Source organism: Pelophylax lessonae, assembly GCF_965119305.1.
Source record: "Pelophylax lessonae genome assembly, chromosome: 8".
In the NCBI taxonomy this organism is placed as follows: domain Eukaryota; kingdom Metazoa; phylum Chordata; class Amphibia; order Anura; family Ranidae; genus Pelophylax; species Pelophylax lessonae.
The window spans coordinates 260,101,795-260,658,073 of NC_138775.1; the positions used below are offsets into that span (position 1 = coordinate 260,101,795).

The 556,279-nt window shown below is 43.1% G+C and overlaps 1 protein-coding gene across 1 annotated transcript; it reads left to right on the forward strand.

Annotated features, from left to right (window-relative positions):
• Nucleotides 1–189,372: 189,372 nt before the first annotated feature.
• ADGRL4 (adhesion G protein-coupled receptor L4) lies at nucleotides 189,373–483,792 on the forward strand. Its single transcript, XM_082265059.1, has 16 exons — nucleotides 189,373–189,511; nucleotides 204,923–205,063; nucleotides 321,518–321,667; nucleotides 337,317–337,463; nucleotides 350,686–350,756; nucleotides 360,655–360,834; nucleotides 370,227–370,410; nucleotides 395,812–395,928; nucleotides 409,470–409,672; nucleotides 412,235–412,414; nucleotides 420,768–420,971; nucleotides 451,068–451,288; nucleotides 451,379–451,445; nucleotides 462,139–462,230; nucleotides 473,848–474,016; nucleotides 483,497–483,792. The coding sequence occupies exons 1-16, from the start codon at nucleotides 189,490–189,492 to the stop codon at nucleotides 483,557–483,559; spliced, it is 2,211 nt and encodes a 736-aa protein (XP_082121185.1). The 5' UTR covers nucleotides 189,373–189,489; the 3' UTR covers nucleotides 483,560–483,792.
• Nucleotides 483,793–556,279: the final 72,487 nt, after the last annotated feature.

Here is a 556,279-nt window from a genome sequence, read left to right on the forward strand (position 1 = left end):
CAGCCAGCTGGATCTGGTCCTGAAGCACTCTGTATTATTTAAAGTGACTTTGTCACCAGGTGAAAATGGTCAAAAAGCAGAATAGGAACTAAACTCACCCATCCCTCGGCATGTTCTTCTGATCTTCATTCTCTTGCAGATCAATGAACTCTTCTTATCACTAGGGATGATCGAACGGTTCGGGTCCACCATCGGTTCGGCCCAAACATTGGGTGTTCGAGGTTCGGCCGAATTTAGAACTTTTTGCCCAAAAAGTTTGGAATTCGGCAACCAGAACCGCCCAAAATGCAATGCTTCAGGAAATGGGCTTTAAAAGCCCGTGATTGGACCAGAACCATTAGCAAAAGCCAATTGAGGGGGCAGGAGAATGCTAGGAATGTGATTGGAGTGACTAGGGGGTCCCTAGACCAATCATTAGTGAATACGCCCCCCAGTATATAAGATCGCCCCCGCCATATTCCTAGCATTGTTATACTGGACATGGAAGAGAGTGGAAGCAATTCTGTTAATTTTACTTTAAAAGTGTCATTTAGCATTTATTAGTGTGAGGAAAGGGATATCTAGTGTAGTTAGAGTGCTCCTTTACACTTTAGTTAGCTTCAAAAATATAGTTACGCTCCAATCACACCTATATATGTCTAGGTGTGTATATACATATAAGTATGTGTGTATATACACCACTATACACATGTTCAGATGTTTTGCCTGCCTCCAAAGAACCCAAAAAAATGCCCAAAAAAACGCTAGCGTCAAAAAAAAAACGCCCAGGTGTGTTGTTGCAGGCATTTTTTTGGTTTCTTTGGAGGCAGGCAAAACATCTGAACTTGTGTATACGGGTATATATACACACATACTTATATGTATATACATACCTAGACATATATAGGTGTGATAGTAGCAGAAATATATGCTTGCGCTAATGAAATCATTTACACTAATATGGTTATGCTCCTATAACACCTATATATGTCTAAGTGTAAAATACATATAAGTATGTGTGTGTACACAAGTTCAGATGTTTTGCCTGCCTCCAAAAACCCCCAAAAAATGCCTGCAACAACACACCTGGGCGTTTTTTTTTTTTTTTTTTTTTTTTTGACGCTAGCGTTTTTTTGGGATTTTTTTTGGGTTCTTTGGTGGCAGGCAAAACATCTGAACTTGTGTATAGTGGTGAATATTAATATTTCATTTTTCCAATAATTGTCTCTCTATCAAAAATGACAATTTTTAAGAACTTTTTTTTGTGTGATTAATAGTCCCTGGGGTATAACCCAGAACCCTAGTCACTTTTTAGGGGCATTTATTGGGTTTTAGGGCTTCAAAATGGTGTTTTTTGATTACCGAAGTTCGGGTTCCATTGATTCCAATGGGGTTCTGAAACCCGGGCCGAACTTTCGGGTAGTTCGGATGTTCTGGCCGAAATTTGAAAAGTTCAATCATCCCTACTTGCTACTTGCTACCCGCCCTGGCTTGTCTGACTACTCTCTTGGTTAACCCTTGTCTGCTTCTCCGCTTCTGGACCAGAACCTGCGCTCTGCCTGGCTGGGTGATCCTGGGGACCGCGACCTGGTGCTAGCTTGCAGCGTAGTCCATCCCCACCATTAGGGGCCCTGGTAAAAACCAGCTAACACTTAGACTCCGTACCTCAGGTGAACCTGTGTCCTTATCAGAGTACTTACCTTGGTGTCCATCCGGCATCCAGCTCTGCTACAACGGCCTTCTCATCAGGTGAGAGTTCTCTCTATTAGTCAGGCTCCACCTGCCATCCTGACATCACTAATCTTACAGGTGTCTCAAGAGTGGCCAACCGTATCGAACAATTTGAAAAAAGAGTAAAGGAATTGAATGCTAATCTATTGATGCAAATCTAGAATACATTTTGTGTGTTGCATTTAATAAAAACAGGGCTTGAATGCCATAAAGCTAATATATGAACTGAAATAGTTGCAAAAAGAATAATTTTGATCCAGGGCTAAAGACCATCTGTTCAATCTCCCAGTCCAGCCATCATTCAACACCCTATTTCTTAGTACAGCGCCATCTCAATAGAGGAGAGAAATTAAGGATAATCATATCAGGGAGCCTTTGCTCCTTCACTGTCCACCAACCAGCTGGATCTGGTCCTGAAGCACTCTGTATTATTTAAAGTGACTTTGTCACCAGGTGAAAATGGTCAAAAAGCAGAAGAGGATCAAAACTCACCCTTCCCTCGGCATGTTCCTCTAATCTTCAATCTCTTGCAGATCAATGAACTCTTCTTATCACTTCCAGATACAGTCAGGTCCATTAATATTGGGACATCAACACAATTCTAATCTTTTCTGGCTCTATACACTACCACAATGAAACAAATAAGATGTGCTTTAACTGCAGACTTTCAGATTTAATTTGAGGGTATTTACATCCAAATCAGGTGAAAGGTGTAGGAATTACAACAGTTTGTATGTGTGCCTCCCACTTTTTAAGGGACCAAAAGTAATGGGACAATTGGCTGCTCAGCTGTTCCATTGCCAGATGTGTGTTATTCCCTCATTATCCCATTTATAAAGAGCAGATAAAAGGTCCAGAGTTAATTTCAAGTGTGCTATTTGCATTTGGAATCTGTTGCTGTCAACTCTCAATATGAGATCCAAAGCGCTGTCACTATCAGTGAAGCAAGCCATCATTAGGCTGAAAAAACAAAAACAAACCCATCAGAGAGATAGCAAAAACATTAGGTGTGCCAAATTAACTGTTTGGAACATCCTTAAAAAGAAAGAACGCACCGGTGAGCTCAGCAACACCAAAAGACCCGGAAGACCACGGAAAACAACTGTCGTGGATGACCGAAGAATTCTTTCCTTGGTGAAGAAAACACCCTTCACAACAGTTGGCCAGATCAAGAACACTCTCCAGGAGGTAGGTGTGTGTGTGTCAAAGTCAACAATCAAGAGAAGACTTCACCAGAGTGAATACAGAGGGTTCACCACAAGATGTAAACCATTGGTGAGCCTCAAAAAAGGAAGGCCAGATTAGAGTTTGCCAAACAACATCTTAAAAAGCCTTCACAGTTCTGGAACAACATCCTATGGACAGATGAAACCAATATCAACTTGAACCAGAGTGATGGGAAGAGAAGAGTATGGAGAAGGAAAGGAACTGCTCATGATCCAAAGCATACCACCTTATCAGTGAAGCATGGTGGTGGTAGTGTCATGGCGTGGGCATGTATGGCTGCCAATTGAACTGGTTCTCTTGTATTTATTGGTGATGTGACTGCTGACAAAAGCAGTAGGATGAATTCTGAAGTGTTTTGGTCAATATTATCTGCTCATATTCAGCCAAATACTTCAGAACTCATTGGACGGCTCTTCACAGTGCAGATGGACAATGACCCAAAGCATACTGCAAAAGCAACCAAAGAGTTTTTTTTAAGGGAAAGAAGTGGAATGTTATGTAATGGCCAAGTCAATCACCTGACCTGAATCCGATTGAGCATGCATTTCACTTGCTGAAGGGAAAATGCCCCAAGAACAAGCAGGAACTGAGGACAGTTGCAGTAGAGGCCTGGCAGAGCATCACCAGGGATGAAACCCAGCGTCTGGTGATGTCTATGCGTTCCAGACTTCAGGCTGTAATTGAGTGCAAAAGATTTGCAACCAAGTTTTAAAAAGTGAAAGTTTGATTTATGATTGTTAATCTGTCCCATTACTTTTGGTCCCTTAAAAAGTGGGAGGCACATATACAAACTGTTGTAATTCCTACACCGTTCACCTGATTTGGATGTAAATACTCTCAAATTAAAGCTGAAAGTCTGCAGTTAAAGCACATCATTTGTTTCATTTAAAATCTATTGTGGTGGTGTATAGAGCCAAAAAGATTAGAATTGTGTCGATGTCCCAATATTTATGGTCCTGACTGTATGTCATATGCTTGGTTTCCCACTGCTTGCTGTGGGTAATCATGGTGGCCCCTATGTTATTACAATACACAATAGTGTTGTGGGCATCAACAGAAGGGACTGAAGTGTGCATTGGGTGATGTGGACATCTTACAGTCCCAAAAGGGTCAAATGAGAAAATTCCACAGACAGCCAAAGCTCCTGAAAAGAGCGAATACCTGAGGAGCAAGAATGAGAAAGGGTGAAGATAAGACATCATCTTTTACAGGTTTTTTTTTAACATAGAGGTTGAGTCACGTCAACATAGGTAGGGTAAAGAGAATTTCAAGACCTTACATAGTTACATAGTTACATAGTTAGTGAGGTTGAAAAAAGACATCAGTCCATCCAGTTCAACCTATGATGTGTGTGTGTGTGTTTGCTTTTAACCACACATTGTATACCCCTGTATGTTGTGGTCTTTAAGGTGTCCATCTAATAGTTTTTTGAAACTATCAATGCTCCCTGCTGATACGACTGCTTGTGGAAGAGAATTCCACATCCTTACCGCTCTTACAGTGAAGAACCCCTTACGCACTTTAAGGTTAAACCGCCTTTCCTCAAGTTTTAGTGAGTGGCCACGTGTCTTATTGTATCTCCTTTCTCTGAATAGTTTGTTCCTTATGCTCGGGTCACCAGTACAGTATTTGTACATTGATATCATATCCCCCCTCAATCGTCTCTTCTCCAGAGAGAATAGGTTCAGTGCTTGTAGTCTTTCCTCATAGCTGATGTCCTCCATTCCCCTAATTATTTTTGTTGCCCTTCTCTGGACTTTCTCCAGTTCCAGCACATCCTTCCTGAGGACCGGTGCCCAGAACTGGACAGCATACTCCAGATGTGGCCGGACCAGAGTCTTGTAGAGCGGGAGAATAATCTCTTTATTTCTGGAGTGAATCCCCTTTTTTATACAACCCAGTATTCTGTTGGCTTAGCTTGCGGCGGCTTGGCATTGCATGCCACTGCCAAGCCTGTTGTCTACCAGTACCCCCAAGTCCTTTTCCATCCTAGACTCACCCAGAGGTTCCCGCCCTAGTGAGTAGCTTGCTTTCTGGTTTCTGGCCCCCAAGTGCATTACTTTACATTTTTCAACATTAAATCTCATCTGCCATGTAGTTGCCCACCCCGTTATTTTGTTCAGGTCCGCTTGCAAGGTTTCCACATCCTGCATAGAAGATATTGGCATGCCTAATTTAGTATCATCTGCAAATACTGAGATTGTACTCAATATCCCCTCCTCCAGATCATTTATGAATAAATTAAACAGGATTGGTCCCAGGACAGAACCCTGGGGGACCCCACTTTCCACACCCGCCCAATCCGAGTACTCCCCATTAATCACCACCCTCTGTACTCTCCCCTGGAGCCAGTTCTCTATCCAGGTACTCACCTTATGGTCCATACCTACCTTCCTTATTTTGTACAGTAAGCGTTTGTGGGGAACGGTGTCAAAGGCCTTTGCAAAGTCCAGATACACCACATCCACAGGCTTTCCTTTATCTAGGTGGCAGCTCACTTCATCGTAGAAGGTTAATAGATTGGTTTGGCACGAACGATTTTTCATGAATCCATGCTGATTACTACTTATAATACCGTTTTCATTACTAAAGTCTTGTATGTGGTCCCTTAACATCCCCTCCAAAATTTTGCAGACTACTGATGTTAGGCTGACCGGCCTATAGTTACCCGGGATATATCTCGGCCCCTTTTTAAATATTGGTACCACGTTGGCTTTTTTCCAATCAGCTGGCACCATACCCGTCTGTAAACTATCATTAAAGATCAAGAATAATGGTCTGGCAATCACCTGGCTGAGCTCATTAAGAACCCTCGGGTGCAAGCCATCCGGTCCCGGGGATTTATTTATGTTAAGTTTCTCTAGTTTAGCTCTAAGTCTATCCTCTGTTAGCCATGGCGGCACTTCCTGAGGTGTATTATTTAGTTCGGCCTTACCTAGTCCTCTAGGGGTGCCTAAACCACATGGATGGCTGAATTGAATTACAAATTCGTTGGAATACATGAAAAATACACCCATAGGTATTTTTTTGGTCATTTAGCCATTTGCCTTGTGTTCAGTTCAAGATCCAGGTTCTTCAGTAAGCCCATTTCACTAACTTGGCCATTCTCTAGGACTTAGCAGTGCATTGTCAACAGGTTGTAGTAACTGAAAGCTCCAGCTAAAAAGATATCACCTATCAAATAATAAAATAATCAGCACAAACTAATTTTAATCTCTTGGTGTTCTTATTATCCAAAGAACAAAATAAAAAAAAAAACTCAAGGACTGAACATGGTGGTCCATCTAATGCAAATGCAATACAGTTAGACAGACCCATAGCATTTAGATCTTATGGAAGACTCTTAATTCCCATCTTATATGATATACATCATTTGACTTTATGATGAACAGTAGTTTACAAATGCAGTTGCCAGGGACCACTAATTCGGTTGTGGGGATGGGATGTGGTAACTTTAATTACACAGACACTAATTACTATTTTCTCAATTACTGTTTAATGTTGTGTGATGCGGGATGGTGTGGAGGAGGGGAACCAGCATCCTGTCGCCTAGGCTTCTCTTTTTCAGATGACGTATGTCTTCATATTCTGTATTTCTATAGCTATATACTTTTAATTGTAAACAGGGAGTAATAATGTCTGCATAAGTGATTAAAAGGCAGGTGCTATTTGAGGTCTGCTGAGCCGGCAGGGTAATTACTGCTTCTTGCTTTTGCTGCCTGGCACAATTTGCTTTGGTGCTGAACATTAGTGAAAATAGTGAAGTACCACTTTCCATACTATTTACTACACTATACTATTTACTATTTAATATACTGCAGCAAAAACTGTTGCTGCATTAGGCACCCTTTTTACACGTAACCCTCCACCCGCCAAGCTTTAGCATATAACCCCCAAACTATCACCTTAACTTATAGCCCCCCTTCTCATTCATTGAGGGACACAAGATTCTAATGGGTCATCCTGCCACCTACATGAGTATTCGAACACTGCTAATTAGAAAAATAAAATAATGGCCAGCCCTTTATAATCCCTCCCACTCCCAACATGCCTCAGCTTTTTCCTAGTGTCTTAGGAAGATGGCTGTCTCTTCTCTATAGAAATGTTTTTTTATTTCTACATTCAAGGCTATTTTTTCCAAGACTCTCCCTAAAACTGTTTGAGTTAGTCTAATTGCACAGCTTTCTGAATCATATCCTCAGTAATAGGTTTGGGGACTTACCCAGAAATGGACAGTTGCAATGCTACTCCAGAATGTCACTTTTGAGCACTGGGCTCCATGTTGTGGTACTTTCCAGACCTGAGTATATTGTGTATGTTGGAGCTTTCTGGGTCCAGAGCCATGCCGCAGCCTTTGGTGTGACTCTCGTAGGCCTAGAACATGTAGATACCGTGTAAATAGGACTGTTGGACCCTATTATTACTCCCATTTTTTCAGCTAACAATGAGGGATTGATCACTGGCATAATCCCTTAGGAGGAGTGTCACTCAAGCCTGCTCTGCACTCTCGCTTATGACAAAACCTTTTTTGGTTACGTCAGTGATAAAAGGGAAAAATACAATAGGATCACTTAAATGAAAAATTGACTTTTGTTGAGGGAGGCCTGGATGTATGAAACCTGTGACGGTACTAGCCATCACTATGTGTGATGGATCACCCTGTCCCTGGATTGTAAACCCCCTTGTGTCATTTTCTTATGAGTTTGGGACATTGCATTTTATTTTCCCTTTATTCATTCTCTGAACAACTGACTCATGGCATTGAGTTAATGTAATGTAATGTTACAACCCATCCCCCCCCCTCCTGTTTCTGTGTCTAATTGTGTGGACAATGGTCTGAGCTGGAGACATCTCTCCGCAGGGGGTGTGTATTAAGACTGCCTGTTCAATGTACAAATGTTCAGTTCTCATTGGTGGGTCCTTGTCTCATCCCCCCCTGCAAGGCTAAGGGGAGTGCCCCTTAGCTGTGTGTAAAACTGTATGTCTGGGAATGTAATAAAGAGTTCTTGGTTAGACTCACAGCATAGAGTGTCATCTCATGTTTGTGGGAGAAGGCTATACCAGCTCTATCTCCCTTCGGCTTGGATCGCTCAATCACTAGCTATGGTGAGAGCGATTCCTGCTCCACTCTACAGCATCCCTCACACTAGGGGGGAAGAGAACATCTCTGGCGGCGAAACCCCTCTTTCCATCGGGGCGGCCGCTACAAAACCATTTAAACAATTACTTCTGTTTAGTCTTCTCCGAAATAAATTTCACTAGACGTGTGCAATTTGTTTCAGTCTGAATGTAAATTCTGAGAAAATTTTTGGTTATCCAGAGATTCGGATGTATCCAAATCCAGTGGCGACTGGTGATCAAAATTTTTGGGGGGGCATGGCACAGGTGAGGGTACAGGCATGGCACAGGTGATGGTACAGGCATGGCACAGGTGATGGTATAGGCATGGTACAGGCATGGCACAGGTGAGCATATAGGCATGGCACATGTGATGGTACAGGCATGGCACAGGTGAGGGTATAGGCATGGCACAGATGATGGTACAGGCATGGTTCAGGTGAGGGTATAGGCATGGCACAGGTGATGGTACAGGCATGGCACAGGTGAGGGTATATGCATGGCACAGGTGATTGTACAGGCATGGCACAGGTGAGGGTATAGGCATGGCACGGGTGATGGTACAGGCATGGCACAGGTGAGGGTATAGGCATGGCACAGGTGATGGTATAGGCATGGTACAGGCATGGCACAGGTGAGGGTACAGGCATGGCACAGGTGATGGTACAGGCATGGCACAGGTGAGGGTATAGGCATGGCACAGGTGAGGGTATAGGCATGGCACAGGTGATGGTATAGGCATGGCACAGGTGATGGTATAGGCATGGTACAGGTGATGGTATAGGCATGGCACAGGTGATGTTTTAGGCATGGCACAGGTGATGGTACAGGCATGGCACAAGTCGGCTTCAATCACTTACCTGCTCTCCTATGCTGCCTGCGAGACGTCCACGGCGCTGCTCCTCTCCTCTCGTCCTCTTCTTACGACGGCGGCGCGATTCCGGGAACCGTCCACGGCGCTGCTCCTCTTCTGTCTTCTTTGACGGCGGCTCTCTCGGTCTTCCGAATGGTCCGGCGGGAAGGAGATCGGGCGGTGACGGTGCGTGACTGACGCACGCACCGGCACTGCCCCCATTGCGGGGTCAGCAATCGGATGTCCTGGATGATGATTGGTCCAGGCTGGAGACTGGACCAATCACAGCCAGGATATCACGAAAGTGGGGGTGTCCTAGCGCTACGACCTGCGCCCAGGTTACGCCCGCAGAAGGCAGCCAATCAGCGCCTCTTCTGTGTCGTAAACCCCCCCCCCCCCCCCCGGCCACCACATAGGCCGGCGAACACGATTTTTTTTTGAAAACTTAATTGTTCTTTTTGTAATTTTTTTTTCTTCCTTTTTTTTTAGGGGGGGCGGCGCCCTGGCGCCCCCTATGCACAGGCCGCCACTGTCCGAATCTCTGAATGAAATAGCTATATAGCTACAAATTTCTTTGAAATTCATTTAATTTTGTTTTGTTTATAGGTTTTCTATCAAACTCCAATTCTTTTGTAACTTGCTGAGAGTTGAAATGTAAACAAAAGAATGTCGGCATTAGAAAATTCAGAAAAAAAAAAAACAGCATGAGGTGCCCCCTCCCCAATCATTATCAGGCATTTAGGGTCTGGTATGGATTTTAAGGTGAACCCCATGCCAAAATTAAAAGAAAATGGCATGGGGCCCCCCAAAATTCATACCAGACCCTTATCCGTGCATGCAGCACAGCTGACAGGAAAGAGGGGGGGGGAGTGAAGGCCCCCTCTCCCAAACCATACCAGGCCACATGCCCTCAAATTGGGGGGGTACTTTTGGGTGGGGGGAGCTCTGTCTCCCCCACCCCAAACACCTTGCCCCCATATTAATTTGGACAAGGGCCTCTTCCCCACAACCCTGGACCATGGTTGCGAGGGTCTGCGGGCGGGGGGCTTATTGGAATCTGGAAGCTCCCAGATCCAGCCCCCCCCCCCATATGAATGAGTATAGGGTACATAGTACCTCTACCCATTCACCAAAGAAGTGTAAAAATTGAATAAAGACACAACACAAGTTTTTGACAATTCCTTTATTAAAATAAATAAAAAACAATGTCCCTGGTCTAGATCCATTGTCAATAACGAAGCCTGCTGCAACACTGGACCCAAACAAAGAAAACAAAAAAAACCTCCTGTCTCGTGGACTGCCTGCTCCGCCATCTGACATTCCTAAATAGCTAATAATTTAGTATCACTTTACTCTATCCACTGCTATATGTGCTCCTACTTGGAAGAATCTCAAATTATTAGTTAGGACCGCAGTACACTGGGGTGCCTTGACATGGCCACTGCGGCTTGCACATGTGTTTGCAAATGTATGCGACTAAACCCAGACTAAATATGACTTTGTTGCAGGATAGCTTGTAGGTGAGCTGGGATTTTTTGTTTGTTTTTGCTGATGGTCTGGTATGGATTTTAATGGGAACCCCATGCCAAAATGTAAAAAAACAACATGGGGCCCCCCAAAACCAATGCAGCCCAGCAGGCAGGAAAGAGGGGCAGAATGAGTGAGTGCCCCCTCTCCTGAACCATACCAGGCCCCATGCCCTCAACATGGGGGGTGCTTTTGCGCAGGGGGGCTCTGCCTCCCCCACCCCAAACACCTTGTCCCCATGTTAATGGGGACAAGAGGCCTCTTCCCCACAACCCTGGGATGGGTTTGTGGGGGTCTGCGGGCGGGGGGCTTATTGGAATCTGTAAGCCTCCAAATCTCGCCCCACCATATGTAGGTGAGCTGGGAATTTTTGTTTGTTTTTGCTGATCGTAGCCTCATTCATGGCAGTCCCATTTGCATGGTTCCCATCCAGAACACTACAATTCAACATTCTATTATCATGGGGCAAATTGGTTTAGTCTTTCTGTGTGTGTCTGTCTCTCAACCACTACTTTCGTTAGAAAAACAGTTTTTGAACCAGCTTCTTACTCTACCATTTCTAGGTGGCTCAGAGGGATCATTCTCAAGGCATAGGGTCTCAAGGATCACATTTGATTATTTTCTGTCAAGGCATACAGATATAAAGGACCCTCAATTATAAGATTACAGATCATTGAATATATTTTTTTATATGCAAGCAATGAAAGAACCCAGATTTGACCTGGTATCAGTCTGTTTCAGTCTACTGTACAACAGACTTGGGTTGGGAGAACACAAGAAGGCAGTCAGTTGTGCTGCAGTGCTCATTTGTTAACCACTTGCCGACCGCCGCAAGTACATATACTGCGGTGGTCAGCCCTGTGCAGGCAAAATGACGTAGATCTCCCACTCGCGATCTCCCACTGGAGAGGGAGAAAAGCAGGCGGCTAATATAAACAAAGCCACCTGTCATTCTCCCTGATGTAAAAGCAGAGAACATATGATCCTGCTATGTAGGATCATATGTCTCTGTGGTTACATCAAAAGCCACGCCCCTTTACAGTTAGAAGCACGCCCCTAGAGACACACTTAACCCCTTGCTTTCTAATAAGTTAACCCCTTCCCTGCCAGTGTCATTTTTACAGTAACAGTGCATATGTATAGCACTGATTACTGCAGTAATGTCACTGGTCCCCCCAAAAGTGTCAAAAATGTCAGTCAAGGGTCCGATCTGTCCGCCGCAAAGTCGCAGTCCCGCAAAAAAAATTTCAGATCGCCGCCATTACTAGTTAAAAAAAAACAATAAAAATGACATCAATCTTTCCCGTAGTTAGTAAACGCAATAACTTTTGCGCAAACCAATCAAAATATGCTTATTGCAATTTTTTTGACCAAAAATATGTAGCGGAAAACAAATTGGCCTAAAATGTTAAAAAATTTAGATTTTTACATTTTTTTGGGGAATTTCATATAAAAAATGTGAAAAATATGTTATTTTTTCAAAATTGTCGCTTTTTGTTTATAGCGCAACAAGTAAAAAATCACACAGGTGATCAAATACCACCAAAAGAAAGCTTTGTTTGTGGGAAAAAAAGTACGTCAATTTCATTTGGGTACAGCGTCGCACGACCGCGCAATTGTCCGTTAAAATCACGCAGTGCCAAATCGCAAAATAGGCCCTGGTCTTTGAGCAGCCAAATCCTCCAGGGCTTAAGTGGTTACCAGGGAACCTGCTGATAAGAGAAGGTTCACTTCCTAATCACAGGCTAGGGGTAGGACAAGGCTTTGATATACTGGATGTTTTAAATTGTACAAAAGTTTAGGAACCTCTGCTTTTAGCAATGCTTTTCCCCAGAACGCAACTTACATCTCAATAAAATGTCTTTTTAATGCATTGCTCTATTTTCACCTTGTGAGGCCCATTTAACGGTCATTGGAAATGTGCAACCACATTTTCCATAACATTAAAAAACATTAGTACTTTTTGCTAATAGTTTTACTACTAGCATCAGAGGGTGTCGGTTCCCATTAATGCTTGTGTATACATATGAAAGTCATGACTGGTTCATGCATGGCTGAGAATGGTTACCCTGTTACAGCAAGAGGGGTCTTTCACCCTACTGCTTATGGCTGTCTCTTTCCAACATTTTACAAATGCTATCTTTTTTTTTTTTTGCATAAAAATCTTTTCTTTTGTTAATTGAGATCTAATAATATGTCTACAGTATTGGTAATATTCTCCTAAGATATGTGTTTTAATAAGTGGTCTCATGAACTTCATGCTCTCCATGGTGAGGAAACAAAACTATCAATGCGAGGAAATGTTCAGAATAAAACAGTTATTTCTTTGCAATAAATGAAACTGCCTTCAGTTCGTTTAGTATTTTACTAATGAGCTTAATTTTACCATTATTATTAAAACTGTTTTAATTAAAAGAAGATAAATACTAAGCAAATGAAAGATGATCTTTTCAAAAGACTTCATTTTGTATGCAAATTTAATTAACACGTTCATGTTTTTTTTTTTTTTTGTAAGAATGGAACTTGAGAAAGCAAAATAAGTTATTTCTAATATCAGGGAACAAAATAATTTCTTTGGCAGATGGTAGTTTCACAGCTGATGAAAGCTTTACTTTAGCATTCTGCTATGGCAGACCGATATTGCTTTATCAGAAGGTAATCTGTAAGTTCTACTTAGCAATATGACCAATAGCCTCGGCTGGTTGAAATGAATCTGTCCTTTGAAAAAAACTAAAATTTGAGGCAAAACTAATTTTTTTTAATTCTTGTCCTTGTCCTTTAATGTCTTTGATGGGCAGATTTGTTCTCTCTATTGGTACTGGTGACTGTCATCAACAAGGCAGAAAATGAAGGGAGATTCACAACTATAGAGCTGTCACCAAACCATGAGGATTAAAGGTGAACTCCAGCCAAAAACAACAATATAAAAATAATTAGCCCATTAAAAGATAAAAAATACAACCAACTTTTGCAGCAATATCCACCTTTACTCCAGAGATTTCCCCACAATACTGGATGTTCCCAGTCTGATGGCCAACATTGCTCGGCCCACTTCCTCTAAACCCAGGTCATCCTGGGCCCACCCCTAGCCTGTCATTGGACAGTTAAAGGAAAAGCAGCACAGTGATGAGCTCATCTCGCTGTCACTCTGCATTCTCCTTATACCAGCATGCTTCTTGTCAGCATATAAACTGATTGACTCGTTGTGCTACTTCTTCCTTTGACACTCCAGCCCTGCTGTACAGGGAGGGACCCCCACATTAAAATACACAGATCAGCACTGCAGCAGAAGGTTTCCAGCAGGACAGTTTGACAGAAGCCAGTCCAATTACCAGCTGCTGTTGAACAGAGTGGGATACACACAGATCAAAATGTTTCTGGATCCTGCTGAACCAGCCGAATTTCAATATGTGTATATCCTGCTTTACTCCTCCGTCTACCTAATAACATCCTTGGGGTATGTATCTGTGCATATGTTAATGCTTAGGGGGTTCCTTTTAGTTATTTTGCATTCATATAGATGGTCTCTTTAACCAGAAGGACTCCACAGGCTCAGATGGCAACAGAAAGGCTCATAAATTTCAGGCATGGTATGGAGGAAAGACTAAAGTGTCCAGTATTGATGGGCCGAACACCCCCATGTTCAGTTTGCACCAGAACATCTCGAATAGGGGAAAAGTTCTAGTGAATATTCAAAATGTACTAAAATCTATGGGACATGAACATGACAAATCAAAATTCCTAATTTTAAAGGCTTATATGCAAGATATTGCCATAAAAAGTGTATGGGGACCTGGGTACTGCCCTGGGGGACATGCATCAATACAAGAAAATGTTTTTAAAACAAACGTTTTTACAGGAGCAGTGATTTTAATGATGCTTAAAGTGAAACAATAAAAATGAAAAATTCCTTTAAATATCGTGCTTGGGGGGTCCCCTTGGTTTGCCTGTAAGGTGGCGCATTTGTACAATGTATAGATCTTGCTGCAGCAATACTGGCATTTCTAAAGGAAACAATGTAATTTAAACTTGTTTGTGGCTGTAATGTATTGTCGGCTCCCGGCAATACAGATAAAAAAAAAATTAAAAAACAGCTTAGGGTCCCCCCCCCCCCCTGTCCATACCAGGCCCTTTGTGTCTTGTATGCCGCCTTTTTGCCCCCTTAATGACCGGGCCATTTTTTGTGATTCAGCACCATGTTACTTTCACAGAAAATTGCGCGGTTGTGTGACGCTGTACCCAACTAAAATTGATGTCCTTTTTTTCCCCACAAACAGAGCTTTCTTTTGATGGTATTTGATCACCTGTACTATTTTTATTTTTTGCGCTATAAACAAAAGAATAAAGTGAAAAATTCTGAAAAAAAAACAATATTTTTTACATTCTGCTATATATAACATTCCCAAAAAAGAATAAAAAATCAGATTTTTTCATCATTTTAGGCCAGTTTGTTTTCTGCTACATATTTTTGGTGAAAAAAAATTACAATAAGCGTATTTTGATTGGTTTGCACAAAAGTTATCGCATCTACAAACTAGGGGAAAGATTTATGGAATTTTTATTGTTTTTTTTTACTAGTAATGGCGGCGATCTGCGATTTTTAGCGGGACTGCAACATTGTGGCGGACAGATCGGACCCCTAACTGACATTCTTGACACTTTTGGAGGGACCACTGACATTACTACAGTAATCAGTGCTAAAAATATGCACTGTTACTGTAATAATGACATTAGCAGGGATGGAGTTAACACAGTGGGTGATCAAGGGGTTCAATGTAATCCTAGTGGGGTATTTTTAACTGGGAGTGATGAGCTTTTGAAATGATCATAGAGACCTGTGATCCTCTACAGAAGGATCACAGGTGCTCTGTGATCATACCAGAGAGAAGAAGAGTCTGCCTGTTTACAACAGCTGACCGTTCTTCTCTCTCAGTGGGGAGCGATCGCGGGTGGTAGCAGCAGGCGCACAACTGACGTAGTCCTACGTTTGTTCGTGCAGGAGGGGCTGCCTGCTGCAGTAAAACTGCGGCGGGCGGTCCTTAAGTGGTTAAGAGGAACCCCACAAAAGAAACGGCGTGGGGCCCCCAACCAAAATCTTTACCATGTATGGATTTTAAGTAAAACCCTACACCAAAATAAATTTTTTAAAAATTCCATACCGGACCCTTATTCGAGCATGCAGTCTGGCAGGTCAGGAAAGGTGGCAGGGAGGGGACGGGTGCCCTCAACATGGGGGGGTGGGTGCATTGGGGCTGGGGGCCCTGCCCATTCCCTTTATAAGAACTGTCAAAACTGGAATAGGCAGTCCGCGGGAAGCGTTCACCAAGAGTGGAGCTTTTTTTTTTTTTTTCCTTTTTACGGGTCAGCGGGTGCGGCGGGCAACGTGATTGATGATGGATTTACATCGGGAGGACACTATTTTTTTATTTTTAAATAAAGTATTTGTCAAAAACAGTCTTGTATGTTTATTTTTTTTTTGTATACTTCAGGTGACTCCTCCGTGCATGATGGTGAGGCTATGGAAGGAATAGCTGTGGACAAGAAGCCTGTGGAATAGGCCGCTTTTGCAGCTGCAGTGGAAGGCAAAATAGTATGGGCCTGGGTGACAGAGGATGAGGAGGATGAGGATGGCTTAGTTATCTACTCCACTAACTCTTCTGGGTGTTGTTACTCAACACGGCCAGCACCAAAAAAAAGGACAAGCATACCCTGCCTGCAGAGGGTACACCATGTCCGCGACCACCACTTTTCACTGTGGACACAGAGGCTATTTAAAAAACATTGGCCCTTACTGTTGAAAGACCGTACATCCCGTAATACCGACCAATCCTTCTTTTATATATCGCAAAGCACCTCATTTTGGGGATAGGGTGGTCAAGAAGGTTTTAGACCCCCCGAATGTGACCTTTTTTCCTGGGAGAAAGGGCTTCCATACGTGTGGACGGTGCCGGGCATGTTTCTTCACAAGGTCGAATTTAAAGAAGAGGGAGGAGTTTTTTGTACCTGCAATAGGCAAACACTTTAAAATTCTAAATTTGATTACTTGTGACACCACTCATGTGGTGTATGGCCTGATGTGCCCATGCAACCGAATTTAAAACGGACAGTCAAAAAACGAGTGGGAGAACATATCTCAAATATTTTGAAAGGTTATAAAGATCATAGTGTCTCAGAGCATTTTAGAAGGCACCATAATCGTGACCCTCGTAGTTTGCACTTTTGGGGTATAGAAAGGGTTACCCCCTCTTGGAGGGGGGCAAACTGGGTGAGGGAATTATCCAAATGCGAGACCAAGTGGATTTTCCTCACCCAGGCCCTTGACCCTAAAGGTTTGAATATTGACCTGGATTTAAATTGTTTTATTAGTGATTACTGAGCAATTTTATCTGAGGAATGAATTTTAGACTCTTTTAATCATTTTTTTTATAGTTTTAATATTTAAATCTATTATAGATCTATCTCTGTCTATTTATCCATACATTTTAATCTGAGGAATTTATCTGGAAACTTTATGCTGATTTTTATGCAAAATTAATTTTATGCAAAATTGGTCTTATTTATATATTTATTTATATTTGAAATATCTTTTATATATGTATGTAAGGTATTTCTATATGCTGTTTTATATATGCTGCTTTATTTTTCTTGATAATATGACTGGCAGTATTTATTGTATTTATTATACATTCTAGTGAAGCACGTTGATTAATTTATATATTAACATTTGCTGCCAGTGGATTGAATATAGGAATGCTGACACGTTGAGTAGATTAATAGTAAAGGGTTAATTCCTCCATTTACTTTCACTTTGCATAGTACGAGTGTTTACTATGTAAATTTTACAAGTTTGGGCTTCCCAGGTCGTATAGCGATCGGGACGTGGGTGGTGGGTTGAAGAGCCTGCAACCATTCATTGATTTAATGTGGGCGGAAGCGATCTTAGCCTGTTCATTAGCCGGGAATTAGCATAAGTGGGTGTGCCATTCATGCCACGTCATAAGTGTCAGCAGTCCGGTGTATATAATCTTGATGCCGTGCCGTGAGGTTCACGCCCTTCGAAGAAGTCGGAAATGACGAAACGCATCAGAGCGTGAACCTTACGGCGACCGGAAGTGATCGGGTGACACGCACGGAGGCTTTTGAGGTCCGGAGCATCAGCTTGGAGAGGGTGAGCCAGACCGATATTGCCAACCGGTGCATCCGTGAGACTACCTATTACAGATTATGAAGGCTTTTGAATTTTATGCGTTTGTGAGTCCATTTTAATTGGGTTTGTGATTAATAAAGTGTGGAGTGGTTAAAACAATATCACACTAGTGCGGTTTCCCTCTCTTTGTCTTCCTTACTTGGTTGATGGGAGCAATACTCTGAGGAAAAGGGACGCAAGACATGTTTTTAAGGAAAGACACATTCAGCAGCTGCGGCTGATCCAGGGAGGAGATGTGTGTTCTAGCCTGGTTGCCTATCCTATGAGAATAGGTGGGCCACCTTGTCTGGTGAGTTGCCATCCCCCTATTTATGTCACAAAGGTGGAGGATTTGCGGTTTGGTGACCCCATAAACACACTGGTGATCCCAATTGGTGGAGAGGATTGATTCAAGATTATGCATAGAGATGGACGTTTTTTATGCCATTGCAGTTTGAAACATTTAAAAGGACTTCACTTTATCTTGTGTGGTTAAGCTATCTGCGCTACTATTACTGATTTTGTAATCTCTTATGGGGATTCTTGGATCTAAGTATTTTTTTAACAGAGGCTGCTTGCCTTCTTTTAGTGGTCTGTGAGCATCTGCCTCTTCTTGTTGGCCTTTCGGACATGATGGGGATTTTTTTTTTGGGGGGGGGGTTTATAACTTTTTACTTTAGAATGTGGGATGGAAATATGATGCTTGGGTGCAATACCTTTGTACTTGGTGCACTATAAACCATTTTATTATAGTTTTTTTTTTTTTTTTAATAAAGAAAAACTTAATAAAGCCAAAAAAAGAAAACCCCTGCTGATGCAAAAGGAATAGCACCTACAACACAAAATGGGGGGACAGCAATTATGCCCTAAATAAAATTAGCGCTGCTGTACCACAAAAAAAAAACCCTGCTGATGCAGAAGAAATAGCACCTGCGATACAAAAGGTGGGACAGCAATTATGCCCTAAATATTATTCATGCTGTTCATCCATGAAAAACATTCAAAACAAAAAAACATTGCTGACGCAGAAGGAATAGCACCCACGACACAAAAGGGGGGACAGCAATTAAATAAAATTAGTGCTGCTGCACCACAAAAAAAATCACTGCTGATGCAGAAGTAATAGCACCTGCGACGCAGAAGGGGGGTACAGCAATTATGCCCTAAATATTATTAGTCCAGCTGTGCCAAAAAAAAAAACTGCTGACGCAGAACAAATAGCACCTATGACACAAAAGGGGGGACAGCAATTATGCCCTAAATAAAATTAGTACTGCTGCGCCACAAAAAAAATCACTGCTGACGCAGAAGTAATAGCACCTGCGACACAGAAGGGGAAGTACTAATATTGCAGCAACAGAACCTGATGCAGCAAAAATTACACAAGAATCACAGCACAGCACTACACTGACTGCACTACACTGTGTTACACAAGAATCAGCACAGTACTAAACTAAACTGACTGCATTACACTGTGTTACACAAGATGAATCAGCCCTACACTATACTGCACTAACTGCATTAAGCATCAAAACACAATCCACTAATTACCCTGCCTAATCTCCACTCCTAACACACTACACACGGCTGCCGTGTAAGCAGTCTTATATAGTGTAGGGCGTGGACTTAGCCCCTGAGCCATGATTGGCTAAACGCACTCTGCCTTTGGCCAATGATGGCTCTGACAGGACATTGTACTGTGATTGGCCGAAGCATACAGGTCAGGTGCATGCTTTGACCAATCACAAGTACTTAATGCACTGCAATTACGCAGTACATTAAGGGGCGCTCATCAGCGGTGAACTTTAGGCCGAGAGCCCCATTTGTTCACCCGATGTTCAACTCGAACCTTAAAGAGGAAGTAAAGTCAAAAAAACAATCCGAGAAAAAAAAAGCCCTGTAAAGAGAAAGGCATAATGAGCTAGTATGCATCGCATACTAGCTCATTATGTAGTACTTACCTTAAAACGAAGCCCCCGCCGTGCCGCCACCTCAGCGACAGGACGGCGACATGTCCTGCCGTCCCGCTTCCGGGTTCGCGTCCTCCGGCCATCTGATTGGCCGGAGGCGCGATTACATCACTCCCGCGCATGCGCGCGGGACCCGCCGTTCACGGCACTGAGTTCTGAAGGAACGGCACGGGTGGCCGTTCCCTCAGAGCGCCTGCGCCGATGACGTCATCGGCAGTTTGCGCTGTAAATATCTCCTAAACGGTGCAAGTTTGGGAGATATTTATAGCACCTATAGGTAAGCCTTAATATAGGCTTACCTATAGGTAAAAGTTATACAAGAGGGTTTACAACCTCTTTAAGCCCATCACTGGTGTCTAGTAAATAGGAGTTTCCACTCACTATGAATAAGCCTCTTAGAAAACAATAGCAGGTTTCAGACTGAAACACTAAGAGATGTAAAAAAATTGTTGAACAAATGTGACACACATTTCCTTACTTAGCTCCAATGACATTTGCCATAGTCTGTGTTATAGAACTATCTATTGCCATCTGGTGGCCAGAATTAATTTTTTTCCTGATTGTGGTATTTAAAGTAGGAGTAAACTCCCTTGTATGATGTGTACTTATAGGTAAGCCTATAATAAGGCTTACCTATAGGTACTGTAAATATCTTCTAAACGTGCACTGTTTAGGAGATATTTACTTTAGATGCAGCAGGTGACATTACCGGCGCATGCGCTGTGAAGGAATGGAATGCCTGTACTGTTTCTTTAGAGCTGTTCCACAAACAGTGACTCCGGCTCACAGGAGTGAAATCATCGCCGGCTCGACCATTCATATTGCTTAAGCCCGTGAACCCGAAAGGAAGACTGGGTGAAAGCTTCTTCAGCGGTGACAGCACACTGCTGGAGGGCTTCGTTCTCAGGTACATCAGTCATAATGTGCTAGTATGAGATGCATACTAGCACAATATGACTTAAACTGCCCGGTCCCTTTTTTTTTAATGTAGTTTACTACTGCTTTATCCTCTTCCCACCTGTTGTACGCATATATGCAGCTATGCTCTCAGCACAGAAATGTTTACATTTATACGGCCTTTCAGGGTTAAAGCCCTCCCGCTAAGAGGCCACATAAAAGAAAACATGTCTGTGCTGAGAGTACACCCATTGTGCACTCCCAATACAGTTGCTGGTGGGGATCACTAGGCTCACGATACATACTTGCAATCGGGAGCTTTCTGATCATGTGACCGCTGGTGGTGGCAGTGTCCTTCTGTGGGGCTGCATGAGTGCTGCTGGTGTCGGGAAGCTGCATTTCATTGATGGTATCATGAATTCACAGATGTACAGTATTGTTTTATATTGAAAGAGAAGATGCTACCATCACTCCGTGCCCTTGGTTATCATGCACTTTTCCAACATGACAATGATCCAAAACAAACGTCTATGGCCACTTTTGCATTTCTGAAGAAGAACAGGGTGAAAGTGATTCAGTGACCAAGTATGTCTCCTGATCTGAACCCAATGGAACACCTATGATGAATTCTGAAGAGACAAGTTGAACATAACTCTCCATCCGGCTCTATAAGAGGTCGTTCTTGAAGAATGGAAAAAGATAGATGTTGCAATATGTCGCCAACTTGTTCATTCCATGCCTAGAAGACTTGGTGCTGTCCTTACAAGTCATGGAGGTCATTCAAAATACTAGATGTAGTAGTTTTTGTGGTGGGGTGTATTCATTTTTGCATCAACTAATTTGAGTAAAACTGAAGACTTTTTAATCTAAGTTATATTATTAACCTAAGCTGTTTAGCTTGTAATGAGCTAAACAAATGTTATATAAAACTCAGTTTTGACCAAATGTTGGTAATTGTTCTTGTTTTCTTTGAGATATTGATTAAAATCTTACTTTAAAAAGGGGTGTACTCATTTATGCTGAACACTGTATATACAGTATATATATATATATATATATATATATATATATAATATACATAAACCGTATCTTGTTTCTTGGGTTTCACATGAAAATGGAGTTACCCTTTAAGTGGAAACCTTAAAATACAATAATTGTTTATATTGATGGTGAGTGCTGAGAGTTGTTTCTTTCCACTTTGTCTATTGATCATTCCTTAACACACTGTGCTTCCAACTTACATTGTGTTCTGACTAAAAACTTTCTACTGCCCTTGATCCACCTGTGCGGTATCTCCTACACGCAGAATGCCATGCTTTATGCTGGACATAGGTGTCACCCTCTGACCTAATTTTCAGGATCAAGTCTTTTAAAGCCTTCAGAACTGTTACATTGAAATCTAATTTTTCAGTTGCGTTTTAAATGATAAAAATAAAGCAGCTTCCTCTACAATCAAACTCCTATTCCGTTCAAATTGCATTGCGCCCTTTTATTATGTTTAAACTTCTTTATTGTAGTTGCCATTATGCTAGTCTGTAAATAGAATTTTCTGAACTTTTGCAGTTGCCGCGTAAGTGATTTTGTTATTATCGAACCGTCATTCAGTACAGAGCTATTTGTTTTGTGGATTACTTTTCATGTAATGACAATGGATGGCGGGATGATGAATAACAATGTAGCTGTATTCCTACTACATTGTAGTGACAGAGAATTTAGGCACAATAAAAATCCTGGATTTGTTACGCTGTTTCAGGGTCAATAGCTTTGTCATTTACTGACAATAACTAAATGCTCAGACTGTATTTATGGTACAGGAAGCAATGATTTCTGCATCAAGTAGGCAGACTATTGTTCTGTATATGCAGAGTTTGGCCTTATGGAAAAATTCCACTATGGTTGGAAAAAAAAAAGCTGACAAAGTGTACTGAGTTTACACTCAACCTATTCAGTAATCAAAGCTCTGCTGGAACTAGAGTCAGTCAGAAAAAAAATCTAAGTTAAAAGGCCAAAATACTTTTCTAAATCTGTAGTCATGATATGCATTTGGGTTTTAGATCTTCTATCATGTTCACTGCAAAGCGGGATGGTTCAGGAGAATGGGTATTGGAAGGTAAGGATGTGGAGGGGGGGGGGGGCGAGTAGAGTAAGGGTGGTGGATTGGCAGGATTATTGGAGCGAAGGATGAAAGGATAGTTGGAAAGTAGTAGAAGGGTGTTGGGAGGTAGGAATGGGGGGGGATGACAGGATAGTGGGAGGGAGGGAGGGAGGGATGGGAGGATGGGGGGAGGGTATTGGGATGAAGAAATGCAAGGGTGGTGCAGGATGCTATGGAGAAAGAGTGGTGGTAGGGTAGTGGGAGGGAGGGATGGGAGGGTGGATGCAAGTGGTGGTCCAAGGGAGGGATAGGAGGGTGGTTGCATGCTAGTGGGAGGTGGTGAGAGGGAGGATTGAGAGGGTGGCTGGAGGGTAGTGAAAGGCTGATGGGAGGTAGGGATGGATGGAACGTTGGTGGGAGGGATAAAAGGGTGGTGGGAGGATAGTGAGGGATAATATGATGTGGTGGATGGGAGGTTGGAAAAGTAGTGGTATGGAGAAATAGGGAGGGATGGGAGAGAGGTTGGAAGAAAGTAGCAGGGTGGCCGGAGGGAGGGAGGAATAAGAGGGTGGTGGCAGGGTGCTGGGAAGGAGGCTAGTGATCAGGTAATGGGTGGGAGGGAGGGATGAGTGGCTGATTGGAGATAGTGGGAGGATGGAAGGAAGGAGGAATGGGAGGTTGGTGGGAAGGTTTCAGGAGGTGATGAGAGGTAGGGATGGAAGGATGTTGGCAGGGTAGTGGGAGATGGTGAGAGGAAGGAACGAGAGGGTGGTTGAAGGGTAGTGGGAGCCTGGTGGGAGAAAGGAATGGGAGGGTGAAAGTGTAGTGGAAGGGAGAAATAAGGAGGGATGGAAGGGCTGTTAGAGGGTAGTGGGAGGGTGGTAGGAGGGAGAGTTGGGAGGACAGTAATAGAGAGGGATAGGGGGGTGGCGGGAGGGTAGTGACAAGGAGGAATGGTGGACTGGTTGAAGAGTAGTGGGAGGTTGGAAGGGTGGAGGGAGGGAGGGATGGAAGGACTGTTTGTGTATGCCTAGAGATTAACTTTAGAGTTATTAAATTAGCTTTCATATCAATTTCCATTTAGCAATGATATTCACAAACATGTAACAAATTCAAATTCCTGTTTCGCGTCTCCATGCCAACAGTACTCTGTGTAGATAATTTCCCAGAAATCTCTTCCCCTTTTTGCACGTGATTGGCTCATAAATGTACCCAGACATTTTCTTAGAGCTTAATGTTGAATCACAAACATTCCCTTGCATAATATGTCAGGTATTTTTTAAGACTGTCACAAGAATATTGCTAAGAAATTAGTATTTATGGACAGAGCTTAACGCATATGTGTGACAAGTGTTGCTTTTTTTTTTTTTACTATTTATTAAGGTAATACAGTCAATACACAAATAGTGTGAATTAACCTTTCCTCTTTACATAAAAAGCCTGGAATTAGAGCGCCAATAAGGAACATCTGCATTGTTTGGTTTAAAGGAGTGCCTGAGATTGCTGAGGCTATAGTGGATATTGTGCTCCATACCGAAGAAAGCTGCTCATATTCCCAAAAAGTATGTTTAACCACTTGCCGACCAGTCACGTTGACTGTACTACGGCAAAGTGGCTCGTTCCCGTCCAGCGACGTAGACCTACGCTGGACTCCTCCCCTTGTGGGCGGCGCGCGCGCCGCCGGAGGCCCGCTCCCGCTGTAACTGAATATTCAGTTACAGCGGGAGTCGGACCAGAGGAGGAGCGGCGGTGATCACCGCCGCTCTTCCCCGATCGTCGGGGAATCAAGTCTGGGGATCCGCCCGCTTGTGTAAACAAAGTGGGCGGATCTCCTAAGTGACAGACAGGGTCAGATTGCAGGGTAAACCTGCGATCTGTCCCTGTGTCACTCAGTCACCTCCCCCCACACACATCAGTAAGCACCAGGCATACATTAACCCCTCCCTCTCCAATAAAATTAACCCCTTCCCTGCCAGTGTCATTTTTACAGTAACAGTGCATATGTATAGCACTGATTACTGTAGTAATGTCACTGGTACCCCCAAAAGTGTCAAAAATGTCAGGCAAGGGTCCGATCTGTCCGCCGCAATATCGCAGTCCCGCAAAAAAAAAAAAATCGCAGATCGCCGCCATTACTCGTTACAAAAAAACCCACCAAAAATGACAGAAATCTTTCCCTTAGTTAGTAAACGCAATAACTTTTGCGCAATCCAATCAAAATACGCTTATTGCAATTTTTTTACCAAACATAGGTAGCAGAAAACAAATTGGCCAAAAATTTCAAAACATTTTGATTTTTAAATTTTTTTTTGGGGGGGGGGGGGTTTTATATAAAAAATGTGAAAAATATTGTTATTTTTTCAAAATTTACGCTCTTTTTTTGTTTATAGCGCAAAAAGTAAAAATGACACAGGTGATCAAATACCACCAAAAGAAAGCTATGTTTATGGGAAAAAAAGGATGTAAATTTCGTTTGGGTACAGAGTCGCACGACAGCGCAATTGTCAGTTAAAGTCGCACAGTGCCAAATAGCAAAAAGTGGCCTGGACGTAAGACAGCAAAATCCTCCGGCGGTAAAGTGGTTAAAGGAACCTAGGAGTGGACAACCGTGAAAACATATTCCTGAGGTTCCAACAAGTGTTGCTTTTGTTACATCACTTCCTAGCGTAAAATGCTAGTCACATTCAGTTTTTGGCTCCTTCTGTAGTCAAGGGGGCAGTGATTGATTTCTCTGGTCTGTACAGGATTGCAGAGGATGGGAGTTTGACTGCTTCCCCCGGCTTCTGGAAGAATGTTCCAGAATATGGGGTTGGGAATGTCAAATGATCAGGCTGAATATTTATCATGCCTTAGCCAGTGCAAATCTCACTTGCTTACATAGGAAACCTGATTGAAACCTAGAGCAGTGAATTCTGCAACAAAAGAGACATATAACAGCCCCTGTTTTTTTTTTTTGGACATCAAACTAATTACATGTGCTTAACAAGCATGAAACAAGGAGCTTGCTTGTTTGAGAGCTTCAGAAGCTCTCAAATTAGTGATTCCTGATTTCAAACCGCGTAGGCACTCAGCATCCTAGAGTTTCACAGCCAGAATGGCTTAAATTTAAATTGTATTTCCACGTTTGCAGCCAAATTGGGATAACACCAATTTTATATTTGTTACAAGTTCCAATTAACATAGCGTAATTATTCTAAATAATAATAAAAATTGCTGTCCACCTTCTTGCTGCTTTTTACTTGCTTAAAAATCCTACCTATGTTTGCCCTGCTTTGCAATGTGTATGAGGGGCCTGTGGAGTTAATGTTTAATATAATTAACCCTGTCTTTACTGTGCTGGCAGATCTTGTTATCAGTTATAACCTAGATTTGAACACTCTCTGTCCCAACAAAAGTTTAAAGATCTCAAGACTTGAGTTTTGCATTGTAATTTGTTTTACCATTTCCAAATGGTACAATGTCAAAGCAAATACTGTAAACAAACAATATCAATAACCTAAAGTGGTTGTATACCCTGCTTTCTTATTTTTACCTACAGGTAAGCCTATGATAAGGCTTACCTGTATGAGATGAATATCTCCTAAACCTGCCTGCGAACCCGGAAGAACAGACGGGAGAATATGTCAGCTCTCACAGCGGTGACCATATGCCATTGTCAGCGCTTAGTTCTAAGGTAAGTATTTTATAATGTGCTAGTATGTGATGCATACTAGCACACCATATGCCTTTCTCTTGAAGGGTTTTTTTTTTCTTTTTTTTTCAGCGGGTTTACAGCCGCTTTAAATCTTGATTGCATTATAATACTTGAAGGATAAGTTCACCTTTTGGAGCATATTACATGCTACACCCATATTGCTATGAAGAAGGAGCGCAGCTGCCTGTCCATCGGCAGCAAGCACTCTCAGAAACGCATTGCATTATTGTGACATCATCCATCTACGACGCCAGAGTTCACCACTCTCCAAGCCTCGGTTTCATCTGCCTGCCTTTCAAGCCTCGTTCCCACTCCTGCTCCATCCACCGCAATTACCGGCTACATTTATAGAGGGGACACTCTTCTTTCTGATGGCGGCGTTCACTAGATGATGTACACCCCCACTCTGGATACACCCAGGAGGGTGCCTACCTGTCACTTGTTACCCTGAACCAATGTGAGTGTTTTATTACACATTAATAAATGCAATGAAAGTCTTCACTTAGAGGCGCCTCTTCTTTCTGTTCACTCTTAACCCATACTCAGGGTGTAACATGTAACATTCTCCTTTACCCCCCCCCCCCCTTCACACTGCCAGTGATCTCTGCTCTTTAACAGTGGGCAGGGGATCTTCTCTTTTAAAAAACTGTGCAGCTCCGCCCACACAGCCATGCCATTCTTTTACGGTTTCCTGTGCATAAATAAACTACAAGTACCATTGGCCACTCTAGTTCTCAATGAACTGCAAGGGCGCTGGTAAACATTCTCATAGTTCATTGTTTCCTCCTGCAGTTCAGTAATTGCCTGCCCGTATAGGAGGTACAGGCAGACAGATGACTGAGAATCTGCAGGAAGCTGGAATTGCAGATTGTTGGTGCAATGCTTTACAGGCTGCAATGAAAATCTTTTATTGTTAATTTATTATTTTATTTTGAAAGGCAATCTTTCACTTTAACCAATCTTTTTAAAAGAAATTAGATAGAAAAATGTATTAATTAAGCATACACTAGGTTTATGACAAATACAAGATATAGATAGCCATTATCCACATCAGAGAGCAACCCTTAATAATCCCCATAGCCATACTCACATCACCTCCTAGCATCGTTTGCTAGGCAAATTTAGTTTTTGGCTCCTTCTATAGTCAAAGGAGAAGTGATTGATTGCTCTGGTCTGTACATGGTTGCAGAGGCTGGGAGTTTTACTGCTACGCTCTGCTTCTGAAAAAAGCTTACAGAACATGGGGTTGGGAGTGTCAAATGACCAGGCTTAATATCTATCATGAGCTAGCCAATATTTGGAGGGGAGTGTCAGGGGGGTGGCTGAGGAGGTTAAAAATGATCTGGAGCCCTGGAGAGATTGTTTTTTCCTCATCAGAGAGGGTTCCAGAGCCTCAGGGGCTGCTGCCCCTTGAGGCAGCCTGTGGACTGTATAGCATATTTTGAGGCCTCAGATGTGAGCTGAGAGCCTGAGGCATTCTTTTTGAGGAGCGTGTTGTGGGACTTCACAATTAAGAGTCTGATCTGGTGAAAGACTGTCTCCCTTACTGGGTCATGTCCAGAGGAAGCTGGAAATTGTGCAGCTGTCCTGGGGACTTGTGAGTATTGACCCTGAATTGTGACTCCTGGGGAGTGTGTCCTTTGGTTTGTAAGTGCCAGAGGTAGCTGTGGACTGAGATGGCTCTCATTGGGTCTCAGATTACTGGCCATTCCCATGTGTCCCCAGAAGAATCCATGTGTGTGAGCCTAGAGAAGAGTGTCCTCCTACCACTGTACAAGCATTATGGAGTATCCCTCTTTTCTGTTTAAAGTTCTTCAAGCAATAAACATCAAAAAGGTACCCCTAGAATGAGTTACTGGAGCCGATATGCATGAACTGGTGCTTGTGGGGACAGGCATCGTCTGTAATGTTTGGGAAGAACCAGTTGTTACATGTACCCCCATCAGGGGCTACACAACATAAGTACATACAAAAATAAGTAAAAAATAACTCCTCGGTATAATTTTTTTTACTACAAATTAAATTTAGGATTAACCAAGCTTGTAGTAATATCAGTTTTACAATACTATTCCCTAGATATTAATGTAAACATAAACTTTTGTATCTTCCTCAGATCTAATGTGAGGTCTATAAATTGTTTCCACTTTTTAAAAAAGTTTTAACCTGTGTATAATTTGACATTCCACACTTAATTTTTCAATATATGGTAGTTTTTTTTTCACAGCTAGTAAATTCTGCCACTGGAGGAAACGCACTAATAATCCTGTGCCTCATATTCATTTTCGGAGGTGTTAATAAGCGTAAATGAATCCACTGCAAATTTGATATCTGGCTTTTAGGCAGCTCATACATGGAGCAAATTTCTTTCCTGGAACCACAGGCTGCAGGAAAGAAACTTCCTCGAACCCTACCTCAACACAGACAGTGTAGACAGGGGAATCCCTCCCACCAAGCCAATGTATTCTATCAAAAGGGGGGCAGGGGAAGCCATCCCCATTGGTAGAAATCAGTGATTATTGCTAGCAGCTATACAAGCTGCTAGTATTAGTCACATGCAAAACCCAGCAGACTGGTTTTACTCGAGTTGATCAATCGATCAACTTGGGTCATTCAGCCTGCCCATGCATGGTTCGAATTTTGGCCGGTTTCTTGTGAACCGGCCAAGGTTCACACCGACTATGGCCGGCCTTAGTAGAGCGCTTAACCCAACTTGACCACAGCTCAACATTAGCATCAATGGATCCTTATCAATGATCATATCTGTAACCAAGTCTATCTATTTCAAGACCTTCTCCCAAAAAGATTTGATTTTTGGACAGAGCCACAAAAGATGTGCCAACGTACGTCTATATAATTTACAGTACATTTAAAGCAAATTCCTGTATGTAAAGAAAAGGGGTTTGTTATAAACTGAATATATGCTCTATGTATAATATTAAAGACTCTGTTCACCATTTAGCAGCTTTTAGGAAAAAACAATAAATGCACATATGTTTGCAGAAAAAAAAATGCGTTCATTCATTTTTTCAACAGGAGCCTGTAAAGCATTGTACCCGCAATAGATTGCCAGGCTCCTGCAGACATGTCCTCCAATTTTCTTGCCTATACCTTTCTAGGGCTTTGTGTTAGACAGTTGGAGGAAGTATCTAATAATTATGAAGGTGCTTATTAGCACCCTTGTAATCCACTGAGAACTAGAAGCTGTTTGCCATACTGAAAGATGGGACTTGTAGTTTCTTCATCCACAAATTCATATGAACAAATCACATTTTCAAATTGGAGCAGCTGTGCAGGGCTCCGCTTGCACAGCTGTGTCGATTTAAAAATGTGACAGTGGTGCAGGGAGATAATCCCCCGCCTTTTGTCATAGGGGAAGGGGTGAGTGGGGCGCGAGCTGGAAAATGTTACACGTTACATTCTAACTACAGGTGTAACATATAACATGTTCCAAAGGTGAACTTAGCCTTTAAATTGGGTTTCTCTCCAATTCTCATTTATAGTTTTTTTTTGGTCTTTCTTATATCCCTCCAATCATTTTTCTACCAAACTTTCTTAGGGAAGATCAACAGTTTTTTAAGTTTGTGTTTGCCACTGATTTGGAGCAAGTATCATTCAGGAGATGATATAAATCAGTAGTGTATTGACTACCTCTTCCTTACAGCCTATCCAAAAAAGTAGATAGAAGACTAATCCTATCATGGCAACAAGACCCTAAATAACTAAATATTTGTAAGCAGCAGAGATAGTGTTGCATTGGCATATTACCTTCCATAGAAATCCTTCCAAATGTCTTCAATGAATAGGAAGTACTGTGATACAGCTGAACTGCTGTGGTCAGTCAATTCTGCCTCCAAGTTTGTAAAGCTACATAATCTCTATTTTGTATGAATGATGGATTATCCTGAATTGACAAATACTTTGATACATAGGGAGTAGGGTTGAGTGAACCCGGACTGTATTGTTCGAGTTTGTACCGGACTTTTGGGTATTCGGTACCCGGACACGGACCCGAACATTTCACTGTATTTTCGGGTACTGTCCGTTGTTCGATAATGTTATTTGATGTTTTGGCACAGTTTTAATGGCGCGGTTTCAACAGGTGCAAGGCAGCCAATCAGCAAGCGTTTAACTAGTGTGCCCTTAGAAGCCATCACAGCCATATCTACTAATGGCATGGCTGTGATTGGCCAGTGCAGCATGTGACCCAGAGTCTATATAAGCTGGAGTCACATAGCGCCGCGCGTTACTCTGCTCAAACTATACTAGGGAGAGGTTCCTGATGCTGCTGAGGAAGAGATAGGAGATTATTGTAGGGTCAGACTGGAGATTGCTTTGAGGGAAAGCATAGGAAGAATCTTCTTTAATCAGACAGCGATCTACATTGATTTGATTGTGTGGGGGTGCAGTGCACAATCTTTTTGCCAGGAGGGAGAGATAGGAGATTATTGTAGGGTCAGGCTGGAGATTGCTTTGAGGGAAAGAATAGGAAGAATCTTCTTTAATCAGACAGCGATCTACATTGATTGTATTGTGTGGGGGTACAGTGCACGATCTCTATGCCCTGACCTGAGCCCAGTGAGGAGGAGAAAAAAAAACTTTTATTAGTCTGTTAGGTTGGCAGCGTGCGGTGCTGCACATTTAATGCAAGCTCAGTGCATATGTGTCTGATTTCATCATTCAAGATGATTATTTTTTATTTTTATTTTTTTTATGCTATTTCCCTATCCACATTTGTTTGCAGAGCACTTGCCATGCTCTTAAGATGATTTTGCTGCCATTTGCAGCCCTCTAGCCCTTTCCATGTTTGTTTTATAGCCATTTTAGTGCTCAAAAGTTTGGGTCTTCATTGACTTCAATGGGGTTCAGGATCGGGGTAAAGTTCGGGTTAAGTCCGGGTCACGAACCCGGACTTTTTTTTCTAGTTCGGTCGGACCCGCTGAACCCGGACATCCAGGTGTTCGCTCAACTCTAAGGCTCCTTTCATACTATCCGTCCGTCGGACGGATGCCGTTTATCTCAGCGGGGGATCGAGCCGCCGATCCCCTGCTGAGCAGGAGGATGACAGCTGTGTTTCCGTGCTGTGTGCGGAGACACAGCTGTCAGTTCCCCATGCATCTCTATGGGGGAAATCGGATGGGAACGGACCGTCGGTCCGCTCTCATCCGATCCCATCCGATCTGATCCGCTGGATGGATGGAAAATAGGGTTTCCATCCATCCAGATTTGACGGATCGGGTCGGATGTCAGCGGACATGTCTCCGCTGCCATCCGATGCCCCATAGGAATGCATGGAGGGACCAAAAAAACAAACAGGCGGATCTGAACGGTCCGCCTGTGTGAAAGGGGCCTTATAGGGAGACATCCCTTTCATTTTCCCCAACTCTCTCTATGCTATTAATGGGTCCCTACAAAGCAGATTTGTTTTTAAACTTGCAGGCAGATTTCTTATCTTAGTATGCATTAAAGTAGAACTATAGGCGAAACATTTTGTTTTTTCCATTATGGATAGAGTAGGGAGGATTATTACCCCTGTCAGTTTATTTTTTGCCCTCTGTGTCCTGTTGGGAAGAATTCCCTTTACTAGCAGTTTGTAATGCTATTATTTAACATTTTGGGAGAATGGAAACATTCCATGAAAGCTCTAAACAACTTTCATTTATCTATGCTTTCAACTTGAAACGTGTTTATGGGTCTCTTTAACCACCTCCTAGTGACTTGTCTATACGGCGGGTGGATGGCTCTCTTGTGTTGGGACTTTGCGCATCCCCAATCTCGGTAAAGACCTGATGACTTGGCTCTTTACCCGTGTGATCAGCTGTGTCCAATCACAGCTGATCACATGTAAAGAAGGAAATGCTGGTTATTAGCTTTCCTCTCCTCACGCTGACAGAGTGTGAGGAGAGCCAATCAGTGGCATTTCCCTGACAGGGGAGGCCTGCACAGATAATCGGGTCACTAATCATCGGTGCCCTGATTATCAGTGCAGCCCCACCAGTGATGCCAATCCGTGCTCAGTAGTGATGCCAGTCAGTGCCCATCAGTGCCCATCAGTGATGCCAATAAGTATCCATTAGTGATGCCCATCAGTGCTGCCTTTCAGTTCTCATCAGTGCTTGCTCATCAGTGCCCCCCATCAGTACCCATTAGTGACACCTATCCATGCCACCTATTAGTGCCCATAAGTGCCGCCTATCAGTGTCAATCAGTGCCACCTATCAGTGCTAATCAGTGCCTGCTCATCAGTGCTGCCCATCAGTGCCGCTCATCAGTGCCACTCATCAGTGCCCATCAGTGCTGCTTATCCATGCTGTCTATCAGTGCCCATAAGTGCCGCCTATCAGTGTACATCAGTGACACCTAACAGTGCCCATCAGTGCCATCTATCAGTGCCCATCAGTGCAGCCTATCAGTGCCCATAAGTGCCTCCTATCAGTGTCTATCAGTTAGGGCAGCCTTTCTCAACCTTTATAAGGAAAAAAAAACCTTAAATTACCTTTCTGGGCTCGGGAAACTTCTGCTAAAATGTATTATATCTACAGCTCATGATACATTATGGTCACTGGGTAAAATGCTTATTACATTTCTGGTCATTGAGAAGAATCCCTCCCTGCAGAAAGCTAAAAAGATCATTGCTGCCAGTGGCAGTGGTTATTCAAAATCTTTGAGGCAGATGTTGCTTATTGCTCAAGGAACCCCTATCCACCACTAGAGGAACAGCAGGGTTCAATAGAACCCTTTTTGAGAGAGGCTGTGTTATGGAGTCGATAAACTGTTAAAGGATTGTTTTCAGGCTTAGGGCAGTTGTCAAGGACAGGTAGGAATAGGCAATACAGCTAAAGTATAAATAATGGCAAAACATTGTTTTTTCTTTTTTAGATTTGGATAGAGTTGGAATGGGTTTGAACCATCATCGGGTTATTTTCTTTTGTTTTTTTATTTATTTTATCTTTTATATATTTTACTTTTTCTTATACAAAAGTTTTTATTAACAGATAACATAAGTACACAGAGCCGACTCACTAGGACACTAATCTGATGCCTGCAACATAAATTAAAGTTCAGTTCCAAAATACAATGGAATGAAAGAGAATTAAAATGAATAAATTATTGAAATAGGCAAACTGACTTCCATTTCCATTACCCAATCAAGTGAAAGCTCTTTTTTTTTTTTTTTTGTTCTTGTATGTGATTGGGTATTCTTTGCAAGTGATCTTAAAGTGGTTGGAAAGGCAGACATTTTTTAATCTTAATGCATTCTTTGCATTAAGATAAAAAGCCTTCTGTGTGTAGCAGCCCCCCCCCCCTTAATACTTACCTGAGGCCATCTAGATCCAGTGATGTGGATGAGAGACTTGGCTGTCTGGGACTCCCTTCCTCATTGGCTGAGAGAGCAGCACGGCACCATTGGCTCCCACTGTATCACTTTATCCTCATCTACTAAGAGGAGCAACTGCACTTTCAGAGTACCACTGCACCTGCAATGTACACAGTCTATTTGCTAGATGGCAATAAAAAAACTGACAGCAGCCTTAAAGGAGTTATAAAGGCAGAAGGTTTTCTATCTTAATGCTTTGTATGCATTAAGATAAAAAGCTTTCTGTGTGTGGCAGCCGCCCCAGCCCCCTCTAATACTTACCTGAGCCCCATCTCTCTATCCTGTGATGTCAACGAGTCCCTGGGCCATTCGGGATTCTCCCACCTGATTGGCTGAGACACAGCAGTGGCGCCATTGGCTACCACTGCTGTCCATCAAAGTCAGTTGGCCACTCAGGAGAGATAGAGGGCGGGGCAGAACAGCAGCTCCGTGTGAGAATGGACACACGGTGCTGCAGCTCGGCTCAGATGCCCCATAGCAAGTTTTTTGCTGTGGGGGCACTCAACAGGAGGGAGGGGCCAGGAGCAACGAAGAGGGACCTGAGAAGAGGAGGATCCGCGCTGCACGGAGCAGGTAAGCATAACATGCTTTCTTATTTAATTTAAAAAGAAACACAAGACTTTACAATCACTTAAACCTTTCCCTATTGTATGCAAAAATGGCTTTAACGCGTAACTCCACTTTTGTAGGGAAAAAAAAATATCAAATAAAGAGAAAACAATATAAAAATAATATAGCGTATACAATTGCAACACAAATCATATTGCAATTGAATGTTATTAAAAATGACCTTTCCTTTTCTATCTGCAGCTGTTGTATTTTCTAAAATTGCAATGCAATATGGCGACCTGGAGGTGTTCTGTACACAGAATGTATACTGACCACACCCCCAGAAACATAATTTCCTGCTTGTGTGATTGGCTCACCAATTTTCCCAGAAGTCTGCACTAAGATACAAGCCAGATTTCTAGTTTCCCCTGCAGCAAAAAATTCTGTTTTTGGTGAGATACTCCCAATAGGAACACGTCTAAAGGGATGCAGGCCCAGCAGCTTTCCTCATTAGAGCCCTGCAGCTGCCACAGCTGATAGATAATTATGAAATCCCTTCCATTAGGCCCACTCAGCACAGAGGCACAAAGGAACAAACAATGATTTCTTCAGAATAACAAAAGGTAGGAATCTGCAACAACGTTTGTTAAAACCCTTGTAATGTACAGAGATCACCCACAACGCTTTAAATAAACTTTAGTTACGTATTTTAAAGTTACGCTTTAAATATACTTTAAGGAGGTCTATTAATATTTTCACATAAGATCCATAAATTAAACTAATTGAGATCTATTTTTAAAAATTTGTGTGAAAATTGTGTGAAAATATTCATTAATAAACCCCTAAGCGTTAAGGTTAAAGTAACTGTTAGTGACAGGTTATAGGAAGAAGTGTAGGTTGTCAAGTATAATCTAACATTGAATATGCCGAAATCTGGCCCTGATTTTCATTAGTCGGTCACCACATTGTTCTCTATTGTTCCACTAATTGCTACTCAATCATTTGCCTGTTTTTTTTTTAATATAATTTTAGGTTAATTGTAGACAAAGACTGCTCTTCGGGTAGGCAGCCCCACTTTAATATTACAGTGTACACCGTGACAATACTCAAGTGGACTTACTTTCAATGGTTCTTGTCATGCAGAGTAGTCAGGAATTTCAGAAACTAAGTCAATTTTCTTGCCGTGTTTTTCATCTGCTGTCAGCTTCCGATCTTATCACAAGTTAGTCTTTTCATTTTTTTCCCCCCCTTTGCCATCTATGCTCAGTACCTTCCTTTCTAAACTTGTGTATTTCTAGAAAAGGAAATTAAAATGTGATTTCACTGAGATTCCTTTGTATCTGAAAGTGCAAAGGTTCACCGCTAAATTAAAATAACTATGAAGCTGAAGATTCAGAAAGGTTTGGGCACAAGTGCCTCAAGGACTTCTTATTTTCCTTAGACTAGCTAGCAGTTATTGTTACTTATATAGTTGATATAGTTTAACTGTTTATTTGTGAAGTATGTAGTCCTTTTACATTCTAGGTTATCTTATGGTAGAAAAGCTCAAAAGACGCGTATAGGCACGAATTAAAACAATTTATGGTGTTAAAATAAACTGCGCAATTCAAATCACACCATACAGTAATCAGCAGATAAATGCTATAGAAAAATCTTAACTACATAGCTTTTTCCTTGAATTTTTAAAATACATAGATTTCACCTTGAATGTTTCTGCTCTTCAGTGCCAGTCACATGGCAGAAAACATTTGAAGGATTTAACAAGTAAAATAAGTACTTCAGTTGTATCTGCAGAGTTTTTATTATAATTACTATGAGCATAATTTAAACCAATATAAATCAAGATAAAGTTGACAAAGTAATGGGAAAGCTGCTGGACGGGCATTTATTGAAGTGGTTATTGGTTAAAAAAAAAAAATGGTTTTTAACGACTTCAGCTCCAGGAAGGTTTTACCCCCTTCCTGACCAGAGCACTTTTTGCAATTTGGCACTGCACTGCTTTAGCTGGTGCAAAATTTGCATCCTTTTTTTCCCATAAATAGAGCTTTATTTTGGTAGTATTTGCTCACCACTGGGATTTTCATTTTTTGCGATATAAACGAAAAAAGACCAAACAATTTTTAAAACAAATGATATTTTTTACTTTTTTGTTATAAAAACCCCCCCAAAAAACGCAATTTTTGTCATACATTTAGGCCAAAATGTATTCAGCCACATGTCTTGGGTAAAAAAAAAAATTCAATAAGTGTATATTTATTGGTTTGCGCAAAAGTTATAGCATCTACAAACTATAGTACATTTACTTGAATTTACGCAGCTTTTAGTTTATGACTGCCTATCTCATTTCTTGAGGTGCTGATATGACAGGGCCGTACAAACACCCCCCCCCCCCCAATGACCCCTTTTTGGAAGGTAGACACCCCAAGGAATTTGCTAAGAGGCATGTTGAGTCCATTGAATATTTCATTTTTTTGTCAGAAGTGAATAAAAATGACAAAAAAAAAAATATACACAAAGTTATCACTGAAATTATATATTGCTCACACATGCCATGAGTATATGTGAAATTACACCCCAAAACACATTCTGCTGCTTCTCCTGAGTATGGGAATACCACATGTGTGAGACTTTTTGGGAGCTTAGCCGTGCACAGGACCCCAAAAACCAATCACCACCTTCAGAATTTCAAAGGGCGTAAATTGTTGACTTCACTCCTCACTACCTATCACAGTTCCAGAGGCCATGAAATGCCAAGAAAGAACAACCCCCCCCCCCCCCCAAATGACCCCAATTTGTATTTCATTTTTATTGTTATCACAGGGAATGTAAACATGCTCTATGATAGCAATTGATAGTGACAGGTACTATTTTTAAAATCTCTCCTCTGCCTTTAAAGTATCTGACCACTCTAAGATTGGTGTGATAAGATGCTTTCCCAATTTCCCACCGGCGCTGTTTATAGCCAGAGAAACCGAAGTCATGAAATGCTGGAAGCTTCCGGTTTCTCAGGCCATAGAGATGATTCTGGTCTCCAATCAGCTCTACTGGCTGAAGTCTCGGATTCCCCAGTGGGACAGGAGGGCCTGAGAAAACCATGGAAGGTGGGGGAAGGGGGAAGTCTCCTCCTATTGCTTGTAAAAGCAGTCTAGTGGTTAACTAGCCGCTAGGGTTGCTTTTGCATGAAAGCTAACTGGCGTCTGAAAAAACGATACCAAGACGATGTCTAAATCTGCAGGCATTATTCCGGTATTGTCACTCAAAGTGTAGCAACATACAAGTACGTTGCTGGTTCTTGTTGGGCATATATCGTAATGTTCTTTCTTTTTTTTTTTTGTGCAGCCTGTGGGCTGCACGAAAAAAAGAGGACCTAACAGATTCCTACATTCACATCGATCAATCGGCGGTATGCCCACTATTAGAATACCGCCCTACATCCACCCACTTTTAATGATGGGCATATATGCATTGATCTTTTCTTTTTTTTCAGCCCATAGATCGATGTGGATGAAGAAATCTCTGCCAAGAAAAGTGAATAAAAATATATGTCGAAGCCCAGGGAAAATCTGCTCCCTGTTTCCCACCCCATCCCCTATGCTTCAGCCTATATGATGGAGGCTCCACGCTGCTATCTTTTTCCTCGTAAACCTGGAAACGACATGTATAGCCTGTTGCCCTGTCATAGAGCTTATACTGTACATCTTGACCCCATATATGGCACGCTTGTTGGGGAGAAACTGTTTGAAAGAAGGAGGCCAGAAAACGTAATCAGGGACTCTGCAATGCAGACATCTTGTTGGGAGATAAACAGGGCTGCAAACTTTTGGTTGAAGTGGTTTTTCATTTAAATGCATGAACCGCAAGATTTGCTCCTATCTAGTAGGGTTGAGCGGACACCTAGATGTCCGTGTTCGACGGGTTCGGCCGAACTTTAAAAAAAAGTCCGGGTCCGTGTCCCGGACTTTTACCGAACTTTTCCCGGACACCGAACCCCATTGAAGTCAATGGGGACCCGAACTTTAAGGCACTAAAATGGCTCTAAAACACCAAAGGAAAGGGCTAGAGTGCTGCAAATGGCAGCAAAACGTAATTAAGAGCATGGCAAGTGCTCTGCAAACAAATGTGGATAGGGAAATAACTTAAAACAACAAAAAAACCCCAGAAAAATAAAACAATGTTCTTCTTCATCTCTGAAGGACGAGGCCCATATGGAGTAGGAGGGAGGTTGAGGTGGTGGTGGATGTGGCGGTGACATAGGCATGCGCACAGGGTGTGCCGGGTGTGCCTGGGCACACCCTAATCACCTAGGGCACATAGCATTGCCAGTGAGGAGATGGGAAAGATCTCCCTCGGACCTGCTCTGCTCTATTTCTCTTTGCCTACAGGTACATGGCCCCGATACATTACTCTCCCTGCTGGCAAACACATGCATGTGTATTTCAACTTTGGGGTGCACACCTTAATGCAATAGGCTGCGCACACCTATGGGCGGTGTAGGTGGAAGCGGCGGTGGAGGAGGACCAGGGCCGGATTAAGAGCATCATGGGCTTGGTGCTGAGGATTTTGAAGGGCCTTAAGGGCCGTGCCTTGCCATGCACCCAGAGGAGGAAGGGTGCAGTCATGCATGCCTAATTCAACATGGGATGCTGTCTCTGAAGCCCATAAACACATCCATGCATCGGCAACTGTCCCTCCTTGTCCGGCCTTCGCGCTGTGTGGGGAGGTTCTGAGGGTGCTGCCTGGGGAAGCGAGCATAGAAGCCAGACTTCTGTGTTTACAAGTGACAGAAGAGCGGTAACAGTGAATATGGCCAACCCGGGGCCTATATAAAAAGGTAGGGGCCTGGAGCTGCAGCTCCAATAGCCCCTACGTTAATCTGGCCCTGAGGAGGAGGACGAGGTAGCCAACACTGCTTCTTTTCACAAATTTTAAATGAGGGTACACCCCAAAAGAGTGAGAAAGAGCAAAAATGGAACAATGGGTGGGTAAGGTCGGTATCCATTGCTATTCTGCACAAGGTACGGAAAAGTCCCGTGGGATCCATGCCTGGTTCATTTTAATGAACGTGAGCTTGTCCACATTGTCTCTGGACAGGCGGCTGCGCTTGTCTGTTATAACGCCCCCAGCCGTGCTAAATACCCGTTCAGATAATACACTGGCTGCAGGGCACGCCAGCACCTCCAAGGCGTAAAGGGCAAGCTCAGGCCATGTGCCCAATTTGGAGACCCAGAAGTTGAAGGGGGCAGACCCCTCATTCACTACATGTAGGCGTGTGCACACATACTGCTCCACCATGTTGGTAAAATGCTGCCTCCTGCTAAGACGTTCCATCTGAGCTGCTGGTGCTGCTGTTTGTTGTGGCGTGCTGACAAAGCTTTTCCACATTTCAGCCATGCTAACCCTGCCTTCTGAGGTGCTGGCGGTGCCCTGGTTGCGTTGGCGACCTCCTCCTCCTCCTCCTCCTCCTCCTCTGCCTTGTGCTTCCACTGCGGCCCCGCTGTCAGATGGGAATGCCAGCAGCATGGCGTCTACCAGCGTGCGCTTGTACTCGCGCATCTTGCGATCGCGCTCCAGTGAGTGAATTAAGGACGGTACGTTGTCCTTGTAACGGGGATCCAGCAGCGTGGCCACCCAGTAATCAGCACAAGTTAGAATGTGGGCAACTCGGCGGTCGTTGTGGAGACACTGCAGCATGTAATCGCTCATGTGTGCCAGGCTGCCCAGAGGCAACGAAAGGCTGTCCTCTGTGGGAGGTGTATCGTCCGTGTCCTCTGTATCCCCCCAGCCACGCACCAGTGATGGCCATGAGCTGGCCTGGGTGCCACCCTGCTGTGAACATGGTTCCATCTCCTCCTCCAGCTCCTCCTCCTCCTCATCCTCCAGAACTGTGCCCCTGCTGGACAATTGTGTCCCTGGCGTTTGTGTGTGCAGGAACCCACCCTCGGAGCCCCTTGCGAATGACTGCCCTGAAAGCCTTGGAAATGTTACCTCTTCATCCTCCTCCTCCTCCTCATCCTGTGCCACATCCTCTTCCATCATCGCCCGAATTGTTTTTTCAAGGAGGCATAGAAGTGGGATAGTTAAGCTGAGAACGGCGTCATTGCCACTGGCCATGTTGGTGGAGTACTCAAAACAGCGCAACAAGGCACACAGGTCTCGCATGGAGGCCCAGTTATTGGTGGTGAAGTGGTGCTGTTCCGCAGAGCGACTCACGCGTGCGTGCTGCAGCTGAAACTCCACTATGGCCTGCTGCTGCTCGCACAGTCTTTCCAGCATGTGCAAGGTGGAGTTCCACCTTGTGGGCACGTCACATATGAGGCGGTGAGCGGGAAGGCCGAAGTTACGCTGCAGCGCTGCCAGGCGAGCAGCAGCAGGGTGAGAACGCCGAAAGTGCGCACAAACGGCCCGCACTTTCTGCAGCAGCTCTGACATATCGGGGTAGTTTTTAAGGAACCTCTGCACCACCAAATTCAGCACATGCGCCAGGCAAGGGATGTGCGTCAAACCGGCTAGGCCCAGAGCTGCTATGAGATTTCGCCCGTTATCGCACACCACCAGGCCGGGCTTGAGGCTCGCTGGCAGCAACCACTCATTTGTCTGCTGTTCCATGCTCCTCCACAACTCCTGCGGTGTGTGGTTTGTCCCCCAAACAGGCAAGTTGTAAAACTGCCTGCTGTCGTTTACCCCTGGCCGTGCTGAAGTTGGTGGTGAAGGTGTTACGCTGTCCGGATGAGGAGGCGGTAGAGGATGAGGAAGCGGAGTAGGAGGAGTTAGGAACAGGAGGCAAACTGAAGCGCCCTGCAATCCTCGGTGGTGGAAGGACATGCGCCAAATTGCTATCCGCCTCAGGCCCATCCGCCACTGCATTTACCCAGTGTGCCGTTAGGGAGATATAACGCCCCTGACCGTGCTTACTGGTCCACGTATCGGTAGTTAGGTGGACCTTGGCACAGATGGCGTTGCGCAGTGCACACCTGATTTTTTCCCCCACTTGGTTGTGCAGGGAAGGGATGGCTTGCCTGGAAAAGTAGTGGCGGCTGGGCACGACGTACTGTGGGACAGCCACCGACATAAGGTTTTTAAAACTGTGCGTCTCCACCAGACGGAATGACAGCATTTCAAAGGCCAATAATTTTGAAATGCTGGCATTCAGGGCCAGGGATCGCGGGTGGGTAGGGGGGTACTTCCTCTTCCTCTCAAGTGTTTGGGAGATGGAAAGCTGAACGCTTCCACGGGACATTGTGGAGATGGTTGTTGGTGACCCAGGTGGTGGTGTTGCTGACAGATCGTCTGTTTGCGGTGTGGCAGGTGCCGGTATCACTACAGATGTGGCTGGAGCGGCCGAGACTGCAGCAGAAGAGGAAGCAGGATGAGCCAGAGACGTTTCTTGGTTTTGAAGGTGTGTACTCCACTGCAGCTCGTGCTTTGCACTTAGATGCCTGATCATGCAGGTTGTGCTCAGGTTGAGAAGGTTTATGCCTCGCTTCAAGCTCTGATTGCACAGGGTGCAAACCACTCGTGTCCTGTCATCAGCACATTTTCTAAAGAACTTCCACGCTAGAGAACTCCTTTGAGCTGACTTTGGTGCGCTCGTTCCCTTGCTGCGTTGGGCAGTAGCGGGCGTAGTGTCTAGGGCACGGCCGCTCCGCTTCTGCACCCTGCTCCCTCTTCTGCTGTGCTGGTGGCTCTGTGCGACCACCGCCTCTTCCTCCAAACTACTCAGGTCACCTGCATGACGTTCATTCCATGTGGGGTCGAGGACCTCATCATCCTCCACATCATCTTCCACCCAGTCTTCACCCCTGCCCTCCTTGTCGGTCTCCACAATGCTGAACGCCGCAGCAGTTGGCACCTGCGTTTCGTCATCATCGGAGACGTGCTGCGATGATCCTTGCATGTACTCATCTTGAGAAATAAGTGGTTGGGCATCGCTGCACTCAATCTCTTCCACTTCTGGGGCAGGGCTAGGTGGATGGCCCTGGGAAACCCTGCTGACAGAGTCATCAAAAAGAAGAAGAGACTGCTGTATGGCTTGGGGCTCAGACTGCTTGCCTGATTTGCAAGGGGGTGAGGTGAAAGACGGTTGGACATCGGCTGCAGGTGCCAACTGTGACCTTTCTGCAGTAGACTGGGTGGGAGACAATGTGAAGGAACTGGAGGCACTGTCAGCAGCAAACCAATCTACTATCTCCTCCACTTGTTCTGGCCTCATCACTTCTAGGGGCGTATGATGCCCTACCAAATACTGATGCAGGTTCTGTCGCCTACTCACACTTGAGGAAGGTGTTTCACTTGTACGTGTAGCTGGCACAGATCGACCACGTCCTCTCCTTGCAACAGGAGCTCTACCAGCAGCACCACGACCCAGGCCACGGCCCTTATTTGACGGTCTCCTCATATTTCTGTAATTTAAGATCTTGCCCTAGAAAGGTTTTTATTGAATAGCGGAATAGGAAATATGATCCAAAAAAGTGTATGTATCTCGCACGTACAAAACCACACTAGGCCCCAATTACTATTGTTTCTACCCCTAAAAGGATGGATGAGGAGTAGGAGGAGTATGGAACAGACAGCACCCTCAAATCTTCAGAAGTATGAGATGAACCTCAAAAACTTGGAAAGGTGGATCTCACACGTACCGACACAGACTATCCCGCAATTCAATTGATCCTCAAAGGTTTTTATTGAATAGCGGAATAGGAAATATGATCAAAAAAAGTGTATGTATCTCGCACGTACACCACCACACTAGGCCCCAATTACTATTGTTTGTACCCCTAAAAGGATGGTTGAGCAGTAGGAGGAGGAGTATGGAACAGGCAGCACCCTCAAATCTTCAGAAGTATGAGATGAACCCCAAAAACTTGGAAAGGTGGATCTCACACGTACCGACACAGACTATCACGCAATTTAATTGATCCCCAAAGGTTTTAATTGAATAGCGGAATAGAAAATATGATCAAAAAGAAAGTGTATGTATCTCACACGTACACCACCACACTAGGCCCCAATTACTATTGTTTGTACCCCTAAAAGGATGGTTGAGGAGTAGGAGGAGGAGTATGGAACAGGCAGCACCCTCAAATCTTCAGAAGTATGAGATGAACCCCAAAAACTTGGAAAGGTGGATCTCACACGTACCGACACAGACTATCACGCAATTTAATTGATCCCCAAAGGTTTTAATTGAATAGCGGAATAGAAAATATGATCAAAAAGAAAGTGTATGTATCTCACACGTACACCACCACACTAGGCCCCAATTACTATTGTTTGTACCCCTAAAAGGATGGTTGAGCAGTAGGAGGAGGAGTATGGAACAGGCAGCACCCTCAAATCTTCAGAAGTATGAGATGAACCCCAAAAACTTGGAAAGGTGGATCTCACACGTACCGACACAGACTATCACGCAATTTAATTGATCCCCAAAGGTTTTAATTGAATAGCGGAATAGAAAATATGATCAAAAAGAAAGTGTATGTATCTCACACGTACACCACCACACTAGGCCCCAATTACTATTGTTTGTACCCCTAAAAGGATGGTTGAGCAGTAGGAGGAGGAGTATGGAACAGGCAGCACCCTCAAATCTTCAGAAGTATGAGATGAACCCCAAAAACTTGGAAAGGTGGATCTCACACGTACCGACACAGACTATCACGCAATTTAATTGATCCCCAAAGGTTTTAATTGAATAGCGGAATAGAAAATATGATCAAAAAGAAAGTGTATGTATCTCACACGTACACCACCACACTAGGCCCCAATTACTATTGTTTGTACCCCTAAAAGGATGGTTGAGGAGTAGGAGGAGGAGTATGGAACAGACAGCACCCTCAAATCTTCAGAAGTATGAGATGAACCCCAAAAACTTGGAAAGGTGGATCTCACACGTACCGACACAGACTATCACGCAATTTAATTGATCCCCAAAGGTTTTAATTGAATAGCGGAATAGAAAATATGATCAAAAAGAAAGTGTATGTATCTCACACGTACACCACCACACTAGGCCCCAATTACTATTGTTTGTACCCCTAAAAGGATGGTTGAGCAGTAGGAGGAGGAGTATGGAACAGGCAGCACCCTCAAATCTTCAGAAGTATGAGATTGTGTTCACTGTACCCCACAAAGATTGTGTTCACTGCACCCCACAAAGATTGTGTTCACTGCACCTCAAAAAGGATTTTGTTCACTGCACCCCACAAAGATTGTGTTCACTGCACCCTAAAAGGATTTTGTTCACTGCACCCCAAAAATATTGTGTTCACTGTACCCCCCAAAGATTGTGTTCACTGCACCCCACAAAGATTCTGTTCCCTGTACCCCACAAAGATTGTGTTCACTGCACCCCACAAAGGATTTTGTTCACTGCACCCCAAAAAGATTGTGTTCACTGCACCCCAAAAAGGATGTTGTTCACTGCACCCCAAAAAGGATTTTGTTCACTGCACCCCAAAAAGATTGTGTTCACTGCACCCCACAAAGATTGTGTTCACTGCACCCCACAAAGGATTTTGTTCACTGCACCCCAATAAGATTGTGTTCACTGTACCCCCCAAAGATTGTGTTCACTGCACCCCACAAAGGATTTTGTTCACTGCACTCCAAAAAGATTGTGTTCACTGTACCCCCCAAAGATTGTGTTCACTGCACCCCACAAAGATTCTGTTCACTGTACCCCACAAAGATTGTGTTCACTGCACCCCACAAAGGATTTTGTTCACTGCACCCCAAAAAGATTGTGTTCACTGCACCCCAAAAAGGATGTTGTTCACTGCACCCCAAAAAGATTTTGTTCACTGCACCCCAAAAAGATTTTGTTCACTGCACCCCAAAAAGGACGTTGTTCACTGCACCCCAAAAAGATTGTGTTCACTGCAGCCCAAAAAGATTGTGTTCACTGCAGCTCACACACAGAAAAATGGATGTGGATCACTGACACCTGCCTATCTCCTATCCCACACCACACAGCAATATCGATTGTAGTTTGTAGAACACAGTTTCCCTAAAATTCAGCAGCAGCCTCTCCCTAACAGGATTGAGAAGAGATCGTAGATCGGGACTAAGTGCAGACCCCACACAGCAATATCGATTGTAGTTTGTAGAACACTCTGACCCTAAAATTCAGCAGCAGCCTCTCCCTAACAGGATTGAGAAGAGATCGTAGATCAGGATTGAGTGCAGACCCCACCCCCCACACAGCAATATCGATTGTAGTTTGTAGAAGACACTGACCCTATAATTCAGCAGACTCTATCCCTAAAATGCCTACAACTCGCCCTGCCTAAACACTCCAACCTGTCCCTCAATTCTATCCGGACACAAATGGTTTTTTCCTGCCTGTCTTTCCCTAATCAGCAGCCAGCACGTTGATGTGTGCTCTGTCCCTGATCTAAGCAGCAGAATGAAGACGCTGCGGCTGCCTGGAACTTATAAAGACTTGGTCACATGCTTCAGACAGCCAATCACAGCTACTGAGACATTTGCAGGCATGGCTGGGATGGCTTAAGGCACACCAGTTAAACGATTGTTGATTGGCTGTTGAAAGCCCGCCATGAAAAGAGCGCCAAAGCATGCAAAACCCAGAAATAAAACGACCGAACACGGATTTTTACCCGAAGATACAGTAAAGTGTCCGTGTCCGTGTTCGGGTACAAAAAATCCAATTATTCGGTACGAACACGAATAATACAGTCCGTGTTCGCTCAACACTACTATCTAGCCCTGGCCATGGCAGCAGAGAACACGGGCATATGATGAAGTGGGTCAGTGGACCACAACTCACTCTTTTTAGTAATGCCCATGTTGAGGAATAGGCCCAGAAAGGTCTTAAATTAGGAAATTTTTATAGGTTTCCAGCCAAATTGTCTGGCAAGGGTCAAATTTGGGTTTGCAGCGATAGATTAATTAGCATAAAAATTGCTTTGGTCCACAATAAATCTGTACAGATCTTCAGTGAAAAACAGCTAAAAAATAAGGGGAGAAAAATTGGCTGTTTCCACCTGAATTTCGAGTTGGCCAGTCAATGGGTGAAGTACGGCTGTGGCTTCGGGCCACTACTTGTGCTAGCCACCGTGCCAGATTGAACTGCACTTATGGGGCTCGCCACGTCACCAAGTGATACTGCAGTGATGGTTTGTCTATGACCAGGGTGTACTAGGCCGCTTGTGCTCGCCAGTTCACCAGAAGGTTGAGCTAGTACTGACACTCTTCTGCATACAAGAATCATGCCACCGACAGCCATGCAAACCAATTTGATGCAGTGTGCGGCTGTCAGGGCTTACCTTTGTTGGGAGTCATTCAGGCAGAGATTTATCCTCACCCTTGCAAACAAACACAGACCAGGGTGACCAGGTAAGAAGCCACCTGGCCTGTGAGTTTGTGCACGGGGGCTGTGCAGGATAACCAGGTCCAAATACAGGCAAGGACTAGAGCAGGAGAACCGTCAGGTGAAGCCAGGGGTCAGATGCCGGAAACAAACAGGAATGCAGGAACTCAAACAACAGGAACCAAACCAGGAAACCAGAATCAATGAACTGACCCTGCCCTTAGGGAGGGGCAGTGTCTTATACCTTGTTAATTAGGTATCAAATACAGCTGGAGAGTTACTGACAGGTCTGAGCCTCTGGTGAAATCCAGCCCCCTAGTGCTGCAGGCAATACAGGAATAAACAGAAGTTCTCCAAAGTCCTGAAGTGGCTCAGAGGCTAGTTTGCAGACTGGGAAGCCAGAAGGACACAGGTTCAATACCTCTGAAAGGCACCAGTGGGGTGGCCACGCCTAGCCGTCTGGAGGGTACGACTAGAACCCTGACAGCGGAGTATGGTCTGAGCACTGACAGGCTGACCCCCCACCCCTTCAACCTCTGCAGCAATGCTGGCAGCACTCATACGTCTATTTCAAAAATACAACCTGTGGATTTGACGCTGAGCACGTACACTCAAATTCTTGGGTTGACCATTGTGAGGCCTGTTCTGAGTGGAACCTGTCCAGGTAGACGGCTGTATTGTCTTGGGTACCATGCTGCAGCTCAGTTTCAGGGTCTTGGCAATCTTCTTATAGCCTAGGCTATCTTTATGTAGAGCAACAATTCTTTTTTTCAGATTCTCACACACATTCAGACCTTGTAACACTAACAAGTCACATCACACCAGAGAGGGAAAAGTGGTTTAGACATTAATGGCTTTGTGTTGAGTTATTTTGAGGGGACAGCAAATTTGCACTGTTATACAAGCTGTACACTCACTACTTTACATTGTAGCAAAGTATAATTTCTTCAGTGTTGTCATATGAAAAGATATAATAAAATATTTGCAGAAATGTGAGGGGTGTACTCACTTTTGTGAGACACTGTATTTCATTATCATCTCTCTTCTTCTAATAGTCATAAATACCTCTGCGATTCTTTCTATATTTTTGTTCATTTATTTTTACACATTGACTTCTTGATGCATAGCAATTATGAAAAAATTATTAAATATAGTATATAAATGTTTTATGTGTGTATATAAATTATTTTTCCTAACAAATTAATTCAAGATCCCAATAAAAGTCATAGAAGCCAAGCTAATTAACAAGAATTCAACTATAGGTGAGTCTAATTATCCTTTAATAGGTGCTTATAAAAGAGCATTAGGGTCCTTTCACACAGGCTTTCCGCCTGGCGGACTCCGTTTTGCTCAGCGGGGATTGATCCACCGATCCCCGCTGAGCAGGCGGGTGACACTCTCTGTGCTGAGATGGACCTGTCAGAGCCCCACTCTCCTCTATGGGAGATCAGATGAAAACAGACCGCCTGTCCGTTTTCATCCAATCCTATCCAATCTGATCTGATCCTCCAGACGGATGGAAAATAGGGTTTCCATCCATCTGGATTTCACAGACAGAACTGGATCGGATAGCAGCGGTTGTCAGCGGACATGCCACCGCTGACATCCGCTGCTCCATAGGGGTGCATGGAGCAATCAATCAGGTCTAGGTGAAAAACTGACAGGCTGACCTGATCAGAAAGCCCGTGTGAAAGGACCCTAACTTAACAAAGAAAACCCCTTCCCATTTAATGCTGTCAGCAATTACACCACATGGAAGAAAAATGTCACAAGGTCTGAGAAAGTAATTTCTTTACACAAGAAAGGTGAATGCTACAAGAAGATCAGCAAAAGTGAGCCAAAAATTTAACAAAGATGAAACTACAACCATCTCACAGAGACGCCCAGGCCATCCAAGGAAGATAACACCTCGACAAGGAATCTTCTGATGAGAAGAGTTGAAGAAAATCGCCATGCAAGTTCACTGCAGTTAGCTAAAGAAGTAGAAAACCAAACTGGGGTGACTGTTTCCAGTGACACAAAATGGTTTACACTGCAGATGAATGGCATGCATGGGTGTTGTCCACAAAGGAAGTCTCTCCTAAAGCCCATGCACAAAAAAGCCCACCTATAATTTGCCAGGGCCCATGCTGACAAAGAAGACTTCTGGGACTCTGTACTCTGGAGTGATGAGACCAAGATATATGTTTTTGGAACTGATGGCTTCAAAACTGTATGGCATCGCAAAGGTGAGAAGTACAAAGAAAAATGCATGGTGCCTACAGTAAAACATGGTCATGGCAGTGTCCTTCCTTGGGGCTGCATGAGTGCTGCTGATGTCAGGGAGCTGCATTTCATTGATGGTATCATGAATTCACAGATGTACTGCTCTATATTGAAAGAGAAGATGCTACCATCACTTCGTGCCCTTGCTCTTTTCCAACATAACAATGATCCAAAACACACATCTAAGGCCACTATTGCATTTCTGAAGAACGGGGTGAAAGTGATTTATGTCTCCTGATCTGAACCCAATCGAACACCTATGGGGAATTCTGAAGAGACAAGTTGAGCATCACTCTCCATCCAGCATTCAGGCTCTAAAAGAGGTCGTTCCTGAAGAATGGAAAAAGCTAGATGTTGCAAAATGTCACCAACTTGTTTATTCCATACCTAGAAGAATTAGTGCTCTACTTTCAAATCATGGAGGTCATACAAAATACTAGATGTAGTAGTTTTGTCGTGGGGTGTATTTATTTTTGCTTCAAATAATTTGAAGAATTTTGCAATCTAAGTTAAATTATTAACCTTACAATATCTTGATAGATAGATAGATAGATAGATAGATAGATAGATAGATAGATAGATAGATAGATAGATAGATAGATAGATAGATAGATAGATAGATAGATAGATAGATAGATAGATAGATAGATAGATAGATAGATAGATAGATAGATAGATAGATAGATAGATAGATACCGTGTTTCCCCGAAAATAAGACCGGGTCTTATAATAATTTTAGTCACAAAAACACACTAGGGCTTATTTTCAGGGTAGGGCTTATTTATTTACAGTATGATTACCTACGGTAGAGAGAAAAGTTTGGATGTGGTGACGTCAGCCCGCTCCATGCACTAAAGAGGGAGGGGGGCGCAGATGTCAGCGGGAGGAGAGGAGGAAAAAGAAGAGCAGAGATTGCCGCTGAAGACGGCATCTGGAGGGAGGAGGGGAGGAAAGAGAATAGCCGCAATCCCCGGCTGACGTGCGCAGAAGAGGAAGCAGCAGCAGACATCAGCCGGGAGGAGAGAAGAGGACCTCCGGCGGGGCAGTGGTAGGTGTAAACATCTTTGTTTTAAATATAGCAGAAAACGGAGACACTAGCCAACATTTACAAAGTGTGTTTAAGGAGATTTACTAGGTCTTATTTTTGGGATAGGGCTTATATTGCAGCCTGCCCCGATAATCGAGATAAGGCTTATTTTCGGGGTAGGGCTTACTTTCGGGGAAACACAGGACAGGAACTAGGTGACATGGGATCTTTTTTGAGGCTCAGCATGACTTGTAAAAGATCTTTCTAAGCAGAGGCACGGCTCTGGATGTCTTGACTCTTGTTCCCTTTCAAGTCTCTCAAGTCCTTTTCTAGTGTGTTGAGATACTGCCTACTGGCATCTGATCTAGCCGCTGCAACGATCATGGATAAAAGTTTCCCATGCTTGTTTTTAACTTGTAAAATGTAAGTGCAATGATTGAAGAATTTTGAATAAATGTAATAAGTTTTGAGGCATACTGCACTAGTAGAGCTTTCCTCTTTCTTTCCATGTATGAGCAAGTTGATCCATATCTGCAGAGGTGGAGATCGTTTTGCTGGAATCATTCACCCTGTAGAGTTAAACTGCACAAAAGCCAAATACGAGAGCGTGAGGCAATTAGTTCTGGTGAATTTACACCTTATGGGGGAGAGGCGAATGGTGCACTAATGGTGTGGTGTGAAAAGCTCAACATTGCTGGAGGATTGCTTCTATACACTTTAGCATTTTTTGGCATTTAGTTGATGGACTTTTGTCACATTATATATACATTTTTGTCTATTTTTTTATTACTTGGGTGATTTCACTATTTGGTATCATTGCATGTGTGTTATAGCACATTGTATAGATTTATGCTGTATCACCAAAGATTGATGTATCATTAGTAGGCACTGTTATTCATTTAAGTGTGCATATTTAATTATGCACTTGAGCTCCGCTGTTTGCCTATAATTTTTGTTTTAGTTAAAAGGTTTAAAATCCTTTAGTTTCTAACACATTACCCAGTCCATATCTGTATAGATATCCAGCATAATATTTTTCTCTTTTGAGATTTGATGTGTCCACTATGTGCATGTAATGTTAGACATTTCATTTATATGTAGTTTTATATATATTTGACTTCCTTTTCTTCTTTAATTAAAATGTTTGAGTAAAGCATCCTTTTCCTCTTGTTCATAAAAGGGAAAACCATGCATTTTAAAGCACATTTTAAGAGTGTTTTATATACAGATAAGACAGATATGAAAGCACATAGGGCGTTATAAGAGCATATTCCGATTGAAAGTGTGGACATGGTACAGTAGGACATGTCAGAGGCTGCAGAAAGGTGCAGGAGGACATGTCAAAGGCTGCGGACATGGCACAGGAGGACATGTCAGAGGCTGCGGACACGGTACAGGAGGACATGTCAGAGGCTGCGGCACAGTACAGGAGGACATTTTAGAAGCTGCAGACATGGTACAGGAGATGCAGAGGCTGTGGACATTGTACAGGAGGAGATGTCAGAGGCTGTGGACATGGTACAGGAGATGCAGAGGCTGTGAACATGGTACAGGAGATGCAGAGGCTGCGAACATGGTATAGGAGATGCAGAGGCTGCGAACATGGTACAGGAGATGCAGAGGCTGCGAACATGATACAAGAGATACAGGGGCTGTGGACATGGTACAGGAGATGAAGAGGCTGCAGGCATGGTACAGGAGATGCAGGGTCTGTGGGCATGGTACAGGAGATGCAGAGGCTGCAGGCATGGTACAGGAGATGCAGAGGCTAAGGGCATGGTACAGAAGATGCAGGGACTGAGGGCATGGTACAGGAGATGCAGGGGCTGTGGGCATGGTACAGAAGGAGATGTAAGAGGCTGCAGGTATAGTATAGGAGATGCAGAGGCTGTGGACATGGTACAGGAGATGCAGAGGCTGTGAACATGGTACAGGAGATGCAGAGGCTGCGAACATGGTACAGGAGATGCAGAGGCTGCGAACATGGTACAGGAGATGCAGAGGCTGCGAACATGATACAAGAGATACAGGGGCTGTGGACATGGTACAGGAGATGAAGAGGCTGTGAACATGGTATGGTACAGGAGGAGGCTTCAGGCATGGTACAGGAGATGCAGAGGCTGTGAACATGGTACAGGAGATGCAGAGGCTAAGGGCATGGTACAGAAGATGCAGGGACTGAGGGCATGGCACAGGAGATGCAGGGGCTGTGGGCATGGTACAGAAGGAGATGTAAGAGGCTGCGGGTATAGTATAGGAGATGCAGAGGCTGTGGAGGGGTCATACTAGGCTGTTATGAGGCGTGCGCCACCACCGGACGGAACACCACTGCTGCCTTACATTTAAAAATGGCGCCACCCAGCCCAATCTGTGACTGCGCATGCGTTTGCCTGCTCGAAAATGGCCCATTATGTTCGGGCTTTCCCAAGCGTCAGCGGCACATGTGCAGTTGACATGTCAGCCCGGGCCCGGCCACAGCCATATTTTTTACGGGGGCTGCTGCCCTCTTGGTGGGCGGCCTTGCCGGCCTAGTGGGAATTTTTCCAGTATTCCGGTAGGCCAGTCTGGCTCCTTTGTTCCTTCAAGTTTTGTGCATTTGGGCAGTCTATGGGTTGTGATACATGATGGTTTCTGGTTTGCACCCATATTCTTTTCTTCTCCTAATTTCATGTTCCTTGTCAACAAAGGTGCATGCAGCCCACCTGATTGGCCTTTTGTTCTGCCCATCCCACTCATAGTGTAAAAAAGTCCCTGCAAGCCAGTGCTCCAGTCTCTTACCTTCTATCTGTTTCATTGCTGTAGCCTGCACCAGTCCCCAAAGCATTTAACATTTCCTCCATTCCAGCCTTTTATATCACTACAGGACTCAACACTAATGTGGGGGTTGATGGATGGAACTAAGCCATGCAGTGAGGGACATGGGCATCTGTCATTACTAGAATTATCAAATGTTGAAGAGACTTGCAAATGGAGGTAGAAGATATCTTTGGTGTATTTTTAGTGTAAGTTTTAAGTAGGAGGATATGTGAATGAGTTTAATATTGCTCAAAATACACTGAATCCTTAAAATGTTTAAAAATACCCCCCCCCTCCCCCAAGGAATAATAATAGTAATAATTGAATATATATATACTGTATATATATATATTTTTTTTTTTTTCATTTGGCAATCTTGTGAATTACACACTTTCTGTCCCTGGGTGGCTAACTTCTTTCCTCCACTGCATCTATGTGGGCATCTGTCAACCAGACAGGACTTCAACCATGTCTACCTTTATTCATTCCCATTAGTAGTTTACACAAAAAGAACATTGTTTGTGCTTCCTTTTCATTTCACAGGAAGTGACAGGGACACTTCATTTTGGCAACATCAATGTATTTCCTGTTCTTTCTAAAACATTCTTAGCCTTGTAAGCAGGTGCTTCAAAAATGAACCGAGTTTTGCATGTTATTTTTCTGTCTGGGTATATACTTTAAGTTTGCTCATTTCAACTGTTTTGGTGCGTAAAAGCCATGTGTGCAATCTAAGCTTATTGCACTGTGTCCTTGGCTGACCTGTGAGTTGGTGGTTCCTGAGAAGGAAGGGTTAACACTGTTGGCCGGTTTTACCGCTCTTTTTAGAAAGGTTACCACCTCCTACAGGTCATTTCATATAAATAGGCGCCCATTCATGCCCTGTAGAAGCCAGTTAGGGGAAAGTCTGCCAACTGTTACTCTGTCGGATTGTACCACCCCTTGGAGGGGAGCCCAGTTGGGGTTCCCAGTAGGGTAGGAAGCCTATGGATTTACATGGACATGGTGCTAACTGTTACTTTTGGAATACTGCTACCTCTTGTGGATTACTGCCAGTTATGGACTGTTGCATTGAGAAGGACTCTATGATGTACTTAAAAAGGATATGACTACCGCATGGGGGCTCTATTCAGAGACACTTAAATAACTTTGTTAGGAATATATGGATAAGGATCAAGTACTCAAATGTCTAATTTAACTACTTCAGTAAAAGATCTTTATTGTTCATCTACATTGCCTGACCCGAAGTTCTTAAAGGGATGCATATAAGGCATATCAAAAGGAGACAACAGGGGACTAAAAATAAATTAAAGAAGATACAGTACCTCAGTATAATGAGCAGAAAAGCTATCCTAAGGAGGCTAAATTGCTATTAGTAATGACTACTGTGTTTGTGTCACTTGCTAAAGTAACCAACCAACCAGGAAATGGGTGGCATGGCAAGGTTGTTAGATATTCTGTTAGTTATGGAGCGGTGTGCTTGACCCCTTCACTAGTGATCAGCTCCCCACATACTGGAACTGACTTTGTAGCACAGAGTACCTAGGGACCTAGCCAGAGTCACAGATAGAGAGATGTGATAAGGAGGCCCCTGGGAAGAGAACAAGCATGGAGTTATGAAGAAGTGTGTTTCCTGCATTCCTTAGTAACATATGGAACATTGTCACTGTGAGTGAGGTGAAAGGGACTACTGAGTTGGCGAAGACTGCTATAAGCTCCATGTTACCAGCTCGGAAATGCTGCAAAACTGGAGCAAGGTGATCTCTAACAAGAAGCTGTGTCCATAGTGCAGTCAATCGTATAAGACGTATGTTAACTGTGTAAGTTGCCTCGCTTGCTTCCAGATTGGTACCTTAATGCATTGATTAATTAATTAACATGACCACGGTCCCAGCCTTTGTTACAGGCATCAGCTAGTGCAGTTTCACATTGTCCCCACTAGGGCACCTTAAAGCAGAAATACACTGCATCTGCTATTAAATTCATTTTTATTGTTCAAAGTAAACTCACCCATCCATTCATGTCTTTATGCTTTATTTCAGAGAAATCACTTTGAAAAACACCTCCCAACATTTCTGGCAGTTTGCCATCTTGAGTAGAGTCAAATGGTTCATGTAGCATTTACTTCCTGGAGTCCATCTGCCCTTAGCTCAAGGATGCAGGCAAAAGGGTTTGCTTAGCTGAGAAAACCCCTCCTTCCCTCCTGAAGACTCCTAGGATGCATGACATCATTTGCATAGGCCTGGAAGACAGAAAGTAACCTAAGAAATGTAAAAAAAAAAAGATTGAAACAAGTAAATCTGATTGTCACAATGAGGGGTCAGGCTCGAAGTCCAGTTGCTATGGCAGTAGCGGAACTACCACTGACCAACAGTATCGGTATACAGGCAGTCACCCTGGTGAATGACGTGGGCTCACCTGTGGTGCGGAGTCTAAGCACTTACCGGTGTTCGCCAGAGCTCCTGATGGTGGAGATGGATTTAGCTGCATGTTAGTACCAGGTCGCAGTCCTCAGGATCTCCACACCAGGAGGTAAACAAGCCAGGATCTAGTAGCGGATAAACAGGTAGGGATCAAACAGAAGCATAGTCGAGGAAGCAAGAAAAAGGTCAGCAACGAGTAGTTGCAGGATGGAATCAAGCAGAAGCCTAGTTGAGGAACAAGCCAAGGGTTGATAACGGGTGGTAGCAAATATGAATGGCAGCAGTGAAGTTAGGAGTGATACTGGATGGAGAGAGCACAATAATCACAATAATCTGGCAAACAGGAAGTGCAGAGACATGGTTTAATCAGGAAGTTCATGGGAGGAGCAAAGAGCTCGGGGTTTAAGACAAACAGTTCAAGACGGGATTCAAGGAATTGTCCAGGGTGCTGTCCAGCATTCCAGGTAGCTCAGCCAGAAGAGACATTGCCTGACACAGCAGAGACCCTGACACTGATATACTTCCCCAACTGTCTACTATTGCCAGCAGTATAAGGAATACAAATAGCCAATGAAAGGAAGTGAGATCATTTATGCGCTACACACAATTCAATAAAGACAAAGATAATGTTATAATGAATATAGCTGCCAACACCTGTAGTGTCCCCACATACATAATGTAATGTTAAAACAAGTAAAGTAGTGTGGTGCTACATTCCAATATGATAAAGTGTCATAATAATAATCAAATGTGTAAATTAATATTATCAAAGTATCATCATGGTCAATACTGTGCTCAAATTAATAATTGAAAAGTGAAACGTACTAAACCAAATGGGTTCTTATTATCATTACATGTAATGATCAACTGAGAAAAACACCAGGGAGCCGCATATCTACAAATCTGGAATGAAGATTACACTAATTTACCAAAAGCGCTATAAATCGAATTTGCAGGTGAGCGGCCACTCTGCAGTGGTGGAGCATGGGATTTATGGAATGGTGTGATTCATGTGGAAGAGGTTTACTGCACTTAATATTTTGATATATATCAATGGGACTTTCGTAAAGTTAGACTTTAAAGTAGTGGGACATTTGGGCGTTTCTTTCACTTTAGTTATACTTTGTTATATTTTCGTAACACGCAACTTTTCAGTTATTCATTTGAGCACAGTATTGACCTTGATGATACTTTGATTATATTAATTTACACATTTTATTATTAATATGACACTTTATCATATTGGAAGGTACAGTGCCTTGAAAAAGTATTCATACACCTTGCAATTTTCCACATTTTGTCATGTTACAACCAAAAATGTAAATTTATTTTATTGGGATTTTTTTTATACAAAGTAGTACATAAATTATGAAGTGGAAGAAAAATGATAAATGGTTTTCAACATTTTTTACAAATAAATATTTGAAAAAAATGTGGGGTGCATTTGTATTCAGCCCCCTTTACTCTGATACCCCTAACTAAAATCTATTGATACCAATTGCCTTCAGAAGTTAATTAATTAGTAAATAGAGTCTACCTTTGTGTAATTTAATCTCAGTATAAATACAGTTGTTCTGTGAAGCGTTCAGAAGTTTGTTAGAGAACCTTAGTGAACAAACAGCATCATGGCCAAGGCCAAAAAACGCACCAAACAGGTCAGGGATAAAGTTGTGGAGAAGTTTAAAGCAGGGCTAGGTTATAAAAAGGTTTGAACATCTCATGGGGCACTGTTCAATCCATCATCCGAAAATGGAAAGAGTATGGCACAACTACAAACCTACCAAGACATGGCTGTCCACCTAAACTGACAGGCTGGGCAAGGAGAGCATTAATCAGAGAAGCAGCCAAGAGGCCCATGGTAACTCAGAGGAGCTGCAGAGATCCACAGCACAGGTGGGAGAATCTGTCCACAGGACAACTGTTAGCCATGCACTCCACAAATCTGGCCTTTATGGTGGAGTGGCAAGAAGGAAGCCATTGTTAAAAGGAAGCCATGAGAAGCCCCGTTTGCAGTTTGAGGAATGCTATGTGAAGGGGGGTCAGCAAACATGTGGAAAAGGGTGCTCTGGTCAGATGAGACCAAAATTGAGCTTTTTTTGGCCTAAAAGCACATCACCCTGAACACGCCATCATGTTGTGGAGATGCTTTTCTTCAGCAGGGACAGGGAAGATGGTCAGAGTTGATGGGAAGGTGGATGGAAACAAATACATGGCAATCTTAGAAGAAAACCTGTTAGAGTCTGCAAAAGACCTGAGACTGGGGTGGAGGTTCACCTTCCAGCAGGACAACGACCCTAAACATACAGCCAGAGCTAGAATGGAATGGTTTGTATCAAAGCATATTCATGTGTTAGAATGTGCCAGTCAAAGTTCAGAACTAAATCCAATTGAGAATCTGTGGCAAGACTTGAAAATTGCTGTTTACAGATGCTCTCCATCCAATCTGACAGAGCTTGAGCTATTTTGCAAAGAAGAATTGGCAAAAATGTCCCTCTCTAGATGTGCAAAGCTGGTATAGACATCCCCAAAAAGACTTGCAGCTGTAATTGCAGAGAAAGGTAACTCTACAAAGTATTTATATTTATTTGTAAAAAAATTTGAAAACCATTTACCATTTTCCTTTCACTTCCCAGTTATATGCCACTTTCGTGTTGGTCCATCACATAAAATCCCAATAAAATACATTTACGTTTTTAGTTGTAACATGACAAAATGTGCAAAATTTCAAGGGGTGTGAATACTTTTTCAAGGCACTGTAGCGCCACACTATTTTACTTGTTTTTCAAAAGTCAGTGTTGATTGGGAGAGTGAAGTTCTGCTTTAAGGCCCACCCCCAGCCTGAAAATAATAAGAATAAAGCAAGCAACATATCTATAAACTATTAGGCCCCAATATATCAACCTTTTGCTCTAGGTTTAGTTTTATTTCAGAAATACAGCATTGTCACTCTTCTCTGGACACCACACCTGGACCCCCTCTCATTTGCAGCATCCTCATTTACAAAGCTTTAACATAAGAGTAAGGATCTTTATTTTTGCCATGTGACTGTACTTTTCAAACTTTAAAACGGTCACTTTTGTTTGAAAATAATGATCCTTCTCCTGGTGTATTATCTTTGTGGCTTGAGCCTATTGCCTACTACAAAACAGCTGGTAGGAGATCTTTTCTACCTACTTGCTGTTCCGCTTTCTCCTTTCTATGTGTTGCGCAGAATGGAAAGTGTCGGCAAGATGTGTTATCTTGGCGGGTCTGAGCAATTTTTCCAAGGAGGAATTGAAGATCAAACAATGAAGACAGGAGGTTACTAATAAAGAATTCATTTCACAAACATGAGGAAATGGATGTGCGCAATGCTAGAGCAGGGAAAGAAAATCACCGCACGGTCATTTAAAAATATAACAATTTCTTCGATTTAAAGTAAATCACCTTTAAATGCTGTTTTCTGAGCCATTAGTGTGGCATTTCGGAGGTACTATGTGATTACATCGCTGCCTGTGTCATGCAAATTGACATTCTTCTTCCGAATCTTGACAGAACTGTGGAGGAACCCTCGCTATTTTCTCTCATACAACTTATTAGGATGCATCTAATGGGATTTTTTTCCTTTTGCACTTTAATAATATACCTTTGCTAAGTGACTATTTCTGTTTAAAGGGGTAGCTAAACCACAGGCCTTGAACTTTGGCCCCTTATTTGTCATATAGGAGGACTGTGGTAATAATGCCCCCCAACCTACACACACACACACACACACACACACACACCTACCTACTAACAAACAGCAGTATAGTCAAGTAATAATCACTATGATAATATTGCATTGCCTTTGTCTTAGACAATAATGCAAGCGTAGGGATGTATTATTTTTACTAAACACCTTTTTGTATTTTTGGGTGTTCTGAAGTCATCACCAGTGGGTTGTATTCAGCCAAACTGTACCTCAAAAGGAGTGTTATTGTAATCACGGTGTGTATTTTCTTTGCCTCGTGTTGTGTAAACTTGGTCATGCATGAGGTGCTACAGAGATATATTATGATCTTTGGATATCTGATAGCCTGGTGAATCAGTGGGCCTGGGAGATCTAATGAGGTATGCACTGGCCTTGAGGTGTGAGGCATGGACTGCACTGGCCACTGGCCTTTCTTCATTAAGCTCCAACTCATCTTGGTCCTAAGGCCTACCTGTCCTTCAGCCATCCAATGTCAGAAACCACAGCAGCTGGTAGAAATTCTGGTATTGCGTTGTTGAATCTCAGGGAGCAATGCTTATCATCAGCGTGGGGATTAGTGCAGACTTGAACAGAACTCCAATTGTAAAGCCAGGCATCTATACGGGAGTCCAACACTCCAGCAAATTAAGTTTAGCGGACCCCCCTCCCCTTGGAGCACCCTTCTAAATTTTATCAAATATTTTTTGCACTAAGTACCTTTTGTGGAACTGTCTTTAGTCCGGTGGTGTAACATCCTTTGTTTCTTTCCCTCTTCTACCTGTGGTGGAGATAAGTAGGTCCTCGATGATAAAAAAGGAATGATATTTGCGCTTAAAGCGGAGTTCCAGCCATTTACTCACCTGTCCAACGGTCCAGCGATGCGGCCGCCGGAAGCCTCGATCCTCTCCCTCGGCGCCGGCATCACTGCTGTGGGCACCCGGCTGTTACAGTTTGCGGCTTCACAGCCGGGTACCCACTGCGCATGCGCGAGTCGCGCTGCGCGCCGTGATTGGCCGGCAATCTTCTGGGACCTCTGACGTGTCCCAGAAGATTGCAGGGAGGGAGGGGGAGAGGAGAACTTCCGCTCAGGGCGCCGCGGCGCTCCGAGCGGAAGTGGGAGCGGGTACCTGTCAAAACTAGGTACCCGCTCCCCCCCCCCAAAAAATGACATGCCAAATGTGGCATGTCGGGGGGGGTCAGGACTCCCTAAAGCGGAAGTTCCACTTTTGGGTGGAACTCCGCTTTAAGACTAAAAAATACTAAGACAATATAAATATATGTACACAAGGCTGCTAGCTCAATAGGAAGATCACAGTCCATATAAAGTAGTAGATGTATATTAGGAGCTGCGCCAGACATATAATAAACAATCTATCACAGTAATACAGTCCATGAACAATCTAATGGAGTAGAACTGCAGGTAGAGAGAAAGGACCCGATCCAATCAGGCAATCACCAGTGAATAGTGAGAGAGATGAATTACACCCTGTGCTGACACCCATAGCCTCTTACCGGAACTTCTGACCCTCCTGTCACAGAGTGGTCAAACAGGCATGAGAGCAAATGGCGCTCGGCGTAAATGATGGTTCCTAGTCACATTCCTCACATTCCTTAGCAGGGAGAGAGAACTTCACAATTCACAGATGTACAATGCCTTCACAGGACCCCACAGAAGTGTCTTTCACATGCAGGCTCAGAAAAAAGACATAGGGGCAACCAATCGTGAAGTACATCAAGGCACATAAATTTATTAAAGAGTAATGCACTTACATAGTAGACATCATATAACAGCATCAATGGATAAAACCGCGGTATGTAGCGTGCTCAGCTCCGATACGTCCGCCTTACGCGTATCGTCAAACATCTTTGACATCTTCAGAGGCGTGAGGAGTTCCTTTCCCTCTTCTTCCTGTGGTGGAGATAAGTAGGTCCTCGATGATGCAGAGAACAGCTTTGCCTCTTCAGTAAACCCTCACTTATCCTGGGGCTAAGCCTCGTCTATCCTCCAGCTGTCCAATGTCCTATGTCCCTACCAACGGATAGAGGTTCTGGGCTTCTGGCATGTCATTGCTGAATGTCAGGAGGTGAGGCATATAATCAGTTTAAACATTACAGTCAACTTAAACAGAAGCCAAGCCCTATGTACAGCCTGCAATATCTACATGGGGTCTGTTGGCCTCTAAAGACTTGTCTATTTTAAAAAAATTGATTAATCTATACTGGGGTCTGGTGCCTTGTCAAAACTTTTTCATCAAGGCTTTCATCAACTGCCAACATCTTCTCCATCATGTACAGCTTGGGTTTAGGATCCAGGAATACCACATTGATACAAGCAGAGATGTATAGTAACTAAGTAGAACTACTTCACTACTGTACTTAAGTACCGAAAGGCGGTATCTGTACTTTCCTAGAGTAGAATTTTTTTCTCCTACTTCCACTTTTACTTCACTACAGATTTCAATACTTCTACTCCGATATATATTTTTTTGTGCTGCATAGTTACTCGTTACAATTATAAAAATTACCACTGCCAGAACAGTAGATGGCAGGTTTCATGAAGCTCAAAACATGTGTATTATCAGCGCATACTAAAATAAATGCTACTGTATGTATAAATAAAAGCTGCATTTGAAATAATAAAAAACAATATGATGTTCAAACTTTTGACTTCTTTCTTTAACCACTTACCGCCCGCCCGCCGTCATATGACGGCGGGACGGTGCGGCTATTATCCTGGGCGGACGTCATATGACGTGACCCAGTAAATGCACGGCAGGCGCGCGATCGCGGGCGCGCCGCCGTGCACTGCCGGTGTCGGCGTGTCCCCGGGACACAGCCGGTCACCGGCAGGGGGGAAACAGCCAATAGGCATGGCTGTTTCCCACGTGATCGGCTGTGTTCCAATGACACAGCCGATCACAATGGAGGCGGCCGGGAGATGACCGCGCATGCGCGATCGGGAGCGCGCAGCGCGGTCATGTCGGTGGCACTGTGTTCCGTAGGAACACAGCTGTCACCGGCGGTAGTAAACAGTCACTGACAGTGACTGTTTACTAAGTGATCGGCTGTGAATCCATTCACAGCCGATCACAAAATGTAAACACAGAGCAGTAACTGACTGTTACTAGCTCTTCTCCCCTCACACAGTTTCCAGTATGAGGGGAGCAGAGCTAGAAATAGTGAGTTACTGCTCTGTACACATGTAAAAAGTAAAATCACACTAAAATCACAGTAATAAAGGTCCCCACACAGTCCCCAGCCCCCCCCAATGTCACCTGTCACCCAACAGTCACCTCATCAGTGCCCAGAAATTGACACCCATAACGTTCACATGTGAGCGCAGCGATCGCGGGCAAAACCACCGCGATTCTGCCCGCGATCCGGAAATCATTGCAAATTGCGGGACGCCTGTGCGTTGCCCGTGATTTGCAATAGCACCCCAAACGCTGTGCGATGTTGCCGCCATTTCCGCCTGCCAAATCGCAGTAACATCGCGCAAACATCGCATGACGCCCAAAAAAGTACAAGAGTTTCTTTGGGGCGTCATGCATTGTTTGCGTGATGTTACCGCGATTCGGCAGGCGGAAATCGCAGCAACATCGCACAGCGGGCAACGCACAGGCGTCCCGCCATTTGCAATGATTTCTGGATCGCGGGCAGAATCGCAGTGATTCTGCCCGTGATCGCTACGCTCACATGTGAATGTAGCCTAAAGTTCACCGGTCACCAGAGACTGCCATCAGTACCGCCGTGCACCATCGCCCGTCACCTGTCACCCATCAGTGACCATCGCCCCGTCACCTGTCACCCCATCAATCACCGTCACCTGTCACCCCATCAGTCATCGTCATCTGTCACCCCATCAGTCATCGTAACCTGTCACCCCATCAGTCACCGTCACCTGTCACCCCATCAGTCATCGTCACCTGTCACCCCATCAGTCACCGTCATCTGTCACCCTATCAATCATCGTCACTTGACACCCCATCAGTGATCGTCACTTGTCACCCCATCAATCATCGTCACATGTCACCCGGTCAGTGATTGTCATCTGTCACCTCATCAATCATCGTCACCTGTCACCTCATCAATCATCATCACCTGTCACCCCATCAGTCATCGTCACCTGTCACCCCATCAGTCATCGTCACCTGTCACCCCATCAGTCATCGTCACCTGTTTGCCATATACATGCAATCACTTACTGACCGCCTAACGACTATATGCGTCGGCCATTAAAAGCTAAATACTGGGGTTATGGCAGCAGATAGCCCCCATAACCCCGGTATTTTTTGAAACGGCGGGCGGTCGGCTTTCAGATAAGGGTGGTCCCAGTGGCGGATTCGCCGCGGAATTACCCTTACGGTGCAGGGGAAGAGGTGCCCCCCCCCCCCTCCTGCCGCGTCCCAGACGTTTTCCCAGCTTACCGGACCCGCCGGCAGCGGGGAAAACTATCCGGTCCCGGATCCTCAGAGACAGGAAGTCGAGTGAGGGCAAGATGGCCCTCACTCAACTCTATGGTCTTGGAGGACCGGAGCTACGTCAAAAGATGTTGCCTAGCAACCGGTTTAAAGGGCCGCTTTTTTTTTTTGCTTTTTTTTTTTTCCTCTTTCAACAATTTTTTTTTTTTTTTTTCTTTTTTAGTGTAGTTGTGAGGTGTGAGGTCTTTTTGACCCCAGATCTCACAATAAAGAGGACCTGTCATGCCTATTTCTATTACAAGGGATGTTTACATTCCTTGTAATAGGAATAAAAATTATCAAAACATTTTTTTTTTTTAAACTGTGTAAAAATAAAAAAATAATAAATAAAATAAATAGGAAAAAAAAAAAAATTAAAGTGCCCTGTCCCCGTTAGCTCGCGCGCAGAAGCAAACGCATACGCAAGTCCCGCCCACATATGTAAACGGTGTTCAAACCATACATGTGAGGTATCGCCGCGATCGTTAGAGCGAGAGCAATAATTTAAGCCCTAGACCTCTTCTGTAACTCTAAGCTAGTAACCTGCAGAAATTTTTAAAATGTTGCCTATGGGGATTTTTAAGTACCAATGTTTGGCGCCATTCTGTGAGCATGCGCAATTTTGAAGCATGACATGTTGGGTATCTAATTACTCGGCGTAACATTATCGTTCACATTATGGAAAAAAAATTTGCTAAATTTACTGTTTTCTTATTTTTTAGATCAAAAAAGTGATTTTTTTTCAAAAAAATCGCATTTGGAAGACTGCTGCGCAAATATGGTGTGATAAAAAATATTGCAACGATCTCCATTTTATTCTCTAGGGTCTCTGCTAAAAAAAAATATATAATGTTTGGGGGTTCCAAGTAGTTTTCTAGCAAAAAAATGATTTTAGCTTGTAAACACCAAGTGTCAAAAATAGGCCCAGTCTTAAAGTGGATAAATGGACAACTTTGTGTAAAGCGCTACTTGGATGTTAAGCCTATGTATGTGGCCAGGCTGTGAAAAAGTGTTACACATGTGGTATCGCCATACTCAGGAGGAATAGCAGAATGTATTTTGGGGTGCAATTTTTGCTATGTACATGCTATGTGTTAGAAATATTGCATAAATGGACAGCTTTGTGTAAAAAAAAATGTGTTTTCATTTTCTTTCCACATTTTCCAAAAACTTGTGGAAAAAAATGACATATTCAAAAGACTCATTATGCCTCAAAAATTATACGTTGGGGTGTTTGCTTTCCAAAATGGGGTCATTTTATAGGGGTTTCCATTGTCCTGGTGCTCCAGGGCCTTCAAAAGTACGATAGGTTGTCAGGAAATTATATGTGAAATTTGTGCTCCTAGAATGCCGGACGGTGCTGGTTGGATGTTAGGCCTCTGTATGTGGCCAGGCTGTGAAAAAGTCTCACACATGTGGTATCGCCATACTCAGAAGGAGTAGTAGAATGTGTTTTGGGGTGTAGTTGCAAGTATACATGTGCTGTGTGAGAGAAATAACCTGTTAATACGGCAATTTGTAAAAAAAAAATAAAATAAAAAAAAAAATCTTCATTTTGCAAAGCATTGTGGGAAAAAATTACAACTTCAAAAAACTCACCATGCCCCTTATTAAATACCTTGGAATGTCTACTTTCCAAAAAGGGGTCATTTGGGGGGTATTTGTACTTTCCTGACTTTTTAGTGTCTCAAGAAATGAGATAGGCCTTCAGTACATCAGGTGTGATCAAGTGTGATCAATTTTCAATGATTCACACCATAGCTTGTGGACTCTATAACTTTCACAAAGACCAAATAATATACACTTACTTGGGTTATTTTTACCAAAGATAAGTAGCAGTATAAATTTTGGCCAAAATTTGTGAAGAAAAATTACTAATTTGCAAAATTTTATGACAGAAACAAAGAAAAATGCGTTTTTTCACAATATTTTCAGTCTTTTTTTATTTATAGCACAAAAAATAAAAAACCCAGTAGTGATTAAATACCATCAAAAGAAAGCTCTATTTGTGTGAAAAAAAGGACACAATTTTTGAATGGGTACAGTGTTGCATGACTGAGTAATTCTCAGTCAAAGTGTGAGAGCGCTGAAAGCTGAAAATCGGTCTGGGCAGGAAGGGGGTGAAAGTGCACTGTAGGTAAGTGGTTAATAACTACATAACACAGTACTTGTACTTTCAGTACTTGAGTAGCAATTTTTTTTCAAAACTACTGGTACTTTTACTTTCAGTACTTGAGTAGCAACATTTTTAAAAAAAACTACTTGCAATACTTAAGTACAAAAAATGTTGAATACTTTAGTACTTCTACTCAAGTCACTTTTTGATCGAGCACTTCCACTTCTACTCAAGTCACTTTTTGATCGAGCACTTGTACTTTTACTCAAGTATGGGTTTTCTAGTACTTTATACAACTCTGGATACAAGTATTGATCTGAAGAGTAAAGCCCAACTTTAAGTTGGGCAGACGTCCTCCCCTTGGAGCTTCCTCCTTATTTTTATTTATTTTTTTACATTTTTGTACATGGGAGATATTTTTTTTTTTTAAATCCTTAGTGTAAAACAGGTAATATAAGATATTACTACATCCCAACATCACTGTTCCCTTAGAAACAGTACTTTTAAAATCCATGACACATTCATTTTGAAGATGCTTGATATATTTCCCTGTAGCGGTTACTCAAAAATAAAACTATATATTACTAGAGATTTTTCAGTACAAGAAGTGATGTTTAAATACGAAGATCAATTTAGAGACTTAAAAACAAAATATAAAAATATAGAATAATAACAATAAAAAAAAAAAAATATTAAACTCATGGTTGAAATTTTAAAATAATAATAACATGAAACACAGTTCAGCAGCCGTTCCACCTGGAACAGGACTAGATTCTCCAACAGTGTCATCAAAGGAGAGATAAAAAACAATACTCCTGTCTGGTCTCTGATAAATATTAATATGTTTTGTATTAGAAAAACAAGATTTCATATGTGACTTTATTGAGACAATCTGCTGGAGCCGCCGTCGTATGCCAAACAAACGTGCCTCATATAACCTACAGTAAGTTTCCTCCATATGAAAGAACATCTTGTAGCAGACATAGTCCTGTGTGCCGAAAACGGCTTCTTTTTAAACAACAACATTGTAACAGATTGTGAAATTGGACATGCTGTTCCTGAGCTGAGGAAGCAACGGTCATTTTACTATTCACTTCCTGAATTCTTTAAGCAGGAGATGCTACAAAAAGAGGAAAGAAATAAGGCGAATAAAGAAAATATATTCTACAGAAGAATATAAAATCCATGAAAAGAAACTTTAATTTTTATAGACTAAAAGGAGCACACAAAAAAATATAAGTCAGCAGAGACATTTTCAACAACTAAAAATGGAGTGGAAAAATCTTTACAGCTTTTATTATATCCAAGTTTCAGGCAGATATAAGAAATACTTTAACCCAGCTATTCATTATTAATGTCCTATTAAAGCAGAACTAAACCCTCCTATCCTTTACAGCCAAGGAAGCTGCCATCTTAGGGCTCTTTCACACGGAGCGGACCGTATTGCGATCCGCTCCGGCACTTTTTTTTTTTTTCACGAACACGGATGACACTTGTGTCATCCGCTCCGTATGTCCGCATATCATCCCATCCGTTTGCGGATGATATACGTACATAATGTATGTCTATGGGGATTGTGGATGTCAGTGGATGACACCGCTGACATCCGATTTTGCATCCGTTCCGTTTTTTAAACTGAACAAAAATAGGGTTCTGTTCCGTTCCTAAAAATGGAACAGAACTGAATGGACGAAAATCAGATATCAGTGGATGGTCATCCACTGACATCCGCAATCCCATAGACATTCATTATGTCCGTATATCACCCGCAAACGGATGGGGTGATTTACGGACATACGGAACGTCCGTGTGAAAGAGCCCTTAGTCTATGTTTGATGTGCAGTTGCCATGTTGCTGCAAATGTGATCAGTTACTGTATGACAGCAGTTATTTGATGGCTTCACAGCTTGGCTGAAAGCAAAAGCTACTGTGACAGTTATCATTCAGGACATGCCTAGAATGTAATGGTTTTCGGAAACAGTTAAATCAATGGGTTTAGTTCCACTTGATATACTTATATAAATGAAAAATATACATAGGCAACTCACAAGACCATCCAAATGAATGCACAAGGTGCAAAGGCGAACAAGGTGTTCGCCTTAGAGAATGTCCTTAGTAGGACGAAACGTCAGGCACGCCCGCACGCTGACACGCTGAACCGGGCTCTCTTTTTCCATGTGCATTCATTTGGATGGTCTTGTGAGTTGCCTATGTATATTTTTCATTTATTAAAAGTTTGGGTTACTATGCCATTGGAGTTTTTCCTGTTTATTCAGAGGTATATGATATGCTAAGACGGTCATCACAGCACTGTTTCAATTATACTGGAGTTTTGCCTGCTTTCGGGGGTTTTCTATTAGATTGGTTCCATCCATCCCGGAGGACCCCTCTTTGGTATCCACACTAAAAGCCCATTTGACCCACCCTAACCGGGGGTCATGGGGTTCTGGTAAGCAGACATCCTCTTTTTTGTTTGGTGCATGAGGTGAACATCTTTCTAGCTACTTTGATCCATTCTTTGGTGTTGGATTTTCAAATTTTCAACCTTGGAGCTATATTATTTGTGTTTGCATTTGTTGGACTTTCCATCATATAGAACTTTTCAGCAATTGTATTAGTTGGTGCTGTACCTTTACTTATATTTTTGATTCTTATTTTTTGTACTGGCAGCCTATGTATATTCATTTATTGTTCATCATGGTTATATCCTGAGTGTGACCAAGCGCGGCTGGTTTATTTATTGTTAGTTCCACTTGGAATATGTTTACTATAAAGGCAGTGCATATGTCTTTATATTAGCCTCCTGGAAACTCCTGTACAGAACAGCTGTTTGATAGGGAGGGCAGCGTGGAAAGCCTTGTAGGCTCTTTTACATTGCACAGTATGACCTCATACATTTTGCTCCTTCACAGTCCAATCGGATTGCCTGTGATTAGGCTGTGTTGCCTTAACCTCTTTACGACCGCCCGCCGCAGATGTACTGTGGCAGGCAGCCGCTCTCAGGCGAATCGCTATAACTGTATGGCAGTCGCGAGCAGGAGGCTAGGGGAGGCTAGGCTCATCAGCGGGGAAGCCGATGTACGGGGCAGGCGGCTCCGATTGCCGTCTGACACCCGCGATCGTTCCCCGCTGAGAGAGTGTTTACAACAGCTGACCATTCTTCTTCCTGGAATGATCACAGAACACCTGTGATCCTTCTATATAGCATTACAGGTCCCTTTGGTCATTCAACAAGCTACGCCCCCCCCCCCCCCACAGTTAGAATTACTCCCCTAGGCTCACATTTAACCCCTTGATCACCCACAATGTTAACCCTTTCCCTTCCCGTGTCATTATTACAGTAACAGAGCATATTATTAGCACTGATTACTGTAGTAATGTCACTGGTCCACCCAAAAGTGTCAAAAATGTCAGTCAGGGGTCCGATCTGTCCACCGCAATGTCTCAGTCCCGCAAAAAAAACACAGATCGCCGCCATTACTAGTAAAAAAAAAAACAATAAAAGTGACATAAATCTTTCCCGTAGTTAGTAGGCGCAATAACTTTTGAGCAAACCAATCAAAATACGCTTATTGCGATTTTTTTTTTTTTTACCAAAAATATGTAGCAGAAAACAAATTGGCCTAAAATGTTAAAAAAAATTTGATTTTTTTAATTTTTGTTTGGGAATGTTATATAGCAGAAAATATTGATTTTTTTTTATCAGAATTGTCGCTCTTTTTTTGTGTATAGCACAAAAAATAAAAAATCACACAGGTGATCAAATACCACAAAAGAAAGCTGTATTTGTGGGAAAAAAAGGACGTAAATTTAGTTTGGGTACAGCGTCGCACGACCGTGCAATTGTCAGTTAAACTCACGCAGTGCCAAGTTGAAAAAAAGTGGTCTGGTCATTAAGGGGGCAAATCCTTCCGGTCTTAAAGTGGTTAATACAAATACTGTAGATAAGGGAGGTTACCAACACAGGCAAAATGCTGTAAATATTAACAGTACATGTATATATGTGTGTGTGTGTATATATATATATATATATATATATATATATATAAAAAAAAATATATATATATATACTGTATATACAGTATGTCACAAAAGTGAGTACACCTCTAACATTTTTGTAAATATTTTATTATATCATTTCATGTGACAACACTGAAGAAATTACACTTTGCTACAATGTAAAGTAGTGAGTGTACAGCTTGTATAACAGTGTCAATTTGCTGTCTCCTCAAAATAACTCAAAACACAGCCATTAATGTCTAAACCGCTGGCAACAAAAGTGAGTACACGCCTAAGTGAAAATGTCCAAATTGGGCCCAAAGTGTCAATATTTTGTGTGGCCACCATTATTTTCCAGCACAGCCTTAACCCTCTTGGGCATGGAGTTCACCAGAGCTTCACTGATTGCCACTGGAGTCCTCTTCCACTTCTCCATGACGACATTACGGAGCTGGTGAATGTTAGAGACCTTGCGCTCTTCCACCTTCTGTTTGAGGATGTCCTACAGATGCTCAATAGGGTTTAGGTCTGGAGACATGCTTGGCCAGTCCATTACCTTTACCCTGTTGTCATTTTTTTATATACTCTACATCCATTTTTCTTATAGGTTTGGGATATGGTGCCAGGTGATCACTCATCGATCCTTTTGATTCTAGGGATAAACAAGACACAATGACAGAAAAAAAAGTTATGCTATATATATATATTTTTTTTTTTATAAAAGAGTAGAAGCACCTTAATAAACGTTTTTTAAAGTGTTGGATAAACCTATTCCTACCATTGTCTCCTGTATGTCCTTACTGCCTAATCAGCCTTTCTTATTTTTCTATTTATTGTGTATGTTAAAGGGGACCTTGACTTAAAAATTAAAGTACTGCTCAAATACCTCTTCCCCCTTCCTCAAAAATATATATTTTTTTATTTTTTTTATTTTCTTTTTACCTTTTGCAGACAGGTACCCACTCCCACCTTTGCAATTCTTGCCTAGGCAAGAATTTGGTTAGCTTTGGACCACCACCATCGTAACCCTCCCCAAGTCACAACCTCCTGGTGCACATCACATGTCTGGCATGTCTGAGAAGTCTTGGGGGCTGGCTGTGAAAAGCCAAAGCAGTCTCCCATATTCAACATGGTAGCACGAGGGATCTGAAGCCTAGTGAATTGTGCTAATTGGGCTCAATTTGGACATTTTCACTTAGGGGTGTACTCACTTTTGTTGCCAGTGGTTTAAACATTAATGGCTGTGTGTTCTTTTGAGGGGACAGCAAATTTACACTGTTATACAAGCTGTACACTCACTACTTTACATTGTAGCAAAGTGTCATTTCTTCAGTGTTGTCACATGAAAAGATATAATAAAATATTTACAAAAATGTGAGGGGTGTACTCACTTTTGTGAGATACTGTGTGTGTATATATATATATATATATATACTTTTTATTTTATGTAGCTGTCCAAGCGCAAGGCTGTAGAAAAAATATGTTGTATCTATATAATTTACTTATGGGTTTCAGTATATTCTCAAAAGAAATTCACAGGCTGTACATTAAAGGTAGAAGCTACATAAAAATGTTTGATAGTTACATAATACCTTTTAAGGAGGAAAAAAAGAAAGAGGGATTTTGATCCAGTGGAGTGTCTGGCTTTGCAAAAATAAATAAGAAAAAAACTTTGTAGATCCTCAGACTTTCTGTTGGAAACTGTGCTTCTGCAAATCTAACTACATCCACTACTGGGTACAATTCTGTTAGTGGAATAAACTATGGATATCTTAAAGAGCATAGCTGATTTGTTGCAGTTACTTACATATATATACTCGTAAATATCTAGAGCCGGTGTGTCTCTTATTTCTGTCTCCCGTGATCCCCCATTGACCCCCACCATATTAGAGGCCAACTATAGCTTGCATTTGGTAACATCTCCTAGTTCTTTAGGGTGACTGACGCAACGTGTGAGTGCAATGGCAGCGATCAGCGACTTATAGCAGGACTTGGATATTGCAGCGGGCAAATTGGACACCTAACTGACACTTTTGACACTTTTTTGGGGAGCAGTGACGTTATTACAGTGATCTGTCCTAAAAAAATATGCACTGTTACTGTATTAATGACACTGGCAGGCAAGGGGTTAACATCAGGGGTGATCAAAGGGTTAAATGTGTTCCCTAGGAGTGCTTGCTAACTGTGTGGGGGTTTCTCTGACTGGTTGATCTAATTATTGCGGGTGGCTCTGATTGGCATCCCCTCTAGCCAATCAGCACGCGATCGGGCCTCCGGCGGCATGCACGTGCCCCCTGGAACCCCTGCACGAAATGACTTGCAGGTACGTGATTTCGCGCAGAGGAGCCAACTTGCCAAAGGCTCTGAGGAAGAGGCGCTGCCTCGAATCGCGTAAGCCTGCACAGCTTCAGGGGACGATTCAATCCCGATCTTGTTGCGTTGCTGAGGATTTTATTCTATTTGATGTGCTTTTTATCAAGAAACTCGTTTGTGAGTATTTTTAATCTATTATTTTAATAAACCTGTCTAAGAGATAATGCACTAGGCTGGTGCGCCCTTGTTTTGTTGCCGTTTACAAAGTAAATGAATGTTAAATGGTCAGCAAGTGGTTAATAAAGTACTTTTTAGCTTTAGATACCTTTTTTGTATTTGGCACCTTAAATATCCAATTTTTTTTATCTACTGTACATCCATTTATCTTATAGGATTGGGATTTGGTGCCTGGTCATCATTCTTTTATCCTTTTGATTCTAGGGATAAACAAGACACAATGACAGAAACAATGGTTACGCTACATTTTTTTTTTTTTTTTATTAAAAGAGTAGGAGCACTATTATAAAGGTTTTTTAAAATGTTGGATAAACCTATTCCTACCATTGTCTCCTGTATGTCCTTACTGCCTATTCAGCCTCTCTCCTTTTTCTATTTATTGTGTATGTTAAAGGGGACCTTCACTTAAAAATTAAAGTACTGCCCAAATACCTCTTCCTCCTCCCTCAAAAATGTATATTTTTTTATTTATTTGTTATTTTCTGAGAATTGGTACCTTTTTCAGTCAGGTACCCACTCCCACTTCTGCAATTCTTGCCTAGGAAAGAATTATGCTGGCCATACACTATATGAAAAATCGTTCAAACTCATTTTCGAAAAACAAACACTCGGCTGTGAGAGCACATAATCGTGCCATCATGTAATGACCGATAAATCGTTCAATGGACATAAATGAATCAGTTTCTTGTTTGTTTTTTCACATATCCCTAGTGCAAACAGTTTGGGTGAGAAACAACTTGGTCTTTCAATTTATCGTTCATTCGGCAGAAAATTTCCAAACTTGTCCTTCATTTTTTCGGCTCAAAAACATCACAACGATTACCGATTCCTGCCCATTAACTGGATGAAAAATGAAAGAACTGTCCAAATGATCGAATTTCAGCCGATTTTTCGTATATTGTATAGCCAACAATATGTTAGCTTTGGACCACCACCCTCGTAATAAGTCACACCCTCCTGGTACACATCACATGTCTAGCATATCTGAGAAGTCTTGGGGGCTGACTGTGAAAAGCCAAAGCAGGCTCCCATATCCAACACGGTGGCACCAGAGATCCGAAGCCTAGTGAATAATTAGCTCTGGTGAGGACATTGTTGGACTCTTGCTAGTAAAGGCCCGTACACACGTACCGATTGTCGGCCACACGATCGGCCGTCTTTTGTCCGAGGGCTGTCTTGTCTGTTGAAAAGTGCAAAAGACTGCACACGAATTTTGTCGGCCAACAACAGCCGTGTGTGATGTTAACTTTCCTGGTCTTTTTTCTTTTCTGAGCATGCCCAGTCTTGCAAATCTGCTGTCTGTCGGCCGAATTCTGTACTGACTGGCGAACAATCGGCCGTTCTGGTGTTGGCCAACAAAAATTTTAATGCTTACACGACAGATTATTTTCGGCTGAAAGTGCGCTGTCGGCTGTCGGAAGCATCATACTAACAAGCCGAAAATCGGCCGATCGTTCGGCGGCCGAATATTTTCGGCCGACAATCGGTACGTGTGTACGGGCCTTAAGTATCTGTTTCCTAAAAATCAACAGCTACAGCATTTGTAGTTGCTGACTTTTAATTATTTTAAAAATAAAAACCAGTCAAAGATCCTCTTTAGGGCTATTTGTCATTTTTCTGCCGTTGCATATGCTGGCTGTAGTAGTTTGTAGACCTTGTGGCCATTTATCTATTATTTTTACATTTCATTTGTATTAGGAACATTTAACTTAATATAATAATTTAAATTATAATATTTTAGTAACTCACATACTCCCCAACGTTTTTTGACAGTTATTATTTTTTTTTTTTTTTGCATACAAACTTTTATTCAGGGTGTAAAAAAGACAGTACAAAATATAAATAAGCATCAACATAGGTGCATTACATACCATATTAGCATAATGATACTGTAGCAGGGATGTAATGGAAGCAATGAATGGGGTTTCTTTAAAACAGTTGGTAAAAAGCCCAACCCAAGGAGACCATGTTCTAGACCTAGTACTGACAAATGGGGATGCGACTGCCTGAGAATTTGGGTTCTACTGATCACCATTGTCTTTGGCCTAATATTAAAACAAGAACTGAAAAATCTTTTTTTTTTTTTTTTTTTTTCTTTTTAAACGGTTTTTATTGAAGGCAAAAGAAACATGGTACAGTAACATGCAGTAGAAGCTTAGGTACATGCCGTGACATAACAAGTCACAGTAAATATAGAACTACAGCATATAACATTCAAGGAATAGGTAACAATGTGATACGCATAGGAGATCGACCTGGCATCCCGACTGAGAAGCATACAAATTCAAGGTGTGACCGAGGTCACAATGCGTAAATGGGCCCCCTCATAGAAGGGGCCTCAACCAAAGCAAAGGTATAACACTTAATGTGATATGCCAGGGGCCGAGTGGGGAGAGGGGGCTGGGAAGGCAGGGTTGGGATGAAATCAGGGTAGGTGGGAGAGGGTTATGGGGGTTTGGTAACAGCTGGTAACTGGAGGGAGCCTCGAACCCCCCAGGGGCCCAAGTGGGGAAAGAGGGTCGGCAAGGAGGACTTCCCAATCAGGTGAGTACAAGGCTGTCGTCAAGGCCTGGTGGTAGGCAATGGTCAATCCAAGGCCGCCAGAGCCGTTCATAGGGGGTCAGTTTATCCAATAAAATTGCTTCTGTTTTAGCATGTAGCATGGCTTGGGTAACTCTGTGTTGCACAGCCAGATGACAGAGCGTGGGGGTTTTCCATGCTTTCGCGATGGTTTGCTTTGCAGCCGTCGTGACGTATAGGTAAAGTTTGAATTGACGGTGTGTAAGGGTAGGTGGCTTGCGATTCAGGAGAGCTGATGCCGGGTCAGGGGCAAGAGAGGTGCCAAACATGGTAGACAGGGTATCGTGTACTTTGGACCAGAAGGCTCGCACCACAGGGCATTCCCACCAGATATGTGCGTGGGTACCTGGGGAGTCGCATCCCCGGAAGCAACGGGGGGAGTACTGAGGTACATATTTAGAGATCCTAGTGGGAACCAAATACCATCTGGTAAGGACCTTGTAATTGGTTTCGAGTGCTACAATATTCGGGGATGCCGATTTGGTAGCCTGCCAAATTTGCATCCAGTCTTCATCGTCAAGCGTAATATGTAGGTCTCGTTCCCATTTGGCTGTGTATGTGGGCGGGGTGGTCTCCTGAGTTATTATTTTTTTTTAATAACTTTTTGCTATGTTTTCTTCGGGACTTCCATTTCATGTTGCCACGGCAAGCTATGTCACTTTTGTGGTTTTATCGTGCCCTCCTCTCCCCCCCCCCCCCGTTGCCTTCTGGGACCTGTGTGCGTCCCAGAAGGTGTCGGGACCGTTCAGAAAGCACCGCGTGACTCGCGCATGCGCAGTAGGAAACCGGCTGTGAAGCCTGAAGGCTTCACAGCCGGTTTCCTTTACTTGCAATGTCGGCACCTGTATCGATGGATGGATCGGCATTGAGGTGCCAACATCATGGGCTCTCTGGACAGGTAGGTGTCCTTATATTTAAAGTCAGCAGCTACAGTATTTGTATTTGACTTTTATTTCCCCCCCCCCTAGGCTGGAACTCCGCTTTAAAGAGTATGCAGTTTTTTTTAATAGAGTAGGAAAGGGTTAGAACCTCTGTCAGGCATTTATTCATGTCTATGTCCCCAGTGGGAAATTATGTTTCACTATTGGACCTTGTAATCATTATTTCTGGTGCAAAGAGCACTAGAAAATCATATATTTTATGAGTTATTTCAGAAATAAATGATGAGGACAAATCTTGGGACATCTGCTCCAGTGACAAATGACAATTGACATGACAATGTCAATGACTGCGTCTCTAGGACAAAAAGTACACTGAAATTTGGAAACAGTCGGGGCAGGGACATAACCATCCATTTCTCTATCCAAAACTAGGAACAAGTTTTACCTTTAGTTATTTAGTTATGCTTTAAATAGATAAAGTAAAATTAAAAAACTTTTGAAGATATACGTATATATATAATTTTTTTTTTTTTTTTTTTTTTTTTACGCCAGAGTCTTTTAAAAACATATCTGAAACCAAAATTGTGTAAAGTAATATTTTGCAGCTTACCATTTCATGTGGTATGGTTCCATTCCAAATGTGTTTGCTGTGTTTGTTTTCTGGGGGAGGGGGTTCGTTTTTTGTTTTTTTTATTCTCACCTGTTGATCCGGCCAGTAAGTCCAATATTTTCTAACTTCCTTTAACAGATTAAACTGTCCAGCAGGGGTGCTTACAATGGTTAGCTTTTCAGCTTTTATTCATTTAGTTGAAACCTTTATCTCTAAGAAAAAAAAAAAAATTGTAACTGCTTAACCGGTTACCGACTGCGCAAAGTATATTTACTGCGGCAGTCAGCCCCGCCCAGGCAGAGTGACGTAGATCTACGTCACTCGCCTGTCACTGCTATTAGAGCCAATAGCGGGCGAGCGCGTGCCCGCTGAGGCGCGCGCCCTCCTCGGCTCGTTCAGGGAAGAGTGCGGGCGTGTGACCGGCGGACCCGATGTCCGCCGGTCACTCGACGATCATCGGTACAGCGGGAGAAAGGCAGAGCGGCTTATGTAAACAAGCCGCCTGTCATTCTCCCCTGTGTAAAAATGAAGATCAGACGGTTCTACTATGTAGAACCATTGATCTTTGTTTTTACACCAATAGCATTGTCCCACTACAGTTAGAATCACACCCCTAGGACACACTTAACCCCTCCCTGTCCAATACAGTTAACCCCTTCCCTGCCAGTGTCATTTTTGCAGTAACAGTGCATATATATATAGCACTGATTACTGCAGTAATGTCACTGGTACCCCTAAAAGTGTCAAAAATGTCAGTCAACGGTCCGATCTGTCCGCCGCAATGTCACAGTACCGCAAAAAAAAAATCACAGATCGCCGCCATTACTCGTTAAAAAAAAGAACACCAAAAATGTCAAAAATCTTTCCCTTTGTTAGTAAACGCGATAACTTTTGCGCAAACCAATCAAAATATGCTTTTTGCGATTTTTTTTACCAAACATAGGTAGCATAAAACAATTTGGCCGAAAATGTTAAAACATTTTGATTTTTACATTTTTTTGGGGGGGAATTTCATATAAAAAAAAAGTGAAAATATTGTTATTTTTGCAAAAATTACGCTCATTTTTTGTTGATAGCGCATGATCAAAAAATCGCACAGGTGATCAAATACCACCAAAAGAAAGCTCTGTTTGTGGGAAAAAAAGGACGTGAAATTCGTTTAGGTACAGCATCGCACAACCGCGCAATTGTCCGTTAAAATCACGCAGTAAAAAATCGCAAAAAACCCCCTGGTCAGGAAGGGGGTAAAATCTTCCGGGGCTTAAGTGGTTAAAAAGTGTTGGTTGGCACTGGGATTTACTTCGTTAGTCACCTATTTAACGTTCATTTTAATCACCTATATCATCTAACACTACCCCCTCCACAGATTAATAAAGCTGCTGTCCAAGGGTGGCTATGTTGCTATTCCAGTGAGTATAGCCATCAGTTTTTAAGTGGCAGGATCACCGGTTTAAAATAAAGGATAAAAGCCTGTAGCATAGCCCACATAGGAGCTGCAGATGGAAGGGATCCCTCACTCCTGCACAGCCAGGCACACTGAACCTTCACAAGCACCCCAGAGTCAGAGAACTGTCTGTTTTGTTTTATTACTGGGATTCAGCTTGGATAGGGATGGGAGATTACGGGATACCAACTTGACTTCAACAACTTCAGGGACAACTTCCTATATACAGTCTCAGTATACAGACTCCACTTCCTCCTGCACACCTGCACACACTCGGTTCCTTTTCCTCCTCTCAGTTCCTGCTGGCTCACTCCTTGAATGGAGCTGACAGGGCCTGACTTTCAGCTCAGCAATGGCCCTTACAGGCAGGAACTCTCAGTCACAGATCAAGGGCAAAGACTAAGCGGACGTTTTCCGTGAAACGCGTCAACCGCTGTGCACCCCCCCCCCTGTGTCTCTGGCTATTATGGATGTACTTTGAGATGTTTTTATAATTTTTTTTGATACAAATAAACAGATTTTTGTTCATCTTCATCTTCAACTCGGAGTGCAGCTTTTTCTCCTTACAGGAACTCTCAGTCCCTTAACAGTAGCACATTAGAGTGACACAGCCCACATTTTCTCCTTCAATTCCTCTGTGGTCATTAAGCCCAACACCACTTCTTCAGGCAAAGCCAACCCACCTTGCTGCATCTTCCCCTTTACATCAGTCCACCCAACTGACTTTTCCCCAGCCCACCTGGCTGATTCTTAGGAGATCTCTAGGGAAAGGTCTGGAGAGTTAGGCACACCACTGTCTTCAAGGGAGACTGACTGCATGTGCTAGTCTCCCCTCCTTTGTAGTCCCCACAGTGCTATTCACTCTGTCCTCTCTTGCTCCCATGCCTCCAGGAAGACTTCTTCCTCTGTGTTTTAGCAGGAATCCCCCAGAACCCAGCCCAAGGTCACCCCCTCCCCCCAGACTAGGGGGCACCCCTGAGGGCCATTAACAGTCTCCTTAGCACTGCATCTCCATATTTCACCCGACTGCCCCTGCTAGCATGGCCCATGTGTATTTATGAGGTAAGCTCTGTCCCCTGCCAGCCCACTACTGGGGATTGGCTAAGGCCTCAAAAATATGGATGGCAGCCCCTTCTTACTTCCACCATCCAGATCTGGAAGTTAAACTCCCAGACCACCAGGGGGAGGTGCCAGAGGGAACTGCCAGATGAGTCATCTAGCCCTGAGTCACTGAACCCTGACCCAGATTCCATAGCTCAGGCTTAGCCCTGAGCTAAACTAAAAGTGCCTACTCTAACACAACCTATGTTAACAAGCCTTTCACTACTTCTAGCACACACTATAGGGTGCTGCATTCACATCTAAGGAATTGTATGCTGCAATGTGTTGTTTTGTGGTTTGGATACACTTTTAGCCCCTGTTCATAAAGACTGCGGCTTTGAAATTGTGAAACTTCCTCTGGATGTCTCCATTTCAAAGCCGCATTTCAGTGCAACTTGGAAGACATCTGTGTGGCTTAATGCACAGATGTCTATGCAAGTCACATCCAAAATCGGCAAAAGTCGTTCAGGAACTACTTTTTCAAATTGGTGCAGCACTGCAAGGTCGGCATTGCTAGGATAACAGAGCGATTAGCAGCAATAGGCTGCGACTTGTCAAGCGATTTGACCTGTCAAATAGCACAGTGGTCCTCAACTCCGGTCCTCAGGGCCCACTAACAGGCCAGATTTTAAGTATTACCTTGGGGAGATGCAGACTAGAATACTGCAATCAATGAGCAGCAAATGATATCACCTGGAATGTATTTCAGTTATCTTGCAAACCTGGCCTGTTAGTGGGCCCTGAGGACCAGGGTTGAGGACCACAAAAAATTGCTCCCATGGGAATGGGGGCTAAGAAGGGGATATAGTCATATACAAATGTCCTGTTTGAATAATTTAGAGATTATATGATTTACAAACAGCAATATTTATGTGGGAGCTCAATTTCTGGGTTGCCAGCCACGTGACCTATTAGGTCCATCATGAATCCCAATCCTAATGTACATTGTGCATCTGTGCAAAATTCTGCCCCATGGGCAAAGCACCAGGAAAAGGTGTGTTACAATAACCCAGGTTCTTTTGGACAGCTCTCACATTTCCTATGGTCACCAATCACTTTCTATGGTTTATTCTTAAGCCTGCAGGAAATTGTCCCTACCATACAAAGGCCAGTTGGTTGGGCTTCAACAATATATAACCAACGCTATTAGGGATCACAGTCTCTAATAAAATTCTGTATAATATTTTATGCTGTTCTTATATTCTCACCAGATGGAAAGGAGAAATAAAGTGTGCTGTAATATGAATATGCATCTTGTCTTTATTCATTGCAATCAACCTCTTCAATATGTGTTTTTCTCATCCCATGCAATTAAATAAAAAATATGATAATATATAGTGTAGTAAGCTTTAGAAAATGATACCACACACTCAAAAGTTGTGCTCAGTACCAGGACAGGTTTGTTTAGTGCCCAGGGCAAGGATGCGGAACTGCGCCCCCTACAGTAAAATGGGAGTACCACTCTGTGCCCATCCTTAGCCCCCTTTGCACTGGCTGTCCATGGTTGCCCTGGAGTGGTAACGACACGCTTGGTCAATTTCTTGCTTTCTAGGTAGTTGCGTATGCCCAGTGTGCTTTCTGTGTCAGCAGTGGGCCGATGGGATTGGAGCATTGGTGACATCAGTAGCTGTCAGAGTAGATATGAATCTGCCCCTGTTGGTTGCCAGCCACTGATCTGAAGACTGGGTTTGGTGAAGAGGCGCCCTCCCAACCACTTGTCCCAGCCCTGATTGTGCTCACATTTAGACTAGTGCTAAGTGCTGCAAATAAGAACCATGCATCCCACCCTTGTGGTTAATCCTCACAAAATCGCTCTTTGCTTGATTATCAACTTTTACCCTCACTATGAGTGAATGTTGCATAAATCATATAATTGCCATCTAAACTCTTCCTCTTATCATCCTCAAGGATTAATGACCCAAAAAAAAATCACCAAAGCAGTGTGATATCACCCTAAAATATCAATATCAATGCAAATATTATACACTCACAAAACATCTAAGTGCAAAACTATCCATCCACCATATGAACCCCACTGCTCCCTTCAGACAATGCACCTTACCTTGACATATAAGGGTTTTTAATGCACAATTCATATGCTCCATTTTCTTTTCTTCTCTGTATTCTCTGTACCAACCAATAAATAAAATAGCAGTGGACTATGCAAAATATTAAAAAGGAAGTACCATAGTGCCACCACAGTTGGTTGTGCTTGATGCCATGCCAAAAAGTTCCTGAGAAAATGGAAGCAAAGACTGGCAAGGGGTTCAGATAGTACAATCAGTTGATCATTTTTTAGGTTAATGTATTTATCTTATGTTTTTGAAGCTCTTGTTAAGGTGCAACAATTCCAGTTTTAATCATGCCTCATATATAATTTATTTCAGTCACACATTTTGAGATTATAAGGCTGGGTGACTGGTGTGCTTTGAATACATTTTTGTTATATGTAAACTGTGATATGGGGTAATTGCTTAGCTCATGTATTTTAATGAGCTGTGCTTGTCCGAAAATTTTAAGTTTAAAGGCTTGCAGCTTACTTTTATTGGAAACAACTAAACTATAAGTTCATAACACAACGGTTGCTCAGGCAGGTATGTCAGCTTCACACAGAAAAACAATAAAAAATGCTAAGCCATCTGCCTCTTTTCAACTTCACTACTGGTCTTGTCTCAGGTCTCCCAGACCATGGGCTCTTCAGGCTCACTCAGCCTTTAGTTGTAGCAATTCGCTCCCACTCCTGACCTCTAGATAGGGTTCTCCTGACACCAAGGGCTTCCTAACTCCTCTAAGATTTACAGATTGCCTCGGTTCCCTGGACTCAAGTTTTCCCAGCTCCCTCTTAGTTTCCCTCACTCACTTAGGCACCCCAACTCTCTTAATCCAATAGGAACCGAATCCCTCCAACATGGAGTGCAGTCTCTCGGGTAGAGCACCTCTCTCTCCGGAAAGAATCACACACCTATCTTCAAACAAAAGCACGCCTCCAACCTGGCTTGAGCCCTGAGCTATCCCAAGCCTTCACTAAAAGGGCTGTGTGCATCTGGGCACACACCCTTGCTGCTCTTCATCAAGGCCTGGACACAGAGGTTTCTTCCTTCCCAAAGCACTTTGCAATATCCAAACTCTGGAGTTCAATTCAGCAATACCAAAATTTGGCGAAAACACTAAAACAGTATTCACTCATAAATGATAGTCCCCAACTTCCCCGACACCAGTGACAGGCCTCACAGATGTGGACCCTCCTGTGGACCAGGAGGGGGGTTGTCGGGGTTTGCAGCCTGTAGCCTCACCTGCCACCTACATCTTTATTTGTATCTGTATTTATTATTATTATTTTGAGAAAAAATATTATTGTTATTATTATTGAAAAATATTTTTTTAAATCTTTATTTGTATCTGTTTGGCTGATCACATGAGCCCTATTTAACAGTATAATAATAATGACTTGAGTTCATGTAATCAGCCAAACAGATACAATAAAATTGAAAAGATATATTTTTTTTTCAATAATAATAATACTTTTTTTCATAATTCTTATAATATTACATTTTTTCTTTATAAATCAAGTGTGAATAAAGGAACACCAACTGCGCACACCCCGTGTAAGAGGTGAGTGATTAATAATAAACTGGTGACTGAATAAATTAATATACCATCAATAAAAATGAATAAATCACTACATGTGCATAAACTGTGATCATAATCAAAAAGTCCGTATAACAATATGTGACATGGACTTTTTGATTATGATCACAGTTTATGCACATGTAGTGATTTATTGATTTAATAATTTTTATTGATGGTATATTGATTTATTCAGTCACCAGTTTATTATTAATCACTCACCTCTTACACGGGGTGTGCGCAGTTGGTGTTCCTTTATTCACACTTGATTTATATTTATTTATTTATACAACTGCAGCAAATGTTTTTAGGGAATATGTTTTTCACTTAAAATATGATTCACTTATTCTTATTTTTGAGTGAGCGAGAGAGCTTCTTTTTAATATTTTTTCTATAATAGTAATATTTTTTTCAAAATCATTAAAATAGTAATAGTAGATTGAGCATGTGGATAGCCAAAATATTTAAACAAAGATTCTAACATATATATATTTATATATATATATATATATATATATATATATATATATATACACACTGAGAGACATGACCACAGAGATGGGAGTGGAATTACTGGGAGAAGGGGAGCGGGCGCCCTCTTGTGGTTGGAGGGTGCCAGTGTTCTAGACCCACACAAGGATCCAGATCCCCTGCATGTGCAGCCCACAACAGGGCCCCCATTGCTGACCTGACAAGAGGCGGCAATATGAGTGGCCACCAATACAGATTGAGCCTTGCTCACTTGCAACCCACCCCCCACCTTGCGTCACTGCCCTCAACAGGCCATGGACTGGCAGTAGTCTGCAGCCTGGGAGTTGTAGACTTCAGCTCCAAAGAGCAGCACTCTGCATTCATGCAAACCCTGTGTCGTTAGTATAACCATTTACACAGTGGCGGGGCCTCGCACAGTCACAAACTGAATTAGGGTAATAAATCTGTGATAGGAATAGTTATTTACCCATGTCTGTTTTTTTTTTTCTTAAAACATAAATGTTTTATAATGTTTTGGACCTGGAATAGTTATTTACCCATTTTTTTTTTCTTAAAACATAAATGTTCTATAATGTTTTGGACCCTGGAACCGGAAACAAAGCCCAACTTGAACGATGTCCCTATTCTCCTTCGTTGCAGAGATGCCCGTCTCCAGCAATGTCTCACTTTCTCCTGTTGCATAGAAGCCCATCTTGAAAAATGCCTCACTTCCTAATGTTGCTGAAAAGAAGGTCCTTATTACACATCGCAGTTCCATCCATCAATGGCCCCTCCTACTGTCCAACCGATCCTCTAATTGCAGACCTGCACACCTGCTGGGAACTTATTAGTAAGAAGTAACCTTCAGGGCAGACAAGTCTGCAGCTGACAATTAAAAAAGTGTTGTTCCAAGTACACATATCTAATATTAGGTTATTGGCAACGTTTCATCCTAGATGGAGCTGTCCTTTAATTATAGTATCATTATTACCCCATATAGATCTCCGTCTACCCCACAAAGGGCCACATAGGAAGAAGCACTGCGAAAGCATGTTTATTTTTCTGCTGGCATATCATTTAATAAATCTTGTTTTTCCGTGTCCTGGAAGTATAAACGTCAGCTAACAACAAAGGAAGAAAATGCAAAGCTGTTTTAATGAACACGCAGCTTTGCTAATGAACAGGATTCCTATTGGAATATGGGGAAAATAAGCAATTGACTAAAATAAATTAAGAACTAATACAGAGGTCTCCAAACAGCTCTGCCGATGGGCCCGTGCCAAGATTGCCGCATGTCAAGCTGCTTGGCACTGGAGCGTTTATAATTTTTAAGGTGATTACAAAAAGAAATTACACCACGTTGGAAAGATTCTCTACCCTGGGAAAACGTGCTGATGTATAACTAATGGTTAATATCTGCATCTTTTATTCCCTAATACTACCTGCTGAAATAAAGACATAACATATGGCGGCTGTACAGTGAGCCATTCATAATTTGGTCTGCAAGACATAAAGACATTTTTGTGCTTGCCTTAATAGAGAGCGACTTGGACCGACATAGGAATAAAAAAAAAACAAAAAAAAACAGCCTAATTCTTCCCATGGAGATGAAAATGAGGCACAAATAACTGAGCAATGACTGCAAAAATCACAGCCGGTATTATTTCTCTTTGACCTTGAATTCATTACAGTTTGGGTAATGTGGGTAAGACTTTATATTACAATCTTTATTTAGCAAGATTTTGCGGATTGGACATACATGACCTATCCAAAACAGTCAGAGTGCATTACAGGTAGGCAAATTCAACATCTCAAGGATGGCCATAATGTCAAATGGAAATCTTATATGACGGATTGACAGCAAGCCAATGACTTCATCTTTGATAAACCACTCATTATGTCCTGTGAAGGGTATCTGTAAAGAGTTGAAATGTACTTTAGTGGTACTATTTTCAGCTGGTGATTGGCTTTCTTGTACAAGTGATCACTTTTACAATGCTCAAAGGCCCCCTCCTTTCCCATCATCACCTGCCAACTTGTTTGCCCCCTTGCGATAGCAATAAAGAAACATACACTATATTGGTGCGCAGACATGTAGGAACAGGAAAAGACCATCCCCAAGCAGTTCAAACAAAGTTGGGAGCATGAAATAGTCCCAAATGTCTTCAAACCCAAGACTGGAACCCAACCCCTGAAAAACAACTCCACACCATAATCCCCTGTTCACCAAATAATTTGGACCAGTGCACAAAGCTAGGTCCATAAAGACATGGATGAGCCAGTTTGGGGAGGAGGAACTTGACTGATATGCACAGTCAGTGACCTCATCGGTCCTGAGTTCACAGTCCTGACCTCAACCCCATAGAACACCTTTGGGATGAATTAGAGCGGAGACTGTGAGCCAGGCCTTCTTGTCCACATCAATGCCTGACCTCACAATGCGCTTCTGGAAGAATGGTCAAACATTCCCATAGACACACTCCTAAACCTTGTGGACAGCCTTCCCAGAAGAGTTGAAGCTGTTATAGCTGCAAATGGTGGGCCAACTTAATATTAAACTCTGCAGACTAAATAAGACTGGGATGCCATTAAAGTTCATGTGCGTGTAGGCAGGTGTCCCAATACTTTTGACAATATAGTGTATGTAAACAGTGATTGCGCCACACATTTCAGGTATCGCCATAAACGTCGGCCTGAGAGCAATAATTCTAGGCCCCTAATTCAAGATTAACTAACTGTAAACCTATTACCTGTAAAAACTTTTAAAGCGTCAGCTTTGGACAATTTAATGTAGCATAGTTTGTTGTCATTTCACAGGCGTGCACAATTTTAAATCTGTACCTGTGTGCACTATAATTATTTTAGGTGTATTTTGTACTGAAAATTTGCTGGGGCACTTTAGACCTCTTTTAAAATATCCGTATATACTGTATATCCATATATTCGTATTTAAATCTGAAAAAAAAAAAAAATGTAATAGGTTAAATCTGGAAGCACTTCAGAGTCCATTTTCCTATGTGATCTTTATTTTGCCATGACAGAATCCCAGTGTTTATGTTATTTGAACTTTTGTGAAAATTGACATTTGAAAATATCTCATTTGAAAGAAATTGTGTTTTATTCCTTAAGCGAGTGGATGAGCTCATGTATACCCAATGCCCTCCACTCTGCATTGATAAAGCTAAATGCCTATTTATCCTATCAGGTAAGAAAAGCTTATGAAATATTCTTCTGGCTAAATCAAATAAATTCATAGAATTTCCTGTAGAGAAAAAATAAATACTTGTATGTGTACTTTGTCAGTCTGAGTTTTTTCAAGTTAATCAGTTATAGTGTTAGGCTGGGTACACACTGATCAATATAAAGTAAATGACACCCCCAAATGGGTACGCAGCATGCAATGCGAACTGTGGAATCAGATGGAATTGGAACGCATGTGTCTGAACACCCATGCAATCTGATTCCAGTGCGGACAAAGAAAAGGGTCCTGCACAGGGGCGGATCCAGAGTCTAGTCTCGGAAGGGGCACTGCGGTTTTTCGCAGGCAATTTGTCAGGGCAATGGCTGGTGTTGGCGCTTCAATCATCATGGCACCATGGTTTATATGGATGATTGAAGCGCATTATTTCTATTATTACATTGGAATATAAAATTCCAATTTTAAGCATTATTTAAGCATTACAAAGAGTGTAATAAGAAATGTAAAGATGAAATCAGGGCGGCTAAAATAGAACACGAGAGACATATAGCGGAGGACAGTAAAAAGAACCCCAAGAAGTTCTTTAAGTATATAAACAATAAGAAAGCGAGGCCAGAACACATTGGCCCCATAAAAGATGATAAAGGAAATATGGCCACTGAGGACAGAGAAAAGGCGGAAGTGTTAAATAATTTCTTCTCTTCAGTCTTCACAAAAGAATCAGGGGGCTACACGAACCCAGCTTGTAAGGCCGATAATACACATCAGGAAGTGCCGCCATGGTAAACAGAAGATAGACTTAGAGCTAAACTAGAGAAACTTAACATAAATAAATCCCCGTGACCGGATGGCTTGCACCCGAGGGTTCTTAATGAGCTCAGCCAGGTGATTGCCAGACCATTATTCTTGATCTTTAAGGATAGTTTACAGACGGGTATGGTGCCAGCTGATTGGAAAAAAGCCAACGTGGTACCAATATTTAAGAAGGGGCCGAGATATATCCCGGGTAACTATAGGCCGGTCAGCCTAACATCTGTAGTCTGCAAAATTTTGGAGGGGATGTTAAGGGACCACATACAAGACTTTAGTAACAAAAACGGTATTATAAGTAGTAATCAGCATGGATTCATGAAAAATCGTTCTTGCCAAACCAATCTATTAACCTTCTACGATGAAGTGAGCAGCCACCTAGATAAAGGTAAGCCTGTGGATGTGGTGTATCTGGACTTTGCAAAGGCCTTTGACACCGTTCCCCACAAACGATTACTGTACAAACTAAGGAAGGTAGGTATGGACCATAAGGTGAGTACCTGGATAGAGAACTGGCTCCAGGGGAGAGTACAGAGGGTGGTGATTAATGGGGAGTACTCGGATTGGGCAGGTGTGGAAAGTGGGGTCCCCCAGGGTTCTGTCCTGGGACCAATCCTGTTTAATTTGTTCATAAACGATCTAGAGGAGGGGATATCGAGTACAATCTCAGTATTTGCAGATGATACTAAACTAGGCATGCCAATATCTTCTATGCAGGATGTGGAAACCTTGCAAGCAGACCTGGACAAAATAACGGGGTGGGCAATTACATGGCAGATGAGGTTTAATGTTGAAAAATGTAAAGTAATGCACTTGGGGGCCAGAAACCAGAAAGCAAGCTACTCACTAGGGCGGGAACCTCTGGGTGAGTCTAGGATGGAAAAGGACTTGGGGGTACTGGTAGACAACAAGCTTGGCAGTGGCATGCAATGCCAAGCCGCCGCAAGCAAAGCCAACAGAATACTGGGATGTATAAAAAAGGGGATTCACTCCAGAAATAAAGAGATTATTCTCCCACTCTACAAGACTCTGGTCCGGCCACATCTGGAGTATGCTGTCCAGTTCTGGGCACCGGTCCTCAGGAAGGATGTGCTGGAATTGGAGAAAGTCCAGAGAAGGGCAACAAAAATAATTAGGGGAATGGAGGACATCAGCTATGAGGAAAGACTACAAGCACTGAACCTTTTCTCTCTGGAGAAAAGACGATTGAGGGGGGATATGATATCAATGTACAAATACTGTACTGGTGACCCGAGCATAAGGAACAAACTATTCAGAGAAAGGAGATACAATAAGACACGTGGCCACTCACTAAAACTAGAGGAAAGGCGGTTTAACCTTAAAGTGCGTAAGGGGTTCTTCACTGTAAGAGCAGTAAGGATGTGGAATTCTCTTCCACAAGCAGTCGTATCAGCAGGGAGCATCGATAGTTTCAAAAAACTAGTAGATGGACACCTTAAAGACCACAACATACAGGGGTATACAATGTACGGTTAAAAGCAAACACACACACGCATCATAGGTTGAACTGGATGGACTGATGTCTTTTTTCAACCTTACTAACTATGTAACTGTGTAACTATGTAACTATGTAAAATGAAATAGTTCAACTCACCATAATGCAGAATCACTGGGAGCCCTGAGCGTGTAACTTGCCACGTCGCCTGCCACCAGATGCAGCTTGTCACTTGACACGTTACTTGTCAACAGATGCAGATTGTCACTTACCACGTCGCCTGTCACCAGATGCAGCTTGTCACTTGTCATGTCACTTGCCACGTTGCCTGCCGCCAGATGTAGATTGTCACTTGCCACGTCACCTGCCACCAGATGCAGCTTCACTTGCCATGTCGCCTGCCACCAGATGTGGATTGTCACTTGCCACGTCATCTGCCACCAGATGCAGCTTGTCACTTGCTACGTCGCCTGCCACCAGATGCAGCTTGTCACTTGCCATGTCGCCTGCCACCAGATGCAGCTTGTCACTTGCCACGTCGCCTGCCACCAGATGCAGATTGTCACTTGCCACGTCGCCTGCCACCAGATGCAGATTGTTACTTGCCACTTCACTTTCCACCAGATGCAGCTTGTCACTTGCCATGTCACTTCCGACTTCACTTTCCACCAGGTGCAGCTTGTCACTTGCCACGTCACTTGCCACCTAGAGCGGATTGTACATTGCCAGTGGCTTTGTCCCAGATTTAGGGCAGGCAGTGAGAGATAATGTAATCTCTCTGCTGCCTACGGCTATACAGTGAGACTGGTGCTCTCTCACAAGCTGAACAGCGATGATGCAGGGCGGGTAATGTAATCTCTCTGCTCGCTCACTCACCTGCCCACCCACTCACTGGCCTGCCCTCCCGCCCAGTGTGCTCACCTGCCTGTCCGCCCACCCGCCAGCCCACTCACCGGCCTGGCCGCTCACCTGCCGGTCGGCTCACTATTTTCTAGGGGTAGGGGGGCAATCCAGTGCAAATTGAGCCATACATAATGTGCAGCGCATTGAATTTGCATGTCAAATGACATGCTCTGTGGTAGGCCGCATTAGTGTGAACCCAGCCTTAGGGCACTTTCACCCTTCTGCGTGCTTCAGTTTGGCCACAGTGCGGGTGCAGATGGTGTTTTCGTGTGGGTTATCTGCGCTTTTTCAAAGACCAAAGATGCAGCATACAGAATTTTTGGTGCACCTTCAGAAAAGTGCTTGATCTAAAAGAATTCTTTGGGAAAGAATGGTTGACCCACACGAAAACTGTAGGTATACTGTGCTGCACCTACGCTGTGGCCAAAATGCAGGACGGCAGTGTGAAAGCACCTTTAAAGTGGATCCTTCCCTCCCCAAAGGGAAAAAATCAATTCATCAAACAGCAATGCATGCTCATCTTAATGGTATTGTACACTTTTAAAGGTTTTTGTTGTTTTAACTAGGTATTAGTGTAGTTATAGTCCCTGTGTTGTTACCTTGTAAAGATGTGCTTCCATATTTTGGCTGCAGTTTGTAATGTCATGGCTGATCAATCTTTCCATGCCCATGTATTCATTCACCTAGATTGTACCAATTCGCTAAAGGGAACTGGAGACTCCTTGTTCTGGAACACACCGTGTCCAATCCATGCCTCCTCAATTCCTCTGCATTGTATCACAAATGTGGGAATGCTAATGTGATTAAAGACTGCATGGTGATTTCTCTGTTAATGGCTCTGCCTGTTTGTGTCTGTGTCAGATGTAATTACCATGTAGCTCTCACCTGCAGAGCACTACACTGAGAGACCTGTGGATTCTGGGATGTGTATTATCTTCACAGGAAGTGTCAGTTCTTCATACATTACCCTGTGCAGTGTCATGCTCCATGTATGAATACAAACAGAAATTGCTGACACCAGAATGTGAAGATTTACTCTACTATAGGCTGTGTGTACAGGGCAACAAATGCCACTGTAAAACTATACAAACAATGCTTATCTTTTGCAGGTGAAAAACCCAAGGTGCAGGTAGGAAGGTTTCTTAATGCCTTTAAATCTCCCTAAAATCTTATAAAAAAGAAAATAATACAATAAAAATTACCTTCTTTGCCCCACGTGCCCACTAGGCCATTCCAGGAAAGTTGCCATTCCTAACTGCAAGATATCAGTCATAGGTAGGAGAAAAAAATATATTTTTTTAACAGAGACATGTTTGCTGCATTTGTGAGATGAGGCACATGATGTCATGTACTTCGCCTCAAACATTCATCAAACAGTAGCAGGGTTTTTTTTCCTAGCCATGCACCCCCTTTCACCAAAGATCTCTTAACCTTCCTAGCGGTATTCCCGAGCATGACTCAGGGTTAAATTTTAGAGCCAAAAGCGGTAACCCCGAGCCACACTCGGGTACCGCTAGGAAGATCGCCGGATCCTGGTAGAGGTTTTACTTACCTTGTCACCAGGATCCAGCGATGTATGCGGGCGGTATGCGGCGGCGGAGCTTCCTCCTGATCGTCTGTGAGCCCCGGCTTCCGTCTCCTGCGACGTGACATCCGCAGGGGGGTGGAACCGGCGGCAAATTCAAAAAACATAACACACAAACACACTGATACACTGTAATCCTATTGGATTACATTTCCTAAATAAAATAAATTGACCTTTGATTGCCCCCCAGTGTTTTTTCCATTGCACTTCCTGCATTTTTCCTATACATTGTGTCTGGACATTGCAGAGTGACCATGGCATCAAACAAGCGCGCCGCAACCTCAAAAGCGGTATATGACCTGCTGGGCGAGAGCGACAGCAATCCTAAATCGCTTGCAGAGTGGAGTGACAGCGATTCATGGGGAAGTTCGCCATCCGATGCAGAAAGTGAGTTCAGTGATGATGCTGTGACTGTGCCAAGCGATGTGCGTACTTGGTGCGTGATCGACTGCGGTACGGAGCACGTAGCACCCCCAAGGTTCCCGTTTACCGGAGCACCTGGTATCAAAGTGGATGTTGAGGAGGACAACCCCTTGGCATACCTGCAACTTTTTTTGACCGATGAGGTTATCGAAAAAATTGTTGTGGAAACCAATCGGTACCAGGAGCAACAAGCCGCAGCGCATCGGCGGTTTTCAAGGAGCAGGATGTGGGAACCCGTGACCAGTGCGGATGTCTGGAAATTCCTGGGCCTAATTATTCTGCAGGGAGTGGTGGGGAAACCCCTGCAGAAGTGGTATTGGACCACAAACAAATTATTGGCCACTCCTTTTTTTGGCACCGTTATGTCGGAGTACAAATTTTCGCTCATTATGAGGTATTTGCACTTTCCCAATAATGACGATTTTGATGAGACTTCTCATCCAGCTCAGAAGCTCAAAAAGATCTGGGACATTTACCAACTAATTTTGAAAAATTTCCAGGAGTCCTATGTCCCAGAAAGAGACATTTGTATAGACGAAAGTCTAATGGCCTATAAAGGGAGACTCATATTGCGTCCAAGCGAGCACGCTTTGGAATAAAATCATTTATGCTGTGTGAATCCAGCTCTGGATATATTTGGAATTTGGTCCTATATAGCAGGAGAGGAAAAAATTTCAACCAAAGGTTCAGCAGCTATGGGATGGCAACCGCTTCTGTTCTGACGCTGATTGAGCCTATGCTGAATCAGGGGTATTGTGTCACCACAGACAATTTCTATACATCCCCAGAACTGTTTGAGTTTCTCCTACAACATAAGACACATGCGTATGGGACCGTCAGAGCTAACCGGCGTGACATGCCCCCCAGCTTTGCCAACAAAAAGCTGAAGCCCAGAGAATTAGTTGACTGGCAGAAAGGAAAAATGTTGGCACTGAGATGGCGTGACAAAAAAGATGTCTGCCTGATGAGTACCATCCATAACACCGCCACTGTCATGGTACATACAAAAGAGGGAAAAGATTTTCTGAAACCGCAACTGGTCCTGGATTATAACAACACCATGGGAGGTGTGGACAGAGCTGAAGAGGCCATGACTTTCTATCCGGCAATGCGGAAACAGCAGAAAAAATATTATTAAAAAATATTCAGGCACCTCCTGGAGCAGTGACAGGCCTGTGGTTCATGCAGACTTTGTGTGGAAAATTGCTGAGCTCATATTTCTCAGGCACCAAACACCAACAGTAAGTAGATCCGGACGCTGTGCTGCTGGTGTTGTGAACCCTGAATGACTGACCGGTCGTCATTTTATGGACCACATTCCACCGACGGAGAAGAAGACTGCACCCACAAGGATGTTCGTGGTTTGCTGTTCAAAGCGCGATGACACCGGACGGAAAATCAGAAATGAAACGCGGTACTACTGTCCAGACTGTGATGTTGGACTTTGCGCTGTACCCTGTTTCAAAATATTCCACACCCGGGACGTTTATTGAAGCAATATGACAAGTAATATTGCATCCTTTTTGGGGAAAAAAAAAAAAATATTGCATCCTTGTTTGACAAAAAAAAAAATGTCAGTGTTTTTGATTGCGTTATTTACTATAATTTATTGAATAAAAAGTGTTATTTTTTGGAAAAAAAAAAGTGTTTATATTATATTATTATTTTATAGTTATTTATTATATTACAATTTAAGATTTTGTGTTTCAAACTTTATCATACCCGAGATGTTATAAAGAAGAACGCACAGTAAAAAGAAATCATATATAAATAGTTGGTTTGAGCTGCTCGTTCTCAAGAATTACATGGAAAATAATTGTACCGCTTTCAGCACCTAAAATCCGAAAGAATCATACCGCCAGGGAGGTTAATTACATTACACCCATCTCGTGAAAAAATACCCCCTCATAGATCTCACAAGGGGGGGCAACACATCAGTGTAATACAATGTATGGCCTTATTTGAAAGAAAATGTTTATTGCTTTGCCTTAAAGCAGTTGTATAGACTGCTTTGTTATTTTTACCTACAGGTAAGCGTACAATAAAGCTTACCTGTACGTAAAATGGATATCTCCTAAACGTGCACCGTTTAGGAGATATTCATCCTACATGCAGCCACTGACATCAGCGGTGCATGCATTCTAAAGGTTAGGCATATTGTGTCGGAACTTCAGAGCTTCTTGCCGGAACCGAGGGCATGAGTGTGTAGCCTGGTCGCAAGGCTAGTGTTGTTCAGACTGTTCTGTTGTTAAAGGACCATGGATTGCCTGTGTGATTGGACTCTTCTCCCAGGGAGCAGTGGGACTCGCGGAGCCCGTTGGGAGTGTCTTTAAAAAGGGGGCGGGGCCCAGTTTTACTCTCTTGCCTCGAGGACAGCACGCTGTGAGGAGGGATAGAGCTGCTGTGGAGCACAGAAGGATAGGCCAGAGGCCTAGCGGACAGACACCGGAGTCAGAGTGAGCGGTGTGTGGGAGGATCTCGGTGGTCGGCTGAGCGGAGAGATTCCCTGAGAGGCTGCGAGGAGAGCGGGACACTGTTGGAGTTGACTGTGGAACGCAGGGTTCATCACATTGGGTGAGAGAAATCCAATTTAAAGTATCTGCTGTACTTCCAGACTGAATAAGGGCGGGTCTGCGGAGCAGTTCTAGCGGAAGGCCATATTAGCTCTAATGGTCGCCACAGGACACTGTAGCTCAGATAGTGTGTGGTGGATACAGAAATCTATCTTCTCCCTTTCCTGTTTGGATTACAATTACTGGCTATTGTCATGGGGATTACCGTTGTTCAATCACCTTTACTGTGCATTAGAAATACTTTCTTTGGATTGGCTGAGGACACCCTTGCCGGTGAAGAATAGTGAGGCCTCGCTCATCCAGGAGACTCTTGCAATCTAGTGTAAAGGGGGTCCCCTATAGGATACAGAGTGCACTCTGATAGTTAGCTTAGTGCCAGTATATTAGGGCTGCTGAAAAGTTATTAACCACTTTACCACCGGAGGATTTTGCTGTCTTCCGTCCAGGCCACTTTTTGTGATTCGGCGCTGTGCGACTTTAACTGACAATTGCGCGGTCGTGCAACGCCGTACCCAAACAAAATTTACGTCCTTTTTTTCCCACAAACAGAGATTTCTTTTGGTGGTATTTGATCACCTGTGCGATTTTTACTTTTTGCGCTATAAACAAAAAAAGAGCGTTTATTTTGAAAAAATAACAATATTTTTAACATTTTTTTATATAAAATTCCCCCCAAAAAAGATGTAAAAACCAATTTTTAAAAAAAATTTTGGCCAATTAGGTTTCTGCTACCTATGTTTGGTAAAAAAAAATCGCAATAAGCGTATTTTGATTGGTTTGCGCAAAAGTTATTGCGTTTACTAACAAAGGGAAAGATTTCTGTCATTTTTGGTGTAATTGTGTAAATGTTTTACGCGTAATGGCGGCGATCTGCGATTTTTTTTGTGGGACTGCGACATTGCGGCGGACAGATCGGACCCTTGACTGACATTTTTGACACTTTTGGGGGTACCAGTGACATTACTGCAGTAATCAGTGCTATATATATGCACTGTTACTGTAAAAATGACACTGGCAGGGAAGGGGTTAATTTTATTGGAGAGGGAGGGGTTAATGTATGCCTGGTGCTTACTGACGTGTAGGGGGGGAGGTGACTGTGTGAGTCATGGACAGATCGGATGTCCAGCTATGCTGAACAGTCCGATCTGTCACTCCCTGTCACTATGGAGATCCGCCCGCTTGTGTTTACACAGGCGGGCGGATCTCCACACTAGATCCCCGGCGATCGGGGCACAGCAGCGGCGATCGCCGCTGCTCCTCCCCTGGCCCGACTCCCGCTGTGAATGAAAACAGCGGGAGCGAGCCTCCGGCGGCGCGCAAGCGCCGCCCAGAAGGGGGAGTGTCTGACGACGTTAATACTACGTCGTCAGACGATAACGAACCACTTTGCCGCAGTAGTACTACCGTACTCGGTCGGCAAGTGGTTAATAGTTGGAGTTACTCCATAATACTGTCAAGCATTGGTTTGTGGTCACTCTCGCATTATACTAAAGAAGTAGTGTAATCATAAGTTTCCAGAATATTGATTCTCCATTATATATCAATATATATATGCTAGAATTGTTCACAGTCACAGGTTGGGAATTCAGGATCCATTTTGTTATTAAGTGCCGGTTCACACTGATGCGCTTGCGATTGTAATGCGAATTTGCGGTGCGAGTTTACCTTGCGTTTTTCCATAGTACAGCGCGATTGCAATGCGAATCGCATTGCGTATAATCATGTTAATTAGCTCAAGTGCGATTTTTGCTCCAGCCAATCCAAATGAAATGGGTGTTAACTTCCGGTGGACTTCCTGGTCTTTATGAGGAGAGTACACCGTGGAGTGTGAGCTGTGTTTTTGTTTGGAGATTACATTGTGGAGAGTGTGCTGTATTTTGGTGTATTGCCACTATGTTTCATTTGCCTTTGGTCATGGCAGCAGTTGCTACTGCCACTGCTGCAGTCTTGATCAATAAGGACAGGAGGAGGAGAAGGATGAGGATGATGATGATGAGAAGACGAAGGTATTGGGTGCATCCCATAATTTCAAACAGGGAACAGAGAGGTCAGTTCAATGTCCTCTATCATGATCTCCGGCAACATGAAGAGAAGTTTTTCAACTATACTCGGATGTCTGTTAATAGGTTAGTATGTGAGAGGGAGTCTCTCCTTCTTCTTCTCTCTTTTTGCTGCTTCCCTCTATATCTCTTTTTTCCCCATCTCTCTTTTTCCTCTCTCTCTGTTTTCACCTATATCTACCCCCGAATCATTCCTGAAGCTCCCCACGCCCCCCTTTTGCTTGCCACTTACGTGTGTTGTGTTTTTTTTTTAGTTTTGACGAATTACTTGGGCTGCTCTTTTCACGTTTGGAGCGTCAGAACACCACCTTCCGGAACAGTGTTGTGCCTGCTGAAAGATTGCTTGTTACATTACGGTAAGTGTGATATATTTTGTGAAAAGTCATGTATTTTTTTTCTCCATAGTTAGCAATACAGTGAATGCAGACAGATATGATGGCAAAGTTGACTTCAAAAAAAGTTTTTATTTTTTTTTTATTTTGTTGCATGTAACAAGAACAAAGGAACAAAATCCAGAAAAATTAGGTAAAAAAAGACAACTTAGGTCAACGTGGCAATACAGTGGCAAGTTTACTATAGATCCAAAAAATTTGGTGAACTCTCCAGATCAAGTGGTGTTGAAGAGCCTGAGGGTGTATGATCCACGGTGTTGGGATATAGCCATGGCACAAGCGGGGATGGAGTTCTATGTGACGGTCCACTTGGGGGCCTATATTGTGGATAGGGTGGAGGTATTTTTGGGGAAAATGCACTAGATTGTGATTGTGGTGGTGGTGGTCTGCTGGAGGGGGGGAAATGGGAAGAAGTGGAGACATCTGGTGTTCTAGTGTGGGGGGGGATTACAGAGGGAATTGGGGAAGGAATAGGATATGGGATTTGGGATCTAGGGGTCTCATGGATGCTCCGATATTGGTCAAAACTTGACGGATAAGGGTTTGTTGGAATGGCAGAATGACTGGGTGTGAAATGAGGGGACCATGGAGTGTCTTGCGGTAACTGTCGTGGTACAGAGAACGAATGTATACAGTTTTGTACCGCCATTCTCATGTCGAAATACCTTTCAGACGGGACCTCTTTGAGAAGAGGCACCAAGCTATGAGCAAATAATGTGTGAGGACATTTATGTGCATCTAGTTGCTGGCTGATGCCTGACATAATGTCCACTAAGTGCTTTGTCTGCTCGTCTTCCGCCTCAGCAGTTGCCCTGCTGACTCTCCTCCTGTGGGATGTAGAGCCTCGACTTTGAGGCCTGGTGGAAGGCGTGGAAACGTCAGTTTCCTCAAACTCCTGTTCTGGTTCTTGAGCGGATCCTGACTCATCCAAACTCTGTGACTCAATGTTAGGAATATTTGAACTACTATTCGAACATGCAAATGCGACGCCTTCTTCCTCATCAACTTGAGCTGCATGCTCCTCCTCCTCCCCTTCCTCCTGCACATTCTCCACCTCCTCCCAACTTGCTTGTGTGCTGCAATGACAAACATGAAACAACTTTTCATCATCCGCTCCAATATATAATTTGAATGATAGGTGGGGATTGGAAGGTGAGGGGGTTGGGGGTGGGGTGAAGAGGGAGGGGGAAGGAAGGATGGGTTAATAGTGAAAGAGAATTTGACAATAAACTTACTTCCGCATTTCTAGAACCGGTAGCAGAAAATCCAGACATCTGGCAAAGGCATAGGGACGCTTAGGGGGGGCACCGGATCCACTTCTCGCCTCACGTTCTAGTCTCTTGTACCTTTGCAGGGTATCCTTGAGGCTACGCCATCTTGTTCGTATTAGTAATTCTGTAAGAGAAAAACATGACTAATAATAACTTTCTGTTTTTTTATTTCAGGTACCTTGGAACTGGTAATTCTTTTGCAAGCCTGCATTACGAGTTCAAATTGGGGAAATCCACTGTGAGCACAATTGTTCGTGATACCTGTATTGCCATCTGGGAGGTCCTAAGAGATGTGGTGATGAGAAAACCAACCAAAGAGGAGTGGATCTCTGTAGCTGATCTTTTTTGGCAACGCTGCAACTTCCCTAACTGTGTCGGTGCTATAGATGGCAAGCACATTAGGATTGTGAGACCAGTTGGTAGCGGCACCAAATATTTCAATTACAAAAAATATTTTTCTTTGGTTTTGCTGGCAGTGGCGGATGCAAACTACTCATTCACCTACATAGATGTTGGTTCATATGGGAGCAGTTCCGACTCCAGTATTTTTTCCCACTCCAGTTTTGGAAAAATGCTGCGTGAAAAAAGCCTGGACCTCCCACATGAACGACCACTGCCTGGAACATCTCAGCAAAGCCTCCCATTTGTTTTTGTTGGTGATGAGGCTTTTGCACTTTCGGAACACCTGCTTCGCCCGTATGCTAATCGCTCACTGACTGTTGAAAAGAGAGTGTTTAACTACAAGCTCACAAGAGCGCGCAGAGTTGTGGAGTGCAATTTTGGTATTCTGGCAAATAAGTGGCGCTTTCTACACACGCCACTGACTCTAACCACGGATAACGCCATAATTGCCGTCAAAGCTGCCTGTGTACTCCACAACTTTGTTAGATCGCGAGATGGATACCTCTTCGAGGACTCCCTGATGGATGATATGGAAGGCGCAGAGTGGATCCACACCAGGGGAAACTACAGAGGGGCCAACATCAGGGAGAATTTCACTGACTACTTTATGAGTCCTGCTGGTCAAGTGCCATGGCAGCTTGATTCCATACAATAAAGAGTATTAATTAATTTTTACTGTACTTTGTTTCAATAAATAAACTATTGTTCAAATGTTCAACATTGCGTAATGCATTTCTTTTCGTCTGTGGTTACATACTGAGCATGCATTGTCTTCCACAGGGCCCCCCATAGATCCCCATTTAAAACTTGGCCCCCCCATAGATCCCCATTTAAAACTTGGCCCCCCCACATAGATCCCCTTAAAACATGGCCCCCCCACATAGATCCCCATTTAAAACTTGCCCCCCCACATAGATCCCCTTAAAACATGGCCCCCCCACATAGATCCCCTTAAAACATGGCCCCCCCACATAGATCCCCATTTAAAACTTGGCCCCCCCACATAGATCCCCATTTAAAACTTGGCCCCCCCACATAGATCCCCTTAAAACATGGCCCCCCCACATAGATCCCCATTTAAAACTTGCCCCCCCCACATAGATCCCCTTAAAACATGGCCCCCCCCACATAGATCCCCTTAAAACATGGCCCCCCCATAGGAGAATATATACACATACCTTTCTTTTTGCGCTCTTGAGTTGTGAATCCACTCCAGTCCTCATACAGGCTTGCACAAATTTCTTCCCACCCTCTTTTCTTCATAGCGTTGTTTTTGTACTCTGCAGTACGGCTGTCCCATATATATGGCCTGGAACGGACAAGCCTGATCAGCTCCTCATTGTCGATCCCAACACGTTTGGGTGCCATGTTGTTTGTTGATGAAGATGTTTGTGGATGTCACATGCAGGCTCGGGACAGGAAATAGGGGGGTGTAGCTGTCGGGACAAACTATACACATATTCGCACATATCTGAACTGTACATGCGAGTTCAGAGCGATTTACATTGATGTCTATGGAGACTAAATTCGCAACGCAGCACTGTAAACTCGCACAAGACCCTTTTTTTCATCGCATCACATTCGCATCTAGATCGCAACGCATAGATGTGAACGACCGTCACGAATGCAATGTATTTTTTAAGTGCATGCGATTGGAGACTTTTTAGAACGCAACGCATTCGCAGTACAAACGCATCAGTGTGAACCGGCACTAATATTTCTGTGTTGGGTATTGCATTGCAACTGTTTGTGCATTTTACTAAACGCAGGTTAAAGATTAGTAAAACCTGATTCTTTACTGCAAACTCTGGTAGTTTCTAATCATTTACCATGACAGAACCTATAGTGTCAAGTGGGCTGGACAACACTCAGGGCAATATAAGTGAGGAGGATGTGTGTGCACTTAGCCACTCCCCAGGGGGCAGGGCTACAAGTGACATCATCGCAACCCCCCGGCGCCCGAAGAAACAAGGACGGGGGGGAACATGTCAGCTCCCTCAGCGGTGACCAGGTGCCACTGTGGGACTTTGTTCTAAGGTAAGTATTTCATAATGTGCTAGTATGCGATATATACTAGCACAATATGCCATTGTCTTGCAGCTTTTTTGTTATTTTTTTTTCAGAGTATACAACCTCTTTAATGTCTTTTATTAGGCATATTTTATCACTTAAACTTTATCAAATGCTGGGTTAAATTTATGAAGTACAACAGAGCGTTTAAGGCTATTGACAAAAATAAAATAAAAAAATTTCCTTTGAAAAGTTCCATTATGTAAGAACGATTACTAGCATCTTGTGTCTGTAAGTCTTTTTTTTTCTCACTGATATGGCATGCGGTTTACCTTGTTAGATACGTAATGTTTCACTTAGGCCTGTCATTTAATAATTCCACATTGTACTGATCTCCAAGAGGGCCGCTGCTAAAACACTATTACCAGCTCGTAAAAATATGGTGCGTCTAGCACGGTCATAACTCAGGATAAGTAGAAGGGCTGCATTAGACGGCAATCATGCCATTAAACATTGGAACAGACAAGGAACCCTAGCCTTTTAGCATGCTGAGCAAAGAAACGTGAATACCCTTTTTATCAGCTTTCTTATTAGACTTGTGTCTGTCCCTTTATATCTTTTTTTTATCCATAAAATGTAATTTTTCCAACCCAAATTGACAAGATTGTTGTAGATGAGACAATAACTTTACCACTAGAAAAGTGAGTATTTATGATGCTGTAATCAGGAAGGATCCAAGGTAGGGTGTTTGTTGTCTCAAAGTGTACTTCAACACTTTGCTTATATGGACCATCTATGAATGTGTGAATATAACTATCTTTAATCTATTCTTTTTTAGCTTTGGAGTAGGAAAGGGGTAAACCCACTATCAATTTTCTTTGCTCTCTGTGTACCATTGACTGTCCCCATTGGAAAAATTTCACCTCACCTCTTGTTGTAGGGACAGCTCTAAAATGTTGGTTTTCCTCTTACATTGTTTCTCAGTGGCAGTGGTCACTAGTCTAAATAGAGGGGACACAGCCAGCAATAAAAAGTTGACACAAGGTCTAACATCTCCCCATTTTTATTTTTTCCTAGAGACACACTTTCAGTGTGCCTAAGCAATACTCTTAAAATGAACCTATAGCCTTGAATTCTTCCTAAAAGCTGATCCCAACCGCCCCTTTTTTTTTAATCCCTGGTCATCTGGTTGTGTGTCCTGCTGAGATCCATTTCTTCCCCCCACACACACTCAGTCCCATGCTGCCATCTTCTTCAGTGACATAATTGGAAAGCTGCCTGCTTTTCTGGGTGCAGCCGGCGGCTTCCCAATAATTACATAGTTGAAGAAGAATGAGACACAAATCCATCCAGTTCAACCAACATAGAAAAAAACAAACACACAAATAGACAACCTCTATATATTTAATTCTATACCCACAGTAGATCTAGAGGAAGGCAAAAAAACAAAAAAACAAAATAAGAAAGCATGATCCAATTTGACCAGCCAGGGAAAGGTTTCCTTCCAGATCCCCCAAGAGGAAACCGGATATTCCCTGGATCAACTTTACCTGCAAATATTAGTATCCAGTTATATTATGTGCATTTAGGAAAGAATCCAGGCCTTTTTTTTTAAAACAATCTCCTTAGCTGGCTAGAACTAACTCTTGAGGGAGTCTTTTTTTTATGTTTATATTACTATTCTTTTCTGGTCTATTTCCCTCTAAGTTTTTTATTAATTCTGGGTAATGTATATTGTGTATTCTGTCCTGTATCCCATCGTGGATTCCTGTATTGTGGAGTCTATTCCACATTTTCACAGCTCTTACTGTGAAGAAGCAATTTTGCATTTGAAAATTAAATCTCTTTTTCTTCAGATGTAAAAAGTGCTCCCCTTGTCCTCTGTGATGACTTTAAAGAGGAAGTAAACCCTCCTTTGCAACATGTACCTATAGGTAAGCCTATGATAAGGGTTACCTATAGGTACTGTAAATATCTCCTAAACATGTACCGTTTAGGAGATATTTACTTCACACTGACATCACTTGCGCATGCGCTCTGAAGGAACAGCCGCTCGTGCCGTTCCTTTAGAACCCCGTACCTTGACCGTCGGTTCCTGCACACAGAGAATAAATTAAGTCCCTCTAATCGTTCCTCATAGCTGAGCTCCTCCATGCCTCTTATCAGTTTGGCTGCCCTTCTCTGCACTTTCTCCAGTTACCCGATATTCTTTTTGTGAACTGGTGCCCCAAAAACGAAAATGCATATTCTAGATGAGGTCTTACTAATCATTTGTACAGGGGCACAATTATATCTCTCTCTGGAGTCTATAGCTCTCTTCATACAAGAAAGGATTTTGCTTGCTTTGGAAACTGCAGGTTGGCATTGCATGCTATTATTAAGCTTATGATCTACCATAACTTCCAGATCCTTCTCTACCATTGATTCCCCCATTTGTACTCCCCTAGTATGTATGATGCATGCATATTCTTAGCTCCCAAGTGTATGACTTTACATTTTTCAATAAAAATAAAGTTACGTTTTTTTTTTTTGTTTTTGTTTTTTAAAGAAATCATACTTTTTCAGGTGGATGCAGCATCAATCTGGTGCTGCATCTTCCCCCTGCTGGCTCTATGGCTGAGAACTGAGCAATCAAAGAAAGCTGAGGTATATAGACGCTGCTACTGGTTAATTATCACAACAGGTAAGTATGGCTATAGAAGATATAAAATTAATTCAATCTTAAAATGAGTGACTTCAAAATCCCATAATGGGCTATTGGGAAATGATGTTCATTTGGCAGAACAACCCCTTTGCCAAACATCTGGCGTTTTTCGGGCGATACATCGATGACATTATCATCATACGGGATGGTTCTATCCCATTAATTGACAAATTTGTCAGATATTGTAATGTAAATCCACTTTTGTTGAGAAAAAAACATTCCCCTCTGGGTGATCTCTGTACATTGTGAAAAATAAATATAAATCAGCGCAACTAGTAATAAAACAATATCAATCAAATAACCGTAGTGTTACCAACTAAGCTTATCACTGCAAAGGGAAAAAATTCAAAATATATCAAAGGTACAGCACTACTAAGTGCCAAACATCAATATCACTGTGCAAATAAGCCAAATAAAGTGCATTCAAATAATCAAAGTGCCAATGTGCAAATGAATCACAAAGTGCAAAATATAAATAGTTAATTCTCATAAAGTGCAATTGAATGTCCAAAGTGTGTCAGTCTATTGTATAGCTTCCTCCGCCTTTTGCAAAATTTAGCTGGAAAAAGGTGCTTAAAAAGGTGCTTGAAAGTGCTTGTGCTTCCACCACTAAAGATGGCCTCTCACCTTAAACTTAGACCCGTGTTTTACCACCAGGTCTAAGTGAGCAGTTCCCCAAAAGGATAAAGATCTCTCCTCTACAGGCAATACTCCTTGGGGTCACTTAATGGGATGGACTTAATAGTCACCTCGGATCACTCCCAGCATCATCCGATGTACTTATAAGAAAAGAGGAGGAAATCTAGTGCTCTCTGCTTATATCAGCTTTATTCAAGTAAAAAACAGATTAGACTCACATGGGGTTGCACATTCAAGCTGTACGGACTATCACTTGTCTCTCAAACATAAGGGGAGCTGGCTGCCGAGTTCCTGTTTGTCCAGAACTCTCCGCCCCCTATATGCATTGCGTCATACATCCAAGGCGCCCGACTTCTTCAGTAGGGGTGGAGTTACATGGACGAGTCGGTCTCTCTATATCGGGATCCCCCTTGATAGGCAGGATTGCTGCATGTCCCCAGGCAGTAAAACTACTAGCCTCCGCAGCAGTCCATATATATACAGAGCTACATAGAGCTTTGGATTTGAATAATAAATATATGCAATCGGAGCTTCCACCCAAACAAAACTCTGCAGCCAACCTCTTGCAAGAAAATATTGTATGACAGTCAGAAATGTACATGTGTACCCCATCTCACAATATTAACAATACAAACATATAAAATCAATTAAAATATCTAAAAAGAGTGCCAGCAATGGAGACATATTAACCAATAAAAATAAACATTAAAAATAATAATAATAATATAAAAGGCCAAACCACCACCATCTATCACTGATAAAACAATTAACATCTACCTCTATATTAAATCCCCGTGGAGTAAGAACCTTAGTTTCATATATCCATGCAGATTCTCTTTTGCTCAAGGCTCTAGTAGTTACCCTCTTTCCAATGATTGACCACTTTCTCTATGCCCCAAAATTTAAGGGAACTAGGGACCCTCTGATGAACTAAAATGTTTGGAAACGTTGTGTGACACTTCTCCCTTTTTAATATTGTTCACATGCTCCTTTAGGCGGACCTGCAATGCTCTGGATGTCTGCCCTACATACTGCAGGCCGCACCCACATTCGAGCATATACAGGACCCCCACTGTGGAGCACATGCTAAGATCTTTAATAGGATAACTCATTCCAGTGCTGGTTGTAGTAAACTCCTTCATTTTTTTTGAATTTACTTTACTATGTCTGCAAGCAGAACATTTCCCACAAGCATAGAGTCCCTTCAAAAACTGAAAGAGGGAGCTATTGATTGGAACTGGGGCATCTATTGCTCCTGGGGCCTGTCTGTCTTTCAACGTCTGTGCTTTTTTATATACAAATTTCTGAGCCATGAGTCAAGTGTGGGCCCAAAATTCTATCTTTCTGCAATACGTTCCAATGTTTTTTGAAGATTCTTTCCACTTGCCTATATTGGATGTTGTAGTCAAGTAGCACCCTACAATCACGCACTAATGCTCCCCTATCCATCTTAAGCATCTTATACCCTTTTTCTCTAAATCTTTGGATCAGAGTCTCTGACTGTTGGAGGTATTCAGAGGTGGTAGAGCAATTTCTCCCAATTCTGATAAACTGTCCCTTGGGGATGTTTTTCAACCATGAACAATGGTAATAGCTATTAGTTGGTGAATACGTGTTGCGATCTGTTGGTTTAAGCTGCTGACTAGGAACCATTTTAAGAATTAGAAGATTTAAGAGAACCTACTCTGAATACTTCCAACAGTCAGAGACTCTGATCCAAAGATTTAGAGAAAAAGGGTCTAAGACTGATGAGATTACTCATGAGCGGGATGAGGTGTTTAAGATGGATACGTTTTTTTTGAATGGATGAAAGCCCTATTTTTCTTCCGTTAAAAAAAGGGGATCTGATCGGACGAAAAACGGATGTAAACTGACAAACGGTCTGTTTTACATCTGTTTTTGCATTGGTAGTAGATGTAAAAAAAAAAAAAAAAATGGATGAAAACAGATCAAAAGGATGAAAAATGGACGGAAAACTGATAAAAAATGGATGAAAAACAGATGAAAAAACGGATGAAAAATGGATGATAAACAGATGAAAAAATTGATGAAAAACTGATGAATACTTCGTCCATTTTGACGTGACTGAACTGATGAAATGAACGGTCCGTATGTGTGAAAGGGGCCTTTTTCTCCCATTAAAAAAATGGATACGTTTTTTTTGAACGGATGAAAGCCCTATTTTTCTTCCGTTAAAAAAAGGGGATCTGATCGGACGAAAAACGGATGTAAACTGACAAACGGTCCGTTTTACATCTGTTTTTGCATTGGTAGTAGATGTAAAAAAAAAAAAAAAAAAAAATGGATGAAAACAGATCAAAAGGATGAAAAATGGACGGAAAACTGATAAAAAATGGATGAAAAACAGATGAAAAAACGGATGAAAAATGGATGATAAACAGATGAAAAAATTGATGAAAAACTGATGAATACTTCGTCCATTTTGACGTGACTGAACTGATGAAATGAACGGTCCGTATGTGTGAAAGGGGCCTTTTTCTCCCATTAAAAAAATGGATCGGACGAAAAACGGATGTAAATGGACAAGCGGTCCATTTTTCATCCATTTTTGCATTGGTAGTGGATGTAAAAAAAATAAAATAAAAGGACGAAAAATGGATGAAAAGCTGACGAAAAACGGATGACAAATGGATGAGAAACGGATAAACGGATAAAAAAATTGATAAAAAATGGATGAAAAACTGATGAATACTTCGTCCATTTTGACGTGACGTGACTGAACTGATGAAATGAACGGTTCGTATGTGTGAAAGGACCCTTAGGCACACCTGTGCAATAATTATGTTGTCTAATCAGCATCTTGATATGCCACACCTGTGATGTGGATGGATTATCTCGGCAAAGGAGAAGTGCTCACTAACACAGATTTAGACAGATTTGTGAACAATATCTGAGAGAAATAGGCCTTTTGTGTACATAGAAAAAGCCTTAGATCTTTGAGTTCAGCTCATAAAAAATGGGGGCAAAAACAAACGTATTGCATTTATAATTTTGTTCGGTGTAGGTGTTCTCAATGGGGATACATTACTGACCATTTTACAATGTAAAAACGCTTGTAGCACTACTCCCATGGGAGCTGCTGGCTATGGATTCCCCTAGGTTACCCATAGCAACAACTTGACAATATAGCATATTCAAAGTGCTTGGCTCAGTCAGAAAACAGTCCAGGGGTTTTGTTTTTTTTGTTGATTTATTTGAGAACTGGGATAGGAGAAGGGATGAGTGGGATACTCCAACTGAATAACTATGCACAATTTGCTGAGACTTCTGGTTAACCCTGGATGCGGCAAGGCCGCTGCTTCACCATGCCACTTTAGAGAAGAAGATTTACATGAACTGTACTGCACTGTGAATCACTCTTCAGGGTCCTACTTGGCACCTCCTTCGTCCCTTCTCTTCCGGGTTCTATACGGCAACCCCTTTACTCTGACACTCTGTGTGAGCTAGCCCCTTGATCCTCTGACTTCATTGGAGTGGTCCCCCTTCCTGGGCCGACCCTTTGGCAAGTCCCTTAGTACTCACGGACACTGTTTGTCCCGGAATACTCTGCCAGCAGCTTCACGGTCAGCTTCACTGGATCTTCTGCAGCTCAGCTCCACACCTGGTTCACTAGGCCGACCGCCTAAGACCACCTTCCTCATACAGCAGGAGGAGAGACAGCCGTCTGCCTCCTCCTGGGACTCTGCTTCCCGCCAAAGACACCCTGTCACATGTTACGTCAGTTCCGCCTGAGTGAGACGCAGATCCGGTCGCTGGAACGCACAGCGTTCCGGAAGTTACCGCTAGACGAGGGGTTTGCGGTCCCTATTACCTATGTCCAAAGTTCATTGATTTTAAATGTGAGTACTTTGTTTTTTTATCAATAAATTCAAATGTTTTACTCAGTGATTCACTATATGGAGTTCTTCTTCCTTATATTGTCTGGAACCTGCCTATACTATTGATTGATGGATGAAATGTTTATATGAGGAGATACCGTTCATAATACATACTTCTATGGGAGAGTGAAATCGTGATTAACCCTTAAAGAGAGCGGAGCACGGGACCTGCCTGACTAAGGGGTCTATCCCAAATCCTACACGCTGGTTACCCCTCTGGTGAGTGCGGGAATTATCGAGAGGGGAGCATTGGTTTCCTCACCCAGCACCCGTGTTTTTGGACCACCTTGGAATTCACTTTCTTCAATTTTCCCTGAATTTTTTCCACCAATATACCACTTATGAACTTTTTTTGAACAATATGTGTCTTTTATATTTACCATTTTGTATGGACTTTTTTTTACTGGATTCTTTATATCCAATTCATATTTATTTTTACGGGTGTTCATATATTTTTTTAGTTCACCTTTTCACCAATTCACTTGTCCTATTGAATTAGCATATCTGAGATTTTTTCTTTTTCTCGGATCACTTTATATTGTTTTAATATTTTTGCCAATCAAATTGGTTACACCTAGCATTGGCTAGTTTTTTCACTCCCTCTTTTTTGATAATAATATTTTACCTTCACGAAATATTTTTTCACTTAATACTTATATATTTCTTTATGATATTCACCTATTTTTTCATATAAGTAAACTATTTTTATATCTATTATATATAAGTTAATAAGTTATATATATATATATATATATATATATATATATATTTATTTATTTATTTATTTTCCAACACGGTCACTATTACTTTATTTGCAGTTATTCACTTTATTTATTACTGTGCATATTTATTACTGTGTATTTCTATATTGCATCATTCATTGCTTTTATTTATTGGTTTATTGCATTTATCTATATTTATCTTGTTATTCTCAATGACATATCACACCTGATTCACAAATTTTACAGATTTAGACACTATACCTGGCAGCGCCAATTTACCTCACCACCCATCACCCTGTCACATGTCCCCTCAGCTTTTATGAGCTATCCCAGGATGCACTGCAAGAATGCCCTCCCACTGGGACTCCCATAAAAGCCAATGTGTCACTGGCTAGGTTTCCTCCACTGTCCAACAAGCTCCCTTATTGGATACAGTGGGGACATTCCCTCAGACCCAGTTAATCACACCTGGGAACATGCAACAGGGAACCTAATAGATCAGGCTCCCCTGATAAGCAGAAGGAGCAATAGATGATTTTACCTAGCACCTACCTAGGAGGGTGCTACACGCTTCTAAACGCAAACGCCGCTAAACGCGCATAAACATGGCAAAATTGATGTTTTTAACCGTCGGTTACTAGCTGTCAAGTTCCAGCGCTCAGGAGAGGTTTTCACATATCCCGTGTACATGAAGCCTTAACCACTTCCCCACTGCTCACTGTGCTGCTACTGCGGCACAGTGGCTTGTTATCGTCTGGCGACGTAGGTCTACGTCACCAGACATTCCCCTCTCTCGGCAGCGCGTGCCCGCCGCCGGAGGCTCGCTCCCGCTGTTTTCAGTCACAGCTGGAGTCGGGCCAGGGGAGGAGCGGCGGCGATCACCGCCGCTCTTCCCTGATCGTCGGTTAATCTAGTTTGGAGATCCGCCCGCTTGTGTAAACAGAGCGGGCGTATCTCCTAAGTGACAAGGAGTGACAGATTGCAGTGTTCAGCATAGCTGAACATGCGATCTGTCCTTGTGTCACTCAGTCACCTCCCCCCCCCCCCCCACACACGTTAGTAAGCACCAGGCATACATTAACCCCTCCCTCTCCAATAAAATTAACCCCTTCCCTGCCAGTGTAATTTTTACAGTAACAGTGCATATATATAGCACTGATTACTGCAGTAATGTCACTGGTACCCCCAAAAGTGTCAAAAATGTCAGTCAAGGGTCCGATCTGTCCACTGCAATGTCGCAGTCCCACAAAAAAAATCGCAGATTGCCGCCATTACGCGTTAATAAAAAAACACCAAAAATGACAGAAATCTTTCCCTTTGTTAGTAAACGCAATAACTTTTGCGCAAACCAATCAAAATACGCTTATTGTGATTTTTTTTTACCAAACATAGGTAGCAAAAAACAAATTGGCCAAAAATTTAAAAAAAAATTAGATTTTTACATTATTTTGGGGGGGAATTTCATATAAAAAATGTTAAAAATATTGTTATTTTTTCAAAATAAAAGCTCTTTTTTTGTTTATAGCACAAAAAGGGAAAATCGCACAGGTGATCAAATACCACCAAAAGAAAGCTCTGTTAGTGGGAAAAAAAGGACGTAAATTTTGTTTGGGTACGGCGTCACACGACCGTGCAATTGTCAGTTAAATTCGCACAGCGCCGAGTCGCAAAAAGTGGCCCAGACGTAAGACGGCAAAATCCTCCAGTGGTAAAGTGGTTAAATGAAAGCGCTTGGATTTTGGTCCTGCTGCTCTCAGCAGTGGATAATAACTGCGGCCTTCAGTCATGTATCCTGTGGAATTTAGGCAGAGCAGATAGACACCTTGTACAGGCGGTTTAGCTTTCTACAAAAACAATGACCTGTTCTCTGCTAATTATAGTTGTTTCCTTTACAAGCAGCAGCGCGGCCCAACATCTGCTATAAAATGCTGAGATTTCTTAGCCTCCCTCCTGTAATATTTTGTTGTTTTGGAGGGAGAAACATAATCAGATCCTACTGAGCTAAAGTTCCATGACTAATCCATTTCCTGATAGCCTCCCTGTAAGTTTTCACATCACACATGGAAATCTGTCATGGCAAAAACACGGGGGGGGGGGGGGGGGACTGCCATTGCTTACCTCATCCTGAAAATGCTATTTGCCTGGCTGTTATGCTGGCCTTTGAGTTTTCCTACTTTGTGAATCACAGACCCATAGCAAATAGAATTTTGGAAACATGGAAATAAAGAAGAGTGGTGGCGGTAAAAGATCAATCGGTCCCTCTACTCTGTTTAACATTTGGGGTATTTTTTCATTTGTTTAGGGGGGTTTTTAACCACTTTGTATAAACCTATATTTATTTAACCCCTTCCCATCTAGGCCTGGCACACTTTTAACTGGGTTTTTATGCCTAGATTGGGCAGGAAAAACTGCCATTTATATAAACACTGTGATTGGCTGTCTCCTACCTTGTCTGAGTGCCGGTTCACACTAGTACGAGTTGTCAGGCGACTTGGTCAGCCTGACAAGTCGTTCACCATCGCAGTCCATTGTGTGGTACAGGAACGGTTCTAATAGGAGCGACACAAGTCGCTCCGACTTAGAAAAAGAGTCCTGTACTACTTCAGGGTGACCTGGAGCGACATGCGTAGACATTCATTTTATGAAGTCCGCGCAAGACGCGCACGAAGTCGCGGTGCACGCGACTTCACAGGTCGCCCCCTAATGCCCAGTACACACGATCCAAAAATCGGGCGACGTTCCATCCGTTATTTTTCGTATCCTAGCAGCTCTCAATAATATTCGCTTAACGGGAGAGGTTACTCACGATACGAATTTTCTCGGACGATAATTCTTAGCTTCCGGCATGCGTAACCACGCTGTAGCGTGTGAGGGGAAAATGATGTCTACTGCTCATGCGCTGTCATACTGATAATACGATTATCGTACGATGTGTTATAATACGATCAAAATTTTTATGCTTGCACGACCGGATAATATCGGGTGAACTGTCGTGATCACCTCTCGTAAGCTGTGTACTAACGATCCGATTATCGTCCGATCCTTTCACAAGCGTCAATTTTCGTCCGATTTTCGGATCGTGTGTACGGGCCATAAGTCGGATCGCCATAGTGTGAACCGACACTGAAAGGAAAACACACAAAAAAGTGCAGTGACAAATCACATGGAGATTCTTTGCATAAAAATGAAAAAGGTGCCAAAGTGATTAAAAACTGCTAGGCCTTGCAGCCTGGGAAGAATAATTGTCCCTGTCTCAGCCAAAAGTCCTAGCCCATTAGGCAAGGTGCAGAAAAAAATGGGTGAGGCTATTGCACCTACACTATATTGTCAAAAGTATTGGGACGCCTGCCTTAAGCCTTTACATGCAAATGAACTTTAATGGCATCCCAGTCTTAGTCTGAAGGGTTCAATGTTGAGTTGGCCCACCCTTTGTAGCTATAACAGCTTCAACTCTTCTGGGAAGGCTGTCCACAAGGTTTAGGAGTGTGTCTATGGGAATGTTTGACCATTCTTCCAGAAGCACATTTGTGAGGTCAGGCACTGATGTTGTACGAGAATGCCTGACTCACAGTCTCCTCTCTAATTCATCCCAAAGGTGTTCTATCGGGTTGAGGTCAGGACTCTGTGCAGGCCATTCAAGTTACTCCACTCCAAACTTGCTCATCCATGTCTTTATGGACCTTGCTTTGGGCACTGATGCACAGTCATGTTGGAACAGGAAGGGGCCATCGCCAAACTGTTCCCACAAAATTGGGAGCATGAAATTGTCCAAAATGTCTTGGTATGCTGACGCCTTAAGAGTTCCCTTCACTGGAACTAAGGGGTCAAGCCCAACCCCTGAAAAACAACCTCACACCATAATCCCCCCTCCACCAAATAACTTGGACCAGTGCACAAAGCAATGTCCATAAAGACATGGATGAGCGAGTCCTGACCTTAACCTGATAGAACACCTTTAGTATGAATTAGAGCAGACACTGTGAGCCAGGCCTTCTCTCCAACATCAGTGCCTGACCTCACAAATGCGCTTCTGGAAGAATTGTCAAAAATTCCCATAGACACACTCCTAAACCTTGTGGACAGCCTTCCCAGAAGAGTTGAAGCGGTTATAGCTGCAAAGGGTGGGACAACTCAATGTTGAACCCTACAGAGTAAGACTGGGATGTCATTAAACAGAGGCGTAACTAGAACCTTCAGGGCCATGGTGCAAGAAACAATAAATGGTTCCCCAGACCCCTGGCTGGGCCCCTTCCCTTAAAGCCTTGGGCTCTTCCCACTGATCCTGGGGCCCTTTAATCTCATTGCGGGCCCTTTATTACAGTCCCACAGCAGGACCCTTTCACAAGTTTTGCAGGGGGCCTCCCTACGATGGTGGAATACTAGGGCCCCGGTCGCAATTGTGACCTTTGCGATCCTGGAAGTTCACCTACTGGTGTCAGTAGTTTTTATTTTTTGGTATTTTAATTGTATTCATTTTTATAATTTTATTTTATTTTTTTACAATGTGACTTTGTCCATTCAGAAAAGGAAGGAACTGGTAAATTACATATTTACTGACCCCTTCCTGGTTCTCTATTGTGACACATCCCCTGCAGCAGCCGGCAGGAGAGGGGAGAAACCACAGGGGGGGGGGGGGCAGGGGAGCACACAGGGGCCCAGAGACAGCAGAACACAAGTGAACTGGATAGGAGGAGTGGCGGGGGCAGCATACAGAGGAACCAATCTCCTCCATTTTCCTCCTGCAGCTACAGGAGGAAAAAGGAGGACAGTGATTTCTCTACATGCTACCTGCCCCTCCTATCCAGGTGTACAGGGGAGCCACACAGGCCCACTGGAGCATGGGACCTGGTTGCAATTGCAACCCCTGTAGGTACGCCCTTGCCATTAAAGTTTATGTGCGTGTAAAGGCAGGCGTCCCAATACTTTTGAAAATATAGTGTACTTTCAGAAGGCACCCTGTTGGCATCTGCCACCAGCCATGATCTACCTGCATTGCATGGATAAGCACAGAGGCCTCTTGATCAAATAATGTTAGTAATGAAAATGTAAATGTTTTGTTTACATTTTTTTAACTTTTTCAACCACTTTACCGCTGCTCACTGAGCCTCTACTGCGGCAAAGTGGCTCGATAACATCTGGCGACGTAGACCTAGACACTCCCCTCTCTCGGCGGTGCGCGCGCGCCGCCGGAGGCTCGCTCCCGCTGTATTCAGTCACAGCGGGAGTCGGCCAGGAGAGGAGCGGCGGTGATCACCGCTGCTCTTCCCCGATCGTCGGGGAATCGAGTGTGGAGATCCGCCCGCTTGTGTAAACAAAGCGGGCGGATCTCCTAAGTGACAGGCAGGGTCAGATTGCAAGGTTCAGCATAGCTGAACATCCGATCTGTCCCTGTGTCACTCAGTCCCCTCCCCCCACACACGTTAGTAAGCACCAGGCATACATTAACCCCTTGATCACCAATAAAAATTAACCCCTTCCCTGCCGGTGTCATTTTTACAGTAACAGTGCATATATATAGCACTGATTACTGTAGTAATGTCACTGGTATCCCCAAAAGTGTCAAAAATGTCAGTTGGGGGTCCTATCTGTCCGCCGCAATGTCGCAGTCCCGCAAAAAAAAAATCGCAGATCGCCGCCATTACTCGTTAAAAAAAAAAAACACCAAAAGCGACAGAAATCTTTCCCTTAGTTAGTAAACACAATAACTTTTGCGCAAACCAATCAAAATACGCTTATTGCGGTTTTTTTACCAAAAATATGTAGCAGAAAACAAATTGGCCAAAAAATTTTAAAAAAATTAGATTTTTTTGGGGGGGGAATTTCATATAAAAAAATGTGTTTTTTTTACCAAAAATATGTAGCAGAAAACAAATTGGCCTAAAATGATAAAAAATTTTGCTTTTTAATTTTTTTTTTTTGGGGGGGGGGGGGGGATTTCATATAAAAAAAATTTGACAAATATTGTAATTTTTTCAAAATTGTCGCTCTTTTTTTGTTTATAGCGCAAAAAGTAAAAATCGCACAGGTGATCAAATACCACCAAGAGAAAGCTCTAGGATGTAAATTTCCTTTGGGTACGGCGTTGCATGACCGCGCAATTGTCAGTTAAAGTTGCACAGTGCCGAATCGCAAAAAGTGGCCCAGACGTAAGACAGCAAAATCCTCCGGTGGTAAAGTGGTTAAAAATGTACTTAGCATTAGAGGGAGAAAAAATGCAGATTAACCACTTTAGGACTGCTCACTGTGCTGCTACTGCGGCACAGTGGCAGCCCTGTGTCCAGTGTCGTAGACCTACGTCGCTGGTCTCCTAGCTGTCTCAGAGGTGTGCGCGCGCTGCCGGAGGCTCCCTCCCGCTGTGTTTAGACACAGCGGGAGTCGGGCCGGAGGAGGAGAGGCGGTGATCACCGTCTCTCTTCCCCGATCGTCGTGATCGTTGTAAACAAAGCGAGCGGATCTTCTCTGTAACAGACAGGGAGAGATCACAGGATTCAACATAGCATTCAGCATGGCCTAAATATATGACAAAAATTTAATATATTGGATATTTTTTAACAGTCAAAGTAGAAAATATAAATTTTTCGCAAAATCTTTGCTCTTTTTTATTAATATCGCAAAAAATTAAAAAAGTGCAGAGGTGAAAAAATTCCACCAAAAGAAAGCTCTGTTTGTGGGGAAAAAAGGACGTAAATGGGTACAGCATTGCATGACCACGCAATTATCAGTTAAAGTCGCGCAGTGCCAAGTTGAAAAAAAGTGGCCTGGTCATTGAGCAGCCAAATCTTCCGGGGCTTAAGTGGTTAAACTTCAATTTTAGGATAAAAAAATATACATATATACGGTATATAACGATATATTTTTTTTATGACCTTAAAAAAATACCCTTTATTTCACTATCAGGCTTGCAATTTTGTAGATAGGACCTAAAAATAACACGTCTGCATCACTGTCTGAATCACGCTCCTAACATCCTGTTGTGTGGGAAACAAGCGTTGGTGTTTCTTTGGCAAACAGACTCAAATGAATCCACGAATACTGGCACAAAATAAAACAGCTGCTTCCATGGCAAGGAGCGATAGGAGGGACATTATAACTCGTGCATTATGAAAATATTAGCTTAACTTTTTCCGCGGAGGTCCCTTTTCTTCTCTCTTTCCCTCTGCCCAGATTGAAAGTGCATTGTGATGGGAACAATCCACTGAAACTATATTGCATTGAAATCCAACCTTCATTGTTAGCAGATTCTGCTTTGGAGGAATCAGCAGGTAGGGATGAACAGATGGGGAGCAGTTGGGTTTCCAGATGCCTTTGCATTGTCAGTGATCGCCATGGCGATAGTCAATGCTTTTCCAGCTGCGAGGATTTTACTTGCAAAATATTAATATAAAGTCCACTCTCTGTTATATAGAACAAACACATTAAGCATCAGAAAATGTTATCTCTACAGATAGAAGATAAGGGAGTATATTTAAACATATATCGGTATGTATTTATCAATACAGATGTAGTCAGGGTTAGCACGCATGGTTCTTTTTTTTACTGTGAACAGATTTATATCATTTTTTTAAGATAGTACATATTCCCGCTGATACTTATTAGAGAAATACATCAACAATGAGGTTATTACTCTATATATTAGGAATGAAAGGGAAATGGGCAAATCAAAAGTGATAAATATAATGCAGTCTATTAGGAGCAGTTTATTCCCCCCCCCCCCCCCCCCTTACGTAATTTTATTACCTGTTGATCCTGTTAGTAGAATTTTAACTTTTTCATTTATTTAACCACTTCAGCCCTGAAAGGTTTTACCCCCCTTCATGACCAGGTCATTTTTTGCGATACAGCACTGCGTTACCTTAACTCAGTGTTTTTCAACCTTTTTTGTGCAAAGGCACACTTTTTTCATGAAAAAAATCACGAGGCACACCACCATTAGAAAATGTTAAAAAAATTTAACTCTGTACATATATTGACTATATATAAAGTAATTCTCTTGAATAGGAATCAAATAAACACAAAGAAATTATTTTATAATTACTTTATTATGAATGCGTGGTGATGGGGACAAGGTGCCTCCCAAGGGGGAGGCTGCGCAGAGAGCATGGGGTGGCAGCATACCCCCTCCTTCTGAATCATACCAGGCCACATCCCTTTTAACACTGTGAGGGTACCTTTCAAAATGAAGCCCCCCCCCCTCCTCTTTGTAAGGCAACTTGTTCCCAGGTTGAGGAGACAAAGATGTAATTTCTACATCTTGCTCCCAGAAGGGATCATGTGACTCACGGGCATGTGCCAGGGGCCTATTAGAGTGGAAGCCCCTTTATAGTAAAGGTGCCCCCAAATATCTGATCCCCAATAACATCCAAAATTGAATAAACACACACAAATCATGAAAAAGTATTTTGCTAAAAATTCCATAAATAAAAAACAATGTCACCTGCTGTACAGTAAATTCATCATCAATTTCCAACATCAGGCCAGGCAACAATGTAGAGCCAGCCTCAATCCCGAAGACCCAGCACCACACCACAATGTCCTCCTACCTGATAATGTTGCCCAGGCTGCCTGTCACCACCACAACGTGCTGTCTGACACAGTCTTCTTCTTCTCCAGGTTCTGTGAGTCCCACTGTATGGTGAAATAGTAAAGGATCCGAATAATGTCCAGAATATGGAAACAAAAACGGGTAACTTGTGCAGGTACCGCTTACCGGAAATAAGATAAACAAAGGCCCATCAGTATGTTCAAAATACGTCCTAGGGATGAGGTCCAGGTGGACTACCAGGTTCCAACGCGGATCCCTCAATGGAGTGGTAACATGTGTGATACAAAAAAATATACCGCCATAGCGTAAAACCAAAAAATATGTGTAAAGAAAGGACACCCAAAGTGCATTGAGAACACCACTGCTCCCGTAGTGAAATAAACGTGATAAAGGATGCCACAGAACCCCAATAGGTACTGCTTACCGAAATATAGATGAAAAATAGCAGATACACCAAAAAGGGGGGAAGGGGATCACCCCAATAGGACAGCAGCTTACCACAAGGATGAGTATGGAGAGCTTATATAAGACTGGATAGGTGTGACTTGAACATGCAAGCAAGTGGGGGGACACCTCTGATGGATAAAACACCCTTACCGACTCCCGATGATATGGAGGCAGGAGGGATATGTATGGAACCGATCCGTTGTGTCTCCTCACTCAGATAGGGAACTCAGATAGACGGTATTGGATCAACATCAACACTGCAAGCTCTGGTGGTCGACATGTTTGGCTGAGATTCACCATCATAAGATGGTGAATGGTGAATGATGGTGAATCTCAGCCAAACATGTCGACCACCAGAGCTTGCAGTGTTGATGTTGATCCAATACCGTCTATCTGAGTTCCCTATCTGAGTGAGGAGACACAACGGATCGGTTCCATACATATCCCTCCTGCCTCCATATCATCGGGAGTCGGTAAGGGTGTTTTATCCATCAGAGGTGTCCCCCCACTTGCTTGCATGTTCAAGTCACACCTATCCAGTCTTATATAAGCTCTCCATACTCATCCTTGTGGTAAGCTGCTGTCCTATTGGGGTGATCCCCCTTCCCCCCTTTTTGGTGTATCTGCTATTTTTCATCTATATTTCGGTAAGGAGTACCTATTGGGGTTCTGTGGCATCCTTTATCACGTTTATTTCACTACGGGAGCAATGGTGTTCTCAATGCACTTTGGGTGTCCTTTCTTTACACATATTTTTTGGTTTTACGCTATGGCGGTATATTTTTCTGTATCACACATGTTACCACTCCATTGAGGGATCCGCGTTGGAACCTGGTAGTCCACCTGGACCTCATCCCTAGGACGTATTTTGAACATACTGATGGGCCTTTGTTTATCTTATTTCCGGTAAGCGGTACCTGCACAAGTTACCCGTTTTTGTTTCCATATTCTGGACATTATTCGGATCCTTTACTATTTCACCATACAATCAACTTGTATACATCATCCACAGCGCAACTTATTTTATATTGGACATTTTTTGGGTGCTAGTCTCACTTGAGGTTGCTGCTTTTATTTTATTTTTGGATTAGCGCAATTGTTTACCCTTTTTTCTGTGAGTCCCACGCTGCGCACCTGCAGACAGTGCAGTGCGCGCTGAAAGTGGGTGGAGGCGGGGCCAAATTGTAAAAGGCGGGGACTGGGAGCCGGCGGGGCGGCAGCCTGGAAGAGAAGAGGCTCAGAAGGGGTGACGTCACTGATTGCTAGATGCTAAGCGGCCTCTAGCCTAGCAACCAGTGCTCCCCGTAGAGAGAGAGCGCCGCCGCCGCAGCCACAGGACACAGGACAGAGGCAGAGAGAGCAGCGCTGCCGCCGCAGCCACAGGGCACGAGCGGATGATAGATGGTCAGTAAGGCGGTCTGAATCCCACCACTGCTTAAAATGCGCTTCGGATGAAATTGGAATTTTTCCCACGGCACACCAGGCAATATCTCAAGGCACACTAGTGTGCCGCGGCACAGTGGTTGAAAAACACTGCTTTAACTGACAATTGCACGGTCGTGCGACGCTGTACCCAAATAAAATTGATGTCTTTTTTTCCCCACGAACAGAGCTTTTTTTGGTGGTATTTTTTTCCCCTCTGCGGTTTTTATAAACAAAAATGATCGGTCGGATGCGGATCGTACAGCGAGAGCTTTAATTGCCAATGAGAAGGATATACTTTCACAGACGTGATGCCATATCTGCTTGATTTGACGATTACAAGCACAAGGGACAGTCAGCTAAACATAGATGGATGTTTCTTAAGGTGTTGGAGAATGGCCACTTAGGATTGTTCAGATTAAACACTAGGAAGTACAACTCATTCACTGCTGGTGGAATAAAGAGTAAGAAATTTCCTTTGATCTCTCCTGCTCCCTCCTCTTGTTACAGAATTTAGGCCAAACTCAGGGCCTATCACCCCTGCCTTTTCCGTTTCCCTCCTCCACTACTTCACCTACCCCTCTCCCCTCTATCTTCCCTATTTTCTCCCCTTTTTCCTCTACCTTTCTATGGATTGGAATTGTCTGTTGGCTGTGACCTAAACATGAATTAACAGATTGACATTCACATCTTGAACAGTTTATAAGTGCATATAATTCTTTGCAAATAGTCTTGAGGAAGCCCCGGCATAGGGCGAAACTCGTAGATCCATAGGCACTTATACGTTGTCTTCTGGATTTCATCAATGTCGGGCTAATTATATGTATAACGGATCAGAATATTGTTGTACTGATCAAGTTTAATTTATTTTTATTATTCTATGTACCAATAAATTGTTGAGGTTGTACATTTAGGTATCTTATACAGTATACAAGTTTGTACATATACGGTATATTTATAGCTAGGCACCTTAAATCCCTGCATTGTCCCGGCAAGTCTCTCCAGTTGGGGAACTGATGGGGGTCCTCTATATTTAGGTTATTTGGGGTTAGTGCCGTTAATTTTCTGCACAGCACTCCCACCTTACACTATTAACTAAAAAGGCAGCCTTCATCCACAAACCAGCTTGTATACAATTTTTTGGCAATTTTTAGGCATTTTGCCAAGGCACTCCTGAAGAAACCTTAAGGCACACCAGGGTGCCTGGTTGAAAAAGGCTGGTTGAGGCCGATATGTATTCTGCTACATATTTGTGGTTAAAAAAATCCCAACAAGCGTATATTAAATGGTTTTCGCAAAAGTTATTGTGGCAACAAACTATAGGATATTTTTATGGAATTGGTTTTGATTTTTTACTTGTAATGGCGGCGATCAGCAACAATTTAGTTTGGGTGTTGCATGACAGCGCCATTGTCATCCAAAGGTCAACAAGGCTGAAAGCTGATATTTGCCCGGGGCAGGAAGAGGGTAAAAGTGCCTTGTATTGAAGCATTTAATACTGCTTGTCTCCATTATGTTTTACTTTTTTATCTATTTCACTTTTCATTTACCGTATATACTCGAGTATAAGCCGAGTTTTTCAGCACATTTTTTTGTGCTGAAAACGTCCCCCTCGGCTTATACTCGAGTCAAGGAAAAAAATGTCCTCTCCGACGGGTTTAAGGTTTAAAAATGGTGCCGCCCGTCGCATACATGTTACCGCGCACGCGCCGCCGCCGCTCGTGTAATTTCGGCTATTCCCGGCGCCGCTCGGGAGAGGCCGGGAATAGCCGAAAGTATACGAGCGGCGGCGGCGCGTGCGCAATGACGTGTCGGCCCCGGGCGGCGCCATTTTTAAAATGAAGGCGCCTCTGGAACAGGTAAGTGAAACAGCTTCACTACCTGCCATGGGCTGCGGGCACACTACGAGGGATGCAGTGCTGCGGGCATGGTCCACATGTACCATGCCCACAGCACTGCATCTCCTGTAGTATGCCCACAACCCCGGATCCTCTAGTACCATGCCAGTACCCTGCAATCTCCTGCACCATGCCAGTACCCTGCAATCTCCTGCACCATGCCAGTACCCTGCAATCTCCTGCACCATGCCAGTACCCTGCATTCTCCTGCACCATGCCAGTACCCTGCATTCTCCTGCACCATGCCAGTACCCTGCAATCTCCTGCACCATGCCAGTACCCTGCATTCTCCTGCACCATGCCAGTACCCTGCATTCTCCTGCACCATGCCAGTACCCTGCATTCTCCTGCACCATGCCAGTACCCTGCATTCTCCTGTACCATGCCAGTACCCTGCATTCTCCTGCACCATGCCAGTACCCTGCATTCTCCTGTACCATGCCAGTACCCTGCATTCTCCTGCACCATGCCAGTACCCTGCAATCTCCTGCACCATGCCAGTACCCTGCATTCTCCTGCACCATGCCAGTACCCTGCATTCTCCTGCACCATGCCAGTACCCTGCATTCTCCTGCACCATGCCAGTACCCTGCATTCTCCTGTACCATGCCAGTACCCTGCATTCTCCTGCACCATGCCAGTACCCTGCATTCTCCTGTACCATGCCAGTACCCTGCATTCTCCTGTACCATGCCAGTACCCTGCATTCTCCTGCACCATGCCAGTCACCCTGCATTCTCCTGCACCATGCCCGCCGCCCTGCATTCTCACCCTAGGCTTATACTCGAGTCAATGATTTTTCCCATCTTTTTGTGGTAAAAGTAGGGGTCTCGGCTTATACTCGGGTCGGCTTATACTCGAGTATATACGGTATGTATTTATTTATTTATTGCAGTAAATGTACGTTCAGAGCTGGGCAGACCTATGGCTCCCTGATGTTTGAATACAGTCAGTAAAAGCTGATGATATCACTTACACCCCCACTCCGGTGTGCAAAACAAAGATGAGAAGGTGAAAAAACCTAGCAACAGAAAAATACCTCCCGTTGCATTGCAGGAGGGATTAAAAACTCATGTAGTCTAAGGAGATTGGCATTAGCAGTAGTACTTACCATTTCCCTCCCAGCTTTACAACTGGTCTCCCAAAACTGGTCCAGCATTGTACTTGAAGATGGTAAAGGTCTTCTCACATCTCAGGATTGTCAGAAAATGGAGAAGAGTGCCAACTGGAAAGCGAGAAAAATGTATGTAGTGTAAGGTAGAGCACGTAGGTGGCCCACTGGTATTCACACTTAGGTAATTCAAGGTACATATATCTATGTCAGCTGAGGCTTTGGAGACATTGGGGTTAAACACCAGCCCTTGCCTGCCAGTAGAGGGACATTATGGGAAGTAGAAAATATATAAATGTTTTTTCCAGGAAGCTGAGAGTGGTTTTGCCACTGAGTGTTTGTCACCAAGAGAGTTTCTCGGCAAATAGACCAACATTAAGTTAGCTGGGCCTTAACATTTGGCTTTCCCTTTGCCTGATTTTCCTGAAGCAGTGTACCACTTATTCATTTTTGGGACTACTTGCATTCCCGTCATGGCATGCTGGACTCTGGGACACCCCTCCTGTACATGAAGATGGTAAAGGTCTTCTCACATCTGAGGATTGTCAGAGAATGGAGAAGAGTGCTGGAACTGGAAAGCAAGAAAAATGAATGTAGTGTAGGGTAGAGGTGGCCCACTGGTATTCATACTTAGGTAATTCGAGGAACACATATCTGTAAGTCAGATGAGGCTTAGGAGTCATTGGGGTTAAACACCAGCCTTTGTCTGCCAGTAGAGGGGCACCATGGGAAGTAGAACATAGATAAATGTTTTTTCCGGGAAGCTGAGAGGGATTTTGTCACTGAGAGAGATATGGCCACAAGAGAGATTCTTGGCAGATAGACCAACATTAGGTTACCTTGGACTTAACATTTGGCTTCCCCTGTTCCTGATTTTCCTGAAGCAGTGTAGTACTTATTCATTTTTGGGACTACTTGCATTCCCGTCATGGGATGCTGGACTCTGGGACACCCCTCCTGTAGTTAACGGGTCTCTTATCTCTACTTTTATTCCACATCTCTCTAAACAAATTCAAACAATTTGTACCTTCAATCTGTGCCCTGCACTTTCTAGGGATGTTTGAAGTGTATAAATTTCCTTGCTTTTATTGATTTAGTAAATAGTTTAAAAGGTGTTCTATGTGTGGACCCCTCCACCCTTCAAGGGTCCAAATCTTACAGTGGGCTGGTGTGCAATCTCATAGGACTTTTAGCCTACAGCTCTACTAGAAGGCACAGTGATGTTATCCATGCTTCTCAGATGCATTGGAAGTTAGGTCAAGGTAAGTATTTTTCTTTTGTTTGGGTGAACAGTTTGTGTACAAATTGCCTTTTAAAGCCATTCAGGTTGAGTGGCCGGCAAACAAGTGGACATTCCCTTTGCCATAGGTCTGCTTTAATTTGTATTTAATAGTGCTTGGTGTTTTTGGTAAGGTATTGTAAAGCCAGAAGCTCATTGAAATAAACCTTTCCGCAGAGAAACATACAAACTACTGGTCTCATATACCTAGATAGTGCAAAATCTGGTGCATAGAATGCATTAGGATAAAAAAAACCTTCTGACTTTACAACCCCTTTTAAGGGTAATTACACTTTCATGGGGAAAAAAATAGCAAATAAAAAAAAAAAAATAATAAAACGTATACAATTTAGACAAAAGTCATATTGTTATTGAATGTTATTAAAAACTACCTTTCTTTTTCAATCTGCAGCCGCTGTAATTTTCTGAAAATGTAATGCAATATGGCTACCTAGAAGTGTTCTGTACACAGAATGCGTACAGAATGCCCCCCAAAAACATAATTTCCTGCTTCTGTGATTGGCTCACTGATTTTCCCAGAAGTCTGCATAAGATACAAGTCAGATTTCAGGCATCCCCTGCAACAAAAATGTCATTTTTGGTCAGATGCTCCTAATAGGAACACGTCTAAAGGGATAAAGGCCCAGCAGCTTTCCTCATTAGTGCTCTGCAGCTGCACAGCTGATTGATAATTATGAAACCACTCCCATTAGACCCAGTACAGAGGAACAAGCAGTGATTTCTTCAGAATAACAAAAGGGGAAGGGCAAAGGGAAAGCCAAATTTTAAGGCCCAGCTAACTTAATGTTGGTCCATCTGTCGAGAAACTCTCTCAGTGTTAAATTCCCTCTCAGCTTCCTTTAAAAAAAAAATCTGCAACAAAGGTTGTTATAAGAATAGAGAAAAGCGTGGGTCATGGGACTTTTTATGAAGTCGGCCAGTATATTTTTATAATTTTTATAAACAGGATATATGAAATCACAGGATAGTAATTAATAATTTATTTGATATTTCACACTTGACAGTTATATAAAAAACACAGACAAAATATATTATAGACATACACAATCAGAGGACATGACATCACATAAATAAAGTCCATATATAAAAGTACATTCCATATTGTATAAACAAATAAATATCAAAAGAATTATACATCCTGAACAACACTTGCCAGTCTCTGAGAGGTATGTCTTCATAACTGTAAGCTCTACGCGTTTCGTGGCTCTCTGTCCACTCATCAGGAGCATAATTTAGAAATTCTATCTGTAATTATAAACTAATATTAAAATACAGAAATCTAATCTTTATAGAAAGGAATAGAGACAGATCAGCCATCAGTGTTTACTTCAGATCATTTTTCCTTTCCAAAGTTTGTCATAATCCTTGCAATGTACACAGATCATCCAGAAGGGAATGTTTTTTTCTCAACAAAAGTGGAGTTAGGCTTTAAACTTTGACAAAAACCTGAAAGCTGATGCAGAGCTGCACCAGATGTTGCAGTCTCCAATTTAAGTAAATCTACCCCACTCTCTTGGCTATAATGTGGTCCCACTTGGTTCAAAACATTGAACTGTTGACCCAGAACAAAAAGGATTTGTGACATTTCTAATCTGAATATTAATTTCAGGTGGATGGCACAAGCATTGAATCCAGGGGATCATCATAACAGCCTGGCAACAAGAATTTTCAGAAGGTCAACCATGACACCCCCTTCATTTTTCTGATGAAATGTCTATTTTATTAAATGTTTATCATTTCTGTTTATTTAGAATGACATGCAGGGCTTTATTTCTCAGAAAATAGGTGCAGGAACTCAACCACGACCCCCCCAAAACCCCCTCCCTCCGACACATACACCTTCCAAACTGCATCAAATAGTGGGTATGGTCAAATTTCAGTAACAGTGGGAGGGTCTTAAAGTGGCATTAAATACCAGGAGTGCATCATGTATAGAGTGCAGAGTTTGGTGGGGTTATACACAGAGTGCAGATTTTAGGGGTGCTCCTTGTGCAGAGTTCGGGAGTGTGCTACACACAGAATGCAGAGTTCAGGGGTGCGCTACACACAGAGTGCAGAGTTCGGGAGTGCACTACACACAGAGTGCAGAGTTCAGGAGTGCGCTACACACAGAGTGCAGAGTTTGGGAGTGCGCTACACACAGAATGCAGAGTTTGGGAGTGCGCTACACACAGAATGCAGAGTTTGGGAGTGCGCTACACACAGAGTGCAGAGTTTGGGAGTGCGCTACACACATAGTGCAGAGTTCAGGGGTGCACTACACATAGAGTTCAGAGTTTGGGAGTGCGCCACACATAGAGTGCAGATTTCAGCCTTCTTCCACAGCTGCTTACCTCTGCATCCCCCATCCACATCTCAATTTTGCCCCTCTTCTTCTCTTGTACCTCCCCACACACTGTGGGTGGCTCCGCCTCTCTCACTTGCAGGGAGATCATCCAGTAGGAGTGTCCGCATCCCCACTGCACCCCGGGTACCTGCATCTCCCTTGTCTTCAGTTGGAGGCACTCAGGAGATCAGATCTGTGGAAGCCATTGCGAGACAAGCTGTCACTTGTAAATACAGAAGCCAGACCCCTGTGATAGTGGTGAGCAGGGAGCAAGGGCCTGAGCCAAAGGTGGTGGAACTGAGTTCCACCAAGTTCCAGCTGAAAAAAAGCCCTGATTACACTTAAGTTTTCGGTTTTGTTTGGAGTGTATTTTTAAAGATGAACTGATTCAACATCCCCAGTGCTGTGCTAGAGGGTTAACATTTCCTGAAGTGTGGGAGGCTTGCTCAAGTCTAGCTCATGCTTTGAATATAATAATAATGGGAACTGCTTAGATATCAGCACAACGCCAGGAAAACATACAGAAAACAGCTCACTGAAAAATAAAAACCATACAAAAGATACTATTTTTTGTTTTTGTTTTAAATACATACTTTTCCTCCAGTGTTTTATGTAGGGTAAAGTGGATGAATAAGTCATTTCCTCTAGGCTGAACTACTCTTCGCGTCCCGCTTATGAGAAACTGTAAACTTATCTGAACAAAAGACGAGGCATTCCGCTACTGATACAATGTATTCTTTGTATTTCAGTTTATTTTTAACACGGGCGAAAATTACATAATGGAAACACCCTCGTCTTGGAAAATTCAGAGCTGTGATGCTTAGATGGGTCCTGTGGGGCCATATAAAGTCCTTTTCTGAACTCTCCTCTGTTATTCAACCATGGATGCATTTTACCTCTGAAGTTATATTTTGTCTTCCCTGGTTCTTTTTTTTTTTTTCCTCATCCACATGCTACTAAAACCTAAAAAAATAAAAACTTTCTATTTTCATAAAATACCTTTTTTTGGACCCACTGACATTATCCCTGGGTCTCTGTGCATCTGTAAGCCAGTGTTTCTCAAACTTTTTCCAGTCGGAGCGCCCTTGAAAAATATTTTCAGTCTTGAGGCACCCCTGTCCAAGGCTTGGTTCACGTTACTGTGTATCACAGGACACGTGCAAAATCGCACTCGTTCCTAACACATAGACAAATGCTCTACTCTTTAGGTGGGGGGGGGGTCAAGATTTAAAGTAACATTCATACAAACATACATACACACACACTCGCACGTCGTACACACACATACAAACACATGTACAAACACACACACACACAAATGCATACACATGTATACATGCACACATACAGACACATACACACACATACAAATGCATGTACAAACACACACACGTACACACATACATACATACATATAAGAAAGAAAGAAAGGAGGCGCAAACACCTGGTGCATTACCCTTGGACACCTTTTAAAACTTTTATTAAAAAGCCAAAAACATACTCACAGACATGAAGAGCATAAATCGCATTGAATGAGTCCACCACATATGGAGGTATTCATCCCTGTTGTTGGACCGCTGACGTGTTTCGGGAGACATGCTCCCTTCCTCAGAGCTAGTCCATCTTTCAGCATGGTCATTTTTATACTGAATGTGCCATGTATGCCAACACCCATCTCTCTTCCCAACACGGTCCAACAAAAGGGAAGAATACCTCCACATGCAGTGGACTCATTCAATGCGATTTATGCTCTTCATGTCTGTGAGTATGTTTTTGGCTTTTTAATAAAAGTTTTAAAAGGTGTCCAAGGGTAATACACCAGGTGTTTGTGCCTCCCTTCTTTCTTTCTTATGCACTTCTGATTGGAGTCCCCCGCCTAAGGAGAGCAGCACGCCTGTTATTCCCATTGGAGTGAGCGCTTGGGTGTGAAATCTTCCAATGGGGACACTAGTTCTGGTGACCTGAGGGTCCCTAAGGAATTCCCTTAATTTGCAGATATTTCTGCTCATTTCCTGTTTGGCTATGGAACAGGAAGTGAAGGAAAATCTCCGCAATGGGACACAGATGGCAAAAAAAAAAACTGACAGGGGCTATAACCCTTCCTTAATCTATCCAAAATAAAAAAAAAAGGTTTGCCTATAGTTCTAGTTTAACCTTCCTAGAGGTATTCCCGAGTGTGGCTCGGGGTAATATTCAGTGCCAAAAGCGGTAACCCCGAGCTACACTCGGGATTACCCCAGAATGATACTCACTTCCCCTGCGATCCCCCGCTGTCCTCCCCAGCATTCCTGCAGCCATCCTCCCGCTGTCCTCCTATTGTGTGTTCGGCCGATGCCGCCACCTTCTTCCGGTTCCCTTCCCTGCGAGCGCAGCGTCACCGGGGGGAGGAACCGGCGGGAGATTTAAAAAAAAAAAAATGACATGATACAGTGTAATCTGTTAGAATTAGATTTTGTATCATGCCATTTCACCTAGAGGCTTTTCCAGTGCCCTGCCTGTACTTTTTGCGGTACTTTGTGCCTGGAAAATTGATAACGTCAATGGCGTTCAAAAAGCGTTCTTTTAGCTCAACTGGGCGAACTGGAAAACAGTGATGGTGAATCGGAAATATTTGAGGAACTGAGCGATAGCGATTTGTGGGAAAATTTGTCATCAGGTACTAACAGTGACAACAGCGAAGATTCTGCGACTGAGCTCAGCGATGTGCGGACTTGGTGCTCTATTGACTGCGGTACGGATCAGGCAGCGCCTCCAAGATTCCCATTTACTGGAGCACCTGGTATGAAAGTTTTCGATGACCATGAAATCCCCTTGGCATACCTATAATTATTTCTGACCGATGAGGATATAAAAAAAATAGTTTGCCAAGACAAACCGGTACAAAGAGCAACAATTGGCTACGCATCGGAAGTTTGCAAGATGCAGAAAGAGGGAACAATTGACCAAAGATGACATTTGGAAATTTCTGGGCCGGCCTAATAATTCTTCAGGGAGTGGTGGGGAAACTTCTGCAGAAGTGGTATTGGACAACCAATACATTACTTACCACTCCATTCTTTGGCACGGTCATGTCATGATTCTCCCTCATAATGAAATATCTCCACTTCGAAAACAATGAAGAATTTGATTAAATTTGTTATTATTACATTATAATTTATGATTTCGTGTTTCAAACTTTTTCATACCTTAAATGTCTACTAGACTCGTGTTTGGACAGATTTAAGTGAGTTATTCCTAAGAATTAAAGGCCAAAAATATAAAACAACAGATTTCCATGCAAAACAATGTACCGCTGTTAGCACAAAAAATTTGACATAATCAGACCGCCAGGGAGGTTAACTTACATTGGTCATTCAAATTTCACATGCTGGTAAAGTAACTCTTCCTCTATAGTAACTCTTCTTTATCTTTGCAGGTAAATAATGGATTTCAAGCAGAAACAATGTGCCCTCATTGAGTTATTTATGAAAGAGAGGCGCAAGCTGGCTGACATGATACACGTATTAGCTAATGAACAGTAATGAGTATACCACTCAAGAGAAAATAGTGCAGAAACTCAGGAGAGCAAAAGACGTGCAGCTCTGAAGGGATGTTGTAAATTAGAATGTAAACAAACAATTCAGAAATCACGCTATTGCTATTACTTTGTTAAAAAAAAAAAAAAAGTGATGTGTGCAAATCTGCGACTCAACCATGTGACATTGCCATAATAAGAATACAGTAAAACCTTGGTTTGAGAGTAACTTGGTTTGAGAGCGCTTTGCAAGACAAGCAAACTTTAAAAAAATTTTTGACTTGATATACAAGCGATGTCTTGATATACAAGTAGCGTCATGTCACAACTGGGTATAAAAGAGAAGAGAGGCGCCTCTAAGTGTAGCAATATGGTTACATTTAATGAAGGTTCATTATTTAGCAGCTCACATGGTTGATGATTAAAACAGGCACATCTAAGTATGCAGGCATCCGGGGTAAAGCTATTCACATAGACCATCCTCCGCACTGTAATCTTCATCACACCCTTCCACGCTGCGCTCCAAAGTCTCGCTTTCAGATCACTCTACTGCAGGGTAGTCTTCCCAATCACAATTGCAGACTGACATCGGTGAGAGCCAGTGGTTAAGCAGACGGTCTATGTGGACAGCTTTACCCCGGATGCCTGCATACTTAGATGTGCCTCTTTAATCATCAACCATGTGAGTTGCTAAATGTTGAACCTTCATTAAATGTCCCCATACTGCTACACTTAGGCGACTCTCTTCTCTTTTATACTCTGTAGCTCCTGCTGGATTTTGCTTCTAATCCCCTTGTGGAGGCTGTCATTTGTGGATGGACATTTTATGATGACACAACCTATCACATTGCTATAATCTTTGTATATAGACTATAAACTGAAAGACTTATGAATAAATAGTTGTGGAACGGATCATCTGAGTTTCCATTATTTCTTATGGGAAAATTTGCTTTGTTATAAGAGTGCTTTGAAATACAAGCATGTTTCCAGAACGAATTATGCTCGCAATCCAAGGTTTTACTGTAATTGCAGAAAAAACAAAGCCACGCTTATACAAAAAAAATCATTCAAACAAGTGAAAATAACCAAAAAAATCCACGTGAAAACATCAAACCAATATAGGAAAACAAATAAAGTCCACGTGATTCAGGGAGTGGAGAAATATCCTTATAGTGTCATCTATATGGTGTTGGACCCTTTGATGACACTATAAGGAGATTTCTTCACGTACTGATTCACGTGGACTTTATTTTTTATTTTACATTTGTTTGATGTTTTCACGTGGAATTTATTGGTTGTTTGGGCATTCTATTCTTGGTAACGTCAACTTTAGAGTGTGCTTAGCACAACAAAAAATAAAAAAACTGTGGAGTGTGGAAGGGGTAACATGAGTGCTACCACTCCTCCACTGATGTGTGGTCTTGAAAGAGAATGAATGGTATCCAACCTCAAGAATGCACTGTCCTGGCGTAGACCAGGATGTAGGAGGGCAGTCCATAGTTAAGTCAAAGCACTTAACTTAGTTCCAGGGGTTGGAGATCCTGGAGGATGGCTTCACATTGGGGGTGGGTGGGGGTGCTGAGGAGGTGATACCCCAGTTGTTGAGTTGCTTGATGCTTTCCTTAGGTGTTAAGATAGTAATTTGTTGGTTACGATATGTTACCATAAGCTTTGGGGGATAGCCCCAACTATCTTTTTTTCACTCAGTACCGAAGTGAGCTGTTTACGTGCTTGAGATGTAGCTGCAGAAATGTCATTGTAAAGATCTACCTTATTAAAGGGTTTTGGTAGGGAACGCATGGACCTCGCTGCATGCATGATATCTTCTTTAACATGGAAGAAGTACACCCTTGCTAAAATATCTCTGGGGACAGAGGCAGGAAGGTGTTGAGGTTTGTGAATCCTATGTGCGCGGTCAATGAGCATGTCATTTGTAGTTAATGACGGAACAAGTTTGCAGAAGAGTTGGTGCAAGTATGGTATTATTTCGGGGGGGCTAGGGATTCAGATACCCCCCTAATCTTGATGTTGTTCCGCCACAATCTATCTTTAAAATCTGCAACCTTTAAGAGAAGCATATGGATAGTAATGGCTTGTTCATCTTGTGTATCCCCAATGGCATTATGAGCCTTAGTGGCATTAGATAGGTGCTGCTCAATATGGTCTGTGTGTTGCTCTAAGGAGTTTACTTTGTCTTGTATCTGAGTGATAGAGAATTTTAATTATCGGTGGAGATCAGCTTGCAGGGTAAGCAGCAAGGCTTTAGGTGAGTGTTCAGAGGCAGGGTTATCAGTTGTAGAATACGCTGCTAGGGATGCAGAAGCTGGTTGGTCTGCCGTGGAACTACAGGTCCCAACACCATGTTGCTTTTTAATAGGAGGCTTCTTTCAAGGGATTATACAGGTGAGTGTGCAAGTCTCTTACCTCTGTCTCCTGGAGGTGTGGTCTGTTCAGGGAGGTGATCCATGTTGTCCTCCTGGTCTGGGGGAGCAGAGAGAGTTGCAGAATGCTGTTCTGGTGGCCACTCCAGGTCTCCATGCTCCCCGCCTGCGCCATGTTGGTGACCCTGCTGAGTGGGCTTCATGTAGAAATCTAGGAGCCTGCGGAGTCCCCTGGGCAAGTTTTTTTTTTCCTGGACATAGTCCGGGGGGGTGCCCTGAGTATAACCCTTCATTCAGCGGGTGTTTACCGGGTTTGTTGGTTGGCTGGATGTGCTCTTCTGTGTGGTGAAGGAGCAGGGCAGCAGAGTTAAGCACCCATCTTCAGCAGCGGCCTGCCCCCCCCCCCCAAAAGCTAGATATTTAATGAAAATGGAAAGGTTTTATTTGAAAATGTCATTAGTGTGTTGATAAGAAGAAAAAGAGGAACCTAAGCAAGGCAAAATATAGGCAAATACAACTTCAGCTTTAAGTCCTAAATTTATTTTGTACTCATAAAAATGTCCCAAAACTTTATAATTAACTAAAGATGTCTGTGGCTAAAGGGCAGCTAGAGTGAGAAGTTAATTTGCAGTGTTTTTGGACTGATTGATGTCTAAACAGAAACTATATTAGATAAGGTTATAAAATATCCAAACCAAATACAATCTAGGACAGAAAGAGCGAGATAAGCCAAGTTGCGGAGGCAATAAATAGACTGAAATAAATGGAAGGGGATAATTTAATTTAAGGAAAGGGAAGCTAATGATTTTACAAGAGAAATTATAAAACTGTCATTCCATTTATCATCCAACTCAATAGAGAGGCAGCCTGGATTAATACGGTTTTACATGAACATTGAGGTGTTCAGGGGAACAGGAAAATGACTGGTTCATCATATAAATGTACAATTTAATTCAGAGTGAAAAATGAATTTAGGAGAACAAACATATGGTACAGGAAAGGTCTGCATAAAGAAACTTATGATATTTTTCTCTTGTAAAATGCAAAACAAGAAAAAGTTATGGCCATGTCCTAGGTTAGAATGTAGTGAGTTCCTTAGCTCTAATGGCTCCCGTGATTGGCTCATTGTTTGCCAAGAAGGTCTTTTTAGACCTTTTCTGTTATTGATCTGCCTGTGTATGTGAAGACCAAGGCATCTGTTAGCAGAAAATACAGTGCACTGGAAAGTATTCACAGGCCTTCACTTTTTCCACATTTTGTTATGTTACTGCCTTATTCCAAAACTAATTAAATTCATTATTTTACTCAAAATTCTACAAACAATACCCCATAATGAGAAAAAGAAAGAAGTTTGTTTGAAATCTTTGCAAATGTAGTAAAAATAAAAAAAAAATAAAATCACATGTACATAAGTATTCGCAGCCTTTGCCATGACACTCAAATTTGACCTCCGGTTTATCCTGTTTCCACTGATCATCCTTGAGATGTTTCTACAACTAAATTGGAGTCCACCTGTGGTAAATTAAGTTGATTGGACATGAATTGGAAAGGCACGCACCTGTGTTTTCTAAGGTCCCACTGCTAACAGTGCATGTCAGAGCACAAACCAAGCTATGAAGTCCAATGAATTGTCTGTAGACCTCTAAGACAGGATTGTATCGAGGCACAGATCTGGGGAAGGGTACAGAATATTTCTGCAGCATTGAAGGGCCCAATGAGCACAGTGGCCTCCATCATACATAAATGGAAGAAGTTTGGAACCGCCAGGATTCTTCCTAGAGTGAGCCACCCAACCAAACTGAACGATCAGGGGAGAAGGACCTCAGTCAGGGAGGTGACTAAGAACCCAATGGTCACTCTGACAGAGCTTCAGCGTTTATCTGTGGAGAGAGAAGAACCTTCCAGAAGAAAAACCATCTCTGCAGTACTCCACCAATCAGGTCTGTATGGTAGAGTGGCCAGACGGAAGCCAATCCTCAGTAAAAGGCACATGATAGCACACATGGAGTTAGCCAAAAGGCACCAGAAGGACTCTCAGACCATGAGAAACAAAATTCTCTGGTCTGATGAAACAAAGATTTAATTCTTTGGCCTGAATGGCAAGCGTCATGTCTGGAGGAAACCAGGCACCACTCAGCACCTGGCCAATTCCATCACTACAGCGAAGCATGGTGGTGGCAGCTTAATACTGTGGGGATGTTTTTCAATGGCAGGAACTGGGAGACTAGTCAGGATTGAGGGAAAGATGAACGCAGCAATGTTCAGAGACACCCTTGATGAAAACCTGCTTCAGAAAGCTTTGGACCTTAGACTGGGGTGAAGGTTCATCATCCCACAGGACAACGACCCTAAGCACACAGCCAAGATAACAAAGGAGTGGCTACAGGACAACTCTGTGAATGTCCTTAAGTGGCCCAGCCAGAGCCCAGACTTGAACCTAATTGAACATCTCTGGAGAGCTCTGAAAATGGCTGTGCACCGACGCTCCCCATCCAACCTGATAGAGCTTGAGAAGTCCTGCAAAGAAGAATGGGGGAAAACTGCCCAAAAATAGGTGTGCCAAGCTTGTAGCATTATACTCAAAAAGACTTGAGGCTGTAATTTGTGCGAAAGGTGCTTCAAAATAGTATTGAGCAAAGGCTATGAATACTTAGGGTTTTTTTTTTTTTTTTTTCGTTTTTTTTTTTTTAATAAATTTGAAAAGATTTCAAACAAACTTCTTTCACGTTGTCATTATAGAGTATTGTTTGTAGAATTGTGAGGAAAATAATGAATTGAATCAATTTTGGAATAAGGCTGTAACATAACAAAATGTGGAAAAAGTGAAGTGCTGTGAATACTTTCCGTATGCACTGTGTATCAATCTGGATATAGAAAAGCTGAAAATGGAAGATGTAGTCCTTCTAGAGCCCCATTAAGATGACATTGTCACTGGTCTGAAAAACAATAAAATGTAGCTGATCAAACACTGTAAAACATGCTAAACCGTGTGGATGGAGGGATCTCTCCTGATAGCTACTGTTTTCTGACAGCTAGCACCCACAGCTATCAGACTATATGAATAGTGGCTGCATCTGATCAGATGCAGCTGCTGTTTGGCCAACAATTTTCTGTCCACTTCCTTTAATTTTCAGATTGAAGGATGTCAGGCAAGATGATATTGAAAGGGCAACCAATGACTTGACTTTTATCTGGTTCATCAGACCCCACCCAAAATTGGCTCTGCATGGTAAGCTTTACTTAAAAAAAAATTGTGCTGCTTTTTTTTTTTTTTTAACAAAGTCATGTGATGTCAACACTGAACTGGCTGGCATTGTAAAGTATCTCACAAAAGTGAGTACACCCCTCACATTTTTGTAAATATTTTATTATATCTTTTCATGTGACAACACTGAAGAAATTACACTTTGCTACAATGCAAAATAGTGAGTGTACAGCTTGTATAACAGTGTAAGTTTGCTGTATCCTCAAAATAACTCAACTCACAGCCATTAATGTCTAAACCGCTGGCAACAAAAGTGAGTACACCCCTAGGTAAGAAGGTCCAAATCGGGCCCAACTGGCCATTTCCCTCCCCGGTGTCATGTGACTCTTTAGTGTTACAAGGTCTCAGGTGTGAATGGGGAGAAGGTGTGTTAAATTTGGTGTTATCGCTCTCACTCTCTCATACTGGTCAGTGGAAGTTCAAAATGGCACCTCATGGCAAAAAACTGAGGATCTGAAAAAAAGAATTGTTGCTCTATATAAAGATAGCCTAGGCTATAAGAAGATTGCCAAGACCCTGAAACTGAGTGGACTCCAGTGGCAACCTGTGAAGATCTGGTGAACTCCATGCCAAAGAGGCTTAAGGCAGTGCTGGAAAATAATGGTAGCCACACAAAATATTGACACTTTGGGCCTAATTTGGACATTTTCACTTAGGGGTACACTCACTTTTTCTTGCCAGTGGTTTAGCCATTATTGACTTTGTGTTGCGTTATTTTGAGGGGACAGCAAATTTACACTGTTATACAAGCTGTACACTCACTAATTTACATTGTAGTAAAGTGTCATTTCTTCAGTGTTGTCACATGAAAAGATATAATAAAATATTTATAAAAATGTGAGGAGTGTACTCACTTTTGTGAAATACTGTATATCACTGATAGTAGTGTACTCACTATGTCATTGCTGAAATGGATGTTTGTGAATCACTGTCACTGCCAAGCTGGCTATCACATGACTTTGCTGATATGAAAACACCAGCTGCTGTAAGCTCTGAGAACTGAGCAATCAGCTGTGTTTGATCACTCGGCTCTCAGTGTTAGGGGCATGGGACAATGCTGCATCCACCTAGGTAAGTATAATTCTTTAAAAAAAAGCCAGACTTCTCTTTTAACTTCACTTTCCTCACTAACTCCAAAATATTTCTCCAAAATGGCAAATTTCACTCAAAAGTCCAGATCTTTCACCAAAACTTTGGCAAAGCAAAAACTATAAATTTAACTCATCCCTACTCCAAGCGCTTAAAGCGGAGTTTCGGCCATCCGCTTGCTTTTCCTCACCTGAAACAGAAATGGATAGTTAGGATTTTTTTAATTTTTTTTACTTACCTTGTAATTGTAGAAATAAATACTCACCTGTCTTCCACTTTCTCCCTCGGCAGTCGCGGCCCGCGCCGTCATTTCCGGTTTGCAATGATTCCTGGGAGCTGAACGTCATCGCTCCCAGGAATCAATGCGACGGCACCGGCCCCGCTCGTCACTTCCGGTGCGACGCCGCATTCCTTGCTAAACAGCTTCTGGGCATGCCCAGAAGCTGTGGAGGAATGCGGCGCCGCACCGGAAGTGACAAGAGGGGCCGGTGAAGGCGCATTCTGGGAGAAGAGGACACGGAAGAGGACGCAGAAGAGGATCGCGCTGGCTTCAGCTGCCCACAACAGAGATGGCAACGCTGGAGTAGAAATTTTAAAAGTGAGTATTTCTTCTTGCAGGTAAGTGCGAACCGGGTCAGATCAGAGGCTAGCCATTGTGGAATGTACTAGCCCTGACTGTCCCGGGGGTATGTTTATTGAAATTTTTTTTGTAGCCGGAACTCCGCTTTAACCCACAAGTTGTTCCAAGGGAAAGCATGAGGCCCTTAGAAATCTTGGCGAAATAATCATTTAACTGACATCATTTTCTTTGTGCTACACAGAGGCAACTGGATAACTCTCTGGAACAACTTTCTATGAAGTGATTTATTTTCTGGATCAGCTTTCTATGAAGTGATTTCTTAGTAGCTGCACATTTTGTGTGAAGTGTATTTGTGCTTTATGTAGTTCTCATAAAACTTCTAGGTCTTCCCAATGACTAAGGTCAATAAAAAGGAAGGGGATGTTGCCAATTTTATTGAAAATTTTCTAAAAACCCAGAGCTCAAGTCCATGGCGGCCCCTCAGATTTATTTTATTATTTTATTATCTAAGAAAGTGTTATTTAGCTATGGGGGGGGAGGCATGCAAGTGATTTGGGTAAAATGATTTTGCTGCAAAATTACCCATTTTGAAGACGGTTAAATTTCACAAACGCGGGAACTCTCAGTTTTGCTCCTTGAGGTATTTTCGTGAAATTGTCTTAAAAGAGAAAATGTAATTTTTTTTCTTTATTTAGAAAGGTTTGATTATTATTATTTTTTATTTGTGCTTGTGTGTGTTTAGGGTGGCTTACTTTTTTTCATTTAATGTTTTTTTTTTTTTTTTTTTTGGTATTTCTGTTTACCTTTTCACAGTTTTTTTTTTAATAAAAAGAAAAAGTAAAATAAAGTAAAATATAGAGGCTAGCGAAGAGTCATAATTGGAAGAATACATCTGACAATAACTGAGATTTTGTAGTCATCAGTAGCCATTTAAAGCTAAATGCATCCTTAAAACCGCCCTCTTTATGTACTTTAATACATTTTACCAAAATAATAACATTTTGCCAAAGTCTCCAGATTTTTGCCAACATTTTAGAGAAATGAAACCTCTTATTTTGACATATCCTTATTCCTTATTAGTGCAGCACATTTATTGTATTTTACTGATGGGTCATCTTACTGATGCACCTAGGGAAACCTAGTCAAAATTCTATTTACTTGTGACTAGTCTCTAGGTTGCCTATCTTGTTGTGATTTTCCCACAGCTGAGTCTCAGTGGGCATCAGATTACTGTACACGGATTTGCAACTTTTTACATTGCCTGATATACAAATGGCCAGTAGACAGAGCAACAGAGCAAGCAGGAATGTGTGAATGAAATGTAAACTTTTAAAGGATGCAAGGGTAAATTTTACAATATTAGTTCAAAATGGAAATATAATACATAAAGGGAGGGAAGGCGAGAAAATACAGAAAATACATTTAAAGCAGGACTTTACCAAAAAAAAGCCAAAAAAAAGCCCTCAGCCTGTTGAAAGGTACAAAGGAAAAAAAAAAACAAAAAAAAATCCTTAAATCCTGGGCTATCTTCCACAGTACTTCTATTCCACCACACAGAGTTTGGACCTCTGCATTCTGTGTGTTAGTCACTTCTGAGCCCTGCACCTTCTGTATTACACACTCCTGAGCCCTGCTCTGTCTGCAATACCCACTTCTGAGCCCCGAACCCTGTGTCTTATGCACTCTTGAGCCCTGCACTCCCTGCATTGCACACTCCCGAGCCCTGTACTCTCTACCTTGCACACTCCTGAGCGCTGCACTCCCTGCATTGCACAATCCTGTGCCCTGCACTGCACACTCCTGAGCCCTGCACTCCCTGCATTACACCCTCTTGAGTCCCCCCTCCTAATCCCTGTATCTTGTGACTTTTGCACTTCTGAGCCCTGTCCCCTTTGCATTAAACATTCTTAAGCCTTGTACACTCTGCATTACACACTCCTGAGCCCTGCACTCCCTGCATTACACACTCTTAAGTCCTGCTCCCTGCATTACCCACTCCTCACCACTGCATCATGTGTCTTATGAACTTCTAAGCCCTGCACCCTCTTCATTATTTACTTCTGAGCCATGCATCCTGTGTCTCATACACTTCTGAGCCCTGCACAACCTGCATTGCACACTCCTAAACCCTGCACTCCCTGCATTACACACTCTTGGGTCCTGCTTTCTCTGCATTACCCACTCCTAATCCCTGTACATTGTGAATTTTGCACTTCTGAGCTCTGTGCCCTTTGCATTAAACATTCTTGAGCCTTGTACAGTCTGCATTACACACTACTGAGCCCTGGACTCTCTGCAATACACACTCTTGAGCCCTGCTCTCTTCGCATTACTCACTCCTCGCCTCTGCATCCTGTGTCTTATGTACTTCTGAGCCCCGCACCCTCTTCATTATACTCTGCCCTGCTCAGTTTTCATTATCCATTCCTGATCCCTGTACCTTATCTTTTATGCACCTCTGTGCCCTGCGCCCTCTACATTATATACTTCTGAGCCTTGTTCTCTCTGTATTACCCACTCCTGAACCCTGCACTCTGTGTCTTATGCACCTTTGAGCCATGCACCCTCTACATTACACACTCCTAAACCCTGCACTTTCTATATTACACACTCTTGAGCCATGCACTCTCTACATTAAACACCGTTCAACCCTGCTCTCTTTACATTACCCAATACTGATTTTTGCACCCTCTGTCTAATGTTCTTTGAGCCCTGCGCTCTCTGTTGTTCTAAATTCCATACCCCTGACTACTGCACTCTGTGTACTGGGCTCTACATGACATATTACTGACCAATGCACTCAGAGTACATTATATACTCCTGAAGTTCTTTGAGAGGTTGACTGTATGCAGAAAAGAATACATAATGGAAGAGTTTAATCTAGTGTGCTGAGGTTTGTATGTGTCTAATAGACTCTTGCTTGTGACACAATAATTAAAGCATCTTTTGTGCGTACCGTATATACTCGAGTATAAGCCGAGTTTTTCAGCATGTTTTTTCATGCTGAAAATGCACTCCTCGGCTTATACTCGAGTCCCTGGCTAGAGTGTCTTTTTAAAAATGGCGCCACTCGGTGCCGACGTGTCACTGCGCATGTGCCGCATGACCAGGAATAGCCGAACGTGTTTGGTCTTTCCGAGCATCGACGGCGTGGGTGGCGCGATTTTTAAATCGAAGACGGCGCCTCACCGACAGGTAAGTGAGACTCCTCCGCAGCCCCTGCATTTCCTCATGCAGTGCTGCGGGCATGGTACAGGACATTCCCCTGTACCATGCCAGCAGCACTGCATCTCCTGTGCCATGCCTGTACATACTGTGCCATGCCTGTACTTACTGTCCCATGCCTATACCTACTGTGCTATGCCTATACCATGACCTGTGCCATGCCTATACCATGCCTGTACCATGACCTGTGACATGCCTGTACCATGACCTGTGATATGCCTGTACCATCACCTGTGCCCTGACTTGTGCCATGCCCTTACCATGACCTGTGCAATGCCTGTACTATGACCTGTGCCATCTCCTGTACCATGCCCGCAGCCCCTGTTTTGTGTCTCGTGGTGGTCCAGTTGGGTCCAGTAGCTGCTGCATTTCTCACCCTAGGCTTATACTCGAGTCAATAAGTTTTCCCACTTTTTTGTGGTAAAAGTAGGGGTCTCGGCTTATATTCGGGTCGGCTTATACTCGAGTATATACGGTATAAGGACTGTGGTGTATGTGTGCTGTGTATACAGTGAGTAAGTTCAGGTTTTATTTAACTATGCCGCTTTAAGTCACTTCCATTGTTAGCACAATTTGGTCACATCCCCAATTCTGCTTCATTACTTCAAAAAAATGTTTTTTGTTTGGGGGTGAAGGATAGTGTTAAAAAATGAACAGCCACGGGTATTACATATGTTAGTTACGTAATAGGAATAAAAAAGGAGAGAGGAAGTAAGGAAGATAGGAAAGAAAAGTATTTGTTAATATCGAATGCATGAAAAAACTTTCTGTGTTAATGCTTCCAAAGTACATAATTAGCACACATATTCTTAGATAATTAGCATGTATGGGGCACATCATACATTGGTAAGTAACATAAATTGCCATTTCACAGAAACACATTTATTACATTTAAGCCCTCGACAGGTGAAAGCCAGAGTTTACATATGTGGGTTAGAAGAGAATAAATTACATTACAATTGTTAATTGGCCATATGCAGATCAGGAGTTACAGTTAAGAGAAAATGGCATATAATTAGAATATGAACTACATCTGCAGAACCTTCTGTGATACCCCACCACCTCCAATGGAGAGCTTTTTTCTTTTTTTCCATTTCTGTCTAATGGAAAATTCATACTTTCTTTGTTTACAGTCTGATTTTATGGCTTGATGATCCACACCTGCAAAACCAGAGGGAAAATTGCAGCACTGAAATGATCAACAGCTAATGCATAAAATACGATTCAGTTATTGATTTCTTGTTGCTAAGATCTCAGGAAGTTTCCATGAAGTCACAATTGATTTTGATTTTTTTTTTAAAGGAATTAAAGGAAAACTCCAATTTTATTCCCTTATTCATAATTAGGTTTCACCTTACTGAAAAGGTACCTATAGGCATGAGATGATGGATCTATGATCTACACCAGGGATAGGCAACCTCGACACTCTAATTGGTGGTGAAACTACAAATTCCATGAGACTTTGTAAGACTTTGATAGTCACAGACATGGCTGCCAGAGGCATGATGGGATTAGAAGTTTCACAGCAGCTGGGGTGCTTGGGTTTCCTACCCTGACCTAGATAGTTTGTGGTAATTCAGGTAACAACTCCCCTTGTATATGAGCACCAGTTGTGTCTGGTCTACTGATCTGTGGGGGAATAATGTTTAGTCAGGCTAGATAATTTAGGTTAATTGGCAGTGTTTTCCCCAAGAATCCCATCTATTCATATATCACTCATGATGAAAGTTACCTTGATAAAATTTAATTTTCTTTCTTTTTTATCCACTTCCTGCGTACATGCACTCCCTCCAGCATAAACTACTCATCATGGTTCTGGACTGGCTTTCTGATGATAGCAGTGAACTATGTCTATGTAATGTATGTTGGCTTAGCTTCTTTCCAACTGTTCACAGCATATGTGAGTCTTAGCCCTGACCAGCTGCTTGAAAGACATGCAAATCTCCTACTTCTTGTGTATATGAAGAGATGTAGCACCCTTCTAGGATAGGATGCTAGGCAAATGTAATTGTTGGTTTTCTCTATAATCGGAGGAGCTCAGATTGATTGGTCAGGTCTGTTCATAGCTCCGCAGCCTGGGGATTTGATAATTTTCCCTACCTTTGTGAAAAACCTTCCATTGCTTTAGCCGCATAATTCTAATGCCTAGGCAGGATATTTGCCATGCTCTAGCCAATCCCTGGGAGGTGTACTCAGTAGGTGGTCAGAGAGGTAGTAAATTGCCTGAAGCCCTGGTCAGATGGTCTTTTGCCAGGAGTGAATTGATCTGTGAACTTCATGGGGCCTTTTGCCCCTGGAGCACTCCTGGACTGGCTGTTGGACTGCTCTTCAATGGATGGGGGCTATGGCCTTGTCCTGCTCTAGGATCTGTGGGTAGAGTCTTATCCCTATGCCACAGATTATGCATGGTCCTCAGCTGTGGCTGTGTGGACTGTTCCAGTTTGTATACTTGTACTACAAATTTACCATAAGATCTTAAGCTGTAAAAACTTGGACTGTTCCAGTCTACCTATTTGTGCTACCGATTTAGCTTGTGGCCCCCCAGCTGTAAGCACCCACACTTATATTCTCCGTGTTGTGAGAGACACAGGACTCTGGTCTGGAACAACGGTTGTTTATTCAGGACTCACTGTACAGCATTACAGGACAGCTCTGCATATCAATACATCTCTACATGTGTCTAAAGATGGCCACTCTGCCCCTTGACCCTTGTCATCACTCCTGGGTGGAGCCAGCCTTAAAGTGACAGTACATGTGAAACCCTTCAGGTATAACACCTTCCATCCACACCTAAAAAAAAAACAAAAAACAAAAAAAAAAAAACAACAAAACGAGAACAGGCATAAAACAGTAACTCATAATTGTCCAATACAGTCCTCCAACTCAGGAGATTTACATGGTTTCTTCCATGTCCGGATGTGAGAACAAGTTCCAGGGAAGCTCCGGGGAGAAAATGGCAGCGGATCACTTTCGGCGGGCCCGTCGAAAGTCTCGTAACCGGTCTTGCATTTGAAACCGGTCAGGAGGGCGACAGTGTCGTTGAGGACGGGCACCCAGCGACTCGGGGCTGGAGGAAGCAGGGCTGGCCGGAATGGACATCGGCGGGGCCAAGAGGGGATTCCCTAGCTCAGAGGGTGAGCAGACCTCTGGACCAGGGCTGGAGGGCTCTGTTGGAGCTGAGTTCAAAAGTTCAGAGTCTCCCCAAGCATCAGTCTCAATGCCTCCTGATCCGGTAGGAGCAGATCCTTGAGACACTGGAGGTGCAGCCGATGTCAGGGATTCGGGCAGCTGAGAACGAGGACGCAATTGGTCCACATGCCTTCTGCAAATGGAACCATCTTCCAGGCAGACCCTATACATTTTGGGTTCCAAAGTCTCTGCGACGATAGCAGGAAGCCAACGAGTGTTGGAAGCGCCATAAGATCGGGCCCATACCTTTTGCTGGGCTGTAAACCGGGGAATCTCGTCGTGTTCGACCTTCTTGTCTTGGGACTGCCGTACATGTTCCTGGACCGTTTGAGGGCGGAGCATATCCAAAACAGTCCATGGCTGCTGACCCAAAAGAAGTTCAGCTGGAGTTTTCCCAGTGGTTGCATGTGGTGTGGTTCTGTAAGCAGAAAGGAAGGAGTCCAGCTGCTGGGGTGACAGGGACTGTTGTTTACTTGTAGCCACAGTAGCTTTGAAATAGCGTTTGAAGGTCTGTACAAACCTTTCTGCTTGACCATTTGTAGCCGGGTGGTAAGGTGCGGTCAACTTGTGTTTGATGTTGTGGGCAGTCAGGAAACCCTGAAACTCCTGGCTTGTGAATTGTGCACCGTTGTCTGTGACAATTTCTCTGGGGTATCCAAACGTAGCAGCGAGATGTAACAGTATGGAAATCGTCGCCTTAGTCGTTGGCTGAGTAACAAGAACGACCTCAGGCCACTTTGAATGGGCATCAATAATGATCAAAAAGGTGTGTCCTCTGATCGGGCCTGCAAAGTCCAAGTGTAGACGAAACCAGGGAACCGTGGGCCAAGTCCAGGGCTGGACGCACCCTCGAGGAGGGTCTCTCGCAGTTTGTGCACATCCAGCACACGCATTCACATATGTCGTGATATCGGAGTCGAGGTTCGGCCACCACACATAGCCTCGGGCCTTTTGTGTGTCCCCGGGATGACCAGTATGTAGCAATTCCAGAATGTATCTCCGGAGGGTCTGTGGAACGATCACTCGGTCTCCCCATAAAACACAGTTGCCAGACACAGTTAATTCCAGACGCCTACGGAAGTAAGGCTCATAATCCTGTGTGACAGTTGCAGGCCAACCGTACCGTACCCAGGAGAGTATTGTCTTAAGGAAGGTATCCTTGGCTGTATGGGCTGCTACTTCCCCGGAAGACAGAAAGGACAGGCTGGTGTAACGACAACTCTTGACAGGTGGAGAAGAGTCTGTTAATGTCCTTGTCAGACGGGACATGGCGTCTGCATTAGCGTTGGCATCATGGCTGCGATACTGGATTTTGTAGCTATATGCTCCCAAGAATAGGGCATAGCGTTGAAGACGGGCTGCAGTCGTCTGGGAGATGCCTTTGTCAGGGCTAAAGATCTGAAGGAGTGGTTTATGATCAGTCAGTATGGTGAATTCCCTACCATACAGGTAAAGATGAAACTTCTTAATTGCCCATATGAGCGCCAGAGCCTCTTTGTCAATGTGAGAGTAATTGCTTTCTGCTTTTGTCAAGGACCTGGAGGCGAATGCCACAGGTTTCTCTGACCCATCTGGTAAAACGTGAGATAGTACAGCCCCTAGACCATAGGGTGAGGCATCACAAGCCAAGGTGAGAGGCCTTTGGAGGTCATAGTGCACGAGCATGCGTGACGCCAACAGCTTTCGCTTAGAAACTTCAAAAGCACGTTGGCATGCAGCCGACCAGTTCCATCTGGAGTGTGTCTCCAAAAGCTTGTTTAATGGAAACAAAGTGTGTGCTAGATCCGGCAGGAATTTGTGGTAATAGTTCAGCAAGCCCAGGTATGATCGCAGCTGCTGGACGTTGGTCGGGGCTGGAGCTTTTACTAAAGCATCAACTTTGGCTTCCGTGGTGTGTATACCCTCTGCATCCACAAGGTGGCCACAAAACTCCAATTTAGGTACCATGAATTGGCATTTCGCCAAGTTCACTTTTAGACCCTGTTCTTGCAGTCTCGCCAACACAAGCTCCACGTTATGCTTGTGTTCCTGGTCCGTCAGGCCCGTGATGAGCATGTCATCTAACAGGCACTGTGTGAAAGGAATGTCTGCCAAAATCTCATCCATTTTGCGTTGCCAAATGGCTGGGGCGGAGGCTACCCCAAACACCATCCGATTGTATTCATACAGTCCCTTGTGAGTGTTGATTGTTAGAAACTTGCGGGACGAAGGGTGGACCTCAAACTGTAAATAAGCTTGCCTGAGATCAAGCTTGGTGAACTTTTGACCTCCTGCAAGAGAGGCAAAAATGTCATCTACTCTGGGTAGGGGATACTGGTCTATCTCCAGTTGAGAATTTAGTGCCATGCGGAAATCGCCACAAATGCGTAAGTCCCCATTCGCTTTCTTTACTGGTACAACTGGTGATGCCCACTCGCTGTGCTCTACCTTTGAGATGACACCTTGTTCCTCCAGCCGGCTTAGTTCAGCTTCCACACCTGCTCGGATTGCGAAAGGTACCGTCCGAGCTTTGAAGAACCTAGGCTGGGCATTGGGTTTCAGCCTGAGTCTCACACAGTCATGCTTTATTTTTCCCAAATGGTTATCAAAGACTTGCGGGAATCGCTGTTTCAGGGACTTCACCCATCCCTCTTCATCCCCTGATGGGATGGTCACGCTGTTGCAGGGGTTAATGGCGATGTCTGGCATGCCAAAGTGAGCAATCCAGTCTCTCCCAAAAAGAGGGGGTCCCCCATGTTCTAGGATATATAATGGCATTCTCTTTGTCTGACCCTTGTAGGATACCTGTACTTTCACGTACCCCAGTGGGTGGAGTATCTGCTTTGAATATGTCTGCAGTTTGATTGGTGTTGGACGGACAGTTGTTCGGATCAGAAGTTTTCTCCATTGTTTCTGGGTGATAACTGAAACTGCTGCTCCTGTGTCTACATCCATCTTGAGTTTCTTTCCTTCCACGGTTACCTCTACAGTCATTGCTGAGGGTGCTGAATGCATATGATGTATGTCCAATCTGTGGAGCACTTCCTCATCCTCTGATTCAGATGATGATGTATATCTTCCCACCATATATGCCTTTGTCCTGGGGTTCAGAGGTTGTTTATTTCGCACCTTCTTACTACGGCAGACTCGTTTCAGATGGCCTGCCTTTCCACAATTATGACAGAGCTGATCCTTAAACCGGCAGACTTTGTGATCATGGTCTGTATTCCCACAACGGTAGCAAGCTGACGTCCTGGTTGGTGAGGTTCTATATTTACAGTTAGCTGCAGTTTGCTTGACTGCTGTTCTGAAAACTTCCTCTTTAACCTCTCCCCTTCTGCTCTGGGGGTTCAAAGCTTCTGTATCTTTCACAGCCATTTCCATCACTGAAGCTATCTCAATTGCCTTTGTAAGGGTAAGGTCTTTCTCTGTTAACAGTCTCTTTTGGCTAGACTTACTATTCAGTCCCATGACAAACTTATCCCTCAGTGCAGTTGGTAAATACTCCCCAAAAGAACAGGTTGAGGCTAGTCTGCGAAGGGCGAGCACATAAGCCTTAATATCTTCACCCGGCTGCTGCTGCCGCTGATAGAACCTGAATCTTTCTGCAATCTCTAGTGGTTTAGGCTGGAAGTGATTCCCTAACAGTGTCAGGAGCTCTGCCAAAGTCTTAGTTGCTGTTTTTTCAGGGAAAAGGAGATCCCTAAGAGTGTCATATGTCCTAGCACCAACCAGTGTCAGAAAAACTGCTACTTGCCTGTCGCCTGGGATGGCATTTGCACAGAAATATTGTTCTAATCTTTCAATCCAAGAAATCCACGTTGTCTGTTCGCCATCAAATTCACTTAATGTCCTGATCAATGACATTTTCCTGCTGGGCTCTGTGGGTTTTGTATTCCTGACAATCCAGAGTTTTTTCTTCCTTTCCTTTCTCACACGGATAGTAACCTTGTAAATCCCATCCTCGTCGCCACTGTTATATTCTCCGTGTTGTGAGAGACACAGGACTCTGGTCTGGAACAACGGTTGTTTATTCAGGACTCACTGTACAGCATTACAGGACAGCTCTGCATATCAATACATCTCTACATGTGTCTAAAGATGGCCACTCTGCCCCTTGACCCTTGTCATCACTCCTGGGTGGAGCCAGCCTTAAAGTGACAGTACATGTGAAACCCTTCAGGTATAACAGTTTCAGTCCATCATTTTCTGTGCAGAACTTTCTCTCATGGTCCTCAGCTAAGAGTGAAAGTGTCACGGAACCATGAACCAGACGTACAACAACAGATAAGTGAAAATAAGAAGGCTTTATTGAAAATCAAGCTGTAAAGCAAAAGTCCAAACGGATGGCGAAACCGAGGCAGAGTCCTTGCGAAGCCAGAGGTCAGGAACCAACAGGGTAGTCAGACGAAGCCAGGATCAGGAACCAGCAGGGTAGTCAGACGAAGCCAGGATCAGGGACCAGAAGCAGCAGCAGTCTTAGAAGCATGTGAACACAGGAGGACCAAGCAAGGAACTGAAGCCACAGACCACAGATATATATGAGCTAGGCATCCAGCTCCTCCCAGTGGGAAGGAGGAGCCGCAGGGTGGGAGGCTACAAGAAACCCAGAAACCAAGATGGCCGCCAGCACATGTCAAACGAAGGAGAACAGCAAGAAGGTAAGACCATGACAGTACCTCCCCCTCAAGGGCCCCTCCTCCGTGGAGAAAAGAACGGTTTCTGAGGGAAGCGTGCGTGGAAGGCTCGGAGCAAGGCAGGAGCATGGACATCTGCGGAGGGAACCCAGGAACGCTCCTCTGGACCATAACCACGCCAATGAACCAAAAACTGCACCCGACCGCGGACCAGGCGTGAGTCCAGGATATTGCTCACCTCATACTCCTCACGATTGCCCACTTGGACCGGACGGGGCCGAGGAACCGAGGAAGTGAAACGATTACACAATAGTGGCTTCAACAGGGAGACATGAAACACGTTGGAGATCCGCATGCCAGGAGGAAGCGCAAGGGCATAGGCTACCGGGTTTACCCTGCGAAGCACTCGGAAGGGACCAACAAAGCGAGGCGCCAGCTTGGGAGTGGGCACTCGAAGGTTGAGGTTGCGGGTGGACAACCATACACGGTCTCCGGCCTGGTAGGAAGGAGCAGGCGCTCGTCTGCGATCAGCCTGGAGTCTCTGGCGCTGCGCAGAGACCTCAAGGGACTTCTGGATCTGTACCCAAGAAGCACGTAGGACGGAAAGGTGATCCTCCACAGCCGGAATATCCTGGGGAGATAATACCTCCGGTAACACGGCAGGTTGGAACCCATAATTGGCCATGAAGGGAGACGTCCCAGAGGAAGAGTTCACCGCCGTGTTCCTGGCAAACTCAGCCCAAGGCAGGAGGTCAACCCAATTGTCTTGGTGATCGGAGACATAGCAACGAAGGAATTGCTCCAAGGCCTAATTGGATCGTTCTGCGGCCCCATTGGACTGAGGGTGGTAGGCCGAGGAGAAGGAGAGATGAATCCCCAACTGGGAGCAAAAGGCGCGCCAGAACCTGGACACAAACTGACTCCCCCGATCCGACACAATCTCCTTGGGCAAACCGTGCAACCGGAAGACCTCCCTGGCAAAAATCGTAGCCAACTCCTGTGCAGAGGGTAACTTCTTGAGAGGAACACAGTGGCACATTTTGGAAAATCGATCCACAATCATGAGAATGACCGTATGGCCTCGGGATGCAGGAAGGTCCACAATGAAATCCATCCCCAGGTGTGACCATGGGCGCTCCCCGGTGGCTATGGGTTGCAGAAGGCCCAACGGAAGGTGCCGAGGGGACTTACTCTGGGCACAAACGGAGCATGCCGCTACATATGCGGCGATGTCGGAACGTAGGGAAGGCCACCAGAACAGACGTGAAACAGCCCAGGACAGCTGATTCTTTCCAGGATGCCCCGCGGTCTTGGAGTTATGGTAGGTTCGCAACAACCGAGTGCGCAACTCCTCAGGCACAAAACATCTGCCGTTGGGTCTCCCAGAGGGAGCACCAGATTGAGCCGCCAAAATCTGCTCACCCAGGGGAGAGGTCAGGCTGGTGCGAATGGCGGCCAGGATCTGATTCGGAGGTATGACCGAAGTCGGAATCGACTCCTCCCTGGACAGGTCGGAGTACTGCCGTGATAAGGCATCCGCCCTGATGTTCTTGGAACCGGGTAGGTAGGAGACCACGTAATTAAAACGTGACAAGAACAGAGCCCATCTGGCCTGACGTGGTGTCAATCTCTTGGCCTCAGAAAGGTAGGTCAGATTCTTGTGGTCCGTCAGGATGAGGACCGGAACCACCGAACCCTCGAGCAAGTGCCTCCATTCTTTAAGGGCCTGCACGATGGCCAATAACTCCCTGTCACCAATCTGATAGTTGCACTCCGCGGAAGACAGTTTCCGGGAGTAAAACCCACAAGGAAGCAGAGGACCCTCTGGTGTTCTACGCTGAGACAGAAGGGCGCCTACTCCCGTCTCAGACGCGTCCACCTCGAGGACAAAGGGCAACCCAGGGTTGGGATGCGACAGAATCGGAGCCGACACAAAGGCGGACTTTAGAGCCTCAAAAGCTCGGATGGCCTCGAGTGGCCAGACCTGGGAATTACTGCCCTTCCTGGTCAGATCCGTGGGAGGCTTGGCTAGCATGGAAAAGTCCCTGATGAACTTCCGATAATAATTGGCGAAGCCCAAAAAGCGCTGCAGGGAGCGAAGACCACTGGGCTGGGGCCACTGTAAGACAGCCGAAACCTTCTCAGGACCCATGGAGAATCCCTCAGCGGAAATGATGTAACCTAAGAAGGTTACCTGGGATCGGTGAAATTCGCATTTCTCAAGCTTACCGAACAGCTTGTTCTCTCGTAACCGTTGCAACACTCGTCTGACATCCAGAATGTGGGTCTCCATGGATTCAGAATATACCAAGATGTCATCCAAATAGACCACCACACACTGCTGCAACAGGTCACGGAAAACATCTTTAATGAATTCCTGAAAGACTGCGGGCGCATTGCACAACCCAAAGGGCATAACCAAGGATTCATAATGACCGGTCCTGGTGTTAAACGCGGTCTTCCACTCATCGCCCGCCTTGATCCTTACGAGGTTATATGCCGCCCTCAGGTCGAGTTTGGTAAAGACCGTGGCCCCTTTAAGGCGATCGAACAGCTCGGAAATCAAGGGTATCGGGTAAGCGTTCTTGATCGTGATGCGATTGAGACCCCTGTAATTGATGCAAGGCCTCAACTCACCGCCCCTCTTTTTCACAAAGAAAAATCCAGCCCCTGCCGGGGACGAGGATTTGTGAATGTGTCCGCGTGAAAGCGCCTCCTTCACGTACTCCTCCATGGCCTCATTCTCCGCTACCGACAGTGGATAGACCTTGCCACGAGGAGGAACGGCACCAGGTTGTAACTCGATGGCACAATCGTATGGGCGGTGCGGAGGTAGGGCAACCGCGCGCACCTTATCGAATACATCCCGGTACTCCTCGTATTCAGGAGGCAACAGAGAGTCCGAGGAAGTACACAGCAACTTGACAGGCCCATGGATGCAACTAGCCCCACACTGCGGTGACCACGAGAGGATCTCGGCCGATCTCCAATCGAAAGTCGGATTATGCTTCTGGAGCCAGGGGTACCCCAAGACCACCGAGTAGTGTGGAGACGAAATAACCTGGAAGCAGACCGACTCTCTGTGAACGGCACCAATGGCTATCCCCACTGGAAGGGTCTCATGAGTCACGTGTGGCGGCAGAAGGGGTCTGCCGTCTATCGCCTCAAGAGCCAGTGGAGAACCTCGGGCCTGCAGAGGAATGGAATTGGCGGCAGCGAACACACTATCAATGAACAAACCACCAGCACCAGAGTCCACCAACGCCTGGGTCGTCACTGAGCCCCCGACCCAGGAGAGGACAACAGTGATCAGTGGTTTGTCAACACGGGAAACCGGGGACGAGGAGACTCCACCCAAGATCTGCCCCCGACAGGATCTCAGGTGCGAGCGTTTCCCGGACGGTTCGGACATGCCAACCGAAAATGCCCACCGAGACCACAGTACATGCATCGACCCTCGCGTCTTCGGAGTACCCTCTCCCCCTCGGACAGGCGAGCAAAGCCCAGCTGCATGGGTTCACCCCCAGCCAAGTCATCCCCAGGAGGCGTGGGAGGAGAGGGAGGCACGGGTGGGACAGCAAAGGTAGGCGCCAATCTGTTAGGAGGCCTCCGCAGACTCTCCTTAAAGGAAGGTCTCTCCCTGAGTCTGGTGTCAATCAAAATCAAGAAAGAAATAAGAGACTCGAGCTCCACTGGTAGGTCCTTAGCTGCAACCTCATCCTTCAAGGCATCCGAGAGACCATGAGAGAAAGCAGCGATCAGAGCCTCATTATTCCAGCCCACCTCTGCTGCCAGGGTACGAAACTCAATGGCGTATTCAGCTACGGATCGTGAACCCTGTCTGATGGACATAAGGAGCTTCGCAGCAGAGGCAGCACGAGCCGGCACATCGAATACCCTCCGAAGAGAAGCAACAAAACCGGAAAACTCGGCAACCACCGGATTGTTGTTCTCCCATAAAGGGCTGGCCCAGGCCAAGGCCTTGTCCGAGAGCAGCGAAATTAAGAAGCCCACCTTTGATCTCTCAGTAGGAAAGGCATGTGGCAGCAACTCGAAATAAATGCCCACCTGGTTAAGGAAACCTCGGCACTGAGTTGGCTCTCCCCCAAAGCGCTGTGGAAGGGGGGCAGAACCGGTCATACCCCGAAACACCGCAGGCGCAACAACAGGTGTCGGGGTAGACTCTGGCGCAACAACCGGAGCGGCAGTAGGAGCGGGCCCAGGAGCGACAACCGACCCATCGGCAACGGGAGCGAAATGAGCCGTGCGTTCAAGCAGGGTTTGCAACGCCACGGCGAACCGACCCAACAGGTGATCCTGCTGATCAAGTCTGGCAACCAGCGTGGGTAGCGAGGATGGCCCTGTACCGTCAGAATTCATGGCTTGGTCCTAATGTCACGGAACCATGAACCAGACGTACAACAACAGATAAGTGAAAATAAGAAGGCTTTATTGAAAATCAAGCTGTAAAGCAAAAGTCCAAACGGATGGCGAAACCGAGGCAGAGTCCTTGCGAAGCCAGAGGTCAGGAACCAGCAGGGTAGTCAGACGAAGCCAGGATCAGGAACCAGCAGGGTAGTCAGACGAAGCCAGGATCAGGGACCAGAAGCAGCAGCAGTCTTAGAAGCATGTGAACACAGGAGGACCAAGCAAGGAACTGAAGCCACAGACCTCCTATATATATGAGCTAGGCATCCAGCTCCTCTCAGTGGGAAGGAGGAGCCGCAGGGTGGGAGGCTACAAGAAACCCAGAGACCAAGATGGCCGCCAGCACATGTCAAACGAAGGAGAACAGCAAGAAGGTAAGACCATGACAGAAAGACTGTGTAACTCCTTTGAGAGAGAAGTGTCCTCAGCGGATGTGTGCTCAAGTGTTTTGGAGTATCCCATTCCCCATTATCCTCTTTTTATAACGTTGCTTTCACAATAAATGCTAAAAAGACATCCCCTTAAACTGTTTACTGAGCTGGAGTGAATGGACTGTTGCTGTGTGCTTGTCTGCATCTGACCTGTTTTGGGAAAGAACCTCTTAAATATACAGTGACCCATTTGGGTGTAACGCTACAAAGAAATTGTAACTTTTCCTTTCTACATTGGAAGATTGTAACTCTAGAAATAAATGCAGCAGAAAATCACATGCACCACCTCTTAAGCTGATTGTACATGTATAGCTTAGAATCCATTCCATCCATCCACTGTAATTCTTTGCAGCGTCATTGTGGCATGGCCCCTTTCACTTGAATAGGTCAGGTTAGGTGGCTGCACTGCCTGCTGTGACCTATTGTATAAATTTGCGGCAAGATGTACAAGCATGACTACTAGACATGTTAACTTATGGCACAGCTCCATTTCCACCATTTCCTGCATGTAGCTACAATGACATGCTGGAGACCTGGCATAGCCACCATTATATGAGTGCTCCTAGCTGAAATTTAAGCTGATGCTCTATGGAAGGAAACTCCCAAGTCCTGAATATGAAGTAACTCCATTGCCCCTCCTATATGCTTTGATTGTAACCAACTGCTATCATGTCCTTCATACAAAGCTACATGCCAATTTGCTATTGTTATGTGTTCCCAACCACACAGCATATCTAAGTTTTTTAAAAAAAATGTATTTCTCTGTTTGGTAGCTACCTGTGAGGTTCCTTTCATCCCCCTGCCTCTTCCCACATGATACGGTAGACTCGGGTACTGTTCCCTTTTAGTCTAACAATTGGTTGGTTTTGCCTCCCCACCTAGGCACAGTGTGCTCCCTATATGGGGTGCCGGTGGGTTGGTGATGCCAATCACTACTCTCTCGTAACTACCCATTTTACCGCCCCTAGTCTACTAACCCTCACAATTTGCTGTAGTTGTAGTTATTGGTCATGCTCTGTTACCAAGCTTTGTTTACATTACCTTGCATTATTCTGTATGTCAAACGTTGTTACTCACTTGCATTATTCAATAAAAATACTTGAAACAGAAAAGTAACCCACAAAAAAAAATGTATTTCTTACCTTTTAGATCTCTTTGAGGAGAAGGTGCCTTGGCTAACTGCAAACATTTCTCAACTAGCTCAGCATGATCTTTCTGGTCTGGGTGACTAGCTTAAGCAGGGTCAACATAGATCCAAATTTGGATGGTGCAGTAGGGTCTGCCCAAAATTGTGGCCCCCAAATTTTGACAGAAACAAATCGCTAAATTGGCTTTCGTTGAACTGTCCTGCTGGAAAACCTTCATTGGTCAGCAGCTGCAGCCAATCGTCAGCAGCACTAATCAGTGTATTCTGAAATGGGAGGAGTCCCCGCTGTCAGAATAAAATAACATAGTGAGAGAAATTTTGTTAATCTGTTAAAACTAATGGTGTGTACTTTGTGTGTTTTAAGCTGGGTATACACAGTTTTTTTTTTTTTTGTTTGTTCAGCCAGATGGTTAAAAAAAAAGACAGATCCCTTTCATCCACCCAAACAATATGGATGCAGAGATCTCCCCTGCTGTGCTATTACATGCTTAATTTAATTTATTCATAAATGATCTAGAGGAGGGATATCGAGTAAAATTTCAGTATTTGCGAATGATACTAAACTAAGCATGCCAATATCTTCTGGGCAGGATGTGGAAACCTTACAAGCGGACCTGAACAAAATTATGGGGTGGGCAACTACATGGCAGATGAGGTTTAATGTTGAAAAATGTAAAGTAATGCACCTGGGTGCCAGAAACCAGAAAGCAAGCTACTCACTGGGGGGGGGGGGGGGGCTCTGGGTGAGTCTAGGATGGAAAAGGACCTGGGAGTACTGGTAGACAACAGGCTTGGCAGTGGCATGCAATGCCATACCGCTGCAAACAAAGCCAACAGAATATTGGGATTTATAAAAAAGGGGATTCACTCCAGAAATAAAGAGATTATTCTTCCACTCTACAAGACTCTGGTCCGGCCACATCTGGAGTATGCTGTCCAGTTCTGGGCACCGGTCCTCAGGAAGGATGTGCTGGAACTGGAGAAAGTCCAGAGAAGGGCAACAAAAATAATTAGGGGAATGGAGGGCATCAGCTATGAGGAAAGACTACAAGCACTGAACTCATTCTCTCTGGAGAAGAGACGATTGAGGTGGGAAGTGATATTGTAGTGGTGTGCCCCTTTATCCAGATGCAGGTGCAAGTCCCTTTAACTCAATTTCCCACAATCCTCTGGGCCCCCAGCATCCCCTGAGTTCCAGGACACGCCCAGGGAGTATAAATGCCAGCTCCGCCCAGCTTCCTGTGCTCAGAGAGATTCTGCCTGATGAGACAGCAGTGACTGGGCAAGTGAGCTGTCCCCAGGTGCTGGGTCCTCATTCGATCAGTCTGGTGTGTGGGCCGCCAGCAGGGAGCACAAGAGCACGCAGCATTTATCCAAGCCCCAGTCACTGGAGAGGACTCTGTTACAGCCCATGTGGAGAAGTTGTCCAAGCAGTCGGTTGGTCCTATCTACGGCCCCCAGAGCCTCCTGACTGAAGTCAGCATCAGCAGTGCCAGTGTGAAGTCTGTGCCAGCAGGAAATCCCCTCAGCTCACAGTCTGCTGAATGAACGATTAATCTATGGAACACGTGAGAATCTTCTGCTCTTTATCCCATCAGTAAACTGAGCTCAGAGCACTCTGCTGCCATCTAGGGGCCATTAGTAGAACTGTAATAGAATTGTTTTCATGTGTGTTATGCCAGTTTCTCCCTTCCTCATATTGCTGTTTTGTACTGCAAACCCCTGTCCACATGATCTCCTGTGTAATCTATGTTCTACATTGTTAAGTAAAGTAGAAATTGCACATCACCACTGGTCTGATCATTTGGCTGATACCATTGCATAACAATATCAATGTACAAATATTGTACTGGCAACCCTAGCATATGGAAAAACCTATTCAGAGAAAGGAAATACAATAAGACACATGGCCACTCACTAAAACTAGAGGAAAGGTGGTTTAACCTTAAAATACGCAGGGGTTCTTCACTGTAAGAGCAGTAAGGATGTGGAATTCTCTTCCGCAAACAGTGGTATTAGCAGGGAGCATTGATAGTTTCAAAAAACTATTAGATGGGCACCTTAAAGACCACAACATACAGGGGTATACAATGTACGGTTAACAGCAAAGACACACATACATCATAGGTTGAACTGGATGGACTGGTGTCTTTTTTCAACATCACTAACTATGTAACTATGTAGCTGACAGTGGGGGCTCCCGCCGTCAGAATACACAGATCAGCACTGCAGCCATTGGCTGCAAGCACTGATCGAATACTGCTTTTCCAAAATGACCGTTTGACAGAAGCAGGTCATTAGACTGGCTTCTGTTGATTAGAGAGTACCTGTTGAACAGAGATGCATAGAGGAGTCCTGCTGAATTTGTCAAATTTTGGTATGTGGGTATCTGGCTTTAGTCTAGTTCTCATTAACATACGATGGAGAAAACTAGCTCTTAAACCTTTAAATTTTTCTTAAGAGAGACAGTGAGCAGATTTAATACAAATGATGAGGTATCTGCCTGCACAGTACAGACAGGATTAATTATGGCAAACACAGCTTCCAAGCCCCATCCATCCCCCATAAACAAAGATAACTAAGTAGGATTTTTTCTTGCTGGAGCCCCCAGAAAATAACATCTAAGAAGGTAAGCTGCAATTTTTTTTTGTTATGCTTTGTGAATGTAGACATGTAACAAATATAAAAATAATGTTATCCCAATTTTGTTGCAAAAGTGGAAATACACTTTAAATCAGCACTTACGGTATTCTCCTCCAGACTTTGATAGTGTCAGAAACATAACCCTGGGCTTTCTGTGGTGCAAACAGCGTATACTCTCAAGCAGAGGTTTGGGGCAGCTTTCCTTAGCGGGGCTTGTTGGCCGGTAGAGGTAAAGGCTGCTCCTCCGACTGGTAGAACAACATGTGGGCGTCCCTATGTATGGTGGGTTGAGCTTAGACTTCCCGAGTGAGGAAAGAAGCTGACAAGTGTGAACATGCTCTCCTCTGGGGCTGGAGAGGGTTTGTCTCTCTCTACCAAACTAGAAAAAGGAGAATGAAGTAAAAGGACTGAAAAAAGAGAGAGAGGATGGGATAGAGATATTCTCAGAGGGTTGGGATAGAGGGTTGGCGTTTCTCCTTATTCTCATCTCCAGGGATAGGAGGTCAGCATTATGTGTAAATCTAACAAAAAGGGAATGGCATAAAGCGCAAACTATTCAATCTGAATGTCAGATACTGATGTTGATACAGTTACTGATTACTAACTCTTTCATGCCATGATTTGGAAATTATTGTCGCCATCATCTGGACTGTTCTGTTTTAATTACTGACTTACGCAAGTAAAGGAGTTTCATTGTAATGACAATCCTCTGTGTAAGGATCTAATGGAGCGAAGTGTTCTATACATCCAATGCCTGGGAAGTGGAGTAAGTTAAAGTATGTGCTTAATTGGTGAAAACCTGGTAGGCAGTGGTTGGAGCAACAAAGTCAACCTCCTGGCAGTGAGAGATGACCCCTTCATGCTGCATATGCCAGGTGATTCAGGACCCCATATAACATGGGCCCTGAGTGTTCAAATGGACTTCGGGAGCTCTAATCAAAACCATGAGTAAGACATAGGCCCAGGGCTTTTTGTCAGCGAGAACGCGGGGGGAACGCAGTTCCAGCACCTCCAGAACTGAATGTATGTAATGGCAAGGGGTGCTGGGGTGTGCTGGAGGGTCTATTGATGCTGGCTAATAGGGAATCTGTTGCTGCAGAGGATGGGGGTCTATTGTTGCTGGGGAGGTCTTCTGTTGCTCATAGGGATTTATTGTTGCTGGGGTGGGTCTTTTGCTGCTGGTGGGTCAGTTGTTGCTGGGAGGGATTTATTGTTGAGGGAGGGGTCTTTGTTGCTGGCCGCTGGAGGGTCTATTGATGCTGGCTACTGGGGAATCTAGTGTTGCTGGAGGGGATCTATTTGCTACTGGAGGGGATCTATTTGCGCAGAGGGTCTATTGTTTCTGGGGAAGTCTGTTGCTGCTGGTGGGGTATCATGTTGCAGGGAATCAATCATTGCTGGGAGGGATCTACTGTTGAGGGAGGGGCCTAATGCTGCTAGAGAGTCTATTAATGCTGGATGTTGGAAGTCCATTGTTGCAGGGGTGGATCTATTGTCGCTGGGGTGTCCATTGTTTCTAGATCTATTATATTGCCTTTCTTGTTATCGTTAATTCTCTAAAAGGGGTGGTGCTGGGAGGTGGGTAGGAGGTGAAACCAAGGAATGGTGCTCGGGGGTGGGTAGGGGACAGAGTTAAGGGGTGACTCAGAAGGGAGGAGTTCCTGCACCTATTCTCTGAGAAAAAAAGCCCTGCATAGGCCTATGCAAGAGAGAGCTCTGGGTGATATAGAGTTAACCAAGAGGTGACCAGGAGGACTGGTAGAAGAAGTCTAGCACCAACATCTGTGCACATTAGAGTATGGAATACAGGCTGGGCAATCTGTGATGCCCTATAACTGGTAAAATGAGGTGAGCACCCAGCTGCATGTGATGGCTACATGGAAAAAAAGCTGGGTCCAGCCCATAGGCTGAACAATAAGCTTTCGGAAAATCTAAAAGTAAGTGTTTTGGAGTAAGTTGAGGCAAAATACTTTAATTTCCTTGGTTGAACCTAATAGGTAAACTGCATACAGCACAGAGGGTTTAATACGACTTTTTTTTTTTTATTGAATTCATAAGCTTCTAAACAATAGCCCTCTTTTACTTACTTTGACAGGGAGTCAGCAGACAAGGATGTTAAGGATAAGGTGGACTGATTATTATTATTTTTATAAATGTAATCTTTTTTCTTTTCTTATGATAGTTTTAAAAAAGTTGTTATTGAAGTCAGCGGGCAGATATTGAATTTGTCGAATAAAGGCATGAAGCATCTGAAAACATCAGCAAATTAAAGTTTAAATAATAGTTCTAAAAGACATTAAGACATTAAGAAGTAGCGAGGCAAGTTACTTTAGCATTAAACAGCATTAAAGAGGGGATTAGGAATATTTAAATTATCCTGGTCTAATTTAAATGACAATAAGCTTAAAGAATGAAAAATAAATGTATTATGTGTATGCTTACAGCCTAAGGTTCTCCTAGGGTTCTTAAAAATAAATAAATAAATGGCAGAAACATAGCAAATGCTAGATAATGAAATCAGCCTAAACTAGCAAAGTAGTGTAGCACCCTCATAGTTACATAGTTAGCTGTAGTGTAGGTAAACTTGATTTGGCTGAGAGCCAGGCCTGGGTTGAATCTGGGTCAGGGATGACCCAGATTCAGGGATGAATGACTCAGGGAGACTGGATGACTCAGCAAGCAGCATCTCTGGTGACTCCCTCTGCTTTCTGGAACATTGGAGAAGCTTCCAGAAGTAGAGGGTGAAGTCTAGAGGGGGCTGTTTGGAATATTTATGCCAAAGCCTATCAGCACATGGATAACCTTCTCTGTTGATTATGCACAAATGTTTCTTATTTTATGATTAGCCACCATTAGTCTTGTCTCCTGCAGCAGCATATTAGAGATACAGTATGTGAATGTGTGTCCTTGTTATGATTTTTTATCTATTACACAGCCCCTCTCCATTGTTTAACTTTGTATTTTCATTTTTTTAAGTGCATTATTGCTCCCAAGGAAGTGCTGGCTCTTGTTGTCCCACAGCCAGCTCCTCTAGTTATAAAGGTCTGCACAGACAGTCCACCTTAGGCCAGAAAAAGAAGCTGAAGCCTCAAGAGCATAGCCTGCCCCTTCAGTACAGTGTTCCCAGCCATCTTCCTACTTTCTGTGACATAATTTATGTGTGTTCCACACTGATTCCCGTCAACTTCCTGGTGGCCACTGGATATGCTACAGACTCCTTTCCACCCCAGCAGCTTGTGAATGCAGTTTGAAAGATGCCAGGAGAGACCAGAGTGACACTACTTTACCAGATGAGCTGTTTTTAATTTCTATCCTGTGAGTGTTATGTAATTTGCTACCAAATCATTTACACTAATACTACGCTTAGGTGGCACTTCCTGCTTTGTCCTTTCTTGGGTCAGTCTGGGAGGACTGTGGAGTAGTAGCCAGGAGGGCTAGAAAAAGGGGCAGCTGCAGCCAGGTGGGCTGGCGGTGCCTGAAGAGGTGGTGCTGGGATAAGTAGCCACAGGGTTGTAAGCTGGACACTGGACTTTGCTACACAACCAAAGGGCCTGGGGGGTGCCTTCTCAGATCCGCTAAAGTGTATTGTTTTTCTACAAGCAAGTGAGCTGGAGGAGCAGAAGAGTGTATATAGACTGTACATAGGAGAAGTTGTGTCTGAAGTGTGTTTAAAGTCAAGTGGGCATCCCAAAATACCCCTATCCCAAGTTTATCACCCTCAATAAAAAAAATAAAAAAAACTAAGTACTGGACAATTTCTGACTCTGTGACTGTGAAAATCTGGGGTGCATAGCTGTGCTGGGTGGGGAATCCCAGTTGACTGTGGCTCCTTAGGGGATACGCTACAGTAGAATCACATGAGATTGAATAATAAAATGGTTAATAGGGAGTTTATCTGACCATGCCGTTGGTGGGGCATAGTCAGGCAACAGATGATCAGCTGTTGGTGGGTCCTTGGAAACTTACAGGGGGGTTTTGCTTTTTTTTTTTCCAGTGCTGCATCTTCTGTTTTTTTTTCCCTGGTTCTCCTCCCCCTGTCCACACAAGGACCAGCATTCCATTTATGCCATCAGATATGCTTGTTCACCATTAGGGGCATGGTCCACGCACTTGTGTGCCAGGTTAATTTCATGATTGATCGAGTTAACTTTGCAAAGGCAACTTTTTCCACTTTAGGATAGCTTGTTGTAGAGTTTGCAAGCTCATGGGCGCTATTCTTTACTTGGATTGACCTTTGTTGATGACTTCAGTCATCAAAGACTATAGAAAGACAATGGAAGACCTTGGTATATCTAAGAAATAAAGAATGAATGAGAGGGATAGATAGATAGATAGATAGATAGATAGATAGATAGATAGATAGATAGATAGATAGATAGATAGATAGATAGATAGATAGATAGATAGATAGATAGATAGATAGATAGATAGATAGATAGATAGATAGATAGATAGATAGATAGATAGATAGATAGATGCACATATTCAGTGCAGACACAGATGATAATTAAAATAGAGTAAAGGAAAAGAAAGTGCACATGTTTCCAGACAGTATTAAGTTAGCATACTGGCCTATTTTATTTAAAATAGAGTTTTCCTTTAACTCTGCCAAAAACACAGGTTCTTTAAAATTATTGAAGTTCCCTGGCTGTATTCTTGCAATACTCTCTGTATAACACAACAAATATCAGAAAGAGAGCCTATCTCTCTCTGAAATGCCTCGCTAATAGATGACAGAACAGCAGTGTCTGTGGGAGTTTTTTCTCCCTGAATGAAGCAGACATCCGCCATTGTGTCTGACGCATTTCATGAAATTCTCTCTAGTCCTTTACAGGCTAGATGTTTTTCAAAGATGGTGATATTTTTGAAATGCCTTGAAATAAAGCTAAGTGCATTCATATGGATCCCTCGGAGTGAATCAGCAGTGTACCCTGCCTTGATACTTTCATTATATCACTTGCGGTAGCCATCGTCCTTTCATGGTCTCCACGCCTTTCACAGCCAACACTATTGGGAAAATTTAACAAGAAGATCTCAGGCACATTTCAGGCATTCAGATAATAAAATAGAAAGGGAGAAAATAACTTTATTAATACAGCCAGTAAAAAAAATAAAAAAAAAGCGAGACTAAAGGAAAAAGTTGCTGTACAAGTTAGAAAAACGTGTGTCTTGTCAATTCCTTTACTTACTTTTATTCCATTTGGTTTCAGAGAAACAACAACCCTTCCTATGGGAAAAAAAACACGGTGCCTCTATCAGTTTGGAAGGATTAAAGAATTTAAAGCTGCGTGACTGTCATCACTTCCCCCCTCACTTCCCACAATGCCCTAACTTGATCTTTCCTTTTTTTTTTTAAGCTTTGGAAAATCATAAAAAATCATACATTTTGTAGGGGAAACATGAATTACTATTTAGGGTATATCAATTTTATATAGAAATAAAAGAGGAGTGACTCTTTACTTGTATGTAAACCTTCTTGATGGGATGGCCTTATAGAGAGTATTAAGACCACTTGTGTATCAAAAAACTCATTGCACCATGACACAATTAAAAAATGCAAATGCAAACTACATTATGTGTGCCTGGGTTTAGGTCCCCTTAACAGGGGTTGGGGGGGGGGGGGTGGTCGGAGGGGGTGAAGAGGTTCCGCAGAACTCATTATCTGTTGTTTACATCTAGATATTTTGGGTCCGAAGGTTGTTGCAGTTGGCAGTAGAGCTGAGGAGGGGCTCAACATTGAAAGAGAATGAAATATTGTGCCATAATGTGAGCTGGGACGTTCGGTAGCTCCCTGAGGGAGAGTGAATGGCTACCCCCTTGTGAAGATGTGGGGAAAGGCAGATAAGTTCTAATTTATTGGAGGTAAAATAAAGGTGTGGGTACAAAGGCTCTACCAACTGAGTTTTTGTTGTTGCTGCTTCCAAGAAAGGCACCTGTGAAAGAACAAACCCTATTGTAATAGAGACTTTGTCAAATCTTTGTTTCATCACATAAAGACCAATTGTTTTAAGTAGTGATCCACTTGTTTGGACTTTCCCTTTCTTAGTAAATTGTCCCTGATGAAAGATCCTTCTTAACGAGGAATGGGGTCGGCACCTATGTAGTTTTCGACGGTGGTGTAGATTTATCTGGTTCTGCCATGCTGGTGGCTGCCTAATGCTCCTGAGGGGTGAGGGTGTTGGTGCCGATCGTTGTACCCACTGGTATCTCCTCGGGAGAGTTTATGCCCCTGTCTCAAGAACATGGGGAGCTCCAGCAAGACTAATATGGAGACCACTGGGTGGTCCTGGGGTTTGGACTCCCCACTGTGACAAGAAGAAATAGAGACCGGTCAAGATGACTTCAGGAGAATATATACGCATGTGCCTACATGCAGAACAAGACTCTTTGCTAGTCAGTTACGTGGACATGATTGTTTGTGAAAGAATGCCCACACATTGCGTGAGCATTTGCACATGCAGGGCGCACAGGCATGTGTGCCTGATTCCAGACTTGATTCCAGAACACCAAATCCCTGGTATTAACATTTCAGTCCTCTGCATTGGTTGGGAAGCTGGCCTCACCCCTCCCATCTCCAGATCTCTATTGATCAGCAAGGCATCTAATTGAACTGAGGTCTAGACATATAGAGGTGTTTGCAATGCAGTACCAGCAGTGCTATGGAACGTTGTGCAGGACTTTAGGTTTACTAAAACAAAAACCTGGAAAAAAAAATCTTCAGTCTGTATCAGGCAACCATATGCTGCAATTCAAACCATAAACAAGTTATTTGTTACCACAGCAACAGTATCATTGCACTGCACAGTTTGCCGCTGTCTTGACTGCCTCCCACACCGCTGATTCTTTTACAAATGGTCAGCTGGGTTCTCAAACTGCAGACAAGTGGGCGACGTTTGCCTCAGATGGTCATCGTTCTCTATGACTCAGTGTAAATCAGACCTCGCCCTATTCACTTGCAGTTTATGAATGTAGCGTTTACCCCCGAAGGAGCCGCTAACTCCTGTTTCCTTTGCCCATGACTCTGCAAGCAGCACCATGCACTGTGACACACCTAGGCTGAAGGAGGGATATTTATTGCAAATATATTTATATTTATTTTTATGTAAATGTATTGCAATCATATACAGTTTAAAGAAAAAGAAACAACAGTAATTGCTGAAAAAATATGTAAAACAATGGCAAGTTAGATATATGTAGTCCTTAAACTCTATACTAGGGGTAATCCTGCCTAAAAATAGTAGTACCACACTAAAAGTAGCCTATATTAAGCCCTTTTCCCCCCTAGCCAGCACGTTGGGGCCCAAATCCATTGCTAGAGTGCTCTAGATAACGTTTTTCCAAAAACTGGTAAACTCGTGACCCACACTGGCAATGCTGTTCCTTTTAACAGGGTGTAGTGAGGCTGGGCAGTGGCCTCTCACCAACTTCTGTGGCTACAGATAACCTCTCTCTGTCCCCCTTTAGGGGCACAACACAGTCAGCATCAACAGCATACGCTTTGATAATCTGGCTTAGTCAGCTATGGTGTCCCTCTCAGGTACCAAGGAGCATCCTCTGCTGTGCTCTCTGTCTCAAATGCAGTGGTGAGCATCTTGCCAGCAACCAGATGCAAACAGTCTCTGCTTTAATGTCCTCCTTGCATCTCCCTCAAGCCAGGAAATACCTTCCCCTGTTCCTGTTCCCAGAGCTACAACTACTCTGGAATTTGTAGTTCCTCTGCTCAGTCCAAAAAGCAAGCTTAATTATCTGTAACTAGCTTTCACACAATCCTCTGTTCCTCCCAGTGTTCACAGCACTTTAAATAGTCCTCTTTCTCTTTGTGGTGGGACGACTTAACAGGCTAATCAAGCTCTGCCATAATTGTCTCCAATTACAGCTGTACCTATCTCTCTGAAGACATGAGCATGGACAGCAGCAGAAACATTGAAACTGACAGCCAGATACATGCAGCCACTTTTTCTCTGCCAATGCTGTGGACTGGGACTACACGAATATTGCCTGGCTTGTTCACAAACCTTGTCCTGACATGACCATGCCACCGCTAGAGACTTCAGATTCACGTGAAGACCCTGCTGATGGACTTAATGCAGTATGGTCCATAAAGAAGACCTGTGTATTTGTATGATAAAGTATACTGATCTCTTTGTATTGCTTTCTTTTTTTTTTTTTTTTTATAATTTTTATTGGATTTTCAAAAAAAGTAACAAACAGAGGCACACATTCAGTATTTCAGTGCAATACATTACGTTCAAACAAATGCCAACAAATTGTTGAAAATGACAATGTGGGTTAGAACAGAGTAAGCGGAGAAGGGGGGGGTCCGTCATCCCCAGACAGTAGGCAACGTGGTTTTGGAAGGTGACTTAGCCTAAGAAGAAGGCGCAAGAGAAGGCACAGGAGATCACCAGAAAATAATGACTGTCATATGAACCATATCAAACAACAATGGCAATATCTGCTAAACCTTTATTATTATTAACATCGTGGAATTTGAGTCGAGGAGAAAATAGGTTAAGCTCCTCGGAGGCGTTCTCACACAGGCATCAGGGTACACAGGAAGCGTGTTACGTACACGTAAAGGAAGATATATGTTTATCTCGTTTATAAGATTGTACACATTATGTGAATGAGTGAATAAATGGGTTTGCGTGGAAGTATGCTAATTCGAGCAAAGGTGGAGAGAGGAGGGATCAAACATGGAAGGGGGGGGTCCGAGGGAGGGGTGTGGGGGGGAGGGAATAGGGGTAAACAGACATACGTGAGCTGCCCTTTAGGTCTCCAGCTCGCGTATGTGGTGGGGGGGGGGAGAAGGTAGAGGGAAGGGCACAGGAAGGAGGATAGGGAGGAGATAGATGGGGGGGGGGTGAAAGGGAGAAGGGGTCCCATTCAGTTACGCATATGATACATTAAGCAGATGACCAGAAATCCCATTGGTAGTCAAATTTTTTTAGAGTCATATTATTTATGGCCAAGGATCGTTCATACCTGTGGTTGGTTTGTAACAGTAAAATCATTTCTTGCATGGTGGGTGGAGTGGTTGTTTTCCATTTGCGTAGGATTAATAGTCTAGTAGCTATCAGAATGTGTGTGATCCACGCGTGGAAGCGACAAGGGACATTGTCGATTCCCAGGTGTAGAAGAGCTAAGGCCGGGTTTGGGGTTATGATACAGCCGGTGTGTGTGGAGATATATTTAAAAATGTTATTCCATAGGCTCTTTAAGGAAGGACATTCCCACAGGACATGTAGTAGTGTTCCCGTATGCCCACAGTCTCTCCAGCAGAGGGGGGAATATGACAGAGAAAAACCTGCTAAGCGATAAGGGGTATAGTACCACCTGTTAGTAATTTTCATGGCCATTTCCCAGTGAGTGGCGCAGTGGGTGTGTTTTTGAACTGTCTGCAGGGCCATTTTCCATTGTTTAATTGTGAACACGGTACCTAGATCATTATCCCATTTGAACATGGGTGGGGTTTTCAAGAATGAGGTGTTATCTAAGAATACGTTGTAATAGTATGACAGCCGCTTGGGTTTGTCCGAACAGTCAGTAAGGGCTTCCCAAATTCGTCTGTCTATCATTACATCTTTTAATGGGTGTCGGGTCAGAAAGTGGTGAATACGCGTGACATGGAAATGTAACGATGTGGGAAGGTTGTATGTTTCCTGCAAGGTGGTGCAGTTTATAACATTACCACCTTTGAGAAATTGGGAAATATGAGAAATTCCATATTTGTGGAAGGATTTCAAGGGTATATCCGGGACATGTGAAACCATAAGCGTCAAGGGCAGATTAGTTTGGGGTAGAATATCCATGTTGTAATGTGGAAGGGTGGGTTTCCTCCACGCTCGTAGAGAAGCTTGAATGGGGAGAGGAAAGGCCCTAGGGTCCCAGTGGAGCCACCTGTCTCCAAGTAGGAACGAGCGGAGGTCCTTGGTGGGAGTCAGGGCCGATTCTAAGTCCACCCAAAGGGGGGGGGGGGATTTGTCTAGCCATCATTTAATTTGGGATAAGGCAGTTGTCCAGTAATACGAGGGTATATCAGGTAGTCCTGCCCCGCCAGATTGTTTGCTTTTTTGCAGGGTAGAGGCTGCGCATCTTGCACGCTTGCCTTCCTGTAAGAAGTGATGTAGCTGTTTAGTGAAAGGGATAAATTAGTGTATGAGAAGGGAACAGGTAGATTTCTAAAAAGGTAAAGAATTTGGGGGAGAATTATCATTTTATAAGCCGCCAGGCGTCCGCACCAGGCCAGTTCCGATTTCTGTATGTACTTCAAAGTGCCGTTCGTTTTTTTGAGTAGCTGTGTTTTATTTGCGGACAATAGCACGTGGGGATTGGGGGTGATGTCTATCCCCAGATATCTGATACTGTCCTTAGTCCAGGGGATTGGGACAATTTTTTGCAGGTAACGGTTCTCTATGGCAGTCACACCCAGATCAAGGATCGAGGACTTCGTTGCATTAAGTTTATAGTAGGAGACAGCGCCGAAGGATAGCAAAGTTTCGTACGCCACTGGTAGTGAATGCCGTGGGTCCGTCAACATAAGGATGACATCATCCGCAGACAAATTAATTTTGTGGGTTGTGCCTGCCACAGAGAAACCCGAAATAGCGGGATTAGACCTTACTGATTCTGCCAGGGGTTCTATAACAAGATTAAACAGGGAAGGGGATAGAGGGCATCCCTGTCTGGTCCCGTTGGTTATAGAGAATGGCTTTGAAAGGACACCTGAGGTGTTCACTTGTGCTGAAGGGTTTGAGTATAGAGCGGAGATGGCCAATAGAATAGGTCCAGAGAATCCAAACTTTTGAAGGGTGGCTTGCATATACCCCCAATGTACCCTATCAAAAGCCTTCTCCGCGTCTATAGTCAGAAGGATTGAAGGTATGTTGTGAATGTTCGCATGGGAAATAATGTCTATGATTCTCCTGGTAGCATCAGCGGTGTGACGGCCAGGCATAAACCCCATTTGATCACGCTTAATTAGTGTCGGCAATACATTCTGGATTCTCTTGGCAATAATTTTTGCAAAGAGTTTTGTGTCCGAATTGAGGAGGGAGATCGGTCTAAAATTTGCAGGGGTGACTGGGTCTTTTCCCGGTTTTGGGAGTGTGGAGATGTAAGCCTTAAGCATGTCCTGTGGGAGAGAGCCTGTGGAGACAGCTTTTGCAAAAACTGATTCTAAATGGGGAGCTAGTACATGCGCAAATTTTTGATAGTATTCATTGATAAGCCCGTCCGGGCCGGGAGATTTCCCTTTGGGTAGTGATTTGATAGCAGTTCCTATTTCTACTATTGTAATGGGGGCATTTAGGGCTTCCAGCTGCGTTGGCGAGAGAGTGGGAAGTTTAAGCGAATCTAAGAAATGTTTGATATTTTGTGCTGAGGGTTGTTGTTCGCCGTGGCAATCCTTTAGGTTGTACAACGCAGCGTAGAAGTCGGCAAATGCGTCTGCGATGGCTTGCGGGTGTGTGACCTTTTGTGAGTTGGACGCGTTTATCAAGAAAGGGATGCGTGATTTGGCCTGTTTTTGTTTTACCCTGGAAGCTAAATGTTTACCTGTCCTATTGGCTTGTGTATAGTAAGATTGCCTGAGCCTGTTGAGAAGCCTGTCAGATTGTTCAATAAACAAGAGTCTGAGGTCATGACGTAAGCGATACAGTTGAGATGAGTTCGCATCCGAGGGGGACCTTTTGTTCTCCAATTCAAGCAGGTGAATTTGGGACAAGAGGTTCTTCATTTTGGAGTTGCGTTGTCTTCGCTCCCTGGCTTGCTGCTGTATACACAATCCTCTAATGAAAGCTTTGTGGGCAGACCACAGCATCCAGGGGTCTGAGACCGAACCCGTATTAATTTCAAAGAATTTGTGGAGTTGTTTGGTGATGTGGGTGGCTGATGTTTTGTCTTGTATTGTACCGCTATCACAGCGCCATATGAAGGTCGAGCGGACCGGCGTCCCCTCCTCGATGATCAATTCAACCGCAGCATGATCTGACCAAGTAATATCTTTGATCACCGAGGAGGAGGACCTCTCCAAGAGGAATAGATCAGTGATGAAGAGGTCTATGCGAGAGTAGGAACGGTGTCTGTTGGAAAAAAAGGTGTAGTCCCTCTCGGATGCGTGTAGACATCTCCATACATCAAATAACCGTGATACATTAAGCAAGGAAGACAAGGATACAGGTCGGCCCCCGGATGGGCCCGTTGAGTCCAGCCCAGGGTCGACCACCAAATTGAAGTCACCACATAACATTAAATGCCCATATTTGACACGATCAATCTGCTTGAGCAATCTCCTCAAGAAACGCAGTTGGTGAGTGTTTGGAGCGTATAGCGCCACGATCGTCAATGGGAGACCATTAATATCACAGGATAGAAGAATGTAACGGCCAGCAGGGTCAAGTATGGAGGATTTATGGGAAAAAGTCAAAGTGTCTTTCAGAGCTAGCATCACTCCTGCTTTCTTGCTTGGGCCATTCGCAAAGAAAACATGGGGAAAGTTCTTGTTTAGACATTTCGGGTGGTTATTGGATTGAAAGTGCGTTTCCTGCACTGCTACTATATCAGCTTTACTATCATGAATTTCCCGCCATAGGGAGTGTCTTTTGGCCGGGTGGTTTAGGCCGTTGGCGTTTATCGTCAGGCATTTAATGGTCATTTTTGGTTAAGGAAACAGTTCTCAGTTGAGCATTTGAAGGGGAGTCCATTATGTGGGAGATCGGTCGTGTCCGCTGGGATGACAGAAAGTCAGTTGGAGGATGACGGAGGAAAATAGGGGAGATGAACCAGGGGTTGAACTTTAAGAAAAGGACTGTCTCAGCAGTCCGAGGACAGTAAGAAATGTCATGCGAATAAGAGAGGGCCATATAAGGATAACTTCCTTAGGCCGGGAACACCATAGGATCTAAAAGTTGAGTAAGGTGGGTGCCCCATAGAAGGTGTCATTTGGATTTCCCGGAACGCTTGCGGGAGACCACCTGCCACGGTTCTTCCTGATATTCTAGTTGTGGCGGTCTGGAGGGAACAGCAACAAACGGTCAAGAGGGAAAAGAACCGCTCAAGTGAGGGGATAGTTCCAAACACATCCAACCCAGGTGCAGGCACGGATCCGCAGTCCTGATAGCAGCAAATGGAAGAGCACAAAAAGCCGCACAACTGGTTGAAGATGCAAAAAGTTAAAATCCAAATTTATTTTGCAGGCAAAAAGATAAAATCATCCAAGATGAAACCAAAACAGTCGGAGACATGGGGGGGAAAAGGGGAGCACGGCGGTTGACGCGTTTCACGGAGTCTTCCGCTTAGTCGTAAGACGCGTTTCACGGAGTCTTCCGCTTAGTCGTAACCATGCTGTACAATACAAGACACTGCTATATATAGAGGAAAAGGCATTTCAAATAACATGTACCTCCCAGAATGTGCTTGATTGAGCCCACACAGCTGCAGATACTAAATCCCAATTAAGGGCACACAAACAGCCCAGCAGGAATTGTATGTTTGCTTTTGCTTCACCTTTTGTCCAAAAACGCATAGCAAAAAAGTTCTATAAATGCATATGCGAAAAAGCTTTCAATAAAACTAAGGAAAAAACAGTAGTGATAATATAAAAAGACAGCTGGTAGAAGCCAAAAAACTAACAAAAACAAAGTAAAGGGAGAAAAGAAAAAAGAAAAACGAAGAGAAAAAAACGAAGGGAAAAAAAAAAAAAAAAAAAGGGGGAAAAAAAAAAAAAACAAGAAAAAGAAAAAAGACAAAGAAAAAGTAAACAGTAAAACGGAAGCATATAGATGTGTTCATACCCAGATGGAACTATGGTATAAAAAGAAATGGTGTATAATATAGTCATGAAGAGCATATATGTGTAAATATATAAGTGGTACACATAAAAATAATAAATGTGTAACCACAAACACATACATCACGTCCATATAGCATATGAAACAAATAGATAAATGGGGGGGGAAATTGTACACATATGTAATAGGTATGAGCACAACCCCCAAAAACGTATAACCCCATCCATTGAGTGGTATATCTGCAACTGTGTTCACATACATAGGGCAATCCACCCAATCGAAAGAATATAAAAATAACCAATGAGATATGTAAGAACACTAAACATTACCATAAAAATAATAATAAATACATAAATGCATAAACATAGAAGTCCTGTGTGTCTTTATCAGCATAATGGTATTATTATCCCCTATAAAGATATAAAAATAGGGACATTTAAATGGATATATACCCAAGACATTGGTAACATCTCAGGCATATCCCACATCGATCTAAAAAAAAAAAAATTTATATATATATATATATGCTTACGTGTACATGTCGACTTAGATTATACTGAACACAGAGTATAGCATGCACATGTGTGAACCACCGTGCATATAGCACAATCAATATCCATAAAGGAATCAGCCACACATTGCATAAATATATAGCCATGGAGGCAAGCCGAACGGAACAACATGCATATATATCGATGAACACATGCATTCCAAAAAAAAAAAAAAGATGCAGAGACCGAAATGGGACATTTCGGTCTCTGCATCTTTTTTTTTTTTTTGGAATGCATGTGTTCATCGATATATATGCATGTTGTTCCGTTCGGCTTGCCTCCATGGCTATATATTTATGCAATGTGTGGCTGATTCCTTTATGGATATTGATTGTGCTATATGCACGGTGGTTCACACATGTGCATGCTATACTCTGTGTTCAGTATGATCTAAGTCGACATGTACACGTAAGCATATATATATATATATATATAAATTTTTTTTTTTTAGATCGATGTGGGATATGCCTGAGATGTTACCAATGTCTTGGGTATATATCCATTTAAATGTCCCTATTTTTATATCTTTATAGGGGATAATAATACCATTATGCTGATAAAGACACACAGGACTTCTATGTTTATGCATTTATGTATTTATTATTATTTTTATGGTAATGTTTAGTGTTCTTACATATCTCATTGGTTATTTTTATATTCTTTCGATTGGGTGGATTGCCCTATGTATGTGAACACAGTTGCAGATATACCACTCAATGGATGGGGTTATACGTTTTTGGGGGTTGTGCTCATACCTATTACATATGTGTACAATTTCCCCCCCCATTTATCTATTTGTTTCATATGCTATATGGACGTGATGTATGTGTTTGTGGTTACACATTTATTATTTTTATGTGTACCACTTATATATTTACACATATATGCTCTTCATGACTATATTATACACCATTTCTTTTTATACCATAGTTCCATCTGGGTATGAACACATCTATATGCTTCCGTTTTACTGTTTACTTTTTCTTTGTCTTTTTTCTTTTTCTTGTTTTTTTTTTTTTTCCCCCTTTTTTTTTTTTTTTCCCTTCGTTTTTTTCTCTTCGTTTTTCTTTTTTCTTTTCTCCCTTTACTTTGTTTTTGTTAGTTTTTTGGCTTCTACCAGCTGTCTTTTTATATTATCACTACTGTTTTTTCCTTAGTTTTATTGAAAGCTTTTTCGCATATGCATTTATAGAACTTTTTTGCTATGCGTTTTTGGACAAAAGGTGAAGCAAAAGCAAACATACAATTCCTGCTGGGCTGTTTGTGTGCCCTTAATTGGGATTTAGTATCTGCAGCTGTGTGGGCTCAATCAAGCACATTCTGGGAGGTACATGTTATTTGAAATGCCTTTTCCTCTATATATAGCAGTGTCTTGTATTGTACAGCATGGTTACGACTAAGCGGAAGACTCCGTGAAACGCGTCTTACGACTAAGCGGAAGACTCCGTGAAACGCGTCAACCGCCGTGCTCCCCTTTTCCCCCCCATGTCTCCGACTGTTTTGGTTTCATCTTGGATGATTTTATCTTTTTGCCTGCAAAATAAATTTGGATTTTAACTTTTTGCATCTTCAACCAGTTGTGCGGCTTTTTGTGCTCTTCCATTTGCGGTCTGGAGGGACCTGGCTCCGAGGGAGGGATAATGTTCCATGAGCGTAGAGCAGACAATCCTTCTTCCAGGGTATGTATAGTGACTGTGGATCCACCATGTGTGACGATGAGGGTAGCAGGGTAACGCCATTTGTGGGGTACGCTATGATTGCGTAGAGCCTTGGTAACTGTAGCCAAGTTACGTCTGCTCTGCAAGGTGTGCCTAGACAGATCCGGTAGCAGCTGGAGACTGCCAAATTCCACAGGTAGTGAGGGGACGTTGCGAGAGGCACGCATAATTTGGTCCTTAATATGGAAAAAATGGACTCTTAGCAATGTGTCTCTTGGCAGATCGCCCGCTATGAAGGACAGCTTAGGTAGCCTGTGGATCCGGTCTATTAGGAGATCTGACGCTGTTGCCGTGGGTAACAGCAGGCAGAAGAGGTTTGTAACATGAGGAAGCAGCTGATCTGGAGGAACCGTCTCTGGGATGCCCCTGATTTTAATGTTGTCTGGAACGGTCCTCCAGATCAGCCACTTTGTCCTTTAACCATTGAATTTCCTCCCTTTGGGCATTAACAGCGTCCACCATAGTGTTGTGAGAGGAAGCCTGGGCAGTCACTACTTGTTCAACACTAACCACCCTGTGGCCTAGGGACTTGACTTCAGATTTATATTGTTGCATGCATGCCATCATGTCTGCATGCATGGAAGTTTTCAATGTAAATAGCATGTCCTTAATAAGAGACACAGATACAGGTTGATCTCCTGAGGGAAAGGAGCCAAAGGGATCAGAGAGAGGGTGGGATACAGTTGCCACAGCGTGGGGGGACAGTGGAACAGTCATACTTGCGGTTGATGGATGTCTGGGAGGAGAGACCGTTCTGGGCCTGTTCTTCGCCGGACTTCTTGATGATGGGGAAAGCGGAGGCGATGGGGGTGAGGCAGATCCAGAGGATGTCCCGCTGTCCGGATTCGCTATGATCCTGCCTGGATGGGCTGAGGATTGTACTGGATTCTGGATGTTAGATGCCGAGCTGTGATGGCGCGGTCCGCCGCCACCATCTTGCCGTGGTCCGGGGCCTTGTGGAAGGAAGAACCCGGACAGCTTGTTTAGCTGACCGGGGTCCTTTTTGCGGCGGGTCATCGCTAGACCGGGGTCGGGTGAAGGTTAGCGGTGTGCTGGCTCGTCGTTAGCGGCGTTTCTGGGGTCGATGTAGAGGCGGTGTTCCCTGTGGTCAGCGGAGCGGGACTCTCACACGTCCATTCACTCTGCCGGAAGCCACGCCTCCTCTTTGTATTGCTTTCTTAATGTGAAATTGTAGGTGTTCCTGTCAGTCCCCTTGCTTTCCTATTAAAAACTGACCACACTAACCAAGAGAACACACCATGGTCAGTTCTCTAGCTATGCTGGGATTTAAGCCTGCTCCCCCCTCCAATGATCTTACTTGTCCTGTCATGTCCTCCGCTGCACAGCCATTCACTGGGAAGCTCAGTGTAATGCTGCTTCTCCCCCCCCCCCCAGCTCTTATGCAGCTGAGAACAGAGAGAATGTAATAACTTATAAAAAAGGGAAAAAAGGCATTTATAATGGGGTTTGTTATATATCTATACAGAAATGTTTGCCTTCCATTTCTATTTTAAACTGAATGGGTTATTTTACAAGGTGATCGTTTACAACCACTTTAACTTCCCTGTTCTTTACAAGAGCTATATTTTAGAAACTACAGAAAAAGGTAAGTGCAGTTAAAGTGTATACCCAGACAAAAATTTGATTGTTTTTAGTTCAGATGCTTAGTTTGAGATTTTGGTTCTCTTCCTGTCCTGTTGACAACGGTTTCTCCAGAGAAGCAAAATTTCTGCTAGCAACATAGACAGAAGTAAAATGTTTACTTAGTAGAGTTTGGAAAGGCTAGAACCCAGTCCTGAAACTAAGTTTGGCTAAACCCGGAAGGAAGCTTGTTACTGGGACAATCGGCTGTGGCCAGGAAATTCCCTGTCCTGAAACTGCATGTGTAGGGGATGCTTGTGACATCCATGACCTAACATGGCCATATTAGGTCAACTCACCTCATTTGGCCACGTGGTAAAATTAATTCAATTGACCTAATATGGACATGTGGTCATATTAGGCCAATGGTTTCATGAGATTTACCACCCCTTTTGTGTACGTACAGCTGTGGGGCAGAGAAAGTCTATGCCACAACTGATTGGCCCAAAAATGAAAGGATAACTTTGAGTTTGGTCCAACTTGCTCATCACTAGTTCACTTCTCAATAGTCATTAGAGTTAAGGAAGCTGTTTGGGTGAGCAGCGCAACAAGTTCAACATTACAGAACAATTACAGAAAAATGTGACAACTACTTCTAGCTATACCATAAACTGGATGAATGAGGATATTTTATATTTACCTTTCTTTACAGTTTGGTTTTGTATTTACCCTTCCCTTTCTAGTTATAATGCTTGGAGCTCTCCTTTAACTCGACTCGGGGTGGTTTTTTCATGCTAGGATCGGTATCCCTGAGGCTCGGTTCACACTATTGCGATGCGGGAAGGCTGCGAATTCGCAGCCTGTTCCCGCATCGCACACGCACCCCCGGCAGTTCACACTGCCATATGCGATCCGCTGGGGGTGTCAATGTAATCTTAACGACACCCCCAGTTTGATCGCATATCGCAGTGCAATCGTGCAGTTCGCACAGGATCGGATCGCACAAGTGTGAACCGCTGTGCGATCCGATCCTGATGCGGCAGCAAAAATGCCTCCTGTGCGTCTTTGCTGCGGGTGCGGTGCGAATTTAGCCATACAAACTGTATGGCTAAACTCGCACCGCACAGCTGATCGCATGTCATGTCGGAGCAGTGCGCTCCGACATGACATGCGAACCCGGCACACGCAGTAGTGTGAACCGGGTCTGAGTCACGCTCGGGGTAGATGTGCAGAGCCTGCAGCGGGGTTCCTTACCTTCTCCTGGCGATCCAGCGATGATCTCCCATTGCTGTGATCGCCGCCGAGAAAACCCCCGCCGCGCCGTCCTTCGCTCTGATGACTTCATGGTTCCGTTCCCTGCAGCAGCAATGGTGCATGGGAGCGGAACTGGGAGGGAAATTCAAATGTTGAACAAAACACAAACACATAAAAAGGAGGTGATACAATGTAATCTGAGAGGATTACACTGTATCACCTTAGTATCAGAACAATATCAAATATTATAAATTGTAAATTATAAATTATATTATTAATACATATTATATATATTATATATATATATATTATAATATTTATATTTTATAATATATTTTATATTTTATAATATATTTATTATTAATTTAATATTTATATTTTATAATATATTAATATATTTATATTTTATATATATATATATATATATATATATATATATATATATATATATATATATATATTATAAATTATAAATATCAAAAAATTTTACCGCTTTTGGTACATAATTCCTGACATAATCATACCGCCAGGGATTTTAAAAGTCGTATTTTAGAAGCACATATGTAAAAACATCTTCAACGTGAGAGGAACTGGCTTCATTTACTTGACGTTTCCAAATCACATTCATGTACACATGACAGCAAATATATGAGATGGGTTCTATAAGAATACCACTAAAGGTCATCAAAGTGGAAATGAATGAAGAATTGCAGAGAAAAGGGAGCACGAAGATATGTGCTGGCAATGAGACGTCACCTACCTGATTATTAATATCATTTATGGCAAAGACTCATAGGTGTATCTACAGGACTATATGTCAGAAAACCAATTACAACTTATAAACAGCCTCACTTCTTCTGTCAGCCACAGTCCTGGGAATCACTGCTAATATTCAAGAGCAATCAATAACAGTTTAGGACTATTATTTGCTTGTCAAATATCCAGCAGAATTTCAGAGGATTACCATAAACCTACTGTGAGCAGCGATTACCGGCCTGGGTTATTCTTACCAGGATAGCCAGCAACCATACAATACATCTATTACAATTTAAAGTCATGTATAGAAGATAGATTTAAAGGAAACCCGTTGTATGTCAAGTACAGAGGTTGCCATTTTTTACCTCTTGATCCTCTCAGTAGATCTATGTTTTTTCTAATTCCTGTTAGTAGAAGTTGTCCAGCAAAAGGGACAGTTACAGGGGTTGGGACAATCCAATAACACTTTCAGGGGGGTTACTAACAATGGTCAGCATTCATTCCTATACCTTAACCACAGGTGTGGGCAGACTATTGCATTAGGATTTACACCCCAAAGCTCAAACACACGTGTGTGTTCTGTGCAGGGGCAGACTGGCAACTTTCAGCCCAGGGGGCAAGTACAAACCAGAGGCCCATGGTGCAGCGACTCGGCCCCCCTCCCACTCTCCCTCTTTCAGTCCTCCTTCTGACCCCCATTCCAAGCTGAAGCCCTGCTCCAGATACTCTCCCCTTACCGCCAGAATCTGGGTTCCCTTCCTGGCCAGCAGGGGGCGGTTGGGGGGGAGCTAGGACAGCTCGGTCGGGGCTGGCAGGGGCAGAAGAGTCAGTGGGGCATGGAATCGGCCTCTGCTCATGCACAGTTTACACCATCAATGCTGGGGAGGGAGGCCTGCGCTCTGTCCTTGTCTTCAACCCGCACTCAGTAGGTCAGTGGCAGGGACTTTTTACTTCTCTTCACCAGGAATCCTTCAGGCACGTCTGTGGCAGAAGCAGTGCAGCCTTTTTATGGGGCATCAGAGTGGCCCAGGGGGAAAATGCCCCCCTGGCCCAGTCCTCCCCTGGTTCTGTGTGTGTGTATATATATATATATATATACTGGGATACTGTGTATATATATATATACACAGTATCCCAGTTGTGAATGGGAAGCAGGTATGTTAAATTTGGTTTTATCACTCTCACTCTCTCATACTGGTCACTGGAAGATCAACATGGCACCAAATGGCAAAGAACTCTCTGAGGATCTAAAAAAAAGAACTGTTGCTCTACATAAAGATGGCCTAGGCTATAGGAAATTTGCCAAGACCCTAAAACTGGGCTGCAGCATGGTGGCCTAGACCATACAGCAGTTTAACAGGACAGGTTCCAATCAGAACAGGCCATGTCATGGTCGACCAAAGAAATTGAGTACACGTGCTCTGCGTCATATCCAGAGGTTGTCTTCGGGAATTAGGCGAATGAGTGGTGCCAGCATTGCTGCAGAGGTTGAAGGGGTCAGCCTGTCAGTGCTCAGACCATACGCCATACACTGCATCAAATTGATCTGCATGGCTCATCCCAGGAGGAAGCCTTTTCTAAAGATGATCACAAGAAAGCCCACAAACAGTTTGCTGAAGACAAGCAGGCTAAGGACATGGATTACTGGAATCATGTCCTGTGGTCTGATGAGACCAACAAAAAAAAAACGTATTTGGTTCAGATGGTGTCAAGCATGTGTGGCAGCAACCAGGTGAGGAGTACAAAGACAAGTGTGTCTTGCCTACAGTCAAGCATGGTGGTGGGAGTGTCATGGTCTGGGGCTGCATGAGTGCTGCCGACACTGGGGAGCTACAGTTCATTGAGAGAACCATGAATGCCAACATGTACTGTGACATAATGAAGCAGAGCATGATCCCCTACCTTCGGAGACTGGGCTGCAGGGCAGTATTCCAACATGATAACGACCCCAAACACACCTCCAAAACGACCACTGCCTTGCTAAAGAAGCTGAAGGTAAAGGTGATGGACTGGCCAAGCACGTCTCCAGACCTAAACCCTATTAAGGATCTGTGGGGCATCCTCAAATAGAGACCTTGCACTCCTCCACCTTCCATTTGAGGATGCCCCACAGATGCTTCATGAGATGACATCAGAGAGCAACCCACAGAGCGCCGAAGAGAAGCAGCTACGAGGTAACATAACAAATTCACAGTGTGAACAATGATAAACTGATACAAAGATTCAAATGAACCCTATTCACATCTAAAAAATAAACTTGGTGTAAATATGCTAATACATGTAAATTATTGTGACAAAAGACAAAACATTAAGATTTTATATAAAAAAATCACATAGGAGCAGTGATGGTAAACATATCAGTCTCTATATGGGAAATCAGCTGAAACAGGTGCCTGTGGTGATCTCTTCCAAATGCTGCATGCATCCCCAGGGTGCGCAAAAACAGGAAAGGATGGCCACTTACTAGAAACAGGCAATCACAAAGCTTTTTCAAGAGATCCATTCCTATTCTTTCTCATTATTGAGTCAGGATCTCCCGAATGCCAGAGTAAGTGATACCTACCTAGACCCCTCTGTGGAGCAATTCCAAAGGTCTTCCAAGTTGGGCGACCTCTACCGAGTCCTCACTGTGGAGCTCTTTTAAAGGCTATGTGATTGCCTGTTTCTGGTAAGCGGCCATCCTTTCCCTTTTTTGAGTACCCTGGGGATGCATGCTGTTTCAGCTGATTTCCCATATAGAAACTGCTTTATTTACCATCACTGCTCCTATGGGATTTATTTATATGAAATCTTAATGTTTTGTCTTTTGTCACAGTCATTTACATTTATTAGCATTTGTGCACGCTGATAATATTTACGTTTATTTACACCAAGTGTATTTTTTAGCTGTGAATAGGGTTCGTTTGGATCTTTGTATCAGTTCACCATTGTACACACAGTAAATTTCTTATGTTACACATATGTCACACTCACAGCTCATTTTGTTTCAGATAGCGTACCAGTTTTTCTTTATCACAATATGTCTCTCCCAGTGTTCAGGGAGTTCTAGGTACTTAAATCTAATCAGTTAGGCTGGCGCCTCCTTTACTATTAATTTATTAAGCAGCTACAGGGAACTGGGTGCATGAAGAGCAAGGGCCTACTGGAGGGAGGGATAAGGTAAGTAAGATGTTGGTGTGCAGTAGGATGACAGCCGTGCCGATGTGCAAATTGCGGAGCATCATACTGTTTACTTTTTAATTTTAAACAAACTTTATTGAAATGTCACACAGTGGCTTTTTAAAGAAAAGTTCCACTGGATTTTGTCTTTATTAAAAGTCAGCAGCTACAAAAAGTGTAGCTGCTGACTTTTAATAAACACACACTTACCTGTCTCACGGTCCAGCGATGCTCCAGCAGGAGCCTCAGATCTCTCTGTCTTCTCCCTGTGGCACCGGCATCTCTAGTGTGGGCACCTGGCTGTGACAGCTTGCGGCTTCACAGCCAGGTGTGCACTGCGCATGCGTGAGTCATGCTGCGCGTCCTGAGTGGACGGGCAGGGAGAGAGAAGGAGAGGAGAACTTCCGCCCAAGCCACCTAGGCGGCCCGAGCAGAAGTGGGAGCGGGTACCGGTCAAAACTAGGTACCCACCCCCCCAAAAAATGTGGCATGTCATGGGGTCAGGAGGCCTTAAAACAGAAGTTCCATTTTATGTTTTGTTGGCCATAGTGTGGTGGGTCGTGTCACGCTGCCCAGTTATGAATCAAAACAATGCAGTCTGTACTTTTTACCGTGCACACCACCACAACATGATGATGTGGACTGGTCAGGTATGAGACAAAGCACTTTGCCTTGTCTTGTGGTGGAACTCACTGGAATAGCTGCCCAACACAGTCATACTGAACCTGGTGTGAGAAGACCCTAAAGCCTCGTACACACGCAACGATTGTTGGCCGACCGATCGGCCGTCTTTTGTCCAGTGTTGTTGTGTTGGTTGAAATGTGCTCTAGACTGCACACAAATTTTCTCGGCCAACAACAACCAACTTCAGAAGTGATGTCATGTGCTGGTTAACTTTCCGTGTGTTTTTTGTTCTCTGAGCATGCCCAGTCTTGCTCATCTGATGTTTGTCTGCCGAAATCTGTACTGACTGACGAAAAATCGGCCGTTGTGGTGACGGCCAACAAAAATTTTATAGCATGCACACCAGATTTTTTTCGGCCGAAAAGTCGGTTGTTGGAATCATCATACTAACAAGCCGACAATCGGCCGATCGGACGTTGGCCGAAAATTCACAGCCAACAATCGTTGCGTGTGTACGGGGCTTTTAAGACTCTCCATTCTTCATGAGTTATGCCCTGTACACACTATCAGATTATCTGAAGACTTTTGTCTGCAGACTTACCAAAACCATATAATATGAGGTCAAACCTAAACACTTTCAATTTGTATGCAATCCGGCAGGCCCTTGCACTACATAGAAAAGGTAAATCTGAAGACAAAAGTCTTCAGATAATCTGATAGTGTGTACGGGGCATTAACCTCCTTGGCGGTAATCCCGAGCGTGACTCGGGGTTGGTTTTTCATATCAGGAGCGGTAACCCCGAGTCACGCTCGGGGTGGATTGCAGAGAGCGCAGCGGTGTTCTCTTACCTTATCCTGGCTATCCAGCGATGATCTCTCATTGCTGTGACCGCCAGCCGAGAGTCCCGCCGCTCCTCCGTCGGTCTCCGTCGCTCTGATCACTTCCTAGTTCTGTTCCCTGCAGCAGCAATGCTGCATGGGAGCGGAACTAGGGAGGGAAATTCAAAAAAAAAAAAAAAAACGTTGCACAAAACACAAAACACATTTTATATTATATATATATATATATATATATATATATATATATATATATATATATATATATATATATATGCATATATATATATATGTATATATATATATATGCATGCATATATATATATATATATATATATATATATATATATATATATATATATATGCGCATATATATATATATATATATACATATACACACCGGTATATATATATATATATGCATATATATATATATAAATATATATATATATATATATGTATGCATATATATATATATATATATATATATATATATATATATATATGCACACACACATATATCTATATATAATATATAATGCATGAATTATAATCTAATCAATAATATAATTTTATTATATATATTATATATTAAATAATAAAATAATATTATTAAAAAAGAATAGCGCGCAAATGCAAAAGAAATTACTACCAAATCTGAAGAGAGTCCATAAATAAAAATGGGGGTTTGGTCCCACCATATGGCCATATCGTGCTCAAGCCCACTACTGCGTCAAAGTACCCCATTATCAGTGGGTCCTACACTATCCATGAAAAAGAGATGAATCCAGCCCTTCTAACCCTTGGAGATAACACTCCTTGCTGGGGAAGATGTGCAAATGCACTACAGGGGACTCCTCCTATATCCACTTGATGGTGGACACTGATTGAGTACAGGTGTGTGTGGGGGGTGGGGAGGGCTGCTCAACCTCGATAGTCTGGTCAGACCGAATACATAATAAACAGGCAAAAAATTTGGGGGAGCATACCCATGTATTTCCAAAGCTGCTGCAGCTATGAACCAAAAGACATGTATATTAAAAAAGAATAGCGCGCAAATGCAAAAGAAATTACTACCAAATCTGAAGAGAGTCCATAAATAAAAATGGGGGTTTGGTCCCACCATATGGCCATATCGTGCTCAAGCCCACTACTGCGTTTAAATGTCTTTTGGTTCATAGCTGCAGCAGCTTTGGAAATACATGGGTATGCTCCCCCAAATTTTTTGCCAATAAAATAATATTATTGATTCGATTATAATTCACGTGTTTTTGTTTCAAATTTATCACATCTGGGATATCTACTAGACTCTTGTTTTGGTCAGGTTTAAGTCAGTAATTACTAAGAATTGTAGGCCTATAATACATAACGCCAAATTTCCATGAAAAGAATTGTACCGCTTTTGGTATGTAATTCCTGACATAATCATACCGCCAGGGAGGTTAAACTGGCCATAGATGGATCAAAATATAGTTAGTTCAGCAGAATTTCAATCCATGTGTGGCCACTTCCACTTAAAAGAAGATGATCTAACGATCAACCCCTGTCAAATAAACCTTGATCTACTGATCAGTGCATTCTGACCCCACTGTCAGAATACAACATCTCAGCAGGAGGACTCCTCTATCCGCCTTGTTTGTATGGATGGAGGAATCTGTTTGTTTTTTGTCCTTCAGCCTGGTGCAAAAAAATTATCCATTTATGGCCAACCTTACAAATTCCCATTGGTGACTGGGTAGCTTCTACATTAATTCAGGATTCATTAACAAGTCAAGAAATCCCAGCGCCTGCAAACTATTTCCAGACCCCAGTGCACTTTGATGCACATTACATAAGCATTGAATTGCCACTAATTCTGAATGGCACCCACCCCAATGCAGTAAGGCAATGCAGCTTCAACGCACATACATTGAAGTGCACAATAAGCTATGGTAATGCACTACTGTGTATTGTGGTGCACTGCATTTATCAAAAAATATGCATGTCTGTTTTTGGGACATTTTGGTGCATTGCCAGCCTATGGACTACCTTAACACAATGTACATTAACGTGGAAATGAAGTCCTGCTAGATCACTTTATGCTGACTCCTTTTCCAGAAGTAGCTATGTAAAACAACAATGGGGCACCACAGTAGCTAAGTGGTTAGCACTTCCACCTAGCAGCACTAGAGTCATTGGTTTGAATCCCAACCGCCACAGAATCTGCCTGGAGTGTGCATGTTTTCCCTGTGCCTGTATGGCTTTCCTCCCACACTCCAAAGACATGCTGGTAGGATTAATTGGCTCCTGTCTAAATTGGCCCTAGTGTGTGTATTATGAATGTGAGTTAGGGACCTTAGATTGTAAGCTCCTTGAGGGCAGGGACTGATGTGAATGTACAATATATATGTAAAGTACCTGTAATATATAAATAAGTGCCAATCCAGGAATACATTGGGGCATATTTACTAAAACTGGAGAGTACAAATCTGCTACAGCTTCCAGTCATTGCCAAAGCTTATTGAAAAAGTTAGAAGCTGATTGGCTATCATCACAGTGCTCCCGTTTTAGTAAATCTCCCCCATTGTCTCTCCCTGCTCAGTTGTGCTCTATTTTTGGCCACTAGAGGCCGATATGCTGACTGCTTTTTAAGATTTACTGTTGCTCAGGGGCTCTGGGCTTCAGCAAAATGGCAGCCTCCAGTGAGAAGAAACAGGAGCGATGCTGGAGGCAGTTTACAGCACACACTAATTTTGGTATCATAAACGTGGAATGTATGCTCTTTGCTAAGAACGTTAGTTTTATCTGTACAATAAAAATAATCAAGTTGTTATGGGTAAAGTTCCACTTTAATGTGCCAAAAAAATTGTGCCTTAACATAAGTATGTTAAAAGAATGCACCAGATAACCAGGGGGAGGGTTCAAATGGGCTCTAAATCTCTGGTTTTTCAGAATTCATTACATTTTATTTATTTTTATACTTATTTAGTTATTTATTTATTGTCAGTTAAGTGATAAATTACAGGCAAAGACTTTTATGGTTCCTGTGCTGAGGGAGGAGGCAGGATCTGTGATGTCACTCCTTTGTCTTACTGATCCCCATTAAGATTTACTTAGAACACTGGCACTGTTGTGTCTATAATCTTCTGGAAAACATCGCTGACAATCATTAACACTTCCTGAAGCCGGAATGAGGCAAACAGAATGTACTCAAGAATGTCAGGGAATCTCCTGATGGCCTAATCACTGCTGATTCATTCCCATACAGAAGCTTCCCACATTGGGAGAAAAAAAAAAATCCCCTATGTTAAAAATTTGCATAAATATAATTATATATACACCAAATAATATATAAATAAAATATATAAATATATACATATTAAACATAAAAAGTTTCCTTACTGCTGAAATGAAAAAAAAAAAAAAGTAATTATCATAATGAACATGTATGAATGAATAAATAATTTAAAGTAGTTTAACCACTTCTGACCGGAAGGATTTGCCCCCTTAACCACTTAAGCCCCGGAGGATTTGGCTGCTCAAAGACCAGGGCCTATTTTGCGATGCGGCACTGCGTGATTTTAACGGACAATTGCGCAGTTGTGCAACGCTGTACCCAAATAAAATTGACGTTCTTTTTTCCCACAAACAGAGCTTTCTTTTGGTGGTATTTGATCACCTGTGCGTTTTTTACTTTTTGCGTTTTAAACAAAAAAAGAGCGACAATTTTGAAAAAATAACAATATTTTTCACATTTTTTTATGAAATTCTCAAAAAAAATATTGTAAAAAATCATATTTTTTTAACATTTTAGGCCAATTTGTTTTCTGCTACATATTTTTGGTAAAAAAAATCGCAATAAGCGGATTTTGATTGGTTTGCGCAAAAGTTATTGCGTTTACTAACTAAGGAAACGATTTATGTAATTTTTATTGTTTTTTTTTAACTAGTAATGGCGGCGATCTGCGATTTATTTTGCAGGACTGTGACATTGCGGTGGACAGATCGGACCCTTAACTGACATTTTTGACACTTTTGGGGGTACCAGTGACATTATTGCAGTAATCAGTGCTATACATATGCACTGTTACTGTAAAAATGAAACTGGCAGGGAAGGGGTTAACTTTATTAGTGATCAAGGGGTTAAGTGTGTCCCTAGGGGCGTGATTCTAACTGTCAAGGGGTGTGGCTTGTGATGTAACCACAGAGACATACGATCCTACATAGCAGGATCGTATGATCTCTGCAGTTAACACCAGGGAGAATGACAGGCGGCTTTGTTTAGCCGCCTGCCTTACTCCCTCTCCTGAGGGAGATCGCGAGTGACCGGTGGACATCAGAGCCACCGGTCACTGGTGCGGGGATGTTACTGAACGAGCGGGGGCGGGAGCGCGCGCACTCGTCCCCTAGAGGCTCGTGGGCGAGCGATGTAGCGATACGTCGCTTTGCCCAGGAGGGGCTGACCGCCGCAGTATATGTACTTGCGGCGGTCGGCAAGTGGTTAATGAGCAGGCCATATTTTGCGATTTGGAACTGTGTTACTTTAATGGACAATTGCGCGGTCGTGCGATGCTGTACCCAAATAAAATTGATGTTCTTTTTTTCCCACAAATAGAGCTTTCTTTTGGTGGTATTTGATCACCTGTGCAATTTTTATTTTTTGCGCTATAAACAAAAAAAGAGCGACAATTCTGAAATACATATATATATTTTTCACATTCTAGTATGTAACACCCCCCCCCCCCCACCCCCCCAAAAAAAAATTAAAAATCAAAATTGTCACAGCTTTTTTGTCCTAATTGGGGTCACAATGCTTATTTAAACACAATGACAATGACAGTCCTACACCCCAGATGATGTCTAAGTGGACGAAATGCATCGGGTCGAGTTCAGTCTGTGTCATTGCGTACCCATGTTGTATACGTATATGTTTGAAAGCGCTTTTTATCGACTGAATTGGACTGTTGGAGAAGAATATATCTGTGCTTGACGGTGATGCTACCAATTCCCTACTGAATCCTTCTATTGAGGGTGGATGAGGATTATCCAAGTGCAAGGAGAGCCGTACGGAGAGTGGTGGGAGATACTACAATATCGTTCTCTCCTCCCCTACTAGGTGTGCATACACCATCGCTTGAGTGGACCCAATAAACGTACGCCAAACAGGGGCCACTTATTCCGGTAAACCTTCTTTCACGTTGGTGGTGCATTTCTTCACAACAAAACATTTTGGTCATGGGTTTTCATCCAGTATTCACTTGGAGCACATTTTGAAGATTTGTTTCACATACACTTATTTGGATTCAATCTATGGACTATGCTTTTTGAATTTTTTAGAATTTGAATGTTATGTCACTTATATTGTGATTTGTCGTGTCACTGTACAGTTTACTATATATCACCTTTATTGATGTCACTTATGTTTTAACCACTTCTGGACTAGAATATTTTCCCCCTTAATGACCAGGCCAATTTTTGCGATTCTGCACTGCGTTACTTTAACAGACAATTGCGCGGTCTTGTGACACTGTACCCAAATATAATTGATTTCCTTTTTTCCCCACAAATAGCGCTTTCTTTTAGTGGTGTTTGATCATCTGTGCGATTTTTTTTTTTTTTTTGGCGCTAAAAAAAAAACAAGAAAAACAATTCTGAAAAAAAAAACAATATTTTTCATTTTCTGCTAAATAACTTTCCCAATAAAAAAAATGTTAAAATCCAAGTAATTTTTTATCATTTTAGGCCAATTTGTATTCTGCTACATATTTTTGGTAAAAAAAAAAAAACGCAAATAGGGGAATTTTGATTGGTTTGCGCAAAAGTTATTGCGTCTAAAAACTAGGGGAAAGATGTATGTCATTTTTATTTATTTATTTATTTTACTAGTAATGGCGGCGAGCTGCGATTTTTAGCTGGACTGCGACATTGCAGTAGACAGATCGGACCCCTAATTGGCATGTTTTACACTTATGAGGGGACCAGTGACATTACTACAGTAATCAGTGCTAAAAATTTGCACTGTTACTGTAATAATGACACTGGCAGGGAAGGAGTTTAACCCAGGGGGGATCAAACTGTTAAGTGAGAGCCTAGGGGAGTGTTTTCTAACTGTATGGGGGAGAGACTTCTGGTATCAACACGGAGACCTGTGATCCTAAATAGGAGGATCACAGGCTCTCTGTGTTCATTCCAGAGAGAACAACAGATGGCTGTGTTTACAACAGCAGACCGTCATTCTCTCTCAGCGGGGCGCAATCGCGGGTGCCCGGTGGCAATCTCGGCTGCTGGTCCCATGGATCGGCATCTGCGCTTCCTAATGGTGGCGCAGGAGCGCTCCCGTGAACCGACATACTCGTTTGCGCAGCCGAGCCAGCCTGCCACAGAATCTCTGCATTACGCGGTCGCAAGTGGTTAATGCCCATACGGGTATTCCTAATATATCTGTATTTCTGTGGTGATATTAATCTCTTTATATTCACACTAGATCTTTATTATTTTCATTTTGTATATGAAATTTCACACATGTTTTAATTATCACGATTAAATTTGTGTGTTGATGGTTACATTATGGGCAGTCATTCATAATTTATTAGCGCTGCACGCATTGTTATAAAAAAAATATATAGTCCATAACACATCTACAATCCATGATTAGAAACCAAAGATGCAAATTAAACTCTTCCTGCCACCTTGGTGCTGATAAAGTGAAAATCAAAAACGCCTAGTAATTACTCCCATAGGAGAGCAGCTCACTGTCACAATCGACCCCTAAGATTAATGGAAGGTCTGAATATGCTTTTGGATAATCCACTCCAGATAGTCATCCTCATATACAAAACCGGATCACAGATGGATACATCAGGATATTTCCATATGCATGGCAAAAAAAGAGGCTAACAATACCGAAGCATCATCTAAAAACGTTTTAAGAAAAAGTAAAATGTTACACGTTATGCAGACAGAAAAAGTGTTAGAGTTTCACAAATCCCACAAAACTCAATGGACTAACCCTGGTGCAACAAAAAAGGCACTCCCATAGCTCAAAAACATCCAAGCATGATGGCAGCATGGCAACACACTGGGAACCCACCCTACAAGTACGAGTTTTATCTGAATGACTTCCACCGGGCCTTCCAAGGGCCATCTTACCAAATGGGCACGCTGGGCAGTTGCTGGGAACCCACCCTACAAGTACGAGTTTTATCTGATTGACTTCCACCGGGCCTTCCAAGGGCCATCTTACCGAATGGGCACGCTGGGCAGTTGCTGGGAACCCACCCTACAAGTACGAGATTTATCTGATTGACTTCCACCGGGCCTTCCAAGGGCCATTTTACCAAATGGGCATGCTGGGCAGTTGCCCGGGGGCCCTACCTACCCAGCAACTCAGCCCCATCCAAGCATTAACCCAAATCCTGCGTGCATCACGCCGCCAAACTTAGCAGGTGGCAAGCACCTGTCGGCCCTGCACTGTTGTCAGGCCACTTAGGCCATGGAGGGGGAGCCCACAACTGCAGGAATGTCTGTCCGCCTCCACGGGAACAGGCACACACACGACAGTTGAGTCTGACTCCCATCCGTGTGCGTGTTCACTGGACCCAGCTGCCGAACTTGGAAGCTGTCATTAGCCTGGCACTGCTGTACCAATAAATATCGCCTTATTGATAATTTGCATTTTTATTCTCGTGGGTGATTGTGTAGGCGGGGCTCCAGTGCACTGCATTGCCGGGGGACCTTTAATGCTCTTAAGATGGCACTGCACCGGGAGCTCCTGAAGATGTTGCGTTGGAGTATACATTTATAGCGTTTTGTGGGATTTATGACACGCTGACACTATTTATGTCTATTTTTGTGAGTGTGACTTTTTATTTAAAAAAAAAAAAAAGGTTTTTAAACTACTTAGCATCCGCCTGCCCACATGGTACTGCGGGCGAGCAGCCACTATAGGCAAAGTGACATTTTAATACATCGCTGCTGCCTACTTTTTAGGTTTAGGTCATGTGCATGCGCACCCCCTGTCCGACACCCCCTGTGATTGTACACAGCAGGAGCCTGTCAGCAAGTCCTAGCCAATGATTCATGGCCTGCTGATTGGCTGTGTGCAAACAACACAGAGCTCAGTACGGAGGGAGCGATCTGTCAGTTTCTCATCCCTGCAAAGCAGGAATGAGAAACTGAGAGATCTAGTATTAAAATCAGCACATTTTCACATAGCTATGCACACATTTAACCCCTTGGTTGCCCTAGATGTTAACCCCTTCCCAGCCAGTGTCATTAGTACAGTGACAGTGTATAATATTATTACTGATCACTATTCAAGTCCCAACCTTCTTTTTATTTCTACTTGAATAGGGATGGAGGCGCACAACACTCCTATCGTGCGCCTCACTCAAAGTCCCACACCTCCCCCCATTTGTTATTACTGATCACTGTATTTATGTCACTGGTGATCTCAGTGGCAGTTAGTCTGTTCCCCCCTCCCCCCCCGTGCCAGTTAGTGTCAGATTGTCCGCCGCACTATCGCAGTCCCATTATAAGTCATTGATTGCCACCATTAATACAAAGCCATCCACAGCTTAGCCCCCAACTACATCACTAGCCTAGTCTCAAAATACCAACCCAATCACTCTCTTTGTTCCTCTCAAAACCTCCTGCTCTCTAGCTCCCTTGTCACCTCCTCCCATGCGCGCCTCCAGGACTTTGCCAGAGCCTCTCCAATCCTGTGGAACTCCTTACCCTTGTCTGTCCGATTATCTCCTACTCTATTAGCTTTTAGGCGATCTCTGAAAACCCTCCTCTTCAGGAAGCCTATCCTACCCACACCTAACAACTATACCTCCATTTTATCCATCTGCCCATCCCCCTCGGTTATTGCCTTTTGTTTCACTTGACCCTCCCTTCTAGATTGTAAGCTCTAACGAGCAGGGCCCTCTAATTCCTCCTGTTTTGAATTGTACTGTAACTGTATTGTCTTCCCCCACACCGTTGAGCGCTGCGCAAACTGTTGGCGCTATATAAATCCTGTATAATAATAATAAATGATATAAAAAAATGGAAAAATAAAAGTTCCGATGTATACAGTACTTATACCATAGTTTCTAGGTGCTATAACTTTCATGCAAACCAATCAATATACACATATTGGGATTTTTTTTTTTTTTTAAATCAAAAACATGTAGCAGAATACATTTTGACCAAAATTTTAAAGAAATTTTATATTTTTGTTGTGTTTTATGGCAGAAAGTAAAAATATTGTTTTTTGTTTTTTTTTTTGTTTTTTTTTCAGAATTTTCGTGCTTTTTTCATTTAGATCACAAAACATTAAAAAACCCAGAGGTGATCAAATACCACTAAAAGAAATCTCTATTTGTATGAAAAACAAATGACATAAATAATTGCATATGGGGGCCCGCCTGAAATCATCTAGCAGGACTTTGTTTTCTGACTAAAGTTCCACTTTAAGCGGATCTATTAATAGTGAATAAAATCCTGATGTGTCACAATGTACAGCAATAGTTTCGTTGTTTTATACCTTTAATAAATGAAAATCCACCTTTGAACCTCAAGCCAGTGACTTTGCCTAGACTAGATGTCATCAGTCTGCTGCAGGCAAAGTAAAGATGGCGTCCCTGGATGATAGCAGATGAAGGCATTGCCAGGGGAACAAGTATGAACCTGCATGGCATGCTGATAGAGGAGGACACCCAGACACACCTTTTTGGGGACCACGTTCACAGTAATGGCTGCTTTCCTTGAAGCGGATTAATGTTTTATATGACAGTTTAGAATGCAGATTTTTTTTAAAATTAAACATCAAAGGTTAAAATTTGGTAAGGAAAATGGCAGTGGCGTACTTTACAGGGAGCTCGGCACACTGACCACAGCTAGAAGTGAACTCCTTGTTGGAATTGATGAAAGTGTAGGAAGTAGAAGCCCTGAGCAAACAAAGAAACAGGAAAATCTCCAAAGGAAGCTGCCTACGTCACAGGGCAGCGATTCCCAAGCCTCTTGGATCTACAACTTCGGCTGTGGAGTTCTGATCGTCCACTTCAAATGAAAATATTCTATTTATTAGGTAAGAAATTCAACAAAGGGTATTTTTCTTATTTAGTGATGGGTACTAGGAAGTACCAAACCTGCTTTCTTGTTTGATTTCTATCTGTTTTTATGTGATAGACGATATGAGGAATTGGAAGACTTGACAGCAGACTTTGCATGTTGCATTTTGTAGCATTACCCCTGTGCCCCTAGGGGGAACTTCTGCCAGGTTCAGGAGGTAGTTCAGATTGTTCATCCATAGAGCTGCCAACATTAATAAAAGAATGACTGGGGGCCTTTTGATGCTGAGCTGGAATATCGACCATGCATGCATGATATTGGCACTACAGACCGATGTAAAACATAGAAACATACTAGAGTTACAGCAGAAAAAAAACAAACAAATCAATTGAGTCTCCCCTTTTTGTTTTTTGTTTTTTTTTTTTTGTTAATTTTGTGATTTATTTCTGTATTTATTTATTTTATTTTTTTCATTTGTTTATTTATTTATTTATGTTTTACATTTGTTTATTATATTTTTTTTTTACATGTATTATTATATTTTTAAATGTATATATATATTTTTGTTTCTACATTTGTGACTTATTTAATTTTTTACATGTATGTATTTATTTTTCATGAATTATTTATTATTTTATTTTACAAATAATTGTTTTTTTACCATTTGTATTTTTTTTTTGCATGTAATTTTTTTTTTTTGTTTATTATTTATTATTTTATTTTTTATTTGTACATTTTTTACATTTAGTCCCCGTTCACATTAGGTCGCTCTGACTTCGGGGGCGACCTGTGAAGTCGCGTGCACCGCGACTTCGGTGCCCAGGTCGCCCCGAAGTAGTACAGGACCCTTTTTCTAAGTCGGAGCGACTTGTGTCGCTCCTATTAGAACGGGTCCGCAGCTTCCCTATGGGAGGCGACCTACGGTCCTGTACTACTCAATGGACCCGACGGTGCGCGACTTGCCAGGCTGACCAAGTCGCCTGGCAAGTCGTAATAGTGTAAACCGGCTCTTAGTAATTATTATTATTATTATTATTATCATTTTAACCTAAGTATAGATGTATGTTTATTCCATGTACCTTTGAATTGCTACCTCCTCTGTAAGTCTGTTGCAATCACCCACAACTCTTTCAGCAAAACACTTTCCAAGGTTAGTTTTGAACTAGTCTGATGGTTTGAGGTCATGCATCTGTATTTTTTATCTTAGTTTTATACTGAAAAATACCCTCTTTAAACATAATCACAATCTTAATGTGTTAAAAGGTTTCAATCATGTCCTTTCCTCTTCTTTTCTAATGACGGTACATTTAAAGTTCCTGCAGTCTCTCCTAATGTGTTTTATTCCTCTGACCTTTTACTGTCTTATCAATATCCTTTTGTAAGTGGGGGGCTCCAGAAATGGACACGCTATTTTGAATGACGTCTAAATAAGATCTAAATAGAAGAAGCAGAACCTCCCTTCGCCTGATGGTGATCCGTCTATATAAAGATCCATACAGGATATATAAAGAACCATACAGGGAAATCAGGATCTCCTTCCTCCCGTTGGTTCCCCCTCTATGTATCCAAATAAAGGAATTCGAACATTAATCCTCCTACTGGGGATTACTCTATGTAGAGTTCTATGTAAAGGAACCAAGACCCCATTCCTCCTGTTGGGAATCCGTCTATAAAAAAAATCTATATAGGGGAATCAGGACCTCCTTCCTCCTGCTGTGGTTCCTTCTCGTGATAACTAAAGATCTATATAGGGGAATCAGAACCTCCTCCCTCCCTTTTGGGATTTCTCTATGTAAAGGTTCATATAAAGGAATCAGAACAGGAGGTTATTCCTCCTGCTGGGGTTCCTTCTATATAAAGATCTACAGTATATAGGGGAATCAGGACCTAATTTACTTCCTCCTACTGGTGATCCCTCTAGTGATAACTACTGTAAAGATCTATGAAGGGGAATCAGGATGTCCTTCCTCATCATGGGTTTCCCTCAATCTAAATTTCTGTATCGAACAGTGTTTCTCAACGTTGTTACCTTGGAGGAACCCTTGGCAAAAAGTTTGAGATCTTGGGGAACCCCTGAAATAATGTTCAGAGCAGTAAAACATTGGTGTGATCAATGATCTGTGATATCACAACAATTGTTTTTACAAATAGCTTTAAATAATAGAATAAATAATACAATGTACTATTTTGTGTGAAACTAGTCTTGCTTTTTTTTCTGCACAGATGTTTAATTCTGGGTCGAATTTGAGATAAGCAGTGTACAGGGACTCTGCATGGCAAAGTATAGGGATCAGGAGGGCACAGCATGGGGGATCAGGAGGGCATATTACATGGAACCAGTAGGGCACATTACATGGTGGGGGGGGGGGGTGGCAGCAGGGCACACTACATAGGGGAGAAGGCGAGGGCATCAGCAGGGCACATTACATGGAGGGGGGGGGCAGCAGCAGAACACATTACATGGGTGGGAGGCGAGGGCATCAGCAGAGCACATTGAATGGGGACAGCAGCAGGGCACATTAGATAGTGGCACAGCAGGACACAATAACATGGGGGCACAGAAGGACTCATTAACATGGGGGCACAGCGGGACACATTAACATGGAGGGCAGTTGGACACATTAGCATCGAGGGAAGTGGGACACATTGACATGGAGGGCAGTTGGACACATTAGCATCGAGGGAAGTGGGACACATTGACATGGAGGGCTGCAGGACACATTAACATGGGGGAAGCAGGGCACATTAACATGGAGGGCAGAATGACATATTACCATGAAGGCAGTAGGACACAGCAGGACATATTAACATGGGGGGGGGGGAGACAGCAGGACATATTAGCATAGGACAGAAGGACAAATTCCATGGGGGCACAGAAGGACACATTACCATGGCAAGGCAGCAGGCAGCAGGTCACACTGACATAGGGCACAGCGGGACACATTAACATGGAGGCATAGCAGGACACATTAACATGGAGGGCAGTAGGACACATGAACATGAGGGGCAGTAGTACACATTAACATGGAGGGCAGCAGGACATGTTGACATGGAGCGCAGTAGGACACATGAACATGGGGGGGCAGTAGGACACATTAACATCAGGGAAGCGGGGGGGTAGACAGCAGGACACATTAGCAGAGAACAGAAGGACACATTTCATGGAGGGCACAGCAGCACACATTAACATGGCCAGGCAGCAGGTCACAGTGACATAGGGCACACCAGGACACGTTAACATGGGGCAGCATGACACATTACATTGGTTGAGCGGTTTCGTCACATGCAGAAGTCTCTTAGTACCCCACTGTTAGCCCTGCTCTCACGCCCATCCCATGTGATGTTACATACAAGCATACCTGGGATTGACATGAGTGGAGGCTTCCCTGCGCTGCTCTGCATAGGAACCCCCGGGGACTTCTAACCCCAGTTGAGAAACTCTGATATAGAGAAATCACTCCTTCATCCTGCTTTGATTTCTCTAGTGATAAGTGAAGATCTACTGTGGATAGGGGAATCAGGACCTACTTCCTCCTGCTGGGGATCAGCTTTAGGCATTGTGAGCAATGACAGTTTGAGGCTTAAAGTGATACTAACCATTGGAGCTTTGGAAGGTTTTACCCCTTTCTGACCAGGCCATTTTTTACGATACAGCACTGCGTTACTTTAATTGACAATTGCAAGGTCATGTTGTGCGACACTGTACCTAAATCCTTTTTTTTCCCACAAATAGAGCTTTCTTTTGGTGGTATGTGATCACCTCTGCGTTTTTTAATTTTTGAGCTATAAATAAAAAAGCCCGACAATAAAAGAAAAACAATATTTTTTACTTTCTGCTATAAAACATGCCAAATAAAAAAAATATATAAAATATAATTTCTTCATCAATTTAGGCCAATATGTATTTTGCTACATATTTTTGGTAAAGAAAAATCCCAATAAGCGTATACTGATTGGTTTGTGCAAAAGTTATAGTGTCTACAAACGATGGGATATTTTTATTTATTCATTTATTTTTTACTAGTAATGGCAGCGATCAGCGACCTATAGTGGGACTGCGATATTGCGGGGGACAAATTGGACACCTAACTGACACTTTTTGGGGACCAGTGACACTAATACAGTGATCAGTGCTAAAAATGATGCCATGTCACTGTACTAATGACACTGGCTGGGAAGGGGGCAGAGTTGTATAAAGTACGCGAAACCCATACTTGAGTAAAAGTACAAGTGCTCGATCAAAAAGTGACTTGAGTAGAAGTACTAAAGTAGTCAACATTTTTTGTACTTAAGTACTGCAAGTAGTTTTTTAAAAAAATTTGCTACTCAAGTACTGAAAGTAAAAGTACAAGTAGTTTTGAAAAAAAAAATTGCTATTCAAGTACTGAAAATAAAAGTACAAGTACTGTGTTCTGTAGTTATTAAAGAAAGATGTCAAAAGTTTGAACATCATATTGTCTTTTATTATTTCAAATGCAGCTTTTATTTATACATACAGTAGCATTTATTTTTGTATGCGCTGATAATACAAATGTTTTGAGCTTCATGAAACCTGCCATCTAGTGTTCTGGCAGTGGTAATTTTTATAATAGTAACGAGTAACTATGCAGCACAAAAAAAAAAATATCGGAGTAGAAGTATTGAAATCATTGAAAAAATGTAGTGAAGTAAAAGTGGAAGTAGGAGAAAAAAATTCTACTCTAGGAAAGTACAGATACCGCCTTTCAGTACTTAAGTACAGTAGTGAAGTAGTTCTACTTAGTTACTATACATCTCTGGAAGGGGGTTAACATCAGAAGCAATCAAAGAGTTAACTGTGTGCCTAGGTTGTGCTTACTCACTGTGGGGAGGTGCTTTGACTAGGGGAAGGCAAAAATCTGTGTTTCTGCTTAGCAGGAGCACAATATCAATACCTTCCCTTCTAACAGAAGGGCAATCTGCAATGTTTACATAGGCAGATTTTTGTTCTGCCTGTACAATTGGGCTCCCTGCTGGACTCCCGCTGTGTATAATTACAGCGGAAGTGGGTTGCCAGCGGCGTACGCTCCCCCCAGTCCTGGAAGTGTCTGACCTAGGTACGTAATCTGGCGCAGAGCGGCTGCCCTGCGGCAATAAATATGGTGTGCAGTCTGCAAGTGGCTAAAGGCAATTTTTCTGTTTTAAATGTGTTTTTTGACATTTTTTTTCTGGAAATAGTACAAAATAGACCGGCAAATAATCCTTGTCCCGCTCAAATCAGCTAAAGGCAATTTTAAAAATAAAAAAGAGGTCATACTTACATGCTCTGTGCAATAATATTGCACAGAAAAGTTGCTTTCCTCCTTGTTTGTTAAGGAGGCACCCGCACGTGTGTGATCCCATTAAATCCCGAGCCAGATTGTGTGTATTCATAGACACACACAGCATTAGTAAGCCACGCCCCTGATCCCTCCTCAACAGGAGTTTGGTTGACAGCAACAGGAGCCTATGGCTTTGCTGCCTCAGTTTCTCTCCTGAAAGCAGGAAGTGAAGGGAGCAGTGGTGGAGTCGGAGACAGTGCTGGAGCAGTGCAATGGAGTCAAGTAAGTACTTGGGGATGAGGGGGGGGGGGGGTAGGAATGCTAGTGGGCTTTTTTTACCTTAACCACTTGCCGACCACTCGCCACAGTTTAATTGCGGCAGGCTGGCTCGGCTGTGCGAACCGACATAGTACTATGTCGTTCATGCGCGTGGTGCTGGGGGGCAAGCGCACACTACCGGCGGCACGCTCCCGCTCCCCTATAGGCAGCAGGGAAGCGGATGCACGGGGCTGGCAGCACCAATTGCCGCTGGCCACCCGCAATCGCTCCCCGCTAAGAGAGAAGAGCGGTCAGCTGTTGTAAACACAGCTGACCGTTCTTCTCTCTGGAATGAACACAGAGCCCCTGTGATCCTTCTATATAGGAACTCAGGTCTCTGTGGTCATTTCACAAGCCCCTGCCCCCACAGTTAGAAAACACTCCCCTAGGCTTATATTTAACCCTTTGATCACCCACCAGGTTGACCCCTTCCCTGCCGGTGTCATTAATACAGTAACAGTGCATATTTTTAGCACTGATTACTGTAGTAATGCCACTGCCCCCCCCCCCCCAAAAGTGTCAAAAAGGTCAGTCAGGTGTCCGATCTGTCCACCGCAATGTCACAGTCCCCGCTAAAAATCGCAGATCGCCGCCATTACTAGTAAAAAATAAATAAATAAATAAAAATGACAAAAATCTTTCCCCTAGTTTGTAGACACGATAACTTTTGCGTTATTGGGATTTTTTTTTATCAAAAATATGTAGCAGAATACAAATTGGCCTAAACGGATGAAAAAATTTGATTTTGAAAACTTTTTTTTTTTTTTGGGGGGGAGGGGGGGGGGGGAATGTTATATAGCAGAAAGTGAAAAATATTGTTTTTTTTTTTGTTTTTTTTCAGAATTGTCGCTATTTTTTGTTTATAGCAAAAAAAATAAAAATTGCAGAGGTGATCAAATACCACCAAAAGAAAGCTCTATTTGTGGGGGAAAAGTACATCAATTTTATTTAGGTACACAGCATTCCACAACCGCGCAATTGTCCATTAAAGTAACGCAGTGCTGAATCGCAAAAAATGGCCTGGTTATTAACGGGGCAAATCCTTCCGGTCTTAAAGTGGTTAAGGGGGAAAATCTTCCGGTCCAGAAGTGGTTAAAGTATAACTAAAGGCAAAACTTTTTTTTTAGTTTTGGGTAGAGTGTAGAGGGATTAGAACCCCTGTAAGTTTTTATTGCAGTCTGTGTCTCCATTAGTGAGACTCCCCCTCTCTCTATTTGTCCTGTTTACCATTATCATTGAAAGTGAAAGTAAAAGAAAACCTCCAGAAAAGTAATAAAGGGGAAATCTTCCAATGGGGATACTAGTTCTGGTAAGCTGGGGGTCCCCAGGGAATTCCCTTAATTTACAGGGATTTCCTCTCCCTTCCTTTTTGGCTTTGGGACAGGAAGTGAAGGGAAATCTCAACAATGGGGCACAGATGGTGGAAAAAAAATAATATGACGTATGCATGCCTGTAGAAATTCAGCATTTGTTAATACATCATATATGCATGTGCATGTTTATGCTACTATATGCAAGCATTGGCATATACCCAAGAAAAGCTGGGTACACATGAGTTTTTTTTTTGATGCAATCAGTGGGTTGCACAAAAAGACACTCACAGTTCCCCGCATCAACACAAGTGATGTGGATGCAGGGATCTCCCTTGCTGTGTTGTTATATACTGACAGCAGGGACTCCCCCCTAGATCAGCACTGAATGTTGGTTTTCCAGTAGGATCGTTCAACAGAAGCCAGATGGTTGAACAGAGAGGGGAATACACACATCGAAATTGGAACAATCCCTGCTGAAGCCATACCTCCCAACTTTTTAAGATGGAAACGAGGGACACAAAAAAAAATGATTACCGTATATACTCGAGTATAAGCCGACCCGAGTATAAGCCGAGACCCCTACTTTTACCACAAAAAGATGGGAAAAATCATTGACTCGAGTATAAGCCTAGGGTGAGAATGCAGGGCGGCGGGCATGGTACAGAAGAATGCAGGGTGACTGGCACGGTGCAGGAGAATGCAGGGCGGCGGGCATGGTACAGGAGAATGCAGGGTGACTGGCATGATGCAGGAGAATGCAGTGTGACTGGCATGGTGCAGGAGAATGCAGGGTGACTGGCATGGTGCAAGAGAATGCAGGGCGGCGGGCATGGTACAGGAGAATGCAGGGTGACTGGCATGGTGCAGGAGAATGCAGGGTGACTGGCATGGTGCAGGAGAATGCCGGGCGGCGGGCATGGTACAGGAGAATGCAGGGTGACTGGCATGGTGCAGGAGAATGCAGGGTGACTGGCATGGTGCAGGAGAATGCAGGGTACTGGCATGGTACAAGAGAATGCAGGGTGACTGGCATGGTGCAGGAGAATGCAGGGTGACTGGCATGGTGCAGGAGAATGCAGGGTACTGGCATGGTGCAGGAGAATGCAGGGTGACTGGCATGGTGCAGGAGAATGCAGGGTACTGGCATGGTACAAGAGGATCCGGGGTTGTGGGCATACTACAGGAGATGCAGTGCTGTGGGCATGGTACATGTGGACCATGCCCCGCAGCACTGCATCCCTTGTAGTGTGCCCGCAGCCCTGCATAATGGCAGGTAGTGAAGCTGTTTCACTTACCTGTTCCAGAGGCGCCTTCATTTTAAAAATGGCGCCGCCCGGCGCCGACACGTCATTGCGCACGCGCCGCCGCCGCTCGTATACCTTCGGCTATTCCCGGCCTCTCCCGAGCGGCGCGTGTGCGGTGACATGTATGCGACGGGCGGCGCCATTTTTAAACCTTAAACCCGTCGGTGCGGACAGGAATTTTTTTTTTTTTCCTTGACTCGAGTATAAGCCGAGGGGGACGTTTTCAGCACAAAAAAATGTGCTGAAAAACTCGGCTTATACTCGAGTATATACGGTAGTTAAACTCACAAGTACTTTTTTTTACCACTACTATTCCTTTATACTGGCTTTTGGAATTTTCAAATGCAGCAATTTAGAAATTGGATGAAAGGTTTAGCACTGGGAAACACTTTTTGAAAGGTAAAAAGGGCATTTTTTTTACACTTCTATAAAGATCAGACCAAAATGAGGGACAAATGAGAAGAAAAGAGGGACAGAGGGACTTTGTTCCAAATCAGGGACAGTTCCTCAAAATCAGAGACAATTGAGAGCTTTGCTAAATCGGCCAAATTTTGCTATGCATATAACCTACTTAAGACCATGTACAGGCATTCACTTCATTTGCCGAATGGCTCCCCAAGTGGGTAAAAAATGGTGGCATTTTTTACGCTTGAGCAGATTTCAAGCCTCAAAACAAGCATTGGGCCTTAAAGTTATCACCCTTAAAGTTGTCACCCTTCCACAGATAATGTCTTGAAAAAATGAAAAATGATTAGACATTCATCTTGGAGTCCTGGATGGTGACACTTCACTCCACCATCCTCTATGACAAGATTGGATTGTGATAAGGTTAAAAACATCAGCTGAACATCAAAGTGGCCTGGAGATAATTTTATAAGTAGTGACACCTGTGCTAAATAGGCTTATGAAACACTATTTTGCATGTAAATGTTTTGTACAGTAAATAACATCTCAAAAGCCGACAAAACAAGAAAGGATGAGCAAACTGAACCTGGAACAGGAGATTTTACTGGGCTTTGAGTCATTTTGAGTCTTAAAGTGGAACTAAACCCACCAGTTACATTCAAAGCATGCCATGAATGATAAATGGCTGGTGTCATGAGTGATCAGATGTGCAGCAATATGGCAACTGCAGATCAGATCAGAGGCTAAGATGGCAGCTTCCTTGGCTGTAATAAATGGGTTTAGTTCCACTTTAAGTGCAGTAACCCATAGCAACTGATCAAAAAATGATCTGCTTAATTTAAATTAGTAAATGGTAGATGCTAATTGATTGCCATGGATAACTGTACTTAAAAACTGTATTAAACCCACAAATTCACTTGTTTCCCAAATGTAGCACCCTCCTAGGTAGGTGCTAAAGAGAGAGTATAGTTTTGGATCTTTTCTGCTTACAAGAAAGATTGCCAGGTAAATATATATTCTCCGCCTACCAGAGAGCAGGATCTGCTAGTGAGGTCTGCTCATGGTGCTCAGGTGCCGTTCAGCTTGTCTAAAGTGTTTCACACTGGTCCAATAGGGAGGCATATTGGACAGTGGGAGGAAACCTGCCAAATGATTGCACAGGCATTTAGTACAGCCCTGGTGATTGGCAGAGGAAAGTGCCTCTGTAGATGCTGGGATACTGAATAAATGCCAAGGGCACATGTGCCCAGGGTCTTTCATCTGGAGAGTGGGGTCCCGGAGGGAGGGGGCAGCCTCCTTTTCCTCTGTAGAAATTGCCATGCGGCCTCAGGTGGTCAACCTGAGGGCCTGAGAATTAGAGAGGAACTGAACCCAGAGGTCCTGTAGAGCTGACTGAAAGAGAGACACTCGAAAGGATTTGATTCTGAATACAGTGAGTACAGATCTGTGTCAAGGGGCCTGTCCTGAGGGGGGCCATCCCTTCAGCTGAAAGAGTCAGTGGACGGGTGTCAGTAAAGGGGATGCTAGAGAGTGTCCTGAAGATAATGTAGTTCACCAAGTCTGTTGCTGGAGAGAGAGCAAGAAGACCTAACCCTTTCCATACACGTGGCAGTATGGTTAAAGCAGTGTGACTGCTTCCACAAGAAACCTGGTGAGGCCAAATGAGAGTTATCCTTATCAACTGTAAATAGTTCAAGTTGCATTATCCCTCTATTCCCTTCTCCCATCGAAGTTCCACAATAAATATCAAAAACCAAAACCACTGGGCTCTTTATTGAGTATGAGTAACGATCCACTGGGAGTAAGGATGAATGTGTGAACTGTCCCTAAATGACTGTCTGCAGGTAATCGGAGGAGGCCGAACAAGTCATCACACAGCAGCTCCCACGGGGACAGTGCTACGCAAACATGCTTTGAATTATAACAGTTTTAGTTACTAGTGTGTCTATGTCAGCTCATCGACCGGCTGGTGTCATCACTTATCACATGTGAAGCACCATGGTATCTGCAGATCAAACATAGGCTAACAGGGTGACTTTCTTGGCTGTAAAGGATAGGAGAGTATTGTTCTGATTTAAAGCACAATTAAGCCCTTCTATCCTTTTCTGCCAAGAAAGTTGCCATCGTATGCCCCTGTTTAGATCTGCATGGTGCTGCACTATGACACTAGGTTTTGGAGGGCATTAAACTTCGGTTGGGAGCTGACAGAAGCCCACTGGTACGTGTGACAGTTATCACCAGAGACTTGCTTTGAATGTTAATGTTTTGGGAAACCATTACATTGGTGGGTTTAGTTCCACTTTCAAGTGGAACTAAGAGCCGGTTCACACTACCACGACCAGAAAGTCGCCCCGTGACTTGAAGAGACTTGTTTAGAGACTTGGAAGAGACTTGAAAGAGACTCGGAAGAGACTCGGAAGAGACTTATGCACTACTTTGAAGAGACAGGCGACTTTGTCTGTGAGGAATGCCTGGCTAATCTCTTTCTTCTTCCTGGAAAGTCTGATAACAAGTCGTGTCAATTAAGATAAGGAGGCGACTCCCATTGAAGTCTATGGGACAGTCGGATCACAGGTCGCCTCAAAGTAGTACAGGACCCTTTTCTGAAGTCAGAGCGACTTCAGTAGTGCCAATTAAGACGGCACTGATTGATTAACATTGCTTTTGTTATGTCACGCGACCTGGGGCAACACAAGTCGCCTCACAAGTCGTGCTAGTGTGAATGGGCTCTTAAGCCATCAAATTAAAGTGATTGTAAACAATCACCTTGTAAACAACCCATTACATTTAAAATAAAAATGAAGGGTAAAACATGTTTGTATAGATATAAAAACAAAACAAAAAAACCCATTATAAATACCCTTTTTCCTCTTTTTTAGAAATGATCACATTCCCTCTGTTCTCAGCTGCATAAGACCTGGGGGGAGGAGAAGTAGCAGTGCACTGAGCTTGCCAGTGAATCGCTGTGCAGCGGAGGTGTATCCGGACAAATCTGATCATTGGAGGAGAATACACTGAGTTCCCAGCATAGCTAGAGGACTGATCACGGTGTGCTATCCTGCTTAGTGTGATCAGTTTAATAGGAAAGAAGAGGGACTAGCAGGAACACCAGGGATTTCACATAAAGGAAGCAATACTTAGAGAACAGGATATTTCTCATACAAGTACATGGTACAGCAGCCACATATCAGGAATATGACGTGTTGGGGTATTAAACACTTTAATGGTTTTTTAAAAAAACAAAACAGTTAATTACCTGGTAGGCCGGGAATGTAACTGTCACATTGGTTGTACTCTCAACCAAATTGTCAAACCATCAAACAGCTAGAGTCATAACTGATCACATGTATGTCATGGCATTTGTAGATCAAACATCGCTAAAGATGGCAGCTTCTATGGTTGAAAAGGATAGGAGGGTTTAGTTCCTCTTTCAGAAATAGAATTTAAAGTGGAAATAAACTCATTGCTTTTTCCCAAAACAGTTACATTTAAGGCATGCCGTGACTAATAACTGTCACAGCTGTTTGTCATAACTGACCACATGTAACACATCATGGTAACCGCAGATCAACCCGCAGGAAGCTAAAATGACAGCTTTTTTGGCTTTAAAGGATAGGAGGGATTAGTTCCACTTTAAACATAGGAACCCTTTACTGTATAACGGCATAGATGTTAAAGTATGTGTCTAGCTTTTTTTTTAGCTTAGGATAGAGTGTCATAGACTTCAGGGCTTCAATTCAAAGTTCTCATTTCCTTCCCTGGTGGAAATGGTGTTACCAGACTGCGAGGTGAAATTTGCAACAAGGACACATAGAGAAATCATAGCTCCCAACTGTCCCTGATTTCGAGGGATTGTCCCTGATTTGGAACAAAGTCCCTCTGTCCCTCTTTCCTCCTCATTTGTCCCTCATTTTGGCCTGATCTATAGAATTGTATATAGAATGTACTATTTATCCTACAAAAAGTGTTTCCCAGTGCTAAACCTTTCATCCAACTTCTAAATTGTTGTATTTGTAATTTCAAAAGCCACTATATAGGAATAGTAGTGGTAAAAAAAAAAAAAAAAAAAAAAAAAAAAAAAGCACTTGTGGGCTTAACTAATCATTTTTTTTTTTTTTTTTTTTGTAAAATTTAAGGGGGGCGTGGCAAGGGATGTGTCCTATACCTACATACTTTTGCTAATAGGTGTCCCTGATTCCCATCTCAAAAAGTTAAGAGGTGTGCAGAAATATAAAGTTATATATCTGACTAGCCCTTCCGCACTCTACTAAAAAAAAAAAAAAAAAACGTCCTATTTGGTAAAAATCTAACCGTCAGGAAGGGAAATGAAAGAAAATCTGTCCATCGGAGCTCTAGATAGCAGAAAAGGGTAAATAAAGGTTCTAACGTATTCCCATTCCAAGTAAAACAAATAGGAAAAACACATTTGGCTAAATGTACACTTTAAATGAGCTTATGTAGTACGTTTTTTGCTGTAAAGCTGATCTATTTGAATTCAGCCACTTTGTACAATGTTCTGGTTTACTAGGGGTCATGTCCAATGAGGTGCATGCTTCCTCTGACCAGAGTCATGCGCAGCTGCAGTGGCCGCCCATCTCCGCCCCTTGCCCAATCACAGAGTGCTTTGTGTTATGCGATATCATTCACAAAATACAAAGGCTCCTGTGAATAAATACCGGAGGGGAGGGGGACCATAGGTCACTATTCTATGTCAGAAGCGAGCAAGAGAGCATGGCTATGTTTTTATATACAGTTGTACCATGGGTAATGTGACCAGATTTTTAAAATGAAATCAGCGTCAGTGCTGCGATATTGCGGGGGACAAATCGGACACTAAGTGACTCTTTTGACACTTTGTGGGGACCAGTGACACTAATACAGTGATCAGTGCTAAAAAATATGCACTGTCACTGTATTAATGACACTGGCTGGGAAGGGGTTAACATATAGGGCAATCAAAGGGTTAAATGTGTGCCTAGCCAGTTTTTTTTCTCACTGTGGGGGAGGTGCTTTTACTAAGGGAAGGCATAGATCCCTGTCCTTGCTTTGCAGGAACACAGGATCAATGTCTTCCATACTGACAGAACAGTGATCTGCCTTGTTTACATAGGCACACCGCCGTTCTGCCTGTGTACAGAGGGATCAGAGGGTGTCGGCAGACATTGAGTCCGCTGGAACCGCTGATAGGCTCCAATATCCAGAAATGCAGGGTCACATATATATATATACATGATCATGTGCAGCGTGAATGCCCTGGAGCAGCAAATCTGCTATGGGGGGGGGGGGGGGGGGGCGGTCGGCAACTGGTTAAGATCATCAGCATTATCATAACTCACAGGCAGGGGGCACTCTATCATGGCTCTGGCTGGCTCTGTCACAGTGTGTCACTTGACCCAGCAGCCATGTTATGTGACACACTGTGACGGAGCACTGCCTGCCAGAGCCATGATAGAGCGCCCCCTGCCTGTGAATTATGATACCATCCATGATGTCAGAGAGGCAGACACAGTGCAATGTAGTCTTTTCACAGACACCCCAAAACACACCGGTGTTGAAGCCTTGAAGGCACTGGCAGCCCACGATAGAATCCACTTCCCCTCTGTTCCTGCTGCTAGAAACGATAAGCTAAGGTCAGCTGTCTTTTTCTGCCTGTCACCGCCGCCGCCTGCCTCACAGCCTCTCAAGTCTCACTCTCCGGGCCCTGGCTACTACTGGGTGGGGAGCAGAGGAAGATCACTCTGGCGGGGAAGGCAAGGAGATAGGCAGGCAGCTGGCCGGGACTTGAGCCGAGGCAGAAGAACATGCGAGCAGGAACATGCGCCTGAAACTGAGGAAATAGTCCCTCCGCTCCGACCAGCACATGATCATCAGAACGGGGCACAGATAATGAAAAAAATACACCCCCTAAGCTAGTAGGAGGGCAGAGCAGGGATAATTCAGATTTTTTTTTTTCAATTCTGCACTGTCTTTGAAATTGAAAATTGAAATTGCCTGGGCCCCTGTTCAAATCCAATCCGGGGACAAAACCGGGCACAGATTTGGTCAGGGTACAGTGTCCTCAGTCCAGGGACATCTGGTCGCCCTAACCATGGGGAAAGAATGTAGCCATCCTTTAAAAGAAGGTCAGTTTACATCAGCAAAAGAAAAGTCATTTGGAGATTTGGAGGAGGCTGAGAGCAATAAAAGGTACATTTTTAACTTAAAGAGGTTGTAAACCCCTTATGTTTACATTTACCTATAGGTAAGCCTACATTAAGGCTTACTGTAGTTATAGGTGCTATAAATATCTCCTAAACATGCACCGTTTAGGAGATATTTACAGTGCATGCAGCCGATGACGTCATCGGCGCATGCGCTCTGAAGGAACCACCCGTGCCGTTCCTTCAGATCCCAGTGCCGTGAACGGCGGCTACCGTGCGCATGCGTGGGAGTGATGTAATCGCGCCCCCAGCCAATCAGATGGCCGGAGGACGAGATCCAGGAAGCAGGATGGCTGGACATGTCGGCCGTCCTGTCGGCACTGAGGGGGCTTCATTTTTAGGTAAGTACTTCATAATGAGCTAGTATGCGATGCATACTAGCTCATTATGCCTTTGTCTTTACAGGTTTTTTTTTCACATTTTTTAAACCGGTCTACTTCCTCTTTAAGAATGAAATCTTGAATACATTTTTTTTTTGTTTACTGTAAACCTGAGTTTAGTATCACTTTACCTAAATCTGTGTTGCATGCTATTATTCGTTTTTTAATTTTTTTGTTTTTTACTCTTGGTTATATGTTGTTTGAACCGCCTGTCACTTTGTTTTGTAGAGTGTTTATTCCTGTTGCTGCACCATGGCCAGCAGTGTTCAGTCCCGTGCCATACAAATGCGGAGTGTAAAATAGAGAAAGGAATTCGAGGATGCTTCTGCCATACAGGATACACAGGAGATGGTATTAAATTCTGTGAAGGTAGGGAAAAAAATGTTTTTACTTTTATGTATTAAATGTATTTTTATACATTAAATGTAAATGTATTAAATGTATTTTTTTTTTTTTTTTTTTGCTCTCTTGCGCACATTGGTCTACCTAAACAATATTGCCACACCTTTGGGAACACATGGCTATCACACTTATATAGGTTTGTTGGATTGAAACCATGGGGGGATGGATATGGAGTTCACCTTTTCCCCATCTTTGCAGCTTTAACAACCTCCACTCTTATGAGAAGGCTTTCTATAAGATTCTAGATTGTGTCTTTGGAAATTTGTATCCATTCAGCCCTAAGGTTATGTGTGAGGTCAGGTACTGATGTTGGTCAAGAAAGTCAAGTTCTCATTTGGCATTCTATTTCCTCCCAATAGTGTTTGGGGGGAGGTGCAGCATGGTGTGGCAACCATTTAGTGTCCAGTTACATAGAACAGCAATACACAATAAGCACAGTGGGAAGATGCCCAACAGAATGCAACAGTGATGTGTAGTAAAGCAGGTCTCAAGTGTGCCGACAGCATCTGTCTTGAGGGGCTGAATGTGGCCTGGCCAGTCTGTGCCCAAATGGGGAGGTGTCCAGGAAAGATGGCACGTCTATTTCCTTTCCCTACTCATCTGCAACCCCTCCCTGCTGCTAACCACTGTTCCTGTCAGACGGATGACCTGTCCCTACACTACATACGCATGAATTGTGCACCAAGTTTGGGAGCCAGGGCCTTAAATAGGCTCTATCTGAGCAAAGATGGCTGCCAGTGTCACATGGGGTGGCAGTTTGATAGCTTCCCCAGTGACCAAGGAAACCATAGAGGAACTAAGTTCCTCTTGACTTACCCTACAATTACAATGCTGCAGTGGTTGAGCGCTACCTACAGTGGAGAAAATAGACTGCGCCAGCCCACATGTTTAGTAGGTTTGTGGTACATGCAATTCAAATTGTTTCACCCCAAACTCATCAAACTGTGTCTTTATAGAGAAAAGTAGGAATGACAGCACTCTGTAAAAAAATCCAAATGCTGACAATCTATTCATCTTGGCAAAGCGAACAGAGAGTCTCTGCATGAAATTTCAGGCATGAGCTGACTTTCTGATTGTTTGTCTGGATCAATGAAGATTGTCAGAATTTAATTCTTCAATGGAGCACAGCCGGCTTCCTTCTTTCCTGGATTATTGTGTTCCCATGGGGTACAACATGAGCCCCTGCTAGCGTCCAGCACAGGAATATGAGCCCCTGCTAGCGCCCAGCACAGGAATATGAGCCCCTGCTAGCGCCCAGCACAGGAATATGAGCCCCTGCTAGCGTCCAGCGACCATTCTTTGGGAAAGTAACCCTTTTTTCGGGTTTTTAGAAGCTCTTCCTTTGTTTGTACACAGGGGCATAATCATGGTGGAATAGAACATTACCTCCTCCAAACTGCTGCCATAATGCTGGCATTACACAACTTTCTAAAATGTCTTTGGAGGGGTTTCCACATTCCTTTTAGAAATATAGTATATGAAATTAAAACTTGTGTGTCCTTCAGGACAGGAGGCAATGGGAAATCTCTCCAATGGAGACACATAAATGCATTTTAGTAGCATTTTGGAGGCTTGGAATTTTTGGCAATGTTTTCCACAGCTGTTTGTATCTTCCTTCTCTGGTGACAACTGCTCCTTCCTTGTCTTGACAGGAACAGTAAGTACGGAAAAATCTCCCCAATTTCCACAAATAAGTCACCAACAAAAAAGTTTGCCTCTTTCCCAGGCCTCTTGTTTAGGCTCCAAGTCACCCTGGTCAAAGACACAAGACTAAAGACTCTCTCCTTGCTCTGCTGTAACAATGATGGGACCTGGTGATTGGCCACTAAGGTGTCCATGACAGTATTGTGGAATGCATGGGAGCAAAATCCTTGTATCACAGGTACAAATCATTGTTGCTTGTTTGGAAGCAGAGTGAGGAGAGGAAGATATGTATGGGCCAAACTCAACCTGATCAACGTTTACACAAGGTTAAGGATTCTCTCTCCACCACAAGTAACAGTAATGGGACCTGTCGATTGGCCACTAAGGCGTCTGAAGTAATATCATTAATATTGTCAATGTCCACCAAAGTAATTTAAAATGCTTCAATGTCGTTTTAGGGTCTATTACAGTCTCTTTACTATAGGGGCAGGTATCCTGTGGTTGCTGTAGGGGCAGTTAGAGATCGCTTTGTCAATGAATGGGAGCAAAACCCTTGCACCCCAGGTACAAATCATTTTTGCTTGTTTGGAAGTGGAGTGAGGAGCAGATGATATATGTGAGTACCAAGTCACCCTGGTCAAAGTTCTCACAAGGCTAAAGATTCTCTCCCTGCCCCCAAGTAACAGTGATGGGACCAGGAGATTGACCATTATGGTATCCATAACAGTATGGTGAAGTGAATGGGTGCAAGACCCTTGCACCCCAGGTACAAATCATTGTTGCTTGTTTGGAAGTGGAGTGAGGAGAGGAAGATGTGTAGGGGCTCAGAGTCACCCTGGTCAAGTTTACACAGGGTAAAGATTATTTCTCCACCCCCAAGTAACAGTAATGGGACCTGACGATTAGTCACTAAGGCATCCATAACAATATTGTGGGATAAATGGGAGCAAAACCCCTGAGTACCAAGTCACCCTGGTCAAAGTTCTCACAAGGCTAAGGATTCTCTCCCTGTCCCCAAGTAACAGTGATGGGACCAGGAGATTGACCATTATGGTATCCATAACAGTATGGTGGAGTGAATGGGTACAAGACCCTTGCACCCCAGGTACAAATCATCGCTGTTTGCTTGGAAGTGGAGTAAGTAGAGGAAGATATGTATGGGCTCAAAGTCACCCTAATCAAAGTTTATACAAAGCTTAGGATTCTCCCCCCCCCCCCCCCCATGGGGCATTGGCCACTAAGCACCCAGCTCTGCATTGTCTGGAGCACAAGAACCATTTTTTTTTTTTTTTTTTTTAATGACTAATGTACAGCAAATTTGAAAAAAACGAAACAGTGTTCTATATTGTGACATGTCAGGAATGTAATAATGCAGATTTAGCTAGTGAAAGGTCCCCTTTAACGATCTGAAGGTGCCAATCCTTCTACCTTGATCCAAATCTTAATCTGACCTGCCACACCAGGACAGCACTTACCACAAGAGTAAGCAGTAGAGTAGAGTAGGTGTAGGACCAACAGCCTGCTGTGAGGGACCGAGGGAAGGTGAATAGAACACATTAGTATATACGCATGTCTCACAGCACAGTATAACCCACAATTCTGCCATTGAAGCAGCTTGTTATGAAGCAAAACTCCTACGTCTCGCTTTCTTTCTTAGGAAGCGTGCCTGTTCATTGTAAGCAATTATTCTGAGATATAACAATAAAGAGAAATACAAAGTGAGGGTTAGATCGACTACCAACTAAGCTTTGCAGCAGGATCTGCCAAATGTTGTAAACATTTACTTTTCGACAGCAGAAAAAAATAAAATATTTGCGTGTTTGTTGTACCAAATGGGAACAAGCGAAATTAAAAATGTATTTCAAAAAGGAATGCTGTTCTTGTGGATAGTCTGTGTATGGGCACAAGGAAATGGGAGTTTTAAAATGTGGATTTTTTTTTTTTTTGATGGGTGTTGTCCACTCTTTGATGCATCGAGCATTATAAAATTTATTGATGACAACCACAGAGCATGATTGCTGCAGCATGTAATAAACGCATAAAAATGCACTCGTAACAATGTGAAGGCAACCTTGAGGTTCCCAACAGCAGCGGTTTATAGGTCAATTCTTGCACCAGGGGGTAGCTACTGTAGATTGTGAGGCAAGAGAATTCTGGCTATCTGCTTCTCATATACATCTGGAGAACTCAGAGAAGCTATCTGCTCTGTGAAGCTGTCTGCTTCTCATATACAACTGGGCAACCTTGTAGCTCCCCCAAGTAGTGGTTGATAAGCCAGTTCCTGCACCAGGGGGGTCTGATGTTGATTGTGAGGCAAGTGAATTCGGGCCATCTGCTTCTCATGTACAACTGGGAAACTCAGAGAAGCTATCTGCTCTGAGAAGCTGTCTGCTTCTCATATACAACTGGGCAACCTTGTAGCTCCCCCAAGTAGTGGTTAATAAGCCAGGTCCTGCACCAGGGGGTCTAATGTTGATTGTGAGGCAAGATAATTCAGGGTATCTGCTTCTCATATACAACTGGGGAACTCAGAAAAGCTATCTGCTCTGAAAAGCTGTCTGCTGCTCATATACAACTGGGCAAACTTGTAGCTTTCCCAAGTAGTGGTTGATAAGCCAGGTCTGGCACCAGGGGGTCTAATGTTGATTGCGAGGCAAGATAATTCTGGCTATCTGCTTCTCATATACAATTGGGAAACTCGGAGAAGCTATCTGCTCTGAGAAGCTGTCTGCTTCTCATATACAACTGTGCAATCTTGTAGCTCCCCCAAGTAGTGGTTGATAAGCCAGTTCCTGCACCAGGGGGTCTAATGTTGATTGTGAGGCAAGATAATTCAGGCTATCTGCTTCTCATATACAACTGGGGAACTCAGAGAAGCTATCTGCTCTGAGAAGCTGTCTGCTTCTCATATACAACTGTGCAACCTTGTAACTTTCCCAAGTAGTGGTTGATAAGCAAGGTCCTGCACCAGGGAGTCTAATGTTCATTGTGAGGCAAAATAATTCTGGCTATCTGCTTCTCATATACAACTGGGGAACTCAGAGAAGTTATTTGCTCTGAGAAGCTGTCTGCTTCTCGTATACAAATGGGCAACCTTGTAGCTCCCCCAAGTAGTGGTTGATAAGCCAGGTCCTGCACCAGGGGGTCTAATGTTGATTGTGAGGCAAGAGAATTCAGGCTATCTGCTTCTCATATACAACTGGGAATCTCGGAGAAGCTATCTGCTCTGAGAAGCTGTCTGCTTCTCATATACAACTGGGCAACTTTGTAGCTCCCCCAAGTAGTGCTTGATAAGCCAGGTCCTGTTCCAGGGGGTCTACTATAGATTGTGAGATTGGATAATTCAAGCTTTCTGCTTCTCATATACAACTTGGCAACCTTGCAGCTTCCCCTAGCAGTGGCTGACATGCCAAAAAATATGAGGACCGTAGGGCACTTCTGTGGAAGCAATCTGTCTTACAATACTCAATGTAGGCCTCCTGGGTGGTGAGCGGTTTCTTAGCTGTCCCTAGGGCCAGTCTTCCAAAGAGCAGAAGCATACTCCAAAGGTAAACATGGAAGGAGAAAAGGAAGGCGTCACTAAGTGCAGTGTAAATCCGTTTAATGAAACACAATATGAAAAAACACGAAAATTTGTGAAGAGCAGGCATATGGGGACATCACAGAAGTACATTCCATAGGCTCCCTGTCTGCTCCTTTTCCCTAGAAGCCATCCAGCAGTGTGGGGAGATGGAAGGAGAGGTGTGGAGCACTGTGATGGAGGAGCCAAAGTCGCGGTTGAACGCATGCCTTGCTCATGGACCGCAGGAACATGGTGACATCATTGTTCTGACGAAGGAGCGTTACTGTGCATGCTCCGAAAAATGCATTACCGCCCGGTGACATCACCACCACATTCCTGCTGTCCACGACCGAGGCGTGCGTTCCACCGATACCACGGCTAGGGACCTTCCTCCTTCACAGTGCTCCATGCCTCTCCTTCAATCTCCCCTCACTGCTGGGTGGCTTCTAAAGAAAGGGAGCCTACAGGGAGCCTACAGGGAGCCTATGGAACGTACTTCTGTGATGTCCCTATATGCCTGCTCTTCACAAATTTTCCTGTAAGTGTTTTAGTATTGTGTGTCATTAAACAGTTTTACACTGCACTTAGAGGCACCTTCCTTTTCTCCTTCCGTGGTTGACATGCCAGTTCCTGCTCCATGGGGATCTACTGTAGATTGTGAGACAAGCAAATTCAGGCTATCTGCTTCTTATATATGCCAGGGGAATTTGTCACCATTTTGTAACCACAGGGCCTACCAGGTTGCATATGGTCATATGGCCCACAGCGTGCACAACCTCACAGTCCACTGATGGCAAAGTTGGTTCATCTGTAATAATACCTGAAGAGGGCAAGTACAGTGAAGCGCGTTGAGGAAGAGAATTGAGACACCTACGTCACGTCCTGTGATGTCACTTCCGGCCAACGGAACACTGCTTCTGAAGGATCCGGCGAGTCTCAACATGCACAGGGTGAGGTGTCACAAGTAAACACAAAGCTCTTCCTTTTGCATTTAAAGAGACATGGACCTGGTGGAGCACTTTTTTGGTTATATATGATGGACACTAGTTATGAACGCTAATGGTGGAATATAATACATAAGTTGGATATAAGTATGTAAATAGTTCTCTGGGCATTAGTCTATTATATCATATTTGATTTTTTGTAAGACCTAGCGCCATTCACTTTGGTATAATATATACATTTTGATGCGCTGCAGTGTGGGAGCCTTGTCTGTAACTGTAGTTGTGCATTAGGGTGCAATTCTTAATTAATGTAAAATACCTGTTTTATCACACGCGACACATAGGTATGAAGGGAGCCTAAAGTTAGACTATTTGGACTTTGTAGGTTTAGCCCATTTGGATTGTTTCTTGGATAGAATTAGAAGGTGACTGAACAGTTTACTTGTTGCCTGAAGTTATTCTTCGACTTACAATTTGCTAGTAAATAAGAAATACACATTTTAAAAGCCATTATGTTCCCATGAGCTTTGGTTTCTTTTGTCTCTAGTGATTTCATGCTCCCCTGTCAAACCCTCTAGTACTTTTTTTTTTTACTTTTTTTTTTTTTTTTGCTTCTGGTGGAAAAAGAGATTCGGATAATTATAGCCACTAAAAAAAGGAATACAAGTCTCCTCCGTGAAAAGGAAAGAAGAAGTGAGATGGCAATGCATGTTGACACCAGCAATAGCAGACATGTCAGGCTAGCCAGTGCGACAGCGCTGACAGAATCAACCGCGATAACAGCTATGATCAAAAAAGACTATTACACAATAGAATCTTGCAGACCAAAAGTGAGCGGGATAGGTGGAAACAAAAGGCAAACAAATAATTTGACTCTCTAGGGAGAGAAATGTCAGTTTGTTCCTTCACACTCTTATCAGAGTTTTTTATGTTACTCAGTGAGACGAAAGGCAAATGCCTTTGAAATGGCAGACCGTGTCCTCTAACCAAAGTAGCGCCTACGCACTTTTCTGCACAAATCAAATACTTATTGGAGGTTGCGAGTGACACTGATTCACCAATTAAAGCACACCTCTAATTTATTGGTAAACATGATGCAGGGAAGGCAGAGTGGAGGGGAGGTAAGCGATGGACTTGACACTGCATGGACATAGGTTTTGGTGTATTTGGGGGCAAGCTTGCTGCTTAAAGCGGCACTCCAAGCATGCAGCTTAATTTGCAAATAAAATACACAAATGTAAACCGTCTGATTGGACAAAAGATTTGTGGTTTTGTACAGCTTCTTTGTGTGATTCCTACCCCTCAGCCAGACAGCACAGCCAAGAGCCTTGACACCATTTTCTCATTTTGAGCTAAGGAATCCAGTGAGGTCAACTCCCTGCCCCAAGCCTGCTGATTGGGCAGTGAAGGAGTAAAATAAGTCATTAACTCTACTACACTTCATCAGGTTTGCTGTCAGTACATAGGGTGCCATTCCCCTCCCTTCCACCCTTTTATAGTGCCCATATATGCTTAGATATTTTTTATATGCTCAATATGTGATTTTATCCAAATGGACTGGGTTGGAACAGCTTCTTAGTGTGATTCATACCCATCTGCCAGACAGCGCAGCCAAGAAAGAGCCTTGACACCATTTTCTCATTTTGAGCCAAGGAATCCAGTGAGGTCACCTCCCTGCCCCAAGCCTGCCGATTGGGCATTGAACGAGTAAAACAAGTCATTAACTCTACTACACCTTATCATGTTTGCTGTCAGTACATAGGGTGCCATTCCCCTCCCTTCCCCCTTTTATAGTGTCCATAGATGCTTAGATGCTTAGATATTTTTATATGATCAATATGTGATTTGATTCAAATGGGTTTGGTTGGATCCTTGGAGTGTGTTCTTTTTAAAGAGCCCCCTATTTCTCCTGAAGAAGCAGATTTGACCACAGAATGTGTTGAGGCATGCAGCCTGTGATGGAAGCCTCCCCTGCCAGCATAAAAGTGTTCTAAAATACTGTTTGTGATTGTGGTGGTTTCAGTCTATGAATGGGGATTTTGACCCTTATGGGCAATATTTTAAAGGGAAGCATTGCATTGAGTTTTAAATTGATACAGTTTTTATATGGCTTTGTAAATAAAATATTTTGAAATATATTTTAGGTTTGGTCCACCTGTGTCCTGGCCCCATAAAAATCCATCTTTTTATTTTTCCTTGTAATTTAGGATGTGGTGCCTTAAGTAACCCACCAATTGATTATAGTTTTTCCTGTAAAAAAAAACAGAAATACTTACCTCTCCACTGCTCCTCTTGCCATATGTGGCTTTAATTCAAAGGAATTGTCCCCTAAAGTCTCTTTCAAACCGACACTGCTAGGAGTGTCAATCTCCAGTAACAGCTATCCTGTTCTAGGGTGACAATGCCCACTCACTGTACCATATCTATATAGAAGCAGCAAGGTCAACCCAGGAAAAGACATTTATTAGGACTACAGAACATCTCTCCTTCTTCTCAACTCCATAACATATGATGGAGATTCTGCAGGTAACAGGTGAACTGGGCAAGGCTGCTAACACTGCTTGTTATAACACTGCAGAGAGCACTGAAAGCTATCAGTTTACTGGATTTCTGGCAGGGCCAACTGGTATCTTTTTGCACAAAGTGAACAGATATAGAAATGTTTTTAAATGTAAATTTTACAGACTAAAAGGAAACCAATAGGAGAATAGCATTGTTAGGGTTCACATTTAAACAAACCGTATCCATGCAGGACATAGGGACAATGCTTCTGCAAATGGCACCTATACATGCAAAGTATGTGCACAGGTATTTTCATAGAAATATAGAAAAGTGATGGCAGAAAAAGGCTCAGCAGTACATCGAGTCTGCCCATTTTTTTTTTTTTTTGTCTAAGTATAGATAGATAGATATACCCCACCTGGTAGTTTATTCCAAGCATCAACTACTATTTCAGTAAAATAATACTTTCTAAGGTTAGTTTTGAACTTTACTCCAGTTAGTTTGAGGTCCCCATGTTCTTGATTTTGGTTAATGGTTTCATATTAAAATAAACTGCCCTCTTGAACTTTATTATTGATGGGCTCAGACATGTATGGATCGTACCCACCAGGAAACCGTCACTGCACAAAACCAATCATAGGCAGCGTGTGTATGTGCAGCTGCGGGCCAGGAAATGCCTCACTGCCTATGATTGGCGGTGTGCAGTGTCGGGTATGATCCGAACATGCCTGAGCCCATCTCTAAACACTATTCACCCCCTTGATGTTGCTCTCAACATTTTTTATCCCCCAAAACTTTCACCATTTTTGTTACCTGTCTCTGGACTCGTACTATTTTATCAAGTGAGGTCTCCAGAACTGGATACAGTATTCTAAAGGAGGTCTTACTAAAGTTCTACAGTATATGGAGGAATCAAAACCTCCTTCCTCCTGCTGGTGATGCCTCTAGTGATGCATTCTAGAATTCTATTTACTTTTCCTACTGCCTGGTCTGATTTGCTCATTTATGCAGTCATATGAAATAGGTACCCCGAATATTTTTCTTTTGTAGTGCTGGCCAACACTGTACCCCCAATGTTGTACCCTCTCAAGGAATTATTTTTCCCTAGATGCATTATTTTACATTTAGAAACATTGAGCTGCAGTCTCCATACCTCCCAATCTTTTGAGATGGGAATGAGGAACACCTATCAGAAAATGTATGTAGGCATAGGACACACCCCTGGCACACCCCCTAAAGGAGAATTATTAAAAAAAAAAAAGATTAGTTAATCCCACAAGGTTTATTTTTACCACTACTATTTCTTTATACTGGCTTTTGAAGTTTACTTATGCAGCAATTTAGAAATTGCCTACTCACTTACCCTCTCTCTAACTTAATCCCTACTGGGAAACACTTTTTAAAGATATATGTGCATTGTATATACTGTACAACTATATAGATCAGACCAAAACGAGGGACACATGAGGAGGAAAGAGGGACAGAGGCACATTGTTCCAAATCAGGGACAGTTCCTTAAGATCAGGGACAGTTGGGAGCTATGCAGTCAATGTTACAGACACCTCCAGGGATATCCACACAATTACACAGCTTTGTGTCATCAGCAAAAAGGCATAGCATGCCCAACAAACCTTTAGTTATATCACTTATATATAGAATAAATAGAACAGGACCCAGTACAGATCCTTGTGGTAGACCACTAGTAACTGCTCTCTGTTCTGAGTGAACCCAATTTACAACCACACTCTGGTATCTATCCTTTAGCCAACTGCATATCTATTTTCATTTTTGCTCCTCAAAATAATAAATATGCAGTGCTTAATACAGTGAAAAAATAAATATATGCAACAATGAATTCAATACAACAGTCCAAGTGATGGTGAAATTGGGGTATACTGTATGCAATTGTAAGAAAAGTCTATAAATGTGAAAAGTTCATCCAGTATATAATCTATAATTGAGGGGAGGGAGAGAGAGACGCCAGGCGATCTCCCCTCTTCTGTTTCATTGTCAAAGAGTTCACCGAAAGGAAATGTACACCGCTCCAGGTGAGGACAATCCAACCCCAATAAACTAGGTGCAAGGCCAGTCCGTGGTCTGAATCCACTCAATGAAAACTACACTCCAGAGGATGAAGATAAAAATGATCCTTTATTAAAGTGGAGTTCTGGCCTATTTTCCAACTTTAGTGATTCCTGGAGTGCTCGCTATGCTGATCAACAATTGGGCATTTTCAATCTTTTTTCGGGAGTCCCTTACCTTATTTTCAGGGCATTTTTGATTGTACTTCCTCCTTCTCCCTCCTCTGTGGCCATGGCCACTGACATCACTTCCACCTCTGCATTGCATCCTGGGAGCTGTTTGTCATCACTCCCAGGAGGCTGGAATCAGGAAGAACTCCTAGAACACTCCCTGGAATCAGGAAGAAGGACACAGCAGATTACACTGCGGCTTCAGATGCCCACATCCAAGATGGCCACGCCCAGACAGCGTTTTTAAAAGTAAAATTTTGACTAAAATCCAATACCGTACACCTTGTAAGTATGGGAATAGCGGTTCTGTAAAGGGCGATGGATAGTATTATAGGGGTATTTTTAATTTAAAAAAGGTATTTGAGACCGGAACTCTGCTTTAAGTTTGAAAATCCAACAAAACAAGACAATCGAGCCGTCTGTGGCTAGATTGTCTTGTTTTGTTGGATTTACAGCCACTGGAGTGTGGTCAAACCTCTTTTTGTTTCCAAAAGAGACCATAGATATTTCTTATTAACTTTTTGATATTCCTATTTTTATTGTCATCCAGACAAAGTAATCAGGAGACACTTTTGCACCCTGGTGCAAACTTCATCTTCACTTTTTGGACATTTTATTTTTCAGCTTTTAGACATTTTACACCAGACAAGCTAGGGCAGTACTGTGAATTTTCTCTGTTTGTTTTTATAATCTATAAATGCGATATGAGCTCACCAAAGGTCAAAAAGTATCAAGCAGAAAATAATATGCACTAGATAACACCAAAGAACATAATGCATGTCTGCACAAGTGAACCTTCACCCAAACTATAAATTTACCAGGGATGAGGAATATACAGGCCTCAATGACCGATCATTAGTCAGCCATCTTCAGTTTATCACTTGAGCAGCATGGATTTTTGCTTCTAAAAAGCAGCGAACTAGTTATAAAAAAGCTCAACAGCCAGGAGCCCAGAGAAAGCTTAGATGTGTTCACCCTGTCCAAACAAGGGAAGTATAAAGCCTCGTACACACGCAACGATTGTTGGCCGTGAATTTTCGGCCACCGTCCGATCGGCCGATTATCGGCTTGTTAGTATGATGCTTCCGACAACCGACTGCGACTTTTCGGCCGAACAAAATCTGGTGGACATGCTATAAAATTTTTGTTGGCCGTCACCAGAACAGCCGATTGTTCCATCAGTCAGTACAGATTTCGGCAGACAAAAATCAGATGAGCAAGACTGGGCATGCTCAGAGAAGAAAAAACACACGGAAAGTAAACCAGCACATGACATCACTTCTGAAGTTGGTTTTTGTTGGCCGATAAAATTTGTGTGCAGTCTAGAGCACATTTCAACCAACACAACAACACCGGACAAAAGACGGCCGATCGGTCGGCCAACAATCGTTGCGTGTGTACGAGGCTTAAGATAAATCCTGGTGCAATTCGTATGGATTTTGCAGAGTTCACGGCTCCTCCCAAAGATTTGCACAACTTTTTTTAACCAATTGGTTTTTTAACCAATTTCCTGCTTTTTATCTAATTTTGTGGGTGATTGTGATAATGAGAAGGGATATGAACATGTTGCAATACATGACGGGCACTAATGATATAAGCAAATAATATAATAACATATAGGGGACTTAAAAAGAAAACACTGGGATCTGTTAATGCACCGAGACCGAAGGGGTCCTCAGTATAAATATATTAACATATTTATCAACCTCTGGCTTGAGAAATAAAGCTAAGCTTTTAGATTAGTCTAGGAACGCATGTCGTTGGTTTCTCACATATGTGCAGGTCTCTTGGTGTCGCTGAAACCTCTTTTGGGGCTTGATGTCAGTGGCTCATATCGGAGATGGATGGACTCATATCATCTCACACTTAGACACTCGGTGCCAGAAATTACAGCTGAATTTAGCAGTGTCGATGCGGTTTAATTTGCATTATTAAACATGGTAAACTAATATACAGCATTCTCCAAGGTTCAGTCCCCACTCAGCTAGGCAATGTAGGAAACTCACAACCTAGAAGAACTCTATGCTCATTTCTTCCTATGCTATGAGGATACACAAACCGGACAGCAGGGAGGATGACTGAAAGAAAACCCATCAAACGTTTAGGGTCCATTCACAAATAAAGGTATATATAGAATGCAGTGAATCTAACATTCAACAAAAATTCACTGCAGGTGAATCTTCCTGTGCATGTATTTTCTATGATAGTGATTGGCTCACCCCCAGTAAATGTTTAATAAAGTCACATTCACTGCTTTATAAATGTGCTCCTAAGTGTTGCATTAAAAAACAATTATATTGGGATTCTCAGCAATATTGAACCGGAAATTAAAGGAGGGAAATTCACTTGATGTGTCAGATGAGATTTGAGTAGCATTGTCTATGAGTGGACCTCCATTCCATGTTTTGATTGCACAAAAACAACTGAAAAACTCTAATAAGCTTTAGCTAGCTTGTGTATTGGGGGATTTTTTTTAATATAAATAATTATATAAAAAAAAAATCATGACAGGTCTTTTAACCACTTAAGCCCCGGAAGATTTTACCCCCTTCCTGACCAGGGCCTATTTATGCGATTCGGCACTGCGTGATTTTAACGGACGATTGCGCGGTCGTGCGATGCTGTACCCAAATGAAATTGACGTCTTTTTTTTTCCCACAAACAGAGCTTTCTTTTGGTGGTATTTGATCACCTGTGCGATTTTTTGATCATGCGCTATAAACAAAAAAAGAGCGACAATTTTGCAAAAATACCAATATTTTTCACATTTTTTATATGAAATTCCCCCCCAAAAAATGTAAAAATCTAAATTTTTTAACATTTTAGGCCAATTTGTTTTCTGCTACATATGTTTGGTAAAAAAAATCACAAAAAGCGTATTTTGATTGGTTTGCGCAAAAGTTTTTGCGTTTACTAAGGGAAAGATTTTTGTCATTTTTATTGTTTTTTTTTCAACGAGTAATGGCAGCAATCTGCAATTTTCTTTGCGGGACTGCGACATTGCGGCGGACAGATCGGACCCTTGACTGACATTTTTTACACTTTTGGGTTACCAGTGACATTACTACAGTAATCAGTGCTATACATATGCACTGTTGCTGTAAAAATGACACTGGGAGGGAAGGGGTTAACTTTATTGGAGAGGGAGGGGTTAAGTGTTTCTAACTGTGATTGGCTGTGGCTACTAGTGTAAGAACAGAAATCAACGGTCCTACATAGCAGGACGGTATGATCTGTGCTGTTACACAGGGGAGAAAGACAGGCGGCTTTGTTTACATTAGCCGCCTGCCTTTCTCCCGCTGTAACAGACGATCGCGAGTGACCGGCGGACATCGGGTCCACCGGTCACACGCACGGGCTGCTTAGGGAACGAGCGGGGGCGGAAGCGTGCCTCTGGCGGCGCGCGACTGCCCCCTATTGGCTCACAGGCTAGTGACATACCGGTACGTCACTTTGCCTGTGAGGGGCTGACCGCCGCCGTATATAGTCATGCAGAGGTCGGCAAGTGGCTAAAGGAAATGGTTAGAATATCTCAGGATTTTTTTCATGTCCGTGTCTCCAATGGAGAGATTTCTCTTCACTCCCTGCCTCACTGACCACATGGAAGTGACATTTTTTATATATATTGTTTTTTTGCCCAAGTATAGAAGAGCGATACACATGAAGGGTTGATATGCAAAAATGATTAGTTAAACCTAAAGGTTATTTTTTCTGCTGCTTTTTCACCTTTATTCTGGCTTTTCAAAATCACAGATGCCTATATATACAGGGAGGTTGGATGAAAGATATAGCATAGTATAACACGTGTGGTAAGGAAAAAGTACATTTTCTGTAAAGATCTATACAAAGGAGGACAACTGAGGAGGTGAGATTTGATCCCAAGAGGGGGACAGCCCCTCTAAATGCGGAAAAGTTGGGAACTTTGATAACAAAATGGTTGTTTTGTCTAGAGGAATCTAACAGAGAGTAATACTCATGTTAATTCACTAGCCTGCAAAATTCCTCCCCATCACTTCCATTTGTGACAATTGGTCCCCTGAAGCCATTCTTCTTCTCCTGTTGTCCGGCTGCTCCTGCATCGTATGTGAAATAATATTATAGGTGCAATCAATGCATTTTAGGCGTGTTGACCTTTATAATCCTTCCTTAGGTAGACATCTAAAATTTCAGAGACTGTTGTTGTGCGCTACCATCCTGGATGTGAGGTCAGCAGCCCCAGCAGTCTTCAGAGCTGTCATTGAGGTGGCACTCTATGGATGTGGTCTCTGAACTGCAGCCTGTGGGCCAGCTGCTTGCTGTAGACCAGTCCCTGCAATGAGAAGGCCCTGCATGCAGTAAAGGAAAGGAGCTGTGCTGAGGGGGACATTTACCACCTACACAGGGGTACCATCCCTCCCTCTGACACAGGGGTACCATCCCTCCCTCTGACACAGGGGTACCATCCTTCCCTCTGATACAGGGGTACCATCCTTCCCCCTGACACAGGGGTACCGTACATTCCTCGCTCTGACACAGGGGTACCATCCCTCCCTCTGACACAGGGGTACCATCCCTCCCTCTGACACAGGGGTACCATCCCTCCCTCTGACACAGGGGTACCATCCCTCCCTCTGACACAGGGGTAACATTCCTCCCTCTGACATAGGGGCACCATCCCTCCCTCTGACACAGGGGTACCATTCCTCCCTCTGACACAGGGGTACAATCCCTCCCTCTGACACAGGGGTATCCTCCCTCCCTCTGACACAGGGGTACAATCCCTCCCTCTGACACAGGGGTATCCTCCCTCCCTCTGACACAGGGGTACAATCCCTCCCTCTGACACAGGGGTACCATTCCTCCCTCTGACATAGGGGCACCTTTCCTGACACTGATGCAAGGGCATGTTTTACCTTTACGGATACTGGGAATGTTTTATCCCACTGGCCACTGACACCAATAAATGCTATTCTCCAATCGTCCACTGAAGCAGAGGTGTTTTTACTCCTAATGACCTTCTATGCTGGAGCATTCTTTTACTCATACTGACCGTACTGGCCCTTTCTTTAAACACGTTGGGGACCCTTGCGTAAAAAAACCCAGTTGCCACAACATTCATTTCAGCAACAATCTATCCTTCGGATTATAAGTATATTTAATGATTTTTTGGCATTTTCTTTACCTGTAAAAGGCTCTCTTGTGTAGACATCACATTGCCCTGGGACTTTTGCTAGGAGCTACCATTTTGGATTTGTTGTCAGACTCAGAGCTGGCACTCAAGTCAAATTCTATAATATCCCTCTTCACTCCTCCCCTAACAGCTACATTAAAAATAATGTAGGAGGTGAGATCAAGGCTGGAGGAGCTAGGCCACCACAAGGAGTACCTAGACAAAAGAGGCAAAGGCTGTGATGTGAAGTAGGGAGAGGGCTAAGCTAGGGAATGGACTCTTCCTGGAGTAGTCAAAATTGCTGAAATACACATTGCCTGTAAAGCATTTGTTACCCCGACACTTCATAATACTGATATGTGCCTGCTGCACGGTGTACTTGTATGAGAAAGTATCCAGTTTGTATTGCTTCCTTTAGGTGAAATCTCTGGTGTTCCTGCTAGTCCCTTTGCTTTCCTTTTAAAAACTGACCATACTAAGCAGGAGAGCACACCATGGTCAGTTCTCTAGCTATGCTGGGAACTCAGTGTACTCTCCTCCAATGATCAGACTTGTCCTGACACGCCCCCGCTGCACAGCCATTCACTGGCAAGCTCAGTGTGCTGCTGCGTCTCCTCCCTCCAGCTATTATGCAGCTGAGAACAGAGGGAATGTGATCATTTATTAAAGCGGAGTTCCGGGCACAGAAACATTTTTTCAATGAACATACCACCGGGACAGTCAGGGCTAGTACATTCCACAATGGCTAGCCTCTGATCTGTCCCGGGTCGCACTTACCTGCAAGAAGAAATACTCACTTATAAAATTTCTTCTACAGCGTTGCCATCTCTGTTGTGGGCAGCTGAAGCCAGCGCGATCCTCTTCTGCGTCCTCTTCCGTGTCCTCTTCTCCCAGAATGCGCCATCACCGGCCCCTCTCGTCACTTCCGGTGCGGCGCCGCATTCCTCCACAGATTCTGGGCATGCCCAGAAGCTGTTTAGCAGGGAATGCGGCGTCGCACCGGAAGCGACGAGCGGGGCCGGTGCCGTCGCATTAATTCATGGGAGCGATGACGTTCAGCTCCCAGGAATCATTGCAAACCGGAAGTGACGGCGCGGGCCGCGGCCACAGAGGGAGGAAGTGGAAAATAGGTGAGTATTTCTTTCTACAATTACAAGGTAAGTAAAAAAAAATAATCCTAACTATCCAGTTCCTTTTCAGGTGAAGCAAAGCAAGCGGATGGCCACAAAATCGATTAGGTCGATTTTGTGCCCGGAACTCCGTTTTAAGGAAAGGAATTTTTAATGCTTTTTTATATCTATACAAACATGTTTTGCCTTTCATTTCTATTTTAAATCGATTGGGTTGTTTTACAAGGTGATTGATTACAATCACTATAAAGCATTTAAAATACTTTAATTTGTATGTGCTTTTGCTCTAATTTTTATGTTGGAGACATAATAGGATTCTGTCTTATGATAGGTTTCCTTTTGAGGAAAGAAAGATAGAAGCTCTTTCACTTTACACTATATACAGAACAAGATCTGTTGACTGAAGGCATTCTTTAGGCTGCCAAAGCTGTCTTAGCCACATCCTTGCTCACAGGATGGATAGTCTGATGTGTGACACGAAAACTTCACTTAACATCCTCACGCTGCCACTTTAGATCTCGGAAACTCTGCAGCTTTTAGGCGGTCAGTCATTTAATTAAACTAATTAAAGTCCCTCGCAGACTGGAGAGGGTGACAGCATTTGCGGTGCTCTTACAAGCTGGCAGGAAATAATATTAATTTAATCAATAGATTTTAGAGAACGCCTGACTTAGCCACACAAAGCTGTATGTAATTTAGATTTCATATTGCTGGCTTTGTAAATTAAATATTATTCGGGATTTACATTAAAAGTGACCCCTCTTGAATAAGTCTATGAAAAATACATGCTAATACTGAAACCTTGTTATATCTTCAGAAAAATAAAGACAGAAAGGATTGACATAGTTCTACCAAAAAATACAAAGTTTTTATTAAGTTTAAAAAAATATTACTAAAGTTAATAAGTTTTAGAAGGAGTCCTTTATAGCAAAAAAAAAAAAAGTACCAACTTAACCACTTCAGCTCCGGAAGGTTTTACCCCCTTAACCACTTAAGCCCCGGAAGATTTTACCCCCTTCCGGGCCTATTTTGCGATTCGGCACTACGTGACTTTAACGGACAATTGCACGGTCGTGCAATGCTGTACCTAAACAAATTTGGCGTCCTTTTTTTCCCACAATCAGAGCTTTCTTGTGGTGGTATTTGATCACCTGTGTGATTTTTTGATCATGCGCTATAAACAAAAAAAAGAGCGTCAATTTTGCAAAAATAACAATATTTTTCACATTTTTTATATGAAATTCCCCCCCAAAAAAATGTAAAAATCTAAATTTTTTAACATTTTCGGCCAATTTGTTTTATGCTATCTATGTTTGGTAAAAAAAAATTGCAAAAAGCGTATTTTGATTGGTTTGCACAAAAGTTATCGCGTTTACTAACAAAGGGAAAGATTTTTGTCATTTTTGTTGTTTTTTTTTTTAACGCGTAATGGCGGCGATCTGCGATTTTTTTTGCGGTACTGCAACATTGCAGCGGACAGATCGGACCCTTGACTGACATTTTTGACACTTTTCGGGTTACCAGTGACATTTCTACAGTAATCAGTGCTATAAATATGCACTGTTACTGTAAAATTACACTGGCAGTGAAGGGGTTAACTTTTTTGAGAGGGAGGGGCTATGTGTGTCCCTAGGGGCATGATTCTAACTGTGATTGGCTGTGGCTTGAGGTGTAGGAACAGTGATCAACAGTTCTACATAGTAGAACCGTATGATCACTATTCATACACAGGGGTGTAGGCGGCTTGTTTACATTAGCCGCTTGCCTTTCTCCCTCTCCACCGACGATCACGAGTGACCGGCGGATGATCGGGTCCGCCGGTCACATGCGCGGGGGGGGGTCCGTGGCCTCCAGCGGTGCGCGCTCGCTCCTGAGACCCTCACAGGCTAGCGACGTAGATCTACGTCGCTCTGCCTGTGAGGGGCTGACTGCCGCAGTAAATATACTGTCGGCAAGTTGTTAATGACCAGGCCATTTTTTGCGATTCGGCACTGTGTTACTTTAAGGAAAAATTGTGTGGTCGCGTGACGCTGTACCCAAATACAATTGATGTTCTTTTTTCCCACAAATAGAGCTTTCTTTTGGTGGTGTTTGATCACCTGTGCGATTTTTAGATTTTGCGCTATAAACAAAAAAAGATCGAACTTTTTGAAAAAACACAATACTTTTTACCGTCTGCTATTAAACATTCACAATGAAAACAAAATTAAAAAATCAAATTTTTTATCAGTTTAGGCCAATTTGTATTCTGCTACATATTTTTAGTTAAAAAAAAATCCCAAAAAGCGTATATTAATTGGTTTGCGCAAAAGTTATAGCGTTTACAAACTACGGGATAGATCTTTGGACTTTTTGTTTTATTAGTAATGGCGGCATCAGCGACCGCGTGCACATAATCACGTAGATCTATGTGATTATGCGCAGCCGAGCCACACTGCTGCAGTAAATCTGCGTTGGGGCGGTCGGCAAGTGGTTAAACTACCACTAATAACCAAAAAAAACCTCAATGTTGCCCCAACCACACATCCAAACTACACACATACACAGCAATTCCAGCTGTTAGAAGCTGGCAGCACCAAGCACAACTTAGCGGGCATCATTTTTTTTAATAACTTACACAGGTCTGGAAATTTTGACATGTTGGTAAAGTTAGTTGAGTAACTGTCCCTTTATGTAGGGATCTCCAAACTATGGCCCTCCAGCTGTTGGTGAACTACACATCCCATGAGGCATTGTAAAACTCTGTCATGCACAGACATGACTAGGCATGATGGGAATTGTAATTCTTGAACAACTGGAGGGCCATAGTTTGGAAACCCCTGCTCTATAGTAACCCATCTTCTTTTTCACTGCAGGTAAATAATGGATTCCAAGCAGAAGCAACATGCCATCAACGAATTCTTGACAAAGTTGTGGTGCAGGCTGTCCGACATCCACAGAAGGATACAGAATGTTTCCATAGATGACCATTGACAAGAGTCACCAGAGAAAAAACATTGCTCTTGTCAATGGTGTCATCTCCATAAACATTCTGTAGCTCTCTATGGATGTCGGCCAGCGTGCATTGCTCCTTTATCAAGAACTCAGTGACGATGCATTGCTTCTGCTTTCAATCCTTTTTTACCTGTAATGAAAAAACAGAAAATTGTATACTCACCTTTCCTTAATTTTCCTTTCCTGGTGTATCTTCATGGCAGCATACAATGGGTTGTGGCACCGCCCCTACAACCTGATAGAACTGGTTAACTGTATATCAAAGACAGATCCGGCTCGCAGCATTCTCTGTAAAGCCCTGTACACACGTAGCGATTGTCAGCCGTAAATATTCAGCCGCCGACCGATCGGCCGATTGCCGGCTTGTTAGTATGATGCTTCCGACAACCGACTGCGACTTTTCGGCCGAACAGAATCTGGTGTGCAGGCATTAAAATTTTTGTTGGCCAACACCAGAACGGCCGATTGTTCGCCAGTCAGTACAGAATTCAGCCGACAAACAGCCGATTAGCAAGACTGGGCATGCTCAGAGAAGAAAAAACACACGGAAAGTTAACCATCACATGACTTCACTGCAGTCGGCTGTTGTTGGCCGACAAAATTCATGTGCAGTCTTTTGCAGTTTTCAGCCGACAGGACAGCACCGGACAAAAGACGGCCGATCGTTCGGCCGACAATAGCTACGTGTGTACGGGGCTTAACTCTCACCACTTGGGTGGGAATCTGTATGCTGCCATGAAGATGCACCAGGATAGGAAAATTACGAAAAGGTGAGTATACAATTTTCCATTTTTCTGGCGCATCATGGCAGCATACAATGGGAACCAATTCGCCATACGGGAAGGTGCAAGAAAAATGTTGTAATGCTGCGAGCCGGGTCTGTCGTTGATTTATAGTTAACCAGTCCTATCAGCATTGTATGCTGCCATGATGCGCCAGGAAAGAAGAGTTACTCTATTAACATGTAAAATTTGAATAACTTTTGTTGCATAACTTTCAGTATAGCCCTTGTAGTTTATTTTGAAGTAGCAATTTAGGAGACTACTACAAATAATCCACGTAGTTTCTTCAATAACTATAGTCTTAAATTCTAATTTACGACAACATGCCTTCAGAGCTGAACATCTTTTGATCCACGCACACAAGGTTTATAACAATATTTGAAATTATTCCAATTTAAGTGGCACACAATCCTGCACTGTTTCCTCTTGAGTAATATGCTCATTAGTGTTAATTAGCATATGCATGTAGCACAAAAGGCCATCATAGGCATCATTTAAAGTGATGTTAAACACACAATGTTTAATTTACAATATCCCTCTCTTTCTGGCACTGTAATTGTTTAATAAAATAAAAACATCTAAGTACCTTTTTTCTAATCAATAGAAAGCTGTCACATGACCCAGATCTTTCCCAGCCTTTCTGCAGGGAAACAGTGGCAGGAGAAGCTACCAGTCCATTGCTAATGGTCACATGTTAAAAATGAAAAAAAATATATAAAAAATAGCCTTTGGGGTACAGGGTAAATATAAATAATTAATCAATAAACTGTTTTAAATTGTCATACAAATAAATATAGCATTTGAGATCATATATTTATTATTTTTTGGCAATACCAGGATGTGGGTGGACATCTGCTAGTCAAAGGCTGTGTCATAAAAGTGCAGAAGAAGTTGATACGGCGCTACCTATAAATAGGAAATAGGAAAAAAGAAATATTTGACCAAGACACAACTTATAGGTAGCGCCGTATCAACTTCTTTTGCACTTTTATTCAACTTTTAACCCCTCAGGGTTTGGTTGTTGGCTGCTTACACCTAGTACCCATTTCACTTTCACCGTACACTCCATAGCGCTGGTCACCTCTTTTCCTATAAAGGCTGTGTCATGCCCCTCCAGGTAAAACCTCCATCAATCAAGATGTAATATCCCACCCCCATTGTGTTTGGCTGGTTAATGGTCTATAAAGACATGGATGAGCGGGTTTGGGGTGGAGAAACTTGATTGGCCTGCACAGAGTCCTGACCTCAACCCGATAGAACGCCTTTGGGATGAATTAGAGCAAGGACTGGGAGCCAGGCCTTCTCTTGCACAGGTGCCTGACCTCACAAATGCGCTGTTGGAAGAATGGTCAAACATTCCTATAAACAGACTTCTAAATCTTGTGGACAGCCTTCCCAGAAGAGTTGAAGCTGTTATAGCTGCAAAGGTTGGGCCAACCCAATATTGAACCCTACGGACTAAGACTGGGCTGCCATTAAAGTTAATGTGAGTGCAAAGGCAGGTGTCCCAATACTTTTGGTAATATAGTCTGTATGTATATGTGTATATATATATATTTTTTTATATATGTGTGTGTGACTGGGCTGCCATTAAAGTTAATGTGAGTGCAAAGGCAGGTGTCCCAATACTTTTGGTAATATAGTCTGTATGTATATGTATATATATATATATATATATATATATATATATATATATATATATATATATATATATATATATATATATTTTATATATGTGTGTGTGTATATATATGTTAAAAAATAAAATAAGTAGAAATTTAAAAAATCTAAAGCACATCTGTTCACATGCGCAAACACATAAATGCAAATGCCTAGTAAGTCCAGCATGCATATGTAAACAGTGATTGCACGCCATCAATGCTGATTATAAAGCAAGTAGTTAATTGGATGTCACTGAGTAAATACAGAAGTAAAAAAAGCAGCTGTAATAATAATAAACTAGCTTGTACACTAAAGATTTTCCACTCTGCTATAATTTATTAGCATGTTAGATCAAGAAATGCTCGCTGAGCACTCTCTATGCATATGCGTTTAACATATATATATATATATATATATATTTTTTTTTTACACTTAATTTGCATCTATGCAATATGACAAGCTTCGACTGATAAAAGGACCGGGTGAGACGGTCCCGGCTTCACATATTTATTGATTTAGTTTGCATTAATAGGTAATTCTGCATGACAAATTTGCTTTGGCGCAGAGGTTGTCACAGCTTCCCCTTAATTAGAAGTTGTTGAGTGTTTGTTAGAGGGAGACAATGAAATTTCGCTGTGGATCCAGGTTGAGTTTTATAAGCAGAGGTCTTGTTCTTCCAGTCACATGTGATTTATCTCTGCGCGCTGCTACCATTTATCACTGACACATCTACATCGCAGAGGCCGCACTTATACTTTATTCATGTCCTTACGCTCCCGTGCAAATATGTTATGATGAAATGTAAAACATGCATGGCTATCAGTGCAGTTACTTGCGTTACTTGAAAAAAAAAAACTCCTGCAAAGCTTACATTTTTTTACAGACCAATAGGCTGTGACCAGTACTCTGTCATTTTGAGGGAACGCATAGATGTGATTGGCCTTTCTACTCTATAATATACTCCCTAATTTATTGTGCAAAAACAATAATAATAAATAACTAGCTTTTTGCCTACATTATTTTCTACCTCCTCTTTAATATATTAACATGTTAGATCAATAAACATTTGCTGAGCTCTCTCGATGCTAGTGTGTTATGTATTTATATATTTGCACTTTAAAATATTCTATGCAACACAGCAGCCCTTGTTTAATCAAATTTATGGCTGCATTCACATGTCAGCGTTTGGATCGCGGGCAGAACCGCCGCGGTTCCGCCCGCGATCCGGAGATTATTGCAAATCGCGGGACGCCTAGCGTTGCCCGTTGATTTGCAATAGCCCCCCAAACGCCTAGCGATGTTGCCGCGATTTCTGCCTGCCAAATCGCGGCAACATTGCGCAAACAAAATCGCGGGACGCAATACGCTCCAAAGAAGCTCTTGGAGCGTATTGCGTCCCGCGATTTTGTTTGCGCGATGTTGCCGCGATTCGGCAGGCGGAAATCGCGGCAACATCGCTCGGCGTTTGGGGGGGCTATTGCAAATCAACGGGCAACGCTAGGCGTCCCGCGATTTGCAATAATCTCTGGATCGCGGGCGGAACTGCGGCGGTTCTGCCCGCGATCCAAACGCTGACATGTGAATGCAGCCTAAAGGATAACTTCACTTTTGTGGGAAAAAAAAAACAGCAAATAAAAATAAATAAATAATATACATTATAAATAGATATTTTGTAATTTAAAGTGGTTTTACAAGTGGAACTTCCCCTTTTGCATGTTCTTCCTGTGCCTGCCTAGGTTTCCTCCGGTACTCCCGTTTCCTCCCACACTCCAAAGACATGCTGGTAGGTTAATTATATGGATCCTGTCTAAATTGGCCCTTGTATGTACAATAGGCCACGGAGGGCTCCTGCACAACACTATTCAATCAAGCATTCCATTTCCTACTTGGCTTTAGCACTACCGATTCCACCCTTCTCCTTTCATACTTTAAGGATGGGGGGACTTCTCTGTACCAGCCCTTCTCCTTTATGGCGCGCTTCCTTTTAGTGCTGTGGTTTCTTTGAACCACTGCATTTTTTCACACATGCGGTCCTAAACTCCTGGAAAACTGACACGTGAAGTGAACCCCAATTGACCTTTCAGATAAAGGGTTGTACCCGAAACGCGTCAAATCTTTGTTTTTGGGAGATCCTTCACGCCTTCGTGGTCTAGTCTTTTCCATTATGATGTACCATCACTGCATGTACTTGCACTGTTTTTAATCTCATACTGCTTGTAATTTAATATGAATTTTCTATACTTGAATACATTTATATAATTCGTTTTTTACATTGTTGTATATACTTTCATTTTTTTGATGGTTCTTTGCCTTAAAAGTCCCACCTCTAGGGGAACCTTTGCTTCTTACATTATATTAGGGATGTTGGCAAACTTTCATCTAGATACCACCGCCCAAGCATAATCCATATTTACTAAACTAAATAAAAGTTTCCTATTTACCGTAGATATATTTTAATAGTAGGATTGCTTGAGGCCTTACTTGTTTTTTTATGTGTTCACACATGAGTAAAAAAACTTCTTTGGAATAGGGAATAGTGGGGTAATTAAAAAGTGAAAATAAAATTCACACATAACACTTTTTCTGTCATTTTTGAGTGAATAATAATATTTTCCAAATAGTGTGAGATTTTTATTTTTCACAAAAAAAAGAAAGTTCTGGTGTAGGTATCAGCCACGCTTAAGTCAACTCAGGAGGTCCAAAGATGCCACGTATAACGTTGATACCTGCTCAGTATTGGGAAAAGGAAAAGGTGTTGTAGAATCACAGCAGGATATAAAATATTTAGCTCCCGTCTATTATTAATGTGTTTTAATACCAAAATAACCCAAGAACAGTACTTCGGACATTTCTGCAGGGTCAATACAACACTAACAAGAATATTTGAGATAAAGTCTCGGAAGAGGAAGCAACAGGAGTCACCTTTCCGAAAAGCCGCATAAAACAAAACTTCAACAGTCTACTAAAACTTTCCTGTCTCTAAAAATGAAAAATATTTAATGGAGAGTCTGATCGAGAAAAATGAGTCCATTATATTCAGATCATGACATTATATTTTATTAAAGAGTAAAGGAAATAGCAAACTTTATAAACACTATATGACCAAAAGTTTCTGGGCAATTGACACATACAATATAATAGTATAATAATGTAGCCGCGCTAAATAGAAAATAATCAAAATGATACATATTAGTAAATGTACTAAAGTGAAGACAAAATAATACAAACATAGAATAAATGTTAAACAAAAGTGTCCACAATAGAAAGTGTTGCAACAAGTCCAGTGCAAAAACCGTGAATCAACACAAATATAAAGTTCTTGGTGAAATGCCAAAAAGGTGTTTCCAGTAACAGGCCAGGAGCCGAGGCGCAGCCTGGACAAAAGGCCTACATGACTGGGGTTTGGGCATACAGGCTAGAAGGAACTAAGGGGTTAAGTGGGTGATGGGTTAGATCAATATAGGACTTTCCCTATTGGTGGAGGCCAGGGTGGGGCAGGGTGCGGTCACTGGGGTCTTCTGGTGGACGTGCTGCTTGGGACATCATTCCAGCAAGGGGACAGCACAAGGAAAGATTCTCCCGCCCTCCCGCCCTTGTTTTTCGTTTGGTTTGGGATTGGAGTTTTTTAATTGGTAGGGGTATGCAATTGAGGGTAATGTCATGGCAGCGGGCAGAGGTCGCTGGGTTTTTGAAGGCGGGGGATGGTTGCGCTCTTTGGAGAGCGAGGGTCTGGGCCCATCTTCGGTATGGGTGTACCTGCCCAAATAAGTGTCGGATTTAATATGGAAGTGTTGTAAGCTGGCTGTATCGAATGGAGGATGTATAAACGTTTGTCCCCGAGTCGGTGTAATTGCGGCTGGGGGCCTCTGGTGACACAAATGGGGTGCCAGATACAGCTGGTTGGTCATTTAAGGGTGCCTTCAAAAATCTTATGACCTATTGGAAGAGCAGGTAGATATATCAGGCTGGTTATGTATGTTATGTTGCAAAAGAATGTGATATGGTGTAATGAAGAGAGTTGTGAATTACGTTTTGTTTAATAAAGAGGCTGCTTTGGACATTTTAAACCCAAAATAAAAAGGTATTAGTGTGAATTCATTTATTGGGGAAAAAGGGTTATGTTAAATGGTGGTGGTTGGGTAGGCCTTGGTAGCCGTAATATTGGATAATACCCCCAGTCAAGATAAACTCGGTGTCACCACCATGTGTAATGGTCGCTCACCTTCAATCAAAAGGTAACACACATCAACTGCAGACCCGATCTCCGTATAGTATATGTTATTCAGAAGTTGGTTGCAGTCAATCAGCTCACACATGTAATAAGAATGATAATCCTCATAGTATAGTATTATCAGCAAATTTATTATTTCATTTTACCAAGAACTTTATTATCGCGTTTATTCACGTTTTTTGCACTGGACTTTTTGCAACACTATCTATTGTGGACACTTTTGTTTGACATTTATTCTATGTTTGTATTGTTTTATCTTCACTTTAATACATTTACTAATATACTGTATATGATTTAGTTCCTTTGCTATTTAGCTACGCTCCATTACTATACTATTATACTGTTTATGTATGTGGTCACACTATAGGAGATGGCAGCTTTATTTATTTTAATATTGCACACTTTTTGGTTTACTATATATATTTTAATCATATTCACATATTTAATCATACACTGAGTAGCTCATAAGTTCGCCTATTTACATAACACATACAATACATGAGCTTGTTGAACATCCCATTCCAAAGCTATAGGCATGATTATGGAGTCCCCACATGGTGGCTATAACAGCCTCCACTCCATATGTTTTTAAGATATGTCTGTGTGTTGCATTCATTCAGCCAGCATTTGTGAGGTCAGGTGCTGATGTTGGAAGAGAACATCTAGCTTACACTCAGCATTACAAATCATCTCAAAGTTGATCAGTAGAGTTGAGGTCAGGGCTTTGTGTAGGCCACTTGTCTTCCTTCACATCAAACTTGTTAAACCATGTCTTTGTGGTGCTGGCCTTGTGTACAGGGGCACAGTATTGCAGGAACAGGCCTTGTGTACAGGGGCACAGCCATGCTGGAACAGGCCTTGTGTACAGGGGCACAGTCATGCAAGAACAGACCTTGTTACAGGGGCACAGTCATGCAAGAACAGACCTTGTGTACAGGGGCACAGTCATGCAGGAACAGACCTTGTGTACAGGGGCACAGTCATGCAAGAACAGACCTTGTGTACAGGGGCACAGTCATGCAAGAACAGACCTTGTGTACAGGGGCACAGTCATGCAGGAACAGGCCTTGTGTACATGGGCACAGTCATGCAGGAACAGGCCTTGAGTACAGGGGCACAGCCATGCTGGAACAGGCCTTGTTTACAGGGGCATAGTCATGCAGGAACAGGCCTTGTGTACAGGGGCACAGCCATGCTGGAACAGGCCTTGTTTACAGGGGCATAGTCATGCAGGAACAGGCCTTGTGTACAGGGGCACAGTCATGCAGGAACAGGCCTTGTGTACAGGGGCACAGTCATGCAGGAACAGGCCTTGTGTACAGGGGCACAGTCATGCTGGAACAGACCTTGTGTACAGGGGCACAGTCATGCTGGAACAGGCCTTGTGTACAGGGGCACAGTCATGGTGGAACAGGCCTTGTGTACAGGGGCACAGTCATGCTGGAACAGGCCTTGTGTACAGGGGCACAGTCATGGTGGAACAGGCCTTCTGTACAGGGACACAGTCATGCTGGAACAGGCATTGTGTACAGGGGCACAGTCATGCTGGAACAGGCCTTCTGTACAGGGACACAGTCATGCTGGAACAGGCATTGTGTACAGGGGCACAGTCATGCTGCAACAGACCTTGTGTACAGGGGCACAGTCATGCTGGAACAGGCCTTGTGTACAGGGGCACAGTCATGGTGGAACAGGCCTTCTGTACAGGGACACAGTCATGCTGGAACAGGCATTGTGTACAGGGGCACAGTCATGCTGCAACAGACCTTGTGTACAGGGGCACAGTCATGCAGGTACAGAAAAGTCTTTCCCCAAATTCGTACCACAAGACTGGAAATACACAATTATCTAAAATGTCTTTCTATGTTTAACCTACAGTTGTTTTTTTTTTAATGACATCCCTTCTGTGTACTAATTTTTATCAGGGCCGGCCTTTGGGGTGTGCGAGCTGTGCGGCCGCACAGGGCGCAATGGGCAACAGGGGCGCCGTGCGGCCATCACAGCTCGCAGATGATCAGGCTGCACAGCGGGAGATCAGGCTGCACAGCGGGAGGTAAGCGGCTACCGCGGCCTGGAGGTTCAGTGTGGGGTCTCTGATATAAGGGGGGCTCTGTGTGGGGGGGTCTCTAATGTAAGGGGAGCTCTGTGTGGGGGTCTCTGTAAGGGGGGCTCTTTGTGGGAAGTCTCTGATGTAAGGGGGGGCTCTGTGTGGGGAGTCTCTAATGTAAGGCGGTCTTTGATGTAAGGGGGGGGCTCTGTGGGGATCTCTAATGTAAAGGGGTATTTGATGTAAGGGGGGCTCTGTGAGGGGTCTCTAATGTAAGGGGGGCTAAGTTATTAGTGATCTTAAAAAAGAAAAGTCAAAGTGCAAGAAAATGTGTGGGGGGCGGGGCGGGGGTTCATGCGCGTGGTGGGGGGGCGCCACAGGATTAGCTCCCACAGGGCGCCTGAACACCTAAGGCCGGCCCTGATTTTTATTGTACTTATTTGACATTGAAGTAGTACAAAAATTTCTATAAAACTGCCCTGTGCATATACAATAATGTTTTCTGTAAAATGCCTCAAAATATGCCGGAAATGAAAAACAAATACAATCAATGGTAATAAACACATGAGGGGTGTTAAAGTCAAACCGGGACTTTTGAGTTTATATAATAAAATAACAAATTCCAAGGAGAGGAAACTGCATTTTTTTTTTTTCGACATACTCCTCTACTACATTTATACACTTATCCCGGTGTTTAACTAATGCCTGGAAAGCATCGACATTGAATGATTTGTCAGTACGCCTGAACCATCCTAGGACACCCAGCTTCACTTTGTCATCAGTGCTGAAATGAATGATTCAACTCTTTCACGAAATGTTAAGTTTCGATTATCCAGAATCAGGCATTCCATGCGCTGAACGTTTACAGGAATGACTGCTGTGAGCTGGGAACCATCACAGCCAGGATCGTCACTGACGGACGCCCGGCCATCTTTGAAACGTTTACACCATTTAAATGTCTTACTGCAGCTGAGCGTCTCATCACCATAATGTGCTTGAAGTCTTCTGTAGATATTTGTGGGTTTTACGTCTTCGTTCAAAAAGAAAATTCATCGCCACACACTGTTCCATGTACGCACTAACACTGTTTTCTGCAATCTTGATTAACGGTCTTTGGACTGGCCCGCGACATGTGCGCCACCTTTCAGTAATAGGACACACTTGCCACTTACTACTGTGTGTACCACCTTCATGCTAGCATCCCTTTATACCTGTAAAATTAAAAGTGCCAAATTTAACGCCCCTCAAATATACATATGTCCCAATCTAAAGAAAGTTACATCAGATAACTTACTCTAATGAGAGCTAGAACAATTATATAAGTCCCTTTATAGTGTTGTGTAGTAATTAGTGTATCACTTACCCAAAAGGGCCACTGATTTGGCCTGGGTTCTTTTTCCAGTTCAGGACAGTAGAGCCAGGCACATGGCAATAGTCACTCTTAAGGCTCCAAAAAAAGTCTAGAGTTTGCTTTTCTTTAAATTTACTGTTTAACCTCCCTGGCGGTATGATTATGTCAGGAATTACATACCAAAAGCGGTACAATTCTTTTCATGGAAATTTGGCGTTATGTATTATAGGCCTACAATTCTTAGTAATTACTGACTTAAACCTGACCAAAACAAGAGTCTATTAGACATCCCAGATGTGATAAATTTGAAACACAAACACATGAATTATAATCGAATCAATAATATTATTTTATTATTTAATATATAATATATATAATAAAATTATATTATTGATTAGATTATAATTCATGCATTATATATTATATATAGATATATGTGTGTGTGCATATATATATATATATATATATATATATATATATATACATATATATATGCATATATATATATATATATATATATAATATATAATATAAAATGTGTTTTGTGCGACGTTTTTTTTTTTTTTTTTTTTAATTTCCCTCCCTAGTTCCGCTCCCATGCAGCATTGCTGCTGCAGGGAACGGAACTAGGAAGTGATCAGAGCGACGGAGACCGACGGAGGAGCGACGGGACTCTCGGCTGGCGGTCACAGCAATGAGAGATCATCGCTGGATCGCCAGGATAAGGTAAGAGACACCGCTGCGCTCTCTGCAATCCACCCTGAGCGTGACTCGGGGTTACCGCTCCTGATATGAAAAACCAACCCCGAGTCACGCTCGGGATTACCGCTAAGGAGGTTAATAACGGGAAACTGGGATATGTTTTAGCGAGCTGCAGGATACTCCAGAACCCTGAGCAATAGCAAAAAGAACACTCCTTAATCTGTAGTTACTTCTTGGAACAGTCTCTTCAGTGGTAGCCCTAGCTATGGACAGCATTGACACACCACACCATATGCAATGTCCCAGGCCATACAAACTTTAGTTGTAGTACACAAGGGGTTGCACCAGCAGCACACACTAGGATCCTGCATACAGATCTGTTCTCACAGTGTTTCCAGATACTTGGATGCCACCTTCCAATATCCAAAGACTTTTCTTAGTGAACCTTCTATACTTGATGCTCAGAAGAAAAGGTCATTGTATAGCTGCAGCCATTCCCAACAAGTAGGCCCCCCAGCTTAGCAGAAGCGGGTACCTTGGTGAACACAGACAGATTTTCAGAAAGGCTGCCTGGAAGGACAGCAGACCTTCAGGCTGGGAACTTTTACTCTTGGACAAGAACAGGGCTGCCTTAGACCTGAGACTGTTTATACACTCTTCAGCCACCCACTGGGCACCCTACCCCAGGTGTTGGCTGAGACAGAATAAATATTCAGACTGCTGATTTGCATCCTCCAAAAACCCACTAAATTCTGGAATCCTCCAAAACATAGAGAGAAGCAATCAAGACTGTAGCCTGCAGAGCCCATAACAGCCCAAAGCAATCACAAATTGCTCCACTGATTACAGTGGGGCCAAACAAAACTAAATTTACCTAAAGTGGAACTTCACTATCTTAATCAACATTGGCTATCTTCAAAGTGATATTAACCTCCCTGGCGGTATGATTCTTTTGGATTTTAGGTGCTGAAAGCGGTACCATTATTTTGCATGTAATTCTTGTGAATGAGCAGCCCAAACCAACTGTATACATTTATTATATATATATATATATATATATATATATATATATATATATATATATATATATATATATATGTATACATATATTATGTATACATATATTATATATATATATATACGTATATATATATATATATACAGTTGGTTTGGGCTGCTCATTCACAAGAATTCCGTGTATATATATATATATATATATATATATATATATATATATGTATATACGTATATATATATATATATATATATATATATATATATATATATATATATATATATATATATATATATATATATATATATATATATATATGTATATGTGTATATATATATATATATATATATATATATATATATATATATATATATACTGTATATATATATATATATATATATATACATATATTTACATAAAAAGTACAGTAAAACTGCAGGAAAGGGCACTGGGGGGCAATGTAATGTGATTTTATTTTGAATGGTATCAGTGTGTTTGGTGCATTTTACATTTGAATTTGCCGCCGGTTCCACCCCCCGGCGGACGTCACGTCGCCGGAGACGGAAGCCGGGGCTCACAGACGATCGGGAGGAAGCTCCACCGCCGCACACCGCTCGCAGTCTTCGCTGGATCCCGGAGAAAAGGTAAGTAAAACCTCTTCCAGCATCCAGCGATCTTCTTAGCGCTACCCCGAGTGTGACTCGGGGTTACCGCTTTTGGCACTAAAATCTTACCCGAGTCACACTCGGGAATACCGCTAGGAAGGTTAAGATTCAGTTTTTTTTTTTTTAATACCAAACATGTTATACTTACCTACTCTGTGCAATGATTTTATACAGAGAAGCCCCGATCCTCCTTTTCTTGGGTGCCCCTCCGGTGCTCCTGGTCCATCCCTCCTGCTGAGTGCCCCCAATGCAAGCAGATTGCTATGGGGGCACCTGAGCAGGCTCGCTCCTAAGCCACTGCTCTGTGTATCCATTCATGCCCTGCCCCCTCTCTTTCCTTATTGGTACACTGGCCAATGGCACCTGCTGCTGTCTCAGCCAATGAGGGGTGAGAGTGCCCAGAGAGATGAGATTCTCGTGCACATAGATGGATCGCAATGGTGCTCGGGTGATTATTCGAGGGGCTGGGGGGGCTGCTGCACAAAGAAGGTTTTTTTATTTTAATGCACAGAATGTATTAAGGTAAAAAAACTCCTGCCTTTAGAATTACTTTAATCCACATGCTTATAGCATTAGTAAATAGATAGGAATGTATATTATGTTTACTTGTTTTACACTTTTTCACATTTCTTCAGTTACTTCCTGGTTTCTTGCCTAGCCAAATTATGTCATACATCCCAGGAGTCTTCAGGAGGGGAGGGGGGACTTTCTGAGCTAAGCACACCCTTCTGCCTGCATGCCTGAGCTAATGGCAGATGGATTTTAGGGAGTAAATGCTACATGAATCATCTGCCCTTACTCAAGATGGCTTTTTAGGGGAGCTTAGGGTTTGCAATAAAGTTAGGGCTGTTACCCTATCAGTAATCACCATGTACTGTTAGGGTAATCACATAGTGGTGGCCAAGGCTGGGACAAGTTCATCCAGCACCCAAGGCAAAGATTCATGATGTGCAGGCTTTGGGGATCCCACACCCAGCAGTCACTTTCTTGTCAAAACCATTGCTGCTGTCACTGCTCCTGTCAGCCTTGCAACAGAAGGAAGATGCCCCCAGTAAACCATTGTGCCCAGGGCAACAGCCCCTCCCTACCTACCCCTTGTCCCGGCCCTGGTAGTAGCAGATGTAGTGATGAGGGACAGTACTGAGATGTCAGTGCTGGTGGAGAGGGAAAAACTGGGGAGTGAGTCACCCGTTATGTGCACATATGCTGTACACAATTGCACATTATGGCAAGAGTAGAAGACCTGCAGTTTTGTTAACTAATATAATATATTTTACAGAAAATTTCTAATAATGACAGCTTATGGGAACTTTCATGACATGTTATCGTTACTTTACTAGATTGTACTGCTAGAATGATGATTAGTTTTGCTAGATTAATAAATATAAATTTATTATCGTAAATTACATTAAATCCAGGAATAAAATTCACAGAAAAACCATCTTGCATATTACAGAGAAATGAAATTAGCAGCTAGCTTTACACCCTACCGGGCTTAGAGGGCTGTGAGACCATTGAAAGTCAGCGGCCTGCAGTGATGTATGTCGGTTTGGCCCTCTCACTGAGATGGACAGAACCTGAGATTAAGACCTGAGATTGCTATTTTTGTAGCCCGCCATCTGTTCTCAGTTAAAGTAAATGGTGTTGTTCATTCTTTTTTCTTTTTCATATGTGTAATTGTACTGCTACTATGTTAAAAGACTTAAAACACATACTGTATATAATTACTTTCCTTGAAGTCCTTGCAAATTAATTTTGGATGAACGGTGACAAGCGAGTGTAGACCTTGTCAAAAATCTGATCACGAAATTCTGAGATCAAGCGCCATACCATTATATAGATTCAGTGATTAAATACTAGTTATGGAATGTATGGACACTGAGAGTGGGTAAACATATTGGGCTCTTTTGAATGTAATGAAAACAATAGCACATAGATTTAAAGACACCAAGGATTTCAAAACTGCAGAGTGCAAAATCTGGTGCAGCTGTGCATGGTAGCCAATCAGCAAGCACAGACTGGCAACTTTTAGCCCAGGGGGCAAGTACAAACCAGAGGCCCATGGTGCAGCGACTCAGCCCCTCTCCCACTCTCCTTCTTCCTATCCTCCTCCTGACCCTCATTCCAGGTTGAAGCCCTGATCCAGGTTCTCTCTACTCACTGGCTGAATTCGGGTTCCCAACCTGGCCAGCAGGGGGCGGTTAGGGAAGCTGGGACAGCTCGGTTGGGGCTGACCAGGGGAGGAGAGTTTCAAGTGTGTCATGGAACCGGCCTCTGCTCAGACACAGTTTACACCATCCATGCCAGGGAGGCCTGTGCTCTGTCCTTGTCTTCATCCCGCACTCAGTAGGTCAGTGGTAGAGACTATTTACTTCTCTTGACCAGGAATCCTTTAGGCATGTCTGTGGCAGAAGCAGTGCAGCCTTCTTACAGGACATCAGAGCAGCCCAGGGTTAATTGATCCCTACCCCCTGGCCCAGTCCTCCCCTGCCAATCAGCTTCTAATTTCAGCTTGTTCAATTAAAGTGATTGTAAAGGAAAAAGTATTATGAAAAAAATAACAAACATGTTATACTAACCTGCTCTGTGCAGTAGTTTTGCACAGAGCAGTCCCACTTCTCCTCTTCTCAGGTCCCCCACTGGCGCTCTGGGCCCCTCCTCCTAGGCGAGTGCCCCCATAGCAAGCTGCTTGCTGTGGGGGCACTTGTGCATGCTTGCTCCTGAGCTGGCTCTTTGCGTCCATAAGACACAGAGAGCATGGCTCAGAGCCGCCCCCCGCTTCTGCCTCACTGGCTGTGATTGACAGCCGCAAGAGCCAATGGCTCCTGCTGCTGCATCTCAGCCAATCAGGAGAGAGAGACTAGGGAGAGCCTCGAGTCTTATGCACTTCGCTGGATTGAGATCGGGCTTAGGTAAGTATGTGGGGGGGGGGGTCAGAGGAGGGAGCTACACACTGAAGGTTTTTTACCTTCATGCATAGAATGTATCCTTCAACCACTTTAAGCTTTAACAAAAACCTGAAGCTGATTGGTTTCTGTGCAGATCTGCACTAGATTTTGCACAGTTTTAGTAAATCTCCCCCCCCCCCCCAAATGTCTGCTATGTGTTGGAGGGGGGAATCATTGCAGGCTCTAGCCATAATATGCAAGTATGAATAGCATACCTGAACATTATGGCACACTTAGATATTAGAGTGCCCTTCTCCCTTGCTGTCCAATCCAGGCCATTAGGTACTATTGTATACCCACTGCCTCCATTTCCCGTATTTTTCAGGTCGAGTTGGGTCATTGGGTCTCCTGCACATGACAGGGCTCAAAATTTCAAGTCCTGAGCTACTAGCCAGGCCTTAAGAGTTACTTGCCACCAGTTGCCCCTCCCAACCCCTACCCTGCCCCACCTCTAATTCTGCTTCTAAACACGCCCTCATAAATTGTCTCATGAAATTACATTGTTAAATGTTTTATGAAGAATTAAGTTACAAAAATAAATATTAACAAAAACAACTTTACCACTATTAACATAAAGCATATTTTATTGATCTGACTGTGATAAATTAAGGATAAAATATGATTAGCTACTATAGGCACTATAAACATCATTACATAGTTACATAGTTACATAGTTAGTGAGGCTGAAAAAAGACACAAGTCCATCCAGTTCAACCTATGATGTGTGTGTGTGTTTGCTAACCGTACATTGTATACCCCTGTATGTTGTGGTCTTTAAGGTGTCCATCCAATAGTTTTTTGAAACTATCAAGGCTCCCCGCTGATACGACTGCTTGCGGAAGAGAATTCCACATCCTTACTACTCTTACAGTGAAGAACCCCTTACGCACTTTAAGGTTAAACCGCCTTTCCTCAAGTTTTAGTGAGTGGCCACGTGTCTTATTGTATTCCCTTACTCTGAATAGTTTGTTCCTTATGCTAGGGTCGCCAGTACAGTATTTGTACATTGATATCATATCCCCCCTCAATCGTCTCTTCTCCAGAGAGAATAAGTTCAGTGCTTGTAGTCTTTCCTCATAGCTGATGTCCTCCATTCCCCTAATTATTTTTGTTGCCCTTCTCTGGACTTTCTCCAGTTCCAGCACATCCTTCCTGAGGACCGGTGCCCAGAACTGGACAGCATACTCCAGATGTGGCCGGACCAGAGTTTTGTAGAGTGGAAGAATAATCTCTTTATTTCTGGAGTGAATCCCCTTTTTTATACAACCCAGTATTCTGTTGGCTTTGCTTGCAGCGGCTTGGCATTGCATGCCACTTCCAAGCCTGTTGTCTACCAGTACCCCCAGGTCCCTTTCCATCCTAGACTCACCCAGAGGTTCCCCCCCTAGTGAGTAGCTTGCTTTCTGGTTACTGGCCCCCAAGTGCATTACTTTACATTTTTCTACATTAAACCTCATCTGCCATGTAGTTGCCCACCCCGTTATTTTGTTCAGGTCTGCTTGCAAGATTTCCACATCCTGCATAGAAGATATTGGCATGCCTAATTTAGTATCATCTGCAAATACTGAGATTGTACTAGATATCCCCTCCTCTAGATCATTTATGAATAAATTAAACAGGATTGGTCCCAGGACAGAACCCTGGGGGACCCCACTTTCCACACCCGCCCACTCAGAGTACTCCCCATTAATCACCACCCTCTGGACTCTCCCCTGGAGCCAGTTCTCTATCCAGGTACTCACCTTATGGTCCATACCTACCTTCCTTAGCTTGTACAGTAAGCGTTTGTGGGGAACGGTGTCAAAGGCCTTTGCAAAGTCCAGATACACCACATCCACAGGCTTACCTTTATCTAAGTGGCAGCTCACTTCATCGTAGAAGGTTAATAGATTGGTTTGGCATGAACGATTTTTCATGAATCCATGCTGATTACTACTTATAATACCGTTTTCATTACTAAAGTCTTGTATGTGGTCCCTTATCATCCCCTCCAAAATTTTGCAGACTACTGATGTTAGGCTGACCGGCCTATAGTTACCCGGGATATATCTCGGCCCCTTTTTAAATATTGGTACCACGTTGGCTTTTTTCCAATCAGCTGGCACCATACCTGTCTGTAAACTATCCTTAAAGATCAAGAATAATGGTCTGGCAATCACCTGGCTGAGCTCATTAAGAACCCTTGGGTGCAAGCCATCCGGTCCCGGGGATTTATTTATGTTAAGTTTCTCTAGTTTAGCTCTAAGTCTATCCTCTGTTAGCCATGGCGGCACTTCCTGAGGTGTATTATTTAGTTCGGCCTTACAAGCTGGGTTCGTGTAGCCCCCCGATTCCTTTGTGAAGACTGAAGAAAAGAAATTATTTAACACTTCCGCCTTTTCTCTGTCCTCTGTGGCCATTTTTCCTTTATCATCTTTTATGGGGCCAATGTGTTCTGGCCTCGCTTTCTTACTGTTTATATACTTAAAGAACTTCTTGGGGTTCTTTTTACTCTCCTCCGCTATATGTCTCTCGTGTTCTATTTTAGCCGCCCTGATTTCATCTTTACATTTCTTATTACACTCTTTGTAGTGCTTAAATGCTGCCAATGACCCCTCAGTCTTGTATTTTTTGAAGGCCTTTTCTTTAGCTCTAATATACATTTTTATGTTGGAGTTTAGCCACCCAGGGTTTAGTTTTGCTCTTTTAAATTTATTTCCCTGTGGAATGCACTGGCCCACCCCCTTGTTAAGTATGCTCTTGAAGCACTCCCATTTTTCCTCCGTGTTCTTTGTTCCCAGGGTTCTATCCCATTTGATATTTTCTAGCAGCGAGCGCAGTTTAGGGAAATTGGCTCTTTTGAAATTCAGTGTCCTTATATTACCCTTGTGTTTCCTATTACTGTAATTAATACTGAAACCAATTGACCTATGGTCACTGTTCCCTAAGTTGTCCCGTATTTCTATATCCGTGAGCAGGTCTGTATTGTTGGTAATCAGTAGGTCAAGTACCGCATTGTTTCTTGTCGGTGCATTCACCATCTGACCCATGAAATTGTCCTGCAAAACATTTAGGAACTGCCTAGCCTTGGCTGAATGCGCGGTTCCTTCTGCCCAGTCTATATCAGGATAATTAAAGTCCCCCATTATAATGACATTTCCCATCCTTGCTGCCAATCCTATCTGTAACATGAGGTCCACCTCCCCCTCCTCCCTCTGGTTGGGGGGCCTATAGCATACGCCCAATATTACCTTCCCCACCGTGCCTTCCCTTTGAAGCTCTACCCATAGGGATTCTGCTTCGTCCATAGCTCCATTATTAATATCATCCCTCATATTTACCTGTATACTGTTCTTAATATACAAACATACCCCTCCCCCTTTTTTACCCTCTCTATCTCTGCGATAAAGGGAATACCCCTGAATGGTCGCCATCCAGTCATGAGAGCTGTCAAACCAAGTCTCAGTTATCCCCACAAAATCTAAGTCCTCCTCAAACATCAGCAGCTCCAGCTCTCCCATCTTGTTGGCCAGGCTTCTGGCATTGGTATACAAGCCTCGTAATTTTGATGTTTTTAGGCTGCTCTCTTGATTTTTCCCCGTACCCACCCTGGGTATAGGAGCTCTGAACATCATTACTGCCTTGTTAAGTAAATATGTGCTATGTACAGACTACAGAGTTGAGAGGTGCGCTATTTACTGAGTGCAGGGTTGAGAGGTGCGCTATGTACTGAGTGCAGGGTTGAGAGGTGCGCTATGTACTGAGTGCAGGGTTGAGAGGTGCGCTATGTACTGAGTGCAGGGTTGAGAGTTGCGCTATGTACTGAGTGCAGGGTTGAGAGGTGCACTATGTACTGAGTGCAGGGTTGAGAGGTGCACTATGTACTGAGTGCAGGGTTCAGAGGTGTGCTATGTACTGAGTGCAGGGTTGAGAGGTGCGCTATGTACTGAGTGCAGGGTTGAGAGGTGCGCTATGTACTGAGTGCAGGGTTGAGAGTTGCGCTATGTACTGAGTGCAGGGTTGAGAGGTGCGCTATGTACTGAATGCAGGGTTGAGAGTTGCACTAGGTACTGAGTGCAGGGTTGAGAGGTGCACTATGTACTGAGTGCGCAGGGTTCAGAGGTGCACTATGTACTGAGTGCAGGGTTGAGAGGTGCGCTATGTACTGAGTGCAGGGTTGAGAGGTGCACTATGTACTGGGTGCAGGGTTGAGAGGTGCACTATGTACTGGGTGCAGGGTTTAGAGGTGCACTATGTACTGAGTGCAGGGTTGAGAGGTGCACTATGTACTGGGTGCAGGGTTTAGAGGTGCGCTATGTACTGAGTGCAGGGTTGAGAGGTGCACTATGTACTGAGTGCAGGGTTGAGAGGTGCGCTATGTACTGAATGCAGGGTTGAGAGTTGCACTAGGTACTGAGTGCGGGGTTGAGAGGTGCACTATGTACTGAGTGTGCAGGGTTGAGAGGTGCGCTATGTACTGAGTGCAGGGTTGAGAGGTGCGCTATGTACTGAGTGCAGGGTTGAGAGTTGCGCTATGTACTGAGTGCAGGGTTGAGAGGTGCGCTATGTACTGAATGCAGGGTTGAGAGGTGCACTAGGTACTGAGTGCAGGGTTGAGAGGTGCACTATGTACTGAGTGCGCAGGGTTCAGAGGTGCACTATGTACTGAGTGCAGGGTTGAGAGGTGCGCTATGTACTGAGTGCAGGGTTGAGAGGTGCACTATGTACTGGGTGCAGGGTTGAGAGGTGCACTATGTACTGGGTGCAGGGTTTAGAGGTGCACTATGTACTGAGTGCAGGGTTGAGAGGTGCACTATGTACTGGGTGCAGGTTTTAGAGATGCACTATGTACTGAGTGCAGGGTTGAGAGGTGCACTATGTACTGGGTGCAGGGTTTAGAGGTGCGCTATGTACTGAGTGCAGGGTTGAGAGGTGTGCTATGTACTGAGTGCAGGGTTGAGAGGTGCACTATGTACTAAGTGCAGGGTTGAGAGGTGCACTATGTACTGAGTGCAGGGTTGAGAGGTGCGCTAAGTACCCGCATGTGTAAGAAGCCAGATCCAGGAATGTTTGCAATGGGAATATTTTACAGGATTCCTGCTGGTTACAATCATCTTCTCCTTCTATTGGTGTTGAGGGGTGGCATTGTTCCAGAACTGAGTGGTGCTTATGTATTGACATGTGAGCAGCGCTCAGTCTTGGAGTACTGTGCTCCCAGGCTGCATGATGACACACCTTTAGGGCGCGTGTATACAACTTGCTGGTCTCATGGGAAATTAGAACAATAACAGATTATTATTCCGCCTACAAGGGGACCTTTGGCACTGGACTACGAAGGAAATTAGGGACAGCGCTGGAATGTGCAGAGAGTATTTAAATAGTACCTCTATTTTTATTTTTTTGTATACAGGATGGGGACCTAATGTTTAAAAAAAAAAAAAAAAAAAAAACTTTGATTAATTCACAAAGCCAAAGAATGTTCAGTTCACAACACTAAATATCACAATGATATGGAAAGTTTGATTTTGTTCATGAAATTAACATTTATCAATTTAACAGCTATTTTTCGTGAATTTGTATTTTATTTTATCACTTGTTATTTTATCTCTATCTGTAATTTTTTATTTTTTCGCACTTCTCACAATACATCTCAGAAACTTACTGGTTATGCTAGTGTAGCAGTACTCCCATGGGAGCTTCTGAGTGTGGGTTCCCCTGGGTTACCATTAGCAACAGTAGGACATTTAAGCATGTTTCCAAGTGTGATTACCTCAGACAAGGACCAGTCCAGTTTCTTTGTTTTTATAGGGTTTATTGAGAACTTGGATAGGAGAAGGGATGAGGGGGATACTCACAAAACTGAACTATGCACAAAATAGGCAGGGACTATACAGAACTACTGAGTGACGCTGGATAACGCTGACTGATGCTGATTAACGCTGACTGACGCTGATCATGGCTAGGCAGCTTACTTTAGCTTCACTTTTCACTGTGAAAAGTCCTTTAAGCTCCCTAAGGTACTCCTTCCTGAGGTAGCTGACTTTTAGTGTAGACTGTACTGCTGAGACACTTCAGGGCCCTTCCCGTCGCCCTCTTTATTCCCTATTCTTCAGGGCTTGACAGCTTGGCACCCCCTTTACTGTAACATCCCGGGTTAGCTGACTATCTGATCCCTTTTACCTCTCCATAGTGGTCCCCTCTCTTAGGCAGACCCCTGGGCAGATCTTGAGTACTCACAACACTGGTTTTCCAGAAGAATCCTGCCCCATAGCTCCCCTAGGTCAGCACACACTGGATCCTTTACAGCACAGCTTATCCCTTGGTCCCTAGGCTGACTGCCTGGACCACCTTCCTCAGCAACAGGAGGAGAGACAGCTGTTACCCTCCTCCTGGGACCTGGCTTCTCGCACAAAAATCCCCTGTCACATACTCCCTATCACGTACCTGATCAGAGGCCGAGGTGCTGAGAGGGCTTCCCTTGTGGCTAAGTGCAAGGCACCCCTGGAGGTGGAGACAGGGAATGCTGTGCCCAAAGGAACAGGGGTCGCCAGCTTTGGCAAGCTCCGGTGAAGAGGTGACTGCCGTTGTTGTAGACACGTAGTGCGTGCTGAGATGCAGGATGCCTTGAAGGTGACTGGAGGAGGTAGCCAGGCGTGCGACAAGAGCGAGGTCAAGATCAAGCCAAGGGGTCAAACACAGTTCATCAAGCAGTAGAGAAGTCTGTAAGAGCAAGCCGGGGGTCATACACGGGAACAGCAGACTGAAGTAGAGTAGGTAAACAAGCCGATGGTCGGAGCCAGGAGGAGAGACAAGACAGGTGAGACAAGCCGGGTCGGTAACAGGTAATCCAAGTAAACAGGAACAGGAACTCAGGAAACAGGAAACAGGAAGCTGAAGATCATCCAGCAACTAATGGCTGGAGCAGGCTGGTTTAAATAGGCCACTGGGCGTCGCTGCATTAGTGTGGGCGGAAGATCCAGCTCTCTTGTGGGAAGTTCCCTGACACTCCCCTTCTATTTATGTGCAATCCCAGGATGCATTGCAGGAATGTCCTCTCACTGGCACTGACATAAAACAGAGTGTGCCACTGGCTAGGTTTCTTCCACTGTCCAATAAGGTCCCTCATTTGCTGCAGTGGGGACACTCCCTCAGACCCAGTGAATCACACTTAGAAACATGTGACAGGCTAAACTAGTAGATCAGACCCTCCTGATAAGCAGATATGTCTTACCTAGCACCTACCTGGAAGGGTGCTACATCAGTCACAAGAAAGCAACATTTTCAGGACCAAAAATGTTTCAACCTCTTTGTGAATGTACTTTACTTACAAAAGAAACAGATAAATGTGCCGGGCTATGGTGTCTGTATTCAGTTTGCACCAGGATAAGCAAAAGTGGCTACATTCTTATCCTTGAACCCCTTTCTGCTTCATTGCCCGTGTGCAGCTTCCCCTACACCAGCTGGCATCTATGTCTGCCAGCCCGCCTTCTCACACAGGCCTAGCGAAACCTGCCCCCTGCCCGAGTGGAGCTGAGCTGGCCCAGCCCAAGCTGGCCTGCCTCTCTGCCCAAGCCAAGTGGACCCACCCCCGTCTGAGCCTTGCCGAGCCGACCTGCATCCACTCGCCCTCAGCTTATTTCCACTCATCTAAAGCGAGCAGGCGAGTGGAAATTTTAAGCGCTGCACATAAGTTACATCATCCCAGCTTCAAACTCAATTCTTAGAATGTTACGGATGGAGGGAATCTACCCCATATGGGTTATACAGAAAAATAAAAAAATTGCTAGGAAAGAGAAGAAGAAGCTTTGCATGCCTCTTCTACCAAAAAAACCTCTACCTCTAGCAATCTTTTGTTTTCACCTTAGTTCAATATTAAAGCTGTATTAAACCCCAAAATAAAATGTTATATATTGCAGCTTACTCATCCTCAGACATGGTGGCATTATTTTCTTTTTTTGTTTAGATTTTTTCCTCTGTATTTTCAGCTGATGATCCAGCAAGTAACACATTTCCTGTTATACTGTGTCTCCACTTGACAGCATTGTCAATTTGGGGAGAGGGTAGTGTTAGATGCACTAGCAGATTTAGTTGGACTTGACTAACATATTGAAGCTGAACTTCAGCTAACACTTTTAAACAGTTTGCACATTGCAGTTTTAAATAGTTGCAGCAACAGTTATTTTTTTTTCTTTTGGGATAAAGGTTTTTCATAAATAAAAGCTGATCATTTTAAGTCCCACAGTCAGTCTGAAATGGTTTGTCCCAACCCCCTAACTGACACTTTTGGTGGACAGCTTGGTTTGATAACCACTTTAGCCGTGGAAGGTTTTACCCCCTTAATGGCCAGGCCATTTTTTTGGGATATGGCACTGCGTTTTTTTTTAACTGACAATTGCGCAGTCATACGACGCTTTACTTAAATAAACTTGATGTCCTTTTTTTCCCCAGAGTGCAGACCCTTGGGGGATGCCACTTGAGCCACCAGGGATTGCCCACCCCTGGCCAACAGGGATGCCCACCCATGGTCACCAGAGATGCCCACCCATGCCACCAGGGATGCCAATCAGTGCTCAGGAAGCCTGCCAGTGCCCTCCTCATCAGTGCTGCCCATCATTGCCATCTATTAGTGCTCCCCACCAGTGCCCATCATTGCCATCTATCAGTGCCGCCCACCTATGCCCATCATTGCTGCCTATCAGTGCCCATCAGTGCCGCTTATCAGTGCCCATTAGTGATGCCTATCAGTGCCCATCAGTGCCGCCTATTAGTGCCCATCAGTGCCGCCTATCAGTGCCCATCAGTGCTACCTATCAGTGCCCATCAGTGCCGCCTATCAGTGCCCATCAGTGCCACCTGTCAGTGCCCACCAATGCTGCATATCAGTGCTACCTATCAGTGCCACATATCAGTGACCAAAAGTGCTGCATATCAGTGCCCATCAGTGCTGCATATTAGTGCCTCATCATCAGTGCCACCCCATCAGTGCCACCCCATCAGTGCCTCCTCATCAGTGCCTGTCACTGCGGCCTCATCAGTGCTCATCAGTGCAGGAAAAAACATATTTATTTACAAAATCTTATAACATAAACAAAAACATTTTTTTTTCAAATGTTCTGGTCTTTTTTTATTTGTTTAGCAAAAAAGAAAAATCTTGCGGTGATCAAATATCACCAAAAGAAAGCTCTATTTGTGGGGGGAAAATGACATAAATTTGGTTTAGGTACAGTGTTGTATGACTGCGCAATTGTCATTCGAATTGCAACAGCGCTAAAAGCTGAAAATTGGCCTGGGCAGGAAGGGGGTGAATGAACCCTGTATTGAAGTGGTTAAGAGGCTTCAATATTACAATTTAGCGAGACTTCCATTTGCTCTAAAACATCATAAACCAAATTATGATTATTTTAACCAATCTTCTAGCTTATTAAGTTCTGAAAAATGGTATTGTGATTTTTTTTTTATATTTCATATAGTCACTTCTTAATAAGCTGGAGTTTTGATAAATTAATCACAATGCAATATTTGCGCTTTTCAGAAACAGACATTTCATTGAGATTAGTAACAATTCGGCTCATGAAAGTTGTCATTATCGGCTATTTTCTGCACAAAAAAAAACACATATATTGTATTATGACTGTTATCAACATTCCAGCTTATTAAAATCTGAACTGATTGATATATGTATATGAAAGGCTTTACAAATAAGGAGGTTCAGATTTTAATAAGCTGAAAGTTCTTAAATCAAAATCGATCACAATGTATTATGTGTATCTCCAAATACTGCATGATTATTATTTTAACAAGCGCCCAGCTTATTAAAAATCTGATCTGCCTTAAAACATATTTGCAAAGCTTCGAAAGTTATAATAATGCTGCTAAGATTTTAATAAGATGGAAGGTTGTTAAAAAAAAGGTTGTTTAAAAAAATAAAAAATAAGGACTAATTCTACTTTTTTTACATGGTTTTATATTACAGCATATATAGGGTATAGCATAAAATGTGGTGCCATTGGGCAGCCTGCCAATCTAAACCCCAAACATCGTGGGGTGCTTTTCCTGATAGGCATCTGTTCATTTTTTGAAAACTCTGTTTATTAATTTCACGGTTAGAGTACAACACAGAGCCTTGTGGGCATTCCCAGGCTCAAGTCAATTACAACAATACAATTATGAAGGTAAAATTATTTCAACAATATCCGAATATACAAAAATACAAGTCACAATACATTGAGTTCTCATTTCATATAGTGCCAAAGCAGGAAAGGCATTTTCCATGTTATACACCACTAGAAGGATCATCAACAACTCAAGCAATAATCATTGAGCTCATATCTAGCCTTCCCCATAGCTAACAAAGGGGTAAATTAGAGGTGTTAGCAGTGCTTTAAGTGGGCTGGTATGCACTGGTACTCAGTACCGCCACTTCCAAATATAGCTCTTGAGCATACCGCCACCTCTCCGTGCACCTTAGCGTACCAGTACGCTCATTTTGGACATCTGCGCCCTCAATTGCCCCCCCCCCACAAGAATATTTCCCACTCCAGAGCCAGACCTGTCACCACCAGTGACTCCCCCTGCTCAGGAGTCCCAGCCCAGGCCAGGGGGGGGGGGGTGCTTTGTGGGGACCCTGATGTGGGGTGTGGGAATTTATAGGCTATAATAGAGTACCGGCACCTCTTTTGGGTCACTTAAAGCATTGGGTGTCAGGATCAGCATTGGTGGATGGAGAGTCCACCTATTTATCCCACACCTTATGGAATTTTTTTGGGGCAACCTCTCGACAAATAGGGCGCTTTATACAGTGGGAGGGCCGAGTTATTCAGCCTTTTCGAAACATTTAGGAAAGTAGGCAAGGGGGATTTCCATTTAAGTACAATAGTTTTTCTGGTGTAAATGTAAAACAATATTATGCCCAGGAGGGTTCTAGATGCTTCATGAAAAGCCAAGGGGTCCACCAGACGCAGGAGACATACATGAGCAGAATCTGTATAGTAGTTATGGAGGTAATAAAAAAGATATGGCCTCCCAGAATACCTGGATGAGAGGGCGATGCCAAAAAATGTGGATGTAGTCGGCTGAGTCCACCACAGATCTCCAAATGTCAGAAAGGATAGTAGAGTATATCCTGTGCAACCTCATAGCGTAAGATAGATCCTGTGTAGTATTTTAAATTCTATCGGCCTTTCTCTGGTAGACACTAATTGAAGAAAGGAACACTCCGACATCTCTTCCTAGTCTTCTCCATCCAGCTCTTTGAAATCCTGTTTATTTTTATCTTTTAAATTTGGGACAGCTGTTTGTGGTGCTATCTGTACGGACAAGTCATCAGGGATTCCCCCATGGTGTAGTGGTTAGCACTTTCACCTAGCAGCAAGAGGGTCACTGGTTCAAATCCCAACCATGACACTACCTGCCTGGAGTTTGCATGTTCTCCCTGTGCCTGCGTGGGTTTCCTCCCACACTCCAAAGACATGCTGGTAGGTTAATTGGATCCTGTATAAAAATAAATGAACAAAATTGTCCCTACTGTGTACGTAGGTGAGTTAGGAACCTTAGATTGTAAGCTCCTTGAGGGCAGGGACTGATGTGAATGTACAATGTATATGTAAAGCGCTGCGTAAATTGACAGCGCTATATAAGTACCTGAAATAAATAAATAAATACTTACACAGATCTCTGAATGACTACAAGTTCCATCTGCCACTGTGGCAGAAGGACTCATATTTTACAATGGAGCACAAATGCAGTAAGGTCACTACACTTGTAGCCCATCATTTACTTGCTTCAGCAGCATAATTGAAGGTCCGTACTTCCCTATGGACCTGGGTCTGAAGGAAGAGTCTGCAGGTGCCTGTGCATTGCACTCTCGATATACTAATTACAGTTGCAAATGCACTTTTTTTGCAAATTCTTTACTTTGTCATACTTTATAGTTACAATACATAGCAGAGAGCTATATTTTATTGTACAATCTTTCAATAATAATGAAATACACATATTGTGCAGTTTTAAATATATACTGTAGGTTGTTAGGCAACAGGCTGTCTCTCTCTGCTTAGCCATCTCTAGCACTGATTGTTCTATGGTCACACATTTCTACCTCTGATTCCACCCCCCTGGTTGGCTGTGTGCTTCCTGCCACTTTATTTATTTATTTATTTTTTTACCATAAAGTTTTTTATTGAAAAGTAATTGTGCATACAGCAGAAACAATAAACATCCAACAAGTGTTTAACATAAACGGTAATATATCCAGAGGATAAAAATCTCTGCATTACAATCAACAGTATAATAGTACATACTTAGCAATAATAGTGCATATTCAAATATTAGAGGGAGGGGAGATAGAGAAGAAGAAAGGGGGAAGTTTTGGGATGGAGACGTAATTCCTTTATCTGGTCTATCATAAGTATGCCAAGTTATCAATGTAAAGGTACTCTAGTAGATCCTCATTCTTGGTTATATACCTTTTAATGAGGGTTATGTGAGAGTGCTCCTTATATTTGGGTGAAGAAAACCTGAGAGCGTTAAAATAAAGATATAGACAACACTGAAATTGACCCATGTTGTAAACCCAATCTCAAGACTTGCGTTTAGAGTAGGATTATCAGTAGTCTAGGCAACCCCTCACAACCCTGTGTTAGGGGGGTGCCTCTTGACTAATACAAGAACTAACAGAGGAAAGAATTAAACAGCTAATCTTTTACCTCGGAGGATAATTGTTCTCAACCCTTATTTCATAAGATCAGAATATGTTTTTGTTGTTTGGAAGTGGGACCAACACGCCCATGTGTTTGAAAACTTCTTCGGGGTATCTCTAGCTATATGAATGAGCTCCTCCATCTCTGAAATGTTGTTGACTCTAATGATCCATTCTTTTATGGATGGCGCCTCCGTGGAGTTCCAGTGTACTGGTATACACAATTTGGCTGCATTAAGAAGATGCATGGGTAACATTTTACGGTAGAAGGTGACTGAGGTGACTGACATGCTCTAAATTCAAACTCTCTTCTTCTCCCGGTCCTCTAACGCCAATCAACAACAACCCGGCATTTGTCCGAGGCACACATATACCCCATATCTGTGATATTTGACCTCATTCCAATCTACTAGCCCGACACTTCTTCCAAAATGGTGATATCCTCACATTTACCGACGTCTCGGCCATGTCTAGAAATAATTCTTTCCCCTTCTGGCTATACCTACAGATTAGACACTTCTTGAGAGATATCAACCGTGATAAACAAATCTCACGCTCATTCACACAGTTTGAAACTCTATGCATGCAAAACACCCCCCAAAGACATGTGATTTCAGCGATACATAATCTATTTTTTGAGAATGTCTCCCCGAAAGCGGGAAAGGCCTGCCTTTCATGGGAGCGTGATCTACACATGGATCTGTCAGAAGGGGATTGGGAGCGTATTTTTAGGATAACCCACAAGGGTTCTGTTAACGTGGTCACCCAAGCAGGGCCGCTGATAGGCCAGTACAACCAGCCCTGTTGTACCGGGCCCGGCGTCCACGGCTCAGCAGGGGGGGCCCGGGCAGCTTTGCAGACGATCAGTGCAAACAGTGCAAAAAAAAAAAAAGAAGGTCTTTCTAAATTACACCCCGCTCAGATGCTCCTTCTAGCTTATGGGGGTGTTTTATTACTATCTACTGAGCCTCTCTTTGTTTATGCATGTAATGTTGGTGGGAGTGGAGGAACTTTTTTTTCATTTTCGGGCGCATGCCCAGTGTATTCAGCTCCTGCTCTGCATAGATCGGCTGCTTAAAGTCCGGCTGCCTGCTGCTGTCTGTTTCCTTCACTGGCAGAGTGATATCCCTCCGCTCATCTCTTCACTCAGAAGCCGGCTTGAGAGAGATCAGGACAGTGAGAGGCTGTGAGGTGGGCGGCAGCAACAGTCATGTGACCGTGTCCAGGAGGAGAGGGAAGCTAGAATTCATAGTGGCTGCTTCAGCACAGGGGTGCCTGGGGGTGGGTAATATATTTATATCTTTATATACAGCAGTGATTGTAATGTACTATGTCACTATCTATAACACACAGGCAGGTGCAGGTGCTCTATTATGGCTGGCTCTGTCACAGTGATTTACATGACATGGCTGTTGGGTGCTGATTTTGTTAACTTATTGGTCATAAGTTAACAAGGTCAGCCACCAACAGCCATGTCATGTAAAACACTTTGACAGAGCCAGCCATAATAGAGCACCTGCACCTGCCTGTGTGTTATCATAATCCTGATGATTTTAAAATGCCTGTGTTGCTGTAATTAAGGCTTCTTAGGGCGGAATCTGCTTGTTCAGTGGGGGATCTGTCCACTGATCCCCCTGCTGAGCTGAGTCTGTTTACATCTGACTTCCCTCTGTTTCCATCTAATCCACTAAACCATGGGTGGGGAACCTCCGGCCCATGCGGCCCGCACGATTGTTCTGTCCGCCCCCCCCCCCCCCCCGTGCCACTGTGTCAGAAGGAGCCGGTGGCTCCGTTCTGACACTGTGAATCGCCAAAAAGGGTGAGCCCGCCCATTTGTGTGACAATAGCGAATGAAAATTCGCTACTGTCTCACGGATCCTCCAATTGGCCGAGGAGGAGGCGGGACGTGGGAGGACTCGAAGAGACGCGGGGACTGAAGAGGAAGCTGCCGCTAAAACAGGTAAGTGAAGTGCACTGGGGCTTGGTACGCTGTTCACACTGCATTGTGGGCACTCCGCATTGAAAGGGGGCACGCTGTGGGCACTCCGCATTGAAAGGGGGCACGCTCTGGGCACTCCAGATTGAAAGGGGGCACGCTCTGGGCACTCCGCATTGAAAGGGGGCACACTGGGCACTCCACATTGAAAGGGGGCACACTGTGGGCACTCCACATTGAAAGGGGTCAGGCTCTGGGCACTCCACATTGAAAGGGGGCAGGCTCTGGGCACTCCACATTGAAAGGGGGCAGGCTCTGGGCACTCCACATTGAAAGGGGGCAGGCTCTGGGCACTCCACATTGAAAGGGGGCACACTGTGGTCACTCCGCATTGAAAGGGGGCACGCTCTGGGCACTCCGCATTGAAAGGGGGCATGCTCTGGGCACTCCGCATTGAAAGGGGGCACGCTGTGGGCACTCCGCATTGAAAGGGGGCACGCTGTGAGCACTCCGCATTGAAAGGGGGCATGCTCTGGGCACTCCACATTGAAAGGGGGCACGCTGTGGGCACTCCACATTGAAAGGGGGCAGGCTCTGGGCACTCCACATTGAAAGGGGGCACGCTGTGGTCACTCCGCACTGAAAGGGGGCACGCTGTGATCACTCACTCCACATTGAAAGGGGGCACGCTGTGGTCACTCTGCATTGAAATGGGGCATGCTGTGGTCACTCCGCACTGAAAGGGGGCACGCTGTGGTCACTCTGCACTGAAAGGGGGCACGCTGTGGTCACTCTGCACTGAAAGGGGGCACGCTGTGGTCACTCCGCACTGAAAGGGGGCACGCTGTGGTCAGTCTGCATTGAAAGGGGGCACACTATACCTTGATTTCCGAAGGCCCCTTTCACACTTTTGTGACCTCAAAGTCACGCAATTTTTTTACAGCGTTTTTTGCCGCAAAGCAATGCCTATTACATTTATGCATACATTTTGTACGGCCCCCGAATGATGTTACAAAAATCCAAATGGCCCTTGGTAGAAAAAAGGTTCCCCACCCCTGCACTAAACAGAGGGGAATAGATCCCTTTCTGTTTTGCTTAGCAGATCGGATTGGAGGTAGGCAGGTGTAAAAAGTCAGTTTAGATCCATCGCTCTTTTGTAGTGAATGGGGGGTCAGATCAGGTCTGCCTGGAAAATGGCTGATTGTACTCAAGTGATAGATCGACTCGGGTACAACCAGCCTGTCTGATTTTTACATCAGGGCGGGGTCTGGGGAGGGGCCAGGGGCGGGGGTTGAGGGTTGGGCTAAAGGGGGCCCCGTCAGGTAGGCTGTAGGGGGCCCCATGATTTCTATCAGCGGCCCTGCACCCAAGAGAACAACTTCAATCTTATTACAAGATGGTATAGAACTCCAGAGCTCCTCCATCGCTTTAACTCGACCTTACCCAACAAATGCTGGCGTTGCTCTCAAGACACAGGCTCTTTGATACACATCTGGTGGGAATGTCCACAAATAAAACCCTTTTGGTCACAAATCCACCAACTAATAACAAAAGTTTCCACGTACACTTTAGACTTCAACCCTGCCCAATTTCTCCTTCATCATTATGTAACCACTTTAAGACCAGAAGATTTTTCCCCTTAATGACAAGGCCCTATTTTGTGATTCGGCACTTCGTTATTTTAATGGACAATTGCGCAGTCATGCAACACTGTACCCAAATAAAATTGATGTCCTTTTTTTCCCACAAATAGAGCTTTCTTTTGGAGGTATTTGATCACCTGTGCGATTTTTATTTTTTGCGCTATGAACAAAAAAAGCGACAATTTTGAAAAAAAAAAAAAAACAATATTTTTCACATTCTGCTATATGACATTCTCAAAAAAAAAAAAAAAATCAAAATGTTTTAACATTTTAGGCCAATTTGTTTTCTACTACATATTTTTGGTAAAAAAAAAAATCGCAATAAGCGTAGTTTTGCGCAAAAGTTATTGCGCCTACTAACTACAGGAAAGATGTATGTCATTTTTATTGTTTTTTTTTTACTAGTAATGGCGGCGATCTGCGATTTTTAGCAAGACTGCGACATTGCGGCGGACAGATCGGACCCCTAACTGACATTTTTGACACTTTTGGAGGTACCAGTGACATACTACAGTAATCAGTGCTAAAAATATTCACTGTTACTGTAATAATGCCATTGGCAGGGAAGGGGTTAACAGTATAGGTGATCAAGGGGTTAAATGTGACCCTAGGGGAGTTATTCTAACTGTATGGGGGCGTGGCTTCTGAGATTACCATAGAGACATGTGATCCTATATAGCAGAGCTCTGTGATCATCCCAGGGAGAAGGACGGTCAGCTGGGAATGGAGCCGTCTGACACACGCATCGGCTTCTCGCTGATGAGCTACTCTCTACTTTTTTTTTGTCTCATATCCCTTCAGGGGTTTTCCCGTATCCGAATGGGTGGACTTTCTCCCTGGTGGGGTTGACAGGAAATAAGGGGGGGGGGGGTTCTTCTTACTTGTGTTTTTTGTAGTTCATTTTTTTGAGCCCTGCGTGGCTGAAAGTGTTACTTGTATTATTTCTATGCAAAACCAATACATTTTCAAAAAAAAAAAAAGAATGCAGTGGCTGGTTTACCTCTCCAGCTTCCATTTCTACCTAAACTATCACCAAAACTAACTAACGTTGGACATTGGCTTGCCCCTCTTGTTAGAGTGGAACACACAAGACCTTTACTTTCACTTACATGTAAGAATCCTGTGGCTGGCTTAGATCTCCAGGCTCTAATTATAAATAAACTATAACCAAAACTAACTCGTTTAAATATGGGCTTGATCCCCTTTTAGAGTGGAGCATTCATGACCTTGTGCTTTCACTCAAATATAAGAATACCATGGCTGGCTTAGCTCTCCAGGTTTCACTTATACCTAAACTCTCCCCCAAAATAACACCTTTGTGTATGGGCTTGCCCCTCTTGTTAGAGTGGGAAGGTCATGACCTTGCACTTTCACTCACATATAAGAATCTCATGGCTGGCTTAGCTCTCCAGGTTCCACTTATACCTAAACTCTCCCCCAAAATAACACCTTTGAATATGAGCTTGCCCCTCTTGTTAGCATGGGGTGGTCACAGTGTTGGGGTAGTTACTCAAATAAATGTAATTAGTTACTAGTTACTAGTTACTTCTGTAAATTGTAATGAGATTACTTTACTAGTTACTGCATTTGAAAAGTAACTTCACTACTTATTACTTTACTTTCCTCTTTCTTAATTGACTGTGTAGAAGAAGATACATGACACTCTTTCTGCATAGAGTTTATTGTATAAACACAGGCTTTGGGAAAGATGAGAACAAAACCTGAAAAAACAGAATAAAACATAAAGTGCAACAAAAAGTCATAAACTTCATCCCTCTCTATTCTTCGAAATAACGATTGTATCGCACGGCTTCGGTAACGCAGGAAAGTGCGTTCCTATAGCCTAGTAAAGTAGTGTAGTTACTTCCTATAGCCTAGTAAAGTAGTGTAGTTACCTCCTATAGCCTAGTAAAGTAGTGTAGTTACCAATATTAGTATTGTAACTAGTTACATTACTTAGTAATGTAGTTACTGTAATCAGTTACTTTGTAACTAGTTACCCCCAACACTGGGTGGTCATGACCTTTTACTTCCACTCACATATAAGAGAATCCACTGGTTGTCTTACCTCTACAGGTTCCACTTGTACCTAACTTTTACTAAATCCTTTAGGTATGGGCTTCCCACTCTTTTTAGAGCAGAGCGCTCATGAGCTAATACTTTCGCTCACATACTGTATAAGAATCCAGCGGCTGGCTTACCTCTTCAGGGTTCCATTTATAACGAAACTATCACCTTTTGGCAGACGAACCTTTAAATAAAATTACTCTTGTACTGAGAGCAGCATTAGAAGTGGGACCTAAAGTCCCCAAATTCCCAAAGTCCCATTTAACTTGATTCCAATCTCGAAAAAAGCAATGGCTTGTATTCCTACCTGCCCGAGTTTTTCATTTTGATATGTGGCTGAAGGATTTGCAGAACGAATCGAGAAAGTTGTAAACAAATTAGATGCTTTCTCTGTGCATTTCAGAGATATATGTATTCACTTAATTCCTGTTCCCAGATCAGATGTGAACTTAATGCTCATTCTGAGTCCAAACGGAATAATTAGGAGACAAGAATATTTTATAATGTGACAAGAACTTAACAGAAACATATCTCGGCGGCTTTATTTACTTTCCCGCTACATAACTTCTCTTATTCGCTCTACGTACAAAGATTTTCATTGCACCTGTAAGTAAATTGGATTTTTTTCTTTCATTTACTTACAAAAAAAAAAGATTCCAGGCTGGACTCCAGTATGGCTAAATGACAGAATCACTCAGCAAAGCTCATTTTGGCCAATTAGTGTAAAAGAAGTAAAACTGAAAACAACTTTGCTAAGCTACATGATAGTGTGTGCTGTATATGTAATGGGGTACCAAAACAGAACGGGGTTTAAATGATGACCTACAGACCTTATACTAATCTCTAACTACTAACGTTTGTGCCATGCTTTATCTATTCTTGCTTTCTGCAACTTCTCTTAGTTTTTATGTTTCTTTAAACACATATTTTCACACACTTTAGAAGACATATACTGTACATAAATTATCATCTAATTCTACCTGTTATCAGAAAGAAAATGTATGCTGAAAGCAATCATTGGGGTGTGATAAATGACCTCTATGAAAATGCTGGTTATTTGGCTTCAATTTCTTCAAAATAATGGACTAGGACAATCAATTAAGAGAAAATTGCAACTTCTTATCTGAACATTTTTCAGTAATGTACAGCAGAATTTACATTAACCGCTTGCCGACCGCCGCAAGTAGATATACTGCGGCGGTCAGCCCCCTCACAGGCAAAGTGACGTATATATACGTCACTAGCCTGTGAGGCTCTGGGGAGCGAGCGCGGGCCGCCGGTGGCGCGCTCCCGCGCGGTCACGGACCCCTCCGCGCGTGTGACCGGCGGACCCGATGTCCGCCGGTCACTCTGCGATCGTCGGGGGAGAGGGAGAAAGGCAGGCAGCTTGTGTAAACAAGCTGCCTGTCATTCTCCCCTGTGTAGAAACACTGATCATACGGTTCTACTATGTAGGACCGTTGATCAGTGTAACTACAGCTCAAGCCACAGCCAATCACAGTTAGAATCACGCCCCTAGGGACACACACAGCCCCTCCCTCTCGAATAAAGTTAACCCCTTCACTGCCAGTGTATTTTTACAGTAACAGTGCATATGTATAGCACTGATTACTGTAGAAATGTCACTGGTAACCCCAAAAGTGTCAAAAATGTCAGTCAAGGGTCCGATCTGTCCGCCCCAATGTCGCAGTACCGCAAAAAAAAAAACGCAGATCGCCGCCATTACGCGTTTTAAAAAAAACAACAAAAATGACAAAAATCTTTCCCTTTGTTAGTAAACGCAATAACTTTTGCGCAAACCAATCAAAATACGCTTTTTGCAATTTTTTTTACCAAACATATGTAGCATAAAACAAATTGGCCGAAAATGCTAAAAAATTTTGATTTTTACTTTTTTTTGGGGGAATTTCATATACAAAATGTGAAAAATATTGTTATTTTTGCAAAATTGGCGCTCTTTTTTTGTTTATAGTGCGTGATCAAAAAATCGCACAGGTGATCAAATACCACCAAAAGAAAGCTCTGTTTGTGGGAAAAAAAGGACGTCAAATTCGTTTAGGTACAGCGTCGCACGACCGTGCAATTGTCCGTTAAAGTCACGCAGTGCCGAATCGCAAAATACCCACTGGTCTTTTAGCAGCCAAATCCTCCGGGGCTTAAGTGGTTAAAAAAGAGCACAGCCCACATTTGTGCTGGGGGGGGTGCTAAGAGGGTTAATTTGGGGGGTATTTGAGGGGATTGTGCTGAGAGAGGGGATGGGGGGCTGGAGTGGTGTTAGTGGTAGGGGTGGGGATTTGGGATCAAGGGGGTTTGTAATGGGAGGGGGGATGGAGGGTTGCTAGGAGGAGGGATTTGGGCGGGTTTGTGCTAGGAAGAGGAATTTGGAGGGGGTTGTGCTAGGAGGGGGATTTGTGCTAGGAGGGGGGATTTCAGGGGGTTGTGCTAGGAAATGGGATTATATTGGAGCAGGGTTTGTGCTAGAAGTGGGGATCTAGGAGCAGGGGTGGTTTATGCTAGGAGGGGGGATTTGGTGGGGTTGTGCTAGGAGGAGTAGTTTGTGGGGGGTTTTTGCTAGGAGGTGGGGATTGGAGGGGGAGTGCTAGGAGGAGGAATTTGTAGAGGGTTTTGCTAGGAGGGGGGATTTCTGCTAGGAGGGGGAATTTGGAATGAGAGGAGCTACTACCTAAGATCGCTAAATTCATCCTCACAGACTACATTTGAGGGCTTGTTCACACCTGATGCAGTGAAGTAACATGTGGGAATAATTGCAAGTTTTCCTGTACCCCATAAAAATGTAGTGCCTTTTGCAGTCATACATGGGTGCTATTATTTCTTAATAACACTCCCTCACATCTAGCAAATGCGTGTACGTTTGTGCCCATTAAAAAATGTGATGTACGTGAACATGCAAAAAACTCCTTGCTCACATGCACCACCTGGTGTGAACAAGCCTCGAGACTGGTGTACCACGGGATTGTGCACTGTTCTAAAGGGTCTTTGCTGAAAAAATGTTGAAAAACATTGCATTAACCTGAAAACGAATGCAGCCACTACAATTTTAACTGTAGCAGAAAAAACATGTCTTCTACCTACCAGACAGGGATGTTTGGACTCTGACACTCAGCTGGCCAAAGGTGGTAAAAGCAGGCAGCTGAGCAGTGTTTTTACCACCCCCTGACCGCCCACCTGAATTTTAACATTACAGCCTGACACGAATGCAGCATTTTTAACTCTGCAGAGGCCAACACGTGGCACCGTCTGTATGTAGGTGGGCCCAGGACCCAAGGTACCCAGTCAGGGAGAGACCATAAACAAAGTCTTTGATTGTGAAATTGTCTGGTAATGTACTGTAGGCAAACATTAATAAATCATGACAGTTCATGTAGGCTTTGATATAAGGCAATGTAACAATTGGTGCAACAATTGGTGCTTTCACAGAAGTACCAGGCTTAAGGCCTGTATTACTGGAGGACAGCTTTCTGTTAATGTCCCATACCAAGATGGGACTCAAGAGATTACAACGTCCAATCAGACAATTGGCTTCTCTGAGAGACTGACTGAGTCCCTAGTGCAGTAGTTGTCAACTAGAGCTAAAGCTAGAGCTAAAGGGAGCTTAAAATGCATCTCACATTACCAAAGGACTGCAACATAGGCATACCTGCAAGGGTCGTAGGGATCCCAAATGAGACCAGGTCCCCGCCCATGCTCCAGGGGGGGTCCGTGTGGCCCAATTGCTAAACTGGCAGCCTTGGCTCGGGTGCTGTAGCAGTTCCTGGATGGTGATGTCATCTGTCATGTGACGGAAAAGCACACCTGATCTGATGTGCCTCTTCCTGGACCTGCCAGCTGCCAAGCTAGCAGCAGAGGAAGTAGCGGCTCTACCTACAGTACTCTTACTAGTGCATAAAAGATGGTGTGAACAAATTGGGCAGATGATTTTATGGGAAAAGTAGGTAGACTGTGGTGTGGACAGAATGTAAAGAAGATAAAATGCACAAAGTGGAAGGAATATTTGATGTAAAAAGTGTGTAGACGATGGTATTAGCAAAGTGTGTAGAGGTTGGTGTGGAAAAACTGGGCAAATGATTGTATTAACAAAGTGGGCAGGAGGTGGCATGGACCTACCAGGGTGAAACTACCAGGGTTACAAAGGTTGCACTTGTGACCGGACCCTGGCATTCTGCCACCGTAGGGGGCCCCAAGATGGCAAGAAGTGAGCCTACTGCAGAACATGTGAAAGGATCCTTTGTGGGACCTAAAAAAAGAGCCCTGTAATAGGAATAAACTGCCCCGGGATCAGTGGGAAGGGCCCTGGGACCAGAGGTCAGCGGGGCCCTTCATAGTTTCTTGCACTGGGGCCCTAAAGGTGATAGTTACGTCTCTGGGATTCACATCACGTTCAATATATGTAATGCTTGAGTGGACTGTCAGAAACTGTAGACCTAATAGAGGAAATGAGGGTCGCAGAGTGTGGACATGCTACATTTTTGGCTGGAGACATGCTGTAGAAGACAATATGAAACCGGGGACATGTTACTTGAGGCTAGTAGAGATCAATGCCTATTCCCACTACAGACTTCTGAGGCCCAAGAGCCACATATCATATTTCAAAAGGCTGCATGAGACCCATAGGCCACAAGTTTGGCACCAGGGCCCTAGGGGGACGATTCCCCTAAAAGACTCCCTTCTATCTGTAATAATGGCACAGTGCCACCTAACAGTAGGAGGGGAAACTTGCACCTGCCTACATGTCAAACTTGCCTTTTGAGACCAAACGCTTGGCTTGCAGTTGCCACATGATCCAGGAATTTAAAATTTCTGTTTGGCAGTTAAAAATAAATTATTTCAAAAACACCTGTCTAATAGAAGCCTTAGGCTGCTGCAGTTCAGCTATAAAGACTCAGTTTAAAAACTTACAAACACTTGAAAAAAAAGGTAAAATAAAATTGTCCACAAGTAATCAGAGTTTTCCTTGAACCCTACCTGGGTGCCAGGGGTCAGATTCTGATCATCCTTTCATGACTCACTTTACTGGCTCACCAATCTTATTACCTGGAATTTCAATGCCATCAATGCACACAGCTGAATCAGAACAGAAAGTCCTGACAAGTTCCAGTGAGGAGTTTGAATTGGCTACAGAATTCTCTGAGAACATCTGGTATTGTTTGTAGTTTCCCCGGAGAATGTGACATCTTCAAACTAAACTTAGAGAACGTGTTATCAGGGACTGTACCATCAGCCCAGCATTTGATGTCACTTTCGATATGCATTTTTGCTGACACACACTATTCCTAAAGTTCAAAATCTTTTTATTAAGTTGTGGAGATACTGCAGCTTACACATATTCTACCTCGGTACCCAGCTACTAATTAAAATATCACCAACCATAAGTTTTAGTAAAAGAGAACCCTTAGAAGGGCCACTCTCTGACATCATCAAACAGTAGAGATAATTTTATCACATTTTAAGGTCCACAGTACTGACAACGAAAGAAAAAAAAAAAAAACTTCCAATGAATTTATTATGTAAAGGAGCTACTAATGATGTACTCAGCTGTGGGAGAAATTCATCAACTTTGTTGCACAGCGTGGAGGTGCAAACATAAGCAGTGAGGCAATATAATCACAGCTTGATTTATGACTCCCCCCTACTGCTGCTTAAAGTGACACTAAAATAATAAAATTCTATTCAAATATGTATTTTTAAAGTGAAACTAGACCCATAGATTGAACAGTTTCATTCCCGAATCCCGGCACATGCTGGGAATGTAACAGTCATATTGGTTGTGCTCTTAAAGCGGAGTTCCACCCAAAAGTGGAACTTCCGCTTTAAATAGTCCTAACCCCCTGACATGCCACATTTGGCATGTCATTTTTTGGGGGGGGGGGGGGAGCGGGTACCTAGTTTTGACAGGTACCCGCTCCCACTTCCACTCGGAGCGTCGCGGCGCCCTAAGCGGAAGTTCTCCTCTCTCCCTCCCTCCCTGCAATATTCTGGGACATGTCAGAGGTCCCAGAAGATTGCCGGCCAATCACGACGCATAGCGCAACTCGCGCATGCGCAGTGCGTATCCGGCTGTGAAGCCGCAAACTGTCACAGCCGGGTGCCCACATCATTGATGCCGGTGCCGCAGAGCAGAGAGGGAGAAGACGGCGCATCGCTGGACCGTGGGACAGGTGAGTGTGTGGTAAGGCTGGAACTCCGCTTTAACTAAACTGTCAAACCATCAAATGGCTGGCGTCATAACTGATCACATGTGAAGCACCATGGCAGTTGAAGAACGAACAGAAGCCAAGATGGCAGCTTTCTTGGCTAAAAATGATAGAAGGGTTTAGTTCCCCTTTAAAGTTGTTGTAAACCTTAGACATGAAATGCAAACAAAGCATATCCCTCTATAGTGTGTACTTGTCTCAATCCAGAGCACTTAGTGTCATTTCTCTCTGCTGCTTTGTTCCTCTGCTACCAGTGCACAAAGCAAGGTCCATAAAGACATGACTGATCGAGTTTGGGGTGGAGGAAATTTACTGTTCTGACCTCAACCTGATAAAACACCTTTGGGATGAATTAGTGAGTGAAGACTGTGAGCCAGGCCTTCCCTCTTTAAGCATGGAGACGTATGACTATGGCTGATATATATATAAAATTTGTTTTTATGTTCAGTTGATAGATATTTTTTATTGCTATCACTGATGGCTAACCTCAATTTTTGTGGTCTGCGTCTATACAACAAAATATGTGAGGTAATACTGTTCCTATTTATATTGCGCATATCAACAGGTTGTTTTTCCATGTCTATGGGTGCTCCTTCTGTTGTGTTGGCCAGCTGTTCCTGACCCCTGGAGCTGCAATGCGCACCTGGAGCTCTCCTCTTCCCCCTGTCCCTCAGTTTGAGGGACAGGGTGGACGTTTCCCGCTGCACATCTGCACCACACCCTGCACCCCATGTGTGACGTCATCTATTTGACACCGCAGGACTGGCTGCGTTTTCGATCAACAGCGTGTTTGAGGTATTCCCTTGGGTGCTGTCTGCCGTTCGGTGTCCACTGACCAGGAGGATGCTTCCCTCACTAAGCACGCTAGTGTGATGCTTGGGATATCTTATGTGCTAGCCATGGCTGTATATAGCACTCTCGGTGGAGAAGACGGTCTCATGTTTTTTTCTGGGTACTCATTTGATCACACTTGGCATTCATGACCACAACTATGGGGACTACAAGGTATTCTCTCTTAATTTGGTTATTTTTCACATTGTTTTTCTGGTTCTGCTTTTCTCTGATCTTTGTAACTAGAGTGGGTCAATTTTTGAAGGGTTTTGTCCAATAATATCTACAATTCTCCACTTTTCCACTTGTATTTCCCTTTGGGTTGTGGTATTGTGGCATATCCTCACCATACACCTGTTTATTTTTCTTCTATCAAAATCACAGGCTCTATGCCATTACGTAAGCAGCACTTTGCAACAATATGCACAATTTTTATTTTTCATAGACAAGCCTCCAAGCTGCTGTATACACCACCATTTTTTACAACATGGGCACTGGTTCCCCCCCCCCCCCCAATGTGGTGTATATGTACCTTGGCTGTCTTCAGGCTATGTCCCCACAACTCTCGGGAGGAATGCATTTTTGGCCTTCTTTAACTCTCAGCACCACATGTTCGAGCTCTGAGTTGACTTGGAAGTAATCTAGGGGTGTCTTCTTCCCATTTTTTACCCGTCTTTATCAAAATTTATTGGTATGCTTGTATATTATTTTTTGCCGATACACAACCTGCACCTGCTCCTGAGGAACTGGAGTTCGATCCACAAAATGCATCAAGCTTTTTGGATGCAGCCTCTATACAATCATACGTTTATACCTAGATCCTATATATGAATTTTATGGAATTTAGTGCAATTATGGATTTTACAATTTGATGTCAATGTATACATACCAGCTCATATCAATTTTCTTTATTTTTGCAATGGGCCATGTTTTTTTATGTGTACCCGCATGAATTAATAAATGTGCCATTGTGCACCATTTTACTAGTTGTGTATTACACGCTTCATTTAAAATTCCAACGTTTTCCTTCTTTCAATTACACAATAGGGATGGAGGTGCATGGTCTGGTTCATCATGTACTTCATATAAAGTCCCCCCCCCCCCCCCAAAAAAAAAACCCTTTTCTACTTATACTGGGATGCCATTAAAGTTCATGTGTGTGTAAAGGCAATATAGTGTATATATATATATATATATATATATATATATATATATATATATGTTGTTTTTTTTTTGCTATCTTTTTCCACACAAGTGGGGTTACCCTTTAATGCAAAAAAAAAAAAAAAAGAAAAAAAAAACCAGAAGAAATTTGGATTTATTTGTTAAAGGCAAATAGGCTGTTCACTGTGCAAGAGAATTTCCTCTTAGTTTAGTGAACAAGGTGAAGCACTACTGACTTCCATCCGTGTGCAAGCAGAAATATATATATATATTATTATTTTTCTTCCCTGTGATTGGGTATTCCTAACTGGTGAATAAGCCTATTTTCCTTTGGTAAATCAACCCAATGAGTTTGTGTCCAGCAAAGGTTCCTTTTTTTCAGAAATCTTCTTCTCTTCAATTTCAAACATTTCCATCTTTGATAACTGGTATTGCAGCCTACATTGTCATCCTGTGATAATTTTCCTTATATTTCTTAATTATTGGCTAAACTTGCCAAGTTCGAACCTCTGGTTCATGATCCATAACTAAATCTATTTAAACTGTATTTTTCCTTGGATGCATTAAAAGGAAATAGATATTTGAGACCTATGCCTTCAAATAGATCTAATTTCTGGCATGATTAGGATCTAGCCACACATTACCCATCCAATATAGAAAATAAGGCCGAGGAAGAAAAGAAGGAAAAAAAGGAATTGGTTTCTTACCTGACTTTTTTTTATTTTATTTTCAAGTCAGGCTTCCTGATTTAATTTAAAGATTGCAATTTGAAAATGAAATTTACAGTTTGTGTGTTGACAGCGATAAGAAATGGATTCAGCGGACATTAATTGAAATATCGGGCCATGTATCTAGTTGAGTTTAAATGGCAACAAAGTCATTTAAAGTAATGTTTTTCTTTCCCTGCAAATCATTGCTATAATCAATTGCTCCTGAGCAAACGAACAACAATGTTCCCTTCTACAGTACAGGAAGTTTAAATAATCACTGTTCCTTGTGTCATGATGGAATGTGTTCTTGTGTGGCAATTAAAAACTCATTATGACTGTAAAGGTTTCAAAACGCGCTTTCCTAATGTACTAGTTAAGGAAACCTGTCAGGGTTTTTTTTAAACCTTCAATACAGCCCTTGTTTTGAAGAATGGTTAATTTCCCCATGTTGATGACGACGATTACTCATACAACTCCATATTAAGGAGCAATAAGCACAAAGGAACAACAGGCTTTTCAGTTGATACATTGATCATTTCTTTGTATGTTATTAAAACATTTTTCTTTCATTTGTCTATGTGAAGACTAAATATGATTTTTTTTTGGTTGGGGTAACAGTTCACAATACAATGCCCAATACTAACTGTTACCATTTTCTTCTCTTCATTCACTTCCCTTCTCTACTCTTCCCTTTCTTCTTCTCAACACTTCTCTTCTCTTCATTCACTTCCCTTCTCCACCCTTCCCTTTCTTCTTCTCAGCACTTCTCTTCTCTTCATTCACTTCCCTTCTCCACCCTTCCCTTTCTTCTTCTCAACACTTATCTTCTCTTCATTCACTTCCCTTCTCCACCCTACCCTTTATTCTTCTCAACACTTCTCTTCTCTTCATTCACTTCCCTTCTCCACCCTTCCCTTTCTTCTTCTCAACACTTCTCTTCTCTTCATTCACTTCCCTTCTCCACCCTTCCCTTTCTTCTTCTCAACACTTCTCTTCATTCACTTCCCTTCTCCACCCTTCCCTTTCTTCTTCTCAACACTTCTCTTCACTTCATTCACTTCCCTTCTCCACCCTTCCCTTTCTTCTTCTCAACACTTCTCTTCTCTTGATTCACTTCCCTTCTCCACCCTACCCTTTCTTCTTCTCAAGACTTCTCTTCTCTTCATTCACTTCCCTTCTCCACCCTTCCCTTTTTTCTTCTCTTCCCTTCTCCATCATTCCTTCTCTCCTCTCCTCTCCCCTCCCCTTCCCTGAGAACTCACCTTATCATGGTAGGTAGCAAGTTTCACTTCGGTCAGTCTAGTGGTATCATACACACATGGGATGTCTCTTTCTTTAGCATTCACCTTCCTTTTAGGGTACCCATCAAACCCAGCTCCTCAAACAAGCCTATAACCCAGCCTAGTTGATTCTCTTCAATTGCTGTTGGAAACCTATTTTCACGTCCATTCTTTGAGAAGGAACGCCTTGTCCCCATGTCTAGTCTACGTGTACATATCTTACCTTTTTCCTTTCTTTTAATTTCTACCCCTTATTCCTCTGTATAATAAAGGCACCCCTAGAAATCAGAGAATAGTCAATAACGCAAGCTCAATTTGACCATCTCACAATTTATTCTGGCACAGCTTCAGACTAAAACATCAACTCTTGAGTAACATCAGAGTTCCTATTTAGGCTGTGGGAGAAAGAAGAAGGAGGCACAAAATGCTGCAGATTGCCTATGGCTGGCTTATATAGGGAGGGGGGTTAATAGTTATAATCTGATGGTGTTCCAAGATCTGTGAGTTGGCAGATAAATGTAATATACTGTTTACCAGGGATGATGGCAACCAATACCCACAATTGAAGTGGCATTAACTTTTGGACAACCTTTAAGTTATCATTCTCTGCAGCAGCCTCATGGGCTATAGCAGCATTTCTCTAAAAAGGGGGTTTGGTTCCTCAGGCCAAAGGGGGAAGAAAGTGGGAAAATAGCAAAAAATTAGTGACTGAACAATTATATTACTATATAATAATCACATCGTTTTTTTCTGGTTGTGTACCTAAAATGCAGAGATGATTGTCCCCATTAAAAATTCAATAATTTTTTGCAAATTTTTTGCTATTTTCATCACTTTTTCACTTCATAGTTTGGTGATTTTTTCCTTGATAAAGGCTATTACATTAATGCCGAAACGCGTCGGAACCCCAGTTCTACAACCAGGAATCACCACTCCGAGTCTTAAGTAAAATGGCTCATAATGTTGATTGTACAGTACCTACATGCTTATGTATCATATTCATTTTCTTTCTCAATTTTTACTTTTTGTTTGATGTATACAATTTTTCAATAAATTTACATATATTTTACAATTTGCCTACAAAATCCCACTTTCTTCCCCATTTGGCCTGGGGAACCAAACCCCCTTTTTAGGTACCATTAATAGGGATGATGGCAATCAAATATACCTTATTACATTATATCTCTAAAACTCTACCATGAAATAGCAGCATTTCTCAACACAGAGGATCCCTTGAAATAACTTTCCGGTCTCATGGAACCAATGCAAAACATTATACTTATAACTCATGATGCATTAGTCTGATGGTCAATGGGAAGAATGCTCCTTACACTTGTGGTCATTGGGAAGAATTTCCCCCCTTACAGATAGCTAAAAAGATCAATGGTGTCAGTGGGAACTCATCTGAAAGGCAGATATTGCTCATTCGTTCAAAGAAACCCTAGCAACCTCTGAAGGAACCCTAGGGTTTCATAAAACCCTGGACTAGAGACCCGATGGATGTGAAAATTGCACCTGATCAACTGTCAACTCCTATCTATGGGCACCCTTAACTCATGTTGGCATTGGCGTCATATGAGTTGGATTATGGGCGGCACAGTGGCGTAGTGGTTAGCACTTTCACCTAGCAGCAAGAGGGTCAATGGTTAGAATCCATAACCACGACACTACCTGCCTGGAGTTTGCATGTTCTCCCTGTGCCTGTGTGGGTTTCCTCCGGGTACTCCGGTTTCCTCCCACACTCCAAAGACATGCTGGTAGGTTGATTGGATCCTGTATAAAAAAAAAATTGGCCCTACTATGTATGTATGAATGTGCGATGGGGACCTTAGATTGTACGCTCCTTGAGGGCAGGGACTGATGTGAATTTGCAATGTATATGTAAAGCGCTGCGTAAATTGACAGCACTATATAAGTACCTGAAATAAATAATAAAAATAAATTATAGGGTTTACATAAAGATGGTTAGGCTCTTACAGTTAGGTCTTGAGAAGAACATTCTGGTAAGGTTTGGGGTCAAAGTTAGAGGCAGTTAGAGAAGAGTGTTATGGCTACTTTTAACTTCATGGTTAAGCTTAGTCCATCCCTCTAATTTAGAACAATTGACCAGACTCTTGCATGCATTCCGTTTAACTCCTTTTTAAAACAATCCACAAAAAATACTTCTTTTAACTGGTATGTGTAATGGTATTTCTTGAATTTTAAAACCAAATTGAACGCTCAACAAAAATATTTATTTCAATTATTTCTGCATAAAAACTATTACTTATATATGTCTTGATCTTTCTAATAGAACCCCAGTGCCTGCCGTAATGACTCTACCACAGGCTACAGGCTTCAGTGAAGCACCACTGCTCTCTTTTGGCAGAGGTCCAACAGGCCATCTGCTAAGTGACGGCTAGAGTTCAGCAGTCAGCAGGACCGTAAACTTTTCTGGCAAGGGTGCACCTGCCCACTACCTAGATATTGCTGCTCTCACACAGAGAGCAACAGTCCTTTTCTGAAGCTTGCAGCATGGAGAAGAGAAGTTTCAGCTGGCAATAGGGTTTTATTGTAAAGAACTAGACATTTATAAAGTCAACTTTTTATGTAGTATCTTTTCCTCCAATTCCTTGAATGCCTGGTCTACAAATAAAATGAGTGACATCTTTATTAAGAATAACCTCCTTGATCCCCTTCAGTCTTGATTTCACCCTCAACACTCCACAGAAACTGCTCTCCTAAAACTCACAAACGACTTACTAACAGCAAAAACCAATAGACCCTATTTTGTACTCCTACTCCTGGACCACTCTGCTGCTTTTGATAAGGTTGGCCACCCCCTCCTCCTCAAAAAAACGTTACTCCTTTGGTCTCCGTGACTGTGCTTACAAAGCCTTCCACAACTTTGCCCCCATCTACAGTACATTAACCTACTCTCAGAATGCCAACCAAATTGTTCTCTTTGGTCTTTCCAAGACCTCCTGCTCTCATCTCCCTTGTCACCTCTTCCCATGCTTTCCTCCAGGACTTCTCCCGAGCCTCTCTCATCCTTTGGAGCTCCCTACCATAATTTTTTCAATGTCCATAGAGTTGGATTGTATCTCCAACTCTATCCACTGTCAGCCGATCCCTGTCCAATGTATCTCCAACTCTATCCACTTTTAGGCGATCCCAGAAACTTTTCTCTTCAGAGAAGCCTTTCCTGCCTCCACCTAACAATTGTACTTTAATTTTCTTCATCAACTTATCCCCATCTGTTTTTACCTTTTGCATCACTTGACCCTCACTTTCAGATTGTATGCTCTAACAAGCAGGGCCCTCTGATTCCTCCTATACTGAATTGTATTGGAACTGTACTGTTTACCCTTAAGTTGTAAAGTGTTGCGCAAACTGTTTGCGCTATATAAATCCTGTATCATAATAATGTAGCCTCCATTGAAAAAATGATTTCTGCTAAAAGCCGGTCCACACTAGCGTGACTTGTCAGGCGACTTGTCAGCTTGACAAGTCGCGCTCCCTCGCGGTCCATTGACCGCTACAGGACCCGTTCTAATAGGAGCGACACAAGTTGCTCTGACTTAGAAAAAGGGTCCTGTACTACTTCGGGGCGACCTCGGAGCGACTTGCATAGACTTCCATTATGTGAAGTCCCTGCAAGTCGCTCCGAAGTCGTGGTGCATGGTAATGCACAAGTCGCCCCCGGAGTAGTAAGGAGTCGTGTCGCCTTAGTGTGAACCGACTCTAAGAGTTCAGTTGGGTTTTGAGTCATTATTTCTAAACAGCATACATCCTCTGTAAACAAAAGGAAATGTGCTGAGAACTGGGAGAGGAAAGACTGGAAATGAAGGGGCCAACCTTTTGCGTCATTTCAAATGTATACATTTCTTGCTAATACCTGTAATCTAATGGAAAGCAAGAATAGGTGGCACGAATATCTAAAGGATGCCAAGATGCTTTCTTTATATTACACCACATTTACCGTAGCCCAGTGTCTCCTGACCAGTTTTTCAGGAAGCAGAAGAAAATCTGAACCAACAGGATCATTGATAATTCCGGTACAGCTTTTGCAGTGTGGCAGAAGTAAGAAATAAAAAAAATGGTTATTTTTCAAATTTGCTTAAGTATAGTTAATGATTTAAGGCATAGAAAATGTGCATTTATGTTTTTAAGGTTGAAGTTTTGGTATGTCCTTTTTGGATCAATGTAAGTATGTATGTGCCATACCTGTTGGATCCGAGTAGAAGCTGTAAATCACTGTAGTAGATACCTCCCCTATAGTGAATGTCGCTAACTTCTGGATCCCATGCTCAGCAACTGCCCTACTGCCTACTAAACACAAGAGGTTGTTCACTCTGCACTAATGCCATACGGAGACAACTTTGCATTTTCTCAATAAATGCAAAGTGCTTTTTGTTTGAACGAGGTGGAAACCTTTATTTTACTGCACAGCCTCTCCACTTTGTCCAATCAGAGAATGCTTTTTATTCACTGAGTACTGTAAATGCAACAAGTTTCCTGACTGGTGCCTATGCCAAGGGGTTGCCCTGCTCTGCTGCATTGTGAACACAGAAAATCTCTTGCTCAGCATGGGTGCCATACTGAGAACACTTTGCATCATTCAGTGAATGCAAACCGTTCTCTGATTGTACAAGGTGCAATCACAATCTCCACGTTGTTTGGCATGGGACCCAGAAGCCAATGACAATCACTGGAGTACTGGTGCCTTCTACAGAGATTTCCAGCTTCCACCGGTACCCCACAGGTATGGCACATACATGCTTACACTGGACCAAGCTGGACTAATGTAACTTTATATACATTGTCTGCTTTAAAGTATATTGAAAGCCAAAACTTGTTTTTTGTTTGTTTTTTTTGGATAGAGGAAGATGGGTGTGAACCCCTGTAATTTTTCAGGAGATTTCTCTTCACTTCTGGTCCTGTGAACAGGTAGTGAGAGGATATCCCCTCTTAGAGACTTACCAGAAAAAAAGTGTCCTGATTGGAATATTTCTCCTCTATTCCTGCACTGGTGGCAAATTTTGAATGTACAGGGCAGTTCGAAAGAGTGAGTTTCCATAATAGGGACGCAGACAGCAATACAAACCAGATGGTGATTCTAACCCCTCACCAATCTATCCATATCTAAAAAAAAGTTTGCCTTTTGTTATACTTTAGGTAACAGATTTTGACACAAAGTAATTGTAATGAACAAAGATTTATCAGATAATACGCTCTTTTTGGCATATAGCAAACTTCTGAAATGAAATCTTACCTCCCAATAGAAAAGTGAGGATATCCCTTTTAACACTGTATGTTCTACTAAAACTCCAGGGAGGAAGTTGGAAGCTCAACTTCAAAACTTTTATTTTTTTTGGTACAGCAAAATAGTTTCCATGGCTTTTTCTTCTTGATTTGAACTCTGAAACCTTGACTAAAGTTCAAACTTCATATTCATATTTATTTTTAAACCAATCAAATACAGCATAGACCTAAAATGAACAGTCTACAGTATTTGCTTTCAGTAAATCAGCCCCAAACTCTGCCTCTTTCCACATGGTAAATCTCTAAACAGTACATTAACCACTTCAGCTCCTGAAGATTCACCCCCTTCATGAGCAGGCCATTTTTTTTTCGATACAGCACTGCGTTACTTTAACTGAAAATTACGTGGTCATGCAACACTGAACCCAAATACATTTTTTTTTCCTTTTTTTCTAACAAATAGAGCTTTCTTTTGGATGTATTTGATCATCTCTGCAGTTTTGTTTTGTGTGCTTCAAACAAAAAAAAGACACTTTTTAAGAAAAAAAATTGAATTTCTTCATAAATGTAGGCATTTATGTATTCTGCTACATATTTTTTGTAACAAAAAGTCCCAATAAGGGTATATTTATTGGTTTGCGCAAAATTTATAGCATCTACAAAGTATGGGATATATTTTTTTTAATTAATTTTTTTTACTAGTAATGGCAGTGATCAGTGACTAATAGCGGGACTGCGGTATTGCGGCGGACAAATTGACACTGGCAGGGAAGGGAGGATCAGGGGGTTAAATGTATGCCTAAATTGTTCTTACTAACTGTGGGGGAGGTGCTTTGACTAGGGAAAGGCAAAGATACGTGTTCCTGCGAAGCAGAAACACAGGATCAGTACCTTCCCCTCTGACAGAATGGGGATCTGCCTTGTTTAGAAAGCCAGACTGCGGTCATGCTTATGTCCTGAATGATTGGCGGGTCCTGGCGGACATCGGGACTGCTGGACCCGCTGATTGGCTGTGATTGGACACAGCAGGAGCAGGGCACCCCAGACCTGGAAGTGTCAGATCACATACTAGGTAAATGTACGTGGCGCAGTCTGTAAATGGTTAAATGAAAGTCCAGCTGAATTTATTCCTTGTTTCTAAGTAGCTGTAAACCCTAACTGAATGACATTGTCTGTACCATAGCAAACCTGCAATTTGTGTTTATAGCATAGGTGTGTGCAGCCTATTGCATTAGGGTGTGCACTCCAAAGCTCTATGAACACACATGCGTGCCCGTGTGTGTGTGTATATATATGTGTATAATATACATATATATATTATATACTATATATAACAGTAGGGCAATGGACAGTGTCAGTAGAGCAGTGGACGAGGTCAGTAGGGAAGAGGTTGGTGTCAGTAGTTTTTTTATTAATTTTAAAATTTTATTTTTTACAATAATTTTTTCACAATTCTTATTTTCACAATCATTATTAAGGATGATCGAACTTTTGAAAAGTTCGGTTCGACCAGAACACCCGAATTTTCCAAAAGTTCGGCCCGGATTTCAGAACCCCATTGAAATCAATGGGACCCGAACTTCGGTAATCAAAAAACACCATTTTGAAGCCCTAAAACCCAATAAATGCCCCTAAAAAGTGCCTAGGGTTCTGGGCCATGCCCCATTAACTATTAATCACACAAAAAAAAGTTCTTAAAAAAAAAAAAAAGAGAGATTTTTTGATTTAGTATCTGGGGGGTCTAAAAGGTGTGCAAGTTTCAGCTCTGTAGCATGTCCAGAACCATGAAAAAAAAAAAAGATAATTTTTCAGTAGAACAGGGATGTGGGTCGGGACCCTCCTTTAACTTTAACACCTATATGATCTTTTTTTCTGGTTCTGGACATGCTACAGAGCTGAAACTTCACATGTACACCTTTTAGACCCCCAGACACAAAATCACACAAAAAAAAGTTCTTAAAAATTGTCATTTTTGATAAAAAAGCCAATTATTGAAAAATTTAAAAAAAAAAAAAAGAGATTCTTTGATTCTTTGGATTTCAGATTTTTAGACCCCCCAGATCTGAAATCCAAAGTAAAAATCAAAAAATCTCTCTTTTTATAAATTTTTTCAATAATTGGCTTTTTTATCAAAAATGACAATTTTTAAGAACTTTTTTGTGTGTGATTTTGTGTCTGGGGGGGTCTAAAAGGTGTACCTGTGAAGTTTCAGCTCTGTAGCATGTCCAGAACCAGAAAAAAAAAGGATTGTTTGTATTAGAAAACTTTCTGACAGGGGGTTGGCTCCGCTCCTGTAACACCTTGCCGGTTTAATAGAAGGCATTTTTTTGGGATCTTTGCAGTCAGGAAAACATCTGAACTTGTGTATAGTGGTACTGTGCACAAGTTCAGATGTTTTGCCTGCCTCCAAAACCCCCCAAAAAATGCCAGCAAAAACACACCTGGGCATTTTTTTTTTTTTTTTTGACGCTAGCGTTTTTTGGCATTTTTTTGGGTTCTTTTGAGGCAGGCAAAACATCTGAACATGTGTATAGGGGGTATATATACACATATGTCTATATATACCCCATATACACATGTTCAGATGTCATGTCTGACATCAAACATGTCCTCAAAAAAGCACTGGCAGTGGCAGCCCCTGCAGCATAAAAAATGCTTGGCTGGTGAGAAGCCATATGGGTGTGCCGAAGCAATTCAGAGAAATGATCATTTCTCTATAGCGGTCACCCTGCTATGGAAGGGTTTTGTCACCCTGCCATAGCAGTCACTGCCAGTTAACCCTACACTACACTACGGTCCCTTTACACTTAACACTTTCCCTACAGAAACTCAATTTTTGAAGCTAACTAAAGTGTAAAGGAGCACTCTAACTACACTAGATATCCCTTTCCTCACACTAATAAATGCTAAATGACACTTTTAAAGTAAAATTAACAGAACTGCTTCCACTCTCTTCCATGTCCAGTATAACAATGCTAGGAATATGGCGGGGGCGATCTTATATACTGGGGGGCGTATTCACTAATGATTGGTCTAGGGACCCCCTAGTCACTCCAATCACATTCCTAGCATTCTCCTGCCCCCTCAATTGGCTTTTGCTAATGGTTCTGGTCCAATCACAGGCTTTTAAAGCCCATTTCCTGAAGCATTGCATTTTGGGCGGTTCTGGTTGCCGAATTCCGAACTTTTTGGGTAAAAAGTTCTAAATTCGGCCGAACCTCGAACACCCAATGTTCGGGCCGAACCGATGGTGGACCCAAACCGTTCGATCATCCCTAATCATTATTATTTTTTACATTTTTTTTTAGGAACCCCATTAGGGGGCTTTAATAAAAACAGTCCCCTGATGTCTCACTTTTGACAGAGATTCCCCAGTCCCTTTCTCTGCAGCCAAGCAGCAGGGGGAATCTGCAAAGCACAGGGTGATTAGGGTGTGCCCAGGCACAGGTTGAGTATTTTCCAGATCTCGCTTTATGTCACAGAGTTTTGAAAATTGAAAAAAGAAAATAAATAATAAAAATTACCTTTTCTTTCTTTATTTTCCAAAACAAATGAGAGCTGCAAAACACTCACCATGCCTCTTAGCAAATACCTTGAGGTGTCTACTTTCCGAAAAGGAGTCATTTGGGGGGGGGGGGGGGGGTTGTGCTATTCTGGCATTTCATGGCCACCGAAACTGTGATAGATAGTGAGGAGTGAAATCAACAATTTACGCCCTTAGAAAGCCTGAAGGCGGTGATTGGATTTCGGGGTCCTGTATGCCGCTAGACTGCCAAAAAGTCTCACATATTGGGTATCCCCATACTCAGGAGAAGCAGCAGAATGTATTTTTTGGTGTAATTTCACATATAGCCACAGCATGTTTGAGCAATATATTATTCAAGTGACAACTTTGTGTAAAAAATAAAAAAAAGAAACATTTTTGTAATTTTCCCGAAACTTGTGGCAAAAAATAAAATATTCCATGAACTCACCATGCCTCTCACCAAATAGCTTGGAGTGTCTTCTTTCCAAAATTAGGTTATTTGGGGGGGGGGGGGGGGTTGTGCTATCATGACATTTCAAGGCCTCCGATACTGTGATAGCGAGTGAGGAAGTATAATAAATAATTTGTACCCTTAGATAGCCTGAAGGCGGTGATTGGATTTTGGGGTCCTGTATGCCACTAGACTGCCAAAAAGTCTCAAAGGCCAGCCACATTCCAGTACATTGCTGGTCCTTGCTGGGCATATATTGTAAGGTTCTTTTTATTTCATGCAGCCTGTGGGCTGAACGAAAAAAGAGAACTTAACAGATTCCTCCATTCACATTGATCAATGTGGAAGACGAAATCTCTGCCAGAAAGTCTGTGGTATGCCCACCATTAGACCTCCCAGCATCCACCCACCTCTAGTGATGGACATACATGCAATGTTCTTTTATTTCCTTCAGCCCATGGAGAGAAGATTGCATCATTTCCTGTACCTATGTTTACATTACACAGGCACAGGAGGTTCTTCTATTGAACAGAACTGATTACCAGATCCAGGCCATAAACCATTGGCCTGGACCTGATGACTGATCAGTTCTGAACCGAATCAGCACATCGTGGGGATGGCAGGCGCACACCACGTGCCCGACTGACGCACAGTTACGTCGGTTCGTGCAGCTGAACCACTTTGCCACATTAAAACTGTTACGGGTGGTCAGTAACTGGTTAAAGGATCAGGATATTTTTATTTTTTTATTTGCAGATTTACAATCACTTACAAATCGTCATCATGACATAACTATATTTGAATAAATGGAGAATATTGTACATAAATAAGACATCCCTGAAAATAAGCCCTAGTGTGTTTTTTTGAAGCAAATTAATATAAGACCCGGTCTTATTTTCAGAGAAACATGGTAGAAAAAGATATGAGAATCACACGACACCACCTTTATGTTTTTGTTTTATTTTTAACTCGAAATTTATTAGTGATAGATAGTACAATAAATGTGGTGATATAAACATGAGAAACAGCTCTGTGTAAGAACATTGAGCAAATAATAACATAGAGTTAGAGATAGTAGGTAATACTGTGAAATTTGAACAAAGGGTTCGGTTAGGATGTCCAGGTGTTGTAGCAGGTTTCCTCTATGTAGACTGGGGCAAGGGCATTGCTGTTTGGACGGGGTTATGTGCGGAAAGTACGAACTGTATGGGTTAGCCAGGCATTCCATTGTTTCCAAAAGATTGCGTTTGCTCCATTCTTTTTTGCAAACATAATCTCATACTGGGTGTGTGTATTGAGAATGTTGAAGAAAGTAGATCTGTCAGGGGTGTCTGGTTGTTTCCAGGCCATGGCGATGGCTTTCCGGGCAGCAATCATGCTGTGGACAATAAATGGTCTATGGATAGGGTCCCAGGCAGTGTTGGTTATCTTACTTTAAAAAAGTAATTAGTTACAGTTACAAATTACTTCTCCCAAAAAGTAATTGAGTTACTGACTCAGTTAACACATTGAAAAAGAAATTAGTTACTCAGCAAAGTAACTGACTTTTTTTTTTTTACTATTTTATAATGCAATTATGTTCTATAAGATCTTTAATAGTGGTGGCGGTGTGGCACACTGTGGGGGTCTGAGTCCTCCTGACTGTGTGAGTAACTGTATTTTTTTTTTTGGTACCTGCTGCCTGGAGTGGCTGGCTGGTGGTGGTGGTGTGGTACACGGGTGGTGGCAGTGTGGCACACTGGTGGTGGTGGCTGTGTGGCACACTGGTGGTGGTGATGGCGGTGTGGCACGGTGGTGATGGCAGTGTGGCACACTGGTGGTGGTGGTGGCGGTGTGGCACACTGATGGTGGTGGTGGTAGTGGGGCACACTGGTGGTGGTGGTGGCAGTGAGGCACACTGGTGGTGGTGCCGGTGTGGCACACTGGTGGTGGTGGTGGCGGTGTGGCACACTGGTGGTGGTCGGGATCTGAGTCCTGACTGTGACTGATCCTGTGACTGTGAGGTTTTTGTTTTTTGATACCTGCTGTGGTGGTGTGGCATGCCCAGGCACTGGCACACTGTGGTCCGGGTCCGTCTAGCTCCGTCTTCTTCCAGGCCTGTCTGTCTGCGCCTCTCTCTTCTCTTCTAGGCTGGCTGTGTGCGGTGGTGGATTGGTGGTGGACTTCCTGCTGCCCTGGTGGAGTCCTGGTTCTTGAATATATTTTTTTATACTTATTTTCTCTATCTATATGGCCGGCCAGGCTGGCAAAATGGCAGAGGGTCGCTGCATGCTCTGGCATGCCCTCCTCCTGGGCCTGGCGCGCTGTGCTCTCTCTGCCTTCTGCCTCTCCTCTCTCACAGTCAGAGTCTCCTCCTGCTCTCTCCAGTACTGCAGACAGGGCAGCCATCAGAAAGTTTGGGGCCCCTTACACAGCTTTAGGTCTGGGTCCCTCAGGCCTGACCATGAACATTCCCTAGGGCCTGCTCACTGACCGTCCTACCGAATCCGCTCACTGACAATCCCACCGAGTTCCATACCATTTCCCCCTCATTCTTCCCATGCCCCCCTCCTCCTTGAGTCCCATCTCCCGATCTCATCTCCTCCTCTCACAATCTCATCTCCCCCATCCCATGTTCTCCTCCTCCTTCATCACATGTCCTCTTCCTTCACCAGTCCCATCTCCTCCACCCCATGTCCTCTTCCTCCTCTTCCTTCAGTCCCATCTCCCCATCCCATGTCCTCTTCTTACAATCTCATCCCCCGATCCAATGTCATCCTCCTCTTCCATCCCATGCCCTCCTCCATCCCGTGTCCCCTCATCCACCCCATGCCCCCTCCTCCTTCATCCCATGTCACCTCCTCCTTCATCCCAATGCCCCCTCCTCCTCCTCACCATGTCCTCCTCCTCTTCCATCCCATGTCCTCCTCCTCTTCCATCCAATGCCCCCCTCCTCTGCCATCCCATGTCCTCTGTCCTCCTCCTCTTCCATCCCATGCCCCCCTCCTCTGCAATCCCATGTTCTCCATCCCATGTCCTCCTCCATCCCATGTTCCCTCCTCCTCCATCCCATGTCCTACTGCTCCTTCATCCCATGTTCCCTCCTCCTCCATCCCATGTCAATAGGCAGTGAACAGTGTCATTTATTTTATTATTATTTTTTGGGCCCCAACAGCAGAAAGAAGTGATAAATCAGCAGAAAGTGATAGTAGCAAAATCTGATATCCAGAGTGACAGAACTGCATGGAAAATTGGTAAAATGCAGCAATCTATAAGAGCCACAGTCCCTTTACTAGGCATGAGGCAATCACAGTGATGTCACCCAGAGCTGATATTAGGGATTCTTGCTGGAATATTTGTGCAGCACTCTGTAGTGATGATGAGAAGACTGGATAGGGCTCACAAACATTATAGGCATAGAAGCAAGCATAGTGAAGGGAGATTAGATGGGAACATGAAGATCTCAGATACAAAGCAATGACTGGACAGATTCTATAATTAGCAGACACATATGAAAAGTGACTTGGGGGGGGGGATACATTAATTGTGAGATATCAAAGTACTATAATCCAGTCACTACCTGTAACACAAAGTTTCACTTAGTACATGTGAGTAAACACAGCCACTCACCAGCAACTGCAGGGGGGGAGGAGACAGTAGATCGATGCAGAAAAGGGGTAGATGGGAGCCCTGTCATTGCATGCTGATGACTGGAGGGGCGTGTCCGGAACAGAGGAGAGCTCTTCCTGCCAATCACCTCTGATCCCTCCCCAGCACTTTGCTCCCCATCTCCTCCATGGGCTGCTGGGATGAGCTCCATGGCATGTGAAAAACTGATCCCTGTCCCACTCCTTCTTCTTTCCCTGCTGCTCCCCGGCGCCCGATCTCCTCAATGTCTGCAGCTCTGACCGCAGACAGCGGTCATAGAGTAGAGGGGGAATACAATTACATCTACTGCCATCTAGTGGCGGTAGATGTAATTGCGGTAACGCAGCCGAAAGTAGCGGCAACGGCGTTACAGGGAGAGGTTGGGTAATCAATTAGATTACTCGTTGCCCTCAAAAGTAACTGCGTTAAGTAACGCCGTTTACTTAAACGCAGTTACTACCATCACTGGTCCCAGGTTCATAGTGTAGGAGGAAGAGGGCTGAGGCTGGGTCATATGGTATTAGGAACTGGAGCGTTGCAGATAGGAAGGGAAGACAAACTTCCAAAAAGGTATTAGCTTGGGGCAAGACCACCAGATGTGTATCAAGGAGCCTTTAGAGCCGCAGTTTCTCCAGCAATCTGGGGAAGTGGTTGTATTGAATTTGGATAGTTGTACTGGGGAGTAGTACCAATAATGCATAATTTTTAAAGAGGCTTCCCAGTGGGATACACATTTGGAGGATGTGATAAGCAGTTGCATTGCTTTATGCCCTTGTGCTAATTGGAAGGTCTGTGAAAGTTCTATTTGCCATACGGCCAAAGAGGATGTTTTTTCTGAGGAGAAATTAAGAGTAAGACCGTGGTATAGGAAGGCGATTCCTTTGCGAGACCAACTGTGTTTTTAAAGGCAGACCTTTCATTCATCCACCCATCATCCATTTATGAATGATGGAAACTATAGTATGGCTTCTATGTGTAGCAACCTCCTGGGTAGGTGCTAGAGAGAGAGTATAATTTTTGATCTTTTCTTCTTACCAAAAAGATTGTCAGATGAATCTATATTGTTCTCTGCCTACCAGAGAGCAGGATCTGCAAGTGAGGTCTGCTCAATGTGCTCAGGTGTACCTCAGTTTCTCTAAAGTGTTTCACACTGGTCCAATAGGGAGGAACATTGGACAGTGGGATAAAACCGGACAAATGAGTGCACAGGCCTGGTGATTGGCAGAGGAAAGTGCCTCAGTGCATGCTAGGATACTGCATAAATGCCAAGGGCACATGGGTCTTTCAGTTGGAGAGTGGGGTCCCAGGGGGAGGGGATGGCTGCCTCAACTCTGTAGAAGTATATGGCCTCAGGTGGTCAATTGGAGGGCTTGAGAGTTAGAGAGGAACTGAACCCTGCAGAGCTGACTGAAAGGAAGACACTGGAAAGGATGTGATTCTGCATACAGTGAGTACAGATCTGTGTCAAGGGGCCTGTCCTGAGAGGGGCCATCCCTACAGCTAGAAGAGTCAGTGAACGGGTGTCAGTAAAGGGGATGCTAGAGAATGTCCTGAAAATAATGCAGTGCATTAAGTCTGTTGCTGGAGAGAGAGCAAGAAGATTTAACACCTTCCATCATGTGGCAGTATGGTTAAAGCAGTGTGACTGCTTCCACAAGTAACCTGATGAGGCCAAGTGAGAGTTGTCCTTATCTACTGTAAATAGTTTGAGTTTGAGTATCCCACTATTCGCTTCTCCCATCCAAGTTCCACAATAAATACCAAAAACCAACACCCCTGAACTGTTTATTGAGTAACGAGCAACTGGGAGTAAGAATGGATGTGTGAACCGTCCCTAAGTGACTGTCTGCAGGTAATCAGAGGAGACCCAAGAAGTCATCACACAGCAAGCCCTACGGGGACAGTGCTACATATGAATTAAAGGGGAGGGTGGAAAGATCTGCATAGTCTCTCCACAAGTGCCAGATCCAACATCTGTAATAACCCCCACAGTGATCTTCCAGTGCTGCGGGGGTTATAACAGATGTTGGGGGGAGGGGAAGAGGATGGATCATTTTAACTAGGAAAGCAGCCATTAGCACAAGGGACACTTCTCATTAGCATAGCTCCCAACCGTCCCTGAATTGGAGGGACTGTCCTTGATTTGGAACAATGTCCCTCTGTTCCTCTTTCCTCCTCATTTGTCCCTCATTTTGGTATGATCTATATAGTTGTATAAAAATGCACTATTTTTTTTTTTTCAAAAAGTGTTTCCCAGTGCTAAATCTTTCATTCAACTTATCAATTGCTGCATTTGTGAATTTCAAAAGCCAGTATAAAGGAATAAAAAAAGGTGGTAACAAAAAGCACTTGTGGGTTTACCTAATCTAATTCTCCTTTAAGGGGGGGGGGGGGGGGGCAGGGTGTGTGTCCTATGCCTACATACTTTTGCTAATAGGTGTCCCTTGTTCCCATCTCAAAAAGTTGGGAGGTATGCATTAGGTGTAAGTACTGTCCCTTTTTTTTTTTACTGTCCCTGATTTTTTTTATTTTTTATGTTAAGTGTAACTAGACTTAGGCTTTAGATGCACTGGTGTAGATGAAGCCTATATGAAGGCTAACATCTTTGTTTTTTAGAATCCTTGGGGTGTGAGTTTTCAGATCTTTATATAAAACATGGAGGAAGAGTATTATACTTGTCTAGGAAAGTTCATAGCGAGCTGTTACATTCCTTGCTTTGATCAGAAGGAAATGCCTTTTCCGCACATGTTGTTCTCTTGAATTGAATAACAGCCAGCTACGTATTACCTTATACACTTATCATTTAAAAAGAAACTGGACTCTGGAAGCTGTGCCAAAAAAAATGAGGGCAGAGGGAAGAAGGAGCAAGGAGTAATCACCGGCATTGCCTGTGGTTTCCATGCAACCGAACCTTCTCCATTACTGACTTCCCATGCCTCGTCCTGCACTGTTTCTATATAGAGGCAGCCATCTTGGTAGAGGCAGGGCTTTGATTCCAAATGTCAGAGCCTCCAGCAAGGAGAACAGTGAGCAGCACAGTAGTAGTGTCACCAAATCTATAGAAGATACAAAAATAACAGAGCCAGATCAAAGGTTGAGATACCAAGAAGAGTTATTTTTATCATTAAACATCAGAGCTGTTGCACTTCGAATGACAATTGCACTGTCATGCAACACTGCATATGAAATTTTTATAATTTTTTTGGGACAGAGAGAGCTTTCTTTTGGTAGTATTTAATCACCACTGTATGTTTTTTTGTGTAAGAGCCGGTTCACACTGGGGCGACTTGTCAGGCGACTTGGTCGCCTGACGAGTCGCCGTGGGTCGCCTGCCATAGATTAGCACAGGACCCGTTCTAATAGGAGCGACACAAGTCGCTCCGACTTAGAAAAAGGGTCCTGTACTACTTTGGGGCGACCTGAAGCGACCTGAGTTCAATGATATGAAGTCCGTGCATGCCGGTCCGAAGTCGCGGTGCGCGCTGTGCACCGTGACTTCACAGGTCACCCGGCAAGTCGGATCGCCTCAGTGTGAACCGGCTCTTAAACAAGAAACCTTTTTCTTAGTTTCTGTTATAAAGTTTTGCAAATAAGTAACTTTTCTTCTTCACTGATGTGTGCTGATGAGGCTGCACTGATGGGCGCTGACAGGCTGCACTGATGGGCACTGATAGGCTGCACCAATGGGCACTGATGAGGAGGCACTGATGAGGCTACGAGGGGTGTGGTTCTGGGAGGATGTCCATGGACACCCTCCCGGAACTAGACAGCCGCACCGTTGTCGTCTTTTGGCTATGGCACGGCTAAGAAGTGGTTAAAGGGCCCTTTCATTAGGGCCTAAAATTACAGGTAAGTATCTGGATGGTCTCCAGTCTTTCATGCTAACTGTATTTAAAAATACATTCAGTGATTATTTTGAAAAATAAATGACTGGAGTTAAGACTGAAGCAGTATAAAAACAAAAAATAAATGTCTCATTTTGCAACTTACCAGTTTATTTTTAGCCGGTAATGCAGCCAGGAAGTCTATCATTTTTCAACTTCTTTAGCAGACCTAGCTGCCAGCAAAAGTGTCAGTTAGAAGTTTCAGGCAAACTTTTTACCACTGACGGGGGGTGCTTACAATGGTCAGCTTTTAATAAATTATGTAAAATTTTTACCTCAAAAGTAAAAAAAAAATAAAAAATCAGTTTGCTGGAACTGCTTAAAAAGTATTAAGGGCCATACACACTATAAGATTTTCTGAAGACTTTTTCAGATTTACATTTTCTATGTAGTGCAAGGGCCTGCCAGATTGCATACAAATTGAAAGTGTTTAGGTTTGACCTCATATTATATGGTTTTGGTAAATCTAAAGGAAAAAGTCTTCAGAAAATCTTATAGTGTGTATGGCCCATTAGGCTGGAGTACAACCTTAATTTGTTAGCCAAGTTCATCTAAGGGCTTATGCACACTGTAGCTCAAAAAAAAAAAAAAAAAAGTGATTTTACTGTACAGGTGTTTGGGCTTTTATTTCTCTGCCTAAAAGCTTGAATAAGCTTGCGCTTGTTTGTGCTCTTTTGCATGTTTTATTGTGTTTTTTTTAGCTTTTTGTAAGCATACGCATATTTTTTTCACAAACCTTCCACTCGGCTAATTTTTACTTTTTTTTCTGCTTTTTTGAGCTTTTTCACATTTTTTTGTGCTTTTTTACACATTTTTTGGGCACTTTAAAAAATGTGAGTTTGGTGGGGGGGTTCTGCTTGTAAAAGCACATGCCTGTAAACTCCTGAAAATACCATAATGCGCATGGACACATTGGCTAACATGGAGGGGAGTTTCCAGGCAGAAAAAAATGAGAGCTTAAAAAAGCTCAAAAGCTTGTAGGAGCAGCTTCTTTGAACTTCTTTGAGATGCAGTGTGCATGAGCCCTAGATCTGCTAGTCTATTTAACACTACCCTCTCCCAGGGCCGGTGCTAGACTATTTTGCACCCTAGGCATGACCAGCTACTTGCGACAGGGGGTGGGATGGTAGGAAGATGATAGTGGGGTACAGGGGGGATGAAGATGACAGGGGGTGGGATGGTAGGAAGATGACAGGGGGGATGAAGATGACAGGGGGATGAAGATGACAGGGGGTGGGATGGTAGGAAGATGATGGGGGGGTGAAGATGACAGGGGGTGGGATGGTAGGAAGATGACGGGGGGATGAAGATGACAGGGGGTGGGATGGTAGGAAGATGATAGGGGGGATGAAGATGACGGGGGGGATGAAGATGACAGGGGTGGGGTGGTAGGAAGCTGACAGGGGGGATGAAGATGTCAGGATGTGGGATGGTAGGAAGATGACAGGGGGGATGAAGATGACGGGGGGATGAAGATGACAGGGGGTGGGATAGTAGGAAGATGACGGGGGGGTGAAGATGACAGGGGGTGGGATGGTAGGAAGATGACGGGGGATGAAGATGACAAGGGGTGGGATGGTAGGAAGATGACAGGGGGTGGGATGGTAGGAAGATGACAGGGGGTGAAGATGACAGGGGTGGGATGGTAGGAAGTTGACAGGGGGTGGAATGGTGGGAAGATGACGGGTGGGGTGAAGATGATAGGGGGTGGGATGGTAGGAAAATGACAGGGGGGATGAAGATGACAGGGGGTAGGATGGTAGGAAGCTGACAGGGGGTGGGATGGTAGGAAGATGACAGGGGGGATGAAGATGACAGGGGTGGAATGGTAGGAAGATGACGGAGGGATGAAGATGACAGGGGGTGGGATGGTAGGAAGATAACAGGGGGTGAGTTTTTAGGAAGATGACAGGGGGTGGGATGGTAGGAAGATGACAGGGGGTGGGATGGTAGGAAGATGACAGGGGGGATGAAGATGACAGGGGGTGGGATGGTAGGAAGATGACAGAGGGTGGGATGGTAGGAAGATGACAGGGGGGATGAAGATGACAGGGGGTGGGATGGTTCAGAAGAAGGGGTTTGGTTCCTCAAGCCAAAAAAAGGAAAGTGGGATTTTGTAGGCAATTTTATAATATAAAATATAGGTTTGTTGATAAAATACATCAAACAAAAAGCAGAAGGTAAATATAATGCATGATCATACAGGTACTATGCATGAATAACACAGTCAACGTTGTGAACTATTATACTTATAACTCGGAGTGGTGATTCCCGGTTGTAGAAACTGGGGTTCCGACGCGTTTCGGCATTTATATAATAGCCTTTATCAAGGAAAAAATCACCATAATCTATAAAGTGAGAAAGTGAAGAAAATTGCAGAAAATTAGTGACAATTGTGCTGAAAAAAACATTCAATGTAATCACATCGTTTTTTCTAGTTGTATACCTAAGATGCAGAAGTGATTGCCCCCATGGGTCAGTGGGAGGGGTATGTAGTCCGCAGTCCCCTAGGTTGCTACTGGATCCTGGACGGGTCTGTCTGGAGGTAGTTAATGAGGTATTAGGCAGGCGAATTATCACATATAATAGTAGTGTAATGATTTGAGGTCATATATTGTAACCTACGGATAGTATTTCCAGATGGGTAAGATCCGGTGCTGGGCAGTATATGTGTATATATATCATACCCCAGGTTTCCAGTCCTCTGAAAAATAAAAGAGGAAGTACATATGTAACCGAAGTGGAAAATGTGGGACCATAAGGGTCATGGCTCTGCCTGATTTTTAAGAGAAAAAGAAACTTACATAAGGTTTGCTTCTAGTTGGACCGGAGCAAAAGGCTCATGTGTCCCATTTGTTGGATGCCAAGCAACCTGCGTTTTAAAACATGAATTTGTATTAAAGAGTGCCTTCCTGTCTGTAACATTGCTATAGGTTTTCCCATTGGTTCTTACTTACTAGTAAGGTTCCAAGTTTATGGGAACAGGGTTCTTTTAAACATTGATTGTTGGGAGGCAGTGGGTAGATCTGTAATGAGATATAGCTTAAGTAAGAATGAACATTGTCAGCAATACCAGCCTTGTGCAGAGGGTGGCGCTGTAAAGATTCTTACTTTTTAAGCAGGAGCAGTTCTTATATGCTGCGATCGTGGTCCAAATAGCATCTGAGTCCTTGAAGGGGGCGAGAGGGGGAAGAATATCTGGGTCCTTGGAGAAGAGTCCAGGCAGACCACGAGGATGTGCGCTCCTCGCCGGCTTGGTAAGGAGTGACATCCTCTGGATCCCCCGCGTGGGGGTGGGATGGTAGGAAGATGACGGGGGGGAGGAAGATGACAGGGGGTGGGATGGTAGGAAGATGACAGGGGGTGGGATGGTAGGAAGATGACAAAGGGGTACAGGGGAGGTGAAGATGACAGGGGGGATAAAGATGACAGGGGGTGGGGTGGTAGGAAGATGACATACATCACCCCCATCTCCATACCCCCCCAGCTTCCTACACCCCTCCATCTCCATACACCCCCTCATCTCCACTCCCCTAGCAACATACAAACCCCAGCTCCATGCAACCCCCCCATATCTCCACCCCCCTAGCACCATACACGCCCCCATCTCCACCCCCCTAGCACCAAACACCCCCCCATCTCCACCCCCCCATCACCATACACCCCCCCATCTCCACCCCCCTAGCACCATACCCCCCTCCCTCGCAAGTTAGCATTAGTTATAAAAATCACAGACCTCAGATCAGAGTGGCGCTGTTGCAGAGTGGTGAGCTGCTCCCCGCCTCCTCCTCTGTGTACAGGAAACACAGGAAGGGGGAGGGGTGGGTTCAGTACTCTCCGCTCTCTGCATTGACACAGGCAGCTGGGGAGAGAGAGACTGGCTGCCATGTGTGTGTAACTCGCGGCGTGCAGGAACCAAGGCGCCCGCACCGATGCGAGCATTCCGGGACTCAGTCCTAAATCGCCGGGGACGATCCCGGCGAATCAGGGACGCTTGGGAGCAGGAGGTATGGCTGTGCCCTAGGCGGCAGTGCGCCCTAGGCGGCTGCCTTGTTCGGCTAGCGGGAGCACTGGCCCTGCCGTCTCCACTGACTGACAACGCTGCTGTCTAAGGGTGGCTACACTGCTCCTCCATAGTTACAGTTGAGGAGTGAATGTAGCCACCCTAATACAGCAGGTGTGTTATTGGCCAGTTATCACATGAAGGTACAGGAATAAAAGCCTGGAAAAAAGAAAATAAATGCAGCCACCACACTCAATGAATGGTAAGCTACAGTATACTAGATTTTAGTTTTTTTTTTTGGTTTAATTACGCTTTGAGGATTGGTAAACTGCAATGTATTACATTTTTGTTTTTAGGTAAAATATTGTTTTAATTGTTATACTAACCTGGAGTTTAGGCTCAGTTGCCATGTTTGTTGGAAAACAATAAGGAATTTCTGATGGATTTTAATTATTACCTGGAGAAGATTAGAGTATTGTTTTAAGATTTCCAAAGTCACAATTAACATTTCTATTTTTTTTTTCCTATAGTTAATATTCTGATTGCATTCTATATATTGAAGCACAGGAGCTCGGCACTCCTTGTCTTTTTAATTCTTCTGTAGAATAACAGTAGGAAGATTTACCCTCCTGCCTAAGAACTAACACACGTTTTCTGTAAATATCTCATTAATTATTCATACCTTCCTCCCATTGTGATTTTTAAGCTAACTCGTTCGGCTGAGACAAAATCCCATAAAACTGTGCGTTCGATAATAAATACTCTGGCAGACAGACCTGCCATTCAATAAATCACGGCAACACCAGATATTAAAACTCCATATCTATTTTAAAAATAATTGATGATCCTTTTTAAGGCAAATTAATTTTTATGTTTGAGGAAGTGGCGGTCTTTGTTCAAAGTTTCTCTGGTGACGCACTGTGGCGATATTAAAGGGCTGAGTGATTGTGGATCTTCCAAAAGCTTCCAAAGCAAACTATACTAATTAAGCTGTAATGGGAACAGGGGACCCTAATAAATATACTCCATATGACTAGTTCCTAAAGGATAAGCGCACTGTAAAACAAAGTGCACATATCCTTTTTGCCCGTTCCACTGACCTAACCAAACCAACCCACCCCATCCAATAGATGAATACTTATCTTGATCCCAAGCCTGCAGTTCTGCTGTTTGTTTACATCCAGCACTGCAAGTCCTCACTGTCCTGGATGCACCTGCACATTACAGCCCCATAGAAGACTATGGAATCATCTCTGATTATCTCTAGCCTTGGGACACATCCCATAGTAGTGTATGGGGCACTAATACAAAGGCAGGGATAGGGAAAGGAAGACTTGTACTGTTGGATGTAAAAAATAGCAGAACCACGGAGGTCAGGTCAAGGTAAATACATGACTATGGCACAACCATCATCCCAACATGATAATAACCACTATGCTATTCCTGGCTACAATAAACACCAGGACACCATTTTGGAGTAAATTTGGCCATAGCGGCCATTTAATAACAAATAACCAAATATAACAAAAACATTCCTTATACCGATTTTTGTGACTTTTACCTACAGGTAAGTCTATAATAAGGCTTACCAGTAGGTACAATTAATATCTCCTAAAACTGCACAGTTTAGGAGATATTTGCCCTGCATGCAGCCGCTGACGTCTGCAGCGCATGCGCTCCGAAGGTCCGGCGGACCTTCAGAGCTGCTTGCCGGAACTTGCCGGAAAGTGAAACTCCCGCGCACATGCGTGACGTCATCGCGGCTCCGGACACTCACAGCGCCGAAGCCGCCGAACCCGGAAGAGACGCAGAGGGAGCATGACAGCTCCCACAGCGGTGTCCGGGGGTCCGTGTCGGGGCTTCGTTTTAAGGTGAGTATTTTATAATGAGCTATGCATACTAGCTCATTATGCCTTTGTCTTGCAGGGTTTTTTTTTTTTTTTTTCAGTATATATCCACATTAAAACAGAAACAATATTATTAATACAGTAATCATAAATATAATATTGCCAATATTTAGAGGCACACAGTATGAAACATCCACATTGTATCTGCGTAACTACTTACTTGGTCCCCAGTCGTACCATACCGGCTCAGAGACAACCCCGACTCTCTACAGATACCTCACAGTTCAACCTAACAGTTAAGCCGCCATTAACTGGTATTCCACATAGGAATCCATACCTTAGATGGGTCCCAAATATGATAATCACAGCAGATTTTACAATGCCTCCAAAGACCCCAACCGCCATGCCGCTATAACCATAAAAAGGGGATTGATCCAGTAAAGGGGTGGGAGGGCGGGAACTTTCTTCTTCAATGCTCTTCCAATGCCTAAACTTTGCAATCCCACCTTGTAGACCCTTTGGATTCCCTCCTTCAACTGTCCTATTACTGTACGTGCACCTTCCTACCTTCATCCTATAAAATTAACCCTCTCTATCCCTGATTCCCCTGTTTACGCAGTCTTGTTAGCCCTTCCCTATTTTTATTTTTTTTTTGCTTCGGGGGTTCTCTGTATGCATCTATGGAGGAGGAGGATGGGTTGTTTTAGTGACCCATTTAAGCACCTATGGCTCTAGTGCCCAACCTATGGCCCTTTGAAATTATATGTGTGGCCCTTGGACCTCAGCAGTCTGTAGTGGGAGCATTGATTAGGTTAATAGCATTTAGCTCTACTAGCTTTATGATGTATGTTCCCATTTTCATATTGTCTTCTGCAGCATATCCTCAGGCAAAAATGTAGGATGTTCACACTCTCTGACCCTCATTTCCTCTATTAGGTCTGCTGTTTATGTGCCACCCTTGGGTCATGCCAGGGGCCCAATTTGAGGCCCATTTTAGCTCATGCATTGAAAACACTGACCAAGCTGTCAGCAATAGCTCCTGGTCACCTTTTATGATCAGGAGCCAGTGAAACAAGCGCCCAATCATGTGATTAATGTAATAGCAAGTCACAGTGGTCATGCAGTCAGGAACTCCGGCTCCTTCAATCAAGGTGCACTTAAAGGGCCATGAGGTGGTGTCAGAAAAAGGGTTACAGTGTATGCAAAGGCAAAACATCAGATAGGACAGTGTGAGGTAGGGTTGGACTCTGTGAAGAATTTGTATAGCTGCCTGTGTCCTCAGTAGGTAAATATGCCTTCTTTGGTTGTCCTAGTGACCGTTATCACTTAGGGTAGATTTTGACATGCTTCTAAATCTCCCTTGGCTCTGAAGCTCAATCCGCTCTTGAAACACGATCCACGGGCTACTGACATTTGTGGCTGGCAGGGTCTCGGGAGACCCAGGCATCGGACGTGGGGACTGACCATATTCAATTCTGATTAAACCCATGAGCCATACCTATTAATGGGAGAACTTCTCTGAATAAGTGCACACAGACACTTTATGTGTTGAACGTGGAATGACCTATGATTTTATCTTAGAATCTCATCTTGATGTCGGGAAAGTGGCGATTTTTGGTGGTTCCGTGGTCTTTGATGCAACTGGAATGCATCCTTTTTAGAGTTGATATGTCCGTTAACAGATATCTGTGAAATTAATGTGGTCAAACAAATTAGTCCAGAAGAAGCGGGTCAGATGTGCCGCAAAACATGTCGACAGCAGTTTTGTTCTGATTTCTATTAATAACACAATATTATGTGTGTTCAATCTTCCTAATAGGGCATTATTTGGCCCTTTGGTGTAATGGATGTTTGTATATTGTATAGATCTTTGTAATAATAAAAATTACTGTGTATATATTTTTTTAATATACTTTGTAGTTTTCATTTATTTGGGAATCATCATTTAAAAACCCATTTCTTGCCCAAGCCTCTTTCTTGCCCCTCTCTCCTGGTGGTGAGATTTGGGTTAATATTGTTTTTTTCTTTTTATATATTTTTCTGCCTATTACCTTGCATATGTAGCGTTCGGCGGGGTTGCCACTCGCCAATCACCACAAGTCGGGTCAACTTTGCCACGGAAGTGAAGCATCACAGCTGTGACATATAAACATTCCCGTCCATTGCTAATTGCAGTAAAGGGGGGGGGGGGGCAGTTGGCAGGGAGCAAATATGCAGCTCAACCTCACATTTTGGCCACACTCCAACCACAAGTCTAAATGAAGCTTAAGACAGAAATAAATAAGTCTAAAATTCTAAATGTTTGCATTGTCAAGAGAGCAAGAGGTGATTGGAAATCTTCCAATGAAGACAATTGTTTTGTCAACTGTCTAAGATGAGATCTCCCTTCACTTTTGGGAAATTTCTTGCCTCTCCAACTCGTCTAATCAGAATGGTTTCTATTCATTATGCAAATGCAAGGCATTCTCTGAATAGCTTTGCTGCGCAATGGCCAACCTCAGAATGCAGCAGGGCAGCCACTCGCCACGGGACCAGGAAGCAAGTGGAGATCACTGGAGTAGCAGTGCACCTACTAAAGTGAGTTCCAGCATCTAGACCACCAGTTGTCAACTTATAAAATCACAAGGGGGCCTCAAATGCATCCCCTGACATTACTGAAGAGCCATACACAATGTTCAATATATGTAATGCTTGAGAAGACTGTCAAAAACTTTAGACCTAATTGAGGAAATGAGGGTCAGAGAATATGGATACTTTACACTTTTGGTTGGGGTTATGCTGCAGAAGACAATATGAAACTGGGAACATGTTACATGAGGCTAGTAGAAATAGATGATATTACCTTAATTAATCTTCCCACTATATGAGGTCCAAGCGCAGCACATGATATACCAAATGGCTGCAGGTTGGGCACGTCTAGATTCTAGAGGGATCACACAGGCATGGTATATAGATAGTTACATGGATCCAATCTGGTCCAATGTAACTATGTAAAAATATTCATAATTGGAATTTTGCTTGAAATTTGTGTTGCATTTCCATATTTTGCAGTTTTCAGCAGTCATGGTTGTTGCCCAATCCGACCATTCCATGTTTTACCTGTGTATTAAACAATTAAGCACGAGTTGCTCTTTAAATATCTCCCTCTTGCTGGTTAGCGTGCCAATATCCCCCTCCCTCCTCTCTGTGGTTATTCTACAAATCAGTCTGTAAACAGTTTTAACTCAGAGGATGTCAATTAGATTTGACTTCTTCTCACACTTTATAAATCACTGCCAAAATTGTGTTTGCTTGTATAATCAGATTGTAGTTTATGAGGTGTCAGATTTGTGGTAATTAATTTACTTGTGGAGTTGTTGGAATGACAAAGGGAAACCTTCCTTAAAGGAGTATGATGGTTTATGTGTTCATTATGGGAGATCAAGAGAACATGGGAAACTGGTTGTTGAGCCAGCGACTTGGTTTCCAGTAATTTATTGGCATGCTTATCAACCCGTGCTGGGGAATAGCTTCATACACCTTGATCAACAAGTTTAATCAGGAGAGCACAGAAAGTTCCTTATCAAAGGTCTTAATTTGTGAGGGTGATATTCAGGTGCTGGCCAACCCCCAATTTTAATCTCCCACCCCTGTACGTCAACCCTGTTCACAGCTTCACTATTAAAGTAGATGCAAACCCTAACTGAATGACAATGAGTTTGATAAAGCGCTGTGCTTTCACCTTTTTTCATCCCCTGTTGGCTGATCTCCTGTAGCCTCTATACTTCCACTTTCTGCCTACATGTACACCGGCGATGGTTGCATGACATTTTCAGGGTGAGTTTCCTTATGATGACAACAGTGGGCTATGCCTGCATAGTAATTGAATGGTTTGTTGTTTCCATTGGAAAGCCATGTGAGAAGAGTCCAAATGGGAGAGAAAGGGACAGAGCATTGTCAAGGTATAACAGGAAGTGCCTCAACAAAGACCTTCATGGCAGGATCACCAAGTATTACTTTAATGAAAACTGCACATGTAAAAATATTGAACAATATTCACATGTAAGAGTTTACTGGTTAGGTTTGCATACACTTTTAAGTGGACCTTGCATGTAGAATGCAAGGTCGGCATTTTAGATGCCCCCTCCCCTTTCTTAAAACTAATATAAACAATTTAAAAAAATGTGGGTGGGGGGAGGGGTTAGAGAGTACACTTACCTTTTGGAGTGCTCACCATTCCCCTGGATCTTATTGGCAGTAGGATAACATCCCTCACAGGGGGTGACCTTTGTATTCCCATCTCACTCCCTTATCTAGCTAACCTGGTGATCTGAGAACCCCTGCTCAAGATACAAGAATCACATTCATTATCACAGGCAGTACAGGCAGGAGAAGGATGTTACACCGGCTGTCATGCTGATCCAGTAGCTTCAGAACTTTAGGATCTACTGATCTAGAACACATACAGTCAGGTCCATAAATATTGGGACATTGACACAATTCTAATCTTTTTGGCTCTATACACCACCACAATGGATCTGAAATTAAACAAACAATATGTGCTTTAACTGCAGACTTTCAGCTTTACTTTGAGGGTATTTACATCCAAATCAGGTAAAAGGTGTAGGAATTACAACAGTTTGTATATGTGCCTCCCACTTTTTAAGGGACCAAAAGTAATGGGACAATTGGCTGCTCAGCTGTTCCATGGCCAGGTGTGTGTTATTCCCTCATGATCCCATTTACAAGGAGCAGATAAAAGGTCCAGAATTCGTTTCAAGTGTGCTATTTGCATTTGGAATCTGTTGCTGTCAACTCTCAATATGAGATCCAAAGAGCTGTCACTATCAGTGAAGCAAGCCATCATTAGGCTGAAAAAAAAAAACAAAAAAAAAAACAAACCCATCAGAGAGATAGCAAAAACATTAGGTTTGGCCAAATCAACTGTTTGGAACATCCTTAAAAAGAAAGAACGCACCGGTGAGCTCAGCAACACCAAAAGACCCACAAGACCACAGAAAACAACTGTGGTGGATGACTGAAGAATTCTTTCCCTGGTGAAGAATACACCCTTCACAATAGTTGGCAAGATCAAGAACACTCTCCAGGAGGTAGGTGTATGTGTGTCAAAGTCAACAATCAAGAGAAGACTTCACCAGAGTGAATACAGAGGGTTCACCACAAGATGTAAACCATTGGTGAGCCTCAAAAACAGGAAGGCCAGATTAGAGTTTGCCAAACAACATCTAAAAAAGCCTTCACAGTTCTGGAACAACATCCTATGGACAGATGAGACCAAGATCAACTTGTACCAGAGTGATGGGAAGAGAAGAGTATGGAGAAGGAAAGGAACTGCTTATGATCCAAAGCACACCACCTCATCAGTGAAGCATGGTGGTGGTAGTGTCATGGCGTGGGCATGTATGGCTGCCAATGGAACTGGTTCTCTTGTATTTATTGATGATGTGACTGCTGACAAAAGCAGCCGGATGAATTCTGAAGTGTTTCGGGCAATACTGATCTTCATATATGTTCTACGTCTGTGCTTCAGAATTATTAAAGCCAGAGGCAGCACGATAAATTTCATTGTCAGAAGTTTAGCAATAAGAGAGAAGATCGGGCGCCGATCTAAGTGTAGCAATAAAACATTTTATTAGCAATAGCAGGAGTTCTACTCACAGGAGTACGGTAAAAACAGGCATCTCAATAATGGTGGGTATGCAGAGTTCGTCCAGGGGGTCCTCCCAAGGTCCTGTTGGAGCTGGTTCTGCGAGGGATAAGCTGCGGTCTCCTGGTGCGGGACGCGCTGATCGCTCTGTGATGATCGGACAGCATGAGTACGTAGGATGGAGGGCCGTGGTGTCACTTCCTGGTCGACTCTGTGTGCTTGAATGGCGACTGCGCTCCTTCTTCAGGCCGTGCAGGGGCCATATTGGATGTGGGCTTATATGCCAGTAGTGTGGGGAGCTGGGGTACGGTGGCTCAGTACGGGCAAAAAGATACTAGCACTGCAGCAAAGCGCCTCGAGGATGTGTGACAGGCAGGGAACAGTGTGGAAAGCCGGGATGAAGAAGAGAGCAGATGAGGGGGGGGGGGGCGGATGAAGAGTGTATGTAGCTGAATGGGATGTTGTGGAAGTGGATCCTTAATTGGCGACATATATTGTGGTTGGTCCCAAGAGTAAATGGCATAAGTGTGGGTCTGTAATAGATTTAGGAAAGGGGATGCCGATTACCGATGGGACTGGGGATAATGGTGATGGCCGGGATCACTAATGGAAGGTTGGAAATTCAAATTAAAAATAAAAAATTAAAAATTAAAAATTAAAAAATGAAAATAAAAAATTAAAAAGGAATGTCACAGGTGTAAGGAAATACGGACCCGTATAGCCACATACACATGCACTATCTGCATATATATGCATGCTCACGTGTCCACGCATAAAAGATGTATATATAAAAAAAAATGTATATATAAAAAATCCTGTGCGGAATGTATATAAGGATATAAAAAATTGTGTATATAAAGAGTATATATAAAAAATATATAATATAATATGTATATATATATATATATATATATATATATATATTATGAATATATATAGGTGTAAAGAGAGGGGGGGTATACGGTAGATGTGGGAAAATGGTATATGAAATTGTAATGCATTGTATATGGGACAATCAAAAGTAGTGATAATTGTTGTCAGATGTAGTGGCAATTATTGTCGGAAACCATGACAATAAATGAGGAGAGTGGCGAATTGGCATTGGGAAAGTATGGCCAGCAAGGGGTGGGATGTTAAGGTATGGAATGTGGTCATGTTCAAGGGATAAACACTTGGGACATCTCTGGTGGTATATAGATATATATTTTTTATTCTAAAGACCTATATATGGGTACTTACTTTGGAGGTTGCACTGGAAAGGGAGTTGTTGTCGGTGGAGATGATTGGATGATGGGATGAGAGGAACCGCTGGAAGAAGAGATGATGAACCTGGGCAGAAAATATTCACGTTAATATGAGAAGACCAATTAGGGGTAAATACACTGTAGGGGAAGGGAGATGGGCTACAGCAGCACATTGATCTCTATCTCCTCATTGAGACCCCCAGGAGAGAGCGTTTCAAGGGAATAGATCCAGAAAGTCTCTCTCTGGCAGAGACGCCTGAAACGCTCGGTCCTGGGCAATGTGCTGGGGATGGACTCGATCACCCATACCTTAAGTCCTGTGGGGGACTTGTCATGGGTTTCTGCGAAGTGTCTGGGGACACTGTGTTTGTCCTTCCCTTTTTCAACCAGGCGACGATGTTCGCCAAACCTTTTCCTTAGTGGTCTGATTGTGCGTCCCGCCCCTGTGGGCTACTGTACGTGGGACACACAATCAGACCACTAAGGAAAAGGTTTGGCGAACATCGTCGCCTGGTTGAAAAAGGGAATTTCAAACACAGTGTCAATAATTGCCACTACATCTGACAACAATGGTCACTACTTTTGATTGTCCCATATACAATGCATTACAATTTCATATACCACTTTCCCACATCTACCGTATACCCCCCCTCTCTTTACACCTATATATATTCATAATATATATATATATATACATATTATATTATATATTTTTTATATATACTCTTTATATACACAATTTTTTATATCCTTATATACATTCCGCACAGGATTTTTTATATATACATTTTTTTTTTTATATATACATTTTTTTTATATATACATCTTTTATGCGTGGACACGTGAGCATGCATATATATGCAAATAGTGCATGTGTATGTGGCTATACGGGTCCGTATTTCCTTACACCTGTGACATTCCTTTTTAATTTTTTATTTTCATTTTTTAATTTTTAATTTTTTATTTTTTATTTTTAATTTGAATTTCCAACCTTCCATTAGTGATCCCGGCCATCACCATTATCCCCAGTCCCGTCGGTAATCGGCATCCCCTTTCCCAAATCTATTACAGACCCACACTTATGCCATTTACTCTTGGGACCAACCACAATATATGTCGCCAATTAAGGATCCACTTCCACAACATCCCATTCAGCTACATACACTCTTCATCCGCCCCCCCCCCCCCCCCTCATCTGCTCTCTTCTTCATCCCGGCTTTCCACACTGTTCCCTGCCTGTCACACATCCTCGAGGCGCTTTGCTGCAGTGCTAGTATCTTTTTGCCCGTACTGAGCCACCGTACCCCAGCTCCCCACACTACTGGCATATAAGCCCACATCCAATATGGCCCCTGCACGGCCTGAAGAAGGAGCGCATGCTCCGCAACGCGTCGCCGTTCAAGCACACATAGTCGACCAGGAAGTGACACCACGGCCCTCCATCCTACGGACTCACGCTGCCGGATCATCACAGAGCGATCAGCGCGTCCCGCACCAGGAGACCGCAGCTTATCCCTCGCAGCACCAGCTCCAACAGGACCTTGGGAGGACCCCCTGGACGAACTCTGCATACCCACCATTATTGAGATGCCTGTTTTTACCGTACTCCTGTGAGTAGTACTCCTGCTATTGCTAATAAAATGTTTTATTGCTACACTTAGATCGGCGCCCGGTCTTCTCTCTTCTTGTTTTGGGTCATACAGGGTTACTTCACCCTTCACTGGAGGCAGCCATCGAAGTGTTTAGCAAGCCACACCGGAGCCCACCTTGCCATACCTTGCTCTATGCATAGATACTGTATACAGTTCTGACCATCTGTTTGCGCCAATCTCTCCTCTCCTCCTTGCAAACTTTCAGAAGTTTAGCAATGGCAGCCTTCATGCTTCTCGCAGTACATATTTTCTTTAACCTCCCTGGCGGTATGATTCTTTCAGATTTTAGTTGCTGAAAGCGGTACCATTATTTTGCATGTAACTCTTGTGAATGAGCAGCCCAAACCAACTGTATACATTTATTATATATATATACATAAAAAGTACAGTAAAACTGCAGAAAAGGGCACTGGGGGGCAAACTGTGATTCTTTTTTATTTTGAACTGTATCAGTGTGTTTGGTGTGTTTCACTATTTGAATTTGCCGCCGGTTCCACCCCCCTTTGAACGTCACGTCGCAGGAGACGGAAGCCGGGGCACGGAGATGATCGGGAGGAAGAACCGCCGCTAGACACCGCCGAGACACATCGCTGGATCCCGGTGACAAGGTAAGTAACCCTGCTTATAGGATCCAGCGATGCTTCTGGCGGTACCCCGAGTGTGGCTCGGGGTTACCGATTTTGGCTCTGAAATTTAACCCCGAGCCACGCTCGGGAATACCGCTAAGAAGGTTAAAGAGAAGTATGGTTAGTTTTTTTTTTTTGGTCATACCTCTTGTGGGTAACAGGAATGCACTTCTGTGACCCAGAATCAGCCAACAGCAGGCTAAATCCCACTGTTGGCTACCATCATAGAGCCAATCCAGGCTCTGAAAGGATCCCAACCACATTGTCCAGCTCTGCCCAGATGCCTGATTGATGCCTGATTGACAGCTGACTCTGTCTCTTAGCCCGCGGTTCAAAGCCAATCAGGCATCTGACAATGTGTCGGGATCCTTCCAGAGCCTCCTGGAATGACTCTGTAATGGTAGCCAACAGTGGGCTTTAGACCCCTTACATCTGACCACTGTTGGCTGATTTTTGGGTACTCCTGTGACCCACAAGAAATGTATGACCAAACAAGCCAGCTGCTCCCACCCACTCCCAAGCCTGGCGCTTCATTGAGCACTCATGGGGCAGAGAACACTGACTGACACTTACTGCTCTTTGCTAAGAGCATATTAAGAACTGGGCTTAGAGCCGTCAGGGACAGATGCAGCAAATAGGAAAGTATGCAGTATCTCGCAAAAATGAGTACACCCCTCACATTTTTGTAAACATTTTATTATATCTTTTCATGTGACAACACTGAAGAAATGACACTTTGCTACAATGTAATGTAGTGAGTGTACAGCTTGTATAAAAGTGTAAATTTGCTGTCCCCTCAAAATAACTCAACACACAGCCATTAATGTCTAAACCACTGACAACAAAAGTGAGTACACTATTGCTCGCTTCTTCCTTTTCCCATATGGGGACCGCTGTGTCTGTGCTAATCTGAGAGGCTATCTCCGGTGAGACCCAACATTGACACAGTGAGGGGTTCAAGCAGGAGATAGTGGAACATGGAGAGTAATATATCTGCACTACCGGGGTCCTGGAGTTTGCGATTCTCTTATGAATATCCAGCATTTAGCGCATGACATTTAATCATCTGGTAAGAGTCCAATCCCCATTTATTCCACATTGTGAGTCACCCCCCCCCCCCCCCGTTATTAGGAAGGGATTCCCACACTGCCCTCGCTCCTCCCCTTCAATAAAGTCTCAAAAAACGGCCCGAGAAGGGAAGGCAGACTGGGTACGGAGTGGAGCGCCCAGGAACACGCAGCTCTCTGTGTGTGTGAGCGGAGCTGAGGCAGCCAGCAGTGGTAGTGTGCTGTATGTGCCCTCCAGGCTACAGAGAACAAGGCACTGACAAGCTCCTGGAGGAGAGTATGGAAACCAGCTGTCCTGGCTGCACCCAAGGTGGCAGTGCACCCCAGGAGGCTGCCTAGTTCGCCTAGTGGTAGCGCCGGCCTTGCCCCTAGGGTTGGGTGAATGGTTTAGGCCAAGCAGAAGTTTGGCCTGAACATCACCCATTCAGGTACTCACCTAACACCTGAACTTTCTGGGCACTTAGCGGGATGTTCGCCCACTGAACGCACAGTCGATATAGGTTGTTAAGTCTTCCCTTCTGAGAGCTAAATTAAAAAAAAAAATAATTGTAAAAAAAAAATGTAAATTAAAAAAAAAAAAAATTGGGGTAAAAACAGCTTTGGGGGGCCATTTGGGTCTGGTATGGCTTTTAAGTGGAACCTCATGACAGAATTAAGATAAAAATGGTGTGCCCCCCCCCCCCTCCCCTGAAATCCACACTAAGCCCTATTGGGTCTGGTATAGATTTTAAGGGAAACTGCACGCCCATATTTTTTTAAAAAATGGCATGCCGCCCCCCCCAAATTCATACCAGACACTTATCCGAGCATGCAGCCTGGCAGGCCAGTAAAGAGGGGGGGCGAGCGAGTGCCACCCCCTTTCTGAACCATACCAGGCTGCTTGCCCTTAACATGCAGAGGGTGCTTTGGGGTGCCCCCCAAAGCACCTTGTTCCCGTGTTGATGGGGACAAGGGCCTCCTTCCGGCAATGCTGAGCCGTGGTTGTCTGGGTCTGCGGGTGGGGTGCTTATCAGAATCTGGAAGCCCTTTTTAACAAAGGGGCCACCAGATCCTGCCCCTCCCCCATGTGAATGGATATCGAGTACAATGTACCTCTATCCGTTCACCAAAAAAGTGTCAAAAAGTAATAACCACAGGAAACAGTTTTTGACAAGTCCTTTATTAAAAAATAAAAAAAATGGTGTCCCTCAATGTAAATACATCATCAATCACGACACCCGAAAAATAGAAAAAGTAAAAAACGCTCCGCCTCCTGGGAGGCCTCCTGCTGTCTGCCTTTTCTCCGCTTTGACAGTTCTTATATAGGCAAGGGGCCGGGCCACCTGGCTACATCACCAGGTTGCATTGCCCCCCGTAAAAACCTCACGTGACGTCATGTGAAGGGGGAGGTGCCACCAGTTTAAATTCATTATTTATTTTTAGAAATGTCAGTATTGCTGCAGCAGGCTCTATACATCATACAGATGTGCCACTTTACAGGCACACCTAGAGGACCCCCCAGGCACGATATTTAAAGGATTTTTTTTTTTTTTTTTCATTTTTATTGTTTCACTTTAAGCATCATTAAAATCCCTGCTCCTTTAAAAACTTTTACTGCTCCTTTAAAAACTTTTAAAAATTTTTTTGCATTGATACATGTCGCCCAGGGCAGTACCCAGGTCCCCATACACTTTTTATGGCAATAGCATGCATATAAGCCTTTAAACTGACTTTAATAGAGTTAGCATGTTCGCTAGAACTTTTTCCCTGTTCAAGGTGTTCTGGTGCGAGCCGAACACGGGGGTGTTCGGCCCATCACTATACTAAAGTTACCACAAACAAGGCTATCATCCAGTTCCACTGTGCCTGTGGGTAAATCATCTCTGCTCAGTAGCTTTTGTACAGCCCCCATAATCAGGAGAGAACCAGGCTGGGGGGCATTTGCCCTCATGGGCTAGTCTTAATATGTTTGCCTTTTTCCCCTAAGTTTAGATTCTTTACCAGTCTGACATCAATCAGCCAGGTCCACAGTTAATGATATACGATTGGTATTATCCATGTCTTCATACCTGCAAATAGAACATGTGGCAAAATAAAAGTCTTCCTGCTTCCCATCCAATTCTAGGATGACATGTCACTAAATACCAAGAGGTGCAAAGGAAGCCAACTCTAACAGATGTGAATCTGTACCAGTCATGAAATGGCCACCTTTTTGTATTTGCCTTTCAAAGCCAAATCATTGCAGTCCTCTTATATCCATAATTGACTGGCAGTGATAACTCTACCATTACCATGGAGTGAGCTCTTTAGTAATAAAATCATAGGTAACATGTTCATTTTTCTACCAGGCAACAGTAGAAAATAATAACCTGCAAACCATGTCATTAGCATTTGGAATTTGCCTTTTTCTTTACGTGAGTTTTTAATTAAACCGTAATTAGTTACTGTTAATTAATAATGTCACTTCAGCAATCAGGAATAAATGAGAAAGTTGCCAGAATGCATACATTACTTCTTTCTTTGTCGTAGTATGAGAAGGCACCTTGTTCTTTTGCACCCAGTGACAATACAACCCGGTGACAAACCAGATATATCACATGCCGTGCATCTGTGTGAAACACGTCTGCGTGTTCATTATTGATGTAATACTTGTTCCCATTATATGTTTGTTGTTTGGCTCACAATTTAAACTTAATTAAAGCAAATAATGCATCTCATTAAAAGTTGCCATTAAAAAAAAAACAAATTAACTAGGTTAAACCGTATCTAAACACAAAAAACAAATATTGAATATATTGTACCTTCAGGGCCGGTGCTAGACTATTTTACGCCCTAGGCAAGACCAGCTACTTGCGCCCCATCTCCCCCCCCCCCCCCCCCCAAAAAAAAAAATAAAAAGGGAAGGGGCTAAAAACTTCTCTATGTCGTACCCAGTGACCCTGATCTGATGGTTCCTCAATGTTATGCTGTCATACCCAGTAACCCCCATATTCCTCCATGTCATACCTGGGGACCCTGATGTCCCTCTATGTCACGACCAGGGACCCTGATGTTTTTCCATGTCACATTCTGGGACCCCAATATTTCTCCATGTCTTGCTGTCATACCCACTGACCCCGATGTTCCTCCATGTGGCACCCAGGGACCCCCATGGTCCTCCATGTCATGCTGTCATACCCAGTGACCCCAATGTTCCTATATGTCACCCCAGGGGCCCCTGATGTTCCTCAATGTCATACCTGGAGAGACCCTGATGTTTTTCCATGTCACGCCTGGGGACCCTGATGTTCCTCCATGTCACACCTGGGGACCTCAATCCCCCATGGCACACCCAGGGACCCCAATTCCTCATGGCACACCTGGTGACCCCGAACCCCTGTTACACTCGGTGACCCCTATCACACCTGGGGACTCTGATTCTCCATGGCACACCTGGTGACCCCAATTCCCTTTCACACCAGGGATCCTCCATGTCACACCCAGGGACATGGATCCCCTCTTCTGGGGACACTCACTGGGCAGAATGAAGAGAGTGGCCTGCACTCTCCCCTTCTTCGCTGTAATTCCTTTTCCCAGGATACTCCTCTTCTGGACCACAGTGCTCACCACAGCTCCAACAGGCTCCTGGTGGAGGAAGAAGCAGCAGTCAGAGAGCTCCGCACATCCTTCATCACCAACCTCCTCAGACCATTCCGGTGCCTCGTCGGCCGTCGCTTCTGCTCCAGTAAAGGTGTCGCCCTCCAGTGCCGAGCTCCGGCTCAGGATAAGCTCTCCTCCACTCCCTGCTTAGTACCGACCCAGGGAAATGACAGCTGACCACCAGCTCAGTGCAGAGAATCACTTCCTGCCCGGGGTTTAGGCCGCTCAGCTCCAGCCAAAGAGGATCATCATGCAGGCAGCACTCTGGTGGGCTCCCTTCCTGCCTTCTGGGGCCCCCCCAAAGCCAAGGCTTGGTAGTTCCGCCACTGCCCCAGACACCTGGCATCTTCCTCTGTCCCTTCTTCTTCCCCCACTGCCGCCCCTCCCCTCAGCTCACAAGGATCATTAATAAAGGAGAGAGAGTGCCAACTCCTGGCTGCGCCCCTAGGTGGCAATTCGCCCTAGGTGGCTGCCTAGTTTGCCTAGTGGAAGCACCGGCCCTGTGTACCTTAGAAATCCTTAGGTCTGGTGGCTGTATTCATTTTCTTCTTCTCTTCTTTTCTTTCTTTTTCTTCAGTTTCAGCAAGTATAGGAAATACCTGTTGATCTTGTCAGAAATGTTTTATACTTGTGTCCTCAGAGTCCAGAGGTGGCCCCTATTAAGTCAATAGATGTACCCATAGTCATAGGTCAGGGGAGACTCAGGAGTTGTAAAGGTTTTGTGAAAGCCTAACCCTCCTGGAAGAGGGGTACCCTGGGTAAGGGTGAATTAGGAAGGCAAAAAGCTTCCTAGGGTTAATTGCCACGAGGGAAGTGTTTACTGGTTGTCTCTGTGGGTAGATGGATAAGATCAACATGTAGGCAGTTGAGCCTTATTCATTTGGCTTCCCCTTAGGGGAAAAAACAGGAATGGTGGAAGAACCTTATGCATTCATGGCACTACTTGAATCCCCCCGCTTTGGGATGCAGGAACTCTGAGACATCCCTCCTGTGAGTGGTGGGCATCTTATCTCTCCTCTCTCTGAAATATGGGGGACCGTTTGTAAATTAAGCTGAGTGCTACCTCCTTCAACAACGATTGAAGTATAGTAATATCTTTGATAATTGATTTATTAATATGTTAAAAAGCATTCCAGGTGTGGACTTCTTCTTCAAACCTCTATATGGGATTGTCTTCTGCAAAAGAATCTTGTGCCCAAGGGGCCGAGTGGGGTTTGTTGGTATAAGGCTTGAAACAGGTGTACAAAGGACCGTCAACAAGTACTTGCTAAGCTAGGATGGGTTGCCCTTCAGGGGGACTTTCAGTCATCACCATAATGAAGAGTAGTACTCCGGGTATACTGTTAGGGCAAGGGCCCTACTCATGGTTCGAGATAGATAGATAGATAGATAGATAGATAGATAGATAGATAGATAGATAGATAGATAGATAGATAGATAGATAGATAGATAGATAGATAGATAGATAGATAGATAGATAGATAGATAGATAGATAGATAGATAGATAGATAGATAGATTTTTAAACTATACAGGATTTTTATTTGTCAATTAATGTCCTCATTAGCATTATTATTTTATATGTTTTCACAAAATAATACAGTGTATATATTGGGACGCCTGCATTTACACACACATGAACTTTAATGGCATCCCAGTCTTAGTCCGTAGGGTTAAAAATTTAGTTAACCCACCCTTTGCATCTATAACAGCTTTAACTCTTCTGGGAAGGCTGTCCACAAGGTTTAGGAGTGTGTCTATGGGAAAATTTGACCATTCTTCCAGAAGCGCATTTGAGAGACCAGGCATTGATGTTGGAGGAGAAGGCCTGGCTCGCAATCTCCGCTCAAATACAGTCAGGTCCATAAATATCGGGACATCGACACAATTCTAATATTATTGGCTCTATACACCACCACAATGGATTTGAAATGCAACAAACAAGATGTGCTTTAACTGAAGACTGTCAGCTTTAATTTGAGGGTATTTACATCCAAATCAGGTGAACGGTGTAGGAATTATAACAGTTTGTATATGTGCCGCCCACTTTTTAAGGGATCAAAAGTAATGGGACAGATTAACAATCATAAATCAAACTTTCACTTTTTAATACTTGGTTGCAAATCCTTTGCACTCAATTACAGCCTGAAGTCTGGAATGCATAGACATCACCAGACGCTGGGTTTCATCCCTGGTGATGCTCTGCCTGGCCTCTACTGCAACTGTCTTCAGTTCCTGCTTGTTCTTGGGGCATTTTCCCTTCAGTTTTGTCTTCAGCAAGTGAAATGCATTCTCAATCGGATTCAGGTCAGGGGATTGACTTGGCCATTGCATAACATTCAACTTCTTTCCCTTAAAAAACTCTTTGGTTGCTTTCGCAGTATGCTTTGGGTCATTGTCCATCTGCCCTGTGAAGGGCCGTCCAATGAGTTCTGAAGCATTTGGCTGAATATGAGCAGATAATATTGCCCGAAACACTTCAGAATTCATCCTGCTGCTTTTGTCAGCAGTCACATCATCAATAAATACAAGAGAACCAGTTCCATTGGCAGCCATACATGCCAACGCCATGACACTACCACCACCATGCTTCACTGATGAGGTGGTATGCTTTGGATCATAAGCAGTTCCTTTCCTTCTCCATACTCTTCTCTTCCCATCACTCTGGTACAAGTTGATCTTGGTCTCATCTGTCCATAGGATGTTGTTCCAGAACTGTGAAGGCTTTTTTAGATGTTGTTTGGCAAACTCTAATCTGGCCTTCCTGTTTTTGAGGCTCACCAATGGTTTACATCTTGTGGTGAACCCTCTGTATTCACTCTGGTGAAGTCTTCTCTTGATTGTTGACTTTGACACACATACACCTACCTCCTGAAGAGTGTTCTTGATCTTGCCAACTATTTTGAAGGGTGTTTTCTTCACCACGGAAAGAATTCTTCGGTCATCTACCACAGTTGTTTTCTGTGGTCTTGCGGGTCTTTTGGTGTTGCTGAGCTCACCGGTGCGTTCTTTCTTTTTAAGGATGTTCCAAACAGTTGATTTGGCCACACCTAATGTTTTTGCTATCTCTCTGATGGGTTTGTTTTTTGTTTTTTTTTCAGCCTAATGATGGCTTGCTTCACTGATAGTGACAGCTCTTTGGATCTCATATTGAGAGTTGACAGCAACAGATTCCAAATGCAAATAGCACACTTGAAACGAATTCTGGACTTTTTATCTGCTCCTTGTAAATGGGATAATGAGGGAATAACACACAACTGGCCATTGAACAACTGAGCAGCCAATTGTCCCATTACTTTTGGTCCCTTAAAAAGTGGGAGGCACATATACAAAGTGTTGTAATTCCTACACCTTTTACCTGATTTGGATGTAAATACCCTTAGAGCTGAAAGTCTGCAGTTAAAGCACATCTTGTTTGTTTAATTTCAAATCCATTGTGGTGGTGTATAGAGCCAAAAAGATTAGAATTGTGTCAATGTCCCAATATTTATGGACCTGACTGTATATCCCAAAGGTATTCTATCAGGTTTAGGTCAGGAATCAGGATTCTTTGCAGGCCAGCCAAGCTCCTCCACCCCAAACTCACTCATTCATGTATTTATGGACCTAGCTTTGTGCACTGGTCCGAAACATTTGGTAGAGGTGGGATTATGGTGTGGGGTTGTTTTTCAGGGATTGGGCTTGGCCTCTTAGTTCAAGTGAAGGGAACTCTTAAGGCGTCGCCATACCAAGACATTTCAGACAATTTCATGCTCCCAACTTTGTGGGAACAGTTTGGGGATGGCCCCTCCCTCCTGTTGAGTGCCCCCATTCAGACACAAAGGTGCCGTTCGGCCCCCTCTCTCTATTGATTGGCTAACTGAGTTTGATTGACAGCAACAGGAGCCAATGGCACGGCTGCTGTGTCTAATTAGGAGAGAGAGTCCCAGATGGCTGAAGCACTCATGGACATCGCTGGATAGAGAGGGGCTCGGGTAAGTATTAGGGGGGGCTGAGGGGGGCTGCTTCACACAGAAAGCTTTTTATCTTAATGCATAGAATGCATTAAGATAAAAAACCTTGTGACTTTTCAACCCCTGTAAAGTTCATGTGCTTGTAAAGGCAGGCGTCCAAATACTTTTGGTAATATAGTATGCATATATATATATATATATATATATATATATATATATTTTTTTTTTTATTTATTTATTTATTTATATATATATATATATATATATATATATATATATATATATATATATATATATATTTATATTTATACAGTATCTCACATAAGTGAGTGCACCCCTATAATTTTTTTAAACATTTTATTATATCTTTTCATGTGACAACACTGAAGAAATGAAACTTTGCTACAATGTAAAGTAGTGAGTGTACAGCTTGTATAACAGTGTAAATTTGCTGCCCCCTCAAAATAACTCAACACACAGCAATTAATGTCTAAACAACTGGCAACAAAAGCGAGTACACCTCTAAGAGAAAATGTCCAAATTGGGCTCAATTAGCCATTTTCCCTCCCCGATGTCATGTGACTCGTTTGTGTTACAAGGTCTCAGGTGAATGGGGAGCAGGTGTGTTAAATTTTGTGTTATCGCTCTCACTCTCTCATACTGGTCAATGGAAGTTCAACATGGTACCTCATAGCAAAGAACTCTCTGAGGATCTGAAAATAAGAATTATTGCTCTACATAAAGATGGCCTAGGCTATAAGAAGATTACCAAGACCCTGAAACTGAGCTGCAGCACGGTGGCCATGACCAAACTGTGGTTTAACAGGACAGGTTCTATTTAATACAGGCATCGCCATGGTCGATCATAGAAGTTGAGTGCACATGCTCAGCATTATAACCAGAGGGTGTCTTTGGGAAATAGAGGTAGGAGTGCTGCCAGCATTGCTGCAGAGGTTGAAGGGGTATGGGGGTCAGCCTGTCAGTGCTCAAACCATAAGTCGCACACTGCATCACATTGGTCTGCATGGCTGTCATCCCAGAAGGAAGCCTCTTCCAAAGATGATGCACAAGAAAGCCTGCAAACAGTTTGCTGAATACAAGCAGACTAAGGACATGGATTACTGGAACCATGTCCTGTGGTCTGATGAGACCAAGACAAACTTATTTAGTTCAGATGGCGTCAAGTGTGTGTGGCGGCAACCAGGTGAGGAGTACAAAGACAGGTGTGTCTTGCCTACAGTCAAGCATGGTGGTTGGAGTGTCATGGTCTGGGACTGCATGACTGCTGCCGGCACTGGGGAGCTACAGTTCATTGAGGGAACCATGAATGCCAACATGTACTGTGACATACTGAAGCAGAGCATGATCAACTTCCTTTCGGAGACTGGGCCACAGGGCAGTATCCCAACATTATAACGACCCAAACACACCTCCAAGATGACCACTGTCTTGCTAAAGAAGCTGAGGGTAAAGGTGATGGACTGGCCAAGCATGTCTCCAGACCCAAACCCTATTGAGCATCTGTGGGTCATCCGCAAAGGAAAGGTGGAGGAGCGCAAGGTCTCTAACATCCACCAGCTCCGTGATGACGTCTTGGAGGTTTGGAAGAGGATTCCAGTGGCAACTTGTGAAGCTCTGGTGAACTCCATGCCCAAGAGAGTTAAGGTAGTGCTAGAAAATAATGGTGGCCACACAAAATATTGACACTTTGGGACCAATTTGGATATTGTCACTTAGGGGTATACTCACTTTTATTGCCAGCGGTTTGTTGGCTGTGTGTTGAGTTATTTTGAGGGGACAGTAAATTTACACTGTTATACAAGCTGTACACTCACTACTTTACATTGTAGCAAAATGTAATTTCTTCAGTGTTGTCACATGAAAAGATATAATAAAATATTTACAAAAATGTGAGGGGTGATTTTTTTTCTTTTTCCAACCAAATTCTATAAGACAGCTCAATATGCAAAATGCTAGTTCTTTGTTCAACGAAATGTCACTGATACCAAAATTAGCAATTTTGGTGCAAAATCAATTTTAAAGAAATCAATGGGCTCATTACTAAACATGATGGCTCCTCCATGAGCAGCGGGTCCAAAAGTCCAGTGAGCATCCCATGTGGATTCAGGCAGATGTTTATGAATGGAAATAGCATATTGCTGCTTAACAATGCCAACAAAGACTAAATAATATTCTTTTTTCAGTTTTTGAACAATTAAAAACAAGCAGCGAATGCAGAAAAAAACACTTGTATGTATAGAAATTGTGTTTGCTTTGCACACTTTGAGGAGTAATTGATAAACTCAGCTTTGTCTGGTTCATTTGAAAAATGGTGCTGCCCAACCAAATGTAATACAGAAAAGAAAATAGTTGACTGGGCAATTGTTTCGGTGACTGCGTCCAGCCTAGCAAAGGTGACTGACCAGAAAGTTATAATGCGTGCAATAAAATAGACATTTTCTGCTGCTTCAGCTTTTCCTTTAATGTATCTTGATGGTTGTTTTATCATAAGGAAAGCTGAATTTTTTCAGTGTTGTACAGAAGGATATCAACACCCTCTATCGCTGTCAAATAAAGGCACCCTGCCACCAGTGCCTTTCTCCATTATCAACTGCTAACCTGGACAGTGCAGAGGGCAAGAAATTAAATGGGTCATGTGATTATCTCCTTCCCTTTAGGCCCCAATAAATTCAGACAGGGCTTTAAATTAGGCAACAAATGTAGGCTTGGTTCACACTTGGTTCAAACTATAGATCATGGGGCCCAGGGGCGCTGATAAGGGGGGACCACCAGCCCTCTTGTAGGGGGCCCGAGTACACAGGGGGGCCCACACAGAGAGGGGGATTAGTGATGGACAACAAATACAGAAATCTTCCTTCAGCACCTGAATCTGATCTGTCCCTCTCCCTACTATCAGCTTTATCTGTTGAGAAAGACTGTTGTTCCTCACTAATCCCCCTCCCTGTGTGGGCCCCCTCCCAGCACTGGCTCTAATATTATCTCTGCTCAGGAGTTTATTTGTAACTTTGTTTCTCTCCCTCTGTCTCTCTGATCACTGAGCTCCAACTGCCCAGCCTGTATATTTTTTTCATCTCATCTTCATTTTTATTTATTAACATGGTTTTTTTTTTTTTTTTTAGATTTAGCAGGAATTATGTAAGTTATGTTATATTTGTGTCTGCTAATAGTGATTTTGTTGTAATTTCAGCTAAATATATCTTTAATATTTTCTTGGGGGGGCCCTGCCAAGTAGTCTGTATTGGGCCCCGCGATTTCTAACAGCAGCCCTGATGGGGCCCATAATGAAATTTTGATACCCCCCTATTGTTACTACACAGTCTGCAAAGGGCATTCTGCAGCACCCTCCGTACATCAGACATCAGCTGTTTTTGATTGGGAATGTCATAAATTAGTACCAAAAGCATCCTCTGCAATCCTTATTGATACCGTGATAGATTTTTCACAATAGCTCCCTATTGGGGTCCCCTTGCAGTCGCAGGCCCCACAGCAGCTGCATGGGCTGCCATGGCTATTGTTATACCACTGGTTCTCACTGTTGTTTTTGCAGTAATGCATGCAATGGGCAAAAATGGGTGTGGTTTCATCCATTCCTAATGGCACGTCAATGTAATTTACTAACAAACCTATGTCACAGTGCATCACAGCGCTAAATAGAGTAATATTGTGCTTGTAGTGCACTGCATTGAAAAACATAGTACATCCTTTTTGGTATATTTTTGGGGCATTAGGAAGCATATTCAACTAAATAAACCATCTTAATGCAATACATGCTAACACGCAGCTTAATGCATTTTTACATGCATGCATTAACACACTGTAACAGTGTGAATCCAGCTTTCAAGGAATAATTTTGTAATTTAATGTTAAAAACTCCCTTTCTCCTCCATTCGGCAGATGTAGGCATTTTAGTTTTGGTGTAATATGCTCTAAGGCAGAAGTCTCCAAACTTTCTAAACAAAAGGCCAGTTTACTGTCCTTCAGACTTTAGGAGGGCTGGACTGTGGTCATTGGGAATGTCCCATCATTGTTGTCATTGGGCAGTGGTGTCAATGGGAGGAATTGTGCCCAATAATTTGTGTCATTGGGAGGAATTGTGCCCCATTATCAGAGATGTATAGTAACGAAGTAGAACTACTTAAGTACTGTACTTAAGTACCGAAATGCGGTATCTGTACTTTCCTAGAGTAGAATTTTTTTCTCCTACTTCTACTTTTACTTCACTACATTTTTTCGATGATTTCAATACTTCTACTCAAGTATTTTTTTTTTGTGCTGCATAGTTACTAGTTACTTTTAAAAAAATTACCGCTGCCAGAACAGTAGATGGCAGGTTGCATAAAGCTCAAAAAAATGTGTATAATGTCATTTGTAAATCAGCGCATACGAAAATAAAGGCTGTGTATAATAAAAGCTGCTATACCAAATCTTTCCAATAAAGAGAAAATATGAAACAAACAAATGGTGCTACAGCGCTTAAAGTGCATCAAGAAACTGATAAAAAACACAGGTTAATCATTTGAATAAATCATTTGAAATAATAAAAAACAATATGATGTTCAAACTTTTGACTTCTTTCTTTAATAACTACATAACACAGTACTTCTACTTCTACTTTCAGTACTTGAGTAGAATTTTTTTTTCAAAACTACTGGTACTTTTTACTTTTAGTACTTAAGTAACAAATTTTTTGAAAAAACTACTTGCAATACTTAAGTAAAAAAAATGTTGAATACTTTAGTACTTCTATTTAAGTAACTTTTTCTGCGAGCACTTCCACTTCTACTCAAGTCACTTTTTGATCGAGCACTTGTACTTTTACTCAAGTAGAAATTTCGAGTACTTTATACAAGTCTGCCCATTATTGGTGTCATTGGGAGGAATTGTGCCTCATCCATTGTGTCATTGGGAGGAATTGTGCCCCATCGTTGGTGCCATTGGGAGGAATTGTGCCCCATCCATTGTGTCATTGGGAGGAATTGTGCCCCATCCATTGTGTTATTGTGAGGAATTGTGCCCCATCCATTGTGTTATTGGGAGCAATCTTGCCCCATCATTGGTGTCATTGGGAGGAATTGTGCCCATCCATTGTGTCATTGGGAGTAATCGTGCCCCATCATTTGTGTCATTGGGAGGAATTGTGCCCCATCATTGGTGTCATTGGGAGGAATTGTGCCCCATCATTGGTGTCATTGGGAGGAATTGTGCCCCATCATTGGTGTCATTGGGAGAAATTGTGCCCTTCATTGGTGTCGGTGAATGAAATATTAAAAGATAAAAACAAGCAAAGGGCAGCATCTGGCCCTCAGGCTGCAGTTTGAAGACCACTGCTCTAAGGTGTATAAATAAACAGAAACAGTAAGATATGCCTTAAATGGTTTTCCTGATTTTTAGTTACAATGGTAAGTGATATATTACCATTACCAACTGATACTGTATGTGTACCAACTAACATGCTAACCAATCACCAGGCTTCGCATCGTCAACCAACGCATCCTTTTCACTATTTACATGTTACCAACTGAGGGTGAAAGTAAACTGGGAGAGAAGAACCCTCGCTCACTGACAAAACAGGTGATCAGGGGGTGCGGGGCCTAGTGCATCTGTAACATGTTACATGTTACACCCTGAGCATCCTGAATATAGGTGTAATATGTAAAAAGTTACAAAAGGTAACTTATCCTTAAAATTTCCTAAAAAAAAAAAAAGAAAAGAAAATAGCAAATAGTTGGGCTTTAAAAGAGCTCTTGTGGAATACAATTACCCACTATTAACTACTGCCTACTATCAGCTGAGGAAGCAGAGCCCCTCCAGGCTCAGGAAGCATCCCAACAATATTGTTGGGATCCATCCTGCTACCTGATCGTCAGCTGGCTCTGCCTCTCAGCTCGTAGCTGAGAGGTGGAGCCAGCTGCACCCACCCCCTCCCAAGGTCCACACTCCAGTGAGCACTGGAGGGGAAGCACAGAGCGGTGATTGACAGTCACAGCCCTCCACTTGGAGCAGACTGAGAACTGAGTGATCAGCGGTCATTTGATTGCTCTGTTCTCAGTCCTTGTGGGACAGCTGCAGAATCACACAGATGCTGCAACATGGAGACGAGAATATATGTTTATTTTTTATTAAATCCCATGCTTCTCCTTTACGGAAGTATGGAAGCTGCTGTACCTTTGTTCACCTTCCTGGCTGGAAATATGATCCAATGGCTTTAGTACTTTAAACATTGAGGCATTATGGCATCACCGTTACCTAAGAACCAAGATAGTGTGAGCCACTCAGGCTGTATGTGAATGAAGTCCTGTGCCCACCGCTGTGAGTGCTGGTCGGAAAGGGCGCTCATCTGTAGAACTGCCCCTGTGGGAGTTGCTGAATGTAGTCTTTTCTGGTCCTCTCTCTGATTATCCTGCAGCTAGACACTTGGGTATTTTCACACGACCATCTGCACACGACCATCCGCTCATTATCCAATGACCAGTCTAGGGTGTTTGGTTTTTTGTATTTATTGGTTGAACTTGGATAGGAGGGATTAGTGGGATACTCCAACTTGAACTATGCACAGAATAGGACAGCTCTCACTTGACCTCACTGGATTGAACTGAATAGCAGACCCTCTGCTGAACCATACTGCATTTGTATGGAAGGAAAATAATCCTTTGCTCGCTCTGGCAGCAGAGTCAGTGATCACGGACTCTTCAGGATGCTAACCAGTATCCTCTTCAGCTTGCACCCGTCCACTGACTTCACTAGCTTGAAGAGATGGCCCTCACCGTCTAGGCCCCTAGACTTTGATCTGTACTTACAGCAACCAGAACAGATCCTTCCAGGTATATCCCACTCTCAGTCAGCTCTGAAGGACATCTGGATTGCAGATTCTGTAACTCCGGCCCTCAGGTCGTCCAACTGAGTCTGCATGGCAGTCTGTACCGAGGAGGGGAAGAAGCGCCCTCCCTCCTGGGACCCCACTCTCCAGCCGAAAACCGCTTGCACACATCCTCTCTTGGTATAAATACAGTCACCCAGCATGCCTTGAGGAACTTTCCTCTGCCAATGGTCAGGTCTGTATTCAAACCCATGCTCCCATTTGTCAGGTTTCCTCCCACTGTCCAATAAGTCCCGTCCTATTGGACCGGTGTGAAACAGGCAGACAACATAAGCAGCATCTTATCACACTGAGCAGACACTATCAATGAATCACTGCTCCCTGTTAGGCAGAGAGTACTTAAATATGCCTGACAGTTCCCCTGGTAAGCAGGGAAACCCAAAAACGATGCACTCTCTAGCACCTTCCTAAGAGGGGGCTACATGTCTATGCTCCAGGTAATGGTAGAGATTGATAGGTGTCCCAGAAACCGCACATGGCATGTCTCAGCCTGGACCCCCACCAGGCCACGCTCAAACACATTTTACTCCGCCCACTGGACCGTACTCATGGGTAAGCTCCAGTGGGCAGAGTTGAACGTGTTGGGGGATGTGGCCTGGTGGGGTCTAGGCTGAGACTGCCATTCACTATTTTACAGCAGACTCAGGTCCCCTATCACTATCTACCATCACCCTTACCTAATCATTGTAGTTTTGGATCAGTGAATCAGAAAGTTTTAAATCCATAGACAGCCAGGCAACTAGCATTTTTAGTGGAATGTCAGCTGCTAAGTGAAAAAACAGGGGTGAAATATATCTACAGGCAAAGTAGAAAAACCTTTTTGAATTATTTTATCCAACTTTTCTACGGTTACTTTATTTATGCTCTTGGATCCAGCACAGTCTATTTTAATTTACCGTTCCGTCATTGTAATTATTGTTTTGTTAGAAATAGCGGTATGAAATGATGACTCCTCTCTGACTGCAAAGAAATGTACATTAAAGTCGCCAAAGCTATAAAATTCTATTTTATGTCAAGAATTAATTTACAGATATTCCCATGTACGGAAATTAGTGAGCATATGGTGACAGCAAAACTGACATATGGTCATTGTTATTTAGTTTTATTGCATTAAAATAATATAATTTAAAAGTTATTGGTGCATGTGAGCAAAACATATGTGCCACAATTAGCGACAGCGCTCATTAAAGGACTTTTTATGTGTTTGTCATGACTTTCTTATGTCTGTAGAGAGCTTGACTTCCTGCGAGTTCTGTTTTGGCTCAATTGGATCTGATTGCCCCTTTCATGAGGAAATGATTATCGTTATATGTTTCGTGTCTTCTTCATGGCTTGTTTTATTTATTTCAACCACTTTCCAATCTCCATGGAAAGTTCAGATAAAGAATAATTGCAGGCATCGGCCAGCTTGGATCGATGTAACTGTGTATGTAACATACCTGGCCAAGGCCATTGGAAGCTGGAAATCACTGAAATAGACACCGTTACTCCAGTAATCTCCACTTGCTTCTGGGTCCCATGGCTGCTCTTCTGCATTGTGAACACAGGAAGTTGTCTACTCGGTATGGACGCCATTCAGAGAATGCTTTGCATTTTCAAAATTAATGCAAAGTATTCTCTGATTGGAGGATGAGAGTTGGAAAAGGGACATCCTGCTCTCCATCGCATCCAATCAAAGAACACTTCGCATTCTTTTATTTTTCATCCAAAAAAAAACTTTTATTGGTTACATACAGCCCAAACCAACGAAGCTAACCACATATGCTGTATATTTTACACAAATATATCAGATTCGTGCCGAGAGTGACCACAAAATGTAGGTATCAGAAAGCAAACAACCCAAATACAATGCAGCTTACATAAAAAGAAAAAGGACATGCCCTTGTCAACACTATTCCCATACTAAATTAAAATTGAATAATCAGCCAGCACCGAAGTCAGGAAGCCGGTCCATGGTGAGATCCGCCAGGGCAAGCCCAAGTACATCTAACCATGGATCCCAGAGTGTTCCCAGAGTGTTTCATATTTACGTGGACACCCCCTATGCTGGTAAATAAGCCTTTCCATTTGAGTGGTGTTTCCCACAGCAGCCACCCACTCTTTAACCTATCCATCTTTAATCTATCCAATTTCCAATGTATCATTATCATTTTACAAATAAGGTTCTAGTTGTAGCCTCTCTAGTATGATTCTCCAATTCAAAATAGATAAGGCAAACAAGATTTGGAGCCAAAAGAAAGGGACACTTGAAATACCTTGTTCATGCTGTCCACCACCCCCCTTCATTATGGGTGCAATTTGGGGCACCTCCATAATAAGTGGATCAAATCACAATGGTCCCGTCTACACCTAGTGCACATTGATGTAGACAGCAGTCCCATAGTATATAATCTGTGAGGGGTATAGTACACTCTCAAAAGAATATACACTTTGCATTCTTTGAATGGCACCCATGCTGAGCAGCTGACTTCCATGTATCAGGCTGGCTTCTCAATGTGGGAACCATGATTTCCAGCTTTCAGGGGCTTTTTCGGGTGTGTAGTATAGATAGTTACATTTGTCCAAGATGGCCAATGTAATTATGTATAATTTGGAGATGCCTGCCTTTGAATTGTATGATACCATTGCTGACATGGTATACAGTAAATGACCAAGAGGTGGAAGGCAGATAAAATAGCTTTTCCATGTAAGTGTCACAGCTCTAATATCTATAGTTGCCGGACATACAGTGTTAGCTGTAGCATCTGGTGTAAAGAAATGCACCCTCCTAGAGGCAGGTAGAGTATAGTTTGCTCTGTCTGCTTATCAGGGGAGCCTGATCATTAGTTGCATGTATCCATGTGTGATTCATCTTGTCTGAGAGAGTGTCCCCACTGTATCCAATGGGGAGGCCTGTTGGACAGTGGAGAAAACCCAGCCAGTGACACACAGGCTTTTGTAGCTGTCCCAGTGGGTTGGCACAGACAGTGATGCATCCTGGGATAGGCTATAAAAGTCAAGGGCACATGTGGCAAGAGATCTTTGGGTGGGAAGCCAAGTCCCAAAAGGAGGGTACGGCTGCCTCTCCTTTTGCAGCTGGGAAAGGTGGTCACAGGCAGTCAGCTTGGTAAACCTGAAGGTGTGGCTGAACACAGAGGTCCAGTGGATGCTGGCAAGTGGAGTTAGGAGGCAATGGTGACTCTGGAAAAACAGTGTCCGTGAGTACAGAGGAACTTGCCCAGGGGTCTGCCAGGAAGGGTCAGCGGACGGGTGTCAGCACACAAGCATTGAGAGAAAGGGGGTGCCAGTTTCAGAACCCTGAAAAGAATATTCACACAGGGACATTTAAAGTACCTTCATTTAGTGGCAAAGTGAAGCAGTGGCCTTGCTGCATTCTACAGTGAGCTGTCCCTCAGATTGTGAAATTAATAGTTAATAGTTGGAGTATCCCACTCATCCCTTCTCCTATCCAAGTTCTCAATAAAACCACAAAAACCAACATAACCTGGATTGATTATTGACTGAGCCAAGAACTTTTAATGTTGTTATCTGCTGTCCGTTGCTAAGGGTAACCCAGGGGAATCCAGAAGGTTTAATTCTCAGCAGTCCTCTAGGGGCAGTGCTACACTTCAAAGGACAGCGAAGTGATCCTGACACAACATACACCTCATCAGAGCCAACTTTGGTTGACGCACCAAAAATGTAAAAAAAACTCTCTGCCTGGAGATCTGTAGTGCCCAGTGATCTGTGGTGGGTTGCTTTTCAGAGGGTTTTTTACAGGCAATGTGGAGGCATTATGTTGCCTACTCATTGCCTTTTTTAACCCCTATAAACCCACATCACCGTTCTGCAACTTCATGCATTGCATGTGATTGCATTGCAACCCCTGCAGTTGCATGTTGTGAATGGGGGATCATTTTTGTTGTGCTCCAATGTAAAGCATCATGGCTGTGGCATGTGTACTCCCCCGTCCACTGCCTTTGCAGCTTAAGGGAAAGCAGTTGGATTGCAGTAAAAACAAGGAAAATGAATGGCACAGGAAGGACGGATGGAATGATAAAAAAAAGTCTATTGGGTGACAAGTCTGTGTACATTGAGTCCATTTAGTCCATATACTAAAATTTCATCAGGAAATCTGAATAACATTAGCAGCAGCTCCCTATCGAGCCAAGCAGACTCTTTAGGACATAAAAAGGAATGCAAGGGGGCTCCAGACTAAGTATAGCAATTAAAACGGTAGTAAACCACAGCTTTTTTTTATTTTAATACCCTGCAAGACATCCTAGCACAATATGAAATACTTACCTTAGAATGAAGCCTTCCAGCTTCATCCGGTCTTCTTTCTGGGTTTGTCTGATTGGCCGGGCCGCGATGACGTCACTCCTGCGCATGCGCACAGAAGTCACGGACCGCGGCACAGAGCTCTGAAGGGATGGCACGGTATCCCGTCCCTTCGGAGTGCAGGCGCCGGTGACATCACTGGATGCATGCTGTGTGAAAATCTCCTAAGCAGTGCAAGTTTAGGAGATGTTCACTGTATCTACAGGTAAGCCTTAATATAGACTTACCTGTAGGTACAAGTTAAAAAAAAAAGAGTTTATTTCCACTTTAAAGTTAAGGAATTTATTAAAAAGGCCAAATGGCAACTCATATTTAAAAAAGAGCAAACAAGTATATGTCTAAACGGCTTTAGTAGCTTGCATTCCCATGGTCATCTTCTTGGTCAAGGTGTATGCGGTTCCTGTGACTGGTGTGTCCAGTAGATGATGGAGGAGAGCTCCTCCATCCATCCAGGCTTTAAAACAAATGTATTTGTCTTTCATTGCTACACTTAGTCTAGTGTGCCCTTGTGTTCCTTTTTTTGTCCTGCAAGGTGGTAAAAATGCAGCTCAACCACATATTTTTTTGCCGCCTCCCAACTGTAAGTATAAACCTAGTCAACCAGATTTGTAGAAAGATTTCCTGATATTTCATTGGTTTATCTTCCATGGCCATTGTAGATACAGATACGGCTTAATGGTCTGTTTCTAACACTCATATAAAATATTATTTTGCAGATGACAACGAATGCCAAAACGCCACCTACATCTGCGGAGATCATGCCAACTGCACAAACACCAATGGAAGCTATTACTGCATGTGCGCCCCTGGGTATATTTCAAGCGGCCTGGAGAGATTTATGACCAATGACGGGACATACTGCCAGGGTAAGTGGCTATGCATGACTCATAATTTACCCGTGCGTTTGTCCTTTCTAATCTATATTCCAGCTAATCAATTATTCATCTGAATTAATATGATTATTAATATTGTCCATTCCAGTTTTATGTTTGCACTCCGGCAACAAATGGGCACAGGGGATCTATTACTCAAACACTGCAATCCCTGTTAAGGCGTTTGATTAAAGCTACTCTCCCGGGAGATGCAAAAATACTAACCTTGCTCCCTCTGATTATTCATTCTATAGAAAAAAATAAAATGTACCTATAGAATAGGAAGGGAGGGGGTTATTTTTTTGCTGGTGATGGACTCTAAAGCTGAACTCTGGACATAAATCATATACATAGAAAATTGGTGTTTTATTTGCTGAGCCTTCACAATCACACTCCCAAGACCCACAGCTGCCACATACAGCTGTCCATTGATGAATTAAGGAATTAGAAGATGTGGCGGTACACAATTGACTGTTGGGATTTCGTAAAGCACACACATGTGCATGGACATGTGCTCCTAATGTACATGGTTCAAACCAGAAACTGCTCACACCAGGTGCAGTTGGAATGCGTTGGGCAGACTTGCCCAGTGCAGTCCCACCATAAGACAAGAAAAGTTAGTGTCTTCTATCAGGCCAGTTCTCTTCACTTCACTGTGGTTGTGTGCAATGAAAAATAGGGCACAGCGCAATGCAATTAATTGCTACAACTTAAAATGGGTCTCCACCCCCCCCTTTTTTTTTTTAATCCTTGCTTACCTGGTTGTGGGTCCTGCACATGTAATATACTCACCCACCCAGTGGATTCAGCACTGTCCTGCTGAGATCCACTTCATTTTTGTCCCCCTGCTTGGTCCCATGTCACCATCCTCTTTGGTGACATCATCGGAAAGCTGCCAGCTCTTCTGGGTCAAGCCAGTGGCTTTTTAGGGTTGGAGATCATGCTGGACTGACTCGATTAGTCACTGATTGTAGGGAAGTGATAATGTGGTTGTATAGGAAGAATTCCCTTCCAAGATGTGTGTCCAACTTGAAAAAAGGTGGTAGTGAGCCCTATGGGAGCTTGGGTTGCTGCCTCAGGGTACAGCCTTACCACCGATTCCGTATGTAACCTTTGAAGAAGATAGAAAGGAGCACCCGGTCTCCAGTAAATGTAGGTTTGAAATTTGGTTTAAAGACATTCATTGAAGGTAGCAACAAGTGATATTAAGCCAATGAATTTTGGGGGAACAGAGACTCCCCCTTCTCCACGTCTGTTGCTGTATGGTTAAAGATAGGGAAAGATGCCAAAAAAGGTGTGCCTACTGCCTATAGCACAAGGATCAGACGGATAGAGTTCCAGCTGTGAATACAGAGGCAGCATTGAGGGTTCAGCCGGTGGTTTCCTAATGATGTGTTGCCTGGGCCGCTCCCCATTCTCCTTTCTCAATGAAGGCTGATGCCTCCTGGGATATGTGACAGACATATTCCAGGGGGCAGAGCAAGCAATGTGCACAGGGGGCGGGCCAGAGCATTTTCATGAAAAAAGAAAACAAAAAAAGAAAAAGATAAGAATGCCCAATTTGGCGAGAAGAAGGGGTGGAGAGGAGGGAACATCCTGTTAAGGGTGAAGACCCACTTTAATAAAATTTCACCAACTGTTGCCAATTGAACCTACTGTAACTTAAAACAACTTTGTTGCTTTAAATAAAAAAGCAAAAGAAATGTAAAAAGATTCCATGCAAAGTAGAATTATAATTTTCTCTTTATATGGCTGTTTTCCTAACACTTTTTTTCATTCTTAATGTGGTGGCAGTCACTTTCATGACTTGAATGACTTTTGAGATAATCTTAGTGTTATGGCAGGTCAGATCTATCCCATAGATTGCAGTGAGAGAGGGGAACAGTGTAGCCCAGTCACTGCACAATATAATATTTACATATATATCTATATATATATATATATATATATATATATATAAATATATAGATATATGAAATCATCCAAAATGTCTTGGTATGCTGATGCCTTAAGAGTGCCCTGCACTGGAACTAAGGGGCCAAGCCCAACCCTTAAAAAAACCACTCCACACCATAATCCCCCCTTTACCAAGAGATTTCGACCAGTGCACAAAGCAAGGTCCATAAAGACATGGATGAGTGTGTTTGGGATGGAGGGACTTGACTGGCCTGCACAGAGTCCTGACCTCAACCCGATAGAACATCTTTGGGATGAATTAGAGCGGAGACTGCGAGCCAAGCCTTCTCGTCCACATCACTGCCTGACCTCACAAATGTGCTTATGGAAGAATGGTAAAACATTTCCATAGACACACTACTAAACCTTGTGGACAGCCTTCCCAAAAGAGTTGAAGCTGTTAGAACTGCAAAGGGTGGGCCAATTCAATATTGAACCTGACGGACTAAGACTGGGATGCCATTAAAGTTTATGTGCGTGTAAAGGCAGGCGTCCCATTACTTTTGACTATATATATATATATATATATATATATATATATATATATTGTACTGGTATGTACTTTGGATATTTTTCCAATAAAGAAAGAATTGTGCAGCAATCCCTGTGGACTTTTTCTCTTATATATATATATATACCGTAAATAGGCACAGTGGCTTAGAGGTTAGCACTTCTGCCTTGCAGCACTGGGGGTCCTTGATTTGAGTTCCTGTTAAGACACCGTCTGCATGGAGTTTGCATGTTCTCTCTGTGCAGGGACAGCCCTACCATTGGTCCCGATGGGTCCATTGGACCCAGGCGGCACTTGGAGAGGGGCGGAAAATTCCCCATCTCATACTGCAAACTGATGAGTATGAGGAGGCAGAGTGTTTCCTCCAGGGAACGACCCTTACATGATCGTGGTGTGCGCGATGACGTCAGACATCAGCACACTCCATCTCACGCAGGGCAGGCTGGATCTTCTAGGGTTGGTGAGCGTGGCAGACACAGGAGTGACAGGAGGACTGAGGACAGACAGTAGGTGTTTGGTGGACTGGTCCAGCGATGAGTTATGGAAGAAAATAACAGTATATATAATATTTTCTACATTTTATACTTACTGTATATAAAATAATGGATGTGGGGGCCGTTTGGTAGGTTTTATTTTTTTTTTGGGGGGGGGGGTTGGGGGGGGTTGGGGGGGGGCAGCATTTCATTCTCAGACCCAGGCAGCACAACCTCTTGGGCCAGCCCTGTCTCTGTGTATGCTTGGGTTTCTTACCACAATTTTAAGGATAGGTTAACCACTTGCCGACCGCCGCACGACTATCTACGTCGGCGGTCAACCCCTCACAGGCAAAGCGACGTAGGTCTACGTCGGTAGCCTGTGAGGGTCTAGGGAGCGAGCGCGCGCCGCCGGAGGCACGCTCCCGCTCCCGAGTGGTCACGGACCCCCCCGCGCGTGTGACCGGCGGACCCGATGTCCGCCGGTCACTCTGCAATCGTCGGGGGAGAGGGAGAAAGTCAGGCGGCTAATGTAAACAAGCTGCCTGTCATTCTCCCCTGTGTATGAAGGATGATCATACGGTTTTACTATGTAGAACCGTTGATCACTGTTTATACATCTGAAGCCACAGCCAATCACAGTAGAAAGCACGCCCCTAGGGACACACATAGCCCCTCCCTTTCAAAAAAAGTTAACTGCCAGTGTATTTTTACAGTAACAGTGCATATGTATAGCACTGATTACTGTAGAAATGTCACTGGTAACCCCAAAAGTGTCAAAAATGTCAGTCAAGGGTCCGATCTGTCCGCCGCAATGTCGCAGTACCGCAAAAAAATCGCAGATCGCCGCCATTACGCGTTAAAAAAAAAACAACAAAAATGACAAAAATCTTTCCCTTTGTTAGTAAACGCGATAACTTTTGCGCAAACCAATCAAAATACGCTTTTTGCGATTTTTTTTACCAAACATATGTAGCATAAAACAAATTGGCCGAAAATGTTAAAAAATTTTGATTTTTACATTTTTTGGGGGGGGAATTTCATATAAAAAATGTGAAAAATATTGTTATTTTTGCAAAATTTACGCTCTTTTTTTGTTTATAGCGCATGATCAAAAAATCGCACAGGTGATCAAATACCACCAAAAGAAAACTCTGTTTGTGGGAAAAAAAGGACGCCAAATTCGCTTAGATACAGCGTCGCACGACCGCGCAATTGTCCGTTAAAGTCACGCAGTGCCGAATCGCAAAATACCCCCTTGTCAGGAAGGGGGTAAAATCTTCCGGGGCTTAAGTGGTTAATTGGCTCTTGTCTACATTCTCTGTATGTATGTGAGATAGGGACCATAGTTTGTAAGCTCCTTGAGGACAGGGACTGATGTGAATGTGTAATATATAAAATGTTGTGTAAATTGTTGATGCCATAAATATACCTGAACAAAAGAATAAATGCTTAGATTCATTTCCTTAATTAAATTATTGATCAAATCATTTTAAGAAAGCAGATGTCATTCAACTATATATCATATGAACTCTTAAATCTATTTTTAAAAATACCTTTAATTTACCTTTAAGTATTCTTTCATACAAACCGAGTTGTAATTCAGATTTATTAGCCTTTTTATATAATCCAGGCAAGCTCTCTATTGTGGTGCTCGTGGTGTCTTTATTAAACCCCTCTGCCTTTTGCATCAATGCCGGCGCAGAGTTACATGTGAAAAGTGTTAGCAACTGACACCATCATATATTGCCAGTTTTTTTTTTTTATACTATTTTACAGTTGATGCCTTTGAAGTGTGAATTATCAGGGCCATCTGGAATGCATATGTTATCCTTATTACATGATATGTTATATTTTGCTAATGTGCTAAGACTGCTGTCTGGAAGTGTTGGCATGTTGATCTCAAGCTAACGCATTTCACATCAAAAGAAGACCAAGCTACATATTTTATAAAAACCGAGACTTTATTCAATAATTCAGGCATTAATAATACCTACGGATAGCCCCATGGTTAGATTACTGTTATTTGAACATTTTATTTAATAGGCATGCAAAAAAAAGATAACATTGAAAAAAAAACAAAAAAAAAAAAACCTTTAATATAGAAATTCATGGCTGGAGACTGAAAAAGTTGGCTTACTTGGCAGTAAGAAAATAAAAAAATAGAAAAAAAAAAAAAGAAACGATGACATATAGGAGAATGGTTCCTGTAATTGTGTAGGATGTCTTTATAGATGCTGTTTGATGTGATTTTATGTCACATGGGTCCAGGTCCAAGTTTAATCAAAATCCAATATGTTGCTGGAAGGCTAGGCTACAATTCCAGGACAGCGAATATAGAGGTATTTTAAACATCTAGGACGACAATAAAGCTTTTCAATATATAGTAATTGCAGGATATTGTCTCAGCTAAGCTTAGCACGCCCGCAATTATCCTCAGTGCTTTCTACATTGTATGGCGCATTGTTTTCTATGCTTTGTGTACTTCCCTTCTGAAAAATAAGTCAGGGTTTTACTTCACATATTATTTTGAATGGACAATAACGGAATAATATTTTACCTTTCCCATCCTTGGCTTTTTCATAACTGCTGGAGAAAAGTAAGATTAACACTTTCTTGGCCAAAAGATAGCAATCACTAAATGATTAGGCCAACATTTTGCAGTGTAAACTATTTTGCATACCAAAATAAAGTAAATACAATAAGGGTTTTCTTTGGCACAATATTTTATTGCAACATATTTTATTGAGATTTTAGTAAGCTTTACAACTTCACCATTTCTTGAGTACCCTGGCGAATCCGACAGAGTACTCAAGGAGCCTGTCTAAATTCGAAGGATACTGTCAAGAAGAAGGAGTGCTACTACATACCCTTTCCTTATTATACAACTTACTAATGTCACCACCAGATAACTCTGCTCTGATCTGGATGACTAAATGGGCAATAGATCTAAACTGTACCTTCACAGCAGCACAAATACAGAACATGATCTCGCTGGTTTTTAAAACATCTATCTGTACTAAAACACAGGAGACTAACTTTAAAGTGATGACCAGGTGGTATTATACACCTAATAAACTTCATAGGATGTTTCCAGACACTCCAGCAAACTGTTGGAGATGTGGAGGAGAGGATGCAGGGATACTTCACATTTTCTGGTCCTGTCCGAAATCCGTTATCCAAATATTTACGGAATATACTATTTACGAAGACCCGGCTTTTTTCCTGCTCCATTTGTCAGATATTCCCATGCAGAGATATGAGAAGTCAGTGGTGCGACATTTGGTCAACGGGGCAAAGGCCTGTATCCCTGCGTTATGGAAAAGTCCACACCCCCCAACGATAAAGGACTGGCTACGTAGAGTAGAGACTATTAATAAAATGGAAGACTTGATATTGACATCACAGTGTAAACGCGGACAGTATACTGAGACCTGGGAGACCTGGAATATCTTTATTTTGTCAGAGGAGGGAGCTAAGTTGATGTAGACATGAATGGAGAGGGGAGAGGGATCCATAGGATGACTACTGTGCAGGGGAAGAGAGGGAGAGAGGAAGAGAGGAAGGGGAAATGATTTAGGAATTTCCTCCCCCCCCTTTTTTTTTTTTTGGCGTTTGGTAGTTTATCTTTGTACGCAAGCGGGGTAATATAGTTGAGATTAGGAATTACTAGACCGCATTAATGTTAGAGGTGTTTATAGATAGTGGGGAGATATATAATTCTAATAATTTAAGATACCCCCCTGAAGAGACATATAGTTGATGATGCGGGTATGGAATGATCTCTAAATATGTAGGAGTGTTAATCTTGTATGATTTGACAGTGTGATATTACTTGCTCCACTCTTGAACTGTTGTAATTTCTTTTTTTTTTTTGTTATTTGTGTTGGAAAAAATAAAAGACATATTTGAAAAAAAAAAGAGATTTTAGTAAGCATATAATCCATATCAAATTAGAACATTGAACGATAACAATAAGAAGGTTACATAGGATTATCAGAATTAACAAGTATACTTTTTATTGATACAATGACAAAGGTTAGTGAGTCTTTGGCACAATATTTTAATAAAATCCCTGTTTTTTTATTAAAGAACAACAAAAGCTCAAACATGTAAAAAAAAAAAAAATGTATGTATTATAATTTTAACACTATAATTGTATGATTTTATTACCTACAATCAGAGCTAGGACAAGGGGTGGGTAGGTGGGGAGGCTGCCCTGGGCACTGTGGTATCATGTGAGGTGGGGGGGGGGGTGCCAAAAGGAGATGCGGAGGGGATTTGTGTTAGGAGGGGGAATTTGGGGAGCAAGAGGCAATGGGGGGTAAGTATTGTACTAGAGTGGTGATTTAGGGGGATTTGTGCTAGGAGAGGGGGATTTGAAGTGGGTGGGAGAAGACATGTACTAGAAGAGGAAATTTTAGGGGTACAGGATTTGTGTGAGCAGGGTTGATTTTTTTTTTCTAGGGTTGGGGGGATTTGGGGGATGGGGGAGAAAAGATTTTAGCAGGGGGGCAAATTTGTACTGTGAGAAGGGGGGGATTTAAGCTTTGGGGGTAAGCATGCAGATTAATGCTCTGTGTTTTTGTGGGGGGATTTTTACTGACGCTTAATGCTCATAATGTTTGGGGGGGAGCAGTTTGGCATGTTCGCTCCAGGCTCGAGATGACCTTGTCCCGGCACTGGTTACAATATTAAACAGATGAACACTGCCACCATTAGGCTGCAGTGGCAGGTTGAATGCTTCAACTTTATCAATGAAGCCTCCAGCCTGTATGTGAACACTGTCCTAGCTGACATGATGGTTACATGATCAGAAACCACTCAGCAAGGGCGAGAGCTGTCAGTTTGCTTGTGCTGCTTCTCCCATTCCAAGTCCGGGCTCTGCTGTACAGTGAATTGCAAGAGGCTGAAACCAAGTCAACAATTTTGAGTCATTTGGGGATCTGCTAAGCTACACTTTGCTTGATGCATTACAAAAAATAACAGTTCCTGTTATTTTAACCCCCCCCCCCATAGATTTGCATTGTGCTTTAAAATCCCACTTTAGCAACAATAGACAACCCTGCAACAATTAATCCCCCCAGCACACCCCACCACCCCTTGGCATCCCATGCGTTCAGTGCTGGAGGTGCCAGAACTGCATCCCAAAACCCCCCCATTCCCGCTAAGAAAGGCCCTGACTTTAACAGTTAAATAGTACATTTATTTATGTATTACTCACCAAAGGTAAAGGAGGAATATTTGAGGGGGGATAAGAGACAGCAGGGGGATTTGGTTCCAAAAGAGAGCCAGACACTTCAAATATTGGATAGTTGGAAGCTATGAAAGTGCCCTGTCTCTGTGTTCCAATGGTTTTCCTGTGTTGTCACCATGACACACCTGCCCCCAATGAAGACTACAAGAGACCTTTTCAACATACATTATGCAGGCATGGTCCACTGTGGTCACCATCAGGGAATCCACCCAACCCACCCACCCAATTCAGAATATGAACTTGTTGTGAAACGATTTGTGGTTAGAACAGCCGCCACACTTTTTGAAAAGTGTGTGTCTGCGGGAATTTGTGCCTATTCAGCCAAAAGAGCATTTGTAAGGTCAGGTGCTGATGATGGATAAGGAGACCTGGTTTTACAATCAGTTTCCAACTCATCCCAAAAGTGTTCAGTAAGGTTGAGGTCAGGGCTTTGTGGAGGCCACTTGAGATGCTACAAAAAATGGTCAAACCATGTCTTGGATTTGTTTGTACATAGGGAATAGCCATACTGGAACAGAAAAAGATCTTCCCCAAGCTGTTGTCACAAGATTGGACGTCCACCATAGTCAGAAACAGCCTTTACCACTTGCCGACCGCCGCAAGTACATATACTGCGGCGGTCAGCCCCGGCCAGGCAAAGTGACGTACCGGTATGTCACTAGCCTGTCACTGGCTTGTGAGCCAATAGCGGGCGAGCACATGCCCGCTGAGGCGCGCGCCCGCCCCAGCTCGCTCCCTAACAAGTCAGTGCGTGTGACCGGCGGACCCGATGTCCGCCGGTCACTCGCGATCGTTCGCCGGGAAGGGAGAAAGGCAGGTGGATAATGTAAACAAAGCCGCCTGTCATTCTCCCCTGTGTAAAAATGGAGATCACACGGTTCTACTATGTAGGACTGTTGATCTCTGTTTTTACACTAGTAGCCATGTCCAATCACAGTTAGAAACACGCCCCTAGGACACACTTAACCCCTCCCTCTCCAATACAATTAACCCCTTCCCTGCCAGTGTCATTTTTACAGTAACAGTGCATATGTATAGCACTGATTACTGCAGTAATGTCACTGGTAACCCCAAAAGTGTAAAAAATGTAAGTCAAGGGTCTGATCTGTCCGCCGCAATGTCACAGTCCCGCTAAAAAAAATCGCAGATCACCGCCATTACGCGTTTAAAAAAAGAAAACACAAAAATGACAAAAATCTTTCCCTTAGTTAAGCAAACCAATCAAAATATGCTTTTTGCGATTTTTTTTTACCAAACATATGTAGCATAAAACAAATTGGCCGAAAATGTTAAAAAATTTTGATTTTTAAATTTTTTTGGGGGGAATTTCATTAAAAAAAAATGTGAAAAATGTTGTTATTTTTGCAAAATTGACGCTCTTTTTTTGTTTATAGCGCATGATCAAAAAATTGCACAGGTGATCAAATACCACCAAAAGAAAGCTCTGTTTGTGGGAAAAAAAGGACGTCAAGTTTGTTTAGGTACAGCGTTGCACGACCGCGCAATTGTCCGTTAAAGTCACGCATTAAAAAATCACAAAAAGAACCCTGGTAAGGAAGGGGGTAAAATCTTCCGGGGCTTAAGTGGTTAACAGAAGTATCCTTCTCTGTATCTACTGTAATAGATGATATATATTTAAATTTGCCCCAATCAGAAAACCAGAGACTTTTCAGCGACCAATCTTAAACACTTAACATTCTCCAAACAATTTAACGATCGCTCACCTTTCTGCTTATCAATTTCTCAGCTTACACTCTTGGCTTGGGAGATCTTTTCACGTTTTGTGAGAACTGCTCCTGATATCTCAGTGCTTTATTTTATGCGTCCCTCTCCATTATATCATTTGCAGAATTGCCAAGAAAATAAGTTAGTTCTATCCCCATACTTAACTCATAGAAAAATAAAAATTAAATTACCCAGACTGTTATTTTCGTTCCTTGGCTGTTTTAATGCAGTATGGCTGGAAAATTTGAATAAATAGCTTGTGTTAATGGCGTTTTCCAGTAAAGCTGAGCTTATTGTAATTCTATGTGACTCACTGTATACACAACTTCCTGACAGAGGAAGTCCCCAAATTACTGACATTCCTTCAGCTAAACCTAAAAATATTCCTGTCTTAATTTCACCGTTGGTATAGTCTCCAAATAATAACATGAAGACTAAATCTGTAATGATATTTGGGGAATTTTTAAAAATATAATATTTTATAATAATATGACTGTATACAGTCTCTCATACCATCAGATCATTGGTTGGGTTAATCGGCAGGCACGTGTTTCTATATGTTTGACAGAGTTGCTTCTATGCTTCATAAATTAAATGACATGGAATCTGTTTGTGCACTGTTCCACTTATATTAATATATGAGCTGTAGCTATATTCATTTAAAGCTGAACGTGAGGCAGAAATAAAAGTGCACATATATATTTTATATTTTTTTTATATACTTTAACCACTTAAACCCCTGAAGATTTTACCCCCTTCCTGACCAGGGCCTATTTTGCGATTCGGCATTGCGTGACTTTAACGGACGATTGCGCTGTCGTGCGACGCTGTACCCAAATGAAATTGAGGTCTTTTTTTTTCCCACAAACAGAGCTTTCTTTTGGTGGTATTTGATCACCTGTGCGATTTTTTGATCATGCGCTATAAACAAAAAAGAGCGACAATTTTGCAAAAATAACAATATTTTTCACATTTTTTTATATGAAATTCCTGAAAAAAAAATGTAAAAATCAAAATTTTTTTAACATTTTCGGCCAATTTGTTTTTTGCTACATATTTTGGTAAAAAAAATTGCAAAAAGCATATTTTGATTGGTTTGCGCAAACGTTATTGCGTTTACTAACTAAGGGAAAGATTTTTGTAATTTTGGCGGCGGCGATCTGCAATTTTTTTTTGCGGGACTGCGACATTGCGGCAGACAGATCGGACCCTTGACTGGCATTTTTGCCACTTTTGGGGGTACCAGTGACATTACTACAATAATCAGTGCTATACATATGCACTGTTACTGTAAAAATGACACTGGCAGGGAAGGGGTTAACTTTATTTGAGAAGGAGGGGTTAAGTCTGTCCCTAGGGGCGTGCTTCTAACTGTGATTGGATGTGGCTTTTTATGTAACAGCAGAGATCTACGGTCCTACATAGCAGGACCGTATGATCTCTGCTGTTACACAGGGGAGAATGACAGGCGGCTTTGTTTACATTAGCCGCCTGCCTTTCTCCCGGTGTAACCGTCGATCGCGAGTGAGCGGTGGACATTGGGTCCGCCGCTCACACGCACGGGGGGGTCCGTGAGCGAGCGGGAGCGTGCGCTAGCGACGTAGTACTAAGTCACTTTGCCTGTGAGGACGTAAAACGTTGTTAGGCAGTATGCAAGTGGTTAAATAATTAATTAATTTATTATTATTATTTTTTTTTTTTTTTTAATAAAAGCAGTATAAGTACTCTTGTAGTCCCTGTACAGCAGAGCTCAGCCTTGGAGAGAAAGAAACTGCGCAAGGAGCAATTCATTTTCAGTGTTCGTGTGCTAACAAGGGATATGTTCATAAGAGGAGAGGGCAGAGTGACAGAGAGATAAACTCATCATTCTGCTGCTTCTCTTTTCACTGACCAGTCACAGTCTGGGGAAGTGAACAAGACCTGTAAGTGTCACTTAGCTTTTAAACTAAGCCTAGCCTGTAGAAGGAGAGCATTGATATGCAGCGCTGCCCCCTAAAGAGCCACTGGATTAATTGGTCCTCCTATTTATGCACAGCCAAGCAACACGCATTTCCCAACTTCCACACAAAGCCAGTAACCAGTCCATGGACTTGTTTTTGTTGTTTTATTGAGGGAAAACAACTTGGACGGGGATAAGGGATTATAGGATGGCCAATTTGACTTGGTAGAACAACTCGAGGACAACTTCATTTTAAACACAGAAAGTTTCAGATTCGGCACCTTATTCCCTCCAGAATGATATCAGTCTTTCTTGAATTACCAAAAATAATTTCTCTTGTAGGAGCTCTATGTCCCCTTAGTGGACCTTAGCAAAGTCCCACAATTACAGGAGCTCTATGTCCCCTTTCTTGAAAATATTAGCCCATCTGACTGCCTTGTCCCTGAGCAAAGGATTTAGGTTTAGCTATGACACTGTCCCCATAAAAGCATGCTGCATATTGCATCTGGCAGTTCTCTCCCTTTGACCTGGATAAGACTGCTGTTCAAGCCTCCTGCTTTCCAGGTCTTCCCATGCTATCCAGGTTGTCTCCTAGAAAAGATTTAAGGGTAGTGGAGAGCCCTCTTTTCAGCTTTTCTCTTTCAGCTCCAGCCTAGAACCGCTTTTCCCTGCAATTACAGCTGCAAGTCTTTTTGGGGATGTCTCTACCAGATTTAGAGAGTTACTTTGTTGCCCACTTTTCTTTGCGAAATATCTCAAGCTCTGTCAGAATGGATGGAGAACGTCTGTGAACAGCAATTTTAAAGTCTTGCCACAGATTCTCAATTGGATTTAGGTCTGGACTGTGACTGGGCCATTCTAACACACGAATATGCTTTGAGCTAAACCATTCCATTGTAGCTCTGGCTGTATGTATAGGGTCGTTGTCCTGCTGGAAGGTGAACCTCCACCCCAGTCTCAAGTCTTTTGCAGACTCTAACAGGTTTTCTTCTGAGATTGCCCTGTATTTGGCTCCATCCATCTTCCCATTAACTCTGGCCATCTTCCCTGTCCCTGCTGAAGAAAAGCATCCACACAACATGATGCTCCCACCACCATGTTTCACAGTTGGGATGGTGTGTTCAGGGTGATGTGCAGTGTTAGGTTTACGCCACACATAGCATTTTGCTTTTAGGCCAAAAAGTTAAATTTTAGTCTCATCTGACCAGAGCACCTTCTTCTACATGTTTGCTGTTTCCCCCACATGGCTTCTCGCAAACTGCACATGGGACTTCTAACGTCTTTCTTTTACCAATGGCTTTCCTCTTGCCACTCTTCCATGAAGGCCAGATTTGTGGAGTGCACAACTAATAATTGTCCTGTGGACAGATTCTCCCACCTGAGCTGTGGATTTCTTCAGCTCCTTCAGAGGTACCATGGACCTCTTGGCTGCTTCTCTGATTAATGCTCTACTTGTCCGGCCTGTCAATTCCTTGGCCTTCATGATGCTGTTTGTTCACTAAGGCTGGCCATACACTATACAATTTTCTTATTCAATTTCCTTTAGATTTACCTTAAACTATGTAGTGCAAGGGCCTGCCTGATTGCATACAAATTGAAAGTGTTTAGGTTTGACCCTATATTACATGGTTTTGGTAAATCTAAAGGAAAGTTGAACAAGAAAATTGTATAGTGTATGGCCAGCCTAAGACTCTATTACAAACCTCTGAGGTCTTCACAGTACCGCTGTATTTATACTGAGATTAAATTACACACAGGTGGACTCTGTTTACTAACTAGGTGACTTCTAAAGGCAATTGGTTCCACTAGATTTTAGTTAGGGAATCAGAGTAAAGGGGGCTGAATACAAATGCACAGAACACTTTTCAGATATTTATTTGTAAAATTTTGTAAAAAAGAATTTGAAAACCAGTTATCATTTTCCTTATACTTCACAATTATGTGCCACTTTGTGTTGGTCTATCACATAAAATCCCAATAAAATACATTTACAATTTTGGTTGTCACCCGTCCTTGGGGACACAGAGGCACCGCCCCCCTATCCATGCATCCGGCCCTCTAATCTACATGCAGGGCGCCGGATGCATGGATTCCAATGTTTTTTTTTGTTTTTTTTTAAGCACGTGAATAGAGCCAGAGGCTCTAAGGCTAAGTTCACACGTAGGCGTTTTGGGGCGTTTTTGGGGCGTTTTTCTGCTCTAGGATCAGCTCAAAAAACGCCCAACAAGACAAATCCTATTCATTTCAATGGCCCCTGTTCACATCTGAACGCTCAAAAAGTACATGAGCTTCTTTTTGGGCAGATTACAGGCGTTTTTATTTTTTTCCATTGGTTACTAGTCAACCTAAAAACGCCAGCACAAAAACGCCAGCACAAAAACGCCAGCACAAAAACCCCAAAAAAACCGCTCATAAAAACGCCTGAAAAAACGCCTAAAAAACGCCTGTAAATAGCAATGCCAAGATGTGAACGTAGCCTAATAGGCTTCAAAAAAGGGTGGGCTCGGGGCGCAGAGCACTGCGCCCCGAGCCCACCCTGTTGTGTGACAATAGCGAATGAATATTCGCTATTGTCACATGGATTCTTCTCCTGGCTAATCAGGAAGCGGGTCTCTGAGACCTGTTTCCCGATTGGCTGAAAGGTGAAGCTATGCCATTGGCCGAGGAAAAGGAGGGAGGAGACGCAGGAGACTGATGGGGAAGCCGCCGCCACTGCTGATGACTGCCGACTGCCCTCCACATGTCCAGGTTGAGAGGGTGAGTGAATCGGTGACCTGGGGGGGTATGGTGTGCAGGCTGGTGTGGTCCGGTGGGGGGGGGGCCCCGCCTATGGAGCACCAGCCGCCACTGATTGTAACATGACAAAATGTGGAAAATTTCAAGAGGTATGAATACTTTTTCAAGGCACTGTAAGCTAAAGTTAGAAGCTAATTGACTACCATATACAGCTGCACCAGATTCTGAGTGCACCAGTTTTAATAAACCTACCCCTGGCCAGGGAACAGAAAAGTACCTGGGTGGGCTATGCTGTGTAATTTTCAGGAATGGCTGGACAAAAATACAAATTCTTTGGCAGTATATGAATTTTATCTGTGTACCACTTAGCAGTTTGCCTGGAGTTCAGCTTTAAGTGTAAAAAAGTATATTTTTTAGCATCCCACAAAACATGATACCTGCTATAAACTTAGCAAAACAAGTGCCATTTTTGTCAGCTAGCTTCACGTAAATAAATCTTTGGTATGTATTAAACTCATAAATACGATCTATCTTCTTAATTCCTCTGCCTCCTTGTTTATGACTGATCTGCCAGCCAAATATACAACTAAACGGCGTTAACAGTATGTGGCAGTTCATTTGAAAAACTCCCTACTTAGCCTAAGTTATGGATTTTCATAATTCTAATTACAAACATGACTAAGTAGGGACATTTTCAGGTAATTTATGAGAGCAGAATATTAGTTTTTCTGCAGCTGAATACAGAGATATCTAAATATGTTTCACTATGTTCCTTATCCAAATGAAACAGGAATTTCTGATGTGGGAAATAATTATACTTTTCCCTTTTTTTTTTTTTTACTTTTTTTTTTTCTTTTTTTTTTTAATATTCTATATCTCATTGATACAAAATTATTGTGCGAATACCGTTTCTTTTTTTTTTTTTTTTTGTATTCCTCATTAAATTGCAATTTTGGGTCTTTACCACTGGAAGCTTAGTAACAAGGGGAAAAAGTTTACATTCTGTAAGTATGTCATTAAACTCCAATTTGACATGGTGTTTGCAGATATAGATGAATGCCGTGAAAACAAATGTGGAGACCACGCGCGATGTGAAAATACTGCCGGAGGGTTCAACTGCTCGTGTCTTGAAGGTTATCAGTCGTCCTCAGGAAGCCTGTACTTTCAGCCAGACGACGGGACTTACTGTCAAGGTAAGTTGCGCTGCCATGAATACGCAACTTTTTGTGTTCTTTAATTACAATAGCTTTACAAAGGAGAGATTCTTCCTCCAGGTAATATTCAGTATAATTACATTTATTAAAAATAAAATGGATGACAAAAAGGTATTATTGCAGTTTTCGATATTGCTTTAATTACTTTCAACATTTTATTTTTCTGGAAAGAAGTAGTGAATGTACTTTTTTTTAATTTTGGAATAAGTAAGGAAGAATGAGAACTCTAATCTAATCTAATCAGGTGTTTATTGCTGTCTGTGGCCCCCTTGGCTACACTCACTTTCTTTATTTGCCCCAGAGACTACCATCACCAAGACAGAAAGTGATGGGAAATATAACATTTTAGACTTTACTTCAGAACAGGAATCCTCAAACTACGGCCCTCCAGCTGTTGAGGATTTACACATCCCATGATACATTGTAAAACTCTGACATTCACAGACATGGCTATGCATGATGGGAATTGTAGTTCCTGAACATCTGGAGGGCCATAGTTTGAAGACCCCTGCTTCAGAACAACATACTAGCACTTTTCCACTGCAAGTACCGGCTCGGCTCTACTCGGCTCTACTCGGCCCTGCTTGGCCCTGCTTGGCCCGGTTTGCTTTTCCACTGCTGGTACCGCAGCAACCCGGTTAAGAAACGCTGCTCTAGACTTATAAGTCAAAATTTGAAATATTTGGCTGTAGCAAAAAGCAATTTGTGCGCAAAGGGCTAGAAAGTGGTACACTAATAAGTGTCCGCATTTACCTTATTCTAATTTGAGCTGGATACTGTAATGGACAGATTTAAATGGTTACTGGTAGCTATTTGATGGTTCTGCAGGTAAATGATGGTGCTGGTCTACAGTTTTTCGGAGGTCTGCAACAGCGCCATCGCTTCAGCAGAAACTATACTTGAATGGGAAGGTAGGAACACCCATTGTCCGAAATAATGGCTGGGTAAGAGACTCCTCTCCTAATATCGCTGCTCAGCTTAGGGGGTTGGGCAACTTGTTGTATCTAATTACACTGTGATTTACTAAAACTGGAGAGTGCAAAATCTGATGCAGACGTGCATTGTAGCCAATCAGCTTTTAACCTCAGCTTGTTCAATTAAGCTTTGACAAAAAAAAAATGGAAGCTGATTGGTTTCTTTTAAACGGTTTTTACTAAAGGCAAAAGAAACATGGTACAGCATTATACAGTGAAAATATTAGGTACATGCCTTGATAAAACAAGGCGCTTTAAAATACAAAACTGCAGCATATAACATTCAAATAACAGGTAACAATGTGATACGTAAATGGGATCGACCCGGCGTCCTGTCTGAGAAGCAATGAGGGTACGCTCAAACTGTAGGTGTGGCCGAGGCCACACTGCGTGGATGGACCCCCACACAGAGGGGTCTCAACCAAAACCAAGGTATAGCTCTTAATTGGGTACGCCGAGGGCCGAGTAGGGGGGGGGGCTGGGTTGGCAGGGTTGGAAAGAAAGTAGGGTAAGTAGGAGAGGGTCGTGGGGGGGAGGTAACAGCAGGTGCCCGGGGGGAATCTCGAACCCCCCTAGGGGCCCAGGTGGAAAGAGAGACGGTAATGAGGACGCCCAATCAGGTGAGTACAAGGCTGTCGTCAAGGCCTGGTGGGAGGCAATGGTCAATCCAGGGTCGCCATAGCCGTTCATAGGGGGTCAGTTTGCCCAACAAAATTGCTTCCGTTTTAGCATGTAGCATGGCTTGGGTAACCCTGTGTAGCATAGCCAGATGACAGAGCGTGGGGGTTTTCCATGCTTTCGCGATGGTTTGCTTTGCAGCAGTCGTAACATATAGGTAGAGTTTGAATTGACAGTGGGTAAGGTTAGGTGGATTGCGATTCAGGAGAGCAGATGTCGGGTCGGGGGCAAGTGAGGTGCCAAACATGGTGGACAGGGTATCGCGTACTTTGGACCAGAAGGCTCGCACCACAGGGCATTCCCACCAGATATGTGCGTGGGTACCTGGCTGATTGGTTTCAATGCAGAACTGCATCTGATTTTGCACTTCCCAGTGTTAGTAAATGAACCCTAGTATGTGACATTGCATTTATTTTCTCTACAGAAATTTTGGTATAACCACAGAGCCCATCCATTTCTGTTAGCGTGCACCAACAGGTTAATCCACCATTATTACCTCCTCATCCACCACCACAGAGAGACAGTTCCCTTGAAACGCGTTGGCTCGATCTGTACATTTTTAATACTTTCAATAAACAACTCTATTCTCCCATTAATTGCATTGTTCCAGACACTGGAAGCTCCTCCCTCCCCATTTAAGTGATCCTAAAGAGACATTCCATAATTTACAGAACTATTGGTATGTCTCCTAGACACTGCTCTCTCATTAGCCATTGAGCTTCAGTAGCATTGCAGGCAACAACCAAATTAATTCTAGCAATGACAAAGAAAGTTTCATTTCAGTGATTCTGCCGCTAACAAAGTGTCAACAGCATCAGCATTGCCCATGTGACATGGCCCTAAGGACTTTTTGCCTGTTCACGAAACAAAATCTAAATAAAAAATATAAATCCTGCTCTATAATAATAATGCTAATAATTACATTCTCCAAGTAGCTAGAATAATTATCTTAGTGGTTTACCCAGCGTACATATATATATGAAATAAACAGTATGTAACAAGCAAATAGAATAATGCGCAGTTAGCTGCCCCATACAATTTCCCAACATAGGCCCCGTGTGACTATAATTCTTATTATTTAAATTATAATAGCATTGCTAAAATAATACAAGTAAATAACAGGATTCTACCAGATGGAACAAATCCACAGATAAAAAGTTCTGAGTACAGCTATGCGTCGCTACCAATCAGAAGATTTCAGTTATCCTTCTTTTTAAAGCTGAACTCCAAGCAAACAGCTAAACACAGAGATGAAATGCATATATGAGAGCTGTTTTACCTGCCAAAGGATGTCTATATCTGTCCATCCATTCCTGGGATTGACACAGCTCTGCAAAACTCTACAGGCATCCTGGAGACCTAACTTACCTCTACTGCAGTTAAAATAGAATTATGGGCAAAACCTAATTCCTCCTTCACCCCTAACACCTGTTATGTTCTAACCCAGGGGTCGGGAACCTTTTTGGCTGAGAGAGCCATGAACACCACTATATTTCAGGGGTCGGGAACCTTTACTTAACCGCCTTAGCGGTATCCCCGAGCGTGACTCGGGGTGGATTTTTCAGGCTAGGATCGGTATCCCCGAGTCACGCTCGGGGTAGATGTGCAGAGCGCGCAGCGCTGTCTCTTACCTTCTCCTGGTGATCCAGCGATGATCTCCCATTGCTGTGATCGCCAGCCGAGATCCCCGCCGCTCCTCCATCGGTCTGATGACTTCCTAGTTCTGTTCCCTGCAGCAACAATGCTATATATATATATATATATATATATATATATATATATATATATATATATGTATATGTATGTATATATATATATATATATATATATATATATATATATATATATATGTATATATATATATATATATATATATATATATGTATATATATATATATATATATATATATATATGTATGTATGTGTATGTATGTGTATATATATATATATATATATATATATATATATATATATATATATGTATGTATGTGTATGTATGTGTATATATATATATATATATATATATATATATATATATATATATATATATATATATATATATATATATATATATATATATATATATATATATATATATATACTTATACATATATATACACGCATGAATTATAATCTAATCAATAATATAATTTTATTATATAATAAAATTATATTATTGATTAGAATATAATTCATGCGTTTGTGTTTCAAATTTATCACATCTGGGATGTCTACTAGAGTCTTGTTTTGGTCAGGTTTAAGTCAGTAATTACTAAGAATTGTAGGCCTATAATACATAACGCCAAATTTCCGTGAAAAAAATTGTACCGCTTTTGGTACATAATTCCTGACATAATCATACCGCCAGGGAGGTTATTATTCATATTCATGGGCTGCAGCTATACAGTGAGTAGATGGAGCCGTGTGAAAGTGCCTGGATTCCGGTCGGGAAGAGAGTAGAGCAGGCAGGTATGCAATGAGGCCGAAGTGGTGACGCGCCTGCAGGCCTGCGAGTGATGGAGGTGAGTATAGGCCCTGAGAAAATGGTGGCCGGCCGCTGAAGGCTTCAGAAGTGGATGTGAGAGGCAGCTCCTATGGGTCCCCGGGTGTCAGAGGAGAAGGAGATCGTGTCTGTCAGGGCACAGGGAGCGGATGGCAGGTCTCCTTACCGGATTGCCAAGCCCCTCAGATGCACAGCACACGAGCTGGCGGCGGTACCGCGAGTAGGCCCTCGTCCGTATCGCGGCAATCCGGTCACCCAGAGACGAACTGAGTGTAGCGGTGGGTAGCCCACAAAGTGTACCGTCGATGGATGCAGAAATCTCCTTGGCACCGGGCACAGGCACAGCTACGCGGATGGCACTGGATTGAGTGGTAGACGCGGCTGAGCTCTGGGACTACACGTCCAGCGCGGCTCATGTCCGGACACGCCACCCTTTATTAAAGATTTGTCTACGAGCCAGATGCAGCCATCAAAAGAGCCACGTCTGGCTCGCGAGCCATAGGTTCCCTACCCCTGAGCTAACCTGTGTAACAACAAACTGTATACTTACCTATGTTCAGGCCACTCCAGTCTGGTCACGTGATCTCCTCTGTGTCAGCCAGTGTTGGCTGCAGGGAAAAGGAGAGAACGCTCAAACAATGGCTAGTAATGCCTGAGAGCAATGCCATTACTCCTAGACTTCAATGGCCCATCCATTGTCGGTTCTCCTTCCCGACCCCTGCAGCCGCACTGGCTGACACAGGGGAGTTGAATCATGTTAAATTTAAACTAGAAAAAATCAGCACAAGTAAATACTAATAATTGCAGCTCAACACTCAAGGCCAATTACACATCACCTTCAAATTTCAAATGAGCTAATAAAAAAATAGGGCTGCAAGAAATATTCATATTTAACCACTTTAAGACCGGAAGATTTGACCCCCTTCCTGACCAGGCCCTATTTTGCGATTCGGCACTGCGTTATTTTAACGGACAATTGCGCGGTCGTGCAACGCTGTACCCAAATAAAATTGACGTCCTTTTTTTCCCACAAATAGACCTTTCTTTTGGTGGTATTTGATCGCCTGTGCGATTTTAATTATTGTGCTATAAACAAAAAAAGACAGACAATTTAAAAAAAAAAAAAAATATATTTTTCACATTCTGCTAAATAACATTCCCAAAAAAAAAAAAATTAAAAATCAATTTTTTTTTAACATTTTAGGCCAATTTGTTTTCTGCTACATATTTTTAGTAAAAAAAACACAATAAGCGTATTTTGATTGGTTTGCGCAAAAGTTATCGCATTTACTAACTACGGGAAAGATTTATGTCATTTTTATTGTTTTTTTTCTTTTTACTAGTAATGGCAGCGATCTGCAATTTTTTGCGGGACTGCGACATTGTGGCGGACAGATCGGACCCCTAACTGACATTTTTTACACTTTCTGACGTGTGTGGGGGGGGGGGTTCTGTGACACAGACAGAGATCACAGGTTCAGCTATGCTGAGTCCTGTGATCTCTCCCTGTCTGTCACTGAGAAGATCCGCCTGCTTTGTTTACATAAGCAGGCAGGTCTTCTCACACTTTCCCCGATGATCGGGGAAGAGAGGCGGTAATCACCACCTCTTCTTCTCTGGCCCGACTCCCGATGTGTCTAAACACAGCGGGAGCGAGCCTCCGGGAGCGTGCACGCACCGCTGAGACCACTGGGAGTCCAGTGACATAGGTCTACATTGCTGGACCCAGGGGAGCCGCACTGCCGCAGTAGGATTACTGTCGGCAGTCGGCAAGAGGTTAAAAAACATAAATCTAATAAAATATATAAGAGAAAGTCAAAAGAAATTTCCATAAAAAGTTCATAAAAAAGATCCCAGATGGTGCAAAGTGGTGTCTCTAGATTGAACATGCAGGCATCATATAATGTGCAGCACCTCCACCATACACACAGATGGCCGCTCACCTTAGGACCATGACCTCCTGAACCAATAGGATGGTCAAACAAGCATTCCCATGAAGGGATCTAATAGTCTCCCAATGGCCCGAGTGGACCTGAGACAGCCAATTCCTCCATAGGAACGTGGATATCGATATAAAAGCAAATAGAAAGAATCAAATTATTTCTGTTATATAATCATTTATTCAATAAATGTAGAACTACCTGCAATTCTGGCACTTGTCACGAGTGCACAAACAAGCGCTCTGTGTATATACATATAATCCAATTAAATGACTGCGGGTGACGTCATGCGTGGCTCCTTTCCCCATACACGTTACGTCCTGGGCAGGACTTCGTCAGTGGGGTCCAGGATGTAACACGTATGGGGGAAGAAGCCACGCATGATGTCACTCGCTGTCATTTTATTGGATTATATAGGTATACACAGAGTTCTCATTTGTGCACTTGTGACAAGTGCCAGTATTGTAGGTAGTTCTACATTTATTGAACTTATTGAATTGACTCATCAGCTGTCAGCTGGCTTCCCCCCGCTAAGAGCTGAAATGTAAAAAAAAGAATGCGGGCAATAGAAAACTCTGAAGAAAAAAAAAAAAACAGCATAGCTTTCCCATCCCCCCAATTCTCCTTTGGGTCTGGTATGGATGATAGGGGAAACCCATGTAAAAAAAACGGCGTGGGGTTCCCCCAAAATCTATACTAGACCCTTATTCAAGCATGCAGCCCAGCAGGCCAGGAAAGGGGGGGAGCAAACAACCTCCCTCCTGAACTATAACAAGCCACATGCCCTCAATATGGGGGGGTGCTTTGGGGCAGGGGGAGCTCTTCCCCACAACCCTGGGCGGGGGGTTGTGGAGGTCTGCAGGTGGACCAAAAAAGTTAATAAAGACACCACACGAGTTTCTGACAATACCTTTATTAAAAAATAAAAAACAATGCCTCCCGGTGTAGATCTATCATCAATCATGTTGCCCCGCCGCACCACTGGACCCAAAAAAATAAAAATAAAAAACTTCCAGGCTCATCGAAGGCTCCCTGCAGACTGCCTACTCCGCCATCTGACATTTCTTAAAGTGATGTTAAAGGTTTCTTTTTTTAAAATAACAAATATGTTATATTCACCTCCTCCGTGCAAGGATTTTGAACAGAGCAGCCCAGATCCTCCTTTTCTGGGGTGCCCTGGTGCCGCCCCTGGCTCTTCCTCTTCTTTGGGTGCCCCCATGGAGAGCCGATTTCCATGGGGACACCCATGCGGGCGGGCATGCTCCCGAGTCCTGCTGTTGCGTTCATTGACACAGGCAGCAGAAATCGGCCCTGCCCCCGTGTCAATGGATTTGATTTACAGCAGCGGGAGCCAATTGTTCCTGCTGCTATGAATCTATCCAATGAGGACCCGAGACAGAGGCTGGAGCTGCTGGGCTCATGCTCAAGGCTGGAACAATCAGGTTCAGGTAAGAAAAGGGGGGGGGGGTCTGAGGGGGCCAGGTGGAAGCAGAAAAGACTTTACAACTCCTTTAAATAGAGGGGCAGAGTCACCCAACAATGTTAGTGGGTGACCCCACCCCCTTGTGACGTCATTGACCCAGCATGCCCTGGTCGGTAGTGTCACAAGGGGCGGGGTCACCCACTGACGGTCAATGAGGAACGCTCAACGAGGCTGGAGGATTTTATAGTTCTTCTTTTTTCAGGTCCAGTGGTGCGGCAGGCGTCATGATTGACAATGGATTTACACCAGAGGACATTTTTTTTTTTAATTGTCAAGAACTTGTGTTGTGTCTTTATTCCCTTTTTACACTTTTTTGGTGAATGGGTTAGGGTACTATGTACCCCATACTCATTCACGTAAGGGGTGGGCGGGATCTGGGGGCCACCTTGTTAAAGTGAAGTTAAAATGAATAAACAAAACAAAATTAAACTAAACTAATTCTGAAACGAGCCAATGAAACAAAATTAGTAACATTACGAATCAATACGAAACTAAACAAATTTGTTCGTTCTGCACATGTCCACTTTTTACCTTACTGCATACAATGCAGTAAGGTAAAAAAAACTTTCCTTTACAACCATTTAATGGCTCATTCAAACAGATGATTAATCCCATCCTCCATGCAAAGCCACTGGCAGATGCGCGTGAGTCCACTTGGAGCTGCATGCTGGCAACCAATAGCAGTGGATGCAAATGCAGTGGTGGCACAGACAACAATCACACGTGAAAGTTTGGCTTGCTGGCATAATCAAGTGCATGGATCCGAATGAAGACACTGTGCATTTGGATTTGTGCACCTGCTTCTGTCCATATGTCAAACTTTAACATGCAATTACGTCTGTGCCACCGCTGCATGTGCATCCACTTCGATAGGTTGACAGCATGCAGCTCCGAGGCGGACGCACACGCATCTGCCAGCAGCTCTGAAGAGGATGAGATTAATTGTCCATCTGAATTAGCCCCAAACGTATGAAGTGAAAGCCAAACCATCTCTTTTTTCCTTTGCTCTAGTGTTTAAATAAAGGCTCTTAAGAGCCTTGTAAATTATATCATACCAACGAAGGCTTCCAAAGCACAAAATGGCACCCAGGGCCTCACTTAGCTAAACATGGTTGAGCATATCTGCAGGCATGTCTGTGACTTGGAAAGCGGCCAGCGTATCTCCTCCGAGATTGTCTTGACATTATTCCGGAAGGCCCTCTTCAGTGTAAACATGATTTGGACAGCGTAGAGCGAAAAGGATGACAGCAGAGCTCACATGGACTCTGGAGAATGGCCCAGGGAAGGAGGAATCAAAAAGACGCTGGCGGTATGCCAACTAAGGCTCAGTTCAGAGCCGAGCTGACTGCCTGGTGCTCTACAGAGAGAACAATGGAGCTGATCTATAAAAACCAGAGGAAGCAAAAGATAGAGGTGTTTCCTTCAGTAACCAATCAGATGTTGGCCTTCTAAGTTTATTGACCACCTTTGCTAAGCAACGTTGGCAAACCCTTCAAAATGTTTACATGTTATTTATTCATTTACTTTAAAGTTGAGCTCCAGGCAAAAAAACAAAAAGCTAATTAGTGCAGCCCTGTAATAATTAATATATCATTTGTTTTTTGTTTCATTTCATTTGGTGTCAGCCTCTTTCAACCCACTATATAGCAGAGCACAGACAAGAAAGGGGACCATATGGCTCCATACATTTTTTTTTTTTTTTTGGGAGCGGGGGGGGGGATTGTGCTGATGCTGGCAGTATAGGTGGGCAAACTAAGTCCTTGACCCTGATTCTCGAGTTATAGTAAAAGCAAACATAACTTTGTGACTTATTCATAAAATGAAATATGTAATGTTATGTTCTATAAACCATCCACAGTGTAAAAATAAAAAATAATGGACTCTTGCCCCCTTTTAAACACATTGGAGTGTACAGAGTGCAGTATTTAGAAGTACATTGCTGGTCAGCAATGGCAAAAATCAGTTCCATAATTGGTGTCAATTGGGGAAAAAAAAACATAGCTGCCAACATTCAAGACAATTTAGGAATGACACCTTAAAGGGATTGAGAAGAAAAATGTAGTGTGATTTGTTTTGGCCTGCCAGTCACACACCTTGAAGGGCTTGAAAAAAATGATTTGTGGTTACAAAATAAACATGGTCTATAAAGTAGTTATTACTTCATGGTGTATGATTTGCACTGTGCCACCTTTCCCAAAAAATAGGAAAAATAGAGGCCTGGGGGTACCTGGGGGGAAATAAACCCCATGAAAAATACCCCTTTTCTGGGTGAAACATATCACATGAAATATACCCAATTGTAGAGTGAAATATACCCTATTGTTGGTGTCAGTGGCTTGTGTCAGGGCCGGCAATAACCTTAAGCAAGTGAAGGGGCCAGCAATAAAATCTTCCAGCAATGAAAAACCCCAGTACAACAATAGTCACCAAAACAATAGCCACCTCCAGCATCATAGGAGACAGGGTGATGGGAGGGAGAGCGAACAGGAAGGACAGAAAAATGGGCAGAGAGAGCAGAAGAGAGAGAACAAGTTGAGAGAGAGCTAAGGAGGGAGAGAGAGTAGAGGGGAGAGAGGAGAAAGCAGAGGAAGGGAGAGAAGGGAGAGAGAAAGAAGGGGGAGAAAGAGAGCAAAGGGGGGGGGGAAGAATAAGAGTAAGGGAGGAGAGAAATAAGAGAGGGGAGGGAAAGAGGAAAGGAAACAGATGGGGAGAGAGCAGGATGGAGAAAGAGAGGAGAGAGCCATGGGAGAGAAGGGATAAAGATAGAGCAGAGGGGGAGAAAGAGCAGGGAGAGAGCAGTGGAAATAGAGAGCAGGGGAAAGAGAGAGAACAGAGGGAGGAGAAGCAAAAAGCATAGTGGGAAGAGACAAAGCAGGGAGAAAGAGAGAGAGAAGAAAGCAGGGGATGGGAAAAAACAGAGGGGAGGGAGGACAGTGGGTGGAGGGGGCAGAAGTGGTGGTGAGAAGAGTATAGAGTGCAGATTGTGGGAGAGGGAGCAGATGGGGGGAAGAAATAGAGAGAGAGCAGCAGAGTGGAGAGAGTGCAGAAAGGTGGGAGAGGAAAAGAACAGAGAGGGGACACAGATAGAGAGCAGAGAGAAAGAGAGAGAGGGAACAGGGGGGGGGGGCAGAGGGATAGAACAGAGGGAAGAGAGAGAGAATGGGGAGGAGGGATAGAACAGAGGGGAGAGTGGGGTGGGGGGGTAAAGAGAATGGGTGGGAAAGAGAGGACATAGGTGGGAGAGAGAGGGCATAGGTGGGAGAGAGAGAACTGGGGGGGGGGGGGGTTGGAGGGAGGGAATGAAAAAGAGAGGGAGAGAGTACAGAGAGAGGGGTGAGTGAAAAAGAATGGGGGGGGGGAGAAAGAAAGAAGAGAAAGTTGAAGAGATCAAGAAGAATTAGCCAGGGCCACCCACATAAAAACAAGCTGACAATGGCAGTAGGAATCTGAAAGAAAGAAAGAAAGAAAGAAAGAAAGAAAGAAAGAAAGAAAGAAAGAAAGAAAGAAAGAAAGAAAGAAAGAAAGAAAGAAAGAAAGAAAGAAAGAAAGAAAGAAAGAAAAAGAGGGAGAGAGAAAGATGTAGGGAGAGAGAGAGGAATCATATATATAAAGTGCAAGTGTCTCTGCGTCCAGTCCCTGTGTCCATGGGATTGCGCTACTGCGCATGTGCCCCACGGACAGCCGTTGGGACTTGGAGCACAGAGACTATGGGTTCTGCAAGCCGTGACTGCGCTGCCGTGCCCGCGCTTTACCCTGCTTTCTTGCCGGAGTGCGCACCCTGCTCGCCTCGCGCGTGTGGATGGCTCAACTGCAGCAAGAGGTTTGAGGGGAAGCGCGTGCCCGGCACGAGGGAAACATCAAATGCCGGGAGCGGAGAGTGCTGGGAGATGTAGTCTGGGCGAGGAGAAGGAGGGGGCCTTACCTGCGATACAAGGGGGGGTCGGAGAGCGCTGAGCGGTTCGAGGATTGGCGCTCCTGGTGGACACAAGTGGTACTACACAGCACTGGTAGAGCCTACTGATGCCGATCACATTACTGTACACTTATACTGTATAATTCTCCTAATGTACGCTTATATAATTCTACTGCTACTAATATTAATCATCATCATTAGCAATAAAATCATAATAATCAACAACATCATCTATACATATAAAGTACAAGTGTCTCTGCGTCCAGTCCCTGTGTCCGTGGGATTGCGCTACTGTGCATGTGCCCCACAGACAGCCGTTGGGACTTGGAGCGCAGAGACTTCGGGCGGCCGGGCAAAACTGATGAAGCGGCGGGTGTGCGCGGGCACGCGGCGGGTGCGCGATCGCGTGGACTTACTGCTAAGCGGCAGCGGCCGTTACAAGTGCCGGCGGGCGAGCGATGTCACGTGAGAGCCGCTCGGTCAGCTCTGCGCATAGCATCCCTGTTGCCCCAGCAGCATGGGGGACACACGCAGAGCTGGCTACATAATGCGGCTCTCGCGTTGTTAGAAAAAAAGAATGAGATATGTGAGAGCCGCTCAGTCAGCTCTGCGCATGTTCCCAACTGCTTGGTTGTCCACTTTTTTTGTACTGAAACAAGTCTGTTTTTACTAATGTTTGACCACATATGTTCTAGCGCCCGTTAATTTAACGGGCTTAATGTCTAGTAAATAAAGAAAGAAAGATGAAGGGGAGGAGGGGGAGAGAAAGAAAGAAAGAGGGAGGGAGGGATGGAGAGAGAGAGAGAAAAGAAAGAAAGAATCTGGGGCAGACACAGGAGGAGAGGACACGAGGAGGAGGGGGCAGAAGCAGCTCTCTCTCCTGTCCATGTGGGAGGGGAAAACTATCAGCGCTTATTCTGCTGACTGAGAGGCTCTACCTTCTCCTGGCAACTCGGTTTTACAGACTGGCCGGGACTAGGCACTGTGCTGATGGTGGGGGGATCACCGGTGTCAGCCTCAGAGGTGCATCTTTCCCTTGGCAAAGTAGGCGCCCACCAGGCCCCTGGGAGCGCAAGGCCTTGGGCAATTTTCTAATTTGCCTAATTAAAGAGCTGCCTCTGCTGTTAGGGAACAGACAGCAACAAAAATATTACCTGATTACCCTGGGGTTTTAATTGTTCTGTACTTTATCCAAATATAAGAAATACATTTTGACCATACTTTCACTTTAATGGTAGCTTGTCTTTGTTCTTCTGTTCACTTTCAATTGTATTAGAAATGAAAAGTTAGCTTAAATTGCCTGAAAATTTCTATTTATATGCCCAGCTTTTCAGCCAACCCGGTCACCATTCCCATTGTGAGCGGACAGCTTACTGCACTTGTCTGGGACTACTGTTTGCCCCATCAACAATGTCAATTGTTATGTTTGTCAAGATAACCCCAGCGAAACGATACAAATGTTCTATTATCACATGGCAACTCAGAGTAATGTTGATGTTACCGTCATGTTTTGTAAATCAGCTAAAAGAACCGCGCATTGTTCTTCTGAGGAAATTGCATTCATTTGCTTATCGCCTGTGCACCCATAGATGCACATTTATTTCAGCTATTATTTTCTGTAAGCCACTATGACAAGTGAACCTCTTGAAAGCAACGGTAATGACAATCACAGATGTGCATTGTGAATGCTTCTTTTTTTTTTTTTTTCAGAAAACATAAAGATTAAATGCCATTTGGATTATAGCTGTGTATCAGCAAACATTAATCAGACAATTATCAAGGTAAGTGGTTTTGGAGAGTCTTGTGTTTCCTGTGGTCTATGTGTTATCACTGTTTAAAAATAAGAACCCATATGCTGGGAGATGACTTAATGGTTACATTATTTCATCATTTAAATTACGAGGAAAACAAAACAGGATATTTGACTTCGTTTACGTCATGGGCTTGTTCTTATTATTGTATTTGAAAGATCAGGTTCAGATTTTCCTTTTTTTTTTTTTTTAACTTGTAAGTCATCTGTTTATTTTTTTCTTCAACCCAGCTTTATGTAAAGTGGAAGTTCACCCAAGAAACAGCACTATGTTTGACTTCCATCTGTGCTCCAATTGTCGAGAAATCAGCTTTGGAAACTGGCGGCCATTTACCTGGAACATCAGTTTTACCTGTTTTTTTTTTATTTGTTGAGACAGATGGACTTGTGTCTTTTTTCAACCTGACTAACTATGTAACTATGTAACACCATGTATCTCATGGTGTCACGTAGCTCCTCTCATGCCATCTACAACCCCAATTCCAAAAAAACTTGGGACGCTGTGTATAAACCTACATAAAATCAGAAAGCAATGATTTGCAAATCTCATTAACCCATATTTTATCTACAATAGAAAATAGAAAACATGAAACATACAAATTGTTTAAAGTGAGAAAATTTACAATTTTAGGACAAAAATAAGTAAATTTATAAACTGATGGTGGCAACACGTCTCAAAAAAGTTAGGATAGAGCAACAAAAAGCATGCAAAGTAAGTAGTACTAACAAGAAAGATCTGAAAGAACATTTTGATACTAATTAGGTTAACTGGCAACATGTCAGTATCATGATTGGGTATAAAAAGAGCATCTCAGAGAGTCAAAAGAGTCTCAGAAGTAAAGATGGGCAGAGGTTCACCATTCTGTGAAAAGCTGCATCAAAAAAAACTGTTAAACAATCTCAGAATAATGTTTCTAAAAGTAAAACTGCAAAGACTTTAAATATATTATCATCTACAGTACATAATAAATTTGAATAACATGCAGCAATTTTTATATTAAAGTCCACAAAAGATCAAGTGGATAGAAAGGTTCATATAAAGTCCACACACATATATGAATGGGGAATCCAGTATAAACGTGGTTCGGACAGAATAACAATAGATTGTGAATCCAGAAGCCACCACCAGCAAACACCAGGTGTCCAAGCCTCTTACCGGATCTGACAGACCCCCATTACAGAGATCAGTCAAGCGTGCCCAATTAACCTTCTCTCATGTGGAGCCAATCCCAGATCCCAAAGTCCTCTATGTCAAGCAGCCCAGTAGAAGTGCTCAGCAGACCTCAGATCAGAGATAAAAATGGAGACTCCTCATGGTATAGTATATCACAACTAAAGGTTTATTTAAAAGACTATTGGCCACTTACACAATATCCAGTAGGTAACAGCATGTACAGCATGTAAAACCGCTGTGACAGTAGCTCTGGACTCCCAAAAGATGGCTGCCGAATCCTCCACAGCAACAAGCTTCACGCCAGCCAAGCTCCGCCTACATGTTTCGTCGTACACAGACGTCATCAAAAGATTCTGAGAATCTGGAGAGATCTCTGTGTACAAGGGACAAGGCCGAAACACAATATTGGATGCCTGTGATCTTCAGGCCCTCAGACAACACTGCATTATAAACAGGCATTATTCTGTGATGGACATCACTGCTAGGGCTCAGGAATATGTCCAAAAACACTGTCTGTGAACACAGTTTGCTGTGCCATCCAAAAATGCAAGGTAGAACTCTATCACGTAATATCTGAACATGTTCCAGAAATTCCAAGGTCTCTGGGCTAAAGGTCATTTGAATGGTCTGTTGCAAAGTGGAAAACTGTTCTGTGGTCAGACAAATCGAAACTTGACATTTTCTTAGGCAACGATGGGCACCTCGTTCTTCAGATTAAAGAGGAGAGGGACCTTCTGGCTTGTTATCAGCACTCAGTTCCGAAGCCTGCATCTCTGATGGTATGGGGTTGCTTTAATTTGTATGGAACAGACAGTTTGCACATCTGGAAAGGCACCATCACAGGTGAAAGATTTATCCAGGTTTTAGAGCAGTGTATGCTCCCATCCAGATCATGTTTTTTTTCAGGGAAGGGCTTGCAAATTGCGGCAGGAGAATGCTAAACTGCATACTGCATCTATGACAACAGCATGGCTTCCTAGTAGAAGAGTCCAGGTGCATAACTGGCCTGCCTGCAGTCCAGGCCTTTTACCAATTGAAAATATTTGGTGCATCTTGAAACAAAAAATACAACAAAGAAGACCCAGGACTGTTGAGCAGTTAGAATTCTTTATCACGAAAGAATGGGACAACATTCTTCTCCCAAAACTTCAACAACTCTCGCCTCAGTTCCCAAATGTTTAGAGAGTGTCGTTAAAAGAAGAGAGGATGCTACATGGCCCTGTCCCAACATTATTGAGACGTATTGCTGCCATCAATTTCAAAATTACCTTTTATTTTTCTTAAAATATTACATTTTCTACTTTAAACATTTGATATGTTTTTTTTTTTTTGTAGTAAATAAAATAAGGGATTATGAGATTTACTAATTATTTATTTTTTTATGTAGATTGTACATGTGTGTATATGTACGTATGTGTGTAGATTTTGCAAGGCGTCCCAACTTTAAGGAAAAATCTGTAATGCTGCATGGCCACGAAATCCTATGATACACTATATTGTCAAAAGTATTGGGACGTTTGCCTTTACACGCACATGAACTTTAGTGGCATCCCAGTCTTAGTCCGTAGGGTTCAATATTGAGTTGGCCCACCTTTTGCAGCTATAACAGCTTCAACTCTTCTGGGAAGGCTGTCCACAAGGTTTAGGAGTGTGTCTATAGGAATATTTGAACATTCTTCCAGAAGCGCATTTGTGAGCTCAGGCAATGATGGGGACAAGAAGGCCTGGCTTGCAGTTTGAGCTCTAATTCATCCCAAAGGTGTTCTATCGGGTTGAGGCCAGGATTCTGTGCAGGCCAGTCAAGTTCCTCCACCCCAAACTTGCTCATCCATGTTTTTATGGACCTTGCTTTGTGCACTAGTGTTGGAGTCATGTCATGTCGCAGTCATGTTGGAACAGGTAGGGGCCATCCCCAAACTGTTTCCACAAAGTTGGGAGCATGAAAATGTCCAAACAGTCTTGGTATGTTGACACTTTAGAAGTTCCCTTCACTGGATCTAAGGGGCCAAGCCCAACCCCTTAAAAACAACCTAACACCATAATCTTGGTTCCACCAAATAATTTGAACCAGTGCACAAAGCAAGGTCTATAAAGACATTGATGAGTAAGTTTGGGGTGGAGGAACTTGACTGGCCTGCACAGAGTCCTAACCTCAACCCAATAGAACGCCTTTGGGATAAATTAGAGCACAGACTGTGAGTCAGGCCTTCTCATCCAACATCAGTGCATGACCTCACAAATGTGCTTCTGGAGGAATGGTCAAACATTCCCATAGACACACTCCTTAACCTTGTGGACAGCCTTCCCAGAAGAGTTGAAGCTGTTATAGCTGCAAAGGGTGGGCCAACCTAATATTGAACCCTACAGACTAAAGCCTCGTACACACGCATCGATTATTGGCCGGGAATTTTCGGCCAACGTCCGATCGGCCGATTGTCGGCTTGTTAGTATGATGCTTCCGACAACCGACTCCGACTTTTTGGCCGAAAAAAATCTGGTGCGCAGGCTATAAAATTTTTGTTGGCCGTCAACACAACGGCTGATTTTCCGTCAGTCAGTACAGATTTCGGCAGACAAAAATCTGATGAGCAAGACTGGGCATGCTCAGAGAAGAAAAAACACACAGAAAGTAAACCAGCACATGACATCACTTCTGAAGTAGAATTTTGTTGGGCGAGAAAATTCGTGTGCAGTTCCAACCAACACAACAACACTCTGGACAAAAGACGGACGATCAGTCGGCCAATAATCGTTGCGTGTGTACGAGGCATTAGACTGGGATAACATTAAAGTTCATGAGCGTATAAAGACAGACATCCCAATACTTTTGGTAATATAGTGTAAAAGGCAATCCTTGGGACTTGTACTGTGTATCAAGCTGGGATTAAGGATTAAAAAAAAAGGGTAGTTCATACATTTATGTTATTTCTGTATTCAGGACATATAGTAAAATACGTTCAAAGTTGTATTTGAAGCAAAAGTGGCTGCCAAATTATACCGGAAAAATTGAAAGAAATAGTTTATTTTTTCACAGTTTCTTGGTTTTGTGCATGCAAAATAAAATTTAAAATGGACCTTCCATCAAAAAATGAAAGGTTTACTTTACTGGCAATTTTTACTGGCATATTACTTTAAGAGCCGGTTCACATACAGGCGACCCGTCTTGCCGGGGCGACCTGTGAAGTCGCGGTGCACAGCGCGCACCGCGACCTCGGAGCGGCATGCACGGACTTCATATCATTGAAGTCAATGCAGGTCGCTCCAGGTTGCCCCAAAGTAGTACAGGACCTTTTTTCTAAGTCGGCGCGACTTGTGTCGCTCCTATTAGAACGGGTCCTGTGCTAATCTATGGCAGACGACCCACGGCGACTTGTCAGGCGACCAAGTCGCCTGACAAGTCGCCCCAGTGTGAACCGGCTCTAAAAAGTAATGTTTAAATAAAAGAGAAATAATAAATAAATAAATAAATGCAATACAATTTAAATGAAGTTTAAACAAATAAATAAATAAATGCAAAATTCTTTAAATAAAGTTTTTTTAAAACAATACTATATACATTAAAGGGGTAAATTAGTACTGCGCTCCTGGGTTTTAACAGGTAAAAAAGCTCTTCAAATGTAAAGTCGAGCACATAAATAAGAATATCGTCTTTACATTTGAAGAGGTTTTTTACCTGTTAAACCCCAGGAGCGCAGTAGTAATACACCCCTTTAATTTACTATCTACTGTTCAGGTGCCAGTTCAGTACTTGCAGCACCCGGGGATTTATTTTATTACCCTGATAGTGCGAGAGTCACTATACATTTTACTCAATACTATATACATATCGCTTTAAAAAGCAATGAAGTTTAAATACAATTTTACAAAATAGGACTGACCTTGGCCTCAACTACCAGTGCCTACTTTGGACATGGATGATGTCATCACCGTGTCTCTCTACAACATCCTCGGAAAAAGCTAGACGCTCAAAATTCTGCAAGGACATTACAAGAGCACATTCGCATGGGATTTCAAGCGTCTACCTATCTTTTTTTGTAAGGCAGCAGTGAGGCACGGGGATGTGGTCCATGTTTTCGGGAAGTGTCGGGGCTGAGTTTTTTCATCGCAAAAGCTTTATTTTTGACAGGGTTTTCCTATTTGTTGAGTGGGGGGCTGTCAATAAAACCAATTTTCTATTTTCACGGAAGGCTCACTGTATATGAAAATGCTTTTATCCTTGTTAGGAAAGCCAAAATGATCGCAATAAAATTTGTATTTTTCCTAAAAATACAAAAAGCACATCAAAAAGTTATTGGTATTTAAGTCTGCTGCCCATGAAAGGGTTAAAGTCGAACATTACAGACAGCTGTACTGCATGTGCAATGCTTAAAAAACAACCCCTACATGTTGCCGTTTCAGCACAATGTCCATAATGTGTTTGAAGGACACCTTTCTCTGTGCTAAGAACGCTTTTAAAAACAGAGGCTGAACTCTGATCCGCAATTTTCAAGAGCAGAGGTGTGAGTTTTTCTGCCAACTATACGAAAATATTCCCTTGTCAAGAGAACAGCTTTTCTCCTCTATGTGTAATAGAAATTAGATCCCTACAAGAAGTTAATAATGGAATAAATAAATAAATAGATACATATACACACATATATATATAGTATATTTTATATATATACAGTGGGTACGGAAAGTATTCAGACCCCCTTAAATTTTTCACTCTTTGTTATATTGCAGCCATTTGCTAAAATCATTTAGGTTCATTCTTCTTCCTCATGAATGTACACATAGCACCCCATACTGACAGAAAAACACAGAATTGTTGACATTGTTGCAGATTTATCAAAAAAGAAAAACTGAAATATCACATGGTCCTAAGTATTCAGACCCTTTGCTCAGTATTTAGTAGAAGCCCCCTTTTGATCTAATACAGCCAGGAGTCTTTTTGGGAAAGATGCAACAAGTCTTTCACACCTGGATTTGGGGATCCTCTGCCATTCCTCCTTGCAGATCCTCTCCAGTTCTGTCAGGTTGGATGGTAAACGTTGGTGGACAGCCATTTTTAGGTCTCTTCAGAGATGCTCAATTGGGTTTAAGTCAGGGCTCTGGCTGGGCCATTCAAGAACAGTCACGGAGTTGTTGTGAAGCCACTCCTTCGTTATTTTAGCTGTGTGCTTAGGGTCATTGTCTTGTTGGAAGGTAAACCTTCGGCCCAGTCTGAGGTCCAGAGCACTCTGGAGAAGGTTTTTGTCCAGGATATCCCTGTACTTGGCCGCATTCATCTTTCCCTCAATTGCAACCAGTCGTCCTGTCCCTGCAGCTGAAAAACACCCCCACAGCATGATGCTGCCACCACCATGCTTCACTGTTGGGACTGTATTAGACAGGTGATGAGCAGTGCCTGTTTTTCTCCACACATACCGCTTAGAATTAAGGCCAAAAAGTTCTATTTTGGTCTCATCAGACCAGAGAATCTTATTTCCCACCATCTTGGGAGTCCTTCAGGCGTTTTTTAGCAAACTCCATGCGGGCTTTCATGTGTCTTACACTGAGGAGAGGCTTCCGTTGGGCCACTCTGCCATAAAGCCCCGACTGGTGGAGGGCTGCAGTGATGGTTGACTTTCTACAACTTTCTCCCATCTCCTGACTGCATCTCTGGAGCTCAGCCACAGTGATCTTTGGGTTCTTCTTTACCTCTCTCACCAAGGCTCTTCTCCCCCGATAGCTCAGTTTGGCCGGACGGCCAGCTCTAGGAAGGGTTCTGGTCGTCCCAAACGTCTTCCATTTGAGGATTATGGAGGCCACTGTGCTCTTAGGAACCTTAAGTGCAGCAGAAATCTTTTTGTAACCTTGGCCAGATCTGTGCCTTGCCACAATTCTGTGTCTGAGCTCTTCAGGCAGTTCTTTTGACCTCATGATTCTCATTTGCTCTGACATGCATTGTGATTTGGAAGGTCTTATATAGACAGGTGTGTGGCTTTCCTAATCAAGTCCAATCAGTATAATCAAACACAGCTGGACTCAAATGAAGGTGTAGAACCATCTCAAGGATGATCAGAAGAAAGGGAAAGCACCTGAGTTAAATATGAGTGTCACAGCAAAGGGTCTGAATACTTAGGACCATGTGATATTTCAGTTTTTCTTTTTTAATAAATCTGCAACAATGTCACCAATTCTATGTTTTTCTGTCAGTATGGGGTGCTATGTGTACATTCATGAGGAAGAAGAATGAACCTAAATGATTTTAGCAAATGGCTGCAATATAACAAAGAGTGAAAAATTTAAGGGGGTCTGAATACTTTCCGTACCCACTGTATATATATATATATATATATATATATATATATATATATATATATATATATATATATATAGTATATACTGTGTATATATAATACACTATATTACCAAAAGTATTGGGACCGCTGCCTTTACACGCAGATGAACCTTAATGGTATCCCAGTCCAGTGAAGCATCAGAAGCTAGATGTTGTGGGCCTGAGATTTTGAGCACAGGTGCTGGACAGAATTAGAAAAAAAATAGCACCTCAAGTTTTGGTACTCCCAGGGTACACTATATTGTAAAAAATATTGGGATGCCTGCCTTTACACGCACACGAACTTAAATGGCATCTCAGCCTTAGTCCGTAGGGTTCAATATGACCCACCCTATAACAGCTCCAACTCTTCTGGGAAGGCTGTCCACAAGGTTTAGGAGTGTGTCTATGGGAATGTTTGACAATTTTTCCAGAAGCGCATTTGTGAGGTCAGGCACTGATGTTGGAGAGAAGGCCTGTCTCGCTGTCTCCGCTCTAATTCATTCCAAAGGTGTTCTATAGGGTTGAGGTCAAGACTCTGTGAAGGCCAGTCAAGTTCCTCCACCCCAAACTCGCTCATCCAGGTGTTTATGGACCTTGCTTTGTGCACTGGTGCACAGTCATTTTGGAACAGAAAATGGCTCCAAACTTTTCCCACAAAGTTGGGAGTGTGAAATTGTTCAAAATGTCTTGCTATGCTGACGCCCTAAGAGTTCCCTTCACTGGAACAACCCTACACCATAATCCCCCCTCCACCAGTGCAAAAGCAAGCATAAAGACATGGATGAGCGAGTTTGGGGTGGAGAAACTTGACTGGCCTGCACAGAGTCCTGACCTCAACCACATAGAACACCTTTTGGATGAATTACAGCAATTGGAGACTGTGAACCAGGCCTTCAGATACTGTACAGTATCTCATAAAAGTGAGTACACCCCTCAAATTTTTGTAGTTATTTTATTATATCTTTTCATGTGAGAAACACTGAAGAAATTATACTTTGTTACCATGTAAAGTAGTGAGTTTACAGCTTGTATAACGGTGTAAATTTGCTGTCCCCTCAAAATAACTCAACATACAGCCATTAATGTCTAAACCACTGGCAACAACAGTGAGTTCACCCCTGAGTGAAAATGTCCAAAATGGGCCCAATTAGCCATTTTCCTTCCGTGATACCCTGAAACTGAGCTGCAGCATGGTGGCCAAGACCATACAGCGGTTTTACAGGACAGGTTCCACTCAGAACAGACCTTGCCATGATCAACACGTGCTCAGCGTCATATCCACAGGTTGTCTATGGGAAATAGACGTATGAGTGCTGCCAGCATTACTGCAGAGGTTGAAGGGGTGGGGGGTCAGCCTGTCAGTGCTCAGACCATACACCACACACTGCATCAAATTGGTCTGCATGCTGTCGTCCCAAAAAGAAAGCCTCTTCTAAAGATGATGCACAAGAAAGCCCGCAAACAGTTTGCTAAAGACAAGTAGACTAAGGACATGGATTACTGGAACCATGTCCTCTGGTCTGATGAGACCAAGATAAACCTATTTGGTTCAGATGATGTCAAGCGCGTGTGGCGGCAACCACGTGAGGAGTACAAAGACAAATGTGTCTTGCCTACAGTCAAGCATGGTGGTGGGAGTGTCATGGTCTGGGGCTGCATGAGTGCTGCCGACACTGAGGAGCTACAGTTCATTGAGGGAACAATGAGTGCCAACATGTACTGTGAAACACTGAAGCAGAGCAGGATCGTCTCCCTTCGGAGACTAGGCTTCAGGGCAGTATTTCAACATAACAACGACCCCAAACACACCTCCAAGATGACCACTGCCTTGCTAAAGAAGCTGAGGGTAAAGGTGATGGACTGGCCAAGCATGTCTCCAGACCTAAACCCTATTGATCATCTGTGGGGCATCCTCAAACGGAAGGTGGAAGAGCGCAAGGTCTCTAACATCCACCAGCTCTGTGATGTCGTCATGGAGGAGTGGAAGAGGACTCCAGTAGCAACCTGTGAAGCTCTGGTGAACTCCATGCCCAAGAGGGTTTAAGGCAGTGCTGGAAAATAATGATGGCCACACAAAATATTGACATTTTGGGCCCAATTTGGACATGTACACTTAAGGGTGGGCTCACTTTTGTTGCCAGCCGTTTAGACATTAATGGCTGTGTGTTGAGTTATTTTGAGGGGACAGCAAATTTACACTGTTATACAAGCTGTACACTCACTACTTTACATTGTAGCAAAGTGACATTTCTTCAAAAAGTTTGTGTGAAGTTTGGATTTCTGGATTAGTTATAATGATATACATTGGTATGCCATGTCTCTAACAAGCGCAGTAGCAATTGTTAATTTGCGCCAAATGTTATATCACTTTCCCTTATCTTTGTCATTTAGGTAAACACTATCAAAGAGCCAATTGCTATACTTGAAGAAATTCAGAAGAGCACGACGAAAGATATTCTACCTGTGGACCTAATCACCTATGTTGAAGTACTTGCAGCCTCCTCTCTACAACTAAGCACATTAAATAAGACAGCGCTGAACGCGGAAAGCTTGACAAATGCCACCTTTACGGTACATGATTTAGGTTTCATATAATCTTGTCATCACGGAAAAAGTACTTCAAGCTGTTGTTCATGAATAAGATAGTTTGTATGAAGTCTATATATATAATAATATATTTGCATAACATAAGCCCAACTCCAATGCTGTCCCCCCATGAAATATATATGTAACTAAGCCAAAAAGTATTTTTGTTCTTTTGTAAGCTACACCATTCTGTATGTCACCAAGAACTCTCAGCTTAGACATGAGAAGAACCCTGTAGATCCATTCAGGATAGATCTCCAAGGGCTCTATAATATTTTAAACAATTTATCTGTTTGACACTTAAATTGAGAAACAACGACAAAAAGAAAAGGGGCGCACCGACCTAGTGCATTACCACTAAAAGTATTTATTAAAATATTAAAAAGTATACAATATATATATATATATATATATATATATATATATATATATATATATATATATATATTTTTTTTTTTTTTTATATTATTCCTCTGGTTTCTAAACAAAGTGTTTCAAAAGCTGCTCTTTCCGTGTGGCTGCTGACACAGTCTGGTCTGGCTTTGGGAGGCGGGTGTCTGATCCTGGCTTAGGTGGGTGTACCTCCCACCTCCTTGCCGGTTGACCCCTTCCCCCCTCCCCCTTTTGGGGTGGAACAGGAAGAGGTGTGGCCAGCTCCCATTTAATCCCTGGCCTTTCCAGAGTGTGGTTCAGCAGCAACTTTTTTGGCTCTGAGGAAGGGGGTTCGCCCCTGAAACGCGTCAGCCTAGACACAGCAGCCTCATGCGGCACACTGCATACCATTCAGCACAGTGCGGTTCCTTGGCTACCTTGGAGACTTTATGTGTACTATGTTGATGTGTGTTTATTCACCTACTTTGTGAGTATAATGTATACTTTTTAATATTTTAATAAATACTTTTAGTGGTAATGCACTAGTTCGGCGCGCCCCTTTTCTTTTTTTTTTGTTTCCCAGTTTGTTCTGGATACCCTTGATCCTGAAGGGGCAGCAAGACCACAAGCTTTGTCCACTCAAGTCTGAAGTATCCCTCTTCCCTCTGTCATATTTTTACTCGAGCGCAGGGGAATTGTTCTATTACTCGACACTCAAGCCTAGTACACACGCAGCGATTCGATCGTCTGTCTTTTGTCCAGAGTGGTGTTTTGTTGGTTGGAATGTGCCTAGACTGCACACGAATTTTCTCGCCCGACAAAATTCTACTTCAGAATTGATGTCATGTGTTGGTTTGCTTTCTTTGTGTTCTTTCTTCACTGAGCATGCCCAGACTTGCTCATTAGATTTTTCCCTGTCGAAATATGTACTGACTGCACGAAAATCGGCCGTGTTTTGACGGCAGACAGAAATTTTATAGCCTGCACACCAGATTATTTTCGGCCGAAAAGTCGGAGTCGGTTGTCGGAAGCATCATACTAACAAGCCGAAAATCGGCAGATCGGTCGTCGGACGAAAATCCCCTGCCGATTTTCGACGCGTGTGTACGAGGCTTAAAATTGAACCTGTGCCCAGATCATGCACCGGTCTACAAGCCTGTCATCTAGTGGCCGTAGGTACTGGAATATAAACAGCACCGGGAATTCCGAGTGACACCATTGACCAAAATGGTGTCACTCGGAATATATAATATGTAAAAATATAATAATATGTAAACTTTTGGAGGGGATGATAAGGGACTATATCGTAGAGTATGCTAAAGACAACAACATCATCAGTAGTAACCAGCACGGGTTTACAAATGGGCGATCTTGTCAAACCAATCTCTTAGCATTCTACGAGGAAGTGAGCTGTGAGCTAGATAGGGGGAGACCAGTGGATGTGGTGTACTTGGATTTCGCTAAGGCGTTTGATACAGTTCCCCACAAGCGCTTAATTTATAAAATAAGGTCTGCAGGTATCGACAGCAGGGTTTGCTCTTGGATACGGAATTGGCTAAAAGGCCGTGTCCAAAGGGTAGTAATAAACAGCGCATACTCAGACTGGTCTTAGGTAGTAAGTGGGGTGCCCCAGGGCTCAGTCCTGGGACCAACCTTGTTCAATTTATTCATAAACAGCATTGAGGAAGGGATCAGTAGTTCGTTATCAGTTTTTGCAGATGACACAAAATTGGCCAGGGCAATAACTGCACAGCATGAAGCAGATATCCTACAGAATGACCTGGACAAAATTACGGAGTGGGCAACGACATGGCAAATGAGGTTTAATGTGGAGAAGTGTAAGGTTTTGCACTTGGGGGCCAAAAACATAAAAACACAATACACGTTAGGAGGGGAACCCTTGGGGGAATCAAAAATGGAGAAAGATCTGGGAGTCTTAGTTGATGATAGATTAGGCAATAGCATGCAATGCCAAGCGGCAGCTTCCAAAGCCAACAGAATATTAGCATGCATAAAGAAAGGGATGTATTCCAGAGATAAGACTATAATCCTTCCACTTTATAAAACTCTGGTCCGACCGCATCTGGAGTATTCTGTCCAGTTCTGGTCGCCAGTCCTCAGGAGGGATGTGTTGGAGCTGGAGAAAGTCCAGAGAAGGGCAACTAAACTGATTAGGGGGTTGGAGGACCTTACCTATGAAGAGCGGCTGCAATCGCTCGATTTATTTTCCCTGGAGAAAAGACGTCTGAGAGGGGACATGATAGCAATTTATAAATATCTTAATGGGGATCTCAGCTTAGAAGAAAAGCTGTTCATTCGAAGGAATTGCATGAGGACTCGAGGACATACAATGCGATTAGAGGAGAAGCGTTTTAACCTCAGGCAACGTGGGGGGTTCTTTACTGTTAGGGCTACAAGATTGTGGAATTGTCTACCACAAGAGGTGGTTTCTGCGGGTAGTATGGTGACTTTCAAAAGACTCTTAGACTTACATCTCAAGGATCAGGAGATTGAGGGCTATGTTAGATGATTACAGTCACACACACCTACACAGGTTGAACTGGATGGACTATTGTCTTTATTCAACCTCACCTACTATGTAACTATGTAAAAACACTTATAATGCCCTTTCTACTGATTCACCTAAAAAACTTCAAAAAGTTAAATAAAAACAACCAAGCCATGAAAAAGTCCTTTATTGAAAATAATATAAATATGGTGCCTTGAAAAGGATTCATACCTCTTAAACTTTTCCACATTTTGTCATGTTACAACCAAAAAAGTAAATGTATTTTATTGGGATTTTATGTGATAGACCAACACAAAGTAGCACATAATTGTGAAGTGGAAGGAAAATGATAAATGGTATTCAACATTCTCTACAAATAAATATCTGAAAAGTGTGGCGTGCATTTGGATCTAGCTCCCTTTACTCTGATACCCCTAACTAAAATCTAGTGGAGCCAATAGCCTTCAAAAGTCAACTAATTAGTAAATAGAGTCCACCTGTGTGTAATTTAACCACTTCCGCACTGCTCACTAGAGCACTACTGCGGCAAAGTGACTCGATAACGTCTGGCGACGTAGACCTACGTCGCCAGACATTCCCCTTACTCGGCGACGCACGCGCGCCGCCGGAGGCTCGCTCCTGCTGTATTCAGTCACAGCGGGAGTCGGGCCAGGGGAGGAGCAGCGGCGATCGCCGCTGCTCTTCCCCGATCGTTGGGAAATCGAGTGTGGAGATCCGCCCGCTTGTGTAAACAAAGCGGGCGGATCTCCTAAGTGACAGGCAGGGTCAGAGTGCAGGGTTCAGCATAGCTGAACATGCGATCTGTCCCTGTGTCACTCAGTCACCTCCCCCCACACACGTCAGTTAGCACCAGGCATACATTAACCCCTTCCTCTACAATAAAGTTAACCCCTTCCCTGCCATTGTCATTTTTACAGTAACAGTGCATATGTATAGCACTGATTACTGTAGTAATGTCACTGGTACCCCCAAAAGTGTCAAAAATGTCAGTCAAGGGTCCGATCTGTCCGCCGCAATGTCGCAGTCCCGCAAAAAAAATCGCAGATCGCCGCCACTACTCGTTAAAAAAAAAACACCAAAAATGACAGAAATCTTTCCCTTAGTTAGTAAATACAATAACTTTTGCGCAAACCAATCAAAATACTCTTATTGTGATTTTTTTACCAAACATAGGTAGCAGAAAACAAATTGGCCAAAAATTTAAAAAAATTTTGATTTTTACATTTTTTTTGGGAGGAATTTCATATAAAAATGTGAAACATATTGATATTTTTGCAAAATTGTCGCTCTTTTTTTTATTATAATGCATGATAAAAAAATCGCACAGGTGATCAAATACCACCAAAAGAAAGCTCTGTTTGTGGGAAAAAAAGGACGTAAATTTCGTTTGGGTACGGCGTTGCATGACTGCGCAATTGTCAGTTAAAGTTGCACAGTGCCGAATCGCAAAAAGTGGCCCAGACTTAAGACAGCAAAATCCTCCGGTGGTAAAGTGGTTAATCTCAGTATAAATAAAGCTGTTCTGTGAAGCCCTCAGAGGTTTTTTTTTTTAGAGAACCTTAGTGAACAAACAGCATCATAAAGCGCAAGGAACACGCCAGACAGGTCGGGGAAAAAGTTGTGGAGAAGTTTAAAGCAGGGTTAGGTTATAAAAAAATATCCCAAGCTTTGAACATCTCACAGAGCACTGTTTAATCCATCATTCAAAAATGGAAAGAGCATGGCACAACTGCAAACCCACCAAGACATGGCCGTCCACCTAAACTGACAGGTCGGGCAAGGAGAGCAATAATCAGAGAAGCAGCCAAGAGGACCATGGTAACTCTGGAAAAGCTGCAGAAATCCACAGCTCAGGTGGGAGAATCTGTCCACAGGACAACTTTTAGTCATGGATTCCACAGATCTGGCCTTTATTGAAGAATGGCAAGAAGAAAGACATTTTTGAAAGAAAGCCATAAGAAGTCCTGTTTGAAGTTTGCGAGAAGCCATGTGGGGGACCCAACAAACATGTGGAAGAAGGTGCTCTGGTCAGAAGAGATTAAAACTAAACTTTTTGCCCTAAAAGCAAAATGATATGTGTGGTGGAAAACTAACGCTGCACATTACCCTGAACTCACCATCCCTTCCGTCAAACATGGTGGTGGCAGCATCATGTTGTGGGGATGCTTTTCTTCAGCAGGGATAGGGAAGCTGGTCAGAGTTGATAAGAAATTGGATGGAGCCAAATACAGGGAAATCTTAGAAGAAAATCTGTTGGAGTCTGCAAAAGACTTGAGACTGGGGTGGAGGTTCACCTTCCAGCAGGACAACGACCCTAAACATACAGCCAGAGCTAAAATGGAATGGTTTAGATCAAAGCATATTCATGTGTTAGAATGACCCAGTCAAAGTCCAGACTTAAATCTAATTGAGAATCTGTGGCAAGACTTGAAATTTGCTGTTCACAGATACTCTCCATCCAATCTGACAGAGCTTGATCTATTTTGCAAAGAAGAATGGGCAAAAGTGTCACTCTCTAGATGTGCAAAGCTGGTAGAGACATCCCCAAAAAGACTTGCAGCTGTAATTGCAGGAAAAGGCGGTTCTACAAAGTATTGACTCAGGGGGGTAACTACAAATGCATGCCACACTTTTTAACATATTTAATAAATATTAAAGTAAAACATTTTGAAAACCATTTATCATTTTCCTTCCACTTCACAATTATGTGCCACTTTGTGTTGGTCTATCACATAAATCTCAATAAAATACATTTACATTTTTGGTTATAAAATGACAAAGTGTGGGAAATTCCAAGGGATATGAATACTTTTTCAAGGCAATACTGTCATATCACTACTATTTCCCTGGTGAAACTGTAAAAACACAGCAGCAAGGATCCCAGGTGATGTCATCAACCCAATGGTCAATGACATCACCCAGGATAGGCGACCCATTTGTTTAAAAGCAAGCTGGCAGAGATCTGTCATTTACAGGCAGTAGTGCTGTCTTTTGATCTTTTGATTGCTTGATCATCCACACATGACTGATCAATTCTGAACCAAATCAGCGCATCGTGGGGATGGAGGGCGGGTGCGCACGCCCCCTACCCCTGCGTGCGACCAACGTAAAGGTACGTCGGTTCACGCAGCCAAGCCACCTTACTGCAGTAAAACTGCAGCAGGTGGTCGGCAAAAGGTTAAAGCTTTTTTAATACTTGTTAAAAAATATCAGGTACTTGAATGTTTCATTTTGTAAAAGTGTTTATTGTCAAAAATCTGTGCACATATGTACTCTGATCTAGAATTTACTTTTTTTTTAATAGAGGACAGGGTTATGGCATCAACCAGGCTTTAATTGCTGTTTATGGCCTTGCTGTGGAAATTTCTACTTACTTCCTATTCACAGAGTCTCAACAGGAAGTATTCTCCCTAAAATGAGGGGATGTCCTAACTTTGACTGTTGTATCTGAAACAGGTGTGCCCATTGGAAAATTTCCCATCTATTCCTGCATCAGTCACAGCCATACCATTTTGCATGTCTGTCCCAGTGACAATGGTCACCAGCACAAATTGTAAGGGCAGATCTCCTCAGCAGGGGACATACACTATGTAAAAAAAACACTTGAATGAATTTCTAATCAGACCCAGCTGGCTGCCTTTAGTGCCTTCAGGAAATATTAGTATTCATCAAGCCTTAACACAGGTTTCCTAGTGCATTTTGTCATGATTTTATTAACGTTGAATGCTCAGGCCCTGAAGAAGGGGAAGGCTTTTTTTTTCTCCCGAAATGTGTCGGCTGTACTATTTGATGCTCCTAATCATTAAATATTTTAAAAAGTCCTTCAAGTGAAATTAAATTTTGTACCAGGCTTTCCTCAATACACATTGAAGAACAGGGTCCACCTATAACAGCGATTTTCAACTGCTGCCCTCAGGGCACACTAACAGGCCAGATTTTAAGTATTACCTTGGGGAGAAGCAGATTAGAATACTGCAATCACTGAGCAGCAAATCATATCACTTGTGATGTATTTCAGTTATCTTGCAAACCTGGCCTGTTAGTGGGTCCTGAGGACAGGAGTTAACCAGGCTAGCGGTATCCCCGAGCGTGACTCGGGGTGGATTTTCTATGCTGTTATCGGTATCCCCGAGTCACGCTCGGGGTGGATGTGCAGAGCGCGCAGCGGTCTCTTACCTTCTCCTGGCGATCCAGCGATGATCTCCCATTGCTGTGATCGCCAGCCGTCTGAGATCCCCGCCGCTCGTCCGTCCTCCGTCGGTGTGATGACTTCCTAGTTCTGTTCCTTGCAGCAGCAATGCTGCATGGGAGTGGAACTAGGGAAGGAAATTCAAACATTGAGCGTTGCACAAAACACAAACACACACATAACATTTATATTATATATATATATATATATATATATATATATATATATATATATATATATACATATACATATATATATATATATATATATATATATATATATATATATATATATATATTTATATATATATATATAATATAACGCATGAATTATAATCTAATCAATAATATAATTTCATTATATAATATATATATATATATATATATATATATATATATATAGATATATATATATTATATTATATATTATATAATAAAATTATATTATTGATTAGATTATAATTAATGTGTTTGTGTTTCAAATTTATCACATCTGGGATGTCTACTAGAGTCTTATTTTGGTCAGGTTTAAGTCAGTAATTACTAAGAATTGTAGGCCTATAATACATAACGCCAAATTTCCATGAAAAAAATTGTACCGCTTTTGGTACAGAATTCCTGACATAATCATACCGCCAGGGAGGTTAAGAACCACTGACCTATAATATATTTCAACCATGGATCTTCTTCTTTGAAGGAAAAATTATATTTATAACCCTGGCTGCTGCCTTAGCAGCTTAGCCACTTGCAAACCGCCCTCCCGCAATGTACAGCAAACAGATAACCCACACAGTTAAAGAGACGTACCTGTACGCTGCTGCCTGCTTCCTGGAGCATGCATATGCGCCCCCTGCCAGCACCCACTGTGCCGGAACCTGCGTATTGGCTATGTACAAGTCAGTTAGTGTCAGATTGCTCATCGCAGTCCCATTAGTTGCTGATCATCACCATTTGTAGTAAAAAAAAAAAAAAAATCCAGTATATATTCCATAGTTTGTAGGCATCATAACTTTTATGCAAACCAACCAGTATATACTTATTGAGATTATCAAAGACATGCAGAATACATTTTGTCCAAAATTTATGAAGACATTTTTTTTTTTTTTTTTTTTGGATATATTTTGTAGCAGAAAGTAAAATATATTGTTTTTTTTTTTTTCAAAATGTTTGTTGTTTTTTAGTTTATATTGCATAAAAAAAAGACCCAGTGATGATCAAATACCACCAAAAGAAAGCTCTGTTTGTGTAAAAAAAAATATTATAAATGTTGTTTGGGTACAGCATTGCATGATCGTGCAATTACCAGTTTAATTTGCTTAAAAGCAAAAAAATGGCCTGTTTATGAATGGAGTAAAATCTTCCAGAGCTCAAGTGGGTAAAGCGGAGTTCCGGCCTGAAAAAAAAAATTTAGATAAAAATACCCCCGGGAAAGTCAGGGCTAGTGCATTTCAAAATGGATAGCCTCTGAACTGTCCCAGGTTGCACTTACCTTTTAGAAGAAATACTTACCTTGAAAATGTCTTGTCCAGCGCTGCCATCTCAGGTGTGGGCAGCTGAAGCCAGGGCATCCTCTTCTGTGTCCTCTTCGGTCCCAGAATGCCCTGCACCGGCCCCACTCGGCTTGCCCAGAAGCTGTTTAGCAGGGAATGACGCGCCTGCGCCGGAACTGACGAGCGGGGCTGGTGCAGGCGCATTGACTCCTGGGAGCGATGACGTTCAGCTCACAGGAGTCAATGCAAGCAGGAAGTGACAGTGGGCTGTGGCCGCAGAGGGAGGAAGAGGAAGTAAGGTAAGTATATTTTCTTTAAAAACAAGGTAAGTGAATAAAAAAAAAAATATTATCCAATTATTTTAAAGGTAATTTAGTCTAAGCGGACAGTGAAAAAAAAATTCAGAGTGGAACTCCGCTTTAAGGGAGAGTGGTTGGGGGTATTTAAAAATATGGATCAGCTGCATGCTTTTACCCCCCAACCCAAAAATGTAAACGAGCCCCTACTGCACATTGCGGTGACACACTGGTAAATGGGCCCTAAATAAACTTTGGAAATAATGACTAATAGCCAATAAAAATATATATATTTTTTCCTTTAAGTAGAAAGTTTATAAACCGGGATTATCCACTTCAGGTCACCCACTGAGCTTTAAAAAGTAAAACACATTTCTTTTATTCCTTCAATCAGCTCACTGACGCTGTAATCTTTCTTCCAATGTGACAAATTCACTTTAAAGTGAGAACAGCAAAAGGGCAAAGTATACCACCATAACATCTTTCCCTATGTATCGGCAGACTTTTGTTAACACAGTGAACAACTTTGTTGAAAAGGATAAAATTACAGTTTGGAAAAAGCTGACAGACGAGAGCCGGAGAAAAAGTATCACGAAACTCCTGCACACCACGGAACAATTGGCTCTGGATATGTCACAGAATTTCAAGAAAACAACCCAACTGGATGTTGATGCCAGCGATATGGGTGAGGATATGATTGTGTGAAATTGCTCTTTCTTTTCAAAAAAAAGTTTTTCCTTTCTTTGATGGATGTAACTTGTAACCTGTAAATTGGTAATGGAAGTTCAGAGACACTACAGTTGTGGAAATAAAATATTAGTTTCAGGATTAGATTTGTGGAAAGTTTATATGATAAGCCCTTGGTTCAGAACATGCGCCCCTTTGGTACCCATTGTGCAGCCCTCCGATACCAGCGGCCGGCAGGCAGTGTTTTTCTTAGCTAAGGTTGAAATTATGGCCAATGAAATTAATATTAACTCATGGCCAATGAAATTAATATTAACTCATGGCCAATTCAATTAATATTAACCTCCCTGGCGGTCTAAATATGTCCATATTTCTGTGCTAAAAGCAGTACATTGTTTTGCATAGAAATCTGTTGTTTTATATTTTAAAACTCACCTTCCCCTGCGATCCCCCGCTGTCCTTCCCCGCCATCCTCCCGATGTGTGCTTGGCCGATGCCGGCACTTGCCTTCCGGTTCTCTTCCCTGTGAGCATTGCAACGCAGGGGGGGTGGAACCAGCGGCAAATTCAAAAATGTAAATACACAAAATATGATACAAAGCTGTGATCCTAACGGATTACACTGTATAATGCCATTTCAGCACAGGATTGCACCTGGATACTTTTCCAGTGCCCTGCCTGTGCTTTTCCAGTGCTTTGTGCCTGGAAAATTGAGAGCGACCATAGCGTCCAAAAAGCATTCTTTTTGCGCAAAAGCGCTTTTGGACGAACTGGAAAACAGCGACAGCAAAACGGAGTTACTGGAAGAACTGAGCGATAGTGAATCGTGGGAAAATTCGTCATCTGGTATGGAAAGTTACGACAGCGACAATTCTGATGTCTCTTTCTGGCACATTGCTCCTTTGGAAATTGTGAAGAATCATTTGATATACTTCCCAAATTCCACAAGCGATGTGCCAGAAAGAGACATTAGAATTGTCGCTGTCGTTACTTTCTGTACCTCATGACAAATTTTCCTACGAATTGCTATCGCTTAGTTCTTAAAGTGACTCTGTTTCGCTGTCGCCGCTTTCCAGTTCATCCAAAAGCGCTTTTGCGCAAAAAAAAAACGCTTTTTGGACGCCATGGTCTTTCAAAAATTTCCAGGCACAAAGCACTGGAAAAGCACAGGCAGGGCACTGGAACAGTCACCAGGTTATATCCTGTGGTGAAATGGCATGATACAGTGTAATCCGTTAAGATCACAGCTTTGTATCATGACATTTAGTGTATTTTTTACACTTTTGAATTTACCACCGGTTCCACCCCCCTGCGTCGCAACGCTCGCAGGGAAGGGAACCGGAAGGCAGGTGTTGGCTATTGGCTGTGCACAGAGCGGGTAGAGAGTGTTAGTAGGACGGGGAGGACGGCTAGGGAGGACGGCGGGGGATCGCAGGGAAGGTGAGTAACGTTCTGGGGTAATCCCGAGTGTGACTCGGGGTTACTGCTTTTGGTACTGAAAGTTAACCCCGAGCCACACTCGGGAATACCGCCAGGGAGGTTAAAGTGTTTGTTAGCCCAACATTTCATATTCCTAATATGTGCCTGCTATACAATGTATTTGTGGGAAAAATAATCCTGTTCTTTGTATTGCTTCCTTTGTTTTAAAAAAACCTGGTAAACCTGCCAGTTCCCCTGCCTATTTCAAACTGACCATACTAGGTATGTGAGCATATCCTTCCCAGCATGGCCAGTTTTCTGGCTGTGCTTGGTGCACAGCCTGCCTGTCCTCCAATGACCAAGACTTGACCTGGCACATCTCCTGCACAGCTCTTCACTGGGGAGATCAGTGTGCTGCTTTCTCCTTGCCACCTGCTGACACACCTTACCTGCAGTCTCCACCCATACCTCGAATGCACTTATGCCTCTTAGAACAGAGGGTATGTGATCACTTATAAAAAAATAAATTGATATATACTCTATATTAACAAAAGTATTGGGACGCCTGTCTGTACACACATGAACTTTAATGGCAACCCAGTCTTAGTCTGTAGGGTTTAATATTGAGTTGACCCACCCTTTGCAGCTATAACAGCTTCAACTCTTCTGGGAAGACTGTCCACAAGGTTTAGGAGTGTCTATGGGAATGTTTTACCATTCTTTCAGAAGCGCATTTGTGAGGTCTGGCTCTGGACCTTGCTCTGTGCACTGGTGCGCAGTCATGTTGGAACAGGAAGGGGCCATCCCCAAACTGTTTCCACAAGGTTGGGAGCATGAAATTGTCCAAATAGTCTTGGTATACTGACACCTTAAGAGTTCCCTTCACTTGAACTAAGGGGCCAAGCCCAACCCCTGAAAAACAACCCCACACCATAATCCCTCCTCCACCAAATGATTTGGACCAGTGCACAAAGCAAGGTCCAATAAAAAACATAGAAAACAAGTTTGGGGTGGAGGAACTTGACTGGCCTGAACAGAGTCCTGACCTCAACCCGACAGAACACCTTTGAGATGAATCAGAGTAGAGACTGCGAGCCAGGTCTTCTCATCCAAACTGGGATGCCGTTAACAACTTCCTGCCCGCCATAGAGCAGAATGACAGCTGCAAAGTGGTTAAGTTATCCTGACTGGGCATCATATGATGTCCAGCAGGATAAGCCGCTCGTGCGCACCCTCGAAGATGCGCAGTGCGGCGGACGGTGGTGCGGTGTGTCACTCTGACACACCGAATCTCTAATCCTGGTAAAGAGCTTATGACGTAGGCTCTTTACCATGTGGTCAGCTGTGTCCAATCTCATCTTAACCAGGAAGTGCCATTTATCTGCTTTCCTCAGTTCGCACTGACAAGGTGCGAGTAGAGGAGAGCCGATCAGCAGTTCTCCTGACAGCGAGGGTCTGCACTGATAATCAGCGCATTGATTATCAGTGCAGACCCATTAGGAAGGCCCACTAGAGCCCACCAGGGATGCCAACCCGTGCCCACCAGGGATGCCAATCAGTGCTGATCAAAGATGCCAATCAGTGCCTATTAGGGATGCCAATCAGTACCCATTATTAATGCCTGTCAGTGCCTCCTCAGTGCCATCTATCAGTGCCTATTAGTGCCACCCATCAGTGCCCAACATTGCCCATCAGTTCAACCCATCAGTGCCCATCAATGCCACCTATAAGTGCATATCAGTGCCACCTATCAGTGCCACCTATAAGTGCCCATCAATGCTGCATATCAGTGCCACCTATTAGTGCCCATCAGTGCTGCATATCAGTGTCCATCAGTGCTTCATATTAGTGCCTCAACATCAGTGCCACCCCATCAGTGCCACCCCACAAGTTCCCATCAGTGCAGCCTCATCATTGCTTGTCAGTGCATGAAAAAACATACTTATTTACAAAATGTTATAACAGAATCAAAGAAAAACTTTTTAGTTTTTTTTAATTTTTGGTCTTTTTTTTTTTTTATTTGTTTAGCAAAAAATAAAAAAACCCAGTGGTGCTCAAATACCACCAAAAGAACGCTCTATTTGTGGGGAAAAAATTAGAAAAATATTGTTTGGGTACATCGTTGCATGACCAAGCAATTGTCATTCAAAATGTGACAGCGCTAAAAGCTGAAAAATGGCCTGAACAGGAAGAGGGTGAAAGTGTCCTGTATTGATGTGGTTAAAGTTCATGTGCGATTAAAGGAAAGCATACCAATACTTTTGATAGAGTGTGTGTATTTATATATATATATATATATATATATATATATATATACACAGTATATATGCATATTGCCTTGCCTTTTTATATTAAACGCAATAGGTTGTTTTACAACGTAAGGGTTCACATAAACTAGACTTCTCTTTAAATGATTTGTTTTATTTCTTTAACACTTTCTTCCTTTTTGCGTGCTGCCCATTCCCTTTTCTCTAATCATGTACTTTTTCTCCAGTATTTTATAATGGATGTTGCTAAAAGGAACAATAAATGTGCTAACAATATTTATTTAGAGACCGTAGGGAGCACAAATGGGAGAACCCTGATTTATAAAAGGACTGTAATAGTAGTGTAGCAGGTTTTCCAGGCATTGAGCCTGATGTGGGTCTGCCATCGTTACCGGTTACCTCTCCAGCCCATGTGAGCTGCGGCCCTGGATGTGAGAACTTACACATTAACAACTCCGGCATCTTTGGTTTGTTGTTTTATTGTATTTAAAGGGATGGGAGAAGGGAATGAGTGGGATATTCCTTTAGGCTCAACTAAGTACAATTTGGGACTTTATCCAGAAAAATGTCTGTTAACGCTGCCTTGACGCCAGCCGATGCTAGCCAGCGCTCACTGATGCTTAGAACACACTGTAACTCGAAAGAAGTGCTGAATCCTCGACTTTAAGTCCAGAAGACTCAGGACTGTGGAGTATTGAACTACTGACACTGCAAAGTCACTGACTACTCTCTCCAGCCTGGCACTGGCTTGAGTTAGCTTGTTGTGAATTCCCGTATGGCTGCAACTCTCAACTAGTACTCTGTACAATTCAGGGACCAAACTGCAGGCACCCCCTTTACACTTTTAGCTCTTCAGGGTCCACTGACTATGTACCCCCTCTGTCACTTCAGGGTCCTCAACCTGGGTACCCCTTTACACCTAGCTGACACTGGATCCCAGAACCTCTTCGGGAGTGGCGCCCTCTAACACTTCAGGCGAACCCCCAGGGGCAATCCTCAGTACTCACGACCTGTGTAGGCTTTCCTGGGACTGGACTCCTCTCGCTCTCCACTGGTTCTCGGCACACCGGATCCCCCTCAGCTCAACTCAGCACTCTCTGGATTCTCAGGCGACACCCCAAGATATCCGCTTCCTCAGACAGGAAGAGAGACAGCCGTTCTCTCCCTCCTGGGACTCTGCTCCCACCAAAGACACCCAGTCAGGCACTTCCCACAAACTTATACCCACTCCCAGAATCCCTTGTGGCATAATCTGTCTTCTGGGGTAGTTACAAGCCTGAATGTGTCCCCTGATTGGGTTTCCTCCACCACCCTATGAGAAGCCTCTCACAGGGACCAGTGGGGAGGCTCCCCTCTCAGCAGGCACATCTGGAAGCCATGACACCCTAGCAAAAATAAATCATGGCCCTGCTGTTAGGCAGACAAGGCCCACTATACATTTGCCTAGCACCTACCTGTAGGGTGCTACAGTAGTAATTCTCTAGCAGTCTCCTGTTACATGTTCTGAGTTTTTAACAGCAGCAAATCTCCAACCACTACTATATGATGTCTTCAGTCTCTGACCCTCTCCTGTAGAATAGCTGCAGACTCTGACCATCTCCTGTAGCATGGTTATAGCCTTTCATTTGCTCCTGTATCATGGTTTTAGTCTCTAACCACCGCCTGTAGCATGGCTGCAGTCGCAGACGATATCCTAAAGCATGGCTGTAATTTCTGTCCATCCCCTGTAACATGGTTGTAGCCTCTGACCATCCCTCCAACATGTCTGCAGTCTCTAATCATCTCCTGTACCATGGTAGCAGTCTGTGACCATCTCCTGTAGCATGTCTGCAGTCTCTGACCATCTCCTGAAGTATGTCTGCAGTCTCTGACCATCTCCTGTAGCACTTCTGCAGTCTCTGACCATCTCCCGTAGCATGTTTGCAGTCTCTGACCATCTCCTATAGCATGTCTGCAGTCTCTGACCATCTCCTGTAGCACATCTGCAGTCTCTGACCATCTCCCGTAGCATGTTTGCAGTCTCTGACCATCTCCTGTAGCATGTCTGCAGTCTCTTACCATCTCCTGTAGCATGTCTGCAGTCTCTGACCATCTCCTCTAGCACATCTGCAGTCTCTCACCATCTCACGTAGCATGTCTGCAGTCTTTGACCATCTCCTGTCGCATGCCTGCAGTCTCTGACCATCTCCTGTAGCATGTCTTCAGTCTCTGACCATCTCCTGCAGTATGTCTGCAGTCTCTGACCATCTCCTCTAGCACATCTGCAGTCTCTGACCATCTCACGTAGCATGTCTGCAGTCTTTGACCATCTCCTGTAGCATGTCTGCAGTCTCTGACCACCCCCTGTAATATGTCTGCATATATATATATATAGATATAAAAAATGATGTGTTGATGTGTTGGAAAGCCATCTGGCACACATGAAGAGGATAAACATGCTTGTGGCCTACGAGAAATATTTTTAAATGAACATTTTTTAAAACACAAAGTGCTTAGCCCTTTACTTGCTGCAGGAAACCAAAGAACCATACATTTCAAAGAATGTTTGAAGAAAATTATCCCATTCATCCATTAATCCATTCATCCATTAATCCATCCATCCATTCACAAAACCATCTTTCCATCCATCCCCTGTGCCTAAGCTCATTTATCTTACTACTTGTTGGGCATTATAACTCTTTAGACTTTATTTGAAGATGCAAAGAATTTAAATGACCAATGATAAACTGGCAGGACCCTGCCCGGTATCCCCGATTCCATCAAGCTCTTTTCTCTAATGAGACCTCATCGCCAGCCAAATTGCAATAGTATTGAGTCTGTCAGAATTTAATAACTGTGCTGATGCAATCAATTTAATTCCTTGGGGACACACCTTCTGATTAAATCATTGCAGTGCACTGATTGGTTGACGTCATAAAATGGCAAAATAAATTTAATTAAATTTCTTGCAGTTCACTCTCATTACTTTGAAGAACTCCAGGCGACTCTCTATCCAACGTGAAATAAAATTATATTGTTTTAAAACTGACAGATGGTATTGCCATGGAATACAGTAGATGGTGTATGCTTTTTCTTGCAATGGGAGAGAAGAGATCCAGGATCTGACACCCTGGAAGATGTTGTACCCTCAGGGGAGTTCCTATAGCATCATGGGAAGAGATCATATGTGCAGGTTTATGATTGGATGCCAATGTACGCTGATCACAAGCTGGAATTGAAACTCTACTAAACAAGGATTGTAACCCTTAAAGCAAAACGTCACTCATTTTTTTTTTCGTTTTTTTTTTTTCTTTCAATGTTTTTATTAGGCTACATTCACACCTGAGCGTAGCGTTTTCGTGCATTTTTACCGCGATTTTACAGCGATTTTTACCACGATTTACAGGCGTTTTTACAGGTGTTTTTAGATTGAATAGAGACCAATGGAAAACGCCTGTAATCTGCCCAAAAAGAAGCTCATGTACTTTTTTGAGCGTTGGGCGTTTTGCTCACAGCGTCAAAATACTCAGATGTGAACAGGAGCCATTGAAATGAATAGGATTTGTCTTGTTGGGCGTTTTGAGAGCTGATCCTAGAGCAGAAAAACTCCCCAAAAACGCCCCAAAACTCCTACATTTGAACGGAGCCTTAGAGTTTATCATACAGAACAGAAAAGTAAACATTATCTGTTATACAGTGGTACATAGTAAAGAAGATCACTTGAGTGGATATACGGTACTTGACAGAACATATGTAACATACATAAACGTTTCTCATTTTTTTTACCCCAGTTTTTGCAATTAGCCAATTTTTATTTTTTTATTTTTATTAGAAGGGATACTTTTATTTTTGTAAAACACATGTAAGCAGGTTGTAATAGTTAGTTAGGTGCAATCCTGGTCAGGAGGGTAGGAGTTAATGCCTTTCCTAGTTCTTTGGTTTTGATTGGTATTTTTCTGGGTCCGACCCACTGGTCCTGTGTGATATAAAAGGTACCGTGGTCCAGAGTTGTGAGCACTGGTCTGTGCCTTACAAGGGCTTGTACCTACATGAAGATACCTATAAAGGACGTATCTTTGCTTGGACTACACCTTAGCAGGCATACTGGGGCAGCACTGTGGCCTGTAGGTAGAGTTAGGGAATAGGAAATAATAAAGTCTTTATCTGTTGGACTGTGCCTCTTTTGGGTAAAGTGTTTGAAACTTTGTCTTTGCCTGGTCTGAAGTTCCTGAAAGGGGGCATGTAAGTAACCGGCGGGCCCATAGTTCATTAAGTGGGTCTTAAACACATTGGGGTATGAAAACATTAGTGTGGAGTGGAGTAGTGTGAAGATACAGGGGTTACCTGGAGTAACGAACGTTTAACCAGCAGCCTGTCGATAACAGTGGGGGAAATGTTGTCGGACAATGTCTGTGGATTCGCCCTGCAGAGGGTCCCATCCTATACAGAGGAACGGTGGGGCCCACTCCGCTACTGGGGAATAGTAGTGAAAATGGCTGGACAGGTGGACGTGGACCAGGCTTGGCATGTCCCTCTTAAATGTAGATTAAAGAGAAGGTGTACATTGTCATGGGGAACTGAGAGTTAACTGCAGAACAGTTGTAGTGCAAGTGTACATGATGTATGTTCATCTCTAATAGCAGAGGTCTGCCTTAAGGATGAGTATTCCCCCATGATGACCTCAGTCTTGTCCTGGGGCATTGATGAAAATTACACAAAACAAAGGTAGTTCATGTGTAATAAAGTGACCCCGTAAAAAGTGCCTAACATAGCCCAGAAGAACCCAGGGTAGGCCTCTCATGTAACCCAGTGCTTGGCACTCAACAAGGTAATGGGAAAACATGGAGGACCTGACAAACGTCCCACCTGTCTGCCTACATGCAGCCTGTAATTCCACATTTCTTGCCTAGACGTACATCCACCAGAAGCCTCATAAAATACTAATTTAACAGATCTCAGGAGGCTTTGGAGCTGCATAGACCACTGTGTCATCAGGAGGCCAGCTGCTGGGACTCAGAGGAAACAGCCAGCCTCCTGATGATGTCACACAGAAGATGGTAGCATGAGACCTGGAGTGTGATGGCTACTGGTGGATCACAGTGGGACAGCACAGGATTTGCTTGAGTAAGTAAGTATGCTAGCCCAGCTGAACCCATAATCCCAGGTAAGAAAGGAATAATATTAAAATTAACCCCCGGGGGGGGGGGGGGTTCTTCCTCTTTAACTAATTTATCCAAAATTGAATTTAAAAAATTGGCTTTAGATGCACTCTAAACTGGACACAGGCTTCAAAGCAGTTGAAGACATAAAATGCTTGTTTCGATTGGCCATATTGAGACTGACCACTTTCAGTAAAATTGCCAAAGTTTTGATTCCATTTCAATTTGAGCATCCAATACATTGGATTAAAGCTGTCATTTTGTTACCCAGTTTAGGTGTAACAATTTTGGTGGTCGATCGAAGTTATGGGTGGTAGACTCCTTCGTTTCTGGAGATTACTTCTGATCTTAAATATATGTGAACCTTTACCTTGTAAAACAACCCATTCAGTTTAAAATAAAGCCAAAACGTTTGTTATGCATATGAAAAAACATTACAAATACTTTTTTTTAATAAAAGATTTCATATCATAATCTGTGTTCTCAGCTGCATTTGGGGCTTAGAATGCTGGAAGAGGAGAAACAGCAGTACACTTATATTTCCAGTAAATGGCTGTGCAGGTGGGTGTATCAGCAACAGTCTGATCAGGATCAAGGATAGGCAGGCTGTTCTCCCTGCACAGCCAGAAAACTGACCACACTGGAATGGATATGCTTTAATGCCTAATGTAGTCAGTTTGAAATAGTAAAGCAAGGGGACCGGCAAGATCATCTGTGATTTTACACAAAGGAGGAAATACAAACAGAAGAGGATACTTTTAATATAAGTACATTGTATAACAGACACTGATCAGGAAGATGAAATGTTGGGGTAACGTGGTCTTTAACCTCGGCCTTGACACAGAGAGGCCGCATATTTGCGTACCAAAATGTAAACAAGCCTGTGCGCGGCCTGCCCGCTCCTGGCACAGTTGCCGGTGCCATCTACTTGCGATTGGGGCTTTCCAATCATGTGACCGCTGTGACAGCCAATCACAGGGGTCACATGATCATAAACCCCTACCTGCCTCCCGGCATCGGAAACTCCTTAAAGGGTCAGGAGACACCGGCGTCAAGGGGTTAAATGCAATTCCAAGAGGTTCTAAAGTGGTTGTCATCGACTGAAAACTGGCAGGTGTAAGGTCAGCTCAGAATCTAGAGTTTGGCAATGTTACAATCTGCGAATTTATCTTTTTGGCATTTAGCAGTGACTTTTCTCTACCTTCTGAAAGAAAGCTATAACAGAAAATATATGCCATCTCAGTAATCTGTCTCTATGGCTGTCCACAGATATAGATAGCACATCAGTCACAATTAGCTACGCCTTAGTCTCAAGTAAATGATGTGCGTAAGCAGAGAACTGGATTCAATACTTAAAGATTTATTTTCAGTGACAAGCTAGAATGTTTGCGTTTTAGTAGATAGTTTTAAAGGTAAAGCTCAAATGTGGTATTTCACATGGCATTAGGTCAGAACCAAATTTCCATCATTGGCACTTCTTGGTATGTGACCTTTGGTGCCTAAAGTCACACTCATTTACCATGATCGCCACTTTTATAACTTCAACTTTTATTGGCCTAACTTGGCTTAGAATATTGTGATATTTTTGACAAATTTTACATAAAATCAACCCTCAGATATCCCCTCTATGCTGGTGATGCTTACAAATTGAAGGATCACTCCTAAATATTTTCTGTGACTGCCAAGTACTAGCCAACTTCTGGTCTGGTATAAAACATTCCATTAAGGAATTGACATGCTGGTCTTTACTGAATACACCGGCATCCACTTATCTTTTACACAATACACAAATATCATTCAAAAATGATAAAAACTCCTCTTAAATGCAGCGAAAGCTTGCATACCAGCTTTATGGATAAAAACAGGCCCACCAACCTTAGCACAATGGCATACAAGAGTTTCTGAAATTCAACTAATGGAACAACTTACGGCATTTCTAAAGAACAAGTCTGACAAACATTTAAAAATGTGGACACCCTGGTTACTATATAGAAACTCTAAATCTGATAGTATGGGGCTACCGATAAGGGAAGGTAACATTCCCCCTTTTTCTTCCCTTTTTATTTTTCTCTTGCTTTCTCCCTATCCTCCTCCTCTTTATCTACCTTATTCCTAATCTTTTCAAACCATATCTTTTTAAAACTCTAATCAAACTAGTTACTACAAATAATATACCTAAATAATAGTATATGTAATATGCTAGGAAACCGGAACATATATTTTCCTTAAGCTTATTTGTTCTGTATTGTTCCTATATATCTTGAATATATATACTGTGTGTATATATATATATATATATATATATATATATATATATATATATATTTAAATAGAGAATTAAAAAAAAAAGTGAATATCCTGAAGATGCATCTGCCCCTCACTGGTACCAGAAGATAGTTGGGTGCGCAGTGAATGGTGTTACCATAGCCAACCTTAGCAGGGAATAGCCATGATCTACAATTACACTGTACTGTATAGAGTTAAATGGATAGTAAAAGGCAGAAGGTTTTTTATCTTAATGCATTCTATTCTATAACCTTCTGTGGGCAGCAGCCCCCCTCAGCCCCCTAATGTGTGTGTGTGTGGGGGTGCACTTGTTTTAATGACTGTTTGTGTTCAGATTAAAAATGACCCATCTCTTCTTGTCCAGGTAACGGGCAGCAGCCCCCCTCAGCCCCCTAATACTTACCTGAGCCCATGTCTATCCAGCAATGTTGCAGTAGTGTCTCAGCTGCCCTGGACTCCCCTCCTCATTGGCTGAGACAACAGTGTAGCGCATTTGGCTCCCGCTGCTGTCAATCAGGAGAGAGGGGACGGGGGGCCAGGTCATGGCTCTGTGTCTTAATGGACACAGGGAGCTGTGACTCGGCTCAAGTGCCCCCACAGCAAGCTGCTTGCTGTGGGGGCACTCAGCAGGAGGGAGGGACCAGGAGCACAGAAGAGGATCCCGGGAAGAGGTGCTGGAGGTGCTGGAACTGTATTCCCCCCATGTTCCCACTGTGTATAACCAATAGCTGTACAGGGAAAGACTGCTTGTTTGCCTCTCCTGTCTGTAGATCCATTAATTATATTAATTACCCATCAGCTTCTTAAAAAATGCACTTTTAATTTTGAAACGAATGATGTCCTGCATAGAAGGAGAGTGTGTGTGTGTGTGTGTGGGGGGGGGTGCACTTGTTTTAATGACTGTTTGTGTTCAGATTAAAAATGACCCATCTCTTCTTGTCCAGGTAACAACATTATCATTCAGATAGGAAGCAGGATGGACATACCATTTGTGTAGACCACACAGCTGCACAAGTACCCTCTGGGAGTTAGGAGGTATTTTATAGTACATGTAGGCCAGGCGGGTGCTCCTAGGATCTTGGAGGTGGTGCTGATTGTCTGTCTCCGGTTCAGCATAATAGACCATAAGAAACTTCAGGATATCAAAAAGGCTGCTCACTTGCCACCATGTATGTATGTATGTATCTACACATACAGTATATACAGAATGAATAAATATTTGGACTTGGAACTTAAACATTCTCCTTGAACATGGCCCCTTTGATGATAGTGTCCACCACTGATAGGAAGGGAAGAGAAATAACTCTAACAAGGCCTCATGCTGCAATCCAAACCTAATAAAAGTTCTAATCCTTCCTTATGTTATGCAAAACTGAAAAAAAAAGTTGGCTGGAATTACTAGGAGTTATAAAATGCTGACACTAAGAGCTTTTGAGACCGCATCATTTATTGAAATGCAGAGATTTTCATTCATGCTGCCAAGTCTCTTTGGGGAAAAGGAAGCCAGACTTCTCTCTTCCTGGGGAATACATTGCCCCCTTCTCTGTACCCCCAGTGTCTACACTGTAGGGACCACTCTTTAAAAAGAGAAAGTTGCTAGCTCTGGCAAAAGGTCTTAAAATATTTATTATTATTATTATTTTTTATACAGGATTTATTTATCGCCAACAGTTTACGCAGCGCTTTACAATGTAGAGGGGGGACAGAAAAATTACAATACAGTTCTATACAGAAGGAAAGGAAGGCCCTGCTTATGGAGCTTACAATCTAAAGGGAGGGGGAGGTGGTACAAAAGGTAATAGCTGCGGGGGATGATCGGATGGAGGTGATTCGGGTACAGTTCTTAGGTGTAGGTGGGGTAGGCTTCCCTGAATAAGTGAGTTTTCAGGGATTGCCTAAAGGTGGACATACTAGGGCAGGGAGTTCCAGAGGATGGGAGAAGCTCTGAAGAAGTACTGGAGGCGAGCATGGGAGGAGGTGACAAAGAAGCTAGAGAGTAGGAGGTCTTGGGAGGAGCAGAGAGGACGATTTGGATGATATCTGCAGATAAGGTGGTGACGTAGCTGGGGGCAATGTTGTGGATGGCCTTTTATGTTAGTTGGTTAGTATTCTAATTTTTTTACAGTGGGGTACGGGAAGCAAGTGAAAGGATTCACAGAGAGAAGCAGTCATGGATCTGTTAGTAAGGTGTATCAGTCTAGCATCAGCATTCATAATAGACTGAAGGGGGATAGCCTGTGTAAAAGTAGGTCAGTGAGGAGTGGGTTGCAGTAGTCAAGGAGTGAATAAGTTGTTTTGTGGTGTTGTTAGTCAGGAGGGGGTGGGATTCTGTAAATGTTGCGGAGGTTAAGGCGGCAAAATGTAGCCAGTGATTGGATATGGGGATACGGTAGAAGAGGTCAGAGTCTAGGATTGCATCCAGCACCTTGGGGGCAGGGACCAATGGTTGTGCCGTTGATCTCAATGGTAAAGTCACGGGGGGGGGGATTTCAGGAGAAGGAAATATTACAAGCTCAGTTTTAGCAAGATTGAGTTTGAGGGAGTGGTGTGACATCTAATGCTGCCGCCAGACTCATCCACCTCACCAATCGCTCAGATTCCGCTGCTCCTCTTACAACAGCTTACAAAGCAATCCACAGCCTAGCCCCCAGCTACATCACTAGCCTCATCTCAAAATACCAACCTAATCGCTCTCTTCGTTCTTCTCAAAACCTCCTGCTCTCTAGCTCACTCATCACCTCCTCCCATGCTCGCCTCTAGGACTTTTCCAGAGCCTCTCCAATCCTATGGAACTCCTTACCCTTATCTGTCCGATTATCCCCTACTCTATTAGCTTTTAGGCGATCTCTGAAAACCCTCCTCTTCAGAGAAGCCTATCCTACCAACCCCTAACAAATGTACCTCCTTTTTCTCTATCAACCCATCCCCCACAGTTATTGCCTTTTGTTTCACTTGACCCTCCCTTCTAGATTGTAAGCTCTAACGAGCAGGGCCCTCTAGTTCCTCCTGTTTTGAACTGTATTGTAACTGTATTGTCTTCCTTCACATTGTAAAGCGCTGTGCAAACTGTTGGCGCTATATAAATCCTGTATAATATAATAAAAAATATGTCGCTCAGTAAGTTTGTGATACGTGAGAAGATTGAGGAGGTGAGTTGAGGAGTGGAAAGATAGATCTGGGTGTCGTCAGCATAGAGGTTGGAAGCCATGGGAGGTTATCAACTGGCCCAGGGAAGAGGTAAAGAGAGAGAAATGGAGGAGCCCAAGGACAGGGCTTCAACAGAAAGAGGAAGAGGAGCAGAGGGGATGGTGTTGTATGTGACACTGAAAGTGCACTGAGATAGGTAGGAAGAGAACCAGGAAAGAGCAGAATCACGAAAGCCAAGCGAGTGGAGTTTGTTGAAGAGGCGTCGGTGGTCAACTATGTCAAAGGCAGCAGAAAGGTCCAAGAGTATGAGTAGGTCCTTGGTGAGTTTAAGTGGGGCAGTTTCAGTGGAATGCTGTGGGCGAAAGCTGGAGTGTAGGGGGATCGAGAAAGTTGTTGTCAGTGAGGTAGGAGCTCATACGCTTGTAGATTGGAGGCAAACGGGAGTCGGGAGATGGGTCTTTATCCATGGTTAGATATACGAGTGCTGTACCAAAAGTAATGCAAACGTTGGCATATCTTTATTATCTTACTTACTGAAGGTCATTCAAATTGCACATGTTGTAGAGCAGGGGTCTTCAAACTACGGCCCTCCAGTTGTTCAGGAACTACAATTCCCATCATGCCTGGTCATGTCTGTGAATATCAGCTTTTTCCAACGCCTCATGGGATGTGTAGTTCTGCAACAGCTGGAGGGCCGTAGTTTGAGGATCCCTGTTGTAGAGTAACTTTTCCTCTATAATAACTCTTCTTCCATTTACCTGCAATGAAAAAGAAGAGTTACTATAGAGGAAGAGTTACTCTACAATATGTAAAATTTGAATGACCTATGCGAGTTAATAAAAAAGTTATGCCCACTTTGCATTACTTTCAGTACAGCCCTTGTTTATTTAAATTGTCCTATGTTGGCTTTTCAATATAAGAAATTTTCAGGCAGTGGTTTGTAGTAATAGGTGAGGTTATAGGTTGCAAGCATTACTAACTAAATTGCAAAAGTTTGCCTTGTCAATTCTTCCCTCAGTTTGTAATAGTTTTCCCTGCACAGATACAAAACTTATTTAGCCTTTTCAAAGTTTTTTTTTTATGTCCTTCTGCATCACCATAGCTACAGATTGGATCTCCATATGGAAGAAAAAATTTTATGAAAGCTAAAAGTGAAAAGTTGAACGTCATGGTCGAGTGTTGCTATGGCAAGACATGGAAACAAGGTGGACGCAGCAAGGTTTAAATCTGTTCTGTTCTTGATTTCCCTGCAAACTGATGCAATCAGTTCACTTTTACTCTGTACTTGGGCTGGAAGACAGGGATCGCGTGATAAGGATTAAATTGTCCGCAACAACATGCATTAATGCTAAAAATAAAAACAGCCCTCGGAATTCATTATGTGATGGACTTAGTAATAAGAGTTAATGATATCTGCAGTTATTAGCAGATAAGCAGCTACCGACATTTTACGCAATGAATGTATTAGCAGCAACAATAACAGCAGATGTTAAAGTGAACCTGTGGTCACCCTAAAATTAACATTTCCAGCAGGGCACAATACATTTATGAAAATAAATCAAAATAAATTAAAATAAATAAAAATAAATTAAACCTTTTATCCTTAAAAAGCAATCAGTAAGCTCCAGTTAAGTGACGTTTGAGATGATGTCACCAGAAGGAAGCATTTCCTTATGGCTGGAATATATGGGCCAAATATCGCCCGACCTATGAAAAAGTGTTTGTTGGTCGAAAACATTGCCAACATACACAGGCTGAATATCGCCCGAACGTTTGACCGCCGACCATCGAAACAGTGCATGCGTGATGATGTTCTACAGATTTTAAATGAACGACCTTAACACCAACGTATAGAATATCGTTCGTTCGCAAGTGAGACGACAGAATTTTTAGTTTACAATATCAGTATCAGTCACTGATGGCTGGGCATTAACGAGTAGAATATTGGCCGATCCTTCGCTGAACGGAAATTTTCGGCCGATTTTCTTATCGTGTATTCCGGCCATTAGTCTTTTCTTTCCCAATGTTTAGATTATACTTTTCAACATTGTAGAAAGTAATCTGATCTCTCCTGCTGTTCACAACATTGGCTTTCAGGCTTTTCCCCATAAACCCTTAGGCCCCTTTCACACGGGCATTTCGATCTGGCCCGCCTGTCAGTTCTTCAGGTGGACCTGATCAGATGCTCCATGCAGCCCTATGGAGCAGCTGATGTCAGCAGAGACATCTCCGCTGACACCCACCGATATATGAGATGTTCCTGTTCATCAAATCCCTATTTTCCATCCGTCTGGAGGATCGGATTGGATGAGAAAGGGCAGGCGGTCCGTTATCATCGGATCTCCCATAGAGGAGAGCGGGGCTCTGATGGCTCTGTCTCTGCCAAGTAAGCTGAGACAGAGCTGTCATCCGCCTGCTGAGCAGGGAGCAGCGCATCGGTCCCTGCTGAGCATAACAGAGTCTGTCGGGCACACCGCCCGTGTGAAAGGGGCCTTAAAGTGGATGTAAACCATCACATATACCCAGTGAAGTGAACAGCCTCAGATGAAACACAGAGCTGAGACAAATCTCCCCACATACGTTTTACATGTATATCTGCAGTCTTCAGATTTCTATATTCTTTAGAAAGTGCAGATCGTGTTACAGATTATTCTTCCTGTTCCAGCATGGGTGTGAAGTCTTGGCATACACTGTGTGACAGCTGATTGGAGAAAAAACACACACCCCCCCCTCCCCTCCACATAGGCAGAGAAATGAAGAAACTTGCAGAGCTGTGCTGTGAATAGACAAGCTCTCTGCTTATCTGTCTCTAAGTTCCTTGTCAGAACTTGTCAGAAGTTATCATGCTGATGACAGAGGAACAGAGCAGTGGAAAGACACAGGACTTAGGGCTTTGGAGAGAGATAAGTAAACACTACAGATATATGTGCCCAGGTCAGATTTCATGAATGGGGTTTACATCCATTTTAAAGTAGTTGTAAACCTCTGACATGAAAATTGAACAAAGCATATCCATCTATAGTGTGTACCTGACTCAAGCCAAAGCACCTAGTGTGATTTCTGTTTGTTCCTCTGTTATCTGTGCAACACTGTCCCCGTAGGGCTTGCTGTGTGTTGACTTCTTGATTCTCCCTCTGATTACCCGCAGACAGTTACTAGGGGATTTTTCACACATCCATCCTTACTCCCGTTTGCTCGTTTCTCAAAAACAGTCCAAGGTATTTGTTTTGTTTTTTTTTTTGTATTTATTGTGGAACGTGGATGGGAGAAGGGAGTAGTGGGATACTCCAACTGAACTATTCACAGTAGATAAGGACAACTCTCACTTGGCCTCACCAGGTTATTTGTGGAAGCAGACACATTGCTTTACCATACTGCCACATGTATGGAAGAATAAAAGTCCTCTTGGTCTCTCTAGCAGCAGACTTGATGCAAACTACTTTATCTTCAGAACACTCTCTAGCATCCCCTTGACTGACACCTGTCCACCTACTCTTCCACAGAAGGGATGGTCCTCACATTACAGGCCCTATGACACAGATCTGTACTCACTGTAGGTAGAATCAGATCCTTTCCATTGTCTCCCTTCCAGTCAGCTCTGCAGGACCTCTGGGTTTAGCTCCTCTCTGACATTCAGGCCCTCAGGTCGACTACCCGCATGGCAGCTTCTACAAAGGAGAAGCAACCGCCCCCTCCCTCCGGGACCACACACCTCATCAAAAGACCCAGAGCACATGTGCCCTTGGCATTTATACAGTCACCCAGCATTCACCGATGCACTTTCCTCTGCCAATCACCAGGGTTGTAACAATGCCTGTGCCCTCACCTGTCAGGTTTTCTCCAGCTGTGAGAATGGTAGGAGCCTTGCAAATGTTTAGGTTCTGGAGGAGGGGGGAGCAAGTAGTGAGGAGGTTTTTTACCTTAATGCATGTAGCAACTCCAGCGGCACCTAAGCATCATGAGCATACCCTACCAATGGATCCGGCTCTCTGGTAGGCAGAGAGCAATATAAATGTACCTGGCAATCTCTCTGGTAAGCAGAAAGACCCAAAACTATACTCTCTCTTCTAGCACCTACCTAGGAGGGTGCTACATCTGCATGAGTCAGTTCTGACAGCTAATACCGACTCCACAGGAATGAGGGGAATAGAGAGGGGGAGCTCCAGCACACAGCTTGTGATTGACAGCCTTAGCTGTACATGTTTCCCTATGAGGTTGTGTGGAGGAGGTGTGTCCATTTCCTCTAATCAGGTCTCAGACTACATTTAACTCTCCTCTCTGTGCTGTGCAGTGTGCAATATAGGATCTCTACTCCCTGCCTAATGAAGCTCAGAAGTGCTGTGTAAAATGTGTGCTTTAGGAGGCTGTAGAAGAGAGAATGCTGCAGATAAACAGATGCAACGTATGTAGGATGATTTGTTTCATCTCTGTGTATTATTTCATTATTATCCAGTCACTTCACTGAGTATATGTAAGAGTTTACAACTACTTTCGTTATTCTTCAGAAAACCGCTGTTGTCTGTCAGCTACATGTCTGGCTACTTGCCAGATGTATGTGGTAGACATGAAATATTAATATACAATGTTTTTTATTTACCTGCTTTAAAAGAAATTATTAACTAAGCCATTTTATTTTTTGATCCCTAATATAACAGCAAAATAAACAATATAGAAAGTCTTTAAATAGGTTGTTCCATGATGTTTTACTGAACTGGATGACACCACCCCCATGTTTTGATGGGACGTGTCATGTTTGCTGGGCGCAGTTTCTTTTTTTTTTCATGCTTCATTGTGATTGACACTGAATTTATTTTGAGGGACATGTTTTTATATATTTTTTTTTATAAATATTTTTGATGTTTTTATTTCCTTTTGAATTTTTTTGGGTGAATAAAAAGAAAAGGGGCACTATGTACTCCATACTCATTCACATGGGGGGAGGCTGGGTTCTGCCTACTTCCAATAAGTCACCATCTGCACTCCCACAACCACCAGGCCAGGGGTGTGGGGAAGAAGACCTTGTCCTCACCTACATGTTGAGGGCATGTGGCCTGGAATGGTTTAGGAAGGGGACCACTCGCTCTCTCCCCCTCCTTTTCCTGACCCACTGGGCTGCATGCTCGGATAAGGGTCTGGTATAGATTATAAAGGGGGTTCCCACGCCATTAAAAAAAAAAAAAAAATTGGCATTGGGGTTCCCCTCAAAATCTATACCAGGCCCTTCACGGTTTGGAGGGGGGAAGGTGCCCACACTGTTTTTTTTTTTATTTTTTTATTATTATTTAACTGGCACTTCTTTTGTTTACATTCTGCTGTCAGTGGGGATTCCTGCTGACAGCAGATAAGTAATGGGTTCTTAAGGACGCGGCGGCTGCCTGGTCTTTAACAACCAGCTATTCTTCACAATGTATTAGAAACATTTTCTGAATCCAACCAGTATTCCGAAAATACAGAACGAATCTTGAAGAAATAAAGGGAAACTAGAAAACTAAACAGACCAACAGAGCTAATACGAAGAAACAAAATATCAACCTAACAAATGCATCCGAAACTAACATTTTCTGGGTGCACACGTCAACCCTTTGGTGCCCTTCTCAGTTGCTGCTTGTTGATATTCCTCTTATCCTTCCTGAGTAATACATATTGTATTGCACCCTTGATGCAGGGCTTTCTTTTGTTCTCCTTTCCTCCCTGGATCTTCTTGTCCATGTATTGCTGTTGCTTTTACCTACTTCATCCCCTGCAGTCCAGGTTCCCTTCCAACATCTGTAGTCTACAAAATTGCCAAGTTTCTTCATCATCTTGCTCTTCTGGTTCCTTGTTCCTGGTTACTCTCCATCAAACCTGACCCTCTTCTTAAGACCACTGACCTGTCAGATTTTTAATTCCTTCGATAGTTGACCACTGGCTTGGTTCCCAACCATCACTTACTCCTTTGCTAACAATCTGCTCATCTGGTCATGACCTCTGGCTTATCTGTGGTCGTGTCTTGTATAATTCCTCATGCATTGTGTCAGTCTGTTTTGCATCAAACTCAGGCATCCTGAATATCATGTTTTCTAGTGCATCTGCTCTTGGGAATGGCCTCCAAACTAAGAGCAGATAATACAATGTTTAATTTCCTGGGACACCGAAATTCTGTACTAAGCACATAATGCATACTTAAAAGGCAGCTGATAAAATGAAGCATACAGCAGCAGAGGTCACCTGGTCTAAACATCTGTCCAATATGCTAAATATACAAAGATATGCAGTTTTATCATATATATAGTACAACCAACAGTAAATTAAGTATGTTGCATCTGTTCCCTACATGTCACTTGTAAATAATTAACCGCATATCACTATACAATATGGTAGCAATTAAAAACACAATTAGTACTACATGATTGATATATAGAATGTGATCCTAAAAAAAAAAACCTCAACAATACTATAAAGTGTTCATGTCACTCCGTCTGTCAATTATGTCAAAACATATGTAGAGAGTGTCATACAAGGCACGGCTTGTAGTCAAGTTTTTAATTTACCAATTGTTTTAATTAATGTTTAATACAATTGGTTTAAAAATATTCACTGTGTTGGAAAATCAAATCTATTTTGGTTCTCATGATGACTAGTGAGTGTGATATAATTCCTTTTTATTTTTGTGAGATCCTGTTGAGCTATTTATTAATTTTTTATTTATTTTTTTTTTAAATCCCTTCTATAGTATATTTAAAGCAGAACTCCAGGGGAAACTTAAACAGAATCGTAAAAGATATGGCCTCAGTAGCTCACTCACATACATTACCTGATTGTTAATATCTGCTTTTTAGTTATTTTTTCCGTTTACTAATCTGCTGCCACCAGCAGTCGGCTGTAGCTTGGTGATTGACAACAGTAAAAATGGCAGCTTAAATGGGAAGTTAAAATGCAACTATGGGGAAAATCAAAAAAAAGGCATATATGTTACAGTTTGTCACTAGTATTATCACAACGGTTTGCCAGCCCCTCTGTAACATAGGTTTATTACCTGTTAATCCTGTTAGTAGATTTGTTATACAGTATCTTACAAAAGTGAGTACATCCCTCACATTTTTGTAAATATTTTATTTTTTTTATATCTTTTCATGTGACAACACTGAAGAAATTGCACTTTTCTACAATGTAAAGTAGTAAGTGTACAGCTTGTATAACAGTGTAAATTTACTGTCCCCTTAAAATAACTCAACACACAGCCATTAATGTCTAAACCGCTGGTAACAAAAGTGAGTACACCCCTAAGTGAAAATGTCCAAATTGGGCCGAAAGTGTCAATATTTTGTGTGGCCACCATCATTTTGCAGCACTGCCTTAACCCTCTTGGGCATGGAGTTCTCCAGAGCTTCACAGGTTGCCACTGGAATCCTCTTCCACTCCTCCATGATGACATCACAGAGCTGGTGGATGCTAGGGACCTTGCGCTCCCACCAACATGCTTGACACCATCTGAACCAAATAGGTTTATCTTGGTCTCATCACACCACAGGACATGGTTCCAGTAATCCATGTCCTTAGTCTGCTTGTCTTTAGCAAACTGTTTGTGGGCTTTCTTGTGCATCATCTTTAGAAGAGGATTCCTTTTGGGACGACAGCCATACAGACCAATTTGATGCAGTGTGGGGCATATGGTCTGAGCACTGAGAGGCTGACCCCCCACCCCTTCAACCTCTGCAGCAATGCTGGCAGCACTCATATGTCTATTTCCCAAAGACAACCTCTGGATATGACGCTGAGCACGTGCACTCAACTTCTTTGGTCGACCATGGCGAGGTCTGTTCTGAGTGCAACCTCTCCTGGTAAACCGCTGTATGGTCTTGGCCACCGTGCTGCAGCTCAGTTTCAGGGTCTTGGTAATCTTCTTACAGCCTATGCCATCTTTATGTAAAGCAACAATTCTTTTTTCAGATCCTCAGAGAGATCTTTGCCATTAGTTGCCATGTTGAACTACCAGTGACCAGTATGAGAGAGTGAGAGCGATAACACCAAATTTAAAACACCTGCTCCCCTTTCACACCTGAGACCTTGTAATACTAACGAGTCACATGACACCGTGGAGGGAAAATGGCTAATTTGGCCCAATTTGGACATTTTCACTTAGGGGTGTACTCACTTTTGTTGCCAGCAGTTTAGACAATAATGGCTGTGTGTTGAGTTATTTTGAGGGGACAGCAAATTTACACTGTTATACAAGCTGTACACTCACTACTTTACATTGTAGCAAAGTGTAATTTCTTCAGTGTTGTCACATGAAAAGATAGAATAATATATTTACAAAAATGTGAGGGGTTTACTCACTTTTGTAAGATACTGCATTTCCACTTCTTGTGGAACACTGCTCAATCTGTAGGGAATAGAGAAATCACTGCAGATTTGTCACCCTGTGGAAGGGGTAGTCTTAGCCGGACATTTAAAGGGAGGCATGCAAATTAAAGCTTTAAACCCCCCGCTGATGAAGTCCAGTAGGACATAACTCATATGGGAGGTGGAGCTGCTTCTATGAACATCACCCGCCACTATCCCGGCTCCAGTGTGGGCCTGCAGTTCATCTCTCGTGAGTGTATCTGGAAACGCTTATTACCAAGTAGTTTTAATGTGAGCGTTTTATATGCATTTAATAAATGATTGAGAAAATTTATACAGAGAGCACTATTAGTCTTTTGTGCTTTACTCAAATGTGACCCGGGATTGCTTATTGGGTCTTCTTATCGGGACTGGACTCCTCTGAGTATTTATACCCCTGGGGGGGACAAGTTTATCAGATCTTCCTGTTCGTTTAGGGGTCAAAAGTCTGAGGTGAGCAGCCAGTTTCTACAATCGTGGTGGTAGTGTGTTTCCTTTCCACCTTCCCATATCGGTGTCACTGTTGGCTTATGGACTGTCTTTGATATCCCTTTATAAGGAGTGGACTGTTTTATCATTGTGCTGCACTGATTATAACATTTGCAATTCTTGAAGAGTTGTGAAATCTTCTTCTAGTGTTCAGCTTGAAACATTGTTTCTAACTTTACTATTTTGTATGCGCCGATTGCTCTTTATTTAGATGTCATAAAACTACAGAGGTAGACGCTGGCTAGGGACAGAAAGGCTTCAGTGTAGAGAAAGGTTCAGAAAGATCAGGGACAAACTAGGGATGGTCCAGAGTATCCCTGTATTCTGCCTGGAGCTTGGAAAGGGTCCCTATTTACAGCATGAATTTGGATTAGTGCATCTTTGAGCCCTATGTCCCCAGCACCACACCCTATCTGGGAGGCCAACTGTGTAAGCCTGAAGCAGCCCATAGGTGATTTGATTTTATTTCCTTCCATCATGGATGGAAGGAAAGAAAATCAGTTGAATGCCTTCTGCAGCACTTCTGTGTTCTGCCAGTGGGGAGGGGGGCGCGGGAAGCCTTCCCGGCCCGCAAATTACAATGGACGCTGCTAGTGGCTATAGCCACTGGCAGTAATCGCATGTAAAAAATCAAACAAAATAAACAAGCAAAAAGTTGTGGGAGCAAACCCTGAACATGTATTTCTAAAGCTGGTGCAGCTATGAACCAAGCGACATGCATATTAAAAAAGAATAGCGCACACATGCAAAAGAAATGACTATCAAATATGAAGACCATCCATAAATAAAAATGATGATTTGGTCCCACCATATGGCCATATCGTGCTCAAGCCCACCACTACGTCAAAGTACCCCATTGTCAGTGGGTCCTACACTATCCATAAAAAAGGATGAATCCAGCCTCTCTAACCCTTGGAGACAACACTCCTTGCTGGGAAAGATGTGCTAAAGGGACTCCTCCTTTATCTACTTGATAGTGGACATTGATAGAGTACAGGTGTGTGTGGGGGGTGGGGTGCTCAACCACAGAAGTCTGGTGAGACCGATAACATAATAAACAAGCAAAAAGTTGGGGGAGCAAACCCTGAACATGTATTTCTAAAGCTGGTGCAGCTATGAACCAAACGACATGCATATTAAAAAAGAATAGCGCACACATGCAAAAGAAATGACTATCAAATATGAAGACAATCCATAAAAAAATCAAACAGGCTGGTTGTACCCGAGTCAATCGATGAATCAACTCGGGTACAATCAACCTGCTCATACATGGTGGTTCTTCGGTCTTAACAAAAAAATAAATAAAAGTTAGCACTTACAAATACTGTAGCTGCTGACTTTTAGCGGACCCGTTCTAATAGGAGCGACACAAGTCGCTCCGACTTAGAAAAAGGGTCCGGAGCTTCTTTGGGGCGACCCGGAGCGACCTGCGTAGACTTCAATGTTATGAAGTCCGTGCCAGCCGCTCCGAGGTCGCCCCTGCCCCTGTGCGAGCAGCGCACCGCTACCTATGAGGTCGCCCCGGCAAGTATCGCCCCAGTGTGAACGGGGCCTTAATAAAAGGACACTTACCTTGTCCAAGGATCCAACGCCGCCCTCACCCGGGCCGGTTCTTCGCTGGTCCCAGTCGCCAGCATTTTAACAGTGGGAAGGGAGCTGTGACTTCTTGCAGCTTCACAGCCGTGCTGCGCTTTCTGAATGGACCCGCAGCCTTCTGGGACCTGTGGCTTGTCCATGAAGGCTGCGAGCATAGAGAGACGAGGGGGTAGAACTTTTACTCCCATTGCCTAGGCATTCTGAGCAGAAGCTACCTGCTAAAACTCAGTATCCCCTAGGACAGGAAGGACTACTGGCATGATCACCAGGTAAAAATTAGGACAGAATGCCCAAAAAACAAGTGCAGTCATTGCATCTAAAATTCTAAATACTGGTAAGCTACAATAAATCAAATTTTAGTTTTTGAGTTCCAATAAGCTTTGTACGGAATGTACGGTGTTATAGAATTAAATTCAAAGGCCAGATCCTCTCTTCAATGCCTGGAAATAACAGAGCGGGTATTGTTTCAATGTTGTGACTTCTTCTCCTACATCTTGAAATCACACATGTGTTTTTCGTCTACCAAGTTTACAAAGCATTTCGCCTTGAAAGAAAGCTGACACGCGCCTCCATTATGGAAGCTTTTCTTTTGGTGCCTATTTTGAGAAAGCGTATACGTATATGTTTTGTAGCAATTGTTTCCGTCAGAGTGGCAGGTCAAAATGCATAATTTCTTTACTGTTTCTTCCACCAGCTCTCAAACTGTTTACCTTTGACTCTAACCACATGAAACACATTCACCCGCATGCCTTTATGGAGGGCGATTACATCAAGATTTCTCCAAAGAAAAAAGAAGCTTCACCGCCTAATGGTAAGGAATCACGTCTCCGGCAAGGTGGGGAAAGGTTACAACAATTCACTGCTGAGTTTTGGGTAAAAATAGAAGTCCTGGGATATAACTAACTAATCTTAGAAATGCTCCCTCCCCCTTCTAACACCTATTCTGACTAACCTTTGTAAGAACTATCTGTATTCTCAGGCCACTACAGTCCGGTCATGTAATCTGCCCGGCGTCAGCCAGTGCCGGCTACAGGGAAGAGGAGAGAGTGCTCCAAAAATGGCTGGAATGTCTGAGCTGTGATATCACCCATAGCCATAGACTTACTATGACCCATCCCTCGTCGTGTTCACTCCTATCCCCTGAAGCCACCATTGGCTGACACGTGGGTCCAGATCACATGACCAGTGCGGCTTGAAAATAGGTAAGTAATCTTTCTTATACAGGGTAGTTAGTATATATATCAAAAAGAGGAGAAACAGAGGTTCTCCTTAAAAGAGTCAACTAGGGACACTAAAAGGTAAGTGAATAAACTTTATTAAATATACAAAAAATTATTCAAACAGGTGACTCATAGTGTAAAAAACACCATAATGTAAAACACATGTAGTTAAAAACACAATGGGGTTTGCTGCAGAAAAACAACGCATATAGGGTGCAGATTGTGGGCTAGTTAGTATAGATGACAGAAGAGGGGTGGGAGCAGTTTTAAGATTACTTGGTTGTATCCTGGAACTCTATTTTAAAGTAATAGTAAAGGTTTTTTTTTAATAATAAACATGTCATACACACCTGTTCTGGGTAATGGTTTTGCACAGAGAAGCCCTGATTGTCCTCTTCTCGGGTCCAATACCAGCGCTTCTGGCTCCACCCCCCTGCTGAGTGCCCTATAACAAGCCACTTGCTATGGGGGCACTCGTGCATGCTCACTTCAGAGCCCTGTTTTGAGTGTCCATAAGACGCACAGAGTGGGACTTGACACTACCCCCCCACTCCTGCCCCACTGGCTCTCATTGACAGAAGTGGGAGCCAATGGCTGCTGCTGCTGTTGTATCTGAGCCAATCAGGATCAAAAGACCCAAGAGAGCCTCGACACTCATGTACATTGCTGGATCGAGATTGGGGCTCAGGTAAGCATACCTCCCAACTTTCTGAGATGGGAACAGAGGACTCTAATCAGCGAAGTATGTACGTACAGGACAAACCCCCTGCCACTCCCCCCTAAAGGAGAATTACATTTAAACAAATAAAAAAAGATTAGTTAAACCCACAAGTTGTTTTTTTTTATTTTTTCACTACTATTCCTTTATACTGGCTTTTGAAGTTTACAAATGTAGCAATTTAGACATTGGATAAATGCATTTTATTTACAACTATATAGATCAGACCAAAATGAGGGACAAATTAGGAGGAAAGAGGGACAGAGGAACTTTGTAACAAATAAGGGACAGTCCCTTGAAATCAGGGACGTTTGGGAGCTATGCAGGTAAGTATTGGGGGGAGGGGCTTCAGTGGAAGCTGCATGAAGAAGGTAAAAAAACCCTTGCCTTTACAACCACTTTAAAGCTGAAGTCTGCTCAGGCATAAAATATGGGGGGCTTTATTAACATGTTACACTCATATTCAAGGGTTAACCACTTAAGCCCCGGAAGATTTTACCCCCTTCCTGACCAGGGGTTTTTTTGCGATTCGGCACTGCGTGACTTTAACGGACAATTGCGCGGTCATGCTACGCTGTACCTAAACGAATTTGACGTCCTTTTTTTCCCACAAACAGAGCTTTCTTTTGGTGGTATTTGATCACCTGTGCGATTTTTACTTTTTGCGCTATAAACAAAAAAAGAGTGTCAATTTTGCAAAAATAACAATATTTTTCACATTTTTTTATATGAAATTAACAAAAAAAAAATGTAAAAATCAAAATTTTTTAACATTTTAGGCCAATTTGTTTTATGCTACCTATGTTTGGTAAACAAAATTGCAAAAGGCGTATTTTGATTGGTTTGCGCAAAAGTTATTGCGTTTACTAACTAAGGGAAAGATTTTTGTCATTTTTGGTGTTTTTTTTTTTAACGCGTAATGGCGGCGATCTGCAATTTTTTTTGCGGTACTGCGACATTGCGGCGGACAGATCGGACCCTTGACTGACATTTTTGACACTTTTGGGGTTACCAGTGACATTACTACAGTAATCAGTGCTATATATATGCACTGTTACTGCAAAATGACACTGGCAGGGAAGGGGTTAACTTTATTGGGGAAGGAGGGGTTAAGTGTGTCCCTAGGGGCGTGCTTCTAACTGTGATTGGACATGGCTACTGGTGTAGGAACAGTGATCAACGGTCCTACATAGTAGAACCGTATGCTCACTATTCCTACACAGGGGAGAATGACAGGCTAGTTGTTTACATTAGCCGCCTGCCTTTCTCCCTCTCCACCGACGATCGCCGAGTGACCGGCGGACCCGATGTCCGTCGGTCACACGCACAGACTTCGTAGGGAACGAGCCGGGGCAGGCGCGCGCTCGCCCTCTATTGGCTCACAAACTAGTGACAGGCAAGTGACGTACCGGTACGTCACTTTGCCTGGTCGGGGCTGACCGCCGCAGTATATGTACTTGCGGCGGTCGGCAACCGGTTAATATGTAACAGTTTTCTTGCTGTCATATTTCAAAAACAGCACCGTTGTGTGGGGCTCCACCCATACAGTCATGTAATTTATATATAGAGTTTTGGAAATGATTGAAATACAGTCCTCAATAATTTGCAAGGACACTGGTGAGTGTGCTCATAGTCCACTGATATTCCTGGAGTTCAGTAACTGCCTGCCCACATGGGAGGTACGGGCACACAACTGTATGTGACAGTCTACAGATGCCTGACATTGCACCTACAGTACAATATGCGTGATGATATAAGCTCCTTCATTTGGCTATTGGGTTGCCTATCAGGTCTATAGATAGGCAACCCAACGGCCAACTGAAGGAGCTTGCAGAGCACGCTGACAACGCTGCTGCTTATTGTAAGGCAGTGGTTTAGTGTTGTCAGCCTGCAACGGAATGTGCTGTTACTAGCAGTATTTCCAGGTAAGAAACTCTGCAACAGATTCACAAAAAAAAAAACGATTTGCTTGAAGTAAAGATGAAGCCTAACTAACTCTACACCTACATTCTAAGCCTAATTTATCTTGTAAAGAAAAGATCACTATACCTACATATTCTGCAGCTGCTCTGGTCCGGTCCCAGGCTAAGCTGGCAGCAGCAGCTTCCGTGTGCAGGAGAGGCAACTGACAACGGGAGCCCCATAGTAACTTCATGGTTGACATGACTTCCCAGGCATTTCACAACCAATGCCAACTTTCTCTTGCACACAGTGGGTGCCACCAGAGACTGGATCGGAGTGGCTTTAGAATACGTAAGTATAGCGATCTTTTCTTTGCATGGTTAGAATGTTGGTGGGAGTAGGTTTAGAGTTAGATTTTGCCTTTATTTCCACCTTAAGAAAGCTGTATACAGAGAAACCATGGCAAACATACTGAAAAATAGATTTAGGTTATACATACACTTTAAAAGCATTTATTAAACACAAGTGTACCTGAATATTAGCCTCTTGCAAACCTTGTACAAGAGAGCTCAGACTGGGAGCTAATTACTTGTGCAACAGTGCAAAGAACATGCTGACAGGAGGGGGGAGCAAAGTGAGATGAGCTCATCAATCTGCTGCTTCTCCTTTCACTGTCCAGTCACAGTCTGGGGATGTGAAGGAGACCTGTACATTCTAATGAATTGCAACAGATAAAAATCTGGTCTTCTGGCCTGCCAGTCTGTGTGGCAGAGCTGTGTACCTCTCAGAATTAGATCGACAGAAATACAAATCATTAGGCAGATAAGAGTTCCCATACACCTATCCGTGTATTTAGTAATTCGTTTGAAAAAGCTGCTTTGGAAGAGCTTCTTGAAAATACTGCGACTATGAAAAGGCTAATGATACAAATATTTGTATGCAAATGCGGCCAAACAATGAAATAACGGCATATTAACACGCAGTAATTAAAGGGGAACAACCATCAATACATGGAATTGTTCATAAGCCTGCCTGGTCCTGCAAAATTACATTTAATTAAAAGCTACTTTTGCTTATTAAAAAAAAAAAAAAGAAATACATTTTGAGTTGCCGTATGCAATTTAAAAATCTGCTGTCTGTAAGTAAAGTTAGCGGATGACACAATAACATAATTTCTTCAGCCAAACATTTACTAAAACTTTCCAGTTTACTCCTACTACATTCACAAGATATAGAAATAATTTTTCAGTTTAGCTAGCTTTTTTATAAGAAATATGCACTAAGGCTCGGTTCACACTTGTGCGATGCGGGAAGGCTGCGAATATGCAGCCTTCCCGCATCGCATCTGCACATCTGGCAGTTCACACTGTCATATGCGATATGCAGGGAGTGTCAATTAAATGTTAACGACACCCCCAGTTTGATCGCATATCGCAGTGCGATCTGACAGTTCGCACAGAATCGGATCGCACAAGTGTGAACCACTGTGTGATCAGATCCTGATGCGGCTCAAAAAATGCCTCATGTGCGAGTTTGGTGCGGATACAGTGCGAATTCAACCATACAAAGTGTATGGCTGAACTCGCATCCGCACATCCGATCGCATGTAATGAAGGAGCAGTGTGCTCCGAATTACATGCGATCTCGCAAACCGCACTAGTGTGAACCGGCACTAATAGTGAAGTGAGACAAGACGGTAATAATCGACTGATATCGGTTTTTCGTTGCCGATACCGATACCGATATTTTGGCCAATGCCAATATGGGCCGATATTTTTGTGCATTTAAAAAAAATTGATTTTACTTTACAGGTACTCTTGTGGAGGGATCTGGGGGTCTAAAAGACCCCAAACCCCTCCTCTGCACTTAAAAGCATTCAAAACGCCAAGTTTTGAATTCTGTAATTTTTTTTTTTAATCTGGCGCCAGACAGTACCCGGAAGTGATGTCACTCATGACATCACTTACGTGTTTTTGTATGGAGACCCAATCAGATCGGGTCTTCGGCGGCCGTGCAGGCTGATTGCCTGGATGAGACCCGGGGGAGCCACAGAAGGCGGCAGGAAGGGGGGGGGGACATCCCCTCCGGCTCCTTGTAATGACAGCTGAGCGGCTTCTCAGCCGCATCGTTTGTCATTACAAGACAGCCGACAATCAGCTATGGACGCCGGTAACGGGGTGATGCCTCTAGCTGCAGGCATCACTCCGGTACAAGCACTTTCCTGAAATATCGGCAATATCGGTCACCTTGGTGGCCGATTCCAATATATCGGGGAAAGTGCAGATCAGCTCTCGATATATCGGCTTTGCCCGATAATCGGTCGATCTCTACAAGACGGCTAGTTGAAATCAGGCTTGCAGTAGAAGCACCTGTTGAGGAAGTTAAAGGGGAACATTCAGTAACCTTACAAATCTGCATGAGTACAATGCTGATAGGTCACAATATACAGCAACAGAATCTTCAAAATCAAAAATTCTCCACCTTTTATAAATAAAAAGTAGTCCCTAAACTTCAGTCTAATGACTTTGTCTAGGCTGGCATGATGTCACCAGTCTGCTGCAGGCAGCAGGAAGCATTTTCTTACTCTCCTCTCTCTTAGGGAGCCAGTATTTCAGTCCAGGTGGACAATGACCTTGTATGGTGTCTGAACAAAGATGGTGTCGTCCTTCTAGAGAAAATGAATAATAACTGTTACACTATCTTGCATCCCTGAACACCAGTAATCCCGAAATTCAGATGTTCTAAACTGAATCCAATTTTTTTGGGCAGTTTGCACTAACAAAAATGCTTATGGGTAAAATAGACCAGGGGTGGTCCAGAGGGTGTTTCTGCCTTATATCTGTTCTGCTGTTGCCTGGGCACCCGTAGCTTGACTACGAGAGCCATCAGGCCCCACCCTTTTATTCTAATATGATGGCAGATTATTTTTTTAAAGTGGTTCAGGTTGTTTTTTTGACCCCATTATATCATTCAGTAGGGCTGCCAAGAGCTTCCCAAACCATCCTGCAAAATTCTGCCTCATTTGATGCTCTGTAATGTGCACTTTTTTAGGGGCCCCTGTTTGATTTCTATTGATTTCAATGGGAGTTTAAACTGGGAGATTCTAGATTTTTGAGGTTTGCAAATTTGTTAAATGTTAAATTGAACCCCAACTGATTGATCTTTTCAGACATTTGCTCAGTATTTGCTGGTGATCTGATGGCCGGTGGGGTAATAAGCAATAGGCAGCAGGAAAAGTGAAGATCCACACATCCACAGAATTATTAAACCAGAAGCAGGGAGATACTTGCACTGCAGGACCTCAGGAACCGTTTCCTCTCCAACAAGGACAACAGTGAGCAGTACAGCGGTGGCATCACTAGATCCTTCACCAATCTTTTGGAAAATGGCAGTTGTCAGAGGGAGCTGTGCTTTATATCAGTGGTTCTTAGCCACTGGGCCGTGGCCCACTGCCAGGCCATGGTCTCCCTTCTCCCAGGCCCCCAGCCAGCTGCTGATTCCGTAATCTCCCACAGTGCCTCCCAGCTCCCATCGTGCCCCCAACCTCCCATAGTGGCCCACAGTGTCACCAGGCCCCCTGAGATTTTTCAGCTTCCCACAGTGCCCCCCAGCCTCCCACAGTCCCCCCCTGCCTGCTGCCCTAGCCTTCCATAATGCCCCAAACCTTCAACAGTGTCCCACAGTACCCCCAAGCTTTCTTCAGAAACGTTATCCTTTGCAGGACACCAACTCTGCTGCAGAGTCTCCTAACCCACTCTACAATCTCTATCCCCCAGCCTCATATAGAGTCAATATATTTTTTGCATTCCCACTTTTTTGTGTGAACATAACCTTTTTTCTTTACTAAAGAGGCATGGAAGGTTTTGAAAGATTTTTTCTGGACCTTGGCCTCAGAAAGGTTAAGAACTACTGCCTTACCTTGGGGGTCCCCAAACTTTATAGTAAATGGGCCATGAATGAATCCCCCCGTACATCGATGGTTCCCATCAGAGTTCCGACTATATCAAGGTCTCCAGCAAAGTCCCCCTTTACTTCAAAGTACCTCTTACATCAGGGTCTCCATCAGAGTTCCCCCTTACATCAAAGTCATTCTTACATCCGTTCCCCATTAGAGTCCTCCTTACATCAAGGTTCTTATTAGTTTCCCCTTACATCTGGGACCCCATCAGTGCCCCTCACATCATTGTCTTTGTCAGAGTCCCTGCTTACATCAGGGTCCCCACCAGAGTCCTTGCTACAACTGTAAGGTTCAGGTCTGGACAGAGGAAGCTCCATCTTCCTGTAAATGCTAGAAAAAGCATGTCGATGGTTGGCAAGATGCTGGCGGTCCTAGAAATCAATGATGGTGATGATGATAGTGCAGTGTGTAGTGTATGTGTGGGTGGGAGGGGGACCTACACTGGAGACTGCGAGGGAAGGTTGGGGGGATAGGAAGACACCTCTGCAGACCTGAATCCTCCATAGAGGATATGCCACTGGCCCAAGCTGTGGGTCAGAGAAATTCTTGTAGTTTGGAGACACCTGCTTTATATAAACTCACACTGCAGATGTACGACTATTAGGCTTCACCTATTTCTAGATTTTCGGCATATGATAGAAAATCATTATACTTTCAGTAAGTCCACTTTACATATATGGCCTGTCCACCATAGCACCCAACTTTTCATCAATTGGGCAAAATATACCATTAATTGGGCCTAAAACCTTCTACCCAAGGTAATCCAACTAGAGTTAATGTTCCTTCCAAAAGAGTGGCCAATTCTCGCCTTTGTGTTAGGTGAAGATATAACTAAATCCCTGATCTGGGCTCACCAGTATACAGCAGGCTGGTATAAAGTACAAAAATGCATCGCTCTGCCTCTCTTTCAGGATCCAGACAATGTATTACTGAATGTAGAACATTGTTTATGTATGAGCTTTTAATTTGCCAATTATGAATAAAACCATTCTGCTGAATTTGGATTTACATTTTCAAGTTTCAGCAAATGTGTGAATTAAATGATCCATTGCTATTTTTTATGCCGCAAACAGTTGCAGAGCCAAAGCTTATTATGTGCAATGAGCAGCCCAAATTACAATGTATTCTGTTTGACTGATGCAGAACTACTTTGAACGGAGTCTATATTTCTTCTAAATCTTTTCATATAGGCGTAGTGTGGAGGGTGATGATGATAATACATGAGGCTGCTTGCAACAAATTAACTGTATTTTCATAGGACATGCCTGGTAGCAGCTACAAAATCCTCTGAGGTTTCATATCAAGGCGAGGGGAATTTGACTGACAAGGAATAGTAAATGGGTTACAGAGGAAGGATTTTCCTGTATGCAGGAGATCATTCACATCGGAAAATGTACTGTTAACCTGTCAATCTAAATCCACAGCTCCGTTTCAGACTTGCCTCCCCTGTACATGGACAACTTGGGTGCCGGCCATTGTAGTCTTTCTCCACTCCCCATTAGAAATATGAAAAAATGTATCAACCGCACTCCACTCTTAGCTCCTCTTGCTGTATTTATTAATTGTTAAAAACCGCATGCAACAAAGTCTCTACCTGGAAACCAACCTTCCTTTACGCGTTTCACCACTCCTGACTTGCTCACAAGGATAGAGGAGCAAGCTAGCCCAACAGATTCTCTTCTTGCACTCTGCTCTCCTACTCCACGTCCCGTCCCACACTGCCCTCTCCATTGTTTCCAGGTTCCTGCAGCCCAGTGACGCAGGGTCAGATCTTTGCACATATGCAAGATCTAGTATCTGGTACATGAATGGAAGGTTATGTCTTCTGAGATATCTGATGTTTCAGTAGGAGGCAAGAAGTGAATGGAATGTTATTCGCTTCTAGGTGAGAATGGTGGCAAGGGATGGGGATGGACAAAAATAAATAAATAAATAAATAAAGCAAATTTAAAAAAAAAAATAAATAAATAAAAAGCAAACTTAAAAAAAAAAAAATTAAAAGGCAAACTAAAAAAAAAAAAAAAAAAAGAAAAAGAAAATTTACCTAAAAAAAAATAATAAATAGGGAGGTCAGCATTCTAAGCTTTTTTTAAAAAAAAAGTGGAGGGCAGGATTACATTGGTGCAAACTTTATTTTTAAAAGAAGGTCCTCTTTGTGTACTGAACATATAAAGAAAATACATTTAAATCTCTTTATATTCCCTTTATACCTCAAGATGAGAATGGTGGCAAGGGATGGGGATGGACAAAAATAAATAAATAAATAAATAAATAAAGCAAATTTAAAAAAAAAATTAATAAATAAAAATCAAACTAAAAAAAAAATATTAAAAGGCAAACTAAAAAAAATAAAAAATAAAAAGCAAACTTACCTAAAAAAAATAATAAATAGGGAGGTCAGCATTCTAAGCTTTTTTTTTTAAAAAAAAAGTGGAGGGCAGGATTACATTGGTGCAAACTTTATTTGTAAAAGAAGGTCCTCTTTGTGTACTGAACATATAAAGAAAATACATTTAAATCTCTATATATTCCCTTTATACCTCAACAAGAACCTAGCAACTAACAAGCTCAGCCAGAACGTATAGTAATTATTATTTCATGCAAGGCAGTATGTATTGTGATGGCATTCTATACATAAAGGATAATTATAATTTCTCAGGTGTATATAATGTGTGCATCCTCATGTACTGATATGTAATGATGTAATTCTATGGATGTACATCAGGTATATATCTGCCCCAGTCTAGGCGCACACACACAGTCATGTGTGATTATTCCTCGGCAGTTTAGATACCGGGAACCTGGCTGTGAATACCAATGACAATGGAGGTGAATAACATTGCTTTCGCAGCCCTTAATAGCCAGAGCAAATGACTTTAAAGAACGATTTAATCAAAGAAATGTGCCACAGCTCATTAAAATAGTATTAGCTGAATAAATGAGCACAATGCAATGCTAGACCTGACAGCATTTGTCAAATCGCCCCCTCTAGTATTAATCTAGGCGCAATTAGGCAAACAACCGTTGTCCGTTTATTTACGGAAAATATACATGTATTTACAGTGAGCAAGGATGTAAAGGCAGTAGAAGGAGCTTGGTGGATGCAGACGACAAAAAGACAATGGCGGTGTGGCAAAGATGAAACGGCGCTAATCATGTCTGATAAACAAAAGCTTGCTCTGTGTATCTAGAAGCAATATATTTTATAGGCAAGTCACACATCCTACCATCTGATTGTACTAATAGATGGAAATCTAAGGTTGTCCACATTTGTAGGTTCACATGAGATCCTTTGTATTCATAACATTTAAATAAATAATGCAATGACTGGATAGACCGGAGAGAGGTCTATGCGGTTTAAAAAATGTTTGATCAATTTTTCTAAGGTATTGATTTTACATTTTTTACCTTTCAACCTTAATTTAGTAGATTGCACAATCGCATTGTAAGCATTTGACTAGCCCAGTGGTTTCCAAACTGTGGCCTTGCACCTGGATGCGGCCTTTTGCTTGCCTTTTACCAGCCCTTGAGGCATTATTCCTGCCACTGACATCAACAATGGGGTATAATTCCTACCACTGACACCAACAATGGGGTACAATTCCTTACACTGACACCAACAATGGGGTACAATTCCTTCCCCTGACACCAACAATGAGGCATAATTCCTGCCACTGAGGCAGGAACCTTAATATAGTAGATTGCATAATCACATTGTAAGCATTTGACTAGCCCAGTGGTTTCCAAATTGCGGCCTTGTGTCCGGATGTGGCCTTTTGCTTACCTTTTACCAGCCCTTGAGGCAATATTCCTGCCACTGACACCAACTATGGGGTACAATTCCTGCCCCTGACACCAACAATGAGGCATAATTCCTGCCACTGACACCAACAATGGGACACTATTACTTCCATTGACAGTGACACCAATGATGGGGCATAATTCCTTCCACTAACAGAAAAAAAAAAAAAATGGGGCACTATTCTTCCCACTGACACCAACTATTTCTCCCCTAAAACCAAAGATTGGGCATTGTTTAATCCCACTTAGCAGAGTCTGCCCCCCATAGTCTGAAAGACAGTAAACTGGCCCTTTGTTTAGAAAGTTTGGAGACCCCTGGGCTAGCCTAAAGCCCAGCTATAGCAAAACTAAACACATGGAACCCCCAGCAGCTGCTAAAAAAACAAGAAAGAATTTCTGGCTGCCATATTCACCTCCTCTTGTGCGGTGTCCACTACAGATTTAACCACTTAGCAATCCATTGCTGCTTGTCTTCTGTGTTGAACGACACCCGGCAACATTCATGCCATTCCCTATGGGCCCAGGGCTTCAAGAATTCACATCTTTCTTGGATTAACAGGAGAGTTCTGCAGAGAGTGGCACTATGTTATTATGTGATGCCACTCTATGCAGCATTTAGGATCTGTACAGCACCAGGGGAAGAGGAGACGGAGAGTGAAGAGGACCTGCCCCTGGACCAGGCTAGAGAAAAGGGTATAGATATACCATTTAAAAAAAAAAAAAGAGAGAGACAAAGTAGGTATTCTAAAGGGGCTATGGGGAAGCTATGGGTAAGCCAAGCTGTGATGTGTGCTGCCGAAATAGGCTTAAAGCAAACCTGGTGGAGACAAAGGGGGGGAGTCATCTCCTGCTAAAGAAGCCTTGATCTATGGGGACCTCTAGGTGTCTCCTTGAATTCAGAATCCCAGAACCCCTAAAACTCAGGCATAATATAGCAATCCTACTTTGGGTGGTTGCACTGTGGCTCCCCTCCTCATAGTCTCATGCCTTCCTATTGACACCAAATAGGATAGCTCCATGCTGCTCCACACTTATTGTGAGTTATTTTGCTTCTGCAAACCTACCTAAGCAGTAGCATTTCCTCCTTCTACCCCTGATATTACAGAGTAGGCACCCCTACCACAGGCCTAAATTCAATAATGGGTTAACCATCCAAAAATGACTGATGGTAATGATCCATTACACAGGGTAAACTTTCGTAAACTTAGTGCAGGATAATAGATTACATGGAGGATTCATGTGAGTCTTACAGGTAGAGTTAGGGTTATGGGTACAGTTAGTGTTAGGATTCTAGAGAGGGTTAGTGTTGGGGTTACAGAGAGAATTTGTGTTAGGGTTACAGGGATGGTTAGTGTTGAGATTATGGGTAGAGTTAGTGTTAGAATTACAGGGAGGGTCAGTGTTAGGGTTACAGGGATGGTTAATGTTAAGGTTATGTGTGGAGATAGTGCTAGCTTTACAAGGAAGATTAGAGTTAGGGTTACAATGAGGATTAGTGTTAGGAATACAGGGAGGGTTAGTGTTATGAATACAGGGAGTGTTAGTGTTAGGGTTATGTGTAGGGTTAGTGTTAGTGATACAGGAAGGGTTAGTGTTATGGATACAGGGAGTGTTAGTGTTAGGGTTATGTGTAGGGTTAGTGTTAGGGATACAGGAAAGGTTAGTGTTATGGATATAGGGAGTGTTAGTGTTAGGGTTATGTGTAGGGTTAGTGTTAGGGATACAGGAAGGGTTAATGTTATGGATACAGGGAGTGTTAGGGTTATGTGTAGGGTTAGTGTTAGGGATACAGGAAGGGTTAGTGTTATGGATACAGGGAGTGTTAGTGTTAGGGTTATGTGTAGGGTTAGTGTTAGGGATACAGGAAGGGTTAGTGTTAGGGATACAGGGAGTGTTAGGGTTATGTGTAGGGTTAGTGTTAGGGATACAGGAAGGGATAGTGTTAGGGATACAGGGAGTGTTAGTGTTAGGGATACAGGGAGTGTTAGGGTTATGTGTAGGGTTAGTGTTAGGGATACAGGAAGGGTTAGTGCTAGAATTACAAAAAGGTTTAGTGTTAAGGATGCTGGAAGAATAATTGTAGGTTTACAGGGAAGGTTAGTGTTATGGGTAGAGTTAGTGTTAGGGTTACAAGGAGGGTTATTGTTAAGGATATAGAGAGGGTTAGCATGAGAGTTACAGGGAGGTTTAGTCTTGAGATTACAGGGAAGGTTAGTGTAAAGCTTACAATGAGGGTTAGTATGAGGGTTATAGGGAGTGTTAATGTACACCTTACAGGGAGGGTTGTTAAAAAGGTTGTAAGGACACATGGTTGACAGCGAGGGTTACAGACTAAGAAAGTGTTGGGTTTCTGGGTAGAGTTAGTGTTAGAATTACAGGGGGGATTAATGTTAGAGATACAGAGAGGGTTAGCGTGAGAGTTACAGGGAAGTTTAGTGGTGAGATTACAGGGAAGGTTAGTGCAAAAACTTACAATGAGGGTAAGTGTGAGGGTTATAAGGAGTGTTAATGTAAAGTTTGCAGGAAGGGTTATTAATGGGTTATAGAGACAGTTGGTTGAGGGTTACAGGCTTGGATAGTGTTGGGTTTACAGGGAGGGTTAGTGTTGGGTTAGTGTTACATAGGATACAGTTTGTATGGGTAGAGGGGTCAGTTAGGAATAACTTAATTAAAGTTATCGATAGCTTTTAAACTGTAGCGTGGTCTTTTATATTCTGTACCTTTAAAATCCTCACCCTCTTTTTTTCCCCCAGGCACTGTGAGCATTGTGTTCCTGCGATATGACAGCATTGGCGTACTCCTTGCATCTCCAGAAAACTATGATCTGGCTGAAGATAATAATTCACTGGAATTTGGTGACCTGGTAAACTCACCGATTATTGCGGCAGCAATCAATTCCAACCCTCCTACCCTCTACCAACTAGAAAAAGTCACGTTCACGCTGAGACATTTAGAGGTAAATGGTTATTACTGATCATTTTGTGCTGGCGGGTTCTTCAGAAATCCAGTAGGGGTTTAGTGACTGTCATTACACCCTGGGGTCAACTACAAGCAGAGGAGAATAAAGTTTACATCCTATCACACCCAAGTTTCTTCAGAACTTTGCGATTCCTATTTAAGTCAGAAATTAAAAGTGAGATGTCTGTCTTTTTTTCATTGGATGGTTGCTATGGAAACGGGACTTAAGAATTTAAAAGTTTGCGTTTGGAAGGGGAAAGCTCTTCATTGACCTCATAGACAGTACAATGAGAGAATGTTCTGACGTTTTCTACATATAAAATAGAATAGATTTTTTTTTCTGATAGTTTGTCCTTCTGTAACCGTTTCTGTTTCATGGTCAAATGTGTTATGTGCAAAACCTGAAATACAGGCTTATTAATATGGGATAAAAGCCATGTGCGTGGTCAAGTGTGTTAAGTACAACACTTGAAATGCAGGCTTATTCAATATGGAAACAAAAATCATGTGCCAGGTGTGACTGCCAACTGCAGGGGTCAGAATCAATTCTTCAATTATCTACTTTAGGCAAAATGTTAACTCACCGACTGTTGTAGGCTATTAAATACCAGCAAGCGCTGCACTAATCATAAAAAAAAAAAATGAATATATCAAATTAAATAGTTATCAAATGTGAATATACATAAAAGAATCAATTCAAGAGCCATCATAATAAATGTATTGTGCATTAGAAGCAAAAAGTCCTTCACATATATGTGCAAAGTGAGAAAAACACCTTGAGAAGAAATGTAATACAATCCAGAAAAATGTTCATATGCATTCCACTCCCAAAGGACCTCCACCACTGTGCTTCCCCCAAAAACGGCCTACTGGAAAAATATTGATAAAAAAATAAATAAATAAAATAAAAATAATATTAGTAAAATAAAAAAAGATGCAAAAAACATGGTGTACTGCTCAAGCATTGCAAAACTTCCCCCTGTAGTCCTAAGCATGCATCGGGTGCCGACATATAAACAAGCTCATCCAGGCTAGCAGAAACAGATCAGAAATTAGGAAGTGGAAATGCTGCACACCGGAACCCAGCCACTATTTAGAGCATTGAAGATATGGCTTCAGCCTGAACTCCTCCTGGCTTTGCTCCTCTGACATGTCTCACTCCATCTATGGGGCTTAATCATATATGATTAGGCTTTGCAGGCAGGGTGAAACATGTCAGAGGAGCATAGCCAGGAGGAGATCAGGCTGAAGCTGTAACTTCACCTCTCTATGTAATGGCTGTATTCCATTGGGCAGAATTTCCACCTTCTGTTTTCTGACCTCTAAAGAAAGATCATTCATATAGCGTATGAACTGAATACTGCCTCTGGTCAGCATAAAATCTTTCCCGGTCAACCAGCAAACATCTTCGTGGAAGAGATCCAATGGTGCAAGAACCAAATATTAACCACCCTTCCTCAGCATCAATTCTCTCCAAGCCCTACATCCTCGTTAGAAAAAGAAAAGAGAGCCAAGCGCTCCTCATAGTGTAAAATCAACTGGGATCTTTGTTAAAAATATGTTACAACTATTCACAATAAATAACAATGAAAAGCACTGTGCAAAAATTCCCATTTGGAACTACATAGACACACTTTCTACTGCACGTCTAAATACATGGTGGCATCATGGTCATATGTGTTTCATCATATCTGACGTCGTCTGGGGCTGTTCACAACTAATTTTATATCCTCCTTGGGCATTGAAGAGACAGGAAGTCAAGCCACATATCACAAGCTAACCCTTGCCTTGGAAAAGGTCTTAGGGGCACCATCTTGTGGCCAAATTATATTAGTACTATACCCCAATCACTATAGGCGTGTGCAGGGGGTATTTCAGGTGTGCCTAATCACTGTCTGATGCCGACCTCCCATGTCCTGGGGTCGGTTTTCAATTTAAATAATACAACACAGAGACTGCATGTCGAACAAAAATACAACTGCTACATACAGTTGGTGATATATACACATTTTTAATGTTGCCCTTTTTACGTGACAGTAAAGGTTTTTTTTTTTTAAATAACAAACATTATATACATACCTGCTTTTTTGGGGGCCAGCATCCTGGGTTCCTCCTCCCTTTTGAGTGCCCCCAAAGCAAGCAGCAAGCTGGGGGCACTTGTGCGTGCTCAATCCTGAACTAAGCTGTGTGCATCTATTCAGACACACAGTGCGGCTCAGCCCTGCCCCTGCCCCCTGCTCACAGGTTTTGACTAACAGAAGCAGGAGCCAATGGCTCTCTCTGCCAAGCATATGAGAGAGGGGAGAAAATCTGCTGGAGATGTGCACAGCGCTGGATCAAGCTCGGGCTCTGGTAAGTATTTAAGGGGGCTGGCGCGACTACTGGAAGGTAAACTTTTACCTTTACAACTACTTTAAACTTTATTAAAATCACTGCTCCCTACTAATCTAATTTTTTTTAAAAATGTTCCCCAGGGTAGTGTCTTGCAGTCAATGTAATTTGTTTGACAGTCTCAGGTTTAAATATTTTAATCGGTAATCTTAAAAACAACTCTTTACAGCCATCCATGGACCCTGAAACTTCAAAGTGTGCATTTTGGAAATACCAGGTGGAGACTCTTCAGGGTGAATGGTCTACTGAAGGTTGTGAAGTGGATTATGCCAATGTTAGCCACACATCATGCAAGTGTAACCATCTCACACATTTTGCTATACTGATGACATCATCCAGTCATAACCAAGTAAGTCTATGGGAGTCTACCATCAAGGCAGAGATGTTGGTTAACTTTGTACATCCTAGCTATATTCTTGGCAAAGTAGAATTATGACAATGTCTAACCAAAGAGCAACACATTAGCGTCATTTTTAGCACGTGGACTTTGCAATGTTAGGCTCAATTTATACTGAAACGTAAACTTAAATTGTGAAAAGATATTTATTTATTTTATATATTTCAGGTTCTTATATAGCGTTGTCAATTTACGCAGCGCTTTACATATACATTGCACATTCACATCAGTCCCTGCCCTCAAGGAGCGTACAATCTAAGGTCCCTAACTCACATTCATACATACATAGTAGGGACAATTTTTTTTATTTTTTATACAGGATCCAATTAACCTACCAGCATGTCTTTGGAGTGTGGGAGGAAACCGGAGTACCCAGAGGAAGCCCACGCAGGCACAGGGAGAACATGCAAACTCCAGGCAGGTAGTGTTGTGGTGTGGTTGAGATTCGAACCAGTGACCCTCTTGCTGCTAGGTGAAAGTGCTAACCACTACACCACTGTGCCACCCCACTACACCGCTTGATACATCAAATGGTAGAAGAACTTTGATCTTGTATTAGCCCCCACTAATACTCTGCACAGCTTTTAGGGGGATACGGCACCAGCCCAGAAAATGATGGATAATCCAACATTTGAGAGAGGGGGTATCACGTACCTGGTGGAGATTGAGCTGTAGAGGGGGCTTCTCTTGCACCTCCTGTCCAACTCCCCTGGTAGAGATGACAGGTAGTGTGGGACACAGAGTGGCACGAGGGCTGGTATAGCAGGTGGCACCAGCTGAGGCTTGACAGGAAACTGATGGCCGTGGATCACCAGGCAGGCACCTGGAACTGGAACACTCTGATGCTGGATCAGTAGGCAGGAGCGTAGCCAGAACACAAGCCAAGGGGTTGTCAACAGTCAGGCAATGCGGGTAAAGGAACGTGAGACAAGAGCAGGGTCAGGATACAGGTCACAGGTAGGCAGGCGGGAATCTAGAGGAGAGTTGAGGTCAAGCCGGGTCAAACACAGGTAGGCAGGAAGCAGATCAGGGCACAGGAAAACAGGGACAAGCTGGAAGACCATTTAACAAGGTGTTCCTGTCACTGCTCAGCTTAACCACTTAAGGACCAGGCCTATTTCTAACACTTGTTGTTTACAAGTTAAAATCAGAATTTTTTGCTAGAAATTTAGTTAGAAACCCCAAACATTATATATATATATATATATATATATATATATATATATATATATATTTTTTTTTTTTTTTTTTTTAGAAGAGACCCTAGACAAAAAGACCTCAGATCTCACATCTACCGTTAAAAGCAAAAAAAAAAAAAAAAATGTCATGTTTTTCCAGCAAGAAAAAAAATGGGCCCTTTAAGGCCATTGGGAGGATGCAATGTATGACGTTGATCCAGTCCTTCAAAGCCATAGAGTCGAGTGGGGGCCATCTTGTTCTCACTCGACTTCCTGCACAGCATCTGAGAGGACCGGATCATTTCCCCGCTACCGACGGCTCCAGTAAGCAGGGAAAATGACTGGGAAGCGGCGGGTGCATCCTCTCCTGCCACCCATAAAAGTGACCCCCACGGCGAATCTGCTGCTTGGACCACTTTTAGGTGAAAGAGGATCGCCCGCCCTGTAAAAAGAATACAGCGGTTATAGCAGCTATCTGCTGCCATAACACCAGTATTTAACGTCAAATTAGCGACATAAAATTGCGGCAAGCGGTCCGGAAGTGGTTAAATAGGCATTTTGGCGCCAGTGTGTGCACGTGCGAGCTCACGCGCATATGTACATTTCTTCTTGTGCTCATGCTAATGTGCCCGCGCATGCTTGCCAATGCCTATTTGGTACCAACTGAACTTTTCTTGCAGGGGGAAATCTTTAATGATGTTTTCCTCCTTTTGGAGATGTGTTCTCTCACTTCCTCTTTTGTTTCCAAGACAGGAAGTGAATCTGCCCAATGCCACACTGGCAGCAGAAAAAAAAAATTCTTAACCCTCAATTCCTAATCCATCTATATTCTATCCAAAGCTAAAAAAAAAAAAAGAAAAAGGCTTTTATCTTAATTTTTTTTTATATGTTTTTATTACATTTTTTTTCGACAATACATGAAATGAAAAAAATCACAAAAAAAAAAAGAAACAAATAACAAGTAAAATTAGGTTGATACCTCTATACATCTGTGTCAAATACCAGCTTTACTGCACCTTAATAGTTCCTAAACCAAAGGGAAGAAAAAAAAAGGCCCCAAAAGGGTCTCTCTTGTGATATTATTATCAAAACATTTTGTGAAAAATTTCCCAAGAAGTCAAAAAATTATCGTGAAGGAAAAACTTGTGAAAGAGAAAAAAAAAGGGGGGGTAAGGAGGTCTCTCATTGTGATATTAATATCAAAACATTAAGTGAAAAATTACCCAAAAAATTATCGTTAAGGAGAAACTTGTGAGAGAAAAAAAAAAATTCTTATCTTTAAATTACATTGATTAGAATGAAAGTCATAATGGTGTTTTGGCTTGGGGGAAAGATCATGTGACCAATGTCTTTGAACTTTAATTATTATTACTATTTTTATGTGCCATCAAGCCAAAGTCAACTAGTGGCAACTGCACGGATAATGTTGCTCCAGAATGATCTATCATTTGTTTGGGTCTTACAGAGACCCTCTCGCCAGACCATTTACCTGTAAAAGCTTTTGTTGTGTAGACATTCAAAAGCCCTGGGACTGCTGCTGAGTAACCTTTGGTAAAATTTGTCTATGAGGGTCATTGGGAAAATGTTTGTTACATTGGTGGTGGTAAGTAGGATGATAGCCTCGCCTACAGGGGTGGTTAGATTCACCTTTGCAGTGCCACCAGATTCACCTTTGCAGTGCCACCACCTTTGACCATGCCACTGGCTCTGCCAAGTGGCAGTGGACCTGGAAAAATGCAGGCACCATCAGATGGTAAGTCAGTTAGCCACAGATCAAGAAACCCCTAGCAACCTTTGGAGGAATACTTGGGTTCAACTGAACCCTGGATGAGAATGGCTACTCTATAGTATTCTATAGCTACATAGGGAGGTAAGACGAAGGGCGAACGTGCTGGGTCAGCACAAACAGTAATTTGACATTCCCAGAAGAGGAGGGGGCTAAGACATGCAAGTAGGGAGGGGACTATGCAAGAAAATTTACTCTTTTGGAGAAGAAAAATGTTCTAGCAAGTTCAAAGGCACATTGCAAGTAAAAAAAGAAACATTTATGGAAAGGACGTTAAAGACTTGATAATTATTTTCTTTTATCTGCACTTTTTAAGCAGGTGGCAGGGTCCCTTTAAGTCTTTGTAAAGGTCCATACATTTAATGAGCAGGATTATCAGTATATCTGGAGGTTGTTTTTGGAGCATAGTTCCGCTTTTTCATATATAAAAGATAATTTTTATGTTAGACATTAAAAATACTTCTTTCATTAAAATATATAATGTTTGCCTGTAGTTGAATGGTAAAGGTGATCTTGGGTCCTATATGAGTAATGCATTCCCACTGAGATCCTGCACAATACTCTATTCAACGAGCATACAAAGTACATGTACACAAGTATAAAAAATAAGAAGGCATTTTGAAACGAGAACATCAACACAAGGAATATGAATTTACAGTTCTTGCAAGGTTCATAGAAGGCAACTGATGTCAGCTCAGGCCTCATCTGACTCTGTGTACCGAGCTTTAAATAAATAATGGTTCCTCAAGTTTTCTAATTATCGATCAGGTAAAACCCAATCACAGACTTCATATTATTTTCTCATTGCTTTCAGGAGAGAATTACTTTGTGCTTAATGGATAACTCAACAGAGAAAATGAGTTTTAATCTGTCCTTGGTCTTGCTCATGCTCACCATCCCTATACTGCAGCTTTTTCAATTTTACATCAACCTGCTCATCCATTTTCTAGCTCACAGAGACTAATAGGGAGTAAAAAATCATATTATTGTTGTCGTTGTTGTTACTATTATTAGAAGTAGTATTGCTGTTGTTATTATTTATATTATTAACAAAAATGTAAGTTTCTTTTTGATTTGTTTCCCATTTTTATATAGTGCTAGCATTTTACATAAACTGTAAGATCCTCTGGGGAATATCGTAGATGGTTCATTATACTGTATCCTTTGGGTAGGAATATCAGTACCCGCCCCTGAGCAGTTTGCAATGTAAAATCACCTATTGCAATCAAAAACTATTTTCTGTAGGATCTCCATAAACAAAAACCAATTAAAAGTATATTTAAAGCCACATTTTTTAATCTTTTTAATGGAGAAGGGAATAGTTAAAGCCCCATCATTATACTGTAGAATCTTATGGGTAGGGAAATCAGTTCCCACCCCTGAGAAGCATTGTAAGGTCACCTATTGTAATCACTCAACAAACATGTTTTCTGTAAGATCGACATTGTCAGAAAACAACAAAACTTTGTTTAAGCACTTCTGGACCGGAAGATTTTCCCCCTTAATGACCAGGCCATATTTTGGGATTCGGCACTGCAATATTTTAACGGACAATTGCGCAGTTGTGCGACGCTGTACCTTAATAAAATTGATGTCCTTTTTTTCCCACAAATAGAGCTTTCTTTTGGTGGTATTTAATCACCTGTGCGATTTTAATTTTTTTGCGCTATAAACAAAAAAAGAGCGACAATTCTGAAAAAAAAAACAATATTTTTCACATTCTGCTATATAAAATTCTCAAAAAAAAAATGTAAAAATCAAAAATTTTTAACATTTTAGGCCAATTTGTTTTCTGCTACATATTTTTGGTTAAAAAAAATCGCAATGAGCGTATTTTAATTTTGGTTTTACCCATTGCGGCGGACAGATCGGACCCCTAACTGACATTTTTGACACTTTTGGGGGGACCAGTGACATTACTACAGTAATCAGTGCTAAAAAATGCATTGTTACTGTAATAATGACACTGACAGGGAAGCGGTTAACATTGTGGGTGGTCAAGGGGTTAAATGCGAGCCTAGGGGAGTGATTCTAACTGTGCGGGGGGGTTGGGCTTGTGAAATTATCATAGAGACCTGTGATCCTATATAGAAGGATCACAGGGGCTCTATGATCATCCCAGGGAGAAGAATGGTCGGCTGTGTTTACAACAGCTGACCGTTCTTCTCTCTCAGCGGGAAGCGATCGCGGGTGCCAGGCGGCAATTGGAGCCTCCTGACCTGTGCATCGGCTTCCCCGCTGCCGAGTGGGGGCGGGAGCAGCCCTAGCTGCCTGTGCATGACCGACGTAGGTCTACGTCAGTTTGCGCAGGAGAGCCACCCTGCCACAGTAAAAAGGCGGTGGGTGGTTGGCAACCGGTTAAAGCCAAAAATATTATTTTTTCTTTTTTAAATGTTTTTATTGAAAGTTTTGCAAATACAGATAAACAAGGAAGGAAAAAAAATAAAGTTCAACAACAAAGCATACAATTTAAGCTTACATAAATCTGTGTCTGTAGTGCCTGTTCAAACCTTAATACCAGAAATAATAACCTGTTATTTAGAGATGGGCTCGGGCGTGTTCGAGTTCATACGTGCCCGATCCCGCCAGGAAGCCGATACTGTATTCCGCTAATAACAGGCACTGAGACATTTCCTGGTCTGTGCAGCTACTGATTGGGAAATATCTCAGTGCCTGTTATTAGCGGAATACAGTGTCGGCTTCCAGGCGGGATCGGGCACGTACGAACTCGAACACGCCCGAGCCCATCTCTACTGTTATTTTTCGATTTTTACTCCAGAAGTATATCAGGAGCTTGGCCATTCTAAAGAAATGCTTAAAGTAGAACCTTAGGCAAAACTTTTTTTTATTTTGGATAGCCTAAGGGAGGGTTATTTTATAACCCCTGTCAGATTTATTTTGGCCATCTGTGTCCGATTAATGAAATTTCCCTCCACTTCCTGTCCCATAACCAAACAAGAAGTGAGAGGAAATCACTGCAAATTAAGGGAAATCCTAGGGAACCCCCAGGTCACCACTACTAGTGTCCCCATTGTAAGATTTTCCCACTATTTCTTTTCTAAGGACAACCTAAATTTGGGATTTTCTTTTATTTTCACATTCAAGATAATGGTAAACAGGACAAACAGAGAAGATAAACATGTTGCCGGGTGTCAAAGAGTCATATGTAGTAGTGATAGACCGATATGGTTTTTTCAGGGCCGATACCGATATTTTGGTCACAACGTATCAGTATCTGCCAATATGGGTCAATATTTTGTACATTTAAAGTTTTGAAAAATAAAGACAATTTTTACACAAATCTGGTACTGAAAATGTTAATTTTTGTTTAATGCTTAATGGCTGGCTGTCTGGCACCCTGTAGTGGGTGGCTAGCTGTCTGGCACCCTGTGGTAGGTTGCTGGCTGGCTGGCGCCCTGTGGTGGGTGGCTGGCTGGCACACTGTGGTAGGTGGGTGGCTGGCACAGGAGCTATGGGTGGCTAACTGGTACAGGGCCTGTGGGCGGCTGGCTAGTACAATAACTGTGGCTGACTGGTACAGGGCCTGTGGGTTGCTGGCTGTCTGGCACCCTGTCTGTGGGTGGCTGTCTGTCTGGCACCCTGTGGTGGGTGGCTGTCTGTCTGGCACCCTGTGGTGGGTTGCTGGCTGTCTGGCACCCTGTGGTGGGTGGCTTGCTGTCTGGCACCCTGTGGTGGGTGGGTGGCTGTCTGGCACCCTGTGGTGGGTGGGTGGCTGGCTGGCTGGCACCCTGGGGTGGGTGGGTGGATGGCTGGCACAGGGGCTGTGGGTGGCTGGCTGGTACAGTGCCTGTGGCTGGCAGGTACAGCGCTTTGGGTGGCTGGCTGGTACAGGACCTGTGGGTGGCTGGCTGGTACAGGGCCCATGGGTGGCTGGCTGGCTCGCTGGTACAGTGCCTGTGGCTGGCTGGCTGATACAGGGCCTATGGATGTGGGTGGCTGGCTGGCACCAGGCTGCTGTGGGTGGGTGTATGGCTGTGATACACTCCCGCGAGACTAGTCCTGACTCCAGACAAGGCTGTCCAAGGCAAGGGAGGCGGCCTAAGAAGGCAGAATGACGTCACAAAAATATTGGAAATATCGGCCAGTTATGGGGCCGATACCGATATATGGGGGAAAGTGCAAATCGGCCGCCAATATATCGGCCTTGCCAATAATCGGTCTATCCCTAATAGGCACTACATCCCTTCATAATCAAAATATTGAAATAGCAGAGACATTTTGGATTTTCTAGGTGCCCAGAAAACAAATTGATGTATAAAAGTAACAAAAGTTTATTGGGACATTAAATTAAAAACAATTTTTCACATATAAAATCATATTACAGTAGTCAAGTGATTATTTTACAAAGCAGTAACTCCCGCTCTACATGTTTTTCTCAGCCTGTGGCTTCTTCAGGAGACTTTAATGAGTAGCGCATACATAATACATAAAAGTTAAAAAACAGCATATTAGTCACAAACATAACTACTGTAAGTAGAGGTAGGTTATCACAAGAATTACTACACATCAATATTTTGTTAATAAATGTTTCTCAAGAATGCATATGATTTGAAGGTTATCATTATAGGGCCCTCTTACCTGACTGTGCATAAAATATGTTAAGTGTACTGCATATCAAGAGGGTGATTCAAAGGGCTATCAGTGAAACTCCATGGAGGGATACTGAATCCCCAATCGGGCCTGTGCAAAAAAAAAGGGGGGGGGGAATCAGCAATGAAAAAAAGCTTTACTTTAATGATAATGGTAAACAGGACAAATAGAGAGGGTAAATCTCCCTAATGGGAGCACAGACAGTAATACAAGCTGACGGGGGTTCTAATCCCTCTCCACTCTATCCAAAACTAAAAAAAAAAAGTTTTGCCTTTAGTTACACTTTAAATAATGCATTACAATTTAACTAAACCCATTATTTTAGTAGACTAAAACAATGTTTCTCAACTCCGGTCCTCAGGGCACACTAACAGGTCAGATTTTAAGTATTACCTTGGGGAGATGCAGAATAGAATACTGCAATCACTGAGCAGCAAATTATATCACCTGTGATGTAATTCAGTTTTCTTGCAAACATGGCCTGTTGGTGTGCCCTGAGGACCGGAGTTGAGAAACACTGGACTAAAATATAGTGGAGATTTTAGTTGACTAAAATATGACTAAAACTACAATTCAGATAACTAAAATATGACAAACGCAAAAAACGTCAGTTTAGTCAAAAGACTGACTAACACTAAAACAAAATTTGACGTCAAAAGGAACACTGATATGTTGTGACCATTGCCTCATGTGTACTCTGATGTTTATTGTCTGTGTTTGCTTCCTCCAGGTATCCATTCATCACGTCGCCCTGACCAGGATCACTCAGGTGGGGATCATCATCTCCCTGATCTGTCTCTCCTTGTGTATCTTCACATTCTTCTTCTTTAGTGAAATCCAGAGCACCAGGACAACCATTCATAAAAATCTCTGCCTTGCTTTATTCCTGGCTGAGCTGCTTTTCCTCTTCGGTATCAGCATGACCAAAAATCAGGTGCGTACTGTTTTTGAAAGCTCCATAAAACCAAAATCACATAGTGAGAACAAGGTGCAATCTAGCCCAAAACTGAAATCACTTTCACAGCAGGCGGATGAGCTTCACTGTGTCAAAAGCGTTTGACACAGTTCCCCACACACAGCTAATGTGTAAGGTAAAGTCTACAGGCTTGGAAAGATCGGTTTGTAATTGGATAGAAAATTGGCTAAAAAATACAATTCAGAGAGTAGTGGTTAATGATTCTTACTCTGAATGGTCTAAGGTTATCAGTGGTGTACCCCAAGGTTCAGTGTTGGGACCCTTACTTTTTAATATCTTTATAAATGATATAGGGTCTGGGATTAAAATGACCATTTCAGTCTTTGCAGATGACACCAAGCTTTGCAGTGGAATAACTTCCTTACAGGATGTCTCCAACTTACAAGCTGACCTCAATGCACTGTTTCATTGGGCAACTAAGTGGCAAATGAGGTTTAATGTTGATAAATGTAAAGTTATGCACTTGGGGGCTAAGAATATGCATGCATCATACATACTAGGTGGAGTAGAACTGGGGGAATCCATAGCGGAGAAGGATCTGGGTGTTCTGGTAGATCATAAGCTTAATAATAGCATGCAATGCCAAGCTGCTGTTTCCAAAGCAAGCAAAGTCCTTTCTTGTAGTAACAGAGGCATGGACTTCAGAGAGAGAGAGATGTAATTTTGCCCCTGTACAAATCATTAGTAAGACCTCATCTGGAATATCCAGTCCAGTTTTGGGCACCAGTTCTTAAAAAGGATATTGGGGAACTGGAGAAAGTGCAGAGAAGGGCAACCAAACTGATAAGAGGCATGGAGGACCTCAGCTATGAGAAAAGATTAGAGGAACTGAATTTATTCTCTCTTGAGAAGAGGAGATTAAGGGGGGATATGATCACCATGTATAAATACATAAGGGGTCCATATAGTGAACTTGGGTTTGAGTTGTTCACTTTAGGGTCAACACAGAGGACAAGGGGCACTCTTTACACCTAGAGGAAAACAGATTTCGTCTCCAAATACGGAAAGGTTTCTTCACCATAAGAGCTGTGAAAATGTGGAAAAGACTCCCTCTAGAGGTGGTTCTGGCTAGCCCACTAGATTCCTTTAAAAAAGGCCTGGATTCTTTCCTAGGTGTACATAATATAAATGGGTACTAAATTTTTTATTTTTAGGTAAAGTTGATCCAGGGAATATCTGATTGCCTCTTGGGGGAATCAGGAAGGAATTTTTTTCCCCTTCTGTAGCAAATTGGATCATGCTTTGCTGGGGTTTATTTTCGCCTTCCTCTGGATCAACAGCGGGTATAGGATTGTGTATATGGGATTGTATGGTAGGGTTTTCAATACTGTTTCTTTTTTTTTTTTTTTTTTTTTTTTTATGGTTGAACCAGATGGACTTGTGTCTTTTTTCAACCTGACTAACTATGTAACTATGCAACTGTACAAACACCAGACTCAATTTATCCCAATGGATGAATGGAGCCGTCATACAGATACGGAAAAGGTAATCAAAGGATGGGCATGGGGATATATTTCCTGGCTGCATCCCAGATGATTGGAGGGTCACAGTGTTAGAAGGAGAAAAGGGACTAGTTGTGAATGTGATGGACAATTACTCTGACAGTTCACAGGGTGAAGGGCTGCAGAGGGGCTGGATTGTGTGGCTGTGATGGATTTTTATACTAGTAAGTCAAAGGGTGAGTTAGGGGTAAACAGTAGCAGATTAAGGCCTCTTTCACACTTGTGCGACTTATCTTGGGACTGAAGTCTCATGACAAGTCGTACCCAATGATTTCCAATAGGTATCGTTCATATCTGTGCAACTTCAAAGTAGTCCCTCCACTACTTTGGTCTGACTTTGATGCGACCTGAGGTCTATAGACCTCAAGATTACACAGGCATTGCTTCAAGTCCACTCAAAATTGCATCAAAATCGCAGTAAAAAAAATCATGCCAAAATTGCGCAACTTTCAGGTCGCACAAGTGTGAAAGGGGCCTAAAAGACAGCAGAAGTGGGGTTGAGCTTTGTGAAACCAAAAACATAAAGGGGAATTCTTAAAGTCCTAGTTTACACTTGTGATTGGCGGTTGTTAAAATGAGGGGGTTGAGCTGCGTTTTGATCTCCTCCAACCACCTCCCTCTCCCCTTAGGTCGCATAGGCAGCCATGTGGGGTATACGCAAGCTGTAATGCTTTGCAATTTGGCACAACAAAAATGACCCCACCCCCGTCACATTTGTCGAGTAGTAGTACCGAATGCAACCTATTTAAGTAAATGGGGCTACTAGGCTTAAAGAAGCCCTGTAGGGTGGTTGTAAAAAAAAAAAAAAAACATTCAGGAAGTGGCATACTGCCTCTTAAAGGCCACTCCCGTGTCATTCTGTTAAAAGCGATTGTAATTGATCAAGAAACAATTCAAGTAAACATGCCCAAAATTGTTGGTGTTTGTGACAGAAGCCTGTGCCTGTTGGGAAAAAGTACATGAATGGGTTTTAACCCACCAGTGCTGCCAATCAGTGCCCATCAGTGCCTCCTCATGAGTATCACCTATCAATGCTATCTACCAGTGCCCATCAGTGTCACATTTCAGTGCCCATCAGTGCCACCTATTAGTGCCCATCAGTGCTGTCTATTAGTGCAGCCTCATCAGTGCCCACCAGTGCCTCCTCTTTAGTGCCCACCAGTGCCGCTTCATCAGTAGCCATCAGTGCAGCCTATCAGTTCCCATCAATGTCCATCAGTGCCGCCTCATCAGTGTCCATCAGTGCAGCCTTATTGAGTTTTTGTTGTTTTTTTTTTTTTAATTTTCTGTCTTTGTTTATTTAGCTAAAAACCCAGTGGTGATTAAATACCACCAAAAGAAAGTTCTATTTGTGCGGAAAAAAAAAAAATATAAACATTATGTTCGGGTACAGTGTTGCATGACCGCGAAATTGTCATTCAAAGTACGACATTGCTGAAAGCTGAAAATTGGCCTGGGAAGAAAGGGGGGTAAAAATGGCTAGTAGGCAAGTGGTTAAAAGGCGACGGCACTAGGGCCAGAGTGTCCAACTCAGCATGAATTCCCTCCCCAGCCACTGCGCCTGTCACACAAAAAGCCACATGGCTGAGGTGTTGTGGGATGAGCGGAGCCCGATGGGAACTGAGAGACTAATTCTTCATCAAGCCCACCTAACGTTTGATTGACAGCGCTCCAGGCATGGAATTGGGTGAGTGGAGTCTGATGGGAAATTCTGAGACTAGTTCATTCAACTTTCATTTGGGAACTCCTAGATGGCAGCTGAATAAGTCTGGTTGCTAGGAAGCCAGCACCCGTTGGCATCCTAGCAACCACAAGCTCTGTGAGGGAAGCTGACGTTATCATGACAGCCTCAACACAAAATGGTACCCAAAACTTCACAACATATTCAAGATATCTTACTAATACTTTGTACTCGGCACAGGTTTCCTTTAAAACTTTTGTAAAAAAAAAAAAAAGAGCAATTGGCTGAGCCAATAATCAGCTGAGCAAGTCTTTAGCATACAGCAATTTACTACCAAATGAAGAGCCTCCTTCCTATTTTCCATTCGCCATCATTAGATTGCCATTGTGAAATAACTTCAGATTGTTGTCTTGCTGACTGAAGTCATAATGCAGAAAGCAATAACTTTTCCTAGCATGTATATATGTATTTAAAGAAGCTTCTGTCAGGGGAAATCAATTCCTCTGTGTGACACTGAATGCTCAGGAAGCGACGCACACCGGAATAATTGCTTTTATTTTATTGTTTAAATATTGGGAGGTGGTAATATTCACTAGGCACAAGATGGCAATAAGTAATGTTTATTCCCCCTTGAGGGACTCTCATTGAGCTTCTCTATAGCCCTCCTTATATCTCACATTTCTGCAGAAACTTCCATGTAATGTTTGGAGTTTTGCCATGCAGCAGACACTAACCGAGACTCTTTGAAAAGTTCAGTTCGAGTTTATGAAAGTTGTAAAGCAAATGACTTATTTTTCCCTAAAGATTCATAGCTGAGTATCTTTTCTCTTTTCTAGGGAACAATGCATTTTGTTGATCAAAAATGTTTAAGGTGTGTGTACTATGCTAAGAAACAAAAGTCACAAAGAAGAGAGATGGGTAGGAAATGTTTGCATATGGCAATAAGGGCCTGGTACGGTATGATTTAGGAGATGAAGGGGGTGGGGGTGTATGCCCACTGTCCTTCCCTTTCCTGGCCAGCTGAGCTGCATGCCTGGATAAGGGTCTGGTATAGATTTTGGGGGCAATTTCATGGCATTTTTTTTCTTGCATTGGGTACCGCTTCAAGTCCCTAACAGACCCTTATCAAGGTTGAAGGTCTTGTACAAATGTTTTTTTGGGGGGTGACCCCACACTTTTTTTTTATTTTATTTTTTTTACCTGGAGGCTTCCTTCAAATCCATACCAGACCATCATCAGACCCTTATCAAGCATAAGAGTCTATAAAGATATATAAACGGGAGAAATAAACTGATAAACTAAGTACCCTCCATGCCTACACCAATTGTGTAAGCCAACATAGCCTGACATATAGGAAAAAAGTGTCCCGTATAGATCACGGAAAAAGGAAGCTATAAAGTCAGCTACAAATGAGGCAGAGGGAATATTTTTTTCAATAATTTGTATTCTATTTATTAATGTGATAATCACATTATTATATATTGTGCTAATCAGCAGTATGCACAGGTTGCAGCAGTAATACCCAAAACAGAAGACAAGACAAACAAAGTGACAATACTACAATTAAAATACAACTGGCCAGTTGCCAAGTACTACTTGCCTAACATGGAACACCCACGGCTGCCGCCGTATTAGATACCATAAATATGGTGGAGGGTCCCCCTAGGTGCAAGCCCCTGGGCGCTCGAGCTGCATGGGATGGATAGATTAAAAAAAAGAGTCTAGTATGGATTTGTAGAGGAACCCACCTTATTTTTACAAACAAAATAAAGCCGGCCAGGAAATGTCTTTTAGTGGCAAAGTTTTTTTTTTTTTTTTTTCAAACGAAATGTCACCTTTGCAGATATCACATGCAGGGTTAAAGTAGAATTCCAAGCTAAACCTAACTAGCCCAAAGTGGGCAGAAAATAGGTAAGAATGTACATCTTTCGAAAACAGGGTAGTCAGCATAGTTGTTAAGGCTAGTTCACACTGGTCTGACATGCGCTCCGACTTTGGTGATGTCTTCTTTCTACGGTCTTCTTTTTCTTCCCCCGCTGTCTTCTTCATCCAGTGATGTCTTCTCCCTTCGCTGATGTCTTCTTCTTTTAGTTCTTCTTCCTCCGCCGCTGCTGCCAACCTGCTCAAAATTAAAGAAAAACAATTCTGCTCTGACGCTGGCTCCCACAGTTATGTCAGTTATGGTGTCTGCTAGGTCTTATATAACTATTGGGCATGGCCATGCGGTGACGCCACTTGGAGACCCCGCCCCTTGTGACTTCACCACCCCATCGCAGAAGAAGATTAACATCAGCGAAAGAATAAGACATCACTGGAGAGAGAGAAGACAGCATGGGGAGAAGACAGCAGGGGTGAGAAGACCACAGGAAGATGACATCACCGGAGAAAGAAGACAGCATGGGGAGAAGACTGGAGGAAGAAGACAACGGAGGGAGAAGACAGCAGGGCTGAGAAGACTACAGGAAGAAGACATCACTGGAGAAAGAAGACACCTTGGAGCTACAACCAAGGACATTCTTCATTTTTCCTAAAGGACTTGTCAAAAACCGTCTCTTTGTTTTTTGTAACACTGCACATCTTTTTTTGGGTGAATGGGGAGGGGTACATACTCATTCACATAGAGAGGGTCCGGGATCTGGGGGCCCCCTTCATAAAGGGGGACTTCCAGATTCCGATAAGCCCCCTGCCCACAGTCCCCCACAACCACAGCCCAGGGTTGTGGGGAAGGGGCTGTTGTCCCCATCAACATGGGGACCACCCCCACATGTTGAGGACATGTGGCCTGGTATGGTTCCAGAGGGAAGGGGGACTTGCTCACCCCCCCCCTTTCCTGGCCTACCAGGCTGCGTGCTCGGATAAGGGTCTGGTATGATCTTGGGGGGACTCCACATTGTTTTTTTTTCCAATTTTGGTGTGTGGTTTCCCTCAAGATTTATACCAGACACAAAGGGCCTGGTATGGATCTGGGGGGGGGGGGGGGGACCGCACACCATATCAGAAGCAAAGGAATTGTTTTTGTTGGTCAAAGTCACAATCATCTCAAAATTGGATCAATATCGGATCTCGTTTATTGAAGTCGTATGGAAGTCAGACATAAAGTCCCAGGGCAAAGTCAGAACTTTCGTGTCGGATCAGTGTGAACATAGCCTTAGGAGGGGAGAGGGAGCTTTCTTAAGACTAGTAAGATTTATCCTGGAATTCTACATTACGGTATTCCCGTCAGTATGCCATATGTGTAATTTTAATGTTGCTCTTGAAATTTTTTTTTTTTTTTGCATTAGTACATTCCCCTATGGCAGTGCCCAGCTCCCCATGCCCTTTATTTAAACAAAATCCTTAAAATTGTCCTTGGAATGTTTAGAAAAAATTACAAGATTTAGCCCACATAGACTACAATGCCGTTTGGGTGCTATGTTCTGGGTTAGCAGATTTTTTTCAGTTGTTCCGCAAACATCCAGTGAACTGAACTATGCTGGGTCCACTCATCACTACAGACAAAAAACATATAACTCTGCCATTGGTGCTAATGACCGCTGTTAGATAGAGGACTTAAAACGTTCTGTTAAATTCTAAAATGTGGTTAACTAAAGTTAATATTAACATAATTTGTTTAGAGAAGACTCTTAACTTCTTTTGCAAATCAACCTAATATACAATAGGTATAGAAAAGAATCACCCCCTCCCCCTTTAAAATAATCACATGTTGTTGTTTTGCAGCCTGAAATGAAGACAGACACAATTTATGTTTTAACCAGCTGTATTTACTCAGTACAACTTATAACGTCCAAGTAAAATATATAACACCAACATGTCAGAAAAAATAAATAAATAAATAAATAAAAAACAGAATCACAGTTGGAAAAAGGATCACCCCCCCTTGTGTTAGTATTTTGTTGAACCACCTTTTGCTTTAATTACAGCCTTTAGTCTGTTGGGATTTGTATCTACAAACTTTGCACATCTAGACTTTGCAATATTTGCCCACTCTTCTTTGTAGAACTGCTCAAGTACAGTTAAATTTGATGGTGACCATTTCTGGACTGCAGTCTTCAAGTCATTTCACATTTTAATTTTCAATGAAGTCTGGACTCTGACTAGGCCATGCAAGGACATTCACCTTTTTTCTCCTTCAACCACTGTGTGGTTATTATTTCTGTGTGCTGTGGGCCATTGTCATGTTGGAAGGTAAACCTTCTTCCTTTTGACAATCTTCTGGTAGAGGGCAACCGATTTTTCTCAAGAATTTGATGGTATTTTGCCTCATCCATTATTTCTTCTATCCTGACAAGTGCTCCAGTCCCTGCTGCAGAGAAACACCCCATAACTGGATATTACCACTGCCATTCTTTACTGTAGGAATGGTGTTATTTGGATGGTGAGCTGTATTGGATTTCCGCCAGACATATTGTTTGATGTTGAGGCCAAATAAATCAATTTTAGTTTCATTTGACCATAACACCTTTTCCATGTGTCCTCAGAGTCTTCAAAGTGTGTTTTGGCAAAGCTCAGTTGTGACTGCATGTGGTTTTTCTTGCAACCCTTCCATACAAGCCACATTTGTGGAGAAGTTGTGATATTGTTGTCACATGCACACATTCATAAATTCCTGCAAATGCTTCAGAGGTAGTCTCTCTGACCAGTTTCCTCCTGGTTCTTCCATCCAGTTTGGAGTGATGTCCTGATCCAGGGAGGGTCTGTATTATACCAAATACCTTCCGCTTCTTAATATTAGACTTGACTGTGTTTCTAGGCACTGATAAAGCCTTTGGCATTTTTTTTATCTATCTCCTGACTTGTGCCTGTTCACAACTTTATCCTGGAGATCTTTTGACAGTGCCTTGCCACCCATAGTTCACTGTTTGCTCAGTTGCACCACCAGGGGCTGAACTGCTCCAGGAAAGCTCTTTACATGCTGAGCTAATCAAAATGACCACAGCTGATCACAGTTGAAGGTCAAATGGCCTACATCTTTTATTTGGATGTTAAACACAGCTAGATAAAACAAAAATGGTGTCTGTCTTCATTTCAGGCCGCAAAGCAACACAATGCGTTTATTTTAAAGGGGGTGATTCTTTTCTATACCCTCTGTATGTGAGAATTTTGACAGGTTCATTTTGAATAGAAAAAAAATATGGGAACTTGTATAAAATGCATTTTTTAGAGTTTCTCATCAATTTACAGAATTGGCCCAGCAGAGATAGAAATCTAAATTCATTATTGCCCAAAATTTGACTGAAAAGATCTTTTGAGATCAATGATACTACATCTATACAGATTTTACTTAATGGGAACTTAAAGTTATGAAAAAGTGTTTGTTAACTTAGTTGCTAGATTTAAGAGGGAATGGTTCATTCAACAACATAAACAGCTAAAGCATCTCAAAGCTAGTACAACACTTTATATAATGTACAGCAAAAGGTATCACAAAAAGCAGAACAATATAGAAAACAAAAGATACAAAAATACATAAAGGAATCAAAATGCAACTGACAAACTAGCAGTACCAGAGATGCCAATCTCCCAGAAGGAGAGACTGGAGGCACTAAAAAATTCTCTGACTGGGAAAAGCCCAGGAACGGATGGGTATACTACCTGCTACTATTGGAGGTTTAAGGAAATATTAGTCCCAAAACTTTGCACATATATGAATGGGATAGGAAAAAGTGAGAAGATGAGAGTAGAATCACTGCAGGCCCATATAAAGGTACAACCTAAGGACAGGAAAGATGCAACCCTATGCTCCCGTTATAGGCCAATAGCACTGTTGAATGCCGATACAAAATGATACGCAAAAGTGTTAGCAACCCGATTAAAAGACTTAACTGTAGAGTGGATCCATGCAGACCAGACAGGATTTATTCCAGGAAGAGAGGGAACAGACAATGGGTTTAGAAAACTATTGTTAATACACAAAGCTAGAGATTTTAGTACCCCAGCCCTATTGTTGTCAATAGATGCTGAGAAATCTTTTGACAGGGTGGACTGGGAGTTTATGGTCGAAACAATAAAGGACTTGGATATTGGCCCAAGGATGACTCATTAGATAAGGGCATTGTATAGGAATACAACTGCATCGGTAAAGGTGAATGGTAACTTATCACCTCAGTTTGAAATGCATAATGGGACGAGACAGGGATGCCTCTCTTGCCTCTGTTGTTTGTTCTGTCATTAGAACCATTATTAGCGACCATAAGGAATAATATAGACAGAGGTTGTCTATGAGAATTAGACATAGAGTGCTGCCAGCATTGCTGCAGAGGTTGAAGGGGTGGTGGGTCAGCCGGTCAGTGCTCAGACCATACGCCGCACACTGCATCAAATTGGTCTGCATAGCTGTCATTCCAGAAGGAAGCATCTTTTAAAGATAATGCACAAGAAAGCCCGCAAACAATTTGCTGAAGACAAGCAGACTAAGGACAAGGATTACTGGAACCATGTCCTGCGGTCTGATGAGATCAAGATAAACTTATTTGGTTCAGATGGTGTCAAGCATGTGTGGCGGCAACCAAGTGAGGAGTACAAAGACAACTGTATCTTGCCTACAGTCAAGCATGGTGGTGGGAGTGTCATGGTCTGGGGCTGCATGAGTCAAAAGTATTGGGACACCTGCCTTTACACACACATGAACTTTAATAGCATCTCAGTCTTAGTCCATAGGGTTCAAAATTGAGTTGGCCCACCCACGCTCATCCATGTCTTTATGGACCTTGCTTTGTGCACTGGTGCGCAGTCATGTTGGAACAGGAAAGGGCAGTCCCAAAACTGTTCCCACAAAGTTGAGAGCATGAAATTGTCTAAAATATCAATATCAATATATATATATATATATATATATATATATATATATATATATATATATATATATATATATATATATATATATATATATATATATATATCAATATATATATCAATATATATATATATATATATATATATATATATATATATATATATATATATATCAAGATAGATAGATAGATAGATAGATAGATAGATAGATAGATAGATAGATAGATAGATAGATAGATAGATAGATAGATAGATAGATAGATAGATAGATAGCTATATATATATATTTAATCATATAAATGTATATTAATTATACATTTTAAAATAGCAATAAAGTAATAAAAGTACTACCGTTATAATTAACACAATGCAGTGAAGGAAAGGGATAGCAGAGATAGACTTGGATCTTCAAAGTTTTATCAAAGGTTTTAGAGCCTATTCACACTGCCGCGACTTGTCAGGCGACTTGTGAGCCTGACAAGTCGCGGTCGGTCACGATTCATTGAGTAGTACAGGACCCGTTCTAATAGGAGCCACACAAGTCGCTCCTGGGTCCTGTACTACTTTGGGGCGACCTCGGAGCGACTTGCATAGACTTCCATTATGTGAAGTCCCTGCAAGTCGCGCCAAAGTCGTACAGTGGTGCACGCGACTTCACAGGTCACCCAACGAAGTCTTGTCGCCTCAGTGTGAACCGGCTCTTAATGTATCTTCCAAGTGTCATGTTTATTGAATAACTCCAGTGTAAAGGAAAACTCTTCTATGGTTTTTAATGGCAGAGCTGTTTAGAGTTCTAAATATAACCTATTAACAATTTTTTCTCAGTTTTGGAAGCTTGAAAAACTGTTAAAATGCAAATGAACTGATCTAGGAAAGCAGACATCCAAAATAATTTGTTGTCTGTGCCCGCTGTGCTTTTGAGCGGAGCTAAACTGTGAATTTGCTTTAATCACAAGCAGGCATTAGACTAGGAGTGTAAAATTGTATAAAAACCTGCCTACCATTTGTAAAAAAAAACCAGGCCCTAATCAGTGCCGGAATAAACTCTGTGGAGGCCCCTAGGCATTGGAAACCTTGAACAGATCAACAAATCAATATTATTTTGATCATGGAGAAGAGTGAGGCCAAGATGCCCGCCACTCGTCTCTATGCCCTTGGAGGACCGAAGTGACGTCTGACATCATTTCCGAATATATATATATATATATATATATATATATATATATTGTAAATCAGTTAAAAAAAAAAAATATATATACATATATATATATATGTGTGTGTGTGTGTGTGTATATATATATATATATATATATATATATATATATATATATATATATATATATTGCTTTTAAAGGTAAATCAGAGATTTGAGGTCTTTTTGACCCCATATCTCTCAATAAAGAGGACCTGTCATCCTTTTTTCTATAAAAAAAGAAAAAGATATGCTCCTGCATTCTGGGTTCATTCACACCTATATTTGCTTGAATTGTCATCTTATTTTGTGAATATGATGTGCATATATTTCAAATAAAACCATTTTCGCAAAGGTAATGTGCTAGATGGGGGTGCCCTTTTTTCTTTCTAGAGATCCTTATTTCTATTACAAGGGATGTTAACATTCCCTGTAATAGAAATTAAAAGCGATAAAATAAATAAAAAAATAAATGGATACTGTAAAAAAATAAAAATAAATAATAAAAAAAAAAATTAAAGCACCCTATTCCTCCGTGCTTGTGCGCAGAAGTAAATGCATATGTAAGTCACGCAAGCATATGTAAGCGGTGTTCAAACCACACATGTGAGGTATCCCCACGAACGTTAGAGTGAGGGCAATAATTCTAGCAACTGTAACTCTGAACACGTAATCTGTACAAATTTTAAAATGTCACCTATGGAGAATTTTAAGTACTCTAGTTTGTCGCCCTTCCACTAGCGTGCACAATTTTATAACATGACATGTTGGGTATCTATTTACTTGGCGTAACATCATATTTCACATTATACAAAACAATTGGGGTAAATATTGTGTTTTTTTTTTTTTATTTAATTAATTAAAGTGTATTTTTTTTTTTTTTCAAAAAATTGCATTTGAAAGACTGCTGCGCAAATACCTTGTGACATAAAATATTGAAACAATCGCCATTTTATTCTCTAGGGTCTCTGCTATAAAGATATATAAAATGTTTGGGGGTTCTAAGTAATTTTCTAGCAAAACAAATTCTAAATTAAACTTTTAAACAAAAAGTGTAAGAAAAGGTCTGGTCTTCGAGTAGTTAAAGGGCCATCAAAAGGCATTGGGAAGGGGTCGACATGCAAAAATTTTTCTGCCCAGAGTTCAGCTTTAGGCGTGCACCCAAAAAAATAGTTTAGAAAAACTTGCTTAGGTTACTTTTCTTAGTTCTGTTTCCAATATATATATATATATATATATATATATATATACATATATATATATATATATATATATATATATATATATATATATATATATATATACATATATATATATATATATATTTTTTTTTTTTTTACTTATATTTTTTTTTCTTTCATTTTGTTTTTGTTCCAAACCTTTTCCTTTGTTTGCAGCTTAGTATGAGATCTCGGTGACTGAACAAGTTTTAATAGCTAACAGCATCATCTATCTTGTTTTATTTTCATTCTGCTCAGGGGGGAGAAGAGATTACATAACCGCCAGTTTGTCATACCTCTTTTCACTTACCATGATCTTGTTTTTTTTTTTTTTTTTTTACCTGTGGAAAGAGTGAAGCTGTGCCGTGTTCCTGTACTTATCTCTGGAGAAACATCGAGTCTATTAATGTTCTCTTTCAATGCAGTAATTAAACTCTGAATGCACCCAAACACAGTCTGGGTCTAATGTTAGCTGAAATGTATCGCTTGCTAAGATGGCTTTATTCCTAACAATAATGCAGAATAATAGGCACGCTTTTTTATGATAATCTTCTAATAGGTACCCAGATGTCGTTATAGCGTGGAAAAAAATGTATTTATCCAAATTAATAATCCCAAAAGAAAGATAGCAAGCCTGACATTTTAATTAGTATTATTATAATTATTATTACTATTATTATTAAAGACATTATTTATAGCATGTTATTTCTTCAATGTACATTTTAAGGCTGATTTGTAACATTTACCTAAGAGTAAACTTTAACAAGACTGCCGTTTTTATTTTCTCGCTAATCTCTCGTTTGGCTGTTTGCAAGCTTTCTCTTACTAGCAGTCATCAGTACACCAGGGAAAGTGATCAGCATCCTTATTTAACCAATTCAGCTCTGGAAGGTTTATCCCCCTTCATGACCAGGCAATTTTTTGTGATGCGTTACTTTAACTGACTATTGCGCGGTTCTGCGACGCTTTACCCAAATAAAATTTAGTTTTTTTTTTTCCCCACAAATAGAATTTTCTTTTGGTGGTATTTGATCACCTCCGCGGTTTTTATTTTTTGTGCTATAAACAAAAAAAGACTGACAATTTTGAAAAAAAATAAAAATTAATATAATTTACTTTCTGCTATAAAACACACCCAATAAAAAAATGTAAAAAACCGAATGTCTTAAACAATTTATGGCCTATATGTATTTTGCTACATGTTTTTGGTAAACAAAAAAATCCCAATAAGAGTATTTTGATTGGTTTGTGCAAAAATTATAGCATCTCCAAACTATGGGATAGATTTATGGAATTTTTATTATCTTTTTTTTTTTTTAGTTATGCCGGCGATCATCATCGACCCTAATTGACACTTTTTGGGGACAAGTGACACCAATACAGTGATCTGTGCTAAAAGAATGCACTGTCACTGTGCTAATGACACTGGGAGGGAAGGGGATAACATCTGGGGAGATCAAAGGGTTAAATGTGCTCTATGGGCAGTGATGGCGAACTTTGGCACCCCAGATGTTTTGGAACTACATTTCCCATGATGATCAACTATACTGCTATACTAAGTGCATGAGCATCATGGGAAATGTAGTTCCAAAACATCTGGGGTGCCAAAGTTCGCCATCACTGTCCTAACTGTGTGAGAGATGCTTTAACTGTGGGAAGACGGAGATCTTATGTTTCTGCTAAGCAGGAACACGGATCTCTATCTTCCCCTCTGACAGAATGGCGATCTGCCTTGTTTACATAGGCAGACCGTTGTTCTGCCTCTCTCGGAAATGATCGCCGGATGCTGACGATCATCTGGTCCGCTGGACCCGCTGATTGGCTCCCGCTGTGTCCCGAATAAAAAAAAGACGTACAGGTACACGATTTTGTACTGGAGAGCTACCCTGCTGCATTATATATGCGTGGGGGGGCCTGGAAGGGGTTAACCCCTTTGTGACTACTCAACGCATATGTGTGGCGACAAAAGAGTGGGCTTTAACGCACATATGCGGCTGCGGGCTCACTTTCTTTTTCAATTTGCGGTCACTGTAATTTATTTTAAAATTCAATGCAATATGGCAGCCTGAAGGCATTTTGTACATTATTGGTGTACAGAACTTCCCCAGAAATGTTATTTTCTGCTTGTGTGATTGGCTCTCTGACTTCCCCAGAAGACTGCAGATTTTAGGCATCCCTTGCAATGAGCATCAGCTGAATAATAATAATAAAGTCACTCCCACTCAGATTTACTCTGCACACAACAAACAGCTTCTTCTTTAGAGCAGAAACAGGTAACAACATGTGTTAAAATCCCTGCAATATACAATGATCACTCAGAGGGGAATGTTTATTTCTCAACAAAATTGCACATTTAGGCGTTATTCACTGAATCACTTATTATAGGCTTACCTGTAGGTCACAATGTGGGCTTTACTACCACTTTAAGACGAGCCAGAGTCAATTCTCTTTTTGGGGGTGTAAAGTTTGGGGGTTCTAGCTCCACCGGATTGAGTGCACAACCGTTTAAAACATAAACAAAAAGGCTTTATTTCAGCAAACTTAAACAGGCTTCCAGCAGTGCATAAATCAAACACAAAATAAAGTCCGCTTTTCTTCAGCACAAAGGAATAAAGCAAGAAAAAAAAAGGCACATACGGTTTTGTGGATGGGTCTTCACCCCAAGGTTTGAAACAGTCCTTAATAGACCTCTCAGCAGCTTCCAGCAAACTTGCAGCTCCTTCAGACAGGTGCAACCACCAAACTACTCCTCCCCCACACTCACCTATTGCTGCTTCCTGTCTCTTAAGGACTGCTTCTCATGGGTCTTAACCCTGTATGTGCTGGAATCCCTTATGGTCAGGGGTGGGGGCTCTTTCCCACCCGAATATCACTACAGAGCCCCCCAAATTCCGGGTCCCAAATATCGCTCTTTTCAACACAGAGAGCACTGCGATTCAGTCCTCCTGATTTTAGCTATTTCCAGGAATTTCTCACCCGTCTTGGGTGACCCCCTGAACATTTCCCAACTTCCCTTAAAGAGACCACAACCCAAACACAGGAGATATATAGCGATTGTCCAGGACCCAACCTTGGCGTCCTGTACATATCCCCCCCCTCTGCCTCAACGCGGAGGTGTTGGAGGCACCACACGACAGCATACAGTGGACTCGGGAGAGGGCATCGGCATTCTGATGCTGTCTCCCAGGTCTGTGTTCTACCACAAAATTGAACTCCTGGAGAGAAAGGAACCACCTTGTCACCCTGGCATTGGTGTGCTTGTTCTGTCTCATCCAGGTCAATGGGGCATGGTCTGACACCAGGCGAAACCTCCTACCTAGGAGAAAATACCGTAGGGAGTCCAAAGCCCACTTGATGGCAAGACACTCCCGCTCCACCACAGCGTAGTTTCTCTCTGCTGTCGTTAGCTTCCTACTCAGAAAAACCACGGGGTGTTCTTCCCCATTGACCACTTGAGAGAGGACCGCTCCTAATCCTTCACTTGAAGCATCTGTCTGCACTACAAAATCCTTGGAGAAATCGGGAGCTACGAGCACCGGATGTTGGCATAATGCCGCCTTAAGCTTCTGAAAAGCTTCTTCGGCATTCGCGCTCCACTTTATCATCACTGACTTTCTACCTTTGGTCAAGTCAGTCAATGGTGCAGCAATGGTGGCAAAGTTGGGGACAAACCTCCGGTAGTAGCCAACTATGCCCAAAAATGCTCTGACCTGCTTTTTGGTTAGGGGACGGGGCCAGCCCTGTATGGCTTCTACCTTATTCATTTGGGGTTTAACCAGCCCTCTACCCACAATGTACCCTAGGTACTTGGCTTCCTCCATCCCGATTGCACATTTCTCTGGATTGATGGTGAACCCTGCTCTTCTCAAGGAGTCTACGACTGCCTGAACCCGGGGAAGATGGGACTCCCAATCAGTGCTGAAGACGACTATGTCATCCAGGTAGACGGAAGCATATCTTTGAAGTGGACGTAAAGTTTTATCCATGGCCCGTTGGAATGTGGCAGGGGCAGAGTGCAGACCAAATGGCATCCTTTTGTACTGGAAGTGGCCTTCCGGGGTGGAGAAGGCTGTTTTCTCCCTGGCCTCCTTGGTTAGGGGAATCTGCCAGTACCCTTTTGTGAGGTCAAGCGTGGTGATATACCTGGCTGGACCCAACCTCTCAATGAACTCGTCTATCCGGGGCATAGGATATGCATCGAACTTGGAGATTTCATTAAGCTTTCTGAAGTCATTGCAGAAGCGAAGAGTGCCGTTGGGTTTAGGCACCAACACAATTGGACTCGACCACTCGCTCTGAGACTCTTCAATGACATCAAGCTCAAGCATTCTTTTTACCTCCTCAGACACTGCCACCCTATGAGCTTCTGGGATACGATACGGCTTTAACCGGATTTTTTCATTGGGCTCGGTTACAATGTCATGCTCGATGACATTGGTGAGACCAGGTAACCCTGAAAACATGTCCCTATTTCTTTGCAGAAATTCTTTTGCCTGTTGGGTCTGGGGCCTAGACAGGGTAGCAGCAACCTGCACTAGGTCAATCCCTGCAGGGTCCCCTGACTGGACACCTATCACTGCAGACACCTGTTCTCTATCTCTCCAGGGTTTCAACAAATTTATGTGGTAGATCTGGTATGGCTTTCTTCTCCCAGGCTGGTGTACCTTGTAGTTCACTTCCCCCATTTTTTCCACTATCTCAAACGGACCTTGCCACTTGGCCAAGAACTTGCTCTCCACCGTTGGTATTAGGACGGCCACCCGGTCTCCTATTTGAAATTGTCTGATTTTAGCCGACCGGTTGTACACCCTTCTTTGGGCATCTTGAGCCTTCTGCAGATGCTCCCTCACCAACGGCATTACCTTAGCCACTCTCTCTCGCATTTGGGAGATATGCTCTACCACAGTTTTGTGTGGGGAAGACTCACTTTCCCATGTCTCCTTTACTAGATCTAGCAACCCCCGGGGCCTTCGCCCATACACTAACTCAAACGGTGAGAAACCCGTTGATGCTTGTGGAACCTCCCGGATGGCAAACAACAGGGCAGGGAGTAACATATCCCAATCCTTCCCATCTTTCTGGACCACTCTTTTTAACATGCATTTTAAAGTTTTATTGAACCTCTCGACTAGGCCATCAGTCTGCGGGTGATAGACGGACGTCCGCAACTGTTTAATCTGGAACAGTTTGCACAAGTCCGCCATCACTTTGGACATAAAAGGGGTGCCCTGGTCCGTCAATATTTCTTTGGGGAACCCCGTTCGGGAAAACATTTGAAACAGTTCCCTGGCAATGGCCTTAGAGGAAGTTTTCCTTAAAGGGACTGCTTCTGGATATCTAGTGGCATAGTCTAGGATGACTAGTATATATTGGTACCCCCTTGCTGACTTCACCAGGGGTCCTACGAGATCCATTGCAATTCGTTCAAATGGTACCTCGATAATTGGCAAGGGTACCAGGGGGTTTCTGTAATGGGACACCGGGGCAGTTAACTGGCAAGTCGGACAGGACGCACAATACCTTTTAACCTCGGCCTTTACCCCTGGCCAGTAAAACCGGTCAGTTACCCTGGCCTCTGTTTTTTCTGCCCCCAGGTGTCCTCCCAGTGCATCATTGTGGGCTAGATCGAGAAGCATCCGCCTATAAGGCTGGGGAACCAGCAACTGCTCGACAGTTTCCCCTCGGCTTTCAGCCACTCGATAAACCAAGTTATCTTTCAATGCAAAATGAGGAAACCTCTGGTCTGCACCTGGTATTTGTGGGATCCCATCAATAACAGAAACCTGCTCTCTAGCATTGACCAAGGTAAGATCCTGCAATTGAGCGGTGCCAAACGCACCCCTGGATACGTCCAGGTCTGGATGCACTGGCCTTGAGGAGGTTTCCCCTTCACTCTCCTCAACCTGGGACTGTGGTGGGGAGAGTTCCTCATCATCCTCTCCCAGCATAACCTGTAACGGGGAGACTTCCCCCCCCCCTCAGAGGTCAGCTCGGTCTTGCGACCTGAAACAGAAACAATATCGTCCACTTTAACATTTTCTGCAATGTCATTGTTAGTGACAGGTACCTCCCCATCAGGGGGTTGTGTTGTGGGGATTTCAGGCCCGGACCCCTCAGACTCTGTTCCTTCGAGGCCGAGGGTCCCCAGTCCCCTTGGTTGTCCAGGCTGTTCACACTGTAACTGGTTCCATAGTTCAAAAAACAGTGGGCAGTCCCGCCCCACTATGACATCATGTATCAAATTTCTTACCACCCCGACTTCTTGTGTCACAGAGGTACCACCATAGGCAACAGTCACTGGCACCAGGGGGTACTCTCTGGTGTCCCCATGGATACATACTACCCGTAGAGTCTTACTTACTGGGCCGAGTCTTCCGATCACCCTGGTATGTACCAGCGTTACCATGCTACCAGAGTCCAGCAGAGCCTTGGCAGGAAGGTGGTTCACCCATAGTTCACATTCAAACTGTCCGGTCGCTATATCAAGATGGGTGACACATGCTCTTTGCACATAAAAAGAGCTTCTCCGAACAGTCCCACACTCCATAGGCTCCTCCTGAAGTGGGCATTGTGCCCGGGTATGCCCCCAGGACCGACATCGCCAGCACTGTATGTCTCCCATCCTTGGGACAGGAACCAACCTCCGTGGTTCTGCTGAAGAAGATACCGGTTTGTGGGTGACGTCTGGCGGAGCTTCTCTCCTAGGTGCTGTGGCTGGCCTGGTTGCCCTATGTGTGGGTTCCCGATGCTTGGCAGGCCCGAGCAGGTCTTCCACCACAGTGTATCTTTCGACCAACTCTACCAGCTGGTCAGCGGTTGCAGGGTCACCATGGCTTACCCAGCGCTGTAGGTCATCTGGTAGGGACCGCAGGTACCAGTCCATCACTACCCGTTCCACCATTTGCGGGCCTGTCAGCTTCTCTGGTTGCAGCCATTTTTTCACCAGCTGTACCAGTTCGTGCATCTGGGACCTGGGTGGCCGATTAGGTTTGTACCTCCAGCGGTGCACCCTCTGAGCCCGGACAGCTGTGGTCACCCCCAGGCGGGCCAAGATCTCTGCCTTCAGACGCTCATAGTCGCTGATGTGCTCAGTTGGAAGGTCAAAGTAGGCTTTTTGCGGGTCACCAGTAAGGAAAGGGGAGATAATGCCAGCCCATTGGTCACGGGGCCACCCCTCTCTCTCCGCTATCCTCTCAAAAGTTGTGAGAAAAGCCTCCACATCATCACTGGGGGTCAGTTTTTGCAAGTAATGACTGGCTCTCACAGATACTGGGTTGCCATCGGCAATGACTGCTTGCTCTCGTCCCTGAGCCAAACGCTGTACTGCCTCCTGCAAGGCAGCCACCTGTGCTTGAGTGGACTCCTGCTGGGCAGTAAACTGAGCAGCTAGCAACCGTGTGCTTTCCTGTTGTGCCTTTACAGCCTGTGCCAGGGCTTGCTGCTGCTGAGCCATTGCTTCCTCATGGCGACGGTTTGCCTCTACTGAGGCTTGCTGCTGGGTCACAGTGGCTTGCACCAGTGCTTTAATAACTTCCTCCATGCCTGCTGTTTGTAGTGTCTGAGCTGTTTTCACCCAAGACATGCCATAGGTATACTGTCTCTTTAAATGTCAGTTTTTGGTTTTAAACGGCTTTTGCGGCTGCAAAATGCACTCTGCCCGCATCCGAGACACCAGTTGTAAAGTTTGGGGGTTCTAGCTCCACCGGATTGAGTGCACAACCGTTTAAAACATAAACAAAAAGGCTTTATTTCAGCAAACTTAAACAGGCTTCCAGCAGTGCATAAATCAAACACAAAATAAAGTCCGCTTTTCTTCAGCACAAAGGAATAAAGCAAGAAAAAAAAAGGCACATACGGTTTTGTGGATGGGTCTTCACCCCAAGGTTTGAAACAGTCCTTAATAGACCTCTCAGCAGCTTCCAGCAAACTTGCAGCTCCTTCAGACAGGTGCAACCACCAAACTACTCCTCCCCCACACTCACCTATTGCTGCTTCCTGTCTCTTAAGGACTGCTTCTCATGGGTCTTAACCCTGTATGTGCTGGAATCCCTTATGGTCAGGGGTGGGGGCTCTTTCCCACCCGAATATCACTACAGAGCCCCCCAAATTCCGGGTCCCAAATATCGCTCTTTTCAACACAGAGAGCACTGCGATTCAGTCCTCCTGATTTTAGCTATTTCCAGGAATTTCTCACCCGTCTTGGGTGACCCCCTGAACATTTCCCAACTTCCCTTAAAGAGACCACAACCCAAACACAGGAGATATATAGCGATTGTCCAGGACCCAACCTTGGCGTCCTGTACAGGGGATACTTAGGAACTCTAAGAGCCTGTGTTGATGGGCATTTATTTGCATGAGACAGGTATTGTATGCCCATACAAGTCTACTGTATGTGGATGTAAAACTAACTTGAAATGCCGGTCAGAAGGTGGTCAACTGCAGGTCAGTTGCACACATCAATGAATTCTATATGGTCTCAGAAACATCTTAAACCAATGTCATCAACACAAGACCAAAGCCTTTTGGCAGAGGCCCTAAAAATATTATAGTCCATAGACCCTAATTCATCGCAGAAGCGAGCAAGAGAGGGTGGCTACCTCCCTACATACAGGGGGACCATGGGGAACGAACGTAGTCACCCTCAAACAGGAAGTCAGGTAACAGCAGAAAAAAAAGGGAATATGGAGATTTGGAGGATGATTAGAGCAATAGAACATACTTTTTTTCAATTAGGAATACATACTTGAATAGATTTTTTTCAAACCAGGGTTTGGTTTCACTTTCAACAAAAATAATAACATGTTCCATTAAAGAAAAAAAAAAAGAGCTGGGTAAAAGTCTTAGGTTGGGGGCAAAAGCTGTGCAGGCAAACTTCCAAGTGAAAGCTTTTTCCACCCTTTCCTTTGTATCAAACGACACAAAAAGGTCTTGTTCACACTAGATGTAGCGAATGGGCTGCCCTATGCGCGATTGTCGCTCCAAATAAGCTCAGGGGCTAAATTTTGTCCCTGAGTCAGGAGTGATTTTGCACTTGCGTTTTGCCGCATGTAGGCAGGTTAAAAAAAAAAAGTTAATTAGGTGCTTTCCCGGCTGGGAGAGTATGCGTTAATACCATGCCCGGTTTCTTAGTCTTTTTGGCAGGTTCCTGTCTGGGTCTAGCCCACTTGTCCTGTGTGATATAAATTGGGTCAGTGGCTCAGAGAGTTTGGGGAGAGAGTTCACAGTGTTCCAATACAGCAGTATCTGTCCATATGTAGAAACCTTTAATTTTGGGTTTTTTCCTGAAGACACCAGCACTGGAGTATGCCTCCGCAGGACTTAAACTTGCGTAAGAGAGCCTATGAGGGACTATGATTCCGAGGCTACACTTCTTCTGGTATGCCAGGGCAGCACTCAGCCTGTAGTTATAGTTAGGGAATTAGGAATGAATAATGCTTTGCCTGTTGGACTGTGGAATGTCTTAGACCACATTCACACTGCATCGGCACGACTTCGGGGGCGACCTGTGAAGTCGCGTGCAGCGCGACTTTGGCGCGACTTGCACGGACTTCATAAAATGAATGTCTATGCAAGTCGCTCCAGGTCGCCCCGAAGTAGTACAGGAACCTTTTTCTAAGTCGGAGCGACTTGTGTCGCTCCTATTAGAACCGTTCCTGTACCACACAATGGACCGCAATGGTCCGCGACTTGTCAGGCTGACCAAGTCGTCTGACAAGTCGTATAAGTGTGAATGGAGTCTTATACTTTTTCTAAGTAAAGTATTGAAACGTTGTCCCTGCCTGAAGTTACTAAAGAGGTGTATCGCAAGTAGCCAGCACTCATACAGTTAACAGTTGGGTCTTAGCACCTTGGGGTATGAAGGCATCAGTGTCGAGTGAAGTAATATGAAGACATAAGTAGTTGCCAAGAGTAAAGGAAGCGTAGCAAGCAGCCTGTCGATAGCGTGTACCTGTTAGAGGTGGCACGGTCTCTAGCAGCGAGGGAAATGTTGTCGGCACTCCTTCCACCAGCAGTCTGACTCCCAGAGCAATGGGATCGGTGTGCACTGCAGAGATTCCCAAATCATGGAAAAACGTGCCCATATATGAATGGGGCCTTATTAGTCATATTGTTGGGAAGACTAGACCTCAAGCTACGGACAGAAGTAATAGAGAACAGGAACTTGACGTAACAAGTTGTTTGTGGATGAATGGTTATAGAATAAGATTGAACAGCACTGGAGATTTGGCTGGAGACGTATAAATATAAAGTGGAATTCAGGTCCGGAGATCACAATATAATAACCACGAGCAGCGAAGAGAGAGAACTCCAAATATTACATTAGTCACGCTGCCGCCTGGTTTACTAAACTCTGATAAGTGTCAACAACTGCTCTTCATTCTAATGGAAGCCATCAAGCCAACATCTATCTGATGGGTTGTAATCTGGTTTTTGTTTAGTAAAAATCACCTTTTATCATGTATCTGCAGAACGTGAATAGCGTTTTATGCCCGTCTGAGTAAACAAGAGAGTCAGATTGCCTCTTTAACATCGGGCGGCACGTACTCGCAGCCTAACCTGTTTATCGTGTACATCTTATGAAACCGGGGCCTCTAATTCCCTTTTCAATTTTAGTAATAATATTGTCCTCAAACTGCTAGAAAGCCAGCATAACAGTGATTGTATTAGAGTCTAATCCTCTAAGAGCATATGCAATCTGGACTGAATAGGTAACAGAGGAAATGTAGAGGAAAAGGCAGAGATTGGCATGGCCTTGTTTTTTAAAGATTATTTCAACATTCTGCCAAAAATTGGTACTTCTTTGTTTTCCAATTGGCTCCATGTGGGTAGTGAATAGGTTCCTTTCTGCCCTCCCTAGTTCAGGGGTCTTCAAACTATGGCCCATGAGACACATCCGGCCACTACAAGATTTTTAACAGCCACGGCTAGGGTCAGTGGCATCTTCAAAGTGATAGTCTAAGATACTGAATGACAGCTGATGGGCTAAAAAAATGCCATATAATTCCAATGCCACAATTAGATATCCTAACATAAGGCCTGCCACTGCACCCTAAGTAAACGCACCCACACTGGGGGAGATTTACTAAAACCGGCGAGTGCAAAATCTTGTGCAGCTCTGAATTTAAACCAACCAGCTTCCTGTTTTTTTTTTTTGTCAAAGCTTAACTACTTGCCGACTGGAATACGTGTATATATATATATGTAGCACCCTCCTAGGTAGGTGCTAGGTTAGTAAAAGCTTAGCAACTCTATCTGCTTTTAAGGGGAGCCTGATTGTTGGTTCTGCCTGTTGCATGTGTCCAAGGTGTGATTCATCTGGGCTGAGGGAGTGTCCCCACTGTATCCAATAGGAGAGCCTGTTGGACAGTGGATGAAACCCAGCCAGTGACACACAGGCTTTTGTGGTTGTCCCAGTGAGTTGGCACAACAGTGGTGCATTCTGGGATAGATCATAAAAGCCAGGGGCACATGTGACAGGACATCTTTGGGCGGGAAGCCAGGTCCCAGGAGGAGGGTGATGTCTGTCTCTCCTCCTGTCAGCGAGGAAGGTGGTCACAGGCAGTCGGCCTAGTGGACCGAGTGTGTGATGCTGAGCCAGGAGGTCCAGGATACTGAGGAGTGGAGCTGAAGGCAGAGCAACTCAGGGAAAAACAGTGTCTGTGAGTACCAGGAAGCTTGCCAGGGGTCTGCCCAGGAAGGTAACCACTCCAGTGGAGGGTCAGTGGACTAGGGGCTAGCATGCACGGGAAGTGAGAAAGGGGGTGTCAGGTTAGGACCCTAAAGAGGAATTCATACATATCTTCTAATTCAGGAACATATCTTCTACTTCACTTCAGTAGCAAGGTGAAGCAGCAGCCTTGCCGCACACACTACAGTCAGCTGTCCTCAGGGATTGTGCATAGTTCAAGTTGGAGTATCCCACTCATCCCTTCTCCCATCCCAGTTCAAAATGAAACACAAAAAAAAACAAATCCCCTGGACTGTTCATTGTCTGATCCAAGTCTTAAATGTTGTGTTTTTCAAGTGGTTTACCAGGATTATGGCTGAAGCTATCAGCCATAATCCCAGTATTGTTTTTATTTTAGCCGGTGGCTGGTTTTCACTTCAGAGCAGCTCATGGTGTCCCCTCCTGCAGCTCGCCAGTGTTTCTCGGGCTTACGGTTTCTGCTGGCTTGCCTGAGAAGCAATCTGGCTGGTCACAGAGGCCGGTGGTAGTGCACACTGAAAGTGAAAGAGGGTAGAATTCCTGCTGCGGCCAAAAAGTAAGGATTTTGGCCTTTGGCAGCTGCTGGTCTGCCAAAGGAAGAGCAGCTAGGGGGGGGGGGGGGGGGGTTAAACCCTGGCTCAACTGATGGGTTTTATTTCCTGTCCTATACCCCATTTGTTTCTTTCAACATCCCCAAGAGGAATGGTTAGCCCTGGTCAAAACTCCCTATACTAAAGCCTTGCATTGCATTGGATTGTGAAAAAGCAGGATGTTGCATGGCAAACTTGAAACTTTCATGCGATAAACGACCAGATCGTCTTTGATCACCTCTATGGCCTTGGAGGACCGGAGCGATGTCATGACGTCACTTCTGGTCCAGGGGGGAAGTAAACTATGTTTTTTTTTGTTTTTTTTTTGTTTTTTTTTATCTTATTTTTTATTCTTATTTTTTTAGTGATCGATCAATATCATTTTTTTGTTGCCAATACTGATACTGATATTTTGGCCAATGCATATTGGTATTGGCCGATATGGGCCCATATTTTCGTTAAAAAAAAAGACCCCCAAACCCTTCCTCTGCACTTAAAAGCATTCGAAAAGCCAAGTTTTGCTGTTTTGAATGCTGTCATTTTTTTTGAATCTGGCGCCAGACAGTACCCAGAAGTGATGTCACTCATGACATCACTTCCGGGTTTTTGCATGGAGACCCGATCAGAGCCGAATGCGGCTTTGATTGGGTCTTCAGCAGCCGTGCGAAGGCGGAAGGCGGCAGGAGGGGTGGGATGTCCCCTCCCCGCTCCTTTGTATTGACAGCGGAGCGGCTTCTCAGCCATATCGGTTGTCATTACAAGACAGCCGACCATTGGCTATGGACGCCGGTACCGGGGTGATGCCTCTAGCTGCAGGCATCACTCCGGTACAGCGCTTTCCCAAAATATCGGCAATATCAGTAACCTCCGGGGCCGATTCTGATATGTCCGGGAAAGTGCATATCTGCCCCCGATGTATCGGCTTTGACGATAATCAGTCGATCTCTAGTTCACACCATAGAAACGCGGTCCGGATGCTTTTTTGCATGCGCGTTTTTGACGTGTTTTTGATGTGGTCCAGGTCATTCCCCCCCCCCCTCCTTTTTTCTTCACCTTAAATAAAGACATGTGTTTCAGTGTGTTTTTTGGTGCATTTGTGATGCGTTTTACCACATTCCAGTACAATTCAGTGCAAGAAACAATGCACCTTTTTTTTTCTGGACCTAGAATGCACTGGAACTGACTGCACTGGTGTGAACTATGCCATTGAAAGCTATATAACCTACTATACATGCGTTTTTGATGCAGAAAATAACGCAATAGACTGCATGTGGTGTGAACTGACCCTTAACCACTTAAGCCCCGGAAGATTTTACCCCCTTCCTGACCAGGGGGTATTTTGCGATTCGGCACTGCGTGACTTTAACGGACAATTGCGCGGTCGTGCGACGCTGTACCTAAACAAATTTGATGTCCTTTTTTTCCCACAAACAGAGCTTTCTTTTGGTGGTATTTGATCACCTGTGCGATTTTTTGATCACGCGCTATAAACAAAAAAAGAGCGTCAATTTTGCAAAAATAACAATATTTTTCACATTTTTTTTATATGAAATTCCCCCCAAAAAAAAAGTAAAAATCAAAATTTTTTAAAATTTTTGGCCAATTTGTTTTCTGCTACATATGTTTGGTAAAAAAAATCGCAAAAAGCGTATTTTGATTGGTTTGCGCAAAAGTTATCGCGTTTACTAACAAAGGGAAAGATTTTTGTCATTTTTGTTGTTTTTTTTTTTAACGCGTAATGGCGGCGATCTGCGATTTTTTTGCGGTACTGCGACATTGGGGCGGACAGATCGGACCCTTGACTGACATTTGTGACACTTTTGGGGTTACCAGTGACATTTCTACAGTAATCAGTGCTATACATATGCACTGTTACTGTAAAAATACACTGGTTGTGAAGGGGTTAACTTTATTTGGAAGGGAGGGGCTGTGTGTATCCCTAGGGGCGTGCTTTCTACTATGATTGGCTGTGGCTTGAGCTGTAAGGACACTGATCAACGGATCTACATACTAGATCCGTTTTATCAGTGTCTTTACAGCGAGGAGAATGACAGGCAGCTTGTTTACACAAGCTGCCTGACATTCTCCCTCTCCCCCGCCGATCGCCGAGTGACCGGCGGACATCGGGTCCGCTGGTCACACGCGCGGGGGGGTCCGTGACCACGCGGGAGCGGGAGCGCGCCTCCGGGGGCGCGCGCTCGCTCCCTAGACCCTCACAAGCTAGTGACGTAGCCCTACGTCACTTTGCCTGTGAGGGGCTGACTGCCGACGTAGATCGGCGTTAGGCAGTCGGCAAGTGGTTAAAGGTATCTTTTTGACCCCAGATCTCTTCATAAAGAGGACCTGTCACCCTGTGATCAAAAAAAAAAAAAAAAAAGAAAAATTAAAGGGACAGTGTGAAAATAAAAAATAAAATAAATAAGAAAAAAGAATTTAAAATGCCCCATCCCTCCGTGTTCGCGCAAAAGCATGTAAGTCGTGCATGCATATGTAAACGGTGTTCACACCACACAGGTGGTGGAGGTTACACACTGTCTGTTTCATGAAGTTCAATATCTTAAAGGTTTATCTTCACCGTTCCTGGAATCTTCTGTATTCATCACTGATGAACTTTTATTTCTATAGCGCTGCACTATTTGTATTCCATTTTTACCTGGGGTGTTGTAAATTTACCTGGAGTGTCCAGCTGCTTTCTATCATTGTATAAAAGTATTTTTGTTTTCCGCTGTTTTTTTTTTTTTTTTCCAAATCGCTGTTTTTTATTATATATTGTGATGTGAGTAACATTTTCAGTAACTGGACCTTGATTCCATGTTTCGATTGCAAAAAAAACAACAGCAAACAACCACAAAAATTTCACAAAGTTGTACCTAGCTTGTGCAGTCATGAGTCACCATTTTATATAAATGAATATGATAGAATATCTTTTTTGTTTTTTTTCAGCTGCTCTGTTCCTTGTATCTATATAAAAAGTATACAGTGAAACCGGGAAGTATTCACAGAAATTTTCGAAAAAATATGTATTTTAAAATAAAAAACTAAAAAAATTCCATGTAGATAGGTATTCACAGCCTTTGCTCAATACTTTGTTAAAACACCTTTGGCATTAATTACAGAGTCAAGACGTTTTGAGTATAATGCTACAAGCTTGGCACACCTATTTTTGGGCAGTTTCTCCCATTCTTCATTGCAGGACCTCTCAAGCTCCATTAGGTTGGATGGAGAGCATCGGTGCACAGCCATTTTCAGAGCTTTCCAGAGATGTTCAATCGGGTTCAAGTCTGGGCTCTGGCTCGGTCACTCAAGGACATTCACAGAGTTGTCCCATAGCCACTCCTTTGTTATCTTGGCTGTGTGCTTAGGGTCATTGTCCTGTTGGAAGATGAACCCCCTCCCCCCCAGTCTGAGGTCCAGAGCGCTCTGGGGCAGGTCTTTTTTAAGGATGTTTCCGTACATTGCTGCATTCATCTTTCTCTCAATCCTGACTAGTCTCCCAGTTCTTGCTGTTAAAAAACCTCTGCATAGCATGATGCCTCCACCACAATGCTTTACTGTAGGGATGGTATTGGCCAGGTGATGATTTCCTCCAGACATGACGCTTGTCATTTAGGCCAAAGAGTTCAATCTTTGTTTCATCAGACCAGAGAATTTTGTTTCTCATGGTCTGAGAGTCCTTCAGGTGCCTTTTGGCAAAATCCAGGTGGGCTGTCATGTACCTTTTACTGAGTGGCCCCCGTCTGGCTACTCTACCATACAGGCCTGATTGGTGGAATGCTGCAGAGAGAGATGGTTGTTCTTCTGGAAGGTTCTCCTCTCTCCACAGAGAAATGCTGGAGCTCTGGCAGAGTGACCATTTGGTTCTTGGTGACCTCCCTGACTAAGGCCCCTCCCCCCCGATTGCTCAGTTTGGCTAGGCAGCCCGCTCTAGGAAGAGTCCTGGTGGTTCCAAACTTCTTCCATTTATGGATGATGACGGCCACTGTGCTCATTGGAACCTTAAATGCTGCAGAAATTTTGCTGTACCTTTCTTCAGATCTGTGTCTTAATACAATCCTGTCTTGGAGGTCTACAGACAATTCCTTGTGGACTTCATGGCATGGTTTGTGCTCTGACATGCACTGTTAACTGTGGTACCTTTATATAGACAGGTGTGTGCCTTTCCAAGTCATGTCCAATAGACTGAATTTACCACAGGTGGACTCCAATCAAGTTGTAGAAACATCTCAAGGATAATCAGGGGAAGCAGGATGCACCTGAGCACAATTTTGAGTGTCATGTGAATACTGTGAATACTTATGTACATGTGATTTTTTAATTTTTAATTTTTAATACATTTGGAAAGATTTCAAACCAACGTCTTTAATGTTGTCATTATAGAGTATTGTTTGTACAATTTTGAGAAAAATAATTAATTGAATCCATTTTGGAATAAGGCTGCAACATAACAAAATGTGGAAAAAGTGAAGCGCTGTGAATACTTTCTGTATTCACTGTATAAACATCTTTTGAAGTTATATTGATATCAAATAGGACTGTCAATGATGATGATGATTTTAAGATTCTGCTGAAGGGGGTATGGGGACATTTTGGGCAATCCATTGGGAGTCAGTAATGGTAAATATTAAAGTTTTAGCGACCTATTAAAAACACAGTCCATGCCACTTAATATGTGGAGTTAGAGCATCTCTATGCAATAACATATGTAAATTGCATAGACAGTTTAAGTTTAAGAGACTGCTATAGGAATCCCTGCATTAAAATAAAAAACTCCCCACTATCTACTCCTCCCCCGTCCCTACTCGACCCCTTTTACCACTCCAGCGCTGTCCCAGCTGAAGCACCGCTCTCCTCTCTTTCTGGCGTCACAGAAGACACTGAAAGCAGCAGGAGCTGTAGGCTTCTACTGCTGTCAGTCAAACTCCTGTGAGGAGGGAGTGGGGTGTGGCTTGCTGGCGCTGTGCATGTCTATGGACTCACAAAGCCCAGCTTGGAAGTGCATGTGCACTGGTACCCCTTAGCATCCAGCCTTCTTGAAGGGGCACTTGGAAGAAGGAGTGTACAGCGCTGGCGAAGGACCCCCAAAGAGGAGGTAAGGAACGCTGCAAAGTAAATATAGCATCTTTTTTTTTTATTTAAATAAAAAAATAGCCTTTTAATATCACTTTAATTAGAGGTTAATATAAAAAAAGGTTAATTGGGTCTCTAAGGATTTCGCCATAGAAGGTTTTTTAAAACTAAGGGTAGGCGTAGTCCTCACTCTTCGGGATGAGTATTTTTTTGCCTTGTTTTTATTTATGATAAGTTGGCTTAGAATTAAACAAAAGAAATGTCTAACATTATTAAATTAAATGGCTCCATTTTATTTTTTAGCTTCTGTGTGCCGTCATCGCTGGAATGCTACATTATTTCTTCCTGGCAGCGTTTGCCTGGATGTGCATCGAAGGAATCCACCTATACCTCATCGTCGTTGGTGTCATCTATAACCGTGGATTCTTGCACAAGAACTTCTACATTTTTGGTTACTGCAGTCCGGCTGTGGTGGTTGGCATTTCTGCTATTCTGGGATACAAATATTACGGGACGGATAAAGTGTGAGTATGCTGAAGCGAACGCTCTGCGTTTAAAAATATTTTCTCAAATAAATGAATTATTTATGCAATAATATTTTATTTATCTTGAAGATGTTGGCTGAGCACGGAGAACAATTTTATATGGAGTTTTATTGGACCGGCCTGTCTCATCATTCTTGTGAGTACGGAGTTTGTGTTTTATTAATATTCACTAGTGTTTATTGTCTTTTTTTGCATTAAGTAAGATTTAAATGCTGGTTTAACTACACTATGCACATAGCTCAGATGGGCTGGAACAGGTAGGGACTGATATAGAAAAGCTTTTCTAGCTGTGTCTCCAGTACAGACAGGCTCTTTGACTAACAAAAAAGTATTGCAAAGAGTGGACCTTGTGACACCAGCACCCAGTCCCCTTATTATGACAATCCTGTGGGGCAGAAGTAGAAACCCTTATTCCTACTTCCCATTAATATTAGTTACAGTTTACACATTTACCAGGTTATATCCTAAGAGTTCAGTTTGAGGATGGTTGGCTGTAGGACCTTGGATCAGGGGCACCTTGTCCCTTTCCTGGCAAGACCAACTCACATTGCTATGGCATATCTGTGAGGCAAAAGTAGAAACTCCAACTTCATCCCTTTCTACTAGTAGTGACAGTTTACACATTTGCCTGGTTTTATCATAGGACTTCAATTTGTGTATGGTTGGCAATAGGGATATGGGTCAATGGCGCCCCATCCCTTTTCTGGCAAGACCAGTCCACATCACTATGATAGACCTGTGAGGCAGAAGTAGAAACCCTTGTTCTTGCTTCATTACTTGTAGTAGCAGTTTACACATTTGCCTGGTTATATGCAAAGAGTTCAGTTTAATCGTGGTTGGCTATACAACCTTGAGTCAGTGGCATGTGTCCCCTTGCTGGCAAGACCAACCCATCTCACTATGACATACCTGTGTGGAAGAAGTGGAAACTCTTTTTTCTGCTACACTACTTCTGACTAGTAGTGACAGTTTACACGTTTTTCTGGTTACATCCTAGGAGTTCAGTTTGAGCATGGGAGCATGGTTGGCTATATGGCCTTGGATCAGTGGCACTGTCCCCTTTGTGGCAATAGCAACTCATTTCCCTATGACAGACCTGTGGGGAAGAATTAAAAACTCTTGTTCCTACATTACTTCTTCATACTATTAGCGCCAATTTACACATATAAATGGTTATATCCTAAGACAGTGGTCTCCATACTAAGGCCCTGGGGCCAGATGCGGCCCTTTGCTTGGCTTTATCCAGCCCTTGGGGCAATATATTTATCCAACTAAAATTAGACTATTCTGCCACTGAAACCAACAATGAGGCATAATTCCTGCCACTGACACCAACAAGGGGACGCTATTCCTCCCACTAATCCCATAGATGGGACACTGTTTACTACTACTGATGCAAAATGAAAAACATTCCCATTCCTGCTGGCCACAGTTCGGCCCCCCGAAAATCTGAAGGACAGGAGGGCCCTTTGTTTAGAATGTTTGGAGACCCCTGTCCTAAGAGTTTGAGTGTGGTTAGCTTTAGGACTTTGGGTCAGTAATGTCTGATCCCCTTCCTGGCAAGACCAACCCACCTCGCTATGACATAGAAGTAGAATTTTCTACTTCATTACTTTCTACTGGTAGTGACAGTTTACACATTTGCCTGGTTGTATCCTAAGAGTTCAATTTGAGTGTGGTTGGCTATAGGAACTTGGGTCAGTGGCACCCTCATTCCCTTCCTGGCATGAATGACCCACGTCATGCAGAGTCTGTGAGCCAGGCCTCTCACCCAACATCATTGCCTAACCTCACAAATGTGCTTCTGGAAGAATGGTCAAACATTCCCATAGACACACTCCTAAACCTTGTGGACAGCCTTCCCAGAAGAGTTGAAGCTGTTATAGCTGCAAAGGGTGGGCCAATTCATTACTGAGCCCTATAGCATAAGACTGGGATGCCATTAAATTTCATGTGTGTGTAAAGGCAGACGTTCCAATACTTTTGGTAATATAGTGTACATCGCATGTGATCTTCAAAGCAATGCGGTGCAAATCACATGCGATGTCTGGCATCGCACTAGTGTGAACCGGCCCTTAAACAGTTGCCACCATTAAAAATGTCTTTACTGAAAATTTTATCTTTATATTTGTTCTGGTGACAACTTTGGATTTTCCTCACTTGTTACACAATGGTCACCAGGACAAATAGAGACCACCCCCACCAGAAATTGTTAGTGATTATTTGTTGCTTGGAAGTGCCTTCATCATGATCTCCCACACCAGTGCTCTGTGTAGGCAGAGCCGAGTAACAGCCACACCCCTTAGCAGAACAAGAGAGGAGGCATGTCTGGCCAGGTCTGTTACTGAGAGCTGATTACTGAGTGAGTGCCGGTTCACACATATGCAAAGTCAGACATCGCATGTGATTAGCACCGCACTGCTGTGAATATCACATGCAACGCTTGCCATTTAGGCCAAAGAGTTCAATCTTTGTTACATCAGACCAGAGAATGTTGTTTCTCATGGTCTGAGAGTCCTTCAGGTGCCTTTTGGCTAACTCCAGGTGGGCTGTCATGTGCCTTTTACTGAGGAATGGCCTTCGTCTGGCTGCAGAGATGGTTGTTCTTCTGGAAGGTTCTCCTCTCTCCACAGAGAAATGCTGGAGCTCTGTCAGAGTTACCATTGGGTTCTTGGTGACTAAGGCCCCTCTTCCCCGATTGCTCAGTTTGCTTGGGGCAGCCCGCTCTAGGAAGAGTCCTGGTGGTTCCAAACTTCTTCCATTTATGGATGATGGAGGCCACTGTGCTCATTGGAACTTTAAATGCTGCAGAAATTTTGCTGTACCTTTCCCCAGATCTGTGTCTCGATACAATCCTTAATAAGGCTTACCTATAGGTACTGTAAATATCTCCTAAACTTGCACCGTTTAGGAGGTATTTACTTTTAATGCAGCCGATGATGTCATCGGCGCATGCTCTCTGAAGGAACGGCCAACCGTGCCGTTCCTTCAGAGCCCTGTGTCGTAGATGGCCGGAGGACGTGAACCAGGAAGCAGGAGGGCCGAACATGTGGGCCGTGTCATCGGGCGCTTTGTTCTAAGGTAAGTATTTCATAATGAGCTAGTATGCGATGCATACTAGCTCATAATGCCTTTGTCTTACAGGGTTTTTTTTTTTTTTTCTTTTTTTTTGGGGGGGGGGGGGGGTTTACAACCTCTTTAGGTGATAGTTAATATGCAAGTGCTATTGTTCTAGCACAAGATGGGATAGCCCTTATTTGCACTTTAAAGCGTAACTCCACTTTTGTTGAGAAAAAAACATTCCCCTCTGGGGGATCTCTGTACATTGCAGGGATTGTAACAAACTTTGTTGCATATTCCTATCTTTTGTTATTCTGAAGAAATCATTGTTTGTTCCTCTGTGCCTCTGTGCTGAGTGGGTCTAATGGGAGTGGTTTCATAATTATCTATCAGCTGTGGCAGCTGCAGGGCTCTAATGAGGAAAGCTGCTGGGCCTGCATCCCTTTAGACGTGTTCCTATTGGGAGTATCGCACCAAAAATGACATTTTTGTTGCAGGGGATGCCAGAAATCTGACTTGTTTCTTAGCGCAGACTTCTGTGAAAATTGGTGAGCCAATCACACAAGCAGGAAATTATGTTTCTGGGGTGTGGTCAGTATACATTCTGTGTACAGAACAGCTCCAGGTAGCCATATTGCATTGCATTTTCAGAAAATTACAACAGCTGCAGATTGAAAAGGAAAGGTCATTTTTAATAACATTCAACTACAGTAATATGATTTGCGTCGCAATTGCATACGTTATATTGTTTTTTCTTTGTTTGCTGATTTTTTTCCACACGAAAGTTAAAGATCCCCCTTAGCAGCCAATCTGTGAATCTCTAGAATTAGCTGCGGCATTTTTGCCAAGTTTTAAAGAAGCTATTTAGAAGTCGATAATTTTAAAAGTAATTGCAAATCATTATTGAACTGAGCTCACGCCGATCTTCAGCTTCAAGTTTGCTCATTTTTTTTATTGAATCCTTAGGTTAGTGGTAGTTGATGACACATAACAAGAATCATTCGGCTTCTTACAAGTGCCAGCTGTCGCAGATTGTTAGTCAATAGTGATGATGATACAGATAATGTTAAGAGGACTCCAGTTTGATCGCTGCAGTTCCTGTTGCTGTACAAATAAGGAAAAAAGCTTAATAGGGGAACCAATCAGCCATTGGGATCTGAGCTACATTTATAAAAACAATTAGGGATCTGTAAACTTTTTTTATCCTTAAAATTCTGACTTTTAAAATGTTATTTCATTTCAAAATGAATCGTTGGGATAATAGATTAAATGGCATTGGGGCCTTAGGTAGATTTTCCTTTATACCTATGATTGGTAAAGTCACAACACTCTACCAATGGGGCATCTGAGTAATGTGTAGGCTGCTTCCATACACCAAGGGATCTCTGCAGAAAACTTTGGGAAATTGGTATAAAGGTTGGACCAAGAATTTGGAGCAGCACACCAAAATTTTAAAATCCAAATGGAAGGTTTTATTCCAAGACTTGTAGTGAACTCAATATCCAATGTGATTCAGGGGCCCCTTTATCATGGCTACAATGTCATATGAAAGATATGTAAAAACAATAAGATAGTGCTAGGGCTTTTTTCAGTGGGAACGTGGGAGAACGCTGTTCCAGCATGAATGTAAGTAACGGGAAGAGGTGCTGGAGTGTGCTAAGGGGGATGTTGGTGCTGGTTGCTGGATGATCCATTGTCACGGGGGGGGGGGTCTGTTGTCACTGGGGGGGGTCTATTGTTTCGGGGATTGCCTATAATTGTTGGTGGGGGATCAATTGTTGCTGGGAGGGTTTTATATTGCCTGAGTGGTCAATTATTGATGATGGGGTTAATTGTTGCTGGGGGGGGGTAATGGTTGCTGGGAGGGCTGTACTGTAGAGGGAGGGTTCTATTGTTGCTGGCTGCTGGAGGGTCTATTGGTGCTAGTTGATAGGAAGTCTATTGTTGTTGGTGGGGATCTATTGTTGCTGGGGAGGGTATTTGTTGCAGGGAGGGTCTATTCTCATTAGGATATCTGTTGTTGTAGGGGTGTCCATTGTTGCTGACTGCAGGGGATGTATTTTACTGCTTTTCTTGTTATCATTAACACATTCCATAAAAATTACCTAGCACCATAAACTTTATACTTGGTTCTGTATTCTCTAAAAGAGTCAGTACTGGGAGGTGGGTAGGGGGTGGAACCATGGGATGGTGCTCAGAGGTGGGTAGGGGGCAGGGACAAGAGGTGACTCAGAAGGAGGGAGTACCTGCACCTATTCTCTCAGAAAAAAAAACCCTGGTGATGACCATACATATAAAAAAAAGTAAAAATAATAGGTGATGATAAATAATAATTATTTAAAAAATCTAAGTGGTATGTAATATTTTATATTATGTCATATAGTGTTGATAGGAACTATGCAAAAGAAAGAACTGAGAACATTTTATTTTTTTCTAACCACTTGCCAACTGCTCACAGTAATCCTACTGCGGCAGTGCGGCTCCCCTGGGTCCAGTAACGTAGACCTACGTCGCTGGACTCCTAGTAGTCCTCTAAGTGCCCCTTTGTTGTGCCCCTGGTGCTCCCTTTTGCCCCAGATGGTAGCCCTACCTTAAATAAATGAAAAAATCTTATAGACCACTAGTCCAATCAGCAGCAAAAGTCCATACCCTTGGAACCTCCACTGGGCTCCAAAAGAGGTGGCAAAGTGGCAAAGGTGCTCCTACATTCTCAACAGCACTTTCTGCATCTTCCGATGCAAAGAACCCTAAGAAACCTTGACCCAGGGACAGTTTCCCTTTTTATATGTTTTGTTCTGCAGAGGGCAATACTTGTCGATGAGGCCCAAGAAACCTGGGCCAGCAGTGTTAACCCTTACTTCCCAGGCAGCACCACTTCTGCTGGGCAACATTAACTCAATGGTAGAATGAACACAGTAGAAAATACTCTTAGACCGCATTCACACTAGTCCGACTCGGACCGCGACTTGTTAGCCTGACAAGTCGCAGTCCGTCACGCTCCCATTGTGCGGTACAGGAGCCGTTCTAATAGGAGTGACACAAGTCGCTCCGACTTAGAAAAAGGGTCCTGTACTACTTCGGGGCGACCTGGAGGTGACCTGCATAGACATTCATTTTATAAAGTCCGTGCAAGTCGCGCCGAAGTCGCGCTGCACGCGACTTCACAGGTCGCCCCCTAATTCGGAGCGACGTAGTGTGAACCGAGCCTTAACTCAGAAAAATAATTAACACAGGCAAGACAAAACATTATTAAGCACCTGCTTATACACATATATTCTCCAATACAAGGGTATTGGTTAGGGTAACAACACAGAAGCACATTTTTAAGATAGTTGTCACCCTATACCAGGAAGTGTCTGAACAAGGACTTTCATGGCAGGATCACTAGGTATTAATGAATTCTGCAGATTTAAAAGGATTGAAAAACAAGATCATATGCAATTTTAGTGACTGGAATAATCATATCCTTCATATTCATTTGTTGGCATTAGCCATTAGTATGTTTTGCTGACTACATGCACATGTATCTCTTAATGTTAATTTCTATTTGGCAAACTTGAAACCTTAAATGTTAAAAGTGTACAATTTTTGGGTGCTCTACTGTCATTGTAGTAAAAAAAAAAAAAAGAAAAACCCCCCAAAAAATACAGTGTACATAAAAAGAAAGACCTACACCCTTTTGGAAGTTAAGAAACTGGCTCCAGACTAAATCAAAATGTTGGTTTCTTGCAATAGAAGAGGTATTATACTAACCTCTCCGGTGGCCATGCCACTGCCATGTCTTGTCTTGTTTTCCCTTCATTCCAGTGCTGTAGCCTCCATCAGATTCAACCCTTCCGAGAGTGTGGTTCCATCCACTAACCGCTAATGTACACAGATATCCTTTTGTTGCAGGGAGATGTGGTTTTGTGGTATTGACCTTTACAAGGGTCTCTTTAAATCAGCTGCTGTACCTCGAGGGGGCCATTCACAGCCCATTGCACCCTTAAAAACCAGCCTACATTTTACCAAAATGCCTCAGTTTCACTCATCCTTAGTTGTAAGCCTCAATTAGCACAAAATGTCAGCTAATCTAGAGCAGCATAGCATTACGTACATGGAAGATTTTTCTTTTTTGTACAAGTGTAGGGAATTTTCCAACATAAAACTTGCAACTATTACCAGTAACTATTTTACATAAAGTATTTTTATTTATTTTTTTATATACCATTCCTTTAATTTCACTTCAAAGTATCACGAGTCAATCACGGTTTCCTGCCAAGCCTTTACAGCCTTTAATATTTTTTTCCCGAAGTGACTCTAAACATCTAAATTGTTCCTGAAACTTTGAAAGCGCAAAAATAAACTTTGACATGTCAGCCGTACTTTGGAAAACCCCAGCGGGAGGTTGAAGAAGAAAACCGTGTCAACAGTCTGATAATCTGATAGTTCAAATATTGTCTTGTATCACCTGTTATTGGTGATCGGACATTGTGGAAGATTACACTGTCATCTTCATGTTTCACAAATTCCGCGCTACCCTGTAATCATCACGGCTATTTTTAACCTAAATTGAAGCATCAGATGGGAGCCGGCTATTTCACACGAACGGATGAAACGAAACTCAAACGCTGGCAGGGAAGGCTTTTCTGGAAATTATTTTTCCCTTTATCAGTTTGTTAAATCTTTGGGGACACATTTGTTTTAAAAACTCATCCTGAGCTTTATGGCCACATCTGGAGTGTACAGCGGGGCAGCCAAGTGAGCTGCATTTCTTTATTCTTTCAAAAGAGGCTCTAAAAGTGATCTTGACCAGCCTAAAGCTTTTTTATGTTCACAATAGTGCTGAAAATGTGGGGATTTGTGGTACAGGGAAGTGTTTCTTCCTATCTCCGGGGATCCCCCTTAGATCCTATACCTGGGCTGTACATGGGGTGTCTACTTCTACACATGTAGAATGTAAAGTCTGTACCCTCTTAGCACCTACCCCATCATTCTCAGCCCCCAGAGCTCAGATCTTGTTATCGGGTACTGAAGTTCCTGCAGTTACTAGCTTAAAGCTAAATGTAACTCTCAAAAGGGAGTTAGTTCCATTTTAACTCTCCCTTCCCAAGCAATATTGCTTAAAACATATTTGACTTTTTTTTTTTCTTTTTGTCACACTGTCCCCATAGGGCTTGCTGTTGTCACACTGTCCCCATAGGGCTTGCTGTGTGTTGACTTCTTGGGTCTCCTTCTGATTACCTGTAGGCAGTCACTAGGGGGATTTTTCACACATCCATCCTTCCTCCCAGTTGCTTGTTACTCAAAACACAGTCCAGGAGATTTGGTTTTATAGTTATTGTGGAACTTGGTTGGGAGAAGGGAATAGTGGGATACTCCATCTGAACTATTCACAGAAGACGAAGACAACTCTCACTCGGCCTCACCAGGTTATTTGTGGAAGCAGACACGCTGCTTTAATCAAACTGCCACTTGTATGGAAGAATTAAGTCTTCTTGCGCTCTTCAGCAGTAGAATTGATGCAAACTACTTTCTCTTCAGGACACTCACTAGCATCCCCTTGACTGACACCTACTCACTGACTCTTCTAGCTAAAGGGATGGGGACAGGCCCCATGGCACAGATCTGTACTCACTGTAGACAGATTCAGATCCTTTCCAGTGTCTCCCTTCCAGTCAGCTCTGCAGGACATCTGGGATCAGCTCCTCTAAAACTTTCAGGCCCTAAAGTCGACCACCTGAGGCCGCATGACAATTCCTACAAAGGAGGGGCAGCTGCCCGCTCCCTCCGAGACCCCACTCTCCAGCTGAAAGACCCCAAGCACATGTGTCCTTGCATTTATACAGTTTCCCAGCATGCGCTGAGGCACTTTCCTCTGCCTATCACCAGGGCTGTACTAAATGACTGTGCACTCACTTGTCAGGTTTCCTCCCACTGTCCAACATGCCTCCCCACTGAACCAGCGTGAAAAATTGCGCACAAGCTGACTTGCACCTGAACACCATGAGCAGACCTCACTAATGAATCCTGCTCTCTGGTGGGCAGAGAACAATAATAATTTACTTGGCAATCTCTCAGGTAAGCAAAAAGACCCAAAAACTGTGCTCTCTCTCTCTATCACCTACCTAGAAGGGTACTACATCTTTATTTATGGTCCTGCCCCCCACCACCATTCCGACCTAGTCCAGAATGACGTTTACCTAGTCCTGCAGCCTCTTGAGAAACTTGCACCACATCTCCCAAGAGGCTGTGGGATTGACACACAGAGACGCTTGTGGATGAGCCAGGGGGCAGGTCCATCGCATCATTGTAGCTGGCTGCCTGAACCCAGAATAGGCAGCCAGCTGATGAAGACCATGATGGTGATGCATGACCTTCTGTATTGCACCTGAACAGTGGATTTAAGTAGGACAATGCTGTGTCAACACAAAACCCCAAGCAGCTGGTTCTCACTTCTGCATACAACCCTGCAACTGCAATGTTGGTTCAGAGTGCTTGGTAAATACCTACTCCTTCCAAAAACAGAGAAGCATTTAGCCTCCTCCCAGGATAAAGTGTTTGAGTCTGAGTGGCCAATTGCTAGGTTCAAATATTGTCACCTAACCATAAGGAGGAAGACGTTACCAACTTTTGATATTGTGCTTACATAGGGTTAGGACACAGTGCTCCGATGGACGTTCAACGTTCAGTGAAGGAGTACTGGGAAGTTATTTGGGGGTTTCTTAAAAGACAACCTGTGAGTGGTCAAAGTGACAAAGTCTCTTTAAGCATGGTGTTAGGCCATGTCAGGTTTAATTTAAAGACAAATTCCACTACATACTCTAAACTTCAATGCCAAAGAGACAGCAATGGTATCATTTGGCATTGGGTTTTTAGCTTTCAAAAATAGAGAAAAAACACTCTAATCTAAATGCTAACCATTAACCCTAATTTCTGCATTTCAACAGACTTAAGCTTAGTGGAGCAGAGTAACGGTGCCCGAAACTACCAGTCCCATGCTAAATGCAAAACATTCTATACTAAATATAACTGCAGTTGTCATTTCTGTTTTGGGTAAGTGGGCTGCCATTTTACTTTCTCATGAGAGTGCCCCTAATTGTTATGGAGACTGTTTCATTGAACATGGTGATGGCAACTGGAAGGAAGGGGATTTTCTAGCTTAAAAAGGTAAAGGCAAAGGTCAACTCCAGCAAAAATATTGTAGATTATTTTGGATGGAGCAGACAAAAGTTTGAACCTCTATTAGGTTTTAAATGCTTTGTAATAAATCCATCTAGCACCATACCCTTGTGTTCCCTTTGTCGAGAGCACAGCTAACAGCCTTGAAAAACGGGTCACTGCGGTCCAGAAACATCAGTGTGTTTTGGTTTACTCTGCATTTTTGTTTATTGGTCTTGCACAAGCAGCACAACGACCTCATCAAAGTCCTAAAGATTGGTTGAGTGCTTGCTCTCTCTTCTATTTTAGGTTTTAAATGCTGTCTGTGTCCCTGTTGGAGAGATCTCTCCTAACTTCATCACTTCATAAGTCCCTCACCTCCCAGCCTATCATTTCATCCATGCTGAGTCCTCATAAGGAATATTTAACCAATTCTTGTGTCCTGCAGTGTCAGTAGAACCAATCCTTCCAAGAGCATTGCTAATATTTCATGGTGTCTGCCATCCCTGCCTTAAAACAAAATGAGTCTTTGAACAGTAAATCCCCTACAAGACTTTCCCCGCAGCTTGTTTTAGGATCCATAGTGTTGTATTTATATGCAATTTATTTGTCCTTCTTTTATTTTGCAGGTTAATTTGATGGCATTCGGTGTGATTATCTACAAAGTTTTTCGACACACTGCAATGTTAAAATCAGAAGGCAGTTGCTATGAAAACATAAGGTGAGTAATCACAAATTCTAAAGAGTTTGTATACAGGAGCATCTCAGACGGGTAGGAGCATTAATAAAAAACCAGTGCAACTGTGCTTCAAGGGATACGGCATATTTACAGTATGACACATTTGACAGCACAGTGAGTGCCGGTTCACATTATAGCGATGTCAGACATTGCATGTGATTCGCACCGCACTGCTCTGCAAATCACATGCGATGTCTTTGCGATGCAGGTTCAGCCATACAGATTGTATGGCTGAATTTGCATCGCATTCAGACCAAAGTCGTGCCAATTTTCATTCGCTATTGTCACACAATGGGCGGGCTCAGGGAGGGGGCGCAATTCTCTGCGCCTCGGCTCGGTTGTGGCAGTTAATTAGGCATGGGCGAACGGGGCTCGGGTGGCCCGGTACCATTTGATCCACGGAGGGGTACCGTTCCGCGGCCCGGGCATGCCTCCCCCCACGTGTCATGAAAAAATGCCGCCCCGGGCGGCTGCCCCTTTCGCCCATTCCTAAAACCGCCACTGCTTGCAGACCTTTGGCATTCTAGCTGTCAATTTGTTGAGGTAATCTGAAGAAATTTCACCCCACGCTTCCTGAAGCACCTCCCACAAGTTGGATTGGCTTGATGGGCACTTTATATGTAAGATACGGTCAAGCTGCTCCCACAACAGCTCAATAGGGTTGAGATCTGGCCACTCCATTAGAGACAGAATACCAGCTGACTGCTTCTTCCCTAAATAGTTCTTGCATAGTTTGGAGGTGTGCTTTGGGTCATTGTCCTGTTGTAGGAGGAAATTGGCTCCAATCAAGCGCTGTTCACAGGGTATGGCATGGCGTTGCAAAATGGAGTGATAGTCTTCCTTATTCAAAATCCCATTTACCTTGTACAAATCTCCCACCTTACCAGCACCAAAGCAGCCCCAGACCATCATTTTACCTCCACCATGCTTGACAGATGGCGTCAGCCACTCCTCCAGCATCTGTTCACTTGTTTTGTGTCTCACAAATGTTTTTCTGTGTGATTCAAACACCTCAAACTTAGATTCATCTGTCCATAACACTTTTTTCCAATCTTCCTCTGTCCAAAGTCTGTGTTCTTTTGCCCATCTTAATCTTTTCCTTTTATTGGCCAGTCTCAGATATGGCTTTTTCTTTGCCACTCTGCCTAGAAGGCCAGCATCCCGGAGACGCCTATTCACTGTGGACGTTGAGACTGGCGTTTTGCGGGTACAATTTAATGAAGCTGCCAGTTGAGGACCTGTGAGTCATCTATTTCTCAAACTAGAGACTCTAATGTACTTGTCCTCTTGCTTAGTTTTGCACCGGGGCCTCCCAGTTCTTTTTCTATTTTGGTTAGAGCCCGTTGGTGAAGAGAGTACTACACACCGTTGTAGAAAATGTTCAGTGTCTTGGCAATTTCTCACAGAATAGCCTTCATTTCTCAGAACAAGAATAGACTGTCGAGTTTCAGAAGAAAGTTCTGACCTTTTTGAGAGTATAATTGAACCCACAAATGCTGATGCTCCAGATACTCAACTAGCTCAAAGGAAGGCCAGTGTTATAGCTTCTGGAATCAGCACAACAGTTTTCAGCTGTGCTAACATACCGTATTTATCGGCGTATAACATGTGCCGGCGTATAACACGCACCTAAATTTTAGGGCAGAAATTTCAGGAAAAAAGCTGAAATTTAAAATAAACAGCTTTGAACTCAGAACATTTTTTAAAAATTAAATGTAGTCTTACCAGTGCCCACGAATGCAGCCTCATCAGCGCAGTGTCCTTAAATGCAGCCTCGCCAGTGCAGTGCCCATACATGCAGCCTAGCCAGTGCAGTACCCATACATGCAGCCTTGCCAGTGCCCATACATACAGCCTCGCCAGCGCCAGTGCCCATACATGCAGCCTCACCAGTGCCAGTGCCCATAATTTCAGTCTCGCCAGCACCAATGCCCATAATGCAGCCTCGCCAGCGCAGTGCCCATACATGCAGCCTCGCCAGCGCAAGTCCCCATAATTGCAGCCTCGCCAGCGCCAGTGCCAATAATTGCAGCCTCGCCAGCACCAGTGCTCATACATGCAGCCTTCGCCAGTGCCCATAATTGCAGCCTTGCCAGAGCCAGTGCCCATACATGCAGCCTTCGCCAGTGCCCATAATTGCAGCCTTGCCAGCGCCAGTCCCCATAATTGCAGCCTCGCCAGCGCCAGTGCCCATAATTGCAGCCTCTCCAGCGCCAGTGCCCATACATGCAGCCTCTCCAGCGCCAGTGCCCATACATGCAGCCTTCGCCAGTGCCCATAATTGCAGCCTCGCCAGCACCAGTGCCCATACATGCAGCCTTCGCCAGTGCCCATAATTGCAGCCTCACCAGCGCCAATGCCCATAATTGCAGCCTCGCCAGCGCCACTATACACATCACTTTTAAAAATGTCCAGAAAGCAGCGCCGAGAGTTAGAAGGGGGTGGCCGGTGCCGGGGAGAAGGAAGGACGCGCTCTCATCGGAAGTCCCGGCGCCCATGATTGACGTCAGCATAGGAGGCGGGGCTTCCGATGACAGTGCATCCTTCCTTTTCCTCAGCGCCGCCCACCCCCTTCTACCTCTCGGCGCTGCTTTCTGGACATTTTTTTATATCGGCACATAACACGCACAGCTACTTTTTCCTCCATTTTTAGGAGGAAAAAGTGCGTTTTATATGCCGATAAATACGGTAATTGCACAAGGGTTTTGTAATCATCAATTAGCCTTTTAACACGATTAGCTATAGCTAACACAATGTACCATTAGAACACAGGAGTGATGGTTGCTGGAAATGGGCCTGTACACCTACACCTATGTATACCTATGTAGATATTCCATTACAAATAAGCTGTTTCCAGCTAGAATAGTAGTTTACCACATTAACAATGTCTAGACTAATTTTTGAATAATTTAATGTTATCTTCATTGAAAAAACAGTGCTTTTCTTTCACAAATAAGGACAATTCTAAGAGACCCCAAACTTTTAAATGGTAGTGTATGATTGATGTTACCTTTTTACATCTGTTAAAAATTGCCAACAAAAGAATTATTGAAAGAAAGTCAGCAGATCTTCTGTTCATTTACTAAGATCTGAAGCAACTGCACTTGCAGAGTGCAACTGCACTTTTCAAAGTGCACAGTCTATTTTCCTTTACTAAACAACCCCATAGTTTTCTCTGATTGGAAGAGGTGGAGATTGTGACGTCACTGTCTCACCTCTCCACCTTGTCCAATCAGATAATATTTTCCATTCATTGAGAAAATGCAATGGCTCCCATATTGACTGAGCAAGCTTCTGTGTTCACAATGCAGTAGGATAGCCGTTCAACACTAGACCCAGGAGCTAGCATTTATGACTGTAGTAGAGGTTTCTACTTCACTGATTTCCAGCTTCCTCTGGGATCTCACAGGTATTACACATACAGACTTAAATTGGTCCAAGCTGGACAGATGTAACTATGTAAAATGTGCCATAACTAAACTTCAGCTTTAAGTCTATTATAGCCTGTTCCTCTAAAAGGATGAAAAATAGGTAATATCTTCTATTTGTAAAGTTTATTACTTCACTGCCCTGTCTCATGGCATTGCATTTCTCAAAAGGTGTAAAGAGGTGAAGTTATGCATAAAACCAATATACATGCTTTAATTATTTCTGTTCTAAAAATAAAATGGTAGTCAAGCACAGGGAAAAGCTGATTTCTAAGCGGCACCAACTTTCGTGTTATTAAAGACAGACGTTTCCTAAAGGGAATTCTTCGTAGTAGAATAAAAATGAAGTCATATGGCATTGCCAGCCTTGCCAGTCTCTGAGGAAGTCTAAATTTACTAAAGATTTTTATTTTAGAGTACATCTGTGCAATCACCATAATGCTGCGATGGAGGGGGGATGGAAGGTAGATGGGGTGCTTGGCACTTCCAGTGATGAGGATTTTTGGGTATTTCAGAAGTATTATGTTTAATGTTTAACGCCTGTATGCGTCCATGTTCCTTGCCTGTTGCCATGTCAGTACTAGCAGGTTAGTGTGTTTGAGCGTTAGGATTGGTATTCCCAAACACTCTATTGCTTCGAAAAGTGCATTTAAAGTGTTACTAAACCCACAACAGTAAAATCAGTCTGTATATGCAGTAAAGCATGCTTATTATACTCACCGTGGAAACTAAGGGGTCAATGTTACGCCTTGTGTAAAAAGGCTGCTTGATCCTGTCTTCTCTGATCCTCCCCTTCTTCCACTTTCCCCAGTCCATTTCCTGATATAACAGAGCCTTAAGAGGCACTCTGCACATGCTCAGTTTGGTGTGTATTGCTAGAGAGGTTTTTTTTTTTTTCTTGGGAGGGTGCATTTGATCAGCACAGAGCCAATCAGCACTGTCCAGACAGAGGACCAGCGGTCCTGCAGCCTCATAGGAAAGTCAGAGTAGAATGAAAACCCCCACAAGCTTTAACAATACACTGATAGAAGTCACAAAACTGCTATATACTGCTGATGAGAAAATGTATTTAGCAGTTTATATTTACTAAAAGAATTGCATTTCCATGTTCTGTGTACTGTGGGAGAGCAGATATAGTGAATGCAGCCTCCTGGGGAGACCAGATATAGTGAATGCAGGCTCCTGGGGAGACCAGATATAGTGAATGCAGAATCCTGGGGAGACCAGATATAGTGAATGCAGGCTCCTGGGTAGACCAGATATAGTGAATGCAGGCTCCTGGGGAGACCAGATATAGTGAATGCAGGGTCCTGGGTAGACCAGATATAGTGAATGCAGGCTCCTGGGTTTAGTAACACTTTAAATTCCTGGCCAGGTTTAGAAATGCTCAGGTCATGCGCTGAAGGGCTTTGTGTGGTGCGTTCTTAAATCCATGCATGAAGCATTTGGGGGATTTACTAAAACTGGAGCACTCAGAATCTGGTGCAGCTGTACATGATAGCCAATCAGCTTATAACTTCAGCTTGTTCTATTAAGCTTTGACAATAAAAAAAAATTATATACACATTAAAAAAAAAAAAAAAAGCCTTCCCAATGAGTTGCAAAGCAAACCTCTATTTACATGAATAGTGAACAGTCTAGTACACACAATGGGGTTGATTTATCAAAGGCAAAAAGACTGGCCACTTTGCAAAGTGCAGTTGCTTCAGAGCTTAATAAACAAGATGAAGCTTCACTTTGCAAAGAATAACCAATCATGTGCAAAGAAAATAAAAAAACAGCATTTTTGCATGATTGGATGATGAAAGTCAAAAGAGCTTCTGCTCATTTACTAAGCTCTGGAGCAACTGCACTTTCAAAGTGCAACATCTATTAGGACTTTAGTAAATCAACCCCAGGGTGTTTGCCTAATTTTGTGCTGGTTTGCATTAACTTTGACCTTAATTAAAAAAAGAAAAAAAAAAAAAAAAAAATATATATATATATATATATATATATATATATATATATATATATATATATATATATATAGATAGATAGATAGATAGATAGATAGATAGATAGATAGATAGATAGATAGATAGATAGATAGATATATAGATAGATATTCCCCACGCTACCAGTTATTCAGTTATTATGAACAAACCCCAAAAAAACAAAAAAAAGAAACAAGAAACTTGTTGCTGTTAATTGCTGCTGTGCACTGTCATGCATTTCCACATCAGCATAAGCTAGTTACATATAAAGTACAGTGAAAAAATATTTTTAAATCAGTGTAAATACATAAAACCACATTTTGCACTGATTTTAAAATATAATTGCGTTGCACTTTATATGTAACCAAGGCTTTTTTTCCTCAGAGAATAGGTGCAGCAACTCCCCCCTTCTTAGTCACCCCTTGTCTCCGCCCCCTACCCACCTCTGAGCACCATCCCTTGGTTCCACCCCCCTGCCCACTTCCCAGTACCGCCCCTTTTAGAGAATACAGAACCAATTATCATTTTGTGGTGCTAAATAATTTGTATGGAATTTGTTAATAATAACAAGAAAAGCCTTAAAATAGATCCCCCGCAGCCAGCAACAAAAGACCCCCAGAAACAATAGATCCCCCACACAAAAATAGACTCCCCCAGCAACAATGGGCCACCCACAACAAAATACCACAACTAGCAACAAAAGATGAACCCCGGCAACATTAGACCCCCAAGCTGTAACAACAGATCTCCAATAGACCCTCCAGCAGCCAGCAACAATAGACCCCTCCCTCAACAGTTGATCCCTAGCAGCAACATAAGACTCCCCCAGAAACAATAGATCCCCCACCAGCAACAATAGACATTCACACAAAACTGTTTCCCCCAGTGGCAATAGATCTCCCAGTAGCCAGCATCAATAGACCCTCCTGCACACCCTGCATCCCTTGCTATTACATACATTCAGTGCTGGGGGTGCTGGAACTGCATTCACCTGCATTCCTGCTGAAATTCTTGCTGACCTCCTGTGTTCACAATGCAGCAGGGCAGCTGCACAGGACCTAGAAGCATTCACTTTTATAGTAATGTCCAGCATCTAGAGGGATCCACTGGTATGGTATATGGATGGATAGTTTTATTTCTCCAAGCTGGACCAATGTAATTATGTATAAAATGCCTTACCTGGGAGACTTCTGTAAAGCTAAAGTGTATCCAATGTTCTGGCTGCTGGCTACTGTATAAATCCTCCCTTGAGTAATGCCACACCTGTGTCAAAGCAGTGAACTTTCAGAGTTGCACAGGTTAACCAGGGCCAGGCGGGAATAAAATTCATCCCTGGAACTAATTTCATATATATATATATAGATGCAGGGGCTGCAGACATGGTACAGGAGATGTCAGAGGCTGTGGATATGGTACAGGAGGACATGTCAAAGGCTGCGGGCATGGTACAGGAGATGCAGGGGCTCTGGACATGGTGCAGGAGATGCAGGGGCTCTGGACATGGTGCAGGAGATGCAGGGGCTGCAGACATGGTGCAGGAGATGCAGGGGCTGCGGGCATGGTGCAGGAGATGCAGAGGCTCTGGACATGGTGCAGGAGATGCAGGGGCTGCAGACATGGTGCAGGAGATGCAGGGGCTGCGGGCATGGTGCAGGAGATGCAGGAGCTGTGGGTATGGTGCAGGTGATGCAGGGGTTGCAAGCATGGTGCGGGAGATGCAGGGGCTGCGGGCATGGTGCAGGAGATGCAGGGGCTGTGGGCATGGTGTAAGTGATGCAGGGGTTGCAAGCATGGTGCGGGAGATGTAGGGGCTGCGGGCATGGTGCAGGAGATACAGGGGCTGCGGGCATGGTGCAGGGGCTGCGGACATGGTGCAGGAGATACAGGGGCTGCGGGCATGGTGCAGGGGCTGCGGACATGGTGCAGGAGATGCAGGTAAAGCTTCACTTTGCAAAGAATACCCAATCACATGCAAGGAAAATTAAAAAAACTTAATTTTTGTTTGCACAAAATTGGATGATGGAAGTCAGCAGTGCTTCTCCTCCTTTACTAAGCTCTGGAGCAGTTGCACTTGCAGAGTGTGCAGTCTATTTGCCTTTAGTATATCACCCCCATAGTGTACATAGAGCAGTGACTACAATTAATGTGCACTACTCATTCTGAACAACCAGTGTGTGTGTGTGGGGGGGGGGGGGGGGGGGGACATTACATGGAGGCAGAAAAACAACATAGTAAGAAGCAATTTCATGAAAAAAAAGATTACAGGGCCCATAAGTGTGTGCAGCCCAAAGCTCAAACACATGTGCATATATATATATATACAGTATCTCACAAAAGTGAGTACACCCCTCACATATTTGTTAATATTTTCATATATCTTTTCATGTGACAACACTGAAGAAATGACACTTTGCTACAATGTAAAGTAGTGAGTGTACAGCTTGTATAACAGTGTAAATTTGCTGTCCCCTCAAAATAACTCAACACACAGCTATTAACCTCCCTGGCGGTATGATTCTTTTGGATTTTAGGTGCTGAAAGCGGTACCATTATTTTGCATGTAATTCCTGTGAATGAGCAGCCCAAACCAACTGTATACATTTATTATATATATATAATGTATACAGTTGGTTTGGGCTGCTCATTCACAATAATTACGTGTATATATATATATATATATATGTATGTGTGTATATGTATATATATATATATATATATATATATACACATATATATATATATATATATATATATATATATATATATACTGTATATATATATATATATATATATATATATATATATATATATATATACATAAAAAGTACAGTAAAACTGCAGGAAAGGGCACTGGGGGGATAACTAATTTGATTTTTTTTTATTTTGAATGGTATCAGTGTGTTTGGTGTGTTTTTACATTTGAATTTGCCGCCGGTTCCACCCCCCTGCGAACGTCACGTTGCAGGAGACAGAAGCCGGGGCACGGAGAGGATCAGGAGGAAGATCCGCCGCGAGACACCGCCGAGACACATCGCTGGATCCCGGTGAAAAGGTAAGTAACCTCTTTTACAGGATCCAGCGATGCTTCTGGCAGTACCCCGAGTGTGGCTCGGGGTTACCAATTATGGCTCTGAAATGTAACCCCGAGCCACGCTCGGGAATACCGCTAGGAAGGTTAATGTCTAGACCGCTCGCAACAAAAGCAAGTACCTCCTAATTGAAAATGTCCATATTGGACCCAAAGTTTCAATGTTTTGTGTGGCCACCATTATTTTCCAGCACTGCCTTAACCCTCTTGGGTATGGAGTTCACCAGAGCTTCACAGATTTCCACTGGAGTCCTCTTCCACTCCTCAATGACGACATCACAGAGCTGGTGAATGTTAGAGACCTTGCACTCCTCCACCTTCCATTTGTGGATGCCCCACAAATGCTCAATAGGGTTTAGGCCTGGAGACATGCTTGGCCAGTCCATCACCTTTACCCTCAGCTTCTTTAGCAAGGCAGTGGTCATCTTAGAGGTGTGTTTAGGGTTGTTATCATGTTGGAATACTGCCCTGCGGCCCAGTCTCCGAAGGGGAAGGGCATAATGCTCTGCTTCAGTATGTCACAGTACATGTTGGCATTCATGGTTCCCTCAATAAACTGTAGCTCCCCAGTGCTGGCAGCACTCATGCAGCCCCAGACCATGACACTCCCACCACCATGCTTGACTGTAGGCAAGACACACTTGTCTTTGTACTCCTCATCTGGTTGCCGCCACACACGCTTGACACCATCTGAACCAAATAAGTTTATCTTGGCCTTGTCAGACCACAGGACATGGTTCCAGTAATCAATGTCCTTAGTCTGCTTGTCTGCAGCTTGACATTGCATGCTATTGCTCAGCCTGTATTCCTCTATGACCCCCAGATCCTTCTCTATCCGTGATTCCCGCAGAGGTTCCCCCTCCTAGTGAGTAGTTTACGTTTATGTTTTTAGCCCCCAAGTTCATTACTTTACATTTCTCCACATTAAACCTCATTAGCCACATAGTTTCCCACCCCATTATTTTATTCAGGTCTTTATGTAAAATTTTCTATATCCTAATTATTATTATTAAAAATATTGTCCTGGTTATTTTTGTGTCATCCGCAAAAACTGAGATTGAGGTATTTACCCCATCCTCTATATCATTTATGAATAAATTAAACAGAATTGGCCCCAAGACAGAGCCTTACCCACTTACCACTCCAGACCAGTCTGAGTACACATTATTTATCGCTACCCTTTGGATGCCCCCCCTGTAACCAGTTTTCTATCCAAGGACAAACCTCATGGTCCACACCTGCAGACCTCAGCTTGTAGTTTAAAGGCCCGTACACACGATACGAAAATCAGAAGGAAAATTTAGTCCGACGAACGATCTGCCGATTTTCGGATTGTTTGTATGGTGCTTTCGACAGCCGATTAGGGATTTTCGGACGACAAAAACTGGATGTGCAGGCTATAAAATTTTTATCGTACGTCAACATAACGTCCGATTTTCGTTTAATTAGTACAGTTTTCGTCCGAAAAAAATCGTAAGAGCAAGACTAGGCATGCTCGGAAACGAAAGAACACATACAAAACAATTCAACACATGACATCACTTCTGAAGTAGAATTCTGTTGTACAGGAATTTTAGTATGAAAGTAACCTCTTCACTTTCCACATCAGACTAGAATGCCACAAAAAAAATGTACTGGTACGTCACTCGCCCATGAGCCAATAGGGTGCGAGCGCGCCGCCGGAGGCGTGCTCCCACCCCCGCTCGTTCCCTGACATCCCTGTGCGAGTGACCGGCGGCTCCGATGTCCGCCGGTCACTCGCGATCTCCCGCTGGAGAGGGAGAAAGGCAGACGGCTGATGTAAACAAAGCCGCCTGTCATTCTCCCTGGTGTAACAGCAGAGACTATACGATCCTGCTATGTAGGATCGTATGTCTCTGTGGTTACATCAAAAGCAACGCCCCTTTACAGTTAGAAGCACGCCCCTGGATCTCTAATAAAGTTAACTACTTCCCTGCCAGTGTCATTTTTACAGTAACAGTGCATAGTTATAGCACTGATTACTGTAGTAATGTCACTGGTACCCCCAAAAGTGTAAAAAATGTCAGTCAGGGGTCCGATCTGTCCGCCGCAATGTCGCAGTTCCGCAAAAAAAATCGCAGATCGCCGCCATTATTAGTTTTAAAAAAATACAATAAAAATTACATAAATCTTTCCCGTAGTTAGTAAACGCAATAACTTTTGCGCAAACCAATCAAAATCCGCTTATTGTGATTTTTTTTTACCAAAAATATGTAGCAGAAAACAACTTGGCCTAAAATGTTAGAAAATTTAGATTTTTACATTTTTTTTTGAGAATTTCATATTAAAAAATGTGAAAACTATTGTTATTTTTTCAAAATTGACGCTCTTTTTTTGTTTATAGCGCAAAAAGTAAAAATCGCACAGGTGATCAAATACCACCAAAAGAAAGCTCTGTTTGTGGGAAAAAAAGGACGTCAATTTAATTTGGGTACAGCGTTGCACAAACGCGCAATCCATTAAAGTCACGCAGTGCCGAATCGCAAAATAGGCCCTGGTCTTTGAGCAGCAAAATCCTCCGGGGCTTAAGTGGCTAAGATGTGTGTTTGTTGCCCAAAAAAAGCTCTTGCTCCTTTTTGGGTAACATTCTTAGTGCAGTTTTTAAACATGCAGATTGCCACTCGATTCTGTCATGCGATAATCACAGCAGAACTGCACCGCATTTGGGGTGCCATTAAGATCAATTGCATCTAAATGCACATCATGTGCTTTGCCATGATCTGGAATCTTGGGTAGAATCGAGACTATTCTGTCCACGATTTTAAATCACCTACAGGTGGAGATACCAGGTATTGCTGTTCCTAATGGCATTTGAAGATCTACAGCTGTGAAAACAAACAAGAAAAGAGAGGGCTCAAAAGACATCATGTATTAACACCAATACATTTATTTTAAAATTAATTTTCAAAAATATTACATTTTTTATTAGATTTTTTTATAATAAATATATTGGTTCGCTGAGCCCTTTTGCACCTTCTCTTTGCTTCTTTGTTCTTTGATTTGTGTTCTGTCTATAGCTTGCCGTTAATAAATGTATTTTATTATTTGTATGTATTTAACATAATATTGTATGGCTGTTATTGCAGGTCCTGTGCACGGGGTGCCCTTGCTCTTCTATTCCTCCTCGGTGCCACCTGGATGTTTGGTGTCCTCCATGTTGTAAATGGCTCCCTGGTTACAGCTTACCTCTTCACCATCACCAATGCCTTCCAGGGAATGTTTATCTTCATCTTCCTATGTGTGTTATCCAAGAAGGTAAATCCAAAAATAACAATACAGTAATAAAAAAAAGAACAACGATAACAATTGTGCCAACTACAATAAGAAAAAACAATAAAAGTAATACTAACAGCCAAAAGAGAAATAGTTAATATTTACGGTTAGATGCACTTTTCTAGTCTGTATAGGTGGGGATAAAAAATAATCATCATAGGATGGCAAACAAAAAAATGCATGGAAGTGGACTAGTTGTAGAAAGGGTTTCTAAACCCCAAAACAAAAAATATATTGCAGATTACGAGATGTGATGCCTGCATTAGTTTTCTTTTTCAGCTGTTTTTCAGTTATTTTCCCCTGGTGATCCTGCCAATAACACCCTTCCTGTCCAAGTGACACAATTCATTCCCTGTACTGTATCTTTGGGGGAGCATTGTTGCCACCATAGTACAGGGAGTTGGGACTACAGAACACCCCCTTCTGATCTCTACAATATAGAGAGGTGTTCCGTAGTCCACATGTAGGTAGGTTGCAGCATGGTACAGTGGCAATAATTCACACAGTCAGGTGCAATGCACTTATATTGAAATAGCACAGAAACAGTTCACAACAAACCTGGCAGGAAGGCTGTCCAACAGGGTGCAATCATGGTTTCCAGTAATGTGAAAAGAGGTGGTATCAGCCAAATTAAGTGTTTGTAAAGAGATCAGTGTGCAGCCTGGTTATCTTGTGCCTAAGCAGGATGGTGTCTAGGAGATGGAACCCCACACTTTCCCTCTTCATCAGGAACCTTTCGCTACTGTTTTTCTGTCCTTTACAGGTGGGGTACCTGTCCCTATTCTAAAAATTATTGCAACAAACCTGGGAGCTAGTGTCCTAAATAGGCTCTGCCGGACCCAAGATGGCTGCTAGTGTTACATAAAGCAACAGCACCAGCATCTAATAGGGTAGCTTCCCCAGTGATCCAGTAAACCATAGAGGAACCCCGTTCTCTTGATCTTCTCTCCAAGGACAGAGCTGCTTTAGAGAGCACCACCAGCAGTAGAGAAAGTAGACTGCACCTGCCTACACACAGACGTGAACTAGGAAGGGCTGATATCTTTGATTGAGATAAAAATGCATCATGCAGAAGAAATTAGGAGCTCACTGGATTTCTGACAGAATCAACCGGTATTTGCTGAATTTTGGGAAGAACTAACAGGCATTTTTTGCACTTATAGAACCAATATAACAAAACATTTTCAAGTGTATATTTAATAGATCAAAAAGTAGCAACAAGAAAAAAGAGCTTTACATTACTTTAACCATCTATTCACAGTTTTGTATGTGCATTAACGTGTTTTTGAATGCATTAGCGTACATTACATTAAGTCTGCTTGTTTGCTTTGAATGGGCCTTTAATGAGCCTCAACATATAAAAAAGGACGTCTGCACTATTTTTGGCCAATGCAGGCATTCACATCTAAGCTTTATGGTGCATGGAAGAGTATCTGCTTTGAGTGTTGTGCTATTTATGTGCATTGGAGTGCCATTTAGGATGATAACATGAGCTGTGATTGGGGCAAGTGCATAGGTAAGAATTTAGTTTGCAAATATATAAAATAGTATTTCTAACTTGCTCCTATATAAATATATACACTATATGGTCAAACATTTGTGGACATCTGACCATCACACCTATATGAGCTTACCGAACATCCCTTACCAAAACCATGGGCAGTAATATAGCATTGGCCTCCCCTATGCGGCTTTAACAGCATCCACTCTTCTGGGACATTCCACAAGATTCTGAAGTGTGCCTGTGGGAATTTGTGGCAGTAGGTACTACTGTTGGACAAGAAGAACTGACTAAAGGTGTTTAGTAGGGATCGACCGATTATCGGCAAGGCCGATATGCACTTTCCCCGATATATCAGAATTGGCCACCAAGGTGGCCGATATTGCCGATATTTCGGGAAAGTGCTTGTACCAGAGTGATGCCTGCAGCTAGAGGCATCACCCTGGTACTAGCGTCCATAGCCGATGGTCAGCTGTCTAGTAATGACAACCGATGCGGCTAAAAAGCCACTCGCGGCTCGCCCGGGTCTCCCGTCCCACTAGGAGATCCGGGCAACCAACTTGCACGGCCCCAGAAGACCCGATCAAAGCCGCATTCGGCTCTGATCGATACCGATATGCAATGGCCAAAATATCGGTATCGGCAACGAAAAACCGATATCGGTCAACCACTAGTGTTTAGTAGGGCTGAGATCATGGCTCTCTGTAGACTACTCAAGTTACCGATTTACCGCATTCATCAAACCGTGTCTTTATGGAGCTGGCTCAGTGCACAGGGGCATAGCCATGCTGGAACAGAAAAGGGCCTCCCTCAAACTGTTAAAAAAAAAAAAAAAAAGAGAAACCGGAAAGCTCTCATCTTTAAACCTTTATACATCAAAGAAATAAAATAAATAATGGTTACACTAACATATTCCATATAACTAGAAGCACCTGGAATACGGCCCCATCTTGCTGAAGTGGGAGAACCGCTCACATCCTGGCCAGTGATTGCTCACCGTGAAGCTTGAACCTCTCACTGCAGGCTGACAGGCTGAAGAAAAGCATGTAGGCAGGTGCAGTTTATATTCTCAACTGCAGGTGGTGTTCGTCCACATGCAAATGGGAGGGAAGTTAAGAGAAACTGTGTTTCTCTATGATTTCCTCAGTCACTCAGGCAGTGATCCAGTTGGATACACATGACCCATGTGACCCTGGTGGTCGTCTTAGGTCAAGCAGAGTCTATTTAAGACTTTGACCCCATGGTTTGGCACGCTTTATGCAAGTGGACAGGTCAGGGACAGGTTCCCTGTTTCAGGGACAGTGGTTGCGATAGGGAAAGGTTCTGGAGGAGTAGGGAGAGAGCAGGGTCTACATCCACCTCTTCAGGAAGCTTCCTATTTGGGTCAGACTGGCCAAGCCGAACTTTGCTGCTTGCAGCAGACGCTGTCTGCATCCCTGAGTCTTCTGACCGCTGTCAATTTACTGCATAAGAACCGAAAATAATCAATACTGCTAGCTTATGTGACAATAACCCAATTAATAACTATACATAAATCAATGTGTATGATTATCAATAATTACATCAATAAAAACTAGGTGCGATACAAATGTGCTTTAAAATATCATAAATAATCTTACAATACACAAATAGTCCTTCAATTCAAATGTCCATGCACTGTGATGCTTCAATAAATAAATATGTGCAAAAAAGTGCAAAAGAATAGTGCAAAAATAATAATAATGCAAAAATAATAATTAGTCCTTCAATGCAAATATTAAGGTGCTCCAATTGCTTGAAACAAAAGTGCTGGTGCTCCCCCTGTGTTTCCCTACTCACCACAAGCAGATGGAAATCGGGCGTTGAGCAATATAATCTCCTGGTGTGTGACCATACATCCTGGTGTCACATAAGCTAGCAGTGCTGATTATTTTCGGTTCTTATCACTTAAAGGCACTAGCACTTTATTTTTCAGCGGCAGCTACACTACACACCACTAGTCACCTTATCCATTTACCATAAGCGTGAGGTTAACCATTCCCGTTTTGCAATTTACTGCATAGTTGTACGTTTCACCGGTCGGGTAAGCTTCCCACCAGGCCTGCTTGTGCTGTTGACCTACTGTTTCAATACAACGCTCTTTGTAAATCGGAACTATGAAAGTTTATTGCATACCACACCATGATGCACCTATCCAACAGGCAGACAACTCAGCTGCACACTGAAACCCGCAGTTCCTAGACTCAGACAGGTCACTTTCACTGCCCATTGGGCGTGGCTATGCATTTTGAGGACATAGCCCCCTTTCTCGAGGAAAAAGTAGTATATACTACTGTTGGGCAAGAAGACCTGGCCAAGGTGTTCAGTAGGGTTGAGGTCAGACCAATCGAGTTCCTTCATACCAAACTCATCAAAACATGTCTTCCTGCACCTGACTAAAGGCCTGTACACACGTAGCGATTGTCGGCCGTAAATATTCGGCCACCGTCCGATCGGCCGATTATCGGCTTGTTAGTATGATGCTTCCGACAACTGACTGCGACTTTTCGGCCGAACAGAATCTGATGTGCATGCTTTAAAATTTTTGTTGGCCAACACCAGAACGGCCGATTGTTCGCCAGTCATTACAGAATTCGGCCGACAAACAGCAGATGAGCAAGACTGGGCATGCTCAGAGAAGAAAAAACACACGGAAAGTTAAGAATCACGTGACATCACTTCTGCAGTCAGTTGTTGTTGGCCGACAAAATTCGTGTGCAGTCTTTAGCCCTTTTCAACCTACACGACAGCACCGGACAAAAGACGGCCGATCATTCGGCCGACAATCGGTGCGCGTGTACGGGCTTTTAGTGCACAGGGGCACAACCATGCTGGAATAGAAAAAGGCCTTCTCCAAACTGTTGACCCAAGGTTAATAGTGCTCAATTGTGTAAAATGACATTGTACGCTGTGCCATTACCAGCACCATTCTTCGGAAACACCTGAACTCAATAACTTGAAAGTGTATCCATTTATGTTTGACCATACAACCCATTGTGTATCTAAAAAAAATGCATGTGATAAGACAGCATCTAACAATATCAAAATACATTCATGTAGCTGGATGCTACATAATTACATAGCCAAGTTGAACAAAGATACGTCCATTGAATCCAGCCAATATGAAAGATTTTAATAGCCCTTGGGCTGCTGAACCATTTTGGTGATTGGCTAGCTTTCAGATATTCTTTTTATTGGAATCATGCAGCCTGTGTTATAGTGCCATGGCTATTCAGGCAAAATCCTCCAGCTGTTCTAAGTTTATAGGCAAACTACAGAACTTTTCTCATCAATAGCAAAAATGATGATTTTCAAAGCCAGTTAGCAGCACCCAACAGCTATAATAGACTTGCTGTACAGTAATTGGCAAACCATTACCTGTGATTTAAATCAATATAAGCTCTATTTACTTATACCAAGCCTTTCTGGAAGATGATGAAGCCTGCTTTTGTTAGTAATCCTTATTGGTAACACGTTTTTTAAGGCCTGGGATAAAAGTGTTTGTCGAGAACTTTTAATAAATAGTAACTATGCTGTAACTTTTCTACTTATGGCAACATAAAGCCGTCTGATGGAGCAAGTCCGCGCTTGCCGTTACATTGCTTGTTTATTTGTTTGTTTGTTTTCTTGGCCTCATGTTATAGCTGCATATCAATTACCACACGAGAAATCATTCGTATGCAAAGCACTTCCCGTGCTCTCTGAATATTTCCATACATTATCTCTGAAAATGACTGGGTAATTCCAAAAGGCTGGGGAGCACAGGCATGTTAAAGACTTTGGCTTTATGGAGCTCTGTAAACTCACTGGAGCCTATTTACTAAGCAACTAAAAGCATTCTTATGGGGGTAGAATAGCAAGCCTTAGGATATTCCAACAAAGAAAAAATGAAGGTTGGTTTTCAAAAAAAGTGGAACCTGTACATTGGCCTTAGGGAGTGAAATACCAGGTTCATTTTTTTGTAGAGACCTGTAACAAGAGTTATTAGCGTTTTCTTGCTCCCTGTATCCTTGACCCCCTTCCAAAACATGGAGTAAAATGTGATGCACTCCCTGTCTGCCCACTGATGCAGTGCTCATTGCCTAGATAGCCAATCACAAAGCCTTATCAATGCCCTGTGGGAGCAGGGGGAGCGTGCACACTCTGTTACCATGGGACAGTCAAAGGCTTAAAGTGTATGTACAACCAAAACCAAGGAAAGCATAAAGATGTCCCTAAATGGATCAAAATTCAGCCAGTTTAGCAGAGACCAGCAAATTTTGAACCAACTGTGGCAGTTCCTCCTTGTAAATCTATAAACTGGCACTAAATGGGCACTAAATTTGCTCTCGCTGGGGAAGGAATGCTTGAGAGGGAACATGATAGTGATTTACAAATACCTCAATGGTGATTCCAACATAGGGAAAAAGCTATTCAGTCTCAGGACACGGGGACAGTAGGAGGACACGGGGCCACACAATGAGATTGGAGGAGAAGTGGTTTAACCTTGGGCCCCTTTCACACTTTCCTCTCCGTTGGTGGACTTCATTTTCTTAGCGGGGGATCTTCCTGCCTATCTCCCGCTGAGCAAGTGGATGGCAGCTCTGTCTCCGCGCTTTGTGCGGAGACAGAGCTGTCAGGTCCCCGCTCTTCTCTATGGGGGAATCGGAGGAGAACGGACCGCCTGTCCGTTCTCATCCGATCCCATCTGATCTGATCCACGAGACGGATGGAAAATAGGGTTTCCATCCATTCGGATTTGACGGACAGGATCGGATGTCAGCGGACATGTCTCCGCTGACATCCAATGCCCCATAGAGATGCATAAGGCATCCCTTCAGATCCGCCTGAAAAACTGACAGGCGGATCTGAATGGTCCGCAAGTGTGAAAGGGGCCTTAAGCTGCACAGGAGGTTTTTCACCGCCCGGGCGATAAGGATGTGGAACTCTCTTCCACAATTGGTAGTGGCAGCGGGGAGTATTGATATTTTTAAAAGACTATTGGACGCGCATCTTGAAGAACACAGCATACAGGGATATGGGACATAATTATCGACACTGGTACACGTACACCTACACAGGTTGACCTGGATGGACTATTATTCCACCTTACCTACTATGTAACTACGTGTAATCTGTACTGTTAGAAAAGCCAATCAGCTGCAGTGCTGATCTGCGTATTCTGAGAGCAGAAAGGTCCCCACTGTCACAAAACAATAGCACAGCGGGGAGGATCCCCCATCCACAAAGCAAGTGACAGTGGGGACCTCTCTACTCTCAGAATACACAGATCAGCACTGCAGGGAATCTGTTTAAAAGAATTAGACCCCCTGTCAAATTTTTATGGTTGTCTGTGTCCCCACTGGGTAGGTCTCTATTAACCACTTGCCTTCTGTGCACTTATACCCCCTTCCCATCCAGACCAATTTTTAGCTTTCAGTGCTCTCACACTTTGAATGACAATTGCGTGGTCATGCTACGCTGTACCCATATGAAATTTTTATGATTTTTTTTCACACAAATAGAGCTTTCTTTTGGTGGTATTTAATCATCTCTGGGTTTTTTATTTTTTACAAAAAAAAAAGAAAAAAGACAGAAAATTTTGAAAAAAAAAAGTTTTCTTATTTTCTGCGAGTAAATTTTGAAAATAAATACATTTTTCTCCTTCACTGATGTGCGCTGATGAGGCAGCACTGATGGGCACTGATAGGCTGCACTGATGGGCACTGATGAGGTGGCACTTATGGGCACTGATGAGGTGGCACTTATGGGCACTGATGAGGTGGCACTGATGAGGAGGTACTAATATGCCGCACTGATGAGCACTGGTAGGCGGCACTGCTGGGCACTGAGAGGTGGCACTGCTGGGCACTGAGAGGTGGCACTGCTGGGCACTGAGAGGCGGCACTGACAGGCGGCACTGATGGGCACTGGCGGGCGGCACTGATGGGCACTGGCGGGCGGCACTGATGGGGACTGGCGGGTGGCACTGATTGACACTGACGGGTGGCACTGATGAGCACTGATGGGCGGCACTGATGAGCACTGATGGGCAGCACCATCAGTGCCCACACTCAGTGCCCATAGTGCTGCCAGTCAGTGCTCATCAGTGCCTAGATGAGCAGGCACTGATGGGCACTGACTGGCAGCACTATGGGCACTGATTGTGTGCACTGATGGGGGGCACTGATGGCGGGCACTGTGGGCATTGATGGTGGGCAGTTAGTGTGTTTGGTGTACCTTGTGTAATCAGGGCACTGGTGATCAGTGCCCTGATTACTTTTTTCTTTGTCCCCGACGGCTGATCTGCTCTCTCCTTCCTCACACTGCAGTCTCCGTGTGAGGAAGGAGCACTGGCGATGAGAGATGATCTCATATGTTTACATATGAGATCATCTCTCATTGGACGGTCCGATCACGTGGTGAATGGCCGCTGTGATTGGCCATTCACCACGATCTGTGATCGGCTGATTAGTTTGCGCAAAAGTTATTGCGTTTACTAACTAAGGGAAATATTTTTGTCATTTTTGTTGTTTTTTTTTTTTAACGCGTAATGGCGGCGATTTGCGTTTTTTTTTTCGGTACTGCGACATTGCAGCGGACAGATTGGACCCTTCACTGACATTTTTGACACTTTTGGGGTCACCAGTGACATTTCTACAGTAATCAGTGCTATACATATGCACTGTTACTGTAAAATTACACTGGCAGTGAAGGGGTTAACCTTTTTTGAGAGGGAGGGGTTATGTGTGTCCCTAGGGGCGTGATTCTAACTGTGATTGGCTGTGGCTTGAGGTGTAGGAACAGTGATTAACGGTCTTACATAGAAGAACCGTATGATCACCATTCATACACAGGGGAGAATGACAGGCGGCTGTGTTTACATTAGCCGCCTGCCTTTCTCCCGCTCTAACGGACGATCGCGAGTGACCGGCGGACTTCGGGTCCGCCGGTCACATGTGCGGGGGGTCCGTGACCGCGCGGCAGCGCGCCTCCGGCGGCGCGCGCTCGCTCCCTAGATCCTCACAGGCTAGCGACGTAGCCCTACGTCGCTCTGCCTGTGAGGGGCTGACTGCCGACGTAAATAGTCATGCGGCGGTCGGCAAGCGGTTAATGAATTTGTGTTTTTATGCCTGCCTTGAGTTCAGCTTTAAACAAGAGTCCAGAGAGAGAAGTTCATGAGTAGTGTACCTTGTATCTTATGGATTAGGTCAGGCTGGAGGGTCCTCAACACAAACAAATGGTTACTGCCCACACCTGTAACTGGTCTCTGCAGTAAGCTCTCTTTACCGACCAGTCTGCGACCAACCAAACTGACCTGTCTAACAGTATGCGGTAAAAACAGGAGTTTAGTTGCACACATCTGCAATTACATGCGTAAGCCACAGAGCCCTGACAAGGCACCCCATTTTCTGTGGTTCTAACTCTAAATTCTGTGAGTCTCCAACAATGGAAGCACATGCATTTAAATGGACAGGTGTAGGACAGATATACCTGAAGCGAGCCCACCCCTTCCTAAAGGCACAGGGGAACGCTGAACACCCAGCCTATAGCACCATGGCAGCAAAGGTGTCAGTGCATTGCAAGACCAATATAATCCATAGCACAAACAAATGGTTACTGCCCACACCTCTAACTGGTCTCTGCGGTAAGGAGCATTGGAAGGGCAACGGATATAACAAGATACAAAAAGATTCCAAGCTCTCCTTACCGATCAGACCAGGGTCCTCAAGGATAGTCATTGAATTTGAACAAATGTACTCACTTGTATGTGTTCCAAAACAGAAAAGTACAGATCAATACTGTTACTCAGCAGCTCCTGCTTTCCTTTTCAGAAATATGGCAAATTATCGCATCTCAAATTGTGTTTTGAAAATTATTTACTCTGTTATGTAAATAATTGGTTTTAGATGATTTTCCTGTAGGGTGACATATGTTTCACACATTGTCTTCACTTTTTCCAGATACAGGAAGAATACTACAGGCTATTCAAGAATGTTCCGTGTTGTCTTATGTGTCTGAGATAAACAGAAGGAAGAATTATAATTCACAGCAAACGTTTGTGACAGCGCAGCGCAGTAAAGCAATCCCCCACATCGTGAAGTAGAGGCGCCATTCAATTGCACGATGACCATAGCGGTATTTTGGATACTCAAGGTTACAGTATATGTCTTTCTGTTAAATGCCCTAGAACAATCTTTCCAATATTGACCCAGCATCAAAATTACAGTCTATCAAAGTGTCTAAAATATGAGTGATCTGTTTTCATGTTTTCATGATAGTATGTCTAGATAAGGATTGGATTTTATTGCTCATACCAACCAGTCAGTTTCTCTCTTCCATGTCTGAGAGCAAAGTTGAACAATGGCTAGCTTGGTTACTATGAACAACAAAAGCAGTTCCTTCTTTTATAAATCTTTTTGCATGTAGTCTATTGACCTTGTGTTGACACCTAGTTGGTAAAATGTGCCTTTTGCCAATATTTTTAATAGAGAAAAGCTCATGAAGCCAAAATTTTGCCCCAGAAATACTTGAAAACTTATTTGGACCTTAGTTATCAAAGTGTGTGTAGAAGGTTGCACTTTTGCTGATAATAACCAAACAGATCCTCAGTTGTATTTTTGTTAGAGGGACTTGCTTTGTACAAGGAACAAAGGTTGCATCAAAGAAAGTAAAACTAGCCACATACAGTACTAGTTAGGTTGACCTTAGAATTGACCTGCTAAAGTATATCTCCAGGCAAGTTTTCTAGTTTTGGACAGAGAGGAAAATAGTTAAAACCTCTCAGTTTTACCGACTCATGTGGCCTTGTTGGGGAGACATGCCATCACTTATTGTACTAGTGCAAATGCTGTCACCAGGACACCTATTACTAGTCCCCTGTGTCCATGTTGGGGAGAATTCCCACCATTTATTGCACTAGTGGGAAAGTTATCACCTGATAGTTTTTATTGATCCCTGGGGCCATGTTGAGGAGACTTCCTATTGCTTATTCCACCAATTAGAATGCTGTCACTAGATTAGGTTTTATATGCCATGGGGCCATGTTAGGGAGACTTTCCATCAGCTATTGTATCATTGAAAATGTTATCACCAGGACAATTTTTACTGGGCCCTATGACCATGTTAGGGAGACTTCCTACCACTTACTGCACCAGTGACAAAGTTGCTACCAGGATAGTTTTTACTGACCCCTTGGGCCAAGTTGGGGAGACTTCCTATCGCTTATTGCATCAGTGACAATGTTGTCACCAGGACAGAAAAAGTCCAATAGGTGTTGATTTACCAAAACTGAAGAGTGCAAAATCTGGTGCAGCTGTGCATGGTAGCCAATCAGCTTCTAACTTCAGCTTTTTTGTTTTTTTTTTAATCAAAGAAGTTGTTTATTGAACTTAGACACCAGGCATTACATTGTACAGACAGTCAGGCATTCAATATTTGAAAGTGAAAAATCAACAAATCAAATGCAACGTAGTTCCTTAACTACAGCTTTTTGACAATAAAAACCTGGAAGCTGGTTGGTTTCAATGCAGAGCTGCACACGATTTTGTACTCTCGAGTTTTAGTAAATTACCGCAAAAACTTAGGGTAAGGCTTATTACAGTTGTCTGTGTACCCTAAGGTTAAGCTATCATTCCTTCATTTGAACTGTACTGAACTACTCCCTAGGAATAGGCATGTTTGGAGACTTCCATATCTTCCCTTTCCATTTGAGGAACAGTCCTATTGTACATGCAGCTCTCCTTCTCCTCCATCTCTCCCCAGACTCTTCCTGTTGTATAGGCCAAGAAATTAGAGACTGAAACTTTGGACTCGGTTCAATCCCACAAGGAGTCATATCTCCCTTTTTCCTTACTAATCCCTTCATCTTCAGTTCCTGTGGTCATGTCCACCAGATAGCTTGACAATGTGAATGGGGCCCGTGTGATTTCAGTATAGTCCAGCTGTATGTTTGTTTTGTATGGGTTTTTTATTACTGTCTTTGGTGTCCACCAGTGGGATAAGTATTATCCCCATTTTTTATAAGAATTATATGTCAATAAAGCTTTTTTCACTTTGAATATAACATCGCTGTGGCTCCTTCAATACAACTCTTTACATTTAAGCCCTGTACACACGTACCAATTGTTGGCCGTAAATTTTCGGCCAACGTCCGATCGGCCGATTGTCGGCTTGTTAGTATGATGCTTCCGACAACCGACTGCGACTTTTCGGCCGAACAAAATCTGGTGTGCAGGCTATAAAATTTTTGTTGGCCGTCAACAGAACGGCCGATTGTTCGTCTGTCAGTACAGATTTCGGCCGACAAAAATGTGATGATCAAGACTGGGCATGCTCAGTGAAGAAAAAACACACGAAAAGTAGACCAGAACATGACATCACTTCTGCAGTTGGTTGTTGTTGGCCGACAAAATTCATGTGCAGTCTAGAGCACATTTCAACCAACACAACAACACTGGACAAAAGACGGCCGATTGGTTGGCCAACAGTCGGTGCGTGTGTACGGGCCTTTACCCTCCCTTTTTTTTTTCCTATCCCCTTGGTTTTATTGAGATGTTCCCCTACATTTTGTTCTGGTGACAACATTGTCCCCAGGACTGAAATAGAAAGGAAATCTTCCTCAACAAGACCTCAGGTAACAAAAAAAACTCGAACCCTTTCCAACTCTGTCCAAAAAAAGAAAAGATTTTGTTGGAGGTATATCAGATAGATTTATATCAGATACTTTTATCAAGAACTTTATAGCACAAGGGCCTGGTGAAACCATCCATTCAATTTATTTTCAGTTAGGTGGGTCCTCACAATCTTGCCAAACGTCTCTAAGCTACTAAATCAAGTCTAATGCAGCCCAGTGTTAGAGGTGAAACCTGCAGGAATTGTCATTTTTATATTTTAAGACTAAGTAGGTGATAAATCTATAGATAAAGTAAAGTAGCCATTAACACTTTTCATAAAAATATATTTAAACATTGTTTCTATTTGAACATTTCAAGTAGGTCACTGCATTTTGATTCAGCTAATAAATTAAATGTTTGGTGACTGCATGAACAACCTTTGCCATATTCCCATTCAGAACAAGCATACATATGTCTTATAATAACTTCAATTATATCAATATGTTTGCCGCATTTACATGTACAGCATTCCCATGTTCCATTCTCTCTAGAATAGACCATTGAATTGTGAAACCAACATTTCTGTTTTTTTTTTTTTTTAATATAGATTTTATTTATAAGAAGAATATATTTTAATAGTTATTTTGCAGTCGCATTGTATTTTTTTCTATAGTTGACTAGAATTTACATGTAATTGACAGCTGAAAACCTGCAAATTTGCATATCATCCGCAGCTACAATTTCTGAAGATATTTACAACATAATGATGTCACATGCTCTCTTGGAATATCAATGAGCAGGTCTGTTTATGACAGATGTGCATTAAGTATTAGCAGAAGGAAACCTTGAGCGATACAGTGATAATCTATGTTAATTTGATCAAATGCATTATATAACTCACAAAGCTGTTTATATGCTTTAGTGGAGAAAGGACTGGCATTTAATACAAGGCATGGTGTGTAGAGGTATTCTAAAAAATTGCCCAGACAAAGGTTCCCAGTTTTAGTATAGACAAGTGATTTTGCAATGACCTTTTACAGTACAAGCTGTAACAGCCATAGGAAATGCCAAACATTTAGCTAAATATACACCAAGGGCCAAAAGTATGTAGACACCTGACGTTAACACCTATATGAGAAATCCCTTTCCAAAACTCTAGGCATTACTATAGAGTGTGCCCCACCATTGTTGCTGTAACAGCTTCCACTGTTTTGGGAAGGCTTTCCACAAGATTTTGGAGTGTGGCTATAGAAACTTTTTGTGCCCTTTTTGCCAAAACATCATTTGTGGGGTCAGGTATTGGACGAGAAGACCTGGCTCACTATTGGCATTGCAGTTCATTCCAAAACTATTCTTTACGGGCTGGGTCAGGGCTCTGTGCAGGCCACACCACATCCCCAACATCAGACTCATCAAACCATATTTGGAGCTTGGTATGGACATGCCACAGAGCTGGCTTTGTGCACAGGGACACTGTCATGGTAGAACAGAAAAGGACCTTCTCCAAAAGTCTGAAAGTGCACAAATGTCTTTGTATATTGTAGCTTTAACAGTACAGGGTTGAGGTCAGGGATTTCTGCTGATTCCTCCACACCATTCAGATCAAATAATTTCTTTATGGGGCTGACCTTGTGCACAGGGGCAATATCTTGCTGGAATAGAAAAGGGCCTTCTCCAAACTATTTCAACTAGGGCTGAAAGAGTACAATTGTCTAAAATGTCTATGCATACTATAGCATGAACAGTAACACCTGAATTAAAAAACATTTGGAGGGTTATCCGCTTACTTTTGGCCATATAGTGTATATATGAATTATTTTATATGTTCAAACATTGGTCACATCTGTAGATCATTGGAAAAAAATATTTATGGATTTGAAATTATTATTTAGGGCTATATCTAAGAGAACTGTAGTCAAAACACGAAATTACCAGTACACTCAGATCAAAACTGAAAAAATAAACCTTGAGATGCATAAAAGGAGGACATGTTATTTGCTGAGCAGTTTTTCATCCTGGCATTGCTGTACAGCAGGAATCCACCACACTATCTTTTTGTTGGTAACCTGGTGATCCTGGAACAAACCTCCTAGTGATGCTAGGACGACCAATGTAAAAAATGCCATTGTTAAAGCTGAGTTCCACCCAAAAGTGGAACTTCCACTCTTTTGTCCCCCCCCCCCTCTGGTGCCACATTTGGCACCTTTCAGGGGGGAGGGGGGAACGGGTACCTGTTTTTGACAGGTACCCTTCCCGCTTCCGGGATACGGCGCCGCGGCTCGGCACCCTCCTCCGCTGCCGAGCCAGTAGGAATGCGCAGCACGCTTCGTGCATGAGCAGTAGGGACCTGCCCGTAAAGGCGCCAGGCTTCACTGCCGGGTCCCCTTACGGCAGCGACAGCACCCGACAACCGACGGTGCCGACATTGCTGAACTCCAGGACAGGTAAGTGTCCTAATATAAAAAGTCAGCAGCTACAGTATGTGTAGCTGCTGACTTTAAATTTTTGGAGGAGGGGGAGGCGGAACTCCGCTTTAAGAAATGTCTCACAGACTGCAATAAGATTTAACCGGCCTTGTTAGTATGGACGTGATTGGAGATACAGGACAAACTGGTCAACATGAGAGATACAAAAACAAGTCACATAAAGCAGAACTAAGCCCTCCTATCCTTTTCAGCCAAGGAAGCTGTTATCTTAGCCTCTGTTTTATCTGTAACTGCCATGATGCTGTACATGTGATCAGTTATGATGATGGTTTGACAGTTTGGTTGGGGGGAACATGCTAATTCTGGCATGTCTGGAATGTAACTGTTTTTTGAAACCATTAAATCGATAGGTTTAGTTCCTCTTGAAATAAAACAGTTGCACACCCCTGGGTGGTGTATAACAGGGTGGTGTAAAACTGTTTTATTTGAGTGATTGAATACAAACACTGCCTGTAACTTATGTCATTAATTTACTATACAATTGTAAAAGCAATTCACTGTTTGCACCTTAGTAAATGTATTGTAGCTACCCTTGTTTTACGAAATATTGGCATGTTTAAATTTACCCTTTACAAGTTAAAATATTATTAAATAAAACAGATTATTGCATTTTGGCAATTAAACACTGTATTATAATTACATTTTTACTGTGCGTGTATATATTCTGTTACTTATATTGAGTCTTTTGAGCTTTTATGTACCATTTGGATGTACTGTTGCCATTTTATGTTACAATAAATACTTTCTCAGTTTATATTGTGGTTTTATTTAAGGGGAAAATCCAATATATTCCAATTTAATGCAAAAAGTAGCACTGCCCAAAGCTGGGTATACAGGGATCAAATTCAGTCGGTTCAGCAGGACCAAATTTCAGTATGTAGCCCTCCCTGTTTGAAAGAATGGATCATTAGATCGGCTTCTGTTGAATGGACCTGCTGGAAAACCATCTTCGATCAGCGGCTTGCAGCCAATAGCTGCAGCGCTGATCAGTGAATTCTTACAATGGAGAGCCCCTACTGTCAGACAATGTCCTGGCAGGGGGGACTCCTGCATCCACTTCACTTACAGTATGTCAAAAAACAAAGCGCGTGTACCAATCTTAACGGTTATTTGAGACTCTTATTTCTTGGACCCATTTTCACATGGTGGATGTAAACAAGCATTCTCTATGCAAGTTGGTATGGTAAATGTTTTAAAATCTATCTTTTTTTTTTTTCCAAAAATTTTATTGAAGAATAATAAGAGTACATAACTGCAGATGCAAGGTTGCCATAAAATACAACAGGGTAGAATAGTAACTATTTTTTAGAAGAGATAGTCCAGCTGCTGCACACCTCGCCTTGCCCGAGTGGTTAGAAAGTAAAAGCAGCATCAGCTTGATTCATCCAAGCCATGCCCCCAACATTTTTTTCCCCTGCTCTGGAGCTTAATTTATCTTCCTATTTCTACAGTGTGCTTTGGGTCTAGACTAACCTTTCCCCAGTCTGCACCCTCACTAGTCAGTGGCATCTAATTTATCGGACCTTGTTAGTCTGAGCAGGGGGCCACTAAGCATCTACCTATTTTTTAATTGTAAAAGCTGCTAGGAAGCTAGATGTCGCCAGTACCCTGCTAAATAGTGCTGGAGGTCTTGGGAAGGTATAAGCAGGATTTTTAAAGCAATTCTCAAAATACCCACAGAGAGAATAATGTATTGCCAAACCAAAGGGCTGGGGGCAGGGCTATTCACTGATCCAACATTCAAGCAACTTACACTAACAGCAAGGTTGACATCACTGCAGTGATGTCACTGCAGAATAAAGACCGTTGTCACCTGATCAAAAGAACTGCCTATCCTGTGGTTCTACTGGCAGCAACAACAGGCATTTACATAATAGAAAAAGAATAAGAAAGGTTATCTGCGCTTGGAATCTCAATCCGCAGCCAAGCACTATATTCTGGATACTAGCAGCAAATAAACAAAGTGCAGCGCTATACATATAATTTATATAGCCCTGATGACGTCACCTCTGACAAAACACGTCGGACGGAGCTACGTACACACGCTGCTGCGCATGAGTGACCAATGTTTGGTCATCTTAACTTTGGGAACCAGGGCCGTTCTTAATTATTGTTATTATTATTATTATTATTATTATTAAGGATTTCTATAGTGCCAGCAGTTTACGCAGCGCTTTACGATACAATAAAATACAAGAGGATTAAGAGGGCCTTGATGAGATATGAGATATGTTTAAGCGTATTAATGCCATTTTAAATGTAAGTGCACTACTATCTTTTTAATAAATATTACGAGTTGTACAGTATGTTTTATATATATCCTGCTCGCTGAGCACGCAAAGGGTTTAGCTGGATTGTTTGCTCACTATACCTGCACACTTACTGTTTGGAGCCATGTGTATTATTCTTCCTGAGTAAGGGGGATTGCCTGCTCTCTAGTAAGTCTCTATTGTGAATTTACTGTGCGGTCTCTGGATTTTTCTATTGAGCACGGATTTTCTTTTGGGATTTGCTCTTTATGGACTTTATTTTGATTCAAAGATTTTTAATTTTTCTATTTAAATGTTTGATTCATTCAATTTTGTTTATATCATATGTACACACTATATGTATATTGCTTCACTTTGTTTATTTATTTCAGGTTTTATATATAATGTTTCAGGAGAAAAAAAAACAGAGGGTTTATCTTATTACGTCTTATGCACATAGGCATACAGGGGATGTACAGCATACTTTTCCGTGAGCAGATGCTGCTTTGTACATTCGCCCATTAAGATGGATTAGAAGATGGAGCTGTACACGGGTATGCGCCAGGGGTTGCACAAAGCATTGGAAGCTGTATGCCGCAGCAGCATGTTCTGGAGAAGTGATTATGCAGGCTTTGCATGCTGTACGGCCTGTGTACATAAATCTTTAGCATGGGCATCCTATACCCAGGCTCTGATTGTGTACTTTCACCATTGTTCTACTCTATTTGTCCACACAAGTGGTTTTGGCCACAAAAGCAGGACAAGGCTTAAAGCCCAGCTCAAGACAAAACACAGTTTTTTCTTGGTTCTGGATAGAATAGGGAAGGGCTAGAGCTAGGCGGCAGGAGAACAGTCTTCTTTTTTATCACACAAAGCACTTTCTCGTTTGAATTTTATCTCTTACAACCCCCCTAGACATGTGCATAATGAAAAAAATTGTTTTGTTTCATTTAGTGCCAAAAGTGTACAACGCAAAGTGTTGCTATCATCCCATTGGAGAGCCTTCTACTTATTTACTGATTGACATCTAGAGGATCTAACCAGGATAAGACTGGGAACTTTTGGCTCATGGGGGTAAAACGTTTCTGCATGCTAAAAGTGTACCACGCAAAATGTGCCATCAAGGTTATTGGTGCTGTTAGCAAAAGGCGGGCTACTGAAACATACCTTTTCACAAACATAGGCTAAACATGAAAGGGGGGGGGGGGGGAGGGTAGACATGTAATCAAGTTCTTTTTGTTTCATTCTATTTGGTTGATTCGTATTCGGAATTCGTATTTGGAATTAGTTTTATGTATTTTTCTTCAAATTCACCAACATTTTTTCGATTCGAAACGTTCAAATCCATCAATTTTTAATTGGTCGAATTGAAAACTTTAGATTTTTTTTTTTTTCGATTCAAGAGTGGCAAAGTGAATAAACAAAAGAAAAATCTTCATCAAATGATAAGAATGACTCTTTAAATCATACAGAAAACAGAAGCCACCGAAGTAGCCAGACTTTCCCGGGGGACTTTATATGAGGCACTGCACTTATGTTTATAAAGGCAAAGTGAAATTACATTTTGTAAGATTGAATGTTTTATTGCACAAATGGCAAAAACTGTATTTGTATATTGACCCATGAGACATGTTGGACTGATCCAATAAAGCAATGATAAATTACCAATATAAACATACACATGAAAATCATAAAAACCCTGCATCTTAGTGCACTCTACGCGTTTTGCTTCTTCAGGAGTGGATGCATGTCATGCGTTGGATCAGTCTGCTCAGGACAAAAACTGGAAAATGCAGTCGGCTGGGAAGTCTGACCCTGGAGCCATGGGGGGACCAACGGGCGAAGGGATGATGGGGGACACAGAGCCAGTAATGCAATGTATAACACTTGCTGTGACATGAGTGAGATGTAACAACCCAGAAATGCGCAAAAATGGAAGAAAGTGAAGCGCTGCTCCCTCATGGGAAATCCAGAACACGTGCATAGGGCATCCCCCAATGCCATGTCTGCTGCCAGAGGAATGCGGAGAGCACCCGGCGGTTTCCTCACTGGTGGTAGCGGATGTGAAGACTCTTTAAATCATCTTTGGCTTAACAAAAACAGCAGTATTTCAAAATTGTTCTCCAATAACACACACAGGGCCGGATTTAAAGAAACTGCAGCTTCAAACCTCTATGACGTGTTTCAGTTTCGCCAGTCTTTGTTTTCAGAAATTTGATTAAAATGTTTCAATTTGAATCTCTGAAATTTGGACAAATTTAGTTTTGTTATTCGGAGCATTTGGTAAACTTTATCCTGCAATTTGGGTATTCAGATATATCCGAATAATGAAAAATTAGTCCGAGTGTTTATTCGGGAAAAAAACGAACCCCAAATGTCTATCCCCCATGTTTAGCCTATGTTTGTGAAAAGGTATGTTTCAGTAACCCACCTTTTGCTAACAGCACCAATCACCACAATCATGGCACACTTTGCCTGATACACTTTTAGCAAGCAGACATGTGTTCCCATCCCTACCATAAAAGGGCTAATTGGTTACATTTACCCCCATGAGCCAAAAGTTCCCAGTCTTATCTTGGTTAGATCCTCTAGGATCCTCTAGGTGTCAATCAGTAAATGAGTAGAAGCCTCTCCAATGGGAACTAAGACAACTCTTTAATTGGTCCAAATTTAAAATTAAATTAAATACCCTGGAAGGAATTACACTTCAGCTTGTCACAAGTGCTGCATTTTGTGGTACATCAGAAAGGAACACTTTTAAGCACATTTTAACAGACAAGTAAAATATACAACTTGGTTACCATAGAAATAGAACATCCAGGGACCTCCACTGCATCATGGTTTTGTAACATGGCAGGTTTAAAGCCGGATTCCATACACTAAGGGGCCTATTTATTAAAGGTCGAAATGATATATTTAGCCTTTTTTTGTAGCAAATATAGAAACTATAGACAGTCTTGGCTGTTTACAAAGCTCTTCAGGGCAATGTGTCAATTCAGTTTTGGAATAACTTCAACCATAACACAATTAATCCAGAAAAATATTTTGATCCATGATTTTACCAGTTTATAGAGATGATTTTTCAAAGCAAATTTCACGAGAATTTGTGCCAACTTTAATCTGGTGCATCCTTCATCTTCATTGGAGACAAGTGGGAAATTAAGCTTTTCTTAAAGCAGTTCTTCAACTAGAAAAATAAATAAATAAAATTAAAAGTCAGCAGCTACAAATACTGTAGTTGGTGACGTTCAACAATAAGACACTTACTTGTCCAGAGATCCAGCGCGGTCCTCACCCGAGCTGGATTTTCGGTCGTCTTCGGATCCCTGACACTGGCATATTTACTTTGGAAAGCTGGCTGTGACTGCTTGTGGCTTCACAGCCAGCTTCCCAATGTGAGCTGTGCTGTGCTTTGTGAAGGGTCCCACAGCTTTCTGTGACCAGTGACATGTCCCAGAAGGCTGTGGGGGAAGGAGGGGAACAAACTTCTGCTTGTGTCACCACGGCGATCTGACTAGAAGTGGGAATACACAAAAATGCTATTGCATAGAAAATAGACTTTAAAGGCACAACACCATGACAATAAGTCGTAAAAAATATAATTTTATTTCAGAAATAGCTTAAAAAACTTTCTTTGTTCACAACATACATGTATAAATAAACACTGTTTAAAATAGATCAGCAACAAATTTACATTCAATAGATCATTAGTGGACCCCACCCAACCACATGGTACCAATAGTGAAACAATAGAGGCATTTTGACCTAATATTAGGGTCATATAATATTACAGGCTTTTGGCGATGTAACTCCTGTGGTGGCGGAAGGTGCACTGAAAGGCGACAACATTCTCTACATGTTTCGCGCTCTAACGCTTCTTCTGGAGAGTGTCTTAAAGTACAGCACTATATCATAAGATCTATAAGAAGAACAAGGAGGAATAATGCATGAGAATTCATACAGTATACAGCCTTCCTATTACAAACAAACAGTGCTCTAAAACTATGCACGATAGACGTGTGTACTTGTGCATAATTATATGCCAATATATAAAATTCTTATCATTGAACAGTATGTTGCTAAATACAATAAGAAGTCCAATTAGGACTGATTAGGAAGTAGCTACAGTGGTGGATGCCTAGGTGCCAGACCCAACGACAGATGGAGGCGGGGGAGATAATTTCGGAAGATTGATTGACTCTTCATACCTATAGATGTGGAGTATATATAATTAAGTTGCTCATATCTATGAGTCAAAATGTAGCGAAAAGGCAGATATGACTATATTTTGAAGCAGGGAGTGAAGGAGTATATGTATATTCTTACCCGAATCAGTATGAAGGATAGGAAAATAGTATGCAAATCATATGGGTCACATGCCAAGATTAAAATAAGGTGTAACCGGACTGGTCCAATCCCTCCATTCCTTGAAATTAATTTTTCACAAATTAAGGTAGATGGTAATCCAATCCTATGTGGAAAGTATTAGTATCATATAAGTATAGGCTAATAATGAGATGTAGTAATAAAGTTGCTGAGAGGGGTGCCACAAGGGCTAATCCCCTACATATCTGTCAGGTGAGTATTGTTGACTCCTGAAAGCCAGGGATTATAAACTTGGTCCACTAAAGGATTTTCAGATGGTATATAGTGTATATAACAATGTGTGTCACAAAGGGGGGCCTTTGTATATGGACACCACCCGATTGCTATAATGAAGACAGAGAGTGGTAAGGAGATGGGGGAGGAACAAACGGAAGAGAGGGAGACATCCATCCATCAAAGTTGTGATGGCTATCTGGTTCCCATATAGAGTGATATTCCTCACCTGGCCAAGTGTCTCCTTCTCCCTTTGTTTCCGGTCACTAGTCCTCACCCTGGGGCTAGATCTCCTCCCTGCTGTAGCCAAACTGACAGTGTAGTCAGTCTGGCTTTAAATATCCCCCAGCTGAGTGGCGTACTGACCTGGAAAGCTTCTGACGTCACTCAGCCCGGCATGGTGATGCCCCCGCCTGTCATCCGCAACTGCACCTGCGCGAGCAGTGCGGAGACGGCAAGGGTGCCGTGTCTGGGGGCGGGGATTGCTCCAACATCGCCCAAGTGGGAGTAGATACCTGACAAAACCTGACCCCCCCCCCCTCCGAGAAAAAAAAAAATGAAGTGCCAAAATTTGGAGGAAAGGAGGCAGACAAGAGGAACTTATTTGGGTGAAGTTACACTTTAAGGTTGAACCTCTAACTGTAAGCTGACAGGTTGAAGGAAGGCAAACAATTTGGCTCCACACTGGGCTCAACCACACACCGAAGCCAGGGGAAGAAGGGGGAAACAAACTCCCGCTCCCACTCCCCCCCCCCCCCCCCCCGTCAAAAAAAAAATTAACTGCCAAAATTTAAGAGAAGGGGAGAGGCAGACAAGCTGAACTTCCCCTTTGGGTGAAGTTTCGTTTCATGGTAAAAAATATGGCAAATCAAAAGAAAAAATAATATGGCGTATAGAGTTGCGACACAAGTCATATTGTAATTGAATATTATTAAAAAGCAAATTTCATTTTCAATCTGTAATTTTATGTAAAATGCAATATGGCAACCTGGAGGTGTTCTGTACACAGAAATATAATTTCCTGCTTGTGTGATTGGCTCACTGATTTTCCCAGAAGTCTGTTCTAAGATACAAGTCAGATATCAGGCATTTCCTGCAACAAATATTTCATTTTTTTTAACTGCTGTGCATATATCTATTGAAAATTTTCACTCACTTCCTGTCTGGTTAAATCTTTGTCAGTAAAATGGGAAGTAAGGGTTAATCTTTTATCAGAGCTCCCAAACTGCAGCCAAGCACATCACCGAGCCGGTGTGAATAGATCAGCAAATTACCCAAAGTTTGACCCTCTGTGGTTGTACAGAACTCAGGTCACTAGGGTCCTTTGACTCCTCCAATTGTATGTCATTAAATGTGGATGTTCATGCGCCAGCTTCTAAGAACAATAGATTTTGTATTTCGAGAATTGAGATCCATGACTCTGTTTACTTTTATGTTATGCCTACTTGTTTATATTGTACGCGACATTTCCTAAATGCATATCTCATGTTTGTCATCTTTTTTCTTTAGCATACAAAAAAATAATAAAACTGTGTATACAGGTACATCTTATAACATCAGAATTTCTTCAAAAAGTACGTTTATTTCAGTATTTAGATTAAAAAGGTTAACTCATATATTTTATATACTGTAGATGTGTTACAGTCAGTGATATATTTCAAGCATTTCTTTCTTTTCATTTTGATAATTATGGCTTACAGCTAGCAAAACCCCAAAATTCAGTATCTCAGAAAATAAGAATATTACATAAGACCAAATAAAAAAAAAAGGATTTTAATACAGAACTGTTGGCTTACTGAAAAGTATGTCCATGTACAGTATAGTATGCACTCAATATTTTGTCTGGGCTCCTTTTGCATGAATTACTGCATCAATGCGGCGTGGCACGGAGGTGATCAGCCTGTGGCACTGCTGAGGTGTTATGGAAGCCCAGGTTTCTTTGATAGCGGCCTTCAGCTCGTCTGCATTGTTGGGTTTGGTGTCTCTCATCTTCCTCGTGACAATACCCCACAGATTTTCTATGGGGTTTAGGTCAGGCGAGTTTGCTGGCCAAGCACAGAGATAACATGATCATTAAACCAGGTATTGGTACTTATGGCAGTGTGGGCAGGTCCCAAGTTCTGCTGGAAAATGAAATCTGAATCTCCATAAAGATGGTCAGCAGAGTGGACCAACACCAGCAGATATCATGGCTCCCCAAATCATCACTGACTGTGGAAAATGTTTAATTTTATTTGGAAATCAAGGTCCCAGAGTCTGGAGGAACAGTAGAAGGGCACAGAAATCAAGTTGCATGAGGTCCAGTGTGAAGTTTCCACAGTCAGTGATGATTTGGGGAGCCATGTCATCTGCTGGTGTTGACCGGCTGTGTTTTATCAAGTCCAAAGTCAGCGCAGCGTCTACCAGGAAATTCTAGAGCACTTCATGCTTCCCTCTGCTGACCAGCTTTATGGAGATGCTGATTTCAGTTTCCAGCAGGACTTGGCACCTGCCCACACTGCCAAAAGTACCAATACCTGGTTTAATGATCATGGTATCACTGTGCTTGATTGGCCAGAAAACTCACCTGACCTAAAGCCCAATATGTGGAGTATTGTCAAGAGGAAGATGAGAGACACCAGACCCAACAATGCAGATGACATCCTGACTGCAGTTAATTGATGCGGATAAAGCCTTTCCCTACTCCAGCAGGGGTGTTCAGAGCAGGCCAAAATAGGGAACTAAAGTCCCTGAAAGGAGATATTGAGAGAGATGTCTGTAGGCACATCCATCAACCAAGGACACATAGCATAGGGCATTGCTAAGATGGGGGTGGTTATTGTGACGGTGGCGGGTATCAGACCCCTGGCCTTCTCATCCAGCTCATGACCAAAGACCAAGCAATCTCACACCCTGCCGTCACTTGCGTAACAATGCCACTCTCAGCTGCACCCGGCACACAGATTGTCCAGCTTGCGGGACCACAATCTAGAGGCCAGAAGACTAAGAGCGATTGTCACCAGGCTAATTAAACAATTAATCCTATCTCTGCCACCACCGCTACGTTTGAATGAGCCCAGCGGATGCTCGTGATTTTATAAATACCAATTATGACTTTAGAATAATCATCTGTAACACACACTGTCACCTCAGACAGGAATATTCAGATGGTTTATCCTAAACAGTAGCACCCTTCAGGAGGCAGGTTCTTTGGGTCAGTTTGCGTTTAAGAGCTTAGAGACAAAATTAACACTTTTCAAAATAAGGTTTAATTATAAGAAAGGTTAAAAAATTGGTGCAAATAAAAATATTTACAGAAAAATGGGTTACAAAGAAATAGAGACACACTACAGCAATTTAAAAGAACAGATAAAGAATTAGAAATGAAATACTTGCAGCCAATGTCCTTGTATTATCAGAGTTCCTGAAGCTGAACATGTGTGATCGGTCTCCAAGGGATAGATGTTCCTTTCCTTGATGTTATATGAGACTGAGAGCTCCATCAGCTCCTGTCTTTTTCTCTGACCCACAGGGGGTGTAAACCAGATGTACTTGACCAATAGACACTGGGGCCATAAACTGCTAAGGGACCTCCCGGTTAGACAGATTTCTAACAGAAGTCATATCTCGAAATATGTAATGGTTACATTCTTGAAACTGATATTGTATGGTACGATAGTTAATGTATGATCCACAGGCACTAAACACGGGTTATCTCGGAATCACCTCTGACCCGTAAGGCATCTGATCACTAGCTTGTCTTCCCTAGGAATGAAAGTGATCATGTTTGACCTTAATTCGATTGGTATTTTATTTGGCATCCAAATATCTCTTTTGTGTCAATGTGTCATGTTTGGGTAAAAAGTTATGACTTGGGTATGGATTTGTGAGATGTAGGTGTTACCTTTTAATTAACAACTGGGCTTGTGAAATTCCACACAGCTGTAGTGGACATCTGCTCTCAGATAAGGTTTACAACCTGGCCTGCGCAGGATGTGTTTTGAGATAAGATCTGCTCGTTTATAACCTCATGCTGTTCTTGGAGACACATCTCCTGCTAGAATGTGGGAAGGTGGGGGCTACTTTAGCTCCAGGGAGAGAGAGAGGGGGGGGAGGAAATGACAGATTTTTAAACGAACTGGCCGCCTGTGTCACTGGACAAAATGGATGCCGTAGACAAAATGGTGTCCTAACGCTCGACACCATTACAGTTATGTCTGGGCATGACATTTCTGCCTTTTTTAGCCAGTGTCCATTCACCAAAAGGAGGCAGCAGAACCTACGTAGGCATGAATATGAAGTGGCCTGCATCCTGTGATCTATTACTCATTGGTCACATACACAGTGATTAAATTCTCCCTCCCCTGTCATTGAGGAAACAGAGCTAAAGAGTTTGATCTAGGGTTTGTTTGCAATGTTTTACAGAAGGGGGGGTCTGATCTGAAGGCTGATCTGCACAAATATAGAAGCTCAAGAACATCTTTTATGTACGGGTGCGTCTCATAAATCTAGAATATAATAAAAAAGTTAATTCATTTCAGTAATTCAATTCAAAAGGTGAAACTCATATTTTATATAGATGTGTTACACACAGAGAATGGTCCTGAAATAGAGAAAATATTAAGTAAATGGCAGTTGTGTGGACGAAAATGCCTTGTTGATGCCAGAGGCCGTCTGAGAATGGGCAGTTGGGTTTGAGATGATAGAAAGGCAACAGTAACTCAAACCACCGCTCGGTACAACCAATGTATGCAGAATACCATCTCTGAATGCACAACACATAGAACCTTGGAGCAGATGGGCTAAAGCAGCAGAAGAGCACACCCCGGGTGCTACTCCTGTCAGTTAGGAACAGGGAACTGAGGCTACAATTCGCACAGGCTCACCAAAATTAGACAATAGAAGATTGGAAAAACGTTTCCTGGTCTGATGAGTCTCAATTTAAGCTGCAATATTCAGATGGTAGGGTCAGAATTTGGCATAAACAACATGAAAGCATGGATCCATCCTGCCTTGTATCATTGGTTCAGGCTGGTGGTGGTGGTGTAATGGTGTGAGGGATATTTTCTTGGCACACTTTGGGCCCCTTAGTACCAATTGAGCATTATTTTAATGCTGCGGCCTACCTGAGTATTGTTGCTGACCATGTCCATCCCTTTATGACTACAGTGTCCCCATCTTCTGATGGCTCCTTTCAGCAGGATAATGCACCATGTCACAAAGCTCAAATCCTCTCACCACTGGTTTCCGGAACATGACAATGAGGTCACTGTACTCCAGTGGCCTCCACACTCACCACATCTCATCCAATAGAGCACCTTTGGGATGTGGTGGAACAGGAAATTTGCATCATGGGTGTGCAGCCGACAAATCTGCAGCAACTACGTGATGCTATCATGTCACTATGGACCAAAATCTCTGAGGAATGTTTCCAACACCTTGTAGAATCTATGCCATGAAGAATTAAGGACATTCTGAAGGCAAAATGGGGTCCAACCTGGTACTAGCAATAAAGTGGCCTCTGAGTATATATATATATATATTCATAATTTCAGCACATTCTTTTATTTTGTACTTTACATCCACACATGGATCTCATTAGCATGGCCCCTCCATCGCCATTTAGATTAAATGGGAATTAGTAGATGGAGAGTGACCGTGATCATTCGCAGAGTTCAGACACAATGAAACTGTTTGAACGAGACTCTTTTCCCTAAGTAACTCAATCCAGATGAGGAGATTACGTTGGATGGTTATTTGAATGTTTTACAGTGGTTGTTAATGTAATTCTTTGCACCATACTGTGATAAAAACTCAGCATTAACATTTGTAAATGAAAGTAAAATATCATTTCCATAATAGAATACAAATCCATTAGAACTGAAATGACCTACATGTAATATTCCTTAAAGAGAAAGTCCAACTTTATTATAAAAAAAAGCTATACGTTCATAATTATTATTTTTTTTTATATTGTGGTAAAAATAGGGGCTTTAGAGCAGAGATGAGGTCAGTGCACAGCTTGTTAAATATTATGGTAATCTGTCTGTTTCTCTTGATGATTGACCTCCGTTGTACATCTCTACAGTATACGGGAGGAGACATCTCACTTTAATTCGACCTTTCTTATTAATTTTACCATTGACCCCCTGCTGAGAAAAATATTATATATACATTTCACAGTGAATTAGAATGATTAGTATGCTTTATATATACAGTAATATTAGATAAAATAATGCAGAAGGTAATGTTCCTCTGGTATTTGAGGTATATAGGGGATAGATTTATTTTTTACACCTCCCCCTTAAACTCACTCTACACAGCCAGAATTATTTTCAATAATAATCATGAGATGAAACATATAATAATATTAAATGGCCAGAAAAGAAACTTACAGTGAACGCTGTAATTTGACTCACATTGTTGGTCAGTGGAGAAGTGCCCCCTTACATTGGTGATCAGTGGAGAAATGCCCCTTATATTGGTGGACAGTGGAGAAGTGTCCCCTTACATTGGTGATCAGTGGATAAGTGTCCCCTCACATTGGGGGTCAGTGGAGAAATGCCCCTTACATTGGTGATCAGTGGAGAAATGCCCCTTACACTGGTGGTCAGTGGAGAAATGTCCCCTTACATTGGTGGTCACTCAGTGGAGAAATGCCCCTTACGTTGGTGGTCAGTCGAGAAGTGTCCCCTTACATTGGTGGTCACTGGAGAAATGCCCCTTACATTGGTGGCAAGTGAAGAAATGTCCCCTTCAGGGCCATCTGTAAGGCAGGGCAAAAGGGGCAGCTGCCCTGGGCCCCATCATTGTTGTGGGGCCCAAAGCAGCTGCCTCATACTTGCCAACTATCCCTGTTTAAATTCCCTTAAAGTTTTAGTCCCATAGCTGCCCAGCTCTGTCCTATTGCCATGTACAGATGACTCACCTGCAGACCCTGTGTTTACCTGTAAATAACCTGCAATGATATGCAAATTGTGTGGCATTAATATGTGAAAAGCCGCGGACCAGCTGCATTAATATGTAAATAGAGGCAGCACTCATATGTATATCATGACACCCTGAGGTCATATCCACCTTCACTTCTGTTGAATGCTGCCCACTGGGGAGGTAAAGGCTTGAAAGTCCTGTCTACAACTGAGGTCATTAAGCCAACCATCAGCCTGTTCTGCAAAGGTAAGCAAATTGGAGGGGAACCTTTTTTCAAAACACCATGGTGGCACAGCACCCTGAATGTTGGTGGATGTGAATATGCACATCTCAGCAGACGCGTGAAGATGTCATTAACAATTAATGCCACTGCTGTGTACCTGGTGAAGGGCCGCACATTTCTGTGGTGTCAGGAAAGCAATTTTGCATGTTTTCCTGACACAAGAAATGTGAATGCAGTCTAAATGTCTCAGTTACATTGGTGGTCAGTATAAATCTCATTACATTGGGCTTGGTGAAAAATCTTTTTATTCACACTAGTGGTCAGTGTAAATGTCCCCCTTACTTTGGTTGTCAGTGTACCTTCTTCATTACATTGGTGATCAGTGTACATTTCCCTTTACAGTGGTGTTAAGTGCAGAATTGCCTTTACATTGGTGGCCAGTGTAAATCTCTTCAACAATGGTTGTCATTGTAAACTCCCGCTTACATGGAGGTCATTGTATATTCCCCCTTACACTGGTGGTTGGTAAAAATGCTCCTATTACATTGGTGTCAGTGTAGAATTCCCTCTTTATATTGGTGGGGGGCCATAAAATCACCCATTGCATTGTGGTCAGTGCAAATTGCCCCTCACATTGGTGGTCAGTGTAGAATCCCCCACTATATACTTGCCAAAGATTTCCTGCTTTGCTCTACATGATTCAGAATTTGCCACATTGTACTGCCTCCACCACTGCCACTGATCCCATCTACCCCTCAGCATTGCCACTGATCACCCCCTTTCCCCAGCAATGCCACTGATCCCAGGAGTCCTAGTATCCCTAGGAGTTTTCTATCTGTTGATGGGTCCCCTCACCTCCACAGTCCATGGTGTGCACCAAGAAACCAATCAGTGGGCAGTAATGATGTGCACTAACCTATTGTAACCAATTATTGATCGGTAAGGATGTGCAGTAACCTCTAGCAACCAATCAGTGAGCAGTAATAATATGCAGTAACCTCTAGTAACCAATTAGTGAGTGGTAAGGATGTTCACTAACCTCTAGCAACCAATCAGTGAGCAGTGTTATTGTACAGTAATCTCTAGAAACCAATCAACAAGCAGTAGTCATGTGCTGTAACCTCAAGCAAATAAACAGTGAGCCATAGTGTGTGCTGTAACCTCTAGCAGTCAGTCAGTGAGCAGTAATGATACACTGTAATCTCTGGCAACCAATTGCAATTGCTGCCTGATCTGATTAAGTAAACTGATTTTGAGTCTAGCTGCTGTTTATTGTATGTCTCAGAGAAGGTGGAGAGCGAAATTGCATGGGGGGCCCAAGAAAATGTTTGCCCAGGGTCCAATCAATATTAAAGATGACCCTGGTCCCCTTACATTGGTGGTCAGTGAAGAAATGCCCCTTACATTGGTGGTCAGTGAAGAAATGCCCCTTACATTGGTGGTCAGTGAAGAAATGCCCCTTACATTGGTGGTCAGTGGAGGAATGCCCTTACATTGGTGGTCAGTGGAGAAATATCCCATTGCATTGATAGTCAGTGGAGAAATGTCTCCTTACATTGGTAGTCAATGGAGAAATGCCCCTTACATCGGTGATCAGTGGAGAAATGTAACGTTACATTGGTGGCACTGGCTAGTGGAGAATGCCCCTTACAGTTCTAGTCAACAGAGAAATGTCCCCTTGCATTGGTAGTCAATGTAGCGCCTCTTTGCATTGCTGGTCAGTGAAAAAGTGTTCTTTACATTGGTGATCAGTTGGAGAGGTGCCCCATTTCCATTTTATTGGTAGTTAGTGGGAAGAATTCCCCTGTTGCAGACAGGTAACAAGGTGTTTGAGGGAGTTGGTTATGTTGTTCGCCCCCTAGAGGCAGACTAAGTTACCACAACCCACTATAGGAACACCCACACTTTGGTTCCTTGGGAAATAAACCTCTTCATGCCCAGAACCAACAGACACTGTAGACCTGACCACTCATTCTCAGTATCCTTTAGCATTACAAGAAGGGAAGGCAGAACATGTTCCTATCATTACCAGCCTCTTATCTCTCTTCCTGACACTCCATCCCTGATGGTTTAGTATTACTCTGCATCTGAAATCAACTTTGCCAATTGGCACATATCACAAAAAGCTACTATACTTCTACTGATGCAAGGCCCTGCTCTGTGACTCCCCAGACTAGTAACCTGGGCTAACCCTGAGCTACAGCTGGAGAACAAACTGCGTACTAGAGATCGACCGATTATCGGCAAAGCCAATATATCGAGGGCCAATATGGGCTTTCCCTGATATATCGGAATCGGCTTTTGATTTACCGATATTTCGGGAAAGTGCTTATACCGGAGTGATGCCTACAGCTAGAGGCATCACTCCAGTACCGGTGTCCACAGCCGATGGTCGGCTGTCTTGTAATGACAACCGATGCGGCTGAGAAGCCACTCGGCTGTCATTCCAAGGAGCGGGAGGGGATGTCCCCCCTCCCATCGCCTTCCGCGGCTCGCCCTGGTCTCCCGTCCCACCGGGAGCCCTGGGAATCCTACCTTCACCGCCGCTGTCTGACCCAGGTCTCCATTTCTTTTCATTTGGCGCCGCGGCGTACCCGGAAGTGATATCATGACATCACTTCCGGGTACTGGAGGCACCGAATTCAAAAAATTTACAGCATTCAAAAACAGCCAAACTTGTCGTTTTGAATGCTTAAGTGCGGAGAAGGGGTTTGGGGTCTTTTAGACCCCTAGATCCCTCCACCACAGTACCTGTAGACATTAAAAAAAAAAAAAAAATGTAATGTCCGAAAATATCGGCAGATACCGATACCCGATGACCAAAATATCGGTATCGGCAGTAAAAAACCGAACTAAAGAGAAAAAGGGGATTAAATGAGGTGTGTGTGTGTGTGGAAACCAGCCATCCCTTAGTTTGCTATACTTACCCACCAGTCTGCTGACAAACCAAATAAACCTGTCTAACATAATAGGTTAAAAACAGGGGTTTAGTTAACACACATTTGCAAACGCATGTATAAGCTGCAGGCCACTCCAAGGCACCCTGTGTATTCTGCAGTCCTAAACACTACCTAACACTACTCAAACTGAGTGTCTCCAAACATGGGAGTACATGAATGCTAATGGATGGATGGGAAACAGGTGAGCTGGAGGTGGCCCAATCCTCCCCCAACCTGCTCCCCAGCCATGACTGGTATTGAAAAACGAATGGCCATAGGAAGCCATAGGATATCGGTCGATTACTACTGCGTACCCACACCATAATTCCTCCTCCACCAAATGATTTGGACCAGTGCACAAAGTAAGGTCCATAAATACATGGATAAGTGAGTTTGGGGTGGAGGGACATGGCTGGCCTGCACAGAGTCCTGACCTCAACCCAATAGAACACCTTTGGGATTATTTAGAGACTGTGAGCCAGGACTTTTCATCCGACATCAGTGCCTGACCTCACAAATGTACTTCTAGAAGAATGATCAAACTTTCCCATAGACACACTCCTAAACAGAATATGACACATCTTCACACGGCCTGACCCCTGCAACAATCAGCCAGAAATGTTAAAGCCACAGACACCAAAATTTTGATGGAAACATTTTTCTTGTGTTTCAGTATGCCAACAAGCATTCAAACCTGAAATACTAGTATATCACTACTACCATGGGAGCTGCCGAATGCGGGTTCCCCTGGGTTACCCATAGCAACGACTTGTGAATTCTTAGTACTTTAGATTCTTGGCTCAGTCAGTAAACAGTCCAGGGGATTTGGTTTTTGTTCTTTTTATTTTACGATGGGATGGGAGAAGGGATGAGTGGGATACTCCAACTTGGTAAACTATGCACAATCTTGAGGACTTCAAGCTGAATGTGGCAAAGGCCGCTGCTTCACCCTGCCACTTAAGTGAAGTATTGAAAAGTGAACTATTTGGTATACTCTTCAGGGTTCTACTTGGCACCCCCTTTCTCACTGACTGTGTGCGCTGACCTTCGTCAACTGACCTCACTGGAGTGGTCCCCTTCCTGGACAGACCCCTTGGCAAGCCCGCTGGTATTCATGGGCACTGTTTTTCCCAGGTACCTTTACCCTCAGCTCCACTGTCAGTTTCTTCAGGACCTCCTGGCTCAGCTCCACACCTGGTTCACCAGGCCCACTGCCTGTGACCATTTTCCCTTGCTGACAGGAGGAGAGACAGCCGTCACCCTCCTCCTGGGACACTGCTTCCCACCAAAGACGCCCTGTAACATGTGCCCTTGGCTTTTATGGTCAATCCCAGGATGCACTGCGATGGTGCCCTCCCACTGAGACTGCCACAAAAGCCTATGTGTCACTGGCCAGGTTTCCTCCACTGTCCAACAGGCTCCCCTATTGGATACAGTGGGGACACTCCCTCAGACCCAGTGACTCACACCTGGACACATGTAACAGGCATAACTAACAGATCAGCTCCCCTGATAAGCAGATGGAGCAAAACAAATGCTTTACCTAGCACCTATCTAGAAGGGTGCTACACTAGGATTGGATTTGCTCAGTTCCTCCCTGCTGGACTACAGAACACATTCCCTCTCCACATCTCTATAATGACAGGTGTAAGAATTCTGTAGTCCAGCACAGGAAAACATATTCATTTGTTTATCTATTACAGGTACTTATATAGCGCCATCAATTTTCTGCAGCACTTAGGCGGGGTTGACACACCACGTTTCCACCTTACAATGGGAGGGTAAGGTGGTCATTGCATGTAAAATCAGCTGGCAGGCAGGGTTTTATAACAGAAGAGACCCTGGTGGGTCCCCCCGCCTGTCAGCAGGTAATGTGATCTGAACCAAAAATGCGCAGCTTACTTACGGCCTGCTCTGTGTGCCGAGGCGATGTGACCCTGGGGTGCATACCCGGGAGTGGTGTCACCGCAGCCTGACTATTCAAGCGGCCAAAGATACAAAACCCGCAAGTTACACCGACAAAGATGGAAGCTCCAGCGGAGCCGTGACAGCACAGCGCTGGGGGGTCCTGTTTGCATAGTTACATAGTTTATGAGGTGAAAAAAGTCATCAGTCCATCCAGTTCAACCTATGATGTGTGTGTGTTTGCTGTTAACCGTACATTGTATACCCCTGTATGTTGTGGTCTTTAAGGTGCCCATCTAATAGTTTTTTTAAACTATCGATGCTCCCTGCTGATACCACTGCTTGTGGAAGAGAATTCCACATCCTTACTGCTCTGACAGTAAAGAACCCCTTACGTATTTTAAAGCAGAGTTCCACCTAAAACCAAAAAAAAATACATAAAAATACCCCCGGGACAGTCAGGGCTAGTGCATTCACAATGGATAGCCTCTGATCTGTCCTGGGTTGCACTTACCTGCAAGCAGAAATACTTACCTTGAAAATGTCTTCTCCAGCGCTGCCATCTCAGGTGTGGGCAGCTTGAAGCCAGCGCGTCCTCTTCTGTGTCCTCTTCCGTCCTCTTCGGTCCCACGATGCACTGCGCCAGCCCCGCCGTCACTTCCGGGGCTGCATCATCATCCCTGCACAGCTTACATTGATATCATATCCCCCCTCAGTCGGCTCTTCTCCAGAGAGAATAAGTTCAGTGCTTGTAGTCTTTCCTCATAGCTGATGTCCTCCATTCCCCTAATTATTTTTGTTGCCCTTCTCTGGACTCTCTCCAGTCCAGGCACATCCTTCCTGAGGACCGGTGCCCAGAACTGGACAGCATACTCCAGATGTGGCCGGACCAGAGTCTTGTAGAGCGGGAGAATAATCTCTTTATTTCTGGTTTGCAGGTAAGTCTTATATAATGCACTAGTGTGTGGTGCATACAGTACTTGTACATTATTATTAAAGTGATTGTAAAGTCTTGTTTTTTTTTTCAATAAAAATACCAAACATGTTATACTTAGCCCCGGTTCACACTAAGGCGACCTGTGAGGCGACCTGGTCACCTCACAGGTCGCCGTAGGTCGCCTTCCATAGAGAAGCTGCGGACTCCTTCTAATAGGAGCAACACAAGTCGCTCCGACTTAGAAAAAGGGTCCGGAGCTTCTTTGGGGCGACCCGGAGGCGACCGCCATAGACTTCAATGTTATGAAGTCCGTGGCGGCCGCTCCGAGGTCGCGGCGCGCTGCTCGCACCGCGACCTCGGAGATCGCCCCCCCCCCCCCAAGTCGGATCGCGGCAATGTGAACGGGGCCTAACCTGCTCTATTGCAGTGGATTTGACAGAGAAGCCCAGATCCTCCTCTTCTGCGCTCCTGGCCCCTCCCTCCTGGTAAGTGCCCCCACAGCAAGCAGCCTTCCATGGGGGCACCCAAGCCGAGTCACAGCTCCCTGTGTCTATTCAGACATGGAGCTGCTGCCCAGCCCCTTCCTGCACCCTCTGTCTCCTGACTGACTGACTTTGATTGACAGCAACTTGAGCTAATGGTGCTGGAGAGTCTCAGACGACCGAGACACTTGTGGACATCGCTGGAGAGATGGGGCTCAGGGAAGTATTAGGGGGTGCTGGGGGGGGGGGGCTGCTACATACTGCAGGCTTAATATCTTAATGCAAAAACGCGTCAAGACCGCGCATGGTGAAGAGCATCTGGAACGCATCCGGACTGCATTTCTGTGGTGGGACCGGCCCTTACATGTTTGGTATTTAAAAAAAATAAATAAAAATACTTTACAATCACTTTAAACCCAAAACCAAAAATGTATTATATTGCAGTTTACCAATCCTTAGAGGTGTTGGCTGATTAGTTTTCTTTTTTCAGGCTTTTTTTCCCTCTGTTTTCACCTGATGATCTGGCCAGTAAAACACTGTATTAGTGAGACACAACTCGGGAGGAATGAGCATAGGAGGCACAGCAGACATCAACATTGTCAGTCTGTGGGGGGGAGAGGAGTGTTAGATTTACATTATTAGCAGATTTAGAACCACTAACAAATTGAAGTTAAAATCCAGCTCACACTTTATAATCAGTTACAGCAATTTTTTTTTTTTTCTTTGGGATAAAGGTTTTGCATGAATAAATAAAAGCTGATCATCTGAATCGCCCCTGCCAGTGTTAAATGATTTGTCTCATACATGTAAACGGATACATTCTGATGGAGAGCTTGTACTTTTGCAAAACAACAGACTTGCTGGCTGGATCACCAGATAAAAAAAGAAGATAAAAAGCCTAATAAAGGAAAGTAATGCGGCCATCATATTTAAAGCGGTTGTAAACCTAAAAAAAACAAAAAAAAAACCTGCAAGACAAAGGCATAATGAGCTAGTATGCATCACATACTAGCTCATTATGAATTACTTACCTTAGAACGAAGCCCCGACACGGACCCCCGCTGTGGGAGCTGACATGATCCCTCTGCGTCTCTTCTGGGTTCAGCAGCTCCGGCGCTGTAATTGGCCGGAGCCGCGATGACGTCACTCCCGCGCATGCGCCCGGGAGTCATTTTCCTGCAAGCTCCCGGCAAGGAAAGCTGAAGGTCCCCCCGGACCTTCAGAGCGCATGCGCTGCTCACGTGAGCGGCTGCATGCAGTGCAAATATCTCCTAAATCGTGTCGGTTTAGGAGATATTAATTGTACCTACAGGTAAGCCTTATTATAGGCTTACCTGTAGTTAAAAGTGGAAAAAAGCGGTATACTACCGCTTTAATAATTGGTGAACTGCAATATAATAAATGTTTGCTTTTGGGTTTAATGCTGCTATAAAGCCAAATCCCAGGAATTCAGCCACTTTGCAAAAATGCACACCATGTTGAGTTGCATGAGTTGCATGACCTCCAGGGCTCATCTCTATTATTTATATCTGACAGGTTTATTGCTCTCAGAGACACCTATGGCTGTGAGAGAGGAGAAAGGCACACGGAGCAGCTATACCCATCCCTCTTCTCTGCTGCCCATTCCCAGAAGCCTTTGTATTTTCTGAATGTGTTTAAATAATTCCAAGGCTTCTGTGAATGAGCAGAAGGAGGGAAAGGGTGGCCATAACAGCTGCAGTGACTCTTCTGTTCAAGATGTGTCAAGGATCAGTGTCACCCGCCCGCAACTACAGCTATAGCTATCTCCTGGGAGTATATATACAAAACATATAAAATGGCGCCACCTAATGGTGAATTAGTTTTATACCTTAGTGTCAGCAGCCATCAATTTTGGTAAGTCCCAAACCTATAAGATATGTGTTGATTTTTGAGGCGCTGTTTAATTACAAACTGTGTAATGGTGCAAGAATACATACAAAATGTAATAAATGTATAAAATTAAATGACAGTTGAAATGTCCATATCAAAAATATTCTTTAAATCCCCACTAGGTATAGGTGTTCAATATCGTCCTTAAATAAAGTGCTTGTAAACAGTGCTTCTCCACCCGTGTACAAACAGGCCACTCACCAGAAGACTGAGGGCCTCCAGGACCCAGCTCACTTAAGTTGGAATCTTTCACTTCTAGGATCAACTTGAATACCTCCAGTACAGATTGCTGGAACTATGGTATTGCCCCCCTGGGCTGTTAATTAGGAAGGTACGTGCTTGTTTTTCAGCAGGAATTAAGAGATGCCAGGAATTCCCCAAAATATAAAATAAACAAATAGTCACGCAATATCGTCTTTATTGTTTAAAAAAATCAAAATATATACGTATTGCACTTACATGTAATGGCGCTTTTCCACTGCATGGAACCGTACCGGTTCGGCACCCTTTTGTGCTTTTCCACTGCTGGTACCGCATGGTATAGGGTCGGAACGCTTCGGTACGGTATGGTATAGGTTTGCTTTTCCACTGCATGGAACCAAATGGTACGGTGCGGCTCTGAAAAAACAGTACCTACTCGATTGTGGTTCCAACAGGTACCAAACTGGTACCATATCCCACAATCCTTTGCATGCAGTCACTATTAGCCACTGATTGGCCAGAGAATCCCACCCACCCCGTTGTTATCCCACCCACTTAACTTTAGTACTACTTTAGTGGAAAAGCAAACCTATACCGTACCGTACCGAACCGTTCCGACCCTATACCATGCGGTACCAGCAGTGGAAAAGCAAACCGGGCCAAGCAGGGCCGAGTAAAGCCGAGCCGGTACTTGCAGTGGAAAAGTGCCATAATAGTGCCTACCAGTGGCACCGCTTGATACAACTCCTTTTTTTACTTGGAACGGCGCTCTGTTCCAGCATGGGTTCCAACTACGTTCCACCAGGTCGGATGTGATGTAATCGGCAGTGATACCACTGTAACCAACCTCAATGCATTTCGCAATCAGCGTCATCAGAAAGTCTCCTGGGAGTTCTATAAAGCTGTCAGATATAAATAATAGAGCTATGCTCAGGAGGTTTCACCTCGCTGGACCTAACTCATAGTGTGCCTTTATTTTTTGCAAAGGAGCTAAATTCCTGGAATTCAGCTTTAACCACTTGCCGACCGCCCACCGTAATATTACTGCGGCAGGGCGGCTCGGCTGCATCCAATCACATAGTACTACTTGACTGGAGTGCATGTGGTTTTGGCGGCGCGCGCACACCGCTGAAGCCGCACTCCCACTGTGTTTAGACACAGCGGGAGGCGGGCCGCAGGAGCAGCCGCGGCGATTGCCGCTGCCCTCCCGCGATCGTCAGGGAAACCGAGAGAAGACCCGCCTGCTTATGTAAACAAAGCAGGCGGATCTTCTGTCAGACAGGCAGGGACAGATTAGCAGTCTCAGCTAAGCTGAAACTACGATCTGTCTGTGCTTGTCACAGAACCCTTCCCCCACACAGTCTTTAAGCATACAGGCATACACCCCTTTGATCACCCCCAGTATTAACCCCTTTCCTGCCAGTGTCATTTATACAGTAACAGTGCATATTACTTAGCACTGATTAGTCACTGGTCACCAAAAAATGTAAAAAATGTCAGTTAGGGGTCCGATCTGTCCGCTCCAATGTTGCAGTCCCGCTAAAAATCCCAAATCACCGCCATTACTAATAAAAAATAAATAAATAAATGAAAAGTCCAAAAATCTATCCCGTAGTTTGTAAACGCTATAACTTTTGTGCAAACCATTTAAAATACGCTTTTTGGGATTTTTTTTTACCAAAAATATGTAGCAGAATGCAAATTGGCCTAAACTGATAAAAAATTAAATTTAAAATTTTTTTTATTGGGAATGTTTTATAGCAGAAAGTAAAAAATACGGCGTTTGTTTTCAAAATTGTTTCTCTTTTTTTGCTTATAGCGCAAAATCTAACACCCACAGAGGTGATCAAATACCACCAAAAGAAAGCTCTATTTGTGGGAAAAAAAAGGACATTAAATATATTTGGGTACAGCGTCGCACGACCGCCCAATTTTCTGTTAAACTACCGCAGTGCCGAATCAAAAAAAAATGGCCTGGTTCTTTAAGGGGGTAAAACCTTCCGGGGCTGAAGTATTTAAGCTTATGAATGGGAGTATCACATATTATGGTAATGAGCAGCAGAAAACAGTGAGTTAAAGACTTTAACCTGCTCCCATCCACGCTATAGCCTATATACGGCTGCAGCGCGGACTTGAATTTTCGGGAGGCCATGGGGGAGAATCTGTGTCGGCCATGTCCCTTGGACACGGCCGATCACAGATCGTGGTGAATGGCCAATCACAGCGGCCATTCACCACGTGATCAAGCCGTCCAATGAGAGATGATCTCATATGTAAACATATGAGATCATCTCTCATCGCCGGCGCTCCTTCCTCACACAGAGCCTGCAGTGTGAGGAAGGAGGGGGAGCCGTCAGCCGCCGGGGACACACAGCAATGTAATCAGGGCACTGATCACCAGTGCCCTGATTACTAAAGGTAAAAAAACACACACAGTGCCCGCCATCAGTGCCCACAGTGCCCGCCATCAGTGCCCCCCATCAATGCCCACAATCAGTGCCCATAGTGCTGCTAGTCAGTGCCCATCAGTGCCTGCCCATCAGTGCTCATCAGTGCCGCCTATCAGTGCTCATCAGTGCCACCCGTCAGTGTCCATCAGTGCCATCCGCCAGTGCCCATCAGTGCCGCCTATCTGTGCCCATCAGTGCCGCCCATCAGTGCCGCCTCTCAGTGCCCAGCAGTGCCACCTCTCAGTGCCACCTCTCAATGCCCAGCAGTGCCACCTATCAGTGCTCATCAGTGCCGCCTATCAGTGCCGCCTATCAGTGCTCATTAGTGCGGCATATTAGTACCTCCTCATCAGTGCCCATAAGTGCCACCTCATCAGTGCCCATAAGTGCCACCTCATCAGTGCCCATCAGTGCAGCCTATCAGTGCCCATCAGTGCCGCCTCATCAGCGCACATCATTGAAGGAGAAAAATTTATTTTCAAAATTTACTCGCAGAAAATAAGAAAAACTTTATTTTTTTCAAAATTTTCTGTCTTTATTATTTTTTTTTGTAAAAAATAAAAAACACAGAGATGATTAAATACCACCAAAAGAAAGCTCTATTTGTGTGAAAAAAAATGATAAAAATTTCATATGGGTACAGTGTAGCATGACCGCGCAATTGTCAGTCAAAGTGTGACAGCACTGAAAGCTGAAAATTGGCCTGGATGGGAAGGGTGTTTAAGTGCACAGTAGGCAAGTGGTTCAAAACACCCTTTAAATATAGATTCCTGTGTAGTTTGTCTTAGAATTCGATGCACGTGAGCACAATATTTTCAACTTGAATGTTTTACTTATTTTTTTATTTATTTTTTTACCAAACTATGGGAATCATTTTAAATCATTTTAATTTAAAATAATTTAAATAATTTAATATCAAGAATATAATTTATGTTTTCTTATTCCAACACTTGTAGGGAAATTGAGACAAAATAATATTACGCCCTTGCATCCATTTTCATCTATTTTACAAACTCTTTTGTAATATTGTGCCGTTAATGTATCTCATCCAATCACTACCATTACTGCAGAGCCTGCACGCCGGCCCGCCGAGTATATTATCTAGCTGGGAGAATATAAAAAGTGCCGCTGCAATTTGCAGTCTGCAGGAATGTGCAAAATGCTTGACTCAGAAAACCAAAATGTTTCATAAAACTCTTTAATAAGAAAATATGTGCTTCTTTCATTTTTGATGACTTGTTTAGTTTTATCCTTATTTTATGAAAACTTTTCTTTTTTTTTCTCTTCAAAGATTAGCTGGCAAAGATTTTAATTGTAACCCATTATTCTTCCTAAAACACAAGTTCACAAAAGACCACAGCGGGATGTTAGTTAATGAAGATAGTTTTATTTTTCATTCCCCTTTTTTTTGTAGAAATATGAATTATACATTTATCACAGTGGTAGAAAAAAAATATATAATGGAAAAAAAAAATTCAGACAGCTTCTGATATTTTGTATCTTGTTTAAATAGTTTATAGGAAGTTGCCGAGAAAGCGGCGGTACTTTACAGAAGCCCTTAATAGCCTTGTTTGAGGTCAGCTAAATATTGAATGTTATATAGGCAGTTAGCAGAGCACTACAGACGAGGCTCCCCGAAATGAGCGCCTGGCGGGAGGAAAAGGGCCCTGCTGTTTCAGCAAACACGGAATCAAAATTAGAAAAGACCATTTCCGCTTTATCAATTCTTCAATTTTCTTCTGAAAGGCAATTTGCTAGGCTGCCTATTAATTCTTTCAATTAAGAGCTGGTTATCATGAGACTAGCAGGAGAAGTGAAGATTTTGTTTGTTTTTTGCACAAAGGACGTCCGATGTTCTCCAGCGGTACTGACTAATTAATCATGTTTAATTCTGCGTTTTCCTATAGTATCCCGTACATTTCTTTATGTTCCGCACAGACCGATGTGAATATATGTTTTTGTGATTGCAAGCTGGGGTGAATAATACTGTTGAGGAATTTACATTTCATAAAAAAGGTTTTAATGTTGAAGGGGTTGCCTGCCTTTTCCCAATTAGAGAAGAAAAATTGAACATGTTCAAAGGGGGTAATTATACAGGCTGGGGCCCCATCAGAATTATTAGGGGACTTGCCTCCTTACTCTAATTTCCATCCCAAAGGAAGTTCCTCTAGTATTACAGAATACTAATTGTTACCATAACAATTGTATAGAGGTTCCCAAACTTTATATACCCGTATTTTCCGGCGTATAAGACAACTGGGTGTATAAGACGACCCCCCTAATTTTCATCTACCGGTAATACTTATATTTAGGTTACCTTGGAGATATTATACTCAGCATATAAGACGACCCCCCATTTTTGGGGGATTTTTTTGAGGTTCAAAAGTAGTCTTATACGCCAGAAAATACAGTACATCCAATTTATCCAAATGTATTATCACCTCTACAAATCACTGTATAGCCAACCAATTCTAGCCTTCTTAACAGCCACATTATATGTTATGGATATAGTTAAACCAAGGCACTTGCACCATCATTTGATGACCGCATTGAGTTTTCAAGGGCAGGTGCAGTGCTTTAAGTGGCCCAAAAGAGGTGCCGGTACTCTATTATAGCCTATAAATTCCCCCCCCCCACCCCACATCAGGGTCTTCACAGAGCACCCCCCCCCCCCCCCCCTGGCCTGGGCTGGGACTCCGGAGCAGGGGGACTCACTGGTGGTGACTGGTCTGGCTCTGGAGTGGGGAATATTCTTGGAGGGGGGGGGGGGCAATTGAGGGCGCAGATGTCCAAAATGAGCGTACTGGTGCACTAAGGCGCACAGAGAGGTGGCGGTATGCTCAAGAGCCATATTTGGAAGTGGCGGTACTGAGTACCAGTGCATACCGGCCCACTTAAAGCACTGGCCAGGTGTATCAGGTCCAAAAGTGTTGAGCAGCAAATACCGTATAGTCTGCTATGGATATAATTATGCCAAGGCACTTGCACCAAAATTTGATGACCACATTGAATTTTTAAGGGCCTTCTTAACAGCCATATAATATGTTATGGATATAGTTAAACAAAGGCACTTGCACCATAATTTGATGACCACATTGAGTTTTCAAGGGCAGGTGCAGTGCTTTAAGTGGCCCAAAAGAGGTGCCAGTACTCTATTATAGCCTTATAAATTTTTTCGCCCCCCCACCACACATCAGGGTCCTCACAGAGCATGCCCCCCCCCCCCCGGCCTGAGCTGGGACTCCGGAGGAGGGGGACTCACTGGTGGTGACTGGTCTGGCTCTGGAGTGGGGAATATTCTTGGGGGGGGCAATTGAGGGCGCAGATGTCCAAAATGAGCGTACTGGTACTCTAAGGCGCACAAAGAGGTGGCGGTATGCTCAAGAGCCATATTTGGAAGTGGCGGTACTGAGTACCAGTGCATACCGGCCCACTTAAAGCACTGGGTAGGTGTATCAGGTCCAAAAGTGTTGAGCAGCAAATACCGTATAGTCTGCTATGGCTATAATGATGCCAAGGCACTTGCACCATTATTTGATGACCACATTGAGTATTCAAGGGCAGGTGTATCAGGTCCAAATGTGTTGAGCAGCAAATACTGTATGGTCTGCTATGGCCAAAGCACTTGCACCATAATTTGATGACCATATTGGATACCCAAGGGCACATGTTTTAGGACCAAAAGTGTAGAGCAGCAAAAGCCATATAGTCTACTATAGCTAAAATTATGCCAAGGCAGTTGCACCATAATTTGATGTCCATATTGTATTCCCAAGGGCATATATATCATGGCTGACAGTGTAGAGCAGCAAAATGCCATATGGTCTGCTATGACTGTAGTCACACCAAGGCAGTTGCACAATAATTTGATGACAATATTGGATTTCCAAGGGCACATGTATTATGGCCACAAATATAGAGCAGGTCTGGGTGGCTCCATCTGCATGGGAGCTGCCTTTAGAACTATTAGAAACAGGTGGCCATAAGTGTAGACAAGGGTTTCTGAACCAGGGTTCCGTGGAAGGGATACCAAAATCGGCTTTGGGTGCCGACATCGCGGGAAGTTTAGGACTTTTCAGCTTCACAGTTGGTTCCCTACTTCGCATGCGCTTTCTAATTTGCCTGGCAGCAGAGGAAGACGGATTGGGGGCTGAACTGAGGGACAGCCCTACGGCGCCGTCTCCCAAAAGTGGGGAAGGGTACCTGTCTAAAACAGGTAGCCGTTCCCCCCTCCCCCCTGAAAGGTTCCAAATGTGGCACCAGAGGGGGGGAGGAAGCGTATAAGCGGAAGTTCTACTTTTGGGTGGAACTCTGCTTTCAGTTTGCGAATGAATAAGAAACTGCTCAGCACAGAGCACTTCGTAGTCATTCACTGTCCAGTGCAGCTGAGGCTACAGAGAAAGGCATGTGTGTTTGAGTTTTGGGGTGCGCACCCTAATGCAATGAGCCGCACACACCTAGACTAGCTGCCTTCGGTAAATCAACTCCAATGTCACCAGTCTACTGCAGGAAACTATTGTAACTTTAGCAAAATCACAAGGTGAGACGCTGCACCAGGGGGCTGATCTGTGAGCACAGCCAAGAACTGCAAGGTATTGGAATTTCCATGACCTGTATCTCAGTCCATGAAGTAGATGGTGAGCTTAGGTGATGCCTGAACAATGATTGGCACCATCCTTCTGGAGAGAAAAGCAGATTAAAACCTTTTCTGAGTAAGTACTGTGATCTCTGTGAGAGCTAATAAATACCTGTAAGTGTTAAATGTATACATTACTTAACAACATTGCAGTCAAATAAAGATTTCATTCTCTTGTTTGCCGGTAAGTTATATTATAATGATGTACAAAGATACACAAATGAACAGACACAATTGAAGAAACCTTGACGCATTCCGCACAAAGTGTTTAATCCTTATGATGGCTGTATATCTATCCATGTCTGTACATCATCACAATACAAAACAATACAGTACAAAACAATACAAAACAATACAGTTCAAAACAATACAGTACAAAACAATACAAAACAATACAGTTCAAAACAATACAAAACAATACAAAACAATGCAAAACAATACAAAACAATACAGTACAAAACAATACAAAACAATGCAAAACAATACAAAACAATACAGTACAAAACAATACAAAACAATACAGTACAAAACAATACAGTCAAGTAAGACAAAAAGAGAAATAAAAGGTTTTGCTCTATGGAGTTTTGTTGAATATACCAATAACTAAGCAAGGAAAGGCACGATCCTTGATGCATGGGGGTGTTTAACCGCTTGCCGACTGCTCACAGTATATTTACTGCGGCAGTCAGCCCCTCACAGGCAGAGTGACGTAGGTCTACGTCGCTTGCCTGTGAGGCTCTGGAGAGCGAGCGCGCACCTGCGGAGGCGCACTCCCGCTCCCGCGCGGTCACGGACCCCCCCGCGCGTGTGACCAGCGGACCCGATGTCCGCCGGTCACTCGGCGATCGGCGGGGGAGAGGGAGAATGTCAGGCAGCTTGTGTAAACAAGCCACCTGTCATTCTCCTCGCTGTAAAAACACTGATCACATGGATCTACTATGTAGATCCGTTGATCAGTGTCCTTACAGCTCAAGCCACAGCCAATCACAGTAGAAAGCACGCCCCTAGGGACACACACAGCCCCTCCCTCCCAAATAAAGTTATCCCCTTCACTACCAGTGTATTTTTACAGTAACAGTGCATATGTATAGCACTGATTACTGTAGAAATGTCACTGGTAACCCCAAAAGTGTCAAAAATGTCAGTCAAGGGTCCGATCTGTCCGCCCCAATGTCGCAGTACAGCAAAAAAAAAATCGCAGATCGCCGCCATTACACGTTAAAAAAAAACACCAAAAATTACAGAAATCTTTCCCTTTGTTAGTAAACGCGATACCTTTTGCGCAAACCAATCAAAATACGCTTTTTGCGATTTTTTTTACCAAACATAGGTAGCATAAAACAAATTGGCCGAAAATTTAAAAAAAATTTGATTTTTACATTTTTTTTGTGGAATTTCATATAAAAAAATGTGAAAAATATTGTTATTTTTGCAAAATGTATGCTCTTTTTTTGTTTATAGCGCAAAAAGTAAAAATCGCACGGGTGATCAAATACCACCAAAAGAAAGCTCTGTTTGTGGGAAAAAAAGGACGCCAAATTCGTTTAGATACAGCGTCGCACGACCGCGCAATTGTCTGTTAAAGTCACGCAGTGCCGAACCGCAAAATACCCCCTTGTCGTTTAGCAGGAAAATCCTCCGGGGCTTAAGTGGTTAACCACTTAAGCTCCAGAAGATTTAACCCCCCCATTCATGACCAGGCCATTTTTTGCGATACGGCACTGTGTTACTTTAACTGACAATTGCGCCATCATACGACGCTGTACCCAAATAAAATGTATGTCCTTTTTTTCCCACAAATAGAGCTTTCTTTTGGTGGTATTCAATCACCTCTGTGCATTCTTTATTTTTTAAACAAAAAAAGAACGACAATTTTGAAAGAAGAAAAAAAACAATATTTTTTACTTTCTGCTATAAAATATATTTAGTACAAATTTTAAAAAATGCAATTTCTTTATCAATTTTGGCCAATATGTATTCTGCTACGTATTTTTGGTAAGAGAAAAAAAAAAATCACAATAAGCGGTTGCACAAAAGTTGTACCTTCTACAAACTATGGGATATATTGATGGAATGTTTATTTATTTTTTTTTTTTACTAGTAATGGCGGCAATAAGCGACTTATATTGTGGTGGACAAGACACCTAACTGACCCTTTTGATATTTTTTGGGGAACCAGTGACACTAATACAGGGATCACTGTACTAATGACACGGGTTGGGAAGGGGTTACCATCAGGGGAACTAAAGTGTTAACTGTGTGCCTAGCTGGTGTTTTCTTACTTTTACTAGGGGAAGGCATGGATCCTTGTCCCTGCTTTGCAGGAACACAGGATCAATGCCTTCCCTACTGACAGAACAGCAATCTGCCTTGTTTACATGGGCAGACTTCCTTTCTGCCTGTGTACTTCTATTATCGGCGAGTGCCTGTGAATGTGCACAGTGGGAGTGAGCCGCCAGCAGCGCGCAAGCATGCCCGCCACTCTGGAAGTGTGGAATTACGTGTATATATGTGATCCTGGGCACAGCAGCCGCCCTGCAGCAGTAAAGCTACAATAGGGTGGTCGGAAAGTGGTTGAAGCCGGCTCCCTTATGGCAGCAAACTTGCAGTTGTTTACACATGACTTAGGCTAGGTTCACACTGGTGCGATGTCAAACCTGTATAAGATCGCATGTGATTCGCACCGCACTGCTGGGCAGATCACATGCGATGTCTGTACGATGCAAATTCAGCTATACAGATTGTATGGCTGAATTTGCATCACATTCGCACCAAAATGGTGTGGGACACTTTTTTGGTCCGTACCATTTTGGATTTGGATTGCATAGGTGTTCACACCCATCCGATCGGATTCCTGTACCATTTCACAATTTGCACTGTGATCTGCAAACCGATCTGGGGGTGTCATTAACTTTGTATTGACACCCATAGCGGTTCGCATAGGGCAATGTGAACTGCCTGCCAGAGACATGCGATGGTCAAACCCACACAGGAATCGCACTGGTTCCTGCATTACAGTGTGAACCGAGCATTAGTGTGCATGCATGAAAATAAACTCATGGGAGGTACATGATGTGAAAGAAAGTCCGTACAGAAGCATTTAACCGCTTTACCACCACCCACCGAAGTTATACTGCGGCAGGCAGCCGCTCCCAGGCAAATCGCCCTACATGTACCGCGCTCGCTCTTGGGAGGCTAGGGGGGAAGCCAATGCACCAATTGCCGTCTGACACCCGCGATCGTTCCCCACTGACCGTTCTTTTCCCTGGAATGATCATAGAGCCCATGTGATCCTTCTATATAGGATCGCATGTCTCTATGGTAATTTCAGAAGCCACGCCCACCATACAGTTAGAAATTAGTTAGGCAAATCCTTCCGGTCTTAAAGCGGTTAAAAAAAAAACACCAATCAGATGGAAACTGTATTCAAATTTTTGGATGTGATTGGGAAGTACGCACTTACTACTAACCCTCCATGAAAAATAATGGCTTACTGCAAGAGCTATGGGAGGGGATTATCAAGGTGTTTCCTTCATATGTAATGAAGTAGGGCCCTGGGAGGGCAGAATCTGAGGAGTGGGACCCCCTCTGTTCACACTGGATGACATATTTAACTGGACATTATTGTATTCTAACTGTGATTCATTCAATCCTGCACAGCAGCAGCACAGTTAGCTTTCAGAAGGGGTTTTCTTCTGTAATTGCCCCTCTGCCTGACAGCACTGATTCCCCGTGCTGTTGAGGCCCCCCTGTTTTCGAGGGCCCCCTACAGGAGGACTGGTGGCCCCCCTATCAGTGGCCCTGCCTTTGTGGCCTGGCTGCAAGTAGAGCACAGACCGGCATTGGTCCGCGGCCTGGGGGTTGGGGACCCCCGCTTTAGCAGATTAAACTAGTCATTCATTTAGGGGTTACATCTACTTTCACAGCAAGGTCTAAGCGGGATGGCATTATAAAGTTGTAATCTGATGGAGAACATCAAGTTCCTAAGACTAAGCAGTACAGTAAGGTCACATTAATTTAATGGTGGCCCGTGCAGGTGTTTTTTTATTATATTTTCATTATTTCAATGTATCTCTCTAATATACAATCTGGAAGCATTTATTGCGCTGAAATAAACATAGCGCACACGTAATGGGAAGTAATGTACTAGAGTTAGTGGGAAAGAAGTAGCAAACACTTCCATATAGGGTTACTAATATATAGTATGTCATGTACCGTTCAATGTCCTTTTCACATAACACAGTGATTCGGTTTAATTGAATTGACTTGGAAAACGTATCTCATGCAGCGCCGCAGAACACGATGTCAGCGCCGCATAATGGCTCGCTGTATAAGAGTCATCAATGACAGGTATGTACAAGGCCATAGAGTACTTATCAGTCACACACAAGATTCTTCCCCGGAACACTTTTACATTGTCCCCGCAGATTCCTCTTTAGCCTTTGTCAATAACTCCTTTTGCTGGGAGTACATTTATACCTTTTTAATCAACAGGCAAATCTATGTATGGCTTTGGAAGCGTGGAAATAGTTATTTTACACTGCTCTGGAATCAATCATAGTGCCTTTATATCGTATTGCAAAAAACTGCCTTGTAATCAATCTTTTGTCCATCAGAACAGAAGCAACAACTGGAGTCAATCAGGGAGCTATTATTATTATTATTAAAGCCCAATTGAACTCCCAGCTTAAATCAGCTAAATGCATTCCAGGTGCAACAAAACAAAAGGTTTGCAAAGAGTTTGTTTTCTTTAGGCCCCTTTCACACAGGCGGACCGTTCAGATCAGCCTGTCAGTTTTTTTGGCGGATCTGAACGGTCCCCCCATGTATCTCTATGGGGCATCGGATGTCAGTGGAGACATATCCGCTGACATCTGATCCGATCCAATCCGTCAAATCTGGGCGGATGAAAACCCTATTTTCCATCCGTCCAGCGGATTGGATGGGATCAAATGAGAACGGACCGACGTTCCCATCCGATTCCCCCATAGAGATGCATGACCTGACAGCTCTGTCTCCACACACAGCGCGGAGACACAGCTGTCATCCTCCTACTCAGCGGGGGAATGGCGGATCGACCTGGCGGACTCCGTGTGTGAAAGAGCCCTAAGGCCCCTTTCACACGGGCTTTCCGATCCGGTCCACCTGTCAGTTTTTCAGGCCTGATCGGATGCTCCATGCACCTCTATGGAGCAGCGGATGTCAGTGGTGACACCCGCCGCGATCCGATCTGATCCTGTCCTTGAAATGCAGATGGATGGTAATCCTATTTTCCATTTGTCTGGAGGATTGGATCAGATGGGATCAGATGAAAACGGACAAGTGGTCCGTTCTCATCTCATCTCTCATAGAGGACAGCGGGGATCTGACAGCTCCGTCTCAGCACAGTGAGCGGAAACAGACCTGTCATCTGCCTGCCCAGCGGGGATCAATGGATCGATCCCCCGCTGAGCAAAGCAGAGTCCGCTGGGCGGAAAGCCTGTGTTAACCTTCCTAGCGGTATTCCCAAGTGTGGCTCGGGGTTACCTTTCAGTACCAAAAGCGGTAATCCCGAGCCACACTCGGGATTACCCCAAAATCACACTCACCTTCCCTGCGATCCCCCGCCGTCCTCCTCACACTCTCTCCCCGCTGTCCTCCCCGCCGTCCTCCTCACAGTCTCTCCCCGCTCTGTGCTCGGCCGATGCCGGCACTTGCCTTTCGGTTCCCTCCTGCGAGCGTTGTGAGGCAGGGGGTGGAACCGGCGGCAAATTAAAAAATTTAACTACACTAAATGAGATGATACAAAGCTGTGATCCTAACGGTTACATTGTATCATCCCATTTCACCACAGGATTTCACCTGGTGACTTTTCCAGTGCCCTGCCTGTGCTTTGTCCCTGGAAAATAGAGAACGACCATGGCGTCCAAAAAGCGTTCTTTTTTTGTGCAAAAGCGCTTTTAAATGAACTGGAAAATGGCGACAGCGAAACTGAGTTACTTGAAGAACTGAGCGATAGCGATTTGTGGGAAAATTTGTCATCAGGTACGGAAAGTGACGACAGCGACATTTCTGATGTCTCTTTCTGACACATCGCTTTTGGAATTTGGGAAGTATATCAAATGATTCTTCAGAATTTCCAACGGAGCTATAAGCATACACTTTCTTTGCAAGCCAAAGTTCTCCCTAAACAAAAATTCAAATACAAATCCCCCTCCCAGCACAAATCTTTCCCAACTATCCCCCCTCTCAGTTCAAGTCTTCTCTCTCTCTCCAAATCTCCTCCGCTAGGGACCTCCTCCCAAAAAGCACCCTCTTAGCAAGCATCCTCACCCCTCCAATTTCCCCTGCAAGCACAAATCCTCCCCTACTTCAAATCATCCCCCCAAGTTTCTCTTCCTAGTACTAAAACCCCCTAATCATCCCTACTAGCAAAAATCCACCCCAATCCTTCTTACTAACACAAATTCCCCCCTAAAAAAAAAAAAAAAACACTTCTAAACCCCTCTCCCCCAAAAAAATGCCCCATTCTAGCACAAATCCCCCCCTCCAAAATCATCCCTTCAAGCACATCTCCACAAGTCCCCCCACAAATCCTCTTACCCAATCCCCCAGCACAACCCCCCCCCCCACCCCTTCTACAACATTCCCCCACATTTTCCCTCCTACAACAAATCTTTCCCCTGTCACCCCCCAAATTTCTCCTCCCCCACAAATACCCCCTTCCCCAACTATCCCTACTAACCCCCCCCCCATCCCCCTTTCTAACACCCCCAAAATCCCTCCTAGTACAAATCCCCCCTCCCAAATCAGCCCTTTTAGCTTTATGCAGCCTAGCCCAGTGCAAGAATCACCAGAAACCCCTGTCTTCCTGGCTGCACCCAAGGGGGAGGTGGACATTCAACCAGAAAAAAAAAACACTTTCCTGATAGCCTACATCTGGCTCAGGAAGGCCCCAAGCTTTCATCAAGGGCCAACTCTTCCTACTATGGTACCCGAATCCTCCCATGCTCGCTCCTCCACATCCCTACATATATCCGCCACCCTCTCAAGGGAAAAAAGGAGCCCTCTAGTGGCCACACAAGAAATTACACCAGAGGCCATTTAACCCATTCCCACACATTGGTACTCATAATGACAACTTATTTTGTTGTTATCCAGTCTTCAAGGCTTTATGATGAATGTACCAATGAGCACTGATTTTTATTAGTGCAGATGTGCTATGTACAGTATTTATTAAATGTTATATATTTTGATCATTAGTTGGATAACAGTTTTCATTTAAGACCCCATTCTATTGTTTCATTCAATTTCTCTCACTTATATACCTCTGATCAGCAGATGACATTTAATATGTGTGAATTGCCAGGTCACGCAGTGTTTCTGCAGCAAGTGGATGCACCAGTAATATGTCTATGACAAAGAAAGAAATTAATGGTAAGTCTAGCAGGACACTGAGTAAGTGTGATTTGCCAGCTATCAGTCTATGACAGTTTTGGGAATGTGTGTCTATACTTATAACATATAATTTAACATCCATTTTCAAGCACAAAATAGAATGATGTGGCACAAGTGAGCCATTATTTTCTGGGCTGAGTACCCACCGACATGTCCAAACAGCCATTTTTTCCTCTATTTTTTTTTTTTTTTTTTTAAACGTGATTATTTGAATGGCCTTTAACTGAAAAAGTGTATTGTTTTAGCGATGTTCGGGATCTGGAAAAGATTTATTTTTCAGCAAAAGTGTCTTGTTTGTTAAAGCTGTACCCTAGGCCAACAGCTAAATGCACAGCTGAAATAGAAATATGTGAACTTTCTTCCAACTATAAGATTTCTAATTCTGTTCTGCCAGTTTTGTGACGGTTTGGTGAACTCACTATTCTGTAAGTGCAGTAAGGCAATAGCGCTGAATCCATTCTAACTGCAGTTAAGCAATAACACTTGATAAATAGGTCCTCCTAGTAACCTTACCCACACACTTACCATGTATGTTATCCCTATGCTAGCCATCCTGGTAACTAACTCTGTAACCTTCAAACTAACCTTCCTTATAACCCTATCACTAACCCTTACATAGTTACATAGTTAGTGAGGGGAAAAAAGACATCAGTCCATCCAGTTCAACCTATGATGTGTGTGTGTGTTTGCTGTTAACCGTACATTGTATACCCCTGTATGTTGTGGTCTTTAAGGTGCCCATCTAATAGTTTTTTGAAACTATCGATGCTCCTTGCTGATACAACTGCTTGTGGAAGAGAACCCTCACACTATCCATCCCTGTAACTCAGTCACTAACCCTTAGACTAACCATTCTTTAACCCTACCACTAACCATCACACTAACCATTCCTTTAGCCCTACCCCTTACCATCACACTAACCATTTCTTTAACCCTACCACTAACCCTTACACTACCCATTCCTTTAACCCTACCACTATCCATTACACTAAAAATTCCTTTAACCCTACCACTTACCCTTCCACTAACCATTCCTTTAACCCTACCACTATCCATTACACTAACCATTCCTTTAGCCCTACCACTAACCATCACACTAACCATTCCTTCAACCCTAACACTAACCATTACACTAACCATTCCTTTAACCCTACCACTAAAAATCACACTAACCATTAATTTCACCCTACCATTAACCCTTACACTAACCATTCCTTTAACCCTATCACTAACAATCACACTATCCATTCCTTTAGCCCTACCACTAACCCTTACACTAACCATTCATTTAGCCCTACCACTAACCATCACACTAACCGTTCCTTTGGTCCTACCGCTAACCCTTACACTAATCACTCCTTTAACCCTACTACTAACAATCATACTAACAATTCCTTTAACCCTACCACTAACAATCACACTAACCATTCCTTTAACCCTACCACTAACCATCACACTAACCATTCCTTTAGCCCTAAAACTAACCCTTACACTAACCATTCCTTTAACCTTACCACTAACCCTTACACTAACCATTCCTTTAACCCTACCACTAACCCTTACACTAACCATTCCTTTAACCCTACTACTAACAATTACACTAACCATTCATTTAGCCCTACCACTAACCATAACACTAACCATTCCTTTAACCCTACCACTAACCATCACACTAAATATTCCTTTAGCCCTACCACTACCCATTACACTAACCATTCCTTTAACCTTACCACTAACCCTTACACTAACCATTCCTTTGGCCCTACCACTAACCATAACACTAACCATTCCTTTAACCCTACCACTAACCATCACACTAAATATTCCTTTAGCCCTACCACTACCCATTACACTAACCATTCCTTTAACCTTACCACTAACCCTTACACTAACCATTCCTTTGGCCCTACCACTAACCCTTACACTAACCATTCCTTTACCCTATCACTAACCCTTACAATAACCATTCCTTTAACCCTACCACTAACCATCACACTAACCATTCCTTTAGCCCTAAAACTAACCCTTACACTAACCATTCCTTTAACCTTACCACTAACCCTTACACTAACCATTCCTTTAACCCTACCACTAACCCTTACACTAACCATTCCTTTAACCCTACTACTAACAATTACACTAACCATTCATTTAGCCCTACCACTAACCATAACACTAACCATTCCTTTAACCCTACCACTAACCATCACACTAAATATTCCTTTAGCCCTACCACTACCCATTACACTAACCATTCCTTTAACCTTACCACTAACCCTTACACTAACCATTCCTTTAACCCTACCACTAACCATAACACTAACCATTCCTTTAACCCTACCACTAACCATCACACTAAATATTCCTTTAGCCCTACCACTACCCATTACACTAACCATACCTTTAACCTTACCACTAACCCTTACACTAACCATTCCTTTGGCCCTACCACTAACCCTTACACTAACCATTCCTTTACCCTATCACTAACCCTTACAATAACCATTCCTTTAACCCTACCACTAACCCTTACACTAACCATCCCTTTAACCCTACCACTAACAATTACTCTAACCATTCATTTAGCCCTACCACTAACCCTTACACTAACCATTCCTTTAAACCCTACCACTAACCATCACACTAACCATTCATTTAACCCTACCACTAACCATCACACTAACCATTCATTTGGCCCTACCACTAACCCTTACACTAACCATTCCTTTAACCCTACCACTAACCATTACACTAACCATTCCTTTGGCCCTACCACTAACCCTTACACTAACCATTCATTTAACCCTACCACTAACAATCACACTAACCATTCCTTTACCCTACCACTAACCCTTACACTAACCATTACTTTAACCATACCACTAACCCGTACACTAACCATTCCTTTAACCCTACCACTAACAATTACACTAACCATTCATTTAGCCCTACCACTAACCCTTACACTAACCATTCCTTTAACCCTACCACTAACAATCACATTATCCATTCCTTTAACCCTACCACTAACCATTACACTAACCATTCCTTTGGCCCTACCACTAACCCTTACACTAACCATTCATTTAACCCTACCACTAACAATCACACTAACCATTCCTTTACCCAACCACTAACCCTTACACTAACCATTACTTTAACCATACCACTAACCCGTACACTAACCATTCCTTTAACCCTACCACTAACAATTACACTAACCATTCATTTAGCCCTACCACTAACCCTTACACTAACCATTCCTTTAACCCTACCACTAACAATCACATTATCCATTCCTTTAGCCCTACCACTAACCATAACACTAACCATTCCTTTAACCCTACCACTAATCCTTACACTAACCATTCCTTTAACCCTATCCCTAACAATCACACTATCCATTCCTTTAGCCCTACCACTAACCATAACACTAACCATTCCTTTAACCCTACCAGTAACCCTTACACTAACCATTCCTTTAACCCTACCCCTAACAATCACACTAACCATTCCTTTAACCCTACCACTAACCATTCCTTTAACCCTACCACTAACAATCACACTAACCATTCCTTTAACCCTACCACTAACCATCACACTAACCATTCCTTTAACCCTACCACTAACCCTTACACTAACCATTCCTTTAACCCTACCACTAACAATTACACTAACCATTCATTTAGCCCTACCACTAACCCTTACACTAACCATTCCTTTAACCCAACCACTAACCATTCCTTTAGCCCTACCACTAACCCTTACACTAACCATTCCTTTAACCCTACCACTAATCATTCCTTTAACCCTACCACTAACCATCACACTAACCATTCCTTTAGCCCTACCACTAACCATCACACTAACCATTCCTTTAACCCTACCACTAACCCTTACACTAACCATTCCTTTAGCCCTACCACTAACCATAACACTAACCATTCCTTTAACCCTACCACTAACCATCACACTAACCATTCCTTTAACCCAACCACTAACCATCACACTAACCATTCCTTTAACCCTACCACTAACCATCACACTAACCATTTCTTTAACCCTACCACTAACCATCACACTAACCATTTCTTTAACCCTGATACTAATCTTTCCTGTAACCCTACTACCTGTGCTGCTGATAAGGCAGTACAACTGGTTCTGTTGTACTGGTCCCAGACCACATCAGCTAAAAAGTGGGGCGGAGACAGCTACATTGTTCATTTCTGCCTAAATGAATACATTGATTTTACTACACCACACCCCTGCTCCTACTTACCAGGGCTTAAATAAAATTTCCCTGGGCCCCATCATGTCAACAGAGGGTCCCAAGCGGTGGGTGCAGAGTTCAGAGGAGGGACTTTTTTTTTTCATTTTTGGGGCATAGGCTAGAAAAAGTTAGCGTTGCTGCACCTCGGGGGGGCGTGGGGTGGTTAGGGGGGGGGGGGGGCATCAGGAAGGCTGTGTAGGGCCCAATGATTTCTAACTAAATCCAAGACTAATTATTTTAGGCCTATCACTGCTGTTAACACTAATCATCCCTGTAACCATCTCACTAACAGGGCTGGACTGGCCTACCGGGATAGCGGGAAATATCAAATGGTGAGCAGTGGTCTTTGGTTTGCAATATTTGGAACATATATGGAGTATACTGAGCAGGAGATTGTTGTAAAGAGACTCACCATCTACTGGGGCCAATCCATCCTGGGGCTCATGATATATATGCTATCCTAACATCAGTTTCTGGTAAGCTGCCACCTTATCCTTATGTGTGGACACTTTGGGGTTGCATGCAACACTGAACATTGCAGGTGGTGTGAACTTATTCAGCAATAAAGAAACCTGTGCTTCTATACAGCTGAAAACATTAATGTAACAGAGACTTTACCTTTGTGCACTTTAAGGCACTATGCACTTTTCTTTTTTACACTTGTAATGATACATGGATATATTGTCATTATTTTTATCACACGCATCTTGTTTCATTGTTTATATCTTTTATAATTATTTACATTTTATATGTTTGTTTACAGATTTTTTGAGCGCACTAGTATACGCTTTTTCATCTCCTGTACCATGTCTGCACAGCCTATGAAATCTCCTGTACCATGTCTGCACAGCCTATGACATCTCCTGTACCATGTCCGCACAGCCTATGATATCTCCTATACCATGTCTGCACAGCCTAATGATATCTCCTGTACCATGTCTGCACAGCCTATGATATCTCCTGTACCATGTCCGCACAACCTATTACATCTCCAGTACCATGTCCGCACAGCCTTTGATCACCTCCTGTACCATGTCTGCACAGCCTATGACATCTCCTGTACCATGTCTGCACAGCCTATGATATCTCCTGTACCATGTCTGCACAGCCTATGACATCTCTTGTACCATGTCCGCACAGCCTATGACATCTCTTGTACCATGTCCGCACAGCCTATGACATCTCCTGTACCATGTCTGCACAGCCTATGATATCTCCTGTACCATGTCCGCACAGCCTTTGATATCTCCTGTACCATGTCCACACAGCCTATGACATCTCCAGTACCATGTCCGCACAGCCTATGACATCTACTATACCATGTCTGCACAGCCTATGATATCTCCTGTACCATGTCCACACAGCCTATGATATCTCCTGTACCATGTCCACACAGCTTATGACATCTCCAGTACCATGTCCACACAGCCTATGACATCTCCAGTACCATGTCCACACAGCCTATGACATCTCCTGTACCATATCTGCACAGCCTATGACCACCTCCTGTACCATGTTCAGACAGCCTTTGACCACCTCCTGTACCATGTTTGCACAGCCTATGACCACCTCCTGTACCATATCCGCACAGCCTATGACATCTCCTGTACCATGTCTGCACAGCCTATGACATCTCCTGTACCATGTCTGCACAGCCTATGACATCTCCTGCACCATGTCTGCACAGCCTATGACATCTCCTGTACCATATCTGCACAGCCTATGACCACCTCCAGTACCATGTTCACACAGCCTTTGACCACCTCCTTCACCATGTTTGCGCAGCCTATGACCACCTCCTATACCATATCCGCACAGCCTATGGCATCTCCTGTACCATGTCTGCACAGCCTATGACATCTCCTGTACCATGTCCGCACAGCCTATGATCACCTCCTATACCATGTCCGCACAGGCTATGACATCTCCTGTACCATGTCCGCACAACTTATGACCACCTCCTATACCATATCTGCACAGCCTATGACATCCTTCTGTACTACATCTGTAGCCTATGAGCACCTCCTGTACCATGTCCGCGCAGCCTCTGACCATCTCCTATACCATATCCGCACAGCCTATGACATCTCCTGTACCATGTCCGCACAGCCTATGACTACCTCCTATACCATATCCGCACAGCCTATGACATCTCCTGTACCATGTCCGCACAGCCTATGACCACCTCCTATACCATGTCCACACAGCTTATGAGCACCTCCTGTACCATGTCCGCACAGCCTCTGGCCATCTCCTGTACCATATCCGCACAACCTATGACATGCTTCTGTACCATGTCTGCAGCCTATGAGCACCTCCTGTACCATGTCCACACAGCCTATGACCACCTCCTATACCATGTCCACACAGCCTATGATCTCTCCTGTACCATGTCCGCAGCCTATGAGAACCTCCTGTACCATGTCCGCACAGCCTCTGACATCTCCTGTACCGTGTCTGCACAGCCTCTGACCATCTCCTATACCATATCCGCACAGCCTATGACATCTCCTGTACCATGTCCGCACAGCATATGACATCTTTCTGTACCATGTCTGCACAGCCTCTGACATCTCCTGTACCATGTCTGCACTATGACCACCTCCTATACCAGCCTTTTTTCAAACAGGGTGCCAAGGCACCCTGGGGTGCCTTGAGGTTTCTTTAGGGGTGCCTTGGCAAAATGCCTAAAAATTGCCCAAATTACTCCTCAGAGTTGGACTATCCACCTTATGATGGCTAACACTGACCCTAACACTAACATTTATCCTCCCTCCTCTTCTGATAGGAACACACTGTTCCTTTGTGTAATCCTAACATTAATCCTAATACTAACAGTAACTCTTCCTATAAACCAATCAAATCTTATTTAACTACTTCAGCTCCAGAATGTTTTCCCCCCTTCATTACCAGGCCATTTTTTGCAATACTGCACTGTGTTACTTTGACAATTGTGCAGTCGTGCGACACTGTACCCAAACAAATAGTCATGCAAAACTGTTCCCTACAAATAGAGCTGTATTTTTGTGGTATTTGATGACCTCTGCGGTTTTTATGTTTTGCGCTAGAAACAAAGAACGACCAACAAATTTTGACAAAAAGTAAATAAATATTTTTTTACTTTCTGCTATAAACATACTCAATAAAAAAATTAAAAAATCAAATTTCTTCATTGGTTTAGGCCAATATGTATTCTGCTACATATTTTTCTATGGGATACATTTTATAGAATATTTTTTTTTTACTAGTAGTAGCGGTGATCAGCGATTTTTAGAGGGACTGCCACATTGCGGTGGACAAAACTGCCAATAAGTGACACTTTTGGGGGGATCAGTGACACTAATACAGTGATTGGGGCTAAAAAAAATGCACTGTCACTGTACTAATGACACTGGCAGGGAAGGGATGAACCTCAGGAGCAGACAAAGGGTTAAATGTGCTGCTAGGGAGTGTTTGTTAACTAAGGGGGGGGGGGGGGTGTTTTCGCTGTGAGAAGAAAGAGATTGGTGTTCCTGCTTAGCAGAAACACAAGATCTCCAGCTTGCCTACAAGCAGAAGGACGGTCTGCCTTGTTTACAGACCCCTGTTCTGCCTCACTTGTGAACTGGTTGGCTCCCGTTGTGTCCAATAACAGCAGGAGCTGGTCGCCAGTGGCGCACGTACACGCTGCAGACCCGGAAGGGCGAAAATGGAAGTGATTTCACGCAGTAGAGCCGCCACCCTGCAGTATATATACATGGGGCGGTCGGCAAGTCGTTAAAGGAATATATAATGGGATAACAGGGCTTCTTTACAGGTAAAGTAATGATAAGGTCTGGACAGGCTTAACTTATGAGCCATGGTTGTCACACAGGCTGGACTTCAGAAACATCTACCTTTGCTCATCTCTATGTGGCATGACCCCCTTGGGGGCTGCTGGTTAATGGAACATCCTCTGCATTCCCTGGACCCTGAAAAACATCCGACCCGCTAGGCACTACAGGTTCAGTCATTTCCTGTGAAATTGTGTAAAGAGACTCTCAACACTCAGATACTAGTGTAACTATTTACTGGAATATAGAAAATGAAACAGGCATGCAAATAATAAATAGGGATGATTGAACGGTTCGGGTCGACCATCGGTTCGACCCGAACATTGGGTGTTCGAAATTCGGCCGAATTCCAAACTTTTTGCGGTAAAAGTTCGGAATCTGGCCACCAGAACCGCCCAAAATGCAATGGGACAGGAACTGGGCTTTAAAAGCCCATGATTTGCCCAGAAACATCAGTAAAATGTGATTGGAGTGACTACAGGGTCCAGAGCCCAATGAGGAGTGAATACGCCCCCCATACGCCCCCCAGTATATACCAAAACCCCGCCAAAACTCAAGCACTGTAATACAGAGGCTGTGGAAGAGAGTGAAAACATTTGTGTTGCTCCAGTGTCATTTTGCAATTATTAGTGTGAGAAAAAGGGATATGCAGTGTAGTTAGGGTACTATATACCACTATAGTTAGATTCAAAAATCTAGTTTTTGTAGGGATAGCTTTAAGTGTCAGGGTGACCGTAGTGTAGTTTAGGGTGACCTGACTCTTCCATGTCAAGGTGACCGTAGTGTAGTTTAGGTGACCTGACTCTGCCATGTCAGGGTGACCATAGTGTAGTTTAGGGTGAACTGACTCTGCCATGTCAGGGTGACCGTAGTGTAGTTTAGAGTGAACTGACTTTGCCATGTCAGGGTGACCAAACTCTGCCATGTCAGGGTTTCCCCTCTATGCAGATTCTGGGTTAGGGGTATACATATATATATATCAAAAATGACAATTTTTAAGAGCTTTTATTTGCCTGATTCATAGTCCCTGGGGCATGACCCAGAACCCTAGGCACTTTTTAGGGGCATTTATTGGGCTTTAGGGCTTCAAAATTGTGTTTTTTGATTCCAGAAGTTCGGGTCCCATTGATTTCAATGGGGTTCTGGAATCCGAACCGAACTTTTGGGAAATTCGGGTGTTCTGGTCGAACCGAACTTTTCAAAAGTTTGATCATCCCTAATAATAAACAATAAATCTGCAGATAGTAGTAGGTATGGTGTCAATATTCCAAATCTCAGTAATATATGCGAAGCTTGGAAGACTGACAACAACAAATGTTAAACACTCAACAATATATATATATACATATATATTTTTTTTTTTTAATATTAAGTGAGAGTGACTAAAGTGTATTATTGCTATAACTGCTATAGTGTAACTCAGATATAGTATCCTCAACTGTAATCTGCTTCTTCTTATTCAGCTAAATAATCAGTCTAAATCAACTGGCAGAAATTTTCTAGAACCGGGGGCCCCCTTTAAGGATAAAAGAAAGTATAGTCTCTATGCTAGCAAGGCCTTGCACTTCTTCCCTGGCAGTTGGAGCTCTTTATCACTCTTCAGGTGATATTTTTAATCCAAGGTTATAGATGTTAATGAGATCCTAACTGCTGTCAGTGTATTCTGTGTGCAAATATATACTTGTGGTTCTCAAAGGTCACCAGGCATTTTAATGCAATGTCAGTGTCCACGAGTGACCCTCTTGTCCTCCAGCAGATCTAGTCCTTTTGATGCTGCGTCCTGGGAAGACTCTCAGCATACACTGTACCAGGCCGCTTTTTCAACACCGCTCACTGTCCCTTCAGCTCTCACTCTGAACCAGTCACCTTTCTGTGACTTCCACCATCCACTCCAGTCAGGATGGGCTCTTTGCACTCCATGCCACACTCTCAGGCCTCCATCTGGATCTGTCTCTCTCTGCAGCTCTCCTTCTCTGATCCGCACTTCACAAGACCCCAAAGCAAGAGAGCGCGCATCTGACCACACCCCCAGTATATACCGTCTCCCATGAGCCTCCGCGGATCCCCAAAGCTCCCTATGAGTGTAGTTCAGTCAGTCATCTATCCCATGGTCTCCGCCCTCCTTCTAAACTACATCCCCCACAATCCAGTTCAGTACTCCGAGGGAAAAACCAATCCTTCTTATGAAACTCTTAAAGGAGCGTCCTGACATGGCCCAAACTGCGATCCAACATAAAGACGCAATAATTCTAGCATGGCTACATCTATTACATGGTGGATTGATGGGACTAGAAATTGACACAATAAACATAAGGTTCTTTATGCTTTCAGTTCTCCTCGCAGGAAATGACAAGGACACCACATTTTTTGCAGGATCGACAGGTATTTTCTGTTGTCGCTGAAAATGCCAGAAAATTGAAAACGAATGCAACCACCATAGCTAAGGAAGAGAGGAAAGATCCCAAGGTCCGAACATCCACAGAGTCCTATGGTAGTAATGAGAGAGACAACCTCAGCATGGGCTCCTGCCAGGCCACGCCCCTAGTGCATTTTTCTCTGCCCCCAGAGCTTAGTCATGACCTTGGGTTGAGGTTGTCTCTCTCATTACTACCATAGGACTCGGTGGATGTGCGGCACCGGGGATCTTTCCACTTTTTCCTTTCAGTGACCATAGGAGCTGGGGTGAGCTTCATCCCTCGCCGGCTCTCCCGCAGCAGACGTGGTTTTCACAAAACTCCCCACATTTATTGAGCCTGAGTGGCACACAACCAAAATGTGGGTCACCATAGCTAAGGACTGCTAAACTACATTATATAATATTTTTGTTTTTATTGGGTTTAGATACAAAGCCTACCTTTCTATGCTAAACGAAGCCTCAGAACTAGAATATCCTGCTTCGCTCGCCTCCTCCTATAACTGGATGGTATGTACGCTTTGAAGCACGTTTAGCACTTTTTTTCCCATACTGTATAGAAGAAATGAATTTTAATTTCTTTTTCACATTTTACACCGGCTTGTCTTCAGATTCAACTTCAAACTGATATCTCCTCTAATTGACAAATTCTAAGGTCACTTCAAGGCCAGCTATCTCTTCTGCAGAGTTGGAAGTCAAAGACTTTCTTATAGCGATTTTGTCTTTGTTTTTTGCTTCATTTAAAGCCTCCGGCACCATTTCTGTCGCAATGTATAAATACCTGAATATGATATCCTTTATGTCATTTGAAGAAAACCCATTGCTGGAAGTCAAGAGGAAGTGTGTAGATTTTCTAGGAACAATTACACATCCATAATCAAATGTTTAAAAAATAATTAGAGTTGTATCAGTGTTCTATCTCAGAGATCCTGTTTAGCAGCACAGGAAAGAAAGAAAGAAAGAAAGAAAGAAAGAAAGAAAGAAAGAAAGAAAGAAAGAAAGAAAGAAAGAAAGAAAGAAAGAAAGAAAGAAAGAGAGAGAGAGAGAGAGAGAAAAAGAGAGGGGGAAAAGAAAGAGAGAGAGAGAGAGAGAAAGAAAGAAAGAAAGAAAGAAAGAAAGAAAGAAAGAAAGAAAGAAAGAAAGAAAGAAAGAAAGAAAGAAAGAAAGAAAGAAAGAAAGAAAGAAAGATACTTGCTGTCACTTTCACCTGGGAGCAGTAGCTAATAACCCCAGAGATAAAGCTGCTGTTTCTCCAGACTGCTTTTGATTACCCCTGTGCACCACTACTTGCTGCATAATAATCCAATGTTAAATTGTTACTAAACCCAGGAGCCTGCACTCACTATATCTGCTCTCCCACAGTACACAGAACATGGAAATACAATAGTTTTCCTAAATATAATCTGCTAAATATCTTTATTTACCAGCAGTCAGACTTGTATAAAGTACTCGAAATTTCTACTTGAGTAAAAGTACAAGTGCTCGATCAAAAAATTACTTGAGTAGAAGTGGAAGTGCTCGCAGAAAAAGTTACTTAAGTAGAAGTACTAAAGTATTCAACATTTTTTTTACTTAAGTATTGCAAGTAGTTTTTTCAAAAAATTTGCTACTTAAGTACTAAAAGTAAAAAGTACCAGTAGTTATTAAAAAAAAATTCTACTCAAGTACTGAAAGTAGAAGTACAAGTACTGTGTTATGTAGTTATTAAAGAAAGAAGTCAAAAGTATGAACATCATATTGTTTTTATTATTTCAAATGATTTATTCAAATGATTAACCTGTGTTTGTTAGTAGTTTCTTGATGCACTTTAAGCGCTGTAGCACCATTTGTTTGTTTGTTTCATATTTTCTTTTTATTGGAAAGATTTGGTATAGCAGCTTTTATTATACACAGCCTTTATTTTCGTATGCGCTGATTTACAAATGACATTATACACATTTTTTTGAGCTTTATGCAACCTGCCATCTACTGTTCTGGCAGTGGTAATTTTTTTAAAAGTAACGAGTAACTATGCAGCACAAAAAAAAAATACTTGAGTAGAAGTATTGAAATCATCGAAAAAATGTAGTGAAGTAAAAGTAGAAGTAGGAGAAAAAAATTCTACTCTAGGAAAGTACAGATACCGCATTTCGGTACTTAAGTACAGTACTTAAGTAGTTCTACTTCGTTGCTATACATCTCTGCCAGCAGTATATAGCAGACATGTGAATCAGTGTATGGTTAAAGCTTGAAGGAGGAGTTTTAATCCTCCTTGTCCTATGAGGCTGAAGGAGCCCCGACGCTCTGTCTGAACAGTGCTGATTGGCCCTGTACTGATCACCTGCACTCTCACTAGAAAAAAAAAAAAACTCTCAATCAATACACACCAAACTGAGCATGTGCAGAGTTCCCCCAAGGCTCTGTTCTATCAGGAGATGGACTGGGGACAGTGGAAGAAGGGGATGATCAGAGAAGACAGGCAGCCTTTTTTTTTCATTCAATAAGTTTTTATTGAGTTTTACATAAGAGAATATAGTCAGAACAAATAAAACAGAAAATTCAAATTTTCAACAGGTTCCAATGCATGTACACAGATACATAAAAACTGATGATTGGTACAGTATTAGACAATCAGAAATATCAGGAATATCAGGAAGTAACCGAAGCATTACAGGTTATCAAGAGGTATGGCAAATGGTAAGAGAGTAGCACTATGTAGCATTATATTGATATTAGTTAAGTTTGCGCTTGGAAGTAGTATGGACAGGCAGCCTTTTTAAACAATGTGGAGGATTAACCCGTTCCACAGTTAGTATAACAAGCATGCTTTTCTTTATATGCAGACTGATTTTACTGTTGTGGGTTTAGTAACACTTTAACTCCTCCCAATCCACTCTACACATTGCATTCCCATTTCTTTGCATAACCACTGACTCCTCATTTAATCGTTCTTGAACTTCATCCACTAAAAAGCATTCTACTGCTTTTGCACACCAACATTAAAGGGCCCCAAATGTGCCGGCAGACGCTAACGTCCAAGGATTATTCAAAGCTGGTTAAATACCTGGGGGCAGAACTGGATTGCTGGTCATGTATCAAACTCACAGGCCTATGCCTACCCCCTCTTATCTGAGAGTCAAGTGAACTAGCCTCATACCCATTGTTACTCCTCCACAGTTACTTGGGGGGTAATCTCTCATTGGTACTGCAGTACACGTTAAGTCTAAGTCTATCCTTAAAGGTAACTGGGTTAATGGCATTGTATTTGTATTGCACTGTTTTCTCATACGTTGACCTTGAACTAATGATCTGCTGTGTTACTTTTTTTTTACCTTACTTTGCTCTGTCAATACAATCTGTTTTCTTCCTAACGGTCCATGATGTATGCCATCTTTGTGTGACTGCTGGGAGCTCCCAGGCAAGGAATTCTAGAGGTGTCAGCAGGAGTGAGGTTTTTCGCCTAGGACCAGAGAAAGAGCAGAGGACCCAATATTATCAACGGCTCCTGCAGGGGTAGCGCTACATTGAATTAAAGATTTGTATGGCACAATGGAGCGCTTATCATCTTTTGTTACTCATTACTTCTTACTGTGTGTTGCACCTTTCCAACTCTTTGTTTTGAACCGGTCTTTAACCACTCCTGAACCGGAAGATTTCCCCCCTTAATGACCAGGCCAAATTTTGCGATTCAGCACTGCGTTATTTTAACGGACAATTGTGCGGTCGTGCGATGCTGTACCCAAGTAAAATTGATGTCCTTTTTTCCCACAAATAGAGCTTTCTTTTGGTGGTATTTAATCACCTGTGTGATTTTTTATTTTTTGCGCTATAAACAAAGAGCGACAATTCTGAAAAAAAACAACAACATTATTTTACACATTCTGCTATATAACATCCCCCCCCCTCCCCCCCCAAAAAAAAATAAATAAATACATTTTTTTAACATTTTAAGCCAAATTGTTTTTTGCTACATACTTTTGGTAAAAAAAATCACAATAAGCGTATTTTGATTGGTTTGCGCAAAAGTTATCGCGTCTACTAACTACGGGAAAGATTTATGTCATTATTATTGTATTTTTTGCCAGTAATAGTGGCGATCTGCGATTTTTTTGCGGGACTGCGACATTGCGGCGGACAGATCGGATACCTAACTGACATTTTTGACAATTTTCGCAGGACCAGTGACACTAATACAGTAATCAGTGCTAAAAATATGCACTGTTACTGTAATAATGACACTGGCAGGGAAGGGGTTAACACTGTGGGTGATCAAGGGGTTAAATGTGAGCCTAGGGGAGTGATTCTAACTGTAGGGGGGTGTGGCATATGGAATGACCACAGAGACCCATGTTCCTACATAGAAGGATCACAGGCGCTCTGTGATCATTCCATAGAGAAGAACGGTCAGCTGTGTTTACAACAGCTGACCGTTCTCTCTCAGCAGGAAGCGATCGCAGGTGGCTGGCGGCAACCGGAGCCGCCTTCCCCATGCATCAGAGTTCACGCTGCCAAGTGGGGGCGGGAGCACACCGACGATGGCGCACGCTCACCCACTAGCTGCCGATGCGCGACCGATGTAGCCCTACGTCGGTTCGAGCAGGAGGGCCACCCTGTCGCAGTATATATGCGGTGGGCGGTCCGGAACCAGTTAAAGGAATTACCCAGTACTTTCTGGTACGGGGGATCATGTGACCCACTCCAAGGATGGGCTTTCGATTAAAGTCAATGGTGTCAGACACTTACATGGTTAAAGTGTAACTCCACTTTAGTTGAGGAAAAATACATTCCCCTCTGGGTGATCTCTGTACATTGCAAGGATTATGAGGCCTCATGCACATTGGATGTTTTTACAGCGGCTGTTTTTGGCATCAGACATTTTTTTCTGCAGCCAGTAAACTCCCCAGCATGTTATCCTATGTCTCCATGCACACATAGGCTGTTATCAGCAGTTTTTGGCAGGGGTGTTTTCTGGCTGTAAAAAAAACCCAGAACTAGTGAGTTTTAAGAGGCGTTTTTCAGCTGTAAAAACGCTCTAACTCTGATAAAAGCTGAAAAACGTCATAAAACGCCAAAAACCGCTGCTATTCTGCATTTATCAATGTTTTTGAGCCAATAAGCTGTTGTGGGAATATAGTTTTGCTAAAAAAAAAAGCTAAAAAACGCTACAGCTGAAAAAAACTAAAAAACGCTGAAAAACGCTACTGCAAAAAAGGTGAAAAACTTCTACAGCTACAGCTTTCTACTGGCATTTTGAAAACTTCCAGTGTACATGAGGGCTTACCATCTTTGTTGCAGATTCCTACCTTTTCTTTTTCTGAAGAAATCATTGTTTGTTCCTCTGTGCCTCTGTGCTGAGTGGGTCTAATGGGAGTGGTTTCATAATTATCTATCAGCTGCTTCACCTGCAGGGCTCTAATGAGGAAAGCTGCTGGGCCTGCATCCCTTTAGATGTGTTCCTATTGGGAGTATCTCACCAAAAATGACATTTTTGTTGCAAGGGATGCCAGAAATCTGACTTGTATCTTAGTGCAGACTTCTGGGAAAATCAGTAAGCCAATCACACAAGCAGGAAATGATGTTTCTGGGGTGTGGTCAGTATACATTCTGTGTACAGAACACCTCCAGGTAGACATATTGCATTGCATTTTCAGAAAATTACAACAGCTGCAGATTGAAAAGGAAAGGTCATTTTAATAACATTCAATCACAATATGACTTGTGTCACAATTGTATACGCTATATTGTTTTTCTTCATTTGTTATTTTTTTTCCCCACAAAAGAGGAGTTACCCTGTTGCCATAACACTGGTATTTTTTTAAACGGCGGGTGCTCCGCTTTAACATAAAAAGTGGTCCCAACGGCAGATTTGCCACGGAATCAGTTTTATGGGCAGCGGCAGAGGTGCCCCCCCTCCCGTTCCGCCGTTAGCAGGGAAATCAATCCGGTCCTTTCCCTTCTTAGGCAGGAAGTCGAGTGAGGGCAAGCTGGCCCTCACTTGACTCTATGGCCTTGGAGGCCCAGAGCGATGTCATACGTCACTTCCTCCAAATGGCCTTGTGAGATGTGAGGTCATTTTAAATTCCAGATCTCACAATAAAGAGGTCCTGTCCTGCTTATTTCTATTACAAGGGATGTTTACATTCCTTGTAATAGGAATAAAAGTGATCAAAAACATTTTTTTTAAAGGGACAGTGTAAAAACAAAAAATAAAAGGTAAAGCTCACGTGCAGAAGCAGAGGCATACGCAAGTCGCGCCCACATATGTAAACAATGTGTAAACCACACATGTGAGGTATCGCCGCTATCGTTAGAACGAGAGCAATAATTCTAGACCTAGATCTCCTCTGTAACTCTAAACTGGTAACCTGTATACATTTTTAAAATGTCGCCTATGAGAATGTTTGCCGCCATTCCACGAGTGTGCAAAATTTTGACATGTTGGGTATCTATTTACTCGGCGTAACATTATCTTTAACATTATAGAATACAATTTGGCTAATTTTACTGTTTTCCTATTATTTAATTCAAAATAGTATATTTTTTTCAAAATAATTGCCTTTCTAAGACTGCTGCGAAAATACGGTGTCATATAAAATATTGAAACAATCTCTATTTTATTCTCTAGGGTCTCTGCTAAAAAAAAATATTTAATGTTTGGGGGTTCTAAGGTTTTAGCAAAAAATACTGATTTTAACTGGTAAACAACAAGTTTCAGAAATAGGCCTGGTCCTTGTGCTGCACAAGGGGGCAGGTCACATGCTCTTGCTAGCCCTGAAGGAGCAAGGATCTGCGAGGGAGTGCATGGAAGGTGAGTATTTGGGGTTGGGGTGCCTTTGTCAGAGACGTTGTCACCTTGTCTTGCAGTATATCTTTCAGCTTGCAAAGTGGAGTTTGTTCTGTCAGAAGGGCTGCCCTTTATAATGATGTGCAGGGCTGCTGTTAGAAATCATGGGGTCCCGTACAACCTACCTTTTGGGGCCCCTTTGACCCGCCCTTGACTCCTCCTCTTTATTGAGAGATATGGGATCTGTTAGACCCCAAATCTCTCCTCTTTAAAAGCATCTGATCATATTGATATTTCTGCTCCTACAGGGCTTTAGAAAGCCCTGTTTGTTATTTTGCAGAAATGAAGTGTAGAGGTGCCCGGGCCCCCCCGTTAAGCTGATAGGGCCAGGCCCGATACAACAGGACTGGTTGTACTGCCTTATCAGCGGCCCTAATGATGTGCCAGTCATGCTCTGTCTCAAATGTTGCTTATTGCAAAAGTAATTTCATCTGTACAGACAGTATAGAAACTTGCTGACTCCACACGATTCACAGGCAGAGTCATCTCAGAACTGTTTTACATTACAAGAGATGCTTTACTTGAGTTTTTTTATGGAAGGAAAAGCTTTTAAATCTCAAAGCTCCCCTCTGCAGTTTCACTTTCACATACAGTTCCCCTCCCCACTTCCACCTGGTGACTTGCCAGTAAAAGAGAAGCAGCAAACTGATGAGCTTTCTTTCACTCTACATTCTCTTCCTATCAGTACACTACTCATACTGCAACACACTTGACTAGTTTCTTGTGTTGCTCTTCCATCCCCTCTCTGAGCCCTGCTTTACAGTTGGTACAGGTGACTGTAAAGGTGGCCATACACTATGCAATCTGGTTTTACAATCTCTGTACAATCTCCTTTAGATTTCCCAAAACGATATAATGGGAGAACACCTAATCCATCTAATCAATCTGTATCCAGTCAGGTAGGCTCTTGCGCTACATAGTTGATGGTAGATCTAAAGGAGATTGTACAATCATATTGTATGGTGGCTCTAAGAGGCTGATATCAAGCCATATTCAGGTAGTTACATTCTTTGCATTTTAAAGAGAGAATGTCATGATGTATTAGCCAACTGCTGATGGGGTAACGTACATTTAATGTGGCAGGACCGCGCAATTGTCAGTTAAAGCAACGCAGTGCCGAATCTCCGAAATTGCCTGGTCATTAAGGGGGCAAATCCTTCTGGTGCAGAAGTGGTTAATAGGTGCAGTATTCTTTAAAAGATTCAGCATTGCAACACGGTCCCATTAGATGCTTACTTTAACGTGGGTCTTCTTTTCTCCATTGCATGCAGGCATTTATTCCTAGCACCCCTAAAAATTATTTCAAAACAGCTCTTCAGATTTGTTTCCTGCAGCTATAATTTCTTAACAAAATCTGTTTTACGCTTGACTCAATATTTAAAACTGTTATAAATGTTTAATAATGATCCAAAGCCCTCACTTCCCCAGGGGTACATGGACCATTGGCCGACGGCCTATACTCTATACCAGGGGGTCTCCAAACTGTGGCCCAGGGGCCAGATACGGCCCTTTGCGTGCCTTTACCTGGCCCTTTGGGGCACTTTTCATTCCACTGATACAAGACACTTTTCCTCCCAATGACACCAACAAACCAACAATGGGGTTATATTCCGGCTACTGACATCACCAATTGGGCACTATTTCTCCCATTGACACCAACCATAGGGCACTTTTCCCAAAAATTGACACCAAAATTGGGGCACTATTTACTGACCCCCAATGATGGGGCACAATTAATCCCACTGACACTAGCAATGGGGCACCATTTCTCCCACTGACACCAACAATGGGGCACTATTCCTCCTATTGACACCAATGATGCAATACTATACCTCAAAGTGACACCAACAACGGGCAACTATCAATCTCACTCATACCAATGGTGGGGTATTCTTCCTTCTACTGACACAGATGGGGCACTATTAATCTCACTGAAACCAACAACGGGGCACCATTTCTCCCACTGACACCAACAATGGGGCACTATTAATCTCACTTAAACTAATGGTGGGGCACTATTCCTTCCACTGACACCAACAATAGGGCACTATTAATCTCACTGACACCAATGGTGGGGCATTATTCCTTCCACTGACACCAACAATGGGGCACTATTCTTCTCATTGATCAGGGGCATAACTACAGGGGTTGCAATTGCAACCGGGCCCCGTGCTCCAGTTCACTTGTGTTCTGCCGTCTCTGGGCCCCTGTGTGCTCCCCTGGTCCATAGAGAACCAGGAAGGGGTCGGTAAATATTTAATTTAGCACCTCCTTCCTTTTCTGAATGGACAGAGTCATAGTCAGTGACATTGTAAAAAAATAAAATACATTGATAAAAAATAATACAATTAAAGTACCAAAAAATAAAAACTACTGACAACAGTGGGTGAACTTCCAGGATCGCAAAGGTCACACTTGTGACCGGGCCCTGGCATTCCACCACCGTGGGGCAGCCCCAAGACGGCAGGAAGGGGGCCCACTGCAGAACTTGTGAAAGGGTCCCATTGCGGGACTGTAATAAAGGGCTCTGCAACGAGAGTAAAGGGCCCCAGGATCAGTGGGAAGAGCCCCAGGCTTGAAGGGAAGGGCCCCGGCCAGGGGTCCGGGGGGGGCCCTTCATGGTTTCTTGCACCGGGGCCCTAAAGGTTCTAGTTACGCCTCTGTCATTGATACCAATGATGCGACACTATACCTCAAACTGACACCAACAATGGGGCACTATTAATCTCCCTCACACTCACACTCCTGGGGCACTCTTCCTTCCACTGACACGATGGGGCACTATTAATCTCACTGTCACCAACAATGGGGCACCATTTCTCCCACTGACACCAACAAGGGGGCGCTATTCCTCCCATTAACACCAGTGATGCAACACTATTCCTTAATCTGACATCAACAATGGGGCACTATTAATCTCACTGACACCAATGGTGGGGCACTCTTCCTTCCATTGACACTGATGGGGCACTATTAATCTCACTGACACCAACGATGAGGCACTATTCTTTCCACTGACACCAACAATGGGGCACTATTAATCTCACTCACACCAATGGTGGGGCACTATTCCTTTCTACTGATCCCAACAATGAGGCACTATTAATCTCACTGACACCAATGGTGGGGCATTATTCCTCCCACAAACACCAACAATGGGGCACTATTTCTCTCATTGATACCAATGATGCAACACTATACCTCAAACTGACACCAACAATGGGGCACTATTAATCTCACTCACACCAATGGTGGGGCACTATTCCTTCCACTGACACTGATGGGGCACTATTAATCTAACTATCACCGATGATGGGGCACCATTTCTCCCACTGACACCAACAATAGTGCACTATTCCTCCCATTAACACCAGTGATGCAACACTATTCCTTCCATTGACACCAACAATGGGGCACTATTATTCTCAATGAAACCAATGGTGAGCACTATTCCTTCCACTGACACCAACAATGGGGCACTATTATTCTCACTCACACCAATAGTGGGATACTATTCCTTCCATTGACACTGATGGGGCACTATTTCTTCCCCTACTACCAAAGATGCATTGTTTACTCCCACTGATGCCAGGATCATTTCTACTCCCATTGGCTACAGTCTGGCCCCCTAAATTCTGTAGGAAAGTAAACTGGCCCTTTATTTAGAAAGTTTGGATTCTCCTGCGCTATACCCATGAAAGGTGAAACCTGATTGGCTGGTATGGGCTATTGCACTTTGCACTCTGTCATTGGTCTTTGCAGACAAACACGACTAACCAGCCAGTGTAGAGAATTATGGCTATTCAAGAAAGTGGAATGCTATGATTAAGTGAATGTATACACATTTGTGTTTTGTCCTGTTTTACCATTGTGTAGGTATGAAAGGTCATTCGCAGCATTGCCTGCTGGAACACAAGCTGCTTGTCTGCGCTGATTGAGAAGGCTTGATTTTTTTATTTTGCAGAGACATTACATAAATGTCAAAGGCTGATCCACTCCTAACAACAGCCTCATTTTTCCTAATATTATTTATTTCTTCACCCCTTTATTTTATTAGGGAGAAATAAAACTGGAAAATAACTCAGCTGCTATCTCCATGTTGTCGTTTCATTGTTCAGATAATCCACATTTTCTGTACTGTGCCTTTTTTTTTTTTTTTGCAATGTGCCCGCATCCTTAAAGGCATGGGTTGCACCACATTGCCATCTACTGTCAGCTGCAGTGAAAGGCACCTCACAGATATCGCCTGCCAAATCTTTATATATGAACCTTAAACTCAACTAAACCTTTCCAAGAGTTTTACGATAACATAAAATGTTTTTGTTTCAAAAGAATACAAATGCTAAATCCAGCCGAGCCAGGAACGGTAAATCTGCGTTGTCCTTTCAGTGATCTCTCTGCAGGAAATTCAGAATTATGAATCGCGTAAACAGAGCAAAAATGAACAAGCTACAAAAGGGTCACGGCGACCGTTGCGTAATGGTTTGAATTATGTGTCATGGTGCTGGTTTAAAGGTGCTTGTGTTAAATTGTATTATAGAAAATTGACTGTTTTATTTTTTAATGCAAAAGGAGGATAGTGTTAACATAAGGAATGGCTAAACTCAATATACATACAATATACTGTATATATATATATATATATAGGATAAGGTTCTTTTTTTCACCTGGTTCAGAATCGTTCAGCTATAACAAGGAAGATGAAGGACAACACACAGGTATTAATTTAATTTTAGTTATTCTTGTTTTATGAAATTCTACTGGAGTAATGTAGCCAATCTAGATAGAAAAAGAAGTTAGTGCAGTTTAAATATCTCATACATTTTGTCAGTTGATTAAAATACCTTGATGGTCATTTCTGACCAGATGTAGTCATAACGGCTCAATAACACTTCCATCATTTCCTGTCTTCCTTCTTTCTTTCTGTCCCCTCGTTTTTTTCTTTCTTTCTTTCTTTCTTGATAATGGATTTGTAATTGTTCTTAGAAAATCTAAACTTTTTTCATTCTTTGGTTTTCTGTCTGGTCTCTGGTCCCTCTCCTTTCTTCCCTTCCTCTCCTCTCCTCTTCCCTTTCTCCCCCCGTCTCTCCTCTACCTTCCCTCTCCTCTATTCTCTTCCTCTGCTCTTCATCTCCTCTCCCCTTCTTCTCCTCTCCTCTTCCCTTCCCCTTCCCTTCTATTCCTCTTCCCTTCCTCTCCCCCTCTCTCCTCTTCCTCATCCTCCCCCTCTCTGCTCTTCCTCTCCTCTTCCCCTTCTCTCCCCTTCTCTCATCTACCTTTCCTCTCCTCTCTTCCCTTCTCCTCTTCCCTTCCTCTCCCCTTCTTTTCCTCGCCTCTTCCCTTCCTCTCCCTTTCTTTTCCTCTCCTCTTCCCTTCTTTTCCTCTCCTCTTCCCTTCTTCTCCCCTTCTTCTTCTCTCCCCCTACTCTTCCCTTCTTCTCCCCTTCTTCTTCTCTCCCCCTACTCTTCCCTTCTTCTCCCCTTCTTCTTCTATCCCCTCCTCTTCCCTTTCTCACCCCTTCTCCTCTCTTCTCTTCCCTTCCTCTCCTTTCCTTATCCCTTCCTCTCCCCCTTCTTCTCCTCTCCTCTTCCCTTCCTCTCCCCTTCTTCTCCTCTCCTCTAACTCTCCCCCTCTCTCCTCTCCTCTTCCTTTCCTCTCCCCTTCTTCTTCTCTCCTCTTCCCTTCCCCTCCCCTTCTATTCCTCTCCTCTTCCCTTCCTCTCCCCTCTCTCCTCCTCCTCACCTCTCCTCTTCCTCTCCCTCTCTGCTCTTCTGCTCCTTCTTCTCCTCTCTTCCCTTCCTCTCCTCTCCTTATCCCTTACTCTCCCCTTCTTCTCCTCTCCTCTTGCTCTCCCCCTCTCTCCTCTCCTCTTCCCTTCCTCTCCCCTTCTTTTCCTCTCCTCTTCCCTTCTTCTCCCCTTCTTCTTCTCTCCCCTCCTCTTCCCTTCCTCGCTCCTTTTTCTCCTCTTCCCTTCCTCTCATATTCTTCTCCTCTCCTCTTCCTCCCCCTCTCTGCTCTTCCGCTCCTTCTTCTCCTCTCTTCCCTTCCTCTCCTCTTCTTCTCCTCTCCTCTTCTTCTCATCTCCTCTTCCTTTCATCTCCCCTTCTTCTCCTCTCCTCTTCCCTTCCCCTCCCCTTCTATTCCTCTCCTCTTCCCTTCCTCTCCCCTCTCTCCTCCTCCTCACCTCTCCTCTTCCTCCCCCTCTCTGCTCTTCTGCTCCTTCTTCTCCTCTCTTCCCTTCCTCTCCTCTCCTTATCCCTTACTCTCCCCTTCTTCTCCTGTCCTCTCCTCTTGCTCTCCCCCTCTCTCCTCTCCTCTTCCCTTCCTCTCCCCTTCTTTTCCTCTCCTCTTCCCTTCTTCTCCCCTTCTTCTTCTCTATCCTCCTCTTCCCTTCCTCGCTCCTTCTTCTCCTCTTCCCTTCCTCTCATATTCTTCTCCTCTCCTCTTCCTCCCCCTCTCTGCTCTCCCGCTCCTTCTTCTCCTCTCTTCCCTTCCTCTCCTCTTCTTCTCCTCTCCTCTTCTTCTCATCTCCTCTTCCTTTCCTCTCCCCTTCGTCTCCTCTCCTCTTCCCTTCCCTTCCCCTCCCCTTCTATTCCTCTCCCCTTCCCTTCCTCTCCCCTCTCTCCTCACCTCTCCTCTTCCTCCCCCTCTCTGCTCTTCCGCTCCTTATTCTCCTCTCTTCCCTTCCTCTCCTCTCCTTATCCCTTACTCTCCCTTTCTTCTCTTCTCTTCTCCTCTTCCCTTCCCCTCCCCTTCTATTCCTCTCCTCTTCCCTTCCTCTCCCCTCTCTCCTCACCGCTCCTCTTCCTCCCCCTCTCTGCTCTTCCGCTCCTTATTCTCCTCTCTTCCCTTCCTCTCCTCTCCTTATCCCTTACTCTCCCCTTCTTCTCCTCTCCTCTCCTCTTACTCTCCCCCTCTCTCCTCTTCCCTTCCTCTCCCCTTCTTTTCCTCTCGTCTTCCCTTCTTCTTCCCTTCTTCTTCTCTCCCCTCCTCTTCCCTTCCTCGCTCCTTCTTCTCCTCTCTTCCCTTCCTCTCATATTCTTCTCCTCTCCTCTTCCTCCCCTTCTCTGCTCTTCCGCTCCTTCTTCTCCTCTCTTCCCTTCCTCTCCTCTCCTTATCCCTTACTCTCCCCTTCTTCTCCTCTCCTCTTCCCTTACTCTCCCCTTCTTCTCCTCTCCTCTTCCCTTCCTCTCCTCTTCTTCTCCTATCCACTTCCCTTCCTCTCCCCCTTTCTCCTCTTCCTCTCCTCTTCCTTCTTTCCCCTTCCCTCCTTCTCCTCTTCTCTCTCGCTCTCTCTTTATGTCTGTCTTTGCCCCACTCTTTCCATAGAAATAGGAATTCTTTTCGCTCCTTCTTCTCCTCTCGTCCCTTCCTCTCCTCTCCCCTTTTCTTTTCCTCTCCCCTTCTCCTCTCCTCTTCCCTTCCTCTCCTCTTCTTCTCCTCTCTTCTTCTCTTCCTCTCCCTTTCTATTCCTCTCCTCTTCCCTTCCTCACTCCTTCTCCTCTCTTCCCCTCCTCTCCCCCTTTCTCCTCTTCCTCTCCTCTTCCTTCTTTCCCCTTCCCTCCTTCTCCTCTTCTCTCTCGCTCTCTCTTTATGTCTGTCTTTGCCCCACTCTTTCCATATCTATCTATCTATCTATCTATCTATCTATCTATCTATCTATCTATCTATCTATCTATCTATCTATCTATCTATCTATCTATCTATCTATCTATCTATCTATCTATCTATCTATCTATCTATCTATCTATCTATCTATCTATCTATCTATCTATCTATCTATTTTTCCCATTCCCTGTCTCTCTCCCCTGCTTCTCTCTCTCTCTCATTCTCTTTCCTTTCCTCTCTCTCTCTCTCTCCCCTCCTCTTCCCCCACCTTCTTTCTCCCTCCCTCCTAATCCTATAGATTCGATGATATTGTGGTTCACTTCAATGGTTGCATTACACAAACGGGGTCTTACTATGCAGAGAAAAAAAAAATCCTTCTGGCTGGGTCCTGGTTGTCTCTGCTGTGAATATCAAGGTAGATTTATTATTCCCATGAATCATTCAAGACAAACACATATTGCACACCAATCTTTTTTGAAATAATAGCAACGCAATAATCAGTTTCTCCCAGTGAAAGGCTGGAGCCTGCACCAGACAAGCAGCCATCTATCTGAATGATTCCATTCATTGTCTGAGCTCTATCAGTCAGGGCTGCTGCTGATCGGAGACAGGGGCCTCGTGCCGGTGACCTTTGCTGAAAGCAAACTTTCAACAGGCCATTTTGACCCGTCTCTTTCCCCGCTTGCCAAAATTGATTGTTTGCTTTTTCCGCTGTGCTCAGGACAATCGCGGGGAAAGGTGTGTTTACTTAATTGCGTTATATTTAAATTCAGCGCTTTATCTGTGTACAGAGCTGTTCAAGGTGAACGGCAGCCAAATACACTCACGTATGTCGCTGGAGAGGCGACATGATGGGCTACGAGCGGCGGCGTACGGGAGGAATTGTTTTTCTAGCCTCCTAAAGGATAACCGCAGGCAAATCTACAACAATGCCTTTTACTTCTCTTCTTTTTTTAAAAGCCCCAAAATCAGATTTTTAATTCAGCTGATGGTATTATCTGGAAGCCGAGTCTATAATAAGTTGCCACAAGCTAGCTGAAATCAGAAAACAGGCTTGCAATTCCTGTTAGGGCCCTTTCACACGGGCTTTCCGATCAGGTCCGCCTGATCAGACGCTCCATGCACCCCTATGGAGCAGCGGATGTCAGAGGTGACATGTTCGCTGACACCCATCGCTATCCGATCCGATCCAATCCTGTCCATGAAATCCAATCGGATGAAAACCCTATTTTCCATCCGTCTGGGGGATCGGATCAGATGGGATCGGATGAAAACGGACCGCCTGTCAATAGAGGAGAGTGGGGATCTGACAGGTCTGTCTCTGCAAAGTAAGCAGAGATGGGCCTGTCATCCGCCTGCCCAGCAGGGATCAGTGGATCGATCCCCGCTGAGCAAAATGAAGTCTGCCGGGTTGAAAGCCTGTGTGAAAAGACCTTTATGTAGGAAGGGAAATATTTAAGTGATCCCAAAGTGGAACTAAATTCTCTCAATCATTGACTATTTTAAATCCTTATGCTGCTAGCATTAGTAAATAGATAGAAGGGTACCATATATACTTGAGTATAAGCCGACCTGAATAAAAGACGAGGCACCTAATTTTACAACAAAAAAACTGGGAAAACGTATTGACTCGAGTATAAGCCTAGAGTGGGAAATGCAGCTGCTATTGACCCAACTAGACCACCAGCTACTTGACCAAACTGGACGACCACGAGACCCAAAACAGGGGCTGCGGGCATGGTGCAGGGGCTGCGGACATGGTATAGGAGATGCAGGGCTGTGGGCATGGTACAGGAGATGGTACAGGCATGGTACAGGAGATGGTACAGGCATGGCACAGGAGATGGTACAGGCAATGGTACAGGCATGGTACAGGAGATGGTACAGGCATGGCACAGGAGATGGTACAGGCATGGTACAGGAGATGGTACAGGCATGGTACAGGAGATGGTACAGGCAATGGTACAGGCATGGTACAGGAGATGGTACAGGCATGGCACAGGAGATGGTACAGGCATGGCACAGGAGATGGCACAGGCATAGCACAGATGGTACAGATATGGCACAGATGGTACAGGCATGGCACAGATATGGCACAGATGGTACAGGCAGGACACAAATAATGCACAGATGGTACAGGCATGGCACATATATGGCACATATAGTACAGGAGATGCAGTGCTGCGGGCATGGTACAGGGGTCTCACTTACCTTTACCTGCAGTGCTGCGGAGGAGTCTCACTTACCTTTCCACCTTACATTTAAAAATGGCGCCAACATCTCACTGCGCATGCGCCGTCTGCCCGGGAATAGCCAAACATGTACAGGCTTTCCGGCAGCCCATGCGCACTGAGCGGGGAATAGGTAAGTGAGACTGTGACTCCAGTATAAGCCAAGGGGGGCTTTTTCAGCATGAAAAAACATGCTGAAAAAGTCGGCTTATACTCGAGTATATATGGTATATTATATTTACTAAACATTTTTATTTCAGTTGCTTCCTGGTATCTGGCCTAGGCCAAAATAATGTCATACATCCCAGGAGTCTTCAGGAAGGAAGGAAGGGCTGTTTCAGCTAAGCACATCCCCCTGCCTGCCGGCCTGAGCTAAGGGCAGATGGATTGCAGGGAGTAAATGCCTTAGACTGGGTTCACATTAGTGCGAATTGGATGCAGGTTTCCCCACATCCAATTCACATGTCAGGAGATTGTGACCGGCTGTCAATGGAGCCCTACACACAGCTCCAGGGCGGCTGCAGATCGGTTTGCAGAAGAGTCCTGTGCGTCTTCTAGTCCATTTCAGGTTCCAATCCAGCCAAAAACTCGGGCCTGATTCACTACTGAAACAGAGAACAGGGAGCACCGGACCCCTGCTGTGTAAACCCAGCCTTACAACTTTCTGAGATGGGAATGAGGGACATCTATTAGTAAAAATTTGTAGGCATAGGACACACCCCCTGCCACACCCCCCTTAACAACTTGACTTACGGAAGATTTACCCCCTTTCATGACCAGGCCATTTTTTGTAATACAGCACTGCGTTACTTTACCTGACATATCCACGGTCATGCAACACTTTTTCCCACAAATAGAGCTTTCTTTTGGTGGCATTTGATCACCTCTGCGGTTTTTTTTTTTTGCTCTATAAACAAAAAAAACAATATTTTAATTTTTCTGCTGTAAAATCTATTGAATAAAAACATTTAAAAATTGTTATTTTATTTCAGTTTTCCGTTAATGTTCAGTATACATAAATAATCTACTATGCAGTTTTGATTATGCAAGTTGGGCACCATGAAACTTTACTTGTGTATTCATTTCATACTTGACTGTAGACAACATATGCTTGCTGAGCTATGGGATCGTTCTTGAACCATTATGTGTTATTCTTGGTTAATTATCTGAAAATGTCTAAGCTTCAATAAAAAACAATGTAATTTTTTTTTTTTTTTTAAATCAGATTTCTTCATAAATTTATGGCAGTACATATTCTGCTATATATTTTTGGTAAAGAAAAAAAAATCCCAATAAGCTTATATTGATGTGTTTGTGCAAAAGTTATAGCATAACTATGAAATATTTTTATTTATTTTTATTTTTTACTAGTAATGATGGCGATCAGTGGCTTATAGCGGGACTACGATATTGTGGCAGACATTCTGACATTAACTGACACTTTGTGGGAACCAATGACACTAATACAATGATCAGTGCTAAAAAATATGCACTGTCACTGTACTAATGACAATGGCTGGGAAGGGGTTAACATCAGGGGTGATCAAAGGGTTAATTGTGTGCCTAGCCAGTGTTTTACTATGCTGTGTGAGGTGCTTTTACTAGGAGAAGAGATGGAATTTCTTCCCTGCTTTGCAGGAACACAAATTCCATCCCTTCCCTCCTGTCAGATGTTCTGTGTGTCTGTCTGATGACTGGCGGGTGCCAGAGGACATTGTGTGCCCGGTACCCACTGATCGGCTTCAGCTATGTGTAAACACAGGGGAAGCTAGCCGCCGGTGGCGCACATGCACGCCCCTTACCCGGACATGTCTTGTCACCTATATATACATGATCCAGTACACATGTGATAAGGTATAGCCAATATTCATTATTCAATATTATTAAATATTCAATATTATTCAATATAAAATGTAACCACTTCTGGACTGGAAGGATTTGCCCCCTTCTGTTCCCACCCGCTGGCGCAGAGAGGAGAGCGAGAGCCGCTCAGCCGTGTGTGAGGACTGACTGAGGCGGAGTCGGAAGGAAGTTTGTTCCCGGCCGTTGTCAGAGAGTACTCCGCAGCACTCAGCAGCAGCCGCCGGTAACGGCAAGTGATGCCTCAGGGGGGGGGGGGGGGGCCCGCACCGCACCGCACCGCACCGCACCGCACCACACACTGTCCTGTCAGCTCAGTTCTGGTGCTATGAAGGGGGCAAGCACGCACGCTGGTCTCTCTCTGCAATACATGCTGGTCACTGTGCATTGATGGCCTGATGGGGGACATGCTGCTCAGTGGTCACTGTGCATTGATGGGGGACATGCTGGTCATGGTCACTGTGCATTGATGGCCTGATGGGGGACATGCTGGTCAGCGGTCACTGTGCATTGATGGCCTGATGGGGGACATGCTGGTCAGCGGTCACTGTGCATTGATGGCCTGATGGGGGACATGCTGGTCAGTGGTCACTGTGCATTGATGGGGGACATGCTGCTGGTCATAGTCACTGTGCATTGATGGCCTGATGGGGGACATGCTGGTCAGCGGTCACTGTGCATTGATGGCCTGATGGGGGACATGCTGGTCAGTGGTCACTGTGCATTGATGGGGGACATGCTGCTGGTCATGGTCACTGTGCATTGATGGGGGACATGCTGGACACTGTGCATTGATGGGGAACATGCTGGACACTGTGCATTGATGGGGGACATGCTGGACACTGTGCATTGAATGGGGACATGCTGGACACTGTGCATTGAATGGGGACATGCTGGACACTGTGCATTGAATGGGAACATGCTGGACACTGTGCATTGATGGGGGACATGCTGGACACTGTGCATTGATGGGGGACATGCTGGACACTGTGCATTGATGGGGGACATGCTGGACATTGTGCATTGATGGGGGACATGCTGGTCACTGTGCATTGATGGGGGACATGCTGGTCACTGTGCATTGATGGGGGACATGCTGGACACTGTGCATTGATGGGGGACATGCTGGACACTGTGCATTGATGGGGGACATGCTGGACACTGTGCATTGAATGGGGACATGCTGGACACTGTGCATTGATGGGGGACATGCTGGACACTGTGCATTGATGGGGGACATGCTGGTCACTGTGCATTGATGGGGGACATGCTGGTCACTGTGCATTGATGGGGGACATGCTGGTCACTGTGCATTGATGGGGGACATGCTTGACACTGTGCATTGATGGGGGACATGCTGGACACTGTGCATTGATGGGGGACATGCTGGTCACTGTGCATTGAATGGGGACACGCTGGTCAATCTTGAACCAACCTAATGATTGTTTGTTAAGTCACGCAATTTTTTTACAGCGTTTTAAGCCGCAAAGCAATGCCTATTACATTTTTCTGTTTGCGCCCCCCCAAAAAAATTTTGAGCACCAGCCGCCACTGTTCCACACCCAAACGGGAGGCTTCCTGAGAGGAGATAGCGTAGTCCCTGCACTTTCTGTATTTCACTGGGACCTCTCCCTGCCGCTTTGTACTGTCCCTGAGAAATGGGGGACCTGTCCCTACACTGACCACTTGCACAATGTGCGCCAAAGCCACCCACGATGGCCACCAAAGTCACATGGGGCATCAGCATCTC

What these genes read in the sequence shown, in the direction of transcription:
- ADGRL4 (XM_082265059.1), top strand. Translation starts at nt 189,490, where the DNA reads ATGAAAATATTCTATTTATTAG. An exon ending in CATCATCCAGTCATAACCAA is followed by an intron (nt 412,415 to 420,767) that starts GTAAGTCTATGG and finishes TGCTTCCTCCAG; the next exon opens with GTATCCATTCATCACGTCGC. An exon ending in TCAGCATGACCAAAAATCAG is followed by an intron (nt 420,972 to 451,067) that starts GTGCGTACTGTT and finishes TTTATTTTTTAG; the next exon opens with CTTCTGTGTGCCGTCATCGC.